The sequence below is a fragment of the Cydia amplana genome, chromosome 14, assembly GCF_948474715.1.
Source record: "Cydia amplana chromosome 14, ilCydAmpl1.1, whole genome shotgun sequence".
Lineage (NCBI taxonomy): Eukaryota > Metazoa > Arthropoda > Insecta > Lepidoptera > Tortricidae > Cydia > Cydia amplana.
The window spans coordinates 12,121,121-12,623,771 of NC_086082.1; the positions used below are offsets into that span (position 1 = coordinate 12,121,121).

The 502,651-nt window shown below is 38.9% G+C and overlaps 22 protein-coding genes, 1 long non-coding RNA gene and 1 other non-coding gene across 34 annotated transcripts; 11 read left to right on the plus strand and 13 right to left on the minus strand.

Annotated features, from left to right (window-relative positions):
• Positions 1–463: 463 nt before the first annotated feature.
• Positions 464–53,191, minus strand: LOC134654110 (uncharacterized). Its single transcript, XM_063509537.1, has 31 exons — positions 52,915–53,191; positions 52,684–52,834; positions 51,735–51,855; positions 51,032–51,119; positions 50,182–50,412; positions 47,549–48,020; positions 47,299–47,384; positions 47,014–47,193; positions 46,274–46,405; positions 45,461–45,546; positions 43,621–43,784; positions 41,238–41,366; positions 40,487–40,623; positions 39,265–39,472; positions 38,895–39,014; positions 38,420–38,620; positions 37,158–37,400; positions 33,582–33,728; positions 23,175–23,285; positions 22,206–22,395; positions 19,537–19,637; positions 19,245–19,396; positions 18,397–18,529; positions 17,291–17,466; positions 16,612–16,751; positions 15,197–15,378; positions 6,420–6,612; positions 3,747–4,003; positions 2,796–2,888; positions 1,966–2,083; positions 464–664 (listed from the first exon to the last, which is right to left on the minus strand). The coding sequence occupies exons 1-31, from the start codon at positions 53,094–53,096 to the stop codon at positions 471–473; spliced, it is 5,118 nt and encodes a 1,705-aa protein (XP_063365607.1). The 5' UTR covers positions 53,097–53,191; the 3' UTR covers positions 464–470.
• Positions 53,192–58,275: 5,084 nt separating this feature from the next.
• Positions 58,276–58,379, minus strand: LOC134654393 (U6 spliceosomal RNA). The gene has a single exon (XR_010097325.1). It is a non-coding gene; the product is annotated as a U6 spliceosomal RNA (small nuclear RNA).
• Positions 58,380–59,506: 1,127 nt separating this feature from the next.
• LOC134654135 (uncharacterized) lies at positions 59,507–80,253 on the plus strand. The gene is made up of 9 exons (XM_063509584.1): positions 59,507–62,257; positions 63,361–63,522; positions 64,274–64,492; positions 72,328–72,482; positions 73,150–73,375; positions 74,590–74,761; positions 76,349–76,455; positions 78,617–78,733; positions 80,098–80,253. The coding sequence occupies exons 1-9, from the start codon at positions 59,702–59,704 to the stop codon at positions 80,200–80,202; spliced, it is 3,819 nt and encodes a 1,272-aa protein (XP_063365654.1). The 5' UTR covers positions 59,507–59,701; the 3' UTR covers positions 80,203–80,253.
• An 8,893-nt stretch (positions 80,254–89,146) lies between these two features.
• Positions 89,147–116,438, plus strand: LOC134654139 (homogentisate 1,2-dioxygenase). The gene is made up of 10 exons (XM_063509588.1): positions 89,147–89,295; positions 90,203–90,375; positions 92,341–92,437; positions 93,205–93,382; positions 111,206–111,326; positions 111,957–112,087; positions 112,812–112,966; positions 113,901–114,027; positions 114,615–114,796; positions 116,287–116,438. The coding sequence occupies exons 1-10, from the start codon at positions 89,281–89,283 to the stop codon at positions 116,419–116,421; spliced, it is 1,314 nt and encodes a 437-aa protein (XP_063365658.1). The 5' UTR covers positions 89,147–89,280; the 3' UTR covers positions 116,422–116,438.
• Positions 116,439–116,995: 557 nt separating this feature from the next.
• Positions 116,996–117,498, minus strand: LOC134654142 (uncharacterized). The gene is made up of 2 exons (XR_010097309.1): positions 117,265–117,498; positions 116,996–117,129 (listed from the first exon to the last, which is right to left on the minus strand). It is a non-coding gene; the product is annotated as an uncharacterized LOC134654142 (long non-coding RNA).
• A 6,744-nt stretch (positions 117,499–124,242) lies between these two features.
• Positions 124,243–137,760, minus strand: LOC134654126 (chromatin assembly factor 1 p55 subunit). 2 transcript variants are annotated; one of them, XM_063509571.1, is made up of 10 exons: positions 137,593–137,760; positions 137,297–137,474; positions 136,991–137,106; positions 136,306–136,510; positions 135,255–135,329; positions 134,609–134,791; positions 133,230–133,347; positions 130,382–130,512; positions 125,627–125,804; positions 124,243–124,441 (listed from the first exon to the last, which is right to left on the minus strand). In XM_063509571.1, exons 1-10 carry the CDS (start codon positions 137,612–137,614, stop codon positions 124,349–124,351), a joined length of 1,299 nt encoding a protein of 432 aa, XP_063365641.1. In that variant the 5' UTR covers positions 137,615–137,760; the 3' UTR covers positions 124,243–124,348. The 2 variants fall into 2 exon arrangements, with proteins under 2 accessions (XP_063365641.1, XP_063365640.1); XM_063509570.1 differs by lacking the exons at positions 124,243–124,441; positions 125,627–125,804 and having other exon boundaries at positions 130,354–130,512; positions 134,603–134,791.
• A 5,333-nt stretch (positions 137,761–143,093) lies between these two features.
• Positions 143,094–143,931, plus strand: LOC134653846 (uncharacterized). Its single transcript, XM_063509208.1, has 2 exons — positions 143,094–143,244; positions 143,327–143,931. The coding sequence occupies exons 1-2, from the start codon at positions 143,133–143,135 to the stop codon at positions 143,920–143,922; spliced, it is 708 nt and encodes a 235-aa protein (XP_063365278.1). The 5' UTR covers positions 143,094–143,132; the 3' UTR covers positions 143,923–143,931.
• A 1,438-nt stretch (positions 143,932–145,369) lies between these two features.
• On the minus strand, positions 145,370–147,995 carry LOC134654112 (transcription factor A, mitochondrial). Of its 2 annotated transcripts, XR_010097308.1 has the most exons (6): positions 147,840–147,995; positions 147,506–147,716; positions 147,097–147,255; positions 146,642–146,835; positions 146,154–146,500; positions 145,370–145,514 (listed from the first exon to the last, which is right to left on the minus strand). XR_010097308.1 is itself a non-coding variant. In XM_063509538.1 (5 exons), exons 1-5 carry the CDS (start codon positions 147,911–147,913, stop codon positions 146,389–146,391), a joined length of 750 nt encoding a protein of 249 aa, XP_063365608.1. In that variant the 5' UTR covers positions 147,914–147,995; the 3' UTR covers positions 145,974–146,388. The 2 variants fall into 2 exon arrangements, 1 of the variants encoding a protein (XP_063365608.1); XM_063509538.1 differs by lacking the exon at positions 145,370–145,514 and having other exon boundaries at positions 145,974–146,500.
• A 4,965-nt stretch (positions 147,996–152,960) lies between these two features.
• LOC134654121 (frizzled-4) lies at positions 152,961–224,496 on the minus strand. Its single transcript, XM_063509563.1, has 3 exons — positions 223,347–224,496; positions 165,999–166,165; positions 152,961–153,916 (listed from the first exon to the last, which is right to left on the minus strand). The coding sequence occupies exons 1-3, from the start codon at positions 224,252–224,254 to the stop codon at positions 153,279–153,281; spliced, it is 1,713 nt and encodes a 570-aa protein (XP_063365633.1). The 5' UTR covers positions 224,255–224,496; the 3' UTR covers positions 152,961–153,278.
• Positions 224,497–228,285: 3,789 nt separating this feature from the next.
• On the minus strand, positions 228,286–234,217 carry LOC134654113 (ralBP1-associated Eps domain-containing protein 1). Its single transcript, XM_063509539.1, has 5 exons — positions 233,869–234,217; positions 233,373–233,783; positions 232,317–232,473; positions 229,938–230,109; positions 228,286–229,509 (listed from the first exon to the last, which is right to left on the minus strand). Exons 1-5 carry the CDS (start codon positions 234,016–234,018, stop codon positions 228,288–228,290), a joined length of 2,112 nt encoding a protein of 703 aa, XP_063365609.1. The 5' UTR covers positions 234,019–234,217; the 3' UTR covers positions 228,286–228,287.
• A 1,155-nt stretch (positions 234,218–235,372) lies between these two features.
• On the minus strand, positions 235,373–238,627 carry LOC134654114 (glyceraldehyde-3-phosphate dehydrogenase 2-like). Its single transcript, XM_063509541.1, has 2 exons — positions 238,479–238,627; positions 235,373–236,589 (listed from the first exon to the last, which is right to left on the minus strand). Exon 2 carries the CDS (start codon positions 236,585–236,587, stop codon positions 235,589–235,591), a length of 999 nt encoding a protein of 332 aa, XP_063365611.1. The 5' UTR covers positions 236,588–236,589; positions 238,479–238,627; the 3' UTR covers positions 235,373–235,588.
• A 2,298-nt stretch (positions 238,628–240,925) lies between these two features.
• LOC134654353 (uncharacterized) lies at positions 240,926–247,910 on the plus strand. Its single transcript, XM_063509816.1, has 7 exons — positions 240,926–241,098; positions 241,523–241,646; positions 242,167–242,282; positions 242,787–242,889; positions 243,622–243,782; positions 245,574–245,734; positions 245,965–247,910. The coding sequence occupies exons 1-7, from the start codon at positions 241,015–241,017 to the stop codon at positions 247,889–247,891; spliced, it is 2,676 nt and encodes an 891-aa protein (XP_063365886.1). The 5' UTR covers positions 240,926–241,014; the 3' UTR covers positions 247,892–247,910.
• A 541-nt stretch (positions 247,911–248,451) lies between these two features.
• LOC134654147 (PI-PLC X domain-containing protein 3) lies at positions 248,452–262,671 on the minus strand. The gene is made up of 7 exons (XM_063509591.1): positions 262,472–262,671; positions 253,195–253,296; positions 252,772–252,934; positions 251,146–251,275; positions 249,885–250,043; positions 249,464–249,660; positions 248,452–248,762 (listed from the first exon to the last, which is right to left on the minus strand). The coding sequence occupies exons 1-7, from the start codon at positions 262,500–262,502 to the stop codon at positions 248,534–248,536; spliced, it is 1,011 nt and encodes a 336-aa protein (XP_063365661.1). The 5' UTR covers positions 262,503–262,671; the 3' UTR covers positions 248,452–248,533.
• A 2,524-nt stretch (positions 262,672–265,195) lies between these two features.
• Positions 265,196–298,168, plus strand: LOC134654190 (6-phosphofructo-2-kinase/fructose-2,6-bisphosphatase-like). Its single transcript, XM_063509643.1, has 9 exons — positions 265,196–265,646; positions 271,064–271,413; positions 282,944–283,078; positions 284,489–284,649; positions 285,446–285,835; positions 287,177–287,398; positions 289,476–289,710; positions 290,493–290,620; positions 297,685–298,168. The coding sequence occupies exons 2-9, from the start codon at positions 271,074–271,076 to the stop codon at positions 297,790–297,792; spliced, it is 1,719 nt and encodes a 572-aa protein (XP_063365713.1). The 5' UTR covers positions 265,196–265,646; positions 271,064–271,073; the 3' UTR covers positions 297,793–298,168.
• Positions 275,690–405,308, plus strand: LOC134654219 (guided entry of tail-anchored proteins factor 1-like). The gene is made up of 3 exons (XM_063509687.1): positions 275,690–275,700; positions 404,017–404,177; positions 404,824–405,308. Exons 2-3 carry the CDS (start codon positions 404,091–404,093, stop codon positions 405,241–405,243), a joined length of 507 nt encoding a protein of 168 aa, XP_063365757.1. The 5' UTR covers positions 275,690–275,700; positions 404,017–404,090; the 3' UTR covers positions 405,244–405,308.
• LOC134654223 (uncharacterized) lies at positions 295,240–297,138 on the minus strand. The gene is made up of 2 exons (XM_063509693.1): positions 296,236–297,138; positions 295,240–295,588 (listed from the first exon to the last, which is right to left on the minus strand). The coding sequence occupies exons 1-2, from the start codon at positions 296,585–296,587 to the stop codon at positions 295,512–295,514; spliced, it is 429 nt and encodes a 142-aa protein (XP_063365763.1). The 5' UTR covers positions 296,588–297,138; the 3' UTR covers positions 295,240–295,511.
• On the plus strand, positions 315,293–370,044 carry LOC134654199 (NAD kinase-like). 8 transcript variants are annotated; one of them, XM_063509657.1, is made up of 10 exons: positions 315,293–315,443; positions 318,256–318,390; positions 351,047–351,130; positions 353,387–353,516; positions 356,333–356,527; positions 361,228–361,330; positions 362,507–362,695; positions 364,660–364,817; positions 366,120–366,202; positions 369,787–370,044. In XM_063509657.1, exons 2-10 carry the CDS (start codon positions 318,257–318,259, stop codon positions 369,989–369,991), a joined length of 1,281 nt encoding a protein of 426 aa, XP_063365727.1. In that variant the 5' UTR covers positions 315,293–315,443; position 318,256; the 3' UTR covers positions 369,992–370,044. The 8 variants fall into 8 exon arrangements, with proteins under 8 accessions (XP_063365727.1, XP_063365728.1, XP_063365730.1 ...); XM_063509658.1 differs by lacking the exons at positions 315,293–315,443; positions 318,256–318,390 and adding an exon at positions 319,270–319,492; XM_063509660.1 differs by lacking the exons at positions 315,293–315,443; positions 318,256–318,390; positions 369,787–370,044 and adding exons at positions 329,588–329,858; positions 368,395–368,413.
• Positions 377,576–378,460, minus strand: LOC134654354 (uncharacterized). The gene has a single exon (XM_063509818.1). The coding sequence runs from the start codon at positions 378,458–378,460 to the stop codon at positions 377,576–377,578; it is 885 nt and encodes a 294-aa protein (XP_063365888.1).
• On the plus strand, positions 382,795–383,430 carry LOC134653847 (large ribosomal subunit protein mL41). Its single transcript, XM_063509209.1, has one exon. It carries the CDS (start codon positions 382,879–382,881, stop codon positions 383,365–383,367), a length of 489 nt encoding a protein of 162 aa, XP_063365279.1. The 5' UTR covers positions 382,795–382,878; the 3' UTR covers positions 383,368–383,430.
• On the plus strand, positions 384,263–400,982 carry LOC134654234 (1,4-alpha-glucan-branching enzyme). Its single transcript, XM_063509704.1, has 13 exons — positions 384,263–384,550; positions 385,443–385,612; positions 386,059–386,276; positions 388,868–389,012; positions 389,630–389,720; positions 390,802–391,011; positions 392,469–392,540; positions 393,202–393,373; positions 396,222–396,431; positions 397,488–397,659; positions 398,995–399,179; positions 400,094–400,231; positions 400,782–400,982. The coding sequence occupies exons 1-13, from the start codon at positions 384,438–384,440 to the stop codon at positions 400,935–400,937; spliced, it is 2,052 nt and encodes a 683-aa protein (XP_063365774.1). The 5' UTR covers positions 384,263–384,437; the 3' UTR covers positions 400,938–400,982.
• Positions 401,896–403,712, minus strand: LOC134654148 (glutathione S-transferase C-terminal domain-containing protein homolog). The gene has a single exon (XM_063509592.1). The coding sequence runs from the start codon at positions 403,710–403,712 to the stop codon at positions 401,916–401,918; it is 1,797 nt and encodes a 598-aa protein (XP_063365662.1). The 3' UTR covers positions 401,896–401,915.
• Positions 405,309–407,266: 1,958 nt separating the features above from the next.
• On the minus strand, positions 407,267–428,309 carry LOC134654205 (mitochondrial carrier protein Rim2). 2 transcript variants are annotated; one of them, XM_063509670.1, is made up of 8 exons: positions 427,978–428,309; positions 425,749–425,911; positions 416,687–416,754; positions 413,427–413,605; positions 412,813–412,925; positions 411,308–411,527; positions 408,596–408,698; positions 407,267–407,395 (listed from the first exon to the last, which is right to left on the minus strand). In XM_063509670.1, the coding sequence occupies exons 1-8, from the start codon at positions 428,016–428,018 to the stop codon at positions 407,275–407,277; spliced, it is 1,008 nt and encodes a 335-aa protein (XP_063365740.1). In that variant the 5' UTR covers positions 428,019–428,309; the 3' UTR covers positions 407,267–407,274. The 2 variants fall into 2 exon arrangements, with proteins under 2 accessions (XP_063365740.1, XP_063365739.1); XM_063509669.1 differs by having other exon boundaries at positions 416,687–416,844; positions 427,978–428,308.
• A 2,634-nt stretch (positions 428,310–430,943) lies between these two features.
• LOC134654149 (superoxide dismutase [Mn], mitochondrial) lies at positions 430,944–435,004 on the plus strand. Its single transcript, XM_063509593.1, has 5 exons — positions 430,944–431,071; positions 431,232–431,410; positions 432,417–432,555; positions 433,901–434,055; positions 434,759–435,004. The coding sequence occupies exons 1-5, from the start codon at positions 431,040–431,042 to the stop codon at positions 434,902–434,904; spliced, it is 651 nt and encodes a 216-aa protein (XP_063365663.1). The 5' UTR covers positions 430,944–431,039; the 3' UTR covers positions 434,905–435,004.
• Positions 435,005–448,038: 13,034 nt separating this feature from the next.
• LOC134654355 (uncharacterized) lies at positions 448,039–449,139 on the plus strand. Its single transcript, XM_063509819.1, has one exon. It carries the CDS (start codon positions 448,039–448,041, stop codon positions 449,137–449,139), a length of 1,101 nt encoding a protein of 366 aa, XP_063365889.1.
• The last annotated feature ends 53,512 nt before the right edge of the window (positions 449,140–502,651 follow it).

A 502,651-nucleotide genomic window follows, 5' to 3' on the forward strand; every position in this document is an offset into this window, starting at 1 on the left:
ATATGACGTCACTAGAACGTTGTCTATGTAAACAAGATGGCGCGGTTTCCTAGTCAACGTAACGTAAGATGACGGCCGTCATGACGGTGTCGATAGTTTCGTGAACGTTTTATTAGATAGCGGTGACGCCATTTTGAATAAATGACACCAGATTTGAATAAATGATTCCGTACTACGATTATTTTCTTCTGATGATATTTCATGCTCCAAGTAAATTATAGATGATCAAGCAAATCTTGTCAGTAGGAAAAGGCGCGAAATTCAAATTTTCTATGGGACGATATCCCTTTCAATTTGCCGCTTTGACCTTGGTGGCTGACAGTGTGTTATGACGCCGTGGTACTTTCCACATGTCGTCACCGTAAAGACGGCCGTCTTTTGCGGCCGCTATATGACGGCACCGCTTTCGGAGGAAACCAAAGCTTTAGTTTAGTGTATCAGTTCAACCGACTAGGTTATATCACAATGCACTACAAAAACCTGGAGTGTATCCTAGTAGAGTTGGGTGATAAGGTGTCTGTGTCGCCGTCGCCATACACGGGCGCGGCGTACGGGCTGCGCGACCAGGAGCGGCGCGGGAACGGGGAGGGGGTGGAGGGGGGGATCACCGACTCGGGGGGCTGCGGTAGGCGCAGGCGCGCCTTCTCGCTCCAGCGGTATTGGACTGAGAAAGAAAGGGATAGTTACTCTTACTAGTTAGGTAATAGGTGGTAATGCCACTACCATAGTAACATAAGATATACTTGGTCAAGTAGATCTTGTCAGTAGAAAAAGGCGGCAAATTTGAAAAATGCAGGCGCGAAGGGATATCGTCCCATAGAAAATTTGAATTTAGCGCCTTTTTTTACTGACATTTGCTTGACCTGAGTTTTATAAAGCTTAGAGTTTTATACCCGTAGTTGTCATACAGCCAAAGATTTTAATTTCGGACCCATTTTGTAACTTCATTTCATTTCATTTATTTTATGCATAAACCATGGTTATAATAATAATAATAATAATAATAAAGCCTTTATTATTTCTTGCATGTAAAAAAATTACATTAAACAATAGTGTAAGTATAGGTTATTTAGTTAAGTAGTAACTTATTAATATTATATAACATTTGTTTTTTTTTTTAACATTTTGGAAACAACTTAATTTCTAGTGTGTTAGTAATTATATTTAGGTAAGTGTGATTAATTTTGTTTCTGCAAGAACCCCAAGTTTGGGTGAAGGCCTCCTCCGAAGATGCCTATTTAATTCGGTCTTGTGCTTATGAAATTCTTATATTTTTCTTTTTGACTTTCCTACTCTTCGCACTTCCGATATGCCTGTTATGTCGTAAATACTTGATTTATTTTCTTGATTCTTCTATTTCTATTTCTATTAATCAATCATATAACGAGTGTTCTGACATTGTATGTTGCAATCTGTATTTGGCGTGTTTCTTTGTTCTTTGGAGGGTTTTGGTCATAATCTTCCCCGGTGACCAGCCGTGTTGGAAGATGTATTTTTTTTTTTCTATTCTTGATTTTTGTTAAGTAATTTCTGTGTAGAGGAGGTTAAACCATGGTTATAATAAGGTGTTACATAAACATTTGGTACATGGTCGCCCTGCAAGGGCGTAGCACTGTCTTAAAAACTAGTTTAAACCTTGTCACAGTGACAGTAGTATGAGGTCTCTAGCGACTTGCATATTGATTGTCACTGTGAGACTGTGACAAGGTACGAAATGGGTCATACATTAAAATCTTCAACCGTAAACCGCAAACCGCGTGACTAAACCGCATTAAAAAAAAATTTTAGATTCCGTATCACACATGAGACGGTTAAGCAGTAATCCCAATACGGTAGGTCTATTTTTAATATTGGGTTATTCTCACTAACTACCACCAAGTTATCACCAGTGTTAAAAGGTGAGAAAAAAACTCTCAGTTATACAACTTGGTGTCTAGTGGGATTAACTCTTTAAATGATACTTACTGTACATATAGGCCACAACCACGGCGACTAGCGTCAAAAGCGTGGGCAGGAAAGGCCGCACGAGCGTCAACAACGCACCCAGCAGCGTGCCGCACGCTACCTCACACGACCGTTCCACCTGTTCCAGAAAATGATATAAAAATAAATCACTACATACTATAAAACAAAGTCGTTTCCCGCTGTCTCTCTGTCCCTATGTATGCTGAGATCTTTAAAACTACGCAACGGATTTTGATGTCATCCATATTAAACTTTCGTGAGACATATTTTAAACTGTTTATACGACCACGGTTTCACTCACTTGACGAGGCGGGCGGCGCGATCAGTGCACGAGTTGCAGTCGCCGCGATCACTCGAGCCTGAGGATGGACCCCCGAAGGGCCCGAAACATGTCGCCAATAGCGACTAAAAATTCAAGTGAGTGAAACCGTTGTCGTATAAACGGATTTTGATGTGGTTTTTTAATAAATACAGTGATTCAAGAGGAAGGTTTATGTATAATTTGTTAACCCGTGCGAAGCCGGGGCGGGTCGCTAGTTAATTAATAAAATAAGAAGGGTGTTTCACCGGCATCGAGTTCGGAAATCACATCAGTGTGATAACCGCCGAAACGCAAAGTGGAAAAATTCACAGCCTCTATCAAAATTAGAACACGCGACCTTTTAGAGTACAAACGCTGTTATCAACTGAGCTATCGAAAGCTGATGAGACATGGCCTTTGTCCACAGCGTACTTATTCTTGATTTAATTTTGTGTTTAAGAATGCATCTTACATTTAGATATAATGTATTAATGAATACTCAATTCATCGCAAAATGAAATGAACTTACCTCGACGCGTAACTCCTGTCCTGTTAGCCGCGACATCACCGTTACCCAGCCAAGGCCGCAGACCGACGCTTCCGAGGTCACCTCTACACTTATCTACAAAACGCAAAACATCATTTTATACACGTTGCTTCAACTCATAATAGTTTCTCCTATTTCTCCTAAACTAAGAATCGATTCACATTAAATAATTTTAATTAAATAATTTTAATTTTATTTAATTAAATTAAGATATTGGTCCGAAGGGTGCGCGACAGCCGCCACAGTCTCCTGGCTCGGCAGGGAGATGGGATAAATGCATTGGTTAGGCATTGGACCTCCTAATATCTTAGTTTAGGTACTAACATAGTAATCTAAGTCTATTTGTAAATTTGTAACGAACACCATGTTTGTTTGTTTGTAATCTATGGAATGTTTTTTTAAACGTACGGCGTCAACCAGAGACCTTAGTATTTCCACCGATAAATTGGTAAACGTTATTACAGTAAACAAATCAAGGTTAATCAAGATTCAATAACATTGTTCCTCATCGCGTATCTAAATAGTATCGTATTTGATTAGAGAAACCTACCATCGAATTTCTCTTAAACCATAGAGACCGTAGAATAGAGTGCTCACTCCATACATCAGTTTTGGAACCAAAAAGACTATTATTTCCGTAGTCGACATCTACCATCGAATACTTAAGGCTTCGTCACACAGGCGCGTTTTCCGGGCGCGGCGTGAGCGGGGCGCGCCGCTTTTACATACAAAACGCTCACGCCCCGCCCGGAAAACGCGCCTGTGTGCCGAAGCCTTTAGCGAAATTATCAGTACCGCTACTTTATACTAGATGTCTTGTGAGTCGCGACTCACGAAAATTGTATTGAACAACAATTTACAACTAATATTAAAGAAGGAGTTATAAATAGAGTTCCGGCTAATCCAGTTATATTATTAGGTTAAAATGATTACCTCATCATTTGAGCTTCTCTGCTCAATCTTCAAGGCCGGCGAAGGCGTCAACCTCACCGACTTCAGGGCTTGCGAGTCTCCGTACACTGTGAACATCGCCGGCGGGTTGAGGAGCGACACTTTAGTGGCCGACAGTTTGACCGGAGGCACCAGCAGGACTTTGGTGCATGTTCTGTGTACGCCCCACTCGGCGCAGAGCTCGATTTCAGATGACTGTGTGATCGGGCCCGCGGGGATCACTGAGCAGCCGATTTGTCCTGAGAATTTTTTTTTATTTATTCTATACTAAAATCTTATAATAAATCAAACAGAAAAGTGCCATGAAACCCTATCGGGTTTGTACCGACACGACATTCGTGGATACATTTTACGTTAAGCATTGTTGTGATACATGGGATAATCGATATTTATATAAAATTACAAGTGAGATTACTTAAATTCTACAAGAGATAAATTAGCGGGTATAACTAAATAGCTCCCACTCGAGTACACAATCGGCCGTGCATTCCTTGAATTAGTAGTTGTATTTGTCACCGCATAGTATAACACAAAGTCGCTTCCCGCTGTCTGTCCCTATGTATGCTTATATCTCTAAAACTACGCTACGGATTTTGATGCGGTTTTTTTTAATAGATAGAGTGATTCAAGAGGAAGGTTTATGTATAATTTGTTAACCCGTGCGAAGCCGGGGCGGGTCGCTAGTTTTATTATAAACAAAGTTTATGCGGGCCTTGAGTGCACGGAGAAGCCAAAAAGTGTTCGCGTCTCCATCCCGTTTATAATCTCCTAAGGCCCAGCCATGCAAATGTAGTAAATAGAGTTGATTTTGCGTTGTTTGAAAATTGAACGAACCATTACAAAAGCGACTCTGTTCCAATTGAATAAGATTGATTTCATCGAACTCAAGAAGTACTATAGGTAGGACCTTGGGCCTTCGGAGAATAAATTGGAGAATAGGTGCAAAGTGGTGTGTCACCGTTAAGCAAGTCCGCGACAGGCTTGCCCTCGTGCGGCCTGCTGGCGCGACAATGAATAAAGGAACCATGATAGACGGCCACTATTCGAAGAGTTACCTAACAATACTTACCGTTCAGCAAGTCCGCGACAGGCTTGCCTTCATGCGGCTTGCTGGCGCGACATGTGAAAGGCAACTCCAGGGGGCACGCCTTCGAGGGCATACTTCTGTTCTTTCGAGCCGGGACGGAGGTCAGTCCCGCTACTTCAATGAATAAAGGAACCATGATAGACAGCCACTATTCGAAGAGTTACCTAACGTTACTTACCGTTCAGCAAGTCCGCGACAGGCTTGCCTTCATGCGGCTTGCTGGCGCGACATGTGAAAGGCAACTCTAGGGGCACGCCTTCCAGAGCATACTTCTGTTCTTCCGAGCATAGCACCGGGCCAGAGGTCAGGCCCGCTACTTCAAGGAACCATGATAGACGGCCATTATTCGAAGAGTTACCTAACGATACTTACCGTTCAGCAAGTCCGCGACAGGCTTGCCTTCATGCGGCTTGCTGGCGCGACATGTGAAAGGCAACTCTAGGGGCACGCCTTCCAGAGCATACTTCTGTTCTTCCGAGCATAGCACCGGGCCAGAGGTCAGGCCCGCTACTTCAAGGAACCATGATAGACGGCCATTATTCGAAGAGTTACCTAACGATACTTACCGTTCAGCAAGTCCGCGACAGGCTTGCCTTCATGCGGCTTGCTGGCGCGACATGTGAAAGGCAACTCTAGGGGCACGCCTTCAAGAGCATACTTCTGTTCTTCCGAGCATAGCACCGGGCCGGAGGTCAGACCCGATGCTTCAATGAATAAAGGAACCATGATAGACGGCCACTATTCGAAGAGTTACCTAACAATACTTACCGTTCAGCAAGTCCGCGACAGGCTTGCCTTCATGCGGCTTGCTGGCGCGACATGTGAAAGGCAACTCTAGGGGCACGCCTTCAAGAGCATACTTCTGTTCTTCCGAGCATAGCACCGGGCCGGAGGTCAGGCCCGCTACTTCAATGAATAAAGGAACCATGATAGACGGCCATTATTCGAAGAGTTACCTAACAATACTTACCGTTCAGCAAGTCCGCGACAGGCTTGCCTTCATGCGGCTTACTGGCGCGGCATGTGAAAGGCAACTCTAGGGGCACGCCTTCAAGAGCATACTTCTGTTCTTCCGAGCATAGCACCGGGCCAGAGGTCAGGCCCGCTACTTCAAGGAACCATGATAGACGGCCATTATTCGAAGAGTTACCTAACGATACTTACCGTTCAGCAAGTCCGCGACAGGCTTGCCTTCATGCGGCTTGCTGGCGCGACATGTGAAAGGCAACTCTAGGGGCACGCCTTCAAGAGCATACTTCTGTTCTTCCGAGCATAGCACCGGGCCGGAGGTCAGACCCGATGCTTCAATGAATAAAGGAACCATGATAGACGGCCACTATTCGAAGAGTTACCTAACAATACTTACCGTTCAGCAAGTCCGCGACAGGCTTGCCTTCATGCGGCTTGCTGGCGCGACATGTGAAAGGCAACTCTAGGGGCACGCCTTCAAGAGCATACTTCTGTTCTTCCGAGCATAGCACCGGGCCGGAGGTCAGGCCCGCTACTTCAATGAATAAAGGAACCATGATAGACGGCCATTATTCGAAGAGTTACCTAACAATACTTACCGTTCAGCAAGTCCGCGACAGGCTTGCCTTCATGCGGCTTACTGGCGCGGCATGTGAAAGGCAACTCTAGGGGCACGCCTTCAAGAGCATACTTCTGTTCTTCCGAGCATAGCACCGGGCCAGATGTCAAACCCGATGCTTCGATGGAGAGAGGGACCATGCTAGCTGGCCATTCGCCTTGGTGGAATTCCATCTGTGAAAAAAATGTTTGATAAAAGATAAAGATAAAAGATAGTTTTTTTTTCAAGTAGGCATATTACAATGCGCTTATGAACTTCAAATAAAGCTACACCGGCTCCAACCCTATAGTTCGTTTTTTTTTAGCATTAGAAATAAGGTAAACAATCTTGTTTAATTGAAAAACACATTTTAAAAATAAGTTACGGTAAATATGTAACAATTATGAATCTAATACGATCTTTTATAGTCTTCTGCTTTCATAAGTAATAGTTATTGATTTTTAAAAAGTGTTTTTCAATTAAAAGATATGTCAAAATCGCTTACCTTCTTTCAAGTTCTTTCTAATCCTAAAATAAACGAACTATACACCTCTGCCTCGAGAAGATTTAAATCCCCCCTCAAATGGAAATAAAGAGAAGAGTACGAAGGAAGAAATCGGATTATTGTAGGCATATTTTCTTCTAATTCCTAGTTCTTAGCCGCCGCTATTATTGTACAATGTAATATAGTGCTATTCATAACAAGGCGTAGGTATGATGACTTCATTCTATGGAAAATATAGGGACAGTTCATTGTATTGTATGCATTCCACAGTGCCTTAGTGGCTCACTGTAATACTGTGTAATATGTTTGAATAAAATAATCTTTAATAGAAAAAAACCGACTTCTCTAACTACTAGCCTAACCCACTTAACGGTGCTTATACTTTATTTGGTAATATGTATACATTTTATGGTAATCATAGTGGTTGATTTAGTTTAGGTATCATAGTGGTTTTCCGGGTCAAGGTCCGGGTCTGGGTCCGAGTCCGAGTACGGGCCCGAGTCCGGAGTCCGGGGCCCAATCCAAGTCAAAATCGAAATTGAAAATCACAAAACGTGTACTATGCGTCGTTGAGGAGTTCTGTTCTGATCATCATCAGCAGTTCCACTTCATCAAATGCCACAGTTTTTAATGTAAATGCTTGATTTTCTGATGAAAATATATAAAATTCTATACGGATGCCTTTAAGATTTGAGAAGTTCCCTCGATTCCTCATGGATACCATGTTCAGGACTTGAGATTGACATAAATGTGCCTAAAAACCTAACTTGCTTAACAAACATAACGAAAAGGACAAATCGCCAAATGCGAGCTATGCGTCGTTGAAGAGTTCCGTTATGATCATCATCAGCAGTTCCACTTCATCAAATGCGACAGTTTTTAATGAAAATGCTCGATTTTCTGATGAAAATACAAAAATCTCTATACGCATGCCTTTAAGATTGGAGGAGTTCCCTCGATTCCTCGTGGATCCCATCATCAGAACTCGAGCTTGACAAAATTGTGGCTTAAAAACTTAACTTGCTTAACAAACATAACGAAGAGGACAAATCGCCAAACGTGAACTATGCGTCGTTGAAGAGTTCTGTTCTGATCATCATCAGCAGTTCCACTTCATCAAATGTCACTTTTTTTTATGTATATGCTTGATTTGTTGATGAAAATACAAAAATCTCTATACGCATGCCTTTAAGATTTGAGGAGTTCCCTCGATTCCTCATGGATCCCATCATCAGCACTCGAGCTTGACAAAAATGTAGCTTAAAAACTTAACTTGCTTAACAAACATAACGAAGAGGACAAATCGTCAGACGTGTGCTATGCATCGTTGAAGAGTTCCGTTCTGATCATCATCAGCAGTTCCACTTCATCAAATGTCACTTTTTTGAATGTATATGCTTGATTTGTTGATAAAAATACAAAAATCACTATATGTGTGCCTTTAAGATTTGAGGAGTTCCCTCGATTCCTCGTGGATCCCATCATCAGAACTGGGTTTTGACAAAAACGGGACCAATCTGTATGCATATACATACAATCAAAAAAATAATTTTCAAAATCGGTCCAGTAATGACGGAGATATGGAGTAACAAACATAAAAAAAAAAAAAAAAAAAAACAACATACAACCGAATTGATAACCTCCTCCTTTTAGATTTGGAAGTCGGTTAATAAAATAAAATATGTCTGGCCGGGGTCTTTTAAGCATTTCGAAGTTACTCGTAGTATTTATTTATTTATTTATTATACACTCGTAGTACATACGTAGAAATTGTTCGATTCGTGAATGTTTACATTTTATTTCTACGGCGAACTCTGTCCGACAATGATATTTGCGGCTTATATTTTTTTTATAATTGCTAATGTGTTTTTAGGGTTCCGTACCCAAAGGGTAAAAACGGGACCCTATTACTAAGACTCCGCTGTCCGTCCGTCCGTCCGACCGTCCGTCCGTCCGTTCGTCCGTCCGACCGTCCGTCCGTCCGTCCGTCTGTCACCAGGCTGTATCTCACGAACCGTGATAGCTAGACAGTTGAAATTTTCACAGATGATGTATGTTGTGTTAAATTTGAACCCTATGCATGCATTTTCAATTACATTCCTGCCTTCTCTTTCTATGTATATCTATCCTTTAGTCGCCTAATAAACCCGTACAAGATCACACGTCTTTCTGATTTATTTAAATCCAAAAATCCAAAATAGTTAAAAGTGAACCTTATTACAACCATCATATGGTCGCAATCGAACCGGATCAATTAGTGCATCGGACACCGGCCGCCCGGCGGCGAGAACAATAGCGAGCCGCATTCCAGAGATAAGGAGCCGGCAGATGCTAACGAATTGCACCTCAAACTAATGAGTTTATTTGATTATTAACAAGTTTTATTGCTAAAAGTTATAACGGCGTTTTAATAGACTTGTACGTGAAATTGCAGTGTTTTATCGTTAACAATGACTGAAAAACAAAAACAATTACTCGCTGTGCTTGAGGATAGTGCTACAGTGCTTCGGAAAACACAAGTTAACCTAAAGAAATGCCCTAAGGAGAGATTAACCAAGGGTTACATCGAGTCTCGGCTTAAAATGATTGACGAATACTGGGCTACGTTTAACCACAGTCACCAAGAGTTGGTCAAGGCTACACCTACGGAACAAAGGGGTGTTTTACCATACTTTTTAAACGAAGAATTCTTTGTTTACGAAGATTTGTACAACGTACTCAGAGGAGATTTGATGGACCGAATTGCAAGTTTAATGCATGAAACTTTGATGGAAACTTCTGTTGCTAACTCCAGCTATGCTATAGCAGGAACACAAAACAACTTCGTACGTTTGCCGCGGATCGAGTTACCTACTTTTAGTGGAAGCTACGAAGAGTGGCCCGCGTTCAAGGATTTATTCATATCACTCGTGCATAACAACAAGATGTTAAGTGACGTACAAAGGCTACATTATTTGAAGACAAGTGTTACTGCTGAAGCGTCGTCATTACTGAGGCACATTCAAATTACGTCTGATAATTATTCACAAGCATGGCTCATCCTGAAAACAAGGTATGGCAACAAACGATTAATTTTGAACAATAATTTGAAGAAATTGGTTAACCAGCGTAAAATGAACACACAATCAGCTGCTCAACTGAAAATACTCCTAGATACAACGTCAGAGTGCTTACACAACATTCAAAACCTGAATGTTTCTGTAGACTCTTGGGATCCACTTGTGATATTTTTGCTCGTTCAGAAATTGGACCCAGAGACGCATAAAGACTGGGAAGAGCATGCGTATAAGAGTGACTCTGAACCCTTACCGAAGTGGAACGATTTTAAGGAGTTTCTAGAGGCCAAGTTTCGTACACTGGAACTACTTACGAATAATACAAAAGAAGTGAAGTCAAACAAGGAGCGAAGTACATGCCATGTTGCCACACCTACCTTCGAGAACAGGAGTTGTGTAATGTGTAAAGAAAGTCATACATTATGTCACTGCAAGGAGTTTACCAAGATGGAACCTACGGAGAGAAGCGAATATGTCAAGAATAACAACTTATGTTACAACTGTCTAGTACCAGGGCATTCAGCATCAAAATGTCGAGTACCTGTGTCCTGTAGAATATGTCACCGACGTCATCACTCCCTTCTACATCAACTAAAGCAGACTGAGCCTGTGGCCCCTACGAGTCCCTCACAACCACTGGCTTCATCATTACATGTTGTAGAAGACATAGAAGAAGTGCAAGCAAACACAGTGATCGCGTTACATCTCAATACTAGACAGAATTCAGCACTACTAGCGACTGCTGTGGTGGAAGCAAGAAGCAATCAAGGTCACATCATTCCACTGCGCGCGCTAATAGACCAGGGTTCCGAAGAATCATTTATAAGCGAGAAAGCGGCTCAACTACTAAAGCTTGACCGACAACATGTAAGGGGAAGCATCACGGGCTTGGGTTCCATGAGAGCAGAAATCAACCACGTCTGTGAGCTACAAATAAAATCACAGTGGGATAAAACATTTGTCCTACCGGTTAAGGCTTATGTAATGTCGAAACAGCTGACCAGGAAGTTACCTAAGAAGCATATTGTTCAACAACCATGGCCTCATCTACAAGGATTACAGCTAGCGGATCCTAATTACAACAACTCGGGACCCATAGATCTCTTGCTAGGGGTCCGAGTATACGCTAGAATACTGCAAGCAGAAGTAGTCAAAGGTCCACCAGGTACACCATGCGCACAAAAGACTGACCTGGGCTGGATTCTTTTTGGAGAGAGTGATAGCACATCACAAGAAGATTCTTACCTCGTCATGCACCATCAGGTCGATATAGAAGACACACTGAAGTCTCTATGGGAAATAGAAACAGACACCAAGAGAAAATATACCAAGGAAGAACAGCTATGTGAAGAAATCTATGAAAAAACAGTCACTCGAAACCAAGAAGGAAGATACATTGTGAAACTGCCATTTAAGACTGAGAATCCAAAAGTACTTGATGGTAATACAAAAGAGATAGCTACAAAGAGGTTCATGCAACTAGAAAGAAGATTTAAGCGTTCGCCGGACCTGAAAACAGAATACATAAAGGGTATTAATTGAAGAAGACATCTAGAAGAAGTACCTGAAAAGGAAAAAGAAGATAAATCGGTATACCTACCACACCACGCTGTAATTCGCGACGATAAAGAAACCACGCGCACACGTATTGTATTTGACGGCTCCTGCAAAGGATCAAACAACGTCTCATTAAATGATGAACTGATGATAGGCCCACAACTACAAGATGACTTAAGAAATCTTTTAATGAGATGGAGACTGAAACGAGTTTGCTTCGTGGCAGATGTCCAGAAGATGTACCGCCAAATATTGGTAACAAAAGAGGACGCAAATTACCAACGCATTCTTTGGCGACAAGACGAGTCTGAAGAGTTAAAAGAGTACCGTATGCTTCGAGTCACTTTCGGTACCGCTCCAGCTCCATACTTAGCGGTCAAAACACTTCAGAAGATTGCTACTGATGAAGAAGAGAAACAACTTGGTAAACAAACAAACAAGCACAGCGAAGTGGCAATCAAAACAATAAAAGAAGACTTTTATATGGACGACATGCTGTCAGGGGCAGCAACCGCTGAGGAAGCGATCGTAATAGCTAAAGAAGTAACACGCATCCTGAAACAAGGCGGACTTCAACTCATGAAATGGTCCTCTAATAACATTGAATTTATGAAATCTATCGATGAAGATAAAAGATCAGCGAATGCACAGATAGAACTGAACCTTGATGGAACTATAAAGGCACTTGGAATTGCATGGAACCTTGGTGCAGATCAGTTTCAATACAACTTGTCACTATCACCAATGCCAAAGACGATAACTAAACGTGGGATACTATCAGATGTACAAAAGCTATTTGATCCACTAGGCTGGATCGCACCAAGCACTGTTATGGCGAAGATGCTGATGCAAAGGTTATGGCTTGAAAAAGTGTCTTGGGACGAATATGTCAGTCCTGAGCTCGAAGAAGAATGGAAACAGATAAGAGATGATTTTGAAAATGTCAAAGATATAAAGATGGATAGATGGCTTGGCACAACAGACTCGGAAGAAGAAAAGATACAGATACACGGATTTAGCGACGCATCTATGCGAGCATACGCTGCCGTCGTATATATAAGAGTTGAAAGCGAGAACAAAATAACAACCAAAATCATCGCTGCACGAACGAGAATAGCACCTTTGAAAACTATCTCCCTCCCGCGCTTAGAATTATGTGGCGCGTTACTCCTGTCTAAACTCATGAAACAAATTGGACAAGCGATGAGAATACCAACAACAAACATGTTCGCATGGACCGACTCTTCGATAGTAATCGCTTGGCTTTGTGGAGAACCCAATAGATGGAAACCGTTTGTAGCCAACCGCGTTGTAGAAATCGTTGAGAACCTAAACAACAAACACTGGTACCATGTGCAATCTAAAGATAATCCTGCAGATATCGCTTCAAGAGGGATGAAGCTGACCACACTTAAGAACTGTGATCTGTGGTGGCACGGCCCGAGCTGGTTATCTGAAAAAGAAATAAATATTAGTAAACAAGAAGATTTTACAACAGATGAAGAAATAAAGGTACAGAAAATTCAAACTTACCTGAATATTGAAGACCTGGAAAGACAAGAAAAGGCACTGAGTACACAATTTGGAGATTTTGATAACCTAACTGAACTACTTAAAGGTATTGTCTATTGCCTAAGATTCTTAAACTGCAAGAAAAATCCAGATGGCATTGATAAGGATATTACTACAATGGAATTACAAAACGCCATGAATATTTGCATAAAAAAGGTACAGCAAGAAGAGTATCAAGAAGAAATAGAAAGATTGACATCAGATAAACAAGTGAAAGGAAAGAGCTCCCTAAGATCCCTCGCCCCATACGTAGATGAAAACAAGGTCCTCAGGGTGGGCGGTCGCCTCAGATATGCAAATATAGACGAAGACAGAAAGCATCCTATCATTCTGGGAAACAGGAACGCTTTAGTGCCACTAATAATTGCTGATGCACATACAAGAACGCTTCATGGCACTTTGCCTGAAATGCTATGCTACTTACGTTCTAAGTACTGGATATTGCGAGCTAAGTCCTTAGTCAAGAAACATATTCAAAAATGCCTTACTTGTGCAAAACAAAATGCTACGTCGAAGCCGCAAATCATGGGAGATTTACCGGAGCCGAGGGTCACTCCTTCGAGACCATTCCTACACAGTGGAGTAGATTTTGCAGGGCCATACCAGATATTGACGTCTAAAGGCCGAGGAGGAAAAACTGTGAAGGCCTACATAGCTATTTTTATTTGCATGGCCGTCAAGGCAATTCATATTGAACTGGTTGGAGACCTTACCTCAGAAGCATTCATAGCAGCATTCAAACGTTTTGTCGCTAGAAGAGGAAAATGTACTCACCTGTGGAGCGACCAGGGTAGAAACTTCGTAGGTGCTAACAAAGAACTTGTTGAAGCCTGGAATGAAGCTAAATTGAAATTTACCGGACCAATAGCAGAGACACTTGCAATCGAAGGCACACAGTGGCACTTCATTCCAGCTTACAGCCCTAACTTCGGTGGCCTTTGGGAGGCCGGCGTCAAGTCCATAAAATACCATTTAAAGAGAGTTCTGACAACAAACCTGACGTTTGAAGAATTTACGACGGTACTTTACGAGACTGAAGCCTGTTTGAATTCCCGGCCCCTATGCCCACTCGATAACTCAGATCCTGAAAACGCTGAAATACTCACCCCAGGACATTTCTTAATAGGCGAAGCCCCTATCGTTGTTCCAGCAGCAGATTATAAAGAATGTAAAATACATACCTTGTCACGCTGGCAACTCACGCAGAAACTGTTGGCAGATTTTTGGCGTCGATGGCAAGATGAGTACCTATCCAGACTGCAACAAAGACCTAAATGGCTGAAAAAAGAGAAAGAGTTTAAAATAGGAGATATAGTGCTTATCAAAACTGATAACTTACCTCCAGGCAAATGGTCACTGGGCCGCATCATGGACAAACATCCTGCTGAAGACGGTTTTACTAGAGTGTACAGTGTCAAATCCGGTAGTGCTATAGTGAAACGATCTATATCTAAATTATGTGCGTTGCCCGTTGATACTGAAACTTTATAATGTCAATTTGATTCAATTTAAATTGTACTATTGTAAGGTTATGAAAAGGACGTAGGTGTCCTTTTGGTGGGCGGTATGTTGTGTTAAATTTGAACCCTATGCATGCATTTTCAATTACATTCCTGCCTTCTCTTTCTATGTATATCTATCCTTTAGTCGCCTAATAAACCCGTACAAGATCACACGTCTTTCTGATTTATTTAAATCCAAAAATCCAAAATAGTTAAAAGTGAACCTTATTACAACCATCAATGTATTTCTGTTGCCGCTATAACAGCTATAAATACTATAAACAGAATAAAATAAAGATTTAAGTGGGGCTCCCATACAACAAACGTGATTTTTGACCGAAGTTAAGCAACGTCGGGCGGGGTCAGTACTTGGATGGGTGACCGTTTTTTTGCTTGTTTTGCTCTATTTTTTGTTGATGGTGCGGAACCCTCCGTGCGCCAGTCCGACTCGCACTTGGCCGGTTTTTTTTGCTTGTATGTAAATTCCATGTTGATGTGTAAAAGTGCCCTTGTGGCTCATTTGCTGAATAAATGTTGATATTTGACGGAGCGAGCGGTGCCAACAATAGACAAACTACACAGTAACCTTGTCTAGGGGCAGCTGCACCAGCGTCTTGGTGGCGGCGGGGCGGTCCCTCCTGAGCGCGTGTCGGGCGGCCTCCTGGCGCGCCAGCACGGCCAGCGACGCGCCGCTGCCCGAGTACACGCTCACGCCGGGCGGCCCCGCCCAGCCCACGCCTTCCAGGCAGACGGCCCACGCGCCCGTCACTAGAAAAAAACATTAGAGATAACATTGTAGCTCCTTGACTTAAGCTTTAGATTCCGTCATATGACGGCCGCTATGTAGCGGTGAATGACGTCACTAGAACGTTGTCTATGTAAACAAGATGGCGCGGTTTCCTAGACGGCGTTGATTGTCAACGTAACGTAAAAAAGCGGTGCCGTCATTTGGATGACGGCCGTCATGACGGTGTCGATAGTTTCGTGAACGTTTTATTAGATAGCGGTGACGCCATTTTGAATAAATGACACGAGATTTGAATAAATGATTCCGTACTACGATTATTTTCCTCTTCTGATGATATTTCATCCTCCAAGTAAATTATAGATGGTCAAGCAAATCTTGTCAGTAGAAAAAGGCGCGAAATTCAAATTTTCTATGGGACAATATCCCTTCGCGCCTACATTTTTCAAATTTGCCGCTTTGACCTTGGTGGCTGACGGTGTGTTATGACGCCGTGGTACTTTCCACATGTCGTCACCGTAAAGACAGCCGTCTTTTGCGGCCGCTATATGACGGCACCGCTTTCAGAGGAATCCAAAGCTTTAAGAACAGTTTTCCTAGGATAGCAGTGCCGTCATATAGCGGCCGGCCGTCTCCATTTTAAATAATACGGCTAAATATGGATGTCGTAGTATTTGTATGGAGACGGCCGCTATATGGCGGCACCGCTTTCGGAGGAAACCAAAGCTCGCGTATCTTAGCTGTATACTTTTAGTTTGTTTACCTATTTGATTCTAATACTAGTTTAAAGTATTATTTTTGTTGACTCGTAGAAAAAGTATTGTATACAATAGTGATATAATCAAGCTTTTCAATCTCGTACCCAATAAGGCCACTCAGCAAGCCTTAACACGGTACTCAACTGTAAAGCTCTCCATTATATAACGATTATATAAAATACTAGTTATTCAAAAAATACTAAAGCGCCGTATCTGTAATCATCTATCGTGTAAATGTATTCTCGGGAATCGAACGAAAGGCCATAACAAATCAGCTATAGTTGGTCAAACCAATTTGTCAGTCAGTATTTCAGTAAGAACCAGGAAAACTATACTCATCCTTTTCTTTTGGGTGCTAGTACTAGTGTAACAAAGATAGTATGATTCTCTCTGTCTATGTTTGAAATGAGACAGTCATTTGACAAACTATATTCACTGAATGTTTCCAAATAGATCGTGTGTCGATGTTTCACGATCGTTGGGAAACTCGAAACTTACCAAAAATCCTGTCAGTGTGCGAGTCCGAGCCGGTGACCCACACTTCGTCTTTGACCGTGACCCCGCCCGCGGTGCCTTGGAATGTCATAAACGACCCAGTAGAGTCTAGGCCTGAGATCAGCAGCTCCGGTCCTTGGGCACTGAAAGTTTGACATGTCTAATGAAGAAATCAGGTAACAAGAACTGTTTCTGTAGTTACGAATCAACTAATGTCATCGTATTTTATTGGATGAGGTCGTATTTGTCATGTTTCTTCAGTCAACTTAGTGATCTTCGAAAAGTTTCTATCGAGACAAAATAGGGGTGGATCGCCTCGGGAGTATAAATATAGGCCTTAAGATCGGTTTTCCTAGGACAGCGGTGCCGTCATATAGCGGCCGTCTCCATACTAAATAATACGGCTAAATATGGATGTCGTAGTATTTGTATGGAGACGGCCGCTATATGACGGCACCGCTTTCGGAGGAAACCAAAGCTTTAGTTAAATTTCTGTTTTCATTTTGTCAATTTAGATTAACGTGGCTGTTACACCGACGTATACTTTAAATTAATATTGACATTTGTTACTTAATTACAGGATCTTTAAAAAAAGTTTCGTTTCAGTCAACATCTCTCGGAAAATGAGTCTAATATTTAAAACATACAACCACTTAAAACAACGTTCAAATAAAAGTGTTACCTGTCAGATACTTTGCGCACATGCGTGGTCAGCGGCGCGGCGCTGACATTCGCATCAGGCGCTAGTAGTTCGCGACCCAAAGAGCTGCGGAGAACCACTCGCAACGCTCCGTCTTCGTGGGCGCCGCTCGGCTCCGCCGTGCAGTATGCGGGCGTCGACACTTCCACGTGTATAGTCTATAGGAAAAAGTCATTTCAATCACTTGCCGACGACTAAACTTTATGTTATGTAACATTCTAAAATCGGCGTCGTCTCCTTAGAGCTATCTCTAATGCTCTGGTTTCCTAGGATAGCGGTGCCGTCAATATAGCGGCCGTCTCCATACAAATACTACGACATCTATATTTGGCCGTATTATTTAGTATGGAGACGGCCGCTATATGACGGCACCGCTATCCTAGGAAAACCGATCTTAAGCGTCACTTGCACCATCCCACTAACCCGGGGTAAACCGATTAAACCGCTAACCCAGTGTCAAATTGTACTGGTAACCATGGTAACTCCAGGTTTGAGGTTAACCACGCGCTTAGTGTTTCAGAACTTTCCTCACTGCCCCAATTGGATGGAACACCCTGTGTAATTATTAGTCATGGATGGTCATGGTCATGGAGTAAAATTGAAATTAAAATACTGAACATTGTATACAGCTCACATCTGAAGTCCTGTGGTAAGCTAGATGTATACAACTTAGTAAATTATTGCTTTGATGCGTAAAAATAACACACTAGACAAAATTTCCAGTCATTTAGGCCAAGAGCAACTTGTCTAAATGACTGAATTGGGCTAAATTCATGACTGGAGCTCTTAATTAACCCTCGATAGACCAGTTTACAAAATATAAGTTACTATATTAGAATAGAATAAATTAAAATAGCATAGTTTTTATTCGTAAACACACAGACAATACACATAATCACACAAAAAGAACATAATGAAAATAAAGTGTCACGAAATGGCCCCGTCTCAGCAACATGGCGATTTCCAGCGCTGATCTTCCGATGAATCATTGAGAATGATTGAGAATTCATGAAATCAAGTGAGAAATAATCACGGAGCAATATTGAACGATGATACTTAGTAGATACAAGTAGTGTAAAATAACATACAGTTTCTCTATAAACGTTGTTCCTCTCGTCCTTATGCTGAGCCACGACAACGCCATATCCCACGCTGTGAGCCTTCAACTCCCCGCTGGAGGATACTTCGAATGAGCCATCTCCAGAGGCCTGCCATGCACTCCTGTACAAAAAAATAGCAGTTTAGTTCTTTGAATAGTACTAACAGTAACATCTCACTGACCATCGGTAGACCCTATCTCATTGGCATAAGGTTTACGAACGGTGACTTAACTGGGCGGTAGATTAGGCAAATTGGAATTAGTATGAGTCTACTAGACGTTTCAAGAAAATACTGGGGTACAATACAATGGGGTTTGGGGTACAGTCAAGAGCTTTAATTTGGGACCCATTTTCATTAAATGTTGTTAGAACATTTATAATGCAATAAGGTTGAAACTTCAGTTCGATGGTGTTGAAATGTCAAATTAAGACATTTAAAAACCATAGCGAATCGACCCTTGAAATGATAACCTCTTTGCTTTGGGAATAAAAAAAACGTGAGACTGTGACAATGACAAACAATAATAGCGCTTTCGCTGCTACTCCTACTGAAAGATACATAAGACTATCCCGTTCGGTCATTTCCCCCCACCCCTCATGACCGATCCAGTTAAAATACTAGATTCATGTATTTCACAAATTGACGTAATTGAGTGGTTGCCCCTAGAAACGTAAACGTAAGTAAATGCCGATGGTAAACATTATGTCAATGAATTAATTCGCTCTAAATAGCGTCAGTTCGCTACACGATATTCAACGTTAGGTGTGTCCCAAATTAAAGCTCGTGACTGTACGACACAGGGTTCGTTTACCCAGAAATAGATTTATCAACTTACCTGGGTAAAGACTTAAGACGGATAGTGGAGCCAACGGCTACAGCGAGACGGTCTCCGTTATCCAGGACCTTTGGGAGGCCGTAGACTGAGACGGCAATATCGGAAACGGCGAGGATTTCCACGGTGCTGTCCCATGAACGGGTCTCTGCTGCCTAGAATCAATAGGGAGTATTACTGCAATGTTTTGCGCCAGAGTGCAGCACTAGCGACATAATTATACCATAGAGAAACTTATATACACTGTACCTTAAACTGTTTTGACAAGTTTTCACAGACAATAAAATAGCAGTACCTGTCCCAAATTCCGTACTCGCACGTCGATCGTAATAACCCCAGGCTTGAGCGGGATCACTCGGACCGACAAGCCTTCAGCCACGCTTCGCTCCAATTTATCTGTAACAATCCGTTTATTTTATCCTCCCTCGTCTATATCACATCGCTAGCCAGCGCCAAGTAATATACATATGTACTTACTTACAACATCTAATAAACGCAAACGACAATTTAACGACGATAATGTCAATTTAACGACGAAACTACGATACATTTTAGTCTATTCTGTACAATTGAACTCATATCGCGACTCTAAAGCTTTGGATTCCTCCGAAAACGGTGCCATCATATGACGGCCGTCATATAGCGGCCGCAAAAGACGGCTGTCTTTACGGTGACGACATGTGGAAAGTACCACGGCGTCATAACACACCGTCATCCACCAAGGTCAAAGCGGCAAATTTGAAAAATGTAGGCGCGAAGGGATAACGTCCCATAGAAAATTTGAATTTCGCACCTTTTTCTACTGACAAGATTTGCTTGACCATCTATAATTTACTTGGAGGATGAAATATCATCAGAAGAGGAAAATAATCGTAGTACGGAATCATTTATTCAAATCTCGTGTCATTTATTCAAAATGGCGTCACCGCTATCTAATAAAACGTTCACGAAACTATCGACACCGTCATGACGGCCGTCTTTTTACGTTACGTTGACAATCAACGCCGTCTAGGAAACCGCGCCATCTTGTTTACATAGACAACGTTCTAGTGACGTCATTCAACGCTATATAGCGGCCGTAATATGACGGCACCGTTTTCGGAGGAATCCAAAGCTTTACGTGTATAGTGATACAGGCAAGTAGTCAGGTCTCACCGTCAACATGTGTGGTGTGCAGCCTGGCGGCGGCGGGGTCGCGCAGCGCCCACACGACGCGCGGCGCGGGCTGCAGCGCGGCCAGCGCCGCCGCGCCCAGCCCGGCCGCCTCCAGCCACAGCGGCGCCGGCGAGCCCACCAGCAGGGTCTGCGTCGCGGCTCGCACGTGTATAGTGATACAGGCAAGTAGTCAGGTCTCACCGTCAACATGTGTGGTGTGCAGCCTGGCGGCGGCGGGGTCGCGCAGCGCCCACACGACGCGCGGCGCGGGCTGCAGCGCGGCCAGCGCCGCCGCGCCCAGCCCGGCCGCCTCCAGCCACAGCGGCGCCGGCGAGCCCACCAGCAGGGTCTGCGTCGCGGCTCGCACGTGTATAGTGATACAGGCAAGTAGTCAGGTCTCACCGTCAACATGTGTGGTGTGCAGCCTGGCGGCGGCGGGGTCGCGCAGCGCCCACACGACGCGCGGCGCGGGCTGCAGCGCGGCCAGCGCCGCCGCGCCCAGCCCGGCCGCCTCCAGCCACAGCGGCGCCGGCGAGCCCACCAGCAGGGTCTGCGTCGCGGCTCGCACGTGTATAGTGATACAGGCAAGTAGTCAGGTCTCACCGTCAACATGTGTGGTGTGCAGCCTGGCGGCGGCGGGGTCGCGCAGCGCCCACACGACGCGCGGCGCGGGCTGCAGCGCGGCCAGCGCCGCCGCGCCCAGCCCGGCCGCCTCCAGCCACAGCGGCGCCGGCGAGCCCACCAGCAGGGTCTGCGTCGCGGCTCGCACGTGTATAGTGATACAGGCAAGTAGTCAGGTCTCACCGTCAACATGTGTGGTGTGCAGCCTGGCGGCGGCGGGGTCGCGCAGCGCCCACACGACGCGCGGCGCGGGCTGCAGCGCGGCCAGCGCCGCCGCGCCCAGCCCGGCCGCCTCCAGCCACAGCGGCGCCGGCGAGCCCACCAGCAGGGTCTGCGTCGCGGCTCGCACGTGTATAGTGATACAGGCAAGTAGTCAGGTCTCACCGTCAACATGTGTGGTGTGCAGCCTGGCGGCGGCGGGGTCGCGCAGCGCCCACACGACGCGCGGCGCGGGCTGCAGCGCGGCCAGCGCCGCCGCGCCCAGCCCGGCCGCCTCCAGCCACAGCGGCGCCGGCGAGCCCACCAGCAGGGTCTGCGTCGCGGCTCGCACGTGTATAGTGATACAGGCAAGTAGTCAGGTCTCACCGTCAACATGTGTGGTGTGCAGCCTGGCGGCGGCGGGGTCGCGCAGCGCCCACACGACGCGCGGCGCGGGCTGCAGCGCGGCCAGCGCCGCCGCGCCCAGCCCGGCCGCCTCCAGCCACAGCGGCGCCGGCGAGCCCACCAGCAGGGTCTGCGTCGCGGCTCGCACGTGTATAGTGATACAGGCAAGTAGTCAGGTCTCACCGTCAACATGTGTGGTGTGCAGCCTGGCGGCGGCGGGGTCGCGCAGCGCCCACACGACGCGCGGCGCGGGCTGCAGCGCGGCCAGCGCCGCCGCGCCCAGCCCGGCCGCCTCCAGCCACAGCGGCGCCGGCGAGCCCACCAGCAGGGTCTGCGTCGCGGCTCGCACGTGTATAGTGATACAGGCAAGTAGTCAGGTCTCACCGTCAACATGTGTGGTGTGCAGCCTGGCGGCGGCGGGGTCGCGCAGCGCCCACACGACGCGCGGCGCGGGCTGCAGCGCGGCCAGCGCCGCCGCGCCCAGCCCGGCCGCCTCCAGCCACAGCGGCGCCGGCGAGCCCACCAGCAGGGTCTGCGTCGCGGCTCGCACGTGTATAGTGATACAGGCAAGTAGTCAGGTCTCACCGTCAACATGTGTGGTGTGCAGCCTGGCGGCGGCGGGGTCGCGCAGCGCCCACACGACGCGCGGCGCGGGCTGCAGCGCGGCCAGCGCCGCCGCGCCCAGCCCGGCCGCCTCCAGCCACAGCGGCGCCGGCGAGCCCACCAGCAGGGTCTGCGTCGCGGCTCGCACCAGGATACCGGTTATGGGGATCACCTGATAGTAGATCGTGTGTTATTAAGTTCCTGATACAGATGTAGTGCGTAATTGTTTTCCGTCCGACTTTCTCGGAAACGTTCGTATTTGTCATGCTACTTCATCAACCTCAGTACTTTTTGTACAGTCGACTAAAAAAGAGATGTATCCACTTTTTCACCTTATTGCATTGTAATAAAGTGAAAAAGTGGATACATCTCTTTGTAGTCGACCCTACCGATACTGACTGAAATAGCAAGACACGTTCGTGCGTTTCCGTGAAAATACGAAGGAAAATAATTATGCACTACATCTGTACATTTTTGACACAGAATTTTATTGGCTTTCCTGTACTGTCGCCCCTAAAATATTGGATTGGTCAAAACAAATCATGTTAGCTCAGAGGACTATTAGCTCCCACAGTTTATTACCCACCGTCTGATTCGATCATCAGATCTACCTGCAACTGTATGCAACATTTACAAAACTTCAAACCAATAACAACTTATAGTTTATAATTAAGTGAATAATTAATAAATAGTTAATATTGTCCTTCGCTGCCTGAAACACAGGGAATCCTAGTTCAGGCATTTGTAAATCACTTGTCTTTATAAATTCTTAGTATTTAAGAGCAACCACTGTACTATACTTTTCTCAATAAATTATTTGTATTTGTATTTGTAACTATTAAACGTAAGTTAAAATCTACTCGCAAGAAGACAATAATCGCAAGATATTACTTTCTATGATTATGAAGAATGAATGGCACTTTATATGACTTCATTATCAAATGAGCTCACCTCCACTTCAGCCTCAGCGCTGGCCATTTCGACGTCAGATATGTCGAGAGCAACGAGACGGATCCGTGCCGTGCCCGTCGATAGTCCGTGCACCAACCCGGACTGGCTAACCTACAAGAAAAAGTTGAAAACACACACAATTGCACTGATTTAAACTTTCACGATTTTTACACATTATTAAATTATACAACGGGACTTTTAATCGCGTATCTAAGTTTTAAGATTTACCTCCGACGTTTCGAGGACGGCGTTGTCCCCGTGGTCTCGGAGAAGACCACACAATTGAATAGGTACATCAATAACAATTGTAAATGTGTGAAACACTGCACTTTCACATTCCGCGTCACATAAATTTGTCTTGTCTTGCATCGAAATAAGTGTGATTGAAACGATGTAATTTATGTATGTATTAAATAATTTACTAATCTACATTGTAAAAAAGAGCAAACTTGAATATGCGTCTGAAAGTTAGAACCCCTATGATAATACCTATACAAACAAAAATCTGCAGAAATCATGTACGAGTATGTGCTATAAAATATATCAAAATAATTACATTATGTCTAGGTTAATATGGACCGTATGGAATTAGGTCACACAGTGAGAGATGTCTAAATATATTAGTACCTAAGGCTGCTAGCGGTACAATTTTACAAGTAGAATTTTTGCAAACGTTTCATAACGGTCATCTGTCTGACATCGATCTCAGGTCGATAGGGATGTTGACATTTTTTTGGAACTGGTTTCATTTTGTAGATAGACACGTAATAACTACAGAAAAAAATATTAAAAAAATATATTCATTAATTTTGAATAAAAAAACATGTATAATAAGTTTCGTGTTTAAATTTCGCGCCTAAACGCTCCAAACTGTCACGTGACCTTGATGACGTAACGGCGTTTTAAACAAACTGCTGTCAGTCATTTTTTTTTTAATTCTTTATATGGCAACTGACAATTTTTTTTTAAAGCCTTAACACACTACCGCATCGGATCGGATAGCGACCTTCTTTCTCGCTCTAACTTATAGCTGCGTCCAGGGACCGGAACCGCTTACCCTGAAGAGGGTTTTACCCCGGGTTAATGATAGAGTGGTTTTTAAAAACCCTATCAATTCGGAAAGCACATCATTGACTTACCCAAACGAAAAAATTACCAAATTGAATACAGTTAACTCGGGTAAGCGCTTACCAAAACCAAAAACCCTTTATTAAAGTTTCCCTATGAAGTGGGTTTCAAATGCGATCAAGCTATTTTAATCTCTGTGACCAAGGCTTTCGACTGATTATTGCAGCAACATCCAAGCGCATGGTTGACAATAGGTACAAGTATGGCGGCACGAGCGAGCCTACACACACAAATAAACAGACTTTATGCATTAGCCGTAGCGCTTACGCCTTTGATCAAGATGCTATTATTGCTTGTCCGTGCGCGAAAATATCGTTGTGATTTGCCGGGCGGCGGCGGCGAACAAGTCCGAGCTTGCTGTTTGTGTTTATAGAATTGTTCGGACGGAGCTCGTAATAGTGCGTTGCGGTCGGCGGAATTTTAAATTGCAAAATATTGTGAATACTTACTTCACTTGGTGGTTATATATATATTCTACGTTAGCTTAGAACATTATGCAGCAAAAGATTGCAGTAGGACGGTTAATCAGTTGTTAATTATTAATATTATACAACGCATGAGACTTGTCTTTCACAACTAGGGTTGCCAACCGTACTATATTATATAGTATTGTACTATATTTTGGCTCTCTGTACTATATACTTTTGGAAAAATATATAGTACGCTATAATACTATATTTCTGATTAAACGTATGTTACACTTATGTTTAGTATTTTATCTAAAAGTACCATATTTTTTTGGAATGTACTATATTTTTGATGCCCTATTCTGGAAAATACTATATTCTACCAAAAAATAGTTGGCAACCCTATTCACAACCTACGAAGTTTCAAGCCCCTAAGGTAGGGTTGCCATACGTCCCGGTTCGCCGGGACATGTCCCGGTTTGAAGCACGGTGTCCCGGCGTCCCGGCCGATAAGGAAATTGTCCCGGCTTAAAAATCATAGTTACTTAGTAGGGGGCTGGACTTGGTAAATAATAAAATACCTACATTTCTACGTTTCATATGGCCAAAATAAAAAAAAAATGTTTTTTCTACTCCCGTACTTTTATTTGTCATTTAAAGGGTCGTACACACACCTTTAAACCCCTCTCTTATAGTTGTCAAGTCTTTAGTCTATTCCCCAAAAAAGTATTTGTGCATACACGCAGTATCTTTTTGGCACTTTTACGATACTTCGTGTAATCACCACTTAAAAAATATTGTATGGAATACATTGTTGGCAACCTAATTTTAATTGTCATTTCTGACAGATGAGTGAACCATAGACATGTTTTGGTTAATCATCATCATCATCATCAGTTTTCATCTTTATAGGGCTACATCTCCTAAACCGTGCGTCGTAGCGCAAAAATAATCAAATTTTCGTTCCCCTTTGAAACCCGTCAGTAACATTTAAAAAACACAAAAAACTAAAAAAAAATTAAAAAAAAGAAAGAAAAATGTTTATGGGTTGTATCTCCTAAACCGTGCGTCGTAGCGCAAAAATATTAAAATGTTCATTCCTCTGTAGGAAGCCCCTAATTAATATAAAAAAAAAACACAAAAGAGAAATAAAAAAAAAACAAAAAAAATCTTTATAATGCTGTATCTCCTAAACCGTGCGTCGTAGCGCAAAAATAATCAAATTTTCGTTCCCCTTTGAAACCCGTAAGTAATATTTAAAAAACAAGAAAAACAAAAAAAAAATTCAACCCCTTTTTCACCACCTCGGGGGATGAATTATCAAAAACTCTGAAATTAGTTTTATTTTGATAAAATACCTTTTTACGAAATTTCAACTTTGTAGCTTTAAATAAAATTTGAACCCTATAAAATTTTCAACCCCCCTTCGACCCTTTAAGAGACGAATTTTTAAAAACGCTGACATGACTTTTCTCGTATTTTAATAATATGCCATTTTACAAAGATTCAAGTCGCGCACTTAAAAAAATGTCTGACTTCCATACAAATCTTCAACCCCTTTTTCATCACCTTAACTTAAAGGATGAATTTTAGAAAAATGCTGAGATAGGTTTTCTTCTTTTTTAATGTAATAACTTTTTACGAAGTTACAAATTCATAGCTTAAAATAATATTTGAACCCCAAACAAACTTTCAACCCTCTCCTTTTTAACCCTTTTTAACTGACGAAAAAACGGAGGAGGTTCTCAAGTCGACGCGTACCGTTACCGTTACCGTTAAGTGACTGCGCCAGCCAGCAGTTCTGCTGCAAGGACGCAGAAGCGTTGGTCACACAAGAGAGGGAGGGACGGAGAGGCTCATCGAGCTTGCTCAAATGCACGCGCTGGCACGATCCAGGCCGTCAGTCAGAGGCGTATGCTACGGTATGCTAACAACCACCGTCCAGACAAACCTGTTCCGAGCTAGGACGTGTATTCGGGCCTACTCGTGTATTCCTCCCATCATCTGCCGCCCCGGCATGCTCAACTGACCTTCCTGCCCGAGACACCGGCGAGCCAATAATACAGGTGGGGAGTGTGGGGCTGGTGCAGTCGAGGATAGGAGTTGACGGGAGTAGAAGAACCAGACCGAATACCAGCATCGTGCCCAGTGTAAGGGATATAGATAAATACTAGTGTAAATATATAGGTAAGAAGGGATGGTGACTGCGATTAATTTGCGTTCATTGCTCTTAGGTTTTTTGTGAAGCCGATTGTAATTTTCACGTGGGTTGTTCAATCACTGGTCCGTCGATCTCGTCAGGCTGGGACTTCGGCATTAACAGTTTTCGTGAGTTCGTGATTGACTTTCTTCAAGGACTTTTTCTCATATATGGCTTTCGTATTTTCTTAGTTTTTTTTTACCCGCCACTGTCCGTTGCCACTTGCGAGAAACTATGTAAATATTCGAGTTTGCACGGAGATTGTCCTTAGCGTTTCGTGAGCTCGTGATCATCCGGTTTGGTTTCAGTCAGTAACATTTATCTCAGTGTGTTGATGCTTGTTCTTTAATATACTGGATATACGCCGTAATAGCGCGCTGTAAATGGCGAAATTACGAAAGTTCTCAAGTCGACGCGTATTTTTTTTTATGTATGATCACATATTTTTTTTTACAGAGTAGTTCGATTTTGATAATTATTTTTTTATTGGATTTGGTATACCCCGAAGTTGGTCCCATATAAATTTGGAAAAAAAATCCAACCTTAAGGGTAGGAAAATAGGGGATGATTGATTTTTCACTCACCGATTGTAACGTATGACCACGCATAACTTTTTACACAGTAGTCCGATTTTTTTCATTCATGTGTCGCGCTATTAACAATGCGTTAAAACTAAAAATGGAAAAATAAAAACTTTTTACAAAAAAAATAAAACCGACTTCAAAAAGAATAAAATAAAATATTATCATTTTTGAAGTATATGCGTTACCAACTGATATGTTTGAAGTCGGTGCCAAGCCAAGTAGTAACAATACCATACCAGTCAAAAATAATCAGCTTTACGGCTATAAATCCCATTTTTAACTGGTATTGTTACTACTTGGCTTGGCACCGACTTCAAACATATCAGTTGGTAACGCATAGACTTCAAAAAGGATAATATTTTATTTCATCCTTTTTGAAGTCGGTTTTATTTTTTTTGTAAAAAGTTTTTAAAGGATGAATTTTTAAAAACGCTGAAATTGCTTTTCTTGTTATCTAATAATATGCCTTTATACAAGGATTCAAGCCCCGCAGTCACAAAAATGTTTGATCTCCATACAAACTTTCAACCCCTTTTTAACCCTTATAAAGGAAGAATTTTTTAGAAACGCTGAAATTACTTTTCTTGTACTCTAATAATATGCCTCTGTACAAAGATTCAAGCCCCGCACTCACAAAAATGTTTGATCTTCATACAAACTTTCAACCCCTTTTTCACCACCTTAGGGGATGAATTTTCAAAAACGCTGAAATTCGTTTTTTGCCGTTTTGAAATAATACCCTTTTAGGAAGTTACAAACTTTCAAAACCTTTTTAACCCTGTTAGGGGATGAATTTTACAAAACGTTGAAATTACTTTTCCTGTCTTCTAATAATATCCCCAATACAAAGGTTCAAGTCCCGCACTCAAACAAATGTTTGATATCCATACAAATTTTCAACCCCTTTCTCACCACCTTAGGGGATGAATTTTCAAAAACGCTGAAACAAGTTTTCTTGTATTTTAATTTAATACCTTTTTGCGAAGTTTCAAGTTCCTAGCTTAAAATAAAATTCGCACCCCAAGACGAATTTTCATCCCTTTTTTAACCCCCTTAGGGGTTGAATTTCCAAAACCGTTGCAATTACTTTTTTTTGTAATCGGCAATTATGCCTTTCTAAGAAGTTTCAAAGCATTTGTAATGGATTCAAACTTTCAACCCCTTTTTAACCCTGTTAGGGGATGAATTTTACAAAACGCTGAAATTGCTTTTCCTGTCTTTTAATAATATCCCCAAATACAAAGATTCAAGTCCCGCGTTCGAAAAAATGTTTGATATCCATACAAACTCTCAACCCCTTTTTCACCACCTTAGGGGATAAATTTTCAAAACCGCTGAAATTAGTTTTCTTGTATTATAATAATATATCTTTTTACGAAGTTTCAAATTCTTAGCTTAAAATAAAACTTGAACCCCATACAAACTTTCCTCCCCTTTTTAACCCCCTTAGGGGTTGAATTTCTCAAAATCGCTTCTTATCTCTTGTACACTTTATAAATGTAATCTGGTGTGTAAATTTCAACTTTCTATCTTTTGTAGTTTCGGCTCTGCGTTGATGAATCAGTCAGTCCGTCCGGACACTTGCATTTATACAGGATGGATTTTCTTTTTGGGTCAGTGAGGGCAGCTACCAGATCCCGTCCTGCTACGAGAAAACGGTCTAAGAAGACCTTCCCTCGATTTCAAATTAATGAAGATTGGCTTTTACAGATTTTGGAAAAAACATACAGGGTGCGAGATAAAGATCATTTTTGACAAACTTTTTTTTTATGCCAATCGATCCCATTCCTATTGAGGATCAAAAGCTTGTATGGAACCAAAAAAATATCCATAGTAAATTTATGGAAAAAGTATTTATTAATTTGTGGCTTTTTAGTACATTACCGTAAGTTGACCCCTAGGAAACGAATGATACTGGATAGGAATGGAATCGATTGGCATACAAAAATAGCATCTGAAAAATAAAAGTTTTCATTTTCATACAAATTGTATGGGAAAAGTTTTCCTCAATTTGTGGCTTTTCTAGCCGGAATTTTTTTTTTGGTTCCATACAAGCTTTTGATCCTTAATGGGAATTGGATCGATTGGCATCAAAAAAAAAGTTTGTCAAAAATGACCTTTTCCTCTCATCCTGTATGTTTTATCCAAAACCTGTAAAAGCCAATCTTCATTAATTTGAAATCGAGGGAAGGTCTTCTTAGACCGTTTTCTCGTAGCAGCACGGGATCTGGTAGCTGCCCTCACTGACCCAAAAAGAAAATCCATCCTGTATATTCCATGACGTCGTGTCACCAAACTCAGGACGCGAGTAACACGAGTAATTAGAGAGGATTCCAGAATGTGATGTGACTGCTCCAATTCACTCCACTTGTTTCGCTTTTGCGGCTGCCGCCCCCCCGCCCCCCGCCTACCTATCTCTATCTATCCTGTTCTGTTCAATGAGAAAGGTAGAATCGCCGCCTACGTAGAAAAGAGACGGAAAAAGGGTTACCCTATGAAGGGGTAAGCGGTAAATATTATAGGCTTAACTACCTTATCTACACCCTATTTGATTTGGTAACCACATCTAATATGATTAATCATATTCAAAATGGTTTCCATAACGATAGGGTAAGCCAAACGATAGGGTAACCATGACCTCTGGGCACTGACCATCCAGCCTCTAGACTCAACTTAGGCCAATTCTTTCATGAAACCGATGCTGCCAAAAATACAGGGGTGCGGGGGACGAGGTGAGCGAGTCCCGTGCCGTGATTGGTCCGTTCAAACACACGTGGGCGTCAGACAGAAATATCTGCCGGGCGCTAGTGATGTGACACGTTGAATAATAACATTGTCAATCACGGTCAATAATGTAATAACAGTAATAATATGCAAGCATGTTTTGAATGCTATGTTGATTCGTTCGTTCGAAAACATTAACCCATAACGTTGTGGTTTCGTTAGCAGGTGTATCTGCTTTATATAATTAATTTAAAAATAAACTATTGGTAAAAAGGCGTCTTATGGGATTTAGAGAAGCGCGAGACGAGACGAGATGCGGATGCGGATATTCGCAACATCCCTGCTTGGAAGCACTTCATTCACGCAGCTCGCCCTTCGGCCTCGCTTTAAATTACTGAGGGTTGCACGCTTGGGAGTCGGGGTGAAGGCTTCGGGCCTTCGGCGGGTCAGCCTTCGGCCTCCCAGCCTGATATTCGCCCTTCGGGTTCGCTTAACCTACTTGGAAATTTTCCTTTGCCCGTGTCCGCCGCCATTTAGAGTGTTAATAAAAAATAATTCACATACTAATCTTGGGCCCCCAAGCTCGCCGCATGCCAAATCTCAACGCGCTCAGACCAACTTGAAAAAAAAAATCATATCATAATCATAATCATAATTCTTTATTGCAACCATGGTATTACAAGGTGTTCTTATGTTAGTTAGTACATTTTGAAACTTTTTAAATGCAATTTGTGTTGTCTCGGGCCCTCTATGGCATTTGGTCGAGCACCCCCCACCTATCTCTCACCTTTGAAGCTTTTCATAAAAAATAAGTGGCCATTTTTACCGCCATATTGGTTTTATTAAAAAAAATCCATAGGAATACAGCTAGGTGACCCCGAGTTTTCGTGACCAAAATTTTAGCGCGCTGGGAGCATTTTGAAAAATGATCGCCATTTTGAAAAAATAATGGCGGCTTCAGAAACTGTCAGCGTCCCTCTATGACATTTGGTCGAGCATCTCCCACGTATCTGTCACCGTTTAGTGACCAAAAGTCGGATAATCCGGTAGACCAAAAGTCGGATTTTTCTGGAAGTCACCAAACCACCCCCTATATACGAGCGTATCAAAGTCAAATACCCCAGGAACCCCCTTCTGGGAGAGCAATTATGTCAATTAATCAGTCGGGTTGCGGCTTTATATACAGGGTGGATTTTCTTTTTGGCTCAGTGAGGGCAGCTACCAGATCCCGTACTGCTACGAGAAAACGGTCTTAGGAGACCTACCCTCGATTTCAAATTAGATCCCATTCCTATTGAGGATCAAAAGCTTGTATGGAAGCAAAAAAAAATTCCGGCTAGAAAAGCCACAAATCGAGGAAAACTTTTCCCATAATATTTGAATGAAAATGAAAACTTTTATTTTTCACATGCTACTTTTGTATGCCAATCGATTCCATTCCTATCCAGTATCAATAGTTTCCTAGGGGTCGACTTACGGTAATGTACTAAAAAGCCACAAATTAATAAAAACTTTTTCCATACATTTACTATGGAGAAAATGTGAAATTTTATTCACAATTTTCTACCTCGCCCATCATTCGTACAGCAATGTCTTCATACAGTGTTATGGTTCTTAAATGTAACAGGACAGGACTGATTGGCCAAATATTATGGGAAAAGTTTTCCTCGATTTGTGGCTTTTCTCGCCGGAAAATTTTTTTTGCTTCCATACAAGCTTTTGATCCTCAATAGGAATGGGATCGATTGGCATAAAAAAAAAGTTTGTCAAAAATGACCTTTTCCTCGTATCCTGTATGTTTTTTCCAAAATCTGTAAATGCCAATCTTCATTAATTTGAAATCGAGGGAAGGTCTCTTAAGACCGTTTTCTCGTAGCAGTACGGGATCTGGTAGCTGCCCTCACTGAGCCAAAAAGAAAATCCACCCTGTATTCGCGATTTTCGCGGTATCCTACTATACCCACCCATTAAAAACACCCTGTATAATTCTATTAAGAGATATTACATGGTTTAAATCAAATATTTATTTGTTATTATGTAAATGAAATGTTATTTAACACAATCTAACTAAATGAAGTTTAAATTATTTGGCCGAATGTTCAAGTATCATTGCCATGTTGGCAGTCGTACACAGAAAAAAAGCAAAAATTAAAAAGTTAAACCGACGCCTACTATTCTCAACAAAAATGGAATCAAAATAATGCATTTTAAATTGCAACCGTATGTTTTTGTATAAAATTGGTCTTGTGATTAATTTAAATTTGCAATGTTTTTATAATCGCTAAAAGTAATACGAGTACCTATGTAGTGCTAAATTGACAATATCGTTTATGTTCAAGGGAAAATTGGTACCTGACTGTACTCGTAAGTGTAATTCTCATATTATTTATTTGTTTTATAGTGAATTTTTCGCAAATACCTATGCGATTTGAATTGAATTCCCTTGTCAATAGTAAACAATCACATTCTATGGATATGGACATCACTAGTTTGGGCTTAGGAATGTCACGTAATAAAAGACAAGAAAGGATGTATACGGATGCAGCGCGATAGAAAGAGACTTTCTTAAAAGACGTCATCGAGTTTCAAGCGCTGTCAAATTTGATGAGACGCTTAAATTAAAATATTTTTTATCCAAATCTCTAAAAAATCGGCTTACCTGTGAAATGAAATGCCATTTTTTTGTACACCAGAGTTTTTAGTGTTCTTGCCACACAATTTGACACAACAATAATGCATTTTTGATAGCAAAAACTTCTTCGAGCTACCGAAGTTTCTAGACCGAGCCCGGTCCGCCGACTGAAGTAAGCGGTGTAGGCGTGACTCGAAGATGGAGTAACGCTACCGTATGTGTGGCAGAGGGGGTAGCGCGACTATGCTATGTCTAGAGGCTGGATGGTCAGTGCCTCTGGGTAAGCATTTAATAGGGTTACTTTATCGATACGATTAATCTTTAAAAGGGGTTTTCCGGTCCCTGGCTGCGTCCTTAACGCACCACCTTACACACTATCGATTCGTGCGCCGCACCGCACCAAGATCGCGTTTCGGTACGATAATCTGTAGACACTTAGGCAGGTTTTATAACTTGTCTTTGGTGATTCCACTGTGATTACGTCACGCGCTCCGATTGGCGTTTGCAGTCACGTGATACTGGGCATTATTTTAAACACTTTTGATTATTTTTAATTAATTTATTACGCATATTTACACTTGCAAAATATGATTTTTCGCGTTCTAATATTCCCTGTTATGGTAAAAACATAACATGTTATATATTCGCGATTCATGTCAACATCCCTAAATCCCTATTGCGCGACTGTTGTGCAAAGATATAATCAAATATCTTTTTAATGATTGATCTTACCTCAACTGCCCTCGATGTTTCGTATAGTTTATAATGCAGCGCGGCGAGGTGCGGCGGCGGGCCGCCCGCGTGTCTCAGCTGCAGCTTGCCGCTCGGCGGGATCCTGGCCCGGGGTGGCACCACGCTCAGTGGCGGGAACACTAAAACCTAAGAACATTTTTTAATTATAAATGGGCTTACTCATAGCCACAGACTAGCCGAGGCGAAGACGTGGCCTGCGATGGAGCGAGCCTGCCCAGAAGGTGCCTGTTCACCCTTGATTTGAAGGTTGCCGGGTTATAGAAACAACATGCATTCTTTAAAAAATACATTATTAAGTGTGCCGCGTGTGAAGTGCCGAAAACCCGACTATCAGGTATTTTATGATTTCGTTTCCAGGCCGGACGACCCGATAGTCGGGATTGTGGTACTACAGCTTTATATGACGAAATTTCATCAGGCATCTCACTTTGAAGCTGACCACCGTCCTGCGCGCCTGTCTGGCTCATAGGTACGTGCCGAAGCGGTGGAGAGAGGTCAAAGTCATCTTCATACCGAAACCAGGTAAAAGCGACTACTCGGATCCCAAATCCTTTAGGCCCATCAGCCTGACCTCCTTCATGCTTAAAACCTTGGAGAGGTTGTGCGACAGGTATCTGAGGGAGAGGGTGCTGAGTAACGTGCCCCTACATCCCAACCAACATGCCTACAGCCCTGGCAAGTCTACAGAATCGGCACTACATGCAGTGGTAAGCAAAATTGAGGTGGCGATTAAAAGCAGGTCCATGTGCTTAGGAACCTTTATAGATATAGAAGGGGCCTTCGACAGGACTAGGTTCAGCAGCATTGCAGCAGCACTGGTAAGACATGGAGCGAATACAGTTATGATCCAGTGGATAAACAACATGTTGAGCCAGAGGGTCATAAAACTTGGGACAGGGGAGACACAGCAGGCATCAGTGGCAAAGGGATGCCCCCAAGGGGGCGTTCTATCACCACTTCTATGGAACCTAGTAGTGAACGACCTAATCACAACGCTAAACAACAATCACTACTACACAATCGGCTATGCTGACGATATAGTGATACTAACGAGCGGCAACCACACAGGTACGGTATGCGACGTTACCCGCTCTGCACTAGCCATCGTGGAGCGCTGGTGCATCAACAACGAACTCACAGTCAATCCCCACAAGACGGAGCTGGTAATGTTCACCAACAAACGCAATTTGGGAAACTACCGCCTTCCCAAACTGTTCAATACAGAACTCCAACTATCTGCAGAGGTAAAGTATTTAGGGGTAATACTTGACAACAAGCTAAATTGGAGTAATCACTTAAATGGCAAAATTGATAAAGCTACAGTCGCGTTCTGGCAATGTCGTAGAATGGTGGGTAGAACCTGGGGATTAACTCCCAGGTTAACTCTATGGCTTTACCAGGCAGTAATAAGACCAATAATAAGCTACGGAGCGATAGTATGGTGGCCACGCACCAAACTATCCACAGTTGAGGCTAAACTACAACGACTCCAGAGGCTGGCCTGTATGGCGACAACGGGCTGCATGAGGACAACACCAACCGCGGCCCTGGAAGCCTTACTGGGCCTGCCGCCGCTGCACCTCTTTATACAACAGGAAGCGCTAGCTGCGGCGGTACGTCTTAAAAAATCTAATCTCTGGAGACCGCCTAGGGTGCCACACACCGAAATCCTCTACGAGGCCATAGGTAGGGAACCGCTTATAGAAGCGGTGACTGACAGGATACCCAAGCAGTTCGTCTTCGACAAGAAATACAAAATACAATTACATGAAGAACCCCATGAAGGACTCAACCCAAGAGAGCTGAGAATCTTCACGGACGGATCAAAGACAAGGTCAGGCACTGGCGCTGGGGTTTTCTCAGAGGACCTAAACATACACATCTCAACACCACTTGGTGCCCATAACACAGTCTTCCAGGCGGAATGTATGGGCATCATAATGGCAGCACACGCAATCGTCTCAAGGGAAGTAATGGACTACCCCATCCGCATACTCTCTGATAGTCGATCAGTACTACAAGCCCTACAAAGTTATACTCTCACTTCAGGGCTAATTTACGAATGCCACAAAGCTCTGTCAGAGGTATGTACCACCAATGGCGTAACTCTGCAGTGGATTAAAGGACACAGCAACTCACGAGGTAACGATGCAGCCGACATCCTGGCGAGAGGTGGCTCGGAACTGAAGGTGGCAGGACCTGAGCCAATTCTACCTCTGCCATTTGCCTGGCTCCGGAACATGCTGCGACATAACACCAAGGTAAAACACCAACAATACTGGTCTAACCTAGGCACCTGCAGGCAGGCGAAGGAAGCCCTCCCGACACTCAACCCCAATCTGTCACGGAGGCTGCGACAGCTGAAGAGACCACAGCTCCGGCTTATAGCTGGGGCCATAACCGGCCACGCCTCATTTAACAAACACCTACTAACCCTACGTGTTACAGATAGCCCCCTCTGCAGGGCGTGCATGGAGGCAGAGGAGACAGCCGCCCACGTCATTCTCGAATGCCCAGGGGTGGCAGAATACCGGGCACAACACCTCGGCTCACCGGGGTCGCTCCCAGAAGTCGTCGGCAACGTCAAGGGTCTGCTAGGCTTCCTGGTAGAGCTGGGTTGGCAGGAATAGGCCGCCAACCCATCACGCAAAATAGGCGCAATAATATGACGTCGAGTTGCGGAAACCAAGCCCGCGAATACCTATAACCTATATATATGACGAAATTTTTGAGGCCTGGCGCGGATGTCTTGTTTGGCTGGGTGGCATAAAATCCTGTGTTATCATTATCAGCCTTCCAAAATTTCCTTTCCCGACATCTGGGAATTTGCCTTGACTTGATGTCAGGGGTCATGGTGGGGGGTGCTGTCGACTGCATGTCTAACTCGAACTACTATTAAATATCTCGTCAGAAATGCCTATCCCTCGGTTAACAGTCTACTATTTAACATTAGTAGGAGTATAACGCGCAATAATCGCAATATGGCGCAGGAGGTTGATACTTCTCATACTTTATACAAACTATAATATACATTAACACGACGATTATTCTGACGACTGGTGTGGCCTAGTGGGTAGTGACCATATATGCCTGTGAAGCCGATGGTCCTGGGTTCAAATCCCGGTAAGAGCATTTATTTGTGTGATGAATACAAATATTTGTTCCCGAGTCATGGGTGTTTTCTATGTATTTAAGTATTTTATATATATCATACATCGTAGTCTGAGTACCCATAACACAAGCCTCATTGGGCTTACCGTGGGACTCAGTAAATCTGTGTAAGTCCTATAATATTTATTAGCAGACCCTTACCCACTGACAATCCAACCTCTAGACTGAGCTTAGGCCAATTCTTTCATGAAACCGATGCTGCCAAAAATACGGGGGTGCGGGGGGACGAGGTGAGCGAATCCCGTGCCGTGATTGGTCCGTTCAAAGACACGGACCAATCACGGCACGGGATTGACTCGAAGATGGAGTAACGCTACCGTATGTGTGGCAGAGGGGGTAGCGCGACTATGCTATGTCTAGAGGTTGGATTGTCTGTGCCCTTACCTCATGATCAGCACTAGACACGCCCCCAAACACGGCTCTAAGCTTCCCCGCACCCTCCCTGAGCCCGCAAAGCTGGCCTTCCTTGATGGTGAAGTGCGAGTCGTGCCGCCACTCCACAGCGCGCGATGCGAGCAGGCGCGCGCGCGACGCGCCGCGCAAGATGGCCGACACGGGTACGCATGCGCCCACGCAGACGGCGCGAGAGGTGGATACTTCTACGGTTAGCACTTCTTCGATGGTGACCTGTGAAGTTAGATTTCATTGTGTTATGGAACAGATAAATTAATTGTATAACTATGGCTATGGCCCCTTGTTATCTGTATATTTAATAGGGGGTATTACTGTATTGTACATTGTGCCTTAACCCTTAAATGCATGATTTTTTCGTTTTGCCCGAAATTAATATATATATCACATAATTGTTTGCCGTTTCTAGGAAAAATAGTAAAAAAAATATATCATCGATTTTCACTGGGAAATCAGTGTTAAAAGTTGCATAGTCTAAATCATATTTTTGGAAATATATAGCTATTAGTAAGGGGTATAGGAAAAATCTTAACTGCCAACAGAAAGGTACACTATTTGTGATGTTCCTATGATAAAATTTGTAAATATAAAATAATTACAAACCCCGAAAAATCTGCCCAAAATCACATACTAAAAATTATCAACTTCCAGGTTTTTCCAAGTTTTCCGACATTTCGTCTATAAACAAATGTAACTTTTATAAATTAACATACTGCGTAAATTTATGTAATAATTCGGAAAATGTATTAGTTTTACTATTGAAATAATATACAAGAACAAATAGAATTTGTTTAATAATGCATAACATTTGATGTTTATGTTGTGTGTATAAATGCATCACTATGCATTTAAGGATTAAACTGTTTTTTGACAAATTTTCACAGACAATAATATATGACATTGATACATCAAGGCGGTTTGTTTACAAAGGGATTACCGGGAAACGCGAAAAACTCAGCTATCTGCCTCTTTATCGCTCGAATATACAAGTGATAGAGAGGTTAGATAACAAACTTTCGACTCTCTCTTTAACGGTAGACCCTCAGATTGTGGAAGTGGCACCCTCTACGCAGAGTTTCACGTAATATTCCCTATTGTCGGCTTGTGATCTCTATGTATGACGAATGTCGACATGTTGCCTAATGTTGGTTCATGCATTACAGTTGCCGTTTCCGCAGCATACGTTAGTACCTTGAGACTACAAACAATTGAAAAAAAAGGCTAAGTACACTGACCTCAACATGCTGCCTATCTCCAGCCACACACTGGTCCACAACTAGCAGGTCATAGCTGCCCGGTCCAGGCACTATAGCCGTTAGTTTACCACCGTCGACAGTACCACTGGACCCTTTAGGAGTCTCTACAGCGTACTTTCCGCTGCCGCCGGAAACGGTCGCTATGTTTGACACGGTTTCGCCTTCCCACGCTACGCTTATCTGTGGAATACAGTAATAATTAGGTAAAATCCATTGTGCACAGTTCATCTAAGAACGTTGTTAATTTGCGATCAGACAAAATCGCCTCGACTTGAAAAAAGATCATGTCGTGTTTTTTTTTTGATGTGATAAAAGCCATTGAAACGTTATTCGTTTCAAACGAAAAAACGATACACATTTTGGTTAGTGAGTGAGTGAGACGCAATGCACATTAAACCAAAAAATTTGACAGGTGGAATACCTAAGTATATCAATGGGTTTATAAATAACTTACCCTCTGTGGATCACATTTCAGTGGCGCTACTACCCTCGCTTGAATACTAGCGGTAGCGTCTGGAATGCTCGCTTTCAAAATCCCACTCCATCCAATAGCCTGCTCGTCTGCCACCACTAGCTGTAATAAAAATAGTATCAAAAAAATTGTCTTGTGTATTTATACCCGAACTCTACGTTATGGTGGTTAGGTTCCGTTTTCAATAACACAGAGAGCTGCCTATCAAGTGAAATCAAACCTTATACAAGCTCAGTTCCCCACGACATGCGCGGGCCTAACTCGTCGAGTAACTCTCTGCATAGCGGGTTGTGTCAAGTAAAATCAAACCTTATACAAATACTGGTAAGGTACAAATTACAACCATTCTCACCTGATAGTACTTGTACGGCACTGGCACCGGCACGTATTCTGGATGGTGTTCAATAAACAGCCTGTCGACGGCTCTGAACTCTATGCCGGGGTGTTTAGGTTCAGTTTCCCACGACACGCGCGGGCCTAGCTCGTCTAGTAACTCTCTGCCCAGCGCGTCGAGTAGAGTAACCTTTACTGTCACTTCGTGGCCGGGACGTAGCCATATTCTGAAACAAAATATTTAAATTATTCATACACACTTTTGACGTGATAACGTCTTATAAATCGATGAACACCGGTAGCATGCACGAAAAAGTGTCACGTTGTGGACAGATCGCCATGGTAACGTTGTGGACAGATCTCCATGGTAACGTATAAAAGTATGCAATTTTTCATCAATGTTTTCTTATGACGTTATTAAGCAAAATTATCGTCCGTAAACCAACTTTACTGACAACCTTATTTTTTTTATATATCTTGAATTAGTTTGAAAGGCCTAATCCTTAATGGGAGCAACTCTTAATCTCAATAAATTGCTAACAATTTAAATTTAATTTTATTACAATTTGGCAATATTTTTTTTATTCACTGGTTTTACGGCCAACGAGTCTTTTGCGGTCCTTTTAATCTTAAAAAAAAGCGGCCAAGTGCGAGTCGGACTCGCCCATGAAGGGTTCCGTATTTAGGCGATTTATGACCGATAAAAAAAAAAACTACTTACTAGATCTCGTTCAAACCAATTTTCGGTGGAAGTTTACATGGTAATGTACATCATATATTTTTTTTAGTTTTATCATTCTCTTATTTTAGAAGTTACAGGGGGGGGGGGACACACATTTTACCACTTTGGAAGTGTCTCTCGCGCAAACTATTCAGTTTAGAAAAAAATATATTAGAAACCTCAATATCATTTTTGAAGACCTATCCATAGATACCCCACACGTATGGGTTTGATGAAAAAAAAATTTTTGAGTTTCAGTTTAAGTATGGGGAACCCCAAAAATGTATTGTTTTTTTTCTATTTTTGTGTGAAAATCTTAATGCGGTTCACAGAATACATCTACTTACCAAGTTTCAACAGTATAGTTCTTATAGTTTCGGAGAAAAGTGGCTGTGACATACGGACGGACAGACAGACGGACAGACGGACAGACAGACAGACAGACAGACAGACATGACGAATCTATAAGGGTTCCGTTTTTTGCCATTTGGCTACGGAACCCTAAAAAGAATATCCTTACTTTGGTCCTCCGGAGCAGTTGTTAGCATCGGCTGGTTCTAATCGCACGCGCGCCACGTGCTGTGCGCACGCAGAGTCGAACTCGGCAGACTCGCGCTCTTCCGCGCCCGAGATGAGAGATAGGCGGGTGTCGCCTTTCTGTAAACAATAAAGGTAGGTTGATAGGATGTCGGTCTGTAACTTAAAATAAATACACAATGAGAAAAACATTCGCAAATATGCAGATTTAAGTAGGACATATGAATTTTTCCATTTTTTCCTTTAATATAAAGTTTGGAATATCGCTCGCAGACGTAATCTGCATGTTAAAAATTGATTTAGTACGGGTTAGCACATTGTCACTGGTGAATTCTCAATGCAACTTGAGACTCCGGTGCCGTTAAAAAGATGTAATCGTCTTTCGGTAGATGTCGCTATACGCCACCCCAAAGGCGTGTGCTTGAGGGAAGGAATGGAAAAATTCGCAAGATTCTGGTAGGCTTCCGTAGCTCAATTGGCAGAGCTAACGCACGGATTGCGGAGGTTGCGGGTTCAAGTCCTGCCGGAAGCGTAAATTTTCCATTTTTTTCTTTAATATAAAGTCCTGGTCATATGAATACCAATTGACATAAGATTATAATATAACATACCCTACGACAGGACAGCGCGAAGAGATGCGTCACGCGTTGTCAGCTCCGCTATGCGGGGGTCATTCGACTCTGCAATTAGGGCTTTACCTGAGATATGAATACAGCTGACATATTAGAACGTACCCTACGACAGGACAGCGTGAAGAGTTGCAGATCAGGATGGCGTTGCGGCGGGGGCCCGTCGCGCGTCGTTAGCTCCGCTATGCGGGGGTCATTCGACTCGGGCATCAGGGCCTCACCCTCGGCTAACACCTGTGAGGAGAAAAAAGCAAATCAGCGAATATTTTACATGTTGACCAGCAGTCAAGGGACTGTAAGCATGCCTCTCGGAATCAAGACAGTGTTTCATACTCATATATTTTAATGCATTTCATGTGTACAGAGGATTTTAGGGTTAAGTACAGTTTCAACATGAACCCGAGGGTATAGCAACATAACAGACTACCTTAATCTAAACTAAAGATCTAGATCTCACTTAAAAAATCTTGGATACAATAATTGCTAATTAGAAGTCGCTTTTTCTTCATCCGGTTGGTTACGTCCAATAGGCTACATGACTAATTTTCATTTATGGTATCAATCGATCGGGTTTGTTTTTAGGATCAAATGTCTATATGGGACCCATTGCATTAAAGTAACACAAAAGTCAGAAATTGTAGTCAAAGGCCGACAGTCGCACTTCACTCGCGAAACGCTTCATACAAAACGATAAGGGAACGTGACGTCAAGGTCACTGGGAGCCCATCTTGTAGTATGGACAAAACAAGAAAATTGCGTTTTTGTCGGTGAAATATTGCGTTTATGTATATAAGATAATATTTTAGATAAGATAATATTTATTCATTTAAAACTTATGCTAATTTGATTGATACAATGGTAATTATCCAATTTATGCTTAAATACTATACCTTTGACTAATATAGTTGCTATACAATATTTTTCTGGATGAAATGTAAGGAATCGAATGGTACCCTTACTTTTATCGTTTTTGGAAGTTAAAAAAAAACTTTAATTTTGAAACTTTCAGGTCCTGTATTTTTTTAATTTTTCAATATTTTGTTTTAATATCCACATTATTGTGATAAATTGCTCGTTTGCTATCTATTTTACTAGATTTTGTTATAAAATTCAACATGTGTCATCATCCCTATTCAACCGACTGATCTAAACCCGCAATGTAATGAAACTCGCATCGTCTAAATGGACCCTAAGTACTAAGTAGTACATACCTAATAGTTATAGCTGGGCATGTACTCACCGGCAGCGTGGAGCCGACGAGCGCGGCGGCGCGCGGCGGCCACACGAGGCGCGGCGCCGCGCGCACCAGCACGCGCGCCGTGGCGCCCGAGCGCCCGCGCGACACATACGTATAGAGTAAGTAGTACCTAGTAGTTATAGCTGGGCATGTACTCACCGGCAGCGTGGAGCCGACGAGCGCGGCGGCGCGCGGCGGCCACACGAGGCGCGGCGCCGCGCGCACCAGCACGCGCGCCGTGGCGCCCGAGCGCCCGCGCGACACATACGTATAGAGTAAGTAGTACCTAGTAGTTATAGCTGGGCATGTACTCACCGGCAGCGTGGAGCCGACGAGCGCGGCGGCGCGCGGCGGCCACACGAGGCGCGGCGCCGCGCGCACCAGCACGCGCGCCGTGGCGCCCGAGCGCCCGCGCGACACATACGTATAGAGTAAGTAGTACCTAGTAGTTATAGCTGGGCATGTACTCACCGGCAGCGTGGAGCCGACGAGCGCGGCGGCGCGCGGCGGCCACACGAGGCGCGGCGCCGCGCGCACCAGCACGCGCGCCGTGGCGCCCGAGCGCCCGCGCGACACATACGTATAGAGTAAGTAGTACCTAGTAGTTATAGCTGGGCATGTACTCACCGGCAGCGTGGAGCCGACGAGCGCGGCGGCGCGCGGCGGCCACACGAGGCGCGGCGCCGCGCGCACCAGCACGCGCGCCGTGGCGCCCGAGCGCCCGCGCGACACATACGTATAGAGTAAGTAGTACCTAGTAGTTATAGCTGGGCATGTACTCACCGGCAGCGTGGAGCCGACGAGCGCGGCGGCGCGCGGCGGCCACACGAGGCGCGGCGCCGCGCGCACCAGCACGCGCGCCGTGGCGCCCGAGCGCCCGCGCGACACATACGTATAGAGTAAGTAGTACCTAGTAGTTATAGCTGGGCATGTACTCACCGGCAGCGTGGAGCCGACGAGCGCGGCGGCGCGCGGCGGCCACACGAGGCGCGGCGCCGCGCGCACCAGCACGCGCGCCGTGGCGCCCGAGCGCCCGCGCGACACATACGTATAGAGTAAGTAGTACCTAGTAGTTATAGCTGGGCATGTACTCACCGGCAGCGTGGAGCCGACGAGCGCGGCGGCGCGCGGCGGCCACACGAGGCGCGGCGCCGCGCGCACCAGCACGCGCGCCGTGGCGCCCGAGCGCCCGCGCGACACATACGTATAGAGTAAGTAGTACCTAGTAGTTATAGCTGGGCATGTACTCACCGGCAGCGTGGAGCCGACGAGCGCGGCGGCGCGCGGCGGCCACACGAGGCGCGGCGCCGCGCGCACCAGCACGCGCGCCGTGGCGCCCGAGCGCCCGCGCGACACGCGCAGCAGCGACACGCCGCGGGTCGCCCAAGCGCATTCGATGACGCAGCAAGCGCCGTCTGCGGAAAACGTTAAGAGTTATAACTCATAAACTTTAGTTAAGACAGGCGTGTGAGCCACGCGATTTCGTCACGTCACTACAATTTTGGTGTCTAGCCATAGTAGTTGCCGCGCACCGCTACAGAACGGACGCTTGCGCCACCTAGCGGTCATATCTGTCGTAAAAGACGCGTTTTGTTAGAGAGTGAATCTTCTGTACCTAGTACTATTATTTATTCTGTGGTTAAGATTGCGGGTCACCTCTGGATGAGATTGGCTCAGGACCGGAATACTCGAAGATAGACCTATGTATGCAGTGAGCAATAAAACCATCCACTGGGCCTTACTGAAAATCAGCGTCGCGGAGTGTGCCATGTGGCTCATACCGTGACACCTAGCTGAGTGAGGACCATTTAGCGCAACCTCTCATTTTGTGTTCTCTTTTGTTAGTTTTTAAGTTTGTTATTGTGCTAATAAATGCTTTTTCTTTCTTTCTTTCTTTTTCTAAAAGGCTGATATGATGATGAATATCCCATAAGTCCCATAACTTTGAAATGTGAACTGTCAACCCCAAGGTTTCATAACTTTTCACCTTCGACATAGAGAATAAAATACATAGAGTGCTCACTCCATACATCAGTTTTAGTACCAAAAAGACTATTAGCATCTAGCATCGAGTAGCGGAACTATCACTACTGCTATTTGACAATAGATGTAGCACCGACCGGAAAGTCTTATGCTGTTGAAATAAGACTTTCCGGTCGGTGCTACATCTATTGTCAAGTAGCAGTACTGATAGTTCCGCTACTCGGTGCTAGATGTAGACACTGAAATTAATAGTCTGAACTGATGTATGGAGTGAGCACTCTTGTCTTACTATATTTCTCTATGCCTTCGATCAACACGAAAGGGATGCGGCATTCGCACTATTTCCCCTCTGCCTAGGTACAAGATCAACTAATCTAGCGCGGGTAATAAAACTAGTTGCGCTCGGATTTTTAACTAGACCGAGTCCAGACGCGCGAGTGAACACAGCAGCAGAAAAAATGCCTAATTGCTCGGTTTACTGTTGTAAAAAGAGGTCGGGGACATGAAATTTACTTAAAGAAGGAGTTACATTTCACATGTAATATTTTTTTTACATATCATACGTTTAATTACATTTAAACAATTATTATATTTTAGTCTCTTGTAATTGCTGGATTTATCGATTTTGCTCGCTCAGTACAAATTGCGGATCGGTCGAGCGACAAATCCGACTTCTCATCTCTCAGAAAACAATAAAATTCTTTGACGAAAATGTGTTAGTGTGCGTGTTGTGACACTTGTGACTCGTCCGTACACAAAAACAGATCGAGGTGTGCAAGATTTTTCTGTGTAGTGTGTTATTTTCTATGTATTTGTGTCGTCATTACAGATTGGATTTTGTACGTAAGTGTGTGAGAAGTGCGACTGTGTGCACGTTCCCCCCCGCGAAAAATGGCAAAATGATTTGTATATTAAGATATCGCTTGGGCCTATCCCTTCCGACGTGTCGGAAGCCCGTGTTGATCGAAGCTTTTCACACATGAGACCAGTAAGATGACTGACGCCAGAGACCAGTAAATACCTAACGGAAACTTTTATCCAATTACTAAATTTAATTATTCGGCATTATTACAAAATAACAAATCGAATTCTTCATAATGATACTCACCAACGGGCTCTACCCAAGGGGCTGCAGTGACGTTGTGAGGTTCGGGGCCTTCAAGCAGTGATACCGCGAATGACGCGCAATTGCACCTAGAAAACGAAACAATTCATGTTTTTACTGGTTTTCGGCTTTTTTTATTTACTATTGAAGTACTTTCGCTAAAAACCCAACCCCAGGGCGCATGAGATATCAAATATCTGCTCTGACCGAAATTTCAGCCGAAATTTATTAAAAAAAAACACCGAATTTTTTTTTTCACAATTTCATGATTCGTCCCAAGTAAAAAATTCAATATGATATCCACCTAGCTAAGTAGCTAAGTAGGTACGACTAAGGGTAGTAAATCAAGATTATTACGTACGAAATAAACACTGTAAGAGGAAAAAGTTATCTGCTTTGCCCGAAGGTTGACTGGTAGAGAATGCAACACAACACAAGCCTTCTTGAGCTTACCGTGGGACTTAGTCAATTTGTGTAAAAAATGTCCTATTAATATTTATTTATTTATTATTTATTAAGTCCGCCTTTTGTACGTTTGTATTTTCATTTGTGCCATAAAGATTAAATAAATAAATAAATAAAAAGCAAACTATGCAATAATCAACAGTGGAAATTCATAATAATAAAAAATGCGAATGTCGCAATATAAGCAAGACCAAAGGTAGATTTCGCCGCTATACTTACTCAACCTCGTATCTGTAACACTCATTTGATGACAAAAACACCCGTATTCCGAATGAAAGAAAAGCGACATTTCCATCAAATGATTGTTGCAGATATGAGGTTGAGTAAGTATAGCGACGATTTATTACTCACGTATGGAAGTTGTAGTATTCGCCAGTAGTCGGGTGAGTCGCTGTCAATGCTATATGTAGGTGATGTGTTTTGCCGACGCGAGCGTGTCCCGAACTGGACACTTGGATTAGCTCCGGCGGGGCGACTAGCACTCTGTGGACAATTCGATATAGAGCTTTAAGGTGCTTATAATAAGAGCTAAAATTAGCATACCTCACAAAAATGCGTCGTCAATTTTATGGTACTGCAGATATTTTTGAAGTGAAAACTTCTTTAGCGGCGCTGTGCACTTATTGTGATAGGGAACAAATGTTAAACTCGCGACAGGTCACGTGACCGTAAGATTCGTAAGACGGACACGTGACCTGATCGAAAAACTGTTACAATGTCATTGAGTTTTCACTTCTGCCGGCACTCCCGGTGTGCAACCCGTTGTTTTTGAAGTGAAAACTTCTTTAGCGGCGCTGTGCACTTTTTGAGGTGGGGAAAAAATGTTAAACTCGCGACAGGTCACGTGACATGATCGAAAAACTGTTACAATGTCATTGAGTTTTCACTTCTGCCGGCACTCTCGGAGTGCAACCCCTTCGTTCACTGTGCAACCCATTGTTTTTTTTCTTAGTTTACATAGACGTGGTACGGTTGAAAATGGCAGTGAAGATTTACGCAGTACAAAAAACAAGTGACGAATGTGACATCATAATAATTCCTAAATTATTATTCAGATATTTTTACTGTCTTTGTTTCTATAATATACTTACTTGCCAAAAGCCCGTACATAAGGGTAATCCTTCAGTTGCACTCGAACGTCTGTCTCACTCGCGCCGCGGACAGCTAGCACGCCACCGGGAGAAAGCGAGATGGCATGAGGGTCCGCGGTTTCTACTTCCGACCATTGGACTAGCTCGTCGCCGCCCCCGCGATGCCTTAACTGGATTTCCCTGTACAAAGTGGCTGTTTACTTAAATTTGGTGTAACATGTTTTATTCTAATCACTAGAATGATTAATTCATTTATTTTTATTTAACTATAACGGGGCAACTTACTGAGTAGTGTCAGTCCATGCCACATAGAGTTCCGGAGGCACCACAGCTAATGGCTCTATTGCCACTGCTGATGCTTTGCCTTCCACCTAAAAATACACATTAAAAGACATAAAACAAAAGCCTAAATATAAATCGATACTATACGTTTGAGATGAGAAGCGCACAGCTTGTGAAAAAAACCTTCAATATTTTATAAAAGTAAATTGTCTTTTGTGTTAAAAAATGTTAAATATGTAGCAAAATTTTCTACCTTTCGAGAAACACTCCGCCCAGCAACCGAATAAAGCTTGGCCGTGACCTTGAACGGCCCCGCATTATTCGCCACAGCGTCAGTAATAGTTCCATTCTCCGTCGACCTGACCAGGTCCACATTAGCCTCGCCCTCAACCGTCAACCTTATCAACATTTCATCGCCCGCCGTCAACGCACGTCCATCCTTATCATATACCACGCAATGTATTATGAACAGTTCGGATTGTATGACTAATTTCGCTGGTCGAATAGAAACTTTAATACTATGAGGCTCAGCGACGTTTAGAATAGCAGTAGCGACTTCTGTAGCGCCGGATAGGAGGTGAACGTTGGTTGTGCCGATTTGGGTGCCTCGGACGAGGCTTATAGAGTCCTCTAGGCGAGCTATGTCGGAGGTTGGTACGCTCATGTGGTAGAGCGTTTCGGCGACATCTTGGATGGTGAGGCGCCCGGCGCGTGCACGGACCACTCTGCAAATAAATGAAAATCTGTCAGTGTGGGGACACTTTTACACCTAAGTGTTATGTATCAAATGTGAAACCCAATAACTACTTTACAACTGCAACAATGAAATGATACAAACGTTATGAAAAGCGGTACAAACGTTACTCACTGGCAAGTCGTACGAGGACACAGAAAGGCTACTAGAAATAGTTACTTAGATGTACAAAAAAAAAAAAAAAAAAAATTGTTAAGTACCTATGCCACCACTTAGTGTTCTAAAGAGTAGAAGATAGTCATAGTATATTAGTTATTGTTCCTTTATTTATTTATCTTCTCTAAGCTAGGGTTTTTTACAATATGAATATAAAAGTAAAATATAAAAACACTTACAAAACAATAAAAAATACATATAAACACATTATAAAAAAACCTAACCTAGGGTGCCGCCGGCAGCGGGGCAGGGCCCAAGCTACCGGTGGTCAGGGCCGCAGAGAGAGGAACCGGCGGACTATCCGCGCCGTGTCCAAGATCACCGCCTTCTGCATCTGGCCCTTGATCCAACCACCTAGCGAGAGTCTCTCAAGATGTTGGTCGAGACTCTTCGCTATTAGACCGTTCGCTGAAACAACTATCGGGACAATGATCGTCGAATCAACATCCCACATGGCGGTTATCTCGTGAGCCAAGTCTAGGTACTTACTGGACTTGTCCTTCTCGGCTTTCACGAGATTCTCATCATGAGGGATGGTGATGTCAACGAGCACGGCCCGGCGTTGCGCTCGATCTATTATCACAATGTCAGGCTTATTGGCTACAATAGTCCTGTCAGTGATGACAGATCGATCCCAATAGAGCGTGGCACGACCATTCTCGAGAACTTGCGCAGGTGAATACTTGTAGTACGGTACTTCGCGGTCCACAAGGCCGTATAGAAGAGCAAGCTGCTGGTGAATAATCCTGGCTACGAGATTATGTCTGTGCAAGTACTCGCCGTTAGCAAGATGAGAACAACCGGAAATGATATGCCTGAGTGACTCTCCGGGACGGCGGCATGCCCGACAAATGTCGACCGTACCGTCCTTCAGGATATATTTCCGATAGTTGTTCGTCATCATTACTTCGTCCGCAATTGCACAGGCAAAACCCTCGGTTTCTCCGAAGAGGTCCCCGAATCGTAACCAGTTCACCGACGCGAGCAGGTCCACATCGGGTCCCGTGAGGGCCTTGTAGAACCGCCCGTGTAGCACCTTACTCTCCCATGCCGCCTTGCGATCCGCAGTACTTAGTACCACAGGTTTGCGCCAGTTCTCGTTTGCCAAGGAGAGCGGCGTGAGGTTCCTGTCTACTGCCACCACATCACGATGCATCCCACACTCGTTGTTAAGGAAATAATTCCTGAGATTGTACACCTCGCGGTTGTGGAGATCCTTGGCGTTTAGGAAGCCTCGACCTCCACATTTCCGTGGGATGTACAATCTCATAACTGACGAGCGTGGATGTAGCATGCGATGTGCGGTGAGCAGTGATCGGACCCTCCGATCCAGGGCGTCCAGCTCGGTCTGAGTCCACCTTAGTATGCCAAAGGAGTATGTGAGTAGGGGCATTACCCAGGCGTTGAAGGCGCGCACTTTGTTGCCTCCTGACAAAAGACTGTTAAGGACTTTTGTGAGCCGACTGAAAAAGCGCTCCTTCACCGACCGTCTAATGCCCTCGTCCTCAATACCCAACGACTGTGACATACCAAGGTATTTGTAGGTATTTGTATTTGTATTAGTTATTGTTATTATTATGTAAATAATCTTTTTGTTGGTAAGCACTTCCCCACTTACACATTGACCTACAAAAAGTGCATACCTAAGACACAAGTAAATGTTTACTTAGTTTAGGTATTGTTATCAAATTTCCATTAGCGACAGAAAATACACATTTGTCCGGTATTTATAGTTCTTAACATGACCTTTACTTATTTTAAGTTGAATCTATGAATGTACTAGTATTTAAGCATAAATTGGATAATTACCATTGTATCAATCAAACTAGCATAAGTTTTAAATGAATAAATATTATCTTATCTTATATTATCTTATACCTTCACTAAATATACTTTAGACACTGTAACGCGCACATCACCCATGCCTACCTGTAGAGGCATATGTAGAGTTAATGTAATTAATATAATACACCTACTGATATCGCAGCGTGTCTCCAGGTGCTATGGTAGCTATAGCCGGCGTTAGAACCACACTGGCAACCACATTCAGCTTGAAATCTGTACAAATGTCCATCAGACAGACGGTAACGCGCACATCGCCCATGGCCTGGCCATAGAGAAGCACGGAGTAGGAGCGTACACCGAGGCTCTCTAGCTCGGCTATGCCGCGAGGCGCTTCGTAGTCTGTGTCCCGCCATCGGACAAAACTGGAATATGGTAAAGGTTTTTTAGATATCATATTAGGTAACTATATGCAAGAGAAATAAATGTGCTTAAAAAACCGGCCAAGTGCGAGTCGGACTCGCGCACGGAGGGTTCCGCACCATCAACAAAAAATAGAGCAAACCAAGCAAAAAAAACAAGCAAAACAACGGTCACCCATCCAAGTACTGACCCCGCCCGACGTTGCTTAACTTCGGTCAAAAATCACGTTTGTTGTATGGGAGCCCCACTTAAATCTTTATTTTATTCTGTTTTTAGTATTTGTTGTTATAGCGGCAACAGAAATACATATATGTGAAAATTTCAACTGTCTAGCTATCACGGTTCGTGAGATACAGCCTGGTGACAGACGGACGGACGGACGGACGGACGGACGGACGAACGGACGGACGGACAGCGGAGTCTTAGTAATAGGGTCCCGTTTTTACCCTTTGGGTACGGAACCCTAAAAATGGTAAGATTGAAGATTTTATTGTCCCAGACTCCCAACTACTTGTAAAAGCTGTTACCAATGTTGTTGGATGTGAAATCTTCTAGCCTTAATAGTAAAATTAAGGATTGTTTAAGTAAAATTCGGACTGCAAAAGTATTTTAAATACTTACGTGACTAATGGATCTTTCTCAATATTACTGCCAAGGTTCTCTATGGTCCATGTGAAACTCACTCCTTCCAATGTTGAAAACGTGTTACCTAAATACAAAAATAAAAATGTAATGTAGTAATTTGACGAAACTAAATCTGCATATTAGGTAGTAACATAAATTACAAATCAATGAGGAACATGTGAGACAACATAATGTACTAAAACAATACTCAATAAAATTCAAGGGCACTGCATTAATATGCAAACCACAGTACATTACACAGACAACTATAACTAAGTGTTTACTTTGTTTGTATTACACAGAAAGTACAAGGATGAATCTACTTTTTTTAATGAAACAAAAGAAAGGCAACTCTATTCCAATTGAAAATGGTTTAAATTACATTGTAGTAATAAGAACCTCAATCAAGATGAGAGGATGAACTCAAACTCACAGCGGGCCCGAACTGGAGAAGAGTGGCCCACAACAGACCCCAATGGAAAGAGCTAGAGGAGGCCTTTGCCAAGCGGCACACTGAGCTTAGAAACATACTCTAACTCAGAACAAAAGGGCTTAATAGATAATAGATAGAATTTTACTACTACCGGTAGGACTGTGGGTTTTACTAGGTTATTAATAATCAAGAAACTGCTACCACAATCTTGATATCCTTGTGTGACTTTGGGCTCGACATATTGATTTGATAGAATCCAAAACTCACCCGAATCATCATAAGCAACCACCTCGAAAGCCTCCGGTGCCTCTTCCAAATAGAGCTTCCAGGTAGTGCTCATCACCTTCAGTGAGCTGATCATGTCTATGTCTACATCTCCCCGCAATATCTATAGATAAAAGTACTGTGTTTTATGACAAGTAAAAGCCCTTCCTGTCTTAGCGTTGGCAGTATAAATATCAATAGACTTATATCGACCGGGATATGGGGATATGAACCGTGATTACCTTTTGTATTGTTTTTGAGCTCCCAATATTTCGACGCAGTTACATACATCTTGTTCACGGGTAACTGAAGATAGCCCAGGATAGGTTCATATCCCGGTTGATATAAGTCTAGTGGAACTAACCGTGAATCATTCAAAACTGTTAGTATAAATATCAATTAATTCTTCCTGATTAGTGTCATACTGATCCCTTGACATCAAGTTAGAAAAGAACTCAAACTTAAATAAAAAAAACCTTAGCTGAAGTTAGTGTACACCACTTCTTGTTATTCTCAAATAAATATAAATTGGACTGTGCCTATTATAAATTATCATTAGCTTTTAAGGTCAGATTATATTTCATTCTCAATGTTATAAACTAGTCACAATAAAAGTGACTTGTAACTCCTGTACGGCTTTGAAAGTCATTACCTGCAGTCTAACTGCACACACATTTTATTTGTAAGATGTATTAGCTATATTCATAAAAGAAATAAACCATAAAACCACTACACATTTCAATAATCATTGCCCAATGATAAGGTGATAATCTTAATTCCACTTTCCAATTTAATCAAATTGTTATGTTTTATGCATTTCAGCAATCTGGTTCTTTAATCAGTTTGATATCATGAAAGCATTCTCGCAATATACAATTAATAACAAAGCCCTCTTGAAACCACTGTACGACGTTCATACTCTTTCCCGCCATAACAAATACCGCGTATTTACCTCGCCGCTGTTGACCTCTTCCGCAAGAATAATCACGGAGCCAGGCGGCTTGCACGATTTAGACACAGAAACTCTTGCGGCACGGGAACAATGCCCCCAGGAGTCGTCGTAAATAGGCTCCAAGTCGATGATGTCATCGCGAGACAAACTCCTACAAAAAAATCATTGTGTAACCAATTTGTTTCACGTTTCCAAGATAATTATAAGTAGAAAGATGCTGGGTGTACTTACCAAGTATAACAACCACCTTCTATTATTTCAAACGTGAAATTCACGGTCAAGTTTTCAAACCAAGGCAGAAGCACCCTTGGCGTGTTTATCTTGGCACTTTCACTGGTTTTTATACACAAATACGTAATGCACGTCAGGATAAATCCTCTGCGCAAGGACTCCATAATTCTTATTGTATTCATTACATGTGAAACTAGATTTTATACAACTTTATTCCGCTCTAACCTACAAAAACAAGCAGCGCTTTTTTGAAATATTGACAGTTTACGCCGGTGTTGCGCGCTTGCAGGTTCATGCACAGATTATTAATGACAGCGTTTTACACAAAAATAAAACGCTAATTAAATAACTTACCATATTCGGAACCTAAAGTAATATATTGAGAGTGGCAACACTGTAGTTAGTCGTATTGTCCTTTTCTAGCATATACGTCCATCTCTCTCCCACACCCCCACCACTTCAGGCAGTTGCGTTTGACAATTTTGACAGTTAGAAACAAACGCAAATTACCTCATTGTCTCAAAATTATACATATTTACACCAGGCAGGATTAAAACTTTAGGTTCCGAATATGGTAAGTTATTTAATTAGCGTTTTATTTTTGTGTAAAACGCTGTCATTAAACAACTGTACCGATATTCGGAACCTAATAGTAGTTTATGCAACAGTGATATAATAAGGGTTCTTAAAATTCAAGGGTCGAAGTTACAAAACGAGACGTAGTCGAGTTTTGTAAAAAAAGACCCGAGAATTTTAAGAACCAATTATGAGCTGTTGCATACATTACTTTTTCTATGAAAGAGTTATTATTAAAAAAAAAGAGTTATTATTAAAAAAAAAAAGAGTTATTATTTAAAAAAAAATTGAGTTATTATTAAAAAAAAAAAGAGTTATTATTGTAAATGAAAACATACCTCTTTCAATCAAGATGATCGGAACTTGTATCTTTAAAAAAAATAAAGCAGTTGTATTATACTCATAAGATGACTGCTAGCAGTCATCTTATGAGCCTATAGACAAAGCATTCAAATGACATTGCTTTAGATATCACTGTCAGTCATTTAATTGACACATTTAAGTGCTGGAGTAGAAAAAGTAATATATTGAGACGTGTTTGTTATCGCCTGGTGGTGGGAAGACGCCAAGCCAATGTGATTATACATATTATGTATATGTAATATTATTTTATTAGGAGTGTTTAATTAATTAATTAATTATGTAGTACACCCTTTATTTTAATACATGTGAGGAGAGAGGTATTTAGTAAAGCATACAATTTTATATACCATTATATTATGATACTAACTTTCCATTTTATATACGTATTTAATGTAGGTACTTATAAATTTTCAACGAAAATAAGTGAGTCACCACAAGGGTGCTATAGTACTTAATTATATGTATGTGAGACTATGTAAAAGAAGATAAGTCAGTCTACTCTTCAGGGAGCATACAACATCTGTGATATGGAGTGATGTAATTAAAATATGAAAAGATAAAAATCATAAAGTACTCGAGTAGTTTTTATTTATAACTCCCAATTATTGACAAATTTGATAATAACTATCTAGTAAGGTAAGCAGTTGCAGGATATAACAAGGACAAGACCTTTCTTATTTCCAGAATCCCTTAGGATTAAGTAGACGAATATTTTAAATATTCGTTATATCACTATCACTACCCACAAAGTTAATATTGGGTAGGTACTTAATAAAATGTCATAGGGAATACTTTTAATGATTTTACTGAATTCTTTTAATGACTGTGAGCCAGTATGAGCTATTTATTTGGTTATAGCTATAAAATGCATTTAATCGTTTGTACGCTTTACTAACGCGAACGCGAGCTAATGGACTTAAACAAACCTTACTTAAAATTGTGAAGGTTACTTTGAGAGCTTAAGCCATATCATAATACTCATGTGGGCACTAGTTACGACGCTTTTTGGTGCTCTTGGCGTTCAAATGGTAAATGTAGAATTGCCACAGAGCTTTATCAATGATATTTGTATAGGTGCAGCTCATTCTGCTTATATTCATGTTTAGCTATCATCAAGTGACCTTAATTGTACTCATTGTTGTCTATATATGCAGTATGAGTAGTTTACCTTATCTGGTGCCTACTAGTAGACATAAACTTGATTGTTTCTGAACGCTAAAGTGGCTTAATTTATGTAAACCATTCATAGACATAGCTTAATTCTGAATATTCAGTCTTCTCTTTCCAGATTAAGAATAAGGTACTTAATTCGAAACCTTAGCTCATCGCATATGTGTTTTTAACCAAAATGAAAATTTGTGTTTATTTTGTGATTTTACATTATTTGCAATAACTGTGCGGAACCATGGGGTCCCCGACCTTTTGCCGGGCACCCGTGGGCCCAAAGCCAACAGCGCAGATGCCGTTTAAGAGGAACCTATTTTATCCAATGCTAGGGTCAACACTTTGTCGAATATATTTGATATTTATGTATATTTATCCTCCTTATGACCTAAGGGTAGGTAATTGTAACTTTTTGATATCAAATATACGTAGAATAGTCAATTATTTTGTATTCTGAAGTGCATATAATATTACTGGATTTGGGCCAGTGTGCTTTTGTATACTATATCTCTGGCCTACTATATAGGCTAGTCTATTAACATCCCGCCTCCTGGAAGGCAGTATACAGACTTCTTAGATATATTCACGGTAGTGCTAAGAGTGTGGACCTGGTTTTCCGACACTTGACTGCATGAGATTATTTTTTCAGGTCTCGAGCAAGAAGGGTGCCTAGATAGGTTGAGGTCCTCAACTTGTGGATTTGGTAGGAGCAAGACACAGACGGGGTGTAAATTAGTTAATCCACCATGTTTCAAGAGATTCATGTGCATTCATGCCTTCAGGTTACACTGTAGAGACAGACTAACACTTTGGCAGAGTTTTGCTAACATATAATAAATGATTGCATTTGTTTGGGTGTACAATTACATGTTCCACACCAAAAACATAATTATTTATATATTTCAATCTATTTTTGAAAGGTTTGCGTTTCAAAATAGCTTCGCCTTTTCGCAAGGCGTGCTCCTGTTCCCCTATTTTATTGTGCAAAGCGAACAGTATCACAATGCTATAATTTTGTATAAATTGAGAACTAGAGGGTCATGCCCTAGACGTGACCGCCCAGAAACTGTGCTAGAACCGTTCGTGCAAACCATTCAGTCACTATTTTTAAAAACCTTTTGTAGTGGGTACATTCCACGGTCTTAAATTTATTAAACGTGTAGTATCAAACTATGACAAGTCATGATAAGTGAAATAAGTGATAACAGTATCTGGTCCGTGCATAGAAGCACTTGCCCTTGAGGTTAGGGCATGGGTAGTTTATTATAAACTTAATCCGTGCATAGGAGCACTTACGATACAGGTGGTTTAAAACTTCCAGGGTCACAATACAGACACAAGGGTGTAAAATACATAATTCATAAACGCCCGTTAGGCCAGTTTTGTATATTTTATTTCAAACATGCTTGTGCAGCACCGCCAGCACATGATAATTTTCCTAATATACCATGGCAGTCAGGGATATAATAATTATGTAAAAAGGTAGGTAACCTTGGTCATGTCGTGTACATAGGTAAACATGTTAACTGAAAGACAAGTGCTCTCCAGCCAAATATAATTTATGCAACTGTGAGCTGCTCTTACATTGGGATCATATGTATTTATTTCTAGTCTGTCATATTGTAGCAGGCCTAGACTTCAAAGGTTTGTAGATGTTTATAGGGCCGTTAAACGGACCCTTTGTACACCTTGAGCAGGCTGTTTGTTTCACACCATGGGTAATATATATTGTAAACATAGCTTATTTCAGAATGGAATCGTAAGCTCTGTCGTGTCGTGAGCTTACCGAGCCTGATTTAATTAGAGTCCACAGATTGTATGGACCTTGGAGGATTGACCACTCCTTATTCTAATTATCAATATTCTGCCTGGGCTTATAGTCGAAATTAGGTGACTAAATCTCTTAGTATTATCTATGCCACCCAAGTTATGAGGCTTAGCGTCTCCAGACCACAATTTTATATTAGGGTGCAAAGATTTTTTCATCTTTAAAATAAAAATGAGGCGAGATAGGCCTGGAATCTTAGGTTTTTATTTTACCTATTATAATTTTAGAAATGTTATGTAAATGGAAAGCAGTTTTCACTTTTACCACAGTTAATTAGCCCAATTTCGGGTTTAGCCAATAGGGTGTTCGGGACCCTTGAAATAGATTGGTAAACAAAAATGAAAACTCTAATAAGGAAGCCTTGCCTATTTTGACTGATTTTTACCCAAAACATTATTTTAAACCATTTTTACTTTCTCTAAAAAGAGATATTTACAACTTAATCTTTGTAATATTTTTGTGATTGTGGTCTACTCGCACGCCTGTGTTATGACCATATCATTTATATTTCTGTGAATATGTCTGACGTGCCTTGCGCAGGCTTACATAGGTTATAATATCATCATCAATAACTTGACGTCAGTTTGTGAACGAATCAAAGATTCTTTTGGCACACCTTACGCAGGTGTAAACATGGCAGCCTTGCGCAGGTTTAGATAGGTACATAATATATTGGTTTCATCACAAATAACTTGACGTTAGTTTGTGAACGAATCAAAGATTCTTTTGGCACACCTTACGCAGGTGTAAACATGGCAGCCTTGCGCAGGTTTAGATAGGTACATAATATATTGGTTTCATCACAAATAACTTGACGTTAGTTTGTGAACGAATAAAAGATTCTCTTAGGCGCACCTTAGCAGGTGGAACCATAACAAACGTAAGTTTAAGAATAAGTATCATTCAAATCAAATACCCTGAGTTTATGGGTAATATTCCCTAAGTTGCGGGTTCCTTGCTCGACAAGGTGAAAGGCTTTACGCAGGCTTTAACAGGCACTTTTAGAAAGTGTCATTCACGGTGACGTGCAGATTTGCCAAAACTAAACTTTAACTCTACAGTTAACTAATATAATTTGACAATATGAACCAAACCATGCGTCTTCGTCAATGAATCAATCTAAAGATTCCCGTATCGTTAATGCCCTTCCATGTCACAGGCTTCCGATTTTATTTGAAACGTTTAATTTAAGTGTACTATTTATGTAGGTAGGTAAGTAGGCTTAAGAATTGACCCTCTTGTATGTAGTTACGTATAGAATTAATAATCAAGTTATTCAAATTCAAAATAACACAAGCACATATAGCACCTACATGCAAGAGTTCTTTTCCTTAACCTTTAAAGCTGTAAGTACCTGCTAAGTTATATATTTAAGTAGGTACCTACCTACATAAATCAAAGATCTAGTTGGAGAGATATAAGTTGATAGATACAGAGTGAAATACTTCACGAATTCGCATGTCATTCTTGCGCAGAGCCATGCTAATCTCTCTCTATGTCTAGTCAGATTTAAGTTTATGTACTGCCGAAGTACTCACTTTCCACAAAAATAAATGCAATGTTTGCGATGTAGGTTTGTTCGTTACCTTGTGTCCCTTAGAGCGGAAATATCGTCGACTCCTATTCGGGTACACGTTATTTATCAGCAAGTTTATTACCAAAAAATTAATTTTGCAATATTATATTAACCCGGAACGGGATAAAAAGATAAATTGCTGATAGATACTTGGACAGATAAAAAACCTACACGTCTATAAGCTTCTACCTTAATACGTAGGTTCTACGTAACACGTATTAACTATCCGATCCATTCGTATTCGAAAACACAAATCACTTGAAAGGGTATACCTCCACACATCACCATTTAAGTATTATATAATTTCAACCGTTATTATACACACACAAAGATTTAAACTAACAAGACTCGGAAGAGACTTAATAAAATTAAATTATAATGGTGACACGTGCACGCTTTACCAGCTCGATGTGTTTTCTACCATGTGTTTTAGTATTTTCATTGGCATAGCCACGGTGCGCGCAGGCAGCCTTTGAAAACACTTGCACATCACTATTCCGGATCATTTTTATTTGCTAGATAGTTTAACGGACAACTAAATTTAAATATTTATTTCGAACGGCAAAAGCCGTTAGAAACTGTTTTTCAATATAGTCAGCTAAACTGGGGTACAAATTCAAAAACTCACCAGCAGTTTAGCTTCACGACCTTCCAGATGGAAAAACAGCAAGCCAATGAGGTAATTTGCGTTTGTTTCTAACTGTCAAAATTGTCAAACGCAACTGCCTGAAGTGGTGGGGGTGTGGGAGAGAGATGGACGTATATGCTAGAAAAGGACAATACGACTAACTACAGTGTTGCCACTCTCAATATATTACTTTAGGTTCCGAATATCGGTACAGTTGTTTAATATGTAGCTAGGGTTCATGTAGTCCGCAACGCTGCGTTTTACTCAAAACCCGTTAACCGCAATGAAAGTGATAACAATATACATACATGAATATACATATATGTACATGATAGTTGTGTCTCTTTCTAAATGGTTGCTAAATAAACGCGCGGTTCTTATTCTAATGCGGCGAGCAAATAGTAAAAAACCGTAACTTGCACAATGAGAGGGCAGCTCTAGAACATATGTCAAAAGAAAAAAAAAAGAAACGTCAAAATAGAAAAATAAAAATGGCCGCTTTGTGTTCGTCATTATGTGTTTGGTGTCGTATTTTGCGAGAATACTACACTTAAAACTGGAAATGTGTACTATACATAAGTGAAAACCATCATTATAAACCTATCTTAAGTGGAAACATTCGTTAACCTGCACGTAAAAACAAAAATTTGCAATGTCGGTCGACAAGTCAATGGAGCTCCGAGGCAATGAGATCGATAAAAGCAAACGTCGTCATAGAACTGACGACACTGTTGTTGCGACAGCGGCATTGACTGGAGATTCGCAACAATACGCGAAGATGGAGAATGCAGACGACGGCGCGGGGAAGCCTACAGATTTATGTTTACAAAGCAGCTTGCATTTGGTGTCTAGTACTACAAGTAGTTTAGCCGATACGCCCGGTGATTCTGGTGTTTTGTGTTTGGACAGTGAAGCTTCTGAGGTAACCAGTCAGGCGTTGATGTCACACAGTTTAGTTGGGGCTGAAGAATTAGCGTGCGACAGCCTCTATGATGCTGTTCCATCTTGTTCTCAGGACATGATCAAGAGCACAACCAGCAGCCTCATGACTCGGAGCGACATAGACAATCAGAATATGGGAGCACCTGAAGACATAGTCCCTGAACTCCTTGTAGAAACTAACAAAAAATCTCCAGTCTATGAAAACTTGCCAGATGTAGTTTTAAAAGCTTTGGAGAGTGAGAAAATTTCTAGTGAAAACATAGACAAACCAACACGACCAAATGAGCCAAAGAAATCTCTCTCTGAAGATATTGTGTATAGGAGGAAATGCAAAAAGAAGTCACAAAGCGGAGGCTCACAGAAAAAACGGGTATCATTCCATGAAGATATATTAAACAATACTAAAACGGATAATATTCATATTGAACGAGGTTTCGTCTCATATGGACCAGATAACACATATTGTGATAGGTTTAGGCAAAAGAATAATATTGCAACTGATAGATTTTCATGGTGCGCATCTGGAGATAGGTCACCAAAGTATGCAGCAGATGTGGCGCAGCAGACCATGTCTGACCTACTTGTTTATGGTGACTCCAAAGCTGACCGAAGTGGTGTATTTGAATATTGTCAAGATTATGATCATGAAAATCAGGAGAATGACAATAAAGACAAAGATAACAATAATGAGACAAGGCCGAGAGGGAAATTATATGGATGTGATTCCAACAGCTCCGATTCTAATTTTAGCTGTGACTCGGAGACATCTTCCAGTGACTCATCCTCATCACATTCTAATAAAACAGAAGCTACACTTCTGCACAGAAAATGTGACAAAGCTCAAAAATCATACTCATGTGACGGATTTGAAAACAATGCTCATGTAGCTTTTATGAGGAAAACATACTTCTCTGAAGCTGATATAGATCAACCCCATGATAGAACCAAGAAACCCCTAGAAGTTACAGAAAGCCCAAACAGAGTTAAATCTGTCTTAAAGAAAAAGCGCTACATAACCACCAACGTAGTTGAGGAGAAAAAACAGAATACCAAAGTCTTAAATCTACTGGATGTCAACATTATTGATTCCTTGAAAAGTTTTTACAAGAATTTTAATTTCAATTTTACACCAGAAAAAGGTTTACCTGAGAACAGTATTGAATTGACTAATGTGGTTGAAGCTTTGCCTGATGTGAATCAAAACAAAAAACTATCTAAAAGCTTGGATTCAGGCTTTCAGATTGATGATGAAGATGATTTTGTGGAGATTAATCTAAATGGGCAGCAATTAGAAGCAGCTCCATCTAAAGAGATGATATCCTCAACGAAAAGCAATATTGCAGGAGATAGGACACCTAACGAGGGCTCTCCGCGGCACAAACTCACTCTGAACATGAAAGCGCAATTTGACAAGAAATCTAACAAATCTGATGCTTTTCCGTCCGTAAACAAATATGTTGTGAACTGTGAGAGCACAGTTTACGAACATAAAGGAGTGTCCTACAGTTATGTACACGATACATTCCAGACTGCATTTGATGCCCCCAAGGAAACATTTGTCCCTATACCAGAAAGCACTCCAGTGAAGGAGCTAGTGACTAGTACTAGCAAAGCCGATTTCACTCTAAAGCAGACTGATACAGATTCATCCAGCAGGGCATCTACACCTAAGAGACAATTCAACAAGAATGTTCAGGATGAAACTGAACAGAAAAATGGTATTCCAAAGCATTTATCTTCTCCTAAGAGACAAAATGTCAACCGTTACAGCCGGAAATCTGCTTCTACACTACAGAAAACAAATGAAGAACAACAGCAAACTAGTGACAACTGCTCAAACACAGATAACTCTACTTTAAAAGGTGGTGAAGATTTCGCAGATGACTTCTTTGACAGTCCTTCTCAAAAGATGAACTCTGACAAATCCGCTTTACTGAATCGATATTTGAAGAACGTATGTCAACGTAAAGACTTGGAACTGAAGATACGGAACAATAAGTTCTTTCAAAACAAGTTGCGAATGGAGAAAGGTTTCCCGAGCATCATATATCCGTTTGAGGACGTATCGGATACGTTCCACACTTCCGCGGCGCGGATGTCACGCCTCGTGGACAAAGAGGTGATCGAAAACAAAAGACTGTCGGTGCGGTTGCTGACGGCCGACGAACCGTCCTACTTTGACAGCTTTGAAGATAATGTCGCCATAGAATGCAATGAGAAATTGAGGTTGCAAATATTCTCGTATCCTAATGAAACTCTGAATAGGGTAAGTTGATAAGTTGATTGATTGTTTTTAATTTGACGTTGCGTATCAGTTTAGCTAAATAAAACAAATAGTACCTTACAGAGTACTTTACACCATTGCAACACATCAACATAAATGTATAAAATGTATGTAGGTACTAGGTACCTAGACGTACATGCAGTGTAATTAAGCAGGTACCATTTAATTACGATCTCCACATAATAAGAAATTTATATTTGCATATTACTATTAATATTAATAAATCTCTAAGTTACACTTTCTAGATTAACTTGTCTGAATTTCACACAATTTCATAATAATATTTACATTTCAAATTCATAGCTATCTTTACTAGTTAGACCTTGAAAATAAATTACAAAGATTAGAAGCATGTTAGGGTAAGAAACAACAGGCACCCTGCCGAGAGACGAGGCTAAGGTCACGACACAACGAGTGACTCACTATTCAAACAACAACTTACTAGCTTATGTGCTATGCTAGATAATTAAATTACATTCATACCTACCTACATTCTTAGGGTTCCGTACCTCAAAAGGAAAAAAACGGAACCCTTATAGGGCTTATAGGATCACTCGTGCGTCTGTTTGTCCGTCTGTCACAGCCTATTTTCTCCGAAACTACAATTAAGTTGAAATTTGGACACGTTTCACATAAAAAATACATTGTTAAAAATTGTGTAATGTACGGAACCCTCGGAACGCGAGTCCGACTCGCACTTGGCCGGTTTTATCTTGATCATCTTAATGGTAGATGGCGCTTTTATTTCTTATATAGTTTTTTTTTTAAATTTGTATCCAATTTTGTACCTTACTTGTAAAAACATAAAGTCGGTTGTGGCAGCTAACTAGTACGTAATATACTCGTAATGTTAGATTTACCATCGCCTATCGAAAACAGAAGGCATCATGAATGAAACCGGACTAGTCTTGATAAGTCGTAGTTTCCTTACCTCACCGGGTTAAAATGTTTTCCAATATTTGGGATTACTTTATGGAAAAGCGAAGTCTAGCTTCCCTTAGCTTGCCTTGGCAAAAAGTCGTGACAAAACTAAGAATATAGTTATGTGTTACATCACACACTAAAGTTTATCTCATCACCTGTAGATGATGAAAGTGCAGTCCCAGTACAACATGGAGGACGGTGCATGGACCCCTTTACTGGTGTTCATCACGGACTTCGCCCTCTACGTAGCGGGCCTGACCCCAGGCGGCACTGAATACGACATTCTTTGTCGGCTGCCGCACAATGAATTAGATGCTATTGCGGTAAGTTCTCGTAATTTTCATACATGCTGCATTACAATGTCACCTATAATGTTGGGTTAAGCTAACAAATCTATTCTGTACTGTGGCATAGGAATTAGTAAGTTTTTAACCGTTTGATCATCGAAGATGTTAACTGACGCGCACGGCAACAGCCAAAAATCCTATACCTATCTAGACAGTGACTGATAAGAATGCACACAGGAAGTGGACGCTGTTGACACCCTATATTTTACATTTAGTTTCGACTAGTGTCCGACCGAAACATATTTTTTTGCCGAAACCGAAACCGAAGGTTCGGCTTTGGCTCTCGGCCGAAACCGAAACATTTGTAGACTTATTAAAATTGTTGAAAAAATGTCATTAAACCGCTTTTATACACATTAAGATTGCGTCGACCGTCCAGAGGCGCCTCATTAGGGGAATTGTGTTTTCTAATAAACCAATTAATTTCTGTATACTTACATAAATATTGGTGTCCTACTTGCTCCCCAACTTTTTGGTCTTTGCACATAGTTTAGTTTCATAGTACGAAGTAGGTACCATTTCTTAAGTTTCGGCCCGGCCGAATCTTCGGTCGGACACTAGTTTCGACCAATTTGTGCAGCAAGTTCCTGGTCGATATTTATTTAAATCTTATAGACAATGCCGGATTGATAAATAAGGATAATAAATGAAGATTGCTGTATTTAACGTGAATCTCATCACAATCTTCTTTCTACAATGATTCCTTTAAATTTTTTTTTTTCGCTAGGTCGGTCCCGAAGCGCAATACGTCCAGATCATCGACATCTCGGGCAACATCGCTTGCTCCATCGTGACCGGGGAGTCGTCTCTGGGCGTCCGCCTAGTATCCTCTTTGGAGTGGAGTGCGCGCACTTCGCCGTTGCGCGTACAGCGACCGCCGGCCATCATACCGCTAAGTTGCAAGCATTTGGCAGCTGAAGTGGCTAGGCAAAGACATCAGGACAAGGTAAAAATGTCTACGTATTACATATGTTTCATAGGAACTGTAGGGGGTTCTATTGAAGTTTTTCTAGTGTCTTCTATAGAATGGAGGAGCAAAAACATAGCCATTGCGGGATCGCCTGCGATCGTACCATTCCTGTTCGCATTACTGCATCGTACCACTGAAGTTCCTAGACAAACGCATCATTATAAGGTAGATATTTTAAGTTTCATCGTAGGTAAGTGTAGGCAGCGTGTTCTCTAGGCGTTCGCCTTGTGTCTACTATGGAATGGTGCGGACGAATATCGTTTTGAACTCTTGGGGCGGAATCGTTACTACTTCGTTCATGCAACTTCTAATTTGCGCAGAGATATATCATATGCGAGTAAAACTCAGGACGTAAAGAAGCGGATGCACTCAGTCATAGATGTTTTGCATAAACTAATGATACGTTTACCTCCGATACGTGTTGATACTACTAACTAAAACACGTATGCACGGTTTATCGTAATCACTTCCTGGTGTTGTGCACTGTTATGTTATTTATAGTCACAACATAATATGTTGATAAAATATCTTTATAGTGGTATTAATATGATAGTGTTATCTGCAACTGTCAATGACTTTTCTCATTGAAGGACTAACTTTATTATGTGTTCCGTTCCACGTCTGAGATCTTCATTGAGAGCGTAACGCCTCCGGTGACCGATAGATGCCGCTAGCGTCTATGTAGTCGCTCCGCCGCCTCGCCGTGACGTAGATCCGCTTCCCTTTCCTGCAAACAGACGCCCGCCCCCCGCCACTCGCCGCCGCTATGTCATTGTTTCGTCGACCGTCCTGACCGATGGTCCGCAAATTTTTTTGCGAACATTTTTGCAGCATGGTGCTTTAAAAAATTTCCGATCCAAAGTTTGTTCGATTAAATAGCGAGATATAGCCAGAGATCGCCCCTTCGGCCGTGTACGTAACCGACCTTTCGTAACTGGTAACGAAGGAAGAAAAAATGATCTTTGTACGATACTGGTTTCGAATAAAGATCATTTTTTTCTCGTACGTAATCAGTCACCATCTTTCGAAGGTGGTTCGTAACCAGTTACATAGTAAGAATTAATTTTCTTCATACGATCCTTCGCCTAGACTAAGTAAGGACTAGATTACATAACGAAACTGACTGACTGACTGACATATGAACGCACAGCCCAAACTGCTAGTTCTAGAGATTCCAAATTTGGCACGTAGGTTCCTTATAAGGTCTAGGGGTGCACTAAGAAAGGATGTTTCAAAATTCACCCCCTAAGGGGGTGAAATGGGGGTTCAAAGTTTGTTTGGGGAAAACCTCATTTTTTAGTAGTCTTAGTACGCCGGCGAAGCCGCGGGAAAAAGCTAGTTAATTACAAAGAAAGGCTTAATAGATCTATATTATCATTTAATTATAATTTGGTGCACCTAGTACACTAGCAACTGTATAATGAATTAAAATAAATGCTTGGCGCATAATGTAATGATCCGTTTAAGGGCATAATTTAGTATCGTATTCCCGATTTCGGATCAACTCGTCACACCAAAATTTTGTTCTAACCGGTCATACTGCAGAAAGCAATAATATTTGTTTCAACCCGTCACAAGTAAATTTAGTTCTATTAAGTCACATAGTAATTTTGTAGCTATTGGTCACACTGAAAATCTGTTCCTATTCGTCATTCCGTCAATAAGTTCTAACTGGTCACAAGGAGGATACAGACTATAGAGTCTTCTTTTGAAACTCATTCATGGATATAACAGTTAGTCTAGTCTATAACAGTAAGGAGTTTGAAGAGGTTTCATATCAGTATGTTACCTACGCTCAATGATGATTAAAACATTTTGACTCAGTTACGTATGAGGAATAGATAGTCTTTTTTCGTAATTTCAAATAGAAAATTTCTTCTCTCGTAACTATGGTTACGTACGAAGAAAAAATAATCTTTATTCGAAACCAGTATCGTACAAAGATCATTTTTTCTTCCTTCGTTACCAGTTACGAAAGGTCGGTTACGTACACGGCCGAAGGGGAGATCGCCACTACTAGTCTTTTGGCGGTCTCGGGATCGATCTTCCAACGGTGCTTTTCGATTCTACCCACTTTTTTCTTGCTAAATTATCTTTTACATGCCATGCTGCTAAAATCGTTACCGTTAACTCGCATTTTCGAGAGTGAAGTAGGAAGTGCGTCAACAAGTGGTTTCAAGTGTCGTTTGTTACAACGCGTGGTAACGTAAGTCGCTCCGCATCGGAGAGGAACGTGCGTCATCGTGCCTGCCGCGGGGAGCGGTGCCGGCCCGGCGCGGTGGGGTGCCGGGGTCGCGCTGCAATAGGATAGGTTTGGATTGTCTCAAACCATCTGGTAAGCCAGTTTAATGATATTCTAGCTGTATTTGGCGTTCGGAAGCGCATTGTGAATGCCTATTTGGACGCTAAAGCCCCGGTTCTCGTCCGATTACCGCAGGTGTCGGCCGAGGTCGGTGCTCGTGCTCGGAGCCCGGGAGTATTACCTCGTGTTGTTAGTTTCCGACGCGACAGTCGTGTCGTTCGCCGCGTCGGCGCTGTCGACTTTCTCTTGTCGTCCGAGGTGACTCCAAGAAGCCGCGACGCTGCGGGCCGGCGCCCGAAGTGTCGCGGCGCAGGCGCTTCCGGTCCGTGGGACTCCGAGAGACGTCACGCGCCCGCTCCTGTTGCTACGGTCGCGGCGCGGGTGGATCGCGGACCTCTCGGTCCCGTCCTGGCGCCAAGGTGAAGGCGGACCGGACCACGGGGAGCACGCTACTGCATCTCGACTGCTCAAAGTGGAAGGAAGGTAAGTTACGTGGAAGCCACTCTGTGGAAACACTACGAGTACAGCGGCGGAGCCGTTCGCCGCGCCGGTTGCCATCTATCAAGGCGTCGGGCAACAGTGTCGCCGTGATGTTGCGTGCAACTACGCCACCATGGTGGCGCCAGTCGCCACGCGCACGTCTCCCCCCCTGTGCCGGCGAAAGACGCTACGGTGGCGCTGCCCGCCACGCGCATCGGCGCCTCCTGAGCCGGCAACGTCCATCACGCGCATCGGCGCGATGGCGCGTCACGCACCGGCGCCTCCCGAGCTGGCGGTGGCTGTAGCCACGATTGGCGCCGCCCACCTCACGCATCGGCGCCTCTTGAGCTGGCCGCCACCATGGCGCCTCACGCACCAGCGAAACAGTGGCGGGCCGCCACGATGGCGGCACCCACCTCACGCTCCGGTGCCACCCGAGCTGGCCGCCACGATGGCGCCTCTCGCCTCACGCACCGGCGCCTCCCGAGCTGGCCGCCACGATGGCACCTCTCGCATCACGCGCCGGCGCCTCCCGAACTGGCGGTGGCTGCCGCCACGATGGCGCTTCTCGCGTCACGCGCCGGCGCCTCCCAAGCTGTCGGTGGCTGCCGCCACGATGGCGCCTCTCGCGTCACGCGCCGGCGCCTCCCGAGCTGGCGGTGGCTGCCGCCACAATGGCGCTTCTCGCGTCACGCGCCGGCGCCTCCCAAGCTGTCGGTGGCGGCACCTCTCGCGTCACGCGCCGGCGCCTCCCAAGCTGTCGGTGGCTGCCGCCACGATGGCGCCTCGCGCGTCGCGCGCCGGCGCCACCCGAGCTGGCGGTGGCTGCCGCCACGATGGCGCTTCTCGCGTCACGCGCCGGCGCCTCTGCCGCCACGATGGCGCTTCTCGCGTCACGCGCCGGCGCCTCCCGAGCTGTTGGTGGCTGCCGCCACGATGGCGCCTCTCGCGTCACGCGCCGGCGCCTCTGCCGCCACGATGGCGCTTCTCGCGTCACGCGCCGGCGCCTCCCGATATGTCGGTAGCTGCCGCCACGATGGCGCCTCTCGCGTCACGCGCCGGCGCCTCCTGAGCTGGCGGTGGCTGCCGCCACGATGGCGCTTCTCGCGTCACGCGCCGGCGCCTCCCGAGCTGTTGGTGGCTGCCGCCACGATGGCGCCATCCGAGCTGGCGGTGGCTGCCGCCACGATGGCGCCTCGCGTCACGCGCCGGCGCCACCCGTGCTGGCGGTGGCTGCCGCCACGATGGCGCCTCTCGCGTCACGCGCCGGCGCCTCCCGAGCTGGCGGTGGCTGCCGCCACGATGGCGCCGCCCACCTCATGCACCGGCACCTTCCGAGCGGCGGCGGTTGCCATGATAGCGCCGGCAATTACGTCGATGCTGCAAGTACGACGCTGTCGTCCTTTGCAATGGCACCCATGTTCTGTTCGTAAGAAAACTTACCTGTTGCCGTTCCCAATGATATCGCCAGCGGCCGCGTCGATGCAGCCCGCCAAGCCGACGCCGGCCGGGCGCCACGCCGCTGCCGTCCGGCGCCACGTGTACCACGGTACCAGTTTTCCCTGTCCACATGGCCCCATTGAGGTACGCAGGCGCTTATAGCTATGGTGCAAGCTGTTGTCGTGCTGACGAGCAGACCGCTAAACTCTTGCTTTCGGTTGAGGATTCCTCCGTCGCCAAGGCGACGGCAGACAAGGTCCCGTGTGCTCCGCTCAAAACCGAGGTTGAAGGCATTGAAAAGGTTTGCAGTGTTCACATAATTATCTCTCTGCTTGCCCGCGCTCTCCAGCTTAAGTTCCGTCTTACAAAGACGAACTCGTTCGCCAAGCCCCTAATAAACAAAATGGGACAAATAAACCCGCTGCGCCTGAACGAGCTTGTGTTTCCGGTGCCAAGAGAAAGGGGCCAGGAGGACTCCAGCAGTTTCCATCTGTCTGTCTTCGACTTTATCGAAACAGTTTTGTTAAGCAAAGCGCCAAAGTCGATTTTAGACTTGATTTCATCAGTGCGATTTCCTTAAAAGCATGCTACCATGCTCCTATACAAGTTTGACTGAAGGTTTTTCGTTTTCTCAACATACAGACCTGCCTTGCTGCCGAGTTTCTCACAGAAACTATACTCGATGCCTCCTGTTCACTCGCAAACGTTAGTTTATGGAGATTGCACCGTCGTAGTCCTCACCTTATACCTGTAGTCCGTTAATAATGGTAGACAATGTACGAAGTGAGGCCCTTCAAGTGGAGAGTAATCGTTAACGGGCCGCACCTGCAGCGCTGACGACAGGAGTGTACTACAAACATACAACCGGTTACTACGGTTGTCGAAAAAACTGCTGATGCCAGCAGATCGTCTATAGTTCGCGCTGGGTCCTTGCTACTTACCAGGTCAGTATAACCCCCAAAGGAGACGGTTTATCAAAAAGTCACTGCGTCCCCCGAGTGGCAGCTGCGCCCAGAAGCCGCCGCCGAGACTATCTTCGCCTGATAGGCGCCTTGTTGGTCGGCCTCTCCGCTTTCGAGAGCCCTCGCACTGTACCACGGTATGTCTTAATCGACTCTTTGAAGTGCTACCACGACGCGTTTGGCAGCTGCCGGTGATACGACTTGGCATGGATATCTCCACCTCCCAGGCTAGTCTGTTTACTGTGACGGCGTGATGAGGAGAGCTTTCTCGCAGCTGTGGTAAGCTTGCAATTTACTGGCGGTCCTAGTGAACACAACGTCAGACCGCCATCCCTTACGAGTCAACGACCTTAAGAATCGAGGCGTATCTCCTGTCAGATAGGACGCTCCAACACCGAGCCGGCGATAACCGGGTATTTCCGGTTCCGGTACTGGTTGTCTAGAAAACCAGTACCGGGGAGCACTCCCTAGATCGTCCCCTTGTCAAGGTCGCTGTACGCCCACAATGTAGAAATGATCTTCATGGTGCATCAAAAATGAGATCGACTGCCAGGTACCTCTAATACCCAGTGAGGTAGCAAGCTATCTCAGACATCTATTTCTATTCTCCATGTTAGCTTTCAGAATGATACTTGTTCAGAAGCCTGTAACAAGGGCTGTATGTGAACCACTATCGGTCACTATGCCTTCTTCCATCGTCATTAATAGCGAGACCAGCGCCTCCCAAACCACCAGCTTGGGACGCGAGAAATCTTATTCAAATTACTTGCCCTAACTTGAATAATCCTACAACGTACCTATATAGAAGAGCTGCCGCACCTTTACTGTTAGCATCAGGCCGCAGGGTCAATGACCTTACCCTACTACACTGTAGCCCGGGCAATTACACAGATAACTTTGACGCTATTATTTTGTGTCCGAAATTCGGTTCTAAACCAGATAACGCGTCTCACCGACTGGACTCTCTTAGAAGCTTCTGAATAAAGTATAGACCCAGTAGGTAGTCTGGGTACGTCAACTTGTGAGAATTACACAAAATGTTAGGGGACACTGCGCTTATTTCCTTCAGACACAGTAGTCTCATCCAATCCGGCCTCGCCTACGATTGCTTTCGATCCATGATGTACTTAATCACTAAATTAGCTGGAAAACTATCCAATTACTTAGCGATATTTTGGCTTAAGTTAATTGGGAACATGACTTTCTTTAGATGATCCTATCGCCGAGATTCTGCGGATCGGATGCGATTTCGAATGAGAAATCTCTCAAACCAGTTTAACGTCAGATTCGAACCTGGGATTACAGTTTAAATTCTCAATTTCCTGTAATGCATCATTATAACGAGTTATTGTGATTTCATGGGTTGCAATAAGGCGTATATATTTATTTTTTCTCTGAGTTATATGACAGTAGGTGTAGCCCTAACGCTTGCGCGCCCGCTGACTCGCCACCAGGAGATAATAAACAGGTCTCAATGAAGATCTCAGACGTGGAACGGAACACATAATATAAAAATTTTACCTTCCAATAAAATTATTATTATGTTTCCTTCCACGTCTGAGATCTGAGTAATGCCTTCCTGGCAGGCTACTAGGCTACTTTTATACCGACGGTACTTCTCCTCAACAATGACATAGCGGCGGCGAGTGGCGGGGGGCGGGCGTCTGTTTGCAGGAAAGGGAAGCGGATCTACGTCACGGCGAGGCGGCGGAGCGACTACATAGACGCTAGCGGCATCTATCGGTCACCGGAGGCGTTACGCTCTCAATGAAGATCTCAGACGTGGAAGGAAACATAATAATAATTTTATTGGAAGGTAAAATTTTTATATTGTAGATATTTTTCTTTACCTTGTTTACATTTAAAAATTTACAAATAAAGATAACGAACATAACAAGTTTGTAAGTGCAGAGTGATAATTGTTTATCAATAATTTAGGTTTCTATAATTATGAAGGCATTTATGACATATTTTTTGGTACAAATCTCATCTCAGCAATTTGCAATCCATGCAACCCAGAAAGGGAACTATGCCTTATGAAATATTCACCAGTGGTAGGTAAACCGCTGCTCTCGAGTGTCATGCTTTAATTCACCCATAAAATGAACCCTTGAGAGTTCTTACACCACTGAAAACAACATTTGCGGATCTTTGAGCTTCCAAAAAATGGTGATTTCTACTGCAGATGGCCCTACTCCCGGTCTGAAATGATCGACCCTTACCTCTTCTACCGATGCTCAAATATTTTTACTGTGTCATTATTGTCATTAACTCATTAGAGTGTAGCAGTTGCAAAAAACCGAACAAGTGCAAACTTCGGACTCGCGTTCCAAAAGTTCCGTACATTACCCAATTTTTAATACCTAATGTTTTTTTTTATGTGGAACGTCAATTAAATGTCTTTTACGTGAATAAAATTTTATTTTATTTATTTATTTATTTCCTGTCATCTATCGAAAGAACTATTTTATGTATTTTATTCAAAATGTTTGACCCAGTAGTTTCGGAGATAAAGGGGGGGGTGAATGGTCGGACAGACAGACAGACGCACGAGTGAGCCTATAAGGTTCCGTTTTTTTCCTTTTGAGGTACGGAACCCTAATAAGTGGGTTTTTGGTTTGTTTTAGGTATCGGACATCTTGTACTACGGTCGCGTCTTGTCGGGGGACGCGGGCGACCGTCTTATAGAAGCGCCGGGGGCTTTCGCTCCGCCGCTCGAGGGCTATCTCATGTGCCGCACCGACCGCAGCAAACGCTTCGAACCTTGCTACTTCTTACTCAGGTATGCTACTACCTTAATGGTTATTGACAAAAACTTCGTATTATGAAAAGAGCCGGGGGCCACTATGAGAAAAAAACAACGGGTTGCGCTCCGGGAGTCCCGACAGAAGTAAAAACTCAATGACTAGTCCATCCATTGACCCATCCTCCTTTCTATTGAAAAACTTTAGTTCCGAAATTGCTGGTCAGTGAGCTTGTTTAAAATTCGAAATTCAAATTTGTAGCGTTAATTGTTTAAAATTCGAATAGAAATTGTAAAGTTACCTTGCAGACCTCGCATCTAAATATATTTGGTCATGATATCCTATAATTGTTTTTTTTTTCAAAAAAATTTTACACCCAGTACTTTCGGTGATGGGGGAGGGGAAGGTCGGACAAATAGACGCACGAGTGGTCCTATGAGGGTTCCGTTTTTCCCCTATGACAACTTTTCATCAGTTATCCCTAAGATTGCCAGCCATTGTCATCACACGATTTAATTATGACGGGAATGCTTTTCTTTAGGTGTTTGCTCAAGATTTTACAATGCATATGTGATTCAGAATACAAAGTTTTAAGACGTGTCTAAGTTGGTCGCTTTGTCGTGCTTTAAATTAAAATAACTAAACATAAGATTATTTATGATACTATCGTTAATCGCGATCGATACAAATGTCTTTTTATTTCAGAGCGGGTGTCCTTCAATGGGGTCCTCACCCGCCCGACGCCAACACGTCCCTACCCAACGCCATCGCGCTGCGCTCCGTGGTGGGCGTGCGGCGCCACGTGGACAGCTCGCGCCGCCCGCACTGCTTCGAGATCGCCACCAACACCGGCGCCAGGCTGCTGCTCGCCGCGCCCGACGACCCCGCCGCCTCCTCCTGGCTGCAGTCGCTGCTGCTGCACGCGGCGCAGGTACACACACGTCCCACACCACCCTCCCCGCCCGCACTGCTTCGAGATCGCCACCAACACCGGCGCCAGGCTGCTGCTCGCCGCGCCCGACGACCCCGCCGCCTCCTCCTGGCTGCAGTCGCTGCTGCTGCACGCGGCGCAGGTACACACACGTCCCACACCACCCTCCCCGCCCGCACCGCTTCGAGATCGCCACCAACACCGGCGCCAGGCTGCTGCTCGCCGCGCCCGACGACCCCGCCGCCTCCTCCTGGCTGCAGTCGCTGCTGCTGCACGCGGCGCAGGTACACACACGTCCCACACCACCCTCCCCGCCCGCACTGCTTCGAGATCGCCACCAACACCGGCGCCAGGCTGCTGCTCGCCGCGCCCGACGACCCCGCCGCCTCCTCCTGGCTGCAGTCGCTGCTGCTGCACGCGGCGCAGGTACACACACGTCCCACACCACCCTCCCCGCCCGCACTGCTTCGAGATCGCCACCAACACCGGCGCCAGGCTGCTGCTCGCCGCGCCCGACGACCCCGCCGCCTCCTCCTGGCTGCAGTCGCTGCTGCTGCACGCGGCGCAGGTACACACACGTCCCACACCACCCTCCCCGCCCGCACTGCTTCGAGATCGCCACCAACACCGGCGCCAGGCTGCTGCTCGCCGCGCCCGACGACCCCGCCGCCTCCTCCTGGCTGCAGTCGCTGCTGCTGCACGCGGCGCAGGTACACACACGTCCCACACCACCCTCCCCGCCCGCACCGCTTCGAGATCGCCACCAACACCGGCGCCAGGCTGCTGCTCGCCGCGCCCGACGACCCCGCCGCCTCCTCCTGGCTGCAGTCGCTGCTGCTGCACGCGGCGCAGGTACACACACGTCCCACACCACCCTCCCCGCCCGCACCGCTTCGAGATCGCCACCAACACCGGCGCCAGGCTGCTGCTCGCCGCGCCCGACGACCCCGCCGCCTCCTCCTGGCTGCAGTCGCTGCTGCTGCACGCGGCGCAGGTACACACACGTCCCACACCACCCTCCCCGCCCGCACCGCTTCGAGATCGCCACCAACACCGGCGCCAGGCTGCTGCTCGCCGCGCCCGACGACCCCGCCGCCTCCTCCTGGCTGCAGTCGCTGCTGCTGCACGCGGCGCAGGTACACACACGTCCCACACCACCCTCCCCGCCCGCACTACTTCCAGATAACAATTTATAAATAACCTATTTGTTCCAGGCGTTGGAAGAGAAAGACGGGCTGTCCGTGGAGCGTGCAGGGCCGCCGTGCGCGTGCACCGTGCTGGTGACGGCGCGGGAGGTGCTGAGCGTGCGCGCGCCCTTAGACCTCGCCTTCGTGCCCGGCGCCGCTGCCTACCTCAAGCAGCGCGGCGAGGAGGCGCTGCTCAAAGGTACATAAACTTGGTCAACCAGATCTTGACAGTAGAAAAAGGCGGCAAATTTGAAAATTGTAGGCGCGAAGGGATATCGTCCCATAGAAAATTTGAATTTCGCGCCTTTTTTAGGGTTCCGTAACCAAAGGGTAAAAACGGGACCCTATTACTAAGACTCCGCTGTCCGTCCATCCGTCCGTCCGTCCGTCTGTCACCAGGCTGTATCTCACGAACCGTGATAGCTAGACAGTTGAAATTTTCACAGATGATGTATTTCTGTTGCCGCTATAACAACAAATACTAAAAACAGAATAAAATAAAGATTTAAGTGGGGCTCCCATACAACAAACGTGATTTTTGACCGAAGTTAAGCAACGTCGGGCGGGGTCAGTACTTGGATGGGTGACCGTTTTTTTGCCTGTTTTGCTCTATTTTTTGTTGATGGTGCGGAACCCTCCGTGCGCGAGTCCGACTCGCACTTCGCCGGTTTTTTACTGACAAGATTTGGTTGACCAGCTTTAGCTATTCTGTGCGTTATTTATAAACGGTTGCTAACTTAATCAGTTGATGATCGTCGTTTGTCCCTATCTGTCGTTATGCCACAGAGAGGTACAAACGACGATCATCAGCTGATTAACTTAGCAGACGTTTATGAATAAGGCGGTTATATATTATTAGAGTTCCGTACCCAAACGGTAAAAACGGGACCATTACAAAGACTCCCCTGTCCATCTGTGTGTCTGTCCCCGGGCTGTATCTCGTGAATCGTCATAGCTAGACAGTTTAAATTTTCACAGATTACTAAAAAGTCCGACTCGCACTTATCGGGTTTATAGATAAGTTAGTGTCTACAGGTTTTTTAACCTTTTGAACTCCAAGAACACCTATAGGCTACGAGATGGCGTTTTTTTTTAAAGCTTAGAAAAAATTTCAATGCTTTCGGACACAAATCGAATTTCGTGAAAAGATACATCGGAAAAACACTTACCTATTAATTGTTACAACAAACAACGGCAAGAAAAACAAAGAACTATATCAAGCAATATTTTTTGCGTCGAGATTCCGACACTCATTATTAATTAGTAATAGGCTACATGACTCATTTTTTTTTATGGTATCAATCGATCGGGTTTGTTTTTAGGATCAAATGTCTATATGGGACCCATTGCATTAAAGTAACACAAAAGTCAGAAATTGTAGTCAAAGTCCGACAGTCGCACTTCACTCGCGAAACGCCCTATACAAAACGGCCAGAGGCCGTGACGTCATCGCCCATCTTGTAGTATGGACAAAACAAGAAAATTGCGTTTTTGTCGGTGAAATATTGCGTTTATGTATATAGTTGCTATACAATATTTTTTTGGATGAAATGTAAGGTATCGAATGGTACCCTTACTTTTATCGTTTTTGGAAGTTAAAAAAAACTTAAATTTTGAAACTTTCAGGTCCTGTAATTTTGTAATTTTTCAATATTTCATATTAATATCCACATTATTGTGATAAATTGCTCGTTTGCTATCTATTTTACTAGATTTTGTTATAAAATTCAACATGTGTCATCATCCCTATTGTGTGTACTTATTGTTTTTTTTTTTTTTGTTTTAGAATACATAGCGGAAATGCGGACCGACGTCGAGATACTGGCGTGCGGCTCGCTCAAGAACTTAACTGCATTCAAAATACCCGACACAGACGAGAACTGGTGCTGTTTGGTGAGATACTACAACTATAATATTTTAAGTGAATTTTAGTTTGTAATTTTTAAGGTTCCGTACCTCTAACGGAAAAAACGGAACCCTTCTAGGATCACTTGTACGCCTGTGTGTCTTTCTGTCCGACCATTAGTTAGACCCAGTAGTTTCGGAGATAAAGGGGGGGGGGCTTTATTTCCGATTCACTGGGTCTAAAATTTTGAAAAAAATACACAATAGTTCTTTAACTATAGATGACAGGAAAACCTATTATAAATGTGCAGTCAAGCGTGAGTCGGACTTAAAGTACGGAACCCTTGCAACTCGAGTCCGACTCCCACTTGACCGGTTTTTATTTTAAGGCTTTGAATTATTTGTTTTATACTTTATTTAATTTTTAATAAATTTAACCTCTTTTAAGTTACCTTATCATTTACTCTCAAGAGTCTGAAGACCAGAAGTAATTGAGAATTTGTCTGACCATGTTTCGGACCCAGGCATACCGGATTCGTGTGCGTAGGCGTGGACGCGCACGTACGCGTTGTAATGTACAGATTTTTATGAGAGATGGCACACCGCTTGCGTGACGTCTGCGTGCGCAGCTCCAACATCTTCGCGCACGCGCATGTGTTCTTCTACGTTCACGCAGTTTTAGTTGTCACTCGTTGCCATGGTTACGTTCTCCTGGGTCACTTTTTAAACCTGATTTTTATGCATTTAAATTCACCAAACACGCTTTTTGGTGATTCTTTTATAAACCCTTTCCATTGAGGGTCAGCTGACCGGACAGAATAACAACAAGAAATAATTGATCCACCCTAGTATATTTATAACGGAAAGCTACCGTAGCGTGTGTGATGGATTCTCGAAACGTAGATTTAATAGGTATAGTTTGTCGATTTCTAACAGGCCTCGAACGGCTTATCCTTTGTATATTGTTAAGTGAAACCGCACGTGCTTCTAGCTGCCTAAAAAAATGGTTGGGCCGTTTTTACCGGTTACTGAATTACCACTCAATAAGCGATTGCAATAAGGTTCAAAATGGACTAAAGGAAAAATATTTTTCTAGGCTGTGTGTGGTCCATTTGACTCGCCGGCACTCAGTACTACGGTTACTGACAGCCTGCGAGTCGAACGCTACAGAACCAGTCTAAAATGTGCCATCGAGATGCGTAACAAAGGCGCGTTATCGGAGAGCGCACCTACACTGGTTTTTGAGCGTTGGACTAGCCCGCGCTCAGGTGCCAAATAGAATAAATAAGACCCTTTTTTGCGGGTAAGTAGCACGTGCGGTTTTACTTAACAATAGACTAGTGGCTCTGTGAGCTGTAGACCTCTCGAGCATAGCTTATTGGGACCGTGCACGATGACAGCGCCACACAGCGGTTTGACAGCATCAACAATACAAAGATTTTAATTTATTAAAAAAAAATACGAAGTTTAAGTGAAAAAATAAAAAACAAAAAGTTATTTCTTACTGGGGATCGAACCCAGACTTTCTGTGTGCAAACAAAAAAAGCGATTGTTTACAAAATGCGCCATGATAGTTCTTAGCTAAGCTGACGAAATTCGGCTACTCATTCTCGAGTACAAACTAAATATCTAAATACCGCCTAAACCAGCAATACAATTTTTCTGCATTTTTTGCCATTTACTATGTAAATATGTCTCAAAAAGAAAATACTCTTATGATATCGACACTACTATTTGTTTAAGCGCGAGTTATCACAACTCCTCTATTTTTTTAAATTTCCAAAAACGGGATCGACAAAAAAATTGTATTTACTCATAGAATCTGGTCACAAAATTTCACAAGAATCGGTTGAGAATTGTGACCTGTAGAGGAGAACATCCGGACATACAAAAGCAAAATGCCCGAGTCAAAACGTAGACCTTCGCTACGCTTCGGTCAATAAAGGATTCTCCGTCGGGGCCTGTTTTTTTTTTTTTTTTTGTCGCGATGTGGCGCGCGCTTAGCACAGCTCTTGTGAGCAAGGACCCCGCTAAGGATACGGGCGAGCCTTGCTCATATGCATATCTGTCGCCAGTTTTCCCTTAGTCGCCTTATACGACACCTACGGGATGAGATGGGGTGGTGCTATTCTTTTCTGATGCCGGCGCCACACGGCACCGTCGGGGCCTGTTAGAAATCGACAAACTATACGTACTTTTACTTGTGCAGGAATGGTCCGTGTGCGAGGCGCGCGAACGTGGTTCAGGACTGGCGCTGGTGATGGCCAGTGGCGCTGAACTGGAGCGGCTCATCGCCGCCGTCGAGCGGGCATTCTGTGCACTCACTGTAAGTAACAACTATTTGTTTATTTGAAACTTCAACACTATAGTTCGTTTTTTTTTAGCATTAGAAAAAGAATACGCGGTATCTACCTACATGTCTTTATATTGAAAAACGCTTTTTTAAATCAGGGACTATTACTTATGAAAGCAAAAGAATGTAAATATAGCTGGTCAACCAAATCTTGTCAGTAAAAAAAGGCGCGAAATTCAAATTTTCTATGGGACGAGATCCCTTCGCGCCTACATTTTTCAAATTTGCCGCCTTTTTCTACTGTCAAGATCTGGTTGACCAAGTATAATTGTATATGATTCATAACTGTTACATATTTGCCGTGACTTGTTTTTCAAAAATGTTTTTCAATAAAAAGACACGTAACGATTGTTTATCTTTTTTCTAATGCTATAAAAACGAACTATACTACACACAGTTATACAGAGCTTAATAAACAAGAAAGAAACCAATAAAAATGCTCATACAAATACAAGTAACGTGTAACAAAATCTCCACCGACTAACAGGTGCTAGACGCCTGGTTCTACACTCCTGGTACAATTTTCCGGGGCCAACTCTTAAGGGCCGGATGCATCAAACACAGTTGACGGACCACTAACGGCACTCAGCAGTTAACTATGAGACTTCCCATACAAAATTTGGCGAACTCTTTAATGGTGACAGACGGTTTGGTGCACCGGACGGTATCGGCCTGCCAGTTGTTCGGAACTGTCAACTTTTTGTTCTAACTGACAGGCCGATATCGTCCGGCGGACTGGTAATCAGTGGGCTCCTTTAGTCTATTAGATCAAGTTACAAGTCTTTGAAGGCCTTTCGGTGAAACTTTAACCTTAACTATGTATAGTTTGTAGCTTTCTAATAGAGCCCGACGGTTTATCCTATTGTCTATTGTTCAGTAAAACCGCACGTGCTACTTACCTGCAAAAAAGGGTCTTAATTATTCTAGTTGGCACCTGAGCGCGGGCTAGTCCAACACTCAAAAAACCAGTGTAGGTGCGCTCTCCGATAACGCGCCTTTGTTACGCATCTCGATGACACATTTTAGACTGGTTCTGTAGCGTTCGACTCGCCGGCACTCTGTAACCGAAGTACTGAGTTGAACGGACCACACACATACTGACAAAATATTTATCCATTTGTTCATTTTGAATCTTATTGCAAATTCCATAGGAGTTGTAATTCCATTACCTGGGTAAAGTGAACACACGATTTTTTATGCAGGTGGTTGTGGCACGTGGCACGAGCGGTTTTACTTAACAATAGACAATAGGATTACCCGTCGGGCTCTATTAGAAAGCTACAAACTACACAAATAGTTTGCAATTCAAAGTTTATAACATGATACTCTCCCAACAGAGCGAGCCGTTCCCGCTAAGCGTGGTCGAGGCGTCCAAATCTGCGTGCAGCACCGCGCACTCCAAATTCGAGGCCGCCTGGACGCACATGCTGCCGCAGCAGTAGACAGGTACAAACGAGGACCGATTATAGATCTTAACAAATTGTAATAAGGTTCACAGGTGGTCAGATGCGGCTTCTGTTGTTCTGTAGACAGCTACGAAACAGGCTGACCTTTTATAGACCTTATACCACTGTAACAAGGGTCAGATGTGGTCAGTGGCTTCGATAATGTTAGCTAAGTCGACATCAGTGGATGAGTGCTATGCGATAATTCACTTATTCCCACATTCGAACTCAAGACTCGCTCTTTTAATTCAAAGTCTTCGAATTCGTCAAAATAAAAGTACCTAATACTGCCCTCCTAAGATAAAAGGCCGTATTTTCAAAGAACACTATATGAAAATACGGCCTTTTACCTTAGGATGGCAGAATAATCCTAGATACCGCGGATAGCACTGCACCTACTACAATTAGCGGAAAGATCAAATGTAACTCGACAATTAATTATAAAACTTCCCTTACAATCTTAGCGAACGCTTTAACGGTAACAGGTGGTTTAGTGCGTCCGACCCTTAGGGCTCATTTAGACGATGTGAGAACTCGCATGCGAGTTTCATTACATTGCGGAATTTGATCGGTCGGTTGAATTGGACGTAACCAACAGTCCGCAATGTAACTAAAATCGCATGCGAGTTCGCGCGCCGTCTAAATCAACCCTTAGCCTATTTCCAGGTGTTGGACACTGTAGTGTACAGGAGTCTAGGATTGAGTGGAAGAAGCGGCGATCTATTTAAAGGACTACGTTTAGCTAGACTCGTTCACATTTTCCCAGTACGAGTATGGTAGGCAATTTCACTAAAATAATGGCGGTGTAAAAAAATCTGTTTTGGTCGTAATTCTACAGAAAACGACAAGCACCCTCTAAGGCTCTAGGTTAATTAACAAAATGTATATTTATCGACTTAAACAATTTACTTAAAGCGTATAATTATGTAGTGGCTTTTTGTGCTAATAAAATATAACAATGAAACGTACAATCTTACCGTACTGTGAATTTCTATCTTGCGTCAATGTATTTAGGATACTTTTGAAACAATTAAAACGCCTAAGAGAAGGCATATTCAATTAAATTATTTTAAAATACAGCGATATGATTAAACTAACTCGCATTGAAAGAAAGGTATTTTCGCAGTTTCACTTTTAACTGTGCCTTTTTAACTGTGACGGATCGTTCCGTGTGAGCTTAGTCGATATTGACATGAGATATGAAACAGTAACAGTGTAGTCAAGTTATGTACATATTATTAACTCTGTCTCTCTAAAATTGGATATAGTACTTAGATACTCATATTATAATCCTTTTAACCGATATACGACGAAGAAATCTATTACTTGTAATATTAATAGACTCAGGAATTATAATATTTTATTCATGAGTATCAGCTTGCATTCTATAAATATAATTGAATTAAAATTCACTACTAATGAATATGTCATACTATGAGAGATTCCAGGATCGATCCATATTCAAACTACGATTTGTTTTCGTTGGTAGATCTTAGGCAAAAAAATGTCAAAAAATAGGCAAAACATTGAATTATACAGATGTGTAATAATCATTTATTTACAAACAAGATATATACAGTGGTATTACTAAAAGAAATTAAAAACTAGCTTAAATCTAAAATAGGCCCTTGAGGCATTGTACCAAGGATGCTGGCGACATTTCCTCGCTGTATCGCAATGCTGATACGTTGTGCGAGGTAGCCGCCAGCTCTTCGGTCACCAGTTACGTCAACCAGACGCTTCACGACTTCTGCGAACAACTTATGCGCGCTGGGACCCCACGGACCTAGAGTTTATTATACAGATTGTATTTACAATTGTATAATTCTGTCAAACAGAACCTCTCCACTTAGCACAATCGTAAATATTCAATAACATTTATGCTTCCCCGCTAATAGTCTGGCTAATGAATGAAAGTTGAACCATCCAATTTAACCTTTTCGACGCCGTGTCAAACACAAAAGCTGTCACGCTGACGCCACGTCACCGAAGTGTCAAAACTGAAATTGAACTTTATGCATATGCACGTAGGTCTATGTTGCCCTCCTAAGGTAAAAGGCCGTATTTTCAAAAAACGCTATATGAAAATACGGCCTTTTACCTTAGGAGGGCAGTATGTTGCTCTGTGGTCTGTGACCGATTAATCGATCTTTGGCGTTGAACTTACGGTGCGGATATATCGGTCATTGGCGTCCACAGTTGGCGTCCAAAAGGTTAAAGAGACAACATCATTGGTCAAATGATCATTGTTCTATGCATGTTGTCCAGTATTGGTTGTAATTGTTTCGGGTCAATTTTCCTTAGCCAGACTATTTTTATTTTATAATAGTCGTCCAGTGTAATAAATACTCAAGCGTGTAATATAACTTCATAAGCAAGCATACGTAGTCGTATGCAAAAATGTAGTTAGTTACCCGTAATTATTCGTAGGTAGCTTAAGACATTAAGACACCATAGATACACAGTATAATACAAATTATAATCGATTAGTCCAATCCTTATAATATAACAAGCATTTCTTTAGAAAAGGAATAGTGTTTTTGGTATTCTCAGACGAGAAAGGATATGTAGTTTTTCGTGGTCGGTTTACGCGGCTTATTATATCGAATATATAACTGCATATCTACAAGATATATCCCAAGTGAAAACGTTTATGTTTCATGTAATATAGTAAATAATGTAATGTTTACATTTGATTATTTTTGTAAGTCGGAGGTATTTGTAGATGGCTTAGTCAGAGTTTTTGTGAATGCGCTATTCTGAGACTTGTGCTTTAGTGAGTTGTTCAGGTGAGACCTTACCCTCTAAAACTGAAACACTCAATGTATTGACACTATTGATGTCTTGCAGAAAATTTCATCATAAACTTTAAAGATTTTACAGTCTCTGTAAGTTGTTGCGAGATTAACATGAATTAAAAGGGTCAAAATACTTTCCGTTGTCTTGTTTTTTGTCCCCAAAAAATGTGACGGAGTGGGTGAAATTTAGTTTTTAAAATTTCTCAAGACAATTTATAATCTACAGCTAGAAAGACATGCAATAGCACTCAACTTTTTTTATTTATTTGATAAAAGACAAAAATAGAAGCGTGACAGAGTGGTCAGAAACAAGACAACGTAAAGAATTTTGACCCAAAATGAAATTACTCAGTAACATAGGGTTGAATTTTCTTAACCCAAGTGAATTATACTGTTTTATACTCGCGGTAGAACATCTTAAGACGGTTTTAGAATTTAACATTGTGCAGTTTGGAATATTTCTGATCGTCTTTGATTTTTTGATGACTTATTAGAGTACGTAGCGTAGGTAGGGAAGGGGGTGAGGGGGGAAAACACAAGTTTACAGAATAAGGCGGCTTGGCGTGACGCTGTTGGCTAAAGTAGATTTTATACCCGAACAGTTTTATATGAGCCTTTTGTAGCTTTATCATTTTAAAGCTAATTTTAATGGTTTCGTTTTATTTCGTTTTAGATTGAAAACGGCGGATACTCGTATATTACCTACTTATATTGTTAGATATTCGAGGCAAAACAAATATAGCAAATGCCTTCTTACGGTTAAGGCTCATTTTTTCGTGCCTTATTTTGTAAATACAATTTGAACCTCAAATTATATCCCAAAAATAAACAGCTGTACTCTCTTAACTAGTAAGTAACTAAGGGCCACTTGCGCCATCCCACTAACCCGGTTAACCGGTTAAACCTGGAGTTACCAAACCCCGGGTTAGTGGGTTGGTGCAAGTGGCGCTAAATCTTTGAGCAATAGCAATGTTACTAAACCAATTTGTTGCTGGCATTAGATTCTTTCTTAAAGTTATAATTTGAGGTTAGAATGTTTTTTACCAAATGGGACAAGTAAAAATCAATAGTCTAGATCTAGAACATTATCCCAAGTGGTTGTCTTTGCTATTTCAAATGTTACCTAATATCAATGTATGATATCAGTACGTGTATGTATAAGGCCACTGTAAGCCGTGTGATATTAATGTACGTAGGGTATAGGTTCTAGTGAATCAAAATATGTTATTATGTTTTATTTTTTCAATACAATATTTATTTTTGAAAAATCAATTTTCTTATGAATTAATTTATATCTTTGTAGTCATTGTTTAGTTTATGTTATGAACAAAATATTAATTGTATGATTTAATTATTGGCCTAGTTTAAATTTTTGTATGTTTTAATGATATGAAAATACTTTTATAAATATAATAATTGAAGTGAAGCGCTTATTGTATTTGTGGGCGTGTTTTTTTTGTTGTCCCCTACACTTTTTTTTCAAATTTGGGATTTTTTATGTTATTTCTACTCAGAATCACGAGCTCTTTCTATCCTAATAGGAGAAAAAAAGTGTCCTAAGGTTTTTATTTCCATTCCGTCACCATTTTTCATAGACTTTGTATGGCGGTGGCGAAATGGAAAGATCGAAAAATTTATGGAATTTTTGGGACATTTTTTTTCTCCTATTAGGATAGAAAGAGCTCGTGATTCTGAGTAGAAATAACATAAAAAATCCCAAATTTGAAAAAAAAATTGTAGGGGACAGCAAAAAAACGCCCTTGTATGTATGCGCTGTCAATTTACGTAACTGTGATTTGTGTTGTTCACTATTAAGTTTTATTGTTAATGCATAATATTTTAATGTTAAGATCGATGTTTTAGCTTTCATTATTATGGTAATCTATTGTTCATTCGATGAATGTTATTTATTGCTATATTAGCACGCGATGTTTTTGTCCAAATAATTTTGCTTGATTTGTAGAAATGGATTGAATTAAGTATATTTATGACAATATCTTTCTTTGGTGTGATTGTATGAAAACACTTGAAACTTTACTTATAGGTCTGTCCAAATTGGTACAAGATATTTTCTAAAACCCGTTCTTAGTTGAAACATTTTACAATTGTCATCTGACAGTATCAATTATTGGGTTGTTGAGAGACATATTTAACGACGTGTAAATGTGGTAGGTACCTACACTACATGATTGGCTTGCAAAATACCCTATCCTAATGGGAAAGTAAACACTGCTGCCTTAACATAAGGTTGAAATTGCCATTCATTGGAGGACTGCCCACATTAATACAGTTTACTACGTGTGTTTTCAGACTTTTCAGATCATTGCCAGATGAAAATTGTCAAGTTAGTAAAAAAGAGGTAAATGCAACATTTTGGTCAGACCTCTATGTTGTCAGTCTCTCAAATTGGTAGCTATAAAGTATTAATACGAACAATAATAATATTAACGTCATGCTATAAGTAAAGTAGTTACAATGTTGAAATTTACTATTGAAATTGTAAAATCATTTATGTATCAAATCCTGTATTCACCAATGAATCTTCAACTACTTAAGGCCCTACCTGACTTGCCAATAAGGAATCGGCGCATCATCAATACTGCTATCTGATTGGCTCAGATGCGGAGTTGCGCCTCGCTCCCGCGCTTTCATCCAATCAAGAAGCGCCTAACTCTTGCCTGTGTAATCTTCTTGCTTGTTGTTTATTGTCTTTATCTGTATATAGTAGTTGGAGAATCATATTTCACCATTGTAGTATAGCCCATTAAACTGTCATGAATTGTACTCGAATACAAGTACATTCGAATCGCTTAACATTTGTTCATATAAACGAAATAAATATCTTTGCGAAAGTATTTGGTCTGTTATTTCCTCGCTGATATCGAAGCATTTTTTACGTTTGATCAGGATTGAGGCCTTGGTATAAAGTATGAAGGAATCACAACTCAGCGGTACAGGTCCAATAATCAAGCATCAAGAAACATTGTGACATGGGGGGTTCTAATTGAAAACAACATATAAGTATGGAAAACTTAATCCGTCTCTACTACGGTAAAAATAAGGGTAACGATACGAGTTTAGCAGTATACGTATAGTGACCTGTGTCCTAATCGGCAACAGCTTTAACTTTTATTTTAGGTTAAAGGCCAAGCCACACCGGATGCGTGTGGTGTGCGTGACGTGCAACGTACACGTACGCATCCCGCTGCGTTGTAGAATACGAAAACACATAAGAGAGGACACACCGCTTGCGTGACGTGTGCGTGACGTGCGCGTACGCGTGACTTGCACGCAACGCAGCTCCGACGAGACAAACCGGCTGCGTACTGCGTGCACGCGTCCACGCAGCGGAGCGGCAACGTCGCTTCGTTGCGTGCAGTGATGACGTTGTGTTTAACTGCGATCCCTATGAGAGGGCGAACCGAGCAGGTTCGGACACGCACAGCTCGGTGCTGCATAGGTGCTGTGCGTGTACACGAGCAGCTCGCTTGTATTTATTTACAACTCGGTCGGTGCGCGTGCTGGTTTTTAATATGGATTCAGTGATAAAAGAAAAACTAATTAAAATCTTTCGTCAATACGAATGTATATTTACAACATAGCACAAAGATTACAAAAAAATACGTCTTATATAAATAATTTGGCCTGTGGGAACAAATCGATGTTAGGTATTAACCAGGCATGTTATATGTGTAATAATTGCAATGGCGGCATTAGGTGAGCTGCTTCCATTTGCAACGGGAGTCACATGATGTAGGTACTGTCGCAGGAGTATTTTATTTTACTGCACGCATGACTGAGCTGCAGCGTGCACCTGCGTGGCGTGTGCAGCACACTGCGTGGCGTGCGCTGCGTGACGTGCGCGTCACCCGGTGTGACAGGGGTGCTGCGCACGTCACGCAGCGCACGCCACGCAGTGTGCTGCACACGCAGCCGGTGTGGCTCGGCCTTAATAACACCGTACTCAAGATAGTGTTTAAAACGTTTCACTTTATTTGTCTCAATCAAATTAATATAACGGCTGCCATACCCAGAGATATTATGTTGACGGACGTAAGATCACGCCTCCCTCATTTAAATATGAATGTCGTAAGGAACTTAAACCAGTTATTCTTATTGATGATAGCAACTTGCTTAGGAGATACGAGGGGTGTTCAAAATATTCTCGGTATGAGAATGAAAACAAACAAGTACGAAAAGTTTGATATTTTTATTTTTCAATATACTCCCCCCCTATGTTCATACACTTAAAAGATCGATCAATTATTTTTTTTAATCCCTCGTAAAAATATTTTTTATCTTTCGTGTAGAAATGCTCCTCCACTGCCGCCTTCAATGCTTCATCGTCAGAAAATTTATTTCCACGCAGATCCTTTTTAAGATTGGGGAGCAAAAAGAAGTCGCTGGGGGCTAAGTCCGGACTATACGGTGGGTGAGTAACAGTTTTAAACCCACATTCAACAATAGCTGCCTTGGCAATATGAGCAGTATGGACGGGGGCGTTGTCATGCAGAAGCAGAATACCTTTGGTTAACTTTCCTCGCCTCTTTTCTTTAATTACATCCTTTAATTGACGTAGAATGTTAGCGTAGTACTGTCCTGTGATATTTACACCTTTTTCTTTATAATCGATTAGTAATACTCCTTCACAATCCCAAAATATCGTGGCCATTACCTTGCCAGCTGAAGGGATGACCTTGAACTTCTTGGGATGAGCTGAACCCTTAATGTGCCACTGCATGGACTCTTGTTTACTCTCTGGGTCATAATGATGAACCCAGGTTTCATCTCCAGTAACTATTCTTTGCAGCACCTCATCAGGATTTTCACCGCACAGGTCAATAAAATCGGAACAACAAGCTACACGCATGTCTTTTTGAAGCCGAGTCAGCATTCGCGGAACCCATCTTGCACTTACTTTTGACATATTAAGATGGTCATGTATAATATCATGTACGGTACCAATAGAGAGATTGGTTACTTGTGCTATAGATTTTACCTTCACTCGACCATCTTCCAATATAAGTTTTTCCACTTTATCAATATTTTCTTGTGAAGTAGCTACTACAGGCCGGCCAGGTCTAGGGTCATCTTCAATACTCTCCCTTCCGCGTTTAAACTCGCTTGACCACTTTTGAATGGTAGATAAAGAAGGAGCAGACTCACGGTAAACACAATCCATTTCCTCTTTTATGGTTTTTTGATTTTTACCCTGTTTTGTCAAGAATTTTATCACGCATCGATGTTCTAATTTAGTTAACATTGTCAATTCGCACATGATGTTCATGTTTGTTCAGCAATTGCAGAAAAACAAAAGACTATCTCGGTTCGAATTATACTTTTTTTTAATGTCAATGAATAAACCTTAGCGGCCAGTAACGAAAGAAATTTTAGAAGAGGTCGTAAGATATCAATACCGAGAATATTTTGAACGCCCCTCGTATATACAAATGCCCACTGCATTCTAAGGATATCTATTACTTACTACGATTCAAATTGTTGTTATCAACAATTGAGATTTTCTGAAATATGTTAATTTTCTCAACAATACAATACCCGATAAATAAATTTCTACATTGTCAACATTTTTTGTTACACCATATTACACAACAAAGTGGTTAGTGGTTACGCGTCCTCATCTACTCGGTTTTACCATATTTATTAGGTACATTATCATCAGACTGTTATTTTTAGAACTTTTAAGTTGTATTTAGCTATCATTAAAATTATCTAGATCATGATAATTATTATCAGACCATTGTTGGTCTGTCAATTTGGACATGACCTGACCATTTAACGGGCATTTTTTTACGTTTATATTGGTAGTAATGAAATTTATAGGGTTTTTCAGGGTCTGCAACGTGCATGTATCTATAGGTAATATCCCTATAGATTTGCAGGCCGCCATTGGTAATAGTAACCGCATTAGACGTGAATATTATCAGAAGTTGTATGATTGTTAGCCACCAGCTTCTAAAGTAAGACAGGCCTTAAGGCATTGCAATGTGAATATGATAAGAAACATGTTTACCGCTTACGAGTAGGTACCTATGTATCATTTTGTCAATTTACTCAAGGAGGTGTGTTTATATCAATTTCGCTGTTACAATCTGTTCTGTTTACCAGCCCAACGTTGTTTTCGAGATTGCTCGAAGTTATCTCAATAAACCGGGCGTATTAGCATACTCGTAGAAATTATATAGCCCGGCTGGTAAACACCTCGGATACTTGGTGCCGTGCGTTGGATCGTGTAGCGCGGGATTCGTTTTTGAAGAAAATGTCCGAGTTGAAGGTAAGCTTGCTGTTTTATTTAATTAAATACTGTGCGTGTGTAATATTTAAGCAACGGAGGCCGTTTATTGTCAAGAATAAAAAAATACATTTTCAATTTTATTTACCTACCTAGGTTATGACAGAAATCGGCTAATTCTAAAATTATCCCCTAAAATAATAAATAAATATATTGTGAAATGTAGTATGCATTTCAAATGTAAAAATCAAAAATTATGTTAAATAGTCTAAGTAAAATCGGGCCCTAGTTTATATGTCTGGTGGTATCTAGTTTGTCGAACGTCAACTTTTTGTCGACCAAACTTGCCGCATAATGGGCCCGTAGGTATATAGCCATCTATGTCAGCTGTCAAATTCTCAGCGCGCATTTTTCTTAGACTACTTTTATTTATTTAATAAAATCAATATATTTTGCTGTTGTTTTGTCTAATTAACGCTCTTTAGAGCCAATCCTTTTACTCGAGCGGCCTGTGGGTTAACTATACGAAACGAGCCTACAATGCATTAAAAGTGCAGCACAACAATGCATTCAGAATGCTGTTGGGCTTACCTAGTAGATGTAGTGCATCTGGCATGTTTTGCGAAGCTAGAACAGACGGTTTTCCGGCAATCATGCGCAAGAAAATAGTATCTCTGCTAGGTCGAGTGAGAAGCAGTCCCATCAGTATTCTGAATGTTATTGCTGACAAATATGATAGCCCAATTCTCGCCTATTGGATTGGGCAAATTAAAGGGGTAGCAACTAGCCCTTATTAAATATTAAATGTGTATGTACCTACTTATAACTAATACTAACCTTTAGCTTTAAGTTTAATTTATTTGTTTTAATTTTACTGTTTGTTACTAACAACTATGAAGTCTGTTCTTCGAAATAAAGATATTTTATTTTTATTTTATTTATTTGTCAGTATCTGTCAGGCTTCGGCTCTGAGTTCTCATCTGAGGACCCTCGGCGGCCGGGCGCGCTGCCGGCGGGGCGGAACACCCCGCAGCGCTGCGCCTACGGTCTCTACGCGGAGCAGCTTTCGGGCTCTGCCTTCACCGCGCCGAGGACCGAGAACAGACGCACCTGGTTTTACAGGTAGCCTAAAATTAACAATGTTAACATACAAATTATATGATAGAGCGCTGTTCCGTTCGAGCTGAAATCCTAAATCGCACTATCAAAGTTTTTCATTTCATTTCACAACGAAGTTAAATAGTGAAGAGATTGCACTTTTGATGGCGTTGAATAGGGACTAGGGAGTATTACTGCAATGTTTTGCCGCCAGAGTGTAGTACTATCGACGTAAGTATACCATAGAGTAACTTATACATACTTTACCTTAAACTGTTTTTTGACAAGTTTTCACAGACAATAAAATATGACATTGATACATCAAGGCGGTTTGTTTACAAAGGGCCTACCGGGAAACGCGAAATCGAAGCTCAGCTATCTGCCTCTTTAGGTATCGCTCGAATATGCAAGAGTGATAGAGAGGTTAGATAACAAAATTTCGACTCTCTCGTTTGCGGTAGACCCTTATAGTCCGTCAACCAAATCTTGTCAGTAGCAATGTAAAGCAAACTAAAGTAGGGCAACACTCAAAGAGCAGTATTGCGCTAAGAAAAGCAGCAATGTACATCGAGCCAACAGATTTTTTTTTCCGCTGAGCGCGCCCTGCGTACGTCAATTCAAATTGTCACTCGCGGTTTATTGAAAAAAATTGAAACATGGACGGACAATTTAAAAGCGATGTTAAAACAATGTTAATCAAAATGATGAACAAATTTGAAGATATCAAAAACAACTGCTTATATTCTCTTTGTTCCCTATCTATATGTCTTCTAAGTTTACTAAAATAAAATCATATCAAAATGCAGATAATTAGATAGTGCATATATTTGTTATTTACAATATAATATGCCACTTGTTAATGTAAATTAGTGTACTGTTCTGGATGAATATGACATACCTGTGTAATTTTTTTGATAAGTATATATTGTACAATATACATATTAAAAATAAAACAACTGATATTTGGGTGTTTATTTAATTTAAAGGTAAATAAGATAAGGGTCACTTTTCGACTTGGTTGCGTTGTACACGTACATAAACCGCCATAGGTAAGTATTGTCTGAAAAGATACTACCTACTACGAACGCCTTATATTGGGCAAGATTTAATCCTGCAACAAACATGTATGGATTAGGTAGATATTGCGAAAGAACGGCGATATAATCAAGGCTCTTAATACTGTTTAAAAGGTTTACCTTTGTAAATAGTCACAACTGATTGCTGAAAATATTAGACATGTGGGCCTATGGACGGTTTCCAGGACACAATTTATGGTCTTGTTGGATAGATTTAGGCATACGTTTTAATTTTATTTATGCCTTTTAACCCTAAAACAAAAAAACTGAACATAATCTTAAAAGTTCGAAAGAGTTCTTCCAATACTTGTCATAACCTCAATTTTTAGTAATGTTTACCATCAACGCCAACGGGCATGATTGTACATTGTAGGCCCCTTAGCTTTGCTTATTCTTATTTAATGTATTGGTATTTAATGGTGACAGCAGAAATATCTCTTGAAACAGAAACGATTCAGAATGAAAACAAATAAGGTGACGGCTGTCATTCACGATCCACATTCCACAGATAAAACACAGATGACACGCGTTTTGGAATTATTTGAACACAGTGTTGCTAACCCGCGATTTTTCAAATTTGCCGCCTTTTACTACTGACAAGATTTGGTTGACGGACTTTAGATTGTCACTTATTGTGAGAGTAGCGCCATCTACGCAGAGTTTCGCGTAATATTCTCTATAGGGAACGTATAAGCTCAGCCTAAGCCTGAGCTCATAATTTCCAATATCAATAATAATTCCATTAATTATTATTGATATTGGAAATTATGAGTTCAGGCTTAGGCTGAGCTTATACGTTTAAGTTTTCCTCGCCTTCCTGTCCCAATTACTAGCGGAGATTGTACAGCTTAACATATTGAAAATTAGTACCTTCTTATCAACTTTTAACTTTACTGTACGATTTATGTTTCAGGATCCGACCATCTGTAGTGCACAAACCCTTCAAACGCCTGGATGTCGCCAAACATCTCACCCACAATTGGGACGAACAGGACCCTGACCCTAATCAGGTATATACTATATACTTACCTTTTCCTAAGCCGTGTGTTATACATATTAATTACATAAATGATTGTTATACCTAACAGTACGAGCATAGAGAAATATAGTAAGACAAGAGTGCTCACTCCATACATCGTTCAGACTATTAATTTCAGTGTCTACATCTAGCATCAAGTAGCGGAACTATCAGTACTGCTACTTGACAATAGATGTAGCACCAACCGGAAAGTCTTATCTCAACAGCATAAGACTTTCCGGTCGGTGCTACATCTATTATCAAGTAGCAGTACTGATAGTTCCGCTACTCGATGCTAGATGCTAATAGTCTTTTTGGTACTAAAACTGATGTATGGAATGAGCACTCTATGTATTTTTTTCTCTATGGTACGAGTAAGGAGATGACTATTAATGTGCGAGCAAGGGGTAGGCATTAGAGCAGCGAGTGATTGCTGATTTTAAGAAATCATAAACTATTTGGGTCAATCAACTATTTCTTGTTGTTATTCTGTCCCATCAGCGAGGAGACAATAGTAGCATAGATTGTTAGAAAAACTGATGTACCATGTTCTACTAACATGCTCAGTAGATGTCCCATTATGGAAAGGTCTTATAACTACCATAAAATGCAAGTTTGGTTCATTTAAATACGAAAAACCTAGAATTTTAAGAGTGACCCAGGAGACCGTAACCGTGTGACAAGAAAAAGTTTACTAACCCATTTTTTATATGAAATCCAACGGCTCAAAATTCTCAAAACGACAATCTATTGTTTCAGTCCCGCTGGCTGCCGTTCGATCTACCAACTACCGCAGTGGACTTCGTATCCGGCCTGCACACAGTGTGCGGCGCGGGCGACCCGCGGGCGCGCAACGGACTCGCCATACACGTCTACTTGTGCAACAAGTCTATGGAGCGCAGCGCCTTCTATAGCAGCGATGGAGACCTTCTCATAGGTAAGTCCTAAGAGGTAGACGTCCACAGGGCCGCATCGCGCGCAACGGATTTTAGTATTTTTTGTCTAGAAAGTCACACAAGTGCGTCCACTGATCCGCACCGTGCAATGCAGCCCTGTGGTGAACGTCTACCTATAAACAACGCTGGCGTGTAGACTAAAGGTCGGTTTGCCTAGGATAGCGGTGCCGTCATATAGCGGCCGTTTCCATACTAAATAATACGGCTAAATATCGATGTCGTAGTATTTGTATGGAGACGGCCGCTATATGACGGCACCGCTTTCGGAGGAAACCAAAGCATAAGGGTCGGTTGTACCAAACTGTTCGTATCGTTAAAGAGTCAAATGTGGTTGGTGCAACTGGCCCTAAAGTGGCGTTATTCATAAACGGCTGCTAACTTAATCAGTTGATGATCGTCGTTTGTCCCTATCTGTCGTTATGTCATAGAGAGGGACAAACGATCATCAGCTGATTAACTTAGCAGGCGTTTATGAATAACGCCGTAGGTGTACAGCCCTAGGTGCCTAGCCAAGATGACAATCGTAGATACGCCATACCTGCGAAAAGAATAATAGTATCGGGATGGACAGATGTTACGAAAAATTACGTGAATATTACCTTACTTTAACACTTTCGCAACCGGGCAAAAAACGGCGCACTACCCCAGAAACCAGTCGTCTATATCTGCCTACAAAAAAACCCGCTGGGCATCTGAGCAAACATTACGAGTGCCTACCAGGCGGGTTCTCGGTAGTCAAAGTGTTGTTTCGATTAGCGTTTTCTATCAACGATTAAATTGTCATGTTGACTAGTTCCCCAGTGGACTTTGTGTTCGGCCCTGCACACACTACAGCGCGGGAGACTGCCGAAATAAATCTGTCTAACCTAGCCTACGTCATAGAGAAATATAGTAAGAAAAGAGTGCTCACTCCATACATCAGTTCAGACTATTAATTTCAGTGTCTACATCTAGCATCAAGTAGCGGAACTATCAGTACTGCTACTTGACAATAGATGTAGCACCAACCGGAAAGTCTTATCTCAACAGCATAAGACTTTCCGGTCGTGCTACATCTATTATCAAGTAGCAGTACTGATAGTTCCGCTACTCGATGCTAGATGCTAAGTCTTTTTGGTACTAAAACTGATGTATGGAGTGAGCACTCTATGTATTTTTTTCTCTATGCCTACGTTTATACCTACACACAGGTACGGCTTGAATAGAATTTAATAGACAAATATCGGGGGTCGTCGGTAACGACGGTAACCAAGGTACCAACTTCTATTGTATTCTCGTATTCATATATTTAGTTAGAATCACACATAAGTATGTTCAAGTAGTGGTTTATGGAAATTAAAACACATTGTTTAATTATAGTAAAACTTATAATTATTTTCGAAATACAAAAAATATAAACTAAATATAGCTAGGTACTTATTGAATGTCGCTTTTGCAAACGAAGTACGAGTCATATAATCTATCTCATAATACCTATGTGTATCTAAACTGACCGTATTAACGAGACAACTAATAATTATAAAAAAATCTAAGTTAAAAAATAAGTTTATAATTTTAAAAATTACAAACCGCCTAAACACAGAAAGAAAACAAAACAATTTCCTTATTTCTATTTTTTGAATAATATCAAAAACTTTTGTATAAAACTATAGATATTTATAGCCAATGTTGTCTATGGCACATAGCAATATCAAGTACAAAAAGATACAAGGTGTAATCGGGTAAACTCCAAATCACTTCCGTATGGCGGGTATGTAGGTATGTTATTGCAAAATCGTCCAGTTTACAAGAAAGAGTCAATTTTTGGAATTCCCGGTAGTACCCGAATACACTGCACTTAGTGTTTACTTAGGACCATAGAGAAATATAATAAGACAAGAGTGCTCACTCCATACATCAGTTAGACTATTAATTTCAGTGTCTACATCTAGCATCGAGTAGCGGAACTATCAGTACCGCTACTTGACAATAGATGTAGCACCGACCGGAAAGTCTTATCTCAACAGCATAAGACTTTCCGGTCGGTGCTACATCTATTGTCAAGTAGCAGTACTGATAGTTCCGCTACTCGATGCTAGACGCTAATAGTCTTTTTGGTACCAAAACTGATGTATGGAGTGAGCACTCTATGTATTTTTTTCTCTATGCTTAGGACATATTGTTCCGTTAGTCGTCATTAGATATATCAAAGCAGATATATAATTTTGTTCAGATATTTGTGAACACTTTGGCTGATTCGAGATATCTGATGGTGACTAGGTATACGAATCCCGCCGACACTTTACGTCAACGTCAACAACATAATAAGAAGTGGCACGAACAGTGCAAGGGCGGCCCTCGCTCCTTGTCTAGTAGCTAGGGTTGCCAGATGGTCGGGATTCGGCGGGATTCTCCCGATTTTTAGCATGTGTTCCCGATTCCCGACAAAGTGAAAATTTTCCCGAAAAACAGCTGCACGTTATAAAACAATAATTTCAAGTTCCGAACTGTCGTCGAAAGAGCGAGCGACCCGTGTCGAGCCCGTCAGCGTTATAAAAACGTCTATGGACAGAGCAGCTGACGTAGTGCCAATAATGTAAAAATCGTTGTTTTAATGCAATTACTTCAATTTGAATGTTTTTTGATTTTCCCGACTTAATCTCAAAATCCCGATTTATTTTTATTTTTTCCCGATAATAGCGCCTTTCGATCTGGCAACCCTACTAGTAGCCCAGTTGCACAAATCGCCCGCACAGGCCTCGCAGGTTTCTATGTTTCCCCCTGTTACTTTATCAGGGTCGGAACCCATACAAGAAGTCTGAGTGAGGTTGTGAAAGCCTGACGCGCATGTCCGCATCACAATTTTCACTCCTAACACTGTCAACAGAAAATACATCGACTTTGTGAACCATTAAGCCAGCATTCCGGGAACTTCATTATCAGCACGTACAGCGTTCACTTCACCAAATGTCGGTTCCAAGAGTAAATGCTTATATAAAAAGCGGCCAAGTGCGAGTCGGACTCGCCCATGAAGGGTTCCGTATTTAGGCGATTTATGACGTATTAAAAAAAACTACTTGCTAGATCTCGTTCAAACCAATTTTCGGTGGAAGTTTACATGGTAATGTACATCATATATTTTTTTTAGTTTTATCATTCTCTTATTTTAGAAGTTAGGGGGGGGGGGGACACACATTTTACCACTTTGGAAGTGTCTCTCGCGCAAACTATTCAGTTTAGAAAAAGCGGCCAAGTGCGAGTCGGACTCGCCCATGAAGGGTTCCGTATTTAGGCGATTTATGACGTATAAAAAAAAAACTACTTACTAGATCTCGTTCAAACCAATTTTCGGTGGAAGTTTACATGGTAATGTACATCATATATTTTTTTTAGTTTTATCATTCTCTTATTTTAGAAGTTACGGGGGGGGGGGACACACATTTTACCACTTTGGAAGTGTCTCTCGCGCAAACTATTCAGTTTAGAAAAAAATGATATTAGAAACCTCAATATCATTTTTGAAGACCTATCCATAGATACCCCACACGTATGGGTTTGATGAAAAAAAATTTTTGAGTTTCAGTTCGAAGTATGGGGAACCCCAAAAATTTATTGTTTTTTTTCTATTTTTGTGTCAAAATCTTAATGCGGTTCACAGAATACATCTACTTACCAAGTTTCAACAGTATAGTTCTTATAGTTTCGGAGAAAAGTGGCTGTGACATACGGACGGACAGACAGACGGACAGACAGACGGACAGACAGACAGACAGACATGACGAATCTATAAGGGTTCCGTTTTTTGCCATTTGGCTACGGAACCCTAAAAAATAATATTAGGAACCTCAATATCATTTTTGAAGACCTATCCATAGATACCCCACACGTATGGGTCCGATGAAAAAAAAAATTTTGAGTTTCAGTTCGAAGTATGGGGAACCCCAAAAATGAATTGTTTTTTTTTCTATTTTTGTGTGAAAATCTTAATGCGGTTCACAGAATACATCTACTTACCAAGTTTCAACAGTATAGTTCTTATAGTTTCGGAGAAAAGTGGCTGTGACATACGGACGGACAGACAGACGGACAGACAGACGGACAGACAGACATGACGAATCTATAAGGGTTCCGTTTTTTGCCATTTGGCTACGGAACCCTAAAAACGGCCAAGGCCATTTTGGGTCATGCTCAGTGCAGGGTTCCGTAGTTACCCGTCCGTCACAAAGGGTTGTCTTGAACGGGGTCTTAGTAGGTACCATTTACAGTCAAAGTATTAAATATCGACACGGACAAAGTGCTAACAATATGTATAATACACTACCACTTTATTGCCCATCCCATACATTAAGGTAGTGCGTAAATCTTTTAAAACTTTTTGGCACATTGTCCAAAGGGCCGTGTTTCGCGATAACTCAAAAACTGCTTAACTTATACATCATATGTAAAAGCGAACGCATATTTATGTAACATTAGCATATATTTACACATTATATATTAGGTTTTCTCAATAAATTATTCTCTTCTAATCTATATATGCTCCGTGTACGTGGAAGTAACAACGGTACAGGGGGCCGATTTTTGAATTTCTATCGCTCGATTTCGTCTCTCGAAAATCGGTGGAAAACGGCGAAATGCTGATTTTTGAAATACGAGCGATAGAAATTTGGAATCTAGTGGTATTGACCACTCGTTTTCAATTCTATTAGTAGAATTTAAATGCCTAGTAATGGAGATATTATTGAATGAAATACACGAAATCGAGTGATCGAAATTCAAAAATCGGCCCCCTGGGCGTTATCGCTAGTAGTTTGAACTCCCCCATAGCGACTATAGCGAGACACTGGGGTTGTAAAATGTGATGCAGGAGCAGAAGCAGGGAGATAATACGGATTTACATGTAGGGCCAGACTAAGACGATGTATCAATACTATCAATACATGTTGATATTGTTGATCCGTCCCCCGAGTTGACATTATGAAAACTTACCTTTTCCAGTAATTTTTAGGCAGAACAATTCCAATCCAGGACCAAGTTCATCTGTGTGTTTAGTCCCGTTAGGCAGTAGTTGTAGTGGTCCACCTTTGCAATCCCTCGTGAACATTAGTAAGTCATCTCTTACGAGGGGCGTTCAAAATATTCTCGGTATTGATATCTTACGACCTCTTCTAAAATTTCTTTCGTTACTGGCCGCTAAGGTTTATTCATTGACATTAAAAAAAAGTATAATTCGAACCGAGATAGTCTTTTGTTTTTCTGCAATTGCTGAACAAACATGAACATCATGTGCGAATTGACAATGTTAACTAAATTAGAACATCGATGCGTGATAAAATTCTTGACAAAACAGGGTAAAAATCAAAAAACCATAAAAGAGGAAATGGATTGTGTTTACCGTGAGTCTGCTCCTTCTTTATCTACCATTCAAAAGTGGTCAAGCGAGTTTAAACGCGGAAGGGAGAGTATTGAAGATGACCCTAGACCTGGCCGGCCTGTAGTAGCTACTTCACAAGAAAATATTGATAAAGTGGAAAAACTTATATTGGAAGATGGTCGAGTGAAGGTAAAATCTATAGCACAAGTAACCAATCTCTCTATTGGTACCGTACATGATATTATACATGACCATCTTAATATGTCAAAAGTAAGTGCAAGATGGGTTCCGCGAATGCTGACTCGGCTTCAAAAAGACATGCGTGTAGCTTGTTGTTCCGATTTTATTGACCTGTGCGGTGAAAATCCTGATGAGGTGCTGCAAAGAATAGTTACTGGAGATGAAACCTGGGTTCATCATTATGACCCAGAGAGTAAACAAGAGTCCATGCAGTGGCACATTAAGGGTTCAGCTCATCCCAAGAAGTTCAAGGTCATCCCTTCAGCTGGCAAGGTCATGGCCACGATATTTTGGGATTGTGAAGGAGTATTACTAATCGATTATAAAGAAAAAGGTGTAAATATCACAGGACAGTACTACGCTAACATTCTACGTCAATTAAAGGATGTAATTAAAGAAAAGAGGCGAGGAAAGTTAACCAAAGGTATTCTGCTTCTGCATGACAACGCCCCCGTCCATACTGCTCATATTGCCAAGGCAGCTATTGTTGAATGTGGGTTTAAAACTGTTACTCACCCACCGTATAGTCCGGACTTAGCCCCCAGCGACTTCTTTTTGCTCCCCAATCTTAAAAAGGATCTGCGTGGAAATAAATTTTCTGACGATGAAGCATTGAAGGCGGCAGTGGAGGAGCATTTTTACACGAAAGATAAAAAATATTTTTACGAGGGATTAAAAAAAAAATTGATCGATCTTTTAAGTGTATGAACATAGGGGGGGAGTATATTGAAAAATAAAAATATCAAACTTTTCGTACTTGTTTGTTTTCATTCTCATACCGAGAATATTTTGAATACCCCTCGTATATTAGCGTAATTAGCGGATCCGCGGACACTTTCCCAACATCTGAGGGTTTCTCCTGGAAGTATAGAAATAGTTATTTACAGTACATATGGCACCAGTGCGTAAAATAGCACTTTTCGTGTGTATGTCAAAAGTTTAAAGGGTCATAGGTATGTACTGTAAAACGTTGTATGATACACGTGCGAATAGGTAATTCGCTACTCGTGTCGATTTAAAACACTCCCTTAAGATCGGTTTTCCTAGGATAGCGGTGCCGTCATATAGCGGCCGTCTCCATACTAAATAATATGGCTAAATATGGATGTCGCAGTATTTGTATGGAGACGGCCGCTATATGACGGCACCGCTATCGGAGGAAACCAAAGCTTTAGGTCCGGTTTTTTAATTTATGGCCACTCGTATCGCAAAGAAGATTTTTTATGACCACATGTTGATTGCAATTATTATTTAATTATTGATTAATTTATCGCCACTCGTTTCGAATGGCGTTTTGGATGGTTTTCTTTTATTACAACTTTCCACTGATGCATTTTAAGTGTTACGTTTATAATTACAGTTTTAAAGATACCTAGGTGTAATGGTGTGTGATACATATAGGTACCTATATGTATATATACTACATACTTAATTGTAAATATCTGGTGTTAAGAAGGTGTAATTCGGTATTCAAAATTCGCACAATAAAAAGAATGAGGTACCTAGGTACTTACCATCCTGCAATATTAGTACAGCAATTATTAAAACTAGCAAGAAACGCAAAGAATCCATTACTGTAATAACAAAATACAGGCAAATAAAAATCGCTTAGATACGCGACCTTTCGAATAGATAGGTACTCAACTAATAAAGATCTGTTCTCACTCCTTCAATTGTTTCAAGTGGCTAGTCCAAACTAAAGTGCATGTGTCTTGACTTCCTTGCTGCGTAAGTAAGTTGAAGCGAGGATAACTCTGTCTCTTTCTTTCTTTATTATATAAACAAAAGAACCCATACATTCCGCATACAGGCGGTAAAGTTTGCTGCGTATTATATGTGTAAATATAAGTATGAATGAATAGTTGATGTGGAATACGACTCCTATACTTGGTCAAGCAGATCTTGTCAGTAGAAAAAGGCGGCAAATTTGAAAAATGTAGGCGCGAAAGGATATCGTCCCATTGAAAATTTGAATATCGCGCCTTTTTCTACTGACTAGATTTGCTTGACCATCTATAACTACATCTATGTTATTTTCATTTCTTAAAGGACCTTATTAACTGACTTAAGTACTTATGTGTGATCCCCTAAAGATCGGTTTTCCTAGGATAGCGGTGCCGTCATATAGCGGCCGTCTCCATACTAAATAATACGGCTAAATATGGATGTCGTAGTATTTGTATGGAGACGGCCGCTATACGACGGCACCGCTTTCGGAGGAAACCAAAGCTTAACAGTTTCGATGTTGCCAGATTTCATGTAATTCCCCGAGTACCTAGATGAATGATGTTATTATTACACGACCCGTATTCTGAGTAATGATAATGAATGACATTCGACGCTGACGGAAATGCGATACTTAATTCGGAGTCAGGTTAGGTATGGTATGCAAGGTATGATGAATCTTGGTGACTGCATGTAGGTAGGTAGTATTAGGCAGTGATATTACATATTATAATTATAGATAGGTAGTGTAAGGGTAAAAACACCAGAGCACCATTTTAAACAATATTTATTAGGGAATCACAATAATAATCAGAGTTTTGGACTTAGGTAATACGCGACGCCGATCACGCGCAAAAACCGATCTCTAGATGACAGACGTCATAATGCTGCTCCCAGTGTTGCCGGTTCTCGTAGTGATGTCAAGACCGCTGTTTGACGATGCCGCCTTTTAGCTCGGCCATCGCCTGACCCGACCAGCGCCCCGCAGGTCACTGTCATCAGTGCAGCCACTGAAGTCTGCCACAGCCAACGCAGTCGCAGCAAGCTGGGTCTTCACCAGGTGGATGTAGCCTCCACCAGTTCAATATTATGCGAATTGAACAAGCACCTTTTACGCTCAGCCGATATACAAGCCTTGGTCCTTTTGAATAATTCGACTCGAGTTCCGTTGAAACGGTCTATTTCGTTATTGTCAACTTACACCAAGATATTTAGTTCTATTTCAGTCGAATTGGAGTAAGGGCTTAAGCCGACTGAACCAAATGTAAGAAAGCATGACCAGGCTAGGTACCAAATAATCCGTGGTATGAGAGGTGTTAGGATATGCAAGTCTGCTCAGCACTTGCTTGAAATACACAAAAGGCTTAATTCACGTGCATATGACACCAAGAGGATATAAACACCAATTAATTAATTATGCAAAATAATAAAATATTGCGATGAGCGTGACATCTAGCGGCAGGTAGATAAACCACCCCCTTTTTTTGTAACACCATCTAACATAAATTATTTTCTTGTGAATAACGTCATATAACTTTGAAGGATTTATTAGATTTTGATAAATTTCTAGCATGTATACCCATGCAGCTAACCCAAACCTTCCATTGAGCGGTGCGTTCATACTGACCGCTTAACGTAACAATGACTATTTGTGTCGTTTTAAAAGCAAAGACTTGGAACAAACTCACAATTGGCTTCTCCGTTGTAGGATGTAAGACTCCCTCGCATGCACGCACAAAAATGCGTACAACTCGTGAGAGGCTAACATGGGACACGTCTCATGCATGTGCGGAGCTGCCTAGGCTAGGACACCACTGCCCTTGTAGGCGCAACGACCGTAGAAGTCGGCCCTTCACGATAAGGTTGTCACGGAGCCCGGTGCACGCACTCGCTCCAACTGGGTATTTCGAACAGGCACTCCCTCCAACTCTACTGGATCCGGTACTTCGCCAGCGATCCCTAGAAGGTATAAGTGCAAGCAACCCTTTCAAGGTAACCTTGAGATCATCAGTCTTAAGGTCATTAAAATATCCTTTTGTAAACAAGGTCTCAAGCCAACCTCTCAAGGTCAACAACAAATAGTACGATACGATATAGATAAAACATTCATCGGTAGTAGAAATAATGGTCCTCTTAAGGATAATATCATATCACATGCAATGGTCCGCCTCTTAAAGCCTGCACTGCAGATACCAGGAACAAACTAGCCTGTTAAAGATAGTCTTGTATCACATGCAATGGTCCGCCTCTTAAGGCCTGCAATGCAGATATACCAGTAACAAAATTAGCCTATTAAGGATAATCTAAGCTCACATGCAACGGTCCGCCTTTTAAGGCCTGCATTGCAGCAAATACCAGTAACAACCATCCTCTTAAGGATAGTCTTATATCACATGCAATGGTCCACCTCTTAAGGCCTACACTGCAAATACCAGTAACAACCATGCTCTTAAGGAAAGTCTTATATCACATGCAATGGTCCGCCTCTTAAGGCCTACACTGCAAACACCAGTAACAACCATCCTCTTAAAGATAGTCTTATATGACATGCAATGGTCCGCCTCTTAAAGCCTACACTGCAAATACCAGTAAACAACCATCCTCTTAAGGATAGTCTTATATCACATGCAATGGTCCGCCGTTTAAGGCCTGCACTGCAGATATACCAGTAACAAAATTAGCCTATTAAGGATAATCTAAGCTCACATGCAACGGTCCGCCTTTTAAGGCCTGCATTGCAGCAAATACCAGTAACAACCATCCTCTTAAAGATAGTCTTATATGACATGCAATGGTCCGCCTCTTAAGGCCTACACTGCAAATACCAATAAACAACCATCCTCTTAAGGATAGTCTTATATCACATGCAATGGTCCGCTTCTTAAAGCCTCTGTTGCGATTACCGGCGCCAGGAAGTAGCCTATTAAGGATAGCATCCCTTGCCAAGACTAAAGTAACAGCCCTTCTTAAAGAGCACATAATAATTAAAGCTCTATAGTAGACATTGAAGAGAGTAAGTAATATAAATAAAATAATCACTCAGTTCTCAATCCGAGTGTCTAATAAAATTAATCAAGCACAATGTGTTTATTTTAGTCGGCAAACCCGTTAACAAAACACATAAGTATGACAACAGTAACCCAGTTCTAAATCTGGGATAAAACAAAATCACAACTCGATTCCAAACTCGAGAGTAAGTAATATAAATAAAATAATCACTCAGTTCTCAATCCGAGTGTCTAATAAAATTAATCAAGCACAACGTGTTTATTTTAGTCGCCAAACCTGTTAACAAAACACATAAGTATGACAACAGTAACCCAGTTCTAAATCTGGGATAAACAAAATCACAACTCGATTCCAAACTCGAGAGTAAGTAATATAAATAAAATAATCACTCAGTTCTCAATCCGAGTGTCTAATAAAATTAATCAAGCACAATGTGTTTATTTTAGTCGGCAAACCTGTTAACAAAACACATAAGTATGACAACAGTAACCCAGTTCTAAATCTGGGATAAAACAAAATCACAACTCGATTCCAAACTCGAGTGTAAGTAATATAAATAAAATAATCACTCAGTTCTCAATCCGAGCGTCTAATAAAATTAATCAAGCACAATGTGTTTATTTTAGTCGGCAAACCTGTTAACAAAACACATAAGTATGACAACAGTAACCCAGTTCTAAATCTGGGATAAAACAAAATCACAACTCGATTCCGAACTCGAGAGTAAGTAATATAAATAAAATAATCACTCAGTTCTCAATCCGAGTGTCTCATAAAATTATATCTCAGTTCCTAATCTGAGAATATACTCGTAGTCAGTTCTTAATCTGAAAACGGTACCTGAAATAACAGCATTTGCCCTTAACATGGGAAATATAAAATAATAAGCAGTTGCTACTATGCAACCAATTGTAAATGATCATGTGCAACTTGGCTTGCCTCTTCCGTGCCCCTAAATAAAGGCAACACTCTTACTATACCAACATTGAACTACAGTAGAGCCTGAACAGAAGTTCATGTTATCGAGGTTCCTCTCTTACCCAGGTTCGCCTTATCGAGGTTTCACAAATTGTATTTTTCAACCATCATGAAGTGTATATTGATAATGACCAATCAGTCAAATCATGGCACATATGCTTAAACCATAAAGCTTCCAATCCCAAGACACACATGGTTGATTTTCTCCAGCTGTGCATGTGCATTTTATGTGTAGATAACTCAACACATCATCATCCAGGTTAACTTATACCTGCACAAAACTAAATAATTTTGTTAAATGCCATGCAAGCACACATTGTAAGATAAATGAGTTCATAACATAATAAACCACAATTTATGCATTTTTCAAAACAATGAAATACATACTTAGTGAACCCACAAAATTTGTGAAACATATTATTATTTATAACTTCTGATTTATGAAACCCAGAAGTAATAAAAGTGTACTGTTTATTAATGCAACCGGTACCATAACACACTACAAGTTCAGACAAAAACCGTCAATAACTTCAAACAGTAGCTCATGACATGATATTCTTCGGTCAATGTTCATTAGCAGTGAATGGGTTAAAATAGTTAGCTTTAACCAAGCTATTTACCTTCGTTTAATATTCACCCATAAAACACTTATCGGACTGGAACGTTTAGAGTCCAGTCGCACTTGTATGTAAAAGACATGTATCATGTAGACCGTCAATATCCATATTGACTCCTGAAAGTATTTACCTCGCTTACCATTAGCAACAACCTGCTTTACCAGTGTCATACTCAGCTCAGTAAATATCTTGTTCAATATGTCCATCTCTTTGACAAGATTTTAACCTTGGAAATTCATCAAACTTCATCAGTAATAAAGTTTTGTTATAATGAAATGCATCTGAAACATACTGTTAGATCACAAATGATTATCATTGTCAATAACTCAAACACTTGACAATGTCATGCCAATAACTTTCATTAGTTTGGTAAGTCTGTTTAAATATATGTCTTTGGTTCATTTTATAACATAACATTTTGTGAAAAATATTTGCAATGCAAACTTAAACCAACATCCCAATGAACAAAACAACAACCACAACATACTATAAGCTGTATGCAATTAATTTGTATAAACATTCATAAGATTTTTAATACATAGAACCAATCAATAATATGTACAGACAGAAATTTTCTCAACATCTCAAATGATTTACTGCCTTATTTATCAGTATGTCTGCAGCTTAATGTTAATTGCAAAGATGCAGGAGGTTATATGTGATATGAACTGTCTTTTAAAATATTCAGCCCGAGGAGGCTCCGGAAACATGTAGCGACTACATTTGTCACAGACAATACTAACCAGCTACAAATAAATGTCACCTTTCGCTTATTCATAAAGCGCACTTTACTAACCACACACAGTCAATGTAACACATACTGACCGTTAGTATACATGTAGAACATGAACAAACATTTTATTTCTAAATAAATACCTCATTTTCCATGACATCGGAGTATAGCCACTTATCAACATATTTTCTCCATATATGAATTATGAGCACTAGGACATAATATACCTGGCATCCATAACCAATTAACAAATATTACCCATGTCCATTTGGGTTCATTATAGAGGCCTGACCCGATAGTCACTCTAGTGCGTTCAATGACGGTATGGTCGTTCAATTCAAGAATCATTGCTGTTAAATTTCTGGAAATTACACAAACCAAAAACACACCAACAAAGCATTATTTCAGTTGCAATAAGCATGTGTAATATCACACACACACACACATATGAAACAACAAGTAATTTCTCCTTATCGTTGTTGTAACCAATATTCCAGTGTTTTTGAAAACTTGTAATCTATTTTATTTTGACTGAAAGGATAAAGTATTAAATAGCACTCATTGTTAATCATGAAAGCATAATACCATCATACATATAGCATCAATCAAGGCTAAATTTACATTACCAAACTTGTTTTATATGCTTTTTACTTGAATGTAAATTTTACCACGACACAAACTTTAGAAAATGTTCATAGCATTTTGTTAATATGTCATGTAGACATACTTAATCACATTATGTTATGTATCTGAAAACACATGGATTACAAAAATAACACAACATATAAGTGAGGCAGTGAATATTTACCACTATGGCCCCGGAGCACTGTTAGGTGTTGGATCGACAGACTTCTTACCTGAGTTAACTTTTACCTGAGTTACTCTGTAATCCCAAGGATTTATTTCATTCATACCAATTATCAAAATTCAATTGTACCTAATGGTATCTGTCAGCTTATGTCTTGTGATCTTCTGCTGTGAATATTGTAATACATACATGCCAGCAGCTTTATTACACTGTCAATATGTATTATTTTTGACAGTCATGATCACTGATGTACATAAACTGAAATAGGTATCTGAAATCAAACACAAAACAAGGCAAAGGCACGATAGGTACGCCAGCAGCCAATAGCCGGCATAGGTTAGTTTTGTAGGTTATTCTTGTAGGTATGATTTTGACACCAATCTTGGACTTTGTATGTTTAAGTCCCTAACTGATGAGTGGTGTTGGTGCATTTACTCATTACAATCAGATTAACGATCAGAACAATGAAACAAGGAAGGACTACGCGCGGTAAATTTCGTAATGTCAATTTCGACAAATTATATCGTAGTAGGCGGGAATCCACTATCGCACTTCTGAAGCTGTAAGGGTAAAAACACCAGAGCACCATTTTAAACAATATTTATTAGGGAATCACAATAATAATCAGAGTTTTGGACTTAGGTAATACGCGACGCCGATCACGCGCAAAAACCGATCTCTAGATGACAGACGTCATAATGCTGCTCCCAGTGTTGTCGGTTCTCGTAGTGATGTCAAGACCGCTGTTTGACGATGCCGCCTTTTAGTAGGTTATAGGCGCTTCAAAATTGATGCTATTGTGACGAATGTATTGTGGTCATATAGTAGCCGAAAACACCTTGAAGGGTACACGGAACACGGAAAGGACATGTATAGGTACTTATAGTCACTTTTTTTGGAAAATAAGATTTTCATCTCAAAATCTTAGTTATATATTTTGCTACCACTGTATGATATAGGTATGTAAGACAACTATTTTAAAGACCTGTCACGGAATTAACATACATTTTGACATTGTTCTTTCCGTGTACGCTTCACTTTCTCTAGCCAAGCCTAGTAAAAAGATGTGAATCAAAGATCCCTAAATGAAATTTTCGTAAACATGAATAAATTGCTGTTTAAATGCAAAATTGTACTTTTTCTTACCTTTATGCACAAAAAGAACAGCTATGGCTAAAAGCAGCAGGAAACGCATACTCGTAGAGCCCATTGTGATCGCTATAACACACGAGCACTCGAAATAATTAAAATCTTGAGAAGAAATACTTGAGTTAGGTACAGCTTGAGCGTCCGCTTCGTTCGATACCAAGACGCGTAATATTTTCATTTCCGTACACGGCAGTAGGTAATACTATTACTTATTCTGTGATGTGACGGCGGGAAGAAGTTGATAACTGGCGGGAACAGATTGATAAAAATTGAACCATATGTAATTTTATTTTAAGTTCAAATTTCTTTTAAATTTCTTTAATGAAATATCTCGAGTTATCAGCTTCTTCCCGCCGTGTACGGATGTATTCTAAGAAGCGAATACCGAAAAACAACTTTGACCTCGAAACACATACAACTTTCGGCCCGATTCAAACAATGCTTCTAAGAAGTCACAGCGATACGATACCGATCTGTCAGTGTCAAAAGTATTACCGTTTTTTGGCTCAAGAAATAAATGTCACTTTTGACACCGACAGATCGGTAGTATCGCTGTGACTTCTTATAAGCATTTGTTCCAATCGGACCGTTCAAGTGGTTCAAACCGTTGACAGTTGAAGTTAAACGAGAGTTATCGTGTGTAGAACGCACGGATTTAGAGTTAATAAACTGGATCGAGTACATTGACCAAAAAGTGTGTCCACATGAGAAGTCAAACTAGAGCCCTGCATCTCGTTCTAATTAGGGTGACCATAAGACATCTGTATGTGGGATATTAGGATAACATAACATGGAATATATCAGTAGGGTGTGTCATTTTGTAAATAAAGTGAAAATTTAAGTAGTCAGGTTCTTTTTTTCATTTGTAGTCGGCCTCTTTCGCACTCACTCATGGTATGTTCATAAAGGTAGGCTTCCCTTTTGTCCACTTTAGCTTTTTGAAGTGAAAACTTCTTTAGCGGCACTGGGCACTTTTTGAGGTGAGGAAAAAATGATAAACTAGAGACAGCGTAAGGCGATCACGTGACCGTAAGGGACGTAAGGCGATCACGTGACCGGAAGCCCCGTAAGGTGGCCACTCATAATTTAAATGGCATTTAAATCAATAAAGAAAAACTCAATGTTATTTGACATTTATGTTGCGGACTCCTTTTCAAGACTCTTTACCTATGTTCAAATAATTTGACGTTGTCATGGCAGTATGTAAATAAACATGTCAATGAAAAAGTGTGATCTTATTTGAGAATGATAATAATATATAATAAATAAATAGAATACCTCCGCTAAACGTATGTATCGTGTTACCGGGCGTCGGTAACATAGTGAGGTGAGTTTTCATTTCTATCGGCACTCCCGGAGTGCAACCGTTGTTGCTTGTTTTAAGTGTAAGCGTCATTGAAGATCTGTTTAGCAAATATGACGTTTTTTTAAAGTTGGTGCCTGTTTTCTATTGACGGAAATGTGTCCTACCTATAAAGAATCGATTGCATATATTATATTAATTATATAAACAATTAGACACACCTTTTCCGTAACAAAATATTATGTATAAATGAGAGTCTGTAATATTTAAGGAGTTAAGCACTTTGGTTTTATATTTTGGCAATTTATTCTATAACAAATCTTAAATTAAACATGCCGAAATAAAGACATAATACCTATTAACTTAAACTTACTTTTACATTACCTACGTTAATAATAAGAATTCTGTGAGACCGATTCACAACGTGCCGACATCATAGTCACCCTAATGAGTTTGACAATGTTGTCTTGTATTTTTATAGTAAAATGTAATAATTGTGGCTTTCTTGTGAAACAATATTCCACAATTAGCAATTATTTCACTCCAACAACCTTTAACACAACATTTCTTCACAATTTTTAAGAAATTTCGCATTCACGTGTTTTGAAAAAATGTCATCAAGTTGGGGATACCAATTAATATTTAAAGTTACTAGGTACAAATTCTACCATACTAAAATTTAGGTTTTTTTTGCTGTGTATGCGCTTGGTTTAATCAGTTAATAATATTGGCATCATAATTATTTACAAATTACTTAAAAGATATCAGAACTGTAATCTGAATAAAGCACTAAAATTGTATAAGAAGGTAATTAAATTCAGTAGTTTATTGATATAATTTCTACCACAATGGTATCTTTTTAACATTGGCAACATGTGCGAGTGAGACACAGGGCTCGGGTTTTTCTATCTCAATTGGACCGTTTTCTCTAGTCTGGTACGAACAACTTTCTGTCTCGGTGATAAGGTTCAAATTAGTATGGCAAAAAAAGTGACAACTCGCTCCAGTTTAAAAAATATAACTTCATGGTAGAACGCTGATATAGGGAGCGCTGTTATGGCATTATGTCGAGAAAACAAAAAAAGCTTTTTCACACCACCTATTCGGAAAAGAGCTTTTTCTTCCCTGCTAGGAGGGATCAAAGTGGCACTTTTCCTCCCTGCTAGGAGGGATCAAAGTAACACTTTTCTGTTCTAGCACACTATTTTTAATATTTTGCACATTATTTTTTTAGCTTAAATAATCTGTTTAAGCATCAGAGTGTGTCAACACTAAGATTTTTTATTTTCCTCATAGTTGATGTGAAAAGCAGTAGGTATGTGTCACACGGTATCAAAATTATTTTGTCTTGGGCGTTAACACTTGATCCCTCATTACGCTCAGGATTCTACTTCTTTACTACTTCTCTTATTGTAGAATCCATCGCTTCATTCAGGATTCAATGTATGCCCTTGACGGAAATATATCATTTTGATCCCTTGTAACACATACTACTATTCCGTGCCCAGTCAATGATTTATAACTCATTCCAAAATTAAAGCGCGTACCTTGTGACAAATTGCCTTTAGTCGCGGCTGGACAAGCGAGAAATGTACACATGCTAACGAGCTCCCGCACACCGAAAGAGAAAGAAACGACCTTATGTTTAACAACGAGTGTGACAAAGATGGATGGAATGAGTAAATTAATCAAAAATAACAGATTTCTTCGTAGGCACAGAAATAAATATGGACTATTTTTTGTGCTCCTTAAGTATGAGTATAACCTATCTATAGTTATATAATATAATTGTGCCCAGTGATGAAACCTAGCAGTAGGTAGCCGTAGAAAAGTCGAGCCTCTGTGCCTACATTTTTACAAAATATTTATTAAAAATTACTTATTTGTTCCAGTGCCCCAACAAGGCACGCTGCGGATCACGACGGAGTTCGGTATCATGGAGGTGGCTCCCAACGAGATCGCTGTAGTTCAGCTGGGCATGAGGTTTTCTGTCGCCGTGGATGGGCCATCAAGGTAATACTCACAAGTTGGTCTACTATTATGCTAACTTTTACAGACAAATGGTATTTGGTTTGTACTTATTGAACTTTCCAGATTTTTTGGGAAGCCTAAAAACATTGGTATATAAGTAGAGGCAAATTTAGATGGCTTTTGGATTTTAGACCCAATTCTGATGTTAACATGACTGACTACAGTCTGTCTATTATGAAGTAGCCACCACCGACAGGATGGCTTCTTTTCCTTGTCTGTATGTTTCAAATTCATGTTACGTCATTCGGAGATAACATAACCTGCTGCCTACCTGTACGGTTACCATCAGTTTGTCACTGACATAAACGCCGTCGAGAACGTAATTTACTCTCTATACATCTCGTTTGCACTAATATGCGAGTGCGAGCGAGATGTATAGAAAGTAAATTACGTTCTCGACGGCGTTTATGTCAGTGAAAAACTGATGGTAACCGTACTGCTCGATCAAAAAGAAAATCTCCGAAATAGTAAAAGTCGATTTCTGAACGGATCTTAATACGAGTACCTACCTAAACCCCCATTTAGACGGTTCAGGGAGTATAGTGTATGTAAATGAATTGTTCTACATATTAGTTGTGGTACCTACGTCTCAACTGATTGTTTCTCGACCAGGGGCTATATCCTGGAGGTGTTTGACGGGCACTTCAAGCTCCCGGACCTCGGTCCAATCGGAGCCAACGGCCTGGCTAACCCGCGCGACTTCCTCACACCCGTCGCTAAATATCACGATGAGGATAATATCGGTAAGCGTAGGATTTATTTATTTATTTATTTTAAGGAGAACCAACAGCTACAAACTTTAAATAGATAGTAAGATTAAAAACAGGAAGCCAATTACAGGAACTCACAGGTAGTTACAAAGTATTAAATTTAAAACTAATGCTAGCACCTACGCACACACACATGCGTACAAAAAGAGAAGGAAAAAAAGAGAAAAAAAACATAATTGAAAATGGCAATAGAAGCCTTACAATAGATCCTAAGTTTAGTTGGTTTCATTTAGTTGGTTTCTGTTTATAATTATGAGAAGGCTAATGAAGTGAAATCGTCAATATATGCAATTTTTATTTTTCACTTTATTCTCATAATAATCCTTTTAAACCTACGTTTAAAAGGATTATTACGGGTCCGTTTATATTATGATGCGAAAGTAACTTTGACTGTTACCACTTCACGCCTTCACGACTGAACCGATTTAGATAAAATTAGGTATGACGATATAGTTTGTGCCCGGTAAATTAAGGACACATACCAGGCCCCGTAGCCAACATGCCAATTGCTAACGCTCTGTAGCGAACGAAACGCAACTGTCACACTAATATGGAAGAGTGATAGAGAGACAAAGCGATTCAATGGCGAACCGATAGCGATCGTCACCTTGGCTAGGCCGCCTGATAGTTTTAATCATATTAATCACGAAAACTAGGGCACAAGCTATTAGTACTTAATAACTTCAATTTTTTTTAGATTTCACGATAATCAGCAAATACCAAGGTGCACTGTTCGCGGCACAGCAGCGCCACTCGCCGTTCGACGTGGTGGCGTGGCACGGCAACTACGTGCCCTACAAGTACAACCTCGCCAACTTCATGGTTATCAACTCCGTGTCCTTCGACCACTGCGTAAGTCGCTCTGTACCTACCACAGTTATTGATTGTAAAATATATGTTGTCTAAGAAATAATCATACCCTTGGACTTGACAGCGGAAGATGGCGCAATTTCATAAACGGCAAGTTTTGACAACGAACCAGTTAAGATCGGTTTTCCTAGGATAGCGGTGCCGTCATATAGCGGCCGTCTCCATACTAAATAATACGGCTAAATATGGATGTCGCAGTATTTGTATGGAGACGGCCGCTATATGACGGCACCGCTTTCGGAGGAAACCAAAGCTTTACCGCATAAAATATTGGGAGCCGTACAGCGCCATCTGTATTAGCTATAAATTTCGAGGCACTATATAGAGCGGGTCAGCGGCCTCATTAACGCATTCACGCCAGGCGGGTGCACTATCCGTATTCGGTTATCGCTACAAACGGTTTTTCCATGTTATCGGCTACGCTCGTAGCAAGCGCTGGCACTGAATGTGCACATTCCGGCTTATCCTCTACGTAAAGATTGTATAACCTTAAAGGGCCTAGCTGCTTACTATTAACCTTTTGGACGCCAATGACCGATATATACGCACCGCAGGTCCAACGCCAAACACGCATTAATCGGTCGTAGACCACAGAGCAACATAAACCTAGGTGCATATGCATAAAGTTCAATTTCAGTTTTGACATTTCGGTGACGTGGCGTCAGAGTATCATATCATATCTATATCATATCATATTTATTCATCAACAATACAAAATTGTGTTTGAAGTAAAATAAAATAGGTAACATTTTGGAAATAATATACCTAACAATTATCATATTAATTTTTAGACAAAATACTTACTAATAACACATTTTAGGACAACATTCACGTTATACATAATGAGATCAAATATGGCAGTGACAGCTTTTGTGTTTGACACGGCGTCCAAAAGGTTAATTACGTTTGCCTCCAGGACCCTTCAATATTCACGGTGCTGACGTGTCCGTCGACGAAGCCCGGGGTAGCCATTGCCGACTTCGTCATCTTCCCGCCGCGCTGGTCCGTGCAGGAGAATACTTTCCGGCCACCATATTATCATAGTAAGTTACTAATACCTTATAGCCTCCTAAGGCCCAGCCATACAAACGAAACATTAAAAATTTGCCACTGAAATTTGAACCTAAATTGTAGGAAATAGAGTTGATTTTGCGTTGTTTGAAAATTTAACGAAACAAAGCAAAGCGACTCTGTTCCAATTGTACATGGTTTAAATTACATCGAACTGAATAGGTACTATAGGTAGGACCTTGAACCTTAGGAGGATAGTACACTCAGCAACCGAACGGGCTACGCAGAGTAGTGCCCAAAATGTAAAGCTGTTTTAAAAAGTTCACAAGTTTCACAACGACCACGAGCCCTATTCGAACTAACTTAACTCGTTATCGATATGATAGGAACGTGACACCACTCGTGCTGAATTCCGGTCCTCGCGTTCTACCCGCATTTAACGGTTCCCTACGTTCATGAATGGTCATGACGTAGGGAACCCTATGGAGGGTTACTCTGTTTGCTTGTGATTAGCTTCGTTCTTATTCTCTGGCCCGTGCCTATTAGCCCAATGTTGGCATTGCTGCATTTAGTGCTGACCGTAGACCTACCAGTTTAGGTGAACAATTTATTACCCCAGGAAATTGCATGAGCGAGTTCATGGGGCTGATCCTGGGCGCTTATGAAGCCAAGGAGGGCGGGTTCCTGCCGGGCGGCGCCTCGCTTCACTCCGTGATGACGCCTCACGGGCCGGACGCTCAGTGCTTCACTGCTGCGTCGCAAGCGGAGCTCAAACCGCAGAAGATAGCTGTAGGGACTCAGGTAAGAGGCTAAGGGAGACAGGTTCTTAGTAAGCGTTCCTCGCTACACTCCATGATGACGCCGCACGGGCCGGACGCTCAGTGCTTCAACGCTGCCTCGCGTGCGGAGCTTACACCGCAGAAGATAGCTGTAGGGACTCAGGTAAGAGGCTAAAGGAGAGACAGATTCTTAGTAAGCGTTCCTCGCTACACTCCATGATGACGCCGCACGGGCCGGACGCTCAGTGCTTCACTGCTGCTTCGCGAACGGAGTTTACACCGCAGAAGATAGCTGTAGGGACTCAGGTAAGAGGCTAAAGGAGACAGGTTCTTAGTAAGCGTTCCTCGCTACACTCCATGATGACGCCGCACGGGCCGGACGCTCAGTGCTTCACTGCTGCGTCGCAAGCGGAGCTCAAACCGCAGAAGATAGCTGTAGGGACTCAGGTAAGAGGCTAAAGGAGACAGGTTCTTAGTAAGCGTTCCTCGCTACACTCCATGATGACGCCGCACGGGCCGGACGCTCAGTGCTTTAACGCTGCCTCGCGTGCGGAGCTTACACCGCAGAAGATAGCTGTAGGGACTCAGGTAAGAGGCTAAGGGAGACAGGTTCTTAGTAAGCGTTCCTCGCTACACTCCATGATGACGCCGCACGGGCCGGACGCTCAGTGCTTTAACGCTGCCTCGCGTGCGGAGCTTACACCGCAGAAGATAGCTGTAGGGACTCAGGTAAGAGGCTAAAGGAGACAGGTTCTTAGTAAGCGTTCCTCGCTACACTCCATGATGACGCCGCACGGGCCGGACGCTCAGTGCTTTAACGCTGCCTCGCGTGCGGAGCTTACACCGCAGAAGATAGCTGTAGGGACTCAGGTAAGAGGCTAAGGGAGACAGGTTCTTAGTAAGCGTTCCTCGCTACACTCCATGATGTCGCCGCACGGGCCGGACTCGCAGTGCTTTAACGCTGCCTCGCGTGCGGAGCTTACACCGCAGAAGATAGCTGTAGGGACTCAGGTAAGAGGCTAAGGGAGACAGGTTCTTAGTAAGCGTTCCTCGCTACACTCCATGATGGCGCCGCACGGGCCTAACGCGCAGTGCTTCAACGCTGCCTCGCGAGCGGAGCTTTGCATGGTATTCCATCTGTCCAATGTGTTTGCGTCTCACATTTTGCTTAATGAGAGAGTGAGAGAAGAGTGAGAATAACACCCGCAGAAGCATTACATCGCAGAAGATAGCTGTGGGGACTAAGGTAAGGCGAAAGAGGCAGAAAGCTAAGTTATAGTTTTATGTTGAAAGCCATGCTTTATCAAAGTAAATCCTATCGACAAGAAACGGCATGGCATGGCACAACATGAAGGTACTTATTCTAGTCTACGCACCATATCTGCGGAGAATATGTGCTGTGACTCCCATGCGACTCACAGCTCAGACATCTAAAAGATTGTTTTGATACCATTTTCTGCCGCTGAACCATTCTCAGATAAGTAATTTGATTTCAATGTTATTTTTATTCAGGCCTTCATGTTCGAGTCGTCACTAAGCATGGCCATAACCAAGTGGGGAGCAGAGACGTGTCAGAAACTAGACCCCAAGTATCACGAGTGCTGGCAGGCGCTTCCTAAACTCTTCTCCGATAAGATCAACATTTAGAATAAAGTTCCGCATAATAGTTGGCATACATCTTTATCGCAGTACATGGGACGGTTATCGCGTGATAAATGACATGATAGAGGAAACAACTTTTACACACCCTCAATTGAAATAATACACGTTAAAAGATCCTGTTATTGTCATTCTCCCGCGTCCGCAGCCCGCTTTTCATGAGAATATGACATTATTTATTATGTCATGTTGATGTGATTACGATTACTTATTACGTGTAAGTACTAAAATGTTGTTAACTTTTTTTTTATCAAACCAATATAACATTGTAAATAAATATGATGGGAATAACGTTGTATTTTCAATTAGTATTTATAAGTTAAATATCTAATTACGACTAACAAAATCTAGGCATTTATAGGTACTGTGCTTCAAGATCAAGATCTTAGCTTTTTAATTGAGCGAGAACCATTTGGAGTAATGTTAATAAGTATAATAATATCAAATCAAATTAAGATCAGATAGTTCGCATGCCACTTCTCCACTTAGTGTTTACGTTATAGCAATTTTACAGCGGCACTGTTAATTATGAATTATGTGAAATAAAATCCAGTTACATAATTATTACTTACTTTTATTCGTAATAATAGCGGAACTTAAAATTATCATCCATTACTGCATTAACATTATAAAATACCCTCATTCAGTCGCGTCACCCGAGAAATGTACAGAAAAAACAAATCTGAAGGAATCCTCCTCGTGACTTAGGATGGTATTCCACCTGTCTAATTTCTTGGTCCGATGTGTATTTGCGTCTCACATTTTACTTAATGAGAGAGTGAGACTGAGACGCAATGCACATTGGACCAATAAATTGGACACATGGAATACCACCCTTACGGATTAGTTAATAAATAAAATGAGATTTCGTGACGCGGTATCTTGGCGACGGTTTCATTTGTGTCTCCCAGGACTATAATATATATTCCCTGATAGTATATTACTAAAGGACCAGGAAGAAAACGATTGCGTGACTACTTGACTAGTGTTATAGATGACCCCGCTACAACATGGCTTAGTAACATCTGTCCAGCCAAGAATACAGTGCCGTTTTAATAGCGGGGAGTTAAACAATTATAGATAATATAATAGCTGATTTAGACTCTCGCGTGAGCCACGAGACGAGCCGCGAGCCGCGCCACGAGACGCGAGTCCACCGCTTACACTCGCGTTCGGCTTGTCATTCGGTTATAAACCTTATGCCGTGCCGTTAGTGTTTAAATTATATTAGCCCGACGAGCTTGCGAGCCACGAAACGAGCCGCGAGCCCACCGCTTACACTCGCGTCTCGTGGCGCGGCTCGCGGCTCGTCTCGTGGCTCGCGCGAGAGTTTAAACTGGCTATAAGTAGAAACTGACGGTCAATTCTATCTTCTCAGGCATTTGTGGTAATGTACTATTATCACTGATAATTTTCTTTAGTTACAAGATCTAATGAATCACATTAAAACTTTTAGAGATTAGACATTTCTTAGAATTCTGCGGAATTGGATCCTTCCTCTGAGTCAATCAATTTTCAATGATAAGTTTCTATTAAAAATAACGCTAACATGGCATGTTGCAGGTTACTCGTAACTATGTTTACGTATTTTAGATATTGGTACTGTTTGATGTTTACGATGAATTAACACAACACACTGATTTTCGTCCAATTAAGGAGTCCTGTTCATTCACATGTACGATAAAAATTGAAATGAGTCGAAACGAGCAACAGCTCAGCAGCATGCATAGGTATATAAAAAATACAAGAAAAATCGTTACACCTGCCAAAAATTCTACCTAATGAAAAAATACATTCTGCAGAACCAACGTAAAATATACTTATCAATCGATAGTTCTGTTACATTTTGAACTTTCTAGCTAAGACAGTTAAATTTATTTTCAATGATCCTTTTTACCATTCAAAATTAAATTTCTTTGACTTTTTGCCCAACCGATACCCAACACATCCAACTTGCAAACCGTTGCTAATATTAACTAGCTAACTAAACTAACTTTCTTAGTTTCTAGTTTTTTAAATGATTAATTTGGAACAGATTGAGTGTGACTAATCCAAAAAGGAATCGAGAGATGTTTCCGTCATTCGTATTAAATGTAGGAACAATGTTAATCCTTTTAATTCCCCTCGACATATAAATAAACGTGCGTGCTTTTGAATTTTTTAAGAAAAATGAAATTTTGGGCCTAAAATTTTCACAATTATGCATGCTTACTTGGATGATTGCAGTAATTCTTGCTTCTATGAGCCACTCGTGACGGCTAGTCAACCTTAGATTCCTATTGTTTCAGCCACATAAAATGAACTTATAGCCCGAGTCCCGACGCACAAATAGATACAAATAAATAAATACATCGTTATACACAACAAATTAGATGTTCTTCCCATTTTTTAAAACCCTAACATCTCATTTTAAAGATAACTAACATCTGACATTATGCGTTTTGCAAATTCATGTAGGTACATTATTTTGGTCAGACATTCAATTTTTTGTCAGTTTTGATGTCAAGGTCAGACCTCATGCTGTAGCACAGTTTTGAATATTTATTTATCCCACAACACACTTCGCTATATTTGGCGAAATATTCGTCTGTTTTGTTAATATCGCAAAAGAAATGAGACATTAGCGTACAATAGCGAAGTATGTTGCGGGTTTTAAGTCTGCTAGCACGACGTTGTGAACGATTATTCGCTTATTCGCCTGAACAGGAAATTATTTTATTGAAACAAGCAAGTAAATTAAACTTTCAGTATCAACAGAACAACTTGGCATAAAAAGTGACAATGGACATGCCGCTGCACGGCTAGCACATGATGGGCGCGACAGTCGACAGGCGAGAAAATGCCGCGACATAGAGCTCTCTCGCGAATCGGTAGCATAAGAACCGCGCGACAACCCACTGTCTCGCGGACAAATGTCAAAGCGACATAATTTTGTCGTTTGACAGTTCCACGCGGGATACTCTCGAAAATCGTAGCACGAGTGTACTATGGGAGACAAAATGTCCCGCGTTTGAACGTCAAAATGAGAGAAATTGTCTTCGAGGCTAGAGGGTCGCGACAAGCGCATTTGATCGAAGTTTTGTTGACTTTTGTTCTAAAAGAAAGATAATTTTCCATATTTTATATTTATTTCATACTACAACACTTTTTTGTTTAAGTATAATTTGAATCTTGAGTTTCATGATCATGCCATTAATATCAAAATGATTATATTTTTTCACAATGACTTGTTTGTTCTCTTAAGTTAAACGAAAATCCGACAGAAAAAAATCTAAGCGCTGTACGACCACGACCTCGTCAACAAAGCAAACCTTTGGTGGCGAATTGACTGGGGGATAATTAATAGAAACATAAATAATTGATACAAAAATAGTACATTGCTAATCCGCGAAACAATTACGTGCTATCAATCAGTGCTAACCCGTTATATTTACTTACACGCGTATTTTTACATGCAATTATTGTTGACAACCTATATTATGTCGCTCCTTAGGTGTTTCCATTCATTGCGGGATATAAACAACACAATCCCGACCTGAATATTGCGATCAACCTTACTTATAATAAGTAAATGCAAAAGTAAATATGTACCTATGTACAGTCAGCAGCAATAGTTGCTAAGCGGGCGAGGTGTTCAAAATGATCTTGACGCGACTTTATTGTTAAGAGAATAGCGTCAAGGTAATTTTGAACACCTCGCCCGCTTAGCAACTATTGCTGCTGACTATATGCTACCTCTTGACGCTTAATCCGCCGAACCGATTTAGACGAAATTTTGTGAAACATCATTCCACAAAGAATGCAAATAATGAATCTGGCAGCTCAACTCAACCTCCACCTCACATAAGACCACAGCCGTAATACTTACTTTGTACTGTAAAGTTTGTAGTGTACGAGTTGGTACTAGCCTAATCCTTAAGTTACGATTCCCACCGACCGGCTAGAGTTGGGCCGCGCCGTAGTGCTTTTTCAGTGTACCTATTACATATGTGGCAGAAGCGATAGAATCCGTCCGGAGCCATCCGATCCGCAAGCAGCCGACCGGCTTTGGGCATACAAATGTGAAATGCGCTCCGACTCCGACGAATCGTACTTAAATCTGAGTACCTATCTCAAAAAGGTCAAAGTAAATAAAATCGTTTAAAGTTTTTGGTAGTATTTATTTAAAAGTCACATTATTTGAGAAGTGTTATCAACACTCGACTGTCCTTGCACGGAGTAGGTTCCCAACTTGAGCCCTTTTATGTCCTCCGTGATGGCAGGAGGGCTGCCGTTAGCAGCAGCATGCTTAGGTGTAGAGAATACCTCCGTGTTTGATGACAGGCTTGTGCATGATTATCATTCAATCTATCTTCGAAGCCATAAGGGAGATATGTCGGGGATTAGCATAAGATATTTAGTCTGTAAATAAGATTTAAAAGGAATGTAATTTTTTTGCAAAAGACAACGGAAAAGAGCTTTATGAAGATTGAATTGTGTACGTACTTACAACTTGACTTCTTCGTAAAGATGGTATTTTGTTAGCCAAAACTTTTAACAAAACGCCAATTATTCGTAAGGAGTTGTATTTTAATGATTAGGTAGGTAATCTTTAGATAATTATAATAATATATCCCAACTTGTAACGACAAAGCGAATCAAATTTTGATTGACAGTATTGACACTGACATTTTCGACTTAAAAATAATATTTGCTATTTCTTATTCTTCATACTGCGAGAAAGAGACAAAGTTATCGTGACTAGGGACGCTCCGTTTCTAAGGCTGACTATTCATTACTTATCCGATTATTATTTTACCGATTCAGTGTTGCCACGAATGAAAAGTTTGTTCCATGTATAAATGGCCACATTGGCTAAGTCGCGCGCGGGATGGCTCTCTCTCGTGGAACTCTTTTCTCGATGTGCGAACTCATGCTGCCAAAATCGAGGAATTGACAGATAGAGATAGAAATTTGTGACGGGCGACTGCCGTCTCTCGCGGCGCGAGCTATCCCGCGGGTAATCATGTGCTAGCCGTGCTGCACGGCTAGCACATGATGGGCGCGACAGTCGACAGGCGAGAAAATGCCGCGACATAGAGCTCTCTCGCGAATCGGTAGCATAAGAACCGCGCGACAACCCACTGTCTCGCGGACAAATGTCAAAGCGACATAATTTTGTCGTTTGACAGTTCCACGCGGGATACTCTCGAAAATCGTAGCACGAGTGTACTATGGGAGACAAAATGTCCCGCGTTTGAACGTCAAAATGAGAGAAATTGTCTTCGAGGCTAGAGGGTCGCGACAAGCGCATTTGATCGAAGTTTTGTTGACTTTTGTTCTAAAAGAAAGATAATTTTCCATATTTTATATTTATTTCATACTACAACACTTTTTTGTTTAAGTATAATTTGAATCTTGAGTTTCATGATCATGCCATTAATATCAAAATGATTATATTTTTTCACAATGACTTGTTTGTTCTCTTAAGTTAAACGAAAATCCGACAGAAAAAAATCTAAGCGCTGTACGACCACGACCTCGTCAACAAAGCAAACCTTTGGTGGCGAATTGACTGGGGGATAATTAATAGAAACATAAATAATTGATACAAAAATAGTACATTGCTAATCCGCGAAACAATTACGTGCTATCAATCAGTGCTAACCCGTTATATTTACTTACACGCGTATTTTTACATGCAATTATTGTTGACAACCTATATTATGTCGCTCCTTAGGTGTTTCCATTCATTGCGGGATATAAACAACACAATCCCGACCTGAATATTGCGATCAACCTTACTTATAATAAGTAAATGCAAAAGTAAATATGTACCTATGTACAGTCAGCAGCAATAGTTGCTAAGCGGGCGAGGTGTTCAAAATGATCTTGACGCGACTTTATTGTTAAGAGAATAGCGTCAAGGTAATTTTGAACACCTCGCCCGCTTAGCAACTATTGCTGCTGACTATATGCTACCTCTTGACGCTTAATCCGCCGAACCGATTTAGACGAAATTTTGTGAAACATCATTCCACAAAGAATGCAAATAATGAATCTGGCAGCTCAACTCAACCTCCACCTCACATAAGACCACAGCCGTAATACTTACTTTGTACTGTAAAGTTTGTAGTGTACGAGTTGGTACTAGCCTAATCCTTAAGTTACGATTCCCACCGACCGGCTAGAGTTGGGCCGCGCCGTAGTGCTTTTTCAGTGTACCTATTACATATGTGGCAGAAGCGATAGAATCCGTCCGGAGCCATCCGATCCGCAAGCAGCCGACCGGCTTTGGGCATACAAATGTGAAATGCGCTCCGACTCCGACGAATCGTACTTAAATCTGAGTACCTATCTCAAAAAGGTCAAAGTAAATAAAATCGTTTAAAGTTTTTGGTAGTATTTATTTAAAAGTCACATTATTTGAGAAGTGTTATCAACACTCGACTGTCCTTGCACGGAGTAGGTTCCCAACTTGAGCCCTTTTATGTCCTCCGTGATGGCAGGAGGGCTGCCGTTAGCAGCAGCATGCTTAGGTGTAGAGAATACCTCCGTGTTTGATGACAGGCTTGTGCATGATTATCATTCAATCTATCTTCGAAGCCATAAGGGAGATATGTCGGGGATTAGCATAAGATATTTAGTCTGTAAATAAGATTTAAAAGGAATGTAATTTTTTTGCAAAAGACAACGGAAAAGAGCTTTATGAAGATTGAATTGTGTACGTACTTACAACTTGACTTCTTCGTAAAGATGGTATTTTGTTAGCCAAAACTTTTAACAAAACGCCAATTATTCGTAAGGAGTTGTATTTTAATGATTAGGTAGGTAATCTTTAGATAATTATAATAATATATCCCAACTTGTAACGACAAAGCGAATCAAATTTTGATTGACAGTATTGACACTGACATTTTCGACTTAAAAATAATATTTGCTATTTCTTATTCTTCATACTGCGAGAAAGAGACAAAGTTATCGTGACTAGGGACGCTCCGTTTCTAAGGCTGACTATTCATTACTTATCCGATTATTATTTTACCGATTCAGTGTTGCCACGAATGAAAAGTTTGTTCCATGTATAAATGGCCACATTGGCTAAGTCGCGCGCGGGATGGCTCTCTCTCGTGGAACTCTTTTCTCGATGTGCGAACTCATGCTGCCAAAATCGAGGAATTGACAGATAGAGATAGAAATTTGTGACGGGCGACTGCCGTCTCTCGCGGCGCGAGCTATCCCGCGGGTAATCATGTGCTAGCCGTGCTGGTCAAATATTTTACCAACTTTCTTATTCAAAATTATACTTCCATCAGTCTCACACACTATTTCTCCTCCTATACGGCTACCATCAGTTTGTCACTGACATAAACGCCGTCGAGAACGTAATTTACTTTCTATACATCTCGCTCGTACTCGCATATTAGTGCAAACGAGATGTATAGAAAGTAATTTACGTTCTCGATAGCGTAAATGTCAGTTTTGACACTCTCAGTGACTCATGGTACGGGCTCTTGTCATCATTCTCTGACCATTTCTTTTTTCAAACATGTAGAACTAAATGTACAGTGGCATAGGTACTAGGTACATCCAACATCAGTTGCATAAAGCTTTGGTTTCCTCCGAAAGCGGTGCCGTTATATAGCGGCCGTCTCCATACAAATACTACGACATCCATATTTAGCCGTATTATTTATTATGGAGACGGCCGCTATATGACGGCACCGCTATCCTAGGAAAACCGATCTTTACGATCTCCAACTTAAAATACCAGAATTCTCACTGTGTTGTGAATTGTAATGTTTATAGAACAGACCCTTGGCCTTGAGTGGTCCAGAAGGTTCACAAAGTCGCGCCGCAGAAGACACATTGAAACCAAAAATGTACCTTATCTGGTTGCGATAAGGTTCACATCGCGACTAGTGTGACGTGTAGATTATCCGTGGTTGACGTTGACGCCGGACTCGAGCTCGGAGGCGGGCGTCTCCGGCTCCTCGTCGTTGTAGATGTTCTCGGCCATCTGCCATACCTGTACGGTCGAAAGTATTAATTTATGACCCATTTCGTACCTTGTCATAGTGACAATCAATATGAAAGACGCTAGAGACTCCATACTATTGTTACTGTGACAAGGTACAAAATTGGTCATATATTAAAACTTTCGACTGTACAATTAATATACCAACATTTAAACTTTTGCCCGCCACTGTCATATAGAAATCGCCTCACACGCTGATGCAATTGCCGTTAGCAAAAGTGTCTATGGTCACGACAGCTCATGCCGTTAGGCGTTTTTAGTGTTAAAAGTGTCAACAATTAGATACATTTAAAAACGGTGGCCATTATTCTGCAAGATTGTGGTGCCTGGGGAAATGGGGCGAAAGTGCTGTCAGTCAAACTTATTTACAATAATTTGACTTATAAGTTACATTCACACAAAACACTATTCAATACCAAAATTAAAGTTTTGAACAATAAAAAGTAGATCTAAAGATATGGAACCCTAAAAAGTGATGAAAATACCACTGAACTCGTTTGTATTTCCTAATGCTCTAGTTTCCTAGGATAGCGGTGCCGTCATATAGCGGCCGTCTCCATACAAATACTACGACATCCATATTTAGCCGTATTATTTAGTATGGAGACGGCCGCTATATGACGGCACCGCTATCCTAGGAAAACCGATCTTAAGGCTCGTTTTCTTAACAAAAACCGGCCAAGTGCGAGTCGGACTCGCGCACGGAGGATTCCGCACCATCAACAAAAAATTGAGCAAAACAAGCAAAAAAACGGTCACCCATCCAAACACTGACCGCGCCCGACGTTGCTTAACTTCGGTCAAAAATCACGTTTGTTGTATGGGAGCCCCACTTAAATCTTTATTTTATTCTGTTTTTATTATTTGTTGTTATAGCGGCAACAGAAATACATCATCTGTGAAAATTTCAACTGTCTAGCTATCACGGTTCGTGGGATACAGCCTGGTGACAGACGGACGGACGGACGGACAGCGGAGTCTTAGTAATAGGGTCCCGTTTTTACCCTTTGGGTACGGAACCCAATAGTATTGTATTGTAGTTCGGGCGATTTTCCGTAACTCGACGTCTTGCGCCTATTTTGCGTGATAAAACTACGGAACCCAAAAAAAAAAAAAAAAAAAAAAAAAAAAAAAAAAAAAAAAAAAAAAAAAAAAAACAAGACCCGCTGGGCTTACCTGCATGATGTTGTCCTCGGAGACGGAGCAGATGACCCAGGGCTCGTTGGGGTTCCAGGAGAAGTCGGAGATCTTGGCGGTGTGTCCGCCGTGGATGAACAGCAGCTCGGGCGGCCCGTCCTCCGCGTCGTCCGCCGTCTGCTCCTCGCCGATCTTCGACAGGTCCCACACGTGCAGCCTGCCGAATGTTTTTTCTCAAAAATGGACGGCAAAGTCGACGTTGCCGGTTAAAAAATAGGTCGCGAAGTGCGTAGTTTATGGTCATTCAAAAAATTCTTCTTCTTCCTCGCGTTGTCCCGGCATTTTGGCCACGGCTCATGGGAGTCTGGGGTCCGCTTGGCAACTAATCCCAGTAATTGGCGTGGGCACTAATTTTTACGAAAGCGACTGCCATCTGACCTTCCAACCCAGAGGGTAAACTAGGCCCGTATTGGGATTAGTCCGGTTTCCTCACGATGTTTTCCTTCACCGAAAAGCGACTGGTAAATATCAAATGATATTTCGTACATAAGTTCCGAAAAACTCATTGGTACGAGCCGGGGTTCGAACCCGCGACCTCCGGATTGCAAGTCGCACGCTGTTACCGCTAGGCCACCAGCGCTTCTCTAGGCCACTAGCGCTTCTATGGTCATTCAAAAAATTAAAAAGTTAAAAACATTGCAGTCTCGATTTCGGGACTGCAATGTTGCATACAAATTCCATTATTTAACGAGTTCCAAACTTTTTAAAACTTTAAATGGCCATATCAAATGAAGGCATAGGTCCATTAAACAGCCAAACAGATGATCAGCGCTTATTATTATAATGTTGGTACCGCGACTATTTAGGTGTCTCAAATACGTTGGCGTATTTTCAGCAGAAAAATACACTTCTTTTTTTTTAAGGCGGCAAGCAAATCTTTTTAATTGTTTTACTTTTTTCTGTGAAAATTAGAACGTTGCTTCTGTAAAATATTTCTATTTCTTGCACCATTTTTGAGAAAAGCACTATATATGACTCGGCTGGAAGGCTACTTGCTGGCTTCGGATTCAATTAAACGGACTCCCAAGGTCGTCCGTTTAAAACGAATCCTCAGCCTGCAAGTAGCTACTTCCGAACCTCGACAATAATGTACTATTATTTAATAAACATTACAATTGGGTACTTTCCTCTATTTAAAATGAATTATTTCAAACTGTACACGAAATAAAACACCAGGGGCCGATTGCATAACAACTTGTAACTAATAATATTAGCGGAAGTCTCTTTTCCGTTCCTTTGATTAGAAAGAGACCTTCGCTAATATTATTAGTTGCAAGTTGTTATGCAATCGGCCCCAGATAATTATTAGAAAAACATAGATAGCAGCTATTTTTAAACAAAATTTATATTTAATAAATCGGATTGAAATATAAAAAGTAGGTGAGTTTGACCGTGACGTCACTACACATGTTTTCATTTACTTTGTACAATTTCCATATTAGCAAATCGTTTTGACAGTTCTAAAAAAGAAGCCGATTTGACTAGTAGGAAAGTAGCCAATTTGAGGATGTTGGAGCCTGCCTCGCCAGTGATTTTGGCTGAGCATTGTTTGGCGGTTTCACGGCTGTAATGCGTAAGCAACGCGCGTAGTTAGGCGCCGGATCCACTCAGAGCGAGCCGTTCGCGACTCTCGGGAGGAATTGCTCACGAAGCTAGGGGCAAGCTAAATTTCAGTGACAGCTAAAGCTTTTGAATCACATAAATACATTGATGTAGAATAAAGAACTGGATACCCAATCAGCCGCAAAAAATGGCCCCGCAAAAGTAACGTGAAAACAGATCACGCGTTACTTTTTCGTTTAGTCTTGTTTGGAACGCTCAAATGTGAAGTTGTCAAAAATGACGAAATGTGCAGTAAAAATATGCAAAAATAACAACGATAAAAAAAGGAAAAAGGATGGAATTTATTTCTTTCGGTTAGTTCTTTTGATAGCATTACAGAATTTATGTAATCTGGTGGTAATTTCACGGTTTTGAATAAATTATTTTGTTAGTACCAAAGAATCCCTGTCAAGGAACAAAAATCCAATGAGTCGATGTGAGGTCTATATTTTTTTAAATTTTTATATAGAATTCATAAGGAATATTATTATGTTTAAATTCAAGATTTCCAAGAAAACCTATGCGACGTGCAGAGTGGACTGCTATTATAGCAAGAGATAGGGGTGATGCACTTTTTAAGCCATTCAAAACGGCACTTGTGTGTTCGGCCCATTTCCCTGTTTCTGACATATACACCACCAATAAGGGCCTACATCGACTAACTGCAAATGCTAAACCTGTCTTAAAGGTAAGTCAGTTCATTTTAAACTGCATTCTTAAATTTATTTTAATGTATAGGTCATATATAGAGTCTGGCTAACCAAAAATTGTTGACAGATATTTCGTCGTTGTATCACTAATTGTCTATGATTTTAAAAAAGAGCTAAAAGTCAGTTGTCAATTTATATCATTCATTCAAATTGTTTGCGGTTTATAAGGGGTTTATTTTAAATATTTTTTATAATTTTAATACTGAGTGAGGTCCGCAAACTATTATTTAAGCTCGTTAATCATTACGACAATGTGCGAAGTCGACGTGTAGCGTTGTATACCTAACGAAAAACTGCAATGTTTACAAGTCCTAAACAAATTAGGAGGTTGGTGCTCTATAAATATTTTGATATGTACTTAGCATTTAGCATATTTGGCATAGTACTTATGTACTTTTTTTGGTGATGGATTAATATTACGATATTATCGAGCTAGATCCTATTTACACTACATTTCATTTTTCGCTTTGTTACAATGGTGAGAAAGTGTAAACATATGTGTTTATCGTTGACTGTACTTTATATAGTGGTAGAAATTATGTAAGCTGACTTTGAGTGCACGTCAACGTATATTTAACTTATATCCTTAGGTATCTTACGTGTGCACAGAAAATCAAAAATATTTTCTAGTATCATAACTATAACTCCTACTACACAAAGTGTGACCAGCCTAAGATTTTTTGAATTTCCCGCCAAACATTTGTGTAATATTTCAGTAGCCAGACTCTAGTTTAGTTAAATACTTTAAATAAAACCGGCCAAGTGCGAGTCGGACTCGCGTTCCACGGGTTCCGTACATTAAGTCCGACTGACGCTTGACTGCACATTTCTAATAGGTTTTTCCTGTCATCTATAGGTAAAGAACTATTTTGTGTATTTTTTTCATAATTTTAGACCCAGTAGTTTCGGAGATAAGAGGGGGGGGGGGTCATTTTTTGCCTATTTTCTTGAATAACTGCTAAACTATATATCCTAAAATAACAAAAAAAAATTAGATTCTTACAATGAGCTCTTTCATTTGATATGTAACACGATATAGTTTGAAAAACTTTATTTTTTAATTTTATCATTTACCCCCCAAAAATGGCCTCCATATTTAAAATTCATTTATTTACGTTACACGTCCATCTTTGGGTCACAAACTTACATATGTGTGCCAAATTTCAACTTAATTGGTCCAATAGTTTCGGAGAAAATAGGCTGTGACAGACGGACGGACAGACAGACACACGAGTGATCCTTTAAGGGTTCCCGATAAAATTAAACCATACCAAGAACCTGTGTACGTTAGTTATAATGAGTAATAACCGCGATAGTTTAAGGAAGAATATACATTGTTTTATTTCTTATTTTGATTTTTCTGTAAAATTATATTAAAGTATACCAAGCGACTCCATTCGTTCATTATTTTAGTTTGACGTAAATACAATGGTCACGTTACGTTAGTGCCATCGGACTAAATTTTTTAACAGTGTTGGTACCTCTGTTTGCAAATTTGACACTTAACGCTTACGACATTAAGCTCTTTTATGTACGAAACATTTATCTTGACTCAAAATTTACGTAAGCGTTTTTATCATCAATGCAAATGATGCGAAACGTCATTGGGATCCACATTTGTTGACGTTTTTGTTCTGCTTTGTGTGTCTATTTCTTTTATATTAAGTCAGTGCATAAATATTATCTCATTTGAACTACTCTCACAGGGCATGGTCCCGCTATTTTACATGCCTGGACACATTATGAACATGAATCCTTCATAAAGTGGCCATGCAACTTGCCGTGGATTATACAAAAAAAGTAAAACACACGGCACTAAAGTACACTAAGTGTTTAATAATGTCATCAGTGCTAAAAGTACACTGAGTTTAATAATGGTCAGCAGTGCTACTGTTCGTACCTGCGATCGGTGCCGCTGGAGGCGAGGATGGTCTCGTTGTGCGGCGACCACTGCACCTGGAAGATCTCGTCCTTGTGCGACTCGAACGAGGGCAGCTCGGAGATGGAAGTACTGCTTACACCTTATTTCAACGAGATAAGGTCTACTAATGGTCAGCAGTGCTACTGTCCGTACCTGCGATCGGTGCCGCTGGAGGCGAGGATGGTCTCGTTGTGCGGCGACCACTGCACCTGGAAGATCTCGTCCTTGTGCGACTCGAACGAGGGCAGCTCGGAGATGGAAGTACTGCTTACACCTTATTTCAACGAGATAAGGTCTACTAATGGTCAGCAGTGCTACTGTCCGTACCTGCGATCGGTGCCGCTGGAGGCGAGGATGGTCTCGTTGTGCGGCGACCACTGCACCTGGAAGATCTCGTCCTTGTGCGACTCGAACGAGGGCAGCTCGGAGATGTAAGTACTGCTTACACCTTATTTCAACGAGATAAGGTCTACTAATGGTCAGCAGTGCTACTGTCCGTACCTGCGATCGGTGCCGCTGGAGGCGAGGATGGTCTCGTTGTGCGGCGACCACTGCACCTGGAAGATCTCGTCCTTGTGGGACTCGAACGAGTGCAGCTTGAGTTTCAGGTTACGGAGATCCCACAACGCCACCTGCGGATTAACGACGATTACAATATGGTTCAAAGTTGAGATTTTAAGACAATATGGAGAAAACCGGCATATAAAATGTATCTGAAGAGCGTCATGGGGCAAAAACTATCGTATTTGTACGTATATTCGTACGTTGCTCAGACAGGCAGAAAGGAAGAGCATAGAGAAAAAAATACATAGAGTGCTCACTCCATACATCAGTTTTAGTACCAAAAAGACTATTAGCATCTAGCATCGAGTAGCGGAACTATCAGTACTGCTACTTGACAATAGATGTAGCACCGACCGGAAAGTCTTATGCTGTTGAGATAAGACTTTCCGGTCGGTGCTACATCTATTGTCAAGTAGCAGTACTGATAGTTCCGCTACTCGATGCTAGATGTAGACCCTGAAATTAATAGTCTGAACTGATCATTGATATAGTATAAAGAACTGGATACCCAATCAGCCGCCAAAAATGGCCCCACAAAAGTAATGTCAAAACAGATCATGCATTACTTTTTCGTTTAGTCTTGTTTGAAACGCTCAAATGTGAAGTTGTCAAGAATTACGAAATGTGCCGTTAAAATATGTAAAAATAACAATGATAAAACAAGAAAAAGGATGGAATGTATTTCTTTCGGTTAGTTCTTTGGATAGCATTACATAATTTATGTAATCTGGTGGTAATTTTATGGTTTTGAATAAATTAATTTCTTAGTACCAAAGAAGGGATGTCAAGGAACAAAAATCTAATGAGTCGATGTGAGGTCAATATTTTTTTTTATTTTTATATGGAATTCATAAGGAATAATATTATGATTAAATTCAAGATTTCCAAGAAAACCTATGCGACGTGCAAAGTGGACTGCTATTTAATTATAGCAAGAGATAGGGGTGATGCAGTTTTAAACAAGGCAAAACGGCACTTGTGTGTTCGGCCCATTTCCCTGTTTCCGACATATACACCACCAATAAGGGCTTATATCGACTAACTGTAAATGCTAAACCTGTCTGAACACAGTGACAACCACAGGATTTATTTTATAAAGTATAGGTAGACTTTATAAAAAAAAATCCAATCAGTATCTAAATGTCCCCGTGCACCCGTGCTATGAGTAAATGTAGATCTTAAATACACAGTTATTTAATAGGTAAGTAGAATTTATTTCAAGGAAATTAGTATTTAAAGACGTATACTTACGAATTAAAAATTTAATTTGTTTGAATTTGAACCACGAATTAATTTTATTTGAGCTCCCGATTAAACTAAATTTGTTTTATTTATTACTTCAATTGGTTTACCTGTACAGTAATACATATTAAAGTGTACCAAAGTGACTCCATTCGTTCATTATTCTCGTTTGACGTTGTTTGACGTAAATACGTTACGTTTAGTGCCATCGGACTAAATTTTTTAACAGTGTTGGTACTTATGTTTGCAAATTTGACACTTAATGCTTACGACATTAAGCTCTTTTCTGTACGAAACATTTATCTTGACTCAAAATTTACGTAAGCGTTTTTATCATCAATGCAAATGGTGCGAAACGTCATTGGGATCCACATTTCTTGACGTTTTTGTTCTGCTTTGTGTGTCTATTTCTTTTATATTAAGTCAGTGGAACTGATGTATGGAGTGAGCACTGTTGTCTTTATTTATCTATGGGAAGAGCTCACTCCTGCTCTACCGCCCTTCTGTAAGTGGAGTATGTGTACAAATGTAGAAGTTTAAAGCGACGAAAGAGCTTCTAGACCGTCTTCCTTTATTGACAGTCTTATCACATTGACCTTATCCCCTTAATGAACCCTTATTAGTCAATGTTGAAAAAAGATAAGAAAAAACATTTGAATGTTCATAATTGCTATGCACGACATGAAAAGCATGTTGTGCGTGACAGAATACTATTAATTAATAATTCTCACTAAGATTATAGTAATATAACACGCAAATATTAAAAGTTCGTATAAATAAATTAATAAGCTTCACATGCGATGTGCGTGTCGTGTCTAACTCTCGACGCCCGTGAAGCAATAGGGTATTTAATCTGTCAGCTCCCACGGCTCATATATTAGCCAGAACGCTTATGGTGACGTCATATCGTGGGATTCGACAGGTTAACACATGTTGAATTTTAAAACTAAATCAAGTTAAATAGATAGAAAATGAGCAATTTATCACAATACATTGGAAATTTAAAAAATATATGGGAATAATAAAAAAATACAAAGTTAAAAAAAAATAACTTCCAAATAGGAAAAATGATACCATTCGAATCCTTACATTTTATTAAAAAAAGTATTGTATTGCAACCATATACAATATTTAATACGCAATATTTCACCGACAAAATCGCAATTTCTTTGTTTCCATACATCGAAACGGCTTCTTACGTTACATGGTGACGTCACGATATATTGCCATTTTCTATAAGCGTTTCGTCAGTAAAGTGCGCGGGGTGCCAAACTTTGACCATCATTTGTGACTTTTGTATTGCTTTAAGACAATGGGTCCCATACAGACATTTGATCCTCAAAACAAACCTGATGGACTGATACCATTCATAAAAAAATGTCGAATACCCTATTGTGTAAGTGGCTTTGAATCCAGTAGCTAGAGATGATTTACAAGAATTTAGCTTAGAGACACCCCCACACCAGCGTCTAGTCAGTGCTATAAAGTTGACGCGCGGGAAAGCTAGTCTGGCGGGTTTGCAATGAATATGGCGATAGATTACCGTTTTGTCAGCGCTGCCGGTGGCCAGGATGAACTCTGAGTAGGGGTTGAAGCTGAGGCAGTTCACCTCGGCCGTGTGCGCGTCGACCGTGTGCGAGGGCTTGGACGTGTTGTTGGATCTGTGGGACGCGAGCTTGGTTAGCGTGTCTTAGTGTGAGGCCTGAGCGGACGCTCGAGTTGTGCGTGCAGCGGGGCGGGGCGTGCGGCGTGCATGTTAAACAAATGCAAGCGTATAGGAGCGGCCTTAGTGCACGCTGCTCACATCACTTGTGTGCCCGACGCCACGCTGCACGCCCCGCCGAACGCTCCGCTCCGAGCGTCCACTCAGGCCTTACACTCACGATGGGCTCAAAGTGGCTAGAACATCCTGGCTGTGACTCACATGTAAATATCACATTATTAGATTATTTATGGCAGCTGTTACTGATTTAGTCTGTAACATATTTTTATGCCTTAGGCCTTTAATAAATGATATGTATTTGATTTTCCGCCAGTCTTCTACGTATACATAGTTTAATTTAAAGCTAATAATGTGGTATATGAGTGTCACAAACAACTGGTCGTGCTAACCTTGTTAATGGTGTTAATTGACAAAATGACGAGGATGAAAGTGGATTTCAAGGTTAATTACTCAATTATATGGGAACGAAATGATAATATGGTAAGTTAGAGATTTAAGCTTTAAAAAATAATCTAAAACATGCAATGATATTGTTTACAAATAGACAGCAAAGTTAATAAAGACAATTGGTAATGGATTAAATTATTGCAATTTCAGCGCGTAAAAAGCTATTTACTTACTATATTTTTTTATCAACTTGGATGCATATTCAGCAAGAAACAATTAAAATCGTACAACACACAAAACAAATGTAATGTTGATGTAGTAAACTTGGTAAGCGAAAGTGTAATATTACATATTTACAAGAGATTGCGACCGCGCCAAACCAAATTAACATGCGCGTCTAATTTGCATCACTTCGGTCTTGCAAATCGGTTAAATGTCTTTTTTATGTCCACACAGCATCAAATTTTCTCCACCAACTCAATCAAGATAAGACTTATCCAATAACAAGACAAACTATTATTACCTACTTTAACTAGAGATCTTTGTAGTTGTTTTTTGTTTAGAATTTTTTTTTTAACCCGCATAAATGTCAATGTGGTTCAGTGAAGGGGACGGACTGAAAATCAGCGCTGCGCAGGCAATTTGTAATGAAATGACTGACGCAGCGTACGCTGAGCCCGTTCCTTTTGCCGCACAATTATTCTTATTTTTTCAATCCTTATGTTTTGTAACCTGTATGCTTTTTGTGTTGCAATAAATGGTTTCTTATTCTTATTCTTATAATGTAGTGATACAACATTCATTACAATAACCTGGTGTCCCAAATCATGAGCTTCTGGTCGTCGGCGACGGAGCCGAAGAGCGACTCGTGCAGCAGGTGCCAGGCCACGTCCTCAACCACGGCCGTGTGTCCCGTGAACACGGACTTGGCCTCGATGACGCGACCCTCCTTAGGGGTGGCGTTGATGTCCCACAGACATATTGTGTGGTCGTCGCTGCAAACAGTTATGTATTGCTTATAAACGCAATCTTGGACATAAAGCAGCAAGTATATATCTGAAGCACACAATTCTCAAAACAGGCCCATTTTTCTCACTGTCATTGTCATATCATAACATATACGAGGGGCGACAGAAAAGTTCGCAGCCTTAGAAAAAAAATGAAAGGGAGTATTAAAGTAAATGTTAATTATTAATCGTTAATAATCGTTAGTAATTGCGTCGTATTTAAACTGCCAAAGAGGCGGGGAAGAAAGTAGCACAGTATTTTTATTTTTAAATTTTCATTTTTTTCTAGCTTAGGCCGCGAATATTTCAGCCTCCCTCGTATATAGGGTATCTGTGCCGATAGTGAGACTGTGTAAGCAAAAAAGATGATCATACAAGTATCAAGGACCAGCCTAACTCTAGTTTTAATTTTATAGTAGTAATAGTTAATGATAAATCTAATTGTTTCTACCTAGCAGATAGGAGATATCCATTGAGTATAGGGTTCCACGACAATCCATAGCCTTCTTTTTGGTGCCCGCGCAATCTGAAAGCACAAATATACATTAGCCTCAGAACTCTTAGATCCACATTTTTCATTACCAGAGCTTGAAAGATAGTGAAAACTTGGAAATGTCCCAAAGTAAATTAAAATTGAATTTATAACTCATAATCACAACCCAAATTGTCCAAAAATACGCATATTGTTACCATAGACACAGAATAAATAATAGTACTAGGTACAGAAGATTCACTCTCTAACAAAACGCATCTATTACTACAGATTCTTAGGCTAGGTAGCGCAAGCGCGAGCAGGCGTCCGTTCCATAGCGGTGCGCGGCAACTACTATGGATAGACACCAAAATTGGTGTGGGCCGCATATACTTGTAGCAACGCGACGAAATCGCGGAGTGAGCCACGCCTGCCATAGATATTTACTTTTGCAATAACCCGTTTAAGCTCTATTCATTACAATCTCAAAAACAGGAAAATGTTAAAGATGAGGAACTTTACAACCGTTGGCTCGCGAGCTAACCCGGTATCCATTGCGCGCGGCTGCCTCGCGAGCCAATGTTCAATAGTTTGCCGCGCAATATGGAGACGGGCCTTTACATTAAGATAAAATAAAAACAAGTAATAATGTGCAATCAACAGATTAATAATTACACATGGTAAATATTGTCCCCTAAATTTTAGATCGCAACAAATGGAGGATTCTTCTGCCAGCCCTGTCCCTAATGAGGGATAACAGGAATGCATCATCATCATCATATTTTAGATAAATGTTTTAGGCATTGTAAACAGAACAGCTTGGAGGTACTGGATAGCTTATACACTTGCAAGAATGAATAAGAACAAAGATAAAAAGATTTACAATGCGCTTATGAACGTCAAATAAAGCTAACCAACTCCAATCCTACACCTCTGCCCTGAGAAGATTTAAATCCCCCACCCTCAATTGGAGGAGGGTATCCCAATATGGAAAAATAAAAATTGAGAAAATCAAGTTTGTAATAATCACCTAAGGTCTGGATGGCATTCTCCTGAAGGTTCAGGTTTGGAGGGGTGCTTGGTATAGTCGAACACCAGCACATCAGAGGACGGGGTCTTGGTGGCGATCACGCAGGGGTTCTGGGGCATGTAGCGCGCCCTGTTCACCTCACCCTCATGGTTGATCTTGATTTCTATGTCTATTTTACCTGATACTGAACCAAAGCCTCCAAATTCTGGAAAAGAGGAAGAAGTTAGATGTAGATGTAGTGTAGGGACACCCGGCCAGAAACAGGCGGGATATCGATCGCATGTTGCATTCATTCAGCCCAGTTCCCTGGAGTTGGAGATGCAGGTTACTGTCCCGGAGGCATTGCCACACTATTCTCCTTGAATCTTCTTGTTAGGAAGATGTTAACTTCCTTTATGAGAAAATACTTTTTTAAGTAATTCAGTTATAGAGGCAGAGTCTTCATATGCATGACATGTCATGGACATGATGGTGAATGTGTTTTGGTTACAGGTAATTAAAAGACCCCATTACTGATTTACACATTATGAGCCTCAACTTAACTGGCAGGCATACACACAGTACTTAAGTGTACAGCTGCTTGTGAGGTGTAATTCACGAAGTAGAATATGCTACATTTTGAACAAAGCAGCTGCTGTCTGTAGAATAGATGGTACAGGTTGAAGATCTTGTTAAGGGCACTTACCTCCTTTATCATTATCATAGTGACTGGCGTCAAACTGAGCATCTTCATTGGGGAGCTGAACACTCGCTATGAGGAGATGGTTCTGTTCATCTGATGTGTGTGTACCAAGGATTAATCTGAAAAATGTGGTTATTTATATCTTGTCACTATTCATTATTATTGTGGTATTCCACAAGACAAAGTATCACCGCCAAATTCCAAGGAAAGCCTTCGTTTTCAATGCGTGAACATTTTAGGTGGGAAAGTGAACAAAGGAATGTCAATAACCTTTAGCGTGATATGAGGACGTAAGTCAAGTAAAGGTACCTGTGCACCGAGTAGTCTTTGCCCTCCGGCCGGGTCACGTCAGGCAGCCACTGCGCGGTCAGCGACGGCCACTCCAGAGCGTGTGTCATCACCAGGTCGTACAGGAACGGTGTGTTCTTCTTCCAAATCTTGTACTCCTCGTTGATGACGCGCTCCTCCACCGCATCGTCGAACGTTTCTATGAACGAACACCGATTACACTCACATAAAGCACTTTCGATAACCAACAAATTGAAAGAAAGCTGTCAGACAACGGCCACAAGAACATCTCGGGATAATGAGTACATAACAATTACCTCCGTCGCCTTTATCTCCCATTTTACGATTTTGGTCTTCTATTTTTCACTTTTAACTTGCAGCAACGATTTTAACGCAATTTATCAGAAAATACCGGCCTCGCAAAGGCGCCAAACAACAATCCTTGGCGTTGTTCTGTTCGGAAGACAGCACACAAACTTCCGGAGTCAGGTGGCAGAAAAAAAATATTTTTTTATTACTATTTAAAATTACAACATTTTATCAATAGTTACTAAATGTGAATATATTTAGTTTTATTTTAGTTCATATTTTATCAGTAATAATTATTTGTACGACGAATTTAACTACAATAAACTACATGACCGGAAGTGGATGTATGCAATTTATTGCCATTATCGCAAGTTTACCTTAAACTTTAAATTTCTATAAATTACTAACACATGTGTAATTATGAATTTTATGACAGCGTTTTACACAAAAATAAAACGCTAATTAAATAACTTACCATATTCGGAACCTAAAGTAATATATTGAGAGTGGCAACACTGTAGTTAGTCGTATTGTCCTTTTCTAGCATATACGTCCATCTCTCTCTCCCACACCCCCACCACTTCAGGCAGTTGCGTTTGGCAATTTTGACAGTTAGGTTAGAAACAAACGCAAATTACCTCATTGTCTCAAAATTATACATATTTACACCAGGCAGGATTAAAACTTTAGGTTCCGAATATGGTAAGTTATTTAATTAGCGTTTTATTTTTGTGTAAAACGCTGTCATTAAACAACTGTACCGATATTCGGAACCTAAAGTAATATATTGAGACGTGTTTGTTATCGCCTGGTGGTGGGAAGACGCCAAGCCAATGTGATTATACATGTACTTACATATTATGTATATGTAATATTATTATATTAGGAATGTTTAATTAATTATGTAGTACACCCTTTATTTTAATACATGTGAGGAGAGAGGTATTTAGTAAAGCATACAATTTTATATACCATTATATTATGATACTAACTTTCCATTTTATATACGTATTTAATGTAGGTACTTATAAATTTTCAACGAAAATAAGTGAGTCACCACAAGGGTGCTATAGTACTTAATTATATGTATGTGAGACTATGTAAAAGAAGATAAGTCAGTCTACTCTTCAGGGAGCATACAACATCTGTGATATGGAGTGATGTAATTAAAATATGAAAAGATAAAAATCATAAAGTACTCGAGTAGTTTTTATTTATAACTCCCAATTATTGACAAATTTGATAATAATTATCTAGTAAGGTAAGCAGTTGCAGGATATAACAAGGACAAGACCTTTCTTATTTCCAGAATCCCTCAGGATTAAGTAGACGAATATTTTAAATATTCGTTATATCACTATCACTACCCACAAAGTTAATATTGGGTAGGTACTTAATAAAATGTCATAGGGAATACTTTTAATGATTTTACTGAATTCTTTTATTTGGTTATAGCTATAAAATACATTTAATCGTTTGTACGCTTTACTAATGCGAACGCGAGCTAATGGACCTAAACAAACCTTACTTAAAATTGTGAAGGTTACTTTGAGAGCTTAAGCCATATCATAATACTCATGTGGGCACTAGTTACGACGCTTTTTGGTGCTCTTGGCGTTCAAATGGTAAATGTAGAATTGCCACAGAGCTTTATCAATGATATTTGTATAGGTGCAGCTCATTCTGCTTATATTCATGTTTAGCTATCATCAAGTGACCTTAATTGTACTCATTATTGTCTATATATGCAGTATGAGTAGTTTACCTTATCTGGTGCCTACTAGTAGACATAAACTTGATTGTTTCTGAACGCTAAAGTGGCTTAATTTATGTAAACCATTCATAGACATAGCTTGATTCTGAATATTCAGTCTTCTCTTTCCAGATTAAGAATAAGGTACTTAATTCGAAACCTTAGCTCATCGCATATGTGTTTTTAACCAAAATGAAAATTTGTGTTTATTTTGTGATTTTACATTATTTGCAATAACTGTGCGGAACCATGGGGTCCCCGACCTTTTGCCGGGCACCCGTGGGCCCAAAGCCAACAGCGCAGATGCCGTTTAAGAGGAACCTATTTTATCCAATGCTAGGGTCAACACTTTGTCGAATATATTTGATATTTATGTATATTTATCCTCCTTATGACCTAAGGGTAGGTAATTGTAACTTTTTGATATCAAATATACGCAGAATAGTCAATTATTTTGTATTCTGAAGTGCATATAATATTACTGGATTTGGGCCAGTGTGCTTTTGTATACTATATCTCTGGCCTACTATATAGGCTAGTCTATTAACATCCCGCCTCCTGGAAGGCAGTATACAGACTTCTTAGATATATTCACGGTAGTGCTAAGAGTGTGGACCTGGTTTTCCGACACTTGACTGCATGAGATTATTTTTTCAGGTCTCGAGCAAGAAGGGTGCCTAGATAGGTTGAGGTCCTCAACTTGTGGATTTGGTAGGAGCAAGACACAGACGGGGTGTAAATTAGTTAATCCACCATGTTTCAAGAGATTCATGTGCATTCATGCCTTCAGGTTACACTGTAGAGACAGACTAACACTTTGGCAGAGTTTTGCTAACATATAATAAATGATTGCATTTGTTTGGGTGTACAATTACATGTTCCACACCAAAAACATAATTATTTATATATTTCAATCTATTTTTGAAAGGTTTGCGTTTCAAAATAGCTTCGCCTTTTCGCAAGGCGTGCTCCTGTTCCCCTATTTTATTGTGCAAAGCGAACAGTATCACAATGCTATAATTTTGTATAAATTGAGAACTAGAGGGTCATGCCCTAGACGTGACCGCCCAGAAACTGTGCTAGAACCGTTCGTGCAAACCATTCAGTCACTATTTTTAAAAACCTTTTGTAGTGGGTACATTCCACGGTCTTAAATTTATTAAACGTGTAGTATCAAACTATGACAAGTCATGATAAGTGAAATAAGTGATAACAGTATCTGGTCCGTGCATAGAAGCACTTGCCCTTGAGGTTAGGGCATGGGTAGTTTATTATAAACTTAATCCGTGCATAGGAGCACTTACGATACAGGTGGTTTAAAACTTCCAGGGTCACAATACAGACACAAGGGTGTAAAATACATAATTCATAAACGCCCGTTAGGCCAGTTTTGTATATTTTATTTCAAACATGCTTGTGCAGCACCGCCAGCACATGATAATTTTCCTAATATACCATGGCAGTCAGGGATATAATAATTATGTAAAAAGGTAGGTAACCTTGGTCATGTCGTGTACATAGGTAGGTACTCGTAAACATGTTAACTGAAAGACAAGTGCTCTCCAGCCAAATATAATTTATGCAACTGTGAGCTGCTCTTACATTGGGATCATATGTATTTATTTCTAGTCTGTCATATTGTAGCAGGCCTAGACTTCAAAGGTTTGTAGATGTTTATAGGGCCGTTAAACGGACCCTTTGTACACCTTGAGCAGGCTGTTTGTTTCACACCATGGGTAATATATATTGTAAACATAGCTTATTTCAGAATGGAATCGTAAGCTCTGTCGTGTCGTGAGCTTACCGAGCCTGATTTAATTAGAGTCCACAGATTGTATGGACCTTGGAGGATTGACCACTCCTTATTCTAATTATCAATATTCTGCCTGGGCTTATAGTCGAAATTAGGTGACTAAATCTCTTAGTATTATCTATGCCACCCAAGTTATGAGGCTTAGCGTCTCCAGACCACAATTTTATATTAGGGTGCAAAGATTTTTTCATCTTTAAAATAAAAATGAGTCGAGATAGGCCTGGAATCTTAGGTTTTTATTTTACCTATTATAATTTTAGAAATGTTATGTAAATGGAAAGCAGTTTTCACTTTTACCACAGTTAATTAGCCCAATTTCGGGTTTAGCCAATAGGGTGTTCGGGACCCTTGAAATAGATTGGTAAACAAAAATGAAAACTCTAATAACGAAGCCTATTTCGACTGATTTTTACCCAAAACATTATTTTAAACCATTTTTACTTTCTCTAAAAAGAGATATTTACAACTTGATCTTTGTAATATTTTTGTGATTGTGGTCTACTCGCACGCCTGTGTTATGACCATATCATTTATATTTCTGTGAATATGTCTGACGTGCCTTGCGCAGGCTTACATAGGTTATAATATCATCATCAATAACTTGACGTCAGTTTGTGAACGAATCAAAGATTCTTTTGGCACACCTTACGCAGGTGTAAACATGGCAGCCTTGCGCAGGTTTAGATAGGTACATAATATATTGGTTTCATCACAAATAACTTGACGTTAGTTTGTGAACGAATCAAAGATTCTTTTGGCACACCTTACGCAGGTGTAAACATGGCAGCCTTGCGCAGGTTTAGATAGGTACATAATATATTGGTTTCATCACAAATAACTTGACGTTAGTTTGTGAACGAATAAAAGATTCTCTTAGGCGCACCTTAGCAGGTGGAACCATAACAGACGTAAGTTTAAGAATAAGTATCATTCAAATCAAATTTAAGTTTATGTACTGCCGAAGTACTCACTTTCCACAAAAATAAATGCAATGTTTGCGATGTAGGTTTGTTCGTTACCTTGTGTCCCTTAGAGCGGAAATATCGTCGACTCCTATTCGGGTACACGTTATTTATCAGCAAGTTTATTACCAAAAAATTAATTTTGCAATATTATATTAACCCGGAACGGGATAAAAAGATAAATTGCTGATAGATACTTGGACAGATAAAAAACCTACACGTCTATAAGCTTCTACCTTAATACGTAGGTTCTACGTAACACGTATTAACTATCCGATCCATTCGTATTCGAAAACACAAATCACTTGAAAGGGTATACCTCCACACATCACCATTTAAGTATTATATAATTTCAACCGTTATTATACACACACAAAGATTTAAACTAACAAGACTCGGAAGAGACTTAATAAAATTAAATTATAATGGTGACACGTGCACGCTTTACCAGCTCGATGTGTTTTCTACCATGTGTTTTAGTATTTTCATTGGCATAGCCACGGTGCGCGCAGGCAGCCTTTGAAAACACTTGCACATCACTATTCCGGATCATTTTTATTTGCTAGATAGTTTAACGGACAACTAAATTTAAATATTTATTTCGAACGGCAAAAGCCGTTAGAAACTGTTTTTCAATATAGTCAGCTAAACTGGGGTACAAATTCAAAAACTCACCAGCAGTTTAGCTTCACGACCTTCCAGATGGAAAAACAGCAAGCCAATGAGGTAATTTGCGTTTGTTTCTAACCTAACTGTCAAAATTGCCAAACGCAACTGCCTGAAGTGGTGGGGGTGTGGGAGAGAGAGATGGACGTATATGCTAGAAAAGGACAATACGACTAACTACAGTGTTGCCACTCTCAATATATTACTTTAGGTTCCGAATATCGGTACAGTTGTTTAATATCAAATAAAAATAATTCTATATTCACAACAATTTTTGAAATTATTATATGTAAATGCTAATGTAATAGAACATTTAAAGCATGGCAACAATTTTTGAACTGTCAAATTGTGAACATGGCTGATGCAGCAGCAGCTCGCAGGGAAGCCCGGAGAAGGAAAATATTAGAGAATTCTCATAACAGGCTTCAACGTATATCTGGAAAATGCGAAGAACCGATTCTAAAAGGTACTAGTTTCTAGTATAACATAATTAGTCTTTGTGCGTAATTAAAAATTACTATGTAATGCCTATTATTGTTTTGTTGCAGAATCATCTTTACAGACCATACTTCCAGACGTAAGTTACGAAGTTTCAGCAATATCTAGCAGTGCCACAACTAGTAGGAGCAACAGTTCTCTCAATAATGGTGTCGTGGTTAGCGAGGCACCACCAGTGGCGGTGCCGACACCGAATCCTGTTTATGAAGCGGATGCGGCTGGCGACAGTTTAACCGACGTAGCCAATGACTTGGCAGCTTTAATGTCGCCAGGATCACAACCAGCCAACACTCAACAAGTGACTCTTTTGGAAAAACTTGTTCTATATAAGTATGATGTTGTGCTAGTGTCTTTGTTTGTCCAACTTCTGTACAGTTTCTCATTGTTGACATTTGACGAGACATATTTTTTCTTGCCATTGGTGGTTTACGTCGTTACTAAGATGATATGGTTTCCAGCACCAAGCAGTTCCAACTTTGCTAACGCTTTACTTCTCTTAAATGGAATATCAGTGCAAAGAGTGGAACGAATTATGTCCGTGATGCGCTGGGTGAGTATGTTTTCTCAGGATGTCTGCGTGTACCTTTTTACCACGATTTGTATGCAGGCCCTTAGTCACACTATCACAGATTCTTTAATCACATAGTAGAAATTGACATTTGAAGGGTCCACGGAAAGAACATGTCTAGTCACATTTTTCGGAAAATGAGATTTTTATCTCAAAATGAAGAGCTCTTAATGAGCTATTAGTTATATCTTTTGCTACCACTGTATATAAATGTAACACAACTTTATTTTTAGTTAAATAATACCTGGAATTACCATACGTTTTGACGTTGTTCCAAATTTTAAAACCGCAATTACTCAAAATGTCACTAGTGTGACTAGACATGTTCTTTCCGTGGACCCTTCATTTATAATTTTCCTGTTAAATTTTGGGCATATTATTGACTGAACAGTTCTAACATTAGCTATATAGCATTTAATAAATAGAAATGTTCCATAATTTTGATTGCTTGTGCCTTTATTCATAAGTGAGAATTTGTGACATGTGTGCGTTTTAGTCACATATTGCCATTTTAGTTTAATTAGGACAATATTGTACATAGTAAATGACAAACATTCTTGTTACTTTATTTGTAAATTTCATTTTGCTCTATTATTTTTGGTTTTTGTCTACACAATACTAATGCATTTAAAATATTGTATTTTTATACTTTATCACAATTTTTATGATACTTTCATATATTTATTATGAATTAGAAAAGTATGGAGGCCAAATTAGCAACTTTTACTGCAAATGTTGAATGTAACAATCACATCTGGGCTAGTATAACTTCTCATGTCATAACATTCTAAATTTATTGTTATCATGTCAATGAGCGTGGTTGTACTAGCCCTCTAATATTATAAACTATTTTCATATCTTGAATGCAGAGGTGAAAGAATTTGTAAATAATTTAGTTCGGCCTGAATCCTTTGATGGCCTTAACTGTTATCAATTGTAATTGCTAGTTGTGTTCCAATTTTGATGTAACACTAGTCTATTCGGAAATAGCAATAATAACAATCAATTTGGAAATATTTCATATGATGGCAGTTTGTGACTTGTTAAATTGTAGTGGGAATGGGAAATAAAAAATGTATCGCAACAGAAAGTTCATTATAACTTACTGGTTACTTTCTGTCTGTGCAATGTAGTTTTGTTGGTGTTTGTAATATAACTGCTTATTAATACATACATCTATATTTACTATCTAACTTCAGGATCAAAGTATGACTATTTGATACCTAACTTACTAGTATATGTTTAACAACAAAGAATTAAGCTGAACTTTTAATGTACAAATTAAAAAGTAATTGCAGTTACAGAAACCCTATATTGATACAATTATAATTAATTTTACAATGCCTTTTATTTTTATTACTTGACATTGACACTTTAATAAAACAATATTAGCGGTATATTTCGATAGCCTGTAATACTATTGCTGTATTTCTTATATTACACATTACACTAAGAAAAACTTAAAAATATTCCACCGGTCAGCTTAATTCAAGTTGTACTAAAAAGGTCAAACAATAGAAAAGTATTTATTTTAATATTTTGTAATGCATATTTTAAAATAAAATATTTGTAATATTTTGATGCATTTTTACTTGAAAGGGCAGTGTATTCCAATCCATATTCTCCAATTTTCAATCATTTCCAGGCTCTTATTGTAACCCAGAGTGCAGCTGAAAGAAACGAAGTGTTATTGTAGCAATAGGGCACATCGCAAACAACAGACCAGCCTGTATTCTTTGAATAATTTTACGGTTTAGACTCACTTGTTTTAAGTCACTCGCGCGACATGTTTCGGAGAGCCTAGGTCTCCTTTCTCAAGCACTAACAGTGCGAGCAGCGTTCACGACGGCCATGTCGCGCGAGTGACAAAACAAGTGAGTCTAAATCGTAAAATTATTCAATGTTAGTATGTCTCTCAACAGTTTAAATTCGATTATGTATATTCTTGTTATAGCTACGTGTGTTGTTAAGGTTTACTATTTTTTATTCTTAACACGTTCACTGTCCCAACTGTTAACTGTCAACCATACGGCCTTTTAATAGAGGCTTGCCGTGACCCATATGTGGGGCACGGGACAGTGAACGTGTTAAAATGTAACGATGATGGGTAATGAAAAAAAAACCAAAGAAACTATATACACATATATTTATGAAAATAACATACAGATGGTGAAGGTAATCTACAATGAGAAAACAATATATGTATGCTAACTTAATCAACACTACATTAGGAAAAAATCATAAAACATGATTAGGACTAGGCAACTAAAACTTAAAAAAGTTCTTAATGCTACCCATGATAGTCTTACTTGGCTCCTTGTCTTTGCTATCAGGCTTATCTTGATTAGAATGTATATGGCTGTCACCCGTGCTCCGTAACTCTTTTGACTCTAGCTTGTTAATACTTTTCTGTTCCGTTTTTGATTCTGGAGTTGACTCTAGAAGTGGTTTTTTAAGTTGTGTATCAGATTTACTTTCTTCACTTGTCTTATCTCTTTTTTCTGTGTAATTCAAGTCAGTCGAGTCATCGGAGCACCCGAGTTCCTATTGTGATTTCTTGGCACTTGCTGGCTTCTTTTCTCGTACAGGCTTGGTACGCACAAGGTCTGAGCGTCCTTGTGAAATCATTTTTAACTCCCATGCTTCCAAGTCTTTTCTGTAAATTAAGAGAGAGCAATTTTCAAGCTATTGAAAAAAAATGGCACTTCTATAGAATTTTCTTTATACTACTACTTATTTCTACCCAAAATTTAGGGACACACACTCATTTTTTACAATAAAATTAAAGAAAATAGACCTGTATTTATTCATAAGTTCCGCTGCTTGTTTTTCAAACTTAGCCTTTTCACTTTCTGGCAATTTCTGCCAATCGACTTTTGCTTTCTCTTGATATTCCTTCATTTGTTTGCCCTTGAATGAATCTTTTCTAGACTGGATGTATAGAAAATAGGAAGACATTGGTTTCTTTGGCTTTCCTAGTTCTTTGTATTCCTGAAAAATATTTACACATGAATTCATTGATCAATGCTCGTCTCCACATAAACACCAAAACCAAATAAAGCTGGATACAAAGACACAAGTAGCATGATGCATACTTGCAGAGTTCAAAAACACCTCTTTAATTGAAACAAAACAGATTATACCTTTAATTTGTTTATCAATTCTATTTCAACTTTAACTGCTTTTCTTCTACTACACACTACTAGCATCTTCTGCATAACATAGATTGCAGGAGTTGAGATTGTAACTTACAGCTTTCAATTTCCTCTTTTCCTTGGCAGCTGCCATTTCCTCCTTGACCCGCTGGATGTCAGCCTTCTGCTCGTCAGTCAGCGAAGACTCGTATATAGCTTTTATCTTCTTATAATCTTCCAAGTCTTTCTCATATTCTTTTGTCATTTGAGCCTTAGTCTGTAAATTAAGGAAATTTATATTTTTAATAAAGTCGACATCTTGACAATCCTGATTGAACATGAATGTATTAAATAATAAGGATGGTACATTGGTACAAAATTTTACAAAAAACTAATAGATACGATACAATAACTATTCAGATTATCTTAGTTATCTATACTGTGGCAACAAAAGGTTTTCTTTATTTTTATACCTATATGAGTCTGTGCAATTGAAGAATAGTTGCAGAGTTAAAATTACCAGTTACCTCTAAATCTAACTGTTGCCAGTGCTTAGAGCTCCATGCGATTGCTTCCTTGGAAGTAATACCGGGGTTCTTGGCTAGCAGCGCCGGTCTCATTTGTGTCATAAACTTGAAAAACGGAGTTAAAGGCCGCTTTGGTCTCTCTATGCCTAGTTTTTGTTCTGCTGATTTCTTCGTATAGTTGCATATTTGCACTTGATTTACCCAGCTAGTTCTGAAATAATAGAAGGGCTATGTAACATTGGCACGTAATTTACAGACTTCATTCACAAATTGAAGAGGCAAATTATAAATAAATAGACTCGTCTTGGAAGCGCCATAACCTCTACTCACTTACCTTACTTGCAGAATAGATTTGTAACTGCTCAATGTTAAATTACTTAAACGACATAGTTGAGTTATTGAAGACATCTTATAATTAATAAGAAAAGCCTTTTATTATTATTTATCATAAAACAATGTAGTTTAATTAGAAACGCGCCAGGCCCCTTTCTTTGCGATTCAAAATGTCAGTCAGTCAAACAAAACAAACCATAGACATTTTCTGTTTCATTCGTTGATAAAGCTTTTGGGGCAAAGGAAGGCTTATGCAGCCAATTTAACCACAGACAAGCATAGATGGCTGAGTCGGGTTAAATTGTAACTCTCGTCTTTCTTTCTAACCATATTTCTTTGAAAGAGAAAGATATATTTAATACATGCCTTTTATAAAACGTAGCCATCGCATGCAATTATTGTTTATAGTTTACGAATCACTCGCTAGATGGCCCTGATTTGTAAATTTATAAATCACACTGCCCTAGATGGCCCTAGTCTATTTTTAGGGTTCCGTACCCAAGGGGTAAAAATGGGACCCTATTACTAAGACTCTGCTGTCCGTCCGTCCGTCTGTCACCAGGCTGTATCTCACGAACCGTGATAGCTAGACAGTTGAAATTTTCACAGATGATGTATTTCTGTTGCCGCTATAACAACAAATACTAAAAACAGAATAAAATAAAGATTTAAGTGGGGCTCCCATACAACAAACGTGATTTTTGACCGAAGTTAAGCAACGTCGGGTGGGGTCAGTACTTGGATGGGTGACCGTTTTTTTTGCTTGTTTTGCTCTATTTTTTGTTGATGGTGCGGAACCCTCCGTGCGCGAGTCCGACTCGCACTTGGCCGGTTTTTATAGTACAGTTTTTATTTCTATTCTGGATAGTCTGTGTATTAAAATTCCTATCAAGATTGTTCTTGGTATATAATAGAGTAATTTTTATACGTAGGTAGCTATATAATTATTATACCCCCAGAGATATGACATTTGCTTAAAATCATACCTATATAGTATGCCTACTTTCCCCGTAGCGTATCTACCCATTGAATTTTTCCTATTCGTATGTAGTTCATTACGTGCCTATGTCGAAAATTTAAAGGGCCATGTACTGTAAAACGTTGTACAATACACGTGCGAAAAGACAATTCGCACTTGTATCGTTATGTACTATTGATTGATTGATTGAATGAATACAGATAGGCAGCAAAGATAAAAATATAATCGAAAAGAAAAGTTCCCAAGGTTCACTAGGATCCCAAGGGTGCGTAAAGCTCCATAGTTCTTACACTATTTCGGTTGTTGGCTGGCAAATTAAAGGTTGAACTAGGGTTTGCACTGACGAATCTGAAATGTATGGGAAGATCCGCGGATTGGTATCCAGATCCGGATAATTTTATAAATTTCGGATCCGGATTGCAAACCCTAGGTTGAACGTTTATTGAATAAAAAAAAAGTTGATTCATATATTTTATTAAGTCGTTTGTCTTTACATACAATTAAGTACTTAATAATTTGTCTTATGATTAGGTATTTGAAGTATTTACAATTTCGATACCTAGGTATTTATTTAATCTTGTACATATACTAATTTTTTATGTAGGTAGTAGGAAGGTAATTTAATACTCTCTAGCGTGGAAGAACTAGTGTCTCAGCGATTGACAGTAGTAGTTCCTTGAGGGTCCAATAAATTCTTCCACCCTGTATAATAGTATATATATTTAGGTTAATTAGTGCTATGTAATTTGGCAGTGGCCACAGCTTTGTATAACATCTGCAAGTAAAAAAATTCTAGAATCGGATCAAGCCAGCATGGTAGGTGCGTTAGTTTTCGTCCAGCTCTATTTTTCGTCCAAATTTGAATATAAACCTACATTGCTGCACAAATTTGTACAAATTGCAATCCTTAATGTAAAAACAATATATCTATCTACATAAAAATGATATTTCGCAAGTAGAAAATTAAAAATCAAATGTATTATTAGCTAATCTGTGGACGAAACCTAGAGCATGGACGAAAACTAGCGCAATGACCCTATGCCATGTGGCATATCATCATTAATGTCAAATTTCTATGAAAATATGACGTTTATAAAATGACACGCTTTCACTCTGTTCTATTAAAGTCGATGCTAACAATAAGTTAGCTTCGACGGACTCGATCTAATTCCGACTTTCCGACTGTTGGCGGACCTATTTGACTCGTCAGAATATCAGGCCGTGACCTGTCCAATGGTCATTAGTGTACTTTTCAGATTTAATGTTAACTAACGACGCGCAATCATTTTTAAAGTGACAAGTGTATAAAAGAACCTTATACTTACCTAGCTACTCTGAGTAGGTATATTTTATTAGTAATACAAATACTATATACGGTGGGCACGGAAAACGCAATTATTCAGAAATTAAAATATCAGTTCAGGAAATATTTCCGGATCTTAATTAGTGTCTTACTAGGCAATTTACTAGGTAGTAGGTACATATTTTATTTACAAATTTTACATCCTTCTAACTTTAACCAGAGACGAGTAAAATAAGCGATTGTCAAAGCCCTGTGCGTACCTATATTCATAGTATGTATGTACTAGTTTATATTAATTGGCCACTGATACCTCGCAATTAAGTTTACAGTCTTTGTGTTTGCTCGTCTCTGGATACATACAGGGTGTCCCAAGAAGTAGTGATATACTGAAGCTGGGAGGTAGAGGACCTAGAGGGCTATCTGAATCACCCCCATGTATGTTCCGCGATTTTTCGTATTTTCGGAGTTATGATTTTTTTTAATTTTTCACCTATCGCCGAGTACGATGAGATTTTTATTTATGGTGACGTGAATTATTGCGGTAGATGCTTGATTTTTTTTGTGTGCTACGCTGATAGATAGGCCAATTCAGTATGGTAACATTTACTATCGTTAGATCTTTGAATGGAATTAAAAAAAAAATAATGCCAAGAAAGATAAAATTACCCAGTATGTTCACAACTTCAAGGGCGCTTCGAAAAATAAAACATACTGGGTAATAGGGATGTTGACATGAATCGCGAATATATAAAATGTTATGTTTTTACCATAGCAGGGAATATTAGAACGCGGAAAATCATATTTTGCAAGTGTAAATATGCGTAATAAATTAATTAAAAATAATCAAAAGTATTTAAAATAATACCCAGTATCACGTGACTGCAAACGCCAATCGGAGCGCGTGACGTAATCACAGTGGAATCACCAAAGACAAGTTATAAAACCTGCCTAAGTGTCTACAGATTATCGTACCGAAACGCGATCTTGGTGCGGTGCTGCGCACGAATCGATAGTGTGTAAGGTGGTGCGTTAAGGACGCAGCTATAAGTTAGAGCGAGAAAGAAGGTCGCTGTCCGATGCGGTAGTGTGTTAAGGCTTTAAAAAAAATTGTCAGTTGCCATATAAAGATTTTAAAAAATGACTGACAGCAGTTTGTTTAAAACGCCGTTACGTCATCAAGGTCACGTGACAGTTTGGAGCGTTTAGGCGCGAAATTTAAACACGAAACTTATTATACATGTTTTTTTATTCAAAATTAATGAATATATTTTTTTTATATTTTTTTCTGTAATTATTACGTGTCTATCTACAAAATGAAACCAGTTCCAAAAAATTGTCAACATCCCTATTTTACCTTTCTTGGCATTAAATTTTTTTTTAATTCCATTCAGAGATCTAACGATAGTAAATGTTACCATACTGAATTGGCCTATCTATCAGCTTAGCACACAAAAAAAATCAAGCATCTACCGCAATAATTCACGTCACTAGGGCTTGCAATTCGAATATTCGAATATTCGAATTTGTCGAATATTCGACCTGTTTTGATATTCGAATATTCGGCCGCTCAGGTTTCGAATATTCGAATATTTTTTATTACTATAAAAAAATCTATGTCATCCGCTGTAGTTACAGTTTCTGTGTCTTTTACGGGTATTTACAGTGAATGAGGAACGGTAGGTACCCAAATACGAAGGAAATAATATTTTTACTGTATTCCTCTCGATAGACTTCGTGAATACAGTGAAACCTAACTCAATTTAAAAGAAAACGAAATCAAAAAGTATGTCATTTTTACGGTGCGTAAGTTTTAAGTTAAAGGGTCATTCTGTTTATTCAGTACTAAGCGTACGTTAAGCGAATTTTTGAAGTCTAAACCTTGCCATTTATCGCAATTCTCAAATTTAATCATACCAAACCTGCCCAACTTGGTAATCTAACCATGCACCTTTAGCTGACGAATAATCCACCCAGTACTCAACTAACTTTTTCCCTTAAATATTCCAATATTATATAATTAGCCGGCCATTAGGAATAATAACTTGCCAAAACAAATACAGTCAATAAAGATTCAAAATACAATGAAACTAAAGGCCTTTTTACAGGTCTTGAGTGATTACAAGTTAATTTAAATCGGAAAATAATTACCTACTAAAAAAAATATCTTACATACCTAGGTGTTTGGATGGTTAAAGTTATATTATTTCACGCAACGACGCATTTATAATACGTTTTATATAGAAATATTAAATACGTCTAAATTTGGCGTTTTACTTGTTTTTATAAATGTGGGCATCTTATAAATAGTAGGATGATAAAATCTAGTCAATTAAGTAGATTTCTGCCAAATATCCTTAGTTTTAGCAATATGTGAAAAAAGCTTTTGAATAAAACGATAATAAACCGATTTCTCGTTCCTTTTCTAATTTTTTATGATGTTCGAATAATTATTCGAATATTCGAATACGTCGTCAGAAAAAGTCGAATATTCGAATATCTGAAAGTTTCGAATATTTGCAAGCCCTACACGTCACCATAAATAAAAATCTCATCGTACTCGGCGATAGGTGAAAAATTAAAAAAAATCATAACTCCGAAAATACGAAAAATCGCGGAACATACATGGGGGTGATTCAGATAGCCCTCTAGGTCCTCTACCTCCCAGCTTCAGTATATCACTACTTCTTGGGACACCCTGTATAGCGTACCTACTCTTAACCTAAAACACTGTACTGTACAATTTGAATAAGTTTATATTTACATCTATGTACTTACATATAATAATGTGTGTATCAAACAGATAATACAGCTTTGTAATTAAAAAAAATAGTAATATGCGAGGCACTTATTTCCTTCGAAACTTTATTTAAAATAAATTAAATTTGTCAATAACAATTTCAATTTTAATCAAGCAATTATTACTGATGTTTGTCGTCCTTATTTATATTATTTTTTAATTATAAATATTATGCATTAAGATTAAGCTTCAATGGCACTTATGAATTTTACAGACCTATCGCTTACCTAGGTACACAATCATATCAACCTACTTTATTCGTCGTATCTATCTAATATCTACACTTATAACAGTAAAGTAAATGCATACGAAAGGCACCCTTAATAACGAGTAACGTCCAAAATCGTTCACATTTCCGCGGTCAAAGAATCGTTTCACCCGCCGAATAGTGGTAGTGCCGCGGTTTCCTGTAGGAGTGCTGCTGCGGCGGGCGGTACGTGGCGTACTTGTGCGTGTGCCGCGGCAGCGTGTGCGCGTGCGCCGCGTAGCAGTGCAGCGTCATCGGCGTCGGCGGCGGCCCCGGCGGGCACTTGCTCGCCGCCGGCTTCTGCGGCCCGCTGAGCCGCCGCCACAGCGCCTTCAGCCGCGGCGTCGCGATCCACACAGCAACCATCACCCCTAGTATCTGCGACGCGAAAATCCGGAACAGAAACACCCAGAACGCCGGCCGCGCGTGCGTCGACGGTTCCGAAGACGGCATAGGCGTGGAAAGCCATTCGTCCCTCCATGCGTACTCGTACACCCATGTAGCGAGTATACAAGCCGATGGCACCGCGTATAGCGCTGCGAACGCTCCAAGTCTTAACACACTCTGGTCCGTATGCGGCTGAGGAGGCGCATTCAGCAGAGCAGATGGAGCGGGCACCGGCGCCGGCCGCCGCAGCACCGCCCGCAGTCCCGACGACAGGAAAACGCAACCCAGAAGTAGGCAGATTGCCTCCGGGATGATCACCAGCGCCAATAGAGATTTACTCGACTGGTTCCCAACGAAACAAGTACCTGAAAAGAGAAAAAAAATGTGTTAGGCCATACAATGATGCGAGTCTTTATTTTGCGCCTTAGCGGATACGGAGTCTCCCGTCTGAATGCTCTTTATCGCACTGAATAACATTCCAATTTCCAGAAACAGCTCTCAAAGCGAACACCTACATAAATATACGGCGAGAAAAAGGCTTGCATTAATAAGGCAGCGGTTAAAAAGAGCCGATTTAAATTGAAATACGAGCGTGCGAGGAGGAAAGGTGTCGTATTTAACGGCTCGAATAATGGTCGCGCATTTCTTTCGTTCGCCATAATGGAAGTGGGTAAAATAAAAAATAAAACACAACACTCGTGGCATGATTGAAACTGCAATATGCCTGTGAATCGACTCGGCACTCTGCTCGCACTTCTGTGTGATGATAAAATAAAATGTAAAGAGCTTTTACGTACAAGCGGAGGCAATAAGATAAACGAAACATGCCGACTCCGTGAACGTTTGTTTTAACAACGACGATTGGACGAAATAACAATTTCACCGGACTCTGTTTATAATTAGAGCTTTTAAAATTTTAATTCCGGTAACGCCCAGGTTCTCGTTAACAAAAACGTATATATCGGGACAGTAACGAGCCGATATACGGGCTCATGGGGAGATCATTATCGGAAACCGGACTGTGGGATCGTGCGCGCTCCATCCTTAGGAAAAAAGTACCACACGACGATGCAATTTAAAGAGAGACTTAAAAACTTCGGTGCATTTCCATTCACGAACAGCGACAACGTGTTATTTGCATGATGCAGTAAATCCAGCAGTTTTTTGTCGATACTGAAATGTATAGCTGCTGGTACAAAGACGGACGAGTATCCAATATCCTGAGTTATGGATTCCACAGTTGTACAGTGGCAGTGAAATATTATTATGGACGCAACGACATACAAAATAACTCAGCGTGATAACCAAAGTTGTTCTTGTGTATTTTCCAAGGGGTATAGGTCTGGTATACAGTCGTGTACAATTCGATAATGCTGTACTGAGTATAAGTTTTTTTTATGTGATTATCAGGTGAATCCATCGCGTTGTACTCAATATTAATGTTCAGATATATTTTGAAAGCTTCAAACTGCTCGGTCTTTGGATATCTTGTATATCTATATATACCTACGCTCAAGTAGCTACACCAACAGCTATACCTATAACTTACTACCTATTATTATTATTTTAGATGCGGCATATATTATCTACAGTAAACCTTTAAGTCCGCCGGTAGCACAAACTTATCAACACTTACACTTGTAGGTGTTTTGTCAGGGTAAACCCGACAAGAACCTAGTCCTTAGTTTCCAAGCCGCTCGCCTTAGTAATCTGGACGCTAATTCCTTGTTATTAATTAGACTGTTTAAGCACATTATCAGCGCGGTCTTCTTGAAACAGTCGCTGTTATGTTTAATCCTACCCTAGCTTATTTGATAAGGAACTTTGTACGATAAATATACACGACGACACTGCATGCCGCTTTGTTATTTATAGAATTACCTAAATTAACATTAGGTAAATTAAATAAGTACATTAACATGATAAGTAACTTTTGAAACCTAAACATATCATGGTTGCAGTAGCAACACTAATAGTTGTTTCGTGTTTACAATCGTTATTTGCCAACGTCTTTCCAATAATCCCTTATATTTCCCTAGCCTCACATATGTCTTAATGAGTTCGTTGCGACTACAATGAGGCGGTATACTTCAATACAAACACTGAATGCCATTATAGTATGAATGCGTGCTCCTGCGCTCTCGTACCAGATTTAATCGCTTTGTGCGCGCCGCCGATCAAACAGAATAAGAAAGGACTCTGAGAATTGCCATTCTCGCATTGTAGTGTTTCGATACGGATATGTATTAGAACATATTGATTCGGAAATCGAAAACAATAGGTCAATTCAATTGGAAGTCCCAGGATTCTTTGTTTCTGGCGAGTGCCTACGCACGTCTACTTCGCCGCTTATTAATTGTCCTTATAAATACGAGTGCTTATGAGTTGCCTTATCCAAGAAAACAGTCAGATGGAATTTTAAAAAGCTGTTGTACATGAAAAGTTATTTTCGTTATCTTTATTATAATATCACATTTCATATGTAATGTATTCATGAGGCAACATCGGCAGCGTTTACCGTAAATGGCAGCTCCTTATAATGTTATGAACCTTCCCGATAAAGATCATCAAGGTGGCTGTACCTATGGGCCCGGCCACATGTGCGCGGTGCGGCACCGCCGCCGCCGCGCGGCGCGGCACCGCAGAAATCTGCGGCGCCGCAAACCGCTCTGCGGCGACGCCCGCCGCAACGCAAAATTTTGCGGTGCCGCGCCGCGGCGCCGCAAAGCGGTGCGCGTCGCCGCGCGCGGTGCCGCGCGCGGTGCCGCAGCGCGGTGCGCGGCGCCGCGCGCGGTGCCGCAAAGCGGTGAGTTTCGCCGCGCGCGGTGCCGCCAAGCGGCGTGCGGCGCCGCGTGTGATGCCACGCTGCATAGTAAAGAATAAAATTCGACTACCAGTTGTTTAATCAGACATGGATCCCTTCACACGTGTTCTGCTCTTGCTGTTGTTATAGCGATAGCGGTTCGCCAAAAAACGCTGTAAATGGTGTTAAAGGTATCAAAATCGGTACGATTGATCTTTAGGACATTTGAAACAATTTGACCCGAAGCACCAACAAATAAAAAAACGAGAGGAGTTATGACGTCATCTTTTTTTGTATGAAATTAAAAAAAAATTGTTTAGAAACCTATCGTGTGTAGTATTAAACGAAAGGGCTTTCTAAGACGGTTCCAAAAATATATCACATCATTACATTTGAGTATTTTTTTTTTTTTATTATAATAAAAATATTTTTTAAAACATACCAAGTTTGGGTTTCTCCAGATACAATACCGTTAAAAATTTTTTTGTTAAATATACCTCAAATTATACCTAATATCCCCATATCTAATTCTAATAAAGCAATTTTGAAAGTATTTACATTTAGTATATTTGTTTTAATTTTTTCTACTCCCGTACCTTTATTTGTCATTTAAAAGGTCATCTCATACACACACCTTTAAACCCCTATGTTATAGTTGTCAAGACAAGTCTTTAGTCTATTCCCCAAAAAAGTATTTGTGCATACACGCAGTATCTTTTTGGTACTTTTACGATACTTCGTGTAATCACCACTTAAAAAATATTGTATTAAATACATTGTTGCCAACCTAATTTTAATTGATTGATGAGTACTAAGTGCATTGCTGCTAATTTACAAAATATTCATTAGGTTCTATAGTAGAAACAATAAAATTCCTTCAGAAGTCAGAAACGCGCATGTGACACCCGTAATATAGCAAGATCCATAGACTACGAACACCGCTTAGCGTTGCTTGTTAGTCTCCATAGGCTACTGTGGCCAAAATCGAGAAAAAAAAAACTATCCAAAATTGTAATTTAACTAAGAGCAAGTACCAGGGCCTCACGAGTTACTAGAAGGTGTCGCTGACCATCCGGCCGTGGGGCGCGGGGCGCGGTGGCCGGGTCGCGTATCTTAGCTGTATACTTTTGGTTTGTTTACCTACATATATGTCCTATATGATTCCACTTGTTTAAAGTATTATTTTTGTTGAATGAAAAATATTTGTTAAATTTACAATTTTTAATATTTAAAGGTGAGATTTTTCAGTTAATTCTTACATAAATAATTTTTGCTACGAATTATAGATTCCGAGATATAAGCGACTTTCTGGAAAACCGTTATACTTATATTAATTTTATGCTTTCTATTTAAATATTTAATTGAGAAATTCATAGATCACACTTTGTAAAATTGAAAAATTAAAAAAAAGTACTTCATGTAATTATTTTCAAAATTGCTTTCTTAGTGTTAGATACCTAATATCCTCGTAGGATATTAGGTATAATTTGAGGTATATTTTACAAAAAAATATTGAACGGTATTGTATCTGGAGAAGCCCAAACTTGGTATGTTTTGAAAATTATTTTTATTATAATTAAAAAAAAGCGGCCAAGTGCGAGCCGGACTCGCCCATGAAGGGTTCCGTATTTAGGCGATTTATGACGTATTAAAAAAAACTACTTGCTAGATCTCGTTCAAACCAATTTTCGGTTGAAGTTTACATGGTAATTGTACATCATATATTTTTTTTAGTTTTATCATTCTCTTATTTTAGAAGTTAGGGGGGGGGGGGACACACATTTTACCACTTTGGAAGTGTCTCTCGCGCAAACTATTCAGTTTAGAAAAAAATGATATTAGAAATCTCAATATCATTTTTGAAGACCTATCCATAGATACCCCACACGTATGGGTTTGATGAAAAAAAAAATTTTTGAGTTTCAGTTCGAAGTATGGGGAACCCCAAAAATTTATTGTGTTTTTTCTATTTTTGTGTGAAAATCTTAATGCGGTTCACAGAATACATCTACTTACCAAGTTTCAACAGTATAGTTCTTATAGTTTCGGAGAAAAGTGGCTGTGACATACGGACGGACAGACAGACGGACAGACAGACAGACAGACAGACAGACAGACAGACATGACGAATCTATAAGGGTTCCGTTTTTTGCCATTTGGCTACGGAACCCTAAAAACCGGCCAAGTGCGAGTCGGACTCGCGTTCCAAGGGTTCCGCGCATTACACAATTTTTAACAATATGTTTTGTTTAATGAAAAGTCAGTAAAATGTCTTTAAAAAACCCGTAGGGGCCGGATCAAAAACTAAGTACTTAAGTCCGACTCACGCTTGACTGCATATTTCTAATAGGTTTTCCTGTCATTTATAGGTAAAGAACTATTTAGTGTATTTTTTCAATATTGTAGACCCAGTACCTAGTTTCAGAGATAAGGGGGGGAAAGGGTCATTTTTTGCCTATTTTCTTGAATAACTGCTAAACTATTTATCTTAAAATTATCATTCCAAAGTTTAATTAATAATTAAATTAATAAACTTTATTTTGAAACACTTTTAGGTACAGAAATTTACAAACTTTTCTCAAAATGAGCTCTTTCATTTGATATGTAACACGATATCTTAGTTTGAAAAACTTTATTTTTTAATTTGCTCTTTTACCTCCCAAAAGTGGCCTACATATTTAAAACTCATTTGTTTACGTTACATATATGCCCGTCTTTGGGTCACAAACTTACATAGGTATGTGTGCCAAATTTTAACTTCATTAAAAGTGAGTAAAATGTCTTTAAAAACCCCGTAGGGGTCGGATCAAAATCTAAGTACTTAAGTCCGACTCACGCTCGACTGCACATTTCTAATAGGTTTTCCTGTCATCTATAGGTAAAGAACTATTCAGTGTAATTTTTTCAAAATTTTAGTCCAGTACTTTCAGAGATAAAGGGGAGGAATGGTAATTTTTTGCCTATTTTCTTGAATAACTGCCAAACTATTTATCTTAAAATTATAAAAAAAATATATTTGAGATTCTCAAAATGAGCTCTTTCATTTGATACACACACGATATATTTTGAATAACTTTATTTTTTTATTTGCTCTTTTACCCCCAAAAAGTGGCCTCCATATTTAAAATTCATTTGTGTACGTTACATGTTCGTCTTTGGATCACAAACTTACATATGTGTGCCAAATTTCAACTTATTGAAAAGTGAGTAAAATGTCTTTAAAAAACCCGTAGGGGTCGGATCAAAAACTAGTACTTAAGTCCGACTCACGCTTGACTGCACATTTCTAATAGGTTTTCCTGTCATCTAAAGGTTAAGAACTATTTAGTGTATTTTTTTAAATATTTTAGACCCAGTACCTAGTTTCAGAGATAAGGGGGGGAAAGGGTCATTTTGTGCCTATTTTCTTGAATAACTGCTAAACTATTTATCTTAAAATGATCATTCCAAAGTTTAATTAATAATTAAATTAATAAACTTTATTTTGAAACATTTTTAGGTACAGAAATTTACAAACTTTTCTCAAAATGAGCTCTTTCATTTGATATGTAACACGATATCTTAGTTTGAAAAACTTTATTTTTTAATTTGCTCTTTTACCTCCCAAAAGTGGCCTACATATTTAAAATTCATTTGTTTACGTTACATATATGTCCGTCTTTGGGTCACAAACTTACATAGGTATGTGTGCCAAATTATAACTTCATTAAAAGTGAGTAAAATGTCTTTAAAAACCCCGTAGGGGTCGGATCAAAATCTAAGTACTTAAGTCCGGCTCACGCTCGACTGCACATTTCTAATAGGTTTTCCTGTCATCTATAGGTAAAGAACTATTTAGTGTAATTTTTTCAAAATTTTAGTCCAGTACTTTCAGAGATAAAGGGGAGGAATGGTATTTTTTGCCTATTTTCTTGAATAACTGCTAAACTATTTATCTTAAAATTATAAAAAATATATATTTGAGATTCTCAAAATGAGCTCTTTCATTTGATACACACACCATATATTTTGAATAACTTTATTTTTTTATTTGCTCTTTTACCCCCCAAAAGTGGCCTCCATATTTAAAATTCATTTGTGTACGTTACATGTCCGTCTTTGGATCACAAACTTACATATGTGTGCCAAATTTCAACTTATTGAAAAGTGAGTAAAATGTCTTTAAAAAACCCGTAGGGGTCGGATCAAAAACTAGTACTTAAGTCCGACTCACGCTTGACTGCACATTTCTAATAGGTTTTCCTGTCATCTATAGGTTAAGAACTATTTAGTGTATTTTTTTCATTATTTTAGACCTAGTAGTTTCAGAGATAAAGGGGGGGAATGGTAATTTTTTGCCTATTTTCTTGAATAACTGCTAAACTATTTATCTTAAAATAATAAAAAAATATATTTGAGATTCTCAAAATGAGCTCTTTCATTTGATATGTAACACGATATAGTTTGAAAAACTTTATTTTTAAATTTCTCTTTTACCCCCCAAAAGTGGCCTTCATATTTAAAATTCATTTATTTACGTTACATCTTCGTCTTTAGGTCACGAACTTACATATGTGTGCCAAATTTCAACTTTATTGGTCCAGTAGTTTCGGAGAAAATAGGCTGTGACAGACGGACGGACGGACAGACAGACGCACGAGTGATCCTATAAGGGTTCCGTTTTTTCCTTTTGAGGTACGGAACCCTAAAAAAAATGACTAAAATATAATGATATGATATTTTTGGAATCGGCTCAGAAAGCCCTTTCGTTTAATACCACACACGATAGGTTTCAAAACAGTTTTTTTTAAATTCCATACAAATCAGAAATCAGAAATCTGCGGCGCCGCAAACCGCTCTGCGGCGACGCCCGCCGCAACGCAAAATTTTGGCACACATATGTAAGTTTGTGACCTAAAGACGAAGATGTAACGTAAATAAATGAATTTTAAATATGAAGGCCACTTTTGGGGGGTAAAAGAGAAATTTAAAAATAAAGTTTTTCAAACTATATCGTGTTACATATCAAATGAAAGAGCTCATTTTGAGAATCTCAAATATATTTTTTTATTATTTTAAGATAAATAGTTTAGCAGTTATTCAAGAAAATAGGCAAAAAATGACCCTTTCCCCCCCTTATCTCTGAAACTAGGTACTGGGTCTAAAATATTGAAAAAAATACACTAAATAGTTCTTAACCTATAGATGACAGGAAAACCTATTAGAAATGTGCAGTCAAGCGTGAGTCGGACTTAAGTACTAGTTTTTGATCCGACCCCTACGGGTTTTTTAAAGACATTTTACTCACTTTTCAATAAGTTGAAATTTGGCACACATATGTAAGTTTGTGATCCAAAGACGAACATGTAACGTACACAAATGAATTTTAAATATGGAGGCCACTTTTTGGGGGTAAAAGAGCAAATAAAAAAATAAAGTTATTCAAAATATATCGTGTGTGTATCAGATGAAAGAGCTCATTTTGAGAATCTCAAATATATTTTTTTTATAATTTTAAGATAAATAGTTTAGCAGTTATTCAAGAAAATAGGCAAAAAATTACCATTCCTCCCCTTTATCTCTGAAAGTACTGGACTAAAATTTTGAAAAAATTACACTTAATAGTTCTTTACCTATAGATGACAGAAAAACCTATTAGAAATGTGCAGTCGAGCGTGAGTCGGACTTAAGTACTTAGATTTTGATCCGACCCCTACGGGGTTTTTAAAGACATTTTACTCACTTTTAATGAAGTTAAAATTTGGCACACATACCTATGTAAGTTTGTGACCCAAAGACGGACATATATGTAACGTAAACAAATGAATTTTAAATATGTAGGCCACTTTTGGGATGTAAAAGAGCAAATTAAAAAATAAAGTTTTTCAAACTAAGATATCGTGTTACATATCAAATGAAAGAGCTCATTTTGAGAAAAGTTTGTAAATTTCTGTACCTAAAAGTGTTTCAAAATAAAGTTTATTAATTTAATTATTAATTAAACTTTGGAATGATAATTTTAAGATAAATAGTTTAGCAGGTATTCAAGAAAATAGGCAAAAAATGACCCTTTCCCCCCCTTATCTCTGAAACTAGGTACTGGGTCTACAATATTGAAAAAATACACTAAATAGTTCTTTACCTATAAATGACAGGAAAACCTATTAGAAATATGCAGTCAAGCGTGAGTCGGACTTAAGTACTTAGTTTTTGATCCGGCCCCTACGGGTTTTTTAAAGACATTTTACTGACTTTTCATTAAACAAAACATATTGTTAAAAATTGTGTAATGCGCGGAACCCTTGGAACGCGAGTCCGACTCGCACTTGGCCGGTTTTTAGGGTTCCGTAGCCAAATGGCAAAAAACGGAACCCTTATAGATTCGTCATGTCTGTCTGTCTGTCTGTCTGTCTGTCTGTCTGTCCGTCTGTCTGTCCGTGCGTATGTCACAGCCACTTTTCTCCGAAACTATAAGAACTATACTGTTGAAACTTGGTAAGTAGATGTATTCTGTGAACCGCATTAAGATTTTCACACAAAAATAGAAAAAACACAATAAATTTTTGGGGTTCCCCATACTTCGAACTGAAACTCAAAAATTTTTTTTTTCATCAAACCCATACGTGTGGGGTATCTATGGATAGGTCTTCAAAAATGATATTGAGATTTCTAATATCATTTTTTTCTAAACTGAATAGTTTGCGCGAGAGACACTTCCAAAGTGGTAAAATGTGTGTCCCCCCCCCCCCTAACTTCTAAAATAAGAGAATGATAAAACTAAAAAAAATATATGATGTACAATTACCATGTAAACTTCAACCGAAAATTGGTTTGAACGAGATCTAGCAAGTAGTTTTTTTTAATACGTACGGAATTACGCCTAAATACGGAACCCTTCATGGGCGAGTCCGGCTCGCACTTGGCCGCTTTTTTTTAATTATAATAAAAATAATTTTCAAAACATACCAAGTTTGGGCTTCTCCAGATACAATACCGTTCAATATTTTTTTGTAAAATATACCTCAAATTATACCTAATATCCTACGAGGATATTAGGTATCTAACACTAAGAAAGCAATTTTGAAAATAATTACATGAAGTACTTTTTTTTAATTTTTCAATTTTACAAAGTGTGATCTATGAATTTCTCAATTAAATATTTAAATAGAAAGCATAAAATTAATATAAGTATAACGGTTTTCCAGAAAGTCGCTTATATCTCGGAATCTATAATTCGTAGCAAAAATTATTTATGTAAGAATTAACTGAAAAATCTCACCTTTAAATATTAAAAATTGTAAATTTAACAAATATTTTTCATTCAACAAAAATAATACTTTAAACAAGTGGAATCATATAGGACATATATGTAGGTAAACAAACCAAAAGTATACAGCTAAGATACGCGACCCGGCCACCGCGCCCCGCGCCCCACGGCCGGATGGTCAGCGACACCTTCTAGTAACTCGTGAGGCCCTGGTACTTGCTCTTAGTTAAATTACAATTTTGGATAGTTTTTTTTTTTCTCGATTTTGGCCACAGTAGCCTATGGAGACTAACAAGCAACGCTAAGCGGTGTTCGTAGTCTATGGATCTTGCTATATTACGGGTGTCACATGCGCGTTTCTGACTTCTGAAGGAATTTTATTGTTTCTACTATGCACTTAGTACTCATCAATCAATTAAAATTAGGTTGGCAACAATGTATTTAATACAATATTTTTTAAGTGGTGATTACACGAAGTATCGTAAAAGTACCAAAAAGATACTGCGTGTATGCACAAATACTTTTTTGGGGAATAGACTAAAGACTTGTCTTGACAACTATAACATAGGGGTTTAAAGGTGTGTGTATGAGATGACCTTTTAAATGACAAATAAAGGTACGGGAGTAGAAAAAATTAAAACAAATATACTAAATGTAAATATTTTCAAAATTGCTTTATTAGAATTAGATATGGGGATATTAGGTATAATTTGAGGTATATTTAACAAAAAAAATTTTAACGGTATTGTATCTGGAGAAACCCAAACTTGGTATGTTTTAAAAAATATTTTTATTATAATAAAAAAAAAAAAATACTCAAATGTAATGATGTGATATATTTTTGGAACCGTCTTAGAAAGCCCTTTCGTTTAATACTACACACGATAGGTTTCTAAACAATTTTTTTTTAATTTCATACAAAAAAAGATGACGTCATAACTCCTCTCGTTTTTTTATTTGTTGGTGCTTCGGGTCAAATTGTTTCAAATGTCCTAAAGATCAATCGTACCGATTTTGATACCTTTAACACCATTTACAGCGTTTTTTGGCGAACCGCTATCGCTATAACAACAGCAAGAGCAGAACACGTGTGAAGGGATCCATGTCTGATTAAACAACTGGTAGTCGAATTTTATTCTTTACTATGCAGCGTGGCATCACACGCGGCGCCGCACGCCGCTTGGCGGCACCGCGCGCGGCGAAACTCACCGCTTTGCGGCACCGCGCGCGGCGCCGCGCACCGCGCTGCGGCACCGCGCGCGGCACCGCGCGCGGCGACGCGCACCGCTTTGCGGCGCCGCGGCGCGGCACCGCAAAATTTTGCGTTGCGGCGGGCGTCGCCGCAGAGCGGTTTGCGGCGCCGCAGATTTCTGCGGTGCCGCGCCGCGCGGCGGCGGCGGTGCCGCACCGCGCACATGTGGCCGGGCCCTATGACAAGTTCTTGTGATGAATTGCCTCTTTGAGGCAAGTTAATGACCAGCCGGAGAAATGGGAATGAGGACTCGGTTGTAAAAACGAAAATACCTCGATAGATTGCGTGTGTCGATGTAGGAGCGGTCGCCGTGTTTGTAATGTTAACTATGGGCCGTTTCTTGTGTAGGAAAGTCGTGTTATAGACAGTATATCGAAGGGCTAGGCTAAGCTCGTAAGCTTCAAAAGGTTTCTTGCTAGATAGAGCCAATGGCGAACTAAAGAAAAATGCGTAAGTATCGTCCGGTACTAAATAAAAACAGTCCTCTGCCTTTGTAGGTATGTTGTTTGTTACTTATCTAAATCCATCGAGGTGTTCGTCAAGTATATCTTATCTTATAAGTCATTTAAAAAACTTTATATTTAGTTAGTCTAGTGGTTCCTAACCTTTTCAGTTCGGTTACCCCTATGACTACTTAACTAGGGAACCTCGTTTTACCCCTCCTCCCAATGGTAATAAAAAAATAAAACGTGTACGTTTGTTGTATTGGTATATTAGGTTAGCTTATTACCCTCGTAAAATACCAGTTTTACCCCCACGGGGGTAATTACCCCCAGGTTAGGAACCACTGAGTTAGACGAATAGGTACAAGCTAAGAAAAGGCTATCTGAGGATGGGCATAGTGTAAAACTCTACTCATACCCACAAACGCAGTATTCAAGGAGGATGTAGGTCTAACGTTCGCTTATGATCATTCCATTTCAAGCATGACCAGTTTTTCACCCTCAGAGTAAGTCGTATATACCTTGGCGTTAGTTTAAATTCCCCGACACTTACCTCCTTATTCATAAACGTTTGCTAAGTTAATCAGTTGATCATCGTCGTTTGTCCCTGTCTATGGCATAACGACAGAATCGACAGATAGGGATGTTTTCCTACGACAGCTCTCTTTCAGTGATACTTTTCTATAATGGAAAGTATCCTTACCAGTGAGTTCATCAGCGTCGACGTCCCTGGTGACGAGCACGGCGGCGGCCAGCGCCGCGGGCACGCCCCACGCGGCCAGCTGCAGCAGCGAGGAGTGGTCGCCGCGGCCCGTGCCGGTCGGCGGGCGCAGCACGCTCGCGCGCCACGCGCCTGCTACCACTACCCACCTGGAAGGAAAAGAAACTAAAGTTAGTAAGATAAATCGTGGGTTGGCACTGAAGCAGTCAAGAATTATGCAACGCGCTATCATTATTATAGACGTAGTGTATGTTTAATAATTATTTATGAGCGCTTAATTCCTTAAGGCTGATTTAGACGCCGCGCGAACACGCATGCGTTTTTAGTTACATTCTTACATTGCGGACTGTTGGTTACGTCCAATTCAACCGACCGATCAAAACCCGCAATGTAATGAAACTCGCATGCGAGTTCTCGTATCGTCTAAATGAGCCCTTATTCTCTAGCATTTGCAGAAAGCGGACAATCATTCCATCAGTTGTTCTTGTTGCAAGGCGCTATAGGCAAAGATGTTTTTACTTATTAGTAACCGATGCCTCATCATTACATTTCGGAATCGATGACTGGCATTTACCTAAGTATAAGGTATCATAATTCATCAACTATCACGCTAAGGTAAATTGCCAGCAACACCAACTTTAATTTCAATTCATCACGAACCATAACTGCATTTCCAAATTAAATAATAAATTACGACTACCGGTGGGCTGGCTTCTTGTTAACGCAATTAAACAGTCAATAAACGAGTACCTTGCAAACAATCAGCTGTAAAGGCAGGTGTATAACGAAATTGCTAGCTTTGCCCAGGTATCAAGACTTAATTGGGGGACACAGTCTACGTTTATCCACATGGCAAATGGCACGAGAATCGTTCACAAATTGTTGTTGTAGAAACTAGAGATGGTCTATTTGCGTAAATAAAGAGCCGATGAGACAGAAGCGCATGATAGATACCGATCGTCCGGTCTTTTATGTTCACCAATAAATTATATTACACTGATCGCCGGTGTTAACTAGTTTGATTGCCTCGGCCAGGTTCTTGCACCAGCGTCGGCTTTAAATTGATCCCCGTAAAACCTTGTTGAACTTAGCTGCGTAAATTATAGCCCACGTCACCCCTTACTTAGCTTGTTAAAAGTTAAAACCTCTGACAGGTAAATCCAGCCCACGAACAAGAAAGGTGTCGCCCCAGACACGACCAGCATAAGATAAGCCCGCCGCGATCAGGATCGCTAAGTCCAATGTATACTATCGGTTGGTTTCAAAGGATGAGTAGGGACCTTAGAAAGCCGGTGCCGAGCTCCGCAGTGGCGTGAAGGTACACTTGAACAAACAAGGGGCCCTATTTGAACAGAACCGAAAGTGGCGATAGTCCAAACACGATTGTTTGCTCGGCCGCTCGCATGTTTGATCCGGCCTCCGCCACTAACACATGTTGGCCAACATTTTACTAATGTTTGTACGATTTGCATTGTGATAATTAGGTGCTGGTTCTTTGAAGGAGGCGCAATTATGTGTGGAGAGGAGAGGTGAGAGCGTGTGATTCGTAACCATAATTTGAAAGGCAAATGACTTTCATAGATTTTAGGAAACGGTACTTTAGGGTCGAGATTCTGGAAACCTAAGACATGAAAATGACGAAATAAACGCCTTCTTATTTTAGTCACTACAGGAAATAAGCATGAACACTACTATGCTATGCTATTAGGAAACCAAATTATGTAGTTTAATCATAAGACCGGTAAATGCAAATTTGCAAATGTTATTACGGTCGAGGCGTGAACAGACAGACGCTTTTAAAACGCTTTTATTTTCCTTTTAAAGTGGCAACATGTTGAGGATCAAGTGGCCATTAAACGATAACGTTATCTTGTGAAGAATAATGTTCGGGTTCGCATTCTATCTACAATTCTACATCAACAAAACACTCTGGGAACCCAAAACACCTATATATAGTTTATTTCAATAATTTCAGATCAATGAAATATTCCCTTTAATCTCACTGAGTGGCTATTAGTTTTAAGTGATTCACTTTATTACTGATTTACTTAACCTACATTTGGATATACAAACATATCATTATCATTTGCATTTAATTACAAAGTCCTCACTGAATAGACAAGACATTGCCTTGGGCTCAATGCACTGGTATCTGGTTACCGCGCCTATTACGCAATCTATCTATGGTATCAGGATTGAAAGGAGTTCTTAGGACCATGTCCATGTAGGTAAAGACATGGTAAAGACGTACCTATTCATAATTCGCGAACATAGAGACAGGCCGGAAGACCAGAGATGTGAAAAATACTTTATAAAAAGTATTTAAATACAAAATACAAATACTTCCTTGATATACTATTTCAAATGCAAAATACAAAATAGTTTTTGAATTTGTATTTAAAATACAAAATACGAAATAGGTATTTTCAAAATACTTTTTAAAAATACAAATACTTTGCGATAAAATTAATTTAGATTTGTAATGTTTTACAGCTAGTATAATGCCTCTCGTTAGTGTGATGAAAACGTCTCGTTTGTGCAGAAAAGTTTCATCAGGGCAGAAAAGTTTGTTCTCCTCTCGTACCTTGAAACCCTCGCAACACTCGAGATTCCACTTTTTTAACCACTCGCTACGCTTGTGGTCATGTGCGACGTTACTAAACAGATTCAACAGTATGAGAGAGTTGCCAGGATTGTAACATCAGAAGAGATTGTAACTCCTACCTACATTACCTACTATAAAGTATTTTGTATTTTGAAAATAGAAAATAGGTCCCAAAAACTATTTCAAATAAAATACAAAATAGTTTTCTTCAAAAGGTATTTAAATACAAAATACAAAATAGGTATTTTGCATTTAGTATTTGCATTTTAAATACAAGTATTTCAAATAAGTCACATCTCTGCGGAAGACAAACAAAGATTTTGTCGACTCGAATTTAAAACATGTGCGCGAAAAACATTCTTGATTCATGCTAACCCCAAATATACCAAAAAAAAAAACAACAAGATGTGTAAACTTTTTCACGCTAAAAGCGTCTGGGTGATGGGCCCACACACACAGCCATTACAATCGTCTTCTTATTTCAAATGCGGCTCGTAAACGTCAACGTGCAGCCCCAAGCTCGCACCTTCGACCTTTTGCGCTGTCAGCTGCGGAGATAATCCACGGAAGATTAACTCCAACTATGCCCGTAATGTTCAGCCAGTATAATTATATTTACAATCGTTTTTACTGCTTCTTGCAAACGACTTTTCGCTTAGTTTGTGCCACAGACCTGTCATTGTCGCGCTCGCGCTTGACAGACAGCTGAAGTGTGCAAAAGGGAAGCCATCACGTATATGAACATCGCATGAGTGCGAAAGAGTCAGACTACAAATGAGAAAACGTGACCATTTTTGAGTTTGACGACGGCCGCGGACGGCCAAGAGCGTATCACCGTAATTTTCAATTTGAAAAATATACACAAATTCGGAAGAAAACTATTTGATAAACTAATACAATGAAGATAGTGTCTTGTAGTGTACCGGATTTCAGTGTCACGGGGCCAAATAAACCTAGCAAATATTCATTTCAGAGGAATAATGATATTCCGAGCGAAATTTTCTTAACGATATTTTGTCAAATTAACAGCATAAAAAGTGTAAGAAGCCGGTTTATACAGTTGATTATAAGTTTTTCTTCCTTTGTGTGCTAATATTTTATCATATTACTCAATAATTTAAAATATTTTGTGTAAAAACATAAACTGTTACTTTACGCTAGGGCTTGACAAAATGTTCAGATGACAGTATCGATAACTTGTCGGTATATTAATAGCTACCTATCTATGTAATCATTTCTTCACAAGACATAATTGGGTGGATCAACTATTTCTTGTTGTTATTCTGTCCGGTCACCCAAGAGACAATAGTAGCATAGTTTGTTAGAAGACATTGTCCACCACCTTCTGACACGCTTGGTAGACGACCCTCAATGGAAAGGGTTTATAAGTTTCACAATAAAGCGTGTTTGGAGAATTTAAATGCCTAAAAATCAGGTTTTAAAGAGTGACCCAGGGGAACGTAACCATGGCAACGAGTGACAAGAAAAAGTTGATTCTCCCAATTAAGATATTAACCTTTATAACCGACTTCAAATAATGATTGCTATACCTTTTTGAAGGTGCAGATGTTTAGCAGTAAATTTAAACTTCACTTTCCAACACAGTAAGAGTTAGACTAAGATAAGGCTGTAACGATTTTGATAGCACACGCAGTCCAGGTGTTATTTTATACATCATAATGTCGTAGAATTTTAACGTTTAAAATAACACATTTGAAAAAGTAGTCGATAAAGCAATCAAACACCGACAGATTATTAATATGTTATAAAATGACATCACTATTTTTGATCTCACATAGACAATTTACGCACACACTTGCATTTCATTTTTGGTCGCACTTTTGAAGATTGACAGTTGTTCTTGTCTATTCTAATTCTATGGTTTGTGCCGGCATTTATGGCGTTCAACTGTCATTTGTTAACTTAACGCAGTTAGGTCGCCTGGAATGCCTGGATATTTGGGCATTTTCCGGTAAACGGGAAATTACCAGGTAAAGGGATTGAAAATGGCCACCGTCAGCGAAATTAGGGAGTGTAGCTCGTTGCCTCTAATTGTAACAATAAAACTATTTAGGTGAATGCACCCATTTATGGCCTTACACGGACGCTATTCTGGTCCCGCCTTAAATGTCTGCGCGGCAATAGTTATTTGTACAACAAGAGATCAAAGTTTGATATTTCTTCGAGTGCTTATTTTGAGTCCCGTGCAAGCGAAAGATTCTATACTAATATAGAATCATAATATATAATCTAATTTAGAATCTTGAGCGTAGTAAGGGACTCAAAAGCGCACGAGATGTAAATAACTTTGATCTCGTGTAGTTCACAAAACTTTTCACCTCAGCAGTGAGAACATATTAGAGAACCCGAAAAATGTATTCCTTTTTCATCACTTACCTATTCACTCATGTTTTCTTAAGATATACCAACAATTAAGTTTTCACCTCAGCAGCTCGAACAAGGGTACTTTGCTACTTAATAACAGTGAGCAAAATCGCATTTTGCTCACTGAGTTAGCAAAATCGCATTTTGTTCATTTTGTCTCACTCAGTGAGCAAAATGCGATTTTGCACACTGTTTTTAAGTAGCAAAGTACCCTTGTTCGAGCTGCTGAGGTGAAAAATATATTTTATGTCAAATTCGAATGCGTAAAATACGTCCGTGTTGTATGAAGTGTATTCCAGATTATTCAGCGTATGATATATGGTTGCTGGATCGCTTCCGCTACGTAGTGATCGGTGCAGTTTTTCATTATAATGCATCCTGTTATAAATATCACAATACGATACAAGCTATAATAATCGTAAAATATTTTGATGTTATCCGGTATAAATCTATGTTACTTATGGCAAGGAAAGTTTCAATCGCATCGTTGGAATGCATATTTAATTTCAATGTCTTATGGATATGAATAGAAGACCTGTTAAATGGACGAGGATTCTAGAATTAAATGTCGGATGAAAGGCCGTCAGAGCTGTCAGTCAACCAAGTCCTCGTTTGCAGCGCTTTAATCCTATCACACAAACTTTCAACTAAACCGAACTAGTGTAAGTGCTTTTCCTTTCTAAATAAGTTATTACCTATATTTGATTTCGAAGTCACAATTAAACTGGCATGACGGAAGCGAACGCTTAGATTTAAGTAGCGTTTAGAATACGATTCATGCGTTGGTAGTGTTATCATTTCGCGGACGCGGACGATTTAGGTCTCGGGAGATCCAGTTTAACATGACCTGGTGATCCTTAAACTGTACATGATCGTAGAGTGCATAACATATTGGTTATTCTGAGATGTCAACTCTCGTACACGGTAAGCAGTATTCCTGCTAAGTCCATGCGTGTGCGCGCGCCGATGATGCATGCTGCCGAAGGGACGGCTATTTCGGGAGCTCGTAAAATCGATTATCCGTCCGAATCGTGTACGACGCTTGACGACATACAGGCTGGTTTCTGGAAACCATTTATTTGAGATTTTTGTGTCACACATGTATCATGTCTTGAAGGATATGTGCTTTTAAAAACTAATAATTAACAAAGATGGGAGAGTCAGACTTCAGGGAAATAATATGACATGCTTTTGTGGATAAGCGAATTGATGTATTTTCTCTAATCATAAAAAAGGTTGTATGACACGATAGATTAACTAAGTACATCTGTGTAAGTAACAAAACTTTACAAAATTGAGTAGGCAGCAAAGTCGTGGCAGGATTGATTTAGTTCTGCAAATTGAGCTATATTTGCCTACGCATAAGTATCCTATTTGTAATCGGGCGTTATTTTTTTGTTGTCCCCTACACTTTTTTTTCATATTTGGGATTTTTTTATTTCTACTCAGAATCACGAGCTCTTTCTATCCTAATAGGAGAAAATATCCTAATAGGACAACAAAAAAAAAAGTAAAAAAACGCCCAATCCCATTACAATCTCACCCTATATCAGGAGTAGGTACTTGAGCGCACGCATCGGACGAACAGGATGCACTATTTCTGTTATGCGCCGCTCTGACAGAGATCTGTGTTTGTTATTAATGTGCCGATTCTAATATTATATTAGACATAACACATAAGTAAGTACACGTATGACTAGACGTAAATACAGCACAATATCTTACATGGTGACTGAAATTTAAATTTAAAGCTCGTCTACGCAAATTTCGGTAATACCTAAGATGATAATGTGGCAAGGATATGAGGACATCGTATTTTATCTTTTAGGGCTTTAGTTTTGTCAAGTTTAATTAGGTAATTAATGACTGCAGCATCGTTAACATACCGCGCGTCTCTTTAAACATCGTTTATGGGCTACTTACATAAATTGCGAGAAATATCGCAACCAACTGTCTTTACCGATTTGGAAAATACAAAGTAAGCTTCTGCAGTTGCGTCAGACATTTCTGATATTACACAACATTTTGGTCCGTTTTAATTATCGATTTATCATCGGGGCATCGTTCGGGGACGCGGTTTATTCCCATTTTGTACCGGGCACTCAAGAGTACGTCCTTACTCGTAAAGATGAACTAAGAAACGTGTAAGCAGAGGTCAAACATACCTGGATCCCTTGAAGTGATTAATACGAGAGTTATGAACATAACAGGCTGAACAGGCTCACTAGAAGGAAAGATTGATGTGGTGCCGAAGCTCAAGATTGGACGTGTTACATGTTGTATCGTCGGTCAGTTCGATCAGCTCACATGACGGATGATGCGAAGGGAATGAATGATTGGAAGCCGACGTTTAAATAAAACTTGTTTAACGAACTGCATTAATAAACGTACGGTTTTGAAATTATATTCCTTAATATTGAGGCGTCTATTTTAGGAGCTAACGAGGCGAGGCATAAAGCATAAATAATAAATGCTTGTGTATTTTAAAAATAGGATACCTACCTACTACCATAATAAATTATACGCCCTTAATAAATTATATTTACAGTTGAGTTCCAGTTAAAAATAGCAAAGCATTCGTTCTGTATCGTTAAGTCATCAGTAAGTTAACCGAATTAATTGTCCGCCTCATTGTGTTTCCTTTGAACTGATAAATATTGATCGATCGGTACTGGGAAGCGGCTAATGCATGGAACCAGTTACAGAATGCGTTCCAGTAGCCGTTCGAGCAGTCGACTCATAACGACGTTTATATGTGTCAAGACAATACATCCATGTATGACTATACAAACAACACACCTACATAGTGTTGGAGTTGGTTTATTCAGTTTATTGCATGCAGTCTTCGCAAATTCTTAGATTATATTTAAGGGCGGTTTTTCCACATAATTTTTCAACCCACCGGTCTCCAAAGCGTTGAATAGCTAAGGAATAAGGATGCAACCGGGATATGTTACATATCCCGGTTGCATCCTACCTACAATAGGTATATAAAGGCCACAATGAGAGTTCATTCGGGGTTCCGATCGAGTTCCGAGAGTCATCTGGTTGGTACGTCTCCCAGTCTGCTACGCTACGCACACCGCATTTATAGGCCCTTAATAGGTAGGTACCACATCTCGACTATAAATTCTACAACGCGCTGCCTCGATAACTGCGTTAATAGAGACCACTTTTATTGGTTAGTCCGAGGCAAACGGTCGTTATCGAACGCAATAACACCAGGCTCGTTATAGCAACTTTCAGCGTCTTTTATGGATAGCTGCGGTGGGAGTGGAATAGGTCGGGCTGGTTTATTTTGTGCTGGCAAATTGCGAACACTCGGGGGTGCAATCATCTCGCGTTACAAACGACCTGAGCATGCTCAGTTGGATGATGGTGGACGGTTCTCAATCGCCTTAAACTAGGATTTGAAAACTTGACGGCTAGGAATGCGCTTGTTGGTACATAGAAATAAATACTGAAGAAGTTAAGAAAAAAACTTTGAGCAAATCTTTAACTTGTGACCATTTTGTAGCATTATGATTATTCATGCATACACCGTGTTTTGAATAAATCTGATAACTTTAAGATAATTACCTATTTGGATTATAGGCATCTGACTGCACCTACTCTTCTTTACCTTTTTAGGGTTCCGTACCCAAAGGGTAAAAACGGGACCCTATTACTAAGACTCCGCTGTCCGTCCGTCCGTCCGTCCGTCCGTCCGTCCGTCCGTCCGTCCGTCTGTCACCAGGCTGTATCTCACGAACCGTGATACCTAGACAGTTGAAATTTTCACAGATGATGTATTTCTGTTGCCGCTATAACAACAAATACTAAAAACAGAATAAAATAAAGATTTAAGTGGGGCTCCCATACAACAAACGCGATTTTTGACCGAAGTTAAGCAACGTCGGGCGGGGTCAGTACTTGGATGGGTGACCGTTTTTTTGCTTGTTTTGCTCTATTTTTTGTTGATGGTGCGGAACCCTCCGTGCGCGAGTCCGACTCGCACTTGGCCGGTTTTTCCAAGGTACCTACTGGAGTATTCTAAGAGGATATTAATTTATTTAATTAAACTTTATTGCACAAACATACAATTATGTACAAATGGCGGACTTACTGCCAAAAGGCATTCTCTACCAGTCAACTATATAAAACATATTTTTAGTGTAAAATATTTCATAGCAAATTTTCCCGAAACTGTTACCTACATGTAGGTTAGGTAATCAAAAATACGGACAGAAAAGATACTACTGCAAGCGATTTTTAAATTATTGTTATTTAAATGGTATTAACTTTATGACAATTACTTTTCATTCAATTAGTAAACTCTATCTCGCAACTATAATTAATTTCCCCACGACCGCCTAACGACGCTTGTATCTAGATAGCGACTATACGTTATCTGCTAAACCGATACAGCGCTTGTTACAACTTTTTGCTCCCATTTGTAAGGCTTTGTAGCCACGATTTACATAATACGAGTCGCCTAACGAAGCGAGCTTCGTGCATACAAAGTGTATCTACAAACTATGGCATTTATCTCGTGGCATTGTTGTTTGGTTTGGTTATTCTAGTTCACAGTAAACGAGATGCTAATAGGTACTGGTTTTTCTGTATTTAGGTACCTACTTGATTTAAACTGACAGATGTAAATATTTCATGTGTAACATGTATGTTCCTGCATGTAGTATTTTGTTTGGATGTAGGAAGAAGGAGGTACTTGTATGTTCTTTACAGGAGTCAGAATACGATAAGTTTTCATGCCAATAAGTTTTATGTTAAGTATGGAGACGTACCTATACCATCTTACTGCCAACTTAGGCTGGTCAGATTTTATAAATAAAATGAAATGCCAGTCTGACTTTTTGGTTGTCTGGTTGCAGGCGTTGCAGCATAGTTGCAGAAGTAGAGTAATAGGCGTACGATGACTAGGTCTAGATATTCCATCCATTCATCCATTGTAAAATTTGTAATGGATTAGGAAAAGAACGGAAGTGTCGTAAATGACGATCATTAGAGGATAGGTAACTATGACAATTTTAGCAGGTATGTCTTTTGAGTGCGATTATGATAATTTAGAAGTGAAAATGTTGTCTCAAAAACAATTTTAACTAGGGGTTTTTATTTTCTCAAATAAAATAAGTAATTTACCTAGGTATAGCCCGTATAGGTCCTTCCTTATGTATCTACATCATTTTACATTTCACCAATTAGCCATATTCGCGGATGTGTAAGTCTTATTAAATCCGCTGGCCGGTTAGCGATCAAGGTAATGGCAGCTCCCGCTGGTAATTTAAAGGATCTCATTCCAAGCACGAACGACAACACTGCCAATCCAGTATAAGTTGCCCCTTCATTACACAAAGATGTTAGGATACTCGAGGTCTCGTTATAATGGCTGGCTATAAAGTAAACTCAGATGCGTCGGCGCAACCGCTTGGGTTACACGGCCAGCAACGAGCGAGATTGATGGGCTTCCTTCCAGGGTAAGCTATAATGCTAATGAGCGAATGATTGAATCCTAAGGTAGATCACCTTAGGATTCAATCTTTTTAAGCATCGGGTATTCCATTAAAAAGGTAGGGTTAGCCTCCTGTTCTGCGCATGGAAAGCCAATTTGCCAGATCATTAAAAATAAGTACATGCATGTAGGATTTATCCATAGCCTGTTTAAAAAGTCAAATTGGGTTGTTTATTAAACCATACAAAATACCTGTGATGGTTGTAGAGTAATTAAAGTTGGGATAAGAATCGCAAACCTTTATAATAACGATCACCTAAAAAATATTGAAGTTAAATCCCAAGACCTAACATAACAAAGTAGTATTTCCAAAACAAACAACAGGTTGTCCGTTACAAAATCCAATCAAATGGCGGCAAAACAAACTGCCTCGTTAAACACTTTGAACGACGTGTTTAAAAAAGCTTTCACAACGCATTATGAAAAGTCGTAATAACTAGATTCACGCTTCAAAAGGTCCGACTGAATGACAGCCGATCCGATCAAATTGAAGCTATTGTGGGCCGAGTTATTTTAAAGAGGTTTTCGAAAGCCACGAAACAGAGTGCTTCACATAAGACTCCGCATTGGGAAGCAAATACCAAGAGGGCGGTAACAACAACGACACAGGCGATATCGTACATACATTTTATTTACTCCTGAAGTCCTGAAACTAAAATGTTAAAGTTTATAGATGATCCTTTACAAGTATCAGGAGTCATACCTCTCGGACATGATGTATGATTACCTACTAATGATTACGTACTACACCTACATAACAGTTTATTCCCAAAACTACATTTATGTTAATATTTTGAATTATCATACATACTTACAATGGCCGTAAACTCGAACGCAACTGAAATTAAGTGGTTATATATTTTTATATACTATAGAAGCATAGGCTAGGTACTAATTACTCTCCGCTCTCCGATGAGCGTGAGTTACATTTTACACATGTGCAACTTGCGAAAAGTTTCATAAAAGTTGAAAATGTTCTCGGAAATTTCATAGGAAATTAAGAAAACTTCCATTTTCAAAAACTGAAAGTTTCGATCCCCATATAAGAATATGAAAAGTTACCGAAATTCTTAAATGTGGAGTTGTCGCAATTTTGGAAACTTTTCGACGGCCTTTCCGATGGCACATCAGTAGTTACATTATATACCCTATGCTCCGTCTAGTAATACTGTATATTTGTGTAAAAGTGATCTGTATCACGGGAAGAGTCAGCATGAAACGTTTAGAGCAACACCAGCCCTGTTTCGTGAAGGACAGTACTCGCAAGCGGCAACACGGTTTGATACGATAAACTCGAGACTTGTTAACGTCGAGGGTTTTAGATTCAAGATTGTTTGGTGTACTCTAAGGCTCTACTAGAGACAGGTAAATAACAGACTGGTAAGCTGTGTACAGGATCCAAACACAGTTGCATTTATTATTTTTGTAGATGACTATAGCGAGCTCAACTCCCATATTGGCTATGTACTGTACTTAGTCGACAATACAGAGTAAAATTTAGACTTTGTACTTAAAGTACTTAAACTAAAAACTAGGTTCTGTTTTTACATGCCAGAACCTTTGGTATATGCCGTATATGTAATACATAGTTCGATTGGCCAATTTACTACCTGCCCTGCCCAAACCAACTGTAATTTTAGTACAAAACCAGGAAGATTGGGTAGCAGATAGTAGTGAATCTCTGAAATTTTAGTATTTTTCACATTCGACCAAGCCAAGCGCTCTACTCAACGTTTTCCGGTTGCCCGGCTTACTATGGTAAAACATCTGTGTGTATGGTGTTGGAGATTGTCAGTCTTTATCATTATTTGTCTTTCTGTTCACGTTGTTTGTAATTGAAGTGGCCGGCGCGTCGTGTTGTCGATCGGTTCGAGGGTGATTAACTTTTGACGGGTGCCGGCAATGCCGCCTGTTATCGCTATAGGCACGTAAATCATTGCTGTCACAACAATTTACAAGAGTCGCACGTACCACCTAGTACCTATTAGCCGCCATCATACAATCGTGGTTACGCTTTCATTTAAAAAATCATGAAATTTGATATGAACATATGAATATGACGAGTACTCTGGTACTAGTTTTCGCCGCTAGAAATTTTAATACCTACTCTACTTACAGAAGATCGGTAGAGCAGAACAGAAGGAGTAAAGCTTTTCCTTTCTGACCGCATCTGGGCGAGCGACGTACATAATTAAGTATACGATACGATACGAGAGTTCTTGCCCTATGACGGTTTTCACAGAATTAAGTACATTTTACATTGACCTTACAATTAGTTAAAGTTAAAACTTACGGATGTTTTCCCACCACGGCACTGCACAGACTATATTTAAATACATCCAATTGCCTATCAAAACACGACGATCACTATTAAAGTTATCGATTCAGGGACATTCGATCGAACGATCCCCGAGCCTCGGAATCGGAATACCGCTTTTTTCTCGCTTGTTATTTTTGTAGCGCGGAGCGGGAGCATTGCCTCCAAACGAGTACTGGTTACCAACACTGCGGGTGGATTTTGGGATTTTATTTGTGATCGAAAGTTTTTTTATAGTCGTTTATATAGTTTGGTCCAGAGAGGGGTCACTAGCGTGGACACAGTATCTTAATTAATCGTACGACAATATTACCATTACAATAGAAGGGTTGATCGGTTAATAATTAGTTTTGATATCACTCGCAAATCTCGCAATAAACAGATAAGCTAGGCTACTGGCACATCATACAATGAAAAACTTTTCTACTTTAGAAAAAATTGAGATACCGAGTTAAATGTAGATTTGTAGGTACAAGATATTTTATAGCAGCCATACTCTAAGTGTTCTGCAGGGGTTCCGCAAGGATTTAGAACACTATGCTTTAGTCGCCTAGAAATTTTTTACTATGCCGCCACCGTATTGTAGGGTTCCATCAAGTATTTCGTTTTCCAAAAGGGTTCCGTCAAAAAAAAAAGATTGAGAACCGCTGTTTTACAGTAGGTATTTTAGAAAAGTCCGAACTGCAAAACACAAGTACCTACACGTCATACATATGAATCAAAGCAATTAGAGGCCGCAATGTGCTACAGAGACCGCATAGGGCTGTACGCTTGTTTACCACCAGATAAAAAAGAAAAACTGTAGCAGCAATCAGCATTTCTAAAGTAAAAGCTTAACGTCAGATTATCTCGCGTGTAGAATGGTGTCAGTACTGCGGGAGCGGGATAGCACATTGTTGCTACCGCTGCTAGAGCGGGACGGAGGATGCAGCGGCGCGCGCGCAGGTGTGAACGGGACACGCGCGGAACATACCTCACTAACATGGAGCGGTGCTCAAACTTTACACAAAGCTCTGAAGGCTTGTAAGGATATTGGTACTCGTAGGTATAGAATTATATGATTACAGAAATACTAACAAAATACATAAATAACTGAGCAAGCAGGACAGCAAGTCAGGATTTACCTATGAGTCTTCTGACAGATTTCCATATTTTATTCTGATACATTAATTACATTATAAATTTGTAAGATTGGTCAATCGTCGCCATATGACAAGCTGCAGTAATACATCTTAAACGGCTGGTTATTAAATACTATTGTATGACATAATTTATAAATTATGTGCACGTAAACATTTTTTGTCCTAGTTTATGGGTTGTTTCTTGTTTCATAATAAATGTGAACTTTAAGGATTTAGAGTACCAACCATATATTGTACATTTAATTATTATGTATAAGCATATACAGTGTTCAAAAACCAATACTATGTTGTAATTCTCTAAATGTGCACACTTGCACAGGGTTTCCTAACTTTAGCAAATATAAACAAAAATATCGACAAAAGTTTGAGAGCCACAGCAGAGCGTGAGCTTTTCCTTCGCTTCTCGTTAAGAGCTTTTAACGAGCCGACCTTGCCCTAACGACTGAAGCGAGACGGCAGCATTTCCCCACGCGCCGGACAAGGACAAAACATCTCACCGCCAACAATAAGCTTACTAACAAGACCCGGCTACCAGTCGCAAACAAGCTTAAACGCCCCGTTTATACATTGAATTATGTAACCTATTTTTATTTAGATAAGACGTAATTTTGTGTAAATAAATATTGAATGTTACTTGACACTCGTTTAAGATAACGCGCCTAACAAGAATGACTCAGGCGCAAGTACCTGTCTGTAGCGTGATTTAGGCCTTTTTGTTGGAGATGAGAGTTTATATTTGATTAAAGATAGTGGTAAGTTACGAGGCTTTCTCATAAACGTTTTGAAATTTATTTAAATTGGTTTTTCATTGTGGCGGGCTATAAAAGTTTTCGAATGTTACGACTTACGAGCCCGTTTTTATGGGGCAATATTTTTAGTGCAACAGTTATTATGATTATAAAATGTACCTTATGTATTTAGAAACATATATAAGTAGCTATTGCAGTATTTTTATGGAATAAATAAATAAAGAAGTTTATTTTTACCATAGAGGCGCTAGCTTGTAAAAGACATCAACGCGTTCTAGTCACACTCGACACAAATTACAATGTATTATTATTTAAATAATATCGATTTTATAAACAAGTCTGAATAACCGGTTGATATAAGACCGTAAATAAATAATGAATGCAACCGAATCGATTCCAATTATCGAGAACAAGTTAACGATTCCCAGAAGCGATAAAATACAGGAGCCATGAAAACGGAATCCAGTTTTTGTGCACTAAAGTGTAATTATTTAAGATAGGGGAAGGATCTATATCACCTGCCGTAGCCCTTGATGAATGTACCTAATTAGGTACACTTATCTAAGAAACTTAAATTTTCTCTGGTAAACTTAAAAGCCATGAAGAAAAATAAGGGATTTTTTTTTTACAAAATGTGACATTATATACATTGCAGACTAGGAAAATAAAATTAATGTCTTAATTTGGATACATAATAAGTATATATAATTGTATTTTTATAGTATTACATATCATAAACTAAACAAAACTGACATATGATAATGAAACTTTCAGAAAAGAAGCGAATAATTCTAAAAGATTCGAAAAGATAAAACTCAACTATTGCTACCATTCTTCATCTATTACAGTATTCGGTCAAGTACCAAATACTTAAATATTTGTCGACTGATACCTATGTTGTTTGGTTTCATCTGGGGTTCATGCTAGGATTAAACTTGATCTAAACCAGGGCTTTAAATACCGTTAAAAAGTTGGTATCGTTACCACAAGGTGACAGATTTAACGTTAAGTTGTAACTAACGTTAGACCAGGTACCGTTAGTTATACTACTCTTTACCGGTAACAAAATGGTAACGTTAGCAGCTGTCAATTTGAGCTAACGTTAAGTCAAAGGTATCGATACACCATTGTTAACGTTAGTAGGTAACGTTAACAGCTGCTTATTTACCGTTTGATTAACTGATAGGTGCCATCATCGTTGACAATCGAGCGAATGTTCATTCACTCTCAAGCAGAGATGGGCAATTTTAATAACAAAACTTCCGTGAGACAAAGACATATTAAATGGAGATGGGCATTTCGTAATTGATTCCTGGTTCCACGATTACTCGAAATTACTTTGTAATCTGATTACCGATTCCCAGATTACTTTGTAATCTAACAATACCGAATTACTAATAGTGGAGTCAATATAAAGTTAAAGTTACATTAATTGCACAGTAAAATGTTTCTACACGGGTGAATTATATATCATATTGAATACCCGTCTGCGAATTAACAACTTGATATCTGTTCCCGTTTTTTAGAAATAACATTTTTTTTATTTTATATTTTATACTACCTAAACAGTAATTTCTAACTAGAATTTTTTTGAAGAATGGGCTATGAAGCTTACACGACTACACGGTCAGAATTTCTCCCGACAATAATATTAATTATAGATTTAATGAAAAAAACAATAATTTTGTAAGTTTTCCATGACCGAGAATATCCCACACTGAGAGAAAAGTTTACTATTGTGGTTAATTTAATAGTATTTGTTTCGATCATGTTTAATTTATCTGCCCGAGGAACTGCTATATTCGCAGAATAGCAGCATGATTTTGGAAACAAACAGCAAATAATGTTCTACACAATTAATGGACACTTCTAGTTTTTTGGCAGTACATAACTGTACAAGTTATTGAAGACTACATACTTATTTTTCTCGCAATAATTAAATCAATTTCCAGCATAAAAAGTCAATGAAGTATGCTGTATTTCCAGGCTTCCACAGAGGCCAAGTCAAACTTTGTTTAAGATGTCAAAAAGATATCATTTTGTTATCATTCGCCCAACCGTCTCGCTCGCACCAATACATATTTCATCTAGTACGAGTGAAATGCACGCGCGAATGATATAAAATGACATCTTTTATAACAAAGTTCGAATTAGCATCAAGGTATATTAGAAAAATATACCTTATGACTTATGGCATTGCGTTAAGGTTTAATAATTCAATGCATAAAGTGTCTGTGTTTATCTGAAAAATGATAGGTGTCAATTTTTATATCTATTCACAAAACGTTTAGAATACAGGATGCACAGTCAGATATAAATAGACCCTTAAAGTCTTACAACTATCTATGATACTGGATCTCAAGCTTATTTGGTTAGTAAGTACCGTCCACCAAGTTATACTTCGAATAGCCACCCGGACAAATTCCAAAGCTAATTTCGAATTTTGAAATTTGACAATTCACGAGAAGAGTAACGTAACGTCAAAGGATATGTTTGTCCCTTTTCAACGATCCTGTCATCCGATGCTTGAGTAGAGAAACTAAAAGAAGCAAATGTCAGCAATTCGTAACGCTTAGTTTTTGTTAGCGATAGCGCATCGCGACATGAGAACTAGTATGAGCCTGGCCCTCGATTACGTATAATTGCAAGGAAACTTGGGATCAAGTTATCTTAGTCAATTTAGAGCAGTTGGAAATCAACTCATTGTGAAATTTTTGAACGTTTTCAAATAATTTGTTGGATTAAGTAGTAAAAGTGTTACAGTATGTTATATATTTGTGATCTACTCACAAGGCCCTTTCATTTGGTACCCCACATGGTATGTTTAAAAGAAAAATGGTAAAAACTTTGCATCACAGTAACTACCCTCACCACTTTCGCGCTTGTCATCTCATATATTTGTGTTATACTGAATGCACTGATACCAAATATACTCATATCCGAGACGACATGAGCGTAAATTTTTCTAGAAGACTTTTCGAGAAAAGGCCTGGCTACAATATCTTTACAGGTTGATTGATACTGAGTGTATTAACACCATGTTCACCCATATCCAAGACGATATGAACGATAAATTAATTAAAAATTAAAAAACACGACTGCAGTTTAAAATCGAACTGAAAAGCTAAAAATAATTTTTAGTTTTGTTAGGTACTCAACTTAATGAATGTAAAATAGAATATAAGTGTTCAGTCCGGGTCATAAACAGCAAACGGAAAAGTTTAGGCTCATTTAGGATCGTGACTGTACCTGCATATTTTATTTCTATTGCAGTCGGGGACCTTGATATATTGAAATTTTCCCATTCACAGGTCCCCGACTGCAATCGAAATAAAATATACAGGTACAGTCACGATCCTAAATGAGCCTAAACTTTTCCGTTTGCTGTTTATGACCCGGACTGAACACTTATATTCTATTTTACATTCATTAAGTTGAGTACCTAACAAAACTAAAAATTATTTTTAGCTTTTCAGTTCGATTTTAAACTGCAGTCGTGTTTTTTAATTTTTAATTAATTTATTTTATTTTATACATTTTAGTGACCATACAAACCAACCACATTTTTTATGATTTAAGGAAATTTAGTTGCTTGAAGGAGCTTTCATCATGTTGATCTTTGATATGTTAGCATAAAACGTGCTTAAATACCTAAATAGGTCGGACCCAAAAACCAGACGTATTTAAAAGTGCTATGGCTTAATATCTCTGTAACTACATAATTATTTCCTATTAGTTGGCTTTCGGCCTTCGCAATTAAGATACTTGGGGAAGCTGCAGAATGCGTGCACCTTTCTTACGCTCCGGGCCTTCGGCCCTACGCGAAGCTCGGCCTTCGGCCTTCGCAATTAAGATACTTGGGGAAGCTGCAGAAAGCATGCACCTTTCTTACGCTCCGGGCTTTCGGCCCTACGCGAAGCTCGGCCTTCGGCCTTCGCGATTGAGAAACTTGGGGAAGTTACATAAAGGGTGCACCTTTCTTACGCTCCGGGTCTTCGGCCCTACGCGAAGCTCGGCCTTCGGCCGTCGCAATTAAGATACTTGGGGAAGCTGCAGAAAGCATGCACCTTTCTTACGCTCCGGGCCTTCGGCCCTACGCGAAGCACGGCCTTCGGCCTTCGCGATTGAGAAACTTGGGGAAGTTACATAAAGCGTGCACCTTTCTTACGCTCCGGGTCTTCGGCCCTACGCGAAGCTCGGCCTTCGGCCTTCGCAATTAAGATACTTGGGAAAGCTGCAAAAACCGTGCACCTTTCTTACTCTCCGGGCCTTTGACCCTACGCGAAGCTCGGCCTTCGGCCTTCGCAATTAAGATACTTGGGAAAGCTGCAAAAACCGTGCACCTTTCTTACTCTCCGGGCCTTTGACCCTACGCGAAGCTCGGCCTTCAGCCTTCGCAATTAAGGAACTTGGGGAAGCTGCAAAAACCATGCACCTTTCTTACGCTCCGGGCCCTCGGCCCTACGCGAAGCTCGGCCTTCGGCCTTCTCGATTGGGACACTTGGGGAAGTTACATAAAGCGTGTACCTTTCTTACGCTCCGGGCCTTCGGCCCTACGCGAAGCTCGGCCTTCGGCCTTCGCGATTGAGAAACTTGGGGAAAATACATAAAGCATGTACCTTTCTTACGCTCCGGGTCTTCGGCCCTACGCGAAACTCGGCCTTCGGCCTTCGCAATTAAGATACTTGGGGAAGCTACAGAGAGCGTGCACCTTTCTTACGCTCCGGGCCTTTGACCCTACGTGAAGCTCGGCCTTCGGCCTTCGCAATTGAGGAACTTGGGGAAGCTGCAAAAACCATGCACCTTTCTTACGCTCCGGGCCTTCGGCCCTACGCGAAGCTGGGCCTTCGGCCTTCGCGATTGGGAATCTTGGGGAAGCTACAGAGAGTGTGCACCTTGCTTACGCTCTGGGCCTTCGGCCCTACGCGAAGCTCGGCCTTCGGCCTTCGCAATTGAGTTATTGGGGAAGCTGCAAAAACCGTGCACCTTTCTTACGCTCCGGGCCTTCGGCCCTACGCGAAGCTCGGCCTTCGGCCTTCGCAATTAAGATACTTGGGGAAGTTACAGGAAGCACGCACCTGCCTTACGCTTCGGACCGTCGGCCATATGCGGAGTTCGGCCTTCGGCCTTCGTAATTAAAATACTTGGGAAAGCTGCAAAAACCGTGCACCTTTCTTACTCTCCGGGCCTTTGACCCTACGCGAAGCTCGGCCTTCAGCCTTCGCAATTAAGGAACTTGGGGAAGCTGCAAAAACCATGCACCTTTCTTACGCTCCGGGCCCTCGGCCCTACGCGAAGCTCGGCCTTCGGCCTTCTCGATTGGGACACTTGGGGAAGTTACATAAAGCGTGTACCTTTCTTACGCTCCGGGCCTTCGGCCCTACGCGAAGCTCGGCCTTCGGCCTTCGCGATTGAGAAACTTGGGGAAAATACATAAAGCATGTACCTTTCTTACGCTCCGGGTCTTCGGCCCTACGCGAAACTCGGCCTTCGGCCTTCGCAATTAAGATACTTGGGGAAGCTACAGAGAGCGTGCACCTTTCTTACGCTCCGGGCCTTTGACCCTACGTGAAGCTCGGCCTTCGGCCTTCGCAATTGAGGAACTTGGGGAAGCTGCAAAAACCATGCACCTTTCTTACGCTCCGGGCCTTCGGCCCTACGCGAAGCTGGGCCTTCGGCCTTCGCGATTGGGAATCTTGGGGAAGCTACAGAGAGTGTGCACCTTGCTTACGCTCTGGGCCTTCGGCCCTACGCGAAGCTCGGCCTTCGGCCTTCGCAATTGAGTTATTGGGGAAGCTGCAAAAACCGTGCACCTTTCTTACGCTCCGGGCCTTCGGCCCTACGCGAAGCTCGGCCTTCGGCCTTCGCAATTAAGATACTTGGGGAAGTTACAGGAAGCACGCACCTGCCTTACGCTTCGGACCGTCGGCCATATGCGGAGTTCGGCCTTCGGCCTTCGTAATTAAAATACTCTGGTAAGTTGCAGGAAGAGCCCATCTATCTCAAGCTCCCAGTTTTTGCCCCCTACGCGGAGCTCGGCCTTCGTAATTAATATTCTTGGGAAATTTGGAAGCGCGCACCGAGCCTGTCTTATGCTCCGGGCCTTCAACCCTACGCGGAGCTCGGCTTTCGACCTTTGCAATTTGAATACTCGGGGAAGTTGCAGGAAGAGCCCATCTGCCGTACGCTCCGGGCCGTCATCCCTACGTAGAGCTCGGCCTTCGGTCTGACACTTTTACACCTTGTTCCGTCAAAGTGGGTGCAGAGTTATATCTGAAGACGGACTCTACAATCTCAGACTCTCTACAAAGAACTTTTACACTTTTCTATTCCTTTAGCGCAATTTAGAACATATTGGCTTGGTTTCAAAACAAGTAAAATATGATTAATATAATACCTACCTATGTATAATTTTTTTTATGATCAGCGGTCAAGCCACTTCCTTTGAATATCCCAACAATAGGATAATATTTGGTTTTATAAGATTAGCTTTTCTTACCATATTTTGTAAATTCTTACTTTCTCGAAATTAGACTTAAACCCTCATATTGTATATATATTATTGATCGTCTTTCAAAGCGCTTCATTTTGATGCCCTACTCGATGGGTTTGCAAGATATTTTTTTATAAATGTTTCGCAATATGGCGTATTTAGTCCGCCATATTGTTTTTATAATGACGTCATATAGCCTATGTCACTCGGGATGACGTAAGGATTCTAATGATACATCATACATCTAAATCGGTTCAGGCATTTAGCTGCTAGGGTGGAACAAAGAAACTTACATACCCACAAACATGAACGCTGAAAACAATACACTCCTTTTTTTGGGCAGTCGTGTAAAAAGTAACCTAAAGCCACCCTACCAACATTTTCGTAACAATGAGAGATTACACTGATTTAAACTTTCACGATTTTTACACATTATTAAATTATACAACGATACGCGATTAAGTCCCGTTGTATAATTTAATAATGAGAGATTATTTCTTGGAAATAATGTTGTAATATAAACTCCTTGTAGAGCACCTACCTGCGAAGAGATCGTGCTGTCAAAGTTGTTAATGATTTAATATAATATTGTTAGTTAACTAAAGTTTTATTAATGCATCATTTCATCTTATACACCGCGGGATTTAATAACCCGAAAGATTTAAACCACGTATTTTTGACGACAGTACGAGTAAATAATGTTATATCAACATGGGTCCAATTATATATTTTAATTAAACTACTATTTCAGTACAAATTAAATCATATTAATTTACCGCTTCTTTGTGAACAAACCTTTATTCAGAGAGTGAGCGAGTTTAATTAATCTCAAGTAGAGAAACAGAGAGCGAGCATGACATTTCACGAATCACTCCGATATCATACGATGCACGGCGAATGCAGTGACATGTGTTCCATGACAAGAAGTGTCAAGTTATGTCTAGGATCATGTTTACGTTGAAATTATTTCAATTGATTGGCACCTCAAAATACCACAAATTGTATCAAAACTTTATTAATTACTACAACAGTAGGTACAGTGCAGTTATTATTGTTGAAACTTTGCGATAAAATCTTTTCCTTTGAGTGAGATAACCAAAGCCATTAACCATGATTATATCCGAAAGAAATCATGTCTCTTATTGTTTTAACTCATACTACAGCTGGAAAGGGATGATTACTTTGTTAAAATCAATGAATGACCTTTTGTTAAAATATCGATCATGCTTATCAGTACGTATTTTAAATTCTCGATGTGTTGATTTATACTGAGTAAAGTAAAATAAACAACTATGTTAAACAATTACGCTTTTTTATTAATTTAATGAATTAGGTTTTCACACCTGAGGATGCCGAAGACCGGGCAAAGTGGAGAAGGCTGAGCAGGAAAGCGGACCCTGGCGCTAGACCGGGAAAACGCTAGGTTGAAGAAGAAGAATGAATTAGGTTTTCGAAGTGTGTACCACCGTTTTCAGCACAAAGATTTAATTTTAAACGGATTTCATTATTTAGGTTTACAAAAGTGTTCTTTATTTCTTCGGAAGCCGTTCGAATTTTTATTAATAATTCTTCTCCAGACTTCACTGGTGTTGAGTATTCCTTCCTTATCTTTCAGAGTTCCCCATAGAAAAAAAACCAATGGCGTTAAGTCGGGTGACCGGGCGGGCCAGGTTAGGACGTTGCTTCCACGGCCAATCCACCTCTCAGGGTATTGTTCGTCTAGCCAATTTACGAACTGGGAACGAGGCTGAAGTGGGTCCGTCGTGCCGGAAGCACATAGTTCTTCGGGTTTCCAAATCCGTACACAAAGTGAATATCCGCTAAATGAGCCGGAGGATAATGCGGCATGGCGAATTTTATTTATTACAGTCAATCAAATTTAAAGATTTTATCTTGCGCATATCTTGACATCAATTTCGTCATTTTCGTCAAACTATCAGCCAGTTATCGTGAAGGTAAATAGTTTGCACTCTCGTGATTGAGAACAGAACAAAATTTCGTTAGAAGTTCGAATTTGGCTAATAACCATGCAGTTAGTGCGTCTGCGTGTAATATTAGTTGGTGGCTACGTCACGCATAAGGGTGTGTTAGAATTGAGATTTTTTAACTTGTGATTTGTTTTAAATAATTAATATCTCTTAAATTAAGGGTTTTTGGACTATGTCTTATATAACTTTATATACTCTAATTAGGATCTAAAATCGTTGGTTTAAATCTTTCGGGTAATAACCCCCGCGGTGTATATAACCCTATTACCCTTTGAATGACCTTTTTCACGTTTTCTACAGCAATGCAGTCGACTGCAGCAATTTTGAAGCGCCACATTGCTACCGACTGCATTACTGTGGTAAATGTCAAAATCGAAGTTCCTGTCTGGATTTTGGCGTCCATTAAAAATAAATAATCAAAGGAGGTCATCGATCAAATGGCCCGGAGGACAAGCCATCGTTAACTGGTAGAGAATGCCTTATGGCATTAAGTCCGCCTCTTGTACTATAAGGTTTTTCTTTTGTGCAATAAAGATTAACCACTTTATTCATAAACTTTACGGGCCTGATTTAGTTCAATTATGTTTATCCCTTACTTACAAATACATAAGTTAAAGTGACAGATAAGGACAAACGATTATTACTATTATTAGCTAATTGAAGTTTGTAGCGCGTTTATGAATAAGGGGTTAAAGAAATAAAATAAATACAGATGATGACAGTAATTGTATACGCATTTTATTACGGAAAAAGATTTAATATTGGGTGTAAATGAAACGGGAATTGGAAATGTAAAATAAAATGATATTAAAATCTCGAGTGTCGGATTCATGTTTTGATATATTTTTTGTATTTTAATAATAGTTTGGATTTATTAAAAGAATGTGACATATTTTGTGGAGATTTCTTTTTAAATATAGTATTTGCAACATAGGTTATCACATCTCAAAAAATCTCTGGTGTGAGAATTCATGTAGAGCTCTCATACATTATGAACTGTGCTGACCAGACTATTTTACAAGCAAGCAGTAACATCAATAAATAGGTGTCTCATTTAATATAATCCGACTAAATTACATTTCAGCAACACCTCCATATTTCACAAAAAAAATCAAGACATTATCCAACCTATATAATCTTGACGTATATTATATCAAAGACGCCTGTACCTAATATAAACCGACCAAGTAACGAATTAGCTATACCATCATATTTAACAAACTAATTTATGACGTTTTGCAACCTTCTTATTTTGGCAAATATATTCCGACACAGCCGGGTGGTATTTTATCTGTCCAATCTCGGTCCATTGTGTATTTGCGTCTCACATTTTGCTTAATGAGAGAGTGAGACGCAATGCATATTGGACAAAGATCTTAAACAAGTAGAATACCACCTCTTTCATTTGATAAACATAAAGAATAATGACAAAAGACTATGAACTCTAACTACTAGAATTAAAGTTGAGTTTTACTAACGTACATAATTATCTTTAATGTATTTTGACTGATTCTATTTCAATTTGACAGAAGCCCTGCCGTATTTATGGTCAATAAGGTCTACTGGCCTTAAAAATGTGTATGAAATTACAAGCAAATATCAGCTTAAAGAATGATAGTGTTAACGTTAGTTTGGTAACGTTAGTTTATAATGTGAATTGGGTAACGTTAACAAGCCCTGCAATAAAAAGTAAAATTACCGGTAAAATTAACGTTAACTAGCTAACGTTATAATAATGTTAAGTTATCAAGTATCGTTACCATTTACTACCGGTAATAAGGTATTTTTATGATATTAACGTTAAGTAACGTTACTTTATAATGTGAATTGGTAACGTTAACAAGCCCTGATCTAAACAAACAACTAAAACAATAGATAATTATCTCCACCCACCCGCCGGTTTTGAGTCCCTAAACATAAATTAAGGCAAATCCCGCTGAGTTTGTTTTATGAGGGCCATGACTAACAGAATCCCTTTATCGGCCTTATTTATCACGTGATTAACGGCGGCCATCTTGGATTTAACTCGCGCGCAGACGTCACTCAAGCTCAACATTTGAAAAGAGAACAAAATTAACAAGCTCTTCAACCAACGTAGCACCTTTTTATCAGGATTATTCGAATTTCAACTTTACTTTTAACGTTGCATGGTACAGTTTGCAGTAGACGAGATGGTAAAGATATGAGGTTGTGACAGTGATTGACTGTGGTCAAGGGTCTTCGACTTTGAAGGCTCGGGTTTGAGAGCCGACAAAATAATGGTCATAATTGATTGGTAACCACTTACTAAGTTTCATCTCGAGCCTTAAGGGCTCTTGTTCTCATGTGAAAAGCTTAAAACTTAAAAGTGTACGACCCTCGATGACTTTATTTGAAGCTTTCAAGAATTCTGTCTCCAACGTCTCCATTACATGATTATCACCCTAATGGCTCCTCTACACGATGGGCCAGCGCCGGCCACTCCAAGGGACGCAGCCATACGGCAGAATGAGATAGCAATATCACTTTGCTCCTTCTAACGCATAAATGCGTCCCTTGGAGTGGCCGGCGCGGCGCTGGCCCATCGTGTAGAGGAGCCATAATAGCGATGAGCAGGGATATCCAATTCCAACGGTAGCTAATACCTACTAGCTAAGAGAAATTCAAGTCCTTTAAATTTATTCAAAAAATAGTTTCCTAAATACCTACGTGTTATGATTATGATAACTGATACTAAACCAATACAGTCAAATCAAATTAAGAAATATTGATACCATTCAGCATCTTGTATGCCAGCTCACTAAGTAGGTACATTACAGCTACATAATAAAGCATTTATTTTGATTTTATTAATAACGCAGAGAAAAAATATGATTGATAGATTTTTCGTCTATTTTGAACAGTTGACATTTGTAACAAGCGTGTTGTCGGCGTCACGGCGATGTCTGTCGCGTCACCTTCCACGCCTCGTTACACAATCGATATAATATCAAGACGATAGGTGACTAAAATGCCGCCTGCGGTATCAAGTGTCATGTGTCGAAAGGATGTCTACACTGTACTTACAAAAACTTTTGAATTAATGAAATGGGGAATAAGTTAAAATTAGCAGATCAGTCAGACCTACAGAACTTTGAATAATGATCAAAATACAATAAGATTATTGAAGATATTAAAGTCACGGCATTTGGTGCTATCAAATACTCGTATCACGTTCCTATCTAACCTTCAATCAATTCAAGTCAAGTTGGGTCTTTGCGGAGAATAATATATGTAGATGCATATATAATATATGTCTTGAAATACTTAGAATCTTAGTAATTTGTAATTGCACACTTTGGGACATAATGGAGTTACCCCGTTTAAAATATAGGAGGCAAACGAGCAGTTAAATCGCCTAATTGGGAGCAATCACCGTCGCCTATAGACACCTGCAACACCAGAGGAGTTGCAGTGCGTTGTCGGCCTTTAAGTTGGGAGTACGCTCTTTTGCTCGTTTTTTTTAAGGTTTGAAGTTCGTATCGGTCCGGAAATACCGTAGGCGACAGTTCCTTGTACAGTTTAGCTGTACAAGGCAGGGCATTTCTGGAGATACGCACAGTTGAGGACTGCCAACCATCTAAGTGGTGAAGATGGAAATGTTTCCATTAAGGTGCCTCCTAGGCCAATCGACACATTACGAGAGTTACGAGACTTGCAGCACCTTAGTGCCCGGGGAAATTTCGATCGAGTGCGTACATGAGGTATTGGCCGCCTTTGATCTCGCCGGCGCCCGCGCGCGTGCAAATCACGTCTCAAAGTCGCCGCCTCGTTAATAGTTCGAAGTATAACTCGCGATAGTAATTATGATATATATGATATGATGTATATCATAATATCACCCTGCCAACAGGGCCTAATACTTACTGAGCTTATGTCAGTGAGATATATTGCATAGATACTAGATAGCGTTGTATAATGTTAGGTTGTAGACGTTATGGTCAATACCGAAATAGCCTAACTTTTAGAATATAGGTACCTAATAAGTAGCATAGCATAACGGATGCATAGTTAAACGTTTTGCTAACTTTCACCAAAGCTTCAGCTTTAAGTGCCGAAATCATATATTATGATGATGATTAATAGAATACTAAGCTTTTAATATTTTATTAACACTCAAATATGTGATATGTGAGTGTGAAGTACTAAGCTGGATCAAAGTGACGTACCTAAAAGTGGCTAAAAGCTTTTAGAGAGAGAAGTGCCCCAGGCAAACATACAAAAAAAGTGTTGAGGTTAATGTTCAAATCTTGGAACTGTCACTTGGTGACAAGATTACGTAAAGTTGGCTCATCACAGCTTAAACTCAGTAAATCACGTCAACAGTGGCATAAGAAGATCTGATGAACAGGACGCCAGGGAGGCGGAAGCTATGTATCAACCGCAAACATCGCGTGTGAGGTCTACGGTAAGTGCCTGACTGATTGAGCCCTCAACGGTGTTTTCTGATGGTGATGGCCTACCGCGAACATCGAGACATCTAAAATCGTTAGGTTAGGCTCTCTATTGCTCGAATATGTAAAGCGAATATTTAAGAAGAATATCCTATTCAAGCATATATGGATGATATTGGATGATGTTCAAGCATATATGTATTACCTTTTAGGTATTGAATTACTTATGAGTGAATATTACAGGAGGGGTATTCGACAAGCGACGTTTGACGTATCGTGTTGAACTCCCGTTGAATCGGAACAATCCTGTGTCAAAATTTGACATTAGCAATTCACAGTTAGCTGATAACCTAACCAAACCATTATAACCCTTAAAGTAGGAAGAAAACAAAGTTGATTTTTGTTGAATTATTGGTATACCTACCTATACCAAATGATATTATCCGCAGTTGATGAACATGCGATTCAATCAACTGTTGGATTGAAGTGGACGCGAAATCTGACAGTTGGACATCTCGAATAGGGGCCCAGTTTTACAGTACAGAGGTATTATGAAAAAAAAAGTTAAACAAAACATCCCCAAAACATTACCATAAAATTTTAGCACCGGTATAACAATTGAGCACAGCATAAAAATCGAAATATTCCATGTACAATCTCGTTATCGGTGTAATTTACATGTAGTTATTGTTTATAGGTGCAATTAATATGTGGTCGTAAAACGGTTAGGATAGGTGGCTCGGCCGGTTCTTACGACGCGCATCGGGGTTACATTACACGCGTTCTCCTCGCACGATTTAAGTTTTACACTCAATTGTTACGTAGATGTAGACTAGTTTTACGTAGACGTCTTATTGAACAATCTGATAACATTAATAATGACTGATTTGATAAAAAAGAACACCCTTTTCGATCTCTGGGAATAATTAGAAACTCTACTCCCATATATTAAGATACAGGTGAAAACATGAGCTCGGTTCAAGAATAACTATTTAAATATGTTTATTCACTTAAATAAACATGTATTGTTAGAGTTTCGTTTTAATAAGGAATTACTGAAGAAAGTTTTAAATAACCGCAAAGCTGACGTGCAATGATGTCACCAACTCACGATAGATGAAACTGTACACGACTTCTTGAGTTACTCACATTAAGTATATACTTACCTCCTAAGTGTAGGTAAGTAGTAGGTAACTATAGGCAACACTATATGAGACAGATGCTAAACAAATGGACCTATTACTCAACAGGTCCCAATTACCGAAGCCTTACAAAATTGACTTGTAAAAATGTGGACACATTTTCTTAATCGGAGAAAGGCCTGAACATAATCACCTTAGTATGATAATAACAATATAGTAGTTTATGCAACAGTGATATAATAAGGGTTCTTAAAATTCAAGGGTCGAAGTTACAAAACGAGACGTAGTCGAGTTTTGTAAAAAAAGACCCGAGAATTTTAAGAACCAATTATGAGCTGTTGCATACATTACTTTTTCTATGACAGCTGCAGCAAAAAAAAAGAGTTATTATTAAAAAAAAGAGTTATTATTTAAAAAAATTGAGTTATTATTTAAAGAAAAAAAGAGTTATTATTGTAAATGAAAACATACCTCTTTCAATCAAGATGATCGGAACTTGTATCTTTAAAAAAAATAAAGCAGTTGTATTATACTCATAAGATGACTGCTAGCAGTCATCTTATGAGCCTATAGACAAATCATTCAAATGACATTGCTTTAGATATCACTGTCAGTCATTTAATTGACACATTTAAGTGCTGGAGTAGAAAAATAAATAATTAGGTGTCATCAAGATATAAGAGGTGTTGAGTTTTAAGTAATGTTACACCTAAATCAGTCGGAAAGGTCGCCATCTTCACGGGCAAGTTAATTAATTCAAAATGGCCGGAGAATTTGTAAATTCGTGGATACGGCGCTTTATCGGCGAGATAAAATGCCAATTGAGTAAATTGGTCGGGCGAATTAATTGGGGTAATAAAATAAACAAATGGTCGGGACACTTCGCCGGACATTTAAGTAAAGACAATATTAGGGCTGTGCTAGTGCCTACAATGGCTGGCTTGTAATTTGACTAAGTATGTCACTTTTTCATAACTGAATTTTTCGGGGCTTGCTGGCTCACTGGGTAGAGAACAGATTGGGTGTTATGATTAGCAATATTAATCATGCCAAAAGTATTATGAATTTACCTCCCGCGTTAGGCGTGTAAGTACTTACTTACGTAGGTTGTATATCTTATGTTGTAAAGGAAACGAAGAAAATGATGGTTATGTGGCCGGCGCCAGCGCAACGTAACTCTATAATAAAATCGCTCGGGATGTTATTCTCATTGGTAGTCCAGTCGAATGCTCATGTCAAAACATTCTTATAAGCATTATTAGGTATACGGTCCCTATATTCTGAATATGGCCCACCAGGCCACCACGTACGTAATAGTGCTTTGAATGTCTATTTTCACGATAATTTGTTGACAGATTTGAAAGACCCGTCATTGTGAATAGTACAACTAAAACGTAGTGATTGTATTCTCTTTGAGTAGAACCATGGACATTCAGGGTGCGTAGACGAAAATTTCCTGAAACTTCCGAAAACTTTTACAACTATGTATTTCATTTCGAAACGTTACGCAACTTGCACATCTGTAGAAAAGAAACTAATACAGTAGGTATACTATGGATCTCGATATCTAACTTAGTTATTGTATGTTCGACTACTGCAATAGGAAGTATCTTAGGAACACGCGTCCCGGTTGAGCAGGTAATGCTAATTAATCTCCAGACTGGCTAGACTCACGCAATCGCAGCAATAATTCCGTGAAATATCGCACCATTCTTGGGCTAATCTAATTGAGATGACTAGTAAGTCGATATGATGATGCCTATGTAATGTACTAAAATTAGTTAGGGATATTACGGGAGATGCAATGATATGTGACGTTTCAACAAAAGAGCTTGGCCGGTTGATAATAAATTAAGAATGATTATTATGCCAGTAGCTCTAATATAAGCGTTATGATCTTATGATAATACACATTATCAAAGGTGAATGTAAATTCTACCTTTATATGTATCTGAGTGGCCTAGGTCTATGTTGCTCTGTGGTCTATGACCGATTAATACGTCTTTGGTGTTGGACCTGCGGTGCGTATATATCGGTCATTGGCGTCCAAAAGGTTAAGTAAGTAATTTTCCACATGATAGTAACTCGCTGTAAGATTTGTTTAAGACTTACGGTGTAATTCCGCTTTTTATGTAAATATGTAGGTACAGAATAGGGAATTCAACTAATCACCAAATTTAATCAAAATCTGACGTTAAAAAAAATCGATAACACGTTACAAGTTAAAATTGGCCTATCTACATACATAAATACTGCATAGTTGCATACATTAATATGTATTATTATTTAGATTTTTTGTGACAACAATTTTACATAACGTGGATTTAAAGGAAGATTCAAATCAAAGTCATTTTAAAAAAATTGAATTACAAAAGGTAAAGAGAATTCTCTTTACCTGAGAGAGAAACCTCATATCCTTCATGAAATGATAATGTGGCGCGGCGCGGGCGCAGCTTCGGCAATAAACGATCTCGTTATGAAACTTTATGGATCACTTTTTCCTCATATCTTAAAAAAAATCCTCAAAAATGAACCTTAACATTGAAAGAAGAAAGTTGAAATTCAAAGCCAGCGTCATACGAGTTTGTAAAAGTTCGTTCTTGTTATGTCGCGTATTTTACATACAATCGAATGATTTCTTATACGATGTAAATAAACAGGTTCCGAATCCTTTGTTATAAAAACATTGGACGTTTGATGGACGGGTGGCGGTTGTCTAAGATAAGTGTCTCAGGACTCTCAGGCATACCCTTTTATAGAATGCTCATTGTTTTATATATAAAAACTTGATATATTCCGTAGATACTATGTGCAGCTAGCCAGCTAATGGGAACGCATATATGTAATAAACTACATACCTACTTATTTAGTTTAGTTAGTGTAAACAAAAAAATTAACACTAATTCACCGACTACAAATAAAATATTAATGCAAATTAACTGAGTAAGATGATATTTGCATGATATCGTAAAAAAAAAACTCCAATTCCAGACATTTAGTCGTCTAAGTTTCAGCGATCATATTTCGTCAGGTGACAAGCAAAAGTCACTAATTACTGTAAAATATTTAAACAAAAATCAACCTTCTTTTCGTACTAATATGGTTCACTCTATGGCTATGAACTTGTGGAGGTACTTAGTGACTTTTGCTTGTCACCTGGCGATTTATATTATTTATTCAATCCATGAGCGGTCTACTGAGTAAATAGTCTAATATTTTTCCAACTATTAAAGCACGATAAAATATATAGAAAAGCAGTACACAATACACATATACGAGGGGTGTTCAAAATATTCTCGGTATGAGAATGAAAACAAACAAGTACGAAAAGTTTGATATTTTTATTTTTCAATATACTCCCCCCCTATGTTCATACACTTAAAAGATCGATCAATTATTTTTTTAATCCCTCGTAAAAATATTTTTTATCTTTCGTGTAAAAATGCTCCTCCACTGCCGCCTTCAATGCTTCATCCTCAGAAAATTTATTTCCACGCAGATCCTTTTTAAGATTGGGGAGCAAAAAGAAGTCGCTGGGGGCTAAGTCCGGACTATACGGTGGGTGAGTAACAGTTTTAAACCCACATTCAACAATAGCTGCCTTGGCAATATGAGCAGTATGGACGGGGGCGTTGTCATGCAGAAGCAGAATACCTTTGGTTAACTTTCCTCGCCTCTTTTCTTTAATTACATCCTTTAATTGACGTAGAATGTTAGCGTAGTACTGTCCTGTGATATTTACACCTTTTTCTTTATAATCGATTAGTAATACTCCTTCACAATCCCAAAATATCGTGGCCATGACCTTGCCAGCTGAAGGGATGACCTTGAACTTCTTGGGATGAGCTGAACCCTTAATGTGCCACTGCATGGACTCTTGTTTACTCTCTGGGTCATAATGATGAACCCAGGTTTCATCTCCAGTAACTATTCTTTGCAGCACCTCATCAGGATTTTCACCGCACAGGTCAATAAAATCGGAACAACAAGCTACACGCATGTCTTTTTGAAGCCGAGTCAGCATTCGCGGAACCCATCTTGCACTTACTTTTGACATATTAAGATGGTCATGTATAATATCATGTACGGTACCAATAGAGAGATTGGTTACTTGTGCTATAGATTTTACCTTCACTCGACCATCTTCCAATATAAGTTTTTCCACTTTATCAATATTTTCTTGTGAAGTAGCTACTACAGGCCGGCCAGGTCTAGGGTCATCTTCAATACTCTCCCTTCCGCGTTTAAACTCGCTTGACCACTTTTGAATGGTAGATAAAGAAGGAGCAGACTCACGGTAAACACAATCCATTTCCTCTTTTATGGTTTTTTGATTTTTACCCTGTTTTGTCAAGAATTTTATCACGCATCGATGTTCTAATTTAGTTAACATTGTTAATTCGCACATGATGTTCATGTTTGTTCAGCAATTGCAGAAAAACAAAAGACTATCTCGGTTCGAATTATACTTTTTTTTAATGTCAATGAATAAACCTTAGCGGCCAGTAACGAAAGAAATTTTAGAAGAGGTCGTAAGATATCAATACCGAGAATATTTTGAACGCCCCTCGTATATCTACGTTGTATAAACCTGCTCATATGGGTTAGTGGGAGGGTGAAATCTAACCGTGAAACGAAAAAACCTCAGTCGGATATCATCTGTTTACAGCTAGTTCATCTGTCTTACTCGATGTGCACGTATAGAGTGAAAGGGACAGAGGTAATAGTGAACGAACTAGATTGTGGGAGGACTGTTTACACGTGCATCTGCTTAGGGAAGTCGGAGAAAAAAGGTTAAGAGCAGAGAATCGTTCCTTATTAAATATTGTATTCATGTTAAACTCACAAGTCACAAATTAATGGGGAAGAAAGTAATTTCTAGCAAGTAAGTGCACGTTACTTACTGATATATACGAGGGCTGTTTGATAAGTACCCGTTTATGAAAAAAATAATCAGTTGTTTTTGTTTATATGCATTTATTTTTCTTCATAGTCTCCTTTTAACTCTATACACTTGTTCCACCTATATTGAAGCTTCAATAAACCATCCAAAAAGTATGATTTCGGAAAGTCATTAAAATAGGCCTCTGTGGCGGCAATGACTTCGTCATTTGATCCAAATCGCTTACCACCGAGCCATTTTTTCAGGTTGGGAAACAAAAATAAATCGCATGGGGTCAAATCTGGAGAATACGGGGGGTGAGGCAATAGGGCGTAGCGTAATTGTGTTAATTTAGCCATCACAACTCTAGACGAATGAGCTGGTGCGTTGTCGTGATGAAACAGTACTTTTTTATTTTTTAAATGGGGTCGTTTGTCCTTCAACACAGCGTCAAATTCATCCAATAAATTGGCATAGTACTGCCCTGTTATCGTTTTCCCCTTTTCTAAGAACTCAATATGTATAATACCCTGCGAATCCCAAAAAACGATCGCCATGACCTTTCCAGCCGATGGAACGATTTTTGCTATCTTTCGCGCAGGTTCACCCGGTAAAATCCACTGCTTCGACTGCCCTTTTATTTCCGGGGTGTAGTGGTGACCCACGTTTCGTCCACGGTCACGAAACGACGCAGAAACTCCTTCGGGTTACGTTTGAACACGGCCAAACACTGCTCCGAAGTAGTCAGTCGGTTCCGTTTTTGCTCCTCCGTGAGTAAACGCGGCACCCACCTCGCCGATACTATCTTCATACCCAATTTTTCTTCTAATATGTTTTGTACCCGCTTGATTGGAACATTTACAGCATCAACGATTTCTCGAAGTTCAATTCGGCGGTCGGCTAAAACGATATTTTCAATTTTCTTAACCATATCGTCTGTAGTCACCTCAATTGGGCGGCCTGGGCGATCCTCATCAAAGACGGTTGTTCTCCCCCGCTTAAACTCGTTAAACCAGTATCTGACGGTTGTCATAGAAGGAGCACATTCATGGTAAACCGCTTGCATTCTTACTTTTATTTCATCACATGTTTTTCCTTCCAAAAACAAGAATCTAATTACAGACCGATACTGCTCTTTCTCCATTTTCACAATTTTAAGTTCACGCTTTCACTGAATCGCTGTCAAATGAGAAAAAAACAAAAGAATGCTGTTTTTTTTTAAATTTTCCCACCTCTGAAAAATGGCTTAAAACGATTGTATACATATTTTCGGCCCGTGATATTAATACATTTGGAAAACGGGTACTTATCAAACAGCCCTCGTATGTAGGTAGTTATAATAGCGACGGAAATTAGGAGAGACAAAACAATATTATACATAAAGGATTGCGAAATTATTGTCATAGACCAAGTGAGGAAGGACAGCTACGATCATAATGGGTACCTATGCTTCATGAGACAGTTAAAAATTAGACACTTAACAGGTCATGTGGGATCATAGAATGCGGCGTAGAGAAATCGGGTTTGTTTTAATAGCTAAGAGAAGGAAGGAATTCAAGGAATAATTTTAATGCAGATATAAAAATAAATTTCAATTGAAAATGGTATAAAATGATCTCCCTTTCTATTCTCTACCGATCGATAAGTATATATCCAAAATGTTTACCAAAAGCATAATAAATCCAAAACTTGTATCCAATGCATGCGTAATCTAAACGAGAATGTCCAAACATGTAGTCAGCATTTCAAACGAGAAATGGCCTAAGAACTTAATTGAGTTTCATGCTCCCAAATGCCTTTTTCGTGTTACACATGGTTTTACCATATCAAAGGAAATACGGACTTAGAGGTGCGCGTTTTGATGCATAGAAAGGTGTTTTTCGCTTGTTTGTGTTGTGATGTCCGGCGCATCGGCTACGGATAGGGTTGCCAGATGGTCGGGATTTGGCGGGATTCTCCCGATTTTTAGCATGTGTTCCCGATTCCCGACAAAGTGGAAATTGTCCCGAAAAACAGCTGCACGTTATAAAACAATAATTTCAAGTTCCGAACTGTCGTCGAGCGAGCGAGAGACCCGCGTCGACCGCGTCAGGCAGAGCAGCTGACGTAGTGCCAACAATGTATAATATCGTTGTTTTTTTAATACAATTACTTTAATTGGAATGTTTTTTTTTTCCCATTCAAGTCTCAAAATCCCGAAAAATTTATATTTTTTCCCGATAATAGTGCCTTTCTATCTGGCAACCCTAGCTACGGATGCGTGTTTAAATTAAGCCTGTCGGGATTTCTCCCTACGATCAATAATAAATCAATAGCGGCAGTCGCGCCCGCGCCGCGCCGGCCAGTCGGCATTAATGGAAATCCTTGTTTGTTTAGGATCCTTGCGAGCCTAGTTGTTATTAAACGGAAGCGATATTTGAAGGTTTTGAGCAAGTTTTGTGTTTAGTGATTACTGTGTGTGTGTTCTGCTGCAGGATTGTGTTACGTGTTAGGAAATACGGATTTTAAGGTCATTTTAGCTTAGCTGGATTTGTATTGCAAATCTTTATTTAATCGATTATTTCCAAAAAAAATACTGTCGTTTCATAGGGTTAAAAGAACAATTCAAAGTCAAGCTATGACGTGAGTTCATGTTTTGTGGCTATCCAAGCATCTACACTTGTCTGTTGAAAGCAGAAACGTATCTATGTATTTTGAATGACCATGACCCCGACACATGACGTTCAAATAAATCAGCAGCACTAACTTCATGAGTTACGTGCGCCAAACTACTGTTCAAATTTTCAAAACAGCCGCCCACTATAAATTACGCTTGAGGCGGTGCATTTTTTTGCGGCCGTGGTGTTTGAGCAAAAAAGCCTACCTGCTCTCTCAGCACAATGCCTCCCCAGTTTATTTGGGTGAACGTCGAAACATTTCATGAAAAAACGAACAAACTTACTGAAGTATCCCGCATTTTCTGGAGAACAAAAGTGACCTTGTGATCGGAACAAAATTTATGACACACTAAACAGGGAACTGGGTCTTGTATTTGTATTTATACATGTGTATAAATGTCTCCGGGTGTATTTCTGGCCGCTGTAAAGCAGACATGATGCAGCTGGAGTGATGTAAACTTTGTATTTCAGACGGGGATAAAATTTAAATGTTACATATGAGATCTCGTTTGAGGTTGGTAAGATGGTAAGTCAAGACTCGAATGGTAATAAAAATATTCAGAAAAGGGACCGCAGTATTTCATCCTCAGGTTCAGGTTTCTCGGATAGATTTCAGTTTTTTAAACCGTGCTTCCGATTACTTATCTGACTGTCGGGTAAATGAGGTTATTTTTTATTTTTAAATAACCGCGGTATAACACGGAATGAAGTACGTAGGTACATAGGTACCTATAGAGGTTTACTCCAACTAACTTGTTCACCCGTTTTAGCGTCACATAAGCATCCATCTCACAATCTTTGACGTTACAAATTTAGTAGGCTAGTAGTATAGCTTTAACCATAAACAGATCAATTGGTACACCAAATTAGAGCAGTTCGAATCCTGCCCACGGTGTGAAAAGCCGTGAAAGCTTTTAAACGTTAAAGAACCGCCTCGTTGGTAAGAAGAGGCGCTAAACGATACTTTCGCTACGCCTGCCATCATTGTTTCATAAACTGATTACGACATGGCGCAACTAATACAATTTAATAAATTAATGTCGATAGATTCTGTACAGATTAAGTAACACTAGAACAGTGACACTTCTCAAGTAACAAATGGAGAAGTAACACTAGGAAAACAAGTTGGTAATGTAAAGTTGTAGAAGAAGAAAATGGATCAAGAGGATATGTGTTCAGGACTTTCAGTTAGTTCAAATGGATGTAGAAATCAAATGAGTTTGGTTGGTTGGTTGGTTGATATGATACTAAGGGCATGCCCTCCCATTCCGAAGGCCGTATAATTCTTTTTAAATCGATATCATAGATGGCGCTATATGTCACAATCGGCGATAACGAAATTTTTATCTTACAGATTAAGATGTATTAAGAGACATTTAAAGTGTCATAAATTAAAAACATTATAAATGAAATACAAACATTAATAACAACCCGAATTCAATGCATTCATTTTCAAAATTTGAAATCACAATTATATCGCGACTGACTACGTTATGAACAACAGCGCAGGACAGTTATGTGGAGCTGTCGAAGTAATATTGAATATTGTCACTAGATGGAGCAACCACGGTTCTAATATGTGGAGTTTGATTTAGAATAATTACATTTGAGTTATGAATTACGAAATTTAGTACATAATGTAAAAAAATAGATCGGTCAATAAACATGCCTACTCTAAATGAGTACCTATTTTTTTTAAAGTAGGCCTGACGTTAAAATATAAATTAAAAAAACTCGTAAGCCGATGTTTTTCAAAAGAAATGAATGCTTTGTTTTTAAACACAATGCAAGTTTTTATTTCGCTTGATGTCCAAGTCAAACGCACATTTTACTCCTTTATTGACCGACGCGTTTGCGAAGGTCTCCGTTTTAACTCGGGCCAAATTTCGTTTGAGGAGAACGTTCTCCTCGGTTTAATTCTCAACCGATTCTCATCAAATTTTGTGACCAGATTCCAGGATAAAATAGTTTTTTTTTTCAATGTGATTATTTCAAAATTGCGGAAACAAATATGTAGTCGTATCAATATTATAAGAGCATTTCTTTTCTTTTTGAGATATATTTACAGTGCTTGGCAAAAATGTAGAAATGTTGTAATGGTATAGGCGGTATTTAGATATGTATGTAGGTTTTTACTCGAAAATAAGTAGCCAAATTTCGTCAAATTGGCTAAGTGCTATCATGGCGCAGTTAGCAAACAGTTGCTTTGATGCATGGAGGTTCCAAGTTCGAACCCCAGTAAAGTGCGCTGCTAACTTTTTGTAAATTTTTACACTTATATTATTGTATTATGTATTATTATTTGTGCAAAGCACGGGTTAAACGTATTCGTTTCATTTTTCCAATCTTTTATTAAACTTTTTGTTAATTTAGTTTTTCTAAATAATTCTAAACGGCGTACCCATATATTTTTTATTCAGTTTTAAGCTATGCTCGCGAGGTCTACAGTTTATTAATTTCCTTGTTGTAAACGATGATCGGCTTAAACCGCGAAAATCAAAGTTTGTAAACTTCATGAGGTAGAACAAACTAAATTGACAGCGATTTTGATAACACAGACTATGCAAGTGTTCTTTTAATTACATAATCTAATAGAAGTTTGATGTTTAAAATAACACTAATAAAATATGCTTGGTATGACTCATGCAACTATCTCTGTCACTCGAATTACAACTTAATGTGAGTAAAAGAGCCCAAAATTTGCAATATTCGGTGTTCGCGGGTCGCGGGGCCTGCCTAGTCGAATTTTTGTTGACGGACAAACTCCGACAATGACTGCACTCATGACTACGACGGGAAGTATGGGGGTGGTCATGATTTGGTCATGGACTGGCCACGGTGTGACATGCGAGTTATCCTTGAAAAAAATACCTAGGTGTTCGTATTTCCAATGCAAGGTCATGACCGCCATGACTGGTCAAAAGTCGATGTTTCGCTTCTAAACTGAATACAGTGCGCGTTTGCAAACTTGAATTGACAATACGGTGTGTTATATCTATAGGTTTGTATTTATTTTTAATTTAATACGAGTACTTATGTCCTCAATCGCTCCAGCGTCTCAAGGCCGCACAGCGACGTGCACACGCACACTCGGATTAAGTACTAATTGTAAGGTGCGTCTGTGTGCTTACGAAAACTACCATACAACTAGGTACATAGGCGTGAACGCTGAACGCCACAGTCATTCGTGCCGTCCTCTTCTTCTTTCTAATAGTAGCGACAGGGACAGCATGCACGGTTTGAAACTTCTAACAGTTCTAACCATGTTAATAAAAGAGGGACGGGCAATATATCTCGCCGCGAGATACTGTCGTGCCTATCATGGCTAGCCCGGCTGTAAATATTTGTTTTTAGTGCAAATATTTCCTTTTTGTATTTTAAAATACTACAAAATAAATCGTGTTACTGCCGTTTGTACGAGAATGTAAATTTTTAACATGAAATAAATGTTTAATAAATAAATACATATTATAGGGACATTCTTACACAAATTGACTAACGATACAAATGTGTAATATACAATTAATACTTAAATACATAGAAAATATCCATAACTCAAGAACAATCTGTCTCATTATATAAATAAATTACACTTTATTTTCAATATAAAAAAATCGATCGAGTAGGTAATTCAAGGTCACTTTTTTTGTAACGTTGTGGACCTGCTACTTACGGGTTAAACACCCTGACCATGGAAACCGGCATACCCTTATTATTTTCCCTCCTCTTTTTTATTTCCGAGACTTGGTGCGCGACTGACACTATCAATAGCTGGCGCGCTCGAGTAACATTTTTAATAACTAATCCGTTTTGTATATATGTTTTCTTAGGTACAGTCAGCAGCAGAAGTTGCTAAGCGGGCGAGGCGTTCATAATTACCTTGACGCGCTCTTATTCACTTAACAATAAAGTCGCGTCAAGATTATTTTGAACACCTCGCCCGCTTAGCAACTATTGCTGCTGACTGTACATGATAGGACAAGTACGGCTACCATTAATTGACATTTGACTTTTACGCCACCGACTGCGTGAACTCGATCGCACCAATACATCAATGCGAGTGCGAGCGAGATATACTGCGATCGACTTCATGCAGTCGCTAGCGTACCTAAACGTCAAATGTCAACTCATGATAGCCGTAGCGAATAAGCTACAAAACTTTTAGTAGCTAAATAAAAAAATGAATAAATCGGAAATACAATTAGTTTATTTATTAATTTAAAAGCATGGCAAAAAAAACGTTACACACATTTTTTATTGCAATATTACGAAATAGAATGTAAAACACGCAAAGCAACGTACATATATGGGGCATTATCTATGAAAAGGGACCTTATTGTCGATGGCGCTTACGCCGCACAGCGTCGCGCGGCATTGTATTTATATCAGAGCATCGTTAATAACGGCGTAAGCGCCATCGACAATAAGGTCCCTTTTCATAGATAACGTCACATATGCTACTTAGGACGGTGCGCTTTTTTAGTATGGGATTGGCGGATTGGGTATCTGCATGTACTATGTATGTACTAGTATTTTATGGGGCATTATCTATGAAAAGGGACCTTATTGTCGATGGCGCTTACGACGCACGGCGTGGCGCGGCATTGTATTTATACCAGAGCATCGTTGATAACGATGTAGGCGCCATCGACAATAAGGTCCCTTTTCATGGATAACGTCACATATGATCTGTGATCCTTACAAAATACCTACTCCATCCTTTCCTATATACATGGTCTTTTTAGGGTTCCGTACCCAAAGGGTAAAAACGGGACCCTATTACTAAGACTCCGCTGTCCGTCCGTCCGTCCGTCCGTCCGTCTGTCACTGTGTCACCAGGCTGTATCTCACGAACCGTGATAGCTAGACAGTTGAAATTTTCACAGATGATGTATTTCTGTTGCCGCTATAACAACAAATACTAAAAATAGAATAAAATAAAGATTTAAGTGGGGCTCCCATACAACAAACGTGATTTTTGACCGAAGTTAAGCAACGTCGGGCGGGGTCAGTACTTGGATGGGTGACCGTTTTTTTGCTTGTTTTGGCTCGACTCGATATTTGTTTATGGTGCGGAACCCTCCGTGCGCGAGTCCGACTCGCACTTAGCCGGTTTTTTATTTCATAATAAATCTAAGAAAATACCGCGTAGTATTATATCTATATCTCTAGGTACTAATATGGGGCATTATCTATGAAAAGGGACCTTATTGTCGATGGCGCTTACGCCGCACGGCGTCGCGTGGCCTTTTATTTATATCTGAACATCGTCAATAATGGCGTAAGCGCCATCGACAATAAGATCCATTTTCATAGATAACGTCACATATAAATTTAGATTTTAATATGCGCATATTTTTTCAAGTTATTACTTTCGATTTTATTTAACGGACGTTAAAAATAGATTGTTTCGTCGGCGCGACCTTGGGCTTTGGGCCTCTCAAGGCCATGTGGACGGCACGCGGCAATGCAACGCTTAGCTCCAAGAATTATTTTATTAAAACAGATCATACCGCAATGCCGTGTTCTTTCTGCCCTAATGTGAAGCATAGGTACCTACTAGATACCTTCAAACCAGCATAAGAGTCCTCTTTGATTATGCATTATTATTGTGTATCTCAAAGTCACAGTTATGCTGGTTTACCCGAACGCTTGTCGTGCCGATTTGCCGAAGCAAGGTAAGCGATAAGAATACGACCTGTGATTTGTAACGAAACTTTGACGCCTTCGCCTATACTAAAGTAGGTACCCATTCAAACTTCTATTTACAATACAAAAAAATTAAAAAGTCAAATTGATTTCATAATCGTAAATTATGATATGTAAATAAATTTCAATTTTGTCGCCGATGGCTGAAACGCCATCTAGTAATGATTGACTTTAAAAATGAATGTGATGTGTAGGTTTAGTGCGTGAAAGCTACAACAGATGTCGCGCGAGAGGTGTTTTGACGCCATTTCAACGCATGTTTGTCGTAAGAGTTTTATTAGCTCCGTGGGGCTCCGTGCGCCATCTAGTTTGTTACTGTGAACTAAAAAATTGCCTACAAGTATTTGCTACTTAGGACGGTGCGCGTTTTTAGTATGGGATTGGGTATCTGTACTAGTATTATATGATCTGTGCTAAGGGTAAGATTACATCTTATTTGATCTTATTAAGATTATTAAACGAGTTTTTCAATTTATGTCAACTATAAAATGTTCATGTTCACTCACACCGAGCATCATGCACTCTGCATTCCCGTCTCGGCAAACACCTTGTATTCCTATTGCATGCAGTGCACCTGTGCCAGTGTCAGTGTGACCTCTGGATCTGTTATAACTAAGCGTAAATGGAGATCAATGTTGACTGGAGTCTACGGGGAAGCACTACATAAGCTATGATGGGTCATACTCTCATACTCAACAGCTTCGTTGTTCTTTGAATTACATTGTTTGCCTCTGTATTTGTAGGTACTACCTACACGGTCATTTGATAACAGACATGAATAAACGTATACAATCAAAATGTATTTAAAACCGAAGTGCCGGATCAGATCTTAATTAGGCGAAAGTTTAGTCTGAAATTGGTAGAAATCAATCGTTTTAGTAATTTTAGTGTTCTCTAAATAGACATAAGATACTTTGCAATTGAATTAGATAAGTACATAAATGAGGAGTGTCTTTTCAAAAGGGTTTATTTTTTTTCTTAGCGGTACTTCTAGAGAGAACCTTGCTCAAGAAAACTTAAGGTCCAATTTAGAAATAGATTCCCAGAAAAAATAAACCCTTTTGAAAAGACACTCCTCAAATATATTTGGCGAATGTTATCGCATTGGTAGGTTAAAATGCATAGCTAAATGCAAAACGCGAGTCGCGAAGTAATCACCTGTATTTATGAAAAGGTACCAAGGCATGCGGGTCTCATATCAAATAAGCAAAATAATGATCAGTTATTAAAACTGTACTTGCCGGGGGTGAAATTGCGTCGATCGATAATAAGCGGCTTATTACCATAGCCAACTACCTAGAAATTAACGTCAATTTTGAAATTCCCGCCAAGAGGGCAGTTTCATCGTCTAGAGGTAATCGGACGTAATTACACGGGTATCCATCATCGAAAACCAACAAACGAGGTTTTGGAAACGAGCCCACCCACCGACGGCGAAACTGAGGTCACTCGGACCTTAGGGTGGGCTGTTTTTCAATTTATTTTTCAAAGGCCCATTCTTACATGCACCTGTAGAAGTAGGTATAGTTCTTATACCCATTAGTTGTAAGGATATTTTAAATATTCTTTGATATGTCATTTGCCAAACAACTAGGATGAACCACATAGATTTAATTCTACCTGAGGTCCTCCCAATTTAGAATATTTTACCATAGCTCATCATATAAACGAAGTTTTAGAACTACATATATTCTCGTTTCTTCTATTTAGAATCTTGAATAGCTGGCCCCGGAGCAAAATCCGGTTGTTACTCCGGGAAAACCGAACCGTCCGATCAAGCCGCTGATTCTGTCAAGCTGTAAACAATAAGGCCCGATACACAATGCATCAGATAGGCGGCTTCGTGCAGCCACGCCAGCCATATTGTATCGCGGCGTGCATCGCCAACGAGCCATACGAACGTGGCCAACCCAATTATCACTAGAGTCTTGGAGGAATTTCCTTAGGCTCGCTTTAGGGAGAGTTCTATAAGATTTGCTATGCGCTGCTGAAATAGTTTGCCTTCGCCGGAACGAGCAGCGTCTTTCCTAATTTAGAAGAAGCACATTTAACCTTCCTCCTTAAAAATAATTGCTTTAGTCGTGATTCGTTAAGGAATTTTAGACAAGTGCGACTGGAGCATCACTGAAATATGCAGTAACTGCTCGAATGTGCCCGCCTGTTTTTTTGCCTCTATGTTTTTCCTCTGTCTAGAGAGTATTCTATCTGTGACCTTTCATTTAACATAACGATTAGAAAGCATTTCCTTTGGCATCAAATGACTATTGTGCGAATTCAACATTATCTCTATTATTGTAAATAGGTTGATTTACTTCTTAGAAACACTTGTTTGTTGTAATATCATCTTGCAATAAGGCCAGCTGTGTAGGTCCGCCCCAGCAAGTAGGTAGTGAAGTGTACTCGATATTATTTGCTATTGCCGCATTTTTATATCTCGGATTACAATATCCTATCACCGCGCCGTGCAACGTTGTTTTTCTTTTTACATTTCTCACAAGTCCGATTCTTCTATTTGTATCCAACAAAGCATGTTCCAATAATGAGGATGGTCCGATACGATCAGCGGGCGCGCGATGCCCGCTCGAGATACATCCCCGGCTCCTTTGTGCTCCGGGTAAACAGCGCATTGTTGCTGCCCGCACGACTCTTAGACCTTACACCATCTAAAGCACAGGTAAGCAAATAAACTAAAAAAAATCGCAAGCTTTACGGCCACTTACCTTAACCTAAACAGCCCCGCCGTTAAGCCCTAAAGAGGCAATATCATTAGCACCAAAGGATCCGAACCTAATTAATTTTATAACAGGAAACATTGTTACGAAAAGATGGCGTCGAACTGCAAATTGTTATTTTCCAAGTTTCGAATCTGGCTGGGTGGGTCCGTTGTTAAGACGAAAAATTATTCTGGCAGCGCAAACGGTTCTGGCCTCGAATGTCCAATTCCTTAAATGTCCATTTTCCTCGAATGTCTAATTTCCCGAATGTCCATTTGCTCGAAGGTCCAATTCCCGGAATGTCCATTTGCTCAAAGGTCCAATTCCCGGAATGTCCATTTGCTCGAAGGTCCAATTCCCGGAATGTCCATTTGCTCGAAGGTCCAATTCCTTAAATGTCCATTTTCTTCGAATGTCTATTTCCCGAATGTCCGTTTATCGAATGTCCAATTCCCTGAATGTCCATATCACCATGGAAATAGATCTACGGCTACAACAACGGGTACTGGGTTTCACGGAGTCGGATCGGACGTAGTGTGAAACCGCTCTAACGGTACCGTTTCAAAAATATACCTAGTATTGAATTTTATTCATTTGTGTACCATTACCAACGGATACCTTTTTAGTTGATACCTTTATTTTACTTACCGTAAAACGGGGTGAGTAGGTTTCGCGGGGAGAGGTGGGTTATGGATGGGGAGAGAAGGTTTGAGAGGGGGGTGAGAAGGGATTTTAAGGCTACTGCTACAAAAATAATGTATTCAAATTTAAAATGCTATAGTAATACGCATAATAAAAAAACATCGATCCAACAATCTTCCAAAATCACCTTTGTATGAAAACCCCTCTCACCCCAAATACGAGGCACTACGGGGTGAGGTGGGTTTTCCTCTTTATCGCCAAAGTTATGAAATGGAACTACCCAAAATAAAATAAAAACTAAAATACAAACGTCCGGAACACTTATTATATACACCATTCAGTTTTCATATGTAAAAATAAAATGTTATCGAGGTTTGAATTTCAGTTTTGACCCTACTCACCCCATTTTACGGTACTTCACGGTCTTATGCGTTCATGGAAATGTACATTTACCACTCATTTAACTTACTTTTTATCTTACTGATCATTAGAATAGCGATAAGAATTGCATGTCGGGTACGACTCTTACCTATTAATATATGTAGGTATAACTATTATTAGCTGCTTGATATGTGATTCTATACACAGCAATATTTTCGTATCAGTTTGAGCCATGCCACAAAATAATGCGACAGTAAGCTGCTCGGGCAGCTTCCGATGGGTTATTCCCACTAGTTACCACCAAGTTGTTATCAGTGGTAACTACTGGGAATTTTTTTCCCGTCTTTTACCACTGGTAACTACTGGGAAAAATATTCCCAGTAGTTACCACCAACTCAGATTAGTGATAACTACTGGGATTTTTTATTCCCAGTAGTTACCACCAAAATTTTGTTAGAGTTAAATACTAATGAAAAAAAGGGTATAAATAGTATAGTATAAATATAGAGTGATTTAATAAATGATTATAAGTCGATTACTGTTTTAGTAAACTGCCTTAAAAGTGACCAAAAATATTGAAACAGTTTAACCGGTACTAGTACAAAAACTTGAATATATGTAAAGATAAATGTAAAAAACCATTTAGATTATTATTCAAGTGATTTTATTAGGTAATTTAACATCACCCTATATTTATGCTATATACTATTTATACTGTTTTTATTAGTATTTAACTCGAACAAAATTTTGGTGGTAACTACTGGGAATAATTTTTCCCAGTAGTTACCAGTGGTAAAAGGTGGGAAAAAAAATCCCAGTAGTTACCACTGGTAACAACTTGGTGGTAACTAGTGGGAATAAGCCCTTCCGATGGGCCCCACTTTTTTGGGCTGATTGTGTATCCTGTTCTCATATTCTATATCAATGCTTTGAAAAAATGCATCTACTTATTATAAAAATTCAGAAAATAAAGATAAAAGCCATGTTTTATTTTCGTAAAAATATTTCATTTCTTAATTTTCTACAATTTCGTAAATAAACGGTTTTTAGTGTCACCTGAATAGTAGGCCAACAATATGTGGCGAATTTCGTAGGCAAACGGACTATTTGTTACTCTACTAGACGTCCAGCCAGGTTCTGATGTTTCATCACAGACGAAACGGTCAATTGGGTCATTAGATATACAAAGATTGGACGTACAGGGAATCAGATATTAGACATTCGGGTAATTGGACGTACGAGGAGGAGGCATTCAAGGAATTGGACATACGGGGATTGGACGTTCAGGTAATTAGACATACAGGGATCGGACGTTCAGGTAATTAGACATACGGGGATCGGACGTTCAGGTAATTAGACATACGGGGATTGGTCGTTCAAGGAATTGGACGCACGGGGACTGGACATTTGGAAAATTGGACATTCGAGGCCAGAACCGCGCAAACCACGGTGATTACATATCGGTGCGAGAGCGCCCGCGGGTCGCATCTCCTGCGCTTATTGCCAGATGATTGAAGACCCGCCGCCTCTACGGACGAGTTGGCCCGCGAGCGAGATACAAGATACCTCCCCTGCGTGGACGAAAGGGAACGAAACAGCTCAGCATCTGATTAGCATCCCAATTACGTCGCAGGCGCAGTGGGATCGAATCTTCGGCTTTGTAGTGATGTACGTTTAAGGTAAGGATGACCAAAATGTTATCGATGTAAAGATTTATAAAACGTGAGAGTTTGAGAAGGCAACTAACTTTTAAGATCTACAAGTCTCTTATCAACATTAATACCTTTCCAATTAAAGCAAAACTAATAAGTTTTAGCACCGCGGCCGCGCCGCAACTCGCCTTAGCGTTAATTAGCTAAAGGCAACATGCCTAACGAATTAGTCGAGTAAACTTCTAGTACTTCTACTTTGCGTAAATCTATGGACACCCAACTGTGATTTAATCAGTATATATCCTTGTGCTAAAGCCAAGTAAGGAAGTCTATGTATATTGATTAAGGCAGAGTAATTTTAATGAACGACACTGATATTTAAGTCAATTAAAGTTTATAAATTGCTTTAATAAAGTTAGGCAAGAACTTTAATTAAGTAAATCAAATTGCTATGCCTAGATATACATTTTACTAGCTTTAACCAAAACCGAATGCTAATATGCACTAAACTAGAGCATGAAACCTAGTCATTCTCACTACAAAACTTCCGGCAACGAAATGATGTTTAATATGATTTATAAAAAGTTATCGAGCTCGTTAAAACGATTTTATTGCTTTTATGCCGGGCCTTTATACTTTAAATTTCTCAGTTGTAGTTGTTTAATCCAATATATAATTAGAGGTTTAGTAATCGATATCGAGGCGTGTTCTACGTAGCGACAACCCTATTAACAAGAATGCCGCCCGCTGCAGGGCGGGGCGCTCGTGGCCAGATTGCATCGGCAGCGCAAGGAAATTTAAAATAAACAACAAATTATGAAACGACCATAAGATTATACTCCACCACGTCTAGTGATGGGCGACCGGAAAGTTTCCGTTATGGGAAACTTTCGGTAACGTAATTTACCGAGAATATTTCCGTAATATTCTCGTGATGGGAAAGATATGGAAATTTATGTTTTTTGATGGTCAAAGTACATTTTATTATATAAATGACTTCTAAAGTTATAACACAACAAGAAAATATCATTACTGAACTAAATAAAAGATTCCGAATAAATTACCATAAATTCTCGTAAATTACCGACCAATTCACCATGCAAATTAAAATAAAACTGGGTATTTACTACATATAGAATTATAAGAGAATTAAAAAGGTGTTTGTTCTAGTCTAGTTTCATAAAAGTAATAATAGTATTATGTACCTAAATATTTTGAGTCATGCATGGCACGGGTCAAGCGCTCGGGCGTCAGGTATGGGCAGGTACCTAGTCAAAAATCCCACGCTAGGGATAGATAAGGATAAAACAAAAGGGTTAAACTTAATTTGAACTGAAGATGGTGTGGTGGTTAAAAAAAACCACCGTGGCAAAAACATCTTAGCAAATAGTAAATTAGTAATCGCGATATTGTGATTTGAGTCAGTTTGTGACCGAATGGTTCACCATGAAACCAAAGTCAGTTATTCATCAATATTTCCGAAAAAAAGAAGAACTGGGAAAAGATGTCCACGAGTGCAAAATTTTGTGATTTAAAATTATATTATTAATATTATATTATTATTTCTTTTTATTTATTATACATTACTGATGTAAAAACTTTAAATACTTTTTAGATCTTTGTTGATTTTTATACTTTTCACAATTTGTAACAATTTTGTACTATTAAAGCAATAATATGTATTTATTTTGTACAGTCACCAGCATAAATAAATGACTATGGGCAGCCGTGCAAAAATATCTGATGCTCCATTGGAGGCATAAGTATATGACGACACTACCTCGGTAAAAATATGTGATCCTTTGTGACCAGCAAAAATATCGTTAGTCCGTATCCGCATAAATATCGGATCGGGTCGCTTAAAAATATTTGATTACTCATAAAATTCAAAATTATGTGATTACTCTCATCTGGAATAAATATCTCTCCACTGTAAAAGCAAATACATCGGATGGACGACAGACCGCCTATTTATCTGACACGTTGGAAAATCACAAATATGTTATCGACCTTTAAAAACGAACCATACATGTTTGGTATAGAGCCGTAAATTGTATAAAGTGATTTGACAATTCACGAAAAGAGTGCCGACTTGTCATTGTATATGTCTGTCTCACATTATATTCTATCATCGATTTGACGGAATAAACTGGATATAATTTTGAATTGTAACGTATTGCAATCATGAATCTAGTATATAACTGGATCTGGCATGAGGGGTGGGGGAAATGACAAAACGGGATAGTCTTATGTATCTTTCAGTAGGAGTAGCAGCGAAAGCGCTATTATTGTTTGTCCTTGTCAGTCTCACAGGTTGACCTCTTCATCATTGTTTTTTATGTAAGGAGGTTTATTACACATTGTCTATTAAAAGTCTACCTGGATTATGTCACAATTTAAAATTGCAAATGAAATATGTGAGACCGACATATGCAATGACAAGTCTGCACTCTTTTCGTGAATTGTCAAATCACTTCAAACAATTTAAGGCTCTATGCTATCCAGGTATGGTTCGTTTTTGCCGATTGATGACATATTTCATAATTTCGTGTCAGATATATAGGCGGTCCGTTTGCCATCCGATGTATTTGCATTCACATTGGAGAGATATTTATGCCAGATGAGAGTAATCACATAATTTTGATTTTTATGAGTAATCAAATATTTTTAAGCGATCCGATCCGATATTTATGCGGATACAGAGTAACGATGTTTTTGCCGGCCACAAAGCATCACATATTTTTACCGAGGTAGTGTCGTCATATACTTATGCCTCCAATGGAGCGACAGATATTTTTGCACGGCTGCCCACAGTCATATATTTTTGCTGGTGACTGTACTATTAGTTGATTTATATCATATTATTACAAAAATATTAAATTAAAACATTTTTTGTTTTATTTCACTTAAACCGTAATTTGCGTGCGTTATTTGGAAAATAACAAAATGTTGGCGTCGGAATGACGCTAAAAACAAATTTACCAACTTTCTAAGAAATAATTGCATAATGTGGTGCAGTGTAATAACATGTAATGTGGGTAATAATAATGCGTAAATCTTTTATTTTCATCAGTAACTGTAAAGGTTTCAGACACTTAACATAAATTCCCTAGGAAATTTCTATACCATTTAAGAGAACTTACGGTAATTTACGGTAACTTATGGAAATTTACGTTTTAATCATGTTTAAAGTAATGGCTCTTGGCGCGAAGATAAAGTACTTTGGAATATATACATCTTTCGTTATTACGAAAAATTCGATTACCATATATAAAAACAAAGTTATTAAGTAAATTGCCATTTTTGGTAATATTACCGTAATCTTTCCGAGAATATTCTCTCGATCGGAAATATTCTCTGCAATTTCCCATCACTAACCACGTCTGTACCGCCAGCTCTCCGGTGCTCGTTAATTTATAATAACACCCGCAAAATAATTACACACAATCACGTACATCCTCACGTAGACTGTAGAAACTATCAATTTCAAACGACAAATTGCTTTCCGTAATAACAATACCCTAAAGAAGTTCATATCATTTTAATGAGCCTAAAATCAGACAGTGCCCCTGGTTGGGATAACGTCTCGGCAAAATTCCTCAAAATGGCTAGCAGATTTATTGTACCCATTCTTACTCACCTATTCAATTTATGTTTTAATAAAGGTATTTTCCCAAATGAACTAAAGAAAGCAATTATAACCCCAGTATACAAAAGCGGGAGCAGAGACGAAGCATCCAACTACAGACCAATCTCTGTACTACCAGCTATTTCTAAAATCTTAGAGAAACTCCTCAACAACAGACTTATAAATTACCTGGAGAAGTTCAATATACTTTCAAATTCGCAATATGGTTTTAGAAAAGCTATGTCAACCGAAGATGCGGTAACAACTCTTTCTTCTTTAATAGTAAATAAAATTGACAATAACCAAAAATGCTTAACAGTTTTTTTAGACCTTAAAAAAGCTTTTGATACTGTTTCTATTCCATCTCTTATTAATACTTTAGAAAACATAGGCATAAGAGACATCCCACTGAAGTTACTAGAAAATTATCTCCAAAACCGCACACAAAGAGTTAAAATAGGAAAACATATCAGTGAGGAATCCAATATAACGTTTGGCGTGCCCCAGGGTAGCGTGCTTGGACCAACCTTATTCCTTATTTATATAAACGGACTCTGTGGTATAAAAATAAAAAATGGTCATATTGTTTCCTATGCAGATGATACCGCTATTGTTTTTTCTGGAGATACATGGGCAATTGTAAAAAGTCATGCAGAACAAGATCTATCCAAAGTAGCTCACTGGCTTAACTCTCGCTTACTTACACTTAATACAGCTAAAACCAATTATATCTGTTTCACTAACTATAAAAATTCTCAACCAAGTAATGACTTCAGAATCAAAATCCATATATGCATTAATCCACAAAATTGTTCCTGTCCTTCTATTTCGAAAGTAGATCATACTAAATATCTTGGTATTTTAGTTGACCAACGACTCACCTGGCATCTGCACACGGAGCTAATAATGTCCCGTACCAGAAAATTAATTTGGATCTTTCAAAACCTGAGACACATAGCTTCTAAAAATCTTCTGAAGCAGATATATATAACCCTAGCTCAATCTATCCTTACTTATTGCATACCAGTTTGGGGAGGTGCTACAAAAATGAAATTTTTAGAACTTGAAAGAGCCCAAAGATCTCTATTAGAAGTAATGAATTTCAAGCCTTTTAGATACCCTACCATAGACCTGTATAAGCTATCCGACGTTTTATCTGTTAGAAAATTATACATTCTTTTTACCACTCTAAGACGACACAAATCTTTGCAGTTTCAATCCATTATACAAAATAGAAGAAGAAAAGATAATATTATACCAACCACGTCTATTAACACTACCTATGCAAGTAGACAATTCACCACTAGATCTGCAAAATTGTATAACTTCGTCAATAAACAAATAAACATTTACCATTTACCTTATTATGAATGCAAAAAAATTATAATGGACTGGATTAAGCCGAAAACATACCATAATATAGAAAACATATTACTAAACATTGCTGAAACTGAATAAATTTACATACATATATAATATACATCATAGGTACATAAATACACCGAACCCCTTTTTATATATATATATATATATATTTATATATTATTTCAGGAGATAATGTGTTTTGTTATAATTTTTATTTTTATTTTTGTTTCATTAGATTTTATTATATAATTATGAGTTTTTGTTAAAATAAGAGAGCAGTACCTCTTAACACAGGTAATATATAGTTTACTTAAAAAGAGGTACTAAATACTATAATGTTATCTGTAATTTACTCTTGATTGAATAAAATAATTTTTAATTTTTTTAATTTTTAATTTTTAATTTTTTTAATACGTATGTTTATTGCAACATCAAAAATAATACGGCACAGAGCGAGAGACGTACCAATAATACTTTATTACCTTTGCGGCGCAATAGTTCGAATGAAAATTATTGAAAACTCGTGATTTACGAAAACTTTTGAGTAGGTAACAAAGAACATCATAATTTTAGATGATATTTTATTCATTATATTCCGTTCCTTGGTCTCATAGCAGCATGTGTCTTTACAAAAAGGGGATAACATTATAAATAACAACAATTATGATAAATAACGTAATTTATATTGGGAGATGGTCTGATAAAGCTCTCATGATGTATTTGGTCGGTACGAGTCGCTTGTAGTGTGCTGCGCGAGCCGAGCGCATGAATACAAAACCAATTTGACGTTTCTCATTACTCAGTGACCACAATATGCGCTCGACTAACTAGTTCCGTGCACAGCGATCTGTTATTATGTTAATGGAGCTAGTTTAGAGGTTTCCTTCGACTACGGACTGAGCTTCGCCCTGCACGTTTGTAAACAAGAGCCGGCGTCTTTCATGTATCAATAAAACGCGATAACTGCCTGTAATTGAAGCTATAACTGGACGGACTAGTTACGAGCATTGTTTCTGGACCGATCGAACATCAATCGCACGTATCGATTCGTGTTGAAATTCGCAATCAACAGCCCTATGTTCCGCTTCATTAATTTCTTTTCTTAGTAGTATATCTTCATTCTGCAGGAGTATTTATCGGACGTTAAGTGTTAAATTACAAATTTCGTACGACCCACACATTGAAAATACAAACATCTAAACGGGACATAATCGCTATCAATAGCAAGAGGTCGCTATGAAAGAACGCCGCCATCACATAAATCTACGTAAAATTATCATAACGAGTCGCTTTTGAAACTAAATTGTGGCTTTCTAAGAAATTAAGACTGTCAGCCATAAAGTTGGTTTACAGCTCTCCGCGCCGTGTATTTCCTCGGAGCAGCCTATATTAATTAGGTGCTACAAGGCCCCGTTGATAAATTTAATACCTATGGCTTGGACGAAACACCCGCCGAATACAAGTTTAATAGCCTTTAATAAAACATGGCGCTGATCGGTGCAAAATTAAATAAGGCTACTTATAGTTGAGCTGAGAGCCAGCGTTGTTAATCATTCTTTTAATTACAGCGCTACCGAAAGTCGTTGATAGGATCTGTAATTAAGATCTAATCTTCGGCATAATTTATGTACATATTCTAGGTTAAACTTATTAAACTGATTGAATTTTAAGAGCGTTCTGGCTTTGGGTATACATCAGTGCAGTCTGGGTATAGTATTTCCCATCGCCTAGGCCTAGGCGAATTTTCCAAGAGAAAAACTCTAATGATATGTTTATAGTACCAGTACAGAAGATTTAACATGTTCAATAGATACTTTACCGACTACGCCAATACCAATACCACCCCTATAATCATGATTTAAGATTAGATGTCAGCTAATTTCAAATGCTTTCTTTAAAAACGTAGCTACCTAGAAACAGATTAGTTCTAAAGAATGTGAAATCGTTTGCAAATATACAAACGAAAGGGTTTGTTTGTAATGGACGTCAATCAATTGTGTGGAGTAATTAAATGAAGCAATTTGTCGGAAATGTCGCACGATTGTCCCCCACTGAATACATCCAGGAAGGGTGGAAAGACCTACAATAGCTTAACGACTCTCTGCTTTGCATAAGAGGTCATTTAGACCCGTTGACATATGAGCTCACTTGACATTTGATTAGTACTTTTTATAGTACCAACTGAAGTTTATAATAGACCCTACGAGTTGAAAATAATTATAACGACAGTAATGGTCTACTTTCTCGTAAAATTTAGTTTAAAAATATATTCAGTACGTAGAGGCATTTAACAGTAAAAAACACGTGTAAATGTTTTTAATTGGTAAGCAATTTGCACAAGTAATGAATTTCAAGACATTTTATAATACACAAAACGTCTCATTTAGCGAATGTTCTGCGCGCGCGAGTGAAACGAATTTCTGGAATGGCTGCGGTATGATCCTCAGAGAAAGATACCTTTTTTTACACGAACTAAATTCTTTAAACGTTTAAGATTAACTTGGATCTGATTTCATACTTGAAATTGGGTAGTTTTACAGTATTTTAATGGCCTAAATAAGAAGTATACCCGTGAATGTACGTTCAACTGATCAAATATTTATGTAGACAAACATATATAGCTACAACTTACAAAAAAAGGGTTTACCGATTGAAAAACATTGTTTAAATGAAACAAGATACGCAACAAAGTCTCGTTAAAACGAATCTTAAACCAATACCAATTTATGTAGAAAATGTTGAACAGTAAGTTTTTACAACAAACCACTTGGGTATCGAATTTACAAGGCACTTGGGGCTTTCGCCATTGGATTTTGAATTGTACACCTTTACGATTTAAGTGCAATGTTACTTTGAAACCATTTATGTTGGAGATGGAGAAGACGAAGCTTTTTCTGAATCCTCCATAACGACGTTCTATTTTAGGTAGATAGTGTGCATCTACACAAGACTACATTTTATGTGAGAGTGGATTTCTAGCAGTGTTAATAAAATGTAGTTTTATGGCGAATATTCAACATTCTCCGAAGCTCAGACGTGTGAAATATGTCTCAAAGGACCTACAATTCTGAAAGCAATCGAAACTGCGACCGTAGAAAATATCACAAATTCCTCAGACTCCTGGGGCCCGTTTCTCAAAAGCTTGTAACTTGTAATACAAGTGGAAGTCAAAGCTGTCAAAAAGTGACATCCGCTTGTGTTACAAATCACAAGCTTTTGAGAAACGGGCCCCTGATCCTTTTGATTAAAAGTTGTAACTTTTGTGGACACTCCGTAAACTACATCCAACTATGTATACTGGTATCAATGAACCTATAGATACCTATGCAAGCTGTGCACCTACGCTACATAAACAGCCTCACAAGGTAAGGTGGTAAAAGGAAGAATCATCCCACACCGTGCGCCTGCGTCGCCTAGCGCGTGATTTATTGAACCTCGTTTATTTTATTTCCCAATTCGTTTTACTTTACGGCCCGATCTTGTTTTTGGGAAAAAGAAAAAGTGCTTTTCGACGAACAAGTTTGATTTATTCAAACTAACATTAACATTCCAAAGACAAACCGAGCTGAAAGCGTGCGTTATGAGTCAGAGAACTCTGAGAGCTTTTAATGTCTTTATACGATAGTTAATCAACGGAGTGTGAAACGGTACCTATATAAATAATGTTCGTTTAAAACAGGTTCTATAGCATCCCGAGACAAATACCAATGCATTTGTTCGTAACCGTTTGAAAGCATGACTTATTACCGAGCAAACAATGCCAGGCTCGACTTGAGAGCCGCTGCAATTTACGAAACATTTTGTTTCGACCGGAGCTCCTCTCCAGTATAAAGTGAACTCCAGGTTCGTACCAACGATACTGAGCAAAGCCCTTAGCTAAACTGGATATCTTGAGGTGAAGCGCTTAGTAAACTTACTAAAAAACAGTTCAGTAGCCGGTCATATCGCTCTGGACTAAACAAGCTAAACTATGCTTAGGTACCTATTCACTTTTAAATAGGTATAACACTGTTAGCTTCTACCGGCTCGGCTTCGAACAATAAGGAGTAGGTATCCTCCGTATGGTCCATGATGTAATTATAATTATGCAGACTATGTTCAGTTCGGATTATAATAACAATAAGTACATAGGTCCATTAAGTGCATAGGCATTGTACGATTGAGAGCTTTTGGAGTTTGTTCAACAGTTAATCGCATCATGTTTTTCAAGTTAGTTAACCAATTTAAAATTAATCAAGCTTTGTTGAGTCGATTCAACTAAATTTCTGCATGTCACCTTTTACTTCATGGGATGAGTGTTATTTTCTGTGCGTGTTTAGATCCTATATCGTGTGGATTATTAGTAAGGAAACTAGTAAGCCTTGTTGTGGCAAAGCTTTAACTAGTATTCTACCTGGAAATCCTGGAATTGAACCGGTATAGAAAGTTTTCATTTGTCTCCAACAAAAGATCTGTCGCTCAAAGCGCGCACGAGTCATTGTTAGCTCAACGGCTTTAGACGACAAGTGACAAAACATAATTGATTGGTGATAAAAGTCGGGACTTCGGCCAAACAACACAATGGCCAGGTACCGAGGTGCGATCTTATTGTTGCGACAATGTTGGGATTGGGATCTGCAGTTTGTCGTAAGACTGCAATTTTTTTTAGCATTGCCAGTGTTGTCCTTCGGAAATTGAGTTTTAGAATAAAATTGCAGATGGCGTATGTTTTTTATAGAGATTATTTACACGCAGGTATGTAATAGTAAACAAAATTATTGTTTGGGTTGGGTAATCGTCAGATCTTTGAATGTAGATGTATTTGGCATTGAGCTATGATGCCGAATAGCAAAAATCATAGATAGGTACCTACCGCATTAGGAAATTAGGTATTGGGTAAGGTTAGGAATACCTAATACCTAGTAGGGAAGCGAGCGTAGATTGCAAAGGGTGCATGGTGTTTTAAAAATAGGACTTACCAAACAGATGCAGCAAGACCGAAGTAGTAGAGCAGGAGGAAGACGACTGCGCAGTTGGGGTTGGCGAGCCCGTCGTGCGCCAGCAGCAGGCGCGCCGGCGACGTCGAGTCCTTGGCGCAGCCCGCGGCCGCGCGCCCGGCGGCCGCGCGCACGCCCCAGCCCGCCGCCGCCGCGCACCGGCACAGCGCCACCAGCACCAGCGCCCGCTCGCCGGCGCCGCCGCGCTCGCCGCACGCCAGCTGGGCGCCCACGGCCGCCAGCGTGCACGCGAAGCTCAGCGCCGCCCATGTCGCCAGCCACACCTCGGCCGCCCGCCGCTCGCCGCTCTCCCACAACACTTCGGCGTCGCAGAACTGAGCGCAGCGCCCGGAGCCGCGCACCCACACCCAGCTGTTCGGCTTGATGAGCCGGCGGCACGCGCCGCGCCCGGCCGGGCCGCCCATCCCGGAGTCCGGGATCGCACCGACGGGCGGCGCGCGCTCCCCGGGACCCTCCATGCACATGTGCTCGTGATTATTCTCGGCGGGGAACAGGCTGCAGTCCAGCTCGGCCGGCCAGGGGAAGCCGAACCCTCTCAGCACGGGGTAGCAGCGGGAGTAGACGCTCTCGCAGAGCCCTCGGCACGGGCCGATGGGAAGCGCGACTTTGTCCGTACACATCGGCACGTATACCGCACACAGGAACAGGTGAAGCTGCGAGGAGCAGCCGTACTGCACGAGCGGGCTGAAGGTCTGGAGTGTCACATCGGCGTCCGCCTGCAACGTGTGTCGCGCCAAGTTCGGCATGCCGGTCTGATTGTACCCTATATTCTTGCACATCGCCACTTTGATAGGTTCACATGTCCGCACGGAGGCCTCGGAGGCGGCCCCGGTCACCACAGTCACTAAGAGAATCGCGAAGCACTTCATGGTGGAAGACCAGTTAGAATGTTTTCATTGTAGTCGGGAATGTTTACGCGCGCGGCGCGGCTCAGCGCAGACGTGCTCGTGCGTCGACGGCTCGGGCCGGAGTGACGCGAGGGGCGGCCGGGGGCGGGAGGGCCGGCACGGGCACGGAGCCCCGCTGAGAAGGGCCGCAGCCGCAGGTATGCGGTATCGTAATCGAAGAAAAGATTTTGGGAATACGAACTCTCGGACAGAACAAGGAACGAGTGTGTCGCGTGCGTTGTGCGACTTGTGCGCTATCACTGTTATCGGTTATCACCGCGGCCGCGGTGCGACTGTTCTATTTCAAAGATACGTATCGATTTTCTGATAAACTTGATAGTGAAGCTTATAGGGGGATATATAAAGAAAAATACTGATGAAATTTTGAAATAAATTTATTGTACATATTTTCTACAATAATATTTAAGCATTACTGTATAAACTTTAAGAAACATATAAATAGGTAAATACAATGATGGAAAGTACTTCAAAATTGGACCGAAATGTATTTCAGTGTGTTTCTCAAGCTTCAGATATTGAGGATAGTAAAACGCGGAACGAGAAATTATATTTACAAGCGAGCGAGTCGCTCGGGACATTCCGTATGACTAAAATAAATGATAAATACTTTTCAGTAATCTTATGATACAATCGTTTCCACACAAATTCAATAAAATTGTACACTACGCTATAATTGTAATACATATATCTTGTTTACAACAACTTTCGGCTGCCCAAGGCGCTTACATTAAACGCCGAACTATAGCGATCTCCTGATAGTTCATTTTTTACAATCCCTATACTAATGCATATTATACAACATTCACATTTTAACAACTCCGCCGGTTGATATTTATTTAATTTATTTATACAATAGCTATAAGCGATACAGTAAGATATACACAGGAATGCAATACATACAAGCGATACTACACTACTCGATGACTTCAATACAGCTGGGGCCCGTTTCTCAAAAGCTTGTATTACAAGTTACAAGCTTTTGAGAAACGGGGCCCCTGGTACCGTATAGGTACCGGTACGGATATAGACATACCTACTTATTAAAGTTATAAAGAACAACATACATTTAGCTGGCTGAATGTTAGGACGCAGGTTTCTATGTCTGTATTTAAATCCAACGCAAGAGAATTTCTCAACATTCCGATCATTCATTTTAAAATATTCTCTTTAGACCTAAAGTATATTTAAATAAAATATGATCTATTATAGTAAGGAAAACCCCTTTGAGTGATTTTACTTTAATATTATTGTTGCATTGTCATCAGATAATACATACAATACAATATATTTTATTTTCAGACCATGTCCATAGATAAGCCCTTAGCGTGGATTAAGGAATACTAAGACGTGTAAAAATAGTATTAATTAAATAATGTTGTAGCCAAGAATGCGCTGAAAGAGATGGTGCTGTACGGCCCCTTGATAACCAGGTTGCCAATTGTAGGTATTCCTTATTGTAAAAAAAATCTTTTGTCATAAAGTTTAACGAAAAACAGTCATAAAAACTGTTATTAGGTAGTTTAAATGAAACCTAGAACCTAGTACCATCCACCCAGCGACTACACCAAAACAACATAAATTCTAACACTTCGTTTTCATCAAAGACTTAGGTACTGATTATAAAAGAGTTGTAATGTCTGAGAATGATTCACTTCAAATACAGCTGGTGTAGATGGCGCTGTACGGCTCCGTACATTATTTGAGCCAGAACGCTTATGGGTGACGTCATATCGTGGGATTCGACAGGTTAACCGATAACCGAGGTTGTCAAAAACTGACGTATGACTAACCGGGTATCAATACATTTGGTGCCGAAGAGCGCCATCTACTTCAAGTATCAAACTTAGGACACGATTATTTCTAAGACTACAACTATTTCATAATTAATAACTTCAATTTACATTTAGCAAGCGTTAGTTACTGGCACTAATTAGACAATACGCGAAAATAAAGCTATGCTCGGAAGGAACGGATAACATATAGTGCACAACCTTAAACACAATTACATACTCGAACTACGGCGATATGTGATTTCAATTTGGCGATCATTTTATTGAGACCAGTAAAAAATAGACTGCTAATCTATACTAAGCAGCTTTTCTACCAAAACAAAGTGCGTGTACTCCCCTCCATATAACTTTACATATAGATGATTTTCCCTGCCGCTGACTGTCTTCTACCAGTTACAATACAATTACGATTAACAGATCTTATACAATTAAATAAGGTCTAGAAAATAATTGTCAGTCAACTGTGACATCGATAGGCTCCATTACACAGAATAAATAATAAGAATCGAATCTTGCTTTGTTTAGACAAAATATCTTTTCAAAGCTATGGTAGGAAACTTGACAAATGGTAAACTAAAAATCATTAAATCGCATGTCATTAGTGCGAATATTCTAATAGATTGTTCGTGCTGTATACAACACAGTTCGAGCACGAAAACCGTGGATTCGTTTCCTCAAAAGCGGGAGCGTATTAGGGCTCATTTACGGCGCGCGAACACGTATACGATTTTAGTTACATTGCGGACCATTGAGGTTACATCAATTCAGCCGACCGATCAAATGACGCAATGTAATGAAACTCGCATGCGAGTTTGCACCGTCTAAATGAGCTTAGGTTTGAGGGCGTAGGTGGCGCCAGTTTTATTTCACTACCTCAGATTTCGTGTGCTAACTGTATAGCACTTATACATATGAATTAGTCGGACATGCAATGAAATGTATTATGTCTAAATGCAATTACAAGTGGACACTAAGCGATGTATAAAATAAAACATATACTGACGTTAAGTTTGTGACTTATAATGATGACTCCTATCATACATAATAATTACTAGGTTAGTCAAGGATCATTTTTACTTTTGAGATTATTACAAGCCGCCAAAGTACAAAATATCCATATATATTAACATAATTTATACTATATGGGACTTATTTAAAAATGGAGAAAAATGTGTGATTCAAGTATACAGCCTCTTAGAGCTACTTACATGCCGAAGCAAATGAGTATCGGGTAAAATTTGCGATATATTGTTCAACAAGTAATCGATTACTTATCGATTATCGCCGCTATACCATTTTTAAATAATTAGGAATGGAATCAATTTGGTTTTGTCTCGTTCAGATAACAAAAATCTAGGTATTCTAAATTATCGATATTTTACACTGTATCTGTGTGTCCGATATACGTGACTGGTATAGGATAAGTAAAATATGTAAAAATATTCCCATTGTTTCTTGAGATTACATACTTACGTCAAATAAAATTATTGATATCATATCATAACGGTAAATACATGATAACTCTATTTGGCACCAGGGCCTTCGACCGCTCGCTGGGCTGCCTATCCTGTTATAAAATGTCCTTTAAATATTATTATAAAAGTATTCAAGCGTTCTGTCGATTCAAAGTATTAATATAAATATTGTATCGATCAAAAGCTGGTGTCGTAAAATATATGTAAAAAATTGCCTTTTTTAATACATTAAATATTTATTAAAACTAGGCACTTTTAAAACGTGTGTAATCTTAAAACAGGATAGGTAGCAAGCCAATTCAGCCAATCATGTATTAAAAACGATCCATAAGCAGGAAGCGATGTAAGCGTAAATCTTTCTTATGGCTTCGTGACACTGCCCGATCGCAGCATCTTACACATGAACCAAATTTATACCGAAGATAACATTTAGAATGTCCGTGCACTCCGGATGCGTGTGCGGCGACGTACGCGTACACATGCGTGTTGTAATATACGGGTCATTATGAGAGCCGGCACAGCTATTGCGTGGCACACGTGCACGTCTCAAATATTTTTGCGCAAGAAGCCGGTGCGCATGTAATTTTTAGCGACGATGTAAGAATTTACACTCCAAATTTACCCCAAAAATGACGTATTAGGAATATATCTTAAAGGTATGTATATTAGCAACGGTCGGTCTCGGAGCTGTGCGGGACTCGTCGGGGTGTCACCGGCGGGGGCCGCTCGCTACAGCGCGTCGCGCGGCAGCAGGCGCACGCGCAGCTGCTCGCGCTCGCGCGCCACGTCGGCCAGCTCGGCGCACAGCGCGCGGCACACGCGGTGCAGCACCGCGTTCTGCTCCTGCAGCGCCCGCACGCTCGGCTCCTCCGAGCCCTCGCGACTAGGTTTCCGGTACACCTCGAACGCCCCGTGCATCTTCGGCGCGTCCTCCCTGTTGTACCCGAAGCCCTCGCCGTCGTACTCGCCCCTCGGGGCGAACGCGGGCTCGCCCTCGCTGCGCTGGTTGACGAGGCGGCGCGCGGGCGGCGAGGCGGCGGACGGCGACATGCGCGGCGGCGGCTGAGGCGGCGGCGGGGGCGCGGTTTTGAAGCGGTTGAGGTCGAGCGAGCTGGAGCGCGCGTGGTTGCGGAGCGGCCGCGGCGGCGGCGGCGGGGGCGGCTCCTTCTTCGGCGCGTACTGTAAAGAAGCGGGCCCGTCGTCCGCGTGCACTGAAGATTCCCGCGCCGGCGGTGGGGGTAAAACGCCGGCACTTTTTAAAGGTTTCTTGGGTTGCGGGCGTTGGATCGATTTGATTTCTTGCGGCGCCCCGTTGGGCGCGGGTTCGGCCGGTGGATTCGGCCGCTTCGGGCTGGCGAGCTCGAAGGCGTGGGCGAAGTCGTCCCGCCTCGGCGACGTGCTCGAGCGGAGCTCGTCCCCGTGAGGTACCGTTACGTCCGGAGTCACTCTCAACGCTACCGGGTGATATATCTTCGGGTCCCGCTCTAGCGCGGACTTGTGGAAGTCGAAGTTGACCGGTTTAGGGCCGGGGCTCGAGACGCTCGAAGTCGGCGAGTCGACGAACTTCGTCCACTCTTTGTTGTTGACTTGGGGGTCGGGCTTCGGCGGGGTGAGGGAGGGCCCGCGGTCGTCAGGTTTCGGTTTCGCTTCGTACGGATCGGGCGCTTCCGTTTTAGGCGCGAAGTTGAAATCGGCGGAGGTCCCGGAGCCGAACATGTCGGCCCCTAGGTCTACTAGGTCTGTAGTGGGTTGGGAATACCTGGGGTCTCCTCTGGGGGCCAGGGCGGCGGGCAGGGTCGCGGGGACGGGTGCTCCCGCCCGCCGCAGCACTATGAGATGCATGGCGATGCTGAACTCTTCTAAGGAGAGCATGCCGTCCTTGTTGATGTCGGACAGCTGCCATATCTTGCGTAGGTCCGGCACGGATAGTCGGGATTTTTCGAAGAACAGTCTGAAGAAAAGAAAAGAAAAAATAGTAGCAAATTAATCGTTAAAAAAACAAGTGCAGTGATATACACGCATCAGCTTTCAGCTGCTAGTGTATTAAACAATATAATCTTTATATTCACCCACTCACGTACATAATCCTACAAAAAGCTGCCATTATGAACACATGTAGAATAGTTCGGAAATTTCTAGCTCTAGAACAATAGAGTCGAAAATACATTTCGATATTCGTTTGGCCAAAAGCCCGCGAATATGGAAACAAAACTTCCTCCGATTGGAGAGAAAAATAAAAAAATGCCAAGAATAATAATAATAAATTCCAATGGTCAGATAAAAACTGGAAGCATCACGCATCACCATTGTCTGCCCACAGCTAAACACTAGGATAGAATCACGTCTTTCCCTCTCGCTCGCTCGTGTGGTCTCCCTCACCTGGCCGTGTGTCCGGACAGCAGCCCGCGCTCGGGCCGCAGCTGCGCGAACTGCCCCGCATAATGCTGCGCCTGCTCGTTGCTGATGCTCCACGCGTCGCTCGACGCCTCGTCTCCTTCTGCCTCGCCCTCTTCTTCGGATGAATGTCGGTCGGATGATTCCTCCTCCGTGCCTGTAGCAAGTAGGGTAACGTGAAGGTTTAGGTAGCATTTCGGGCCGTTGGAGAAGTAATTCTGTCGATATCGATTCTGTAATAACACTTGACGATAGCGGGTAGTGACCCTGCCTGTGAAGCCGCGGTCCTGGGTTCGAATCCCAGTAAGGGCATTTATTTGTGTGATGAGCACAGATATTTGTTCCTGAGTCATGGTTGTTTTCTATGTATTTAAGTATTTGTATATTATATCTATCGTTGTCTGAGTACCCACAACACAAGCCTTCTTGAGCTTACCGTGGGGCTTAGTCAATTTGTGTAAAAATGTCCTATAATATTTATTTATTACTTAAGGGCCATATCTTATTTATTAACCAAATGCAAGGTCTATTTCTAATTCTTAATTCAGTTTTATGGAACAAATTTATCTTTAATAATTTTTTTTAATTTTAATTTCAAATTTATTTTTATATGTTTCAAATGAAAATTCACAATCCAATCCTCGGTATCGTGGTTAAATAAGTTTCAATGGGTTTAGTGGATACCTAAGCGTCTTAACTATATTATTAAATTAGCAATAGGGTTGGGTACCAAACCAAATATTTAGTTTCGATCATTCAACAGCAAACCACATTACTTAACATGTATGACCTCGATACTTGTTGAATGTTACAATAACGCTGCCAACAAATTACGAGTATAATCCTGTTACATTTATATGCAAACAAAACATTGCCATTTTTCGACTACTGCTATTTCCTCGTTATCTACTGCCAGTTAGGTACTAATTTGATTAGATCAATTAGATGAATCAATTAAATTAGAGGCCGCGAGATAACCAAAAATGAACATAACAATAATTAACGGTGCCGAAACCAGGTTTATTATAACAAAGGTTGATTCACACAATAAAAGTTAAGCCCCTATACACGTGTATAATTGTGTATAACGACTTTCTAACTGTTAAGGCTTCAAATGTTGTCTAAACAAAGTTATTGTACATTATTATCTAATGGGAAAATCTTCATAATTATTCCAATAATTTGGTGTAGAATTTCATGCATCAGACTTAGAACAGCGAACGAGATAACGAGTCTTTTGAAAACGACTCTATTTTTAAGACAATAAGGCTAATACAGAATGTTAAGCACCCGCGGATCTACCGCGAACACCGAAGTTTCTCTTTTACTCCAATTAAGGCATAGTTAGTGACAGAGAAAGATGTCCACAATTTGCGTACTTCGGCGTTCGCGGTAGGCACTCTGTTTTGGTGTAGCTAATTCTGATGCAGACTGTATAGTCAATGCGTCATAGCATAACAAGTAATTGTAATCTAGCACCCAGACTATTATGTGACCTTCCTAATCTCAGTATAACCGATCAACATCAGTTTAGTCTGTGGTTTTCCTTGTATTTTGTAAATTTATGAAACTTTAATGCGGTTAAGCAATAAAACGATAAGAAACCGCATTGACGTCCAAATGTGAGGCGGCTATAGAATGTATCTTAGATACAACTCCAAAATAAGGGTGTCCTTGTTACATTACTTGAGACTGTGTATTTTACCGTCAATAATTTTTAAAAGACTTCCATGATGCTTTGATATATGTATGTCTACTAGATGTTTTATCAATGATGTAGGATGAGGCGTGTGTACAATTAGATAGTGTTATCACTTATCAGTAATTATATGCACTTACAACAGACATGGCAATTTCTCTATAGCTAAAATCACTGAAATCTTAAACCAAAGAAAACAGTTACAATGAAATAATTATGTCTATTCAATTTTTGTTATTATAGCAGTAATAGAAAACAGTGTGAGAATTTTGGTAATATTTTTAACTCTCTACATTGCTGTCGCAGCCCGCTGATAAACAGACAAATAGGCAATGGGCAGACACCTATTGAGTATGAACCCCTTAATTAAAGTATATTTATAAATTATTTTATGTTATGATGTCTGAAGGTGCTCATACTTTCCCTATTCTACTCACTAGCCGATTTCAACAAGCCTACTTGAACTGACTGCTGTGAAAACAAGCAAACGTTTCTCTCATAGAAATGGCAATGGCAAATAAAAAATGTAGCAGCATCTGTTGGTCAAGCACAGATGGTTCTATAAGGTAAATGTATTAGCTCTTTACAGTGCTAGGTAATCAAGGAACCGTGTCGCATTTGGTCGTGATTCTCAGACATGAGTAAACAACTAGAAAGAGACATACCCAGTAGCCTTGTGTGTTCCTCGCCAGTGTTGGCGGGCCACACGCCACGGCCTGTGGCACTATGCTCCCACACTGGATGCACTCGCTCTGCTACACTGTTGGTTGGCGTAGGACTTTCGCTGGCTGTGCTCCATGGTGATCCATTTTTACCTCGTCGCTAGAAAAATAAGTAAATTTACCATTACTAAATATAATTAGCAGCACTATATAAATAAATCTGACCTTGATGTAAGGGGTTATCCATAGATCCCAGGATTTAAGAAATCAGTAACTATAAATATGCAGACAACATCAACTTGACTCAGTGTATCACAACATTTTATAACGTGGGATTACCCTACTACTAATATGGCCCACACTAATGACTTATTATACACACATGGATATGTAAACATTTACAGAAATTAATATTACGCAATGTGATTGAGTGAGTGTGCAACAGAAAGAGGTTGAAAATGTTCAAGTGTTTCAATATAGTCTATTTTCTATTCTCATAATTGATATCAAAATGCTCCATTTAGGTAACAAGGACAAAGCATCAATACAATTTATCATGCATCATTGGTTAACCAATAAACAGTTTGCAAGGTCAGGCAGATAAATCATCAAATGACATGCTTGCTGAATGGGTGATTCATTCTTGTTTATTATGGTAATGCATAATTGCACATGTTGTTCTGTAGGGATCTAAGCAAATAAAAAAAATTATCATACCTATCTACTTTTTTGTATGCATACAAACAGTTTTACAGTTAAGTGAATGATTTTTTTTTTTAAAGCTGATCCGCATAAATAAGTAAATGACTGCTATTGAGAAAAAAAAAAATTTGACTCAAGTAGATTTCAAGTAGAAACACTACTATATAAACTGAGCGGTCTAGTCATCTGCCGTGAATGCCAAGGATGATGGTTCGATTCCAGCCCTAGGCTCTGGAGGCCTTGGTCACTATTTCTTTCGTACATGACATCTACTCCAGTTTATAAGCATATGATTTTATATATTATAACAGTGGGCTCAAAGCCTCAGACAAGTAAAAAGTGAAATGATCAACTTACCCCATGTGTGTCTGACCTCTGTGACATTGTTTCAGACTCCATTTCCGAGTCGGTGCTCAGAGCTTCTGTGTTATCATGAGACAGCGTCTGTGGCACGTCACTATCAGATAAATTTGACTGTAATCTTATGGGTTCATATGCTCCAATGTTACTAGTAAAATTCCTTTCTCTCTTAGGGATATGTTGTTCCTTAGGTGAATTAGATAACTGTATTAAGTCTGCGCTAGCCTCGGAATTAAGTGCCCATGTAAACCTTGGCAGGGGCAGATCCAGAGGAGTGGACAGCAGTTCAGGCTTCAATGCTACATTTGTTTGATGAGCTGCTATTAATTTTAAAGTAGAATAAAACTGTTTTCTGTTCATATGATTCAGCGATGCTGAATTACTAGGTGCCACGCTTATATCCATGATCTGTAACATATAATTAAGTTTCCATAGTAGCTTCACACAATTATCCTATTATTATTCCAAACGTGTAAAGTATTGAGTATATTACCTGTTTTAGGATATCGTTAGGTACATTAGATGATCTAAATAGTTCCGTTGCTTTCAAAATTGGTATTTTCCCATTGGATTCCTCGTCACAACATAAAAACAAATCACCGAAATATCTCATTTCGGTTTCTGTCAAATTGAGATCCTCCATTATATCAAAAACAACACAGTTTAGCTTGCTTATACACAATTTATTAAGTTAACATTAAAATAGGCAATCAAAAGATCCATTATCTGTTAATGTACACCATATTTATGCAAGAAATAAAAAAATCTAAACTCGATCATCACACAAATTTACACGAAGCAGACGAATTTGTCAGTGACAGCTGCCGACGGACGACGTGCGGCCATCATAATTAGTGATGCAGTTTGATACGATACATTACCGGTTTTTAATAGACACAACTTGATTTAAAAAAATGACAAATCATAGCTATACTTGGTCAAGCAGATTTTGTCAGTAGAAAAAGGCGGCAAATTTGAAAAATGTAGGCGCGAAGGGATATCGTCCCATTTGCTTGACCAAGTATACCAAGTCGAATGAAAAACAATTCAATAGTCGTAACAGACTATCGCACCGCAGATACAGATATCTCTTTCTCGCTCTCACTTATGAGTGCCACGCACCAAGGTCGTGGTGCGGTGCGATAGTGTGTTATCGCTTACTACTCTTGAGTGAAAAACACACTATCGCACCGCACCGCGACCGTGGCGCGTCGCACCCACAAGTGAGAACGAGAAACAAATATCTCTTCCTCACTTTTAGAAATGATTTTATATTCTATCTGTGGCTTTTAAAATAAAACTGTGCGGTATCTTCTTAGTAGTTTATGACTGTGCGCTTCTTTTTGAACTACCGTCTATCCTGCAAAATCAGTCACATTTTGAGAGAAGGTAGAATACGAAAGGATGAAATCTATAAATTTACAGAGTCAAATCGGATGTAGAACTCAGTAGGACTGTTGTTTTTGAACTACTTACGCCGTATGTTAAAAACTAGTTTGTAAAATGTCCTGCGGGCTACCGCGAAATACTAAATTTATCTGCCTCTCTATCGCTCTTGCATATTCGAACCCTGTGTAGTGAGACATAACCTTGGGACATAACGGTATTCCGATTTTGGCGGTAGGCCCACTGGAGCTGAAGCGGATCACCTGTAGCCCGTAGTACCCACTATGAAACTCATGTTTTCATTATATCCATGGTAATAGGTACAGTCAGGTGTAAAAATGTGGGTGCACTCATCATATTCAAAAATATGTCCCATAGCTCATATGTAGAAGAGCTATGGGACATATTTTTGATAAGTTGTATGCACCCATATTTTTACACTTGACTAAGTACAGTAAGTACTAGTTTTCGTTGCTACAAAGAAATTAGAGCGAGTAGATATTCCACATAACGAAACTTCTACTCACTCTATTTTCTTTTTGGCGGCGGGTTCGTGCGACTCTTAACCAAGATGTATGGCGGTATTGGAAGTGAAGATAAACGGCGATACATATCTATATTAACATTTTAATTTCAAAGTGTATTTTGATATTACATACATAGATATTTCGTGTTTTATGCAAAAACCCGAACAGATTACACATTCAGAGCTACTGTCAAAGTAGCATAATATAATAATTTAGATTATATCACTGCATTCATTTAAAACTTAAATTAAAAGCGCCGATAATCTCGACATGTAACATAAATCTCTAAAAGCTACAAATTTAATCCTTGGTCTGGATGTACTTGATGAGGTCAATGACTCGGCTGGAGTAGCCATACTCATTGTCGTACCAGCTGATCAGCTTGACGAAGTTGTCATTGAGGGAGATTCCGGCGGCGGCATCGAAGATGGACGAGTGTGTGTCGCCGATGAAGTCCGAGGATACGACTTGGTCCTCGGTGTAGCCGAGAATGCCCTTCAGGGGACCTTCAGCGGCCTCCTTGACCTTCTGCTTAATAGCGTCGTAGCTGGCGGGCTTGCCCAGGCGGACGGTCAAGTCAACAACGGACACGTTGGCGACAGGGACACGGAAAGCCATACCGGTCAGCTTTCCATTAAGAGTGGGAATGACTTTGCCGACGGCCTTAGCGGCGCCAGTGGAGGCGGGAATGATGTTCTGCTGAGCGCCGCGGCCATCACGCCACAGCTTGCCGGAGGGACCGTCGACGGTCTTCTGGGTAGCGGTGGTGGCGTGCACGGTGGTCATCAGACCCTCAACAATCTCGAAGTTGTCATGGATGACCTTGGCGAGGGGAGCGAGGCAGTTGGTGGTGCAGGAAGCGTTGGAGATGACCTTGGCAGAGGGGTCATAGGCGTCAAGGTTGACTCCGACGACGAACATGGGTGCGTCAGCGCTGGGGGCGGAGATGATGACCTTCTTGGCGCCACCCTCCAAGTGAGCGGAAGCGGCAGCGGTGGTAGTGAAGACACCGGTGGATTCCACGACGTATTCAGCGCCAGCCTTACCCCAGGGGATGGCCTTGGGGTCGCGTTCAGAGAACACGGCGATTTTGTTTCCATTGACAATAAGGTTGCCATCCTGAGCCTCAATGGTGCCCTTGAAACGACCGTGGGTGGAGTCGTATTTGAAGAGGTAGACCATGTAGTCCAGGCCAATGAAGGGGTCGTTGATGGCGACCACAGACGCGCCCTTCTCGATCGAGGCGCGGAGCACCAGGCGACCGATGCGGCCAAATCCGTTGATACCGATTTTCGACATGGCTGCAAAAGAAAACAGAAATTATAGCATCTGTAACCATTCTACAACACTATAATACAACAATGTTATAACATTGGCCTTTTCTACGATAAGAAATATTAATATAATAATCAATTCTCAAAAGGCTCAAGTTGGGCTTCCCCATTTGAAACATATTTCTTAACTGTGTAAGTTTGGTATAAGGTATAAGTACATATTATTATAAGTTAATTTTGTGGGGCAAACTACAGTCTCAATACAAACCTGTAATTTTAAGTATTTGCCTAAGGTTTAGAGTAATAAATTATAAAATTGCAAGTGCTTATTAGTGAATAGAAATTGTAATAAAAACTAGGTATACACTTCAGCAATTTAAACATTAATTACTAGATGAATTAATAATGTAAATGTCTTATCTTATCACAATTGATTATTAATTAATTGATTCAATTGGATTCTATCATAAATTGTGCATTATCATCACTGACAATAATTGACAGAAGTATTGGACTTTACTAAACCAAAAGCTACCCGGAAGCTGTTCCAACATACTTTGTGGATAACTTGAAATTTTTTTATAAAATATCGGACATCAGCAGATTGGATATATTATTTTCAGATCCTTTTATCCAGCTTTTAAAAGCGTGTGGTTGTTCAGTTATATATGTATAGTGTGCATACACAATACATTCATAATCAGAGCTCGGCGGGGGCGAGCTATTTACCTTATAATTTGACATGTCTTACGTACGTCATATTATAAGGAAAATAGCTCACCCCCGCTGAGCTCTGTTCATAATATTAATAAATACTAAGAAAGTTATTTGATTAAATAGTTTTGATTTTTGAGAACAGTTTTAAATTTTAGTCCAAACTAGAGCTAACTAGACTGGATATGGATAGCAGGAAGTGTAACTCTTATTCATAAAGAAACAAGGAAAATTAAAAAAAAAGTTCATATTCCAATAGAGCACATTAGCAATCTTTAGATCAGATCAAAGTACTGTTAACTATATAATACTAGCGACACGCCCCAGCTTTGCACTGGTTAACAAATTATGCATAAACCTTCGTCTTAATCACTGTATCTGTTAAAAAAACTGAATCAAAATCCGTTGCGTAGTTTTAAAGATCTAAGCATACATACAGACAGACAGACAGCGGGAAGCGACTTTGTTTCATACTATGTAGTGATAGGTAGATACTACATCCTTTTTTTACACTGTCAGTCAATAACTGTAAGGTCAAACAAAGTGAAAAAAGCTTACATAAGAGAAAACTAGGAATATTTGAAGACTAAATTAACCACAATAAATGACTAATTCTAATAATAAATATTGTTTAACGGAAGTGATTACATGAAGTATATTAAATAAGTACTTATTAAAATATATTGGTATCTTTTATGTAGTTACAGCTTCGGTCCGGTTTCATCACCTCTAATCAAGAGTATCAAGACAGACTGATAATAGAGGTTAAATAGACAACAAAACAATAAGGCATATTTTAAGCATGACCGACCATGACCTTGGTCCTTGGACGCTGTCATTTTGAATTATTTCACTTAGATGGGTAGAAATTTAGCATACGTGTTTAAACCGCTGCGAATCTGACTACCGGCACAAGAAGGTCGCATAGAGGTCAAACTCGCTAACGGCGAATTAACCAACGAAACATACTAAATATGAACCAAAGATGTTCTAGATTGATTAAAAACAACGTCTAAAGTTTTTGCACAGCTGCATACATAGTAAAACATCATGATTATTCATTAAATACAATTGTTGCAATTGATGATGTAAACGCGATATTATTCACTAATGTTAGCAATATAACAAATACATGTTCAAACGTCTAGTATTATAAGATTGTTATGCCTAATTTAAAAGCAAGATACATTGTGCACTCTTACCGGAATAAAGTTCAGATAATGTGGCTTTGACACTGAACGCGTACGCCGCTCACAAGATGGAGTTTAGAAATGTCAGGCGAAGGACGTCCTCGCGGCAATTCGTAGGCGGGGCGGATCAAGATCAATGAGTCATAGAATAGACACGTCATTACAGACGGTGCGGGAAGAAAAAATTACGCGGAAATTGAATGATGAACTTCAATTCTGTACATAGTGTACATCGGTAATTAACATTGCTCTGTTAATAAATCAATCAATAAATAATTTTATTAAATATATTGCTTTTTTCGTTTTTTACTGCGAGCGTACCCCATTCCAATTTATAAATTATAGCTGGTCAACCAAACCTTGTCGGTTAAAAAAGGCGCGAAATTCAAATTTTCTATGGGACGATATCCCTTCGCGCCTACATTTTTTCAAATTTGCCGCTTTTTTCTACTGTCAAGATCTGGTTGACCAAGTATAGATACAGATCAGGGATGTTGCGAATATCCGCATCCGCCTCAGCAAACGCGGAACTTCCGCATTATTTTCAATATACGCATCCGTATAAAATCGATGCAGAGTTTAATGCGGATGCGGATGTGGAACAGGTTGGTACAGGAACGTCTTAGCATCGGCGTAAGTGCTAGACTGCTAGGTAATTTAGTCATTAGCCAAAAAACCTATTAGAAATGAGCAGTCAACTGCGTGAGTGGGACTTAATGTACGGAACCCTTGGAACGCGAGTCCGACTCGCACTTGGCCGGATTTTTGAAATAAAAATGACTAAAATGTAATATTTGACGTTTTTTATGTACCTATCTTGACATCAGCATCCGCATCCGCGGATGTGAGCCTTTAAAAGTCCGCATCCGCGGATGTCAAAAAATCGGCATCCGTAACATCCCTGATACAGATGTGACTAATGTCTATTACAATAAAAAAAACAACGGGTTGCACTCCGGCAGTGCCAGCAGAAGTGAAAACTCAATGACATTGTAACAGTTTTTCGATCAGGTCACGTGTCCGTCTTACGAATTTTCAATCTGTCGAATCTGTCGGTCACATTTTTTCCCCACCTCAAAAAGTGCACAGCGCCGCTAAAGAAGTTTTCACTTCAAAAACTACTACTCGGTTTTAATTTTTTTGTGTCCCAATGTCCAATTTAATTTAAACCGTTGAATTTGCTTGGGTTCGACACATGTTATGGTATGCCTAGTCTGCTTGTACATAATCTTTGTAGATTATTTTTAACTTTGGGTTGCTATGACAAAAAATATTTGCAAATAAGGCTGACATGTGCAAGCTAGCATATGCATTTGTAGGCGAATTAGACTCTCGCACGAGCCCAAAGAGTAGTATAATATATATATGAGATACGGCTCGTCTCGTGGCTCGCGCGAGAGTCTAATCCGCGTATCGAGCGACTTCCCGTTCCCATCTGTCATTCTGTACGTATACCGGAAACCGAATGAAAATTCCGAACGTCTGTGGCCAGGCTTAAGCTGCTTTGTCAGTGGAAAAAGGCGCGAATTCAAATTTTCTATGGGACGATAACCCTTTGCGCCTACATTTTTTAAATGTGCCACTTTTTTCTACTGGCTTGAGAGAATATTATATATACTTTGTCAACCAGAGGGCCTACCGCGAACCACGTTCGACGTGTTACCTCTCTGTCGCACTTGTAAATTCGTATGTAAGTGTGACATGGAGGCAACACGTCGAACCCCTCGAGGCCCTCTGATCTTGACAGTAGAAAAAGGCGGCAAATTTGAAAAATGTAGGCGCGAAGCATAGAAGGTAGCATCCTATAGAAGTGGTCTACGCGTGCCTCCGTGAGGGACAAAACATATAAATTCGACCAATCATAGCGTCGCGTTATGGTGGGCAACAAATGAATTCGACCAATCATGGTGGTCAATTTACGGTGGGGAATAAAACAAGATGTGAGACAGTGACAAGGACAAACAATAATAGCGTTTTCGCTGCTACTCCTACTGAAAGATACATAAGACTATCCCGTTCTGTCAGTTATCCCCACCACTCATGCCCAATCCAGTTATACTAGATTCATGGCGCGAAGGGATATCGTCCCATAGAAAATTTGAATTTCGCGCCTTTTTTACTGACAAGATTTGGTTGACCGGCTATATAATAGTTTTTTTAAATCATCGTCAGTGCTACCATTATCTACATGAATTTTAAAACACATCTTTTTCCATCCCTATTTATCATGAACAAAATTTAAAGGACTCGCATCCAGGCCATAAAGCCCTTGCTACACGGTCGCCGACAAGCCTTCTAACCGTCTGACCTTGGTCTGTCCTTGATCAGTTTTGGTCAAATTTTGTTGGAAACAACTGTCTACACGGTCCGTCCAAACCAAGGCCACGCGGTCTGAGGGGCTTGTCGGCGACCGTGTAGCAAGGGCTTTACTGTTTAAAAAAAAAGATGAAAGAGAAAGCGGTACTTTTAAAATTGACGTCTCTCTAAAGTCTTGAATGTAAAAATTCAAAGTTTATTTTGATGAATTTTCGATTCTTATCTATTCGGTATGGTAATAAAAGTGGGAATCAACAGCTTTGGCCGAATTGGCAGAGTTATATTTAGAACTTGTACTGAACACTCGGATATAGAAGTAAGTAGGTATTGATATATTTCATTCGTATGAATTATATTTCATTTCCTTATTTCGAGCTTACTAAATCACTGTGCTGTATTGCTCTGTGTATATTCTAGATCTAGAGATAGAATGTGGTAAAGAAAACCATTGCTTCTAGAATAGGAGTTTTTATTTAGGAGGTTTCAAAGTTTCTAACGGAGTGCCTAGTAGGCACAGCAACGCAGGATTTTTTTGTCTCCGTGAACTAGTTAAACAGGATTGTTGTGATAGCACTATTGATTACTTAAGAATATAATTATTGTATTTACCATTAGGTAGGTACTTCTTAGACTTATTTTAAATCGAAATAAGTAGTTGATTTATGTATTGTTTGTACTACAATCCACAATACAATATATTAATTGTCGCGCGTAATATACTTACCTACCTATCTTTCTAGGTTTCAGCAATCAACGACCCAGCCATCGACCCTGAGTACATGTGCTATTTAATAAAATTTGATTCAACGCACGGGAAATTCTCTGGGACCGTTTCACATGAAGGCGATGAAATAAAAGTCAATGGTTTGTATATAAATCTTTATCGTTTTACTAAATATACCGTAAATTTACCATAGCGCTCCGTCATGGGACGTGTGAACTAGAACTTTTGCTACAGAATCTGTGTCGACCATCTGCATCGACCAAGTGCTGAATAATAAAGTAGGTAGGTACTACTTAATTATAATAAGGACAAATATCCAAAAGCTTTTGTGGCGTTGCAAGTCAGTTACGACACGGTAGATAAGTAAGTACCTACCTACCTACTAGCGTCTCCCGAGCGTCGGCGTCTAGTCAACTCTATGGCTGCTGCTCGACGCAACGTCGGCGCATCTGCGCAGCGACGTCATTTTCCCTAGCGTTGACTAGACGCCGACGCTCAAAATACGCTAGTGTGGGGTTGGACTATATGTATGCCCCTCCCCTCGGCTATCGGCCATATCAACTGCCCCCCAAATCAGTTGGCGACGCTCGAAGTAAACTATTTCGGTAAATCCAAGAAAATAGAATAGGATGCATTCATGTAGATGGCTATTTGTTACAGAACACTCTGTAAAGGTGTTCCACCACAAGGCACCAGCAGACATACCGTGGCACGAAGCGGGCGTGCAATATGTTGTTGAGGCCTCGGGTATGTACACCAGCGTGGAAAAAGCGTCGGTAAGACCTCGTACAGAGTATCTAAAGCTAATGAGATTTAGAGCCACTTGCACCATTCACAATTTAACCGCGGTTAAAACTGGAGTTACCATGGTTACCAATACAATTTGACACTGAGTTAACGGTTGGTGCAAGTGGCGCTTAAGGAATTAAGTTAGAGGGAAGACAAACATGAGTAAGATGTATCCCCTCAAAAGCATAAATGTGAAATAAGACCCAAATTCAATTTTAAATTTTAGCGCATTCATTGCCACCCAGCCAAACAAGACATCCGCGCCTGGCCACAAAAATTTCGTCACATAAAGCTCTAGTACCACGATCCCGACTATCGGCCTGGAAACGAAATCATAAAATACCCGATAGTCGGGTTTTCGGCACTGAATGTGTTAAGAATATGCGTCATTGTTAACTTCACCGGCAAAAAAATTGAGATCTATATCCTGGGTGCCAAGTTTTAGTTCGCTTGGGATGTAAAGTTCAGGATGTGACTTGGCTTGTTTCTAGGGTCATATGACCAGCGAAGGAGTCAGGAGAGTGGTAGTGACGGACCCCAGCGCGGACGCGCCGATGCTAATACTGGGCGTCAACGAAAATAGCATACAACTGGGTACACACATCATTTTTATTTTACTGAAACAGCCTGAAATATATAACCTTACCTTATATACCGGGTGTCTCGAAAACCACAAAACTTTTGCTAGACCTACAAGCCACTGAAAGTGGGATGGGCACACGTTGTATAAATAAATAAATATTAATGGACATTTTACACAAATTGACTAAGTGTAAGGCCTGAGTGGACGCTCGGAGCGGAGCGTTCGGCGGGGCGTGCAGCGTGGCGTCGGGCTCACAAGGGATTTGAGCAGCGTGCACTAAGGCCGCTCCTATACGTTTGCATTTGTTTGACATGCGCGCCGCACGCCCCGCCCCGCTGCACGCTCAACATGAGCGTCCACTCAGGCCTTACACTAAGCCCCACGGTAAGCTGAAGAAGGCCATCACATTGAGCAACTTTTACTTTGGGACCATCAACATACCGAAATCGCGAAAAAAAAATTGACTCTCCCAACGAGTACCCACCCCACTTTCGGTGGCTGATATAACAGGTTGTATAAGTCCATTTTCTGGACCAGCCTTCAGGTGCCCTGTCGGTGGATAGAAGAGGTTATCCATTAATTACCCGACATCCTGTATATTTTCTTAAGTTTAAGGGCTTTTTAGAGGCTTCTTAAATTATGATGTGTCTGTGTGTAATTTATTACCATAGCCCACTATTAATTGACAATTCGTAATTCTTATTGCAAAAGGGTGTTGCTGCTAGTACTTACCTATTTTGCAGATATGAAAGTAATATCATGCGCGTCGAGTACCCTATACTGCTTGGCGCCAATCATCAAGGTCCTAGAGGACGCGTATGGAATCGCCGACGGTTTCGTGACAAGTATACACGCCATGACGCCATCGCTTAAGCCACTGGATGGCCTGTGTGTTCGAGGCAAGGTAAGGTCGACAGTATAATAATCATTATGTTGTCCCGATAGTAGCTAAAGTTGTCTCATAGCGAAGTCTCGACCAACACCTAGAGAGACTCGCTATGTGGAGGTAGACATTAATCATAATAGCTTGTACTGCCTGGCGCCATCGCAAGCCAATCAGGGACGCAGCCATGTGGTAGAATGAGATAGCAATATCACTTGCTCCCTCTAACGCATAAATGCGTCCCCCAGAATGGCCCACGCTGGCCCATTGTGTACAGGGGCCTTTAGAAGACATGTATGGAGTAGGCGACGGTTTTCTGACCAGTATACATGCCAGGGGTCATCCATAAATTACGTTACAGGGATTTCATGATTTTTTTACTCTAGACTCTCTTACTCCCCCTAAACGTGTGACGTAATTAATCATGACGTCCGTCGCCATAAACGACGGTATATACATGTCCAATATTGGTCCAAACCATTGGACCAATATTGGACATTTATATACCGTCACAGAATAAATAATAGTACTAAGTACAGAAGACTCACTCTCTAACAAAACGCGTCTGTTACGATCAGCATAGATATGGCCGCTAGGTGGCGACAGCGCCACGCGCGGCTTATGGCTTTATTCCCCAAAATTCGGGCCGAACGGATGTACTTTTAGCTACCTGTAGCTAAGCGACGAAATCGCGGAGTGAGACACGCCTGATACCGTCAACAGGGTTAATAGGAATTGCGGGGCGAAATGGAATAAAAACTGGAAATTATTATTACCTGATGTTTCTTAAAACTGGTGCCTCAATTGTATCATGCTAAATCTAGCGATATTTTTAATCCATGACATAATTTGTGTGGGTAGTTTCAATTTGGTAAAACCATTCCCGGTTTTTATCCCTACTGACCCCGCTAGTTCGGCAGTTTACTTTCTACTTAAAGTGACAGCGAATTGTAGCTAATATTTCGCAACAAAACCTAAAGTTAGCGTCGGACCAAGCTAAAAACTGGTATCAGCGTAATTCGTCCCATTCGTTTTTCGTTCATTTCTTATGTCCGTCTCATTCTGTGTTCGTCACTCATTCTTTATTCGTCTCGATCGCTATATGTCCCTATCGTCTTAAGTACAATTATGTAACCTGTCTCTTTCTTAACAAGTCTTTTTCGTTTTTCGTCACGGTCTTCCTAGGACTCATTCTTTCTTATTCCCTTTCGATTTTTGTCTCATTTTTTTTCATGCATTCGTTATTAGTCACATTCGTGATTAGTCTCATTCATTTTCAGTCTAATTCTAAGTTCGTTACATTCGTTTTGCGTCTCGGTCACTATTTGTAACTATCTTTTTCCGTCAATCTTATTTTTTTTTAAATTATATCTTATTGACTTCAATTTGTTTATGAATTCCGATCCGGAGGACATATGAATAGCAACTAAGACCTACTAGTACGGGACGATTAGCGAACGTGCCCAAAAAAGAACGGAACGAGTTACCATTAAAGACAAAAAAAGAGTGAGACGAATAACGAAAGTGACTAAAGATAAAGTGCGAATGATATCAAAAAAGAGAGACACAAACAAAGACATAGTCCTAGGAAGACCGTGACGAAAAACGAAAAAGACTTGTTAAGAAAGAGACAGGTTACATAATTGTACTTAAGACGATAGGGACATATAGCGATCGAGACGAATAAAGAATGAGTGACGAACACAGAATGAGACGGACATAAAAAATGAACGAAAAACGAATGGGACGAATTACGCTGATACCTAAAAACTAACTCAGCATGGCATTTGCAATGAGTGTATAATGTAATAGCACTGGCGCGACCACCGCAGCATCCACCAGAACATCATCCCCGCGGCCACCGGCGCGTGCCGCGCGCTCGGCCGGGTGCTCCCCGCCAGCAGGGGCAAGCTCGCCGGCCTGGCCTTCCGGGTCCCAGTCGTCAACGGATCCGTGCTAGACATCACGCTGAGGTCAGTGACCTACACTGACTGATTGATTGACTGACTTCTGACATTCTCAGACTTGGCCTATGCCCAGCAAACTATGACAAAGACAGTAACACAACTCACTGTGCAAAGATCCAAAAATACTTAAAGCTGGTATCTGCGGCTCTTCCTACATATTAAAAATGTAGTTTTCTCTTAAAAACCCTTATCTAAGTAAAAAAAATACAATAAAATATGTATTGTACGCTTGACAGGTTGAATAAGAACACTACTATAGCAGAAATATCCAAAAATATAGAAGATTTAAATAACTCCTTATTACGAAACATCATACAAGTGACCAACGAGAAGGCGGTATCATCAGACTTCTTGGGAGACACGCATTCCTGCGTTTTAGACATCGATGCGAGCCTGCAAATAAAACCTAACTTTTTCAAACTAATATGTTGGTACGAGAATGAGTACTCATACTCGTGTAGAGTCATTGACACGGTGTTATTCTTAGAAAGACAGTTCCAAGCACAGATGCTTACGCCTACTAGACTCATGTACGAGAGGCCTATATCTAAGAACCTTCAGAATATAGAAAATAACCAAGAAAATAATGATGTTAAGAGACCATGCGTTTCGTTCCGTGTTCCTAGATTACTTAACAATCGCCCAAATATGGAGCCTAGCGTACGAAGCCTTGAAATGAAAGCCACAACAGCACAATATTCCATACATCAAATCAGTGCACCATCTATGCGGGGAATCAATAAAGAATCCATTAAATCCTATATCGACACACTTACGAAATGTAAATGTAATGAAAAGCAAAATATAGTCGACGTTTCAAGGAAAGATTCAAAGAAAGGTAATGAACATAAGTTGGCTGAGAATTGTTTTAAAAAAATCGAGAAAGAGGTTTCTGAAATGTTAAACATAACTGACGATTTTTTGAATAAAACATCTAGTAAAAAATTACAGTCCGCAAAGAAATCCAAACAAGTATCTGAAATAGAATTGAAGACCAGAGACATTATGAGGAAAAATATTATAGCAAAAATTTCGGATACCCTTGAAAAGATTAGGGAGGTAAAAATGAATACGCTAAACTCTGATATTACCGGCGAGCAAAAGATAGTAGACGTAGACGATTATCAAGATAAAGTGAGCCTACCCACACATGAAGTTCAGTCACTCAACACCACTGAAATTATATTGCCAAAGTCTAACTCACCCACTAAAACTTTCAATTCTAATATTTCATTGAATACATTGAAGTACAAAAAATACCCAAGTTTTCGTGGTGTCGAGATTAATGGAAATTTTCCATTAATAAGCACGAATACATTTTATGTTAGTAACGATCAGAAATCTGAATATCATACCAATGTTGACGGTGAAGACGATACGAGTACAGTGCCAACTATAGTAAGTGAAAAATTAGAGAACACACTACATTTTTTGCATAAGACCACAGCGGTTAAATCAAAAGTAACTAATCATCATGTAGAGATATGTAAAGAAAAAACTCAAAATGAAAATAAAATTAACACATCGGAAAATAAAGTGAAAGATGAAAGTGTTGTTAGCAGTTCCAATTTCAATATGGACAGGAAAGCAGAATCTGATTCAATAGAAGGTGTGAATGAACAATATATTGAACTGAAAGAGACCGTCGCCGTAAATAATATTCATGAGGCTAGAAACCACAACAATGATGTAAAGAAGGTAGATGGAATCGCGGCTGAAAACTTGCAGAACTCGCCAGGATGTTCCAAACGTTCTAGCAGTACAATACAAAATGTTGCCGATAAATCTTTGAGTGGTGTCGTTTCTAGTTACACGGATCCTACTATAAGCAAAAAAAATTGCTCATACAGAACCCAAGATATTTTTGATAAATTAGAGAGTGAAAGCATGTCGGGATCTGGAAGTTCCCACAGAATACGTGAGAAAACGTCACAAATTATAAACATTACAGATTTGACTTATTCACTAGAGGATTTGCCGCGCTTAGATAAGATTTGCCGAGTTATTGAAATATCCGACGAGCTATCAGACAAGTTGTTTTCACCCCTCGACGACGAAAACTACGAAACGAATGCAAAGAGAAAATGGTCGTTTCAAGATTTGTGTGAAAGGATCAAGTATGATGAGTTTTTTAATGGATTGTTTAAAAAGCCTGCATCATAGGTTCACTAAACGTCAAAAAGCTGTACGTACGTAATAAAGTATTTAATTTCAAAAATAAATTTATTATATATTAAAGCCAGCGTTATTCATAATCTCGATATGTACGATGACAATTGTAGGTACCTATTTGATTTAAATATAAATAAGTATATATCATTCATACAATACAAAATAACCTAAGCATAAATACCTATGTAAATAAACGCATTGTACCCATTTGTTATCGCTAATTTATGACCATAGTTTTGCAGAACGTGACAAAAAGAATTGAGGACTTTGAGGTAGTGTAGGATCGAGTTTATTTTTTCTGAGAGACACTTCATACTGAAAACTGCCAAACAGCTTATGCGGAGACATAACTATGGTCAATACAAACTTTTATCGCTGGAAAAAAATATTTACTTTAATATCAGGTAAATATCTTATAGCAAAAGCGTCCGTGCCTCTGACCTTCTTCAAATGGCAGGAGGTTATTTGTACTAAATGAATAAGTATATGTACATTCTGATATCATTACTAATCCCTATAGTCATTAATTATGCTAATATATTACCTAGTTGTTTTATAAAATATCACAGAAAACTGTCATATAAAAATATAAAGTAATCCTTAAAACTAAAAGCAGGTACATTGTTTGAGATCTCACCCATAGCTATGGTATACTACGTCCCTATTCCGCAAGAGTTTGTTGTTGAGGTTGATGATGGTCCTGGGGAAGACTGCGTCCGCCATGTCCACGAAGTCCGCGATGACGACGTTGAGCGGCGCGAGGTCCGCGCGGCCCGGCGGCCCGGGGGACAGCTCCGACAGTACGGGGAGGATTTCCTTGACTACTGGTGCTGCGCATTTTGCACGAAGATTTGATGTCCATCTGAAAAGCACAAGGTGTACGAGTTGCCTTACCAAATTTAGGGTCAGTTGCACCAAACTGTATGTCATCGTTAAAGAGATTGCTAAATTTTATTGTATGGAAAGTTTCATAGTAAACTGCCGCGGCGCGCCGGGTGACGTTGATCAGTCTATCAAGCTAATGCGTAAATGACACAGTGCAAAAATATGTTCATGTTTGCCGTAAATTGTACCCTTCCCACAGTAAAGACTTTGACGTCAGACTAAAGTAGGTATCAAGTCCCTTACCTGAAATACTTAAACAATGAGGTAAATCCGTTTTCGATTTTTTTATACTACGTCGGTGGCAAATAAGCATACAGCTCGCCTGATGGTCACCGTAGCTTATGGACGTCTGCAACGTCAATTGTTACATGCACGTTGCCGACCCTTTACAAAAACCACGTACATTCGTTTATTGAAGAATCCCAGACTGTAGAGTTTAGGCCCTCAGAAAAACCTCGACAGCTCTTTAGGCCTGAGGCCTTGTCCTGCGGCCATGGTGACGACATGATGTACACACAGACTCACCGCAGCACGATGAAGCTGGGCGTGGGCGTGAGCACGGCCTGGTGCACGAACCCGGTGCCGGGGTGGCGCCGGATGTACTCCAGGAACCGCAGCAGGCCTGACACCTTGTCCTGCTGCGGCCATGGTGACGACATGTTGTACACACAGACTCACCGCAGCACGATGAAGCTGGGCGTGGGCGTGAGCACGGCCTGGTGCACGAACCCGGTGCCGGGGTGCCGCCGGATGTACTCCAGGAACCGCAGCAGGCCTGACACCTTGTCCTGCTGCGGCCACGGCGACGGAAGCATCTGCGGTTGCCAGAATTCGGTCGTTGTGTATACTGATTCGTTGCGGTATACCACTATTACCTGAAACATACAAAAAGGGTAATTAATGTTTTGAATACCAAGTTTCCCTTGCATGTAGTGGAAGCAACTACGAGACAATGCTTTGGAGTTAGTACTAGCTTTAATCATCGACATAGAACTGATAAATGCTAGCGATACACGATATTAATCGTAGTATTATATCGTAAAATCATCACAATTTTAAAGGTTATCGAAGTTATGCAATACATAAAAAAAGCGCCTACCTGCTGGTTCAATCTGTTGAGCGAGTTAAGAGTGACACTGCGCAGATCCAGATGTCTAGGGACCAGCTTGGGGCCGTACAGGTTGATCAGGAGGCGCATCAGCCGCTGGTGATCTGGTGGGGTGAAGCCGTAGAAATGCTGGAGATCCAGAATTACTACCTGGAAAATGTCCATTTCGCGAGCTATAAAGACGGCAGTACTAAAAAAAAGTATGGTCTATAAAACCTAATTCATTACGACACTAGAACTATCTTATTACATGGAACTCCATGTCCTCAGGGCTCTATTCTAGGTCCTTTTCTAGTCTAGGTTTATAATATTTACATATTAACATCAAATGAATTATGTACTATACTTTTTTGATAGCCATTTTGTACATAACATGATTTTATATTGTGCGATTGTGCGCTTTTACAGAGTTGGTGATGGCGTTGAACTGTGTGCAAAAGTTGAACAGTCTGTCTGGTCGGTCTGGCTGTCCGTCGTGAACTGATCTTATTTTGTCGTGTCGTTGTCATGTCTAATTTTGAATTTAAATGTCCGTAGTTCCAAATATGTATGTCAGTCACCCAGTCAGTCAGTTGGTCTATGTCAGGTAGCCACGGAGGTTGGAAGCCACGACAAAAGTGTCGCACCCTATGTTTTAATTTAAGGTATCTTCAACACAGAATTAAAACTGACACTATGGTACAAACATAACATTACATTCACAAACATGAAATAATGAATGAATGAATGAAATTATTTAATTCCAGAAAACATGACATAAATACTAATTACATTACAAAACCTAATTATACAATTGACAATTAAATTACGACATATACAAAAAATAATTAATTAATTTTAAAAACATAATTTAAAAATAAGAACCAAACATAACATGCAGGTTTGTTGACTGTTACAAAATTATAGCTTACCTACCGTAAAATAATGTTTGCTGAAAAAAAGAAAACTATGAATTTAATAAACCTAAATCGTCATTGATTAGGAAAGAAAATTATGAAATAAAACAATTAAATTTCCTATATTACCTAATTTTAAAATGTATGTCATCATTTTGACAAAGATTATTATGTTTTCTTAGTCTGTCCTTTACCACGAGTGCTGGTAAAGGGCTCGAAACGTCAGGATGTAATTTAAATTAATTTCAGCAATATAATACGTTGAAATTGTTTTATTTTTCATTAATAACCATCCCAGAACCCTACAAAATAAAATTGAACTAGTATTCATAATGTTATTGTTCAATCATATGTACCTCCTCAGGGTGTGTGTCAACAAAGTCTTTAACTTGTCTCAGAGCACTAGTTATCTCCTCAGCGTAAAGTCCGTGAGTAAAGTAGAACTCTTCGGTGCCAGGCTTGGTGGCTAGTCTTAAGTCAAGGTACCTGAAAATTATAAAAAACAATCTTATCAAATACTTTTTCACCTCAGCAGCTCGAACAAGGGTACTTTGCTACTTAAAAACAATGCGATTTTGCTCACTGAGTGAGACAAAATGAGCAAAATGCGATTTTGCTCACTGTTTTTAAGTAGCAAAGTACCCTTGAACGAGCTGCTGAGGTGAAAACTTAATTGTTGGTATATCTTAAGAAAACATGAGTGAATAGAGGTAAGTGATGAAGAAGGAATACATTTTTCGGGTTCTCTAATATGTTCTCACTGCTGAGGTGAAAAGTTTTGTGAACTACACGAGATCAAAGTTATTTACATCTCGTGCGCTTTTGAGTCCCTTACTACGCTCAAGATTCTAAATTAGATTTACTCGCTACGCTCGTGAATCTAGTATAGAATCTTTCGCTTGCACGGGACTCAAAATAAGCACTCGAAGAAATATCAAACTTTGATCTCTTGTTGTACAAATAACTATTGTCTGCATGGAACTCGTTAATAAGACTGTCATAGAAACTTTCAACCCGATTTCACCCCCTTAGCCATAGAATAATAGTACTACCGTACAGAAAGGACACTTCCTACAAGACCAAAGATTGACAGTGATTCAGTGTCGAGTCACAATATCTCTTTCTAACTTATGGCACCTTAGAACCAATGAAAAACATCCCAAGACATATTCAACTTTCACATTTGTATTGTAAAGATTCAGGCCTATCAAACGAATGCCATTTTAGCCATTTATGTAACATTAAATAAAAGCAAACTCCACTCCGTCTCATACAACTTGCCTTCCTATTGTTGCATGTAATGTGAACGTTATATATGTATCAGTTGCAGATAACTGGTTTATAATTACTACATAACGCATATAAATATGTAAGATAATGTCAGTGCTTGATTTGTATACACATGTGTCATTTATGATAATTAACATATAATAATAAGAAGATTATATGTACAGTCAACCTTGAAAGAAATTGCACATTTTAATATCATACAATAATTGTCATTCTATTTTTACATTTCGCAGAAGAAAATGATAATATCCAAAGTGTCAAAAGGTTGCCTGAAACATTGGTCCAAAAGCATCAAATAGATATTAGATAGTGACGGCCATAGGGACGAAATATGTATGTAGGTACAGTCACTCGCAATAATATGTTACTCTTCGCAGGCCGCATAAATATCTGACACGATCTTATTTGTAGAGCCATAAGAGTGTGTCAAATATTTTTGCGGCCTTGGAAGAATAACATATTATTGCAGGTGACTGTACCTATATCAGGACACATCCTTATGGTAACAAAGATGTGTTACAATGTATTTGGCCACTTTGGCCATGATTAATTTGTATTTGGGTAATTTCGGAAGTTGTGTAATCCCATAGTCTTTTATTTGGTATTTTAAAACCAAGCATTTATGAACTGTTAACAAGCATTATCATTTTAACCTTTTTTTTAATTTGTCATGTGGAACACTAATTCTGTACCTAATGCCAATTAGAAGTTGCTGCCACGTATCTAGGCTCTGCGTGATGGTCCAGCGCATGATCGTACCTCGGAACAGAGGGTACAGTCTGTGGAGGATGGGCTCGGCATCGGGGGCTAGCCCACTTGACCGAGTGATGCCGTAGGTCATGGAGTCATGACTCCCTGAAGAAATTATAAGATACATGAAATATGTTAAGGTTTTATGTAAATTGGTTGAAAAATACACTGAGTTTATTAAATAAGCATCCCTTGAGCAATAATCATATTAAATAATTCTATATTTAAAACATTTATTAAAAGATGTATAACTAGGTCAATTCACACAGTATCTTTAAACAAGTTTTATTCTGCAGTAAAACAACTAATTGATATGAATTAAAACACTATTTGAATATATAAAGTTATAAATAAAACATGCATACCTGGTATAGCAAGGTATATAAATGGCATATCTTTAAGCTGTTCTGGCAGATCTCTCATCCATGTTTCTAATTTGAGATCCTTTGTTTCGCCCATTACAATTGCTGAAAATCACAATAATTGAAACAAAATTTTGAAATTGTGACTAAAGGTCGAGTTAAAATTCCGTTATGATCAAGTAAATAAGCTCAGTTATGTCGATCATGTCGATGAAGGTGAGTTCACCTTAAACCGAGATAAAATCTTAACTGAGGTTAAAACGGTACCTTCGTATCACGTCATCCTAATTATGGAATCGGGGAGGCCCTTCAGTTGGTCACTTTCAAATGCCTCTAGTTCGGCAACATTTTAGTAAACTACTTCATTATCAAAAAATATTTTTAGGGAAAAGGGGAGAATTTTGCAAAGTATTTATTGGTAACGTTTTCGCAAATCAAAACAAGTATTCGGTAAGTTTGAAGTGTTAAATATTGACCAATAGATTGGAGCAAGATTACGACTTCTTAAACCGGCAAGATAATATCTGTCACCCTGGCACATACCTGTCACTAATGTCAACGTCAAGGAGACAAATCAAAATGGCGTTTTGTTTTTGCATAAAAAAATCGATTTTTTTTTCTTAAAACTTAAAAAGGCGGCAAATTTGAAAAATGTAGGCGCGAAGGGATATCGGCCCATATAAAATCTGAATTTCGCGCCTTCTTTTACTGACAAGATTTGCTTTACCAGCTATAGTATCTTGTATAAGTATAGTTTGTAAAATAACTGTCTCATTTCAAACAGACAGAGAGAATCATACTATCTTCGTCTTACACTTAGACTAGCACTCAAAAGAAAAGGATGAGTATAGTTTTTTTTGTTCCTATTTACTGACAAATTGGTTTGACCAACTATAGGTACGTAGGTACCAATATATTTGTATAATTATTTTTATACAAATCAAAAAATACCATTAAGTATCTCTTTTGTTTGAGAGATACCATCAGGCGGCCCTTACGCTTGTTTGCCATCGACGTAGTAGGTACCTATAAAAAAATGTGGACAATGATTTTTCCTTTTTGCGACTGGTGTGAAATATTAGGAATATGTTTATATTTCTATTAGGTTTCGACTACGAACATTACAAATAGTCCCACTTCACGGTATATTTGTAGCCAATTATACTCGTACCTATATTAATAGGTATGGTAAGATTTACCTACAGACAGCAGCAGAAATTGCTAAGCTATTGCCGTTTTCAATAAGGATCTGCAGTCTTTATTTACAACAACAAAGCTAAGTTGTGTTTATATAGTGTGTCAAAGGTCTGTTTGATTTCAAACATAGACATAGAGATCATACTATCTCTGTCTAACACTAGCACTTAAAAGAAAAGGATGAGTATAGTTTTTTGTTCCTATTTACTGACAAGATTTGGTTGACCCAGTATAATTAAAGCTGGTCAAGCAAATCCCGTCAGTAAAAAAGGCGCGAAATTCTAATTTTTTACGGGACGATATCCCTTTCCCTATATTTTTCAATTTTGCCGCCTTTTTATACATACTTACTTCGCTATACCTCGCCCGGTTTAATTCCTCTTACTTTTGATGCCGACTGTACACATCAACGTTCTTGTATACACATATATGGTAGGTAGGTAGGTATGTGCCGTTGCGTTGTGGTTAATCTATATCTATATATATAAATGCAAGTGTCCTGACTGACTGACTGACTGACTGACTGACTGACTGATTCATCAACGCAGAGCCGAAACTACAAAAGATAGAAAGTTGAAATTTGCACACTAGGTTGCATTTATAAAGTGTACAAGAGATAAGAAGCGATTTTGAAAAATTCAACCCCTAAGGGGGTTAAAAAGGGGATGAAAGGTTGTATGGGGAACAAGTTTTATTTTAAGCTAAGAATTTGAAACTTTGTAAAAATGTATTATATTAAAAAACAAGAAAACTAATTTCAGCGTTTTTGAAAATTCATCCCCCAAGGTGGTGAAAAAGGGGTTAAAAGTTTGTATGGTGATCAAATATTTTTGTGAGTGTGGGACTTGAAACTTTGCATATGGGGATATTATTATAAGACAGGAAAAGTAATTTCAGCGTTTTTGAAAATTCATCCCCTAACAGGGTTAAAAAGGGGTTGAAAGTTTGAATCCATTACAAATGCTTTGAAACTTCTTAGAAAGGCATAATAGCCGATTACAAAAAAAAAGTAATTGCAACATTTTTGGAAATTCAACCCCTAAGGGGGTTAAAAAGGGGATGAAAGTTCGTCTTGGGTTGCAAATTTTATTTTGATCTAGGAACTTGAAACTTTGCAAAAAGGTATTAAATTAAAATACAAGAAAACTAATTTCATCGTTTTTGAAAATTGATCCCCCAAGGTGGTGAAAAAGGGGTTGAAAGTTTGTATGGAGATCAAATATTTTTGTGAGTGTGGGACTTGAAACTTTGTATATGGGGATATTATTATAAGACAGGAAAAGTAATTTCAGCGTTTTTGAAAATTCATCCCCTAACAGAGTTAAAAAGGGGTTGAAAGTTTGAATCCATTACAAATGCTTTGAAACTTCTTAGAAAGGCATAATAGCCGATTACAAAAAAAAGTAATTGCAACGTTTTTGGAACTCAACCCCTAAGGGGGTTAAAAAGGGGATGAAAGTTCGTCTTGGGGTGCAAATTTTATTTTGATCTAGGAACTTGAAACTTTGCAAAAAGGTGTTAAATTAAAATACAAGAAAACTAATTTCAGCGTTTTTGAAAATTCATCCCCTAAGGTGGTGAAAAAGGGGTTGAAAGTTTGTATGGATATCAAATATTTTTTCGAGCGCGGGACTTGAATCTTTGCATTTGGGGATATTATTAGAAGACAAGAAAAGTAATTTCAGCGTTTTGTAAAATTCATCCCCTAATAGGGTTAAAAAGGGGTTGAAAGTTCGTATAGGGTTCAAATTTTATTTCAAGCTAGGAACTTGAAACTTTGTAAAAAGTTATTAAATTAAAATACAAGAAAACTAATTTCAGTGTTTTTGAAAATTCATCCCCTAAGGTGGTGAAAAAGGGGTTGAAAGTTTGTATGGATATCAAATATTTTTTCGAGCGCGGGACTTGAGTCTTTGTATTTGGGGATATTATTAGAAGACAGGAAAAGTAATTTCAGCGTTTTGTAAAATTCATCCCCTAACAGGGTTAAAAAAGGGTTGAAAATTCGTATAGGGTTCAAATTTTATTTTAAGCTAAGAACTTGAAACTTCGTAAAAAGATATATTTTTAATATGCAAGAAAACTAATTTCAGCGTTTTTGAAAATTCATCCCCTAAGGTGGTGAAAAAGGGGTTGAAAGTTTGTATGGATATCAAATATTTTTTCGAGCGCGGGACTTGAATCTTTGCATTTGGGGATATTATTAGAAGACAAGAGTAATTTCAGCGTTTTGTAAAATTCATCCCCTAATAGGGTTAAAAAGGGGTTGAAAGTTCGTATAGGGTTCAAATTTTATTTTAAGCTAGGAACTTGTAACTTTGTAAAAAGTTATTAAATTAAAATACAAGAAAACTAATTTCAGCGTTTTTGAAAATTCATCCCCTAAGGTGGTGAAAAAGGGGTTGAAAGTTTGTATGGATATCAAATATTTTTTCGAGCGCGGGACTTGAGTCTTTGTATTTGGGGATATTATTAGAAGACAGGAAAAGTAATTTCAGCGTTTTGTAAAATTTATCCCCTAACAGGGTTAAAAAGGGGTTGAAAATTTGTACGGGTTTCAAATTTTATTTTAAGCTAGGAACTTACAACTTCGTAAAAAGGTATTAAATTAAAATACAAGAAAACTAATTTCAGCGTGTTTGAAAATTCATCCTGTAAGGTGGTGAAAAAGGGGTTGAAAGTTTGTATTGATATCAAACATTTTTTCGAGCGCGGGACTTGAATCTTTGGATTTGGGGATATTATTAGAAGACAGGAAAAGTAATTTCAGCGTTTTGTAAAATTCATCCCCTAATAGGGTTTAAAAGGGGTTGAAGTTCGTATAGCGTTCAAATTTTATTTTAAGCTAGGAACTTGAAACTTTGTTAAAAGTTATTAAATTAAAATACAAGAAAACTAATTTCAGCGTTTTTGAAAATTCATCCTGTAAGGTGGTGAAAAAGGGGTTGAAAGTTTGTATTAATATCAAACATTTTTTCGAGCGCGGGACTTGAATCTTTGGATTTGGGGATATTATTAGAAGACAGGAAAAGTAATTTTAGCGTTTTGTAAAATTCATCCCCTAACAGGGTTAAAAAGGGGTTGAAAGTTTGTACGGGTTTCAAATTTTATTTTAAGCTAGGAACTTGAAACTTCGTAAAAAGGTATTAAATTAAAACTGCAAAAAATGTATTTCAGCGTTTTTGAAAATTCATATCTCAAGGTGGTGAAAAAGGGGTTGAAAGTTTGTATGGAGATCAGATATTTTTGTGAGTGCGGGGCTTGAATTTTTGTACAGAGGCATTTATTAGAATACAAGAAAAGCAATTTCAGCGTTTTTAAAAGTACATTCCTTAAAAGGGTTAAAAAGGGGTTGAAAGTTTTTATGGGGTTCAAATTTTATTTTAAGCTAGGAACTCGAGACTTCTTAAAAGGGTATTTTATTAAAAGAGAAGAAAACTTATTTCAGCGTTTTTGAAAATTCATCTCTCAAAGTGGTGAAAAAGGGTAAAAAGTTTGTATGGAGATCAAACATTTTTGTGAGTCTTTGTAAAATGGCATTTTATTAAAATACGAGAAAAGTAAATTCAGCGTTTTTAAAATTCATCTCTTAAAGGGTCGAAAGGGTGTTGAAAGTTTGTAAAGTTGCAAACAAACTTGAAACTTCGTAAAAAGGTATTTCATCAAAAGAGAAGAAAACTAATTTCAGAGTTTTTGATAATTCATCCCCATGGTGGTGAAAAAGGGGTTGAAGATTTGTATAGAGGTCAAACATTCATTTGAGTGCGGGACTTTAATCGTTGTAAACTTTGTATATAGGCATATTATTAAAATACAAGAAAAGTAATTTCAGCGTTTGTAAAAATTCATCCCCTAAAATGGTTAAAAAGGGGTTGAAAGTTTGTATAGGGTTCAAATTTTATTTAAAGCTAGGAACTTCAAACTTCGTAAATAGGTAGTTAAGTAGTAGGTTTTATTAAATAGAGGACATGAAAATCTTCTGGTTGAGAGGGATTATATCGAGAACAATTTTATTCAGTTAGGGGCTTGAAGCTTCGTAGGTTGTGAAAGACAAGTATCATGCGTTGTAATATTAATAATTAACAAATGATTAACCGTCTTACTGCGATCTTTTGCTGCATAATGTTCTAAGCTAATGTAGAATATATAACCACCAATATACAAATCCACGCGTACGAAGTCGCGGGCAACAGCTAGTCTATCTATATATATAAATGCAAGTGTCCTGACTGACTGACTGACTGACTGACTGACTGATTCATCAACGCAGAGCCGAAACTACAAAAGCTAGAAAGTTGAAATTTGCACACTAGGTTGAATTTATAAAGTGTACAAGAGATAAGAAGCGATTTTGAAAAATTCAACCCCTAAGGGGGTTAAAAAGGGGATGAAAGGTTGTATGGGGTGCAAGTTTTATTTCAAGCGAGGAATTTGAAACTTTGTAAAAATGTACTATATTAAAAAACAAGAAAATTAATTTCTGCGTTTTCGAAAATTCATCCCCCAAGGTGGTGAAAAAGGGGTTGAAAGTTTGTATGGAGATCAAATATTTTTGTGAGTGTTGGACTTGAAATTTTGTATATGGGGATATTATTATAAGACGGGAAAAGTACTTTCAGCGTTTTTGAAAATTCATCCCCTAACAGGGTTAAAAAGGGGTTGAAAGTTTGAATCCATTACAAATGCTTTGAAACTTCTTAGAAAGGCATAATAGCCGATGACAAAAAAAAGTAATTGCGATGTTTTAGGTAATTCTACCTCTAAGGGGGTAAAAAAGGGGATGAAACTTTGTCCTGGGGTGCAAATTTTATTTTAAGCTAGGACATTGAAACTTCGTAAAAATGTACTATATTAAAAAATAAGAAAATTAATTTCTGCGTTTTCGAAAATTCATCCCCCAAGGTGGTGAAAAAGGGGTTGAAAGTTTGTATGGAGATCAAATATTTTTGTGAGTGTTGGACTTGAAACTTTGTATATGGGGATATTATTATAAGACGGGAAAAGTAATTTCAGCGTTTTTGAAAATTCATCCCCTAACAGGGTTAAAAAGGGGTTGAAAGTTTGAATCCATTACAAATGCTTTGAAACTTCTTAGAAAGGCATAATAGCCGATGACAAAAAAAAGTAATTGCGACGTTTTAGGTAATTCAACCTCTAAGGGGGTAAAAAAGGGGATGAAACTTTGTCCTGGGGTGCAAATTTTATTTTAAGCTAGGACCTTGAAACTTCGTAAAAATATACTATATTAAAAAACAAGAAAATTAATTTCTGCGTTTTCGAAAATTCATCCCCCAAGGTGGTGAAAAAGGGGTTGAAAGTTTGTATGGAGATCAAATATTTTTGTGAGTGTTGGACTTGAAACTTTGTATATGGGGATATTATTATAAGACGGGAAAAGTTATTTCAGCGTTTTTGAAAATTCATCCCCTAACAGGGTTAAAAAGGGGTTGAAAGTTTGAATCCATTACAAATGCTTTGAAACTTCTTAGAAAGGCATAATAGCCGATGACAAAAAAAAGTAATTGCGACGTTTTAGGTAATTCAACCTCTAAGGGGGTAAAAAAGGGGATGAAACTTTGTCCTGGGGTGCAAATTTTATTTGAAGCTAGGACCTTGAAACTTCGTAAAAAGGTATTAAATTAAAAAACAAGAAAACTAATTTCAGCGTTTTCAAAAATTCATCCCCCAAGGTAGTAAAAAAGGGGTTGAAAATTTGTACGGAGATTTTTGAGAGTACGGGACTTGAATCTTTGTATTTGGGGATATTATTAAAATACAGGAAAAGTAATTTCAGCGTTTTGTAAAATTCATCCCCTAACAGGGTTAAACAGGGGTTGAAAGTTTGAATCCATTACAAATGCTTTGAAACTTCTTAGAAAGGCATAATAGCCGATAACAAAAAAAAGTAATTGCAACGTTTTTGGAAATTCAACCCCTAAGGGGGTTAAAAAGGGGATGAAAGTTCGTCTTAGGGTGCAAATTTTATTTTAAGCTAGGAACTTGAAACTTTGCAAATAGGTATTAAATTAAGATGCAAGAAAACAAATATCAGCGTTTTTAAAAATTCATCCCCCAAGGTGGTAAAACATGAGGTTAAAAATTTGTACGGATATCAAATATTTTTGAGAGTGCGGGACTTGACTCTTTGTATTTCGGGATATTATTAGAAGACAGGAAAAGTTATTTCAGCGTTTGGTAAAATTCATCCCCTAACAGGGTTAAACAGGGGTTGAAAGTTTGAATCCATTACAAATGCTTTGAAACTTCTTAGAAAGGCTTAATAGCCGATTAGAAAAAAAAGTAATTGCAACGTTTTTGGAAATTCAACCCCTAAGGGGGTTAAAAAGGGGTTGAAAGTTCGTCTTAGGGTGCAAATTTTATTTTAAGCTAGGAACTTGAAACTTTGCAAAAAGGTATTGAATTAAGATACAAGAAAACAAATTTCAGCGTTTTTAAAAATTCATTCCCCAAGGTGGTAAAACATGGGGTTGAAAATTTGTACGGATATCAAATATTTTTGAAAGTGCGGGACTTGAATCTTTGTATTTGGGGATATTATTAGAAGACAGGGAAAGTTGTTTCAGCGTTTTGTAAAATTCATCCCCTAACAGGGTAAAAAGGGGTTGAAAGTTTGTATGGAGTTCAAATTTTATTTTAAGCTAAGAACTTGAAACTTCGTAAAAATATGTTATTAAAATACAAGAAAAGTAATTTCAGCGTTTTTGAATATTCATCCCCTAAAGTGGTGAAAAAGGGGTTGAAAGTTTGTATGGATATCAAACATTTTTTCGAACGCGGGACTTGAATCTTTGTATTTCGGGATATTATTAAAATACAGGAAAAGTAATTTCAGCGTTTTGTATAATTCATCCCCTAACACGGTTAAACAGGGGTTGAATGTTTGAATCCATTACAAATGCTTTGAAACTTCTTAGAAAGGCATAATAGCCGATTACAAAAAAAGTAATTGCAACGTTTTTGGAAATTCAACCCCTAAGGGGGTTAAAAAGGGGATGAAAGTTCGTCTTAGGGTGCAAATTGTATTTAAAGCTAGGAACTTGAAACTTCGTAAATAGGTAGTTAGGTTAGGTAGTAGGTTTTATTAAATAGAGGACATGAAAATCTTCTAAGGGGGTTTAGAGGGATTATATCGAGGACAATTTTATTCAGTTAGGGGCTTGAAACTTAGTAGGTTGTGAAAGACAAGTCTCATGCATTGTATAATATTAATAATTAACCGTCCTACCGCAATCTCTTGCTGCATAATGTTCTAAGCTAATGTAGAATATATAACCACCAATATACAAATCCACGCGTACGAAGTCGCGGGCAACAGCTAGTTATTCATAATTAGTTCACCTTTGTTTAATATTTTAGAGGGTACAGTTAAATGCACTGTTTTTAACACTTAACTGAAATTACCTAATTTAATTTAATTTAATAATTAAAGTGCGTCCTATCTCCGGCATAAAACTCCGCTCCGTCGACAAACTATTTGCTGTCCTGGCGGCACGAACTCATGCTCCCTGACTCTATCTCATTCTGCACTGCAACATGCCTTATTAACTCTTCTCAGTGATATACTGGACAGCGACAGCAATCTGGCAGCACTGAACTGAATCGCAATTTCTTTCGATTAGCAGCCGTTACTTGGAGTCATCTTGGAGTTTGGAATCTATCATCGAGTACCTACCTAACATTCATTCGCAGTGTACATTTTAGGAATAAATAAATAACACAAAATAAATAAATGCCAAGTATCTGCATAGCGGTAGCTCAGAGCAACAAGTTCTTGATAATCACTCATGTTTTCCTTGTGCTAATACAAGTAGGTACCTATACAACCGGCTAAACGGTAGCGAATGGTTGAAGCACGTTGAGAGCTTCTAGACAACATACAGTATGCTCATTACAATTGCATTTCAAAGTTAAACAAAGCATTCATTTACATTTCTAACAGGATAAAAAGGATTTCAAATCAAAAAGGTATGAAGTGAAGTCTCTTATAAGTTTGGTTTGGGTTTGAATGATTATAGGTACCAAGTTTACCAATGAAAATTTTAAAAAAATCAGTTTTCCATACCTGCGACAAGTAAACATGATGCCAGCCTCATTTTCACGTCACATGAAACTTGGAAATACCCACTGGTCTTTTATGAACCGTTATTCAACAGTGTATTTAGTATTCCACTTTCGTGCACCGCCGCGACGTACAATACACACAACACAACCCGCACCGAGCCGCGACACAAAATGAACATAACATACGGTAAATACGAATAAACTGATAATGGTTTTAATAAATGCAAAGTCTTCTTGTTTATGAGTACCTAACCGATTGCTTTGTTTCTGATCTCTGAGCAAGTCCGAGCCAGATTACTCAGATTAGGAACGCAGGTGTGAGTAGTGCGAAAGGATTTACCTAAAGTTTAAATGCCTTTTTGCGCGGATTTTTTCTGGTATGCTCTAATTATAAGGTGTAGCCTTGACTTTGACTATGAATGGTGTTCATAAGTATCTTTCCTTTTCTTTCGATGTGTTTGTATTTAGGTACTTGATCTAGGTCTGCTACGTGGGTAAATGTCTTGATTAATCGAGTTCAAAGATCATTAGGGCAGGCGACTATCGCCTCTGGCTATAGGCAGTGATAGCCGACGGTTGAGTCTATACTATAGTGGCTTTAAGGGAAGATAACATATCAACCGCTTTTCTTTTTCGCTTTTGCCAAATCATTATCTTATTGTCAATGCTCTCTTGTGACATTTTGATAAGAAGACGTATCGTACAAAACCTAAGTACTTATTTATATGATTGCTATACCTTCGTATGTATCATTGGCACTCTCTGGAGATAAAATCGTCGATCCGACTGCGTATATTAGAAAACAAATACTACCCGTACTAAATATAATAGAAAGTACAGACACGCACACAGTTGACACAGAATTACACCGATTTAGTATTAACATAATGGCTTTGTTTCCGACTAAGAAACCACTCGGACATCTTTAAAAAAACGGAGCATTGTCCGCCGAAACCGCTGTTCACGGAGACTTGAGCACGATTATTAATTTACTTTATTATATAAGTCTGAGATGTTTAGGTGAACTCATTAACATGTGCGAATTAAAGCGAGCTGGTAGCTATAATGTACTTATGTTAATTCGTCCTTAACCTAACCGTACGAGCTCATCAATGATCAAAGGATCAATTAATGCATTATGAGGAACAATATATCGGAAGCCTCGTCTGCAATGAGATCAATGTTGAACAACATACTTAATTTTAAATAATTAATGATGCCAAGATTGCCAAGTCAGTAGGTATTAGGTACCTATTAAATATCTGGGACACCGAGCTTTGCTCGGAAAACATATAAAAACTCATAAATGCCCCTTTTCCCAGAGATGAGACCTAGCTAGATTGATTTTTCGTCCCCAAAAACCCCCATATAGCAAATTTCATCGAAATCGTTAGAGCCTTTTCTGAGATCGCCAAAATATGTATATAAATAAATATATAGGTAGGTATACAATAATTACTGGTTTAAAGGCTAAGTTTAAAGGTATAAGATTTGTTACAAAAAAATAGTCAAGTTCTAAGAGTATGATAGTTTTCACCTCAGCAGCTCGAACAAGGGTACTTTGCTACATAACAACAGTGAGCAAAATGCGATTTTGCTCACTGTTGTTACCCCTTACCCGTACCCTGTTCGAGCTGCTGAGGTGAAAACTTAATTGTTGGTATATCTTAAGAAAACATGAGTGAATAGGTAAGTGATGAAGAAGGAATACATTTTTCGGGTTCTCTAATATGTTCTCACTGCTGAGGTGAAAAGTTTTGTGAACTACACGAGATCAAATTTACATCTCGTGCGCTTTTGAGTCCCTTACTACGCTCAAGATTCTAATTAGTATAGAATCTTTCGCTTGCACGGGACTCAAAATAAGCACTCGAAGAAATATCAAACTTTGATCTCTTGTTGTACAAATAACTATTGTGCTGTAGTCTTACGATTTACGGTGGTGCAGTATATACAATGAAATTAATGAAACACGGTACAATCTTATTGAACTAACCAACCCAACTTTATGGATAAATAAAACATTTAGCGAGAACCGATTTAAATTACCTAGTCAAAAGCCCATTATATAGTAGTGTATAGTCTATTTTTTTATTCGGTAGACTAAAATGACATTTCATAGTATGAAATGACACATGATGTTCATACTATGAACTGTCATTTTAGTCTACCGAATAAAAAAATAGATTTTAGTATAAACTGGAATTAACGCCTAAATAAAATTGAATAGCAATACAATCTAGAAAATTCTAAATTACTTAAATTAGGCGTACGGACACGGGCAGTTAAATTAAAACAGATGATTTATCATTTGCCTCTCGAGGAAGTTAAGTTTTTTTTTCATATAGGTAGGTAATTAAGTAATGTGAACTTAATAGATTTTCATTAATTAATTCATGGTTATAATTATAACAATTAAGAGCAATATTTTAATTTAACGCAGCTGTAGGTAATTGTTTACTAAAATACCTAGTTTCCTAACAATTAAAAATAAACTGTTTATACGACGACGGTTTCACTCTTTTGAATTAATATCGATTAATATCAATTAAAAATAGTTTCTTAAACTGAACTACATAATAATCTACTTAATTAAGGTCTTGAATAGGAAGCATAATGCGAATTTATAAACATTTAAAACAGCGCGCCAAGTTCCGAGCTCCCCCCAGCGGCCGACCGAGCACGCCCGAAGTAGAATCGATGTCAACGCGACCATCCCCGCCGTCCCATTTCGTTATCTCGCTTTTGTAGCCGCGGCATCGCCACACCGCTGTATAGTGCGAGACGAATCCGCGCCGGACGCATCGCGTAAACAATAACACGTTGACAAAAATACTCCATATCTAACCACATCGTGCTGTCCTAGTAATTACAATGCGTAAAATACGCTCCGGTGTCAAGTAAGAACAGTAAATCAGTGAATTAACGGTGATCTCGCAATCCGCCGCGTATAAGACTGCAAAACTACAAAACTTTTGTGTTATAAGTGAGATGCTGGGGGAAAAATTTGGTTAAAAAGTTGACTTTGGACGTTCATTGGGACTTGTCTCGAATGTGTATTGAAACGTTTATTGCTATACACGGGCGCACTGCTATGCGCCACGATTTGGTGCATTTCATACGACATACATCTTCCGACCACTACTGCGAAGGAAGGATTTAGTTTTTGAGGCCAGGTAAGAATAGGACTGAGAGTTTATTGCTTAACATGGCTTGCGACTGCATGTGGCTTTCTTATACAGCTTTTTTTTAACAAAAATATATTATTATCTCTTCTGTTGCCGAAAGTTCAGAACTTTACTATTGCGCTTAATTGTATAAATTTGGCCTGTAGAATATTGTGGTTAGAAGTAATTAGTGTTTTCATATTATGCTTAGCTAGCTGCCTATTAAGAACAGTAAAACACACATTAGAGAAGTCATTAATAGTCATTAGTAACTAAAATCTATGGGCAAACTGGCCTGAAATAAAGAATTTTATTATTATAAATACATAATATCAATTTTATATTTCGCTATCTAGCTTTGCCATTTGCAAGAGTAAATAGTCACTGAGTGAGCAAAATCGCATTTTGCTCATTTTGTCTCACTCAGTGAGCAAAATGCGATTTTGCTCACTGTTTTTAAGTAGCAAAGTACCCTTGTTCGAGCTGCTGAGGTGAAAATGTTTTTTTATAAGTAACTTTTGCAAGTGGTTTGTTTATGAAATTATAAGTAGAGTTCTTTAGCTCAACTAGTTATTCCAGTTCAAATAAAAAAACACTCTCCCACCTTGTCCCTCCCTCCATCCATCCCTCCTAATTTGATGCGCGCTCAATTAAATAATGAGTTAACTAGAATTAATCAGCAAACGTACGTCAGTAAGGCTTATTAATAATTCAAACACGTGGCATCAGGCAACAATAATATGAAAGTAGTTTTTCTACCTGATAGTACATAATACATACTTACATACATTTTTTTACCATCCACCATTACTTTTAAAATTAATAGTAGATTGTTAACCAAGGGGTGAATGGCACTCATTTCTGCCGAGGTAGTTTGGTGCTCGAACGCAGTGTGAGCGCCAATAGTCCGAGGCTGAAATGATGCCTTTCGCCCGAGTTAAACACTCTACTTTTCATTTCGAATACGAGGAAAGTAAAATCCATGGTATTTTAAAAAACATGACTGAGTATAAATTTTCACACTTTTAGGTAAAAAAATTGTTATTTATGGAATGGGGAGTTAATTAATTATTTAATTAAACCAAATTTCAATTGTTTATCTTAAAAAAATTAAAATAATACTAGGTACATACTTGGAAAGTTAAATGCAGAAACGTATCACTTTCTGCATACCTTTTAGAACAACAATGAGCATGAGAAATGAAAAATTCCAAAATGAGCTTTAACTCATGAATGCAAGAGTAACTACATCAGCAGCATGTTAAATAAAGCAGCTGATCATCACGCATAATATTCTCTCTTATACAAAGAGACTGATTAAATGACTGCAATCTTGGCATTCATTTATTACTCGTAACAAGTATGAACAAAGAAAATTTTCATATTCTGAACTCGTTGTCCTTGCTACTTTGCGCTCTGCTTCACTCGGTGCTTGAAGCCTTCACACATTACAATATACGGGTACGTAATGCTGAATAAATACCTTTAGGTAATCATGAATATAACAGAATACTACGCCATCAGCTCTTGGGACTCCAAAATTCTTTAATCGAACGAGCGAGCGAAGCGAAGCGAAGTTCTTCGAACGAGCGAGCGAAGCGAAGCGAAGTTCTTACATTCGACTTTGAACACGTGGCTGGCTAGCGGCACGTCCCGGCATTTCGATGTTTTTAAGCTGAACTGTCAAAAGATAGTTTGATACACAATAACTTAAGTAAATTTGTTCTAATTTAAATGAAATTGGGTAAACGTGTAGTCGAGGGCATTATATTTTAGTCATTAAATTATGAGCAGGCTCGATCAAGGGGTTATTGAGCTAGAAGAGCTTAGAAGGCCAAAAAGCTGTTTGTGAGGTGTCTTGCTATTCTGGTCATATTATTTGCAAGAAAGTATGGTCGAATTTGGTATCAAATGAAAGTGCTCGGCTTACACTTTTATGATATCGTTTTTAAATTTACCATTTTAAAATAATTAGCAAGATAAAAATAAAATAAAATAAACATAATATAGGTATTTGACATTTGACAGGAAATATTTCGGCTTACCACAGATACAGTATCAGTTAAGGGCTCCACAGACCTTGCAATAAATCGTACGCGGTTTTCGATTCTTTGACGACTGCATTCAATTGATATTTTTGGCGAACCGCGAGTTCTCAGTTTAGGGCGAACTACTAGTTATATAGTCATTTTCTTTTCAATTACTTAAATGAGAGCACCTATCTCTCTTATCTATGAATATACCACGAGGTCCACTCGACACCATTTAACAGTATGAGCAATGCAGTATTCATATGACTAGGGCATCATATCATAATAACGATGTCTACATACCATAGCATACCTATCTAATTACCAGTCGATTTCACCCTTATCTAACTCCTCAAGTTTCACAGTTGCAAAATTTTGCAAAACTAATGTTTAAAGTTACCTTCAAACTGGTTTTATTTTAACTGGTTATGAGCACCTCGTTACATGACCACCTTGAGTTAACACTGAGTTTGTAGAAAGCTCTGGAAGAGTGGAAAATATTACGGGTAGAGGGTTATCTGAGTACCTATCGAGAATAACTTTCCAATGGTACCTACCAGTCCGATAAATTTAAAAATAACCAGAACATTCAGATAATAACTAAGAAGTGAAGCCAGGATAGGATACGTAAAAATAAACATACAAAGGGCTGGTTGCATCAAACTGTCTACATGTAATTGTGGGTCGATCAACTATTTCTTGTTGTTATTCTGTCCCATCACCCAGGAGTAGGAGACAATAGTAGCATAGTTTCTTAGAAGAGCTTCTGTACCATGTTCTACAAACGTGCTTAGTAGATGTCCCATTATGGAAAGGCCTATAACTACCAAATAAATCAAGTTTGGTTCATTTAAATACGAAATAACTAGTATTTTAAGAGTGACCCAGGAGACCGTAACCATGGCAACTAGTGACAAGAAATAGTTGATTCGCCCTTGTATTTACCGGGCCTAAGTGATATCCAATTTAAAGGACAACTTGGCCGTTACCCTTCAAAGTCGGTAAATTACAGTGCAACTCGTCTCCGTTTTTTTTTTGCGTTCCTCTAAATTTTTTCATGGTGTTAATGAGTGTAGTTGAACTACATTTTTACAAATAATTATTTACAAACACTTATAAATAATTTGGGTCGTTGTTGCCTTTACTATGTCATTAAATACAGATCATAAATTAATTAACTTGCCTACTCATTTCAATTTTCATTCAACTTGATTCATGATAAAATAATGTTAACATTTTGTTGCTGAGACTGCTTCCTCCACAATGAGATACAAACCGGTTTCAGTTTGTTCAGTTCAGACTTATTTATATGTATATATATATATTTTTTCGTTTTCAAACGTTGATTCGTCCTCCAGTCTGTCCTAGTGATAAATATAAATCGTCGCGCACTAGCACTAACAATAGATCCGCGGAGTTTTGCGCCACATACATCGCATCTAGATTTCCATTCCCGGAATCGTGGCGGAAAAGTTTTCTTGGTAAACATTATACTCAGAATGCATGTGGGATAAATGTATGACCTCAATAGAAACATACAATGCGACATGGGTTGATTTTAAAATAGGTTCAATACATGCCAAACTCAAGAAAAAAATATTTGAAGGAAATAAACTGAATATAAGGTAAACGTACTAGTGCTCGACATGCTGATGCCCAATACATGACACCCTGCTGTCATCTCTATTGACAATGACTTAAGTTTCAAGATGACATGTACTGGGACCGCATCGAGCACCATCAGTACGTTTACCTTACCCATACTATATTAGCGAAAAAAATAGATTTAATTCATCAAAAGCATACGATACCACTTTAGCTACGCGACGTATGAAAACTATGAAATTGTATATTTTTCTTAATTCAAATGTATGTCTTTATTCTCTGAGATATCGTCATGTTAGTGAATGATGAGGTGATGACTACTACGTAATTTTCTGGTGATGCAGACAGTAGACAGAGTACCGTCAGTGCCTTGGTATGCTGCCAACTACTAGGCGGAAGGATCTACAGTTCAACGTTTTCCTTAGTACTTATATTACAAGATAATGCGTCACTAAGTTTTTTATGTAACAATTAGAAACAATTAATAGCCGTCATATTTAACGACAGAAATCTTGGATAAAGGGTAGTACCTAGTCTAGGCAGTGCCCTATGTTTTGTCTTGGAGGAGGCACTACCGTGCCCCAGAAATACACAGACACGTGCGCACCGCACATTGTAAAGCCGAGTTATGGATTGTGATGGCGAGTATGATAGTAACTAAATGCAATTTCTATGTCTACTATTACCTAGGCACTTAATCGCAATATGAGGATATTGCGTAAGAAGTATGTATGTACATAGATAGAATGCGAACAATTCTTAAGACTCGAAAAACTACTAACTAAACTTCGTTTCTCATTCAGTTTGCAATTACGAGGAAATTGCACTCACTTATGATATAAAGAAAACTTTTCACGACATCTGCTATATAGTTAGCTAAGTATAAATTAAGTACCTAACAGGTACTATGACTATCAAATCTAGAATTTACAACTTTAACCTTTTAACCGCCATCATAGAATACGTCATCGAGCGTGCTCGTGTCGCCGGGGGGTACGAAGTTACACGTAGTTTTGTCTTATTTATCAGACAGCGGCGAGATGAACCCGATTTTGTATGTCTTATATTATTATTACAGAAATTTGGAGTCTCATGTTTAAAAAAGTTTCTTTTGTGTTCTAGATGTTTATTATTTTTGTCATTTAGCCAGAACCGAATACTTAGACATCGTAAATTGAAGTGTGCCAACAATTATTAAAGTAGGTCCCTACCGAAAGTTTTGGGAATTACTTTTCCTTGAATCTATCACGTGACTTGCCTGTTTCTCAAATGAAAAATTCCCTCACATAATGGATTCATCAAACGGTTTGAGGTTTGATTTTGGAGACATTATTTGAACATTATATATACTCTGATTATTCTAACCAGCCAATGAAGCATAGGCGCAAGCAAGACACAGTTTCCTGTATCCAAATATATGTCAAGAGGTATTTGCTATTTAGTACCTATCTAGCTTGCATCCACTTTAAACCTTGCAAATTCATCATTTCAATATTAAATTGAAGAGTAGGTACCTAAAATATTGCAGCTTTATTTGTGTACACCTACACAAATAAAGTTTTAAGAAATATATATTACATTTACAATCACAACAGTCAACACTAATTTAGTAGTTACTAGTATTTTTAGTAGGCGTAGTAGCACTAGTAGCTGATGCATGCTTGTACAACTGCATTTGTTTATTTAGGTTGAATGCAATGCGACACATCTAATATAGCGAACGCATTCATTGTTTACAAAACAATGCACGCCCGCTACCCGTCACTAATGACTGTCAAAATATTGTTCCAGATCGCAATCGATGGCGCTACTGAGCATCCGAGGCGATTGGTCTACGTTTCTGTTCCTTATATACTACAAAATCTATTCAGCGATCGTTTGGTTGGCCGGCAATCACTGCCGTGGAGCTGATAAGGGTCGCTCAGTGATAAGCGGCGGAGTTGGCGGACAGTCGCCAGGAGGCCTTCATAGAGTACGCACGCGTCGACGTAGACCGCAGCAGCAGCACCGCGCTAAGCACATCGTCGCATTGACTAGGAGACCCTCATTGAGAAGAATAGTTATGGCACCCGGAGCGAGCACCGCCCACACCATGCTGGAAGACAAGGAGAAAGCCCTCGGAGCCTTGGCCACTGCCACAGGTCAGTCCACTTTAATAATTGTTATTTTTATCAAAAGTGAACGCGGTTTCAATATTGACCTTTAACTTCAAATATGTCAATAAAAGGCAGGCTTAAGCAGCTTGATTTCAGTTCTAGCAGCTTCGGTTTGTAATTTGAAGTTCACGAAATGGTTTATAATGTTTACATGAAATGTAGGTGAAGGAAAAGGTGTTATTATTCACATGCTTGTGTCGGTACACAAACAGAGACCGGGTGTCTTGTTAGGCATTTTAAAGCGTTCAAGGGTTATATTTGGAAATGAGAATCACTTGCCAATTGTTTTGTTTGCAATCTACTTGAATTCGTATTTACTTTACTATTTAGGATTGCACTTTTTCAAATCATACCCACTAATTTTTGAAAAAAACATTGCAAGTGTTTACTTACAATCGAATCTGGCAAATTGTGGACTTGTGTTGGATACGGCAAATTACAGCGGTAACACTGGGTTCTGAAGCAAAAAACGATTTTGTACGTCTTTGAATTTTAAATTTTCAAATGCGTACATTACATGTTTTAAAAACTAAAAACACCGCTCTCTTCCGTACAACTACCTACTACTTCCTTGATATCTGTCCTCGACGACTAAATAACTTACTTCATTTATTATTTGAAAACTAGGTACCTAATTAAGTCCGTAATAACGTCCTTTTATTTCCTCATCTATCCGACTTGAACGATGGAATCTCCATTTCTATGGCACCGTCAATTAGGGACGAACGATTTCCGCAGCTGGCCGCGACCAAAGTCCAACTGCAAATAGATTCCACGTTATTGCAACGTTCCCTTGGCATATAACCAATTGATACAACATTTCCCATGTTCGGAATGGAAATTTAGTTTCATAATATATTTCATAGTGCACCTCCTAAAATAACCCGCGACCAATCAAATCTGTTAAGAAACAAACAACCGTACCGGAATTACTTTTTGCTTCTGATATTTTGCCTTGATATAATTGGCGCGTTTATTTTGGCAGCGCCGTTAAGGCTAACTTACTCAGTCTGATCAAGCGATCCAAGAGTGCCCTGGTGTCGCATCGATAGTATTGCCAGTTACCCAGATTCTGCATCGCGATGGCAGGAAGCCAACTGAAGCCACCGTCTCGTCGTGCTGTGGGAAAATTTGCAAGTCCTATATTTCAGCCAGATACTTTCAGCTACACACGAGGCGTAAACGTGATAACGGATTAGGCGATTAGGCTAATGGTATTAAGTGTTTGTACGTTTTAATGCAAAAGCATTAGTGGACATTCTGATAACGTTAATTAGCACAAACTCGATAATAGATTACTGTGCAATTCGATGTTTACCTATACGTTCTATTTCTGTGTTCTACACTCATGGAACATTACTAATGTTCGATCGAGTATTAATTAACAATAACAACCTTAGTAAGATAAATCCAACGAGATACATTAACGTTTGACGTCATCATAACCCTTAATGTCCAATGGTCAATGGTGACATCAATGATCCGCTCTGGTCAATTGCCTTGCCTTGTCTTCTTGGCCACTAATTGATCAGAGAGTACCAAAATAATTCAACGGTATTGTTGGCTTTGTTTTAATAACCGCTCATGATTACAATTGGACACAATGTCGTTACATTGACACTTCATTGTACTAACAAGTATCTTTTTAGGGTTTCCGCGGCCTTGAATATCAGCCAAAAACAAACATAGGTATACACAAAAACCAAAATGTCGAAGACGATGTTTGAAACGTCTGTTTAGATTTAGACTGTTTAGTATGTAGTTACTAATTTGCAATAAAATAACAAAGATTTCAAAAGCAAAATAAGCCTATTGTAGGAATGGCACTTTCCGACATGAGTAGGTAAACTAACTGTCCATTGGCTCAGGCGTGACGAAATGTAAAAACATCGTTACATCAATCTTGACCTCACACTTATCTCGAATGATCATACATATTCAATCCATTCCCGTTTGCCTCTCTTATACTGACGTCTTTAATTATTATTCAAAGCTTAATATTTGTTAATAAAATTCCTTTATTAAGAGTCTATAATGAAATTAGAAGACTAATGTTAACAACATCATTTGTTTTATCAGTGGAAACTTACAACTGTTATAACAATACCGTAAGTGACGTAACTGTATATTTAATCTGTTTAACCGGTGGGTGTGTCATTACGGTTTCTCAAGTACCTATTTGCTATGCTGTACTAAATGGGAACATAAAGTAGGTATATTTTATTTTATCTTTACTTAGGTACAACTCAACGCCACAGACTACTAATATTAAAATTACTGGAAAGTTCAGTTATATTTCTGCTATGTTCCAAAAGTTCAAACGCAGTTTGCTTAATTTGCAGTTTCTTATAAAAAGTAGAAAGTTGTGTTACGTACGTTGATAGCTTCAAGACTCCAAATAATTGGTATTCGGAATACAAATTAACGAAAAACAAGCCTGCTGCGCGAGGGCATCGCGCCATTGTGACGTAGGGCCACGCCCCCGTTGCTACTTATTGTCACCAGCAAACAAGCCAAACTTGTTACTAATTAAAAGTAAGTTTATCGTGAATATCTTGACAAGCCGACAAGGAAAGACTGATGAAGTGATGATGATGACTTGCAATTGAAAGTCATGATAATGTTTACCGATCAACATGGAGAGAGATATTTATCTAACCGCGCCACGCTAACTGTAATTTGTTAAATAACACCGCGTTGCGCAGACTATTCGGATTATACCTAATCTGATAGCTGCTGAATCTTTAAGTTGGTACACACATACACTTAAAAATAAGGCGGTCTTATCGCTAAAAACCCTTTTATGGCATTTGCTCTATAGGTTATATATACATTGTATATTTGTCAACAAGTTTTTGTCATCTGTGTTTGTCATAAATAAATGTATTTTCTTTCTTTCTTTCTTTCTTTCTTTAAAAAGCGATCTCTTCCTGACAACTTTTAGGTAGCGAAAATTAATAAATCTATAGCGGGTATCTTGGTTAAGAATAGATAATCCTGTGGTATGGGGTTCTATTCTGGGGTACGCGTGATGCTTTATGGCTAAGATCATTATTTATCTGTTTTCTCATTTCGTAGGTTGTATGAATGTACTTGTATAGAAGGATAGGACAAAGCATCTACGGGGTGGCCTGTTTGACAATGTCATTGTTATATAAATATGATAAAAAACCGATTAGGTATAACTTGTTTTCGGTATGTGTTTTTCATTCTTATCGTGTTGCCCCCTGTAAATTTATCTGCGGTTGTTGGCACGTTGATTATCGAATGTTTAACAAAAGCAAAGTTATGATCATATGCATGATATGTAGACAGAAGTTGAATTTCTATATGTAGGTAGGTGTGTCACACGTCAATCGACCTATGCAGGTCTATACTGGCAATATAGGTGCCATAGGTGGTGACTTCACAACATACATATAACAGATATATAGATTTTTTTTATAGCAAAGAGATTTTACAGTTCCTTAACATACAATACAATACAAATATTCTTTTCACCTCAGCAGCTCGAACAAGGGTACTTTGCTACTTAAAAACAGTGAGCAAAATCGCATTTTGCTCACTGAGTGAGACAAAGTGAGCAAAATGCGATTTTGCTCATCCAGTGAGCAAAATACGATTTTGCTCACTGTTTTTAAGTAGCAAAGTAACCTTGTTCGAGCTGCTGAGGTGAAATAGTTATTTGTACAACAAGAGATCAAAGTTTGATATTTCTTCGAGTGCTTATTTTGAGTCCCGTGCAAGCGAAAGATTCTATAATAGATTCACGAGCGTAGCGAGTGAATCTAATTTAGAATCTTGAGCGTAGTAAGGGACTCAAAAGCGCACGAGATGTAAATAACTTTGATCTCGTGTAGTTCACAAAACTTTTCACCTCAGCAGTGAGAACATATTAGAGAACCCGAAAAATGTAATCCTTCTTCATCACTTACCTCTATTCACTCATGTTTTCTTAAGATATACCAAGAATTAAATTTTCACCTCAGCATCTCGAACAAGGGTACTTTGCTACTTAAAAACAGTGAGCAAAATCGTATTTTGCTCACTGGATGAGCAAAATCGCATTTTGCTCACTTTGTCTCACTCAGTGAGCAAAATGCGATTTTGTGTCATTACGGTTTCTCAAGTACCTATTTGCTATGCTGTACTAAATGGGAACATAAAGTAGGTATATTTTATTTTATCTTTACTTAGGTACAACTCAACGCCACAGACTACTAATATTAAAATTACTGGAAAGTTCAGTTATATTTCTGCTATGTTCCAAAAGTTCAAACGCAGTTTGCTTAATTTGCAGTTTCTTATAAAAAGTAGAAAGTTGTGTTACGTACGTTGATAGCTTCAAGACTCCAAATAATTGGTATTCGGAATACAAATTAACGAAAAACAAGCCTGCTGCGCGAGGGCATCGCGCCATTGTGACGTAGGGCCACGCCCCCGTTGCTACTTATTGTCACCAGCAAACAAGCCAAACTTGTTACTAATTAAAAGTAAGTTTATCGTGAATATCTTGACAAGCCGACAAGGAAAGACTGATGAAGTGATGATGATGACTTGCAATTGAAAGTCATGATAATGTTTACCGATCAACATGGAGAGAGATATTTATCTAACCGCGCCACGCTAACTGTAATTTGTTAAATAACACCGCGTTGCGCAGACTATTCGGATTATACCTAATCTGATAGCTGCTGAATCTTTAAGTTGGTACACACATACACTTAAAAATAAGGCGGTCTTATCGCTAAAAACCCTTTTATGGCATTTGCTCTATAGGTTATATATACATTGTATATTTGTCAACAAGTTTTTGTCATCTGTGTTTGTCATAAATAAATGTATTTTCTTTCTTTCTTTCTTTCTTTCTTTAAAAAGCGATCTCTTCCTGACAACTTTTAGGTAGCGAAAATTAATAAATCTATAGCGGGTATCTTGGTTAAGAATAGATAATCCTGTGGTATGGGGTTCTATTCTGGGGTACGCGTGATGCTTTATGGCTAAGATCATTATTTATCTGTTTTCTCATTTCGTAGGTTGTATGAATGTACTTGTATAGAAGGATAGGACAAAGCATCTACGGGGTGGCCTGTTTGACAATGTCATTGTTATATAAATATGATAAAAAACCGATTAGGTATAACTTGTTTTCGGTATGTGTTTTTCATTCTTATCGTGTTGCCCCCTGTAAATTTATCTGCGGTTGTTGGCACGTTGATTATCGAATGTTTAACAAAAGCAAAGTTATGATCATATGCATGATATGTAGACAGAAGTTGAATTTCTATATGTAGGTAGGTGTGTCACACGTCAATCGACCTATGCAGGTCTATACTGGCAATATAGGTGCCATAGGTGGTGACTTCACAACATACATATAACAGATATATAGATTTTTTTTATAGCAAAGAGATTTTACAGTTCCTTAACATACAATACAATACAAATATTCTTTTCACCTCAGCAGCTCGAACAAGGGTACTTTGCTACTTAAAAACAGTGAGCAAAATCGCATTTTGCTCACTGAGTGAGACAAAGTGAGCAAAATGCGATTTTGCTCATCCAGTGAGCAAAATACGATTTTGCTCACTGTTTTTAAGTAGCAAAGTAACCTTGTTCGAGCTGCTGAGGTGAAATAGTTATTTGTACAACAAGAGATCAAAGTTTGATATTTCTTCGAGTGCTTATTTTGAGTCCCGTGCAAGCGAAAGATTCTATAATAGATTCACGAGCGTAGCGAGTGAATCTAATTTAGAATCTTGAGCGTAGTAAGGGACTCAAAAGCGCACGAGATGTAAATAACTTTGATCTCGTGTAGTTCACAAAACTTTTCACCTCAGCAGTGAGAACATATTAGAGAACCCGAAAAATGTAATCCTTCTTCATCACTTACCTCTATTCACTCATGTTTTCTTAAGATATACCAAGAATTAAATTTTCACCTCAGCATCTCGAACAAGGGTACTTTGCTACTTAAAAACAGTGAGCAAAATCGAATTTTGCTCACTGGGTGAGCAAAATCGCATTTTGCTCATTTTGTCTCACTCAGTGAGCAAAATGCGATTTTGCTCACTGTTTTTAAGTAGCAAAGTACCCTTGTTCGAGCTGCTGAGGTGAAAACTTAATTGTTGGTATATCTTAAGAAAACATGAGTGAATAGAGGTAAGATGATGAAGAAGGAATACATTTTTCGGGTTCTCTAATATGTTCTCACTGCTGAGGTGAATAGTATAGAATCTTTCGCTTGCACGGGACTCAAAATAAGCACTCGAAGAAATATCAAACTTTGATCTCTTGTTGTACAAATAACTATTATTGCTCCTCAATATGAAAAAGAACATGACACAAATTAAGTACCTACTGTTAAACTAAAACACCAATCATCATCAAATAAAGGATTTAATACTATAAAACAGACATAACTCGGGAAACTCTACTACGACGCCGCCATTGCGGCGATGCTCATCCGTCAGTCCTCGCCGCGGTATAGTGATGTGACCTTTTCCAATACCGATTGTTGGGCTGCACTCGCGAAAGCTCATTATCGGTTATCACTACATATAACTTTAAACATAATGAATACTTAGGAACGAATTTTAATTCACCAGCAGGAACACTCTTTTAAATTTGACTTTATTAATGATGATTACTGAGTACGAGTATTCTTTTTTTAGTTTAAGATTATTGTGTTTTATAAGAGTAGAGTCCTCTAATATAAATTTGAGATAATTAAAGGTTACATAAAGACAATAAAAGGATAAGTATAGTGGGCGTTGGCCGGTGTTTACCTACTAACCGCTGACAATTTTATTAGTTTTAAGTATTACATATTCAATTAATATACCTAACGCTACTTATTTGCGACAGCAGCGTGGAGCAGCAGCAGCGATTTAGACATATATAATTAAAGTACCTAACTTTATGAATATATATCTAATATTTACTTTCATACCTACGAGAGAGAATTAGATAAGATAGTCTTAACTATCTAGAAAACTAGTTGGACGTATATTACCAAGTTACTTTAAAAGCTCTTTGAGTGAATTGGGTTTTTTTAATATTTGCTATCACTTTATGGAAAAAAAGATAGTTGCAAAATGGGTAGACGTGGACTTATCTTAATGCTGTCTTGATCAATAACTTAGATCAATTGATACTTAAAAAAATATAGTTTTTAACTTGACGTTCTTAATAATACACGTCTAATATGTAGTTAAATGACGTTAATCTCAGCTATCTTAGCGGATACAGCCGCGGGTGTGTTATCTTCATATCTGTATAAAGGGTCATCATCTAAGGAAATGTTTTGACCCTGTACCGATTTCATGTCAATAGTCAATACATTGCTTCCAGATCACGATCTCTGAGCGTGCATCAAACGTCAGTGGCTTATAATACGGGCTTGTCTTTGCGTCTTCGCCTTGGTCTTTTGTTTGAAATGCTACAAACGTTAATCCTCTTATGTTTACATTGTTTACTAGAAGTACAAGTAGCGCCTTGTTTGTACCTATACATTCTATGATATATTTTATGAATTATTTTCTTTTGTTACATATGTATGTAACTATACATACATACAACCAGAGCTAAGCCATATAAGCAGTTTCCATCGTAATCACTTAATCAGGTATGTTTGAACGGGTTCTAATATACTATTATTACAACCAAGATCCATTATCGATATTACGATTGACTTTGACTGTCACAGTCTTGCTCTTGTTGCATTGCAACTCCCAGTTTCTTTAACGCTGTATATTGTCGAATGAGATCATCATCTATATTTAGATAACTCTCTACCGTGCCCCCACGGTCTCATATAAATAAACCGTTTATTGGACTACCAAGCGTTTAAATTCCAATTGGTTTATATTTAACAACATATCATGAAAGGCCTTGCCAACGACCGTGTCCAATTTAGCAAAGGAGAAATTATTTCTGCTGCAATTTGGTCCTGTGTTCTAACTTTGGGAAGTATTTGTGGCATCGTCTCATCGGTCGATGAACCTGAAAACGTTGTTTATTACAGTATGCATTCTCTCTCAAGTCTCATCTCATCATATAGGTCATTTGATGTCTCTTCTCCAACACATTGCCTTCTAACCAAGAGGGCACCTTTTTAAATGCGGATATCATACAGTTGTGATTGTGACACTTGTGCTGATAGCTAGTACCACAAGCCCAGTGCCTACTTGGGTATTTTGTGTTCAAACTGTTCATTTAGGTGGCCAAGCTCCCTTTCACTTCTAGCATTCACTTAGCTCAGTACTCTCAGTAGGTATGTTTTGATTTAAAACCTCTTCAGCTACAATTTAAACTTCAGGGAACAGTTTCTGGGTCTTCAAAATAATGTACAGCTTCATTTCATCTGTCTCTTGGCAGTGTAAGAAGTTCTATATATTTGTATGATATAATATAAGTGCGTACCGCGTATACTTTTCCTACACGCGGTCCAAAGTCCATTCACATTGGCAACGAACCGTGCCGCGCCTCTCGGGCCCCGTGCTGTCTTTAAACTGATATCTACCTATACCTAATATCGACTATATCCATTGGAATATTATATTTTGTTGTGTGAATTTACATTTACAGCAAAAAGATCTAAGCTTACCATATGTGCATGTCAAAACAGAATCTCTAAACTTTTCATGAATTCAAAACAAACAAAAAATGTACAACTAAAACTTTCAGTAGATAAGTACGTTAGTAGGTGTAGTAACAAACGATGTCCAAACATTTTAAGCGAAGACACAACCCGCCAGGCGGGTTATGTGTTCGTAGGCGCTTTTCGCTACATAGCGGAAAACCCACTTATCGGCTAATAACTATAACATAGGGCGTACGCGTATTTAGCTCGCGCTGGCAGTGAATGCGTTAAAAGATTAGGCAGTTATGTAGAAATTGTAAAGTGAAACAACAAAACGACTATTTAAGGAATATTTGATATTGATAGTACCTACCTAATGTTATTGTTATTCAGAAAAATAAAATAAACGAAGTAATAATTAAACTAAAGTTAATAGACACTATAATAAAAGTCGCCTTATGTAGGATTGAATTGTTATGACTACGAGACCGTGTATATAATCCATTGTTGCCGTCTATTATTTATTTTAATTTAAACTCTTTTTCCGTAAACGTTGCATTGTTGGAGTGCGGATAAAAATCGATTGTTGTTGCATTGACGTAAGCACGAGAGTGAATGCAATAAAACCTCAATTATTACGCAATCTCCTTTTATGCCTAATTAATTACCTAATACGTGAATAGGCATTTTCCAACACGTGTAAGCATAAATATCCTAGGTAATGATCTAACAACAAGGTGATCTAGGTCGACTAGGTTCAAGCACGAGTGAAGTGGTAGAGTCGGAACTTTGCGTGGAGCTTGCAATAACAAAGTGTGGCATTGTCATAATTACTGTCAAATTTCTATGAAAATGTGACGTATAAATGACACTGCTTCACTTTTCAAAGTTAGCTTAGACGGACTCTAAATTATTTGTAGGAATTGTAGGTACATATGACATGATATTATAACATTTAATTGAACACTGAACTAGACAGTGACATATTAACATAGGTATTATTGCCTATATACCGAAAAAACTAAGATAAGTAAACAGAAAACCAGGGCAACTAAACAGCATTTTATTTTGAGCACAAGTGCATCTTGGATTTTAGATAGATCAATCATGAGTTAAATACCTACAATAGTATACAAATTCGACAATGCCTATAGAGATAAGGTTCTTGGTATTTCTGGTGTTTTCTTTTTGTTTACTTTAATCTAATCAGTCACTGATAACAGTCAATTTGAAGATTTCGATGAGATCATCACAATAAACGTGCATGATGGGCTTAAACTATCAATGACTTGCTGTTTTTTAAACGCTGTAATTAATTAATCATAAACCCGCAATAAACAATAGCCACGAATAAATTACACGCATGTTGTAAATAAATGTCAAACAATGCAATATATAATATTTTTGATATAAGGCCTTATTACAGGTTCTTATATTTAAATAAATACCTATAAGTATCGTACTTTAATTGTTTTTGTTTTTAATATTTCAGATTAAATATTAAATATATAATAATTTACCGTTAGGGTGATCAGAATAATCTCTATCTACATTGGTCAGTTTTGTTTACTCGTACAGTCAACAGCAGAAGTTGCTAAGCGGGCCAGGTGTTCAAAATGATCTTGACGCGACTTTATTGTTAAGAGAATAAGAGCGTGTCAAGGTAATTTTGAACACCTCGTCCGCTTAGCAACTTCTGCTGCTGACTGTATTACTAATGAATAAATTCCTAATAAAAAAAAATCCGTCATTGTTTTGTACATTTATTCATAAAAGTTATCATTATAGGTAATAATATAGGTAGGTAAACTTGAGGTCTATTTTTACCATAAGTCAGCAGATAAGGAGACTTAATTTACCTACTCGTTATTTTTTATATTTTTTATTTTTCATCATACATATGTACTTATCACTTTATCTGGTAGGCACAATACCTATTTTTACGGTCCAATTAAACTGTAATCCACTATCTTTTGACCCGAGAGACATGGTGCGGTCGGTGAGGTTTTGCTTTTATTAAAAACTTGATTATACGGTATATAACATGTATACTTACAAGTATAATTAAGTGTGATTAATATAATTATATCTATGTCCATTGAAATAGATCGACGGGAAAAAAAGTCGAGCTGCTGAAGTCGATATCTATCGTAGAAAAATAGATAATTAATTTCAATAAAGAAAATGACACGGTTTGTGGTTTTAAGTATAAACATTACATTATAGTTAGGAAATATTCAACTTTGAAATATACCTAGTTGTTCTCGATATAGTTTAACATTTAGAAAACCAATGACAGGCTCTATTAGTGATTTTGTTACAAAAACTTATATATTTCTGATTACAGTAACCCAAATAGCACAGTAACCACACCCTAAAAGCTTACACCTTATCACCCTCTTTCACACATCATTTTAATTAGGTTTAGTTACCGTATGTTACCTACTCTTTTGTAAGCCCCAAGATACAGGCTCAGCCTAGTTTGGTGCTTACCGGACACCTTTGTGATTGCCTACCTATTTTATTATAAATAAATTATTCTTATTCTTATTCTTATTCTTAAATATTTAGCCAAGTTCATCAACAAAATAATACTGCAGTCAGCATTATGCAGTTTATCTTTAACAAACATAATAGTGCATAATAGTTAGTTATACATATATTCAGATTATTTTAAGCAAGTTGTTGTGGTAAATATAAATATATAAATTATTACAAACAATAAATAAAAAAAAGTACATTGTTATTTGTTACTTTATACTTAAGTATAGACTTAATTTTTTGTCTATATGATACTAAATCGCCACAAAACTGATAATTTACAACCATCTCTCTCTGACTCTGGGCTCCGAAGCTGCAGTTGTCACAACACAACCGGGATGAACGCTAAAAGAGAAAAAAATATCAAAGTTTCTTTATCTTTTGTTGCAGTGTCCCTGCGTACACGTCGCATCAGCCAGTTCGCGCCGCTGCTGATCGCGCTGGTCGGGCTGCCGGCCCGAGGCAAGAGTCAGCTGGCGCATCATCTCTCGCGCCATCTCAACTGGAATGGAGAGAGCACTAAAGGTGGGTGCCATTAGTAAATCTTATTGCAAAGACACAAGATTCACCACGGATCAATTAAGTGTTCTGTTAGTACAAACGAGGCAGCCTTTGAGTTCTTGATGACGGTCACTTGGCTTTGGGAGGAATGCCATCGTGATGTGTTCTGGATGGAGAAGTAGGTGTTCTGAAGGATCTTTTATTTTTTTTATTTGGAGCATACCTTTGTCTACCTACACTTGACTTATTCCACTATGATAGCCTCAGTTCCTATACCCTAACTATAGCCTAAATGCGCTCAGGATTTGTTGTTGTTGTTGTTCTAAGATAAGAGACGGCTTGATGACTATTCTTTTATAATTACTCGTACCGCCCTCTGGGTAATTAATCAGACACTGACATTACCTTGCTCGTTATCACACTAAACAAACCATAAAATGATAAAATTTACAGCCTGCCACAAATTTACTGCCTGTCATAATGGCATATTAGATAAACCACAAACAGCATTATGAATAAACTCTATAAAAGCACAAACTTAACAACATTGAAATGCTAGAAATAGTCGAGTGTTATGTAATAGGCTAATAGGGTAAAGTCGGGCAATACTGTTACGCGAAAATGTTTCCATGATATTTTCGCGAAAATGGTACTTACATCCTTTATTTTGCAAACTTACATTAAGGTAGATAACTTGATTTTCGTTTGAAAATGTCGCACAGCGCTGGGGTGTGGGATCCTAATCAATTGATCATGCATCATTTGCGGTCTCATAATTGTATTAATCTGTTTTATCACGAAATTGACAGAGTGTTTACCCTACGTATTATTTAACATCATGACATTGCTAGTCTTGACCCAGATAGATCTGTTGTTACTGAGCTCTCGAGGTCTATACCTACCTCTCAACATACACCTATAAGTATTATATATTCAGAACATGATACCTCTAAGCTGTTCTAGATTGGATAAATAAATATTGTCTTCGTGTAGGTGACATAAATGCGATTCGCTCTGAAAAGTATTTCAAGGTAACATTTTACAACGGCTAAATTCGGCTGCAGACTGTTCGGAATTAATGTTTAGGTACACGCGCTAGTTTGACTATTTTAAATTGACTATTATCTGGAAAGGCAATAATATTATATGGATAAGGAATAATGTTAGTTATTCTTGTATCAATCAGTTTTTCAGTTATTCTAGTGATCGCGTTTGTAAATTAGGATGGAAAAAAACCGGGAATTAATAAATACAGTTGTTAGCTAACGACGATGGTTTCACGAAGTACATATTAGTAGTACAAAAAGTTTTTAAAGTAATTAGGTCGCCTGTCGATCACAAGTTTGATGGGTGGTTCTCGCGTCCAAGCACCTCATTCAGCAGGTTTTATAAAAAAAAAAGTATCCGGCCAGTAATAACTGTTCCCCGTTGCAGTGTTCAACTGCAGCGAGTACCGGCGTCGCCACATGGCGCTCTACGGCACTCACGACATCTTCCGCGCGGACAACGCGCAGGGCTCCGCCATCCGGCGGCAGAGCGCCCACGAGGCCGTGCAGGACGCCGTGCTGTGGCTCAAGGATGGGAACAGTGTTGCTGTAAGTTTACTTTGGGATACGTCTATGTGACAGTTAAAATCAACTTTGGTAAATCTCCCGGCCTCGATCATCTGAAAACCTCCTGTTTTGGACATTTCTTTGCGCTCCCTCTTAAAATGGTGGACTGTCACGACCATATGCGCAAATGACCATAATATCAAGATATGTGTGTGTTATGTTGAAGAAGTTTGGTAGGTAGGTACCTAAAATATAGTAATCATTTTAGAGGGCGGGTGTACTTCAGAGCGTGGTCTGTTTTTTCTTAACTTCTTATCACTATCACTATTTTGACGACACTTGCTGCTAAGTTTATACAAATAAATTGCTAGAATCAGTGTTAATTGGCGTTGATAAGCATATAATAATAATATTTTTCATGAATGCAAGTAGGTGGTGTCCTCTCCACAGATATAAATTATATAACCTTGTTATTGGGTAATAAAATGTTCACTGATTAAATAGTTGTTGATTCAGCGATAGTTTTATAAACAAGATAGTATTAGCATTATAAATAAGCATCTCAAACAGGATCTAGACGCTGATACGGGGATTTTTATCTGACACGAGCAAAATACTACTCTTATCATAAAATGGCTGAAACTAATGATCATAATTGGTTAGATGATTAACTTGTTGCGACACATGTCGTCTACAACCAGCTCATTCCTAGAACTTTCGTAATTAGGTAGATATTAATAAATAGATCGAGCCGCGCCCCATTCATGACCTCTCATCTCGTAAACAAGTTTAATCACTGGACATTGGAACGATGTAGCATAGTCATTTCTCTTTCTAGATATTCGATGGCACCAACATCACCCGCGAGCAGCGCAGGGAGCTCAACGACTATTGCCTGTCGGATATGGGCTTCAGGATCCTGTTCATCGAGTGCGTCTGTGAGGACCAGGAGCTGCTCGAGAGAAACATCATTGAGATCCTCCGTTACTCTGAAGACTACAAGTCGATGAGCGAGGAGCTGGCAGTCGATGATTTGAGGAAAAAGCTTGAGCACTACTTGAGGCAGTATGAGCCTATTGAAGCGAACTTAGAGACGATCAGCTTCGTTCGCGTCGAGAACATGGGAGAAACTGTGACTGCTCATAAAGTTGCGGGCCAGAAGGAATCTGGAATACTCGGTTATCTTTCGGGGCTTCGTCCTCTGCCGCAAACTCTATACTTTACCAGAGTAAGTCCCTTCTAAATTGCATCCTTCGTTTATCGTTAATCGCTTAATTGGTATACGAGTAGATAAACATGTTTGTCGAGATTAGAAATATTTCTAGTGCAAGGGGGCGTTATCATGGGGTTAAATGAAATGCTAAACACATTATCAGTTGAAAGTCGATAAGTCGGATACCAAAGCTAGAAACATACAAGATTCGGAAAACCGGCTGTGTAAACGCTTATGTCATTGGTATTTTGGCAGCCGATGAACTAAAGTTTACCTATTGTAGATTCTTGGAAAAAACAAAACATTTAAATACCTAGTAGAATGTTTCACGTGGAAGAAAAACGTGTAGTTTTGTAATTAGTCATTCAGTCAGATACTTCAATACTATATATAGGTTAATTGGCTATTCAAGTAGGTACCTACATTACAGGTCATTGGTCAAAGGCCTGGCTATCCTTGGTAGGTGTCAATGTCCTTTATTATCTTGTCGGTAATATTTCTCTCAGATACTATAAGTAATACAGAACTAATTAAAAAATATTTTCAAAACTCTGAGCAAGCAATTATCCTATTTGGTCGAGATATACCCTCATCAATGTTCCAACCCAAGAAGTTTGAAAGACGTGACACATTAGGTAAGCTGATAACTCTTTGTTCTCTTCCCCGGAAAGGCAAACTATAAACGCTCATTTAGACAATCTTCAGGCGCTGTGATAGCAACGTATCGACGACTCCCAACCTAGGCTCCGTTCTGGCAAATAAAAATAAAAAAGCGGCCAAGTGCGAGTCGGACTCGCCCATGAAGGGTTCCGTATTTAGGCGATTTAAGACGTATAAAAAAAACTACTTACTAGATCTCGTTCAAACCAATTTTCGGTGGAAGTTTAAATGGTAATGTAGTTACAGGGGGGGGGGACACACATTTTACCACTTTGGAAGTGTCTCTCGCGCAAACTATTCAGTTTAGAAAAAAATGATATTAGAAACCTCAATATCATTTTTGAAGACCTATCCATAGATACCCCACACGTATGGGTTTGATGAAAAGAAAATTTTTGAGTTTCAGTTCGAAGTATGGGGAACCCCAAAAATTTATTGTTTTTTTTCTATTTTTGTGTGAAAATCTTAATGCGGTTCACAGAATACATCTACTTACCAAGTTTCAACAGTATAGTTCTTATAGTTTCGAAGAAAAGTGGCTGTGACATACGGACGGACAGACAGACGGACAGACAGACAGACAGACAGACATGACGAATCTATAAGGGTTCCGTTTTTTGCCATTTGGCTACGGAACCCTAAAAATTCTATTCTATCCCGAAGAGTTGATGATGCTCATGTTTCATATCCTTCCAGCACGGCGAGAGCGAGTACAACGTGGTCGGTCGCATCGGCGGGGACGCACTGCTGTCCCCGCGCGGGCAGAGCTACGCCCGCGGGCTGGCCCAGCACATGAACGCCATAGCTGACCGGGAGCCGCTGTCGGTCTGGACCTCGGAGCTGAGGCGCACCAAGCAAACGGCGGCGGAGATTAGGGCTCCCAAGCGGGCCGTGCGAGCGCTCAATGAGTTGGACGCTGTAAGTACACTTATATACCCCGCAACGGAGCTAGCAAAACCGTAGCATATGACAGTTTTGTGTCAGGGTTGGCGATTATGATGAAACATTTTGCTTTAACTTTATTGTATGTAAGATTAATAAAATTGATCGAGAACCTTGTTGACCCTCTTCCGATATAACCCGGTTCAATTTACTGTCAAATAATATAAATTAACAGGTCAATGTCAATATTAGATGCGTCTCAATGTATCTGTTATTTTGTTTATAAAATCACGTTTTTTTTTGCGCATTTATTTCAAATATTAACATGGAATTTTTATTGCTTGATAATATTGGTGTGTTTGAAAACAAAGAAAATATATTTTTTGTACTTTAGTTTATGCGTAGTAGTGATAACCCTGATACAACTGCTACAGATTTGCTAGCTCGGTTGCGAGGTATGCTTATAATACTCGTACATATGAAATCATTCATATTGTGTCCATACAATTTTGCAGCTCACTGCACCTGGCGAGCCAGCGTAGTTAGATATGTACTTAGAGAGCTACATACCAAAACAACGGCGAAGGTTTGGATTATAACGACTCTTTGTTAGTAATTTTTCTTTTCCGTAAATACTCGTATTTTTATTAGGTATCAGTTTTGTGGTAGGTAAATACGGCACAAACATGTTCATTCCTCTTTGTTTCTGTTAAACATTTATTTACCTAGAGATTCTATCTTCTGCCTTTGTATTTTGTTGGAACCGGTGTTGGAACGATAAATGAATATCTTAATTACAGCTAATCAATCTGCCTAAGATTAGAATGACAATGAAGACTTTTCGATCTAATCGCATCAGCCCATTTTCCTTAGGTACTCTTATCTTGGATATTTTATATCTGTAGGTAAATACAATAAATATTCACTCGTGCGTCTCGTAACGTCTGTTTATTTTGATGAAATTAAATTTAGAACACATGTATTTATTCAGTAGTGTTTTAGTTAAATTTCACTTCATTTCACTGTAGGTAGGTAGTTTTGCCTTTCCATTGACGCAATAACAACTACATATGTATTTGTAAATGTGTAATGAATTTGAGTCAAGTTCAACTGAAGAACCAAAATGTCCCTTTGCATTATGCAACAAGGGCGGCAAAGTACTGGCTGCATAATAAAATGAGGCGGAAAAATCAATAGTTGAAAATAGCATCTACGAAATTAGGCGTGTCGCGTGTAAGTCTTCCAATGTGTACTTAGAAAGGCACACATTGTTTATACTTGTGTACCTTTCACGTTTGCATAGGTTGGCTCGACAGCCATTCTCGATTGATTTATGGCTGTTTGTTTTTACCGACCTACATTAATAAATAAGGATGATCAATGACGCCGTTCGGTATTTGTTGAAAGAAATTATTGATAAACATTAAAGATCGTAACCTATAATTTACATTCATAAACAGAGGCATACCTCATGTCTCGCCATTAATAGGTACACGACGCAAAAGTCAGACGATGAGTATTGTCTGACGTTAGGTCATCTTATAATGACTGAAGATGATAGTTTATTGTCTTCTATAACGCGGCATCTAATTCAGTCACATTTTTTACTTTAATGTCCACTCTGTTTCCGTTACTCCTCAGTTTGGATCCTCAGAGCTACTACATTTAGAACATCTAAATATTTCAGTATATAAAATTTATAGACCGGCCTGCACTAGAGTCAGACCGAGTAAAGTCTGCAGCGATTTTGGTAGCCCACGCAGTGCAAGTGTCATTTTAAACGTCAAACTTCTATGAATTTATGACGTGTCAATAACACTTGCACTGCGTGGGCTATCAAAATCGCTGCAGACTTTTCTTGGTCTAACTCTATAAAATTAATAGATTGGCATTTCTTGCACCACACTAAAGTCTATTTTTTTATTCGGTAGACTGAAATGACAGTTAATAGTATGAACATGAAATGTCATTCCAGAAAGTCTATTTTTTTATTCGGTAGTCTGAAATGACAGTTAATAGTATGAACATGAAATGTCATTCCATACTATTAACTGTCATTTCAGTCTACCGAATAAAAAAATAGACTTTAACTTTGTATAATTATCTTGTCCAGGGCATCTGCGAAGGGCTGACATACGAGGAGATGCAGGAGCGCTTCCCGCAGGAGTTCGCGTGGCGCGACCAGGACAAGCTGCGCTACCGGTACCCGTGGGGCGAGTCCTACATCGACATCATGACGCGACTGAGACCCGTGCTTTCGGCGCTGGAGGACGAACATAATGTCATCGTGGTGGGCCACCAGGCTGTGCTGCGGTGCATGCTGGGATATTTCCTCGATGCCAAGCTTGGTGAGTAAATTAAATGTGAATGTACCACCGTAGACATAAGCAAGAGATGAAAGTTTTGTTTTGAGCTTGGCAATGGATCATGCCTTAAAAAAAATCCGAGTGTTCGTAAGACAATCACGTGACTGCAATGGATCTACACGACTAGCCGCAATTTAGCTTGTCGCGTGACACATGTTTCTTAAAGCAATTTGACTGAAAGTTGATATTGTTGACAAGAGAGCATGTCCAAACCTGCGGGCTCAGCACGGTTCCATTTTTATCGACTATCACTATGCCCGTCACTTTCGCACTTACATACTTGTTAGAAACTGACAGGCATGGTGATAAACGATAAAAATGCGACCGTGCTACTAGGGCTGGGCATAGTTCTGGACAATCGACAGGAAATATAACAGACGGTTGATAAGCAAACAATACCTTTATGTCGGAATTGAGGACGTCTTTGTCAGAGTCTAGTGCAGATAAAGAAGGATGCATAGGTAACTGTTTATATTTAGACTGTTAACCAGTGTGAACATTCCTTTTTCTTTCGTTATCAATCGTGACTCAGACGTCTACATTGCTCTACGTTCATACTTTTGGACGCCAAATTTCTTTTTTTTATTTCTATGAGGATTACCCATTTCAAAAAAGCATTGATAGAATAAGGGCAATCCGATTTGTTATTCAAACAAACGGGCCTACGCTACCTCTCATGCATGAGATAGAGATGAGAGATATAGGTACCCCATGTTAGACCAATGCGGGTAGTGAGGCATAGTCAATAATTTTTTTTTTTCCAGACGAGCTCCCGTACATGAACGTGCCGCTTCATACCATCGTGAAGCTGACTTCACACGGCTACAAATACAATGTGGAGACCATCAAGCTGCCCATCGAGTGCGTGGACACCCACCGCCAACAGCCAAAGGTTAAATATTTAACCTGATAGAGTAGCTTAACCTTTTCAACGCCAAGAGCCACTAAACTGCCCTGCTAAGCCGAAAAGCGCTATCTCAAAACAAAATTCATTGCTAACTTATACTCTACTTTCTATAGCTGAGAATTCCATTTTCAAAATCATTTGTTTTTGAGATAGCGCTACTTGGCTTAGGAGGGCAGTAAAGTGGTCGAGTGCTGTCAGCCACTAAAAAGGCTATGACGGACGCTGTCAAAGCAATGCTGCTGACAGATAAGGTTTATTTTCGCTCTTCATATTGCAACCATTTGGCGTATAAGCCACATTTTAGCATGGGACGAAAAGCGTTGAAAAGGTTAAGCTTACTTTTCTATAGCAATCTGGTAAAAGTCGTAATAATCTGGTAAATATTTAATTTTTAGATTACAAACCCGGTAGATTAGCTTCCAGTTTGCAAAAGGCTTACTACTTCCTTTGAGCAAACGTTTGCTTTAAACCGGGGTGACTTTCAAATGCAGGGGCGACTTCGATATTTCAGTTTTTCAGGCGTTACATATTTTTATTCGGATTTTTTAGTAGTGTATGAATCAAACTGCGATTAGATTTAAGTATAATAATCAACTTTTATTGAAAGCTAATTTTTAAAAGCTACTACATCAGTTATGGCACAGAATGAAGAGCGCGCTGACAGCGCGCCACAGACAAACTTATCCTAAAATGTTGCAAGCAACAAATATTAACACTAAGGTTAAACATACAATATTTTATAAGCTATGTTCAGACTTGTCCTGAACATAATTGGGCCGGGCGAGTTGAGTTTAATTTAGATTTACAGATCAAAAACAAGAATTTAACGAGACACAACATTTAGTCAAGAGGTAAAGGACACAGCTTCGTAATAGGCCTGACATACAGTTTGTCCCCCATTTTCACCTCGGCCACTCTAACTCTACCATCCTTTCCAGGAAATATCTTAACTATGCGGCCCATTGGCCAACACAAAGGAGCAGTGTTTACATTTTTCACAAGAACTAAATCACCTATTTTTAAATTTGGTAGGTCATGCTTCCACTTGGGACGACTTTGCAACTGACAGAGGTAGTCTTTAGACCATGTTTTCCAGAAATCCTGCTTTAATCTAGTAACAATGCCCCAAAACTTTCTTAAGCGATTAACTGGGACTTCAGTTAAATCAACATCTGGGTAACTTGTTATCGCCGTACCAATAAGAAAATGACCTGGTGTCAAGTATTTGCCCTCATTAGGATCCAAGGATAGCAAGGGTCTCGAGTTCAAGACCCCTTCAAATTGAACGATCGCCGAGTAAAGTTCCTCAAACGTTAAACAATGATTTCCAACCACACGTTTTAAATGGAATTTGACACTCTTGACTCCGGCTTCCCAGAGGCCTCCAAATTGAGGCGCATAGCTTGGTATAAACTTGAATGAAATATATTTCTTATTACAATATCGATACACAGAATCTCTATGTTCATTTGAACATTGTAAATCATACAATTCTTTGAGCTGGTTTGCAGCACCTTTAAAAGTTTTAGCATTATCACAATAGATAACAGTGGGCATGCCACGTCTAGATATGAAACGATCGAGACATGCTAGGAAGGTTTCAGTTGTTAGGTTCGACACTAGCTCTACGTGTATTGCCTTTGTAGCGAAACATACAAAAAGGGCAATATAGCTTTTTGTAACAAGAGGTTTTCGTATTCTGGCAACTTTCGTGCTAAATGGACCACAAAAATCAATTCCAACATGCTGGAAAGCTCTACTAGCTGTAATCCTCTCTACAGGCAGAGAACCCATCAGCTGCTTTGCAGCTTCAGCCTTCAGACGCAAGCATGTGACACACTTGTTCACTACCTTCTTTACCTCCCTAATACCATTAATTATCCAATATTTTTGAGCCAAGGAACTCAGAACGGCTCTGGCACCCACATGCAAAAGACGCAAGTGCTCCGTTTTAATCAATAACGAAGTAAAAAATGACCCTTTCGGGAGAATAGGCGGATGCTTTCTAGCTTGCGAAATGTCTGCATTTTGCAGCCTGCCGCCCACGCGAAGGACACCACGCTGGTCCACGAAAGGATGTAAATCTGCTATCCCTGATTTAAGAGACCTACCCGATAGCAATGTTTCTATTTCGTTAGAAAAATGTTTCCTTTGCACATTTTTTATTATGACAAGTAACGCTTCTTGAAGCTCTTTAGGGGTTAGCAATGTAGAGTCATATCTATCACCTGACTTTGAAGCATTTTTATAAAAGCGATAAATATACGCTATAACATTTTGAAGCCTATGTAGACTAGAATATTTCTCAAAGAGGTGCGTGAATGAATCATCCCGCTGACTAACATTGCAAGATAAACCTTGGTTAATATTAACATCAAAATGCTTATCATGTAAGTCCTGACTGAGAGCCTTGTTATCAAATGCAGGGTGCAAATAATCCCTGTGTGACAAATATTCAGGGCCGTGCCACCACAATTGCTTTCCTTGCAAGCTTTGGGGCTCCACTCCGCGGGAAACCAAATCCGCGGGATTGTCACATGACTTTACATAGGACCACTGATCCTGATTTGTGAGTTCTAGAATTTTCTTCACCCTATTATTAACATAAGTATTGACCTTTGTTTTTGTAGCCTTGAGCCAACACAAAACTATTTGTGAGTCACTGTATAAATATGTATTATGCGCAAATCTAGCTTTTAGCTTTTCGCTGACTCTAGATGCCAGCTGTGCCAATAGTAGAGCGCTGTTAAGTTCCAGTTGCGGTATAGTAAGGCTTTTAGCCAGTGGGGCCACTTTTGACTTGGCACAAAGCAAACTCGACTCTACACTTCCGTCCGATTTAAAAATTCTTACATAAATGCAGCAACCGAAAGCTTTGAAAGACGCATCTGCATAACCCACTAACTCTACCAACTCACATTCGTGACTATGCACTAACCTAGGCAAAGAGACTCTACCCATCATTTTTAAATTAGCAAGAAATGTTTTCCATGCCTTAAGTTCAGCATCTGGTAAAGCTGTGTCCCAGCCCAAGGGCATAGACCACAAAACCTGCATAAATATTTTTGCTGAAACTATGATAGGAGCTATGAGACCTAACGGATCATAACATTTTCCAATAAATGAAAGAACTGTTCTTTTAGTATGATTGCTATCCTCATCATAGGGGGGACACTCAAATGTTAAGGTGTCTGAGGTAATATCGTACTTCAGACCTAAAGTTTTAATCACATTACTTGAATCTAGATTTATTTGCTCAAAGTACTTCAAATTCTCTGGCAAATCGTCCAAAACAGCTGGGTAGCTAGAGCACCATTTATGTAATTTAAAATTACCTAATTTAAATAACTCAATCAACTCTTTTTTAAGTTGGTAAAGATCATTAATATCATCTGAACCAGCTATGACATCATCTACATATGTATTATTTAAAATGGCTTGAGACGCAAGCGGGTAATCATGTCCAAATAATTTTACAAGCTCTATCAAACACCGAGTAGCTAGAAATGTAGAGCTCTTTAGGCCATATGTAACTGTCTGAAGCTGAAGGCAGCGGATTGGCTGGCTAGGACTGTCCCGCCAGAGGATATTTTGAAGGCATCTATGTTCAGGGCTAACAAAAATGCACCTAAACATTTTTTGAACATCACATATCAAGGTGAATAAATAGGTCCGAAACAAAATTAATATGTCAAAAAGCTCACCCTGCACGACAGGTCCATTCAGCATGACATCATTGACTGACAGCTTATTTTTGGATTTCATGCTTCCGTCCATCACAACACGAAGCTTTGTGCTTTTGCTGGCCTCGTTGAAAACAGGATGATGCGCTAGAAAGCTTACTGGTCCATTCAACATGTCATAAGAGTTAATATTGACCTCCCTAGCATGTCCCATTTCAACATATTCATCAATGAATTTTTTATACTGCTCTAGCAACTCTACATTTTTCATAAATTTTCTCTCTATCGAGTAAAATCTTTGTAAGGCAGCCGAAAAGGAGTTACCCAAATTTAGCTCACCTAAGGGGTGTTTTAACGGAATGTCTACCTGAAATTTGTTATTATTCAGAGTAACAGACTCCTGAAATATTTTTTCAGCCTTTTCATATTCATCAGAAACCTTTTGTTGGGGTTCTGGCACCTTTTCGGCTAGCCAAAATTGACTCATAACATTTTCTAATTTTGTACTATCGCTAATAGCAAAATTTGTTACTAAAGCAGTGTTTGAGATATTGCCAGATTGGTTTATCTTGCCACCGACAACATAGCCAAATAAGGTGCTTTGCAAGACAAGCCCCTCAGGCAATTTGATACAATCATTTAATAATGATTCAAAATAAATATCGCTTGCTAATAGCAATGAAATTTCTGATGGCGCATTAAAGTTTTCGTCAGAAAGTTTGACATGGCTTGGAAATTTCAGATTTGAACAATCAATATATTGTGGTGGCAAATGTGCCGTTACATCATCAACAACCTGACAGTCAACATTAAACTTAACATCTTCATATTGACAAGACTCCACAGGAATAATTACTGACCTATCCATAGTGGAGGTCTGTTTATTGACCCCAATTATATTTACACATTCGGCCTCAGTGGCAATACCTAGCCTTTCTACAAGAGAAGTTGTGGCAAAAGATTCACTTGAGGCGGTGTCAAGCAATGCACGGCAATAAACATCCCGGCCAAATTTATCAACTATCTTAACCTTTACTGTAGGTAATACTTTTTTATAAGATGCTTTCTTGACACATGTCAAAACAATAGATGCTGCCACTGATTGCTTGGCATCTGACTCATCCTCAGTATGCAAAAGGGTATTATGATGACCTTTACATATTTTACATTTAAACTTGTACTTACAAGGTTTATCAGCGTGAGAGTTTATACAAACTGTACACAGCTTCTTCTCTTGCACAAAAGCCAAGCGGTCCTCGACGGAGGCTTCCTGAAATTTTACACAATTATAGATTGCATGGCCAGGTTTAGTACAAAATTTACAACCAGGTAATGATGCTACAACATTAGCAACCTTGGGGTAAGATTGGAATTTAAGAGTACCTACATTCTCATTTAGGGTAATCTTTTGAGGCAAACTATCCTCTAGCGCCATAGCACGCCTTTCTAAAAATGTAATAAACTCTGACATCGTTGGAAGAGCTTGTGGGTCTCTCTCTAAATGGAAAGCCCGGCTAGTATATTGATCTAGCTTTCTGGATAATATTGAAATGAGCAACATATCCCATTTATCAACAGGTTCCTTTAAGTTTTTAAGTGCATGCAGCTGCTGCTGCACTTGTGATACAAATGACCTTATAGAGGCCGCAGTTCCCTTAGCCATGCATGGGATGTCTAAGATAACATGTATATGGCTTATGATAAGCCTGGACTTATTGTCATAACGCTTTTTTAATAACTCTAATGCCTCTGGGTATGAGGCATTGACTAAAGGCAAATTTACAATGACAGATAGCGCTTCATCAGACAAAAACTTTCTTAAGTAAAACAACTTCTGTACATCTGATAATGTTTTGTTCTTATCAATCACTGCTATGAACATTTCATAAAAGGGTTTGAATAGGGTAAAGTCCTTACCGTTGTACACTGGTATGTCAACATGGGGTAACTTCGAAGAAGAAACTCCAGCAGCTTGACCCGTAGCTGACCCTCGTAGAGACCTGAGAGTCTCATTGATCTTAGCTATCGTGCTAAAGTAGCGGTTCTCAAAGTCACCTGCATCCTCTGTGTCCTTGTCATCAAGGTTCAATATATCAAGTTGGATTGCCTCATAATCTTTGAGGGACGAGGCTAGTTTTTCCTTACGAGCCTCCAAGGACTCCAGCGAGGCGGAATTTAAACTATTGGGGTCGTTGACAAACTGCTCGATGCGAGTCATTGACGCCTTAACTTGGCCGCGCATAATTTTTAACTTCTTGAGCTCCGCCATTGCCGTATTTCATAAAACAAACGCTCAATATAACTGGAAACACTATTTAAGCACAAACCCGCACTTTGGTACAAGAACTTGTTAAAAATTGCAGTTGAAAAGTATAATAACAGTATGTTATGCAGTTGCACAAACCGTGAAGAAAATTCCGATTGACAGACGTCACTGTGACAGCCACTTGTCACTTTTACCGCCAACTCTGAAAAAGGCAGCCACACACGCACCGATGACGACGTTCCGTACTACCAACCTTACAATCTAGTCCCACCTGAGTTGACAATCTGTCAAAATGTTCTCGATGTACCGCTCATACAAATCTGCCGGTACTTGCACAAAAATTCCTTTGTGCCGACGAACGGGAACTTTCGCAATGATCGTTGCAGCACGGAAATAAACGATTTCGGGATAATATCAACCAAAATCACAATGATAGCTTCGTCCAAGCTATGGGTTGGACGAGGTTGCGGCGGGCGGCGACAAGATATAGCAAGTCACGTTCGCCCTGCCAGCAAGCGAAGCTCGTAGTATAACCACCGAACCACTGATTCTAAACTTTTTTTAAACCGCGAAGGACCAAAATCGCATGTATGAATCAAACTGCGATTAGATTTAAGTATAATAATCAACTTTTATTGAAAGCTAATTTTTAAAAGCTACTACATCAGTTATGGCACAGAATGAAGAGCGCGCTGACAGCGCGCCACAGACAAACTTATCCTAAAATGTTGCAAGCAACAAATATTAACACTAAGGTTAAACATACAATATTTTATAAGCTATGTTCAGACTTGTCCTGAACAAGTAGTAGGTAAACAAGTATGTATAATAATCTAACTTGTTACACGAACCGTTCGAGAAAATAATGAATAATGATAATTTAGTGGCAGTTTTAAAACTATCAAAGTATCCCCAAAATTTCCTAAAGTCACCTCGTTTTACGGTACTGATCAAATAAGCTTAGGAATGTCTGCATAGCAACGCTTTGGCAAACTATAATTAAACAAATATACTGCACAGCTTGGCACATATGATGCCTATAATAACCAAGAATAGCGTGTTACTATGAAAATTCCTCATATTCATATTCATTCTTCCAGAACTGCTCAATCACAAGGAGTTCCATCGACGCGTTGGTGACCGTGCCGTCGCACTACGACACGCTGCCGTCCAACCTGTGGCAGAACCCCTCCGAGACACAACTTTAGGCCCACGGGCCGGCCCACGCGGCCGCCGCTAGTTAAACCATACCAGCATTACCAGGGCCCGAGCCCCGGCAGTATGCAGTCCACGGTAGTGAAAAACCTTGGATTAATAAAGAAACGATATCGCGCCGAGGTACACCGCAAAAAGAGTGCGGTATGCTTAGTAACTTATGTGCAGAGAGCTCATTTTTCTCTGCTGAATGCACTCTAAGCGAGCTCAGTGAAAAACTTTGGTGTCATTCGTTTCTGAAAGTGTGGACGTTGAGCAAACTCTAGCCTTTTAAGATTGATTTTTAATAGAAGTTATTCCGTTCAAAATTACTTTTAAGAAATTGAATTTTGCTTCAAATAACGCTTGATCGTCAAAGATTAGCGTGATTCGTACAAAGATGTATATGGAATGTATGACAAGCCTGTGTATGTAATGTGATCTTCCAATGCGCATTAATAAGACTGAAGAAATTGAATCCAATCCAATGAAAAGTGTTGAAGTCAATTCGATCTACATAATATTTTTTGTGTTCGTTATTCTTAAGTTAATAGATAAATCCCTTTGCTAAGTTACTTTATTTTATGTTTTTATAGTACGTTACCTATATTAAATATATCTTGCATGCTTAAAGACCTAAGATTTTTTGATTTAATAAGTTTTTACAACTTTGAACAAATACACAGGTATCACTTTTAGTGGCTGTTGTTCAAAGTTGAAATAATGACTCATAAACAGAAAAACAACTTATACGATTACCTGTTATTATCAGACAATGAGTATTCTTTCGACCTTATCAGTAATATTAAGTTTTATTATAAGTTTGATCTTTTCTCTATAATTAGGAATTAATTACGCTTATTTAGGGATTTATCGTAATCTGCAGATACGAGTATCGATATGTTTAACGTGCGCAGTAATTGTTTATTGATGGTTTATTTGGGCTATTTTGCAGTTTTAAACTATGATTTAGTTTATTTTACTGCTAACTTGTATGACTGAAAATATTTCAATTGTGAAAGGTCAATTTAAGCTAAGAGTTGGGTAGACGCCCTCCCCGTCAGTATGTCGAGAATATTCTTGTTTATAATCGTTTCGTGAAGAATATTCTATTCGTTTATGACAACGACTTTTAATCGTATTAATTAGTAATTACGGGGATTGGGAATTCTTAGACAATAGCTCATTAGTATTGTAAGAATAAGAGCACATGTAACATTATAGGATTCTGTTACATTTAAGGAATATATTTTCCACCTATATTGTTAATTTTCATGGAGTTGAAGTAGAAGGAATGGAACAGTCTATTAAGCATTAAGATTGAGTGAAGACGTAGGTTCTCAATATTAATTATATTTTTTTTAATAAATAACTAAATGAATATTACTATGTTTTATTTTTTCTCAACTTGGCAGAACTCGGTAACTTGCTCATACCCGCGTAAATAAATAATTCTCAATTACTTATTCTAACTTTCCACAGTGAATTTATGAGAATCTTAAAACTTTATTATAACATATCATATAGATAATATGAATATACATACATATTATATTTTGATGATGAAATGAATCAAACAAAAAAGTTTAAGTACTTATAATATGAAATTAAAAACTCATTCATCAGTCATTATACGTATTAATAGTACATTATTGTCGAGGTTCGGAAGTAGCTACTTGCAGGCTGAGGATTCGTTTTAAACGGACGACCTTGGGAGTCCGTTTAATTGAATCCGAAGCCAGCAAGTAGCCTTCCAGCCGAGTCATATATAGTGCTTTTCTCAAAAATGGTGCAAGAAATAGAAATATTTTACAGAAGCAACGTTTTAATTTTCACTGAAAAAAGTAAAACCATTAAAAAGATTTGCTTGCCGCCTTTAAAAAAAATAAAGAAGTGTATTTTTCTGCTGAAAATACGCCAACGTATTTGAGACACCTAAATAGTCGCGGTACCAACATTATAATAATAAGTGCTGATCATCTGTTTGGCTGTTTAATGGACCTAAGCCTTCATTTGATATGGCCATTTAAAGTTTTAAAAAGTTTGGAACTCGTTAAATAATGGAATATGTATGCAACATTGCAGTCCCGAAATCGAGACTGCAATGTTTTTAATTTTTTAATTTTTTGAATGACCATAAACTACGCACTTCGCGACCTATTTTTTAACCGGCAACGTCGACTTTGCCGTCCATTTTTGAGAAAAAATTAAATATATCTTATTGATACTGTTTTAACACCCCCTGGCACTGACTTAAATTTAACCGACTTGGTTTCACATTACATCTCAAAACTTTTTTGTAGTAGAAGAATTGCGTTGCGAGACTTGCATCTTTTTACATGTACCTATCTAATGTTTTTGATGGGATTTTACCCTTTTTGAACGTCAGAAGGCGACAAAGGCATATTCCGTGCCCCGGACACCAATGGTATATGTTTGTGTGACGTTGTCAACCCCGGGACATGTCTTTCTTATTTCTCAATCAGCAGACTGCTTTTTATGTGATTGACGTGGGATAAAAGATTTTTTGAAGAGTCCGGTTGGCCCACCCGCTCTGAAGTTGTCTAAAAGGTGACTTTTACACAGGTATTTAATAAATGGTGACTTTTTTATGGCTACAATACGAGTAGCTTATAATTGTGTAGCTTAATTTAATCTATATCTATAATAACGTAAGTATGAGGAAATTAAAAGACTAGCACAAGAAATAAATGTTTGGCGATTACTCCACCGACAAGAGCAATATAAAGCTCATGTTATGATGAATTTTGTTTCAACTTTTCGACGCCGTGTCAAACACAAAAGCTGTCACTCAGACGCCATCGCCACTTCATTGAAATGTCAAAACTGAAATTGAACTTTATGCATATGCACGTAGGTCTATGTTGCTCTGTGGTCTGTGACCGATTAATCGGTCTTGGGCGTTGAACCTACGGTGCGGATATATCGGTCATTGACGTCCAAAAGGTTAAGCAGCAAATCAATGTTAACGTCATCCCTCGGGAACGTTCTGTCGGGACTACCCGGGACTATAATATTATGTAATATGTAAGTCACATTTAGAAACTAGGCTCCATAATTTTTGGCTACCTTTGGAAGACACTTTGTGGTTTTCTCTTTGTTATCAATGTTATGAGTTATATGATTATAGGTAATTCACATGACATAATTTTCTAAAAAGTAGATAAGTAATTGCCTTGAAACTATTACAAAAACAAACATTCATCCACCAGCGCAATGTTTACCTGCATCAGGCAGTATAAGTTAGTAATCCAAGGTTTAAGTACTAAAAATAGACATCTACAATTTTACGGGCCAATGCGACAAAGTACGAAAGAGTTATTTATCTACATTCAACACATGACTTCCGAGGCCGCCTTAAATAAAAATCCAGAGCAATTTTTTCAGATCTCGCGGCAGACAGACAGTCACCACCGCTGACCGGTCGGGGCGGTCGGGCGACTGACCTTTTGAGCTCGTGACCTCAATATAAGTACAATATAGCATGGTAATAAAGAGTAGTCTGACTAAGACAAGGAAGTCTACCTAAAGTTCTCTTCTAGACGCTCTTGAGTGATACGGATAGGTCCGATAGGTATTTTTTTATATCGCGTGATATCAGGTAGCCATGCATCCGTTGTCCCCGCATTTTGCCACAACGCATGGGAGCCTGGGGTCCGCTTGGCAACTATACTTCGTTTTTTTTAGCATTAGAAATAAGGTAAACAATCTTGATGTGTCTTTTAATTGAAAAACACATTTTAAAAATATGTTACGGTAATATGTAACAATTATGAATCTAATACGATCTTTTATAGTCTTCTGCTTTCATAAGTAATAGTTATAGATTTTTAAAGTGTTTTTCAATTAAAAGACATGTCAAAATCGCTTACCTTCTTTCAACTTCTTTCTAATGCTAAAAAAAACGAACTATAATCCCAAGAAGCCGTAGGCATGCAAAGCTCTTCATGCAAGGAGTAGACTCCGGCTGGAGCAAAAAGCTTTGGAAACTTAGCAAAAGACAACTCCAAATCATAACGGGGGTGTTCACTGGCCATTACGGGGTCAAAGGAATTCTGACCAAGATGGGACACTCTGACAACACCGATTGTCGTATGTGTGGCGAAGAGGAAGAGACAGTGAAACACTTAATGTGTGAATGTCACGCCCTAGCCAGACAAAGAATGAAGGACTTTGGAGCAGGATATCTGGAACCAAAGGACTTTAAAACGCTACCCATGAGCTCCATCATCCGACACATGGATATGGTGGGAAAAGCTCTTGAGTAGCTGACGGATCTTCTCCAGGGGGTAATTGCACAAAAGATCCCTGTGGGTCGAGGTGTATCCGTAAGGGCCCCCGAAAATAATAAGATAAGGCACTAGTTTTTATGAAAGCGAATGCCATCTGACCTTCCAACCCAGACCGTAAACTAGGCTTTATTGCTTATTGGAATTAGTCCGGTTTCCTTACGATGTTTTCCTGAACTTCACTGAGAAGCGACTGGGGTAATATCAAATGATATTTCATACATAAGTTCCGAAAAACTCATTGGTACGAGCCGGGCAGCTGGGGTTTGAAGTTTGAACCCGCAACCTCCGGATGGCAAGTCGCACGCTCTTACCGCTAGGCCACCAATGCTTAACTCCTAACCAGAAATCTTAGCAGTTAACAGAGGGATATATCAGCTTAATAGAGGCAAAACAAACGACGACCGGGACATCATATTTTTCACCCGTGCTACGAGCTATGTCCAAGATATAGTTGTGAAAAGGAATTTTTAGACCTCAGTCGTCAATCATAGTAAGTTAAGCCAACAATTATAGTACATATATCAAGTGGCAAGTAGATTATTATCAATTATCATGCTTAAATATTACGTCATTCCAAATCGTGCATGAACTAACAACCGAAGTACTGAATGAGTTCTTACACAATGACTATGTTACATGATTGATGTCATAGCCTGATTGTTATCCTGCGACGTCTTATGCATTCTGAAATTCTGTATGAGTTGAGTACCTAACAATAGCATAACATCTAGATAATCAATGGGAGTATGGACACAGTCTCGATGTGTTTCATTTGGTTCACTCATTAGTCATTACCTATTCATTCTTCTTCTTATGACACTGGTATAAGTTGCAATACTATAATCGGTGTATAATAAGCTTTTGGCAAAAATTTCATTTTTGGTACAAGCTTTTATCGCTGACTGTATTTTTCTTGCGACAGACAACTAATATACTCATCGAGACAATTCTAAAAACCCCTAACACAATTAGGTTGCGTTGTTTCATCAGAGAATTCCTATGGCCACCTCCTGTCTCCATCATCAGATCAGCATTGTCACCCGACTTACATGTGTATGCAAAATTTCAGCTCAATCGGAAACCGGGAAGTGGATCAAATTTAACTGGCAACATACAGTGGGCTTAGCACGGTAGCAGTTATCACGCAATATGGTATAAATTATGTGAATAAAACGTTAGTTACCGACGATTTTATCATGCATACTATGGTAGCAGACGATATATGGAGTTATCCACATTTGACAGCGGTAGATGACAGAAGACAATTTGCATAACATGGGGGTTGGATAATTTGACATATTATCCCATTTTGACAGTTCAACTTAGTTAATTTTATCTAAGTGCTTCTTAGGTGACGATAAGCCTTGTCGTGAAAGCAAAACTAGTGAATAAACCTATTACAAATACAAATTACAGGTAAATATCCGTTTTTCTATGATTATATTGAGAGTTATTAGTTACAATGTTCCGCTTTATATAATATAGTCAATATTTTATTTGCAGGGAAGTCAAATTTTATTATTCCTACTCGCGGCTGCTGTTGAAGAAACAAAGCGTCGAAAAATCTCGTGCATAGCTTTAGAAACGCTTGCAACCCGTTTGATATGCCAGACGAAGAGTTTCGGCATATTTACAGAGTGTAAGGAGTGTGCAGTGCATTTATGTGCCGAACTTAACGCAGAGTCTCAAAACGGTGATGGATTACCAAAACACCTTAAAGGTAAAGCTTAATAAAATTGTAGTGTTTCTTTAAAGTTAATATGTATTCCATGTAAGACAGGCGTCTCAATGACAATGCTACTAAACTCTTAAATACTATGTCATATTATAATTGTAAAAATTAGTATGTTAAGATATTCTGTTGCACAATCTTATACTTATGCTACTAACTTACTAACAGAGGTTACTTATTTAAGCCACTTTTTACCTCAACATTCATATCCTAACCTAAAGGGGAAAGTCTACTTACCTAGGTACTTGAAAATATTACATCTATGTTCTTATTTGTTTTAGGTTTTAACAGTATTAGCTGTAATACTGGTAGCTGATGGCAACTACCAACGCGGGACTAGTCAAGATGATGGCTTGTCCATAGGCCAGACTACTGTAAGTCAATACCTTTCTCGAGCAACTTGCACACAGAAGGTAAGTTCTTTTGAGCACTGAATTAAGTACTTACTAGACATAAAAAACTGTGACGTTCCACTAGGCGTGTCTTAGTAACTTTTTTGAATAAGTATGAGTGTGGCTGTATTGTGCAATGAGATAGGTAACTATTGTTTGATAGTTATGTTAAGTAGTTACTGGGTCTAGGATACATACTGTTATTCTTCATATTCAATTATTCATTATGTGAAAAAAACTGACAATCACAATATAAATTCCTGAAAATCTACCATGTGTAATTTTAAGTGAAATTGTATATTGTGAGATAAATAAATCATATCATATCATAATCTGGGAATGCATTTAAGGTTTAACTAAGGCATCCAGTTCTAGTTCTAATGTGCTGCATTGTTGACAAACATACTTAGTCATATTTTTATTCAAAAAAAAAATACAGGCCTATTGCTTGATGACTAGCGGAATGCGCAGCAAGCAGCAACCTCGAGTCTAGGACAAATCTTAACTTTCATATTTTTGGTGTGCATCAGTAAGCGTTCATATTGCTCTTCACGAGACTCCAATGGATAATACATATATATAAAAACTAGCGGATAATATATATAAAAACCAATGGATATTATTCCCCGAAATGGTCGTTCCCGTCGATTAGTTACTAGTAGCTATATTTTGGGTGCAAATAGCCTGCACTCATGTGAAAATATTTCATTCATAGCTGCCACATGAACCTGCTGTTACTTATTTCCTTATTTTTCTTCCAGAAAACTTCTCGTGGATACAGGGGGAAATTAAGGAAGGCGCTCCCCGAGGACTTCCTAAGCATCATGCACAAAACCGGCTGTTGTTAAGAGCCCATCAACCTGCACACTAGCGCCACTGCTAAGTAATCGTGATTATTTCAATTTAACGAAATATATTTAAAAAAGGGGGCCGCTACGCATTGTATCTTGTATTAAAGTACCTTTTGCATACTCGTACATCAAACTAGTTTCTATGTTGCTGGATTCCTCAATCTATGCGTCCAAGTTAAAACGGCCGTTTTTGTTTTGAGTTTATAGATTGACGAATTCAGCAACATAGAAACTAGTTTGATATATTCACAAGGTACTTTAATACAAGATACAGTACGTAGCGGCCCCCTTTTTTTAAATATCTTTCGTTAAATTAAAATAATCATGATTATTTAGCAGTGGCGCTAGTGTGCACGTTGATGGGCTCTTGAGAATGTGCGCGTGCGAGCCAGCTTAATAAATACTTATTTCGCCTATAACCAACTATGTTTTACTATCACACAAATACCTACCTAATCTATTTACCTATTTTTCTATGGTCAATCTTCATACAAAACAGCATTCCCCGCATGTAGGTGTCGCTTATTCTTATTTTTCATTTTAGCATACAAAATCTGTCACTGTTACTACTTATAGCTTCTAAACGTATTTAATCCGACTTTCATATATATACACTATAGTATAATTAAAGCATTTTAAGCACGTTCTTATTTAAAGACGCATCTAGTTAGTCTGTGGCGGTCAAAAGGTTAAATAAGAATATTCCTAAATGCTCTATTATGCTATAAGTCTACCTACTTTAGTAACTATAACTACGGTCAGACAGAGTTTAATACTCTAATAATTAATGTTAAATTTTAAAAAACTATGTTAAATTCATTAACAACAATGTCAATATTCTCGCGGCGTTGGCACTGTTGTCAGTCTTCTATGTTTACTAGGTAAGTTAAGAGCCCGTCAACGTGCACACTAGCGCCACTGCTAAATAATCGTGATAATTTAAATTTAACGAAAGATTTTTTTAAAGGGGGCCGCTACGTATTGTATCTACATAGTATTAAAGTAACTTTTGAATACATCAAACTAGTTTTATGTTGCTGGATTCGCCGATCTATGAACTTAAAACAAAAACGGCCGTTTTAACTTTGGACGCATAGATTGAAGAATCCAGCAACATAAAAACTAGTTTGATGTATTCAAGAGGTACTTAAATGTGACGGAATCTATGAAAAGGGACCTTATTGTCGATGGCGCTTACGTCATTATTAAAGATGCTCCGATATAAATATAATGCCGCGCGATGTAAGCGCCATCGACAATAAGGTCCCTTTTCATAGATAATGCCCCAAATACAAAATACAGTACGTAGCGGCCCCCTTTTTTAAATACCTGACGTTAAATTTAAATAATCACGATTATTTAGCAGTGGCGCTAGTGTGCACGTTGATGGGCTCTTAACAATATCGGCTCTGTGCTGCTGGAGAGAATATTATAAATGGGTAAATAACACAACTATTGCCAAAAAGATAAACCAAGTTTATTTTCACATTAAATTATGGTATACAAACAAATCATTAATTGTCGTCCCCGGTGCGAAAGTGCCCATGATGCTAACAACTTTTCAACGCTGGATTACTATGGGCAGCTTTTGCACCAGGAACGGCTCGGAGCGAGGGCCGTAATGTATAGGTATACATAGTAATGACCTGAAAAGGGAAAAAGTGTTTTGGTCTCAGACACACTCAGAGTACTCAGACAACGATATAACCGGAGAGTTAGCCACGGAAATAGGTACTTATGCAATTTATAGAGCAACGTAATCCCTCTAGTTAGTGTGCCATACTATCATTATTAATTAATCCGGTCGCCTGGCAGCAGTTCAGCGGTGGGTGTGAGAGTGGTTGGGCAACAACGGAGTTGTAAAATCAATTGAAGGTGTGCAATTTATAGAGCTCTGTGTTTGGTGTGATATTATAGCTAATTATGTATTTAATTCAAATATAACAATGCCAGGCGTTTTTGCTTTACGTATATAATCCACTCGTACTTTTCGCAATCGTACTTTTTGTACTCTGTCACAGAATAAATAATAGTACTACTCTGTTCGATTACGCCTAGGTATGTGTTAAGAAAAAGTAGAAGACATATACAACTATGCGTGAAGCAATTGTGAGTCAGGTGCAATTTGCTCATGGTCTTCCTGCAGGCGCTCAAGTGGTTTGTGTACTTTCATCACCTGACACTACTATTCCCCCAAATAAAACGCCTGGCATTGTTATATTTGAATTAAATATATAATTAGCTATGATATCATTTTACAACCCCTTTGTTGCCCATCCACTCACACACCCACCGCTGAACTGCTGCCATGCTGGATTAATTAATAATGATAGTATGGCCCACTAACTAGAGGGATTTCGTTGCTCTATAAATTGCATAAGTACCTATTTCCGTGGCTAGCTCTTAGACTAATATATATAATATACAAATACTTAAATACATAGAAAACATCCATGACTCGGGAACAAATATCTGTGCTCATCACACAAATTAATGCCCTTACCGGGATTCGAACCAGGACCGCGGCTTCACAGGCAGGGTGACTACCCATTAGACCAGACCGGTCGTCAAAACATATATATGTACTTACATAAGAGAATTTGGGACGTTAGCCGCGTACCCTGCCTCGTTTCCAGCCTTGGCCACCGGTGGACTTGATCACTTTATCTTTAGTGTATGACATCTATTTCAATTTATAAGAACTGAAACAAACTACTAATGATGTCGCGGGGTAAACTATAAAAATACTAACGCGTTGGCCACATTGCGCGACTGGCTCCGGCTAAGGCAGGGAAGGCTAGATGGGAACGAAAGGTCCGATCGCTGTGTCTCGCTACAACCTATGGTTGTCGCCTTAGCCGAAGCCAGTCGAGCAATGTCATGGCCAAGCCGTAAGGCTAAAGGCTTCGTCACACAGGCGCGTTTTCCGGGCGGGGCGTTAGCGGGGCGCGCCGCTTTTACATATAAAACGCTCACGCCCCGCCCGGGAAACGCGCCTGTGTGACGGAAACTTAAGCGTATGCTGAGACGCAGGCGACGTAGGTCACGCAGCGCAGCACAGAACGATTTTTGTAAAGTATAGAACGTCCTTTAGGTACGCACACTCCAGAGTAAGGACGTTCCATACTTTACAAAATCTGCTCTGTGCTGCGCTGCATGAACTGCGTCGCCTGCGTCTCATAATACGCTTAGCCTAGTGGCATTATTCATAAAAGTGTTACTGCCCTGAATTAGCTATGAATCGTTTGTCTTTATCTGTCATTTTGACTTAGATAAAGATAAGATAAAAGATAGTTTATTCAAGTAGGCATAATTACAATGCGCTTATGAACGTCAAATAAAGCTAGGTAGACCGGCTCCCTTATGTATTTGAAAGAAAGGGATAAAAAATTATTTAACTAAATCAGGTCCGTAAAGTTTTATGAATAAGGTGGTAAGTACATATTATCTTGTCAAATAAAAATGATATTTTTGATAAAAGTTTTTATTGCCGACTATAAAGGCCCCTGTACACAATGGGCCATCGCCGGCCAAACCAAGGGACGCAGCCATGCGGTAGAATGAGATAGCAATATCACTTGCTCCCTCTAACGCATAAATGCGTCCCCCAGAATGGCGCATTGTGTACTGGGGCCTTAACAGGCAATTAATACCTACTCATAAAAACAATTTCTAAGAAACCCAAACACAAATTAGGTTGCTTTATATATATCAAAGAGTTTCTTTGCCCACATCCTGCGTCCATCATCAGATATTCGGTGGTACCATAATATTGCGTTATCAGTTATCACCCAACTTAAATAATGTATATTAAGTTTTAGCTCAATCGAATAAAGAGACGTGGGGTCTAATTTATCTTGTAATATGTACTTGATACATACATTGCAACTTAAAGGTTTGTTAGAAAAAACCTTTTAAATACCACTGTAATAGTTTCACCTACATATGCTTAACAAATAAACACTTTTACTATTGACTTCGAAATGCATGGACGTGCCTGCTGAGAAGTGTGTTCCAGGCAGAAAGTCAGAACTTTTTTTTGGCGCACTCTCTCGTTCTATAGCTAAATATTATGACTATCCCTTTTCTAAATAAGTCATTAAATAATTGAGGCTGCAGATTTTAGTTAATTTCTATCGTGTCCTCGATAACTTGAGTGTCCTCCAATATGTTATGACTGAAACAGAAACAAATAGATTAGATGAGGTCATGATTCTATAGTGGCGCAGGCTAGTACAGAGGTTCATTTGCAAATTATAAGAAATTAAAGTCATTTTTAGAAAGCTGTCGTTTTTAAGGCAGGGGGATTTTATAGTTTCATTGGTCCGATTTCGTTTCGACTGAAAATAAATTAAATTTTGTTCCAGTAACTATTAATCCGTTATTTACAGCATTTTTGTTATTATTATTTTATTAAAGAGTAGCTATTATGTATTAAAGTGTAGTCTATGCCACCTGCGGCATAAAAACATACCAATGAACATCTTATTCAACAATATTTGTCTCAGTAGTTAAGCTTTTATGCTAGGGTAATACACGACACAAACATACCCACACACATACATACATACCTACATACATAGGCTGCTAAAATCATAATTCTTCCCATTGTCACGTATACAATCAAACCACTTAGGGTATTGCAAATGAAAACATTTAAAATAAGAGTACCTACTTAAATCTTTCAATTAAACTGCTGGCAATACACACTAGGCTATGCCTGCGCAGTTTAGCATGTACACTGTACAGTTCAACTGCACAGGTAAAGCCGGTTTGGAAACTGCAGTCGAATGCCTTTTTACCTGTGCAGTTAGACTGTACATAAAAATTAAATATTAATAATATTTTATCCTTATGTCTTAGATTCATGGCACAAAGTGTGGTGGTGTTTTTCTTTTGTCAATACACTTGAATTCTTACATACAAAACCAGCTTCTACAATATTCAGACAGGGTAAAAAAAAACAATTTTGAAAGTGAGGTCTACGGGTTCCAAAGTTTTTAATTGTTGTTACAATCATTATGACCTTTTTCTGCAGTGTGAAAAAAATGTCAATTGGTAGTTTAGTAGTGTATCTTTCAATGTTGTTAACTCTAGTTTACCAAAAACAAGTATAACAAACTAGAACTTTCTAGTTAGGTAATTAATCTACAGTTGGATCAACTTTTACAACATCCATTGTTGCCATGACAACTTCATGCAATTATAGTAGTCATAGAACAGTTTTTAACAAACTTTTGTCACTTAGTAGAACATAGTCATAGTAGAAGATCAGTGTCAATAGTTTTAAATGGCACAATAAACTCTTCATGATTTTAGTTTAAGAAAGGTGTACTTACATCTCCAATCCTTGATTCTTCTGGATCCATTTTAGACAAGCCAGTTCTCCCGGTAATTGGTTGAGTTGCCGCTCACTGCTAGCGGAGGCTGGGTTGCTGCCACATTGATTTTTCTAACTTTGCAGCTCAATTAACGACAAGTCTGACAATAAAAATAGAATTTATAGATAATTGACACATTTAACAGCTAAATTGTATTCAGTGATGACTTGATGACCCTACCTGCAACGGTAGTTAGAAACTGGATTTGGGCTAATATCAACAAGATAAACAACAAACATTAACACATTAACTGCCAGCGACTCACTAGGGGAGTTCACTGTTCGTAGGCGCTTTTTGCTACATACGGTTTTTCCCGTGTTATCGGCTACACTCGTAGCGCGTAGCTCGCGCTGGCACTGAATGTTTTAAGTAATGCTAAGTTATGGATGTTTCTTGTGTCCATACTACAAACTTTGCTTAGTTTGAGATGAGGTTGATCTGTATTAATTATTAGCATAGTACTTACCGACTTCCATGCCTGCTGCCACTGATCTGTACGGATCGTGCTCTCATAGAACTTGTATGCAGCACTGCACTTATCTCTGGCTTCCGAGAGGCTCATGGTCCTCCCTGTACTCCCTGTAGGCGAACAGGGGATGCTGAGTTATATATTTTGCTAGCATTTTCTTCTGCGTTAATGCATCGACTGAAAAACATATTCATGACAAAATCAGTTATGATCAAACGAATTATAACTTTTTCTGTAAATAAATTATTGGTTTTTAGAGAAACTTACATTATGCGTGGCATTTTCTTTAGATTTCACAGCAAATCAGTATTTTTCTTCAACTTGGTTTGTATTCTGATATTTTCACTGATCACGCGCGTACGCGATGCTTGTCAATGTCAAATTATTGTCAATTGACTCAATTGTCAAACACGATTATCCGTGCATGTTATAATGTAGGTCAATTTGTATAAAGCTGTCACTCATTTAAACACTTTTCAATTTGGAAGTGTAGTAATAAAATTGACTATTCATGTTCAAACTATGTCCGACACACGTCCGACATATGAATAAGGGCAGCCATTGAATAGATTTTTCATAAGCTCTACGCATAGACAGTCGTGGTCACTATCGTATGATAGTCGATAACTTTATTCAATATCGACGTGGTAGGCTTATCGTAGCTCGGGGCCATGCTCAGCGATATGACAAATTTACCAATAACGTTAGAAGACAACGTATCATACCACGTGCAATATGATACGCCCGTGCTAAGCCCGCAGGTCGACCTAATAAAAGCGAGTTAAAAACATATTTTTGTCTGACATTGAGTAGGTATACAAAGTGTTTAGTATTTATTAAGTGTGTACTGTAAGGTCAGTTATTTTAAAATTACTCTCTGCCCTTCCTCCTTACTTTTTCACGAGTTGTTTTTAGGGTTCCGTACCTCAAAAGGAAAAAACGGACCCCTTATGAGGTATCGAGTTAAAATTACCATATACTCAGGTCTACGGCCGCTTGATGCTATGAAATACATAGTTATTTAAGTTATTTACAGTACATATGGGACTACTTTTTCGAAAATGACTATTTCGATACAAGTGCGAAAAAGAGGAAATTCGAAACGAGTGGCGATAAATTAAAACACGACCGAAGGGAGTGTTTTAAATCGACACGAGTTGCGAATTACCTATACGCACGTGTATCGAACAACTAAGTACATATGGCACTTTAAAGTTTCGACATACGCACGAAAAGTGCTATTTTAGGAAAAGTATGCCCCATATGTACTGTAAAAATCTTTTTTTGACGTTAACTTAAAAGCTTTTCTAAGTTAACGTCAAAAAAAAAAGATACGGCCGTTTTTATGCCACAAAACGTATATTTTGACACTCTCAAGGGAATCTAAATGTATAGGGTAGGTACTTCCCGTTGACCTAGAACTATGAAATTTGGCAAGTAAGTAGGTACCTAATACCGTCTTTACACTACAAATATATTAGGTAGAAATCTGAAAACAATAAATTCGAAAAATAAGTTTAATTTGTACGGAACCCTCGGTGGGCGAGTCGGACTCGCACTTGGCCGGTTTTTGGGCTCTTATTCTAGGTATCTACCTATATTATACGTGAAGTGCCTATAAACTCTGTAAAAACCTGATAAAAGTCAGCCATCTGAGTACTAAAATAGATCTTGCTAATTGGCACTGGTTGGCGATTCGTGAGAATAGTTTAAACCATATGGTCTGTATGTGGTTGTGGTGTGGTAAAGCCATATGTCTAATAGCCCTAATAATTGTATGTTAAATCTTAGTTGAACTACTATAGCGGCAATCCCAATCATAAGACATTTTAGTTCAGTCAATAACATACAATGGATGATTAATTAATGCCACAGAGATACTCTTTAGTATTATGTAAGTTCTACATATTTAGTTAATATTACCTTAAACGCTGTTAATTTATTTGATAATTTCCGCTACTTAATTAATTTTGTAATGGGTAATATACAGGCTTATATTTACTGCGTCAGTATTCGTTTTTTCCAAAACGATCAAATTGTGACTTCCTCCCTTATCGTAAATTGTACAGCTGTAGATAGCATGGAAACCAAGTCGCCAATAAAAAAAATATAGGTTAAAGATCCGAATAAGGCTGTTGTAGGTATCTAACATGTCCAAGGTAAAATATCCTGTTGCACGAACGAGCAACATAGCCAGACTTCATCAATCATTTTGAAGGGTTATCATAAACATCGTGATAGAAAACGGGATTGAAATTTTGAAAGCGGTTGACCAACGTCAGTTCTGGCCTGTTATTCTCATTGCCATCACCGTAGGACATACTCATTCTACCAATTAACGATGCGAGTGTTGTTGTGTTATAATTATAAAGTTTATATGAAAGGCTAAAGTATCAACCAAATCTCCATGTAGCCCATAAGCCCAGTTTGAATCAGGGCCCCATTTTATAATGCTATACAAGCTTTACAAGTTTACAGGATTAAAACGGCGTTTGAAACGCGCATGAGCGGTGTTTTGTCAGTTTTGCCGCTTTAGACTTGTACAGTTGTAACTTTATCAAATTCACTCGGCCGTCATCATGCTCTTCCATCAAGTAAATTTTACATAATCCTCTTTTTTAGGGTAATCCCATTTAGAAAAGTTACCAAGAATCTTGGGGTCTCTCTTATACTGGTTGGCTCGAGGCAATGCGCAGAAAGCCACGGGAATACTCGTAACAACCCAGCATTGAAAATGATCGATAAGAATATATTCAAGTGTCAGCCTATCCATTTATTAAGAGAACATTTCGCTGACATGCGAGCTTGTCCTTGATTTGTCCGAGACTTGCATCGCTCCAGATGTTACCTACGATCAGGCGCATAGAATCGTGAAGTTTAGGATCATGAATGAATCATGAATATCATGACTACTGCCGTCATTGCATTCTTCGTATAAATATCTTAAAGTACCTATATTCTACATTTTATATGCAATAAGTTGATAATTTCGTCGTTGCGTATCTATACCTACTTCTTCTCACTTTCTCTTCTCCTCATCCGACGGAGCTCAGCTCAGATCACGTTGCCTGCCTAACTCTAGCCGATAGGTCGACCCTCTTAGGAAATAGATAGGCTGTAGCTCACTAGATTTTTTTCTTGTTAAGTGATACCGAGAAACTTATGGTTTCAACTCATATTTTGAACTAATCCGGATTGAAACTCGCGCACTTAAACCCCTTGGCTTCCGTAGCTGTGATTAAATATTACTGCTAACTGTACCTATTACAATACTAATGGTATCCTGTATCATCACTTAGCGTCAAACGGGTACAGCTACATAATATACAGCTATTGAGAAACAATTACGGAATATAATTACATCCAAGTGATGTTAAATCACGATTTAACACCAAACCGGTCCCTCAATGACGGCCAAGTCAAACAATGGTGAGTCAATATTTAACGACGACAAGCTCGGTACAAACTCTATAAATTATCGCTACGACATTGCTAACATCCTGTGGAAAACATAGCGTTTACATGCTTGAGTTGAGAAGTTGAGAAACTTGAGATGTACTTAGATAAATGTAATGGTGCTTCTTATGAGTCCCTTTTCTCCATCATTATTATCATTAAGTATAGAAACCCTTAAAATCCATCTGGGAACAATGTCCAATAATGTGATATAAGGTAAACACACTAGTGCTCGACATGCTAAATCGAAATTACCTCACAGTGTAACAGTGGCTGTTGGCACTCGTTGATGTCTTTGCCGGCCAGGGACTAACAGAAAGACAGAGGTAGATATATAGGTACTGCATGGAACTCATGCGCTATTAAAATAATTCATTAAGAGACATGTACCTTTTAATTTAGTATCTACTATCGATCGTGGAAAAACCGCTGGAACAAACAAAGACTTACATAGGTAAGTATTAGATTAAATAACGAGCACAGATTTTGCACGATTAGATTTAAATGTTTCCTTCTAGAGTCTGTTCGGTAAGAGAAGAGTCGTGAAATGTATTGAGCCCCATACATTCCACGACTCTCCTCTTTCCGCACAAACTATAATACATATAACACTACCTAATGCTTAGACAGATGTGCTTCCGGCTCACTTTCTACCCTTTTCACAATTTATTTTAGTTCCATAGGTAGGTATATATATATTCAATTTATAATTTATAATGGCAGACTATAAAACTTTCTAACTGCTGAGCCATAAAACCTGGGTTCCACTGTATAAAACCCCAGCCATAATTATCGATAAAAACCAATACTCATAATTAACGGCCTGTACCACCCCATGCGTTGGCATACGCGTTCGGAAGCAAGAAAATAATTATAGTGATCCTAGTGAGAGGCTGCGCCCGCGACCGTGGCTTACTTCAGTTACCCGACCCGCGCCGCGACCCCACGCATTGTCATACAAAACACGCGCGCGTGCGCCGGCGCCGGTATCAACCGAGCTACGATCGAAAAGAAAATCGAGAAAATATCGATCGACTGAAATGTGTTGTGATCTGTGAAGTGATTTGACAAGTAGGTAAAGTACTTAAGTGGCATAAAGATATTTTTAATGATTTAAGTAATGAGATGCTTAGATATTTTTAATAGTATTTTAACTGTGAAATTATTATGTCAACATTATAGATTGACTAGATTAGATATACACATTTTATTTATATTCATGTGCATTTTACACACGATATATTATAATGTATAGGTACCACATAGGTACTTACATCCAGTGATGTATACGATTGAGAATACCCATCAGTCACATCACAAGACTAAGATTTAATACTAAAGCTTTATTTGGTAAAATACATTTCATAAAAAAGTCACTTCTGTGAACAAAACATTAAAAGTTAACGACCCGGATACTTATCACGTTTTTCTTACTTATTTATATCTCAACTACCGAAAAAATGTATCCCACCTGTAACGGTTTTCTCTCAACTTTGCAATGCCTACAGAAGAGACGCGAACAAGTGAAGCATCCAATAAAATGTATATGACCCTATTAGACTGCTAGTGAATTATTTATAAATGAATAAATAATGAATTATTTTTTATACCTACTTGAAATAAATTTGGCTACTACATTCACCTTTACCCAAAACAGCTACTTAGTTGTATCGACGACATAATATAGGTACATATATACTCGTAAACAAATCTATTCACAGCCTATGACAGCTACAAGGAAAACGTTTTCAAAAATTCGTACGATTAGTCGCACAAAAATATTTATAAGTAACTACCTATTCCTATTACATATCAGCTGCCTTAGCTGCCTAAAAATATCTGAACATAAACAGCTCTTAAACTCCTTAACAACAGTGTAGGTAGTTCAGATGTTTTTGAGTAGGTAGGTACTTACTATTGGTATTAACATTTTCTGATAATGCCTAAATAGGTATCTGATATTTCTCAAGGCAAATAAAATGTCACTAATATATTTTGGGGATCTCGGAAACGGCATTAACGATTTCGATGAAATTTGCTAAATGGTTATTTTTGGGGGCGGAAAATCGATCTAGCTAGGTCTTATCTCTGAGACAACGCGCATTTTTGAGTTAGCTAGATCGATTTTTCGCCTCTGAAAACCCCTATATAACAAATTTCATCGAAATCGTTAGAGCCGTTTCCGAGATCCCCGAAATATATATATAAATAAATATACAAGAATTGCTCGTTTCAAGGTATAAGACTATGTATATGATAACAAATGTAACAAGCTAGCCCACAGTTGCTAAGCACGCAATATATACCTTTGAAACTTTAGCTCAATGCACTTAAGTTTATCTCTCTGGGTCAAATCTCAGCATGATAGGTGCACTAAAGAATCTAGAATGGATGTGGACGTGACACCCGTAAACTCCCATTTGACAAGGCGTAGTGTATATATTGGTATGTTCATCCACCATAAGTTATGATTATGACTACAATTTAAAACCATAATTAAACATAAACCACAAATTATTACTAAATTACGACCAATTATTGAACTCAATATAGCCAATTATTAAAATAGCAAGCATTGTGTATTCATGCCAGCAATTTGCCTCACCCATAGGCAATTAACTTATGTGAATATTCACAAAACATTTTGTCTCGACTGTTATCTTGTCCACCTAACATTCATTTCGAGATCCTAAACAGCTCAGAGAAATCAGAGATTAGGGTATACTGGTTTATTTGTGATGAAACGTTCGGTAAACCTTGTTGATAGCCCTAGGAGATTGCCTTGGCAAGCAGGATCCGATACATTTTTATACCTCAACCGACCTTTTGCCAATTGACAACAATCTCGCCTTATTGCTTAGATACGTATAAGGTTGATAATTGATATTCTGATAGCGTTTGAAAAGAGGTCAGGTTAGGTCGTGGGCTATTATGTGAGATTACGAATTTTGCATAGTAAGCGATTCAAGCGATTTTTGCATAGTAAGCACCTAAGTAAACTTAGCATATATTATGCTATTATACCAAAGGTGTACAAATATTTAGGTACATACGAGTGTCGAGTATAATACCTACTTACCACATAATAGTTACATGTTATCAATATAGCTACCTACATTGGCTAGCAGTACCTATACAGCTGTAAATACTCGTATACTATTAGTTGACAGATAGGGTTGAAAACCATAATAAGTATTTCTTTTCGTGACATTATTATTGTCTTCGTGCTTATTATCTTACAAACGATTCACCTCTGTCCAAGATTTTTAATTACCAAATTGGACAACACCATTTTTCACTTGCTACCTACTACCAGTAGGGTTGCCAGATCGAAAGGCGCTATTATCGGGAAAAAATATAAATTTTTCGGGATTTTGGGCCTTAAGTCGGGAAAATGAACCATTCAAATTAAATGAATTGTATTAAAAACAACGATATTTTACATTATTGGCACTACGTCAGGTGCTCTGCCCAATCTCGTCACGCGCGCGCGCTTACGGGCTCGACGCGGGTCGCTACGCTAGCTCGCTCGACGACAGTTCAGAGCTTGAAATTATTGTTTTATAACGTGATGCTGTTTTTCGGGACAATTTTCACTTTGTCGGGAATCGGGAACACATGCTAAAAATCGGGAGAATCCCGCCGAATCCCGACCATCTGGCAACCCTAACTACCAGACAGGATCATACTTTTTCGTTATTGATTTGACCAGTATAACTTAGGTACAAGACCTTTTGCTAACCCATTTACGTTAATTTTGAAGCTAAGTTTACAAGAGAAAACTAAACCCCGACATTAATTCACTATCGTGCATAATTAGCTTTTACTTTAATTTTACAATCTAAGTCAAACCAATAATACAAAGATACTTACATTTTTACAGAATGATGAACGAACAGGACCTGATGGTGGCGCGCGCGCTGGTGTCAGTGTCGCGTGACAATTCGCCAGGCGGCTCTCCGACGCCCCTTCGGAAAACTCCGCTCACAAACATCGCTGACAGGCTGAAAACATTCAGGTAAACTTTTAAACTTTAACTTATTCATAAGAGTTACGTTGGCTCTTTGGTGGGTCGTGAGCCTGGTCGAAGAGGCATCCCAAGAACAGCGGCAGACGTCAGCGGCAGCGCATCCTATCGGGCATTCTCCATCATTCTCTACTTACATGATGCTTCAGGCATCTTAATTTGTAACAAAGTAGGTATGTACTTATTGTTGAAATAGGCGAGATCTCATATTATTCAAACTTATCGACACCTCATATTTTACTCCAAAGTCCAATCCACAAATTACTAAGAAGATAGTCCAATCCGTTAAAAGCTCGGAGTAATGTTAAAAGTTATTTGAATTGCAGAAGATCATGGCTGTTTATAAAGTCATAACAGACTACCGCACCGCACCGCGACCTTGGTGCAAATATCTCTTTCTCGCTCTAACTTATAGCTGCGTCCTTAACGCTTAACTTAATCTTGTCAGTAAAAAAAGGCGCGAAATTCAAATTTTCTATGGGACGATATCCCTTCGCGCCTACATTTTTCAAATTTGCCGCATTTTTCTACTGACAAGATCTGCTTGACCAGCTATATATATATACGTGCGCCGTACCGGACCAAGGTTGCGGTGCGGTGCGGAGACTGCGGAGAGATATCTCTTTCTCGCTCACACTTATGGGTTTGGTGCACCAAGATCCTGGTGCGGTGCGGTAGCCAGTTATGGCTTTTAGTTGCACCCGTCTATAGAAGTCTTTATTCATTGCTCTGCGTTTATTCCTGAATATGGTGAAAAAGTGAAAATGCATATGAAAAAATGAGACATGGCAGCACTGCATAACTGTCAAAAGCGTCAGTGACGACAGGGAGGGATGTCTAAATTTTTTTTACTTTATTTTCATGAATTATAACCTAAAAAATTAGCGAAAAATAACCATTTTAATATTATAAATAATAGTGACTAATGTTTCTTGTGATAATTGTCTAAAGTCGAATGATGTTTTAAAATAATGGCTGAAAAAAGTGTGAAAATTGAGGACAAAACTTCAATCAAGAGTGTATTAAAGGCGGATAATAAAATCAAACAAAAACGCCCAGCCACAAGCAAAGAAGCCGAAGAAGAAGATGAAAGGTAGGTTAATACTTATTAACTAACATACCAGGCATTCTACAAAAAAGAATGGCCCAGAATCTAAGTGATCATATGTTTTCTCTTTGTTTTGTTGAGCTGAGATCTAGTTTGCCTGGGTTGAAGCAGCTGATTATAATAACAAACGTACTTAAACATTATGCTAAATTAGGGCTGCCATCTCTAAATTCGCCGAACACGGACATACACTTTATAAACCGGACAAATCCGGGGAAACCCGGACGGATGGCAGCCCTATGGTAAATTAGCGTGAAAAAACGTTAATAACTTGCCAATATCAATGGCTATATTTATTTAAATAGGTACTAAAATTACCTATTGTATTAAAGAATTTAATCATAAATTTTATTAAGGTGTATTCGGGTAATATTGAATATTTTATAATGTCGGGGAAATCTAAAAATCACCCTTAATTCCACCAAATTAGATTCCATTGTCGGAATGACCTGATAATTTTAATTATTTATCCGAATATACCTAAATAAGCATTTATAATATTTACGTCTCCGATGTCAGTGTGATTAACATAAATTAATCTGCCAAGTCTGCTTATTGATATCTGAACATCATATTTGCATGTGTAACTGTTTTTTGTCAGTATTTACATAACAGGAAACATTACTTGCTTAATGTTAAAGCTGTTAACATCATTAAGTATGCTAAAATTCCTTAATGATAAATACTTTGATATAAGACCACACATACTTCTTTAGGCAGCAATTAATTGTAAGATAGATTTAGTTGCATGTAGACTGAATAAACAGATGGTTTTCATACTACAGCTAGCGGGCCAGGTTTGAATTGGAAGCCCTTCCGATCCAGCACTTGCAAAAGAAAGGGAAGAACATTTAAAACAATATTTTAGACTTTTACATATGATTGTGCTATAAGACATGCTTCAATAGGGAATATTACGCGAAACTCTGCATAGGGGGCGCCACCTCCACAACTGTCTAACCTCACTATCACTCTTGCATATTCAAGTGATAAAGAGGCAGATACCTGAGTTTCTATTTTCGCATTTCCCTTTAGGCCCTTTGTAAACAAACCGCCTTTATGTATCAAATGTCATATTTTATTGTCTGCGAAAACTTGTCAAAAAACAGTTTAAGGCACAGTATGTATAAGTTACACTATGGTTTATGATGGGTCAGTGGCGTAGCGTGGGTCTCGGCCGCTCGGGGCTAGGGTTGCCAGATCGAAAGGCGCTATTATCGGGAAAAAATATAAATTTTTCGGGATTGTGGGCCTTAAGTCGGGAAAAAAAACCATTCGAATTAAATTAATTGTATTAAAAACAACGATATTTTACATTATTGGCACTACGTCAGCTGCTCTGCCCAATCTCGCTATGCGCGCCTTGCGCGCGCGCTGACGGGCTCGACGCGGGTCACTTGCTCGCTCGACGACAGTTCGGAACTTGAAATTATTGTTTTATAACGTGAAGCTGTTTTTCGGGACAATTTTCACTTTGTCGGGAATCGGGAACACATGCTAAAAATCGGGAGAATCCCGCCGAATCCCGACCATCTGGCAACCCTACTCGGGGCGGATGAAAATTTTGCCGTCCCCTAGCTTACGTATTTCAATATAATAAGTGCGACTGAAATAGTTCAAATATTTATACGATATTATTGGTATTTATTCTGAAATTATGCCGCCCCCTAAAAGCGCCGCTCGGCGCGGGCCGCCCCCCCCGCCTCCACTACGCTACGCTACTGTGATGGGTGCTAATAGTGCTGCACTCTGGCGGCAGACCATTGCAGTAATACCCCCTATTGTTTCTAGAATGTTTGTAGAAATGTGTGGCATAAATAAACATATTTTGATTGATTTATTCACAGCTTCAAGGGATAGCAGATCAGTAACTTTGATACATTCATACATTCTTGATACCTACAAAAGTTCTTAACAGACAGGCTAGGCAGTGAGCCTACAATTTAAAATCTAATGCTGTTTCTTATAAAATAATTTTTTACTTTAACTTCATTAATTGTGATAAAATATTGATCACCCAAAAATTTAATGAATGTTGTACCAGTAGCATTGGGGCTTAATAAATCAGGATTTCAATATAAAGGAACATATATACTTAATAACTTTCTTATTAATACAAAATTTAAATACAAAATTGATAAATTACTTTACTCATTGACTAAAATACGCAATTTTGTACGTATTTATTTACGTACAAAATTGCGGCTAAATCGTGAGCACGATGGAAACGCCTGTCCATTTACATTAGCAATGCTTCATCAAATGTTGCTGTTATTAATCAGTGTGTAGGCTAAATGCTAATGCGCAAAATGGAGATGTAAGAATGGTAGCATTTTTAGCTGTAATTTAGAATTAGGTCCAATTTTGTTAGGGGAAATCATCGACAGATTAATTTTTAATTAAGTGTTTATTTTTTGCGCATGTGTAAATAGTAGATACAAGGCAAGGTGTTTAACACATTCAGTGCCGAAAACCCGACTACCTATCGGGTATTTTATGATTTCGTTCTCAGGCCGGACGACCCGATAGTCGGGATCGTGGTACTACAGCTTTATATGACGAAATTTTTGTGGCCTAGGCGCAGATGTCTTGTTTAGCTGGGTGGCAAGTAAAGTGTTAAAGTTGGATTATGGGGCAGACCGTATATGTGAAATGTGGAATAATGGTGGAATCCCAATACCTAATACCTAATATTGATTTTTGGTGGTGGTCGTCGTTCTAATAGAATAGAACACACTAATTCCCGCCGCTTCCTAAATGCAACTCTCGTAGAAAAGTAGGTCAAAGATACGTGTACCTTACTCTCAGACATGTTTGACGTCACGCCGCTTCTTATCCTATTTTTTAAGGATTTACGAGATCATTGAACTTTCCGTCTCGCCCACTCTATTAACCAGCTATTAACACAATATCGCATTACGCCTACAAAAGCGCTCGTTCGCGTAATTGATTGTCGCCTAGCTTCCCGGTTAGCTCCCGAGCCACTTCGCTACATTGTTGATGTAGTTCTAGCTCCTCGTTCTCCTAACCTAGATCGCCTGACACCATTTTTTGTATCATGTTAATCATGTATAGCAGGTACATGCGAGCAGTTTTAAACCGCAGGACGTGGTTTCAAACCTCATGACTTATATTTCAATAGTATAATTAGATATTTACGAGTTGCTATAATTTTATAAAACATAGGGAGGTAATGTGCAAATAATACAAGGCGAGTTGTTATTTTAGCTCAAACCCTCTTGTATGCACAATCAAAGAAGGCCGAATAGGCCCATGCCCAGCTGTGCGACGAAGCTATATTGTAGGTTTATGATGATGATAGTTATAAATGTGTCTTGTAAATATTTAGGGTCGGTTGCACCAAACTGTTCGTAACGCTAAAGAGTTCGCTAAATTTTTATGTATGGAAAGTTTCATAGTAAAGCGCCGGGGTGCGCCGGCTGACGTTGATCAGTCTGTCAAATGTGGTTGGTGCAACTGGCTCTTAATAAAGTAAGATCTTACGAAATCATCAAAATTTAACGTATATATAAAGTATTCAATTCATATTTGCATGAATGTGCAATATACACAAACGACGAGCTTACTTACACCCTGACAAACAAAAAGGAAGGATTGAAGTGAGGAAATGTGGGGCATGCAGTCTTTCCAGAAAATGCATTGACCTAATACCTCTACCAGTGCAAGAATACTACGAACTGTGAACTGTTGGCTAAAACCGTGACCGAGAACTTTTTTAACAGTGCGCTTTGAAATAATGCATGAGAATTAATGACTTAGTAATACAGAGAAGAGTATCACTTTATTACTTTTACGTCACCCTAGGCCCGTAAGTGAGATTTTCTTCCCGCTAAACGAGAAGAAAATCTCACTTCCTAGCCAAGGTAAGACGTAAAACTTTATACAAACCATGGGCGGTAATTCGTAAAGCCCTAGATCACATATGTATGGTGCACAAACACCTGCGATCTGGAGCATTTACGAATTCACCTCCCTAGGTATGTAATGTACTATAAATGCTCTGAAAGAAAAACTTGCACGAAAAGCAATTTTTCGTGATTAAGCACATTGACGTGTTAATGCCTAATAAATAGCGTTCAAATATTTTGCTATGTTGCAAGATCCGTTAGTTTTGTAAACTGGATAGTTAATAAACAAAGCTAGCGGAAATGCATTTTTTATACCGTAAACATTAAACAACAATAATTTTTGTAACGCAATACGACAATGCTAGTATTGTGGTGTGCCCAAAATGAGCATCCAAGGATAAGAGTGCTCAATACGATACTTATGAACGTGACCGCCAAAGCGATACAGGGGGCCTAGCCAAGATGCCAATCGTCTGCGCCGTAGCAAAGTATTCTTTTGTCTATGGCCGTAGCGAACGTCACGCTAATGTGTCTGTCGCACTTATTTGGAAGAGTGATAGAGATAGGTAAATTACCGTTTCGTTAGCTACGGCGTAGGTTAGGTTCTAAAGTGTGGACCCAGCTTTAGTATCGCTAATTTTACACATTTAACTTTTCCCTTTCACACATCTTAAATTTTGACATTTTATAATGACAGACGTGATGACAATCTAGAAGCATCGACCCCAGTTTTCGTCTCATATTATAATTTCTAAAAGATATGTTTTGTTAACTGCCATCATTGATCTTTTTACCCTATTACTTTCCATACTGACATGTTTGCAGTCTGACATTGACATTGTGTTGTACTTTTGTTAAAAAATTAATGTGCATTTATACTAGTGAGTATTATATTCTTTGATTTATACTTACCGACTTTTTGCTATTAAATTTATTTTTAACTAGTATCTGCCCGCGCAACTTTGTCCGCGTGTAACTTGTGAATGGCACTCCCAAACAAACTTCTACCTACCTATATTCAGTTTCATAAGAGATGATTTCCCCAGTAAAAGAATATATGTTCCATTCCATCTTTAATACATTTGCTGTCTATAGTGTCGAATGTCCATTAAATAGTCCCTTTCTATTTTTCCGTAAAAAAATAATTAACCTCTCATCACCCACTGTTGCGATATCGCGTCTCGCAAATGAAACACAAGCTTATATAATAATATCAGGAGTCTACTCGATAAATATGTCAAAGGTTTTTGATAAGCAAGATTATATTTCAGATATCATGCCGCTAAATTTCGCTGATGGCCTTCATACCTTCATTACAAATATGTACATACATATACATATACTGAAGTAGGTACTTCATTATATGTATATGTATTTGCATATTAGTACATATTAGAATCAACCAATTGAACCAATAACAAAGCATAATTGTATTAATTGTACTAGTCATTGCATCCAATTAAAACGGTCACTTTCACTGAATTTTAATTCAGGACAATGGGGTCTAATTAAAAATAGGTTTCGGAGAATGCCTTGCGTGCTAAGATAATTACAGCACTTTCATTATTAAATTGCTGATTATGACATAACTTATTTCCATCGCGATCGCTTTATGTTTGACGGTACGTAGAGAAGAGATTATTTTATACAACTGTTGCATAAAATATCTCCGTTGGAGTTTGAAGTTTATGTTTAGCAAATAACGAATATCATGACGTACTAAATCAGGTTGTCTATAAAGTCGATGTTTCCGTAGTAATCTAATCGTAGTATGCTAAGTTTAAGTTATGATTTTAATAAATTATCTTGGATGCACTTCGCCATTCCTTGACTGTCTTCCAAAATGGACGTGTCTTCATAAATACATACCTCTCCACATTTAACATATGTACCCTTTCCACCGGAGCTCAATGTCGCGCTCCCTGAATTGTTTTTGCCTTTCATCTTTACACAATAGGGAAATCCGGGAAGCTGCACACAGCAACTCAAGTTCTAATTTGTAATATAATTTCTGATACTTTTCAGTGCTGTCATTGACTATAACTTGTACACTATCGTTAGCAATTAGTGTTACAAGGCGAGGCCATTCAGCCCAGACTTTCATTTCACGCTAATGCCGGGCCTAGGTTCACAGAAACTGGACGATGTTCAACTTGTAGAACAGAGGTTTCTTTCACATTCCGTGTCAACGGCTCTTGGCCCAGTTTCTCTCAATACAGTTCCTACAACTGCATTAGCCTATTTCTCAATCGTATAGTTTTTTTACGCTGGGTTTTTGCTGATCGTAAGATGTTTGAAAAACAAGAATAACAATTTATTGAAAAATACCTCGTATGATAAATTTAAGAGATTTTTCTGCAGCGTTCAATGAAATGTTATATTTTCTAAACATACATCGATGTAAGAAGATAATAAATTATTCTGCATTTCTGATATCGGAGTTTAACCGTATTAGAAGGAAGTAACGTATCCTCGTAGGTATGCCTTTGACCACTTTTTGATATTCAGATCAGAAAACATAAAAGTACCCATGTGTGCTGTAGTCAATTTTTTTTGCTGTTTTCCCATGAACCAGTTGGCGCACTCATATGACTCATTTACTTAATTTTAAAACAGAACCATTCATTTTTAAATTGGAATCTGTTGATCCAATTTCTAATAATAATTAATTAAACTGGTGGGAACAGTGATCGCTAATCGGGTTTCAGGACGCCTACGCGCCTGTTAGATTATGCGTCACACCGCAGCAACACATGTCTTCAGAATATAAACAGCTGTAAGATTAGTAATCGATTAGAGTTTGAACTTGGAGTTATGTGGCAGCCACGGATTAGTCTACATGAGATCACATTTATTGAAATCTGCCCTGCGTAACGCTCATGCTTTGTCCCTCCACGCGTCACAGTCGTAAGAACCGTAACAACCATTGAATTTGGAATTAGTTGCACGAGAATATCCGGTAAACAATTGAATACGTTTTTGCTGGCAATGGCTGTTACAGCTCTGCGTGCTGGGTAAAGCTGCCACGTTCATTACACATAAATGTTCCCGACGCTTCTGATACTCAACTCTCATAAGTCATAAGATCATCACCCTGACTTCATTATGCACTTGTTGCTGTAGAATTGAATTGATGCACATGTATTACCTCATTACGCTATGATTCACTCGTTTGAGCTTAATTTACTTTCCATTAACACGGAATTAAGAAATTACTGGTAATTTTTTTATTAAGGAAATTTTTAGATCGTTTTTACATTTGGGTCTGCACTGCTCTGCGTGATTCATTTTAATTTAATTGAATAATTTACTGTTTATTGGTAAAAGTTGCGTTTGTCGTGTATTTGTGTAGGTAGTTAGGTAGTCATAATCAACAATTCATCTGCACTGCACGAAAAGATATAAACAATAAACAAAATTTATGTATGCCTTCAGGATTTGAGGAAATATCACCAGGTTTTGATAAACTGGGACCAATCTGAAAGTACATACATTCTTTAAATTAAAACTCTTGGTCGGTTCAGAAATAACAATTTTAAGATAACAATCTTGCTTTTATGTAGTCGGTTAAAATGAAGAGGTCTGTCTCGTCTCTATTGTCCTTTCTCCTATAAAAGTTTGAAATCGGCTCGGCTGCGAATTAGGATCCCATATGACTTCCATCCCACACCCACAACGGAGAAAAACCCAAAATCACCTTGCTACGCTTTTGGTGTCGTCCCTCCTGTACAATATATGTATGTAATACTAATTGCTGGGTTCACATATACATATGGACGGCATGAATATATATAATTACCTACACATTTATATCATTAGAATGGAAAGATGAGTCGACCAACTTTATTCCACTCTACTTAATTATGTGCATACAGATAAAATGAGGACTTGCCTCTCTCATGTGGTTGTATCACTCACATGAATGATTCAGTTTTACTTGGTGCCCTTCCATCTCGTTTAAGCTCTGTGTGGTTGCTAACCCACATACTACTTAATGGCTATGCACCTCCAGTTGGGCATCGGTCGACTTGCTCCGGTCTATACAGGGCCATATCCCTGGTGACTCTTATCAGATTTGCACATTAGTCACTTAGCCGGACGGGGGGGCTATGCCCCCCCGGAGACCTCCACCTTCCCCATAGTCTCGCCACGGTTGCTCCAACTCAGTCGACCGTGCCCGTGTGTTCCCGGACACACCTCAAATACATGTCCAATTTCCTTGACTACCAAGTGTGCAGTGCACTGCAAGATTGGACTACTACTAACGGAAAGAACGATATGCTATAACCGTCTCCTCATCTTTCCACCTTATGATGCACGTTTATGTCGACATAATAATATGGCAAAGCAAACACTCACCTGATGTGTTTCTGATGGGGCATTGGGCCTCCTAGAAGCTCGTGGCTCCTAACTGATCTTACTACCACGATCTCCGCTCATTACCTCGTGTACGCGGCACTCCTTTCCCGCCATCTTATTCACAGTACCATCAAGCAAAAGTTAGTCAGAACAAGTGGTGTTACCACACATCAAAATATAGACTGACATTACTAGTTTTGATACATACCGACTTTTATATGGCGAATCGCGCTGTGCGCGACATTTGGTTCTCAGCAGTAGGTAATTGTGAATGCAACAGTAGGTAATACTCCGAAGCAAGACAATCGCGTGCGCGATAAGCGCGTGTTGATACCATCATGCGATGCCCTCGCGCCACGCGATGCTCATGCGCCGACGCACATAAGTTCATAACATCAGACGCCTACCCCGAACACCGAAGTCGCAAGTTGCGGGCATCTTTCTCTTTTACTCCAATTAAGGCGTAATCAGAGTGGCAGAGAAAGATGCCCACAATTTGCGAACTTCGGTGTTCGCGGTTATAGCCCTGTAAACAAGCCTATCCCCTTACTGGTACGCTACGTTCGTGTTATATTTGTATGTATTTGTAAATAAGGCATGTGATGTGAAGGGATGAAATTCTTGTGATGAGAAAAGGATTACGAATGAATGTGGCGGGATGTAAGAGGAAAGGTAGAATGATAATTCCGCTATTCGATGCTAGATGTCGACTACGAAAATAATAGTCTTTGGTACCAAAACTGATGTATGGAGTGAGCACTCTATTCTTACTATATTTCTCTATGATTCAAGTAATGCCTGTAATACCTTCATCGTTGTATTTACAATTTTTATCGAAATTAAGTAGGTTTTTTAAAACACGTGTTTAAATATAGTTTTTTTTTCTGAAAATACTTACGTGTCCTAATGTCACATTAGTACTCGCGTGTTGTAAATTGTTTTTCTGTCGGTTTTAAAATTACTAAGGATCAAACATCAAACAACAACTTTTTGAAGTTGTCATTTAAACAACTTTGAAAGGTTTTAAGTGCATTACTCGTATACCTATATTTCTTCTAGACTGATCAAGTGATCACTTAACGCATCTTTATTACCGTCAATAAGGCAATAACAGTTATCTACAGACTTTTACACTTAAAATGTATTGTTAATACAAGGTTGATCATTATTTTGGTATAGGCCAAAACTTTTAATTAACATTATTTACAATTTAGTGCTTTTCCACTTTGGCAGCACGCAGTGTAGTAGTGAACATTTGATTTCGGCGTCCATGGCCAAAAAACAAATGTTCATCTGCTTTCTCCCTTTGTCACTCGAAGACCCCATAAAAACTATTTCAGTAGCGTCCAGTACGTCCAATGTCAAGTATCACGATTTGGCCCGACCCGAATCATGATTCACGATCGTCTTAATCACAGTTATAAATCACGGTGATAAGTTGATAACGGCCATCGTGTATTGCTAATAATATTTAAAGGCAGACGAACCAGCACTAAGTGAACTCGAAATCTATAGAAATTATGTAGAATTGGAGATTTCACTTTAACTGGGTATCCTGAGCGAAAGATTGCATGAACACAACAAGCTACGATTCCGAGTTTGGCAGCTTTGAATCGCCGCGCCTAGACAACAAAACATTCAGACATAAAGCCTGTAACCACCATAACAGGACCTGCAGATAAACAACGGCTACGCGTAATCAGATGTCAGATATATTAACTGCCAGTGTTCTAAAGCGTTGTGAATACAGCCAACGAGTAGCACAGTCAGTCGTCCCTCGGACTCGCGCTCTCACGTACGTTCGGATTCGGACGTGTGTTACGGCCGTGCTCAATCCAACCGGGTCAAGCATCCCTGCACTTGTGAAACGAAACGGTCTAAAAAATTCGCGCGTGAAAAATTGCAAAAGTGATGTGCTAAACTTGAACAATGCTGGCGATGGATTCACTGTGGTGCGGGTCGGAGAGCGAGCTCTCGACGCTGAGGCTGTGCAAGAGCGCGATAGAGAAGCAGGAGTACAGGCAGAGACGGAAGCCGACGAAGAGTCTGATCCCGCAGGGGCTGCTGCACGCGCACCCTGAGCAACCGCGCGCGGTCAGGAGGCGAAGGTCCGGCACCTGGCCGTAAGTTGCTCTGCGATTTTGGTCCTTATCGCGGACTGGACGTTCTCGCAACTTTTTTTGTGTTGACATTGCACTTAAGCCCATTGGGGCCATTGGTTTCGGTCTGGTAACGTGTAACCTATTTAAAATTTAACATGTATTGTAAAAAAAAATATAGTGTAGATTTAAGTGAATTCGATCCTAAAAATCTTTCGTGGTAAAATGTTTCTTTGCTTATGTCTTCAAGAAGTTTCCAACATTTCTAAATAGAATATCTACACTAAAAATATGCTGATCTAAAGTCGTATTTTGCAAATCAAACAAATACCAGAAGAAAATGTTGTCAATAGTCAGATATATCCTATAAGTATATTAAAATTACTACTCTTTGGTCAGATGCTAATAAATTTCAATAGTAAATTAACATCAAAATTGTGTATTGTTATATAATTTTTCCGGTTTACTCGCGGTGATAAGAAAAAAACCACAAACTTTATCTTTGTTGTCTGTAACCGGGTCAAGTGCGAACCGAGGCTTCCTATAAATTACGTCTGTATAATAGGTTAGATTCTTAATATGATGGTCAAATTATAAATGCCATATTACACCTCCATCTAAAATGGAAAAAATATATCTACCTAAAAAAATATGTGATTCTTCTTGGTATCCTGCATGATAATTGATAACTAAATAAGGGTCTACACAGGTTCTAGGTTGGAAGTTCAGATCGCTTTCACAATATGGATCTCTTATTCTGACGCGACGAGACGAGACTTCGCATGATGGCACGTAGTGACAATTAATCGAAAAAGTGGCAATCCATCAGCAGTGGACTGGTGGTCTTTTTCCCCCTGCAATAACCTAAAACATCTACCACATCCTACCATGTTTATGTACTAACCTATTACTGTTCTACACATTTGAAATGTGCAAATGTCGTAATACTTACACGTACTTAATTGCAAAGCATACACGTGCAATCGCAATCCTTGAAGTTAACGAAGCTGCTATCAGTCAGATCTTAGCTAATTAGCAGAAAAACATTGTGTAATTTTACGGTACTTAGTTTATTTATTTATTTAGTACTTTTACTTTAAAAAAGCAATTTATAATAGGTGATATTTCGATTCGAAAGAACCTTCTTTCATTGCTCCTGAAATTACCTATTTCTATTTCCTAGCTATCGCGTTTATTCAAAATTTCGGCCTCGACTCGATTGTGTTAAAATATTTACGCGTTCTATTTTGCCAGGCTCGGTTATGCAAAATTGTATCCTTGTATTTTTTCTTATAACTCGTATAGTCCTCACACATAGTAGCGCCTCCTTTTTGAAGGCTATCAAAAAGGAATCATATTTCAAATACTTAGAAAAAAATCTGCTAAAGCATAATTAGAGGCTCTCCGCTCATGGGCTTGTACGTTCGCTCACTGCCCAGAGATGTGTATCTATAACTCGCTGGATAGTCTGAATACACCCGTAATACACTTCATAAGCTCTTTAAAAAAATTGCCGTACAACTTGTAAGTAAACCATTTGATCGGCGACTCTGTTAATTGGCAATGCATAGATATTCTGTCATAGTTATTATTTGGTAGATCTTAATTGAACATGATCAAAATTGATCATCAATCAACAGATGAGCGCTACGAGCTAGTTTTTACGTGCCACAATTCGCGTGTCTGTCATGTCGATTTTAGATAGCGGTCTTGACATGAATAATGATATTATCATTATCGTTATTATAATGAGATAATACGCGCGTTGTAGTTGTGTATATAGGTGTGGGTGATGCCTTAAATCACCGGAGGCCTATTCGATTAAGTAGTAGCTAAAATGACACGTCGTGACACTCGTGAAGTGGTCACGATGTAAATAGAACCATGAGAAAAGTTTACATTTTGTCATTCGATTTGTCTTGTAAATTTTTGTAACTGACATATTATTCAGTTCAACCTGTTGTGTCAAGATTTCTGCTAATTAAACGAACTTTGTACAAGAATTACCGGTCGAATGTATGCGTAAATCTTTTAAAACCTGTGCGTTAAAACTTGCGAAACATTTGTACATATAACTTTTCTTTTAATTTATTATGCTCTTATACGTATGCTTTGTCTGGAAAATCTTAAGTATGAACGTGGCAACATCTAACTAAAGGATTCAAGCTGTCATTAGTCATTACACACAACAGTCATTGCACATGAACTTTTTTATTGACTTACTTCAGTTTTAATTACTATTATAACGTCGTTAATCGACAAACAGGCAATAAATGTCCAACGAGATTTCTAGCATTGCTAATAATGGTAACTTTCCACAGATGTCTAAGAAATTGCTAATAAAACCTTTATAGCGCTTCTAGAAAGCTCTAAAAGACTTTTTAGGAATTATTCTCCTTTAGAGCTAGCGTGAATGAATTTAATTGACGTTGCTATTCAGGTCTAACTCGTATTGGAGTAAAGACTGCCTATGTCTAGCTCTCGATACTTCGTTAACTTAGGACCCGCACATACTGGACACCTTACTTAAATACGTTTTTTTTTTCGCACGTATAAGATGAATTGATAAATATATCATACCTAAATAAAATCTTATTATAGGTATAGGTTATTTAACTATTTATGTATTTCTTAAACTCCACCTGTATTGCGATAATCAAAATTAAAGAAAATATTTACTGTGTTCAGTCTCCGCTGTACTTCACGCCACTATACCTGTGGTCCATGCCCATGTATAGGCAAACTAGGTGCAGCTACATAAACTCTAGTCTAGGGTTAATAGCTTAGCTTTTTAATGGGACAATTATTAAACTTGTATGTGAATGCAAAAGTCGGCGGTATTACTCGTAAAGCCGGCCCGTTGCAGCCTGCGGCACCTGCCATATTTTAAGTTTTAATATAAGTAAATGTAGAATTTACGAAACCTTGGGAAAGGAAAGGATACTTGAGGGCTTTAAAAAATCAAGCTAGCTGTTTTTAGGCTACTAGAATATCAACCATCCAGCAGTGTTAAATAATTTTAATTAGCCAAGCGAATATTTTGGCCTTCTGCTAAAATGCATATAAATCACCTATTACACGCTCAAACACTTATTGACATGAGTGCTTTGCAAAACTTCAAAGATTTTGATAAATCTACTCTTCGTGATATTTTTGCAAGTGGAATCGTGCATCGCTAGTCATTAAATTCGTCACGATACCTACTTTATTTCGCGAAAACAATCGTTTCTAATACATCTGTGCTATTGCTATCAGGAGAATCAGAGGACTGGTGGGACTTGCCGCTGTGCGTATTAGCAATTTAAAATAATGATAATGGTCCACACTACTTCGTCTGTAGATAGTACTAGATAGAGTTGTAAATAAGTGAAGTTTAGTTATGGTTTGTGGTACAATCATCTAATGCTTTGTTACAAGATGTGAAGTAAATGTACTTATGTCCACAAACCACAACTAAACTTCACTTATTTCCAACTCTCATCTATCATTATTATTATTTTAAATTTATTTTTATTTTACACCTGCTTAGTCGTATGTTTTGTTATCTAAATGCTGGCTGGCGATCGTTTGTGAAAATGTCTATTGACTTTGACGTTGTCGTTAGTTTAAAAAAAGTTTTATTTATTTCCCAAAAAAACTTAAAAATACGGAAAAAACTAACATTTCAAAACGTCCTGAAAAAAAAAAACGATTTGTTTTTTCGAGAATTTTCAACCCTACTTATAGCCGAATCAGGCTTCTTCTTCATGTGCTTTACTGTAATTAGATATTTACGTTATTCACGCATATGTATTTGTATATTATGAATTAAAATAGGTGTATAATGCTGTTATCTGTCAGCGTCCTTGACGTGGCAACTGTAAAAAGTTAGGCAGCCATGTTTGCTACAGTTATTCAACGTTGCGATCACGGGCTGAACGATCACGTAATTTGTTAAACAACCTCTTTATCAGTATTACCTCATGTGTAATTCGTTCCTGTTTGAATATCCAATATTAGTATCCAATACTATCCGAAACGTAAAAAATGTATTAAGTAGGAGTAGTACAGTATTAAGTTCGCCTTGACTGAGGGATTCGGCAATCCTAGTCCATCTCCGATTAGAAATAGCAATGATCCCGAAAGATAAATAAATGCAGATAAGCGTAATTCTGGACGCACAGTTTATACTGTTCCTTCAGTCTTCATACTAAGATTACTATACAGGGTGTCCCAAGAAGTAGTGATATACTGAAGCTGGGAGGTAGAGGACCTAGAGGGCTATCTGAATCACCCCCATGTATGTTCCGCGATTTTTCGTATTTTCGGAGTTATGATTTTTTTTAATTTTTCACCTATCGCCGAGTACGATGAGATTTTTATTTATGGTGACGTGAATTATTGGGGTAGACGCTTGATTTTTTTTTGTGTGCTAAGCTGATAGATAGGCCAATTCAGTATGGTAACATTTACTATCGTTAGATCTCTGAATGGAATTAAAAAAAAATTTAATGCCAAGAAAGATAAAATTACCCAGTATGTTTTATTTTTCTAAGCGCCCTTGAAGTTGTGAACATACTGGGTAATTTTATCTTTCTTGGCATTTTTTTTTTAATTCCATTCAAAGATCTAACGATAGTAAATGTTACCATACTGAATTGGCCTATTAGTGGAGTCAATATAAAGTTAAAGTTACATTAATTGCACAGTCAAATGTTTCTACACGGGTGAATTATATATCATATTGAATACCCGGCTGCGAATTAACAACTTGATATCTGTTCCCGTTTTTGAGAAATAACATTTTTTTTATTTTATATTTTATACTACCTAAACAGTAATTTCACACTAGAGATTTTTTGAAGAATGGGCTATGAAGCTTACACGACTACACGGTCAGAATTTCTCCCGGCAATAATATTAATTATAGATTTAATGAAAAAAACAATAACTTTGTAAGTTTTTCATGACCGAGAATATCCCACACTGAGAGAAAAGTTTACTATTGTGGTTAATAGTGTTTGTTTCGATCATGTTTAATTTATCTGCCTGAGGAACTGCTATATTCGCAGAATAGCAGCATGATATTGGAAACAAACAGCAAATAATGTTCTACACAATTAATGGACACTTCTAGTTTTTTGACAGTAAGTGTACAAGTTATTGAAGAATAACATACTTATTTTTCTCGCAATTATTAAATCAATTTCCAGCATAAAAAGTCAATGAAGTATGCTGTATTTCCAGGCTTCCACAGAGGCCAAGTCAAACTTTGTTTAAGATGTCAAAAAGATATCATTTTGTTATCATTCGCCCAACCGTCTCGCTCGCACCAATACATATTTCATCTAGTACGAGTGAAATGCACGCGCGAATGATATAAAATGACATCTTTTATAACAAAGTTCGAATTAGCATCAAGGTATATTAGGAAAATATACCTTATGACTTATGGCATTGCGTTAAGGTTTAATAATTCAATGCATAAAGTGTCTGTGTTTATGTGAAAAATGATAGGTGTCAATTTTTATATCTATTCACAAAACGTTTAGAATACAGGATGCACAGTCAGATATAAATAGACCCTTGAAGTCTTACAACTATCTATGATACTGGATCTCAAGCTTATTTGGTTAGTAAGTACCGTCCACCAAGTTATACTTCGAATAGCCACCCGGACAAATTCCAAAGCTAATTTCGAATTTTAAAATTTGACAATTCACGAGAAGAGTAACGTAACGTCAAAGGATATGTTTGTCCCTTTTCAACGATCCTGTCATCCGATGCTTGAGTAGAGTGAAACTAAAAGAAGCAAATGTCAGCAATTCGTAACGCTTAGTTTTTGTTAGCGTTAGCGCATCGCGACATGAGAACTAGTATGAGCCTGGCCCTCGATTACGTATAATTGCAAGGAAACTTGGGATCAAGTTATCTTAGTCAATTTAGAGCAGTTGGAATTCAACTCATTGTGAAATTTTTGAACGTTTTCAAATAATTTGTTGGATTAAGTAGTAAAAGTGTTACAGTGTGTTATATATTTGTGATCTACTTACAAGGCCCTTTCATTTGGTACCCCACATGGTATGTTTAAAAGAAAAATGGTAAAAACTTTGCGTCATAGCAACTACCCTCACCACTTTCGCGCTTGTCATCTCATATATTTGTGTTCAGGATATTATACTGAATGCACTGATACCAAATATACTCATATCCGAGACGACATGAGCGTAATTTTTTCTAGAAGGCTTTTCGAGAAAAGGCCAGGCTACAATATCTTTACAGGTTGATTGATACTGAGTGTATTAACACCATGTTCACCCATATCCAAGACGATATGAACGAAAAGTAACCTAAAGCCACCCTACCAACATTTTCGTAACAATGAGAGATTATTTCTTGGAAATAATGTTGTAATATAAACTCCTTGTAGAGCACCTACCTGCGAAGAGATCGTGCTGTCAAAGTTGTTAATGATTTAATATAATATTGTTAATTAACTAAAGTTTTATTAATGCATCATTTCATTTTATACACCGCGGGATTTAATAACCCGAAAGATTTAAATCACGTATTTTTGACGACAGTACGAGTAAATAATGTTATATCAACATGGGTCCAATTATATATTTTAATTAAACTACTATTTCAGTATAAATTAAATCATATTAATTTACCGCTACTTTGTGAACAAAGAGAGTGAGCGAGTTTAATTAATCTCAAGTAGAGAAACAGAGAGCGAGCATGACATTTCATGAATCACTCCGATATCATACGATGCACGGCGAATGCAGTGACATGTGTTCCATGACAAGAAGTGTCAAGTTATGTCTAGGATCATGTTTACGTTGAAATTATTTCAATTGATTGGCACCTCAAAATACCACAAATTGTATCAAAACTTTATTAATTACTACAACAGTATAGTGCAGTTATTATTGTTGAAACTTTGCGATAAAATCTTTTCCTTTGAGTGAGGTAACCAAAGCCATTAACCATGATTATATCCGAAAGAAATCATGCCTCTTATAGTTTTAACTCATACTACAGCTGGAAAGGGATGATTACTTGAATGACCTTTTGTTAAAATATCGATCATGCTTATCAGTACGTATTTTAAATTCTCGATGTGTTGATTTATACTGAGTAAAGTAAAATAAACAACTATGTTAAACAATTACGCTTTTTTATTAATTTAATGAATTAGGTTTTCGAAGTGTGTACCACCGTTTTCAGCACAAAGATTTAATTTTAAACGGATTTCATTATTTAGGTTTACAAAAGTGTTCTTTATTTCTTCGGAAGCCGTTCGAATTTTTATTAATAATTCTTCTCCAGAGTTCACTGGTGTTGAGTATTCCTTCCTTATCTTTCAGAGTTCCCCATAGAAAAAAACCAATGGCGTTAAGTCGGGTGACCGGGCGGGCCAGGTTAGGACGTTGCTTCCACGGCCAATCCACCTCTCAGGGTATTGTTCGTCTAGCCAATTTACGAACTTCTAGGCTGAAGTGGGTCCGTCGTGCCGGAAGCACATAGTTCTTCGGGTTTCCAAATCCGTACACAAAGTGAATATCCGCTAAATGAATTTTATTTATTACAGTCAATCAAATTTAAAGATGTTATCTTGCGCATATCTTGTGTGACATATGAAATATGTCATTTTATTGACATCAATTTCGTCATTTTCGTCAAACTATCAGCCAGTTATCGTAAAGGTAAATAGTTTGTACTCTCGTGATTGAGAACAGAACAAAATTTCGGTAGTGAAACCTTTTGTAGGATATCAAACTTAATTAAGTGAAACTGGCTAATAACCATGTAGTTAGTGCGTCTGCGTGTAAAATTAGTTGGTGGCTACGTCACGCATAAGGGTGTGTTAGAATTGAGATTTTTTTACTTGTGATTTGTTTTAAATAATTAATATCTCTTAAATTAAGGGTTTTTGGACTATGTGTTATATAACTTTATATACTCTAATTAGGCTCTAAAATTGTTGGTTTAAATCTTTCGGGTTATTAAATCCCGCGGTGTATATAACCCTATTACCCTTTGAATGACCTTTTTCACGTTTTCTACAGCAATGCAGTCGACTGCAGCAATTTTGAAGCGCGACATTGCTACCGACTGCATTACTGTGGTAAATGTCAAAATCGAAGTTCCTGTCTGGATTTTGGCGTCCATTAAAAATAAATAATCAAAGGAGGTCATCGATCAAATGGGCCGGAGGACAAGCCATCGTTAACTGGTAGAGAATGCCTTATGGCATTAAGTCCGCCTCTTGTACTATAAGGTTTTTCTTTTGTGCAATAAAGATTAACCACTTTATTCATAAACTTTACGGGCCTGATTTAGTTCAATTATGTTTATCCCTTACTTACAAATACATAAGTTAAAGTGACAGATAAGGACAAACGATTATTACTATTATTAGCTAATTGAGGTTTGTAGCGCGTTTATGAATAACGGGGGTTAAAGAAATAAAATAAATACAGATGATGACAGTAATTATATACGCATTTTATTACGGAAAAAGATTTAATATTGGGTGTAAATGAAACGGGAATTGGAAATATAAAATAAAATGATATTATATTATTCATTTCCGTAAGTCAAACCATCATCTTTATTAGCATTGACATAACGCTCAACTTCGCACAAACTTTATGGTTTTTCACTAAGGAGTGATATATTCTCTTTACGCTAAACTTTATGGTGGGTAGACAAGTCTGTATACTTCTTTGGAACTAACTGCCACAGTCTGTCATAGCCATGTCATAGCCTCATAGCTGACATATGTGACGTATAGGAGATACCGCAATGCATGCATGCATTGCGCGTTTTATAGGAGCTTGGCCTGAGGTGTGTTAAGTAAGCGCGCAACGCATACCGATGAAACTGGGTAAGATAGTCATGGGAGAATTAACGGTCGACCGGATCGCGAACTCTCGGCTGTTGAAGCGGAACAATCGTCTGCCGCGAACATTGAAGTGAGACGGAGATATGGAAGTCGATAAAACGTTCTCTACAGTGAATCAGTACCCGCCATTTAGGGTAATTTAAATAGCTTGGATGATTTAATAATGGTTTTATTCCATACAATATTACATATACGTGGGAGATTTTTTGTTGTTACACTAACATGAGAAAGAGATTTGAGAAAGTGAAAAACAAACCCACTGTCCATTTTCTCGAAGCAACGAAAACATTTTCAAAACAAAAATGGTTAATAGTAATTAAATGGATTAATTTACGTGAGAGATTTTTTTGTAGGATATAGTAAATATACAGAGCTTAATTAACATGTAATTGTTATGTACACATAGTTGTTATTTTTATATAAAAAAATATTTTTAATAAAGAAAATTATTGGGAGCTGGTTTTGGTGTCAAGCTGGGAGAAAATATAAATACATAATGAGTATATGTTTGAGAACTGCATATTAAAAAATCTCGAGTGTCGGATTCATGTTTTGATATATTTTTTCTATTTTAATAATAGTTTGGATTTATTAAAACCATGTGACATATTTTGTGGAGATTTTTTTTTAAATATAGTATTTGCAACATAGGTTATCACATCTCAAAAAATCTCTAGTGTGAGAATTCATGTAGAGCTCTCATACATTATGAACTGTGCTGACCCGCCTATATCTATCAGCGTAGCACACAAAAAAAATCAAGCATCTACCGCAATAATTCACGTCACCATAAATAAAAATCTCATCGTACTCGGCGATAGGTGAAAAATTAAACAAAATCATAACTCCGAAAATACGAAAAATCGCGGAACATACATGGGGGTGATTCAGATAGCCCTCTAGGTCCTCTACCTCCCAGCTTCAGTATATCACTACTTCTTGGGACACCCTGTATACAAAATACAAAAAATTCAAAATTTTTATTTCGTTACCAGGCATATGAAACAGGATAAAACAAATCAGATTCACTTAAAATATTACAATTTGCTTAGCAGTAGCCCTCACACTAGGTCAAGCCTGTGTCGTGAGGACTCTAGGAAATTCCAGTAGATTTATCAATAAGATGATGCAAAAAAAAATACAGATAAAAAACGAGTTTATTTTGTAGTATCACAGGCTAAGATGTTATTCGCTATATGATTTCTCGCCATTTATCACAATTACAAATCATTCTGGTCTAGTGCAATCAAGGGGCACGCAAGGGTTCGCCCACAACATACTATTGGATCTGTTCGTTCTCTTGTATGTAGTTATACATAGATACTGTTCGCATTACTACGCGTTCCTTGTTTGGTTCTGTTTTTAATGTGATAGCCAATCATAAATTCTGACCCAATCATAAAACGTTCTAGCCTACACTTCACTTACTAGGCTAGAAGTTCTACATAGAAAAAGTATTTCATATATCAATCATTTGGAAGAAAGCTCTGCTAATATAATAGTGACCAAAAAAGAGTGGCCTAATGGTGTCATAGTAAGATAATTTGACTGGACCTCTATTAGGTACGCACTGTTTCATGACTCAAGTTCTAGTATTGTTGTAGCTGATTATTATTGTTTTAGACTTCAATTATATTCGTCCGCTGTAACCTTTGATGTGTTTACTTATCGATAACAGTTTTTTTATTAAAACTGTTTGTTTTAAACACCATGTTTAAAAATCCGTCTCGAACTGATAACCCTCAGACACGAAAACAACTTTGATAAATGTGCCTATTGATTGTGTTCCACTTTCGAAAGGCAGGTGATAGCGTTGATAAGATTCTGTATCCATATTCATGGTACTCGCTGGCCCATTTTCTGTACAGCATATTCCAGTTGGTTCGAAAGCAAGTGGTTAGCATGGCTGCGGCTTCTTGTTTTTAGATCGAAATTATGGCTGAAGTAAAGGGGCCCACAGATTACCACGATATCAGCCTGTCAGTAGTTCGGAACTGTCACCTTTTGCGTTTAACTGACAGGCTGATATCGTCCGGCGAACTGGTAATCTGTGGGCCCCTTTAGAGAAATAAATTTTCACATTATCTTTACTACTAATTACAAGTTCTCTCAAATAAAACTTCTGATTGGAAGGTGACTTTCAAAATTGTGTTTATGCTTCTTTTTTTCTGGTTCTCGTTTTGTTAAGGTTAAACAAGCTATAACCAAACCTATTATAACGTTTATTTGGATTAGGTAATTTGCGCTTGTGTTGGCCTCATTTGTCTATACACGGCCAGGGCTATCTGAATTTAAACGTCAATATTTTATTCATTACTAGCGACCCGCCCCGGCTTCGCACGGGTTAACAAATTATACATAAACCTTCCTCTTGAATCACTCTATCTAAAAAAAACGCATCAAAATCCGTTGCGTACTTTTAAAGATCCATACAGACATACAGACAGATAGCGGGAAGCGACTTTGTATACTATGTAGTGAAGTATATACCTTCTTGGTCGGCTTATCACACATTAGATATTAACTCGTGTTTTTCCTTGCGCAGCAATTCCTCCATCTTTAGACATCCTATTGTGAACCAAAAAGGCCATCGGACCATTTTAGCACCTAGCCTATAAATAACAGTTACATAATTCAATTTCTGTTCATGATGCGCTGCCGTGCATACGGTTTGCGGTGAGATACAATAATAAGCGTCAAGGATGTGTTGTGTGTTGATTTTTTTTCGAATTTTTGTATGAATCTAAATGAACTGCTTAAATTTCGCACAAAACTGCTGCAAGCTTAACAATTGGCAAATATGATTTGACTGCAAATTAAACATACCTACTCCTACTCCATACTACTCCTTTTATGAGTAGGTTATTTATTTTAGAAAACAGCTAGGCCAGACAAGAATCAGAGTTTACTAACCAAACATACTTATGTAATACTGGCAGCTCTTTGAAACATTATAGGCATCAGTAACTGCAAATAGGTACTAAGAATATGCGTAACCGTGTAACGTTGTGTACGTCAGTTTGGCAAAGTGCACACGCTTATTATGCATTTTACTATGGTATGTTTAGCTCAACCGAAAACCATATAGATTTCGTATCGGTATGAGGTGTGTGTGTATTATACTAACGTTGGATTAACCGTAATTTGATAGGTACTAGGTGGACAAGTACTAACTTACTAAGGCAGCATTATTGATTGTTAAGGCAGCGGCTAAAACTGACCGGCAATTGTTTATGCTTCGGTTGCCATAACGAAGTCACGTGCCTTGAAAAGGCTTTGTCGTAGTTTTCCACAGGCCATGCAAAATTAAGGAAATCAATGATAAACACATTTGTAAACTGTTCTCACTTAATCGTAAGAAAATTATGTATTTTTTTGTGATAAAATGCACTGAAAACTGCTGTTGGACCGATAAATAATAAGGTACAGTATATAGGAAGCATATGCGTCGGAAAATGGGTTGCTTTCTTCGAAGCCTTAACTCATGACGTTGGCCGACATACAACGACCTATAATGACATTACAGGATTTACAGGATTCCTAGTTAACTAATAGGCACAGAAAGAAAAAACTGCGGTCACTAATGCAAAAAAAGCATTATACAGTGTGTAAGTCAAATACGGGCAATAAATTAAACCAGATATAGAATTTACCCGTCTTATCATTAATTAAGATGTTTTTTTAAGTTACACTTAATTATGACCCCGTGATTAATTTTTTCCACATGTACCGAGCAGCAATGTACTGTAAACATTAAGAAACAAGATGATAATGACATTACGAGATACGAGCTTTTCATAGTAACTGCCAACAAGCGTTGACAGTTACTTTAAAAAGCTCGTATCCCGTAACGTGTGTGGTGTATTACATTGCGGGCCGAATTATTTTGTATGGTTATAATTTTCAATGCATTTCTAAGTAAAATCTATCTCAATATACTTTTTAGGTCCTATGCTAACCACCGTTTAAATATTCGCCCGTATTGGATTTACACACTGTATATTAAAAATTATCATTTGTCCGTAATATAATAGCAAACGAACAGGTCATTTTAAACATGAATTAACACTTAGAAGCACTCAGGGTTTTATCGGATTTAAGCAGTAAGTACATGTTTCATAAAAGTGGCGGAATATGATGATAGCATATCACTAGCAACATATCATATCCCCGTTAATGAATTTGGAAAATTTTCAAATTCCATAGGAGTTAAAAACTTCAATATTCGATGGTTAGGATGGAACTTGTGTTGTATCTCGGAGTGCCTACTTAACTGGCGCAGTTCCATCGTATTTTCACGGAAACGTACGAACGTGTCTTGCTATTTCAGTCAGTCACGGTACAAAAACTACCGAGGTTGACTGAAGCAGCATGACAAATACGAACGTTTCTCAGAAAATACGATGGAAACAATTATGCACTACATCTGTATATAGTTGTACTATGACACTATGTACCCACTGGACCAGCTGGCAGGCGTGCCGATAGTGAAAGTTGCACGCGCGCGGATTGTGCGATTTGTGCGGGCTGTCAAAATTAGACATAGTTCAAGCCTTGTTGAGATTTAGACGGGCCTTATTTGCAAAACCTACAGTTATAACTTCATATATAGTCAAGACCAATAAATCTGACGTGTATATTTTAGAAAATTTTGAAACGAAGTTTACCCATTTTTAGTGCTTGCTTCATCACGCGAAATTCTGTTTAGAATTAATATACTTGCACAAAACGAGTTAGGTAAACTACTTATAGCTATTAAGTATGTACTAGGAAAATATGACATTTCGTTTAAGTTTTGTTCCAGCTGCTGTCAACTTCTCAGATGTTAATGTTAAGTCCTTGGATATCACAATTGAATGTTTAATTGTACCTACCCTCTGTTACCGAGGTTCTGTCGGTATCTTTATATCAAATTTAGATTTTATGGTGAAAACCTAGAATCTAGAATTCGTAGAGATCTTGTCTTATGTAGTTCTGTAATAAAACTCACCCTACTCAAATTTAAATTCACGTATGTATCTCCATCTCATCTCACACGTCTATTATACTATACTACAACAGCGATAGAGATGGAACTAGTCGATCTTCTAATTTCGATGTTCGTGGTAGACGGATTACGGTCGACCACATATTTAGGTATAGTCAGCGGTCAGCGTCAAATACTTTGTAGCAACCAAAGTAGCCAAATAGTTCGGTACACCATATATTTAGTATGGTGTACCGAACTATTTGGCCACTTTGACTGCTACACAGTATTTGACGCTGACTGTACCTACATATATACCTACTTTGTCTGACGATGACCTATAAGAACATGATTGAATCATTTGCGAATAGTTTACTTGCCTTGTGTGCATGTGCACTGCACGTGCTACAACTTTTCGCTATGTCATTTACTTTCCTATGTTCCCTTATCATGTGGAGCAGGGATGTTGCGAACATCCGCATCCGCATCCGCAACCGCGGAACTTCCGCATTATTTTCAACATCCGCATCTGCATCCGCATCCGCATAAAATCGATGCGGAGCTTATGCGGATGCGGATGTCGAACAAGTCGGTAGGTACAGGAACGTCTTAGCATCGGCGTAAGTGCTAGACTGCTAGGTAATTTAGTCATTAGCCAAAAATCCTATTAGAAATGAGCAGTCAAGCGTGAGTGGGACTTAATGTACGGAACCCTTGGAACGCGAGTCCGATTCGCACTTGGCCGGGTTTTTGAAATAAAAATTACTAAAATGTAATATTTGACGTTTTTTATGTACCTATCTTGACATCCGCATCCGCATCCGCATCCGCGGATGTGAGCCTTTAAAAATCCGCATCCGCATCCGCATCCGCGGATGTCAAAAAATCGGCATCCGCAACATCCCTGATGTGGAGTGACGACCGTTTCACTACCTTACGTCAATCGTTAGTGTTATTCACCTTCATGTGTCGAGACAGATATTTGACCATTGCACTATTCAAGTGCAGAGGATGGGAAATACTTTTTTAGGGTTCCGTACCCAAAGGGTAAAAACGGGACCCTATTACTAAGACTTCGCTGTCCGTCCGTCCGTCCGTCCGTCTGTCACCGGGCTGTATCTCATGAACCGTGATAGCTAGACAGTTGAAATTTTCACAGATGATGTATTTCTGTTGCCGCTATAACAACAAATACTAAAAACAGAATAAAATAAAGATTTAAGTGGGGCTCCCATACAACAAACGTGATTTTTGACCGAAGTTAAGCAACGTCGGGCGGGGTCAGTACTTGGATGGGTGACCGTTTTTTTGCTTGTTTTGCTCTATTTTTTGTTGATGGTGCGGAACCCTCCGTGCGCGAGTCCGACTCGCACTTGGCCGGTTTTTTAACTTATAAACTTCGAAGGTCCTTTATGATGGAGGCATTCATGCTCAAACTATTATTTATAGAAAAACGCTAATGGAAACTGGCGCAATTTATGGAACGTGACTTTGTCGTTCGCATCTGTCATCCAGATACATTTTTGCTTTTCGATTAATTGCTGTTTGTCGGTAAAAGATTGTCTACTTGGCTACGGAAGCAGAGCATAGAATTGGTAAGCACCTTAAGATTGCCCAATATGTAATAACTATGCCATCAATAATCTCATGGCGTTTGCAATAGAAAACCACATAAGATTACGTGGAAGCACGCTGCAGTGACCGGTGACGAAACGGCGGCGACTACGATGCGACACCTAGGTACATGTGGGTCAATGCTGTGTGTTGACACCTAACCTGCATCGATCGGTGGCCGCGTTCGCAGTTGTGCGCGAGCACTGGGTTCTCGAGAGAACCAGTGTCTTGAGAACTCTTGTCGAAAATCCGAGTGTGACTTTAGGTGGGTTGAATGAACGATATTCCATATAAGTATACATGTTTCAGTGTTTCCATTTTCTTCGCAGACCGATTTACAATAATAATTATCCCATACCTGTACTATGTTATCTGTAAAATAGAACGGCATTGTTTTTTCTTTCGAGCATTGTTTTGTAATTTTCAAATTACCAAAGTGACGTTGTTGTCAAGTAAAAAAATTAAGAGTGTTGGATTGATCTCGAAGTCGCTAAGTTTTAATTACCCCACTTTACCATTTGCGTAGTTGGATTGAAAACCTATAAGTACTGGTTTTCTTGAGGCGTCGAGTTCCGAGAGTCTGACTTCGGTAAGGGAATGGAACGACATCCATCAGCATTGCGCACTTACATCATATTATGGAAATCATGAAAATAATTACACCAACAAAAAACGCGTTTTTTGCAAAGAGAATGCTATAAGTATCCTGTTGTTTTTGTGGCTGTAAGACAATAGATGTTTTTCTGACAGATAATTGAAGCTGAATACTTCTATAACTATTAGCACCTCAAGCATCAGACAAGAACTATTATTTATTTCAATGGAAAGTGTTCAGACTGGGAGCGCAAAACAAGGGTTCGCGACAGGAAACAGAGTGTCTGTGTCAAACAACACTGGTACTCTAGCGATACCGTCTACCTGTTCATATTGCGCGTTTTTACACGAACTTATGAGTTACATGTTTTATACCAGATTTTTTCAACAAGGTTAAAATAGATGGCACAAAGCTGGTCGCGGATTATTAGTGCTTTCGTCACGTTTGTCATTTACAAGGATATCGGCTGGGCCGGCTTCGGAACTGGGCCGGTCGTAATGGCCCGCCGATTATAGGTCAAAATCAAAACGGACCACGTGACGGGGTCACGCGGGCGCCGCTCGCTTAAAACTGGATTAAGTTTAAAAATAAAGATTGGCGCCAGTTGCTAGGCGATTACCTCAAGGCGCAAGGCATTTAAGCAGAATTTATAGCATTTAGATACTTACATATGTTACATATGTATGAATACATATGATATGTATCTTCACTTTAGAGTTTAGTCGCGAAAAACCAGGTGACGATCTGACGATACGTTAGGTACTCAATACGAGGGCACAGCTAGCTTGGATTTGGTATCCTGGATTAGATTAGGCATTTGTTGCGTTCGAGATTTGAATATCAAACGATTTTCTATCATCCAGAAATGTAATTGCCCTTAAATTGTGTAACTTAAACAAGCATATCATTGAGTAAGCGTTAACATAATTAGCGAAAGGCACGGTAATTTCGGAAGATGCTTAATGGAAGTCCGATAAGTAAAATAACCGGACGGAACAGACGGTTGCGAAACCGGCAATCTCAAGCGCAAGTTAAGAGCACACCAAGGTCGGAGCTGTCAAGTGTGCGAGGTTTTCCCTCCACCGCGCATCGCCAGTCGCTCGCCGCGCAGCCGCCAGCGCAAGCACTGCGCATCTTCGCGCGCAGCTTACCTTAAAAACGCTTAAAACATGGCTCTCTTCCTAACTCAAACTAATAACTAAAATACACATTGTATACTAACTAAAATACCAGTGATCGAAGATGATTTTTGTATAATAAACTAAGTTTTTTTTTCGAAATGGATGAGTTTAACGAAAGGCAATTGTTGCGAAGGCAGTTCTCCCATGAGTCCGGTAAGACGGCGCTAACTAGAGCTAAGGAAGAATATAACAGAGGGTATGATTATTTTTATTACGTTTATTTATTGGTTGTAGTGACCTGTAGCAAAAATGTAGAAGCGAAAAGATGTACAAACATTATCATTTTATCACACTGATCTAACCAATGGTGGATCTTATTACATTGCAATAGGGCTCACGAACGGTCAATTAAATGTGCCAACAATGCTAATATTGCTAATACCCACCCCACCTATGGGACACTTGTTAACTTAACTTAATTTTCAAAATACTTAATTAATAAAATGCCATCAACTGAATCAACATTGCGAGGTTACTAGGTCAATTCTGATAATATTTGAGTTTATATAATAATTAGAATTGTTTAACTATTGTATTAGGGCCTTGTTCCGTTAAATAATAATATCTGGCTGACCGAGCTTCGCTCGGAAAACATATAAAAACTCGAAAATGCGCGTTTTCCCAGAGATAAGACCTAGCTAGTTCGATTTCTCGCCCCCGAAAACCCCTATATAGTAAATTTCATCGAAATCGTTAGAGCCGTTTCCGAGATCCCCGAAATATATGTATAGGTATATAAATAAATAAATATATAAATAAACAAGAATTGCTCGTTTAAAGGTATTAGATTTAACTATTCCGTATTTACCGGTCTAAGCCTAATTATTTATTTTTTGACAAGATTTTTTCTTTGTTTGAATGAGAAGTAAGAACTGAATATTAATAGGTGCTCGTAGGTACTTTACATACAATTCCAATTAAAAAAATACTAGAATTATCAGGTTTGACCAGTATAGCAAAAGAACCTAAGTCTATTGCTCTAGCTAGTTAGATAATATACGGTATTAGCCATACCTACATGTACACGTTTCTTACATCCTTCTGGATTTGGGGTTCTTCAGATCAGAGGCCCTCATATATACATAACGCTTCCAAATCCGCTAAATGTTGATAAGATATGTTAATTAATTTATATCAATAATTGATGTATCATCATTATTAACATAATTATTGGACTTGCAGTGGATATAAGTGTAGTGAAATTAGAATGGTCCAACTATATGAACAACGATACACTACAGTTTAGGGCTGCATGTAACGTTTAAGATAACATATAGCGTTATCTTGAATTGCCTCGGAAAAGCTATCAGGATTACGAGTTCCATTATCAAAATTTGTTTATATTATCAAAACAATTGACACTCGCAGCCTACTGTTTATATCAGGAAAAGTTATCTAACAAGAATAATCAAGACTTAAGATTGAATCTGACCGGGTAGCATGACTTGCGTTCTCTCGCGACTCCATACATAGGTACATATAGTGCGACTTCAAATATGATGTCGCGCGCGAGAACGCAAGTCATGCTAGCAGGTCTGTTGTGAATGTTGTGATTGTTATACTAACAATAGCCATAGTTGCTAACAGTTTTTAGTTACCATTACCACTGGGTACTACTAGAATTATATATATGTAGGTTCAATTGACATTCAGCTGAAAATATACTCATTAATTTGGAGGTGTTATGCGTGACTGTAAAAGTCTGTACAGATAGAATCAAAACGTCCTATCAGAAACCTTTTTTTTTATAAACACTTTTTGTTTTACGTCGTACTTACATTCTTGCAGCAGATTTACCAAGAAAAACATAACCATTATGGCGAAAAATAAAAACAAACAAATTGTTACAATGTTACGTAGACCATGCGTGATGGAACAATAGCTACTCAACGCCATAATCACGAGAAGATCTAAGTGGGTAATCAGTAATAAAGTGTAATAACCGAGTACAATATTGAAGAAGATACCTAATAACAAAGACAAGTTAACAATAAAGTCTGGCAGTCTTCATTAAAAATAACAATTTTTCACCAGAAATTCATTGTTGTGAAAAAGTGCCATGTTTTTTGAGGTTCTCTGACATCTGCTTTGCCTGACGCCTTCTTTTAATCAGAGGTCAAACCCTATCTCTCCTCATACTTATTATATTATACCTAAAGGTGAAAGTGACCCTGTCTGTCTGCCTATTGCTGAAATCGCCGTACCAATTATTGGTGAAAGTTTATGAATTTGTTGAGATAGTTTGTCCAAGGAAAGCCATAAGAAAGCACATACTTAGTTTTCACGGAAATTCTCATTCTAAGCAGATGAAGCCGCGGGCGGAAGCTAGTACTTAATCTACCTATATTAATTAATAGTAATACTTTCAATATTGTGCCGAAATAGTATGTATGTACATAATTATATGCATCTAAAAGCTCTCCAAGCGGGGTGTGGTGACGCCAACTACGACAGTTACAAGAAACACTACATTGTATGAAAACAGTCTTTATTATTTCCTCATCTCTAACTAAAGGAAGGCACCACCTACCTAATAACCATGAATGTGTATGTTTTTTCCATGTGTTTTGCACATGACGATGTTTTGCTCGTTAGCGAACAGCGGCGTGCGCGCATACTAATTTACGGGACACAGTAACTGACATACCCGTGATTGAATACCCGGGCATGTACAGCGTGATTATATTTCCGTTCCCGGCGTTACTAATGTCGGTAAAGGCGGCGTGATTTTGCTCCACCAAAGGCGCGGTGTGTACGGGGATGGAAAAAGGCTCAGACGAGAAATGTAGACACCTTGCACCGTCAAAAAAATCTTCGTTTGTCATACACAGGTTTTTGTCGTAAAATGTATGTTCTGTTCCGGAAGACTTGCACGATAATAAATTTAAAACATTCGATGAAACTACTTACTATTATAATTAATGCAAACGAATTAACGCACGCCTCAATTTTTTACGTCAAAATAAGACACATAAGTCATGCCACCTCTATCGTACAAGAAATAAATTATGAACAAGTTCCTCTAATTTGTGTAGTCAATAATATAATAATCTTTCAACGGAAAAATATTAAACCTTTTAAGTTTGCATGTTTGTCTTAATTTCACAAATTGGTTGATAATGAACCTAAAAAGCGCTGGTGGCCTAGCGGTAAGAGCGTGCGACTTGCAATCCGGAGGTCGCGGGTTCGAACCCTGGCTCGTACCAATGAGTTTTTTGGAACTTATGTACGAAATATCATTTGATATTTACCAGTCGCTTTTCGGTGAAGGAAAACATCGTGAGGAAACCGGACTAATTCCAATACGGGCCTAGTCTACCTAACCCTCTGGGTTGGAAGGTCAGATGGCAGTCGCTTTCGTAAAAACTAGTGCCCACGCCAATTACTGGGATTAGTTGCCAAGCGGACCCCAGGCTCCCATGAGCCGTGGCAAAATGCCGGGACAACGCGAGGAAGATGATGATGATGGTTGATAACGAACCGACGGTACATTTTTAATGGTGCATCCTGTACTTTTAAAGAAGGTGATACAAAATCACAAACGTAGACGTATAGTAGGTATTGGAAGTAGGGTCAGAGATCGTCGATTGTCAACGATCGGTGCACGGCGATGGACGTCCCGCGACTGCGTTCAGGTGTTTGGTTTATTTATTTATTTTTCAGTCGTAATTTTCGTATACTCATTGTTTTAAAGTTAAGTTTAAATATTGTGCCGAAATATATTCGTTTGACATTGATTATTTTGGAACCGCCGTTGAACACTCGATAAATGGAAATAAAAATGACTTATAAAATGTTCATTTAATTTTAATAAATTACCATAAGACATTGTTTATCCTTCCAGGAGTCTACATAATGTTACACGTTCTAAAATATCCCTTGACATAAGGTGACATACGTGTAAGTTAAAAGAATACCTATGATTCTGTTTTTAAAGTTGTTAAAAATGTTTACTTGTTTCAGGAGGACAAGGTCTCTGAATGCGCCGTCTCCCATCCACCAGTTCGGACCATGCGGCAGAATAATGAAGAACTCGGCCATGGTTATGTAAGTACACTAAATAAAACTATGATGAAGTCTGGTTTAAAACACTCGCAAGAAGAGAGACCCTCAACACTATTAGTAGTATGGTCTCCCGGGCAGTGTCAGCGTTTATAACTAAAGGACACAAGCAACAGGAGTGGTCATTTCTCCATACAAACGTACTCGACTGTTTCCTTCGTGGGTTTTGAAGCTAGAGCAATGACTTTTTCAATACAGAATAATATTATCAATATGTGTGTCGGACCGTTTTGCTTTTTTTGATATTTTTGTTTTTTAAGGCGCTAGCTCCCGTCAAAAATTGCCAAAATGGCCTAATTGACTATGCCGCAATGAGAGGCGTGGTATTCAAAACTGATATCAATTAGCCAAAAAAGCAAAACGGTCCGACACAGATAATTTCATAATCATTGAGATTTCCAAATTTGGTTACGATTGGTTAAGTTTTGGAGGAGGAAACAGTCGAGTACAAAACCTCGATTTTTGAGATTTTTACGCAGGATTTTTCGCCTTGTCCTTATCGCACTAGTTTTAGTTTAAGATCGGCTACGCAAGCCACACGCGGGCACACGAACGTCTTCAGCAGCGGAGTTGAAACAGTCGCCGTGGTCGAAATCGGCCGGGAGAGTAGTAGTAGTAGTTTTGGGAGCCGCTTCCGTTAGCGAGACGGGTATATTTACCTAAAATATTTAAATCTCAGCTCCTGTTTCGTCTTAACTCTACGGAAAATGGCGTCGGTGCGCAGTTGCGCCAACGTTGCGTCGAGCAGCAGCGATAAAGTTGACTAGAGGCCGGCGCTCGGGAGACGCTAGTGGAGGTCCAGCTTAGAACGAGCCGCGAGCCGTAGCTGGAACGAGGCCAAGACGGTTGCTCAAGATAGAAAGGCGCGGAAGGATCTTGTGGAGGCCCTATACACCTTCGGGGTGCCCTATAGGACAAACAACAACTCTTTAAAGTCAATGCATGGTGCAATTGCACGGAAGACAGTCATAAGGCAAGATCTCTCGTAATAGTATAAAGGTACATCGCTCAGACACAGTCAGAAAGGAGAAGCTTCCCTCCTTCTACTCTACCGACCTTCTGTAAGTGGAGTATGTGTACAAAAACAAGAGTTAAGATCGACGAAAGAAATGATTTAATTTCATCATCATCGCCATAAATTATTAATACTTAACAAGTAAAGTAAAAATAAACAAAGTGAAGTTAAAATTTACCGATATTTCAAGCCGTTTTTGCTGCAGGGCGTACCAAGGATACATTCTTACATACCTACACTTGAGAAACATTATCCTCCACGTTAAGTACTTCATTTCAGGAAAAACATCTGCAAAAATGAAGGTTAATATAAGTAGGTACCTACCTAAACGTTGATCAACTTGTACAAGACTAAGTACTAAGATTAGCTATAAAAACGTACGGTACGAAACTTCCATTACCGAAGGCATAAATAACCATTTCATATCAGTTCAGTAAAATTAATTCACTTCTGATGGCCATTTATTTCCTGGTCCGATATAAACAATGTTGTAGGTAGATTGGTTCTATTCATTTCTTTCAAAGTCGTATCGCAGTATAGTACGACTCTAGTGTTAATGTCGACAGAATCCCATTTATTAAATTTGACATTGTTATCAAACAATTATTTTGTGCCGCTATCGGTTTATTATATTATACCTAGATGCGTTTCTGTATAACCGTCATCACAGACTGTTGTTGTGCAAAACAAAAGTCTGACATTTTATTTAGATATTTTAGATGGTAAGAAAACGATGGGCTTTTCTATGGTCAGCATCAGTAGGTAGTGTTTTGTGCACGTATAAATTAATTAGGTTTAATATTGTTACGATACTTTCGATTAGTTTAGAGCAGCGGTCGGCAACCAGCGGCCCGCGGGCCGCATGCGGCCCCTGAACCTGTCACTTGCGGCCCGCGAGCCTCCCTGGCTATTTTGTATGTAATATTGACAAACGATATTGTCTGATAAAGTCATAAATATTAACAAAGGACGGCCCGCGTCAACTTCGTTAACTACTATGTGGCCCTTGGCTTGCTAAAAGGTTGCCGACCGCTGGTTTAGAGTAACTACTTAGTTCTAGCAGGTAATCAAATCCATTAAAATCGAAATCACTAAAAATAAAACAAAGTTGCAGTCTAGTCTAGTGCAGACATGCAGCATCTGTAATCCAATTTTTCAGCCTTGTCTTCGAAGCAATAGCAATATACAATTTTTTCACTTACAAGCAATTTTTTTTTAATTTCCAGGCAAATCCAAGACCCGGCGTCGCAGCGGCTGACGTGGTACAAACAGCCGCTGACGGTGCTGGTCATCAAGAAGGTGCACGATGCTACCATCCTCACGCCGTTCGTACAGCTCGTTCATTGGCTCGTTCATGTAAGTCTACCTCACTTCAATGATTTCTCAAGGGGCTATATTTTCAGGGCACTTTGTGGATATCTCGCTGTAGCAACTACTTAACTATACAAGTGAAGTGATCCCATTATAGTAAAAGTGAATCCCGTCTAAAAGCCCCTTAATGTATCCATCGGATAGTCGGATACCTTTTAATCGGGCTCATAATCAGCGACGTACTTTGTCATAGGCATTTACTTAATATGAAGAATCTATGAGAAAAGGATCTGTCCATTTTGCTGTTTTATTAGTCGATAACTGAGACTTATGTGTATCTACAATAAAATTGCTATCACTACATGCACTATAGCGATTTTAATCTACGTCAACTAATAAACACATCATCATATCAGCCAGTATCGCCCACAGCTGAGCATAGGGCTCTCTTCGAGTACACCCAGCGAGTTCGGTCCTTAGATATTCTCATCCAGAAGTGACCCGCAACCTTCCGAATAACATACACAAGAATCGAAAACGATTACAACAACAATAGTTTTTTTTAAAGACTTAGCAATCCCGAACGCGTCAACTTTAAGGAATGTACAAATACGATAATTCCTTAAATGGGTTTCCGGGTCATCGTATAAAATCGCCCGGAATGCCGCCTGCCCTTAGGCTCCGTCAAAACGAGTGGGACGCCTGGAATGCAGGCAATGTTGTCCGCTGCAGTTTTTTGTCTTTTGTCCGTGCGCGATTTAAGGCTCGTCTGGCATGCAATGCGTATGTGAATTGAATGCGTTTTCAACATGCTTGACATTTTTATATAGGTACGTAGTCCTACTATTTGTACTGCGGTTTTGAAAGGCATAACTAGTTATGGAAATGTAAGTGCTAAATAATGTTTAATCGTGGTTAAAGGCTGAAAGGACGCAGTACCTACGTAGTTTATGGAGACTAAGGACTAGGAATAATATAACTAAATATCATCGTGATATAGTTAAAATATCCGGGCAGTTTAGGAACACCACGGCTTTCTCAAGTTTTATTGAATTTAAATAAGTAATCATGAAAAACAAAGTTTTTTTTATATTCATAAAATCCTGTCTCAAGCGGCATAACGTTAACCAAAATATTTCCCAGATCCAAAGCGGAACGAAATGTTGTCTGCTCGTTCACGGTATCTTATCCCTCCACTACTCAGCAACACCTTCGAAAATAGTGTCAATTGATAAGACAACTGTTCTTTAGTCTCGTATTCAGCTATCACGAAGTGAGAGTGTGGGGTTGATGTGCTGTCATAACTAGCGCGTGGTCGTTATCAGTGAGTACTTTGTGAACATGAACTTGCCATTAAGTAAACTAATGGCTGACAACAGCATCGTTATGTTCGTTTATTCATAACATATCTAGTACCCGACGTGCTAAGCACTAGGTAACTTAATATTAAACTTCGTAGGGTGAACATTTTCTAAGATGACCGAATAATCAGGAAATTAACGTTAAAATATGACATTATGCCATTTGTTTAATACTCGTAAGATCAAACGCAGCGAGCGTGATGGGCACCTTTGCGTCGGGAGCAGCTCGGGGCGGGTTAGGGTGGAATCACATCTGTCAGCATCGAGCCGCATTTTATATATGAGAAATCGCTCATTAGTGTGAAGATGCGTACGCACCTTTTTTTCCACCCTTACAGTACGCAGATGCTTATACATAAACCGCTGAACCGATTTAGACGAAATTTGGTATAGATGGAGAAAGTTTGATTCTAGAAATTTAAGGTCGTCACTAATGCACCACTAAATAGTCAGATTTGTATCCACAAAATTGATGAGTTCCGAAATATCAGGAACAGGAAACACTTGATTTACGTTTGAGTGTTAAGGTATTACCTAATGAGAGCCTCTAATAGATTCTCTGCAAGGAGTATCATATGCATACGATGAATACAATGAATTTAAATTGTATCGATGCATTACCTATTCAAATATTCACGTCGACTATACAATGGTAATGATTGGAGATTTCTGGAAACACTAAGTCATGTTTATTGTTATGTAAATACGACTTTTTCATAATTTACTGTCACGCTATACAAGTGTGAGTCGACGACCTCAATCAACCGATTTTGGTCTAAGAATAACAGTGTTAAACAATTGCGTCAAAGCCAAAAAAATAGTATTATGTGTCCCTATGTTTCGTAGTATCTAACTAAACCGTTGGATCGATCTTGCAGAATGACGTTAGTTGGATTCTTCTTAACTGTGCGATTGTCATGGGTATCTTAAATTTTCGGGTTTTTGGTGCTAAAATACATGGTACCAAATGGAACTCCCTCACCATATAGTAAGACTAAGCTTCAATTCTATAGAAACATTGTCCTCATTCTACTCATTCTATAATAAACTGTCGCTAAACTCAGCATACGGACCACCAAGACCTAAGCTTGGTCTGGAGGCCAATTCCTAAGTTAGCCTCCCTTCATCTTTTTCTCTTTTTATTATTATTACAAGCTTTTATTTAACTTGCAATGTACCTATGTAAGTATGTATGTAGTTAACTGTTTGTACGGGTCAAATCTTGCTAGTTAAAAACCCACTTCCCGACTTCCAATGAAAATTTGCATGGATATTTAAGTCGGGTGACAATGCAATATTATGGTACCATCGAGCTGATCTGATGATGTAGACAGGAGGTGGCCATAGGAACTCTGTAATAAAACAACGCAACCTATTTGTGTTTGGGGTTTTTAGAATTGTCTCGATGAGTATTAGGTTGTCTGTGGAAAGAAGAGTACAGTCAGCGATAAAAGTTTCTAGGTACCAAAAATTATTTTTTTGTCATAAACTTATTTCCAGGACAAAAGCATGGTGGTGTACGTAGAAGCAGCCGTTCTGGACGACGTGCTGCTGGCAGAATACGGAGACTTCACATCGGTGCGGGAAAAGCTGATGACGTTCAGAGCGGGGCAAGATGATCTCACGGATAAGATTGACTTCATCATCTGTTTGGGGGGCGATGGGACCCTGTTACATGCCAGTTCGCTGTTCCAGGTTTGTAGTTACTAATATTACTCTTTACAGACTTTTTGACATTCTACTGAATGACTTTTATTGAACGCTCGAAACTAAACCCTCATTAAGTACTTAATAAGGTTTAAGTTCAAGTAACCCTGGAAGTTAAGACTGGATGATTAGATTATTGTAAGTGTAACCAGAAGGAGAGTAAAACAATCGTCCCTAGCCCTTATGCTTCTTAGCATTACACCAGTCCATTGCTAGCATTAGGAGGCCTTATTCCTTAGAGCGTTCACCGATTTCACGAAATAACACTCGATAGATGGCGTTGGCGCTCGGTACGCGAGCGCCGGCAAAGTTAAGCGCGTTTCAACGCAGGCGAGAATAATATTGATACTTTTCAATTTAATTGCAAAGTAACATTATTTTTAGCGTTATATTGGCACTCTTTATTTTATTTTATAAGCATGGTAGTAGTCAATAGAGTGTATGTGTTGGGATAATATATAACCAGAGGCGAGTAAATAATAACAATATTTACCTCTGGCATGGAATTATTGTGACAATCACTCTTCTTATGAATAAGGTGTATTCGGGTATTTCCGAATGAACGAATAGTGGCGGATAATTCCGAAAGCTGACTCTTACTACAACGGAATATGAGTGATTTTACAATGATTTTCGGAATTACCCGAATAAACCTTACTACTAATATTCGTCATTGTAGTAGTGTTGTATTTTCAAACTTCTTTAGCGGCGCTGTGCACTTTTTGAGGTGGGGAAAAAATGTTAAACTCGCGACAGATCACGTGACCGTAAGACGGACACGTGACCTGATCAAAAAACTGTTACAATGTTATTGAGTTTTTCTTTATTGATTTAAATGCCATCTAGTGAGTTTCCCTCTAACCGGTATTAATATAACTCGAGTACTAACAGTGATGTGCTTAGGGGTTTCAAGTAATGCGACGAAATAACGCTAGATGGCATTAACATCAATTATACATAGTGCTGCAGACATTTTGCACTAGTCATTGAGTTTTCACTTCTGCCGGCACTCCCGGAGTGCAACCCGTTGTTTTTTTTACAAACCATGAGTTTTTTTTACATTTTTGCTGCCCACAAATTGTCGTCTTTTTGTACTATTTCTGTTTTTAGGGGAAAGTCGGGGCCCGTCCATACTGCAAATAAACATGTTTCTTTATTTGTGATATGCAACTGGCCCTGTATCTGTTAAAACCAGTCATTGTTTTTATTTAAAACCATGATACCATTGACTACATTCCACATTTTTAGGGTTCCGTAGCCAAATGGCAAAAAACGGAACCCTTATAGATTCGTCATGTCTGTCTGTCTGTCTGTCTGTCTGTCTGTCCGTCTGTCCGTCCGTCCGTCCGTCTGTCTGTCCGTCCGTATGTCACAGCCACTTTTCTCCGAAACTATAAGAACTATACTGTTGAAACTTGGTAAGTAGATGTATTCTGTGAACCGCATTAAGATTTTCACACAAAAATAGAAAAAAAAACAATAAATTTTTGGGGTTCCCCATACTTCGAACTGAAACTCAAAAATTTTTTTTTCATCAAACTCATACGTGTGGGGTATCTATGGATAGGTCTTCAAAAATGATATTGAGGTTTCTAATATCATTTTTTTCTAAACTGAATAGTTTGCGCGAGAGACACTTCCAAAGTGGTAAAATGTGTGTCCCCCCCCCGTAACTTCTAAAATAAGAGAATGATAAAACTAAAAAAAATATATGATGTACATTACCATGTAAACTTCCACCGAAAATTGGTTTGAACGAGATCTAGTAAGTAGTTTTTTTTTATACGTCATAAATCGCCTAAATACGGAACCCTTCATGGGCGAGTCCGACTCGCACTTGGCCGCTTTTTTTTTTGTTTGATGGCCTCGTCGGGGTCAATACCGAAATCCGATTATTTATATTATGCCATCTTCGCTCCACTCCATTAAGATACCCTGGACAGAGGGCCTACCGCGAACCACGTTCGACGTGTTACCTCCCTGTCACACTTACGTACGAATTTACAAGTACGACAGAGAGGCAACACGTCGAACGTGGTTCGCGGTAGGCGCTCAGGCCTATGGAACTCTCCGCGCGAGCACGGATTTATACCTACGAATCTCTTCCCGTTCACGGTAGAAAATCAAGCTAGTTGGTCGCCGGCGCTCGAATATGCCAAAATGTATGCGAAATAAATGTCTTCTTCACGAACAAATAACACATGTTGTAGTGTGGATGGATGCAGAAACAAAAAAAAACTAATAAAAAAATCCGTGTTTGCTCTACCGATTGATAGGAAAAGTAACTATTAGACGTTCTCAATATAAGTACTTATACCATTTTTTTTACGATAGTCGCAAGCTACGTAGTACGCCGTTTTATAAACCGCGTAGTGTTTACGCGGTTTATAAAACGGCGTAAACACTACGGTTACTGTAGGGAGATATGACCTTTTAAAATATTTCGCAGTCACTCATCATAATAAATAATAAAATAAGGAAAAAAACCCTAACTTAAGACAAAAGATAAATAAAGAGAATAATAAAATAAATTTATAAGTAATTAATAATGATAAAAGGAATATTATAATTATTAATTACTTATTGCAACTTATCTTGCTCATAGTTATTTTACAATTAATAAAACTTATATTTGTACCTTAGGTAAGTAGGTAGGTATGTATCTTTCATACAATCTATAGTTTAGGTAAGTAGGTAGGTACTTATTTGTAAAATAATTTCTAAGCGTCGGCAACCCTAGCTTTGTGCCGGTGCGCGCGGTGCGGGGAGCGGTGCGTTGAAGGTCATTCCATTGTATTTTTGTGTAGGTATTAAAACGGTAGGCATTTGAGTTTTCTTTGAGAGATAAGTATCTGTTCGTAAGAACTATAATATAGCCCTGTTCCCTGGACCTCATCTAGATCGATGGTACTCGTCAGGGCAAAGCTATTGAGCCCAAACACGATATAGTTATGATGAGTAGATAAGGAGTTCTGGTGACCAACTCCTGACTTCATCATGAGAACCTGGACCTCATCTAGATAGATGGTGCTCGTCAAGGCAAATCGAATGCGCCCAAACACGATGGAGTTATGATAAGTAGATTAGGAGTTCTGGTGACCAACTCCTGACTCCATCATGAGACCCTGGAACTCATCTAGATAGATGGTGCTCGTCAGGGCAATTCTAATAATCCTAAATACGATGGAGTTATGATGAGTAGATTAGGAGTTCTGGTGACCGACTCCTGACTCCATCATGAGACCCTGGACCTCCTCAGAATATATAGTGCTCGTCAGGGCAAATCTAATGAGCCCAAACACGATGGAGTGATAATATGTAGATTAGGAGTTCTGGAGACCAACTCCTGACTCCATCATGAGAACCTGGACCTCATCTAGATCGACGGTGCTCGTCAAGGCAAATCTATTGAGCCCAAACACGATGGAGTTATGATGAGTAGATTAGGAGTTCGGTGACCAACTGCTGACTCCATCATGAGAACCTGGACATTATCCGGGTCGTCCGGGTATAATAATAATGCAAAACCTAACCAGTATTCAAGTAACACTGAAAACCTATCACCTAGCGAGAGTCTGTTGTTGAAATTAAATATGGTGTAAAAAATGTACTTATTTGTATCAAGATTTTCTAGTCGCAGTATACAGCACTTCTCGGAACTCTCTGGCTGTTTACGAACGCACCATAGTCACCGAACGCCTGACGATCGAGCACAGGTCCGTCCCCTAAGCCGCCTCGGCGGAGACTGAGCGCGCGGTGTCGGTGCAGCGTGATTTATATGTGTTTTTAAAATAATATAAATTTACGGCAAGGTAGGTCCTATAGTTATGATTTTTTTTTATGGGTTAACGTATAGTTATAGTTTGCTCTAATATTATTTTTAGGGCAAAATAATAGTATAATTTGCGATAAAAAAATATAATGTAACCCTGTTTTCACCCAAAAAATGAAGAAAGTTCGGAAGGTTAAATATCCATTTTTTTTAATGAATCTTTGATTTTCAATAGTCTTAGCCGCTCGTAAAAGATATGGTGAATTGAATTGTAATCATTTATGTATCAAATGATTCTTGTTTACTGCAAAATTGAGAACCGAAACGACAGTTCTCACTGCAAATTTTGAAAAAGCCTCCCAAGAAATCTCATTAATTTTAGGTTTTAAAAGAGAAAATGTCAACTTGAACGGTGTTACTTGCTAGTTTAAGAAATGATTATTTAAGTACGTTATCAGTTTTTGAATGAATACTAATAGTTACGTCGTAATCTTGAATGAAAAAGGTAACAGATTGCAAAAAACGCTCGCTTGTAGGACTAAGGACTCTTAGGCAGAAATTCAATCGGAATTCTGAGTATTCTGACAAAAAATTAAAAAGTTGGAATGTAGAGTTTAATACTTACTTTTTATGATTTGGTAATTTGAGGTAAGTCTTTGTCGTTACTCTTCCAACTTATTCTGGTCGTTTTCTTTGACCACACGCAGAGTAAAGGCTTCGTCACACAGGCGCGTTTTCCGGGCGGGACGTGAGCGGGGCGTGCCGCTTTTACAAATAAAACGCTCACGCCATAATCATAACGCGCCAGTGTGACGAAGCCAAATGGTCTTTCTTAGACATACAGGTTTCTTGAAGACTTATTTACTATGCCATTTGTATAAGAATGTTTTTGCTGAAGTGTGTGTTGTTGTTGCAGCAATCGGTGCCGCCCGTGATGGCGTTCCACTTGGGCTCACTCGGTTTCCTTACGCCCTTCGAGTTCAACAACTTCCAGGAGCAAGTCATGAATGTTTTAGAAGGTAGGAACAAAGAATGGGTCACTTGCAGTTTTGTCTATGACACTAGCGAACATAAACGCACACAGGGCCACTTGCACCGACCCACTAACCCGGGGTTAACCGGTTAACCCAGTGTCAAATTGTACTAGTAACCATGGTAACTCCAGGTATAACCTGTTAACCCCGGGTTAGTGAATGGTGCAAGGGGCCCTTATACAAGTATGAAATTAAGAAAGTATATATGCAAGCTTAAGAACCGGGCCTTCGTAAGCGCAGCGCAGCGCAGGTACCTTGTTATGTGTTATCATTTATTTTATAGTATTTTTTCTACTCCCGTACCTTTATATATTTGTCATTTAAAAGGTCGTACACACACCTTTAAACCCCTATGTTATTAGTTGTCAAGACAAGTCTTTAGTCTATTCTCCAAAAAAGTATTTGTGCATACACGCAGTATCTTTTTGGTAGTTTTACGATACTTCGTGTAATCACCACTTAAAAAATATTGTATGAAATACATTGTGGCCAACCTAATTTTAATTGTCATCTCTGACAGATGGGTACTAAGTGCATTGCCGCCAATTTACAAAATATTCATTAGGTTCTATAGTAGAAACAATAAAATTGCTTCAGAAGTCAGAAACGCGCATGTGACACCCATAATATAGCAAGATCCATAGACTACGAACACCGGTTAGCGTTGCTTGTTAGTCTCCATAGGCTACTGTGGCCAAGGCTTGTGAGTCCTCTTACATGTTATAAGCGATATAACTTATAGAGGTATAGGATTGGTATAATACTAAACCATTTTTTAGATTATAATCTATCAGCTGTACAATTTATTACACGTAAAAAATCAATAAAATAGTATTTTATGCAACCGTTGTTTAAGAGAGGTCAAAAAAGGCGAGTGGCGTGAGTAACAATTTGAGGCGAAGCAACACGTAGGTAAGGTTGGCAACACTGTATTTCATTCATTATTCTTTAAGTGGTCATTACACGAAGTATCGTAAAATCGCCAAAAAGATACTGCGTGTATGCACAAATTCTTTTTCGGGGAATAGACTAAAGACTTGTCTTGACAACTATAAAGTAGGGTTTTAAAGGTGTGTGCACGACTCTTTAAATGACAAATAAAAGTACGGGAGTAGAAAAAATCAATTAAAGACCACTGACCAATATCGTTTTCGTTTCCAGGTCACGCGGCGTTAACGCTCCGATCGCGCCTACAATGCGTGGTGCTCCGCGCGAGCAAGAAGGACGAGGAGGGGCGCAAGTGCATCCTGGTGCTGAACGAGGTGGTGGTGGACCGCGGCCCGTCGCCCTACCTCTCCAACATCGACCTGTTCCTCGACAACAAGCACATCACCTCCGTGCAGGGCGACGGTCGGTACCTTTACCTCAGGGCTCATTTAGACGGGGCGAGAACTCGCATGCGAGATTCATTACATTGCGTTATTCGATCAGTCGGCTGAATAGGGATGTTGACAATTTTTTGGAACTGGTTTCATTTTGTAGATAGACACGTAATAATTACAGAAAAAAATATTAAAAAAATATATTCATTAATTTTGAATAAAAAAACATGTATAATAAGTTTCGTGTTTAAATTTCGCGCCTAAACGCTCCAAACTGTCACGTGACCTTGATGACGTAACGGCGTTTTAAACAAACTGCTGTCAGTCATTTTTTTTTAATTCTTTATATGGCAACTGACAATTTTTTTAAGCCTTGACACACTACCGCATCGGAGAGCGACCTTCTTTCTCGCTCTAACTTATAGCTGCGTCCTTAACGCACGACCTTACACACTATCAATTCGTGCGCCGCACCGCACCAAGATCGCGTTTCGGTACGATAATCTGTAGACACTTAGGCAGGTTTTATAACTTGACTTTGGTGATTCCACTGTGATTACGTCACGCGCTCCGATTGGCGTTTGCAGTCACGTGATACTGGGCATTATTTTAAATACTTTTGATTATTTTTAATTAATTTATTACGCATATTTACACTTGCAAAATATGATTTTCCGCGTTCTAATATTCCCTGCCATGGTAAAAACATAACATGTTATATATTGGCGATTCATGTCAACATCCCTATTGACGTCACCTCAATTAGCGATGGGCGAGTCGAGTTATCTGATTCGAATAATTCGAATCAGCCTACAGATGAGTTAATTCGAATCAAGACTATTGGCAATTCGAATCAACTCGACCACTAGCTAACTCGGCGAGTGAATCGCCAATTCGCCAACTCGCCGAGCCGCACTGCTATTAAGGCCATTCAAAAATAAACCTTAATACCGTAGCCCGAAGGCTCTTTTTACAACAACTGCCGCTCGATTCGCCGTCTCAACTCGAGTTGGTACTATGACCATTCAAAAATAAACCTTAATTCCGTGACGCGAAGGTTCTTTTCACAACAACTGCCGCTTGATTCGCCATCTCAAGTATCCCAACTCGAGTTCACTGCTAGTATGGCCATTCAAAAATAAACCTTAATTCCGTGCCTTAAGGTTCTTTTTCCAACAACTGCCGCGTAACTCGCCGTCTCAACTCGCTCCGCGCCTGTGCCTGTGACCTTGTCGCGAACCACGCGAATCGTCGAGTCGAGTCAACTCGATTTTGAATTCGAATCAGCGGCCGAATCAATTCGAATGATTCGAATTGAAAAAATGTGGACTCGTCACATCGCTAACCTCAATGGTCCGCAATGTAACTAAAATCGTATACGCGTTCGCGCGCCGTCTAAATGAGCCCTTACGGTTTATCTCGTAACTGGGGCCTTGTCTAACTCGGACAACAGTTTTGAACTCAATCGGACTATGAAGTAAAAAGTTTTAAATTGCGGCTACACTTTTCTATGTTAATCAATGAGTGTTGTCTCTAAACTCTTCATATCTTAACAAAAACTGACCAAGGCGGCCAGTATGTCGCCTTTTTTTCGCAAAGTACCTGTACAACACACACATCGACTATTAGCACAGAATAAATAATAGTACTAGGTACAGAAGACTCACTCTCTAACAAAACGCGTCTGTTACGATTAGCACAAATATGGCCGCTAGGTGGCGTCAGCGCCACGCGCGGCTTATGGCTTCCCCCAAAATTGGGGCGGAACGGATGAACTTTTAGCTACCTGTAGCAAAGCGAGGAAATCGCGGAGTGAGCCACGCCTGCTATTAGTCCTACAGAAAGCTCAATATCTCATATCTTCACCAAAAACTGACGAAGTCAGCCGGTATGTCGCCTTTTGTGTTGTCGCCAAACACACACAGACACACATCGATTAATCCTACAGAAAGCTCAAAAATTGTAGTATTTATTTCTGTTGTTTGTTTCCAGGTTTAATAGTATCAACACCGACGGGCAGCACAGCGTACGCGGTGGCGGCCGGCGCTAGCATGATCCACCCGTCCGTGCCCGCCATTATGGTGACGCCCATATGTCCGCACTCGCTCTCTTTCCGGCCCATAGTCGTACCCGCGGGGGTCGAGCTCAAGGTTGGTACATATCAAGAGTGTTTAAAGGCAGTCTTAACTCGACGGTATCGTATGCGGTGGCGGCCGGGGCCAGCATGATCCACCCGTCCGTGCCCGCCATTATGGTGACGCGCATCTGTCCGCACTGGCTCTCTTTCCGGCCCATAGTCGTACCCGCGGGGGTCGAGCTCAAGGTTGGTACATATCAAGAGTGTTTAAAGGCAGTCTTAACTCGACAGTATAGTACGCGGTGGCGGCCGGGGCCAGCATGATCCACCCGTCCGTGCCTGCCATCTTGGTGACGCGCATCTGTCCGCACTCGCTCTCTTTCCGGCCCATAGTCGTACCCGCGGGGGTCGAGCTCAAGGTTGGTACATATCAAGAGTGTTTAAAGGCAGTCTTAACTCGACGGTATCGTACGCGGTGGCGGCCGGGGCCAGCATGATCCACCCGTCCGTGCCTGCCATCTTGGTGACGCGCATCTGTCCGCACTCGCTCTCTTTCCGGCCCATAGTCGTACGCAGGGGTCGAGCTCAAGGTTGGTACATATCTAGAGACCAAGAGTGTTCAAAGGCAGTCTTAACTCGACGGTATCACAGGGCGGACGTTTATATGTGTGCGCGGCGGCACGTCTGTACACGCGTCATTGAGTTTCTGACGGAATCCTGACATGTTCTCATAGTAGAGCGACTTACGCACACATTCATGTCGCGGCCTGTCGCGGGCGAGGTAATCCGAATCGGGGCGGGGCGGTGCGTGACCGTTCTGTATGATAATACTATTACTTATTCTGTGCGGTATACATAGTCTGTTCAACTGTTTCCGTCTCTAAAAGCATTGCAAATTCAAAAGATGAGTCGTGATGAGACACATCGCTTTAATTTTTGAATTTTGCGTCAGTTTCTTGTGAAATGGCTGACCCTGACATGATTATATCGCTCTTGGAACATGTCTTTAAAACATTTAGTGCCAGTTGCACCATCCGCACTTGTCAGACTGATCAACGTCACCCGACGCGCCACGGCGGTTTACTATGAAACTTTCCATACAGTCAAATTTAGCGAACTCTTTAACAATGACAAACAGTTTGGTGTAACCGTAAGGGTCGGTCATATCTGAACGGTTCCGGAAAACGTGGTGTTCTAATCAATGATCAATTCATCGATCACACACCGCGACCCCAAAACAAAATAAAGGAAAGGCTGCCTTAAACTTTGCAATGTTTTTAATGATAGTGTCTTCCACAAATACAACCAAGTAAAAAATATCCAAATTCGTAGATACCCCTGTTTCGGACATTTGTATGGAACTGGCATGTTTTAGATCGCGCTATCGCCCGACGCGCGCAACGCGATGTGGGTGTCGTTCGACGGGCGCAACCGACAAGCGTTGCAGCACGGCGATAGGTACTTGTAGTACCACATTTGTAGCATGCGCTAGTATGCCGCTTCGCTGCTGTTTAGAGTTGTTGTACTGTGTATATGTATTGTGTATTTGTGTACTTGCAGATGTAGACTCGTATTATAGTTCGTTTTTAGGGTTCCGTAGCCAAATGGCAAAAAACGGAACCCTTATAGATTCGTCATGTCTGTCTGTCTGTCTGTCCGTCTGTCTGTCCGTCCGTATGTCACAGCCACTTTTCTCCGAAACTATAAGAACTATACTGTTAAAACTTGGTAAGTAGATGTATTCTGTGAACCGCATTAAGATTTTCACACAAAAATAGAAAAAAAACAATAAATTTTTGGGGTTCCCCATACTTCGAACTGAAACTCAAAAATTTTTTTTTCATCAAACCCATACGTGTGGGGTATCTATGGATAGGTCTTCAAAAATGATATTGAGGTTTCTAATATCATTTTTTTCTAAACTGAATAGTTTGCGCGAGAGACACTTTCAAAGTGGTAAAATGTGTGTCCCCCCCCCTGTAACTTCTAAAATAAGAGAATGATAATACTAAAAAAAATATATGATGTACATTACCATGTAAACTTCCACCGAAAATTGGTTTGAACGAGATCTAGTAAGTAGTTTTTTTTTATACATCATAAATCGCCTAAATACGGAACCCTTCATGGGCGAGTCCGATTCGCACTTGGCCGCTTTTTTGCATTAGAAAAAAGGTAAACAATCTTGATGCGTCTTTTTAAAGAAAAACACTTTTGAAAAATATGTCACGGTAAATATGTAACAATTATGAACAGAGATCGGACAAATTTGCGACATTGCTCGCAATAATGTGGACATGACTCCAAAATTGATTAAATAATTAATCATTTAATTAATTTCTTACCTGAGGTTTAATTTTGATTCCTAATCAATAAAAAACACAAAGATTTCTTATAATGTAAATTTATTAAAGAAATTAATCAGTATGTTTTCCAAATATTCTGTAGGTACTCATTTTTTTATATCAATAATATATTTAAGTGCTCTTATTTGATCTTTTGAATTTGATCATATTAATGTTAGTGTTAATTTCTTTTTTATGTATATTAGTTTCTGCATAATGTCGATAATAAATATAATACATATAAATATAATATAATACATAATAAAAAAAAAATTAAGTGCTATTTATTGACGAGGGAACAAAATTAAATCTCAAGTAAAAAATTAATTAAAATAATTAAATGATTAATTATTTAATCAATTTCGGAGTCTTGTCCACATTATTGCGAGCAATGTCGCAAATTTGTCCGATCCCTGATTATGAATCATATCCGATTATTTATATTCTTTTGCTTTCATAAGTAATAGTTACTGATTTTTAAAAAGCGTTTACAATTGAAAGAAGATCGCGTAGTATTTTTCTAATGCTAAAAAAACGAACTATAGAGTGTATAGAGAGTAGCACTAAAGTACGACTTACTCTGGTTTTACTAATATGTATACTGTGTCTTAATGTGCTATTTACGAATGTGTATTAGGTATAAACAAGAATAATAAATAATAGAACGAAAAATGCATTGGTATTCAGATAAGCCAGGATATTCAGAGTATAGGTTATGTATTTGGTCGTCTATGATTTAGGTATTATCGTAATACGGACATTTCAATTCTAGCTTAATGACTGTAGTTTTAAAATCTAAACTATTGGCTAACATTTAGCAGTTAACACTAACATATTATAAGTAATTTAAACTTTAAAGTAACTTCAGGAGTAGATGGAACCACCACAAATCTTTAGATATCACGGATCGAAATATGACGAATGGACAGACATAGGTATAAATCTGCCATCAGCTTCAAACGGTGCCCACTCACCGCTGTGAACCGTGACCGACTATAAGACAGATGAAGGATAAGAAACAAGCGAGGGTTTGTTAATGACTGTAGTTCTAAACTACTGGCTGACATTTAGAAGTTAACACTAGCATACTACATAGTTTAAAGTAACTTCAGTAGATGGAACCACCACAAATCTTTAGATATCACGGATCTAAATCTAAATATGACGAATGGTCATTCGTCCATAGTGTTAGACATAGGTATAAATCTGCCATCAGCTTCGAAAGGTCCCCAGTCACCGCCATGAACCGTGACCGACTATGAGACTAAGATAAAGGAATAAGAAACAAGCGAGGGTTTGTTACAGATAGCGCCGAGCCCAGAAGCTCGCACGGCGGCGAGTGTGTCGTTCGATGGCCGCTCACAGCTCACGCTCAGGCCTGGCGATAGGTAACACGATATCTGGGGGCTAATACCTTGAAACTATATCATAGGCTACGGTAACTGCTTACCATCAGGCCCGTATGCTTTTTTGCCACACATGTGGTATAAAAAAAACTTGTGAAATTCCGATAAAAACTGAGGGTAACACCCACAGCTTCTATCGGCCCCCAAAGAATATTACTTTTCTGTTTCTGCTTTGTGTTAGGTGCAGTCAAGTGTAAAAATATGGGTGCACGCATCATACTCAAAAATATGTCCCTTAGCTCTTATGTCAGCGAATTAAGAAATTGGACATATTTTTGAGAAGTTATATGCACCCATATTTTTACACTTGACTGTACTCTTCTGGGGTGTCATCCGTGGCGTAACAATAAGACGCATCTCTCAAAAAAATCAGATAAAAAAAAATGGTATTTGTTCAGATTTATTCAGGGAATTTCAGAGTTGAAAATGAGTAAAATAACTGGATCCATATCGTTACGCCAAAATCTTATTCCGATGGCTGTCTGGTAATTGAAGTGTTTTCGATGGTATTTGCGATGGTAAAAGGCGTCATCTCATACATTTCTCCTCATTAGGGTGTTAGCCATTGCGATTCGAATTATACAACTTTAGAACTCATTATAGATTATGGACAAAATGAAGATTGCATATATGTAAAGTACTTAGTAATGGTGGTGGTTCATCTTTGTTAGGGACAATCACAGTACATTTTTATTACGTAAGTGATTTAGTTTACTCGCATGTTGCTTTCCGCTTGGTTTGTGCAATAATTAACGCTTTATATGACTAACAAAATATTGTGCAAACTGAAAGTCACTAGCTCCAAGTTTGCCTTAATTATCAAATTCAGTTAAGTGTTACAAAAAAAATATCTCATAGAGGGCGTTCTTTTTTGTTGTCCCCTATACTTTTTTTTTCAGTTTTGGGATTTTTTATGTTATTTCTACTCAGAATCACGAGCTCTTTCTATCCTAAAAGGAGCAAAAAATATCCCAAAATCTCCATACATTTTTCGATCTTTCCATTCCGCGACCGCCATACAAAGTCTATGAAAAATGGTGACGTAATGGAAATAAAAACCTTAGGACACTTTCTCTCTTTCTGCTCGTGATTCTAAGTAGAAATAACATAAAAAATCCCAAATTTGAAAAAAAAAGTGTAGGGGACAATAAAAAAAAACGCCCAGATAAACCCTCTCTTTAATAGTAAATACCTTGCAGAACTTTGTAATGACATAATCTATTCGGAAATCCCTTGCAGTGACTGTCAGTTACAAACCCCAACACAAATCATAACCCCCAATACTTTCCAGCCTCTACGTAACCACCTCCGTGTACCCGGTGCCCTCCATATGCGCGCAAGACCAGATATCTGACTGGTTCGACTCACTCGCCGAGTGCCTGCACTGGAATGTTCGCAAGAAACAGAAGCAGATGGACGAACTTAGCGACATGACTTACTCCTCCAGTGATAACCTTGAGGAGTTGGAGAATAGCGAGAGGCCAGCGGACACGTGACCTTATAGTATTACGGTGGAATGCGAGTTGGCTTAGCACATTCCTTAAAGCCTTGGCCAAACACACAGCGCCGCGTGATGCCTGTTCAAACAGGGCGCGCGCGGATCGCGCTCTCAACACGCCCTCATCGCGCGCGCGAACGCGGCGCGGCCGCGCGGGAACGCGCTGCGTCGCGCTGTGTGTTTGGGCAAGCCTTTAGAGCGCTGCCAGCGCTGTTTTATTCTTGGTACAGGTCAATTCACAAGAGCTGGCATGAATGGAATGAATGAGTGAATGAAAATATCTATGTATCACATTCACTAATAAAATGGTGGCTCTGACTGTATAAGTACACGTGTCACTCGTCCAATGAAAGTCTCGTTCATTCCATTCCAAAGCTAAGTTCGCCAGATATGTTGTGAATCTTTGCTATTATCCCTACATGTAATAAATACATTTTCGTCGAATCAGCATTTCGACAATCCCCCTAAATGACTTGTATTCGAGACAAGTCATCATGTTAATCAAGAATCTCGAATAGGCCGATTTCGAAAGCGATTAGGAAGTATTTTATGATCTACGTGAAAATTACCTCCACGACTTTAAATTGGCGCTGGCGGGCGTGTTTTCTTTTTATTTATACGATATCACATCGGCGCATTATTTTGAAATGTATGCAACGAGTGTTTTTTTTTTTAATTCAATCGCCTCAGAATGTGAAATTGCAATAACTCTGTAAGTACTGTGCAATAGATTTTTTTTCACAATGCGTTGCCATGAACTTTGTGTGTTAATGCAATTTACGGGCTTTGTGATAGTATTTTGAAACTATATTTTTTGTTTAAATTGAATTTTCCTTCGGACAAAAAAAATGTAATTCTGTTATGTCTTCAGGGATATGTTCTTGTTATGTTTTATAGTGAAATGGTCGGTTAAGGTTCGGATTTAAGGAATTTGTTCCGATATAGTGAGTACTTACTGTAGATATACCATCGTTGTATAAGTGCCTTGGCCGCTTGGTGTTTTGAACAACGCTAGAAACGAAACTGCCTACAAAACTAGTTTTTACCAACTACGGCGAGGTGCTATGAAGAGTGCCAAAAATGTAACAGGTACATAGATGTATTAGTGTTCAGGAGAGCACAAAGAAAGTTTACTTTATATTTGTATGGTGTAAATAAAATGTGCCCTTGAATTAATTATGTATGAGAGATAAGGAATCAAATTAATAAACGTGAAATGAGCGAGAGAAAGCCGTCTAGAATAAAAATCCAAGCTAGCTGCGCAGATTTAAATAAAACAAAGTGAAGTGGTGTCATTATAAACATCATACATCTTAAAATTTGATATTAATGATGACATTGACACACTTTGTTATGCAGAGTAATCTTGGTCTGATGTAGTCCTTACGGATTACCAACGACAAACAGCATACCAGTTGAACTTGTCAATACATCACGGGTCACTGACCTTTTTATATTTTTAACCAAAGCAAAAAAATTCTACATTTTGGTGTTTTGTCTCGCTCGTTAGGTGTTTAGACCGCAATAGCAAAACCCTCTCAAAAGATTGTCGACTTCACAAAAATACCGCTGTCGCTTTGCGTATTGGCCTCAGCCTGCTATATCTTTGTAAAGCGGTCACATTAGATGCGAAGCTCCGGTGTGCAAGCAGAACATTGAAATATAAGTGCATGTCGCTGTCCCGCTCAAAGCGGTGTGCGAATTTGCATCATTTTGATAGCCGCGTAAGTGTAAGGCCTGAGTGGACGCTTATGTTGGGCGTGCAGCGGGGCGGGGCGTGCGGCGTGCATGTTAAACAAATGCAAGCGTATAGGAGCGGCCTTAGTGCACGCTGCTCACATCACGCGTGAGCCCGACGCCACGCTGCACGCCCCGCCGAACGCTCCGCTCCGAGCGTCCACTCAGGCCAGTCGTAGAGCAAACCCCACACTAGCGTTTCTCGAGCGTCGGCGTCTAGTCAAGTCTATGGCTGCTAATCAACGCAACGTTGGCGCAACTGTGCAGCGACGTCATTTTCCAAAGAGCTGATAAAACGCCGACGCTCAATAGACGCTAGTGTGCCCGTTTTGAATACTAATTTGAATGAACATACGCTGAGACTTACTTAGACGAGGCTGTATAACTAAACCCCAATATAGGTGTAATTGTGAATTTAGTTGTAAAACAAAAAAAGACACATAACATATTCATTGCTATTAAATATGTTCATGTTACTGTTGTTACCCACTATCGTGCCAAGAGATATTGTAGAAGTTTCAACTAAAATCGCTGTGATTTAATTTAGAACGCTCACACACAACACTAGCGCGCTCGGTTTTAAACCAGCCAGTGGTTTAAAAAAAACGGTTTTTTTTTATTTGTAGTTTTTACGTAAGTGAAAAATGTATCTTGACAGTTAAGTAGGTATATTTCCCTTTAATAACTCTATTTACAATTAAGCTCACGAGTTGAATTTGTGTGGAAAATTGGCATAAAGCACTCTCTTTTACTTCTTTCTTGTTCTGTGAAAAGTATAAAGAATTCTATTCTATATACTTAGTGTAAGGCCTGAGTGGACGCTCGAAGCGGAGCGTTCGGCGGGGCGTGCAGCGTGGCGTCGGGCTCACAAGTGATTTGTGCAGCGTGCACTAAGGCCGCTCCTATACGCTTGCATTTGTTTAACATGCACGCCGCACGCCCAACTCGAGCGTCCACTCAGGCCTTACACAAAAGTATTTGCTACTGTAATTTCTTGCAATTTGGGTCTAATATGGGATGCGACAATGTCTTTGGTGTGTGCTTTGGCGTTGTGGTATATTATGTAGTGTCACTTTGACATTTTATGGATGATTGTTTGTCACTTAATATTAATTTTGTTTTCACAAGTTTATGAATTGTGTATAATAAGATGTTTTATTGTAAATTATACAAAATTTGACTTTTACTCTGGTATTTTTTTAACCCTTGTTCTGCCATTTATGCTTAACACGTACGAGCACGCGTTTATACCAATGAGCGGCGCTGTATGGAGATTATAAGTTTATATGTTAACTGGTCTGTGTTAGTAAACAGAGGAAAACTATGTATACCGTATACCGTCGTTATTGCTCCGAATACATTTATACTAGAAATACGTGCGTGCACGCGCGTGCGTGCGTGCGTGGAACGTGGATAAAAACCAAAAGATTGATGGTTCCAATCAAATAATACAATACTGTTCCAATAGTCTTCAAACCAAAGAGAGAAGAGATTTGGCAATTCTAATAGCCGTAATACATTATCGCATCGTTTAAGGTCACGGTGCGCCGTACCCATAAGTGAGAGCGAGAAAGAGATATCTGTTGCGGTGCGATAGTGTGTTACTACTTTAAAGCGCCACGCTTTTGCAAATATAGCTGGTCAGCCAAATCTTGTCAGTAAAAAAAAGCGCGAAATTCAAATTTTCTATGAGACGATATCCCTTCGCGCCTACATTTTTCAAATTTGCCGCCTTTTTCTACTGACAAGATCTGCTTGACCATCTATACTTTGATATGCGCAAACCAAATACTCCTTGTGTAATAACTTACCGGTTTTTGGTATACGAAGCACACCCCTATTCGATTGTGTGGACTGTCAGCCTAATGGTAGATTTAATTTAGAAATGTTACTCAATTCCTTTTCTAAAATTACCAGCAGGAACTACTTGCTCATAGGCGATTTTAATGCTCATAATTCAGCATGGGGATGCCGTCGTAATAACAGTAGAGGCAATGTTATTAGTTCTTTTGTAGACAAATATAACCTAGTCTGTTTAAATGATTTCTCTGAAACCACTTTTGCCCCGTTTGGTCAACAAGGTAACACTCTTGATTTAGTATTTGCTTCGCCGGTGGTTAGTTCTAGTTGTTCTTTTTCTGTCCACGATGACCTTTTAAGTAGTAACCATTTCCCAATTCTAATTAAAGTTATTTTTAATGATGTAAGCCGCTCTTCTCCACAGCATTTGGATTTCGACTCTTCTACTGTTACTCCACCTTCAGTATCAAATATAAACTTCAATAAAATCAACTGGGAAACCTTTTCTAAACTTTGCACCGGAAAATTTGCCTCTTTTGTATTAGCACCTAATCCGTTGGATAGTTACAGTAACTTCATGCAGTCTCTGTGTGACATTTTGTTGACATTTCCAAAGAAATCGTATGCTTGCCATACTAAAAAACGAAAAGCTCTTATTTGGTGGAATGAATTGTGCTCTCGGGCCGTTAATCAGTCTAAATATGCTGTGGTTGGTAGGTATGTAGGGGAAAATGCTATGTACAAAAGAAGTCGCCGAAAGTATTTACAATTATATTTACAGTGTTATTTACATCAATTTAGGTTTATACAACAAATCAACGAATTAATTGAAATATGGGATTTCGTCTTAGGCAGATCTTGTCCGTTGCCAAGCGACGACCGGTGGCGCATCGCGCAGGCGCGCGGACTTAGGCGCGTGTAGAGTGGCGAGCCGAGCAGGCCGCCACATGTTCCCCCTGGCCAGACCGTGGCTACGGTCGATACCTAGCGGGGAACCTGACTAGTCTTCCACTCCTCGTCCGCTTCTCGTTGTCAGTATCGCTGTTGTCTGTCTCAGGCGATTGCGGTGCCACTTCTCGCATGACAAATGCCGGCTTGAGTCTGTCGATCGACACGTTATTCACCTTGCCCTTAATGTCAATAGAGTAGTATTTCGACTGTCGCTTAATAACTCTATATGGGCCTTCGTACGGTGGTTCAAGCGAGCTGCGGACACGGTCGACTCGAAGAAACACGTGGGAACATGAATCTAAGCCACGTGGGATGTAAAACGGTGATGATGAAATATGCCAAGATGCGGGTCTGGGTGTGAGTTTAGCCATGTATGAGCGTAGACGTGTGGCATACTCAGTGATATCTGCCACTTTGTAGTCGGGTAGAGGTGACAGGAACTGGCCGGGTAAACGAAGCGTCTCGCCATAGACGAGCTCTGCCGGGGTAGTCTGTAAATCTTCCTTTACGGCGCTTCGAATACCAAGCAGGATGAGGGGTAGAGCTTCGGTCCAAGTCGACGAAGATGAGTGGCACATGATGGCGGATTTGAGCTGGCGGTGGAGCCTCTCGCACATGCCGTTGGCGGCTGGATGATAAGCGGTGGTGCGGAGGTGGTGAGCACCAACCATCGTGGTCAGAGCCTTGAAGAGCTGGCTCTCGAACTGACGACCACGGTCTGTGGTCACCCGCAGCGGACATCCAAATCTGGCAAACCAGCCAGATACCAGGGCTGATGCACAGGATTCAGCAGTGATGTCTCTGAGTGGAAACGCCTCAGGCCATCGCGTGAATCTGTCGATGACGGTGAGGCAGTATCTGTAATCAGAAGACGGGGTAAGAGGCCCTACGAGGTCGAGATGAATATGAGCGAACCTCGAGGATGGAGTGGTGAAAGTGGAAAGTGGTGAAATGGTATGACGAGTGATTTTGCATTGTTGGCATTTCAAGCACTGTTTGGCCCACTCTCTACAGTCTCGGCGAATCCCTGGCCATACGAATCGTTCTGAGACCAGTCGCGCGGTAGCTGAGCATCCTGGATGATGAAGTTGGTGTAGCTGGTCGAAGACTTGCTTCCGGAACTCTGGAGTGACATATGGACGAAGTTGTCCAGTAGAAGTATCGCAGAAGACGGGTAAGGTACTGCCAAGTGTAGGAATCTTCTGCAGTTTGAGTGAGGAGCCGTGGAGGATCAGGTCTTGCAGCTCTGGATCAGCTTCCTGAGATTGTGCAAGCGCCTGGTAGTCAATAGGGACGGCGATTTCCTCGACGCGAGACAAGGCGTCAGCGACAACGTTGAGAGTCCCAGGTAAGTATCTTAAGTCTGTTGTAAATTGCGAGATAAAGTCCAGGTATCTAAATTGCCTTGGCGAGCATTTATCTCGGTTAGTGGAGAAAGCAAAGGTAAGTGGCTTGTGATCTGTATACACTATGAAGTCTCTGGCTTCGACCATATGCCTGAAGTATCTGATGGCTTCATACACAGCCAGGAGTTCTCGGTCGTACGGGCTGTACTTCGATTGTGGCTTGGTAAGCTTGTGCGAGTAGAATGCCAAGGGTTGCCAGGTGTCGTTCACCTGTTGAAGTACTGCGCCAATAGAAGTGTCAGAAGCGTCACTGAAGATCGCTAGCTGAGCTGAAGGATCCGGATGAGCAAGGAGTGTTGCTTTAGACAGCGATGACTTGCAGTCTTCGAAAGCCTGTAGCAATTCAGGTGTCATGTTCACTGGATGTGATCCTTTGATCTTGGGTCCAGACAGAATGGAGTGAAGAGGTGCCTGAAGTTGTGCAGCGTTGGGTACGAATCTGCGGTAGAAGTTTATCATACCCAGGAACCTTCTGAGTTCCTTGACTGTTTTAGGGACGGCGTACTCCTGGATAGCTTGCACCTTAGATTCCAAAGGCTTGGTACCTGAAGCTGTCACACGGTAACCAAGAAAAGTGACTTCGGATTGGCCAAACAAGCATTTGGAGATGTTGATCCATACGCCGTACTGTGTCAAACGCTCAAACAGTTGACGGAGATGACCTTTGTGCTGTTCCAGTGAAGATGAGAAAATTAGGATATCGTCTAAGTAACCATAGCAGAAGTCTAGACCGAGCAGAACCTCATCAATAAACCTCTGGAAGGTCTGCGCTGCATTCCTTAGTCCGAAAGTCATGAATGGGAATTCAAATAAGCCAAATGGAGTGATAATCGCGGTTTTGGGAATGTCATCAGGGTTCACGGCTATCTGATTGTAAGCCTTAACCAGATCGATGGTTGAGAAGATGGTACAGCCGGATAGTTGGTGAGAAAAATCGTGAATATGACGAATAGGGTATCGGTCAGGGATCGTTCTGGCGTTCAGTGCCCTATAATCACCGCAGGGTCTCCAGGTGTCATCTTTCTTCTTCACCAAGTGAAGTGCACTGGCCCAGGGACTTTCTGATCGACGGGCTATACCGGATGCCAACATATCCTCGAACTCCTTTCTGGCAGCTTGCAGACGCATAGGATCAAGGCGGCGAGGTTTGCAGGATACTGGCGGTCCGGGAGTAGTCTTGATGAAGTGCAAGGTGTTATGCTTCGATGGCGAGTGTCTACCTGGAGGTCTGGTGATAGCGGGATACTCGCGTAAGATTTCATGAAATTCTGTTTCACCAGTAACGGTTTTGACGGAAGCAATATTATCGGACGACGTGTAGGGCATAGCGGCTACCGATAACGATGTAAGATTATCTATTAGTCGACGGTTTCGGCAGTCTACCAATAGATCGTAATAGATGAGAAAGTCGACTCCTATAATCGGTTTTGACACGTCGGCTATAGTAAAGTTCCATGGGAACGCTCTTCGTAGACCCAAGTTGATAGTTAGCTGTATCGGTCCATATGTATGTATGACAGAATTGTTGGCTGCAGTTAAATCAAATTTTGATTGTGGGCAAGGCGTCTTGACAGCCAACCGGGGGAAAACACATAAATCAGATCCCGTGTCAACGAGGTACCTTATTTTCGTAGTCCGGTCGGTGATGAATAGACGGCCAGATTTTGAGGTAGGGCAGTCGCTGGCCGCTACTTCCGACCGCCCGGGGAGTTTTCCGAGTCGAAACTGCAGGGCTTACTACATTTATGTGCTTTTTTCCCAAAGTTGTAGTGATAAAAACAGTGCGGATGGTTAGACGGCGGCTGCGGCATCCTAGGTCGAGAGTGGCTGTGCCTTCGTGGCCTTGACGACGAGCGCGAGCGCGAGTGCGTACGTCCTCTTCTGTATTTAGTCGTTAATAAAGCGACTTGCCTTGTAAGCTCGTTGACTTGCTGCGTCAAGGCGTCGGTAGGCGAAGCGGGCGCGTGGGAGATAGGATGCGCTGGTGCGTAGGTGGTAGCAGCACCAGAAGTAGTCGCCACTTGCGGAGCACGGGGTGTTGGAGGAGCTAGCTCATAAACCTTATCTGCTAGATCGGCGAGCTGTTCTAAAGGCTGCTCAGACTGCGACGCAAGTATGGTCTGAACATTGTGCGGTAAACGGTCGCACCAAATTGTCCGTAGGAGGTCCGAAGTTGCAGCGGCGCCGGCCAGGTTTTGTAAGTGGCGCAGAAACTGGGACGGGCTGCGGTCGCCCAGCTCCTCTTGAACGAGCAGCTGCCGCGTCCGTTTCTCTTGCGACGCGGACAGACGTTTTATTAATTCGGCCTTTATTTTGGGATATTTCTCGGTAGCGGGAGGGTTAGTAATCACATCCTTTACCTCCATTGCATAGCGCGCCTCTAATTGCCCAGCTACGTAATAAAATTTGGTATCGTCAAGTGTGATTTTCGATAAGTGAAACTGAGCTTCGATCTGGGCGAACCACAGGGCGGGCTCGTCCGCGTTAAATGGAGGCACGCGGACGCCAACCCTACATACCTGCGCCTCCTCGTTTGCGTCGGCATAATCTTCATGGAGATTTTCTTTCGACATCTTGCGTTAGTCGGTAGTCACCAATGTGGTTGGTAGGTATGTAGGGGAAAATGCTATGTACAAAAGAAGTCGCCGAAAGTATTTACAATTATATTTACAGTGTTATTTACATCAATTTAGCTTTATACAACAAATCAACGAATTAATTAAAATATGGGATTTCGTCTTAGGCAGATCTTGTCCGTTGCCAAGCGACGACCGGTGGCGCATCGCGCAGGCGCGCGGACTTAGGCGCGTGTAGAGTGGCGAGCCGAGCAGGCCGCCACAATGCCTTATATTCTTATAAGAAGTATCCTACGTTGGAGAATTATTTGCTTTATAAACAATTTGATGCTAGAAAGAAAAGAATTATTTCTGAACAAAAACAATTGTGTTGGGTTAAACTTTGTTCTTCCTTTAATCGAATGACTCCTTTGCAGCGTATTTGGGACCATGTTAAAAGATTTAAGTTTGCCAAATTAAACAATAACAATACAAGATCTAAATTTTTGGACAACCCATCTAATGCTCGTGATTTTTTAGATAAAATTGCCTCTTCTAATTGCGTTGACCCTGATCGTAATACTTTAGATTTATTTTTTGCCTCTGAAGGCTCCGAAATATCTCGATGGATCGGCAACTCCTTCGAATATTATGAATTTGAAGCTTCTTTGGAAAACAAAAAGAACACCTCTCCTGGCCCTGACTTCATTCCATACTCTGTTATTAAAAAATTACCTATTAATGTAAAGAAAATTCTACTTAGTATTTACAATCAACTTTGGTTACATAAAGAAATCCCGCCTATCTGGAAAGTTCAATTTGTAGTTCCTATTTTAAAACCAAATAAGGATTCTAATAGTTTAGATGCTTATCGACCCATTTCTCTTACTTCATGTTTTGCTAAGTTATTTGAAACTATGTTAAAGAATCGGATTGAATGGTTTATTGAACATAATTCTTTGATTCCAGAATTACAGTTTGGTTTTCGTAAAGGCAAAAATACTATGTATAACTTGGGTTGCTTATTAGGTGATATCAGACACAATATGAAGAATAATAAATTAACTTTAGCAGTTTTCCTGGATATAAAAGGTGCGTTTGATAATATTAATCATGAATATTTAATTAAAAGCTTACACAACCTTGGTATTCCTGGTTCAGTTCTATATTGGATTTTCAATTTTTTAAATGACCGCAGTGTCTCACTTAAAATAAAAAATAATTTGTATGGCCCCAAATCTACTTTTAAGGGAACTCCGCAAGGATCTGTTATTTCTCCCTTAGTGTTTATTTTGAGCCTCGTTGACTTTATGAAACGTATTCCTACTTACGTCAAGTATTCCTTTTACGCTGATGATTTAGTTATATACTTAGATTGTGATGATATTTCAACCGGTGAGATTATAATGAATCAGTGCTTATTAACTATATATAATTTACTACATAATCTACTTAAACTGGAAGTTAACGTAGCAAAAAGTTCAGTTATGATTTTTAGTCATGCTTGTATATTTCGCCCTAAAGTTTATTTTAACAACACTCTGTTACCATTTAGTACTTCTGAACGATACTTAGGTATAATATTAGACTCTGAATTATCTTGGACTCAGTACATTGAGTATATTTGTAAAAAAGCTGAGCTTCGCTTAAATGTTTTGAAGTCATTAGTCGGAGTCACTTGGGGTTCTGATCCTAAGATATTAAAAACGTTGTACATTTCTATGGTTCGTAGTCAATTTGATTATGGGTGCATCTTCTATGCTAACGCATCGAGTCATATGCTTAAAAAATTGGATGTCATTCAGAATAGAGCCTTACGTATTATCACTGGTGCTATGATGTCTTCCCCTATAAATTCTTTAGAAGTTGAATCTGGTGTTCCGCCACTATTTATAAGGAGAACTTACCTTATTGACAAATTTTGCCTTTCCTTAGTCAGTTCCGATAATGTTCTTGTGAGTCGGTATTTAGAGGATTTTACTGTTCCCAATTATAATTTAATATCAATGCCTTTTAGTAACACCTTAAGCGAATCTATTACATATTTAAATTTTGAGTTTCAAGATACTGTATTTTGGTACCACCTCCTGCCCTGTTTTACTTACAGCTACCATTGCCTAATGAGAGATATTCCGGTTACTATAATTAATTTTAAGACTAAATATGAATGTTATGAATTTTTAAATGATAAGTCAGATTATATTAAGATCTATACTGATGGGTCTAAAACCAATTCTCGCACTAGCTTTGCTTTCTATGATTCTTCTATTAATTCAGGCAAAGTATTTTCCTGTAATACCTCTTTTTCAATTTATTCAGCCGAAATTCTAGCTATGATTTATGCTTTGATGTACATTAAGTGTAATGATTTTGCGTCTCATAACTTTTTGATTTTATCCGATTCTATGAGTGCTCTTCAAGCTCTTTCATCAAAACAAATTGTAGCAAATGCTAATTATTTAATTTATGAGTTGCGAAAGCTATTTGATGATCTATTAAATTGTAAAATCAATGTAGAGTTTTGTTGGGTTCCTGGTCATTCAGGTGTACTGGGCAATGAAATTGTTGACTCTCTTGCTAAACATTCAGTGAATTCTGAAATTTGTAGTTTTAAAGTTCCTCGTACGGATTTATTCAAATCTATTAAAGATATCATGCTAAAGCGGTGGAATATTTCTTTAATCAGTTCCAGAAATATTAAAGGGAAATGGCTGGCTGAGATTCAGCCTGACCCGTCAACTTCTGCCTGGTTCGAAAAAGGTAACGTTTACTCAGGCAGAGAGTTTATTAAAAGTTTGTGCAGGCTGCGTCTTGGCCATTGCCATTTCCCAGCTCATCTTTTTAGGTTAAAATTGTCGACTACTTCTGTTTGTAACTTCTGTCCCGCTAAAGATTGTAATCTAGACCATTTATTTTTTAATTGCCCCTATTTTAATGTACAGAGATTATTATTTATATGCAGGGTTGGGCAGTATTTCAATTACATGTATTTGAAATACGTATTTGAAATACAAATTAGTATTTTGTATTTGTATTTCAAATACTACCTCAAAAGTATTTTGTATTTGGTATTTCAAATACTGCACTAACATGTATTTAGTATTTTGTATTTCAAATACTTCAAGCTTCAAAATACATTTCTATAAATACATTTTATTAAATTCTATAATCCTAAAATGTCTAATCTCTCGCACAAGCTGTGAGCCGACCGCAAACCTCCGATCCAGCCGAGATACAATTTTCATTGGCTGGATACTGGATCTATATTAGGTCAACTTCTGCGTGGAACTTTTCGTTTAAATCTAGGGGATAGGGTCATTGCAGTAGTTTCCGTCCATGCACTAGTTTTCGACGACTTGACGGATTATCAAATATATATTTCATTTTTAATTTACTACTTTTTGCGAAATCTTCATCTTCCTCGCGTTGTCCCGGCATTTTGCCACGGATCATGGGAGCCTGGGGTCCGCTTGGAAACTAATCCCAGTAATTGGCGTTGGCACTAGTTTTTACGATAGCGACTGCCATCTGATCTTCCAACCCAGAGGGTAAACTAGGGCCGTAATTGGAATTAGTCCGGTTTGCTCACGATGTTTTCCTTCACCGAAAAGCGACTGGTAAATATCAAATGATATTTCGTACATAGTTCCGAAAAACTCATTGCGAAATATCATTGTTATATGTAGACAGATATATTGCTTAGACGCCTTAGACATAAGGATTGAAATCAGTCCAAATTTGTGCAGGAATGTAGGTATATATTCAAATTTCGTCAAGTGGACGTAAACTAGAGCTGGACGAAAACTAGCGCAATGACCCTATAAGTTTATATGAAAGGATATTCGTTAACGTTAAAACTAAATGCTAAACAAAAAAATAAATAAAGGTATATTTTGTAATTGAAATACATTATTTTAAACAATGTAATTTGTATTTTGTATTTCAAATACCCGTCACCAAAGTAGTTTGTATTTTGTATTTCAAATACTTTTAAAAATGTATTTTGTAATTTGTATTTCAAATACGTGGAAGCCAGTATTTTGCCCAACCCTGTTTATATGCACTTGTACTGACGTATTAAAAAACACAATAATGCCAACATCCGTACAGGAACTTTTAAGGCACTTTGTATTATATAAAGTTATATTTGATTTTGCAAAAAACACTTTCGGCCTTTTGTAGGTGTCCGGCTTTTTTATTTTGTGGATTGATAGTTTTTTTTTTAAGGTGTGTGTGTAGTTTTTAAGTAGTTAAGTTATCAGTTTGTAATGTACTCAAAATGTAATTCATGTTTAAGCTGATGGCCGTGTTGCCAAAGCTTCAATAAAAAAAAAAAAAAAAAAAAATGTGGACTGTCAGACTACATGCAAGCTGTCACTTTATCAATAACATAACCAAAATAATTATTTAAATTCTTTAATTGAAACAACGACGAAATGTCCAAGATATCAAACTTAATCAATTTTGTAGCAAAACGGAGCATCAGTTGCACAGCACCACTCGAAGGTAAAAGAAATTTTCGAAAATTTCCGATTCCTAACAAGAGAGGGTCTCGTCTTCACAGAGAGCAGCAGAGTGGTCAAAACCCGGAACTAGAGGTCGACAAACGTGGCGTGAGAGATGTTGGGTACTGCCTGGACGGCCGTTTCATCACCGTACCCGAGATGATCCCAGAACTGGTTGTACCAGACCTCAAAGATTGCGATCTTAAGCCTTATGTGTCCTACAAGGTTACGGATGTTACCCAAAGCGAATTCACGCCGCAGCAATTATTCGATGCTGTTTACAGTAAAAAGATCGTCATAGATTTTAAGCAGGGGAAATTGGATGAGAATGGTCAGGCGCTCGAACCCTCCGAGGAAGAGAAACTGCAACCCGCTGAAGCCGTGGCGCGGGCGAAACGAACGGGCTCCGATATTTTTTAACTGTTAGTGAACTGTGTAGTGTTTAATAGATAAGGATGTTTGAATTAATAAAGTAGTTATGTTCACATTGATTTTACACTTGATTCAATACATTTTGTAATATTAAAGTATGGAGACACTACAAGAAAGCATTGCAATGTTATAAATTAACTAAAAACAGTTATTAGCTGGCCTGCCTAATGATAGACTTGTTTTCATTAACCTCTTCAGTGGTATTCCAATGTAGTTTATAAACAGTATTTAGTATCATGTAGACCAGGGCTCTCCAAACCCCGGCCCGCGGGAGCCAGGCTCCAGATTCAGCCCTAACAGCACAGAAATCAGATACACCTGGTAGCCCGCGCGAGGCACAATATGGCCCTCAGGTAAAAAAGTTTGGAGACCCCTGATGTAGACAGTACATGCACATTGAAATTGCCTATGGAATTGAACAATTCTGTTAGTAGTTACCAGTATTTACTTATTTAGATTATTCATTAATTACTTCCACTTTACCTGTGCTACAAGGCACTGTTAAGTAAGACGTCAAACTCTTTATAATCAATAACAAAGGCAGTATTATTTTAATTATTTGAAGCATCGTGCCATTGTTAAATACAATAGTGAGATGAGATGCATTACTTATGCATTCCGTTTTTTAAACAGGATAGATTTTTTTACTTAAATTATTCATAAGTCTTTGGATAACCATCGGAATATTTTTTTGTGAATACCAAGCTTTAGATAACCATTTGAACTCATATCCTATTCTAGGTCTTAGAACATAAATAGATTTGTTAGAACAATTTTCGGCGCATTTTTATGAACACTGGTGACCTAGGTAGGCCGTTAAAACGTATTTTTTATCTCTACCTACCCAATTACTAAAATAAATAAGTCACTTTAAATAAATGGGTTGTAGTGACCGGTGACCTAAGTTTATCTTAAAATTACGAAGTTAAGCACAGTATTAATAGTAGGTATTTAATATCATTTAAACCAGCGATATCAGTTCGCTCGGTCGTGCGAGTCGCGTGCGCATACAACATATAACTCGTTTTCTACGACACGTATCTACGCGCATAAATATAATGGGTGGTAACTTTTCCGCTATGGATCCGATGGACGTGCCAGTCCCCGATCTACAGAAATTATTGGAACGCGATGGTTATTTGAAGCCCTACGAGCGTGAAATCCGTCGCAGGTAAGTCTCCTAAGCCTTAACTTTACTAAATTATTGTAAAAATGTATCTGTACTAGTAAAAATATTGTTATTTTAACGAAAAAGTGTAATGTTTGAGGTTAAGTCGTGTTTACGAACTTGTGACAAGTTAGCGCTGTAAAGCGCTTTAAATTACTCTTGCCAGTGAAGATAATACATCCACTGGTTGTCAAGTCATTTAATTTTCGTTAATCATACCTACTTAATATTTTTGTGGTAATATTTTACTGGTTTATTCAACTTTTTATCTTTAATTAGCATTAAACAGTCTTCTTTTCATAAATATGCGTACTAAACAGCCAAAAAAGTATTGAAGCGCTTCAAGCGCTTATCGACTTTCCGATCATCTTCAATGTCAAACTTAAGGTCATTCATACAGAATGCAATGTATGGCAATGGTATGAAACTATGCGCTACAAACCAGCTATAGGAATACAAACATATTGACACCTAATTATTAAGATTACTATGGATACAGATACGACCTAGGTACTTTTAGATATAACATATACGTATGTGCGTTACACACTCCGTTACTTAATACTTAATTCATAGTTAGGTACCTACAATTATATAGGTGGGTACGTTATGTACGGTATTTGCATAAGTTATTTATTTATAAAACCTAAGTATATATAGCGTCAATTTAATTCGCGTATTTTTAGACGTATTTAAACCTGCTCCTCTGTGTTAGGTGCCTACACAATTACCTACGCTAAACACGCTGTCCACAGTTGGGCCAGGGGCCATTATAATAATTATCCTTTGAAATTGGCCCACCAATTCTTTTAAATCGTCTACGCTCCCTATCATTACTGGTCCTAGACCCAACGTGTCTCACTATTATAGGTACGATATTCCGTCTGTTTTGCAGATACAGCTGTTTCAAAGACCTATGGGACCGCATCGAGTCATGGGAAGGCGGCATAGAGGGCTTCACGAAGGGCTACAGGTACTTCGGGCCGCAGTACCACCCCAACGGCACCGTCACTTGGCGCGAGTGGGCGCCGGGCGCGCATTCCTTGCATCTCCAGGGGGAATTTAGTGAGATAAATCTTTATAAAAACTGAAATTGCTATGAATATTTGAAAAGAAGATCGAAACGTATGCAGCAAAATACCTATTTCATTCACGTTATTTACAATTCCTTTCGTGGTTTATTAGCGATTTGCACTAATTGCATATCTTTCCTCAGTTCCTATGTCAAACGAAATTGATACAATTGAGCAACCACGAAGTGGTACGAGACCTACCTAATTGAATTATGTTTTTTTTTTAATGAGGGGTAAGACATAAACGGACGATATAACGAAGCATAGTACGGGCAACTTTTTAAGTTTTTACTCATGAAAAAACCTTTCTATCTCAGCCCAACGCACATAGTTATTTTAATGCCTCGACCTACTTACCTAACGCTTAAGTTACTTCCCTACTATAGCAGATCTCCGAATTTAATTGGAATTACTTACATTAAATATATTAAATTACAGACAACTGGAACAAAACGAGTCATGCATTCCGTAAACTCGAGTATGGCAAATGGGAGCTCCAAATCCCTCCCAACCCGGACGGTTCATGCGCCCTGCGCCACGGCAGTCGCGTGCAGCTCATCGTGAACGAGCACCTTTACCGCATGTCGCCGTGGGCCAGCTACGTCAAGCCTCACGAGGGGTTCACTTATCAACACTTTATCTACAGGCCTGAGCACGTGAGTACCAGGGGCCCATTTCTCGAACGGTATTAGACTAATATTATTAGTCTACGAACGCTCAAATCGTATGGGTTACCATGGCAACACGCTAATAATATTAGACTAATATCATGAACGAGCACCTTTACCGCATGTCGCCGTGGGCCAGCTACGTCAAGCCTCACGAGGGGTTCACTTATCAACACTTTATCTACAGGCCTGAGCACGTGAGTACCAGGGGCCCATTTCTCGAACGGTATTAGACTAATATTATTAGTCTACGAACGCTCAAATCGTATGAGTTACCATGGCAACACGCTAATAATATTAGACTAATATCATGAACGAGCACCTTTACCGCATGTCGCCGTGGGCCAGCTACGTCAAGCCTCACGAGGGGTTCACTTATCAACACTTTATCTACAGGCCTGAGCACGTGAGTACCAGATCATAACCGAGAGTTCAACATACTGCATGACTCCTTGACATGCTTTCCAATGTCACTGAAAATTGATAAAGATGCGTGGGTTGTCGGGTGACATGTCAAGCCACTGCCAGTTATCTACACTATATAGTGAATTGTCCATTGATGTCCCGTATTCTTAATCACCCTAGTGATTCGTAAACCTATTACAAGTAGGTAGTCATTTGTAACATTACTTTATATTTATACATATATGGCTTTGTGATTGTGCCAGTATTATTCCGAGATATTAGGATCTGCTTAGCACGTCTGTCTTTACAAGTATATCTACTTAGTAGCGTTGATCCAGTTCCAATAGCAATCTGTATTTTGAGTACATAGTAAACCAAGCAACCACAGAGGGTCACTTTCAGTGAGTGTGTTAAACGTAGGTATGTTTGCACTTGCGGTTGCCTGCCACCCTGCGGTTGGTACCCAGATCCAGTCCAGTTATTAGGCAGGCACTACGAATTTTATTTTTTAACAAGCAGAAACGTCTGCGAACGATGCTATTAAGCTTAGAATAAATTTAAAAGTGGAAAAATTACTGTCTTGGGCGAGACTTGAACTCCAGAGGCCTGATATCCAGCTTGGAGGCTTGGTATCCAGAGGCCGTGAGTTCAAGTCTCACCCAAGACAGTAATTTTTCCACTTTTAAATTTATTCTAGGCACTACGAACTCTTATCAAATTAATAGTTTGTTTACGAGTTTGCATTGTAAACTGTTATCGTATTATCAACTAAAGGATTACTTACCTCTATAGCCAGATAGCTGTGGCAGACCGAGACTAAAATAATCGAATGTTAATACAGCTACTTACATGTTATCCTACTTTTGACTTTAGTATATTCGGTACCTGTATATTTTGTTCTTCTTTCTTCTTCCTCGCGTTATCCCGGCATTTTTACCACGGCTCATGACATGGGAGCCTGGGGTCCGTTTGACAACTAATCCCATGATTTGACGTAGGCACTAGTTTTTACGAAAGCGACTGCCATCTGACCTTCCAACCCAGAGGGGAAACTAGGCCTTATTGGGATTAGTCCGGTTTCCTCACGATGTTTTCCTTCACCAAAAGCAATTGGTAAATATCAAATGATATTTCGTACATATATGTATTTAAGTTCCGAAAAACTCATTGGTACGACCCGGGGTTTGAACCCGCGACCTCCGGATTGAAAGTCGCACGCTCTTACCGCTAGGCCACCAGCGCTTCTTTTACCTGTATATTTTCAGATAGAAAAATATTACCGGTTTAGATTGCATCTACCCATCTTTTGACGTCATGTCGTAACTATTGGCGCATATCGAGAAACATAAATTATACAATGAAGCGATTCAAGTCTTAGATATCGGCATAGGTACATTTTATGATAACGCTTCGTTACATAATGGTTATCTACTGAATAATAACTATTTGAACTTTAGGCCAAGGTTGAGACCTATTTGCTAAGAGTCTAGACGTCCTCTTAAAGACTTTCATTCATAAAATGAAATTGCTGCTATGCTGTAGATAATCAGGGGTTAATCCGGTCAACCTAGAGTGCTCCCGCTTGAAAAACAATTTTGAACTTAGTGTAGATATCTATATACTAGGTGCGTGAAGTTATCAAGTACACTAGGTATAGTATGGTAGTACTAAGGCCCATCGAAAAATTGAGTATGTAGTCAGTACGGCCCGTAGTCCTACCAGTAGTACTATTGTTTTATACTCATTCAGACCCAAGTACTTAAAAGACTTTTTTTAATGTTATTGTACTTATACAGCACCTTGTACAGCACTTTGATTTTTTTTTACGAACTTGTTAAAGGGCTCACAGACAAAACAAAACAGTCCTTTAGAAGTTCGTACACGCCAATTTCGATAAGCGCAAAATTTGAAATGGGTTTTCTATTAAGTCCTACTGGTAGGACCGTGGTACGCTATGACTACACAATTGTTGTAGGAGCTGGGTCTGAATAAGGAAGTTAATAAGTACTATGGGTAGGACCTTGGGCCTTAGGAGGATAGGTGATATTTTCAAATGTGCAGTGCCCCGGGGTGCGAATCGACGTCGATAGACGTTAGACAATGTGACCTAAACAACCGCCTATTACCTATTGGTTAATGCAAATGAGCTAATTAGGAAAACCTGTTCGTTGCAGCCTTACCAATTCAAGCACCCTAAAGTGGAACGTCCGGGGTCGCTGCGCATCTACGAGTGTCACGTGGGCATCGCCACACCGGAGGGCCGAGTCGGCACCTACAACGAGTTCAGGGATAACGTGCTACCGAGGATCAAGAACCAAGGTGAGCTATAACTAAAACATCACACTTCATCTTCTTCGGGTACCCTGTGAGCTATATTAGCTAAAAACTGCACATTTTTTCTTCTTCGGGTAATACCGTCTGCTATCGAAGTTTGGCAATCATCATAGCAATTTTATCCTTTGACACGGGAGCTCTGAACTTGAGATGAAGACGAGGATTACGCAGGTGTCGTTTTGTATTTTATGACTTGTGTTATTGACATCCAATAATGTCACCAGATCATTAGCGTAACTGATCTATACCAACTGTACCCCGTGGCCTTTATCGAATGGGGGCAATGGAGGCCTCTCGGACATATTGGGTACCCGTGGCATTTTGCCCGCTTTGCCACCGAACAAATTAAGCCGCTGCACCAGGTGAAACGTTAGGTACCTGCTGCAAAAATCACCCAACTACTGCAAAGGTCCGGCAGCGATAACCCTCCCTTAGGGTGGTACTTATTCCATCTATCCAATTTCTTTGTCCAGAGCTCCAGGGTGTATTGCGTCTCACATTTTGCTTAATGAGAGAGTGAAAAGAAATCGGACAGGTGGAATACCATCACCCTTATCAGATATTCAGGCTTTTGAAACTTTCTAATGTAACTTTTTTTTCAGGCTACAACGCCATTCAGCTGATGGCTATCATGGAGCACGCCTATTACGCATCTTTCGGATACCAAGTCACGAGTTTCTTTGCCGCTAGCAGGTACCATGATAACTCAGATTTAATAGAAACATATCGGTGCATATATCTACCTAATTACCTAGGCAAGATTCAAATTGTACCTATCATCAACTAGGTATATCTACCGACGCCAGTTAGGAAATTGAAAACGCTAACTTCTAACTAGTTAAAAGATTTCCGCGGCTGAAAATAGTACAGACACCTATAGGCGCAAAAGTGAGATAACTCCTTGATTTGCATTCCTTTTACATGTGTTTTACACTTTCTTATCTTCGTTGTCAGAGGTCAATGATGTCGAGACATTTAAGCACGTAGTACTATCAGTTAACAAGTCACTACACTTTAACTTAAGTTTTGAAATCAATAGAGGTGATAGCAGGGTGTCATATAATGGGAATTAGCATGTCGTGTACATACCAGGGCGTCATACCTATTGTTTTTCCCAACCATTTAATTCCTTGCTTACTGCTGCGCAACGACCCGAAGTGGATCTTGGCCTCCGACACCAAAGACCGCCACGCTACTCTGTCCAAAGCCGTTTCTGTCCAGTCGACGGCGCCGAGTTCGCTAAGGTCTTTTTGCACTTCGTCTCTCCAGCGGTACCTAGGGCGTCCAGACGGTCGTCGGCCACTTGGTACTCCAGAGTAGGTACGCCCTCCAGACTGCGCGATCTTCCCCCATTCGGACTACGTGCCCGAGCAATCGGAGACTGGCAGCTTTCGTTCCTCCAATGATGTTTGACTCGGACACCATTCAATCTCCTGGTTCTTGCGGGTGTTTTGATTTGGATGTGTTTTATTTTATTTTAAAACAGCTTTTCTAGCGTTAGCATGCGTTGTTTTTAGGGTTCCATACCTCAAAAGTAAAAAAAACGGAACCCTTATAGGATCACTCGTGCGTCTGTCTGACCATTCCCCCCATTTATCCGAAACAACTGGGTCTAAAATTTTGAACTAAATACACAAAATAGTTCTTTACCTATTATATGACAGGAAAACCTATTAGAAATGGCAGTCAAGCGTGAGTCCTTGTGAACCCTTGGAACGCGAGTCCGACTCGCACTTGGCCGGTTTTTTTTTAATTTATGTTACTTCCATTCCAGCCGGTACGGCACCCCTTGCGAGCTCAAGCAACTCGTCGACCGCGCGCACGAGATGGGTCTGTACGTGCTATTGGACGTGGTCCACTCCCACGCGTCGAAGAACACCCTGGATGGACTGAACGAGTTTGACGGCACGAACGCGGGCTACTTCCACGACGGACCGAGGGGGACACATCCTTTGTGGGACAGCAGGCTGTTCAACTATTCCGAGTAAGTGAAACCTTATACTACTATATCACATTGATGTGATAGTATTCAGAAAGAGCGCTGGTGGCCTAGTGGTAAGAGCGTGCGACTTTCAATACGGAGGTCGCGGGTTCACCCTTTTTTAGGGTTCCGTACCCAAAGGGTAAAAACGGGACCCTATTACTAAGACTCCGCTGTCCGTCCGTCCGTCCGTCTGTCACCAGGCTATATCTCACGACCCGTGATAGCTAGACAGTTGAAATTTTCACAGATGATGTATTTCTGTTGCCGCTATAACAACAAATACTAAAAACAGAATAAAATAAAGATTTAAGTGGGACTCCCATAAAACAAACGTGATTTTTGACCGAAGTTAAGCAACGTCGGGCGGGGTCAGTACTTGGATGGGTGACCGTTTTTTTGCTTGTTTTGCTCTATTTTTTGTTGATGGTGCGGAACCCTCCGTGCGCGAGTCCGACTCGCACTTGGCCGGTTTTTTTTAAAGAGGGGAAATGCTTTACGCATACCACCCGGCGCGGGGACGGGCCGAGATGGTTATATGGGCCTCCCTGTTGTGGGCTAATGAGACCCCAGGTTTACCCACTAGAACCCCTCTGTTGCCGCCTCGCTGCTATACGGCGAGGTCCCAGGAACGCCGAAGTACTCTTCCGCAACCTCGCCAGGCGGGTTCAATCAAACCCTGGCTTAACTTATGTACAAAATAAAATTTTATATTTACCAGTCGCTTTTCGGTGAAGGAAAACATCGTGAGGAAACCGGACTAATCCTAATAAAGCCTAGTTTACCATCAGCTCTGGATTGGAAGATCAAATGGCAGTCGCTTTCGTAAAAAACTAGTGCCTACGCAAACTCTTAAGATTAGTTGCAAAGCGGACCCCAGGCTCCCATGAGCCGGGACAACGCGAGGCAGAAGATGTGATGTGATAGTATTCAGACTAGTGTTGAGTCGCTCACTCGTGAGGCACCTCATTTGTACCACTCATTTTGTTAATTTGTCGCAGTACTTCGTACCGCAAAAATGTCTTACTTCACTCCTCTATTCATTTTACTTGATTCTAAAATTATCTTTCTCCTAAAAGTTCTATTCTTAACCTCCAGAATTGCACTCCAATTAAATGTTACTATTTATTTATTTATAAAGGAAGTGATGAATACATAAATATGTATATACATTAAATATTTTTGTTGCCGTTGGAATTAATGGAATAGTCGACGCTGAAAATATGCTAGTACCTCACCTCATTTGAAGTAAGACATTGTAACACCTCATTTTAGAAAATGAGGTACTCATACAAACTCATTTTAAATTGATGTCCTACCCATCACTAATTCAGACTGAGATCATAGGAAAAATCAACCTTCCATCCTTGTTATTTCTGGAACTAATTTGGAATATTTAGAACACATTCCATAATAAAATTAAAAAGCTACATTTTTAATGTGTTTATTTTGTGTTACAGAACTGAGGTGTTGAGGTTCCTGCTGTCAAATTTGCGGTGGTACCAAGAGGAATACCAATTTGATGGATTCAGGTAAAGCTGAATTTTGCAATTCATTAGAGAGGATAGTTCCTTCGCGTTACCGCATTATACATATTATTATAATGTGACTAATCTAATAATATAACACTTAATGATATAAAACTCTCGCGTTTTGTACACATATTTAATTACACAAACGGGTCTACCGCGATATAATTTAATCTAATGATATAAGTAATTCGACACATTTGACGCCACTGTTACATTTATATTATTCATGAATAACGTCCATCCCACCTCCATCATGAGCGTACTCCCAACCCCTCTGATCTTGCGGGTGTCCATGGGCGACGGTAATCGCTTACCACCAGGCAAGATTCGTCTGCTTTTTTGCCTCCTATATCACAAAAAAAAAGGAATGAGGTAGACGCCTATTGAGAAAGACAATTAACGGTCTCAAAATTAATATCAGTAGTGGCAGGCGTGGCTCACTCCGCGATTTCGTCGCTTTGCTACAGGTAGCTAAAAGTTCATCCGTTCCGCCCCAATTTTGGGGAAAGCCATAAGCCGCGCGTGGCGCTGTCACCACCTAGCGGCCATATCTGTGCTGATCGTAACAGACGCGTTTTGTTACAGAGTGAGTCTTCTGTACTTAGTACTATTATTTATTCTGTGGTAGTGGTAGGTGCTAAAGTGTGTTTTGCCTTTCCAGGTTCGACGGCGTAACCTCCATGCTGTACCACAGCCGCGGCGTCGGCGAGGGGTTCTCCGGCCACTACGACGAGTACTACGGCCTCAACGTGGACACCGAGGCGCTGGTCTACCTCATGCTGGCCAACGAGCTGGTGCACAACCTGGACAAGCGGGCCATCACCATCGCCGAGGTGAGACTAACATACACACACACACACACCACACCCACACACACACCGGATACGGGGGTACTGTCTCAGCGTGGACACCGAGGCGCTGGTCTACCTCATGCTGGCCAACGAGCTGGTGCACAGCCTGGACAAGCGGGCCATCACCATCGCTGAGGTGAGACTAACATACACACACACACACACACACCGGATACGGGGGTACTGTCTCAACGTGGACACCGAGGCGCTGGTCTACCTCATGCTGGCCAACGAGCTGGTGCACAGCCTGGACAAGCGGGCCATCACCATCGCCGAGGTGAGACTAACATACACACACACACACACACACCACACCCACACACACACCGGATACGGGGGTACTGTCTCAGCGTGGACACCGAGGCGCTGGTCTACCTCATGCTGGCCAACGAGCTGGTGCACAGCCTGGACAAGCGGGCTATCACCATCGCTGAGGTGAGACTAACATACACACACACACACACACACACCGGATACGGGGTACTGTCTCAACGTGGACACCGAGGCGCTGGTCTACCTCATGCTGGCCAACGAGCTGGTGCACAGCTTGGACAAGCGGGCCATCACCATCGCTGAGGTGAGACTAACACACACACACACACACACACACCGGATACGGGGGTAGTGTCTCAATGTGGACACCGAGGCGCTCGTCTACCTCATGCTGGCCAACGAGCTGGTGCACAACCTGGACAAGCGGGCCATCACCATCGCCGAGGTGAGACTAACACACACACACACACACACCACACCCACACACACACCGGATACGGGGGTACTGTCTCAGCGTGGACACCGAGGCGCTGGTCTACCTCATGCTGGCCAACGAGCTGGTGCACAGCCTGGACAAGCGGGCCATCACCATCGCTGAGGTGAGACTAACATACACACACACACACACCGGATACGGGGTACTGTCTCAACGTGGACACCGAGGCGCTGGTCTACCTCATGCTGGCCAACGAGCTGGTGCACAGCTTGGACAAGCGGGCCATCACCATCGCTGAGGTGAGACTAACACACACACACACACACACACACCGGATACGGGGGTAGTGTCTCAATGTGGACACCGAGGCGCTCGTCTACCTCATGCTGGCCAACGAGCTGGTGCACAACCTGGACAAGCGGGCCATCACCATCGCCGAGGTGAGACTAACACACACACACACACACACACACCACACCCACACACACACCGGATACGGGGGTACTGTCTCAGCGTGGACACCGAGGCGCTGGTCTACCTCATGCTGGCCAACGAGCTGGTGCACAGCCTGGACAAGCGGGCCATCACCATCGCTGAGGTGAGACTAACATACACACACACACACACACACACACACACACACACACACCGGATACGGGGTACTGTCTCAACGTGGACACCGAGGCGCTGGTCTACCTCATGCTGGCCAACGAGCTGGTGCACAGCCTGGACAAGCGGGCCATCACCATCGCTGAGGTGAGACTAACATACACACACACACACACACACACACACACACACACACACACACACCGGATACGGGGTACTGTCTCAACGTGGACACCGAGGCGCTGGTCTACCTCATGCTGGCCAACGAGCTGGTGCACAGCCTGGACAAGCGGGCCATCACCATCGCTGAGGTGAGACTAACATACACACACACACACACACACCGGATACGGGGTACTGTCTCAACGTGGACACCGAGGCGCTGGTCTACCTCATGCTGGCCAACGAGCTGGTGCACAGCCTGGACAAGCGGGCACACACACGCACGCGCGTACACACACACAGGAATCAGGATACATGGAGTCCTGTCTCAACGTTGACACATAGGCTCGTCTAGTGGACTTGTGGACAAGCGCGCCGCCATCCCCATCGCTAGGATGAGATACCGCACGCAGCGACGTAGCGAGTAATTCACAAGCATCTGTGTTCACAAAAGTGACAGTTTTGGCAGGCGTGGCTTACTCCGCGATTTCGTCGCGTCGCTACAAGTACCTACCTACAAGACATGCGGCCCACGCCAATTTTGGTGTCTATTAGCCATAGTAGTTGCCGCGCACGGCTACGGAACGGAGGCCTATGGTCGCACTTGCGCAACCTAGCGATCATATCTGTTGTAATAGACGCGTTTTGTTAGAGAGTGAATCTTCTGTACCTAGTACTATTATTTATTCTGTACCTGGGATGAGATACCAAACGCAGCGACGTAGCGAGTGATTCACAAGAGTGACAGTTTTGGTTCTCTTGATTAATAATATCGCATAAGTGTACTTTTTATGATTTCTGACACTTACTAAAACATTGTACCTTCCCGTAGTACTTAAAAAAAAATTGTTTACTGATCCGTGTGCCATGAGTAGAAGCTCGTATTTTTTTAGAATTATGAACATAACACACAGGAATAAGGATATGTTACGATTAGTATACCTATTTAGCAGTATGGAGGTCACTATCTAATGCTGACTGTATACATACTTGTTTGTTCTTGGGCCTTATTTAGTTCTTAAAACTGTAATAAAACAAGTCCCCATTCTACCATCGGACTTTTAGACGCACGGCCGGTTTCCATCCTTACTTGGTAGATATTCCACGAATCCGCACAAAGCGCTTTGCTTCCTCTTTCCTTATGCGCACTGCCAAGGAATGGAATTCCTTGCCGGCGTCTATATTTCCGAGCTCATATAACCCGGCAACCTTCAAATCAAGGGTGAACAGGCACCTTCTGGGCAGACTCGCTCCATCGTAGGCCACGTCTTCGCCTCGGCTAGTCTGTGGCCATGAGTAAGCCCATTTTTAATAATAAAAAAAAAAGTCTAATATTTCACCTTTTCCTAGGACGTATCCGGCATGCCAGCGTCCTGCCGGCCGGTCCGCGAAGGCGGCACCGGCTTCGACTACCGCCTCGGCATGGCCATCCCCGACATGTGGATCAAGATGCTGAAGGAACAACGAGACGATGACTGGAAGATGGGGCACATTGTTCACACACTCACTAATCGACGGTGGATGGAGGGGACTGTGGCTTACGCTGAGAGTCACGACCAGGTTTGTACCAGGGATGTTGCGAACATCCGCATCCGCATCCGCAACCGCGGAACTTCCGCATTATTTTCAACATCCGCATCTGCATCCGCATCCGCATTAAATCGATGCGGAGCTTATGCGGATGCGGATGTCAAACAAGTCGGCACAGGAACGTCTTAGCGGCGGCGTAAGTGCTAGGTAATTTCGTCATTACCTATAACGAAATCGTCTAGATCCAAAAAAGTCGGCCAAGTTACTGTTTATTAAATATAACGCACCTATATTATTGCTCAAATACTAAAGGTTTCGTTTTTTTTTAATAAAAAAAATACTAAAAATGTAATATTTGAAGTTTTCTAAGCACCTAATCTTGACATCCGCATCCGCATCCGCGGATGTGAGTCTTTAAATATCTGCATCCGCATCCGCATCCGCGGATGTCAAAAAATCTGCATTCGCAACATCCCTGGTTTGTACAGTCTATGTGTATTCATGCGGTTAAAATAACAGCCTACTGGCGAGACGTACAGTCAGCAGCAGAAGTTGCTAAGCGGGCCAGGTGTTCAAAATGATCTTGACGCGACTTTGTTATGAGAATAAGAACGTGTCAAGGTAATTTTGAACACCTCGCCCTCTTAGCGACTTCTGCTGCTGGCTGTATGTCCTCGAGATGGTCACACCCAACATGTGGATCGAGTTGCTCGAAGACTTTGAGGACGAAAAATGGAAGATTTGCGCCTACAGTTTCAAGTATACTTACCCATTTTCTTTGTATAAATTTCAATTTATTTATTTGTGACATCACAAAACAAATATACAGAGGAAAGACAAAAAACAACACACTTAAATGCAAAAAAATCTTTCGTTAAGATTGTTGCTGGCCTTTTTGTCCAGCGCTGATCTTCCAGTGAGGTTATTCAGTGATGATTGTTGCTTTCATTGATTTTGTTTATTTTAACTTTATTGCACAAATGGCGGACTTAACGCCAAACGGCATTCTCTACCACTACCAGTCAACCATTGGTCACACAGACACATTTTTACCTATATGTTGATGGTTCTACCAATCTGTTTCAGGCGCTAGTCGGAGACAAAACGATCGCATTCTGGCTGATGGACGCGGCCATGTACACGCACATGAGCGTACTCAGCGACCCCTCGCCCATCATCGAGCGAGGCCTGGCGCTGCACTGCATGATCAGGCTCATCACTCACGCGCTGGGCGGAGAGGCATACCTCAACTTCATAGGTAAATTAGATGGATTCTACATCTCTATGTCTACGGATAGACGTGTACAGTCAGCATCAAAAGAAGCGTATCATACTATGCGTGAAAAGTATCTACCATTATCTAATAGCTTAACAAAAAGAGATAGGTATCTGTATGTAGATACCTACAATATGTTCTGAGGTAATTATGTATACGATTTATAAAACTGGACATGTAAATACTATAATATATATGCATGTTAGCAATAATCAAGTAGGTATAGCAACTTAATTGTAATATTTCTACGCCGGTAAAGGCAGAATATGACGCACTTATTGTAATTGGACCATCATTGTATCTACCATATTCTAAGAAATAAACATTTGTATTTGTATAACAATTAGACTGGGACAGATACTATAGAACGCCTAAGGCCGGAGATACACTTGTAAATTTTACTTACGTAAGTAGGGACAAAGTTATTTGTTAGAATGGGATAAGTGATAACGATATTCACCTCTCATCCTGTAGTATAGCGGTGTCCTTACTTACGTAAGTAAAACTTACAAGTGTATCTTGGGCCTAATATAGCCTCGTGCCGCCCAATGTACAATAGGATGCACATTCAGTTTCGATGGAATGTCAATATCAATTTTTTAAAAATTCATTGGTCTCGTAAAATTTTCAAACAAATGAAATTCAACCTAATTGAAAATACAACAAGATTCTAATTTCCTTGGATATAATTTTGTATGGGGCAGATACTTTGGGCGCATTGCTTCATCCGCTACTATTAATGTTGACTGTACAAGTGTACAACCACAGGAAGACACAGCAGAAGATTCAACGTCAATATCGACCCAATCTCTGCGGTTCACTGCTTAAATTTCATAGATAAGCAACCCCATGCTTACCATTAAATTGAGCACCTACTTGCGATGTTGGGAATATGAAAAACCGGCCAAGTGCGAGTCGGACTCGCGCACGGAGGGTTCCGCACCATCAACAAAAAATAAAGCAAAAAAACGGTCACCCATCCAAGTACTGACCCCGCCCGACGTTGCTTAACTTCGGTCAAAAATCACGTTTGTTGTATGGGAGCCCCACTTAAATCTTTATTTTATTCTGTTTTTAGTATTTGTTGTTATAGCGGCAACAGAAATACATCATCTGTGAAAATTTCAACTGTCTAGCTATCACGGTTCGTGAGATACAGCCTGGTGACAGACGGACGGACGGACGGACAGCGGAGTCTTAGTAATAGGGTCCCGTTTTTACCCTTTGGGTACGGAACCCTAATAAAAGGTTGTCTTACGATCTATCTTACAAAGTTCGTATGCTGTTGAAATTTCACTTCACTGATTGAATTCGCAGGCAACGAATTCGGCCACCCCGAGTGGCTGGACTTCCCGCGCGCGGGCAACAACTCCTCGTACCACTACGCGCGCCGCCAGTGGAACCTCGTGGACGACGAACTACTCAAGTACAAGTTCCTCAACCAGTTCGACAGGGACATGAACCTGTTGGAGGAGAAATACGGCTGGCTTAAGGCGGACCCGGTAAGTTGGACTTAACTATCACTACATAGTATCATAGAGAAAAAAATACATAGAGTGCTCACTCCATACATCAGTTTTAGTACCAAAAAGACTATTAGCATCTAGCATCGAGTAGCGGAACTATCAGTACTGCTACTTGACAATAGATGTCGCCACCGACCGGAAAGTCTTATGCTGTTGAGATAAGACTTTCCGGTCGGTGCTACATCTATTGTCAAGTAGCAGTACTGATAGTTCCGCTACTCGATGCTAGATGTAGACACTGAAATTAATAGTCTGAACTGATGTATGGAGTGAGCACTCTATGTATTTTTTTCTCTATGATAGTATAAAACAAAGTCGCTTCCCGCTGTCTGTTTGTCTGTATGTATGCTTAGGTCTTAACTACGCAACGGATTTAGATGCGTTTTTAATAGATAGAGTGATTCAAGAGGAAGGTTTATGTATAATTTGTTAACCCGTGCGAAGCCGGGGCGGGTCGCTAGTTCAATAATAAGGTTCTGTTTCAATAAGTCGTAACATACATAACGCGCTAGTTGGCTCTAGCAATCAAAAATAAATAAATAAAAATAAAATAGCCTTTTATTTCTTGCGAATTTTTAACATTGTTTGGTGTTTTAGAATTAGTCTAAAGTTAACTTATAATTTTTATAATGTTAGTTCTAATATTTTAAATGTATTTTAATATTTGGCAAGAACCCCGTCTTCGCAGGTGAAGGCCTCCTCCAGAGTTTTACACTCGTCTCTATCTTGAGCTATTTGCATCCAGTTTTGACCAGCGATATTTTTTATTTCGTCTTCCCATCTAGTAACAGGTTTCCCTAGCAATCAAAAGCAAACCTTAATGTGTCACCAATAAGTGTATTACTTTCAGAGAAACGAGTACAATATAGTCATCTGATTCTCTCATCCAGGCCTATGTGTCGTGCAAGCATGACGGAGACAAGGTCATTGCGTTTGAACGCGCTGGGCTGTTATTCGTGTTCAACTTCCACACGCACCAGAGCTTCACCGACTACCGCGTCGGAGTAAACGACCAGGGAGATTACAAGGCGAGTCATTAGTCATTATCTTGATCTTCCTCGCGTTGTCCCGGCATTTTGCCACGGCTCATGGGAGCCTGAGGTCCGCTTGGCAACTAATCCCAGTAATTGGCGTGGGCACTAGTTTTTACGAAAGCGACTGCCATCTGACCATCCAACCCAGAGGGTAAACTAGGCCCGTATTGGCCTCTTCCTTCACCGAAAAGCGACTGGTAAATATTAAATGATACATAAGTTCCGAAAAACTCATTGGTACGAGCCGGGGTTCGAACCCGCGACCTCCGGATTGCAAGTCGCACGCCCTTAACGCTTCCGTCATCGTCATTAATCTCTGTTGTTAAGAACACGTAAACGAATGGTCCGAGGACGAGGAGCGGTCTGAAGCGTACCTTCAGTCAGGTCCTGGCTCAAATGGTAGTTAATAGACACTTCTAAGCTGTCTTACTCCATGTACCCAGTGTAGACCAACCTCGCGAAGAGCGAGATTTTTGACCCTCAAAACAACACTTTGGAAAAACCTTTTTCAATAGAATCTCACAAGTTTTTTCTCTGTGTTTAGGTGGTCCTATGCTCAGATAGCAAGCAGTACGGCGGTCACGGACGCATCGAACTCGGCGGCTCCCACGTAACGCAGGGCATGGGCTGGGGCAACCGTCGGGACTCCATACAGATCTACATCCCGTGCCGCACCGCCATCGTATACGCCCGCCACTGATATTGCAAGCTAGATGTAGGGGCACGAAGTTCTGCCGTAACCCAGACTCTCCAGTCATTCAAAGTCTGATTAACACATTCAGTGCCGAAAACCCGACTATCGGGTGTTTTATGATTTCGTTCCCAGGCCGGACGACGCAATAGTCGGGATCGTGGTACTACAGCCAGGCGTGGCTCACTCCGCGATTTTGGCGCTTCGCTACAAGTACCTACAAGTACATGCGGCCCACACCAATTTTGGTGTCTATTAGCCATAGTAGTTGCCGAGCACCGCTAAGGAGCGGACGCCTGCTCGCGCTTGCGCCACCTAGCGGTCATATTTGTCGTACCTAATAGACGCGTTTTGTTACAGAGTGAATCTTCTGTACCTAGTACTATTATTTATTCTGTGCTACAGCTTTATATGACGAAATTTTTGTGGCTTGGCGCGGATGTCTTGTTTGGCTGGGTGGCAATGAACGTGCCATGTATTCTTAGAGCATTTTAGGGTTGCCTACTGCACAATAGAGTTGTTATAAAACCACCAGTTTTGCAGAATGAAGACTTTGTGGGCCCTAGATCCTGCTACTACTTAGTTATGTTAAGTTATATGCTGTTATATTATAGTAATAAATGATATCTGTATACTTTTATAAAGTAAAAGTAGGAAATGTTGTTGGGGTATCTGTCAACTGGTTAGGCAAAACCGCAGATTATGCAAAACTATTTTTTTTTTTGTATTTTAGGGTTGATTTACCTCATTACCACAGACATAGACAATAATGGTGATGTTAAAAATGCTTATAAATGGGTATTTATGGGGAGTTATGATTACCTGCAAGTTAGGTGCAGAAACAGTTGACAGAAACATTTGAAGATGTTGTTATTGTTATTTTTCGAATTTCTTTGTGTTTATAATTTGATTGTTTTGTATGTTGTGAAGTTTTTTTATAGAGATATAAATGAAATGCAATAATTTTCATTGATTTAAAATTTTATTTTATGCTGACACACCTATTAGTAAATTATTTTTAGGAGTACAAGATAGAGGTTTGAGTCTCGACAGTGTGACCTTGTAGCCATATTCTTCAGCTAACCGGAGACGGTCAGAGTCAATGATAGCCATGCACCAGTCTCCTCTGATGGTGAGAGGACACTCCTTGTGTGTTTGGTCTGCAGCATGCCCGATGGTCAGGTACTGATCAATACTTACACTACTGAACACTTTACTTCTAGGATAAACTAATCTATCTGTAGCTTGCAAAGACCCGTAACAACAAGGGCAGAGAACAAACTTTGCATCACATTTCAAACATTTGTCCAAGATCAAATCACTTGCAATGCCACAGGCGTGCAAGCCAACCCCTATGTCAAACTTTCCAATGAAAAAATCTAGATTGCACTGAAAGAAGTAAACATTTTTTAATCCCATGTCATGTACCCGCTTTCTAGCTCTTAATAGTGACTGTTCCTTGTTTTCTAATAATATAACAGTACAACCGGGTAGCAAGTGAGCAATAAGGATTCCTAGATGTCCACTTCCGCTGCAGAAATCTACTATCAAGTCTCCGTCTTTAGCTATACTTTGAACTGCTAATGCAAGGTTTTCAAGCTGTTGTGCTTTCCTTGCCATTCTTTCATCAGGCAAGTGGCCAGCACTGGGGTTTGCCCCGTCAGGTACTGTATTCCACTCTATTCTATTCTTGAAGTCCTTATCATCAACATCTATATGCATTGTGGCTACCAGGGAGCTCAGAGCATTTTCTATATCCTCTGGTTTGGTAAACATTCTCTTTCTTGGGTTATGTCTTTTGGGGTCTCTCTTGTATAAACTGACATCTTCTGCTGATGGTATGATTACTTCTTCAATAGTTAACTTCTTTTTCTCCAGGCTGTTTAGAACATTGAAAACAATTTCCAGTTCTGGAACTTGCTCTACATTTTTAAACCATTTGCTTGTCAGTGGGAGTAGAGATTTGAATTTTTCTCCAAAAGCATTCACAATGATGTAGTACAAAGGCATGAGGACTATATCAGCTAGAGTCAGGAATGGGCCTTCAGCAAACTGATGACTGATATCCAATTCGTGTATTTTTACAGAGCTATCAATTGTAATCTCTTTGCTTAATGATGATTTCCATTTCCTAGCTTTAGCTACTCTTTCTTTCTTAACATTTTCACTTTCTTCTTTTTCTTCATGTTGGTCATTTGGTTTAGATTTTAAGAACTCCTTCTTCTTAATATCTCTAGCTAATTTAAAAACATTGTGAACTCTGATTGGCTTACGTAAATGATTTTCGAATCTTACCAAATTAACAGGGACTTCTTGAAGAGAGTTTAGTTTGAGTATTTCTCTTGTTGTTTTCACCAAACCCACTTCGCAAAATTTTGTCCATATTGAAACTTCATTAGGAGCTTGAAGGCAGCCTCTACGAAAGCCGAGGATGCCATCTTCGTGTTCATGAGGACTTGGCGGCAGAGTCCGGTGTAGGCTCATGTGGCGAGCCACCGCGCACAGGCCCGTTATAACTGTGTCTCCATTAATCAAAACCGGATAAATACAAGACGACACTTGCCATATAACATCCTGGGTAAATTTTACATCCTCCACTTTTACAGTAATTTCTTCTTTTTCTGGATCACGCGGCACGAACACAAATGTTAATGCGATATTTTCAGGACAGCAAAATTTGTAGACACAGTAAGTTATTAAAGACTCCAATGGTAATTGCAACAAGCCGCACTTCTTGTAATCATTTTCACTGATATAAGCCTCCAAATACACAATATGATCCATAATATTCTTTATTTGCGGATAATTGTATTTAGCGCAAAGTAGTAGAATTATAACCTCAAAAAAATATGTCAAAAACTCAAAACCTCGAAGTTTTCGTTCGGATCTACGGTATTTCGGTGGATTCTCTTAAAAGCTATTTGACACAAATTCTTAAATGCCTGACTTATCTATAAATCATGTCTGTTATGAGCACGGACCTGTTAAAACTGTCACTCAGTCACTGTCAACTGTCATTTTATTTACGAAAGAAATTAATGATAAATTAATAGATATTTGTTCTAAAATTGTAATTCTAAGTTCTAAGATTTAATTACATCACATCGTGTATCAAATACATCTGAGCTTTGTTTAAATTAGTAATAAGTTCACTCTAAAACAATGTTGGAGGTTATAAATGGATTTCTCCTAGTATACTTTGTCGTTTTGACCACGATCAGTGTATTAGTACCTCATTTGGTTAAACCAGTAAGTACAGTGGTAATATTTCATTGAACTAAACTTCATTACAATTTTGTGACTCGGGTGACTACGTAAAGAGAATATTTCTAACCCATTTCACTTGTCACAAAAATATAAACCTGCGATCATAATTGTATTTTTCTACTCCAGCACTTAAATGTGTCAATTAAATGACTGACAGTGATATCTAAAGCAATGTCATTTGAATGATTTGTCTATAGGCTCATAAGATGACTGCTAGCAGTCATCTTATGAGTATAATACAACTGCTTTATTTTTTTTAAAGATACAAGTTCCGATCATCTTGATTGAAAGAGGTATGTTTTCATTTACAATAATAACTCTTTTTTTTTTTAAATAATAACTCAATTTTTTTTAAATAATAACTCTTTTTTTTAATAATAACTCTTTTTTTTTAATATATTTTTTTTTTTTTGCTGCAGCTGTCATAGAAAAAGTAATGTATGCAACAGCTCATAATTGGTTCTTAAAATTCTCGGGTCTTTTTTTACAAAACTCGACTACGTCTCGTTTTGTAACTTCGACCCTTGAATTTTAAGAACCCTTATTATATCACTGTTGCATAAACTACTATTGTAGGTACCTACTATTTAATCACAAGGAACCCTATATCTTGATTTTTGTGTTGTAGATTGCAGCATGCTTTTCCAGGCCATCTCTAGAAGAAAGAGCATCCTTTGCAGAGGTTAAAAGACTGAAAAGTGAACAACAGAGCATTTCCATGAAGGAAGAATTTGCTGCATACCACAAACTGCAGCGAAAAATTAATGAAATAGAGAACCAACTTAAAGAGAACTCCCAATCCAGGATGAGTAAGAGCCTTGCAATTAAGAGTACTGTACATGTAGCTCTTCAGGTAGTGGTAGCTTTGATCATCGTGATCTCAGTTATCTGGTTCAGGCGTGAGCCGATAGTTGCACTCGAGGGCAATTTGTTTCCACTGTCCAACATGCTGAGGTACCCCAGTGAAACTCCCAATGCCATCTCTACTCACGTCTGGGTGATGATCTCAAATCTCTCTATTAGAACATTATTGAAACCAATCATTTAGTTAATTTATGTAAAATTTTATAATGATTAACAATTTGAATTAAATTTGTCAATATAAAGAAAAAACAGCTTCCATTTTATTATTTTATTCATTAAACAAAATTACTAATATTTTATACTCAGTCCATTAAGTCCAAATGTTTCCTCTTAAAATATTTTATATAACAATCATACTGCATGCCTGTGATCTTGACTATTTACAAGGTAGCTTTACATTTCAAATACCATGATATTTTACCAATAGCAGGGCTCGGAACCAGTTTCTTGGAAAATTCAAAATAGCCCAATTTTTTTAATTATTTTACGCTCTTTACATAGGACTGAATTATGTATTTAGGTAACAATTTCGTATTATTAGATTGTCCTATTAAACACGAAATAATAAGCCAAAGAACAAAAATGAACGTAATAATACCGGTATTTTTGTATGAAGAAAAAACTGGTTCCGAGCCTTGACCAATAGTAAAGCTCACCTAAATGGTACAAGTAACACAATCTTGTGCTAGACTGAATATGAAAAACTATACACAATTAAACTTAACAACAAAAACATGTTTCTCAAATGATGTGCTTATTTTTGAGAATATAGAATCTACAATCTTGTGCATTAATATTTACAAGCTCTATATCACAGCTTACAACTTACTATATTTGCCCTAAAGAGAACCGCAAAACATAATTTCGATTAGTACACATGATCAATTTTATTTTCTTGTACAACAAGTAATGGCCTTGATTATGTTTTGAGTTATGAAATATTTTTAGACACTCAAAAATATCATATTATAGTTCAACCTTTCTACCTTTAATTTTCGTGACACATTATTATATTACTATAAATTTATAAAAACAATATATGGCAAAAGGTACCTACAAATAACATACACAACTTTGTATTGATATATGAAATTTAAAATGACTAATTGACATACATCTCCTGAATCTAGAACCTTTATAATGTTTTTTAACTGGGATGATGTTTCATATAGGATATAGGTAACCAAAGAACAATTTATCTTTGATATAACTAAAAAATGTATAAAAACTGGCATCATTCATAAAGTATCTAAGCATTTTTTATAGTTATGATTTTTTATATAAAAATACACAACATGAAAAGCAACCAAAAGTGGTTTGACACAAGGAATGAAGCTGTTTTGGCACTACTTGCTAAATTAATATTTATATCAAACTTGGCTAAATCAAGGCACAGCAAAAAAGCACAAGACTAGACTACTGACTATAATTATTCTTTTGGAAACTGAGGAAAAGTATGTATTCCCTTACATTGTTGTGTTTGCTCACTGTTGCATATAATAATGCATATATACATTTTGCAGTCACATTAGCAATTTTTTTATGCCATAATACCAATTAACCATTGTTATAACTTCATTATGTAACACAACCATTCAATAATTTATCAGTTCCATATCTTATGTTACATTACAATCGGAACCTATTAAATATTATTAATATAATTATATAACAAGGGCAAATTGTGAAGCCGATAGGTACTAATAACACAAATTATTTAAGATTCCTAATTACGTAGCTGGTTACTAATACTTCTAAACCTTATAACGGTTCTATAAGGAATAAGATGTTTTTCTATGATGTTATAAAATTCCTACATTTAATCAGAATGTTAGGACATGGCCTTCTGTCTATAACAGTATAAACCGCCAGGTTTTTATAAAGACTTAACTGTGATCTCAAACTTCTAAAACCCTAAAAGTTTTGATCAAACATAACTTTTTACCAAAACATAGGTTATAGAATCACACTCAGGTCTAACCACACTAATCAAGTCATGAGCAAGAAACACTACCCAATTATTTCTAATGACTTAAAAGAAAACGGGCAATGGTGCATAGTGCGACCAGTCAAAATAACCAGTGCTAGCCCTGGGCACTATTTTTGGTACACTGGAATTTCTACAAAAAAATCCTTTATAAAAACCAGCCTTTATGATTCCATGTTTAAACTCCTGAGCATCCTAGACTAATGACGCGTGACTCGGACGGGTTAGCTAAGTGTTCTCATAGAAGGAACTGTTGAAGTGGGTCGTGAGCAGGTACACCACGGCTTCGTATGTGGACATCATGATCGCTGTGTTCGGGATCTGGCGGACGAGTTGTGTGCCGAGGCCCCTGTAGACAAACAAATATATGAAATACATAGCAATACATAAAGTGTCATTCTATGGAACTTGCTATGTAAACAAAAGTCACTAGTAAATTCATATTTTTGACAGTTTTAATATGGCGGTTTGTTTACATAGTTTATTAAATGTTAAGTAAACATTGTTTACTTTATAAAACCATATTTGTTTATTTATATTAGTTAAGTTATATTTAAGTGTATCATGATTCCTTTTGAATCACTCTATTAAAAAAAAAAAACCGCATCAAAATCCGTTACGTAGTTTTAAAGATCTAAGCATACAATGATAGGGACAGACAGACAGCGGGAAGCGACTTTGTTTTATACTATGTAGTGATTTTATAACAGCCAATAAGTTTCAATGTTGTTTAATGTAGTAAAGTGTACAGTCACCTGCAGTAATATGTTGCGCAACAAAGCGCGCAAAAATATCTGACACACTTATGACTCTAAAAATAATGATAGTGTAAGATATTTTTGTGCGCTCCGTTGTGAAATAAACTAACATGAATTACACATGAGCGTTTAGAGGCTCAATAAGTGTGTCGGACTTTTACATATATAGCTGGTCAACCAAATCTTGTCAGTAAAAAAAGGCGCGAAATTCAAATTTTCTATGGGACGATATTCCTTCGCGCCTACATTTTTCAAATTTGCCGCCTTTTTCTACTGTCAAGATCTGGTTGACCAAGTATATTTCTTATTTTTGGAAAGCCATAATTGCACTTATAAAAACCCGAGTTGACAGGCGGCCATCATACAAGAAACTATACATGTTTAGTCAACAGCAGAAGGTGAGGTATTCAAAATGATCTGAACACAACTTTATGGCCTAGGTATTAAGAGCGAGAACTTTATTGCTAAGGGATTGCGAGTGTGCGGAAATAATTTTGGCCAGCTCAACCGCTTAGCTAATTCTGCTGTTCATTAAGTAAAAGATAGTCTGTCAAGCTGGATGCGTCAGTAGCAATGTAAAGTATGGTATCCCTAGGAAACTAACAAAAAGCAGCGATGTACATCTAACAACGATGAAATGTAAACCAAACAGTTCCACAGATAAGATATAAATGACACGCGATTTTCGAACAATTCTAACGTAGTGTGGCTAACCTGCGATTGTTCAAAAGCCGCCTTTTTCAGGTTTTTCTACTGACAAGGTTTGCTTGACCGACTATAATTAAACATACCTGTATACGCCACGATAGCCCTCTTCCATCCAGACGGTGTGCAGAGTTTGCCAGAACTTGCGGTACTTGTCACCTTCCTCTCTCAATCGCGTCCGCGCCACTTCTGCACAAACCAAATCATTAACTTTACTGTTGTGATGTGAAAAACCGGCCAAGTGCGAGTCGGACTCGCGCACGGAGGGTTCCGCACCATCAACAAAAATAGAGCAAAACAAGCAGCAAAAACGGTCACCCATCCAAGTACTGACCCCGCCCGACGTTGCTTAACTTCGGTCAAAAATCACGTTTGTTGTATGGGAGCCCCACTTAAATCTTTATTTTATTCTGTTTTTAGTATTAGTTGTTATAGCGGCAACAGAAATACATCATCTGTGAAAATTTCAACTGTCTAGCTATCACGGTTCGTGAGATACAGCCTGGTGACAGACGGACGGACGGACAGCGGAGTCTTAGTAATAGGGTCCCGTTTTTACCCTTTGGGTACGGAACCCTAAAAACCAACAGCCTACAGACTGTTACATTAATTACCTAACGATACTAAAAATAACGACAAATGATACCGGTATGAGAGGTACTCGTGCTTGTGAAATGGGATTCTGCTATTTTTTTTTTGCGGTAGGTACTTACGTAGAAGTTTTGACTAAAACGGCTACTTCTACTTATCGCAATCACGAAAATATTTTGTTGGATTTTCAAAAGGGTCACCAATTTAACCGAACCTAATGGCCTTTACAGAATGTCTTTTTCAAAAAAACGCGTTCGTTTGTCAATAGAAAATTTGGTAAATGAAATTTTTGGAGATTACGATAGGTTCCCAATTAAAACTACAAAACCTATTTTTTGTCGTTAAAACAGATTAGACCTAACTAATCCGGATGTGATTCGTTCCTAACATCTTAATAATTTATATAAAAACTATTTTCATGTCACTATAGTTCGTTTTTTTAGCATTAGAAAGAACTTGAAAGAAGGTAAGCGATTTTGACTTGTCTTTTAATTATAATACACTTTTTAAAAATCAATACCTATTACTTATGAAAGCAGAAGACTATAAAAGATCGTATTAGATTCGTAATCGTTACATATTTACCGTAACTTATTTTTATAATGTATTAAAAGACACATCAAGATTGTTTACCTTATTTCTAATGCTAAAAAAACGAAGTATAGACTTATCCATCATAGCGTCGAGACCAGTCGAGACACCCCACTTTCCTTATTACCTGCACAATCACTTATCTAAAACAGCAGAGGAGATAAGATGACATATTTGACAGCCGATGAACCCCTAGTCTGATAGATTAGATACTCGTAGGTACATCAGTGTAATATCCATTTTCAACCTTAGGAACATTGAAATAAAGTTTTACATTTAGAAATTGATGATAATACATTTTTAAATCGACAATTTTCTCAGACAATCCATTTTTCAATTTATAATTCATGATTCGTGTCGTTCTAGTTCCGAATGACCTAGATGACGATAAAGCTAGATAACTCAAGAAAGGGATTGAAAGAAACCTTATTCAACTGTTTAATCAGTTTATCATGAGCACACTGAATTAATTTGCTACATTGCTCGTAATGGTTACTTTCTATTCGCAGAAAATATGTCTCAGATTGTCTTCAATACCATTTTCATACATTGTGTCAAGCAGATCTCAGTCACATTTTCTGAAAATGGCCGGAAATAGAAGTCCAGAACACATCGGGTCACTAGTTTTACAGCTAAATATGGCTACAGCAAGACCTGAAGAAAATAGAGCTAACCTCATCCAAGACATACTAGTGGCAAACCTCATAAACAGACTTAAAAACTGTTGCTGTGTGAAGTGGAACGAAGATCGAACAAATAGCTTAAATCTATTACACAATAAATTACAAGAACTCGCTGTATGCAGACATTCTAGGCGCTGTCAATAAATGGAATTGGACTCTTGGTATGAGGGCACCGAAGGCGCTTGGCATTGGAGCGCGCCCGGCGCGTCGGGTTACGACCGACTCTTTTAGGGCTGATTTAGACGGCGCGCGAACTCGCATGCGATTTTAGTTTAAATTGCGGACTGTTGGTTACGTCCAATTTAACCGACTGATCAAAACCCGCAATGTAATGAAACTCGCACGCGAGTTTTCGCATCGTCTAAATGAGCCCTTAGTATGAAGGTGGGCAAGTGAAGTGCCGTCTTACGATGCAAGATGCGATTGTCTTTGAGAAAGCGCCGGGTGCCATGAATTCTAAGAACAAGTGTCGCTCGGTACACCGTCTTGTGCTTTGGGCCGCCATTAACCGCGCCTTCACACCTTCGTACAGCATGAAGAATATAATCATTTAATCATTTATTTATTTACAGACAACAATGGTCCACACAATACACAATTACACATTAGTACACACAATACAAATTATATTAACATAAGATTAAAATAGACATAACAATAAAACTTAAATTAAAATTAGTTATAAATTAAATAAAAATAAAAATTACATTAAATTAATAGCCCGTACGTGAACATTTACACAGTGACTCATATAGGGGCAATCTAGCCGGTCTGCGATCATGGCTAGGACGCTGTTGCGGCTGGCGCGCACTCTGCTGAGCATCGCCGCGCACCGCTTGCGCAGAGTGGCGTAGAAGCAATCGGTGCGGGCTTCTGCGAACATGCTCGACGCACTACAGTGGCGCGGCATATAAATATTAATCCCAGTCTTACCATGTGGATATGCGATGCAGGAAGCGACTGTCTTGGAGAAGGCGCCAGCTGCCATGAACTCTAGGAAGTCGCGCGGGGTCCGAGCGTCGCTCGGCACACCGTCTTGAGCTCGGGCCGCCATTAACCGCGCCTTCACGCCCTCGTACAGGACGAAGTGGACTACGGTCTCGCTTATGCCCATGTAGGATGCCGTTATGCCTTTGTAGAAGCCTTTTATACCCTGTAATAAAAGGTACAGGTTAAGAAACAATGAATCAAAATATAGTTTTCCGAGAATAACAGGTTTTAGGGGTTTTGTTTTGAGAGTAACTTTGAAATTTCTAAAGGTACATACGGGAGAATCATAACGGAGTAGGATATTAATAATAGTTTATTAATTCCTGGGATCAACCTAAGCCTTATCATTGTCTCAATTAATGTAAACCTCACGCTAATATACCGTGTTTTGTAACAACATACTAAGATGTTTCGATTCGTTAGCTATTGTTATATTTGATCGACGCTATTACTAGTATATCTCTATGTAGATAACGAAAGCTTTCCACATTTTTGCGATCAACAAACTGAGCGCATGCTTCGGCCTCGTGCGAATGCGTACATTAAAACAACGACGAAATTCGGTACCTACTAGCAGATAACAAAATGGCGCGAAAAAGAAAAATTGCAATCTAACAAAGTGATCTAACAAATGCAATGTATATTAGGTATCTTAATCTATAGTATACCTGAATGAGCGAAACATTAAGGTACCTATTGAATTCGTATGAAGATAACATTTCGTTGGTCCGACATGCAAGCATGATGTGGTTTTCATAACACAATATTGCAATGCAAGCATATTGTGGGCAATGTTATAATAAAATACAATACAACTTATTATAACACAATATATCGGTCTATTAACCCTTGAACTTGGTCTAAAAACGCTCTGAAATTAGTCTTCTGTTTTAAGTATTTAAAATAAGTAAACAACCAACCACGTGTGTGTCTAAATTCTTTGTCATTCATCGTCTGCTTTTTTAAGTAAGTATTTAAAATAAGTAATTAAACAACCAACCACGTGTGTGTCTAAATTCTTAGTCATTCATCGATTGAAAATCTGATTGAGTCACGTGGATCTTTAACAACGTTCTTTGAAATATTTAAAGCAAGTTTAAATCTTCTTGGCCGTCAAAGAACATTTCTTAAATTAAGCACAGTCAGCAGCAGAAGTTGCTAACCGGGCGAGGTGTTCAAAATTACCTTGACGCGCTCTTATTCTCTTAACAATAAAGTTGCGCAAAGAGCATTTTGAACACCTGGACCGCTTAGCAACTTTTGCTGCTGACTGTACCAATTATAATCAATATATCTGTCTCTGCTGCTTTTGTTATCGGATCCACCGTACTAAATAATGTACCCTTAAAAATATTCATGTCCCTTTGAAGCCTGACGAGTGACGTCATACAACCGAATCAGAACTTTATTATCATTTACATAAAGGTGTATTCTGAAAGTTATCTTACCGATTTAGCATATATCCTTTTTATACATTGTACAGCAGTCACGTTCTCTCCGTCCAGTTGCAGCCTCGTTTTTACGAACCATATCGGATTGGTCATTGTGCAAGACACGAAACCTGAAACATTTATGTTCATGTGTAGGAAACAGGTTTCGCGAAATAATTCGAAAGTGAAATTGGAAAGGTCATTTTGGTCCCGTAATCAAATATCGTATAAAGTCATACATAACATATTATTGTGTATAAATATGACATACTAGGCGCGAAAGTGCGTTTTCACCAATCCAGAATTGGGGGCCACACAGCTAGGAACCGACGAGTCTAATCGCAGTGGGAATAAGAGGTATATACTAATCAGCAAGTAATTTTCTCATTTATTTTCTACACAATCCACTACACACCATCTACAGGTTGGAAAGCTATTTGAAAGACCAAGGAAAAGGCCCTTAAACGAAAGACCCAGACACTGACAAATGAGCAAAGGGAACCGTTACATCGCAAATATCTTTTTCCTCAGATACATATATTTTTGTGGTGTCTTTGCATACAAGTAATATTTTTTTACAAAAGGTTCAAACGAACTGAACTCGAGAAAAGAAAAAGTCGTAATTTGTTTACCTGCAGCGCTAGCGGCCGATAGATGGACTATGGGTGTGTCGGGAGCTATGTTCTGGTTCAATATAGCCTTGGCTTGTGAATATGTGCAGAAGTATATAGCCCTGGACGGCGCCACACCCACAATGTTCGGCCCTAAGCCCTTGAACAACGCCTTCGGGCCCTCAGTTTGGACAATGTGTCTGGAAAAAGTAAACTCTCATAAGTATATGACGACGATGCTCTCGGTGATTGTTCATGTGAGGATTTTACGATTTTGGGTTCAAGTCCCGGTAAGATTGTGTTTATACCCAGAGATAAGTGCGACTTTATGTCTGTCACGCATTATCAGTGTGTATAAGTGAGATGAGCTCAAATATTTGTTTCCGTATGGTCTAAGTCTTAGACCATCTACACCTACTTATACTATGGTCCACCTGAGTTGTCTTAAACTTATCGTTGAACAGGGTCGAATTGAGTAATGTCTCATAATATTTATTCAAGTAAACGGACAGGTGATAATTTTTGACGTCAATAGATTAGCTTATCGGGTTCAACCCCCAATTTTCCACGCTAAAGTTCAACCGGACCGGTCCGGTAGATATCGATGTATCTACGTCTGTTGGCGCTTGATTGTTTCCATCCAGATTGGAGATACGGTTACCGACATTTGACTTAAAAATAAACGGGGGTCATGCGAGTACGGGCGTCATAATGTTCACGATAAACATGACTGATCAGGGTCTAGTTGAGATTAAAGTTTGACGATGCCTGGCTAGACAATCAAGTGCTATAACCTAAACCTTATAGTGTGGATAAGATGATTTTGTAATGTGACGAAGCCTGCGCTGTGGATCTGTAGGTATGCTATTTTTTTATTCAATAGTTTGTAGTGCAATTTAAAGCAAGCACCCTAACAGGGGTCGAGAACATTTTAAAAAGCAAGGGTACAATAATTATACATGATTGTGATGCTAATGATTGATTATCAATCTTTGTTGCAATCTTTATCTATCATAGTCCTTCTAGAGGATAGATCCTAGAATGGCTTAATTGTACCGACTACGCCGTTAGTGCACCTTTCCCATTGATGGGTATTAGATGCAGTTATGAATTACATTCCTCCTTCTCGATCCTAACTCCTACTTTGTGATGATACCCACGAAAGACGTAAGTTAAAGGATAATCCATAAAATCCACATCACGGCTACCACACGTTGCTTCTGCAAAATTTGTTATCTATTAGCGCATATACGATAACTTTACCGGTTGAAACCGGTAATATCCTGTTATTTGTTTGATCAATGGATTGTGGTTTCGGTTGAAAAATGTAAGCGTCATGATTTTTATTTTAACATGACTCTGGGATTTTTTATGCTTCTAGCGGGCGAATTGCAATAACAAAATGAACTTTCATTTTTTTAAATCGACTAGAATGAAATTACTGGGCTAGATGGATGATAAATAATTGATAACACCCATGAGAACCTTGACATCGCATAGGTAATTAAATCAAAATTGGCTGAAGTGAATTATTTATTTCTTCTACTTTCATTACGCATGAAATTGGCACTGGACAAAATTGGCAACTGATGATTTTAATGCCTCATAAAATAAAGCACAGATCTGGTCTGCCCGTAGTGCAGTATAGTACATATAAGGTACTTAAAAAAATTAAAAGAACTTTATCAAATACAGAAATAAAGTAGGTTAATAGATTCGTTTCCACACAACGAGTAAATTGAAAAAATTGCATCAGGTTCGTTAGTATTAATTATTTTGTTATATGTAATTTAACCATCTTGAGACAAACTTGATACTTACGGTTTTGCAATTTCATTACGAAGCTACCTACGCCATATAAGTTGCATATAAGTGCAAAACATGATCCAACGACACGTATTCTATAGATCAAAAGTATCGATTCGATATAAAATCGGAATTTCTAACGCAGATCAAGAGTGGTGACCAAAACATTCGATGGCCACCGGCCAATATCAATCCACGCCAAACCTAGAATACCCTTTTAAAAACGATCATGTATCATATATAATTGTGTTAAGATGTATAGTATAAGAAGGTCGCAATGAAAAATAAAATCACACTCCTCAATGTTTTCAAATATGTAATCAACCACCAAACTTATGGGATTTTTTTATAAGATTTATTCAAAAGCTACCTGGTGCGTCTAAATTAATACTCGCAATTCCAAGTTCCAAGCCAAGAATCAAATTTTATCGAACCGCAGGTAATCGCGATATCTTATAAATCTTATAATGTATTGCGTCGTTTGGGTCGTAATAAATTAGATAAACATGTCACGTTATCAAGTGAGAGCATCTCAAAAAGCGCAATTCAGAGGCCAATAGTGCACTATCTCGCAAGTGCCTTTTATCTGCATACAGATAGGAAAATTATACATAATTCCATTTTGACGCCGCAACGAGTACATACACAAAAACAAATGTGATAATAGTTTGTGTACATTTTTTTTTTGTTACGGCATGATTTCAGTCTATTGAACTAGAAGTTGTACTTTGTGTTATCAAATAAAACCGTGTTACTCTTATTTGTCTTATATGGTTGGAATCTAGATAACAGTAATTGGGACTGGCTTTAAAATTATCTTGGAAAAGTGCAAACCAAACGATGCCAGATGAGATGAGTCTTACAAAAACGCAAACGTTAATAAATGTTACAAGAGTTTCGAAATGGGTCTAGCTCAAATTTACTATATAAGTAGGTATATTCGGTATTCAGCAAACGGGCGATGGACATTTTAATACCAATGAGGGGACTCAGGGGACCTAAATCAAACAAACGCAGTCATGAAAGGAGAGTCTTACGACTCTTACGAGTATACAAAAACTTTAACGTGGAAAGTTGGCCCAACAGAAAACGAACAATTTGGGTCTTGGAATAGGAACTATAAGAAAGAACCGTTTGAAATTGAGTGTTCGGGATAAAACACAACATCAAACATTAACATTAGGCAGTGAGTCTAACCAATGTACAGGCATTCGGTAATAGGCCCTGTACGTATTAATTAACACTGTAAACGTTTGGATGCGATTGCGTCATACCCGAAACTCAAACGTTAAGAAGTAGGTTTCAGTGAGTTTAGGTTTTATAAAACAAAACTTGTGGCAAGAACAGAACAAACATCAGGCGGTGATATTTCTTTCTTACACATTCACAAACATAAATAATGGAAGAGGCTTTCGGAACTCAAGGGGTTGAACAACACAAACGTTAACAAGTCTTTAAAAAAACATAAAGCTCACCTGATGCACTGTATAAGGCTCATCCTCGAAACAGGTCGGGCGTTGCCGGCGCGCGCGCACGGCTGCACCTGGCAATTGTACGACATCAGCATGCGATCGGGCTGCTGGCTGTACGCGAACATGGCGCCCATCGTACGTCGGTAGCCCCATTTAGCCTCCTGCGTTACAATGCCAATGTTATTGACCGAAGTGTCTTTAGACCATCTTTTGGAAGGATAGGGGGCGTTTGCACTGAGACTCGCGTTTGACAGTCCATATAAGATAATGCTTAATGTCATGTAGCGAGACATTAAGTTTCTAATATCCTCTATTTCATACAAAAGTTTACCTCTTGCCAGAATTGGCAAAATTTTCTGTAGAACAGTTTATAGGGTACACATTCAATGTACAGGTCTAACGATACTTCGGTCGCTTATAGAAAAGAAATCCATCTCTTGTGTCTAGCAGAACATGGAGTAAACACATAAATTTAGTGAAAATATTCCACAGGAAAATTATTTAAGATGAACATACCTGTATGTACAAAAAATAAGTTACCTACATTGAATCTTCTGACATAGACACTAAGATAGATGGTCAAATAGTTTTATTTAAAAACTTCATCTTAGATAATTTCATTCTCACAAACATGTGAATTATGCGCTTATAGGTACACAACACAATTTAAACATGGCGTGACTAAGTTGATTCGAATAGCAAAAAATACTACACTGAAGGGCAATGAAAATGGTGTAATTGTTTTTATTTAATTTTATTTAACTTTTTTCATTGTTCTTGAATGTATAAGTATAATGTCTCTCTCATACTCTCATCCTTGTGATCCTTGCCAACCATGACAAAAATGTTAAATTGAAAGAAATGTGAATACTTGTTGTTGACAACTTTACTAAAAATGCAATATTTGCCGTGTTATGCAACGAACGTTACGCGAGTTTTTTCTTTATGAAGAATAGCTTCACAAGCAGATGACAAATTGGGATGAATACTTTTAACTATTGTGGAGCCGAAAATCAATGAGCACGTAGGACCGTAAAATTGAGATGGCTGCGATAGGTATCAGTTCAGTAGCCGCAATACATGTCGACTGAGATAGTAACAATTTACAAGTTTAAGCGGTATTAGCACTCGCTAAAGAGATTACTGCTTGTGTGCTTCAAAACTCTGCGAAGGCCGAAAGCAGAGCTCCGCGTAGGGCCGAAGGTCCTAAGCGTCCTACAAGTGCGCGTGGCTTCATTATGACCTCAGAGATCATCTGGTATACATATTATGATATACGACTCAACCTTTTCGTCAATTTTCATCCCACAATAGGAATACATTATAGTATATCTATTAAGTTAAGTAGGTAACCAAAACGAACGGGCGACTTCGAATAAGGGCGCGAGTACACGGTGCCGCCTCCGCGCCGACACCGCACCTCCGCGCTATGTACACGAGACGTGTAAAGCCCGCTGCCGCGTCGACCCATAGGTACATAGCGCGAAGGTGCGGCGGCGGCGCGGCGGCCGCGGCGGCGCCGGCGGTGCGGTGTCGGCGCGCAGGCGGTACCGTGCACACGAGCCCGTGCGGCGGCGGTGCGGTGTCGGCGCGAAGGCGGCACCGTATACACGCGCCCTAATGAAGCTGCAGCCAAATTTCGTTGCAAAGCGTTAGTCACATTGTTGGCTATCGGGATGAATACATTTATCCAACAGTTGGCACTATAATAGCAATCTTTTAGCTTTAAAAATACACAGTAAATAACAAGTCTATAAAAAGTGAAAGTATACTAATAAAAACAAAATAAATTCCAATTAAAAACAAAATGCACAAAACAAAAATATGTTTACGCAGAGATGTGCTCGAAAATGTCTACTGTTTACTCTTAGGTCCAATACAGACAACCCAATACAACTGCAACGTCGGCGTGCAGTTCCCATGACGGATCCAAACATAAAATGTTCTTTTACATGAGACTATAGTCATAATTCGCTTTAATGATTCACTTATTCTAAGTGCTTAAACGTTGATACTTAATGTTCATTCATCAAAGTCATGGAAAATTACAAGAAAATGCAAAAGAGTAAACACTGAAGTGACTGAAGCCTATTATATATATTATGTTGACTTGAGAAAATCAGCGCGTCGAACTGCTCAAGTCAATGGGATAATGCATCTTAAACGGTAAAGATAAGAGCTATTTCTGAACGTAGGAAATTTTACAAATATGTCGATGCAAATTAGTTGTGCGAAAGGTTTCCTTTCAATTACACAGTAGATTTTACGAAGAAGCTGTGATAAATCTCACGACCTACTTATGTAAGAAAACTTGAATAATTGCCATTTGTTTTACCTACTAGACATAACATTAAACCAAGGTAAGGATGATCTTACTCGTAGTCATGAAAACAGCATGCCGATTAACTATAGAAGTATAGACACTTAAAGAAGTATATATCCGCTGTTTCAATTTACAGAGAACTGAATCGGACTTTGAACATTACGTTACAGCAGAGCGATTCGCTTATGGGCAACCCATACTCTAAAATTAACTCTCTAAAGATAGTTAACAATATAAATCTCCTATTAAATTGACCTTGGTAATCCGTTAGCGTATCTCTGACATTGCAGAAGGTCACCGTTTATCTGCAAGTAGTTGCGCAACAATACCTAACCTATTGGTAACAAGTTAACAACTCATTATTGATATTGGGTTGTAAATTATACGACGCAAAAGAGGCTCGTCAGAGGCTCGCCACCTAGTACATATGTTACTATAGAATACTATAGATGTCATGTTACCTTCCGGTTTTCCGTTCGCAAAATAAGGACAACTAGTACAACGAACTGGCCGAAATGTTGCGAAACTGGTATTTAAAGTTTCATTTTAGCATCGGAGCATTTTGCCAGTGAGGTTACAATGATGACTTGACTTCCGACAGTTTCATTTGAGAACACTACGAGTATTGTCTGAATGGTCGGCTTCATCGTTTTCAATTATTGAACACATTACGTATGCACGCGTAGACATAGTTTTGTTTACAATCGGATACCGACGTCAGTGGATCCAATGCCAAGTGCACCTATATTAGAAATTGAGAAATGATATTTTAAACACGTTCACTGTCCCGTGCCCCACATATGGGTCACGGCAAGCCTCTATTAAAAGGCCGTAAGGTTGACAGTTAACAGTTGGGACAGTGGACGTGTTAATCAATTAAATAAGAGAATTCAGAGATGATAAATAAAAGTCGGGTACAAAACATCAAAGTTCACTCGACCAAGTTTTATCTTTCAGGTCCGGTACGAATGTGTAACGTGGTATAATTTTTTTTAACTAGCAGTTTCGTCTGCGAGCGATATTCCAAATTTTATATTAAAGGAAAAAATGGAAAAAGTTCGGAAGCGTTTTGCCCAGCAGTGGGACACACAAATAGGCTAAGAAAAATATATATATATAAAATGTGGTATAAAAAGTCCATTCCAATTCCTTTGAATAGGTCCTTAAATTGTTTAGTAAAGTATACTTGTTTATTTTTGAGAATCGCTTCTGGTTATTATTTTTTTTTTATTAGGCACTCCTACGCAACGGTAAAATAAGATTCGTTCCTGACAAAAGTAAATAAAACGTACGAACTACGTAAAACATTTAAAAACATTTTGGAACACGAATCAGGAACACAACAACTAGGTTGCGTAATATCCAATAGGTATCCCCGACCAGGGGGAGCCAATTGAGCCTAGAAACTTTTTATAATGAACAGAATTAACCACGTCGCTTTTTATTGTATCTGCCATCCCGAAAAATGTTACCCTTCGTTTCGATATACGATTGTCATTTTGGTCACGGCCCGGGCCCAGCGGCGAAACACATACTTGAATATCGTCGGGTGACAAGTAAAAGTCACTAACTAACACCATTGAAATTATTGGACAATACTTAAACCGTGTTACAAGTGTAATAAAGTGCATTGTTACTTTAATTTTTTGATAGAACTTAGTGACTTTTACTTGTCACCCGACGATATACAAAAAAAATAGAATTTTAATTCGCACTATATCGCTGTCCCCTCTTGGAAGACTAGGTACCCAATGGATAAAAGCGATTTGAATAATTTCATCATCTATATTTCAATTTCAGTCCCATTTCATCATACACACGTGGCGTTGCTGTGTTACTTGCTTCCGTTCCGTCCAAACACCCACCCCATGTGACTCGGTGCTTTATTAATAATAAGTTAGGTATTATTACTAGAGTTACGACTGAATCATAAAATCGATGTGGTGGACTGGTGGATCGATGAGTCCTGAACTGAAACGTTATTCAATTAGTTTCGAGTTCAAATAATAAAAAATCAAGTTTGGATTAGCTAAACTTAACAACAATACACGTCCGTAATTTTTTTGCATACGTTTATATTTAGGTATAGGTTAGATCATCAGCATCACTGACTGTTTTCGAGCGTGATGTCTTTGAAACTTTGAACTAGCACGAAATCTGGACTAATCTGGAGTCTATATAGTTAATATCTTATTCCTATACCTTTAAACGAGTAATTCTTGTTTATTTATTTATATGAAACAGCTCTAACGATTTCGATGAAATTTGCTATATGGGGGTTTTTGGGGGCGAAAAATCGATCTAGGTCTCTGGGAAAACGCTCATTTTTGAGTTTTTATACGTTTTCTCCCAGATATTCGTTATTATGGTATGTATGTATGTATGTACTTATACCCAAGTTGTCAATATCGCCTTGATAACACCAATAATAGAATTGACATTGAAGTAATAAAAGTGTAGCGATAAATGTAGGTACACTATAAAAAGTGAGTGCATAATATGCATATAAAAATACTATTATCGGTATCGTCCTATTAAACTATTGTTGATAATAAGACAAACAACATTGTAGTAGGTATCGTAAAAAGGACATCGCGTTACGCACGACTAAATAGCCATTAGGTCGTTGACCAAGTGAACAGAGTTGCATAACAGCATTGTCTTTAGCATACATTAATCGCATCAAGTTACATACTTAATTAATTAATTTTATCGTAATAAAAACAGTTGAATGTCTAATCTGCGTGTACATAATGGGTATGGTAAAACTGTAAAAGCATAAGCAAGTCTATAAAACAAATCAATATTTGATGGCGTGTTTACTCGCGTTTGGATGAAAGCCAACTGCTGCGTTCAGGTCACCAGCTCGATCTCTCTTTGATTTTAAGTGAGTTAAAAAGAGACGGCATTGTATTTTACATTTTTAGAAGCTTTTAGTTGTCTGTCGGTCGTGTCTGTAATCATTGACCCACTTGGCGGGGTTCGAAAGCAGAAAGGGCCAGAAATTTATGAAACGTGTAAAGAGGCCACGCCTACCGGTAAATTTAAGTGAACCTAACTTTCTGCTAATCTAAGCCCACTATAACTATGATCTTTTCAAATCGAGAGTGTTCATCATGTGATCAAATGCTTATAAAAAAAGCGGCCAAGTGCGAGTCGGACTCGCCCATGAAGGGTTCCGTATTTAGGCGATTTATGACGTATAAAAAAAAACTACTTACTAGATCTTGTTCAAAGCAATTTTTGGTGGAAGTTTACATGGTAATGTACATTATATATTTTTTTTAGTTTTATCATTCTCTTATTTTAGAAGTTACAGGGGGGGGGGGGGGGGGACACATTTTACAACTTTGGAAGTGTCTCTCGCGCAAACTATTCAGTTTAGAAAAAAATGATATTAGAAACCTCAATATCATTTTTGAAGACCTATCCATAGATACCCCACACGTATGGGTTTGATGAAAAAAAAAAATTTGAGTTTCAGTTCGAAGTATGGGGAACCCCAAAAATTTATTGTTTTTTTTCTATTTTTGTGTGAAAATCTTAATGCGGTTCACAGAATACATCTACTTACCAAGTTTCAACAGTATAGTTCTTATAGTTTCGGAGAAAAGTGGCTGTGACATACGGACGGACAGACAGACGGACAGACAGACAGACATGACGAATCTATAAGGGTTCCGTTTTTTGCCATTTGGCTACGGAACCCTAAAAACCGCGCGCGGGTCTTGCGCTTGTTTGAAAATGATGCCGACGCACGAAAATGAGACTGTCAATACGGATAGCTATAGATTATATGACAAATCAACGCAACCTCATTGACTTCACGTTGGATTGGACCCTTTCAACAATGTACGTTAAAAAAGCGAAAAAGAAAGAAAGAGTACTTCAGCTAGGCTGCCAATTTTCTCAATTCCTTATTATTCAAACTAAAAGACCACTGAATTACTGTACGGATATGATGGTCGTTCTTGTCTACGTGACAGCGTGATAAAACGGTGTCCGTCACTTTCTTTCCCACGGTGTTAAACAGTGACAGTTATTTTATCACGTGGATAAAGATGTATAAAGCTATCCATAATAGGCTGGCTGGTGGTGGTAAAAGACGGTGTTCTGTTTAAAAGTTCGCGGACTTTAGGTGCTCACTTTCATGAAACGCCATCATCAGTGATAAGGGAACCAAAGGTATTTTAATTATGGACGGAAGAATTTATTTTGGCGTTTCAGCCTTGTTTTATCAGTGAATCATGTTATCGATGCAGTGAACTTGTATGTCATGTCACATACAAGGTATACAACTCCATTGAATGTCGTTAGCTCTGTTTACTTCAAAACGCGGTCATTATGCATGTGTGGGTGCCCAGGTATGCGTGCATGCACCGATTGCATTGTTTACCAAACCCTGTCATACAAGTCTAGTAAACGGGTAAAATTATAAATAGACTGCCAAGGACGCGTGAGTCATCATACTCATCGCATTTCAATTCCTAGTTACGTAATAAAATATAAAAGAAAGACTTTATACGATCAGACCCTAAAATAAGTTAGCCGGCAGGTTTCAACAGTACATTCTTGACTGTATTTCTTAATCATTTTGGGAATTAAAAATAATTTATTAAAAACTGGTACTATAATAGAGATCCAATGCGTTAGCCGGTTCGAATCCAGCCTCCGCTACTGGAGGGTTGTGTTACTTTTTCTTTAATATATGACATCTATTTCAGTATTGTATAAATTGTATTTCGTTTTTATTATAAAATAACTAAATGTCATCATTCAGATTTTTTTTGACAACATACTAGGCTCCGTACATGGCGATCCTGCCATCCATTTTGCAGCGGTATCAAATATGTAATATGAAAGCAGCCGAAAATCATGTTACGTTAAAAATTAAAAGTTTTATCTGGCTACACCTCTATGTATGTTTTTTTGCATGTTTAGGGGTGTTTGTAATGTATTGCTGTTATAATGGTACATTGAAACCAACACAGGGATTGGTTCAATTTCAGTGAGACTAATTGTTACCTAACGCTTGTTATAATAGATAATAGCCACTTGTTACACGGATTACACTTATTAATCTCTATTATCATGTTATGGTTCCAGATGACATGTTTGCATGCATAAACATGCAATCTCTTCAATTATGTTCCATTTATAGCTCTCATTATCTTTAATAACTGATGTAGAGTCGTTAAATAAAGACAACAAACAGGATAAGGATACTTTGATAAACTATTTACTAACTATTTTTAAAGTGGTTAGGTAATATCAGTGTTAATTAAAACAATAATATTACTTTTCTAGTCAATCAGTGCTAGCATGTTATTGTTTCGCGGATTAGCAAAGCAAGAATTGCTTGATTAATATGGAATTAAGCAAAGTGAGTAAAGTGACGCCTGATTTTATTAATTCACAAGCAGCCTTGCGGAATGGTAGGACCGACGATTGACAATAGGTATGTTGTGTGACTTGTGTCATAGAGAAATATAGTAAGACAAGAGTGCTCACTCCATACATCAGTTCAGACTATTAATTTCAGTGTCTACATCTAGCATCGAGTACTAGATGCTAATAGTCTTTTTGGTACTAAAACTGATGTATGGAGTGAGCACTCTATGCATTTTTTTCTCTATGCTTGTGTGAAATAAGAAGGGCATCCATGCGTGTGCATGAGCGTACCTAGAAGGACTCCCAATGTAGCAAGATTATATGACGTCACGGTTAGGGTTTAACGGTGGTATTCCACTTGTCCAATTTCTTTGTCCAATGTGTGTTTTGTCTCACATTTTGCTTGAGAGAAAGAGTGAGACGCCATGAGATTGGACAGATGGAATACCACCCTAAAGTTGGACTTCAGTGGATAGACGGTAGGTAATCGTCTACATTTAAGGAAATTGATTTATGTACCATTTCGTACCTTGTCACAGTGACAATCAATATTAAAGCCGCTAGAGATCTCATATTATTGTCATATTGACAAGCTGTACAGAAATCAACATCCTTGACCGTAAAGATTTCGTAGTATACAATACAAGATAGTGCAATTCATATTTTTAATGTGATAGAAAACCTATTTCTGTCGCATGTTTATCTCCAAACAACATCAACAGTTAAAAATAAGTAACGATAAGAAAAATAAACGAAACTAAAATATAATTATCAGCCTTTAAACTGTGCAGCACACGTGACTAATGTGACTTCAGTAATCGTGAAGGATATGTCATGTTTTTGTAAGTACATTAAGTAGATTTTTTTTATTTTATTTAGGTTGATCTTGATTGTAAACGGAATCGGACAGATATGATTTTATTGAAGCATTTTATGCCTACTGATTCGAAATCGTTTATTAAGGTAATAAAGTTTAAAATTATACATAAATAATTATTTCTGTTTTAACAGATTCTGTTTGTTTTAACAGTTGGTACAGGTCATACATATACATGTTGGTTTTGTGTTAAGCTTCGTTGACTTCACAGTAAACTATTTTGCAGGAATAAAAGATTCTGTAACTTTATTCTACAAATTTGAATTAAGGCGACTTTTATTCCAATTAAGGCGTAATTAGAGTGCAATTGCTAACTTCAATTTTCGCGGTTATAGCCCATTTAATATACAAGAGCGAAAGAGGCAGATAGCAAAATTTCGATTTTAAACATTTGCAGTATTAGGGTTTCAGCTTATTGTCACCAGTTATGACAAATAGAATAAAGATCATTAAATGAAACATTGCTAATCTTACTTGATGCTTAGGAATCTTAGAGCAGCCTCTCTTCGCCTTCGCCGCATTGCTGTCGGAGGGCGGGGGCTGCGTCGGCGGCACCCCAACACCCTTGGACGACTGTAGCCTGGTCTTGACCACCTCAAGTGGACATGTCACCACCGCTCCCGCTGTTCCGGCCACTCTGGAATGGAGTTTATTTTAACCATGTAATGTTGGTTGAGTGTATGCATGTTTGTCCGTATGTCCATTTCATCGGCACACCCAGCTCAGGCTTTACTGATTTTGACATGACATGTGAGGTATTGTGGCAAGCTTTAATTTTCATGAACTTAATTTTTTAATTGTTTTATATCTATCTATCTAATACCTTTAAACGAGCAATTCTTGTTTATTTATTTATTTATTCATATATATATATATTTCGGGGATCTCGGAAACGGCTCTAACGATTTCGATGAAATTTGCTATACGGGGGTTTTCGGGGGCGAAAAATCGATCTAGCTAGGTCTTATCTCTGGGAAAACTCGCTATATGTTTTCCGAGCGAAGCTCGGTCACCCAGATATTAAGTTTTTAAATGAATATTTCAGATATTGTGTTTATTACTAGATATCTAAAATTACAATAGAACATATTTTTAGTGTTTAAATTTAAGTCACTAATTTAACCTACATGGCATTTTTAGTGTCCCGTAGAAAACTTTGTTCACGGAACACTAATGGGATTGCTTCGGTCTTGTTAACACTTGTTTTTGTCCAATACCCCAAGGTTGTCTGTAAAAGATCCTTAATTAGTGATTAGACCACCCATTGTTTAATTCAGTCAAAGCATGAAGGTCATATTATTTGTCTGTCCGTATGTCACAGCCATTTCCGTATGTGTCTCAAAAGCCATATTTTAATGAAAACATTAAAATGATTTAATGAGCCATTAATGATTTTTTTCCAAAAAACTTCTGCCTCTATTAATAGGCTGTAAGTTCCGCTAATAAAATTAAGGTATTTTCTTTAGTATGGCATTTTCAAATAGTATGAAGATACGGAATCCTCCATTATGCATGGCCTGACATGCATTGTGGCTGGTTTTTTTTAAATATTTTTGTTTTATTCTCAAAGTGTACAAGTGTGTAGGCAAATTAGTGTGTAGGCTGCGTTGACAAAATAGATTTTCGAAACTGATGCAATTAATGTGTTGTGTTAGGCAAGTTACATACCTATATATAAATACAAAATAAATTCAATTGGATACTAAGAAGACTGAACCAAGAACTAACACTGCCATAACAGTTCCTCAATTCATAAGGTTTGTTTAGAAATATGAATTTAGAGACAAATTTAATACCGGAATGACCACTGTTGAAAGCTTCATTATCATTATTACCAAGGAGCATTTTTGCCCAAGGAAAATGCCATTTTTGTTAATTACATAATTGAAGTTAATATCTATTTAATATAAGGGCAGTTGCCCCGGTTTTGGCCATTTACTGTTTAAACTTAATATAAAATAGATGTATTCATTATATATCATTACAAACTCAATTCTTTACCATACAACACTTTAAAATTTTCTATGTTTGGTCTTTTACCTTTCAACTCCCAGCAACACATTGTGTAATGCAGAAAAGTAACATCTACATCCCAATGATGCAATATTGGGTTAGTTGAATGTAGGTATAATAGAAAATATATTTAGGACAAAAAATCCTTTAAAAATTTTTAGGGGTGGAATTAGGCAGGTTATAATTATATTAATTGTCTAATAGTGGGTTATACTGTAAAAATAAAACAGAAAACTAGTATGCCATGATACCTGAGTCAGGAATTCATGTATATTTACATAAAACATTTCTTTTATGGTTTATAGTTTGTGCTACATATATGAATAAAATTATATGAAAAGTTTTGTAAAGTTATTTTTATGAGTATGTTTCCTTAATCAAAAGATTATTAAGAATGAAGCATAAATTATCAGAAGCATGGTTGGTTACATATTTTTTGATAAGAGACTGTTTACTAACTAAATTTATACACTAATTTAAAAATCTTTGCTTTATTTATATCCACATTGTTTTGAAAATTGAACACAGTCATGTGCTGGCGATCCTTAATCAAAAATCGCACATAACAATATAGAATTGCGATGTAAATAACATAGGCCACATGTTCCACAACTCTCGGCCGTGCGCCGTAGGTATGTCAACAATGATAAAAAATGATATCAAGAATTATCAACTCGGTATCTAACTTACCCTCCGGCCAGAAGATGTATTGCTGTATCCCTTTGAGACATTTTAGCGCCACCAAAATAATTACATGTCTGCAAATTGCGACGGTCTATAAATAAACAAAATGCACCACCACTTATAGCACCGAACCACGCACCGCACGTATACTAAATTATCTCAATACGCTTCTTGAACTTAGACAACTTAATTTTAACTCTAGTAGGAGTCCACTAGCGTTAACAAGCTCAAGAAATAATTCAGTTGGAAATTTCGACGCAGTTATGAAAATTCGGCATAAAACTTCACACACATCACAACATCACTTTTGCACGTCCACCGCCGTAATGTTTACGCATACACGATAACGATATATGTTACTACTTGCACTCACACTAAATACTAAAGATTGCCAGGGTAATTATACCTGCTCAATTTTATTATTCTGTAAGAAACTGGCAGGAAAACCGGCTTAATAGGTGATGCTTCTTGATAATTTTAATATTCGTTACAGATGAAAATAGCTAACTTTTTAGACATAACGGCTAAAAGGGGTTTATGTTACTAATTTTGGTAGAAAACATTATTTTACATAACAAAGTTGAAACAATTTCACCCAAGGCAACATTATAAGCAGAGGATCTCAAACTTTAAGTGCAACCGGAACCGGCACTCGGCAGCATTAACCCCTCGTGGCCCTCGTATGCTTAGACACGGATCCGTGCGTGGGAAATCTTAATCTATTGTTTTAAACGTCAAGGTCACTTTTTACCATTCGCAAAACTAACCATTTTATAATTCTCAATAGCTTCCTTACCCCAAAGCATTATTTGCAATTTTTTTAATAGCCTTTCCTGACATAATTTCTAACCATTCGTATAATTTCCCTCTAGATTTAATTTGTTTACAATCACGGAACAGTGCCAATTGACAGTCTAGATGAGATAGGTGCGACGACGCGCAAAGCGAGGAGGAGTGTGTTAGGTGAACTGGGTCCAAAACAGCCAGAACGGACACATTTATAGCTGGTCAACCAAATCTTGTCAGTAAGAAAAGGAGCGAAATTCAAATTTTCTATGGGACCATAGAAGGTAGCATCATATAGAAGTGGTCTACGCGTGCCTCCGTGAGGGACAAAACATACGCAATGCGACGCTATGATTGGTCGAATTTATTTGTTATGGTGGGCAACAAATAAATTCGACCAATCATCATACTAATTTACGGTGGGGAATAAAAAAAAGTGAGACTGTGACAAGGACAAACAATAATAGCGCTTTCACTGCTACTCCTACTGAAAGATACATAAGTCTATCCCGTTCTGTCAGTTATCCCCACCACTCATGCCTAAAATACTAGATTCATGTATGGGACGATATCCTTTCGCGCCTACATTTTTCAAATTTGCCGCCTTTTTCTACTGTCAAGATCTGGTTGACGACTGAAGTATAATTGTAGGTACGATAAAATTTATTGATATTTATATTTGATAAGAAAATATGCGAAAGGTTAGAAATGATTTTGGGAAAGGGAGCTATTCAAAAAAAAAACCGGCCAAGTGCGAGTCGGACTCGCGCACGGAGGGTTCCGCACCATCAACAAAAAATAGAGCAAAACAAGCAAAAAAACGGTCACCCATCCAAGTACTGACCCCGCCCGACGTTGCTTAACTTCTTCTCAACACTTAAATGTTTATTTTATTCTGTTTTTAGTATTTGTTGTTATAGCGGCAACAGAAATACATCATCTGTGAAAATTTCAACAGTCTAGCTATCACGGTTCATGAGATACAGCCTGAGGTCTTACCGCGAACCACTTTCGACGTGTTGCCTCCCTGTCACACTTACGTACGAATTTACAAGTGCGACAGAGAGGCAACACGTCGAACGTGGTTCGCGGTAGGCCCTCTGGTGACAGACAGACGGACGGACGGACGGACGGACGGACAGCGGAGTCTTAGTAATAGGGTCCCGTTTTTACCCTTTGCGTACGGAACCCTAAAAAGTGGTCAAAACTGCGAATGGCAGAAATCGCAATTTGGAGTTATTTATTCTGTGACTTGGATAAAACGATTTCCGGAAAATAGTAGCAGTAGCACCACCCTTAAATGCAGTAATTTCCGGACCGTATTTCCGAAGAGTTTGAGGACCAATGGTGAACAAATGACGTACGTGACTGTTATCACGACGTCACTGTTGGTAAACAAGATAAATGAACCTGTTTCTTTATTAAAGAAAACTTTAAAAATAATGGTAAAAATATGAATAAGATTTACTTATATCCTTTGAATGTATTATTATATCGAGTGTAATAATTTATAAAGTTTATTTAATTCTGATTATTTATCTCGGTCGTTTATTAGCATGTCTGAAACAGAGCGAATTTCCTTAGTGTTGCCAGATTCGTAAAAAATTACGCAAATTCAACGAAAATATGGTTAGTTTTTGGCTTCACTACATAGTATAAAACAAAGTCGCTTCCCACTGTCTGTCTGTATGCTTAGATCTTTAAAACTGCGCAACGGATTTTGATGCGGTGTTTTTAAATAGATAGCGAAGCCGGGCGGTCCACTAGTATTTTATAATGCCAAAATCTGTCAGTCACAATACTCACAAAGATTCATGTAACTTATAATGGGAGTTTTGAGAAGTTATAATTATGTAGTTCGGTTTTGTTTTCGTATTAACATATTATTTTATTACAATTCTTTATGAAATGTAATATACGAAAATAATGCTTTGTAATTTTTCTTTTCAAATTATCAGGGTGAGCCTCATGCGACCTTTGCGGCTGCATCAAATTTCACCAAAATTAGTATTGGTAAAAATATTTTTGCGATTTTTACGAAAATACAATCGCAACACCATATTTGACAGTGTGCGCTGTCAGTTGATATCTGTCAAAGCGTCTCACAGCTGACATCTGTCATATTGGAATTTGCAAGCACTACCCACCTTTAATTGCATAATCACATCATTCTCTTTTATTATTGAAACTGATATTGTTATCTTTAGGTGCTAAAGGCGACTAGAAATTCGCCGGTTATCAAACGCCTTCAAATATCTCATAGTTCAACTTCAACTTTCACCATGTTCGCGTCTCGGAAGCTCGGAAAGTTGATGTAAATTCATAATTTATTTAATTGCCGGTGCCGATTTTACATGTCCATACTTTGCAAGCGCTCGCTAACTTATTAATAAAATTAACATACTGCGCGACAGGGAGTTTGAAACTTTGAACAATAAGTGACAGTAACGTTTAACTTTTAATTATTTTTTTAGGCGTGTGGCGGGCGCGTGCCGTCAGAAGCACACACTGCCAGACCTGCCGTATGAGTACAGCGCCCTGGAGCCGGTGATCAGCCGCGAGATCATGGCGCTGCATCACAGCAAGCACCACGCCACCTACGTTGCGAACTTGAATGCTGCTGAGGAGAAACTGGCTGCTGCACAAGCTAAAGGTAGGTTTAAATTTAATACTTGGGAATTTAAATACCTTAGGATATTCCACCTGTCCAATGTGCATTTGCGTCTCACATTTTGCATGGAGAGAGAGTGAGACGCAAAGCACATTGGACCAAGATATTGGACAGGTGAAATACCAACCTTATGATCCAACCTTATATATTTATTTGTGAAGAGTGAAGTTTATTCACATTGTCATGATTTACTTGATTAACATTATTTTCCTTTTTTATATTGTCTGAATTTGACAGCAGCAGACACAGATGCCTTAGTGGGGCTTCTCAGTGCCGTGAAGTTCAACGGAGGTGGACATATAAACCACTCCATTTTCTGGTGCAATTTAACAGCAGAGAAGACTGAACCAAGTTGTTCCTTACAGCAAGCTATAGAGCAGTTAATATTACTTTATTTGATAGAGTTGCATTATCTTGATCTTGAGCCATTTTAGATAATACTATTTAGGTTCAGTTTTACCAGTCTTAGTCTAGATTACTTTTATTAAGTTAACACATTTAGTCTTGTTTAGTTAAAGTGTAATATCAGTATTATAGTTATTTATTATGAAACTAATTTTGGAAACTGGCATAATTTTAAAAACAGATGAGTTTAAAACCTGGCTTGCTCCCAAGTTGCCAAGGTTGTTAAAATTCTTTCTGCATCTAAGACTGCATTTGAAAAAAATGAGTTTTAAATTTCAAAGTTCTTCTAGGACTTACGCAGTACATTGTCTGTCAATGTCTAAGTAACTGAACTGTTAATTTAATACATATGAAAAATTGCACTTTACAAAGCTGATAATGTGATGTAATTTTTTTTGACAAATAGTTACCTAGCATAAAACACATGACATCATTTGATTAAAATGTGCTCATTCCAGATTTGAAAAGCTTAACAGCATTAGAGCTCATTAACCTAGTCACTGAGAATTTCTCACATTTGTGTCCATTCCTTCAAAATTTTTGTCAATATCTATTTAATTACCATGTCATAAATTTCAAACAGGTGACATTGACACCGTCATCAACCTGGCCCCGGCCCTCAGATTCAATGGTGGTGGCCACATCAACCACTCCATTTTCTGGCAGAATCTCTCCGCCAACGGCGGAAAGCCCTCCGACCAGCTCACCAAGGCTATCAATCAGTAATACAAGTTTTATTATGCATGGATTGCTTCTAGCATTTGCTTCAATCCTGGTTACCTACTTATTTGATTAGCAATTGCAATTTGCAGAAGCATTTTTCAGCCACACTCAAAATTGTACTGTAACTGTGCAAGAGTAACACCTCTGGAGTTGTAGGCTACCATCCAGTAGGTCCATAGGCTACGGTGACTGCTTAACATCAGGGCCGTGTGTTTGTTTGCCACCGACGTGGTATAAAAAAGTAAAAGATTCAATTTGAAGTGGACAGAATGAATGGAAAAGTGTCAAGTATTGCAACCACATGAACCACATGATTCACATAAATAAATAAATAAATATTATAGGACATTATTACACAAATTGACTAAGCCCCACGGTAAGCTCAAGGAAGCTTGTGTTGTGGGTACTCAGACAACGATATATATAATATACAAATACTTAAATACATAGAAAACAACCATGACTCAGGAACAAATATCTGTGCTCGTCACACAAATAAATGCCCTTACTGGGATTCGAACCCAGGACCGCGGCTTCACAGGCAGGGTCACTACCCACTAGGCCAGACCGGTCGTCATATTTTGCAATAAAATCCTAATTGAACCATTTACTCTTATCATGGATCAATTGAGGGTTTAGTTAGAGGAGGTACTTGCTTCTGTCACTTGCAGATGTATTTGAAACTAACCTTTTTAGAAATGTCTTCAACTTCAAATCCTCGGTTCCATTGCACTCGAATCGTGTTTTTTTAATTGTCTATGTGGTTTTGTTTTTTCAAACTGTTTGTTTTGTCTGTGATAACAGTTACCCTTGGCGTGTCTCCACTAATCTGTGTTACACCTGATAGCTTGGGGTCACCTTTTTGTTGGCATTAACCTCTCTTTGAGATTAACATTGTTTTGTCTATAATCTATAATATCATAGATAACATGTGTACTTAGTTAGACTACTTGTATTATTATATTATAGCCTAATTTACTTAACTTTAGTTTACAGAAGTTGTACTTGTTGTAGAAAATAGTAATTTTACGGAACATACGTAACATAGGTACACATCTTGTTCTACTAGTTGTTATTCTATAAAATACCTCATTCTTCGGCTCAGGCGCGTTTTCCGGGCGGGGCGTGAGCGTTTTGTATGTAAAAGCGGCGCGCCCCGCTCACGCCGCGCCCGGAAAACTCGCCTGTGTGACGAAGCCTTTCAAACTGAACTCTTTCACTAGAAAACTCCTGAATTTTAAGTTTTTATTTGATGGCAGGAATGTCTGTGATATTGTCCGGTTTTCTGTGGATAATGTGAAATATTATCTTACAAAATAATTATTAATTCTTCTATGTTTCCAGGGACTTTGGTTCTGTAGAGAACATGAAGAATCAGCTTGCGGCCTCGTCTGTGGGCGTCCAGGGTTCGGGTTGGGGCTGGCTCGGTTACAACAAGCAGATGAAGAAGCTGCAGATTGCCACTTGCTCCAACCAGGACCCTCTACAGGCCACTACTGGTAACCACTCTGTTACATGAACCACTTTATAATTTACGGCTACTTTGCTAAAGGCCTCTAGAACCCCCACCGAAGTCACCGATAAATGCATGAGATTGCAGCATTTGATCAATCAGTTGAATTTTTTACAAGTTCTTAGTGTGCAATTCTTAAAATCTCCAGGCGATTTGTTGCAAGGTCTGTAGAGGCCTTAAGTACAGTCCAGACGAGCTGGGAAAATCGACCGATTTGATCAGGAAAATAATAGGTGCCAATCTCATCTAGCGTCCACACGTACACAATTTAATCACCAATTTGCATTCCATAGATACTAACTTCGAAAAGTGGCATTTTCCGTCCGTCCGCACCTGCTGATTGATCGGGGAATCAAATTGGCGTTTGCGTCCGCACGTCCTGATTTGATCGGACAATTTCATCAGATTGGCGAAAAATTGTCTCGTCTGGACTCCACTTAAATAATTTTACTTTTTTTAAACGATTATGACCTGGCTTTAAGTATTTTAAGCCAATTTTAATTTTATCATTTTTGCCAATGGACAGGCGTTTTTGCTTCGATATTCGTCAATGTTGCCATATACGGGATTTTCCCTGGATTTCTCCAAGCCTTAACTTGTCAAGTAAAAATGGATGACAAAAGTGTGGGGGATCCTCTCCTGTTTTTTACCAGAGATTAAAGAAGAGTAACAATTTTATATATTAACAGGATTGGTGCCACTTTTCGGTATTGACGTCTGGGAGCACGCCTACTACCTCCAATACAAGAACGTTCGCGCCGACTATGTAAAAGCCATCTTCGATGTCGCCAACTGGGCCGATATCTCGGCCAGGTACGACAAGGCCCTGAAGTAAACTGCATTTATGGTTTAACCTTTTTAGATATACAAGCTTTAATCACATAGTGATTTAGTTGTGATACCTGTGAACATCATTATAATTTATAAGTGAATTATGGTTACGTGTTTTTATTTATCCCCTTGTCTCTATCAACTTATTCAACTCCTTTTACAGTCCGAGCTCCGAGAATTCAGAAGTTCTTATACCAAAAATTATTGAAATGTTTCTTTGTACACCAATAGCGCCGATTTTTTTCTTAAGTAGACATCTTTATAACAAACTAGCTTTTGCCCGCGACTTCGTCTGCGTGGAACTAGTAATTTGGTTTGGAGAGCTTTTTTTAAAATCCAATCTGATTTTTATCGATTTACCATACAAACTTCTACCTCCCTTTTCACCCTCTTAAAGGGTGATTTCTGGGATAATAACTACCCTATGTCCGTCCCCGGGACTAAAACTATCTCCATACCAAATTTCATCTAAATCGGTTCAGCGGTTGTTGTTTGCCCATACAAACTTCCACCCCCCTTTTCACCCCCTTAAGGGGTGAGTTCTGGGATAAAAAGTATCCTATTTCCTTTCCCGGGACTTAAACTACCCCTATACAAAATTTCAACTAAATCGGTTCAGCGGTTTAAGCGTGAAGAGGTAACAGACAGACAGACACACTTTCGCATTTATAATATTAGTAAGGATAACTCTTTGGCTACAAGCTTTTATTACTGAATTTATTCATTAAAATGAACTCATGAGTGTTATATTCTATGTTTAATATTTTATTAAGACTAGTGTTAAGACTAAATTATTGAGATTTTATCATGTGAAGATACCTTTACATGACTACTTTGACAGTTCTCTATATGACAGCCGTGACTTCGTTTAGAAACGGAAAAACGCCTTAATGAAAAAAAAACGAGTAATTTCGTTTCGACGTTTGTTCGGTGATTTGTGTGTTGTGATCGGAAATAAATAAATAAAAAGAATATCCCGGGACATTCGTACTTTCTGACTCAGTTTTAGTATCCTGCAATTTCCACACCTTTCGTCCGTGAAGAGGTAAGTGCCGATTTACATTTGTAATGCGCAATTTAACAGCAGAAAGTTGAGTGGGATCACATAGAAGTGTTATTGATTTTTCAGCGAACTAACCAGACGTTGCTACAATTTCAGGGGCTTGTACATTGAGTGAAAAAGTAAAACTAAATTAATATTTATTTATCGCGGTTAATCAAAACACCATGCTAAGTTTAATTATACTATATATTTGTTACTTTCATGGAGTTCTGAAAGGGAGGTCGACAATTCGGTGTTTCGTAAAGAATTAACTCGCCGTTACGCTTTATGATTATCTAGGTTTTATTCCGTTGGCTATTAAAAATAGAATACCTTGTTATTTTAATACGATTCAAAGAGATTCTTGATAAATACATGAGTTATATGATTCATCATACTAATTGTTAGGTAAGTAAGGCTATACATTCACATATGTTAGCCAGATGGCCTTTCCTCATCTTATATAGACATTTGTATTTTTATTGACTGTATTATACAGTATACTTGATTTTTTAATTCATAAAGTGTAACAATTAATGACGATGCTATATTGGTAGTGTTTTTTTAAACTTGGTAGTCGGCTATATACTGCTCTACAATTTTGTAATTTAAATCAAAAACAATAGCTTAATCTTCTTCTTCTTCCTCGATTCCTCATGACTGAGGGTCGCGACCACATGAGGTCATTATTTTGTGCACTCTCCATTCTGCACGATTTTCCGCCTAATAGTAGATTTGCTAGCTTAATAGTAGATTGTTAACCAAGGCTGCACTCCTAAGGTAAAAGGCCGTATTTTCAAAGAACACTATATGAAAATACGGCCTTTTACCTTAGGAGGGCAGAAGGGATGAAAGGTACTCATTCCTGCAGAGGCATAGAGAAATATAGTAAGACAAGAGTGCTCACTCCATACATCAGTTCAAACTATTAATTTCAGTGTCTACATCTAGCATCGAGTAGCGGAACTATCAGTACTGCTACTTGATAATAGATGTAGCACCAACCGGAAAGTCTTATCTCAACAGCATAAGACTTTCTGGTTGGTGCTACATCTATTGTTAAGTAGCAGTACTGATAGTTCCGCTACTCGATGCTAGATGCTAATAGTCTTTTTGGTACTAAAACTGATATATGGAGTGAGCACTCTATGTATTTTTTTTCTCTATGGCAGAGGTAGGTACTTTGGTGCTCGATCGCAGTGAGAGTGCCAATAGTTTTAGGCTGAAATTATGCCTTTCACCTGAGTTAAACACTCTAATTTTCATTTCGAATATGGGGAAAGTAAAATGCATGTTTTTAGGGTTTCGTACCCAAAGGGTAAAAACGGGACCCTATTACTAAGACTCCGCTGTCCGTCCGTCCGTCTGTCACCAGGCTGTATCTCACGAACCGTGATAGCTAGACAGTTGAAATTTTTACAGATGATGTATTTCTGTTGCCGCTATAACAACAAATACTAAAAACAGAATAAAATAAAGATTTAAGTGGGGCTCCCATACAACAAACGTGATTTTTGACCGAAGTTAAGCAACGTCGGGCGGGGTCAGTACTTGGATGGGTGACCGTTTTTTTGCTTGTTTTGCTCTATTTTTTGTTGATGGTGCGGAACCCTCCGTGCGCGAGTCCGACTCGCACTTGGCCGGTTTTTTAATTCAGTGGTGAATTAGCCAATTGAATTGAATTGTCGGTGAGGATAAATATTTTGATGTGGTAATGATGTAATGTATATGTGTAAATTTTTGCAATACAATAGCACAAAAATATACCTTTATTAACTTTATTATACAACAAGGATAGGAAAAAATGTATTGGTTTTAATTGGAGAGCTAAAAATAATAATATTGATATTAAAAGTGATTGAAAGTTTTTGATATTTTGTTTGGTTGTATAATTTGTGTTTTAAAGTATTTCTGTACTTTCACATACAGGGTGGATTTTCTTTTTGGGTCAGTAAGGGCAGCTACCAGATCCCGTGCCGCTACGAGAAAACGGTCTAAGAAGACCTTCCCTCGATTTCAAATTAATGAAGATTGGCTTTTACAGATTTTGGAAAAAACATACAGGGTGCGAGAAAAAGGTCATTTTTGACAAACTTTTTTTTTGATGCCAATCGATCCCATTCCTATTAAGGATCAAAAGCTTGTATGGAACCAAAAAAAAATTTCCGGCTAGAAAAGCCACAAATCGAGGAAAACTTTTCCCATACAATTTGTATGAAAATGAAAACTTATTTTTCACATGCTGTTTTTGTATGCCAATCGATTCCATTCCTATCCAGTATCAATAGTTTCCTAGGGGTAAACTTACGGTAATGTACTAAAAAGCCACAAATTAATAAAAACTTTTTCCATACATTTACTATGGGGAAAATGTGAAATGTTATTCTCAATTTTCTATCTCGCCCATCAGTCCTACAGCAATGTCTTCATACAGTATTGTGGTCCTTAAATGTAATAGGACCAAAAAAAAATTTCCGGCTAGAAAAGCCACAAATCGAGGAAAACTTTTCCCATACAATTTGTATGAAAATGAAAACTTTTATTTTTCACATGCTATTTTTGTATGCCAATCGATTCCATTCCTATCCAGTATCAATAGTTTCCTAGGGGTAAACTTACGGTAATGTACTAAAAAGCCACAAATTAATAAAAACTTTTTCCATACATTTACTATGGGGAAAATGTGAAATGTTATTCTCAATTTTCTATCTCGCCCATCAGTCCTACAGCAATGTCTTCATACAGTATTGTGGTCCTTAAATGTAATAGGACTGATTGGCCAGATAGAAAATTGAGAATAACATTTCACATTTTCCCCATAGTAAATGTATGGAAAAAGTTTTCTTTAATTTGTGGCTTTTTAGTACATTACCGTAAGTTGACCCCAAAGAAACTATTGATACTGGATAGGAATGGAATCGATTGGCATACAAAAATAGCATGTGAAAAATAAAAGTTTTTATTTTCATACAAATTGTATGGAAAAAGTTTTCCTCGATTTGTGGCTTTTCTAGCCGGAAATTTTTTTTTGGTTCCATACAAGCTTTTGATCCTTAATAGGAATGGGATCGATTGGCATCAAAAAAAAAGTTTGTCAAAAATGACTTTTTTCTCGCACCCTGTATGTTTTTTCCAAAATCTGTAAAAGCCAATCTTCATTAATTTGAAATCGAGGGAAGGTCTTCTTAGACCGTTTTCTCGTAGCAGCACGGGATCTGGTAGCTGCCCTCACTGACCCAAAAAGAAAATCCACCCTGTATAGGATTATCACATATAGGATTATATTTTATTGATATTTGTATTCACGCTTAAGTCGCTAAACAGCAGCAACCGAACAACGCAAAGTTAAGGACGTGATATAAAACTAGAGCAAGTACTATTATTTACTCTGTTACTAGAGTAAGTGGCGCTATAGACGACAAAGTAAGTTCCAATTATAAATATTGCATTCCAATTATCTTCCTAGAATTATCGTGTGGCGCTGGCGCCATGACGCCTACTAATTATCCTGCCGTGCCACGCATAGTGTTGGTTAAGACTCGAGCCCTTTTAGTCCTTTGCTTTAAGACTAGACTCAATTTTTCAGACTAATAATTAAGTCTACTTAAAGCTAAACTTGAGTTCTGAGTCAATGACTTCAAATCTTTTGTAGAGGCTTGAGAGCTCTTTAGAGAATTGTCTATTTTTCAACAAAACAATTCTAAACGCATTGTCTCTACATAATATGTATGAGTTAGGTACACGAATCAAAATCATACAATAACGCCTATTTTATTTACTTTTAATTTAGACAAAACCTACATAATTGATGATGGAGTTATTTTGAGTTGCGCTTAAAAAATAGACGACTCGGAAGTTTTTTAAGCGCAGAGAGTCGTAAAAATCAGTAGAATTCTTCAAATTTAGACTCCTCGGTCTCGAGTTTCTACCATCACTAGCCATGCGTTCGCCTAAACTGAAGAAAAAATACATAGAGTGCTCACTCCATACATCAGTTCAGACTATTAATTTCAGTGTCTACATCTAGCATCGAGTAGCGGAACTATCAGTACTGCTACTTGACAATAGATGTAGCAGTACTGATAGTTCCGCTACTCGTTGCTAGATGCTAATAGTCTTTTTGGTACTAAAACTGATGTATGGAGTGAGCACTCTATGTATTTTTTTCTCTATGACTGTACCTAACGGGTCTAACCTACCTCAATTGCATTATGCATAACTATAATAACACGGTCGGACGTTAGTGGGAACGTGTTGGTAGATAGGTCATGTTTTGCGTTAGGGTGTCCAGGATCCAGGATAATGTTAGTTGCAAGTATTATTTTTGCAACAGTGTTGGCAAAGTTGCGTAATATAAATAAATAAAAACATATACTTGAAATCATTTATTCGTGGGCACAAATACAGAAGTGAAAACTATACAAAACATAAAAACATAGGAAGGAGCAAGTACCACGAAACGAAATGGTTTCATTTCAGCATGATGCTGGGGACTTGATAAGTCTTGACGCTATATGGAAAGGATTTAGGATATTGGGTATTTTATCTGAATGAACATACCTATAAAAAAAATCTGGCATCTTATTTTACCTCAAAGCCCCGGACAAAACCTAGTTGTTTTAGGTACATACAAACAATTCAATACAAACACTCTTTATTGCACACCTCATTACAGAAGACAATACTATAACAGAAAAGAAGAGGTTAAACAACAGGCGGTCTTATCGCTAAAAAGCGATCACTTCCAGACAAAATTTAGGTAGCGGAAATACCTAAATTCATGTCATGTTAGTAGGTGTTTCAGATTCAATAAAAGAATACACATCATTATTATGCTTCATGGTTATTTATATGCCTGTTTAAATACGTACGTGTATTTCGTACTAATTCAAAACGGCAGGGATTCAATACGTAGAAAAATTACAGCGAACCTGCAAATTAATGAAACTATCCCTACTAGTTCTGAAAGCATGGACACACACGTCGATAGGTATCGCAGCGGCGCCTCACGCGACGCGGTGAATGCACTTGGATCCATACACTATTTAGGTTCCCTGTCTTAGTCCTCTCGGCCTGCAATGCGGACGGCTCGAACTGAATGACGCGACGCACGCCAGATGAAACAAGGCAGGCAATGTCGCTCACCTGATCTTAACGGGCCAAGGGCCCGTTTCTCAAAAGCTTGTAATTTGTAATACAAGCGGATGTCACTTTTTGACAGTTTTAGTTTGAAAGGGACTTCCACTTGTGTTACAAGTTACAAGCTTTTGAGAAACGGGCTCAGATGGAGATATAGGTGCTGATTTTATACATCTTTCTTGTTTGCAATAGTTACGAGATTATAGAGTTACATACAATTTTGATTCCGGCCAAATCTCGGGGCGCTATACCTACATACAAATAGTTACCTACTCATAAGCATTATTTAGATTGAAAACCAGGGTTTCTCTAGAACCAGGCATACTCGTATTAGAGCGTTACTAACACTAACGTTTTAGTTTCTTTGCCGACAAATGCTTGAAAACTTTAATTGATCTGGGCGTCTGTTTATTTCTTTAAAAAACAACTTAGCTAACTACTCGGTCGAACTTGATCTAAAGGGCGTATATTAATAATGTATAGGTACTACGTTATATTATACGTGTTGTGTATATTATACTGAAATGTCCTTCCTACCTTATACGCACACGAGAAGGCTCTTAATGTTTCTATTTGTTCAAAGTTTTCATTGTTCTTGACTTGAGTATAGGAGGCCGCTGAATTCAGCTTCGTCAAGCCTTTAGGTCGACTTCCACGGTCGGAACACCTACATTGCTTAATTTAGCAACGGATTTTCACGTCAGAACTCGTACATACGTACCTGTACCTATGTACGTATATATTATTAAATGCATTTGAAATTAATCTATCGCCTGATTACTCTTTCCAGCAGGGCATTGAGAGCATTCCAGATGGCAGAGTCCGTCCTTAATACTCGCAACTAAAAATTGTCTTCATAGTAGGTACCTGTGAAAGGCCAGTGCACTATTGTCTCATTACATTTTTAATAATCATTCTTAAAAGCCTTCAGCTGTCCAGACAACAGTGAAGCACCCAAGCCAATGACCTTAGTCACAAGCCGAACCGATATTAGGGGAAAGAGCGTGTTGACGAACTCTAAATGGAATCAGGAAATTACCCATCTCCGAGATCAGGCGAGTCTTTTTCTCTTGTTCCGTAAGTCCCTCGTTACTAAGTTGTTTATGGTAACATTTTGTTATGACAATTTACAGATCTTTGTTTATGAGATACGTAGTGTGTGGACCCTAAATAAATAATTTGATTTATTCTGTTTGTTGAGATTATGATTATAGATATCTTATGGTATATTTAAAAAAGAACTTATAGTAATAGTTTAACTGTTTAGACGACAACGGTTTCACTCACTTGAATTTTTAGTCGCTATTGGCGACATGTTTCGGGCCCTTCGGGGGTCCTTCCTCAGGCTCGAGTGCTCGCGGCGACTGCAACTCGTGCACTGATCACGCCGCCCGCCTCGTCGCTTTTTGCGCGCGCGCAGGGGGGGGGGGGGAGGGGGAAAATTCAAGTGAGTGAAACCGTTGTCGTCTAAACAGTTTAAAATATGTCTCACGAAAGTTTAACATCGAATAGTTTGACTGTTTTAAGGATTGTCAAATTTCAAGCGAATTTCACAGGAAACAGGAAACTTTTAATGTGTTTCGAACAGTGTAGTACTGCTCCAAAGACGTTTAGTTAAATGCACCGTTTATGCAGCAAAATGTATGAAACTGTGACAAACGCAAATGGACTATGACAAAATCGCATAGTACCTATACGCAGCGTCAAATTCCAGTGTAGTCCGCACTTTACGGTGCGTCTTCTTATGAGAAGAGTTTAATATGAGATTATGAAAATAAATGAAAACACTGTGTTATGTACTTGTATTGTGCAATACAACAATAAAGCGTTTTACTACTACTACTACTACTACTACATATAGCTGCTATTTTCAGCTATTTTCGATGAAACCCCCGTCCAAATCCTTTCAAAGTTTCAGTTTGCGGTAGCACAGCCCCGAAAGGAACAAGTCTTTGAAAGGCTCACACGGCTCGGACCTTTTAGAACAGAACGCTACAATAGAGCGAAAAGGAAAATAAAAAGCACTCTAAAACCTATTAGAGTCTGTGCGGAAAGAGAAGAGTCGTGGAATATACGGGGCCCAATACATTCCACGACTCTTCTCTTTCCGCACAAACTCTAAAAGCAATAGTTTGCTGCTCCGCCTCAGAGATGCTTGATTCCTTTTTATGAAGTGTCTTTAAAAGCACACATTTTCTGGTTCGAGTTTTAATTTTGGCGTTATTCATAAAGTCAATCAAATCTAACATGCCGTTGGTGATCGATCGTTCGTCTCTTTCCGTCGTTTTGACAATTGGCCTGATGACAAATTTTGAAATCCCTTTTATTATTGACGGTACACCTGTACTGGTTCCGAAACACAATATTTCAGCTATACTCATAAGATTTAACATAAATAATAGCATTTTTTTATAGCTAGTTTAAACCTCGCGCGAAAACGCCCGCAAGCCATTTGTGACGTCATTAATCAGTTGGTGATAGACATTGTTTACATACTTACAGTTACGAATTTTCCCTTGAATCCGAATGATATTGTTAATTCAGCACCATATATTATAATTAGGGATGATAAATACATTACAAACATTAATCACAATAACTCATTTTATACAAAAACTCTCACACGGTTGCAATTTAAGTTGAATTATTTAGATACATGCAAATTCTGAGTGAAATCACCGAGCGCCGGTTTTACTTTTTAATTTTTCATTTTTTCTGGTTCTACAGCCAACATGGCAATGATAGTTCCATTCAGCCAAATAATTAAAAAAGTTTTTTTGGTGAAATATCGTATTATTTAGCATTTTATTTATTTACAAATAAATATTTACTTTACATCGTGTAATAATATTTTTGGACGTAATAAATGTTTAGTGGCGAAATAATATTTTTTTTAACTTCCAAACTCTTTGGTATACGTAATATCCTCTAAGGATTTCAGTTATTCTAGAAACAAGGGTGAACTTGGCTGTACGATATTTATAAATAGGTAAGTATGCCAATTTACTTAAGCCTGCTTTGAAACTTTAGACCATGGATTGGATACCAGTATTTTTTTCAAACCGGTTTCGTACAATGACCCCAAACTAGTTTAGACATACTTAGACATAGACATAGAATTTTTTTATTTAACACCACATTGAAAAATGTTTACAGGCAATGCTACAAAGCCTACAAAACATTACAAGCCTTAGAATTAAACTTAAATAGGCACAAATTAATATGTTATGTGTGTTGTGTAGGTATGTAAACGCTAGAATGACACTAATTTGAGTAGGTATGTAAACTTTATTCTTTACTAGCTTCTGTCCGCGACTTTGTCTGCGTGGAATGACGACGATGATTGATAAAATCCATCCTGTCTTTCCCCGGGTCTCAAACTATCTCCGTACCAAAATTTGTGTAAATCGGTTCAGCGGTTTAAGCGTGAAGAGGTAACAGATAGACAGACAGAGTTACTTTCACATTGAATGTTAAGTAGGTTAGTAGGCAGAGGTGGATTGACATTTAGTGTTAACAGCATAATAAAACTGATTGATCATTAGATGTATTGTACATTAGGTACTTGTTCTTAAGTTTTATCAGCCCTCCATCGGGTTCTTAAGTACCCAAACTTTTTCGTTACCTCCTAATAGCTCCAAGTTGTTAAATAAGCGCTTAATAGCTTTGCCACTCAGCGGGCCAAAGGTGGTTGCGATTTTATCGCCCTCAACTTTTCCGTCACTTTCTAATAAGTATATGAGTGCAAAAATGACGCATGACACGAATAGACGATAGAATTGCAACCATCGGTCGTTACAGGACTGTTATTCATCGCTTATCAAACATTGCTAAAGGTAAACCAGTCTAGGTCCGATCTCTGATTACATATAGTTGTTAAGATTTTCCAGATCTCTTTCTAATGGTTAGTTTGGGGGCGGCTGAAGTTCACACGTTTCTCGTTCAATTACCTCTAATGTAATGCCTCTTTATTTATTTTTTGCTGGATATATTACTTGTATACGCATATTATACTTCCAGAATAGTGTTACATAACATAAACTCGTGTTTATGTGTGTTTGATATGCAAATAGCGCTTTGAAAGGAAAGCTAACAAGTCTGAAGCTTCTTTAGCTTTTTAAATGTGTTTTATGAATCGTAAAATGTTTGCTTTACGACTGAAGTTACACTTAAATTCTATGAATTAGGTTTTCTGTATAAATTGTACATTTAAGATATGACTTGGTTCAAAATAAATAAAGACAACATTTCTTCGACATTTAGACATGTAGAGAGAGGGAGAGCTTTTAATAAATCGTGATGTGGGTTGTATGTTTGCGTGTAAAAGGTTTTTCCATAGCCGCGGTATGTAAATATTGGTAGAACGAGGAGATCTCTATGTGTTGACAGCGTATTTTAATCCGAAGCGTTATTACCTAATGTGTTTTAGCATTTTTTATCCTAAATTTCATTTTAGTTGCTACCCCGACTGTCGAAGAATATATGTAGTATGATATTTTGATATATATTAGGTATGCCTAAAGTTTCCTTCTGGATTTCGGGATTTTAACAATCAGAATTTGAAAGAGGAAAGTCCGATATCAATCACCATTATAGTAAAAAAATCTAAGTCAGAATGTCACTAACTGGGGTCATTTTGCACCTAAGTGCGCAATTGTCGGGTTCGCGGGTCTAAGGATTAATTTACACGTTTTATTTATCTTGTGGCATAATCCCTGATCTGAAATTTGGATTTGAGAAACGAAATTCTTCCTCCTAGAGGAACTAGCCGGTCTAGAAGAGATGCCTTTCAAATACATAAACATCAGTAAATGGAGGGCAAAATATTACGTCTCAGAAAAGATATGATTTCCATAACGATTTATAGTAGATGTAGTAGCTAATTTAATAGTCTGCCAATAAGGAAGGGTGTTTGTCGTTTAAATAGATGTAATGTAAAATAAAAGTGCAATAATATTAAAGGCTCAGAACCGTAGACACCGAGTGGAAAACTAGAGGGTAAAACAATTTAAGGGACAAAGGGACTTTCATAGTAATATACCAAATATTAGTTTAGAAACCTGTTCGACGTGAAATTTAGCTCGCGTGTTGCATATTCAATCTGGTAATTTCACCCAGTACTTCAATTGCTCCAAGTAATTCTAAACTCGGAGCGTAATATCCCAGAGACCTTGAGCGGGGCTTTGTAAAATGTTGACACGCAACTGGATTCCCTGGCGGACTCAGCCTTGAGTGTTGGCCTCTTGTTCGAGAAGGCTTTCAGTTAACCCTTACCATTTGATATTCCTACCCATTTGATATTTCATATTAACCGTTTAAAATCTCGGCACCCTTCATACGATACTGCACGAACTCTGGTCAACTGTCAGTTCAACACATCTACAATGTGGGAAAAGGAGTGGAGAGACAAGCCTCCCGAAAGCCTGGGCACTATTATCAACCCTACAGTGAAACCACCTGGCTTTCTAATGCCTAGAAAAGAATGGTGTCAGCTAAATAGACTAAGAACCGGTTGTGGACGCTCACGAGCGTTCCTGCACAAATGCGGCTGGGTGGAGTCTCCGAGGTGTGAGTGCGGTGCTGCGGAGCAGGATGTCGCGCATATCATTCGAGACTGCGCGCTACGCAAATACGACGGAGATCCAGCAGACTTGTTCACCCTTGACGGCGACGTTATCCAATGGATGCAGGGTTTAACCATAAGCCTATAAACGACTGACAATATGCCATACGATTAAATAAATAAATTTGATATTCCTTTCTAGTCATTCGATTTCGAACCATAAGGCTTAGAACGCACTGCGATTAATTTCTTGCGGTTTCAGTCTTGCTAGAGCGTGCACTTATGTTTCAATTCTTATTGTAGAGATGCGTTTTTGTTTTAAGTCACATTAATTCGTAAATTATAAGACGTAACCATAGCTTTAGTTTAATTTATAATTTCTATAATAATTAACCACAACCACACGTTGTTTGTATAATTGACTGACGCGTTGTTATATAAAATTTGCACATACTTCATTTCTGATACTTGTTCATTAATTTTGTTATAATGAACTCACATCACACATTACACGGTCTAAAGGGGCCCACTGATTAACAGTCCGCCGGACGGTATCTGCCTGTCAGTTAGAACAAAGAGTTGACAGCTCCGAACAACTGACAGTCCGATATCGTCCGGCGGACTGGTAATCAGTGGGCCCCTTAAAGCTTGTTTATATCTCTATACTGTTGACTACTTACCGCTTGGCTCTCTTTGTCATCCCTGAGGGCCTACCGCGAACCACGTTCGACGTGTTACCTCCCTGTCACACTTACGTACGAATTTACAAGTGCGACAGAGAGGCAACACGTCGAACGTAGTTCGCGGTAGGCGCTCTGTTTGTATCTAACACGGTACCCAACGATACAGTACAGTGAAATATTATATTAGTCAGCGTAAAATTACTCATGTTACGTTGAAAATGTACAAAGTTTGCGAAAATTCGAATTCACATCGGGAGCAAAATTACAGTTATAGCTGACAACGACTTTTCCAAACCCTTCTTTAGGAATTGGCGCACGACTGAATTGCATGTGGATGGGAATTCAAGTAAAGTTCAGACGAAATGTTAAAGAAAATACAACTGGATGATTACATATGTATTATTTACATATATAGTAGGTATTAGCATTGAGGTGAATCCAAGAATAGGGCAAATCTGTCTGCAGAATAGCCAAAAAAATCTTTATGTAGATAGGTACAAGGTTTCGGTAGTACCTATAGTTATTTTACGGTAGTTTAATAAAAGTACGAGTATTAATTAATAAAATTATGGTTCGTACGACAAAATTCGTCGACTTAAACTCTATACCTATCACAAGAGCTCAAATTCTGCTAGATTTAATAATAATGTCTTAAATGAGGAGTGTGCGCTTGCGCGCGTGTACGATCGGTCGTGCGTGAGGCTGTGAGTCATGGCGGGGTCAACGACCTCTAACGTAATTAAGTGCAAGTCGTGCAATATAGTTATTTGTGAAGTTTTAGCTTTCATACAGAACAAACAGAATGTGATGGACGCAGAAAGTCTTGTGCGGTTGTGTACATCGGCTTTTTCTCAGAAGGAAATAGAAGATGCCAAGAGTTTACTTTTTGACTCGCTCTCAACTAAGGAGAAAAAGGTGTTAAGGAAGAATGCTGGTAAAACTATGCGCGATCTCAACGACGTGATTTCAATATTCAGAAAGACGGACCCCGAGGAGCTGCCGACATTTGTGGCTAGGGATTTGCACCGCTTGCCACCACTGACTTTCGATCACATAGATTGTACCAGAATATTGAAAGATATTATAATACTCAAAAATGAGATCAGTAGTATAAAGAACACATATGCAACAGAACAGCAGCTGAATGACATTAGAAACGAATTGTTAAATTTAAAGCAAGGCTCACTTATGAACACCTACGATTTGAATGTTAACCGTAAACGGGGTGGAGGCGGTATTAAGGATAGCTTTTATTTAAATAGTGGTCCATATGGTCTACCCCCTTTTACGGAAAACGTTACGGTGGGTAGCAGCAGCACTCCGAACAGCAACGGACACACAGCTGATAGGTGCGCGCCCGACACATCGGCAAGTAGAATGCTATCTCCTTCACTCCAAAGGAAGTCGCATACACCTGAGCGGCAATCTAATGTGAGCAGAGAAAAAGAGACGGCGATAAACGATGACGCGCTCATGCATACTGCGCGCGAGAAGGAGCGAGAATCTGCACCCGCGGAGGGTGTATGGCCCAAGTTACCGACGGCGACGGGAATGTTGAACTCGGAGAATCTCGAGGAAAAGGAAGTTACGTCAAAGGAGGATTGGACAAAAGTAGTAAAAAAGTCTAGAAAAAGTCGTTTAATAGTATCCGAAGGAAAGGCGGCGATTAAGGTAGATGGAAAGTTTAAAGCCGTCGAAAGAAGCGTACCATTATTTATAAATAAAGTTGACAAGCAAACCACAGGCACTGATATTATCGAATATATCCGAGAAGAGACAGGCGTGGTTGTTGACCTAAAGACATTGATATAGTATAAAGAACTGGATACCCAATCAGCCGCCAAAAATGGCCCCACAAAAGTGATGTCAAAACAGATCATGCATTACTTTTTCGTTTAGTCTTGTTTGAAACGCTCAAATGTGAAGTTGTCAACAATTACGAAATGTGCCGTTAAAATATGTAAAAATAACAATGATAAAACAAGGAAAAAGGATGGAATGTATTTCTTTCGGTTAGTTCTTTGGATAGCATTACATAATTTATGTAATCTGGTGGTAATTTTATGGTTTTGAATAAATTAATTTGTTAGTACCAAAGAAGGGATGTTAAGGAACAAAAATCTAATGAGTCGATGTGAGGTCAATATTTTTTTATATTTTTATATGGAATTCATAAGAAATAATATTATGTTTAAATTCAAGATTTCCAAGAAAACCTATGCGACGTGCAAAGTGGACTGCTATTTAATTATAGCAAGAGATAGGGGTGATGCAGTTTTAAACAAGGCAAAACGGCACTTGTGTGTTCGGCCCATTTCCCTGTTTCCGACATATACACCACCAATAAGGGCTTATATCGACTAACTGTAAATGCTAAACCTCTCGGAACACAGTGACAACCACAGGATTTTTTTTATAAAGTATAGGTAGACTTTAAAAAAAAATCCAATCAGTATCTAAATGTCCCCGTGCACCCGCGCTATGAGTAAATGTAGATCTTAAATACACAGTTATTTAATAAGTAGAATTTATTTCAAGGAAATTAGTATTTAAAGACGTATACTTACGAATTAAAAATTTGATTTGTTTGAATTTGAACCACGAATTAATTTTATTTGAGCTCCCGATTAAATTAAATTTGTTTTATTTATTACTTCAATTGGTTTTCCTGTACAGTAATACATATTAAAGTGTACCAAAGTGACTCCATTCGTTCATTATTCTCGTTTGATGTTGTTTGACGTAAATATGTCACGTTTAGTGCCATCGGACTAAATTTTTTAACAGTGTTGGTACTTATGTTTGCAAATATGACACTTAATGCTTACGACATTAAGCTCTTTTCTGTACGAAACATTTATCTTGACTCAAAATTTACGTAAGCGTTTTTATCATCAATGCAAATGGTGCGAAACGTCATTGGGATCCACATTTCTTGACGTTTTTGTTCTGCTTTGTGTGTCTATTTCTTTTATATTAAGTCAGTGCCTAAAGAAAATAAATACTCAAAAACAAAACCGCTATGACGCGTATAAAATCTTTGTACCACACACCAAACTATCATTGTTCCTGGACGATCGGCTGTGGCCAGAGGGAATACGGTTTCGACGTTTTGTTTATTTTAATAGAAATGTGTATGAACACAACAATAGTACTGGAAAGGCGCATGACAAGATAAATAATAGTAATAATTGTAATGGTTCAAAGTCTTAATAGAGGAAAGGATAACATTAAACTTATAAGCTTTAATTGTAGGTCAATCACTCGTTCGGTTGAATGTGTAAGGCAGTTATGCCGCTCAGCTGACATAGTCGCCTTACAGGAACACTGGCTGTTGCCCGAGGATATCCCGTTTTTAGGTGGTATTGATGACGATTTCGAGTTCACCGGGAAATCGGCGGTTGATACCGGGGCTGGAATTTTACGTGGTAGGCCGTACGGCGGTGTGGCGTTATTGTGGCGTAAATGTTTGTTTACATCGGTGTCGGTTGTGCATTGTAAAAGTGCGCGACTTGTTGCTGTAAAGATAGAGTTATCGGATCGCTCGCTCTTAGTGTTCTCTGTGTACATGCCCGTCGATTCAGCGGAGACTCTTACCGAATTTACGGAATGCCTAGGTGAAGTGGCGGCGATAGTGGAAGAGTGCCAGATAGACTCCGTCTTCATATTAGGGGACTTCAACGCTCACCCGGGCAGACGATTCGGTAAGGACTTATTAGACTTTTGTGCGGAGGTTGGATGGCAATGTGCGGACATAGACATTCTAGGAGTGACCTCGGATACATACACCTATGTTAGTGACATTAATGGCTCTAAAAGCTGGCTGGACCACTGTGTAGTATCTGAAGCGGCACGCAGAATAATACGGAGTGTAAAAATACATTATGACGTGTACTGGTCGGACCATCATCCCTTAGAGTTAGTTTGTAATTTAAATTTAATCAGAAATAATAATATGACGAGTAGTATAGTATGTAATAAGATTATTTGGGGAGAACGTGACGCAGCACAATTGACATTATATGAGAATTATTGCAATGAGAAATTTAAACATATTGACTTTCCAATTGAACTTACCGAATGTAGTGACAGAAAATGTAATAATAATGAGCATAGGTTATATATTGACAACTTGTACGCAATTATTATTAGTATTCTCGGGGGGGCCGCTAGTTATAGTTATATTGACAAGAGATTGAATAAGAAGCGTCATGTGGCAGGATGGAACAAGCATGTGCGTCAAGCTCATGCGGAGGCTCGGCTTGGGTTTCAAAATTGGGTCATGTGTGGAAAACCAAGGGCCGGGGTTGCTTATATGAACATGGTTGAAACTCGGAAAGCTTTCAAGGACAAATTAAAATGGTGTCAGAACAATGCCGAGCAAATTAAAATGGACATTTTAGCTACACACCATTCTAATAAAAATTTTAAGAACTTCTGGAAGCAAACCAATAAATTGAGACCGAGGGCGGGCCTTCCTGTGAGTGTAGAGGGTGTTAGCGAGCCTAATCAGATAGCCGATTTGTTTCAGAAACATTTCAAGGTTGAGTCTCCCATAGGGCCCTGTGGGGACCCATCTCCAACGAGGTGTGTGCCTGCGGGACCTCTGGTGAGAATCACAGCCAAGGAGGTGGCATCGGAGGTGAAGAACATGACGAGAGGAAAGTCGCCAGGTCACGATTCCCTTAGCATTGAGCACCTGCAGCATGCAGGGGTACACTTACCTAGAGTACTCGCCATGTTCTTCAGCTTCTGTGTCAGCCATACTTATATACCGAGCGATATGATGAGAACTGTGGTAGTACCAATTATAAAAAACCGTACAGGAGACACCTCGGACATTAAAAATTATAGGCCCATTTCGTTGGCTACCATTGTAGCAAAGGTGTTGGACAGTGTGCTGGACAAACAGTTGGAAAAGCACACGGTGCTTCATGACGCACAATTTGGATTCCGGTCGGGCCTGTCCACGGAGACGGCAGTCCTTTGTCTTAAGCACACTGTCCGTTACTACACAGACAGGAAAACACCAGTTTTTGCGTGTTTTCTTGATCTTTCGAAAGCCTTCGACCTGGTGTCCTATAACAGACTTTGGCAAAAACTGTACGAGGAGACGTCATTACCCGGGGAGCTGGTGGAACTGTTCAGATATTGGTACGGCCATCAAACTAATGTCGTAAAGTGGGCGGGCTCGCTATCCGACGAGTATAGGTTGGAGTGCGGGGTCAGGCAGGGGGGGCTTACATCGCCCAGACTCTTCAGCCTATATGTCAACCAGCTGATCGAGGAGCTCAGCAACACCATGGTCGGATGTTCAATAGACGGAACTTTCGTAAATAACATCAGTTACGCGGATGACATGGTGTTGCTGAGCCCGTCGATAGACGCCCTTAGGACGCTAGTAAGTGTTTGTGAGCGGTATGCGGAGGCCCAGGGTCTCAAGTACAATGTCTCTAAAAGTGAGCTGCTGGTTTTCAGGGGAAGAACTGTCCAATTAGACGACGAAATGTTACCTCCGGTGAGACTGAATGGCACTCCTCTTAAAGTAGTAAGAGAATTCAAGTACTTGGGACACTGGGTAACCGCATCGCTAAAAGATGACGTAGATGTGGAAAGGGAGCGTAGGGCGTTGGCAGTAAGAAGTAATATGTTGATTCGTAGGTTCGCAAAGTGTACTAGCAACGTTAAAATCACCCTTTTTAAGGCGTACTGTCAGTCATTTTACACTTGCAGCCTATGGATCAACTTTACTCAAAAAACTTACAGCGCCCTACGCGTCCAATATAATAACGCTTTTAGGATGCTGTTGGGGCTGCCGCGCTATTGCAGCGCTAGCGGCATGTTCGCGGAGGCGCGCACAGACGGCTTCCACGCCATCATGCGCAAGCGGGTGGCGTCGCTGGTGCGGCGCGTACGCGGCAGCGCCAACAGTCTACTAGCCACAGTCGCAGACAGGATGGATGGCGCATTCTGGGAGTACTGGATTAGCCTTCATGCTTGTAGTAGTTAAAATTATAGTAATAGATTAGATATATATATATAGATAGATACTGTCACTAACATAGGTTAAGAGTTATAATAATAAGTTACTAATATTATGGAAACTATTTTCTGAAATAAATAATTATTTAATATTTAATATTTTAATTTAAATACTTGCCCTATAACTAGAAAGTTTTTAACTCAATCGACCATAACTGATACATAGTAAGTAATTGAAAATGTTTTATTATGCTTGGCCATGGCCCGCATACTAAACAAACAACCCTTGAAAAAGGAGATATATAAAATATATATAAACAAAATAACAATAATAAATATTATTTATTGTGCACCATACAATTAAAAATACACAGAAATTAAATTCAGATTAAAAGCTAGGTAACAACAGGCGGTCTTATCGCTAAGAAGCGATCTCTTCCAGACAACCTTTCAGTAGCAGAAAACTAAGGACTTACAACATTGAACGGGTAGTGCCGATATACATTTAATAAAAAAAGACGAAAACCATTACATACTTTAATATAATACATAAATACAAATATAATAAAACATATATACATACATACATAAAATACGAGTATTATACAGGCATAAATAAAGGCAAAATTAAGGCAGCGAAAGGTAATGTGTGTCATGTGTGTGTTTAATATTATTTTGTATTAAATAATTTTTGATCTTTGCTTCAAAAGGCTACGATTTCATTAAATGTACACACTTCATTAAATCTCCAATATATGCTTCGTTTAAAATTAATTTATTTTCGCATAATGAAGCTTCGTTATGTATTCAACAAGACTGGTTGAGATATGACAGGGAAAATAAATGAGAAAACTCAATTATGATCTGTGAGCTCCGTCTTATTACGAAGACACAATGGTGTTTTATTTTATTTACCAATGTTCTATGTATATTTATAATAGTACCTACATAGTAAGTAATATAAATGGTATAGGTACTATTGTAGTAATGTAATGTAACGAAGGCCAGTAAATAGGGCACTACCGGCCGAGTATCATAGAAAGGGCCGAGTGAAGCGAGGCCATTATATAAACACGAGGCCGGTAATTTCTATTTAATTATTTTTAAAGAATTTTACTTCTCAAAAGAAATTGTACATCTCATTTAATGAGAATCTATACTAAAACATATGTAGATAATTAATTAATGGTCTTGATATTCAATAATAGTAAGTTATAATAATAATTCAGCCTTGTTTATTCTTTAATAAAATTTCAATTACATTACAATTAGAATCACATGTTACATAATTCATCATAATACATAATTTAATTAATAGAAGTCAATTTATTTTGCATGCAAACAGTAACTATTATTAAGGACCTCTCTACAGAGTAAAGGCCTCCTCCATTTTTCTCCACAGGTCTCTATCAGTTGCCTTTTCCATCCAATCGTGTCCTGCTCTATTTACAATTTCGTCACACCATCTCTGCGCTGGCTTTCCTTGCTTTCTCTTGCCAGTAGGGCCGCTCCATGCGGTTATCTTTTTGGTCCATCTATCGTTTTTCATGCGAGCAATATGGCCGGCCCATTTCCACTTAATTTTTTTGCAGTGTAGTAAGGCGTCTATGACTTTTGTTCTGTTTCTTATATCTGCACTTTTATTTCTATCTTTTAATCTCAGTTTTAGGATGCTACGCTCCATGGCTCTTTGAGTTGTTGTTATCTTATTTTTGGTATGATTGTTGAATATCCATGTTTGTGATGCATAAGATAAAGTCGGTAAGATACATGAATCCAGGACTATTTTTTTCAGTTTCATCGGAATATTTGACTTAAGAACTTCCTTCAGGCTCCAAAACTTGCTCCAGGCCATATTTACACGTCTAGTTAGTTCATCTAGATGTCTGGATCTTTTAAAAGATATTTGTTTACCCAGGTATATATATTCCTCAACATATTCTAGTGGGGCGTTGTTGACATTTATAGTGATTTTTTTATGATTTGTCATTATTTTTGTTTTTGTTGTATTTAAATTCAAACCAATTTCGTAGCTGACAGTATGAATTTCGTTCATCATAGACTCTAGCTGTGATGCACTTTCTGCGAAGAGCACTATGTCGTCCGCGAATCTAAGATTGCTAAGATATTTACCGTTTATGAATATACCCTTCTTTTCCCATTTAAGATTCTTCATTATATTTTGAAGTACGGTAATAAATAAATATTCTCGGTGATAAAGGGTCTCCTTGACGAACGCCTCTACATATGTCTATTTCAGAACCTGTTTTGTCTAATATTATTTTACTTTTGCTCTTCTTATATATGTCTTGTATAAGTTCAATTGTTTCGGATGGTACTTCGCATTCTTGTAAAGCTCTCCATATACTCTTGCTTATGCTAAGCTCTCCATATGCTTTTGCGTAGTCTATAAAAGCGAGGTAGAGCGAGCGCTTCATTTCTATGTACTTCTCTATCACTACTTCTAGAGAGTGAATGTGGTCTATGGTTGAATAACTTTTTCTAAAGCCCGCTTGCTCTACCGGTTGATGGTTCTCCGTATATTCTGCGAGGCGCTCTTCCACACAAGAGGCAAATAGCTTATAAAGATTTGGTTGTAAGCTTATTGGTCTGTAGTTGCCAATATCTGTGGGGTCTCCCTTTTTTTTATAGTAAGTTACTATTAACAAAAGTTTGTGGAACTTAAAACAGTGTTTTTACATTTTACCCACGAAACTCTTGTACCTTATTTTATTGTATAGGCGTGAAATATATTACCTATACAATTATACATACATGTATTTTTCCACGTCGATACTATAAACTTCTTTGTTGCATGATAGTATTTTGCGCAGCCTCCATTGTTCCCGAACAGAATAGGCTTGTTTCAGACCATATTCTTTGTGAAGGTAGGGTCTGGCAAAATAATCGACGTAAACGTTATTTACCTATTTACATGTAAATAAATAAATAAAAAGCATTGATATAGTATAAAGAACTGGATACCCAATCAGCCGCCAAAAATGGCCCCACAAAAGTGATGTCAAAACAGATCATGCATTACTTTTTCGTTTAGTCTTGTTTGAAACGCTCAAATGTGAAGTTGTCAACAATTACGAAATGTGCCGTTAAAATATGTAAAAATAACAATGATAAAACAAGGAAAAAGGATGGAATGTATTTCTTTCGGTTAGTTCTTTGGATAGCATTACATAATTTATGTAATCTGGTGGTAATTTTATGGTTTTGAATAAATTAATTTGTTAGTACCAAAGAAGGGATGTTAAGGAACAAAAATCTAATGAGTCGATGTGAGGTCAATATTTTTTTTTATTTTTATATGGAATTCATAAGAAATAATATTATGTTTAAATTCAAGATTTCCAAGAAAACCTATGCGACGTGCAAAGTGGACTGCTATTTAATTATAGCAAGAGATAGGTGTGATGCAGTTTTAAACAAGGCAAAACGGCACTTGTGTGTTCGGCCCATTTCCCTGTTTCCGACATATACATCACCAATAAGGGCTTATATCGACTAACTGTAAATGCTAAACCTGTCGGAACACAGTGACAACCACAGGATTTTTTTTATAAAGTATAGGTAGACTTTATAAAAAAATCCAATCAGTATCTAAATGTCCCCGTGCACCCGCGCTATGAGTAAATGTAGATCTTAAATACACAGTTATTTAATAAGTAGAATTTATTTCAAGGAAATTAGTATTTAAAGACGTATACTTACGAATTAAAAATTTAATTTGTTTGAATTTGAACCACGAATTAATTTTATTTGAGCTCCCGATTAAATTAAATTTGTTTTATTTATTACTTCAATTGGTTTTCCTGTACAGTAATACATATTAAAGTGTACCAAAGTGACTCCATTCGTTCATTATTCTCGTTTGACGTTGTTTGACGTAAATACGTTACGTTTAGTGCCATCGGACTACATTTTTTAACAGTGTTGGTACTTATGTTTGCAAATTTGACACTTAATGCTTACGACATTAAGTTCTTTTCTGTACGAAACATTTATCTTGACTCAAAATTTACGTAAGCGTTTTTATCATCAATGCAAATGGTGCGAAACGTCATTGGGATCCACATTTCTTGACGTTTTTGTTCTGCTTTGTGTGTCTATTTCTTTTATATTAAGTCAGTGATAAAAAGCCTTTAATTTCTCAACATCGTTACACAAAAAAAAATGAAAAATTACAAAGTAAATAAAGATAAAGAATGTATGAGAACCCCTTTTTTATAGGGTATAGGCCTCCTCCAAGGTTTTCCAGAGCTCTCTGTCTGAAGCTGTCGTTATCCAGTTTGAGCCAGCGACCGCCGTGAGGTCGTCTGACCAGCGCGTGCGCGTATTTACATAATAATAATGTTGAAAGTTGTATAATAATGACAGCTTAACAGTATTTAACCTTGCTTTGTGGTTTTGAAAAGGACAATTTGACTAACTAATACAGTCAATTTTTTTTAGGAGAGTTATGTAATTCACCTACCTACATAGTATTTAAAGGGCCTCTGGGTCTCAGGAGGCTAATATAAAAATGTATGCGCGTTGTTGTGCGCTTTTAACTTGAAACTAAACCCACTAGTTGTCACCAGTATCTTATTAAAGTTATAGGTTGTTAGTATATACCTATACCCTGTAGGGATGCGACATATTCAATTTTATATAATAATCGAATGTCAAGAAAGTTTGACGTTTGTTATTCCGTAAATAAAAACCTCTTTGAACTGGCAAAACAATATGCGGTAGAAACTAAAGAAACAGATAACATATACGATTAACTTTGAGATCACAGGCAGGCAAATTGAACATTTTAATATTTCCTTGCTCTCATTTCTCTGCAGACTTCGCCTTTCAATTTCTTCATTGCAAAGAATACGCATTAAATGCGAAGACTATTTACTTCGTACCTACTTAAATTTTCTAAAACCATTATTCGTGTGTGATCCATACTGATATCAGAAATACGGTAAATATTTTTACAATTTCCGTGCTCTCATATCCTGCTGTCTGTACTGTCGCACATTGAAAGAATGTCGTATTTAAACGCCCCTCAGCCTCCAGCGCGAATGGCTGCACTCCACGCCAGACGACAAAGCTCCAGACACCTCGGCAGGCTGTCTAATGAAGTGCGTTCACTGCACTGATCTCACGCTCACTGTCAACAATGCTCGCTGCAGAAACGAAAAAATATATATATTTAGCAATAATATACCTGTCGGGGTGCAGTTTTAACTATCTGAATTCCAAGGACGAGTAAAAATACTAGACTCCATTTAACTAAGCTAAATTCTTCTTTTCTTCTTCACCGACTTTGAGGCGGCAAAATGCAAAATACCGAAGTGCCACAATAAGCGTCACATTCTCATATAATTTGTCATTGCAAAGTCTGTGCAGAGTAAGTTTGGCCCGACTGCGTGCTACAATATCTACTTTGCTTCGGAAATCATTATTCTTCTGAAATATCCTTTTCCTGAGAGGTTTCCTCTGAGCAAAAAGTTGATTCGATTTTGATCTTACGTTGTAATGGATAACACACGTATTTTTGAGAAGTAAATCCGGAAGGATGGTGCTTTAGGAAAACGACTTTTCGGTTTGTGCGTGAGAGTTAATACAATCCTCCTAATATGGTTGGCCTCAAAAGTCACTGGATTGTAGCCAATTTTTTTGAAGTGAAAACTTCTTTAGCGGCGCTGTGCACTTTTTGAGGTGAGGAAAAAATTTTAAACTCGAGACAGCGTAAGACGATCACGTGACCGTAAGATTTAGATGGCCACTCATTTAGATGGCATTTAAATCAATAAAGAAAAACTCAATGACATTGACATTACATGAAAAACTGTTACATGTAATGTCATTGAGTTTTTCTTTATTGATTTAAATACCATCTAGTGAGTTTCGCTCTAACTGGTATTAATATAACTCGAGTACTAACAGTGATGTGCTTAGTTTCAAGTAATTAACGCTAACGCTAGATGGCGTTAACCTCAATTATACATAGTGCATTTTGCACTAGTCATTGAGTTTTCACTTCTGCCGGCACTCCCTGAGTGCAACCCGTTGTTTTTTTATTCAAATTTTACCAACTCAGAGAATATTGAGCTTTACAGCAACTGCTGTAGTACCTACATTGTTTTTAGATGCGAAATGCGCCTATTGTACGTTGTTTGTTGTACGAAAAATCTGTCAACAAATGGGATTCTCCGCCTCGAAAAAGCTACTAGTCTGCTTCAACTGAATGGTTCTTGAGTTTAAACAACGGCTCTTGTTTAAAATCCCAAAGGAGCCGGATAAGCTTTAGATTAAAATCAAATCTGGCATCAGTCTCGGCATCAGTTTCAGGATATAATCAAAGACAATGTTGCTCTTTGAAGAAACTTGAAGTTATACTTTGCTCGTGGCCCGTGGGATTGCGGAGAGAACGCATTTTCCTAGAAATGAAATCCAGCTTGTTCGGCTCTCGGAAGTAATATGTATTATTGGAAAAGTCGGAAAATGCTTTTACAAACACATTTCTATTACTATTGCAGATACGAGTATTGCTCGTCTAATTATAGAGGATCTTTTTAAACAGACATTAAGCATCAAGTCTAATTACTTCGCTAAAAGGTCAGGTATCGCAGAGAATTCCTGAAACGCAGAGACCAAAAAGAAAAAGCGAGCCTTTCTGAATGGCCGACTCGGTGTCTGATGAAAATTTAATTACTGGCCGAGCATAGGGCGTTCATTCCACAAGAGAAAATCAACGCACCTTTAGTAAAAGACCTAACATATTAGACCACAACTCCCACAAGGCCTAGGGCTTAAACGATTAAGATGCCTAGTAAGTCTTAGGACTACGGTTAATTAAGAAGGCTTTAGATAAGGCTCTGAGATATGCTAGCTAAAGCTGGGCGTTTTATGAAATGACTATATTATATCCATGTAGAATTGTGACTGTTCCATCCAAAACAAATGAAACTGAGAAAAATCATTAAGCATAATTATGAGCGCTTTCTTCTGAAAATTGTAACGAACGAAAAGTGTCTTATGTAGTATAGAGGCCGCATATTATAAGTATCTAATTTTTGATATATCCATGTCACCGTTTTATATAACCAGTTTATATTTCTAAAAAAATCGGTTTCTTTGTTACTTCCAAAGAAATACTTACAAAAAGAAACCACCCATCTCTAGCAATAGTAGCCTTGAATTAGCCACAAGTTGCTATGTACTTGCAATCCATTCCGTCCATTCCACCCGTGTTATACTTATAAAAACTTATTACAAAGTCGTATCAACGTGGCTTCCGATACTCCCTTCATTTTCCTTCACCGAAAAAGTTAGTCTTTGATGCTAATCAAATTATTTGTATGCCCAACCTTTCCCCTCGACAGGACTAATGGAGAACTTGCATAAATTAAGTATGTTTTTATATTTTTTGTATTTATTAACGCTAGAAAGTGGAAGTTCTATTTTAAGGGTAGGTATGTACTTGGTCGTAATTATACTTCATATTATCTGCTTTTTGTTTTAAAAGTAAATTTAATGCTACTTTGCTATTCATACTCGTAATACAAAAAGTGTCACTTGAACCGTGTGTTGCGTTTATTGTAAAATAATATTAATCAAATTAATCAATGCCCATGGCTAAACTTTTTATCAACGGTTCATGATAATTTCAATCTTATTGTGTGTACTTAAGCATGAAACATAGTTTGTTTTAATAATATGGATCAATTAACATTAGGTATGTACTTATAAAAGAGGCGTAACTTCCCTATTCCTTACACGTGTCATCAAATTTCCATTACTTGAACTCGCCTAATTCGACCTACGTTCTTAAAAAGTTCACCGAACGTGGTTCTGTTTTCGTATTTATTACTGCACGAGTTCCGTACAAGCTGAAATCGGCTCTGTTGTTTTAAATTAAGGTTGGGTTTCGGTGAGCAGATTTGCTTGAAAATTGTGAGGTGTCGTTTTGGGAGCTTACTCGGGTCCCGTTATTAGTCTTGTCCTTTTTATTGGAATATACGAGGGTCTCGACGCCTCCCCGGCCTCCACGAGTAAGAGCGGCATTAGAACTTAAAAATCCGATCTTGTCTTGACATTTCTCTCACTGTAGCTCGTTCGCACCAGTATGAAAGTGAGCTCGAGCTGCAAGTAATATCAAAATAAGTTTAGATATTTATAATTCGAATGCCTTTTCACGATGGTTATTCTTAGCGATCGTTCAAAGCGTATTCTTATAGGCAAACCAGCATGTCTTACCTTTGTAACAGTTAGTTACGAAAGTATGGATATTTTTAAACTAGAAGGCCATGATATCTTATGTCATTTTGTTTTTGTTCGCTCGTGTCGTGCGTCTTGCTCGCGCCAATACATGGTACGGACAAGAACGAGCGAAATGCACACATGAATGAACACTAATTCATGTCATCAATTTATTTAGATTTCATTTTGATTTGATGTCAAAGTGTACATTCGAATTGGTCTTCAGGATGAGTTTACAGCAGGGATGTTGCGGATGCAGATTTTTTGACATCCGCGGATGCGGATGCGGACGCGGATATTTAAAGGCTCACATCCGCGGATGCGGATGCGGATGTCAAGATTAGGTACTTAGAAAACGTCAAATATTTCATCTTTAGTATTTTTTTATTTAAAAAAACGAAACGTTTAGTATTTGAGCAAGAATATAGGTGCGTTAAATTTAATAAACAGTAACTTGGCCGACTTTTCTGGATCTAGACGATTTCGTTATAGGTAATGACGAAATGACCTAGCACTTACGCCGCCGCTAAGACGTTCCTGTACCGACTTGTTCGACATCCGCATCCGCATAAGCTCCGCATCGATTTTATGCGGATGCGGATGTTGAAAATAATGCGGAAGTTCCGCGGTTGCGGATGCAGATGCGTTTACAGTACAAAAAAAGTAAATTAGTCAGGCTTGGCGTGACGTCTAGAACAGGCGCGGCCCGCCTTAAGGAGCGCTTGTGCGGTGCACTCCCATATATAATCAAAATGATATTATGGTACCTATTTAATATATTACTATTTAAGATCGATCGTAAAAAATTCAATACCAATTAAATAATAACCTTTATTCATTATAAGTTTATAGACAGCTCACCACTACCTACACGGCGTACTCCTATAATTTCATAGAAATCAAAGTTAACGCGCGAAGCGGAGCGCTTTGGATTGCGCTCCTATGGAAAAAGATTTAGTACATTCGATCAATAGGAAATTCAATAAGAGCGAAAGAGAAGTTTCACCAGAACTGCGCGCGTGAAACAGAATATTTTCTATGAGGGAAGAGGCAAAATCGGTGCGGCGCTCCGAGCCCGGTTGATATTCTGCGCGCGCATCCCGCGCGCCATGTTGATATTGTTGTCACTTGTTTCTAAACAGACCTTAGTCAATTTTAAAGTAGGTACATATGTGCGGGAATGCGATTTTGGCTTTTTTTCATTCTAAATAATGAAACAAGAGTTTAAACAGTTAAAGCACATAATTTGTTTGTTGTGAGGTATTTAAAAATGAATGAATTTAACGTGAGAATGTGAAAAAGTTTACAAAATCGACTCGAGTTAAATTATGGACGACCTTGAACTTTCGTAGCAATGTTAGTCAAAAACAAAAACTTATATATTTTTTCAATCAGATCAATAAGCAAAAACACCGTGGTTGTGTTGTGTGAATGTGATAAAAGTAACTAGCTTATTGTTTTTTGTGTTACCTAGGTATATTATGTTTTGTGTTTGGCGCGGGCGCGAGCGACGGCTGTGCGGTGAGTTTGTTTGGACCGAAACAGGTGTGTTAACAATTTAGCACATCTTTCCATAAAAATTAAATAAAAACATTATATCCATTTGTAAAATGAACTGCAGTTGGCGTCTATCGGTCGTCAAGATATTCGTAATACCGAAAATCTATGAGAGAGTTCAATGACCGGGTGGACGGAAACCGACATCTAGGTACTTTGCGACGGTTAATTGAATGTGTAGGTTTAGTTTTTGTTTTTTATTGTGAGTGAACACCCATAACACATAGCTACCAGCCGCCTCTGGTCTAGAACTCTAGATACCTAACGTCACAGAAAGCGTAAATGCTGAAAGGAATATAATACTCGTTTGATGTCGATGTAATTAATGTGAGCGTGAAAGTCGTGGGAGTTTAATGAAAGCGTAGATCATACCACAATATTGTTTTTAATTAAAGTACCAAAATTAACTCTCATAGATACTGTTTTTGTACGTTCAGTTAAGTCCTATTACACAATAAGGAGCTTTGTTTAAAAAACGTGCTCTAATGTTAGTGATACCTACTTCTAGGGTTTGCAATCCGGATCCGGAATGTATGAAATCATCCGGATCTGGATCCGGATCCGCGGATCTTCCCATACATTTCGGATCCGTCGTGCAAACCCTACCTACTTCTAATCTTCTAATGCCTATCAACCCGTCATACAAGAAAAACACTATTAATTTTAAATTGAACTGTCATACAATTTGATATTAATAGTGTAGCAAATATGGTTGAAAGCGTAATGGAAACCTGAATATCAGACAATTCGCAGTAGTTAGTAGCACATCTTTGTACAATTTTTTTAGACATGGAACTTAATCTCAGTTTCAATCTTTTAGTTTGCAATTTTATAGTGGTCCCAGCGAGATGAGAGAACATCAGGAAGATATTTTAAAAAGGGGAATATGCCTGCTGAAAAGTAGCCTTTTTTAAGTGCCAACTAAATTTTAGAGGCAGTATTTGTCCACTTTCAAAAGTAGGTAATAAAAGTCAACAACTAAAATTATCTATCGCAGTATGTCTGATGCCTTGAAAATGATGCCTATTCGCTTTGCTAGTGAAATTTCTCTTGTGTAACAGGAATTGGCACAAAAATCTGCCACATTAGCACATCAATGGCTGTACGACCTTGTCACGGACACGTGGCTATTTAGACCCGCACGTGTCGGACACACGTGCAGTGTTTATTTTATATCGGCAAAGCTGCAACTGCACTGATTAACCTTCCAACTGGAAAAAAGTTCTCTCACATATTTAAATACGATTAAAAAATTCAGATTGTAATTTTTTCTTGTTATGAAACGGCTATGGACATACATATACTACAAAACCATTAACAGATTTAAAAATCTCAATAACGCTTGTTTCTCTATTTATTTTCCCCGTAATCGAGTATTGTTTGTGTATAAGTATTGTTTATGCTGGATTCAATAAACCTTCAAAAAAGCGGCCAAGTGCGAGTCGGACTCGCCCATGAAGGGTTCCGTATTTAGGGGTTTTATGACGTATTAAAAAAAAAACTGAAGTTTTTTAAATCATTCTGTTTTTTTTTAAAGTTCCATAAAAATCGCCCTGTTCATAAACTGCAGAACAAATTGTAACTAACTGACCTCCATAAACTCGTTGCAAGTTTTTACCGCCTAGAATTTTCTAGTATACATTTATAGTGTCGGACGCTAAATATACAGGCACGGTTTTACGATACGAAGCTGTAAAACGTGCCTCCGCTGGCGGTCTAAGACTTGCTGTGACTCTGAGTTAGTTTGATGAGACGCACTTATAGTTTTGTTTAGGTTTATTCCATTTACCTGCGCTTTAACGATCTAAAAACTAATTATATTTTAAAACTTACATACACTAATTTTATTTTATTTCTTCAGAATATGTTATTTTTAAAATTTGCGTTGTGACTTGGCGCCGAAGAACTTTAAAAATCTGACATTGATTTGGCTTGCAGTGCCCGCGGTCATACGATTTTTATATTTTGAAAGCCACTTCTAATACAGTCTTGTACAGCGTACTGCATAAAAAAAATTCATGCAGGTCATGCTCATATGACTGTACAAATAATATTGTGTCAGGTAAGTATTTTGGCGGTCTAAGACTTGCTGTGACTCTGAGTTAGTTTGATGAGACGCACTTATAGTTTTGTTTAGGTTTATTCCATTTACCTGCGCTTTAACGATCTAAAAACTAATTATATTTTAAAACTTACATACACTAATTTTATTTTATTTCTTCAGAATATGTTATTTTTAAAATTTGCGTTGTGACTTGGCGCCGAAGAACTTTAAAAATCTGACATTGATTTGGCTTGCAGTGCCCGCGGTCATACGATTTTTATATTTTGAAAGCCACTTCTAATACAGTCTTGTACAGCGTACTGCATAAAAAAAATTCATGCAGGTCATGCTCATATGACTGTACAAATAATATTGTGTCAGGTAAGTATTTTTGCGCGCTGCGTCGTGCAAGATATTCTGCCAGCTACGAAATGAGCTGCGCAAATAAAACTGTAGTGAAAAAGTTAATAGCTTTAGTTTTTCCCTAATTACTTTTAGACAGAGATGAGTCGCTTCGTCATTGGCAGTTGGGCTTTTTTTTGTTGTCCCCTACACTTTTTTTTTCCAATTTGGGATTTTTTATGTTATTTCTACTCAGAATCACGAGCTCTTTCTATCCTAATAGGAGAAAAAAAGTGTCCTAAGGTTTTTATTTCCATTCCGTCACTTTTTTTCATAGACTTTGTATGGCGGTCGCGTAATGGAAAGATCGAAAAATGTATGGAAATTTTGGGACACTTTTCTTCTCCTATTAGGATAGAAAGAGCTCGTGATTCTGAGTAGTTAATAACATAAAAAATCCCAAATTTGAAAAAAAAGTGCAGGGGACAACAAAAAAAAACGCCCCAGTTACTCCTTACCTCCTTACTCCTACTTATCTCAGACAAATGATCGTTTTAAAATTTATAGTAAATGCAGAAAATATTGGACGTATTACTAGGAAACAAATCAAATTATTTTAATTTGTGAAATGGAAATACCTATTTTAATTTGTGTTATTTCAAGTAGAAACAGTACTATGTAAATTATAAACTGAAATATATGTCATATACCGAAGAAAAAGTTACCAAGGCCTCCACACCTGCCCTGCCTTGTTCTAGCCCTGGGCACTGGAGGCTTAGGTCACATTTCTTTCATATATGACATTCTACGTTACTGTCTAAAACAAAATAAACTTTGTGTCAACCCTACTGATTACCGATATTACTAAATAAGGGTGCCATTTCAGTGTTTGTAGGGATAATTGATGGTAACTGGAGATCTAATACTTGTCGCGCGTCTAGACTATTCTATTTTAGGACAGGACATATTCCCTAGGTTGAATGTAATGTACGAGTACACATGTCGATTATTAGCTCCCTCTTAAGTTAAGCGGCAAACCGATTTAATACATTTTCGTCAAATAAAAAATGCAAATAACCATAATATTGTTCGGAAGAATAGCTAATAACAGTTAAAATGCTTTTTTCTAAAATAGATTAACTCTATTGTTTCAGATGTCTCCAGCCTGAGTTTCCAAGTTATTTTCCATCTAAGGTAAGTTTATATTATTTAAGTGAAATTAAAGATAAGCGTTGAAGAATAGGTACAAAAGTAATGGTTACATTCGGATGGCGTTTTAATTGTATTTGCATTGCTTTTGTCTATATTCGCAAATAAAGAATTGAATACTGAATACCCGCGCAAAATATTTTGACACAATCAGTTGTATATTAACCACAGCTATTCCCCTACGTTTGTTATTTTTTTCGAATTTTTTACTTATTATAAAAGTTAGAAGCATTTAAAAATTTGTATGAAATGTGTTCTCATAATTTTTACAATAATAATAAAATCTATAAAAGTCAAACTTAGGGCCATAGCTATGGTAAATATACATCAAATTATGTAAAAAAAAACATAATGTCAATCCAGAGAGGAAAATGGGGATTACGTTTGTATGGAGCAAGGACCGGAAAACCCCTCTTTACGCTTAATCCTATCCATTCGGTAACCCAATCAATTCGGTTACCGTATCATTCGGTTACCCTATCATACTGTTACCTGATTGTAACGGTAAGCTTATTGAAACGGTAACCTTAACCTTTAACCGAGTTAATCTCAAAACCCCATCGCGTTAGGGTTTTTGTTAGGGGTTTTTAACCGGTTTTTATTCAGTTATGGTAACCTTTATTATCGGTTGCTTATTGGTTTGCTACATTCGTATTTAGTGATGTGCCGTCAGTCAAATACCTACTAAAAGAAAAAGTTAATTTATTAATAGAACTAATAGTTTATTTTGTTATTTTTGTATTTTTTTTTTAATTTTGCTTATTTTAATGTTTTTGTTTATTTTAATGTTTTTGTTTATTTTACTTATTTTGTCTATTTTTTTATTTTGTTTATTTTACTTATTTCATTTATTTTATTTGTCATTAATTTTGTTAATTTTATTTATATTTTGATTATTTTATTTATTTTGTTTATTTTTTTTTATTTATTTTTTTATGTATTTGATTTACTTTATTTACTTTATATACTTTATTTACTTTATTTACTTTATTTACTTTATTTACTTTATTTACTTTATTTACTTTATTTACTTTATTTACTTTATTTACTTTATTTACTTTATTTACTTTATTTACTTTATTTACTTTATTTACTTTATTTACTTTATTTACTTTTTTACTTTTTTTTACTTTTTTACTTTTTTTACTTTTTTTACTTTATTTACTTTATTTACTTTTTTTACTTTATTTACTTTATTTACTTTATTTACTTTATTTACTTTATTTACTTTATTTACTTTATTTACTTTATTTACTTTATTTACTTTATTTACTTTATTTACTTTGTTTACTTTGTTTACTTTGTTTACTTTGTTTACTTTGTTTACTTTGTTTACTTTGTTTACTTTGTTTACTTTGTTTACTTTGTTTACTTTGTTTACTTTGTTTACTTTGTTTACTTTGTTTACTTTGTTTACTTTGTTTACTTTGTTTACTTTGTTTACTTTGTTTACTTTGTTTACTTTATTTACTTTATTAATTTATTTACTTTATTTACTTTATTAATTTATTTACTTAATTTACTTTATTTACTTTATTAAGTTATTTACTTTATTTACTTTATTTACTTTATTTACTTTATTTACTTTATTTACTTTATTTACTTTATTTACTTTATTTACTTTATTTACTTTATTTACTTTATTTACTTTATTTACTTTATTTACTTTATTTACTTTATTTACTTTATTTACTTTATTTACTTTATTTACTTTATTTACTTTATTTACTTTATTTACTTTATTTACTTTATTTACTTTATTTACTTTATTTACTTTATTTACTTTATTTACTTTATTTACTTTATTTACTTTATTTACTTTATTTACTTTATTTACTTTATTTACTTTATTTACTTTATTTACTTCATTTACTTCATTTACTTTATTTACTTTATTTACTTTATTTACTTTATTTACTTTATTTACTTTATTTACTTTATTTACTTTATTTACTTTATTTACCTTATTTACTTTATTTACTTTATTTACTTTATTTACTTTATTTACTTTATTTACTATATTTACTTTATTTACTTTATTTACTTTATTTACTTTATTTACTTTATTTACTTTATGTACTTTATGTACTTTATTTACTTTATTTACTTTATTTACTTTATTTACTTTATTTACTTTATTTACTTTATTTACTTTATTTACTTTATTTATTTTATTTATTTTAGTTATTTTATTTATTTTGTTTATTTTATTTATTTTGTTTATTTTATTTATCTTATTTATTTTATTAGGATAAAGTTCATTTATTTAACTTAAAAGGTAATAATAAAAAAACATTACAACTAACTATGAAATATGAATTAAAAATTTAAAACCTAAACTAAAATTAAAATAAACCTACTTAAAAATTAAACTAATACTTATAATATTATATAAAAACTAAAATGCAATACTAATAAAATAGATGTAAATAATATAATTTATTTGTTTTTTTTATTTATTTCATTTATTTTATTTGTTTTATCTATTTTATTTGTTTTATTTATTTTAGAAACTTACAAAATTAAAAGTAGTAGTATGTAACTACAAAAGTTAAATTAATTCAGAATAACATTCTAATTGAATAAAACGTTATTTAGTATAATCCTACATCTGGAATAAATATTCCGTTTTGTCTTTTTCATTTAAAATAAAAGTGTCATGATTTATTCACTTTCTATTTATTCTAAAATAACGAGTGCAAGAATTATTCTTATTCAAATCGATTGGAATAAGAATGAAATTTCTGTTTTTATTCTTATTCTTATTCAAGTTATTTTTTGCCCAACTCTGCTCTAGATTACTCTCGTGTTGTTGAAGGTGACTATTGAACAAAATCTGCAAAATATCTTTCATGTATGAAGTCAATTATATGCACTTCCTAGTACCTAATAACATGAAGATAATAAATATACCTACACAGGCGAAGCAACATGCGTATTTAAATCGAAACGCTCCGCTCCGCTGGCACGCGCTACAACGCAAGTGCACCGAATGTTTAAAGGTCGTGGTATTTTCTATTGTATTAGGATATTTAGGATTAAGCAGAATGCGGTGAGAGTCAAAGTGACAACAATAAAGCCTTATTATTGTACTACACTACAGTATTGTTATCAGTACTCTGCCGTGTCATGACTAATTGATGTAATTGTAGATACATGAGTTAGTGGTAACAAGGTTAAATGGCATTTATTTGGTCATATTATACGTCATATTATATGTAGTACAATGTATATAGATAGTAAAATGAATTTCACCCCTCTTTTCAATGGTCGGATTGATTTGAATTTTTTGAAGCCTTCGAAACGGTGATGATAATTTTATAATGAAGCTACATAGAAAGTAAACTGCGAAATTATAATTATGATGGTTCAATGTATATTTCTTTGCGTATTAAGTATGTATTTTGTTTATTATTCCTACCAGCCTTGAGGTCTTACGTATGCTATCTCTTTCACACCTACGGAAAGTGAATGAGATAGTAAATTACTGCAGGTAAGAAAAGAGTCCTACGCTTATCACTATAATTAAATAGATTTGCAGAAAGTTGTAGGCGTGTTTGCACTTGAGACCGTCATTTATTACTCATTGGCAATAACAATAGGATTAAGTCGTGGCGTGGTGAATTCTTTGTCAGCATTTGCTAAACACGTGCGGCAAGCGTTGTGTCAAACGATATACCTGTTAATTTCCGTCTAAATAATAAATGCAAATTTTAAATATCAGAAGAGCTTTTAAAAACACCATAAGTCTTGGTAGTAACTCGGATACTGAAACCACATACTATAGTTCGTTTTTTTTAGCATTAGAAATAAGGTAAACAATCTTGATGTCTCTTTTAATTGAAAAGCACATTTTAAAAATAAGTTACGGTAAATATGTAACAATTATGAATCTAATACGATCTTTTATAGTCTTCTGCTTTCATATGTAATAGTTATGGTTTTTAAAAAGTGTTTTTCAATTAAAAGACATGTCAAAATCGCTTACCTTCTTTCAAGTTCTTTCTAATGCTAAAAAAAAACGAATTATAAACATAATTCGAAAACAGAAAAAAATCATGAGTATTTTCCCCATTTGTTCCTGCCCAACGTGATCGCCGCGATACATGAGGCGGGGACATATGGGAATGATTTAAATGAAGCGCCTATTCCCATCTGTGCCCGGTGGGGAGAAATAGGAATACACCATATCAAGCCATTCCTTATCCTACCTTTAAAAACATCTTTTTTAGGGTTCCGTACCCAAAGGGTATAAACGGGACCCTATTACTAAGACTCCTCTATCCGTCTGTCTGTCACCAGGCTGTATCTCATGAACCGTGATAGCTAGGCAGTTGAAATTTTCACAAATAATTAATTTCTGTTGCTGCTATTTAGGGTTGCCAGATCGAAAGGCGCTATTATCGGGAAAAAATATAAATTTTTCGGGATTTTGGGCCTTAAGTCGGGAAAAAACCATTCAAATTAAATTAATTGTATTAAAAACAACGATATTTTACATTACTGGCTCTACCTCAGCTGCTCTGCCCAATCTCGCCACGCGCGCGCTGATGGGCTCGACGCGGGTCGCTGGCTCGCTCGACGACAGTTCGGAACTTGAAATTATTGTTTTATAAGGTGATGCTGTTTTTCGGGACAATTTTCACTTTGTCGGGAATCGGGAACACATGCTAAAAATCGGGAGAATCCCGCCGAATCCCGACCATCTGGCAACCCTACTGCTATTACAACAAATACTAAAAACAGCATATAATAAATATCTAAGTGGGGCTCCCATACAACAAACGTGATTTATTTGCTGGTTTTTGCGTAATGGTGCGGAACCCTTCCTGCGCGAGTCAGACTCGCACTTGGCCGGTTTTTTATTTTTTACATTAATTTAGGCACAGTGAGCCATTGAAGAGTTTCGCTATCCACCATCCGTTCAGAGCAGCTGAATTGTACCTGATGATTTAGTTATCACATTAAAATAAATACGGGTATCGTCCAATACCAAGACTATGCGGCAGTAAATTAAATTTGTAAGATTTTATTGCATAAAATCAGGTATAAATTAGTCAAGAAACATAATAGTTTCTTGTCTAATTTACTTCTATCTATACGTAACGCCTATACGGCACCCATACTACATGTTTAATCCAGGAATATTATTTAGAATATAAAATCATGATTATATTTATTTGATTAAGAATGAGATTATTCTTATTCAATTTTTTCACATACGAATTTTTTCCGATCAAAATTATTTGAATAATTTTGACGGGAATAAAATCAACATGATTTTATTCTTAGGAATTCTTATTTAAATAATGATTTTATTCTTGAATGCCCAACACTGCTTACTAAGTATGTATGTATCTATTTAATTTAATCAAAACTATTTCACCTACCAATGTTATAGATACCCAATGAATATGTATAATGAATTCTGCCCTAGTAGCACGGTCGCATTTTTATCGTTTATCACCATGCCTGTCACGTTCTAACAAGTATGTAAGTGCGAAAGTGACGGGCATAGTGATAGTCGATAAAAATGGAACCGTGCTGAGCCCCCTGGTATTAATGAAAGATTTGTAGTATTAAAATAAGTTTATAACTGCTATAGATATATATTTTCTGATCGCTGCATTAAGCGGTACAAGGTAAATTACGACTTAGCTCATACAACTCACCGCATCTGAAAACATTTTAAACTAAAGTCTATTTTTTATTCGGTAGACTAAAATGACATTTCGTAGTATGAACATCATGTGTCATTTCATTTCATACTATGAAATGTCATTTTAGTCTACCGAGTAAAAAATAGACTTTAATTGCTTATTATAAAATAAGCTCATAATAACTAGTACATATGTCATTTGTTAACAATGGTAAAATATCTACCACAATCCGCTAGCGCATGTATCTTTATCACAAAGTGTTTTTTTTTTAAATCACTTAAGATAAATTATACCTAACTAGGTACCAGTAAAATTACTAGTTAGGTGAAAATTTTTCTTTAAATCAGTCTTTAATCTGTAGGTACATATCAAGTGTGAACCCGAAAATAAAAATAATAATCTAAGTAGCATAAAATATATCTAAATAATAGCAGATATTACTAGGATAGGATGTTGTTTACTTGCAACCCCTTTTCTAAAAATTTCTAAACTAGAATTGACAAAAACAATAGGAACACACAGGTATAAAGATAAACAAAGGAATGGCCGCGCTGCGCCGCGGCTGTCGCTCTAAAAATAATACTGTAATCGCTCACTTGTTTTCAATTTTAGCTTAAGGACTCAAAGTGCAATATTGTTTGAATTGACAATAAGCGAAGTTACCGGCAAAAAAACTTGTTTGTGCTGGAGGCTTCATAGACCGCCCATGCCAACCACGGTTATTCAATAATAAGTTGAATTTAAGTCTGCGTAAAGTTTACAATCGTTTGAACTGGTTCATAACCTTATTATGAGGTAACAGCATAGACGGGGTTTTTATTTCGGTTACCGGTAACAGGGGTTAACTCGATCTGATACGGTTACCGAATCAAAGTGTTACCTTATCAGATGGTTACCGTTATGGTAGGGGTTTTTATAACCAGTTCTAAAATAACCCTATGAAAAACCCCGGTTAAGGTAACCGGTTCCGGTCCCTGGTATGGAGAGGCGGCCGTCCCCTTTCCTCTTAATTCTTCTGGAATAAATTCCGCCGTGACACATTAATTAGCCCACCGCCAAAAACGCTCGTCAGCCGCGATTCTAATTGGTTTCGTATTTCACCTGACACCTGAGGCGACGTAATATTTCGTATGCCCTGGATTTATCGTCTGCCATTTAAAGATTAATTGATTGAGCTACCTTACATTCATTAATTATGGTCTTATAATAATTGGAAACGTAGCTAAAAAAATATAGTATAAAATTATATTTTTGAATAACAGTAACTAAACTATACATTTTAGGGGACGTATGTTAATATATAAGTATTATTATTCTGCCGCCCATGTAGGTACAATGTGGGTACTTATCTTCGATAGAGTTTGGTACCGGTCGCTTTTTAGGGTTCCGTAGCCAAATGGCAAAAAACGGAACCCTTATTTTTTGTAAAAATGTTCTTATGTAAATCTGTTATGTATCCTATAAGTATAAGGCATATATGTGTTACCATATAAAATATGCCTTAAGTATTCTGCACTGTTGTTCATAAATTTAATCAGTTCATTTGAAAAAAATGTAGTAGTATGGGCACTATGGTTAAATTGTTTGCCATTTTCGGGGAATATCCCTTAAGTTCTCTTCCACTTTGTATAAAAATACTTTTATTCCTCAAACTTCAATAGTAGGTAGGTACTCAAATAAAATCGTATCGTGTCATAAGTAGTAAAAGTCATATTAAATAACACAAACTAAACCAAATGCTAGTTAGTTTCGAGCGATATTCATACGTGAAATTTCTTCAGCTCATTATTCTACTAATGTTTATTGCTGTTGCTCTAAAATTGCCTCAGTCACGATAGGAGGGGTAAAGTGTAAACACGTGAGAGGAGGGCGGTAGGGGGCGTTGATTACCCTTAGCAGTGAAACCTGGATCACTGGGAACTGGATATTTGGAACACGCTTGTCATTGGAAATGTTATATCAGGTTATACCATAGCAAAAGTCTGAAGTGAACACTGTAATAATCCACTACTAGTGATAGAATATTATTATTCGGAGGGCGAAAATCATACCCTCTGCAACTATGATAACAAACCTAAGTAGGAAAGTCTGTAATGTTATAATTTATCATATTTCATCAGATTTTGGAGTTATACGTATTGATTAACAACACAAGGAAAATACTAACTGTAAAACATTACAAATCAAAATCTAAATGAATGTTTTTTTTACATATTTATAATTCAAAATCATCACGTAAAAGTAAATTTTACCAGCCAGCTTGGAAAAACAACTTAAAAATTTGCATCAGATTACTTTTACACTCATGTGAAGCTTTCTCATGAGTAATTCTTCTGCTGTATTTATTTGCGTGCTTCTTCAGTCGAGGGGTGAAACAAATGAAACAGGCAATGCTGATTGGCTGTCGGCCGCGACTCATGGGCGCCACTGCCTCATCTGATGACTTGTTATTTTCTCGGAAGCGAATAACTATTACAACTGTTACATCATTATAACGCTCTCGACCTGACGCGTGCGCGGGGAACAGTATTTCATCTGAGGGCCAGACGGCACTGAAGGAAGGCGAGGAATATTATCTTGAATCTAGAAACATTCAGACTCTAAATTCCGTTACTAATAATTCCTCCCACATAGACTAGCAGTCGCGTAGCCCGAGCGGGATTTCGTCTGTGTCATTTCCTTTCCCTTTCTCCTCCATGATAATTAAATTAGTAAAGTAGCCAATGTCTATCCCTAGGTTTAAGCTTTCGAAAGCCAATTTTTTAATGAGTTTCTTAATTATTTTACAGACAGAGTTTCGTTACTCATTATTAGTAATTGGTTTTATTTAAACGCCTGAATTACTTTACTTTTTATCCTGTCGTTTCGATCATTAACGTTTCTGGTCGCAGGCAGTAGAGTTATGTTTGTATGTATACTTGGAACTACGTTTAGATGCTAGGTATGGTACATGAAGGCCACGTTTTTGACATCACTATCGGGTCATCTAGCTCATAATTAACAACTCTTTGACTATTTCGCCTCAGAATCACGAGGAATAAAACAAATTGATTACTTAAAACAAAGAAAAAAAGTGTCCCCAGTTTTTCATGCTAAAGTTTAGTGTCAGTTTTGTGACGATCCATACAAAATGTATGCAAAAATGTGTCACAGATCTGTCAATTTTTTTCGGCAAATGGTAGGTACGCTTTCTAAAAATTCCGACGTAGCACAAGAAACAGTATATAACTGAAAACGAAACGCCGTCATCGAAAACGATTACTACCTCCTCATCGTTTTCGATGACGGCGACCCTAAATAAACATTATGGACGTTGTCTAGCGTGAGCCCTAATATTGCTGGCCAGGCCGAACTTGCTCTTAAATACTCTATTGCACGCGTGACAATAAAGTTGGCCAGCTGCGTTAAACGTGTACACGTATGAGGGCTTAGGTTTCTCTTTCCGTAACTACCGTTTTATGTCTTAGCTTGTGAGGCGGTGACAAGAAACAGTAGATGTGACGCGAAGGCTACACCTGCCTTAGTAGCTAGCCATATACAAACAAAGGGTGTGCAACGTGCATCGCCTCCTTGGGACGTTCTCGGTATTTTATCGAAGCACGTGACCTGAATCGAGGAAAGCACGATGTAAGCTGTTATTTAACTTTACCTGCATTATAGAGCTTTTCTCAGAAGTTTACTGATGATAAGTATTGAATTTTGGGAACATAACGCACAAATTACGCAATAACGCGTTGCGCTATTACTCAGTAAAGTTTCGTATGAGTTGCGCTATGTTATATGTATATTTTTTTATTGTAACGCTACGTCAACTTATTTCAGCGCCAATGAGGCGTATTCTGATTGTAATAACAGGTTATGAATTTGATTTCGATTTCTCATGGATTATCTGTCAGTGTGAAAAGTAACACTTCTTCAACCAGACGTCACATTGTCATTACAACTTATGATTTTTATGTTCTCGACTATAACTTTAGCTATTGAAATATAGGTATATTTTTTAAACACGTTATTCCTCTTTACTTAAAGATATAACACCATACGATTGCAAATATGTATTGTAATATAAAATATACCTAATGTTCTACGTAATATAACTGTAAAATTTATTATGTACTTTCTGTCTGTATTAATATAAATAGAATCTGAAATTCTATCTTGAAATCATTCTAGCACTTTTACAGCACATTGATTTCAAATTTCTATTGCTCTAAGCTATCGAAGTACCTACATTTTCAAAGCAATCGGAACGATTTATAAGGATCTCTAAAATATCCACGTACTTATAGCAAAAGCACTAAATTTATTTATGTGCTCGTCCAAATTGAAACTGTCTACACATGCTCCAAAGCAATTTATGTATGTCTTTCTTATTGAAGTTCTGAAGTTGTAACGTAAATTTGATGTTAATGCGGGCTAGTTTTTGTTAATCTAAACTCCGAATTCGAGGGTAACCGTAATAAACTTGTACCGTAGCATTGAAAAATTTTACGGTTTAGACTTACTTGTTTAAGTCACTCGCGCGACATGTTTCGGAGAGCCTAGGTCTCCTTTCTCAAGAACTAACAGTTATTCAATGTTAGTATGTCTCACAACAGTTTAAATTCGATTGTACCGTAGCCTTCGTAAAGCCTAAAAGTTAGTCCATTTATTTGCAGAAACTTATAGAGATTTCACGTATTTTAAAGCGCCGAGTGTATTGTAAATTGTGTCACATTTTTTGGAACCTGCCAACTGTAGGGAGTCGTCCATAAATCATGTGATCATATTTGGCCTATTTATGGCCCCTCCCCCCCCCTCCTACCCCTCCCCTCAAACTGTTCCAACCAAATAACACTTGGAAAGACCAATAAACCGTTTACTGCTAACTGCAGTAAAGGTATATTCTTCAGCATGTTTTATTTAAAGCTAATGAATGGAGAACAAGTCTAGCGATACATCGTTTACTGCGAGATGTACGAGATGTTTCGAATTCACAATTCCCTAGGGTCCTGCGGAATAGGGTTACCACATAATACTTCTCAACGTGCACACAGTACTTGATCTTTGAAGACATCTCTGACATGACACTAGTCAAATGGCAATCGGTGTAGCGGTTTCCTTGTAGTAAATGTAAAGTTATGCTCATTGATTTCACTACCTATGCAATGTTTTTTTCCCTAAAACCAACAGAATTCAACTAACCTGATTGAATTCGACTGGAAGCCAGAATATAATCCTCGAAGAAAAGGAATTTAAAATAAGCTTTGTTTTAAAAAATCGGACTAATGTACTATATTAGTCCGATTTTTTCGGGCCAAATGCAAAAAGTAGAGAACCAACATCAATCCATCACACAGTCAACTAACTATTATGACCGCAGCACTGAAATTCTTGTCTTATCCAGAGAGTTACTGGCGTGTGGTCACCCTACTGCCGAATAAAGGTGTAACTGGTATAACATATCGCGGGTGCGGCGCGTATTGTTCCATGCAATCTTAATGCTAACGCCATAAGCTTTGTTTACGTCTTCAGAACTTTCTATCCCATTGTGTTCCGAGTTTATAACTTTGACCTTTTCACCCTGGACAATATTTAGGATAGAATAAACATTTCTGTCAGAAATATTTAGGGTTTTCTTAATCTCTTTGTAAATAAATTTGGAGAGGAAAGCATGTGTAAAGTACTCGTAATGGAAACAGGTTGTTAAACATTATGTATAAAAACAACTTTGGAAACAATTGGGCACATTGCTTGTCCTTAGAGTTGGTCAAAGACGCCTAGTCCACCATGGCGGGGTGGCCTAAGGGTTCAAGGCGTTAGCCCGGATTGCTAAAGACGCCGGTTCGAATCGGCCTTCACCACTGGAGGGCTTCGTCACTTTTGCTTTAATATATGACATCTATTTCAGTTTAAAACATTATGTATAGTTTTGTAGTTTCATAAACAGTTTATGGATCCTATATCTTCTTTAACTACTTAACTTTGAGGGTAGTCCTATTATAGTAGTACCGTCAACAGGTTAAACGAGGCTGCTCTTAGTTATTTACTTGCAATTTTAACGAAGAGATCTCGTAATCATAACTTGTTGGAAATATACGGGCGCGGTGCAAACTGAGTTATGACCCTAAGGGACCCGTAATAAATTCACTCTTGCCTCTTTGCCGAATTACACGTGTAACCTTTGGATGTACATTATAAAATGGAATATAAAACAGAGATGTATAGATAATAGAGACCGTTATTTGTATATTCGCTTTATAAAATAAACCTACGAGACTTTATATAGATATGTCCTTATATACTTGTGTAAATTAATATGAATTATAGAGTAACCATGCTAAAAAGACCACAGCATATGAATATATGAGATTATATTAGTGAGTTTACTTTTTTACATTAAGTTAAATACTTACCTAAAACAACATATCTAAGGGTACGTTGGTGACCGTTTTACAGAACATGTATATATGTTTCTATTCAAATCCTCTAGACAATATCGCCAAATAAAATATGCACAACTACGCAATAAAAGACAAAAAAACAACATAAAAATACGAGTGTCCCTATATTGGTTGGTATGCGTGTGTGGGCGCAAGCGTCTAGCGAAATTATACCTACAAACAAGAAAGTAATTCTAGTAAATTGGATTGTATTGGAAAACCGTGCTAACTTTCACATTTTACTTTCAAAACTAACAAATATTAAAATTCTAAAATTCTGCCACATTGTTTACGCATTTTACGATGTGATCTGATTTCTAATATGTATACGAAATTAGTTTATTCTCGAAAGTTAACCTTTAGATTACTGCAGTAGCTTTTTTTAGTTATTACGTAGACAGCACGTAAACGAGCTCATCAATCATTGTTTGGTACTTCCATTAATCTACTTTTAGTAACGCATTAGCATGAAATACATGATTTTATTCTGACTATTCGAACTACCAAATAGTTATTGTATAGTATGTATGTATAATAAATATTGATATTATAGTTAATCGCGTAAGTAAATCTGTCTGTTTCTCTGTCAATCGGTCTGACTGTTACCTTTTTATAGCTTAACTGATAAACTGATTAGGCCAGTAGGCTACAGTTTTGAAAATTCAATATCTGTTGTGCAATAACGGGAAATAGCACAGACCGAAAGCTGTCATAATGTTTACGAATCGCAGGCAGATTTTAGTCTTTTCATTTTGTGTCGACTATATTCTCGTTTGTATACTTCGTTTTTTTTAGCATTAGAAATAAGCTAAACAATCTTGATGTGTCTTTTAATTGAAAAACACATTTTAAAAATAAGTTTCGGTAAATATGTAACAATTATGAATCTAATACGATCTTTTATAGTCTGCTTTCATAAGTAATAGTTATTGATTTTTAAAAAGTGTTTTTCAATTAAAAGACATGTCAAAAACGCTTACCTTCTTTCAAGTTCTTTCTAATGCTAAAAAAACGAACTATAGTATAAAGTAAACTCAATATTCATTAAAACAAGGTATAAATCGTACCAATGTCCGCCTTTGGTGATGGAATCGTTGTAAATATAAACTATCTGCATCTATCACGAAATCGACTGGGGTGCTATGTAAATCTCCTGTAATAAATCAATTTATATTCCGCATTGGTGTCATAATTCGGCCTTAAGCGAGGCTGGGTTTATGCGGGTGCTATAAATGTAAAATATTGCTTGTTCACTTGTTCAGAGCCGGCATTGACGTTGTCCTGCCCGTTGTATTTTATGCGTGGGATGATACAGCCTCCGGGGGCTTCGATTAAGTTACATTGTTTTTAATTGCCGTCGTATTTTTCAATATTTTTCCATTGCGTCGGTTTTAATTATAAGCGAATTCTATTGTAAAACCAAATAATATTGTTTATTATATTACTTCAGTGGCTTTATTGGTTTATATTCAGTGAATTACATAAATACCAGTTCATAAGAACCTACAGATATTATGATTGGTAAAAAAGGAATTAATAACAACAACATAATCAGTAGCAAAATAAACATAACAATCGCAGGCACGGAAGTCAATAGAATCGCACAACTAAAAAAAAACAAGAATGATTTCTCTTCCTAGAAAGTAGACTATTGATAGAAAATAAAAAAATATTGACAGATTATTGTGGATTGAATGTTTTTCCCTAAATTACGTCCAATTTTTACAATGATATCAATACAATATATTATTTCTCACCCCGCCCTCATGTTATGAGTTGCCGCGATACCCGAGGGCTGATTGAAGGCCTTGGCCTTGCCTTGGCGTTTGCCGATCAATGGCCCTTAGTTCGTAGCTTCCGAGAAAACGGCGAAATCGCTCGTGTCACCCTATTAGAGGTGTAAATGGAATTTGTCGGTCGATTATGGCTTTATCATAAATATTAGACACTAGCGACCCGCTTGTGGGCTTCGCACGGGTTAACAAAGTATACATAAACCTTCCTCTTGAATCACTCTATCTATTAAAAAAACCGCATCAAAATCCGTTGCGTAGTTTTAAAGATCTAAGCATACATACATACAGACAGACAGACAGCGGGAAGCGACTTTGTTTTATACTATGTAGTGATAGTGATTTGTAGGTTAGTTAGGTAGTGTCTCGAACATTTCGCAAATGGACAGTTGTGCCTATTTTGCGTGAATCAAGGGGTAGAAGTGGTAGAACTTACTCTAACCACCATCACAGCTCCTCTACGGAATCCAATAATGTTTTCAAATTGCTTCGCGTAGGGTGCACAGAGACCTAGGTACTTAAGCCCTTTCTCGGCGGCGGTATTGTATGTAGAGTCTATGCGGAAAGAGAAGAGTCGTGGAATGTATGGGGCCCAATACATTCCACGACTCTTCTCTTTCCGCACAGACTCTAGTCTAGTAAGATGCTTTTGTTGTTTTTGACGCGGCTCCATTTATGGAGTGGGTGCGTATATGTATGGTGCGTATGATGAGCAGCGGTGTGGACAGTACGAAAAAAACGTGACGCACGAGTCACGTCACTGCGCTTCCGGTGCGTTAACGTGTTTGATTGAGCACCAATGTGGGGAACCTTAACTCTAGCAATAATTTCTGACGGAAAGGCGGTTCCGCGGGTGTTTTGTTGTATTTATTTGATCTTTATTACACAAAATAAAATATAAATGTATGCTGCTACGTTGTAATATGCTGCTTAGGACTAAATCTAGTTTTAATTTGTAAATTTTAGTTACTGAGCATGGTACCAAGCAGTCACACGATCAATCTAGAATTATAGAAATAAAAGAGTTTGTTTTAATATCAGTTGGTTATTTCAGCGCAAAAAATAAAACCAATCAGAAAACCAGACAGAATCAAAACTCCGCTCGCTCGGTTTAAGGCTCCGTTAACGATTTTAGAGTCAAAATGTAAAATTGATAGATTTCGTTGTTGAAATTGTACACATTTTGTTGCGTAATATCTAAATAACAAGTATTGGTTTCTTTTAGCACGTCTTCTCATCTTGCCTTTTAATAATGAGGTCTCGAGCGTGCGTCACCGGCAATATATGACGAGAAGGGGCAGTTTTTAAAAATTCATCAAAAAATTATAATGGTAATTTATACAAAATGATGTATCAGAACAGTTTCAGGAAATGTTGCAGATTGTTTAAGTATCAAAATTACGTTGAAATTAAGTCGATTTTCACGAAAAAAAATCACTTGTTTTGAAGTAATTTCTGGTGAAAATTGATTTCGTCTAACTTTCATTTACTCTTGTTCAATATCATATAACAAAAATGTAGTCTATGAAAGTTGGAGTACAGGATATGTGTAATATAAAATTACCATTTTTAGTAGTCCAAACTTTACGAAATTTCCAAATAAGATCGACTAAATCAGTGCTTTGCGCGCGTTTACCTAAACGTCCATCAGAAAAAAAATCATTACTAATTTAGTGAGTCTGTTTTCAAAAAAATGATCTGTACAAGTGCAAGATAAGAAGACGTGCTAATAGATACCAGTACTTGTTATTTCTATTACGTAACAAAAGGTGTACAATTTCATCGACTAAATCTATCAATTTTACATTTTTGCTGCTAAAATCGATACCGGCCTCTTAATGGTCTCGCTGTATTTCATACATTAGAAATTTCGTCGCGAATAATTTTAAATTTAACTGTCGTCGCAATCGCGACCCAATACGCAGACAGGTAAGCAAATGAAAAATTCAAAAGTTCACATTCGGAACGTAAATTCGTTACGTCTGTCAATCGTTGCCTCGGCGAGGGCCAGAACCAATCAGGAGCGAGCTTCGATCGCGACGCATGCGCGTCCGTAGGCGTTGGGTCGATACCGCACGTGACGTCACGACCGCTGACCAATGGCGCCAGCCTGCACGTCAATCGATGTGACCGTTTCCGTCGCCAGAGGGCCTACCGCGAACCACGTTCGACGTGTTGCCTCTCTGTCGCACTTGTAAATTTGTACGTAAGTGAGACAGGGAGACAACACGTCGAACGTGGTTCGCGGTAGACCCTCAGGTTTGTTTGTACTTACAAACGCCATTGTTGTCCTATTAATACCGTTTTTTTCACGGTCAATTACATTTTAACCGTTTCTCCTCTTTTATACCCTCCCTGTCTGACAGGCTGCTTACCGTAATGGATATCTTTATGATCCTGTTATTTTTTCTCATTTTCCGTACGATAAAAAGACTAAGGGTATAATAGGGTGAACCGATGATATTATTTTTATTTAAGCTCTGTTTACATTTTTTATCCGACAGCACTTATTTAACTCGTGAAGTAATAATGACATTCGAAACATACATTGTTTTAATCTTATTTACTTATATTTATCAGTCTTATGTGATTAATGTGATTTTTATTTATATATTTATGTTTATAATGCACTGGTTGGGTAATTCTCTAGGTAGCTTTAGTTTATTTTTTATTTTTACTAAGATATACAAAAGCAGTGTTTATTAGTGCCGCTTCTGCATTAATTAAGATTTCAGCGTTACATTCCCAGCTGTTCCCACACATTTCACTGTCTCTCGAGCTCATTCCGCTTATTCCAGCGCCGTTTGGAGCTCATTTCGTGACACTTTGCACTGACGCCCCCGAATCAAGCCGTGAATGGGTTAAGTTTCCGTTTTCAGCAGATTTTTTTATCTCGTGCGAATAAAGAGTAAGCTTTTCATCGTTTCTCTCCCAGACGGGTGAAACGATTTGAAGTGTTTTTGTTTTAAAAAAGCTGGGAAATAACTGGAATGGGAAATACTTACACTTCGGTTTTTTAGGATTACAGGATTTTAGGTTTATATCTCGTTGAAATTGCTTGACATATGAGGAGTGTCTTTTCAAAAGGGTTTATTTTTTCTGGGAATCTATTTCTAAATTGGACCTTAAGTTTTCTTGAGCAAGGTTCTCTCTAGAAGTACCGCTAAGAAAAAAATAAACCCTTTTGAAAAGACACTCCTCATATTATATCGTTTGCTGTTATAAAACTATGTATTTGTCTTAAATATTTACACGATTGCACATGCAAATAATTACTTGGTCAAAATAAGCATGAATTCATATTTATGACATGTTATTGTCGCCTTAAAAGTAGGTACAGTTTGTTACTTATTTATTAAAACCTAAAATTTTGCTAATATCTCTCCCAATTTTAATATTCGAGTTACTCACTCATACTCATAAACCTTTGCCACACCAAAATTACCCTAGGGTTAATCAACTTTTTCTTGTCACACGTTGCTATGGTAGTATGGTTACGGTATGAGTCACTGAGTCACTTAAAATTTTAGGTTTTTCGTATTCAAATGAACTAAACTTGCATTTTATGGTAGTTATAAGACCTTTCCATAATGGGACATCTACTGAGTATGTTAGTAGAACATGGTACAGCAGTTCTTCTAACAATGTATGCTACTATTGTCTCCTCGCTGATGGGACCGAATAACAACAAGAAATAGTTGATTGACCCCTATACATAGAAGGCAACCGAATAAGCTTGACTCGAATTTCAGCTTCGAAATTTAAAACCATTGTTCAAAGCGGTTTGCTCCTTTGCAACAAAACTCGAGAGCTTATGTTCCAGCGATTCACAAAAGGCAAGTCTGCACGCTTGCGTGACCTTTGGCAATACAGCGATATAGTCTATCTAATATAGTAGCAATATCCCTACTCGAACCTGTCTGCGTCGTAAAGGCATGCTGTGTCTCGAACCGAGTTATCTTAAGGGGCTTTCCTATCTCAAAGTCCTTCGATAGGCAACTATGTATATTTTATTGTATTGCTATTCCTTAAGGTATTAACTTTAAACATATTGTTATATAACAAAATAGTAGCATATTATACAGCGATATGAGTTTAGTAGCAATATAATTACTAGAACCAGTACGTCATTCAATAAGTCAGTGAGAAGAATCCCGATTTTTTGATATTTGTATCTTAATAAGCGGTTGAGCTATATTCATGAAATTTGGGGTTTTAGTTAGCCTTCAGGGTCTTAATAAATGAACCAAATTCTTTATGTTTAATAGATTTTAAGTTACGCAGGGGTTATAAGTGGCTCAAAATGGTTCATGTAATATAACACACGGCCGCTGCGTCGCCAGTTCTCTTCTTTTGAACTTGGCTTGACTCGCTGCCGTGTATCTAATTGTTACGTTTCACAAATTTTCTGTTACATACTAAACTTACGAGTAGAAAATTGAATTGGCGGAACCCTTTAACTAGACCAACATGGCCGAAGAATGTGCACGAATGTGGGAAGAAATTTTATCTCATGAATTGTAATGTGTTGCATAATACCCGCAAAGGGTTCGTATACTTCGTATCAGATGTAGTCGCACCGAAACAGCCCTTTACAACCTTTTAGCAAGTTAGGTATACACAATAAAGTTTGCAGAGGATGTGGTAAACGGTCTGTTTTGTTTTAGTATTACGAGTAGGAACATTTCGATAAGAGAAGGAAAACGAAGGATATTATTTGAAATAGTAGATTGTTTACCAAGGGATAAAGGACGGGGTATTTTGCTCGAGACAGAATGGGTGCCTTTCACCCGAGTTAAAAATTCTACGTACACTACATTCAGTAAACAATTTAGGTAAGATTAAACATAAACATAAATTATTTAAAAACACGTATTGCATGGTTACATTCATAGTATAAAACAAAAACTTAAACATTGTGATGATTTACATGTGCCTGAACTAGGATTTTCTGTGTATCGGGCGAGCAATTGCTATATGTAATATGGAATCGGAAAGTGAATATCACTATGGAAATATACAACAAATCCATTAGGAACCAAATTATCATTGAAAATAAAAATAAAAACTTACTTGGAAAGTAAAACTCCCTAGGGCCGAAACGTATCACTTTCAAACTGCTTCATAGTAACAAAGAGCCACTTTCAAAGCATGAGAAATGAAACATCTGCCTAGGGTTTTGTAGCAAGCGGCTTAAACATACTTATACATACTTCTTAGAACATTGGAACTTTCTATTATGTTTTTCTTAAAAATAATATACAAAGCTCTAAAGACACTTTAATACTTATTATTAAAACAAAAATATAGTACGTTTCCTTTAAGAAATTTAGATCAGAACGTCGAAGCCCTGCCTGTAATTAAGAAAGCGATCCCCCCAAGGATCTTTTACATTAACGTACCTGTGTGGAATGTGTAACGACATAGAAATGTCGAGATTTTCCTCCTAAAAAATATAATTTTACGTCATGTCAGGAACACGTAGAGGTTATTACTTGACATAGGATCATATCACGGAATTTATTATTCAACGCAGAAAAAGTTGGGGGCAGAAGCTACTAAGCTAGTATACTTCTAATTTTACTCGTGAATACCTTCTAAAGTAGGGACTGCTTTGAATTAATTGCGTGTTGATGACTGGAATGTAGGGAGGCATTACTGGGATGGCTGTTGGCCTTGCCCCGAGGTCGATACCTCCGTCAGCGGTCCCTTGATAAACGGCCTGTCAGTCGATCAGACGTCATTAAACTTAGGGGTCGCAGCTGTATTAATCCAGTCATCTTGGCTCTCTTGTTTTTGTGACGTTTGAGGCAAAATTTGCCCTTGTTGCCAACTGTTTACTGATATTTGGATCAGTAACGTCTTTGATTCTGAATACAATCAGCAGCAGGCGTTGCTAAGCGGGTCAGGTGTTCAAAATGAGCTTGACGCGACTTTATTGTTAAGAGAATAAGAGCGTGTCAAGGTAATTTTGAACATCTCACCGCAACTTCTGCTGCTGACTGTACTAAATAATACCCTTTTGCCTAAAAGTAACGCATATAACCCTTATGATTATGCCGATTGATGGTTATGATTTTAGCGATAATGATGCTTTAATGTCGATTGGCTATGTGTTTGATGCTGACAGAATAGTAGTTTATGTGACTGCTACATAATGAGAGGCATTAAAATACGAGTGTGGGTTTAAGAAACGAACGTTAGTGAGTTTCTTAAAAGGATCACACGAGTGTTTTAATGCCTAATTATGTACAGTTACATACACTACTTTATCTAAACACATACTTAAAACGAACTAAAAGATAAACTGTACCTCAAATAGCGGCGAATGAAAACTTTTTTCACGCATGTCACACATCCGTAGTTTTTTTTAATTCCTAGACAAAAGAATGAAGTCCCTATTCTCATGTCACTCGAGATCAAATATCGTGCGGTTTATATTAAAAAAACATGCTAAATTGACGTTTCGTATCGATAACTGTTTTAATATCTATGGATACTAAAATAGAGACCCACTTGAGTTTTGACTGCTGTTCCAAATTTAAACTCATAACCTTACAAAAATCTATAACGTTACCTATGTACTCGTACATTAAAGTACAATCTTTCCTACTACCACAGATAAGAAAGTTCTCACAGTAAAATTGGTTGTAATAAAGCTTGTCATTTCCTACGGTTTCTGAACGCATTAATATAGAGCACTAATGACATGTGTGTAGATAAATTAAATTATTTACCGACAGTTAGGGCTTAATTGCGATTGGTGATTGACGCGTTAATAACATTAGATTAAATCGATTGCTTTATCATTTGATTGATCAGTCCGGTTAATTTCGAATTGATGCTAACTCTGAAAACAACAGGAATATAGGTAGTTAACAACTATCCAATAATAGCACTGAATATTTCTGTAACTTAATCATTATGAACTACTCCTTACGGTGTATGAAATAGAACATTTCCATATTTCATTAGTACAATTGCTAGAAGATTAGTGTAATCCACTTGCACGTAATACCCCTTGTGCTCGGAATTAATTCACGTCAGGTAGATGTCAGCACCTGTCACGGAGAGTTTAGGGTGCTTAGTTGTAATTAGTGTAATAACTTTGTAATAGTATAAACACATTGTCCGTATACAGGGTGCTTCCTGTAACAGGAGCAATAAATTAAACTGTAGGCTGTACTCCTCAAACTGACCAACATTTGTTCAGCAACTTTTAAAAATTATGAATCCTTTAGACTTCCTCTTTTTCATAGAAAATAAATATTGTCTTCAATGTACGCTGACATCAGTGTGTTTGACGTTGCTTGTCACGCTATAAACATAACAAAATTTGCATTACATTGCGTCTTAGAATAAACTTTAAAATGTAATAAAAATCTAAACCTGAGTTATTTTCAAAAGTTGCTGAACAAATGTTGGTCAATTTGAGGAGTACAGCCTACAGTTTAATTTATTGCTCCTGTTACAGGAAGCACTTATAGACACCGCAGGTGACCAGAAGGCTGGCCAGTATTTTGCTCAGCGTATAAGCTGTCGTAATGATTCAACTTGGCTATGTGGTCAGCCCTATCTGGGCACACTTCCCATCGGCAGCTTTTAGAGGACGTTTTATATTTATAAGATCCTTATTTTAGGATTTATTGATTTTAAGCAGGGATGTTACAGAGCTCCGTTTCCGTTTCCGTTAAGTCGGAACTTCCGTTTGGTAATACCCATCCGTTTCTGTTCCGGTTCCATTACTTTTGAAACGGAAGTATATCGGATGTCAATGCTTAGCGCGGCGGCGGGACATGAGCAGCATACATCAAAAACAACTGTGCAAAAGGAAATTCTATCATCATCATTTCCCGTAAATCGCACTTTTTTGTCGTGAACACCGCGGACTATAAACTATAACATCTCGTCCACCTATCTAACACAGGTTCGATTCTGGTTCTGGTTCCGTTTTCGGTTCCGTTATTGGTTCCGATTCCGTTTCAGATTCCGATAAACAACTGAAAACATCTGTTTACGATAAAACCACATCCGTTACATCCCTGATTTTAAGTTTATTTTTTAGTCCAGCGGTTCTCAATCTTTTTTTTTGATGGAACGGACTTTTTTTTGGAAAGCGAAATACTTGATGGCACCCTACAATAAAACAATAGTTTTTAGAAGTGTATTTTTTAATTAAATAAGCATAATTCTAAATTCTTGCGGAACCCCTGCAGGGATGTCGCGGAACACATTTTGAGTATGGCTGTTTTAGTCTATTTCTATCTTAGATACCTTTTGTATAGAGCCGTAATGCCCGCATATTTTTTCAGTCTAGAAATGTCAAAAGAATTAATAGGGTTAAGAAACAAAGGACGAAACTATTTAAGCTAAAGAGTCTCCATTTTCATCCCACGCTCTTACATAAATAACGAAAATGGCCGTAGGGAGGCTTAACGCAGACGGTTAGTGATACTATATATTTTAATATTACTAGCTATATCCAAATATTATAGTACTTTCTAGAAAGTCAGGGAAAGTCAGATTCATAGGAGCCAGCAGAATTGGGAAAGGAGGCTTGTAAGAACTGGTTCATTGGTGATATACTGAGTTGGGATGTATTTAGTTTCAGTTCCAAAAAAGCCGATTTTCTAATTAATCGTGTACCTATCTGTTATAATAATTAAAACAAACGAACAAAATAAAGCTCTATCTATAAGATAAGAGGCGTGTTACTAATTGCGCAGCGCAGTGCTAAGTGCCCTGAATAACTTTTGCCTTAGTAACCAAACAACGTTTAAAAACTTTACTAAGATTTTTCGGTCTGAATTAGATATAAATTTATCAAGCGTAGCTACACTGATAAATTTATGAAATACTCACGTTTTTCTTTCCGATTCTATCATTTGCTGTAGACTTTTTTCGTAGAAAGTTTCTCTTGATTAATATAAAAATTTAATGTAAACCTCATTTCTAAATTTGCAGCCTTCAATAAACTTAAAGTAACAAGTTCAGAGGTGGATCTGAAATGAAGCTATATAGAGATCGTTGCCTCAACCTCTGCCCGTATTACTCGTTAGGGCTCATTTAGACGGCGCGCGAACTCGTATACGATTTTAGTTACATTGCGGACCATTGAGGTTACATCAATTCAGCCGACCGATCAAACGACGCAAGGTAATGAAACTCGCATGCGAGTTCTCGTCCCGTCTAAATGAGCCCTTACTTACGAACCGAAGCCGAATAAGAAGGCTTATTCGACTTTCAAAACATCATCTTAACTTTAATTTGTTATTGGTACCTACCTATCCGTGTATCTTACTGATCTAAACTTTCACGACTTTTATACTATTATCCACTACAGTCAATGCGCTCACAAATATCTGAACACACCTCTATTGTCAAGGCGTTAGAGTGCGTGTTCAGATATTGTGAACACCTTGGCCGCTCCGATATATCTGATGGCGAATGTACAATGGGACATAACACGTTTGTTACAATTGCTACGCCGTCGCATCATATTTCGCCTATGTAGGTAATAACTATAAACTATACATATTAGACTCAAAATATTAGCTACGTGGGCTTTAATTGGACGAATTAGTCATACCATACATTATTCTAGCCTATGCCTCAATATCTAAGTTATTACTATAACGGCAGTGTGTTGATTTTTTTCCACGTTAAAAAACGTCTATGGAATAAAATCCATTCAAAAATAGTTTCGAATTGTCGTATAAAAGTGAAGCAGTTTTGCGTCGATTTGCAAGTCAAATCCCGACTTAACTCCTTGTAAGTGTAAGGCCTGAGTGGACGCTCGAGTTGGGCGTGCAGCGGGGCGGGGCGTGCGGCGTGCATGTTAAACAAATGCAAACGTATAGGAGCGGCCTTAGTGCACGCTGCTCACATCACTTGTGAGCCCGACGCCACGCTGCACGCCCCGCCGAACGCTCCGCTCCGAGCATCTACTCAGGCCTTACACTAAGCCTTTGAGAAAGCTCGGGTGACGGCGCTGAGGCGCGAGGCCAATTGACGCTGAAAATAGTAAAAATGCAGGGAACCATGAAAGACATACAGCGGTTTATAGCATTATTCTTAAACACGTTTCAAACCTCAATTATTAGCTATTAATCGTAGGTAACACATTTAGTTTTGGGAACCCGCTCGGCGGGTTCTAAGTTCGTAGTCGTCGCTTTCCTCTACAAAGCGGGAAAACGGTGGGGTTTTTTGACATTCACAAGTGCATGGCTAAATTAAAGAATATAAAATTTTATTTTCTGTAATGACGTTGCAATTACATAATGTAGTCGTTATTTAAACATAACTGTCAGTTGAAACCAAAGCTGCTTACGTCAACCCGTAGCTTAAATGCGTCTACGAAACGCGAAGAGCGGTTACGACTCGTAGCGCTATCTACGCCTGATTTGCTCCGTAAATATTATGTAAGCCATGTTATCGGATACTGTAATAATAATTCGTTAGCTCGAGTGGGTTATAATGAGTATTTTGCGAGTAAAAAAGGGATGAACCTATACACTACTTACTCTTATATTGGACAAGTTGTATTTAATCCCCTAGCCATATCCTGTAAATAATAATATATAGGTCATATTTTACCCAACTTACTTACATAATTACATATGTATGATGTATGTAAAGTTTTAGCTATATCGAATAAAGGGAAGTGGGTCTAATTTAGCTTGCAAGATTTGACCCGAACATACATGCATACAAAGTTACAAACATTGCAAGATCAATAAAGCTTGTAAAACCGCCTGTATATAATTATATTTTGCATTTATTTTATAATTGCATTTCACGTGTTAAAGTAAAACGTATACAAATACATAATACTTATGTGCGCTCTCTCGTTCTAAAGGGCAGTCGTTTTTGTGCGAGCGTAAAGGACTGATAAGAGCTTTCAAGTTGAATTGATATTACATTAGCCAATTTCCTTTTCTACATAAAGACCTTTTTCTACGTTCCATTAATTCCATGACATGACTCCACCAATATAAAAACCTGAACTTTGAAGATTTAATGACGCAATTGAAAGCGTATTTAATTAACGCGATTCATTCCATCGTTTGGAGCGATTCAAAATTAAAATATGCTCTGGATTTATGCAGACATTTTATTCGCACGGGCAATTTGTTTAGTTAATAAGCAGTTTTAATGGCTAGAGAGCTGCGATGGAATATAATAGTAAGCTCTTAGTACATTTTTAACTTCATAAAACGGTCCATAAGACTGACACTGACACAAACCTCTTGGGCCGCGTTACATTACAGTTGAGTCGCATCCGTGGGGTCATATTTGAGCTCTAATCACTTCTATTCTATAGTTATTGTAGGTTGGTCATTGTCGGATTAAGGAATAAGATAATTATGCAGTAGATTGTCCCGTAATTATCTGATGGATGAGCTCGGAAACAGAGCACCTTGGTGTAGAAAAGCTGGATGGATGGGCATCAAAACGTCTTAATCCGACACTGCCATTGTAGACCTTATCTGGTACTGAAAGCTTCATCTATACATATTCCGTCGCTGTGACTAATGGTCAGTTAAGTGTCGCTGTTAGTAGTTGCATTGTCAGTGGCAGTAACTCGACAGAAATGACGCATCGGCTCGCTGCAAACTTGCAGCGCTGGGCTGACTCATCGATCAGCACCCTTCTGCCTAAATGGGATATGGGATATATTACCATAATTAATTACCCTGTCGAATCCCACGATATGACGTCACCATAAGCGTTCTGGCTCATATATGAGCCGTGGGAGCTGACAGATTAAGGCACCGTTACAATCGTTTTGTTTGGCGGCTAACTAATAAGTGATAGTAGTGAATGTACATTACATACCTAGGGATATGAATTCGTGAATGCTCCAGATCGCAGGTTTTTGTGGCCCGAACCGAAGGTGAAGGCCATAAATATGCGATCTGTGGCTTTACGAATTACCGCCCGTGGTTTGTCTAAAGTTTTACGTCTCGCCTTGGCCAGGAAGTGAGATTTCCTGGCCAAGGCTCCTCGCGTAGCGGGGAGAAAATCCCACTTACGGGCCTAGGATGACCTAAAATATTAAAAGGGAGCCTACGCTTTCTTCAGACATATCCAGTTTCGCATATGTATGTATATCAAACTTTAATACAATTAAAAAAGTAAAACAAACATAACATTCACTAAAATAGGTAAACCCTAAAGAGTTTTAGCTGTACTATCCTTTTATACATACACAGACAAGTAGATAAAAAAACCCTTTAAAAATCATAACATTTATGCGCTACTCGCTAAATAACAATGAAAATCTAAATCTCTGTTTCACCTTACCGTGAGTTTTGATTCAATCCTCTGCAAATCAAATCAAAAGGGTTATTGCAAGGTTGCGCGAACCTTTTGAGGTATTGCTGTATCCAATAGAATCCTTGACTATTGATTTGATAAGGTCTCGGGTCGTTGTAGAAGTAGGGTAATGTGTTCATCCCGCCCTTGACTCGCTGCAGCTTCTGCATTCCCACTGGTCCTGGGGAATCCAATGAAACTTGACCTCAAAGTCCACATGAACATTATGTAGTCGAAGAGCACAGTTATTTTGGTATAGATAAGTCGACCTGTGTCCCGTAAGTGGTTGGATTCTCGTGTTCTCAAGAACGAGGTCTGTGTACGTAATGCCTGCATCTTACGAGGCGAGGCATTGCATAGTAAACGGTGGGTTCGTAATTTAGTAACTTTGGTGGACCAACATTCGATAGGATCAAACGCTTAATGATATTTAGAAGAGTGACATGTACTTAATACGAGTATTAGAATGTGTGAAGGGCGTAGTAGAAAAATAAGGGAAAATTACGTCCAGAGCGTAGAGAAATATAAGTAAAGAAAGAGTAGTAACTCCACACATCAGTTTTCTTACAAAAATGCGAGTTATTCTCTATGGTCCAGAGACAACTTTTACATTAATATAAGATTTGTTTAGGCAGCATAAATACCCGTAGGTATTTTGCCATGAAGGAAAATAAAATGTGTATGGACCTTAAAACTAGCTTTATTATAAAAAATGTGCTTAGGGCTTAGGTACAGCTTACACGACGTAAATACTGGGCTTTAGTTAATTTACCACAAATTTCTGGTTTGTTTTTACAGTAAGATCGAAATTACGTCTAGAGGTCGTCTGGGGAAGCAGTAGAGCCTATATAAGTACAAACAGGCAGGGCCGGATCTAGGGTAGAGCGAGTGGAGCGGCCGCTCTAGGCGCCGGATGGCAAGGGGGGCGCCAAAAAATGGCAAATTAAGAGAAAAAAAAAAGTTTTAAAAGACGCGAGTGTGGCGGGGGCCCAAAATACGCTTGAAAACTTCAACGAAGGGCGCCAAAACCCGATTTCGCTCTACCCTGATCAAGGGCCCGGGCCGGCACTTCAAACAGGTATTATAAGGATTCTAATATTTTAGATTTTAGATGATGAGTAAACTAAATAGAGCTGTGTACGAGGGGTGTTCAAAATATTCTCGGTATGAGAATGAAAACAAACAAGTACGAAAAGTTTGATATTTTTATTTTTCAATATACTCCCCCCCTATGTTCATACACTTAAAAGATCGATCAATTATTTTTTTTAATCCTGCATAAAAATATTTTTTATCTTTGGTGTAAAAATGCTCCTCCACTGCCGCCTTCAATGCTTCATCATCGGAAAATTTATTTCCACGCAGATCCTTTTTAAGATTGGGGAACAAAAAGAAGTCGCTGGGGGCTAAGTCCGGACTATACGGTGGGTGAGTAACAGTTTCAAACCCACATTCAACAATAGCTGCCTTGGCAATATGAGCAGTATGGACGGGGGCGTTGTCATGCAGAAGCATAACACCTTTGGTTAACTTTCCTCGCCTCTTTTCTTTGATTGCATCCTTTAATTGACGTAGAATGTTAGCGTAGTACTGTCCTGTGATATTTACACCTTTTTCTTTATAATCGATCAGTAATACTCCTTCACAATCCCAAAATATCGTGGCCATGACCTTGCCAGCTGAAGGGATGACCTTGAACTTCTTGGGATGAGCTGAACCCTTAACGTGCCACTGCATGGACTCTTGTTTACTCTCTGGGTCATAATGATGAACCCAGGTTTCATCTCCAGTTAACTATTCTTTGCAGCACCTCATCAGGATTTTCACCGCACAGGTCAATAAAATCGGAACAACAAGCTACACGCATGTCTTTTTGAAGCCGAGTCAGCATTCGCGGAACCCATCTTGCACTTACTTTTGACATATTAAGATGGTCATGGATAATATCATGTACGGTACCAATAGAGAGATTGGTTACTTGTGCTATAGATTTTACCTTCACTCGACCATCTTCCAATATAAGTTTTTCCACTTTATCAATATTTTCTTGTGAAGTAGCTACTACAGGCCGGCCAGGTCTAGGGTCGTCTTCAACACTCTCCCTTCCACGTTTAAACTCGCTTGACCACTTTTGAATGGTAGATAAAGAAGGAGCAGACTCACGGTAAACACAATCCATTTCCTCTTTTATGGTTTTTTGATTTTTACCCTGTTTTGTCAAGAATTTTATCACGCATCGATGTTCTAATTTAGTTAACATTGTCAATTCCCACATGATGTTCATGTTTGTTCAGCAATTGCAGAAAAACAAAAGAACATCTCGGTTCGAATTATGCTTTTTAGGGTTCCGTAGCCAAATGGCAAAATACGGAACCCTTATAGATTCGTCATGTCTGTCTGTCTGTCTGTCTGTCCGTCTGTCTGTCCGTCTGTCTGTCCGTCCGTATGTCACAGCCACTTTTCTCCGAAACTATAAGAACTATACTGTTGAAACTTGGTAAGTAGATGTATTCTGTGAACCGCATTAAGATTTTCACACAAAAATAGAAAAAAAAACAATAAATTTTTGGGGTTCCCCATACTTCGAACTGAAACTCAAAATTTTTTTTTCATCAAACCCATACTTGTGGGGTATCTATGGATAGGTCTTCAAAAATGATATTGAGGTTCCTAATATCATTTTTTTCTAAACTGAATAGTTTGCGCGAGAGACACTTCCAAAGTGGTAAAATGTGTGTCCCCCCCCCCGTAACTTCTAAAATAAGAGAATGATAAAACTAAAAAAATATATGATGTACATTACCATGTAAACTTCATAAATCGCCTAAATACGGAACCCTTCATGGGCGAGTCCGACTCGCACTTGGCCGCTTTTTTTTTAATGTCAATGAATAAACCTTAGCGGCCAGTAACGAAAGAAATTTTAGAAGAGGTTGTAAGATATCAATACCGAGAATATTTTGAACGCCCCTCGTAGGTAGGTAAAACACCCTTTCCTTTACCTTTTCCACAAGTCGTCATTTGGTCATCTTGTTTGTAGACCGACAGGCGAATTAGAACTTATATTTTGATGAAATAATCATGTAATTTCGTTATCATTAGTCCGCGCGTCTCACTCGCTCTAATACATTAATTTGTATCATGAATATTCACGAAAAGTATATTGGAAATAACTGACTCTTTTTCAATGTTGTTGAGTGTAGTGTCTTTACATAATTCATGTTTAAGATGATGGAATCATAATTGCATATTTATGCAACATATATGAAATGTGTTAAAACGTGTAATGGCACGTTTCTCATGTTGTTAGCTTGTCTCCTAAGTATTTTTAATCGACTTCAAAAAAGGAGGAGGTTATTGTGCGTGAAGTTTTATTAGCGAATATACATATTGTAGTAGTAATTTTTGACTAGTGACCCTTATTACCTATTACCTTTCCTATAAAAACTTGTAAATACTAACTTAGAAATCAGTTCAGTTACTAACCGCCCGACAACCGTCCTCGCGGATGACCTCCGATACTTATTGAACCAAAATCGAAGGGCCCTATCAGATTCCTTCCCTTTGACGTCTTGCCTCGAGCCGATGACAAACACGCCTTTGAGCCCCGTCTCGTGATAAATATTCAAATATTCATAGAACTCGGACTGCGCTGACTAGACGAGAAGTGAGTGGGAAGACAGACTAATATTTGGTTTGGGATTAATATAATAATATCTGGATGACGCTCGGATAACATTTAATAACTCAAAAATGCGCGTTTTCCTAGAGATAAGTCCTAGCTAGATCGATTTTCGCTCCCTCCATAGAGTAAATTTCATCGAAATTGTTAGAGCCGTTTCCGACATCCCCGAAATATATATATATAAATAATAATAGGCCTTTACCATCTGTGTCAGATGTTTAAGCAGCATCCCGGTTACTTACAAGAATTGCTCGTTTAAAAGTATAAGATTTTTATGATTACATTGAAAACAGCATGTTTATGAAGATAACATAATGTAAACGATATTGCTTCGATACGTTAGGTTAGAATGATTTTATTTTATTATTATATTACACACATAAGGCAACAAGATTAGCGTCATATTAAATACTAGCGACCCGCCCCGGCTTCGCAAGGGTTAAATAATTATACACAAACTATCCTCAAGAATCACTCTATCGATAGGTGAAAACCGAATGAAAATCCGTTCAGTAGTTTTTGAGTTTATCGTGATCATACAAATACACAAAACAGACAGCGCGGCAGGGGACTGTTTTATAAGATGTAGTGATGTACTATAGCTTCTGCTCACAACTTCGTCTGCGTGGGGTCATGATGATGATGACGATTGATAAAAATTACGAGTATCGGGTTTATAACTATCTACTTACCAAAATTCATCTAAATTGGTTCAACGGTTTAGGCGTGAAGAGGTAACAGACAGACAGTAGGAATGTAAACGAGTATGTATTTTTCAACCTTACACGTGTAGCCAAAAATAGGATATATTTGTCGTTTCATTATTATAGGTATAACAAGGAACACCTACGACCTTTAGATGTCATGTTTATGAAATTAAACTGAGCCTAAGAATAACCTCCACCTCCTGAAACCCAAGGCCTTCCCCAACCTTGCGGCTTTTTTTAGCATCCAGACTTTAATTACAGGATACCTGTAGAATACAGGATACCTATTTAGTTCTTGGGCGTTTTTAAAGACCCATTTCATATTTATTACCGAAAAAGTATTGTAGTGACAATTACTATTATTTTCTTACAAAGGGTTGTGATAACAAAGGTCACAGACTCACAGAGTTACTTGATTATTGGGTATGACACGCAGTACCCATCTTTGAGCTTACTCGTAATAATAGATAGACGAACCCAAGCATTCTCTGCTCTGCTCTGCACGATGACAAAGTGTATCATCATAAGTTTCTATAAAAAATTACGTTAATTATGACAGTACAGTTGTATTAAACTTGGTGCAGACTTCACTGAGATGGCTTCTATACGCTAAGCTGAGGGAGATAGAAAGAGAGAAACAGAAAATATTAAATCGCAAAAACTAAGACATTATTTAAAAGTCGACGTTAGTGTTCAAGTTAACGGCGACCTAAGACTAAGAAGCAATTCTCCAGCGCCTGCCGAGCCGCCTGCGAGATAGACTACCCGTCCCTCTTTTATTAACATAGATAGAAAAGGACGGGTAGTCTATTTCGCCGCGGAGACCGTCGCGCTAATCATGTGCTAGGGGTGCTGGTATTTAGATGTAAACTCCATTTCGCAGCCTACAACGCGCTACATCAGCGGTCGGCAACCTTTTAGCAGCCAAGGGCCACATAGTAGGTAACGAAGTTGACGCGGGCCGCACTTTGTAAATATTTATGACTAGACTAGACATTGTCGCTTGCCAATATTACATACAAAATTGCCAGGGAGGCTCGCGGGCCGCAAGTGACAGGTTCACGGGCCGCATGCGGCCCGCGGGCCGCGGGTTGCCGACCGCTGCGCTACATTATCCCGAATGGGGTCTCCAGGCGCGCTTGTTTCTAATTAACTTGTAATTACTACATTAAAAAGGACTTTGGCTTTTATTGTTATTTCTCTTTGTTTTATTGCGGTGAAAGTTGCATAACTGTTGGGTTGTTGTTTAGATAACGTTTAGGAAATTAATGGACTTTGCTTGATTTATAAACTGGGAAATTATCAACATCGTTACGTCGTTTACTTTGTTTCTTTGCTTTCTCTTCTCTTCATTTGAGGATTTTGTAGGTAGACTAAAGAACATAATTAACTAATATTTTTATTGTGCTGGGACTGCTGGGGATACGTTGATATTGTTTAATGGTAAATTATACGATCGTATAATTGCGCCACCCTAGTTCTACTACTCTTACTAATGTCACAGAATATGATTTTATACTTTCTCCTATAAAAACAAGCAACAACGGTTGCACTCCGGGAGTGCCGATAGAAGTGAAAACTCACCTCACTATGTTACCGACGCCCGGTAACATGATACATACGTTTAGCGGAGGTATTCTATTAATTTATTATATATTATTATCATTCTCAAATAAGATCTCACTTTTTAATTGACATGTTTATTTACATACTGCCATGACAACGTCAAATTAATTGAACATAGGTAAAGAGTCTTGAAAAGGAGTCCGCAACATAAATGTCAAATACCATTGAGTTTTTCTTTATTGATTTAAATGCCATCTAAATGAACCTAACCTAACCAAACCTATCCTATTGAAGCGCGGCATCCTACCGCGGCGCGCGAGGCTGCCCGCCTCCGCGCCGGGGCGCCGGGCCCGAGCACCGCTCCCCGATTATGAGTGGCCATCTAAACCTTACGCCCCTTACGGTCCTTAATACGGTCCTTACGGTCCTTACAGTCCTTACAGTCACGTGATCGCCTTACGCTGTCTCGAGTTTATCATTTTTTCTCCACCTCAAAAAGTGCCCAGCGCCGCTAAAGAAGATTTCACTTCAAAAAATCACAACATAAATAAATCTTGTTTTCCCCAAGCATTAATCAGCTGTCCTGATTCCAAAAGACAAACAGAAACAGTTCCCTATTCGCTGCGGGACAGAACTTCGCAAACAATCGGTTTGTTCTAATTAGCTTCTGTTTGCCGGGCTACATGAACATGTAGGTCCTTGCGGAGTTCCTAGTAAATACTATACACTACAATTGAACTTTACTAGGGTCCCTCTGCTTTAGATGGTCGGTGTGCCGAGGAATCGCCCCGCCGCCATCTTGAAAAATGTGTTTCCTACTGGAGAAACATGCGTTAGGTATTCTGAATCTATGCAATATACGAAAATCATAGGGTCGAATTTATAAAACTCAATATCTGGGAGACCGAGCTTGGCTCGGAAAATGTAAAAAAACTCAAAAATGAGCGTTTTCTCAGAGATAAGACCTAGCTAGATCGATTTTTCGTCCGTTAGAGCCGTTGCCGAGATCGCCGAAATATATCACATTGAGATTTCGAACTTTTTCCTAGATCTATTGTATTATGAATGATGACTGAATGACGTCAAAACTCTCGATGAGAATAAAAATACTACACACCCACACAGCTTGTCACTTCTCGAATGTAGGTCACATGAAATAAATACGACGATGGCTACAGTTTATTATAAAATTCCATTGTTTCCACAAGTCCCGCGAGGGGTTGCGTTTGCGTTCAATTTCATAGCAATATTTGTTGCGGTACCCGGCGGGAGGCAATATCGTGGTTAGCGTACACTCCGCGTTAGTTAGTTCTAGTTCAGTGGGGGCCCCTTCGATATGCTTGTTTAGTATGTATGAAATACCTGTATACACGTCGCGCTTCGTAAGAGAAGAGCAGAAATCTATAGTCGTATGTAGTATTTGGTCAAAATATGTGTGTATTATATCTGCATGTCTGTATTATATCTCGTAATTAATAATCTCGTAATTCCTTGATGTTATCAGGTTTCAATACAATTAAACAAAATCACACTATACGTACGTTACGTCTATTAATTCGTTTGGCAAGAATATTCGTTTTCATTGTCTATAGCAACTTTATGACTGTTTTAAGTATTTAAGATTAATAAATCTTCTTTTCTTTGCAGGTAAGACTTGAGACGCTTTCTTGTTCTTCGATAACAGTAAGTTGACTCAACAAAATGTCATTCGAAATATATGACGTGCTACTTACTTCAAATAGCTCTGCTCTTTAACAGGCCACGGAAAATCCTAAAGCAACTGCTCGTTCCTCTGTACACATTCGTTGATTTTAAATCCATGTTATGTTACGAGCAAATTACACCACGTAAAACGTCAATTTCTCAATAATCGGCGTAGAGCAGCGATGATCGGTCAAATATCATAAAATGGAACGTACGTGCGTGCGCCGACGTGGTCAATAACGGTCCACGCGGTGAGCCTTTATGTGCAGTGTTTTGTGGGCTAATATCTATGAACGGTGCAGGGAATTGTTGAGGGCACAAGAACACAGAGACAGGGAAAAGTTAGGTTTCCAGTGTACCCAAGAATACACTGTTATAGGCGCTCCGACCTCCGCCACTGGCGGGCTTGGTCACTTTTTCTGTAGCATATGACATCGATTTCAGTTGATATTTTATTCGGCGTTAGTAAGTACATACTTGAGAGGACGAGCATTTGAGATTAAATAGGCTTAGAAGCTTAACGTAGAAAACAATCACACATCGCACCACCCTCCCCATCCGTTTTCCCTATGTCGCATTGTGTAAGCAATAAAAAGCAATTCCTTTCAATAACAGGACACTTCAGGAAGTCCATTGACCCGACGTTTTCCGCGATTTATTTCACTTAGTATCTTTCCCGGCTATCTCGGCTTGCGGTACGTTCTTTATCTGATAGGAATTTCTTTGACTACAGAATTGCCTGTCGCATGGGTCTGGCGAACGATTTCTACATAAGGTTTTTAGCACTCTAACTATTCTTTGGTCGGTGGACTGAGGTCGGTAGACAATTAATGCTTTAGTTTCTTATTTTATACAACGAAAGAACGGAGCGTTAAAAATGAGAATTTGTTTATGTCTGCTTTGAGGCAGTGTTGTTCCAAAACGATTGCAACTTTTTTTATTGGTCGGGTGAGTTACAATGTTTGATTCAAGCCGTATATCATATTAGTTTTATGTTAATAGAATTTAATGTAGGTATGTAATTTACGTATAAAAAGGCCACTTACAGGCGCCACTGCAACCACTGTCTCGCACGCGAGTCCCGACCTTCCCGTCTTCCTCCCCCTGATACTCGTAGTGCATTTGTTTAAAGATCTCGGGATTATGTTTCCCTCGAGAGTCGAGATTGGACTCGCTCACTGTTGCTTTGCCAATAAGACTACACTGCCAATGCTAACGGGTTATCGTACGACCTTAAATTACCTCCTAAAACGCCCTCCCTAAGGACTGTGAAGTCACTCACTACGCATTCATTCAAAATGTCAATAGAAACTTTACAAATTATTCAAAATAGTTTGATAACGATGTCGAGGGAGGCAAAGACCTGTATAAATTACGTGACATGGCAGTACGAGGTTGAGGAATATGGCAATATATATTTTATCTTCATTTAAACTTTCTACAGCTTGTGAATTTTGAATGCAACTGAAATTACTTACTTGAGCATCTGGAAAGGTAAAACTAGGCAGTTCAAGTGATTTAATGACTGTCATGTCACCAGCCCACATCTTTACGACGAATATCGCCAATGGCTGCGATAATTGGGGTTGCGTGATGCGACCGGTGAGGTGATGTGAGTGTGAGACATTAAGATTGACGGGTGAAGTTAACCTCGTTCACGCCGAGGTTCAGCGTGCCCTATACGTAACATTGTTTACTCCCGATTTAGGATTTTATCGGTGAACATTGGAAATATTTATGGTAATTTCTAAATTACAGAAATTTTGCTTGTAATAACTAGTAGTTCGTCCCGAACTGAGAACTCGCGGTTAACAAAAAAATATATAGCGATTGACTTTGTTGCACCTACTTAGGTACTCGTATAGTGCGACATAAAATAATAGAAAATAAATGAGGGCGCCACTTTCTACGTAACTGTCACATTTTTGACGTAAAATGCTTACACACGGCAACAATTTAGTATGGACATTTTTGAGTTCCATTTTATTTAATTTCTACTATTTTATGTCGCTCTATAGGTGGCAATGGATCAAAGATCGCGTGGATTTATTGCAAGGTCTGTGGAGCCCTTAACTTATTGATTTA

Excerpts from the sequence above, each read along its gene's own strand:
- LOC134654110 (XM_063509537.1), bottom strand. The coding sequence starts at position 53,096 with ATGAATACAATAAGAATTATGGAGTCCTTGCGCAGAGGATTTATCCTG. Across the intron at positions 51,856-52,683 it reads AAGAGGTCAACAGCGGCGAG|ATATTGCGGGGAGATGTAGA; the intron begins GTAAATACGCGG and ends TTTTATCTATAG. Across the intron at positions 47,385-47,548 it reads GGCGGAGTGTTTCTCGAAAG|GTGGAAGGCAAAGCATCAGC; the intron begins GTAGAAAATTTT and ends GTGTATTTTTAG.
- LOC134654135 (XM_063509584.1), top strand. The coding sequence starts at position 59,702 with ATGTCGGTCGACAAGTCAATGGAGCTCCGAGGCAATGAGATCGATAAA. Across the intron at positions 76,456-78,616 it reads ACGAGAACTGGTGCTGTTTG|GAATGGTCCGTGTGCGAGGC; the intron begins GTGAGATACTAC and ends TTACTTGTGCAG. Across the intron at positions 78,734-80,097 it reads GGGCATTCTGTGCACTCACT|AGCGAGCCGTTCCCGCTAAG; the intron begins GTAAGTAACAAC and ends CTCTCCCAACAG.
- LOC134654139 (XM_063509588.1), top strand. Across the intron at positions 92,438-93,204 it reads AGGACCCTGACCCTAATCAG|TCCCGCTGGCTGCCGTTCGA; the intron begins GTATATACTATA and ends CTATTGTTTCAG. Across the intron at positions 112,088-112,811 it reads TCACGATGAGGATAATATCG|ATTTCACGATAATCAGCAAA; the intron begins GTAAGCGTAGGA and ends AATTTTTTTTAG.
- LOC134654126 (XM_063509571.1), bottom strand. The coding sequence starts at position 137,614 with ATGGGAGATAAAGGCGACGGAG. Across the intron at positions 137,107-137,296 it reads AAAGACTACTCGGTGCACAG|ATTAATCCTTGGTACACACA; the intron begins GTACCTTTACTT and ends CACATTTTTCAG. Across the intron at positions 124,442-125,626 it reads CCGAGGACAACATCATGCAG|GTATGGCAGATGGCCGAGAA; the intron begins GTAAGCCCAGCG and ends TCGACCGTACAG.
- LOC134653846 (XM_063509208.1), top strand. The coding sequence starts at position 143,133 with ATGGCTGATGCAGCAGCAGCTCGCAGGGAAGCCCGGAGAAGGAAAATA. Across the intron at positions 143,245-143,326 it reads CGAAGAACCGATTCTAAAAG|AATCATCTTTACAGACCATA; the intron begins GTACTAGTTTCT and ends GTTTTGTTGCAG.
- LOC134654112 (XM_063509538.1), bottom strand. The coding sequence starts at position 147,913 with ATGTCTTCAATAACTCAACTATGTCGTTTAAGTAATTTAACATTGAGC. Across the intron at positions 146,836-147,096 it reads AAAAGAGGAAATTGAAAGCT|GAATACAAAGAACTAGGAAA; the intron begins GTAAGTTACAAT and ends AATATTTTTCAG. Across the intron at positions 146,501-146,641 it reads GAACTTATGAATAAATACAG|AAAAGACTTGGAAGCATGGG; the intron begins GTCTATTTTCTT and ends CTTAATTTACAG.
- LOC134654121 (XM_063509563.1), bottom strand. The coding sequence starts at position 224,254 with ATGAAGTGCTTCGCGATTCTCTTAGTGACTGTGGTGACCGGGGCCGCC. Across the intron at positions 166,166-223,346 it reads GGTCTTGCTGCATCTGTTTG|GTGGGTAGTGGTAGCAGGCG; the intron begins GTAAGTCCTATT and ends TTTTCCTTCCAG. Across the intron at positions 153,917-165,998 it reads CGACGCTGATGAACTCACTG|GTACTTGTTTCGTTGGGAAC; the intron begins GTAAGGATACTT and ends TTCTCTTTTCAG.
- LOC134654113 (XM_063509539.1), bottom strand. The coding sequence starts at position 234,018 with ATGGAGGATCTCAATTTGACAGAAACCGAAATGAGATATTTCGGTGAT. Across the intron at positions 232,474-233,372 it reads AGAGGTCAGACACACATGGG|CGACGAGGTAAAAATGGATC; the intron begins GTAAGTTGATCA and ends TTATTTTTCTAG. Across the intron at positions 229,510-229,937 it reads CTGTCCGGACACACGGCCAG|ACTGTTCTTCGAAAAATCCC; the intron begins GTGAGGGAGACC and ends TCTTTTCTTCAG.
- LOC134654114 (XM_063509541.1), bottom strand. The coding sequence starts at position 236,587 with ATGTCGAAAATCGGTATCAACGGATTTGGCCGCATCGGTCGCCTGGTG.
- LOC134654353 (XM_063509816.1), top strand. The coding sequence starts at position 241,015 with ATGGTAATAAAAGTGGGAATCAACAGCTTTGGCCGAATTGGCAGAGTT. Across the intron at positions 241,099-241,522 it reads CTGAACACTCGGATATAGAA|GTTTCAGCAATCAACGACCC; the intron begins GTAAGTAGGTAT and ends CTATCTTTCTAG. Across the intron at positions 245,735-245,964 it reads GTGCTAGACATCACGCTGAG|GTTGAATAAGAACACTACTA; the intron begins GTCAGTGACCTA and ends TACGCTTGACAG.
- LOC134654147 (XM_063509591.1), bottom strand. The coding sequence starts at position 262,502 with ATGAGGCTGGCATCATGTTTACTTGTCGCAG. Across the intron at positions 253,297-262,471 it reads ATCATGTTTACTTGTCGCAG|CAATTGTAATGGGCGAAACA; the intron begins GTATGGAAAACT and ends TGTGATTTTCAG. Across the intron at positions 250,044-251,145 it reads TTGACACACACCCTGAGGAG|GTAGTAATTCTGGATCTCCA; the intron begins GTACATATGATT and ends GACATTTTCCAG.
- LOC134654190 (XM_063509643.1), top strand. The coding sequence starts at position 271,074 with ATGGCGCTACTGAGCATCCGAGGCGATTGGTCTACGTTTCTGTTCCTT. Across the intron at positions 283,079-284,488 it reads GAATGGAGAGAGCACTAAAG|TGTTCAACTGCAGCGAGTAC; the intron begins GTGGGTGCCATT and ends TCCCCGTTGCAG. Across the intron at positions 289,711-290,492 it reads TTTCCTCGATGCCAAGCTTG|ACGAGCTCCCGTACATGAAC; the intron begins GTGAGTAAATTA and ends TTTTTTTTCCAG.
- LOC134654223 (XM_063509693.1), bottom strand. The coding sequence starts at position 296,587 with ATGGCGGAGCTCAAGAAGTTAAAAATTATGCGCGGCCAAGTTAAGGCG. Across the intron at positions 295,589-296,235 it reads TGACATACCAGTGTACAACG|GAAGCCTCCGTCGAGGACCG; the intron begins GTAAGGACTTTA and ends GTAAAATTTCAG.
- LOC134654199 (XM_063509656.1), top strand. The coding sequence starts at position 329,665 with ATGCTGGCGATGGATTCACTGTGGTGCGGGTCGGAGAGCGAGCTCTCG. Across the intron at positions 353,517-356,332 it reads TCGTTCATTGGCTCGTTCAT|GACAAAAGCATGGTGGTGTA; the intron begins GTAAGTCTACCT and ends ACTTATTTCCAG. Across the intron at positions 362,696-364,659 it reads CACCTCCGTGCAGGGCGACG|GTTTAATAGTATCAACACCG; the intron begins GTCGGTACCTTT and ends GTTTGTTTCCAG.
- LOC134654354 (XM_063509818.1), bottom strand. The coding sequence starts at position 378,460 with ATGTCGAAAGAAAATCTCCATGAAGATTATGCCGACGCAAACGAGGAG.
- LOC134653847 (XM_063509209.1), top strand. The coding sequence starts at position 382,879 with ATGTCCAAGATATCAAACTTAATCAATTTTGTAGCAAAACGGAGCATC.
- LOC134654234 (XM_063509704.1), top strand. The coding sequence starts at position 384,438 with ATGGGTGGTAACTTTTCCGCTATGGATCCGATGGACGTGCCAGTCCCC. Across the intron at positions 385,613-386,058 it reads GCATCTCCAGGGGGAATTTA|ACAACTGGAACAAAACGAGT; the intron begins GTGAGATAAATC and ends ATTAAATTACAG. Across the intron at positions 397,660-398,994 it reads GGCATACCTCAACTTCATAG|GCAACGAATTCGGCCACCCC; the intron begins GTAAATTAGATG and ends TTGAATTCGCAG.
- LOC134654148 (XM_063509592.1), bottom strand. The coding sequence starts at position 403,712 with ATGGATCATATTGTGTATTTGGAGGCTTATATCAGTGAAAATGATTAC.
- LOC134654219 (XM_063509687.1), top strand. The coding sequence starts at position 404,091 with ATGTTGGAGGTTATAAATGGATTTCTCCTAGTATACTTTGTCGTTTTG. Across the intron at positions 404,178-404,823 it reads TACCTCATTTGGTTAAACCA|ATTGCAGCATGCTTTTCCAG; the intron begins GTAAGTACAGTG and ends TTTGTGTTGTAG.
- LOC134654205 (XM_063509669.1), bottom strand. The coding sequence starts at position 428,018 with ATGTCTCAAAGGGATACAGCAATACATCTTCTGGCCGGAGG. Across the intron at positions 411,528-412,812 it reads AAAGGATATATGCTAAATCG|GGTATAAAAGGCTTCTACAA; the intron begins GTAAGATAACTT and ends CTTTTATTACAG. Across the intron at positions 407,396-408,595 it reads GGCTATCGTGGCGTATACAG|GGGCCTCGGCACACAACTCG; the intron begins GTATGTTTAATT and ends GTTTGTCTACAG.
- LOC134654149 (XM_063509593.1), top strand. The coding sequence starts at position 431,040 with ATGTTCGCGTCTCGGAAGCTCGGAAAGTTGAT. Across the intron at positions 431,072-431,231 it reads CGGAAGCTCGGAAAGTTGAT|GCGTGTGGCGGGCGCGTGCC; the intron begins GTAAATTCATAA and ends TTATTTTTTTAG. Across the intron at positions 434,056-434,758 it reads CCCTCTACAGGCCACTACTG|GATTGGTGCCACTTTTCGGT; the intron begins GTAACCACTCTG and ends ATATATTAACAG.
- LOC134654355 (XM_063509819.1), top strand. The coding sequence starts at position 448,039 with ATGGCGGGGTCAACGACCTCTAACGTAATTAAGTGCAAGTCGTGCAAT.